Consider the following 511,680-nt stretch of genomic DNA (forward strand, 5'->3'; position numbering starts at 1 on the left):
GTCTCTGAGGAAGTAGTGTTTCTGAAACTCAGGGATATTTGGATGACTGGAGAATCTAAGTTTTGGCAGGAAGCTGTCAGCTAGGGTGGGTGTTGACAAGGTAGGAGAGGAAAGGATGCCCACCCACTGAACCACTGAAGAGAACTGCATTTTCCAGGTGAAAAACTGACCTGTTTCTGTCCCTGGAAGTTCTGAAATTTTATCTCACTCTAAAAAAAAAGAAAAGGGAGGGGGGATGGTCTAGCCTCCAGGAAAGATGACGCTCTTAATTTGGGGAGAGTTTAAGGTCACTCTCTTATTTTTTTCTGGGGTAAGTAGAGATAAATGTGCCTTTTGCTTAAGTTCCAAAGGAAGAAAGATATTTCATAACTCCAGCTGATTGTGATTTTCCCCTCTGCTCTGTGGTCTAAAAAGGAGACTCCATTTGTTACTTCCCTTTCTTGGCACACCCATGCAAACAGACTGTTACTGTGGGCATCATGTACCTTTCAATAACGAAATAAAATATGACCTCAAACATGAAACAGCACAAGCAGTGAAAACTTAGGATGGAAAGTTTCTGCTAGTGAGAAAATCTGGACCTCATCATCTCTTGAGCAGGCTGTGTTTTTAAAAGTCTGATTTGGAAGCTGAAGTCTGTCATTTATGCTAAAATGCAAAGTGTTGAGGGAAGGTGGGGGGCTCTGAATTTGTCGTATGTGGGAAGACCACCCTGCTTGCTCATTTCCCTGCTGTATGGGAAGGCTATTATTACAGGCTCTTCTGTTAGGCATTTGAAACCTCTTCAATAATCTTTCTGAATGTTTCAAAATTTGTCGCAATTAAAATGTCAGATGGGGAGGCATACCTGGCAGATGTTTTCTCAGGGATGAGCCTTCAGCAACCCAGCTTTGGGAATCTTCATGTGCTGTGGCCTTGGGAAGTGGAGACAAGGCAAGGTGAGAGAGGATGCTGTCCTGCCCTCAGGTTTTATAGTCTGCAGAAGGGCATTATCAGCTAATGCTGCATTCTTCATCCCATCTTAGAAGACAGACAATGAGTATCAACAGAGTTCTTATCAGGTTCCTTATGGAGGCTGTTGCAGTAAGGCAAGGGTTCAAGTCTTTCTTGGTTTGGCCACCAAATCCATATGTGACCATCCCAGCATGTAAACTGAAGAAAAGAATAGTCCCTTTCGCAGATGGCTGTTGTGAGGATGTAATGAGGTAATTCTCATCAAAGCCTTGCAGCTTCCCTACACCACTGCAAGCTTCATGGCATTGAAAAGATGGCAGCCCTGGCTTATGCTCCCTGATGCTTAGTCTGCTGGTGGCCAAGTTGTGAAGCAGGTGACAGTCTGTCCTGCAGTGACTGAACGTCTGACTGTGGATGGATCGAAGTCTCTCCACAGATGTGTCCCAAACTCTAGGCTCACTAAGGGCCATAGAAGGTCTTGTTACAAACTTGGATACAAACTTATCATTTGTAAATATGTTGCTTTCTTTCTATTTCGATCTAACTCCCCAAGTCCACAACTGTTAAGACTCATGAGATGGAAGGATGGAGATCAAACCATTGAACACCACCAAACCTCCAACATATGTATATAAGAAGTAAGGTTTAGGTAAGGCATCTATCCAGCCCAAAGAAATTGCCTTAGCTTCACCATTCCATAATTTAGTGAATCATTTCTTCTTTATTCCTCCATCAAAGGCTCCCATTTTCACCCTTTTTACAGAAAAATATAATTTTCTTTCATAAGATCTTTATTTTGCTCCAACTATGAAGCTACCACAATAGATGTAAAAGATAAATATATGTTCTCTGTCATCAGAAGACATCCTGTAAGTGAAGGAGACAAAGATGTAAGCAATACAGTATATCCTAATAACAGCAATTATAATGTGAAATGTCCTGGATACAACTCTTACCAGCAGTGTAGCCTCGGACAAGTTAATTAACCCCTTTGGAATTTCATTTTATCATCTGATAAATTGATATAACATATCTCTAGTATGTTAAGGTTAGAAATAATAGATATTGTTAAATAGCAACAATAATAATGGTGCTGTCTTGTGGAATTCCAGAGCTTTCTAAGGAGGTACCTGGGGTGCCAGTCCCCATGTCATTTAACCAGCATGCACATAGAACCAGGCACATGATCATACATAGGTTTAGGTTTTCTGATTTTTTTAAGAGATAAGATATCTGATTCTTAAAATTACTTAATAAAAATTCCTAACATAAAAGTTCTGTAAGAATGGAATTTTGGTGAGATACATACAAAGAAATGGGCTTCGAATGTTTTGAAAAAGCAGCTGTCATTTATCATGGAAGAAAAAATGTCAAGAGAAGAGAAGGCATAGCTGTTGAAATCTCTATTGTTGGGGTGTAAGACCTAAAATCAAGACTCAAAATGATATGTTGCCTTGACATCTCATGAGATAACCTGACCACAAGATTTTCTCCTAACTTTGTTTCCTTGAGTAAGATTCCTTGACCAAATAACCTTCTCATTCAAAGGGCCCAGGCACACTTTCTGCTTATAACTGAGGAGTTGGTTTCTGTTCCTTGCCAGGCTATAGAATTATTCAAACAAGCTAATTACATCCTCCCACAGAAAAAAGGGCCACCCCACCCTCTTGATTTGGCAAGACATGTCTCTCACAAACTGCTTATTCACTTCATTCTCTGTTGTAACCTCCACAAGGTCCATCTCTCTGGGGCCGTGAGTAGATGTGGCTAATACACTGCTGTGAGCTTCTCTGCGTAGTGCTGGGTATCACGTGTTTGTCCATCTCCATGACTCAGGTGGAAATCCTTCCTCACAAACAGGGTGCATGGGAAACAGTTAACACAATGGTTCTCTGATGACTTTATTTGTGTGCATTTCATGTCATTAACTGTCTTCAAAAAATTGTTTTTAATTCAATGTGTGCTTGATTAAAAAGAATACCTGAACATCATTTGGAATAAGTTAGACAAATTGAGAAATAGAAACCGAGACTTCAGAAATGGACACATGCATGTCCTTTATTGAAATTAAACTCATTTGATTAAGTGAATCCAAATAAATGCGTTTTCAAATATCAAGTATTTTAATGTGTTGCCAATGAAAACACCTTTTTTCCATTTAAATGTTTGAAAATGTTTTCAAATGCCTGGATCAATTACAACTAAAAGAAAATAACGTATTTTCTAAATTATAAGTTATTTCACGTAGAACCATGCAAAATTCAATTTACAGTTGCTAACTGATCACTCTAAGGACACAAAAATCTACATTCCTAGACCCGAAGCTTGAGGGTTTTCTTTCTCAAAGATAAAGTGGTACCCTTCTTAGCATTCTACTGAGCACCAACATCTGATCTAAATGAATGGCTCATCTGACATGTTCAAGTACAAGACGACTCCGATTATGCTAAGACAATATCTGTAAGATAAAGAGGGGTTCATCTTACAGGTGCTGTTCCTAAACACCTTGTAATTTCTTTAGGTAATCTTTACTTTGCAGATAATGCAGAGAGAGTACAGGATGTGTTAAACCAATCAATTTAACAAAAACAAAGCTAAGAATGAAAATAGAATCTGAAAGTAAGGGGACTAACACAGCTCTGACTCCACCCCTGACAGTGGCTGTCCATATAGGTAAAAAGGCACCTGGCTACCTGCAATCATTATGATGACTCTAGGAGCAGCTACCTCCATTTTGTGCTTAGAATCATTAGAGAAATGCAATCAAAACCACAATGAGATAGCATTTCACACCAGTCAGAATGGCGATTATTAAAAAGTCAAGAAACAACAGATGCTGGTGAGGTTAAGGAGAAATATGAACACTTTTACACTGTTGGTGGGAATGTAAATTGATTCAACCATTGTGGAAGATGATGTGGCAATTCCTCAAAGACCTAGAAATGGAAATACCATTTGACCCAGCAATCCCATGACTGGGGTATATACCCAAAGAAATATAGATAAATCATTCTATTACAAAGATACATGCACTTCTATGTTTGTTACAGCACTATTCACAATAGCAAAGACATGGAATCAGCCCAAATGCCCAACAATGACAGACTGAATAAAGAAAATGTGGCACATATACATTATGAAATACTACAGAGCCATATAAAGGAATAAGATCGTGTCCTTTACAAGGACATGGATGGAGCTGGAAGCCATATTCCTCAGCAAACTGATGCAGGAACAGAAAACCAAACACCACATGTTCTCACTTATAAGCAGGAGCTGAACAATGAGAGCATGTGGTCACAGAGAGGGGAGCAACACACACTGGGGCCTATCAGAGGGTGGGGTGAGTATTAGGAAAAATATCTAATGCACGCACGCTGGGCTTAATACCTAGGTGATGGGTTGATAGGTGCAGCAAACCACCACAGCACACATTAACCTATGCAACAGACTGCCCACTCTGCCTATGTCCCCCGGAACTTAAAAATACAAATTGAAAAATTTTAGAAATCTAAGAGTCTGTGGTGGCTGTTACACCTTTAACCATGGTTTGAGTCAAGCAAAATTGTAGGTGTAAATAGTTTGGGCGTCTTCATCAGCTTCTGGTGCAAAACCACATAATATTTCCTTTCTTTCTTTGTCTTAAAAGATCCAAGTCTCAATCCCACCGATGGTCAGAAGACAGTTTTTCTCTTTAGTTCTCCTCCTCAGGTATGTCCAAGGCATTGAAGGGTGTTTTTTCAATTCAAAGAAGGAATCTATACTTAAACATTGTCATCACCCCTTTCTCCGACGTTCTGGACAATTCATAGAACTACCTCAAGGGAATATGGCCTCTAATTGTCATGGGTCATTATCAGAAACATGTTATTTTGACCTTAGATGCTGAGACATTCTAACCTCTGCTGGGAAGCTGTGCTTCCTACCCTGACATTTCCCCCTTCTTTTTCTAGCGGTGGGTGGAGAAAATTCCTCTCACCTCACTACTATGCTCTATCAGGGAATGACTCACGACAGAAACAATAAAATTGCACCCACGATCCACTTGTTGTGGAAGATGGGACATGGGACTTTTCTTGCAAATGTCCCTGAAATCTCAGGTTTGTTCACTCCTAATTCAGACACTGGTAACCCCTTATCTGAAGAATGCATTGGTAACCCTTATCTCATTGGGGCACAGCATTTATACCTGGACTTTGGGTGCTCTAGATGAGAATGTACATGTGGCAGGTATTTTAATAACATAGTTTTGTTCAACGTCACTTCATTATGACGTTGATGAGAAAAAATAGATTCCCTATCTCAGTGAGGCTTGCACATTCTTCCCATGTCTACCTGGGTTTCTCCAGGTAATTTTGTTTTTTCCCACATCGCAAAGCTGTGCACTTTAGCTTAACTGCTGTGCTGCAATGTCCCAGTCTGAGTGAGTTTGGCTGAATGTGTGTGCACCTGCAATGGGACAGCCTCCTTCCCAGGGCTGGTTCATGCCTTTCATCCTGAGCTGCTGGGACAGGCTCCAGCCACCTGTGACCCTGAAATGAATAATTGGGCGAATAATTCTCATACTTACAATTATTATTTTTTAAATGTATATTAGCTTACATTTATTTCAGTGTTTTGAGTCTTTAGAAGTTTGGTGATCGATGTTTTTGTGGTCAGAAATATACTGTAGAAACTTAACTCTTATTTATATTAATTAGCATATGGTAAAATTGATTTTGCTACATGTTGATTCAATTAATATCACAGTTTCCAAGAACTTATTGATGATGTTAAGTGAGGACTTATTTTGCCTCAGAAGGAATTGTCAGAGTTTTTTCCCTTCCCCGTGAAAACATGAACCAATAAATAAATTCTGATAGGACCTGAGGCATGAAAATCAGTTGGCTTCAACTTGAAAGCCTTGACTGTCTGAAACAAGGGAAACTTAATTCAACTTCATGTCTATGGGGGAGGGCCATTCATTCTGTAGTGCTCTGCTAATGACCTCATGTTCAGCTCTCAGTGACGACATCCCAAGTTTATACATCCTGCATTGGAGCATCCAAGAAATCCATCAGCATCTGGGAGAGTCCTCAGAGGAGGGATGGGATGAACCACTGGAGAAGGTGATTGTCCCTAGAAGAAATCAGCATCAGTGTCTCTTAATTCCCATCTTCCTAAGAGCAATTGACTCAATTCAGGAAGAATTATTCTTCTCCAATGCTACCTGTCTGTCATTTTAGAATGAAAACTCATAATTAAGTCTTATTCGCCTTGTAGAAATTTGCTAGAACCTTTTCAATCTATCAACTAAAAGCGTGACACTCTTTTAAATATGTTTTATATACAGACAAAGCCTTCCAACAAAAGGTATCTTCTTTGCATTCTCTCTATTTTTTTGGCTCTAATTAGAGTATAAACTATTGAAGTCCAGAAAGCTCAACCTTTTATTTTCAGTCTTCTTCTCTGTGGAACCTACTGTATTAACTGCATTAACCTGACTGGCCTTTGGTCAATATTGATTGAATCAAATTAAATTGAAGGACAGACTCTCCATGTGTGATTTCAGAATTAAAAACACAGTATTTACATGGTGAACTTGAGGGTATATTTCCAGGAACTCAAGCATTGGTTTGAGAACAGTGAATTTTATTCCCAGTGAGATAAACAGCTGAATCGCTTGACTCATTCAGTGCAAGTGAGGGATGTGAAACACAGGAGAGCAATCATCCAGTACTGCAGTCTGGACCAATCAGGTTCCAAGTGTGTTGTCACTGCACACTTTATTCCATTAAGGCTTGGAGATTACTGGGGACCAGTATATGTCTTTGCATGCACACAATGGCCACATCTCCCTCAGCATGTACCAGACTTAACCGATCATCGATGTCCCAGATCCACACTCCCTCTCCCTTACCCTAAATTGGCTCACTGTTGGCTGATATTTACTCTAGACTGTCTTCACTGCTCACTGACTCCACTCCCTCCCTCCATGCTCAAATCTCAATATATAACAATGGCTCAGGGTCTTCCCGTTGTCAAGAGGATTCAATATAATGACTCGTAGATCCCCCGATAACCAGGGATCATCTACCTTCTCAGTCTCATCTCCATTTTTTTTTTTTTTTTGCCTTCATAAAGTTACATGCAGCTACAGGTCATTCCTGTAATGCAGTAGGTCCGTTAGACTGCTCTGCATTTCCCTGTGCTGATTCATTGGATAGGATGCCTGCGCCTGATTATCTGCCAATCACTTGCTCATCTTTACAACCACACAGAAATCACCTTCAAGAGGTTCCCTGTCCTGTACTTCCCAGGCAGAAGAGGCCCTCAGCTCACAGAGTCCCCTCTAGACTCCTCTGCCATCATTCTTGTGGCACGACCTTACACCTTCACTAGATGTTGCTATCATTGCTTCTCTTTCCTCTTTAGGGCATGGCAAGATTTTCTAAGGCAGCTTAGATGCTTTTGTTTATCTTCCAGATTTTCTCTTCAGCTTTAATTCAATCAGTGGCTGCTTGATGTTTAGATCATATATGCCTCACCAGCCAATATTTTCCTAATATTGATCTCTGTCATCTATTGATTAGGGAGGATAAGTCATGGAACTTCTTTGAATTCTGGTTTTTCACCTCTAAAATAAACTTACTCTTATCAGTTAAAAAATTAGAGTGAAAATGGAAAATAACTTCAGTAAATTGCCTGCCACAGTGTTTTGTAATTGTAAATGCTCAATATACCATTACCTTATTTAGCAACTATTCAGTTTAGGCCAAGCAATGCAAAATATTAAGAAAAGTCAAACCCAAGCCATGATCTCACTGGGTGTACAACTAACTGGAAGTGATAGACAATAGTTATATTATTACAGCTGCACACACACATACACACACACACACACACACACACACACACACAATTGTAAGAGAAATACCATCTTAGAAGAGGAACTTTGTGTTATACAGAAATTATAATAGGGGTCATCTAAACCTAGTGTAGGGTCAGGAGAGTCTTCCTCAAGGAATCTGATGGCTCAAGAATAAATAAAACACAGCTGGGGCCAGGCGCAGTGGCTCACCCGTGTTAATCCCAGCACTTTGGCAGGCCAAGGCAGGTGGATCATGAGGTCAGGTGTTTGAGACCAGCCTGGTCAACATAGTGAAACCTCATCTCTACTAAAAAGAAAAAAAAATACAAAAAGTTTGCTGGGTGTGTTGGTGGGTGCCTGTAACCCCAGCTACTCAGGAGGCTGAGGCTGGAGAGTTGCTTGAACCTGGAAGGCAGAGGCTGCAGTGAGCTGTGATCATGCCACTGCACTCCAGCTCAGGGGACAGTGTGAGACTCCATCTCAAAACACACACACACAGACAGACACACACACACACACACACATACACACATACACACAGCTGGAATGAATAGAGCATTCTCCTTTTTTCTCTTCTGTTCTGACATCCACTTCTTATGAAGCCAAAGAGGCACACACATGCATGCACACATGCACACACACACACACACACACACACACACACATTCTCTCTCTCTCTCTTTCTCTCTCTCTCTCTCTTTCTCTCTCTCCCTCTCTTTCTCTCCCTCTCCCCTTATGCCCAGTCCTCTACACCAGCTTTGTCCAATAGAACTTTCTGTGGTGATGAAAGTGTTCTATATCTGCACTGACCAACACAGTAACCACTAACTCTTTGTGGCTACTGAGTTCTTCAAATGTAACTGATGAGACTTAGAAACTGAAATTTTTATTTTATTTATTTTAGTTAATTTTACTGTGAACATAAAAAGCCACATGCCTCTGGAGGCTACCACGTTGGACAGTGAAGTTCTAGACTCTATTTCCTTTCCAAATCTCAGACTCTGCTTGATTTATGATGGGTACTAACATACACTAACTCCAGGGTGTTTTGGGAAACAGGATGTCAGAAAGGCATCTTGGCACCTTTCATTCAGAGTGAAAGTGACATACACTGACTCAAGTCAACTTAACTGATTCATTTGTCTGGGACAAGTTGCCATGCCAGAGCATGGACTGACCCTCGAGACTTCTCACTAAGAATATCAAATATGCCATCATGTTTTCCATTAAACAAGCATTAAAAAGTAACTAGTTCTTCCCTTTCCTCCTATGCAACTGTACACAGGAATTCACTCAATTAACATTTGATGATGGTTTTCCATGTACACGGTTCTAGGATAGACATCAATAATGAAAGTGAAGAAGAAAATGTCTCTGTCCTCAAAGAGCTTTAATACTGGGAGCGACAAGGGTGAGCAATTAAATCAGAACTTGGGTGGGACTAGTTAGGAGGACTCACTTGGGGTGGTTACATGAAATGAGTTACCAAAAATAAGGCAGCCCCTTCCGATCACTGACAGGGGTTGTGGTGTGGGTCCCCACTAGTTTTGAGGGTTCAGCTATGGGATTGGGCCCCAGTTCCTGTGGTGGGAGCTGGTCCATTATGCATGATAGGCTGCCTTCCTGCACTTTCCTCACTCTGCCACTCTTACAAAAGTACTTCATGGCTCACCTTCCAAACACACCATTGACATGCAAACCTGTGTCCTTGGAGTATGCTTCTAAGGGAACCTAATAAAGAACAAACAAGTGGTCATCACTAAACATGCAATTTCATGGGCTGACAAATTTTCAAGCAGTAGCAACATATGATTATTATTTCTTTTTCTCATTTACCATGTTATGACATTTAAAGAATAGCAGAGTATCATCAATAAATTAAAGGATTTCTTTGAAGGAAATATAACTGTTCATCTCTTACAAAACACACAAAAAGGAAAAGATGAAAATTGCATGCTGCTAGCGGAGGAGAAAACCATTTTAAAGAGGACAGCTACCTGCTTTTCCCCTGTTTTCCCTATCTCACTGTGGAACAAGAACTCTACCACAGATGTACTCATGTCCCTGGGACTGTGCTTAGGAAGTACTGAAGTAGAAAAACAAAGGGGAATGGAATGCAATGGAGGAAATAAGGAAATAATAGAGCAGCATAGGGAGGCCTTTTGACTTGAAAGGAAATGAGTGCTCCCTCAAAGGCCTATGAGAAGCTTTGGTGATTTCAGGGTGAAGTGTGGGCTGGGTGTGCAGTATATATCCTCTCTTTGCTGCATCAGAAGAAGGCCTGGATTGGGGTGGTGATGAGAGAACTTGAGAGAAAAGCGTAAGTCCAAGAGATGTTTCAGAAGCAAAAGGCTGATCTATTGCAGAGAGAAAAGTAGAGGGATGAGTCTAGGATGATTCCCAAGTCTCTGTTTCGGGTGATGGAGGGATAATAATATTGTTGTACAGAATCTACTATACAGAAGAAGAAAATTTAGAAGACAAGATAAGGCATGCCTGGGGAATTAGCAGATTGAAATATTTTGTTCTGTAGGGAACTTTGTGTGTGTGTGTGTGTGTGTGTGTGTGTGTGTGTGTGTGTGTGTGTCTGTCATGTTTCTGCAGAGAGAAGGAGAGAAATTGGTGTCTTCTCTAGAACATTGGTCCTCAGCTCTTATCCAGAAGCCGGTTTGCCCCTCCAGGTACTTTTGGCAATATATGAAGATGTTTCCATTGGAGAGGGAACTACTGGCATCTAGTAGGATGTGGGTAGAGGCCAGAATGTGCAACAGATAATTCTACAGTGTCAAATGTCAATAGTGCAGAGAGAGAAAGTTTGTTCTACAATTAACATAAGACAAATGAAAGAGCACCAGTTGTGAGATAAGACATACCTGGATTGAAATCTCAACGCTACCACTTACTTGCTGTGTGACCTGGAATATGAGATTTGTTTTCCTGGAGACCCAGTTTCTCTTTATGGGAAAATGATGATGACACCGTTGTTGCAAATGCTACATGAAATTGTGTACAAGGAATCAATGGATGCATATAGGTGCCTAGAAAATGCTTCATTTCTTTTTCTTATATTTAAAATCCATAAACAATTGATAAAGTAGGTCATAGATGTATTAACAGCTTCGATTTCCCATACTGTGACATGGCTATTTCTTTATCTATGGGTACAAGGTTCTATAGCAGAGAAAGACTAACGTAAAGCTGAGGTGGGGTTCCCCCGAATCCCCACGCCTTCCCTTGAACACATGTTCCCCTTTCATGCTGCCACCTGTCAATGCACTCTCATTGCATTACATGTTCATTTCCCCAAGTCCAGATGATAAACTCCTTGAGGCTAGAGATTAGGTTGTACTCTTCTTGTGTCTTCATCACTCTTCCTAATGTCTAGGATGTGATAGATAGCCAGTAAACATTTATTAATGAAGAATTAGCTATGAATGGCTGAAATAATTCCATGTAAACAATTACCAAAAGGACTCCACTTTGTTCTCTCCTCAAATCCATCTCATCATCATAATTTTACACCTCATTTTCATACCTTATACATTAATTCGTATTTTGTGTTTTATTTGATATTTCAAATGTGATGTTTCTGAAGTTGGCTTTATTTGCTTTCTCCACTAAGCTTGTTTTCTAAATAAATTATGTTTATATTCATGAAAGGGCCTCTTCCCAATCATTTAGACTTTTTGTTTGTTTGTTTGCTTGCTTGCTTGCTTGCTTGCTTGTTTGTTTTTGAGATGGAGTCCTGCTCTGCTGCTCCAGGCTGAAGCTAAAATCTCAGCTCACTGCAGCCTCCACCTCCCAGGTTCAAGCGATTCTCCTGCCTCAGACTCCTGAGTAGCTGCGGATCACAGGCACCCACCACCATGTCTGGCTAATTTTTGTAATTTTTTTTTAGGAGAGTTTCAACATGTTTGCCAGGCTGGTCTCTAACTCCTGACTTCAGGTGATATGCCTGCCTTGGTGTCCCGAAGTGCTGGGATTACAGGCATAAGCCACATGCCCAGCCTCCCATCATTTAGATTTGAAGCTTTATAGTAATCATTGATTCCTTCCTTTTGGTGGCAGCTGTATCTAAACAGTCACTGAGGTTCATGAGGACACTGTTCCTGCAGTCTCTTCAAGATAAACGATACCCCTTCCACCCTCACTGGCTTCACTACAGCTCATGAGCTTAAACGTGAGCTCCAGCACAATGGTACCAGTCTCTATAAGAGATGATGACTTTTGGGAAAAGTCTGGTCTCAGCGTCCTGCCCAAGACCCCTCATGGTCTGTCCCCATCTTAACAGTTTCAACCCCCCAATTCCTTTCCTCTCATGTGCAAGCCCTTCTTTCCAAACGATCTGCTTGCTCTCACATTTATTATCCTTCTATTCTGTTTCTCTGCATCTACACTTGGAGAATGATGGTCTGGGCAACCATTGCGGATAATGACCATCCCTGTGTTATGTTACTTGACCATGAGGCAGCGTTTGAAAGACCGACCATTTCTTCCTATTTGAAACAGCTCTTGCTTTTTTTCTTTATTTCATTGGCTGAAGGTTCTCAGTCTCCACTGTCAGTGTAGACGCTCCTTTCAGCTTCTACAAGGCGATGGGCACAGAGTTTGGGCTAGTCCCTCAGCCCTGTTTTCCTACTAACTCCTTGAGATTACTTCATTCACTCTCTTGGTTTTAAGGGTAATCTGTTTTGAGAGACAGTGTGGTAGAAACTTCATCATCTACTCAGTAGCCAATCTCCCTTTTATTTATATCAGAATCATGGTTTTTTTCAGGATGGCAATATATCCAGATTTTAAATTCTGTCTCAGAGCTTCCCTTGCAGGTAGGCACAACCTATACTACATAAAAGGAAAAAAAAAAGTAGAAGTTGTTGGATTGAGTTTCCAGGGAAGCCTTTTATCCTTTCCTACCTTTCTTCCTGGGCATAACTCCTACCAGAAACACAGATAAGAGGGTTAGATTTTAAGAAGCCATCTTTGACCATGAAGCCAGCTTCAGTGGCTGAACCACTTAATAGGATTTATAGAGAAGAAAGATAAAATGAGCTTTAGTTCTTGATCATACTGAACCAACAAGACAGCTCAAGACTTCCTACCTCTGGGTATTAATGTGAGATAATAGTAAAATTCCCTTTCATTTAAATGATTGTTATTTTCATCTCTGGTTACTATCAGCCCATGACAATTTCTAACTAATACACACACCCAGTTTTAGAACTGTGTTTCTAAACTCCATCAAGAATTATTGACTTTTACATAAAAGTCCTAATAAATGTTCAATATATCTCTCAGAAAAAAAATATAGATAAAATGAAACTCATGTTTTCTTCTGGAAGGCATGCTCCATCTGCAGTCTTCCCCATGTATGTAAATTATCCCATCTACCCTACCTTTCTGGATACCTGCTCCAGGGTTTTCTGGATTCTTGGTTTTTGTTCATCTTGTTCAGATCATTTCTACCCGCAAGTTATCGCACGTCATTCCTAAGCTTGTCCCATATCTATTGATTTCTCTTTGTTGTCACTTGCACAGTCTAGTCCAAGCCATCATAACGTGACAGCCTCTTCATTGATGTTCTTGTTTCCACCTCTCCTTGTTGAGAATCCCATCTCGGTGCAGTAGCTAGAGCGATTTTAACAAATACATGCTTTTATACAATCCCTTTGCTGAAAACCCTTCAGGAACCCTCTACTGCAGTCAGAACCACACAGCCCGAACTGAGATGCCTCCCCCTACTATATACCTTAGACCTCATCCCAAATCACTCGCCCTCTGCTATGCCTCCACTGCACTGCCTTTATTGTGGAAGCTAAGGTGCTAAAGTTCTTTCTCAGCACGTATCAGTGTATGGGCACTAGACATGGAATTCTTCTTCCCCAATCTGTGTGTGTGCCCAGCTCCTACTTTATAACCAGAACTAAGCTGGAAAGCTATTTTCTCCCTGACCACTTATGCAAGACTGCCACCAATCACTTCCTATATCATCATCTTGTAATTCTCTGTACACCATTCATTATATCTTTTTTTTTCTTTTATTTATTTTAGCTTATTTAATGTCTTTCTTTCCCACATTAAATGTAAGCTCCCTCACAGCAGGGACCTTGTTTTTCCCCTCTGCTTGTGCATCCCTAGATCCTAGAACGGGGATAGCAAATGAATGGTACCACCCAGAATGTCTTTTGAGCAAAGGAATGAGAAAATGTATCTCTGGTTACTTCAGCCCTTCTGCCTTTAAAATCCCTCAGTCTCCTTTCTCCATCAGTAGTTAAATGGGCTCATCTCTCAAGTTCTCTCTCTCTCCAACTAGGTTTCAAGCCTTTTTGGGAGACTGTCTTGCACTTATTTGTACCCCCAACTGTCTCAAGCAGTATAAAAAGTCAGCACCCAAGTCATCAATCCAGGGGAACAGACCTTACCACTGTCACTGTTGTCCAGAACCTAACATCCCTCACTTTCTCCTGTTTCTCTGATTTTCATGTGCTGGTCTGTGTGCTCAGATTGACCTTTCTTACTCCGCATAAACTCCTCCTGCTTATCAAAACTCATTTTAAATATCAGCAAAACTTCTCCTCACCACTTCAGCAAAACAGTCACTGAGTTCTTTGATTCAAATGGTATTTTCACATTCCCTTATTATTGCACATATCACAGTGTTTGCAGGACTGTGTTTTTTGTTTGTTTGGTTTCGGTTTTTGTTTTTTGTTTTTCAGACAGAGTCTTGCTGTGTCTCCAAGCTGGAGTGCAGTGGCACAATCTCGGCTCACTGCAACTCCTACCAGCCAAGTTCAAGTGATTCCCTTGCCTCAGCCTCCCGAATAGCTGGGACTACAGGTGCACACAACCACACCCAGCTTAGTTTTGTTTTCAGTAGAGACAGGTTTCACCATGTTGGCCAGGCTGGTCTCGATCTCCTGACCTTATGATCTGCCTGCCTCTGCCTCCCCAAAGTGCTGGGATTATAGGTGTGAGCCATTGCCCTGGCTAGCTACTTTTTTAATGTGTCTGCTAACTTCTCTAATTAGATTATAAGCTTTTTGGTGGCAGACCATGCCTCACCCATTTCTAGAACCCCATTCTTTTGGAACAATTTCTGTTACATATTCTCCATAGGTTTTCTGTTGAATGTTGTTGAATGCTTATGTTCTGCTTTGTGTTCCTTTTATAGGTTTTCACTGAAATATTCGTATTTTTTCTAGACTTAATATCTTTTCAGTGATTCTTTTAAGAGTACCTCATTTCTCCAAGGCTGTTTTTCTGATATCCATTTTCCTGAAAACTTATTTTTGGACCATTGCATAAGAAGCTCCATTTATAGGTTAAGGGTGGTGAGTAAGAAGAAGGAAACACAGGTACTCTTTGTTTTTGTTTTTGTTTTTTTTTTTCTTTAGTCATAAAACTCAAAATGAATTACGGTATAATTCCATGAGGTACAGAATAGAAAATGAATCCTGTTTTCCACGGCACTGACTTCATCACTTCCAGCAGGTAGACAGTGAGCTGGGACTTGCTATCTCTGGCTGAAAGGATGCCTGTGCCACGAGGGAGAGATACACTCACCAAGCCACCCTGCCCCATCCAGAGCCTAAGAACCCTCACACTTAGGACTAGAAGGAGACACCAAAGTCACCATTGTAACCATCTCGCAAACAGCTCTAGAATGGAGAGAAGATGACACTAAAGTCAGTTCAAACTGAAGTGTTTTGTTTTGTTTGTTTGTTTTTGAGATGGAGTGTTGCTCTATTACCCAGACTGGAGCGCAATGTTGCAATCTTGGCTCATTGCAACCTCCGCCTGCCCAGGTTCCAGAGATTCTATCTCAGGCTCCAGAGAAGCTGGGATTATAGGCACGCACCACCATCCCCAGCTAATTTTTGTATTTTTAGTAGAGACAGCGTTTTACCATGTTGGCCAGGCTAGTCTCCAACTCCTAACCTCAGGCAATCTGCCCACCTCAGCCTCCCAAAGTGCTGGGATTACAGAAGCCATCACTCCTGGCTCAGACTAAAGTTACTGAGTATAATTAACCTACGGAGCTGATGAGGGGGGCAATCTGAAGCAGAAGTCACCCCGCCATGTCCTCAGTTCCCATCCTGCTGCACTGTGCTACCTACTCAGGGGAGAAAGAAAGTTTTTCACCTTCCACCCAGGGATAACCATGTGTCTCATGATTCTCTGCACTCTCCTTATCAGAAACCTAATTGAGTTTGTCTTTTATAGTGTATTATTACTCTTCAGTTCTCTTTCTTTTATGCTAGACTGCAGGTTCTAAGAATAGAAACCATGGGTGTTATTTTCTCTGTTTCTAGCTTCTAACACATTGTCTACTTCTTGCAGATACACAATAACTATTTGTTGAATGAAGGCAGGAAGGATGTATAAGCTTTTTTTCTCTCTCTCTTCTTCTTTCTCACTCTTGATCTCTTTAATAGAGAATGCAAACATCTATGTAAACATTTACCTAGAAAAATGTGTGACAGCCAGTGCATCCTAAGGACAGCCCAGATCTCACCAGTTAGAACCTTATATTGAACTAGGACCTTCACTATCATTACCTATTTACAGTTTGCCTGAGGACCTAGGAACAAAGAGATACTGTTTGAAAATCAGAACCTACCTGAGAATATACATAACCTTCTTGGGAACTTTTCTTCGAATGTGTCCAAAGCCCCTGGCTTCTGCCCTGTGACTTTTTCCCCTCCTTTTTATGGGAAGAAAGGATAGTATTGTATCAAAAACACCATTCTTAAGCAGAACAGACTAAGTTCACAGTCCCCTTTCTCATAAAATACCTGCATATTTGAATTAAGGGAAAATGAATATTGCTCTAATTGTTTAGCCAGTTCATTTGTTTGATACACACATTTCTATATAGTTTTAGGAAAAATCTGTCTCTTTGTTTTTTAAATAAGCAAAAAGAAATAATTGAACATGGATTTTTCATGATCTGACAATTCCTACCCTGAGATGATATGAGAGGTAGAATCATAATCCTGAAAGCTTTGTATGTCCTAATCCCGAGAATCTGTGGATAATATTACCTTACAAGGGAAAAGCAGTTTTGTATATGTGACTGAAGTTAAGAAACTTGAGATGGAGAGAATATCCTGGATTCTTCAGCTCGGCATAATTCAGCTACACAAATCTTTAAAAGCAAGACCCTTTCCTGGATGTGGTCAGAGGATGATGTAACTAAGCATAATGGTCAGAGAAATGCAACGCTGCTGACTTGAAGTTGGAGAAAGGGTCATGAACCGGGGAATGCAGGTGGTTCCCAGAAGCTGGAAAGCAAAGCAATGTATTTTCCCTGAAAGCCTCCAGGAAGGTGTATAGTTCTGCTGACACCAGGATTTTATCCCAGTGAGATTTATATCAGAGTGGGAGATACCTAAAAAACTGTTAGATCATATGCTTGTTTCATTTTAAAGTGTTAAGTTCATGGTAATTTGTTACAGCAGCAAATAGAAAACCAGAGAGTAATGAAAACAGCCAATGGAGCTCTTGTCGGTGCAGGGAGGATAGGGTAGCCTGATTGATTGTGTAGCTTCTTAGCTATTAGGCCAGGGACAAGCCCTCTGATCAATCCCTGATCACCAAGCATGAGCCAAGAACCAGTGCAATGGGTAAAGTCGCTCATCTCCAGACAAAAGGCTGAATATGGGGGAGTGGGGGCGCAGAGGGATCTGATTAAGTATAATATCATGGAACAGGGAGTCAGCTTCCCTCTCTGTCTCTGCTACCTAATTTAGTGCCAGTAGCCACAGAGAAATGCTTCAATGAATGAGAGCTACGTGAACACTGCAGCTGACCTGTAATAAGTGGAACATAAAACTCTTGGACCGATCTTTCTGGGGTGATGTTTTCAAAAGTTTTTTTATAAAAATGAAAAAAAGCATTAAAAAATTAAAGTTCTTCACACTAGTCTAACTTATCTCAGAAGTCAACACATGGAAACTTCGAGAAGATTTGCCTGGAGTCATCTAGCCAACCAGGGGAAAAAAATATCACACAATCCGTGTGCCCTTGACCACCATTGTCTGTATTATACCAACCTGCAGTGAAACTGGCAAATCCATTAAAGAGGCAGACCCACTTCTATGGCCCAGAAAATAAAAATATTTAGAACATAAGCTAGTAATTCCCATTGTTGCGGGAGGCGGGGGCCCAGGCTGGAATGCAGTGATGTGATCTCAGCTCACTGCAACCTCCACTTTCTGGATTCAAGCAATTCTCTGCCTCAACCTCCTGAGTAGCTGGGATTACAGCCACATGCCACCACCCCCGGCTATTTTTTTTTTTTATATATTTTTAGTAGAAACAAGGTTTCACCATCTTTGCCAGGCTGATCTTGAACTCCTGACCTGGTGATCCACCCACCTCAGCTTCCCAAAATGCTGGGATTACAGGCGTGAGCCACTGCGCCTGGTCCATATATGCTAGTAATTTTAACACCACAGCCTATGTAATAAAAACTGTATGTCCTGTTGACTTGCAAACACTTTAGACAAATTCATGGGTGGACAATCCATGCCATGTCATTCTGTTGTCCACTCCCCATAAGAACAGGGTCCCTTTGTAGGGAGGGGACAACTATAACCATGCATGAGTAGCAAACCTATAGAAAGTCACACCGTAATATCTCGGAAAAGTAGAGTACTGAAATTGAGTTGATATCATGTGGCAGTTATAAGGAGCAAAGGCTTGAAATGTGGAAGAAGCAGCATTGTAATCTAGACATGGAAACATTAAAAGGGTTATAGGTGGGCTTTGTCCAGGAACTTGACCTCTTAGACTCTGAATTTGCTCATTATAATACAGGGATAATAGTACATGCTTTGCAAAGTGGTCGATTATACAGATTTATTAATTCATTAAATCATCAGATAAAATTAGATAAATGCACAGAATTTCATTCAATCCGTGTTTAATTTTTAAAAAAAGTCTCCCACCTTTCCCCCAGTTTTTTATAAATATGATTTTCCCCTAATATCTGAAATGAAAACTTGACAAAAACGCTTGTTGTATGAGAAATGATTTCCATACGATCTGTGTGAATTGCAATGATCAGTTGCCCCAACTCCTGGGAGATGGGTTGGATGGAGGCTTGCACGAGGTCTTAGCCAGCTCGAAACATTCTGTCTCACCTGCAACATTTTCCAGGGACGGCTTGCTGCGAGCTTCACTTCCTTTCCTGAAAAAAAAAAAAAAAAAAAAAATCCTGGCCAGGCGTGGTGGGAGCACTTTGGGGGGCCAAGGCAGGCAGATAATCAGGTCAGGAGTTCGAGACCAGCCTGACCAACATGATAAAACTCTGTCTCTACTAAAAATACAAAAATTACCTGGGTGTAGTGGCAAGCACCTGTAATCCCAACGACTTGAGAGGCTGAGGCATGAGAATTGTTTGAACCTGGGAGTTAGAGATTGCCGTGAGCCGAGATGGCACACCATTCCACTCCAGCCTGGGTGACAGGGCGAGACTCCATCTCAAAAACAAAACAAAACAAAACCCTGTTCCTCACGATTGTGGACTCACAGCTCCATCTCGTGGATATCTTTGGACTTCCTTAGTATTTTTTTTCCTTACTAGAAAGTTCAACAAATTAAATACTATCTCTCAGCACAGAGGATGCAAAACCCACAAACTTCCATTTCTGACTTTAAGAAGAAAATGTCTTCTTGGAAAAATGTACATATCCAAAACTAACTGAGATAGAAGGAAAATCCTAGCATATCTGCCCAGCAAGCTTACAGGAAAGTACTTCTAATCAATGCGGAGGGCATGGCCGGAAGGCTTCCTGGAGGAGGTGGCAGATCATGATAACCGGCAGTATGCATTGAGCACTGCTCGGGCTGGCCTTCTGATACTTTATGTGTATTTATTCTCATTTAATCCTTACAAAAACACTGTGAGCATACAGGGAAAGCCAACCTTCGAATCTAGGTGGTCTTGCTCCCAAATTCACTCTCAATTATAAATGCTGGTTGCTACTAGCTGAATAATAGTTTGCATTTCTTTTTTATTATTATTATTTTATTTTACTTTGTTAAATCTTACTAATATTCTTTAAGGGACAAACCAGACAAGCAGGCTATAGTGAGGAAATCTTATTTTGGAGAGTCAAGAAACCACTCAGATACTTCCAGGTATTATCTTCAGTGATGCTTCTTATCTTTATTCAGGGAGTCCAGGTAATATTCAGCTCCTACAGCTACCAGAAATGCAGGAAATCTCCATTTGAACCCTGTAAAGAATACATCAAAAAAGGCAACTTTTTTGCAAAGCCACACATGTATCTCCCAGCTTCATTACGGCCCCATGGGTCCCTTAGCTCTCATGCAGCCAGCCTCTTCTGAACGATTTCTAATGGTGTCCCTTCTATCTTCCATTGTCTATAATCTGGAAGTTCCATTTTACTATGTCCACGTTCATGTCCATGTCCATGGGCCATGTCTGTATCTGAAGTGAATCTAAAAGTCTGATGAAAATCAACCTTCACTTAAGGAAGCTGGCTCTAGTACAGAAAAATTGCTGGTATTCTTTCCCTGACAGCAATCTGACCTCTCAGGACACTCACCTCTGCAACCAGAGCCAACTGGAAGCCTAGTTTGCATTTCAAATGAAAGATTAAAAGTGCCAGAGACTTGCTGAAATTCAAATTCCCTAACTACAAATTACCTAATTCCTATGAAGGAAACAAACGGGGATTTTTAAAGCAGCAGGCTTTGAATGAGCGGGACAGCTGGTATCTGCACAGAGCGGGCTTTCCAGGGAAGGGAGTGATAGGGGCTCAGTGTAGCTGTGGAAGTAAGGACAATTGAGAGAAAGGGAACCGTGAGGAAAAGAGTGGTTGTGCCTCCAGATCTCATGCAGAGACAAGCAAAGGAGAGTGGGTGGCATGTTTTGCAGAAGGGCAAATCTCAAAAACAAAATACTAGAAAATTCTAGACACAGATAACATGGGGAGGGAAAGAAAGCTGGACACTGGAGAGATTGACGTGGAATATTGGCTCTACATTTATTGAGTTCTATGACCTAAGACAAGTCACACTTTGTTTTTTTGAGATGAAATCTCACTCTGTCACCCAGACTGGAGTGCAGTGGCACGATCTCAGCTCACTGCAACCTCCCTCTCCCAGGTTTAAGTGATTCTCCTGCCTCAGCCTCCCAAGTAGCTGGGACTACAGGCGCATGCCACCACGTTGGTTAATTTTTGTACTTTTTTTTTTAGTAGAGACAGGGTTTCACCAAGGTGGCTGGTTTCAAACTCCTGACCTAAGTTTCGAACCAGGCTGGTTTCGAACTCCTGACCTAAGGTGATCCACCCGCCTCAGAGGACAACTTTTTGATGTAGGGACTATTTTGGCATGTCCCCAACACAGCATCAAGGGAGAAGAGGGTACAAGAAGAAGCAGAGTGAGACCAGAGTGGAGTGGGAGTCAAAAGAGGTGGGTGCTTGTGCAGAAAGGTAAGAGCTTTAATCTGAATGCCACAGAAAGCCATGCTAGGGTTGGGAGCAGGGGAGTAACATGGCAGGATGAATGTTATGTAAAGGATTTCACATAGGTCAATATGCAGGAATATCACAAATACTGCAAAGCAGGGAGAAGACCAGATCTAAAGAGCACATACTGCGTCCCATTCATACAAAGTAGAAACGTGGGCAAAACTCTTCCGTGCTGCGAGCAATGCTTGATGTTGAGACGGGGCTGTGTCTGGCGGGGAGCAGGAGGAAGTCTGAGCATGGTGGGACAGGGTCTGATTCTTCATCTGGATGCTGGTTCCTGGGGGTGCTCAAGTTGTAGAAGTTCACCAAGCCGTATGCTTGTTGTATGCACATTTCCCTGCATGCATGCCATATGCTAATAACAGTTTTAAAGGGAAATATTCCAGTAGGTCCTGTGTGGGTAGGGACAGCAGAAGAATGAGACCAGTTAAGAGGCAAACTCAGCCCTCCTGGTGAGAGACAAGGGGGGCTGGGACTAGGATAACTGGGTGAAGGTGGCAAGAAGTTGTCAAATTCATTCTCCATCTCTGTGGCATCAATACCTACTCCAAGCCACTCTGATGTCTCCTCCTGGCCCGTCCTTCAGCCTCCATGCCTTCCCCCTCCATAACCCAGCCCCTTCTGCAGCCACTGACCTCTTTAGTGGAGAATGCTCTATGCTCTGTACGAGCCTGCCCTCATCCTTGGCATTCACTTGCTTCATCACCCAGAGCAATTTCCAGTCCTGCCAGCTGCAGACACGCTAGATGCCTATAGGCTATATCATATAGCCTAGGTGTGTAGTAGGTTATACGATCTAGGTTTGTGTAAGTACACTGAGACTATAATCTTCTCACAACACAATCACTTAAGGACACGATTTTCTGTGCATATTCTCATTGTTAAGTGATGCATGACTGTATAGGTGACAATATTTGACTTTCCTACCTGGGAGTGCTTTGATGTCTTTGATTCTCATTTTAATCCTATCCTTTTTGTGTCATGACGTTCTAGTCTGTTGCATTAAAAAACAGTGTTTTCCAACTCACTAAATACATATGAGACACCGATGTCTTTCTGCTCATAATCTGAAGCATCCTGCTGAACTCAATGCACATATGCTGTATGAACTACACAGCAGGAGAGATTGAAAACAGCCTACCAAGTGTTTTCTCACTGCTCTGCTCCCACTTTCAGAATAAATTGCTTCAGCCCCTCAGATTTTTGACCTATTTATAAGGTAGCAGAGAAAAACTGAATGGTATCCAGCCTCTATTCTGTTTAAGCATGTTTTTCCTCCAACAATGACTTTTCACTAATGTTAACACGAACACAATGAGTAGAAACATTGCATAGCACTGATTCTACAGGAACTATTTCTATGCATGCACCAGGACAGATTCTTTTCTTTTAAAAAAAATTCAGCAGTACATTTTTAAGACATATAATTATCAGGTCTCTATTCTATTATTTATCTGCCAGCATATCTCAAAATATATTCTGTGAGGTGCTATTTCTGCAATACATATACACACGTCATAAGAAATATAAGCTTCTAGGTCAAATTGCATTGGGAGATTATGGGCTAAATAATGTTTTACAAGTTTGTTTTGCTGTACAACTTCTTAGAGCTTTTAATAAACTACATATAAATTCATGTGTATGATATCTTTTCTACATTTGAATCTATATCTAACTTGACATCTCTATGAAATATTGAATACATAGCTCAAGCTTAACGTGTGCAAGTATGCTTTTTGATTCTTCCTTATCTGATTCTTGATCCTCTTGTTGACTTCTTCTTAACTGGCAACATTTTCCAGGTGTGCAGTCCAAAATCTATGTTTTATACTTGATTCACCTGTTTTTGAAAGATAAACAAAAATAATCCTCATATCCTATCTTTTCATGCATTCTAAATAAATCCCCAACTGCACTGGTCCAATTCACCATTATTTCCAACCTGCATTATTATAATAACTTCTAAATAGTCACCCTGCTTCTAGTCTTGATCCAATTCTAGAGGTTCTCTAGATGCAACTTACAGTGATCTGTTAAAAGTATAAGTCAGACTGTACCCTTTCCTCTCTGATCCAAATCTTCCATTGGCTTCTTTTTGTATTTGGAATAAAATTCAAAATCCTTCCCATGGGCTTCAGTGAATAATATCACATGGCTCTTGGCAACCTCTCCCACTTTTTTTTTTTTTAACCTACCCTCACCCCCTCCCCTGGCCAGCTAGCTATTCTTCCTTTCTCTCATGTATGCCAACTACTTTTCTAACCGAGGGACTTTAATCTATGCCTGCCATGTTCTTTCCCTTGATATATTCTTTTCTTTCTTTCTTTTTTTTTTTTTTTTTTTTTTTTTTTTGAGACGGAATCTTGCTCTGTCACCCAGGCTGGAGTGCAGTGGTACAGTCTCAGCTCACTGCAACCTCCGCCTCCCAGGTTTAAGCCATTCCCCTGCCTCAGCTTCCTGAGTAGCTGGGATTATAAGCACATGCCACCACATCCATTAATTTTTTGTATTCTTTTAGTAGAGACGGGGTTTTACCATGTTGACCAGACTGGTCTTGAACTCCTGACCTTGTGTTTCAGCCACCCCAGACTCCCAGAGTGCTGAGATTACAGGCATGAGCCACTGCACTCGGCTGATACATACTTTTTAAAAAAATATTTTACTCTTCTACATTATCCCAATGCTTGCTCACACAACAACTTTCCTACCCATCCTGTCTAAAACCACATCTGTTCCTATTCTCTGTCCATTTTTACTGCTTTATTTATTTATTTATATATTTATTTATTTATTTTGCTTGGGACTCATCACTACTTTATAATATTAATTCTTGCATACCTGTCCACTTTTTGGTTGTTAGGTCTCCCCAGGAAGAATCTGAGCTCCATAAGAGCAGGGACTTTATTAACAGCCACATCCTCAGCGTCCAGAGGTATGCCTGGCACATAGTAGGCTCCCAACAATTAAGCGCTGAAAAATAAATACATATGCTAATTAAAAATATTAAATATAACGTTCTCAGTGAATATGCAATTTTTGTAGAATTTGTACATTTTTGTAAAGTTGGTAAATGTTTGTACACATTTATTTTGTAAATGTAATTCTTCCCCCGACAGACCAGCTCTCTGCCACCAGAGGTCCTTCTCTTCAGCTCCACTGAAACAAAGTCCTCAGGCTCTACTTGAAATGGAAGTACAGGACAAGTGTTTTGAAAGGGAGTCAGTTAATTACTAGATCTGATGTGACCACAAGTCTCAGTCTAGCTCTATCTGCTCCACATTGATTTATACCAAATGTTTTAGGTTTATGCCATTACCAAATGAAGCACATACCCTTACTAATGACAGTCTCAGCCAGTTCATTTTTGATGGCAAAAATGAGTCTGAAAGAAGATCGTTGTGCTGCCTTTTTTTTTTTTTTTTTTTTTTTTTTTTGAGACCAAGTCTCGCTCTGTGGCCCAGGATGGAGTGCAGTGGTGCAATCTTGGCTCACTGCAACCTCCACCTTCTGGGTTCAAACAATTCTCCTGCCTCAGACCCCTTACAGCTGGGTCTAGAGGCACCTATCATCACACCTGGCTAATTTTTGTGTTTTTAGTAGAGATGGGGTTTCACCATGTTGGCCAGGCTGGTCTTAATTTCCTAACCTCGTGATCCACCCACTTTAGCCTCCCAAAGCGCTGAGATTACAGGTGTGAGCCACCACACCTGGCCGTCTCCTTTCTTTTTAAGAAATACTTTAGATTCCCAGACTATTTTAACTGTGAGAGAAGTCATTTGGAAATAAGTCTATGCTGACCGTTCTGTCCTCTCTCAGACTGTGGGCATTGTCAGAGTAAGCCTTTGACCGCGTCAGAGGCAGGAGAGAGGAAGGACCGGAGAAGCAGAAGGAAAAGAAAAGGGAGCAGAAGGAGGAAGCAGGAAGGAAAAAAGAAAAGGAGAAGGAGAGGTTGGGATTTTTGTTGTCCCAAAAGTAGAGCTTTTTATTTTTAAGGCTAAATGATATTCCATTAGGCATGTGCGTACCTCACATTTTTCTTTATCCATTCACCTACCACAGACACTAAGACTGTGTGTAATGCTTCAGTGGACATGAGAGCACAGAAATCTCTTTGAGGCATTGACTTTATTTCCTTTGGTTATATACCCAGAAGAGAGATGACTGGATCCTATGGTATTGCCATTTTTAATTTTGGTGGGGAGAATCTCCATAATATTTTCTATAATGAATGTACCAATTTACATTCCCACCAACAGTATACAAGTGTTCCCTTTTCTTCACTTCCTCACAAACACACGTCATTTTTCGCTTTTTTAATACTAAGCCCTATAAGAGGTGTGAGGTGGTATCTCACGAAAAGAACTGTAGTTACCAGACGTGGGTAGGCGGGAGAAATGGGGCGATGTTGATTGAAGGGTACAAAGTTACAGTTACATATAATGGAAAGTCTAGAGATACAGTTGTAGAGCATGAAGACTGTATAGTGGTCACGTGTTACCTAATGACAGGGATGTGTTCTGAGAAATGCATCCTTAGACAATGCTGTCATTGTGTAAACATCATAGAGTATATTTGCATTAACCTGGGGGGGGATAGCCTACTATATATTTAAGCTACAAATCTGTACAGCATGTCACTATACTGAATGAATACTGTAGGCAATTGTAACACAGTAGTATGCATTTATGTATCTAAACATATCAAAACATAGAAAACATATAGTGACACTATGGTAGAAAAGATTAAAAATGATGCACTTGTACAGGGCACTAACCATGATGGAGCTTGTGGAACTGGAAGTTGCTCTGGTGAGTCCCTGATTGAGGGGTGTGTGAAGGTGCAGGCCTAGGACATCGCTGTGTACCATCACCGACTTCAAAAACGTGGTACACTTACGCTATCCTCGATTTATTAAAAAATAGTTTTCATTTTTGGATAATCTAACTTACTGTAATGTTTTTCTTTATAAATGTGTTTTAAATTTTTTTACTCTTTTCTAATAAGTTAGCTGAAAATGCAAACATTGTACAGCTGTACAAAAATATTTTGTTGATTTCTTTATTCTCTATACTTTCTTCCATTTTTATTTTTTCAAGTTTTTTTTTTTAAATTTTTTAAACTCTTTTGTTACACACTAAAACATAAACACACAGTAGCCCAGGCCCACCGTCTCAGGATCGTCTGCATCCCTGTCTTCCACCTCCACGTCATGACTCACTGGAAGGTCCTCAGGGACGGTAGCCTACCTGGAGCTGTCATCTGTTGGGTAACAATGTCCTCTTCTGGATACTTCCTGAAGGACCTGTCTGTGGCTGTTTTACAGTTACCTTTGTCTTTTTAAGAAGTAGAAGGCGTATACTCTAAGATAATGACAGTAAGTATAATATAGTCAGCACATAAACCAGCAATGCAGTTGATTATTGTCATGATCAAGTATTATGTACTGTACATACTTGTATCTGCTATGCTTTTATAGGACTGGCAGCACAGTAGGTTTGTTCATATCAGCATCACCACACACATACGAGTGATATATCATGCCACAATGTTAAGATGGCTCTGATGGCACTAAGTGACGGGTATTTTTAGCTCTATTACAATCTTATGGGACCGGGGTCATCTATACAGCCCATTGTGGGTCAGAACATCATGCAACACAGGACTGTTATCGTATGTTGGAAATGTCCTGAAAGTGTAGATTTCAGGAACTCTCAACACACACAAACATGGCAGCTCTGTGAGGAGATGAATATGTTCATTAACTTGCCTGTAGTAATTGTTATACTGTGTATACCTATAACAAAACATCAGGTTGTACACCTTAAATGGATACAGTGTTTATTTATAATAAATAAGCAAATATTTAGAAATTTCTTTATGATCATTTTTGTTGCTTGCATAATAGATGTACACATTTTCAGGGTGCATTTGATATTTTGATACCTTCATATAATGTGTAAAGATCAAATCAGGGTAATTGGGATATCTATCAACTTCAGTATTTACCTTTTCTTTGTGCTAGGAACATTCAAGTTATTCTCTTCTAGCTATTTTTAAATGTAAATTTTTAAGAACTATAAAGGGGAAGCAAGGAAGGGTGGGAGAGCAAAGGAAGCGGAGGAGGAAGATGGGAGAAGTTTTGGGGGAATGCGGACAGCGATGGTAAAGTAAAAGTTAGGGAGATGAGACAGGGGCACAGGAAGAGAAAGTTCCATAGGAAGAGGGCATGAAGGGACTGAACACAGGGGAGACAGAGGTACGCAGAAAGTTCTACGACTCACTACAAGCCTTATCCATGGAAAGAAAAATTCATAATTTATATCTCATAAGGGCTAAAAAATGAAAACTGGGGTAAATACTTGCAAGCCATTATTTCAACAAAAGACATGTATCTACAATGTACAAAAAAAGATCTCAAAACTTTAAAACAGTAAAATGAATAAACACAAAACTTTTATTTAATGTCTTACTGGGAATTCTAGTCAACAGAATAAGAAAAGAGAAATAAGAAAAGGCAGATTGAAAAGAAAGAAATAAAAAAATAGTTTCTATTTGCAGATGGGTTCAACAAGGTTGCAGGATTCAAGATCAATGCATAAAAATCAATTTCATATTGATATATGAAAAATACAAACATAGAAACTCATATTTCTATGTTAAAAGATACAATAACATTTACGATTTCTCCAAAGAAAAGAAATACTTAGGTATACACTCAACAAAATGTGTAATACCTGTATGATAAAAATTACAAATTGTTGATGAAAGGCATTTTTTAAAAGACCTGAGTAAATATAGAGCTATAGACCAAATATAGAGTAAGAGTAAACAGAAACTCATGAAGTGGACGTGTTAAACTAGTAAAGACGATTTATAAATTGATGTATAAATTTAATGTGATTCTTATCAAAATCTCAGCCAGATTTGATTACAGACCTAAAAAACATCTTATAAAACTTATCTGGAAAGGAGTGAGCCCTAAAATAGCTAAAACAGTCTGACAAGAATGTAGGAGTAATCACTTATCTGATATTAAGGTTTAATATTTATATTCAGTAGTTGAGACAGTCCAATATTGGTAGAAGCATAGATTGATAGCTTAATGTAACAGAAAAGAGAACACAGAAATAAGCCAAAATAAATAAACTCAATAGGATTTTTACCGAGGTACAAAAACAAATCAATAAGAAATGTTTAACAAATAGATCTTGGCCAATGGATCACCCATTCATTCTAGGCAAGAATGTGAACCCTGTTCTAAACCTCTCACCTCACACAAGCACTAACTCAAAACCAATCCTGTTCACCAAAGTGAAACATGAAATATAGTAAATATTATGTAAAATGTAATAAATATTATATTACATAAATTCTTAATAAAACATAGAAGAAAACCTTTAGGTTCTTAGGCTAGGCAAACTGTTCTTAGACTTCATACTACAAGCATGACCTACAAAGGGAAAAATTGATAAATCACACCTCATCGAAATGAGGGTTGTCCGTGCAACCACAGAGAATAATCAAAATAGATGATAACCCTTGCAATTTCCTGCAGGTACAGCAAAGAACATTCATGGAGCCTGAAGGGAGCTAAGGTTGAGTTGTGGCTCAATGATTTTTAAGCCTGAGAAGAAGAATTTTTTACACCCCAGATCCTGCCTTTTGAATGATTGTATAGAAGGTGGTTTTCTCTCAGAAATCACACGAAAGAACTTATTTATGTAATCAAACACCACCTGCTCCCTTAAAACCTATCAAAATAAAAAATAAATTTTTAAAAATGTAGAAATATATTATAGAGGCTATAGAAGAATTGAATATCATCCTGGACTGAATGGTGCTCCTCATCAGAATCCTGGCCTTAAGGAATCTTGCTTTATTCAGATTCTGAGAAAGAAGAGGTCGGGAAAATTTAGTTCCTGGAATAAAAAAGTGCCTTTGGAGGAAACACAAATCTCATACAAGCCATGCCAAGAATACTTCTTGCTCACAAATTTCAAACATGGTTTTTGGATCACCCACAGAAAGTGTTGAAAAAATTCTTATAAAGAGCATGAGACGTCTCTCACCTTCTCTACTTTCTCTAAAGAAAATGATGCTAATTTCTAACATGTAACTGCAAATGTCTTTGTGAGACTGCATTAAAGAGATCAAATGTGAGTGTGAGCATGAAGACTAAAAGAGGGTGAACACATTGCATTCCTCACAGCATTAAACAGTCTTCTTTTCCACTTTTGAGCTTTTAAAATCCCAACTTCTCTGTCCTGTTTCTACTACTGCACATGGCAGCTGGTCCATGAAGCTCCTGTTTGAAGTCCTACTTTTGTACTATAGAAATCGCATGCATTTTTCAAAACAAGAGGAATAATAATTTTGTGAGAAACAATTACTAAATAAACAGAAAAGTTTTTATAGAAGATCATTTATTTGAGTTTGACCAAATGTTAGAATATTCTATCTTGAATTCCTGCATATGTATTCAGAAAGCAGTTAAAAGATGTTCTTCTCATCCTATGGCTAAAAATAAAATTGTGGAGCACAGGTAATCTAAAAGATCATCTGGTTAAACTTGACAAAGCTGGGGCCTAAACTTGCAAAAACCAAGATGTAGGAACAGGTGTCGGGGAGAATCTCTCGGCCTTGATTCCATGTGGAGAAGCTGCCATAGGAGGGATGTTCCCGCCTTCTTGCCCAACTCCTTAGTTATCCACAAAGAAGGTGAAAGAATGTATTGTTCAAGTGTTTCTACTCTCTAAACCCATGTTTTCCTGGGGTTGTGAGGGACACCCTACCTCCAGACTCTATACATGATGGAGGAATGGGGTGGAAGGGGGTGTGGTGAAAGATGGTGTGAATGACTTCCTTTTGGTCACAAATATAGAACCTCATTCTCCAAATAGCTGATTACTAATAAAGCTGACCTTTGTGTCTGTTTTCCAGTCTTTTATCTCTCTCTCAATTGGTTTTATGTTTGGGAAGGGAAGAAGATGCCTATATATCACCCGCTGGAGTCCTGGAGTCACATGCTGAGATGATCAGGTAGTTCCACCTGAGAGCTTCCAATTCTCTATGGATGTGAGAGGAGATAATCAGTTGAGAATGTGAGGCAAATGCTGGGATGTGGTAGAGAGGCAGATGTCAAAGCGGACTAAGAAAGTGTGGCAGTGAGTTTGTTAGGCCATAATGGCAAGGCTGTCTGTCTGGACTGAGCCTGACAATTCACACCTGTTAATGGGAAATGCACACTTACGTGGTTTGTTTGAACCAACCAAATGAAGAGTCTCAACTGTTCTTTCAGTTTCCTGAAAGAAAATTCTTATTTCCGGTTCCCTGGATCACCTCTCTCACCTCTGATGAAGAATAAAGAGGACTGCAGAGTCCCCAATATGCAAACAACTGATTTATACAACCCCTCCTTCCTGCAATAGCCACTCTGGTGCCTGCATGCCATGATTCTTTACCACAGAGTTCCAATACACATTTGCATCATTATTCTATTTAGAAAGTTAGGAAGTGTGCATAGAAGTTCACAAATTGGTACTAACTCTGGTCCATGAGGATATGGAAAATAAGCCCATTCTATAGAATATCTTTTAAGAAACTTCAAGACAGAAGCTATGCTTCCAAATTTAGAGGTTGGTTTGGATTGCCAGTCTATTTTTAGGAATCATGTGATGGTTAATAATGAGTGTCAACCTGATTGGATTGAAGGATGCAAAATATTGCTCCTGGGTGTGTCTGGGAGGGTGTTGTCAAGAGAGATTAATGTTTGAGTCAACGGACTGGCAAAGGCAGATCCACCCTCAATCTGGGTGAGCACGATCTACTCAGCTGCCAGTGAGGCCAGAATAAAAGGAGGAGTTAGATTGGTTTAACCTCTGAGCCTACATCTTTCTCCATCTGAGCCTACATCTTTCTCCCGTGCTGGATGCTTCCTGCCCTTGAACATCAGACTGCAAGTTGTTCCCCTTTGGGACTTGGACTCTCTCTCCTTGCTCCTCAGCTTGCAGGTGGCCTATAGTGGGACCCTGTGATCGTGTGAGTTAATACTCCTTAATAAACTCCTCTTTATATATAAATCTATCCTGTTCTTTCCCTCTAGAGAACCCTGACTAATACAAAATGTAATAATTTTTATACACATACCTCTCAGGCAGTTCAGCAGAGATCATATATAATCAGATGGCTTTTCCTATTTCTCAAGCAGAAAAAAATGGAAGTTTTTGATGGAGAAGCATTGTAGGAAGTAAGAAAAGTGACTTCTAGCCCATCCGCCAGAGAGCGCAACTGTATTTCTGGGTACTGAAGCCCAGGAGAGAGTTTGCTGAATGAGGAAAGCAGAAAGATGTCTGTAATGGAAAACACACAGACTTTGATGCACAACAAACTTCCAGTCAAATGGAAGCTTTTCTGTATTAATCAGTCATATGACCCAGACCAAGTCACCAAGTCCCATGTATTCTGATCTTTGTGATAGGAAAATCCCTATTTCTCTGGGGAAGTTTGGGTGAGAAGGGTTTGTTTCAACTAAGTGGAAAGAGCCTTACGGTCAAGGGTACAAAATTGACACAACATTTGAATAGCTATTTGTTCTATTTGTTCTATTTTGGCAATTATTATTATATGTAGTGTTTTTGATTTGCTGCTTTCTTTGTCTGAAAAAGTTTTGCTCTGTCACCCAGGTTAGAATGAGGTGAGGCAATCTCAACTTACTGCTGCAACCTCTGCCTCCCAGGCTCAAGCAATTCTCCTGCCTCAGCCTCCCAAGTAGCTGGGACTACAGGTGCACACCACCACAACCGGCTAATTTTTAAAATTTATTTTTAGTAGAAACAGGTTTTCTCCATCTTGGCCACGCTGGTCTCAAACTCCTGATCTCAGGTGATTCACCTGCTTTAGCCTCCCAAAGTGCTGGAATTACAGGTGTGAGCCACCACACCCGGCTTTTGTTTGCTTTTAAATCAGGTACAGATGTATTTCATATAAAACAGAATCCATAGTGACCCGTGAGTGAGTTAGTTGCACTTTCCATCTAAGAAGCAGAGCGGGAAGGCAATGCTGAACATGGCTGGGTTTACAGACATTAGAAATCCAATGTTGGAGCCGGTCCATGAGCAAGGCATGCAAAATCGAAGGCGGGGCAAAGGTTGCCAACAGCAAAGGGGAAGGATGGCCATAGTCACAGTTATAGTCAAAGAGTTCATTAGAACCAGTCACAGGACCATACCTAGGGATGGGAGACAGAAGATAAGGAAGAATACAGCATAGTTCTGGAACATTCTGACTTGGCCACCTGTGCAACTTCTTGATCTTGCCAGAGGGGAGGAAGAAAAGGTACAGAGAAAGGTCATGTGCTGTTCACCCACTGGGCGCTGGGAGCTTTACGAATATCATCCCGATGTTCCCATGAAAATGAGAAGTTAAAAATCTAATTTCAGGTCACCTAGGTAATAATAACAGAACTGATTCAAACCTGTTGATGCTTAGTTCCAAAACCCGTATTTTTTTTACATGCATTCCACTGTTTGTAGGTTGATATTTGTCTCTCGTGTAGTTAATTCCCAATGGCAAATGTTGCCAAATTTTAAATTTGGTCAAGCTGAATTTATATCCAGAAGATATGTAAGAACTGCTCCTGCACAAATTCTCCTTGTTTCTCCTTTTTCATAGGTGTTCTAGAACTCAGGTCATAGATTGTGACTGAACATAATTCAGCTATGTGATGAATTCAAAGGGTATCTATGAACTAACTTACGAGCCAGCTTGCTTTTATTACATTATTTCTATGAGAATATCTATGCGGAGTTTCAAATAGCAAATGCATTGCTGGATGACAGCATATCCTTATGGCGAGCACTGTGCTTCCAGCAGAAGCGTCCCAGACAGTGCTGAGTGAGGTGCGGGAAGCTGCACCATGGCTGAAAGCGAAGGAGCCTTCTTCATCAGCCAGCCCTTGAGCCGGGTCACTAAGAAACAAAGTCCTAGGGACCATGTCACGATTCTGACAGCCATTCCCTAATAGGATGGGAGTGTCACAAACACACACTGTATTTGCTCCCAACATCTCTCCAAGCAGGTTCAAGGAGTTCCTCTTGCAGACACACAACTTAGTAGAATGCTTTTCAGCTGTTAGAAGAAGCACCTCCTTCTCAGGTTTCCACTCAGGTAGAAAATGCACTGAGGAAGACAACACTGACAGCCTTGTAAGGATGTTTCTAGATTTGAGAACCACCAACCAAGAATGCCGGCAGTGACAAAGAGGAATTCTTAACTGATATTTATAGCCTTCACTTATAGAGATTTACAAAGAACTCTCAACTACATATTCGTATTTGCTGTTATAGTATCTCTGTGAGAAATACATTGTTACTATGTCTTGAAAATAAGGACTCCAGTGGTACAGTGAGATAGCTTTGTCCAAGGCTCTTAACTATTATCGTATAAGCCACTGAATTAAACTCAGTTCTGATTCAAAGTTCCTTCATTTGTGCACTCAAATTCGATTAGCATTTGCTATTTTTTATTATTTGCTGGATGCTCTAGGACTCAGTCCTGGAAATAAAAATAGCACATATTAGCTGGTGGTTTTGATTGCTTTCCAAGAACCAGACATTCTATTAAGTGCCTTGCACACATTATCTCATTCTGGCTTGAGTTATGAGACATTATTTTACCCATTTTTATTAATGAAGTAGCAGTGGTGAGAATTTAAAACTGTGGACAGAGGAGCATTAAAAACTGGCTAAGTTTGGACGTTAATTTGCTTTGGTACAGTTTTTAAATGCATGCTTTTTCCACTGTGACATAGACAGCCTCTGCCTAAAGAAGTCCTTCAGTGGGAGAGAGAACTGCATAGATACCGAATTAGAGAAGTGTGTGCTAGGTGCTGTCGGAATGATGACCAATGTGCTTTGGTGGAAGTCTCTATGCCTGCCATGTTGATCTGCATATATATATATATATATATATATATATATATATATATATAGAACAAATAACTTAGAACTTGAATCCAGACTCGTTGCCTCTCTCATGAGTCTGAGTCTTTAGAGACAGGAGTCTAATATTCTCTGTGTTGTGATTTCTTACCCACAGACTATGCATGTGATTTTCAACATGGCATCTGCTTTTAAAAGCTGTTTTCTCTCTGAGCATTAGCACAATGGATTGCTTATAAGAAAGGCTAGTTGACAGCCTCTCCCTCGAGAAGGTTTCACCATGCCACTTGGGAACCATATGGAGCCTCATCCACAGGTCCCACAGTCACAGGGAGAGCTGCCCATCACCCCCATGGTCTTATTTATTGAGGCAGAGTCTCACTCTGTCACCGAGGCTGAAGTGCAGTGCACCATCTCGGCTCACTGCAACCTCCCAGGTTCAAGCAATTCGCCTCCCTCAGCCTCCTGAGTAGCTGAAATTATAGGCGTGCAACCACACTGGATCATTATTTTTTATTTTATTTTATTTTATTTGGTATTTTTAGTGAAGACAGGGTTTCACCATGTTGGCGAGACTGGTCTCGAACTCTTGACCTTAGGTGATCTGCCTGCCTCAGCCTCCCAAAGAGCTGGGATTATAGGCATGAGCTACCATGCTCAGCCTGCCCCATGACTTTATGATACTCACCTTGCCTTTTCCCTTCCCTTCTAAAGACAAAACATAAACTATATTTCCTTGATCTGCTAAATAGTTCAGACGGCATTTTTTTGTTCCTTTCTTGCCTGGCTTAATTTAAAGCAGATGAGGAGACATTTGCTCCTAGAGATAAATAGAAACTCAGGAATCTCTTAGAGGAAGAACAGCAGGGACAGAATACACTTTAATTTAAAGTTTTAGGATTCATTTATACAGATTTTAGTAGGAGTCAGCAGAGTTTTGTGACTGCGTACACCCCAGGCGAAGGAAGGGTTTCGGCAGCATTGATAAGAATATGAGTTCTAGACAGAAGTTGTGATGCTGATAATGTCAATCTTCTCCTACTTGGAATATTGCATTCTGTTTGAAATTCATGTTTCTCCTATTCTTAAGCATGTATATTGAATAATATTTTAATTAAGTTTAATTTTCAGACAATGGAATTGTCTCCTGCTATTTTAAGGGACTTATTAGAGTACCAAGCAGATCACTGAATTGTTGAGATGGCTGAGGAAACAGTCTACTAAAGTGAGCTTCCAAAAATGAGCCCCAAAGCTTACTGCAGTACCAGCTCACCAGGTGCTGCTGCTCCTTGGGGTTGAGGAGGCTTTAGTATCAGAACGTTGCCTGCCAATCAGGGAAGCCACCGGCAAACCACTGGTTCCACAATCACGGCATCAAATAAACAGATGCCTTTCAGCTTATCCTAGTTCTGAATTCAAAGAAACGCCTAATTGGAATGCTCTAAATCACATCTAGAAACCTAGTAGCAAGTACAGTTGAAAAAACCTAGCAAATACTTAGGTTTCTGACCCCTGTGAGACAAGAGTACGTACAGGGAGTTTGGAGTGAACATCAATGAATTCAATCTACGGTATTCACAATAAACAACTTTTGTTTTTTCCCCTTATAGCATCCAAGATTTTTTTTTAAGTTTAGAATCCATTATTTACTTTTTTATTTATTTACCCATTAAAATTTTACCATGCAACACCTAAAACATATAATAATATATAAATAATAAAGTAACAAAGGCCCATCTTACAAGGGACTTATTCAAGCTAATCTTGTAAAGCGTCAACAGCTTTCTGTGCTGCACATATATACGCCCCAAGTGTGAAAAAGTAATAGACACAGTGAGATACTGGAGAAGTTCTAGGAGAGAAAATGCAAAGGCTGCCCTTCCCCATAAGGATCTGACTGCAGCATTTCCAGGCTTTTTCAGACACCTGCTGAGAAGGAAAAGGTACGCTGATGTTTTGAAACAGATGTTCCCCAGCATTTAGAGCTCCCACATCAGGTTCAGCAGGCTCCAAGATGGCCATTATGCATGATTTTTAATTATAATTTAGAAAGTAGAAAATCGTAGAATTTCTTTAATATTTCCCAGGTTTTTGGTTGTCGTTGTTGTTTTAATTTAATTTTTTTTCAGAAATGTACCAGCAGCATCTAGTCATTCAATTGGCCCTTCCCTCCTGCCGATGAGATGGTGTGCCTCTTATCAATACGCCACGTTTCCTGGTGTCTAACGTGCTAAGTGGGCTCATGCAAATGTCAGGTCTGGACTTCTCTGGTCGTCTCCACGATATCCTCATTCAGACATTGAGACAACTCAGATATGGAAAAATATCGAAGAAATTAATTATTCTAGAGAATTGTCTAGAAAAGGCCACCACAGGCTAAGGAGATAATTGTGAACTTGGTACTGAGCACCAGCTACACTAGTAGATGTGTGGGTTATGAAAACAGAAAACCTGCTCATGTATGGCTTGGTTTTATCTTTCTCCATGGTTCTTTTTAGTGGGGAAATGTTTTTTCCAGCTTATGATTCCATGTGAAGGGCTTACTTAGCAAAATATCTCTTCTTCCCATGCCCTACTCACCCCTCCTAGAGTCAGTGCAAAATGGTGATGCCAGTGACTAAGGTAAGGAAAACTCTACCCTTAGCCTAGGATTCAAGGTTCAAGAGAAAGACACACACTATGGTTAAGCAGGTCCTCGGGGCTCATTCAACATACAATTGATTTGGAGTTTAAGGCAATAGGAATATTTCAAGACACCTGGCTCACCAGCCTATAGTGTTTAATGTGTCCTGAGCCTTGATTCCTGATCAGAAAAACTGGCTTAGAATCTGGGTTGGTGTACACTCTACAAGGCTAGACAGGGCAGGAGAGACAAAGGGAATGTGAGCCAGACCTAGTGTTTGAACATCAGACATTGGACTGTTGTACATCACTTATTATCACTCTTTTAACTTTTAATTTTAATTTTTTTATTTTTTCATTATTTTATTTTAGGTACATACTATATCTGGCATTTCTTCCCATGTTATCCCTCCCCACCCTCCCCTACCACCCCCAACTGTCCTCAGTGTGTGATGCTCCTCTCCCTGAGTCCATGTTTTCTTGTTGTTCAACACCCACCTATGAGTGAGAACATACGGTGTTTGGATTTCTGTTCCTGTGTCAGTTTGCTGAGAATGATGGTTTCCAGATTCATCCCAGTCCCTACAAAGGACACGAACTCATCATTTTTTAAGGCTGTGTAGTACTCCATGGTGCATATGTACCACATTTTTTTTTTTTTTTTTTTTTTGTCGAGTCTATCATCGATGGGCATTTGGGTTGGTTCCAGGTCTTTGCTATTGTATACAGTGCTGCAATGAACATACATGTGCATGTGTCTTTAGAGTAGAACAGTTTCTAGTTCTTTGGGTATATACCCAGTAGTGGGATTGCTGGGTCAAATGGAATTTCTATTTCTAGATCCTTGAGGAATCGCCACACTGTCTTCCACAATGGTTGAACTAATTTACACTCCCACCAACTGTGTAAGAGTGTTCCTATTTCTCCATACCCTCTCCAGCATCTGTTGTCTCCAGATTTTTTAATGATCACCATTCTAACTGGCATAAGATGGTATCTCAGTGTGGTTTGATTTGCATTTCTCTGGTGACCACTGATGATGAGCATTTTTTCATATGTTTGTTGGCCTCCTGTATGTCTTCTTTTGAAAAGTGCCTGTTCATATCCTTAGCCCACTTTTGAATGGGGTTGTTTGCTTTTTTCTTGTATATCTGTTTTAGTTCTTTGCCGATTCTAAATATTAGCCCTTTGTCAGATCGGTAGATTGTCAAAAGTTTTCGCATTCTGTTGGTTGCCGATTCACTCTAATGATGGTTTCTTTTGCTGTGCAGAAGCTCTGGAGTTTAATTAGATCCCATTTGTCTATCCTGGCTTTTATTGCCATTGCTTTTGGTGTTTTAGTCATGAAGTCTTCACCAATGCCTATTTCCTGGATGGTTTTACCTATGTTTTCTTCTAGTGTTTTTATGGTGCTAGGTTTTATGTTTAAATCTTTGATCCATCCGGAGTTAATTTTAGTGTAAGGTGACAGGTAGGGGTCCAGTTTCTGCTTTCTGCACATTGCTAGCCAGTTTTTCCAACACCATTTATTAAACATGGAGTCTTTTCTCCATTGCTTATTTTTGCCGGGTTTGTCAAAGATCAGATGGTTGTAGGTGTGTGGTGTTTCTTCTGTGGTCTTTGTTCTGTTCCATTGGTCTATGTCTCTGTTTTGGGACCAGTACCATGCTGCTTTGATTACTGTAGACTTGTAGTATAGTTTGGAGTCCAGCAGTGTGATGCCTCTGGCTTTGTTCCTTTTGCTTAGGATTGTCTTGGCTATGTGGGGTCTTTTGTAATTCCATATCAAGTTTAAAGTGTTTTTTTCCAGTTATGTGAAGAAGGTCATTGGTAGCTTGATGAGGATAGTGTTGAATCTATAGATTACTTTGGGCAGTATGGTCACTTTCACGATATTGATTCTTCCTAACCATGAGCATGGCATGTTTCTCTATCTGTTTGTGTCCTCCCTTATTTTGTTGAGCAGTGGTTGTCGTTCTCCTTGAAGAGGTCCTTTACATCCTTTGTTAGTTGTATTCCTAGGTATTTTATTCTCTTTGTAGCAATTGTGAATGGGAGTTTGCTCTTGATTTGGTGTTCTGTTTGTCTGTTATTGGTGTATACGAATGCTTGTGATTTTTGCACATTGATTTTGTATCCTGAGACTTTGCTGAAGTTGCTTATTAGTTTGAGAAGATTTTGGGCTGAGATGATGGGGTCTTCTAAATATACAATCATGTCATCTACAAATAGAGACAGTATTTCTTTTTCTTGCCTGATTGCTCTGGCTAGAATTTCCAATACTATGCTGAATAGCAGTGGTGAGAGAGGGCATCCTTGTCTGGTGCCTGATTTCAAAGGGAATTCTTCCAACATTTGCCCGTTCAGTATGATATTGGCTGTAGGTTTATCATACATAGCTTGTATCATTTTATGATACATTTCATCAATACCAAGTTTATTGAGGTTTTTAGGATGAAGGGCTGTTGAATTTTGTAGAAGGCCTTCTCTGCATCATATTGTGATAATCATGTGGTTTTTGTCTTTGGTTCCATTTATATGATGGATTACTTTTATGGATTTGCATATGTTGAACCAGCCTTGCATTCCCAGATGAAGCCTACTTGGTCATGATGGATAAGCTTCTTGATGTGCTGTTGCAGTCTGTTTGCCAGTATTTTATTGAAGATTTTTGCATCAATGTTCATCATGGATATTGGCCTGAAGTTTTCTTTTTTAGTTGAGTCTCTGCCTGGTTTGGGTATCAGGATGATGTTCTCATAAAATGAGTTAGGGAGTATTCCCTATTTTTGGATTGTTTGATACAGTTTCAGAAGGAATGGAACCAGCTTCTCTTTGTACGTCTGGTAGAATTCGACTGTGAACCCATCTGGGCCTGGACTTTCTTTGGTTGGTAGGCTATTGATTGCTGCCTCTACTTCAGCCCTTGTTATTGGTCTATTCAGGGTTTCAACTTCCTCCTGGTTTAGTCTTTGTAGAGTACAAGTGTCTAGGAATTTATCCATTTCTTCCTGGTTTACCGGTTTATGTGAGGAGAGCTGTTTGTAGTAATCTCTGGTGGTAGTTTGTATTTCTGTGGGATCAGTGGTGATATCCCCTTTATTGTTTTTTATTGCATCTATTTGATTCTTCTCCCTTTTCTTTTTTATTAATCTGGCTAGCAATCTGTCTATTTTGTTGATCTTTTCAAAAAACCAGCTCCTGGATTTATTGATTTTTTGAAGGATTTTTTTTTGTGTGTCTCTATCACCTTCAGCTCTGCTCTGATCTTAGGTATTTCTTGTCTTCTTCTAGCTTTTGAGTTTTTTTGATCTTACTCCTCTAATTCTTTCAATTTTGATGACAGGGTATCAATTTTAGATCTTTCCTCTCTTCTCTGGTGGGCATTTATTGCTATAAACTTCCTTCTTGACACTGCTTTAAAGGTGTCCCAGAGATTCTGATAAGTTGTGTCTTCATTCTGGCTGGTTTTGAAGAACATCTTTATTTCTGCCTTCATTTCATCATTTATCCAGTCAACAACACTCAGAAGCAAGTTGTTCAGTTTCCAAGTGGTTGTGTGGGTTTCAGTGTGTTTCTTGATGCTGAGTTCCAGTCTGATTGTGCTGTGGTCTGATGGACTATTTGTTATGATTTCTGATTTTTGCATTTGCTGAGGAGTGATTTGCTTCCAATGATGTGGTCAATTTTAAAGTAAGTGCAATGTGGTGCTGAGAAAAATGTGTATTCTTTGGATTTGGGGTGGAGCATTCTGTATATGTCTGTTAGGTCTACTTGGTCTAGCTCTGCATTCAAGTCCTGGATATCCTTGTTAATTTTCTGTCTCATTGATCTGTCTAATATTGACAGTGGAGTGTTGAAGTCTCCCATTATTATTGTGTGGGAGTCTAAATCTCATTTTAGGTCATTAAGAACTTCCTTTATGTATCTGGGTGCTCCTGTGTTGGGGGGCATATATATTTAGGACAGTTAGCTCCTCCTGTTGGATTGATCCTTTTACCACTATGTAGTGTCCTTCTTTGTCTCTTTTGATCTTTGTTGGTTTGAAGTCTATTTTATCAGAGACTAGGATTGCAACCCCAGCCTTTTTTTTGTTCTCAATTTGCTTGGTAAATCTTCTTCCATCCCTTTAGTTTGAGTCTACATGTGTCTTTGTATGTGAGATGAGTTTTCTGGATACAGCACACCGATGGGTTCTGACTTTTTATCCAGTTTGCCAGTCTGTGTCTTTTGATTGGGGCATCAAGGCCATTTACATTCAATGTTAATATTGTTATGTGTGAATTTGATCCTGCCATTTTGTTACTGGCTGGTTTTCTTTCTCATTAGTTGACTCATTTCCTTCATTGCATTTTTGGTCTTTGCCAACTGATTTGCTTTTGCAGTGACTGGTACTTTTTCCTTTCCATGCTTAGTGTTTCTTTCAGGAACTCTTGTAGGGCAGTTCTGTTGGTGACAAAATCTCTCAATAATTGCTTGTCTGTAAAAGATTTTATTTCTCCTTCACTCATGAAGCTTAGTTTGGCTGGATGTGAGATTCTGGGTTGAAAGTTCTTTTCTTTAAGAATGTTGAATACTTGCCCCCTCTCTCTTCTGGCTTGTAGGGTTTCTGCCAAGAGATCTGCTGTGAGTCTGATTGACTTCCCTCTGTGGGTGATCTGACCTTTCTCTCTGGCTTCCCTTAGCATTTTTTCCTTCATTTTGACCCTGCTGAATCTGATGATTATGTGCCTTAGGGTTGCTCTTCTTGAGGAATATCTTTGTGGAGTTCCCTGTATTTCTTGAATTTGAAATTTGGACTGCCTTGCTAGGTTTGGGAAGTTCTCCTGGATAATATCCTGGAGAGTGTTTTCCAGCTTGGATTCATTCTCCCCATCATATTCAGGTACACCAATCAAGTGTAGATTAGGTTTTTTCACATAATTCCATATTTCTTGGAGGCTTTGTTCATTTATTTTCACTCTTTTTTCTCGTCTTGCCTTCTCTTTTTATTTCATTGAGTTGATCTTCAATCTCTGATATCCTTTCTCCTGCTTCATTAATTCAGCTATTAAAACTTGTGTTTGCTTCATGTAGTTCTCATGCTGTGTTTTTCAACTCCATCAAGTAATTTATATTCTCCTCTAAGCTGGTTATTCTAGTTAGCTTTCTTCTAACCTTTTTTCAAGGTTTTAGATTTCTTTGCATTGAGTTAGAACATGTTCCTTTAGCTCAGAAAAGTTTGTTATCCACTTCTGAAGCCTGTTTCTGTCAATTCGTCACACTCCTCGGTGAAGTTGTGATCCTGTGTTGTTGAGGAGTTGTGATCCCTTAAAGAAGAAGTGTTCTGGTCTTTGATGGTTTCATCTTTTTTGAGCTTGTTTTTTCCCATCTTTGTGGATTTACCTGGCTGTGGTGTCAGAGAGCTGCTTGATGAGGTCACTTGTCTGCCTGTGGGGGTGCTACTGGGTTTCTAGGGACTCCTTCAGGTTACTAGGGAAGCTTCCTATGTCTTTTTTGTTTATACTGGGAGATTAGGCCTGCCTCTTCCACTGACCTGTAGGTACTGCTAGGTTGTCAAGAACACCATCCTGTTGCTAGGTAGGCTTCCTGTGTTTTTTGTTAAAACATGTAGCCCAGTCCCACCCCTCTAGTGGTGGGTTGTGCCCTTCCTCCACTGGGCTGGATCATTCAGGGTTCATTTCAGACTGTGGCACTGGCTGTGCAACCCACTAGAGTCAGAGCTTCAGCCCTCTAGGCTTTATGGGGAATGGTAGGGACCTGCCCAGCCGCACCAGCAGTCTCCTCCTTTCAGCTTCCTCTATCTCCGATCATGGGGTAGAGGCCCACCCAAGTGATCCTGCTTACAGCTCCCTCTCTCTCCAGGCAGGGAGAGGGGGCGATAGCTCAGTCTGCAGGTTCTTTTTCAACTTCGTGCTTGTAATTCCCAATGCTGGACTGGGAAAGATCCCCTGCTCTGTGTATTGCTGAGGCTTTGGGAGATGCCCTGTGTCTGGTCCAGAGCACCAGAGGTGGAGCCTCCGACTCACTGGTCAGATGCACTTTCTGGGTGAAGCAGCACCCCTCCCCGCCTCGGTCTGCCCTGAGTGGGCTTTGCTCACCATCAGACCAGACCCTTTGAAACGCACCTGGTACCTCAGTTAGAGCTAGGAGATCTCTGGTTTTCTGCATCTCTCTCACTAGGTGTTGTGCACTGGAGTTGTGTCTAATCGGCCATCTTCCACTTATTCTCACTTATGCCAGAGTGGCAGTGGGGATTGCATTGTCTGAGTGTAAGGAGGCTCCTTGGCTAGTTCAGAACCTGAACATTTCTTTACCCTGTGGTTTTGCACAAGTCACTACACATTCCTAAACTTCATATTTTCCAGCAGAAATGATCTGCACAGGCAGACAGTATATATGCAGGCTCTTATTCACAGTTGAAAGGTCCTTAGAAATAATTAGAATTCTTTATATTGGAAATAGAAAAATAAAAAGTCTGATGTGACAGAAGTAAGAAGGCATGTTGGCTCATGGAACTGGAAAGCCCAAGTGATGAATCTGGCTGCAGAGAGCACCTGAGTGTTTATCTGAGCCAGCTTTTGGATCTGCTTCCTCTGACTGGCTTCACTCTCATGCTCTGTCTCATGGTCCCTAGCATGGTAGGCTCTGCATTGTCAAAGTAGAAGTTGTGCAGGTTGGATGACATTGCCATTGCCGTCACATGCTATCTGGTGGGTAAGATTGAATCAAGGCTCACTCCTGAAGCAATCACCACTGTAATGTGTTGTGCTTACTCATATCTTCCACCATTAGGATGGGAATTACCCCACAAACAAAAATCAGAGCTGTTGCTTGAAGAAGGAGAAGGACTGTCTAGAGCAGCACTCTCTAAAGGAAATACAAGGTGAGCCACATATGTCATTTTAAGTTATCTGATAGACATATTTTTAAAAGTGAAAATAAACAAGTAAAATTAATTTCAACAACATATTCTATTTGTTTTCTTTTCTTTTCCACAGACATTATAGTGGGTTATGTTTAACTGAATATGTCTAAAATGTTATTTTCAACATGTGATCAATATAAATATTAGTAGGATAGTATTCTACATTTTTTCACCCTATGTCTCTGAAATTCAGTGTGCATTTTACACTTACAGACTATCTCAATTTCAACATATTTTAAGGATTTCATAGACACGTATTGCTACCACATTAGGTAGTACAAGATTAGGACAAAAAATAACCACTGCTCTATTTCTTCATACCTACTACCACATTGGATGCTTACGAACCAGTAGTTAGGATGAACCCATGTTTCACAAGTTGAATGACAAGTTGAATGACTAGCTTAAGCAACAGAGGGATCAAAACTGTAAACTAGATATCTTGAATTCAAATATAAGTTTTAAGGCCAATTAGGCAATTGATATCTTATATGTTCTATGAAAAGGGGTTGGAGTAGACTTTTTAGATTTTTATTGAAATAACAGAAGCTCTTTGTGTCAGGCCAAGTAGCCAGTTTATAGCCCAAACTCTGTTCATTCCACCCAACTTATACCAGGAGATCTCTCCTTAGTTTCTGTAGGGCCCAGCCTCATGTCCCGTTGGCTACCCAGTCCTGAATTTGTACTCCAGTTTTAATAAGTGAACCCTCTATGGCAGAGACTCTACTTAACCTCAGTTAGGGTCTTTACAGTCTCCTCTTGTTTTTTTTTGTGCAAGTCTCTGTCTGGGTAATTGGTGATCTGTCTAATAAACATCTCCTGTAGAACGCATTCTTCATTTTCTTCTCTTGCTTATTCTTTTTTAGTCCCTAGAATAGTGCTTTTGTAACTTGGGCCCTCCCACTTACAAGGAGACACTACAGATTTTTTCTGCCTTAAGGGAACAGCCTCACCCTTCATGGATCTCCCATCAAAACAATCCTGCATTCCTATTATCCATTAGGTAATGGTGTATTTATGAGGATTTCCTTGCTAAACATGCCTTCTCTGGAACCCATAACCGATGCCATCACATCCAGAGATTGTGCCTACTTCCCTAGTCATAACTGGGCACCTCAACTGATACTGCCCTTCACCCACCCTGATAATGAATGGGGACAATTTCTGTCCTATTAATCACAAATATATATGATACTGACTATGCTACTGTCAGTCATACACTTTAGCAATGATATCCTGCATTTAAGGGACTCTTGGATTTTAGCAACTCTGGATTTAGGGAAAGAAGTGAGTGTATAAGGATGACCACTTATTTACACTTATTATGTGTCGAGCATTTTGATAAATGCTCTACATTTATAACTTAATTCAACAGTCACTAATTGCAATTATTAACCATATTTTAAAGCTGAAATTTCAATTATTACTCACATTTTAAAGATGAGTAAACGGGGTATCCAAAAGTTCAATAACATTGCCAGAATTTTCCAACTAAGAAGTGATGGATGGGAGATCAAAACTCAGGCCAGTGCAGACTGCCCTCTTCTCCCTCCCTCTGTGTGCTCTGTGTTTGCTTCTTGATCATACAGTCCCTTTAAAAGGGCCAATTAAAACAAAACAAAATAACACTGAGGACTAAGAATGCAAGGCACTTGTGATGTCCAAGTTCTGTCGTTCAATATTCTTTGAGGATGGAGAAGAAATAAAATCAAATAAAGAATTATGTGTCTTTAAAAAAATTCAATTGGCAAACTTTGAGTTTCATCTAAACAATTCATTTGGTGTTTATTGAGAATTATACTTCCCCTATATATTTAATCATTCATGACCACAATGCTACAATACTTGATGGCCCCAGGCAGGATTTCTCTCCTCGATTTTTGTACTTCACATGAAATTCAAGCTCCCTTTTTATGCAGCAAAATAACAGAGAGTATCTGAATAAAAGTGCTGTAGGAACCAGAAATCCAGGGGTTTTTTTTGTTGTTTTTTTGTTTTGCACTTTGAGACTCATTGTTTCCCTGCACAGCCTCACACACAATAGAATTCCAGATACTTTTAATAAATAGAATTTCACTCCAATCTTTTGAAGAGCAATGATGCCTGTCTTGTGATCACCCCATCCTGCTGTGGCATTCAACAAAACCAAATCATCATGGTGAGGAAAGGGTTTGCTTCTAATCTCCAATATCGTTATGATTCATGAATATGAGGGACACTATAAAGTCATCTGTAAAAGTTCCCAGCACGTGGCATGCACTGGATAAATGCTAGGTTTCCGCCTTCCTGTTAGCACTCTTAAGGCCACACACGATTGTCCATTTATGTAGAAAATGACCTCCAAGTTTTGCTCACACATTCTCTAATGTCTGTATTAATTACAACATCTTGAAGATATTTGTTACTGTTTCTAAAGTGCATTAACATTCAGCATCCCACTCTGATGAACATCCCTGAGAGGTAGGCAGCACCGAAATAACATCCATCTTGACACAAAAAGACAAAGGTGAAGAGGAGCTAAGAGATTTGTCAAAAGTAGACTTGTTCAACGGAATGGGCTCACTTAATGCCCATCTCATGGTTCACCTGGTTTACAAAGGAAAGAAAACTAAAAACTACATTTCCCAGAGGTGTTTGTAATTTAGAATCCACCAATCAGAGACTTTAACACCTATTTAGAAACCACCGATCAGAGAGATTAACACCAAAGGGAAGTTTTGTTTGGAATTTATGCCTGGGGAGAGTGATAGAGTAAAAAGGCACCCGTTTGACCTGCAAGGATCGTAACCAAAGCAGCATAATTCTGAATCTTACTAATGGGGTTGTGCTTTTTAATTCACAGTTTCCTGATCTTGGTGAAAACAAAAACTCCCTGGATTGTTCATTCTGCAGTGTGGCTTTGGAAGTCATTGCAGGAAGCTCAGACTAGAGCCTGCTGTGAAGCCTTGCCAGTGATTAGAGGTATCCTTGCATTTAATAAAATTTCTTTTGCTTAATCATCTAAAGAAAATTCTGTTAGTTGCAACTGAGAACACTGGCTGGTGCTTATGATTAAACCAATAATCAAAATCAGATTTTATTGACTCCATGGAAAAAATAAAATATTTTATATAATGGCAAAACTTAAAGAGATAGGATGGTATAAATGGAAAGAAAAAAACAGGCCTTTGAGCTACCTATATCCGTACCCAAACCTCAGCTCCGCTACTTGCGGACATGGATAGGCTTACCAATAGGACCAGTAAGTGAAAGTTTCCTGGATGTTTTGAGAAAATTAATCACGCGATTGTTGCCAGCCAAGTTTTGACATCAAAGTCATACAGAGAAGATGTGGTTACTGACATCAGGCAACTACAGGGTCTTAGTAGAAATAAAACTACACAAGTAACTTTCCATATGTCCTAGAAAAATGCTTGCATAAAAATCAGGATAAAAGTAGGGGCAGGGCACCATGGCTCATGCCTATAATCCCAGTACTTTGGGAGGCCAAAGCAGGAGGATCGCCTGAGTTCAAGAGTTCAATACCAGCCTGGCTAACATGGTGAAACCCAGTCTCTACTCAAAATTCAAAAATTAGCCCAGCATGGTGGCAGATGCCTGTAATCCCAGCTACTCTGGAGGCTGAGGCAGAAGAATGCCTTTAACCCAGGAGACGGAGGTTGCAGTGGGCCAAGATCATGCCATTGCACTCCAGCTTGGGAAACAAGAGTGAAACTCCATCTCAAAAAAAAAAAAAAAAAAAGGAGGAAGAGCTATGATGTTAGGAATAACACAGCAAAGGAAAAAAATAGGACTTCTGGGGCCTGGAAACATGACTGAGTGGCAATGCTGGTTCTCTTCACACAGGTTGCCAACTTGTTGGAATGTGGTCCAATTTTCAGGAGTGGGACTATTGCTCTTATAAGCAGAGGCAGTCAAATGCATCAGGGAGCAGCTCCAGGTGCAGCTGCGGAGAAGAAATTCAAAGCCTCTTGGAGGTTTCAATGCTATTTACCTTTCTTCAAGCAAAGGGAAATAAAAAGCCATAGGAGAACTTAACTTTCTTTCAGTGGCTGTTTTATGAGATCACATTCTCCCACACAAGGGCCCTTCAAAAACATTGAAGGTGGTCTATTTTACAATTAAAAATTAACTTGTTAGGTAAGGGTTTATTATTCCTTTCATAATTTCCTAGGAGTAAGCATCCTGAAAAACTTCCCCACTTTTCCACTCTTTGGTTGTTTTTCACTCCTGATTTTATTTCAGAATGGATTCTGTGAATTTTCTCAGGCCAAATTGTCACCTTCTTTTTAATTATATCAGGCAGAAAGAATTCTAGCCCTGTTTTCAAGTAGTGTACTCTCAAGCAAGGCCTGCCAAGTTCTATTCTTCACTCTCCTTCCCTGGGGCTTCCAGATTCTGAAAATTTTTCTTAGTCTTCAGTTTCAAGTACATATTCATCTCTCAAGACAAGTAACCATTTGTCTCATCTGGGTTCTGAAACTCAGACCCCATTTGCATGATAACAGTTTCTGTAGGGCTGTTGGAAAAGAAGGTGGAATAATACATCAGGAGTATTTAAAGCATGCCTAAGCAATATTTCTTTGAGAAAATTCTGGCATTTCACTCAAAACCATTTCCTCTTACAGTTAGGTACTACCATGATTCTGACTTCTAGCTGCTGAGGTTTTGGCAGAAGTGTCATGTACTACTTCCAAGCCTTCCTGGTACATAAAAGTATTCTACATTCTCCTCCATGCTCTGCCACCTTCCTGGCTATGTAGTCTAACCGTAGAAGTCAAGCACTGAAGATAGAAAAGATGCTATTATCCTAGATTCCTGAATGACTAATGAAGGTGGCTCATACGTGCCAAGACGATCCTTTGTCCAGGACTGTTACATGAGGAATAATAACAATAAACAATTAAAACGTTGAAGGCTGGACTTCTTTGCCTTAACTAATATAAGTTGTGTTAACTTTTAATTTCCTAAAGAAAGGTTTTATTGGCCAATCACGGTGGTTCATGCCTGTAAGAACTTTGGGAGGCTGAAGCAGGTGAATCGCCTGAGCTCAGGAGTTCAAGACCAGCCTCACCAACATGGCAAAACCCTGTCTCTACTAAAAATACAAAAATTAGCTGGGTGTGGTGGCAGGCACCTATAACCCTAGCTACTTGGGAGGCTAAGGCAGAAGAATTGCTTGAACCTGGGAAGCAGAGGTTGCAATGGGCCAAGATCACACGACTGCACTCCAGTCTAGGAAACAGAGTGAGACTCTGTCTCAAAAAACAAAACAAAACAAACAAACAAAAAAAAAAACAACAACAAAAAAAAAACGGAAAGGAAGATTTTATTTTCCTTGGCTTATTTTATCTGAGAATACCTAGGGGCAGCATTATTCCTTTGATCTTTATTTATCTGCTCTTCATGCCCTAAAATCTCATTGGCCCATGATATTTCATCTCCATTGGGTACGCCATTCTGGAAACCTTCCATCATATATTCTCAGTACTGACGATATCACTCTCAAGGGAATGGAAATTGGTTATAGGTGAAAGGGGAGAAAAGCATGCTCTTCTGTGTATAAAGCACGAATAATCATATTGTACGAAATGGATACATACTGATACACCTGCGGGATTAAAATTTTATGGGGGGATAGTAAGAAAAACAGTGTCTCAAAAGTCTTGTTAGAAAGGCCATGATGAAGCAGCAAGGTTGAGAAGCACTGCTTTCAACGTAGCTTTCTATGAACCAATTGTCAACATCTCCCCCCATCATAGCTATAAAGTATTCCTGAAATGGCTTCTTCACTTCCTTTAGAACGACACATTTGCTAAGAAAACAATATGCTCTGTAGGTGTTTATTACAATAAAGATGAAATGTATTGAACAAATCTTAGCCAAGAGACTCACCAGTAACTTTCAGTCCCTTCAACAGTTCCCCAAGAAATCCTTTTCTGTAGTCTTCATAAATGACCAACCCTAAAAGGAATTGAGTCAAGGCAAACAAACAAACAAACAAAATCAGGTAAAGAAAGCCTGAGTGGCCCATTAATAAAAGCCTTGAAACAAAGACTTCTGCATTTGAGAGTATATTCTTTCTTTGAAAAGTTATAAAAGAAAGTGATGAACTGAACTCTAGACCTAAAATAAGAGTTTATATTTGGGAATTCCATTTTAATTAATTCAGTGGAAACTATCCCTTAGCAATTATCCACTGAATGCACTCCATATGTCTATATCCCTAGTTACTTGATTATAAGAGCTATATATGTTCATGGTAGAAATTTTAGCACATTCACAAAAACAGTCATGCATCACTTCACAGTAGGGACACAATCTGGAAAATGTGCTATTAGCCAATATTGTAATTGCGAGAAGATTGTAGAGTGTACTTACACAAATCTGGATGGTGTACCCCACTACACATCCAGGTTATATGATATGTAGGCTACAAATCTGTACAATTTATACAGCATATTACTGTACAGAATATTATCGGCAATTATAACCAATGATAAGGATTTGTCTATTTAAACATAGAAAATGGTACAGTAAAAAATACAATAGATTAAAAAACAGTACACTTGCATGAGAAATTTACTATGAATGGGGCTTGCTGGACTAGAATTTGGTCTGGGTGTAGTCAGGGAGTATATGACAAGTGAACATTACTGTACAATCCTGCAGACTTTATCAACACTGTACACTTAGGCTACATTAAATTTATAAAGATATGTCTTCAATAGTAAATTAACCTTAGGTTAATGTAACTTTTTACTTTACAAACTTTACCTTTTTAACTTTTTAGCCCTTGTGATGTCACTTCCCTGAAAACACAAATACACTGTACAGCTGTAAAACTGTATTTTCTTTCTTTGTATGATTATTCTATAAGCATTTTTATTGTCAAGATCATTTTACTTTTTAAATGCTTTCATTAAAAACTAAGACACAAGCACACACTACCGTAGGCCCAGCCAGGCTCCGGATCATCCATGTCACTGTCTTCTGCCTCCACAGCTTGTCCTGCTGAAAGGTCTTCAGGGGCAATAACACGCATGAAGCTGTCATCTCTTAGGATAACAAGGCCTTCTTCAGGAATACTTCCTGAGAGATCTGCCTGAGGCTGTTTTACAGTTAACTTTTTAATATGTAAGAAGAAGAAGTGTACTCTAAAATATGGATAAAAATGATACAACATAGTAAATACATAAACCAGCAATGTAGTTGCTTATGATCATGATGAAGAATGAGATACCATACACAATGGTATGCATGATACTTCCGTAGGACTGGTAACACAGGAGGCTTATTTTCACCAGCTTCGTCACAAATGTGTGGGCTACAACGTAACAGTGGCGAGGAGGTCACTAGGAGATGGGAGTTTTTCAGCTCCAATGTAATTTTATGGGACCAGCATATGTGTGGTCCATTTTTAATCAGAACATTGTTACGCAGCCCGTAACTGTGCATAAATAAATCACCCATACATTCTATCTTATCAGTAACTACTTCTAAATTCTGAGGTATTTATTTCTAGCATTTTTCTAGGCATATAAATTTAAACGAATGACTCCCCTAATAAACATTATTCAAGTAATTCATTGTTTATTAACCCACCACTGAAGATAAAATCAGGTCAAATTAGAGCTTCTTAAAGCACAGTGGCATATTAAACCTCTGGAGTTTTACACATACGTCTCTGTCTTCTGGGAAGTTTCTTTCACACATCTCTCTGACTGAAGTATCATTATTTGTCTTTTAAGATCCAGACTCAATACCTTTCCCTTTAGAATTTCTGACCCAACCACATCCTCCAGCAGAGCTGTTCATTAGTCCCTTTGCAATAACTCTATCTTGGACATGCTCTATCATAAAGTGTTAGCATGCTATATCTTATTTGCCTAGATGTACATTCCTTACTAAACTGTGAGGAAATTAATTGAATACCCATACACATGTAGATAATTAGTCATCTATTATATGTTGGATATTGTATCAAGTACCATGGATTAATAAACTATGCCTAGCTTCCAGCTGTGCTAGAGAAAGTTACAGCAAAACCATGTCTCCACCATGAAAAAGTATAAAAACAGTTAAAATACAACAACAACAGAAACATATCTTTTGAAGGCTTTAAGGAGCTGCTAATCAACTATGACTTGAAGAGCCAAATATCGAGGAAAGGAAAATATATTAGCTCACTGAGCTGAGCCTAACATCTGCACGCTGCCTTTTAGCTGAGGAATTAAGTGATTCTCATCTTTATACAGAAAACTAAGAAGTTAGGTAGAGGGATAGATTGTAAAAGCCCAAGAAAGAACCCCCCAGACCTTAGGTCATCTCACTGGGCTGGGAAGAAAAACACCAGGGTTTAAGGGTACTAGGTAACCAGCACTCAAAAACCAAAACCCTGCCAAAGAGAAGTAGCAAATTAAACTCAACACCATTAGCCAATTTTTCCCCTGAAGCATTTGCAATTAAATTGAACAGCCTAAGAGACTAAGAAGCCACTCAGAAAGCAGCTGAAAAATGGAAGAGACATTTTTGTAAATGTCACTATAGAGGAAAGAGAGTAATTGCAACTCAAAACCCACTAAGAAGGATCTCTAAGAAATATCCTTCACTCTAAATTAGCACCTCTGGAGGACTAAATTCTAGAAGTGGTAAAACAGAGGAAGAGCAAGCCTTATAAAGGCTACTAAGCAGTTTCAAATCTGTTGAGTCATTAGGTGGATTGAGGAGATCTGATCTACTGCTGCATGAAGATAAAGAAAATGCTCTCAAGAAAAAGATACTTAATATGCAGAACCTCCACAACGTTCAGCAATTAGTTTAGACACACCCAACAGGACTCATGCTAAAAACAAAAATAAAACAGAACAGATGCATAGGTAACTTAGATATTAGAGAGATCAAGCATGGACATTAAAATATTAAAATCTTGATGAAAATCTTTAGAAATTTGGATTCTGTATACAAAGAACCAAATAAAAATCACTCTCATGGTACCAATTTGCTGCAGTAGTCCGTTTTCATACTGCTGTAAGGAACTACTTGAGACTGGGTAATTTATGAAAAAAAAAGAGGTTTAATGGACTCACAGTTCTTTCAGCTTAACAGAAAGTGTGACTGGGAGGCCTCAGGAAACTTACAATCATGGTGAAGGCAAAGGGGAAGGATGCAGGTCTTGCCATGGTAGAGCAGAGGAGAGACGGGGTGGGCAGGGACCTGAGGTAAGGAGGACGTGCCACACACTTTCAAACAACCAGATCTCCTGAGAACTCAGGCATTATCACAACAACAGCAAGGAACAATTGACAAGTACACCACCTAATTCAATCACCTCCCATGGGGTCCCTCCCAAGACTTGTAGGGATTAGGGATTGCAATTCCAGATGGAATTGTGGTGGGGATACAGAGCCAAGCCAAATCAGTACCCATGAAAATTTTAAAAAAAAAATTATAAGGGAAAAATTTGAAAAATAACACACTTATAAATAATTCAGAGATCAGAAAAAGTGAGAAGGGCAATTAAAAATGTTTAAAGTTGCAATTAAAATAGGACAGTAAAACACATAGAATGCAGCCAAAGCAGTGTTTAAAGAAACATTTACAGCATTAAATTTCATTGAATTTTATTAGAAAGGAAGATAGTTCTCAAGTCAGTGGTCTAGGCTTCTATCCTAAGAAACTAGAGGAATAATTAAGTTGTGAAAGAAAATAATGAAAGGCAGAAATCAATCAAATTGCAAAAAGGAAAACATATTTGTTTTAAATGTGGAAAAAAAGGTCTTTGAAAAGATCAATAAAATGCTAAATATTAGCCAGGCTAAATAAGGATGAAAGAAGAATATACGAGTTGCCAATATCAGGACTAAATGAAGAAACATCTCTATAGATTCTTGGTAGATGAACAGGATAATAAGAAATTTTATGAACAAAGTTATACCTTTGAAGTAAGAAACTCAGAACATTGACGAGAAGACCAAGAATGATAAAAAGAGACAGCACTCGAGACCCTACAGAAATTAAAATATACAAAATATGAATACATTATTAAAGTATGTAAGTCAAACATTTTAAAATTCTGATAAAATAGATGAATTGCTATAAAAACACATTTTTCCTGAAACTGAAACAAAAATCTGAATAATCATATACATTCAATACTTGAAAAATGCACAGAAAAAGATCTTCAAAAATAAATGGCTTGACCCTCATACTCCTGGAAATATTTGTAGAAAGAAATAACACTAACATTAATGTCATGCAATGTGTTGTTTTCTTTTTCCAGATAATGGGGAAAAAAAGAAAAAATCTCAACTTGCTTCATGAGGCCAAACTTTGATATGGAAACTCAAAAGGAAAATAACAATAACAAAAAAATGAAAAGTCTTAGCCAATTTCTCTCATAAACATGAATGCAAAAATCTTAAATAAGATATTAATATAAGACTGATAACTAATTGATATATAGTAAAATGAAGATATATTATTTTTCAATCTTGTTAGGTTTATTTCAGAAAATCTCAGTAATTGAAAGTTCATCAAAATAATTTACAATATTAACACAATAAATAAAAGTTTTATGATTATCACAATAGATGGAGAAAAATTGTTTTATAAATGTCAACACTATTTGAATAGAAACAAATTTAAAGTGAATTAAAAAACTTTCCTAACAAATATTATCTATAAAATAATCTGTATCCTATGCAAAAAAATATTAAAATGGAAAATCTTTAATTGGAAAGGGAGAAACATAATGTTATTTGCAGATTATGTAATTACAAAAGTAAAAAACAAAGATGTTGATATCTACTCTTTAAATAAAAAAATGATTTTAGCAAATTGCTGAATGTAGATTAATATAAAAACTCAATCGTATTTCAAATTCCATTAAAATTATGTCAATAATGTGTTTTAAAATGCCATTTAAAATAGCACTAAAATGCCAAATAGCAATAAATCCAATAAATGACTTGCAAGACCTCTTTCACAATACTACCAAACACAAAGGAGAAACATTAAACAAAACAAATGAAAGGGGAGATATATTCTGTTAGTAGACAAGAAGAATCACTATTATAAATATGCCAATTTTACCTAATTTGAACAACAGACTTAGGGTGAGCCTAAACATCTCCTGATATTTTTGGTTTTGTTTTTAATAAAAATGGATAAGCTAATTCTAAAATATATATGGGCATGCAAAGGAACAGTAAGAGCTACACATAAACAGAAATAAGGTTGGATGACTCATTAGCAGAGAGTAAGACATTATAAAGTCACAGTGATTATAACATTGTGTCATTTATGCAAGTATAAACTATAGAACAGAACAGAGTTCAAAAGCAGACATCGCATGTACTGTTATTTTAATCATAACAAAGATACACTAAGAACAATGGGTAAAGAATACATTTTTAAATATGCTAGTAGAAGATAACAAATGGAAAAAAATAATTTTTATTTCTACCTTCAGACTGAAAAAAATTAACTTAGGATAAACTTAAAAGTTTACTGTGAAAGTGAAATGCTTAAGCTTAGAAGAAAACAGCAGAATATCTTCACAACATTGGAAAAGGATAAAGATTTTTCGAATAGAACACAATAAGCTGCAACAATAAAGTATACGTTTGATAAATTGAACTTTGTCAAAGAATGTCATTACGATTCTACAAATACGAATCCTAGAACAAGTATAAAATCTTCCACAAAGATGACATGTAAAAAGTATGAAACTTCCTCAAATCAATGTGCAAAATGTCAACACAATTTTAAAAGATGCAAAATAAAAAAGAGAATATTAAAGTGACTCATGAATATAGGAAGAGATATTCAATTTGTTTAGTCATCAGAGACATTCAAATTTAAACCGTAATGAGATATCATTACCCAATCACTAGAATGTCTACAATTTTAAAAGACTGACCATGTCAACTTTTATAAAGTATTAGGTAACTGAATCCTTCATATGTGAATATAAATGGTGTGAATTGGTACAACCACTTTGAAAAACTGTTGGCAGTGTCTACCAAAGGTGAAAATATACACACCTTTACCCAATAATTTCATGCCTAATATGTACCTAGAGAAATGTACACATAAACTCACCAAAAGTCATGTACAAAAGTGTTCATTACAACAGTACTCTTAACACTCAAATGTGGAAACAAGCAGAATGTAAGTCTAAAGATAGGTAAGTAAAATGGTCATATATTCATACAGAGAAATGTGATAAGAATGACTGATTTTCCACAACACACAATAGAGATGAATTTTACAAAAATGATGTTGAGCGAAGGAAACCAAACAAAGAAGGAGTAATAAGGTGAATTGTAAAAATGGACAAAAATATTCAATGGCAACAAGCATCGGGATTGTAATTGCCTCAGGAGATTCTAGTGATAGGGGAGAGACAGGAGTTTCTGTTCTATTTTTCAATCTAGGTTTAGTATATCGTGTACAAGTTGTAAATCGTTTTTTACAAAAAAAAATTTGTAAAACTTCATGGAGCTTACGGCTTGTGCATTTTTAAAGTGTCAGACACCGCTGCTCCAGAGCACATGGTTTAAACAAACATTGAAATTTTACTTTTTCTCATGATAGTTATGACTTTGAGCAAGTCACTTTACATCTCCAAGCCTGTATTTTACCTGTACATAGTCTGTCAATAATATTCATACCATAGAATTATTTTTAAAATTTAATCAATTTTAGGTATATAGTATGTAACATAGTATCTGACACTAAATATACCCCTAAATGTTAAATATGATTATTAATGCATATTAAATATTTATGACACTATCTGGCATGTAGTAAGTAATCAATGTTAACAGCAATTATCATATTAGTAGTATTAGCAAAATGCATGCAGGAATCATTTTAACCCAAGGCCTGCTACATATTATTCCCTCTGTAAAATGGTGTGATGCTAAAATTCTAAAGAAAAGCAGGCCTATCCTTAGTCTTAAAGTTAGTGATGGCTCCAGGTTTCCTGTTTTTCTAAAAGACCTGGAGATTGGAGAGAAAAAGTAAGGACATCTCTCTGGCAGTTATCCCTGAAGTATGGGACCATGTTGATAGTAACTACAATTGCAATTAGAGGAATTTCCTCACAGTGCCTCTGGGCATCATCACCCTGGTTTCACTACAAGAGTCTTTAGCCATTTTCAATCTGTGCCTCATTAGACAGTCAGCAGCATGTACAGCCTATGGAGACATTTGGTAAAACAAGCTTTGTGAAAAGGAGTCCACCTTTTCCCTCCCAACCTTTTTCTACCTCTAAATGTCTGTTCCACAGAAGCTTGAGGATGCCAATAAGGGTTTTGGGACTCTTTCCCATCCCATAAAAGTTATTTTTCCCAATTTATGTATGAGTAAAAATCACAGGAGACCTTTGCTATTTCATCACATTATAAATCATTTAGCTCTTTTGGGGTTCCCTCACTTTTTGGTAACCTGACTAGACAACCAGGTGCTCCAAGACCTGAGATACTCCACTCAAAGGCAATCGCTTTATTTCTGGACAGAGGAGATGCAGGAGGAGCCCGCTACTACCTACATTGCCTTGCAATAGGACTTCACCTCTGCCTAACTTGGATTACCTTTCTGGGAAAATTGAAATATAAAAATTGTTATCTGTCCAGTTGTGGGATTGAATGAAATCCAGAGTGATAAACGTTGTGTTTCTACGTCTTTAAGTTTAAACCCAAGGATTCCTCAATCAAAGCACTGTCCCATCAAACCACACCAGGCACTTTCCTAACACAAACTCTCCAGTCTTCCTCCTCCAGACCTCTGCTCAACAAATGTCCCCTCCCAGAGGTGCTCTTCTCTTTATGATGTGCCTGTAGGAATCAAACACTGCTAAGTCCAAACCCAAATCCATCTTTTTTTATCTCAGTTACAATTAACCTCGTCTGAGCCCAGTGATTCTCAATCCAAGGTGGATTCAGCCATTCAACATATCTAAAGACATTTCTGGTTGTCACAATTAGGGCAGGTCATCTTCTGGATAGATGATCTACTGCCAGATATCATGTAGTGTTCAGGACAGACCCCCTCAGCAAAATAATAATCCAGTCCAAATTGCCGATAGTGCTGGGGTTGGGAAATGCTGTCTTAAACCATCATCTGCAATGTGGCCAGAAACCTCTTGTGGCCTCCTAATTACCAGGGTTGTTCCCTGTGCATGTTCCTCAGCCATGAGCAATGAGTTCCCAGAGGAGGGGGCACAACCTTGTATCACCTGCTTATCTTGAGGGATGCCAACTTCAGTGCCTGTCATAGTGCTCTTCCTGCACAGAGGCTCTGCTCCAAAGTGTTGGCTTTGTGGAATTGAATTCTGTTTGATTTTAATCATGTGTAGCCAACACCCGGCTTTCTCTCCTCACAGCTTATCCTAGGTCTAGGAGTTAAAGGGGTCAGAAGAAGAGATGTCGGTGTAAACTCCAATAACCAAAAAAGATTATAAACTGCTCTCACCACTATACACTACAAAAACTAAAGCTCTAGAACTGGAAACTTTGATAAGGAATGTATTAGTCCATGTTCACACTGCTGTGAAGAAATACCCGAGATTAGGTAACTTAACAACAACAACAAAAAAGTTTAATTGACTCACAGTTCCACATTGCTGGGGAGGCCTCAGGAAACTTATACAATCATGGTGGAAGGCGCCTCTTCACAGGGTGGCAGGAGAGAGAATGACTTCCAGCAGGGGAAATGCCAGATGCTTAAAAAATTACCAGATCTCATGAGACCTCGCTCACTATCATGAGAACTCGCTCACTATCATGAGAACAAAATAGGGAAATTCTAGCTATAGGCAGAGCATGATGAAATGCATAAGGTAAGTCATAGATTTTGACTGGACATGTCTGTTCTTCTCTGACTCTGCCCTGATAAACTTCTATGATCATCCAACTAAAACTTTTTCTCCCCACCCAGTGCATGCCCTACCAAAGGGTATGGGTGAGGGTGTACAGGGTCAGCCCTTCCCCTTTCTCAGTGATTCTTGCATTTCTCGGAGTCGAAGGAACATGCACTCCATCCTCAAATGCTATTTCTATGGTCCTAACCTTTTGGAATTCAGATTCCCACTCAAACTCTGCAAGGTACACGGATGTGCTTTGGTCAAAACTAGGTGGAAGTAAACATCCTGTATGACTCAGTGAGTTTGGAGCACAGGCACATATCTCCACCTGTTATATAATGTATTCGGATACTCTCGTACTTGGCTCGGAGCCATTATTGTTTGAAAAGGTATAACTGCCCTGCTGAAGCTATACATACAGCATGGCATGGCATGGCACAGCTCAGGCACAGCAACTAATACCTGGAGAGAGAAAGAGTCAAGCTGCTGACCCTGTAGGGAGAGCTGGCCATGCAGCTGTTCATGGGAGTGGCAGGAGCCACAGAGCCGGCTGCTGAGAGGGGAGTAGACAGCTGAGACAGAAAAATCTGAGAGCTACTGATGAGAGAGCAGCTGAATAAAACCATCTTTCACCTGCCTACACTGCACCCCCCATCCCCAACCCGAATGTTCTTTCGGCGCTCTGCCACCCATCCACCCACTTCCTTCGGAACTCAGCATGGCCAGGAACCTAACACTGGGCAAGACATTTGGCATAGTCATGGCATGACAGCCTCTTACCTCTTTGATTAGGTCCTCTCACTTGTTTTTCCTACATGACTGGATGATACGAGAGTCCTGGGGCACAGTTAAGGCCTGTGAAAAGCTGATTTTCATCCAGATCATAGGCCAGAGCTGCAATGGAGTCCCCCTGGTGCACACCCACACCAGCCAGTGCAACGTGATCAGGTGGTTCTTAAAAGCATGTGGGAAAGTAGCCAGAGCTGTAACAATAAGGCGTATCCACTTGGCATATACATCTTAGGAGACACTGGTGGCTGATTGAGTGTTAATTGAAAACTGGAGCTCCTAATCCCATTCAACTATTTTTCGATCTCTTTTCAACTTAAAGATATAACCAGTGTGTGGTGCAGTTGGCATAGAGAGATGAGTCTGGTCGTTTATTCACTGATTCACTGAATATTTGCTAAGACTTACCTCATGCCAAACACCAGGCTAGGTACTGAGAATACAGCGGGAGGCCAAAGGATGGGAGGAGATGTGGTCATTGATTTGAGGGATGCTCAGGGGGCAATAGCAGCAGTCCTTGTGATAGCGGGGACATGGAAGATGAGAAAGGGGGCTGTTAAGAGTGATTCTGAGGCTCTTCAGGTTCAGAATCTGGATGGATAATAGGACCATTTACTGAGACTGGGAGAGCTAGAGGAGGTAAATCAGGAGGAGGAGGAGGGATCAGAAAGAGAGCTTGGCATGTGCAGAATTGAGGAGGCTTTGGAGCCCTGCAAGGTATGATGTCGACTGGGAAGTTGGCCACATAGCTTTCTTTCTCAGGAAGGAGTTCTAAGCTGGTCTTGCTAAAGTTTTGGCGGTAATGGAAGGCTTGGGTTCACCTGAGTTACCTATTTTCTAACTGGATTCATCTTCCCAGTTGATTAAAGAGATGAGCACTATGTGGGGTCCCAGTGGAAAGTAATGGATGCTAAATGAAACAATTAAGCTGATTGGCATTCACTGATATCAGAAAGGAAAGAAACCCCAAGGGAAAAGTCCTAACCATCACAAATCATATCATTAAAAGAACTTGAAAGTCACGGATAATTTTGCACTGTATCATACCTCTACCTTTTAGCCCTTCAGACTGAGGCTGTATTTTGCCATTTTGTGAACATAAAGCCGCAGTGATGAGAGATTGCCGTAGCTTTTCTACTCCTTGGAAAGCATCGTGATGAAGGCTAGGCCCACAAATGCACCTGCAAAGTGGTTCTGCTTTTCACTTGTTTCTTATATATTCGCTTCACCCGTGAAACGCCATCAAAAGGCAAAGAGGAATGACGTTCTCTGTTCTGAGGCCCGGAACAAGGAGGAACAACATACTGTTGTCTCCTCACTTGTTAAAATTTCTCGCTGGTTTACTATACAACAGTGTTTCTCTATGGGATCAGTTTTGTCCCACAGGTTACATCTGGTCATGTCTGGCGATGTTTCTGGCTGTCACAAGTGGGGGAGAGGTTGCTACTGACATCTAGGGGGTAGAAGCCAGAAATGCTGCTAAATACTCCGCAGTGCACAGGATATCTCCCACAAGGAAGAAAGGGAAGAATTATCCAGCCAGGTCTCTCCAGAGTGCCAAGGTGAAAGAACTCGGCTGTGCAAAATGGCACCAAAACGCCAAGGCTGTCACTCAGATCCTTCCGTGAGCTCTCTCTTGAGGCGTCCGCTCCACCTAATACCTTTGCCTTCTCACATGTTGATCTTCAGTAATTTCGATCTAGTTATAATGTCTGGAACATTATGAATCTGTATATTCCATGAGAACAGGAAATTTTTCTTTTCTGTTTTGTTCATTCCTGCTGTTCAATAAATAACTGTTGAACGAGCAGGTGAATCAACACTAAGTGCAGTGCTTGCAAAGACAACTCCTCTTTCTGGGATGTTTTATTTTCTCTCTGTTGAGCTAATAAAACCACAGTTATGAACACCGGAGCATCACCTCTTGGAGATGGTCCTCTTTGCTCCAAACAGACTGCCCTACCTCTTGCACTGTGCCGTTTGTCACCTTTGACATCCCTCTACCTTGTTTTTACCACACCGCACTGCAATGTATCTTACCCTGTATTTATCTTCTCTATATTAATCCAAGTTCCTTTAAGGCAGAGCTCCTGCCTGATTTACTATCTCCTGCACCTGTCACAGTACGTGTCACTGAAGGGATTCTCAGTAAAGAATTTTTTTTTTTTTTTTTTTTTTTTTTTTAGGCCAGGTGCGGTGGCTCATGCCTGTAATTCCAGCACTTTGAGAGGCCAAGGCAGGCAATCACGAGGTCAAGAGATCAAGACCATCCCGGCCAGCATGGTGAAACCCCATCTCTATTAAAATACAAATGTTAGCCGGGCGTGGTGGTGTACACCTGTAGTCCCAGCTACTAGGGAGGCTGAGGCAGGAGAATCGGTTGAACCTGGGAGGCGGAGGTTGCAGTGAGCTGAGGTTGTGCCACTGCACTCCCACCTGGCGAGACACTGTCTCAAAAAAATAAAATAAAATAAAATAAAACAGATTTTTTTTAAATGGGTGAATGAATGAATAAATAATGAATGAGGAGATAACTGAATTCTTGCCTTGGAACAAACACAGTGCCGGGAGGGTGGGAGAGTCACTGCAGCCAGTAATGAACACAGAGCCACCAGGTAGCATCCGCCTCTCCATGTGTGCACAGTCCCCAAGCAGCACACAAGAGCCCCCATGCGGCCAATCACCTGCTTACTTGCGACTATTGTGGGCACAGTTTAGAGTTCTTGAGAATACGAATACCATGATGTATGTATAGATTTGTAAAAGTAAGAGAAATAAAGAACGTGTGTTAAGAAAGACATCAGGTGTAAGTAGAAGCAGCCAGTGTGATTTCTTCACTTTTCAGAGAGCATTTCGCAAGACACACATGGGGAGGAACTGATGTTTTTCGGGGATGAAGGAGACACTCAGAGGTGCAGTGGAGATGGGCCATATGGGCAGTGGCACTGAGTCTCCGCACCTGATAAACATAAAAGTCACAATCCATGTAGGGCCAGATTGGCTGGAGGTCAAGGTAGGAGGAGCTGAGTAAAGGGAAGAGACAGATGAGGGCAGTGAGTTAGCTCAGTGTCTGTTAGTGCTGACCGCTGGGAAGTAAATGCTCCTCCCATGAGCCTGGTGAGAGTCGCTGATGAACTCATCCCGCAGAACTCAGGGGAACTGACCCGGGAAGGAGACGGAGAAGTGTCGCTCCGCCCAATTACCTCAAGCCTGTTTACTATGGCTGCGGTAAGAAAGACAAAGTTTAGTACTAGCAAAAAAAATAAAAATAAAAATAAAAAAGAGCCCAAGAGAGTTAGGATAGAAAACTGTTAACTAGAGGGAGAAACAGATTTGACAGAGGCTAGGTTCTCTAGTTGAATAAATCCACAAATACGGTTTGCGAAACTGTTCAAGTAAACGTTTTAGACATAGAAGAATCTTGAGAGAAATTACTGAAGAAAAATTCCAGAAAGTGACCGACTGGTGATGGGGGGACCACCAGCACTCTTCACTCTCTCAAGGAAGGTATCTGTAAGAAAGTCAGGAGGTGACAAAGACACATCCATGAAACAGAAGAGAGAAAGGCGCTTTTCTCGGCAGAACGTGGAACCATCCGTATTTTTCTGAGAGTGCCTCCCTTAGTCGAGAGTATCATCTGATGGTTGGAATGAGTCACTCTTTTCGGTTACAGTGCATGACATTTTCTCGGAGACATGGTAATCAGTCTTGATATTTGCAAATTTGAGGGTGATGATGACCATGGAACCCATTCCTTGAGAATTTTAGGTTTACAATAAGCACAGAGCCAAGCAAGGAGCCTGGTGCCTAGAGGGTGCTCCTAAATGGTGCCTAGAGGTAAAACATTTATTCTGTGTTTCATAGAATAAATGAATAATTTCATAACCATCACTTATTGAGCACTTATTATTCATCCACTGCTTTCCATATTTTTATTTATTTATTTATTTATTTATTGAGACAGAGTTTCCCTCTGTCACCCAGGCTGGAGTACAGTGGCGCAATCTTGGCTCACTACAACCTCCGCCTCCCGTGTTCAAGTGATTCTCCTGCGTCATCCTCTTGAGCAGCTGGGATGGCAGGCACGTGCCACCATGCCTGGCTAATTTTTTTTTGTATTTTCAGTAGAGATAGGGTTTCATTGTGTTAGCCAGATGGTTTCGATCTCCTGACCTCATGATCCACCTACCTCGGCCTCCCAAAGTGTCGGGATTATAGGCATGAGCCACCCCAGCCGACTGCTTTTCGTATTTTATCTCAATAAATCCTTGCAACGTGAACCCAGTGGGTGGAGGTTGCAGTGAGTCGAGATTGCATCACTGCACTCCTGCCTGGGTAACAGAGAGAAACTCTGTCTCACAAAAAGTTAAAACAATAAAAATAAAAAATAAAACATTGGATAAGGAAAGATAGGGTGTGAAAGGAGGATGTTCTAGATCAGGAGCTGGCTTTTGGGTCAAATGTGGCCCACAACCTGATTTTGTAAATAAAGAAAAAAAACCCTCATAACAATTTATCATTGTGGGGAAGGTGAGTGTCTTTGTCCCCATAGTCTGCATGACGCAACTGAAACTTAGAGGGGTTAAGTCACATGTCTGAAGTCTCACAGTTACATTTTTAAAAGTATCTGTATACAAAGTACTTGAGGTGAATGAATAAATGAAGGTATGAATGAGTGAATAAGTGAAAGTATCAGTAAGTGAATTAATGAATAATTTTTAAATAACAGTTATCAGTCTTGAAGTATCACATCAGGGTCAGACACAGTTCCCTGCTGACCAGCAGAATCACTGTGGACATTTGAAAACATGCTACATGGGACATTCCGATTGAATTGGTTTGGGTTGAGCAGGAACCATCAGGGTTTTTACTAGCTCCCTCATGATGATTTTAACATACAGTCAGGTTTGAGAATAATTTTGTTAGAAGAAAGGATGGTTTTCATTGAACTCAGTTGCTTGGTGAAGGAGATAAAAGCTATGATCTTATGTTGGATATTTACAAAGGCCAGGAGCATGTGTTTTTAATAATCATCCACAGTGATTACCTTCCAGCAAGTTTGGGAACTGCTTCACTAAAGGTGAGGCAGCTGGTTACAGATCTCTTGCTGCTGGATGGGGTTAGTCCTGGAAAGCAGCAATAGACTGTGTCTGTCCAGGAGGACAATGGGACATCAGGGCCTCTCCACCTAGAGATGGAAAGGAGGAAGTCAGCTGAATGCAGAAAAGGAGATGCACGAAGGAGGGCAATTACTTGGTGAGATTCAAACTGACAGTCTTTACATATTTGTTAACATGTATTCAGTAGGGGTTTAGAGTGACTGACTTGCTATTAATGCAAAATGTGTGCACGAATAATGTGCTTATTTGGCTTGCACATTTTATTGCTGTGATAACATTTTTTAGGAAGAAACATTATTCAATAGAGAACATTAAGGTTTTTGTTGGTGTTGTTGTTTTTGGCTTTGAATAGCCTTGTTTTAATTTCCAACTTCTGAAGGCAAGGGGACAAATGATATCAGCCAATTTACTTATGGTTGTTTACAGACCCTTATGTGTTACGGCAGATCCCATTCAAATAGCTGCCCTACACTGTTTGGGGCTTCATGTGAGGACCTTTAAAGGACAAATTTTAAAAAGCGACTGACTCTCCTATAGGGGCGAAGTCTAATCGCAGACGCACATGTATTCCTAACACAAACCTCAGAGATTCACCTTGTTCAGACACTGCATCAAATGAGAACATAAAGAGGGGCCTTAGGCTCACCTTGGAGCACCTTAGCATGGGTTGTAGCAATGCTAAAATCTGGCTCCACTTTTTAGGGCAGACGAGTTATTCAACAAATATTTATTATATGTCTATGCAAAGCCATGTACTTTTTTAAACGTCTTGGTTAGGGATGAACAAAACAGAAAACATGCTGACTTTGATAACATTTGCATTCTAGTTGGAATAGGAGGACAGTGATTAAAGAATGAACCACAATATTCATGTGATTATGAGTGCTAGACAGAGAATAATCCCGGGGTACAGAGGATACTTTCAGGCAGGTGGTCAGAGGCTTCTCTGAGAAGGTAAAGTTAAGCAGAACCTAAATGTCAAAGAGGAGCCTGCCATAAAATCATTCCTGTGTTCCAGGCAAAGGCCCCGGGTGAGAATGGTGTGTTCTGTGTTGCAGAGAGGAAGGCCAAGAAGGGTCAGAAGAGGTCATAGCAGTGCCCAAGGACCAGGCCAAAAAGCCAGGGTAAGGGACTTTATTCCAACTAAAATATAAAATCATTGGGAGTTTTAAAGAGGAAGTTGATACATATGACCGCTTCGGGAGAATGAGTGAGTTAGGTCAAGCAGGAAGAGACACCCTTGCATTGATCCAAACCAACGATTATGGTGGTTTGAACTAGGACAGACCCATGAAAATGGTGAGGAGTCATTGAATTTGGGAAATGTTGTAATGGATGTGTCAGAAGACTTAATAAAGCCATGATTATGGACCAGTGAGGAGAGAGAGGTAGAAAAGCCTTCCTGGGCTTTGGGCTTAAACATTTAGATATGTGCTGGTTCATTTACTGGAACAGTGAACACTGGAGTAGGAGCAATTTTGAGAAAGGAAGAATTAAAAATTCTGATTTTATGAACAGATAAATATATTCTAGGCAGAAGAACATATAGGTGAAGCACAATTAATATTGGTAAGAAATAGGCTTTGTACTAAGTATTGGGCTAAATACATATTTACAGTCCGGCTGAACAAATAGTTACCAAATAATGTCTCATATATTTACCAAATAACCTCAGCCCAGCTATGCAGTCATTATTATTGCCCTCATTCCCTAACAGAGACTCAGTAATGGTTAAGCCACTTGTTCATTCTGCCACTCAGATACAGAGTTAGGATTCGCCCCAGGTCTGTCTTCTTACATAGGTTTATCAGCTCAATCTCTGCAAATGCACTCATTCAATCAGGTGCAAGACGTGTTATGTCTTTTACAATTCATTTTATCAAATGTGCTGGCAAGCACGGTGGAGTTCCTCATCGCTCTTCTGACTAAAACAGGGCAAATCAGAAGCTCATAAAATCTAAATCAAATACACAAAACATGGTTTTTTCTTTTTCTTTTTCGTCTTTGGATTCTTTTTAGTGACAAAGGAGATGTTGATGAAATTTATGCAGGAGATTAAAGAGGAGTTATTTTTTGAGTTTTCCAGATGTAGGAACTTGTCTTCTTCCTATCCAAAATGGGTTTGGGCAATCATCATCCCCAGTGGTGATGTCAGTTGCCTTCAGAAGTCAGAATTTTATAGATTCCCAAGACTTCTTTTTAACTGCTCGACCAAATCCCACATTCCTAGTACCAACATAAGAATTGTGATGGGGAAGATGGTGGTGGTAACAATATTTGAGCCAGAGGATGCTTCCTTAGATGAGTCCCCAAGCCTCTGGGAGCCTCACTTCTCTCCACTGTCCACCCATTAATACTCACAGTAGCAGTCCTTACTTTGCCACCACACACAGTTTTTGCAAGGATCAGTAGAAAGCCATGCTGATGTGAGACTGCTTGGAAAACCAGAAAATCCTCAGCTGAGAGAAGAAGGAACACTCACTCACCCTTCCACCACCATTCTGGCCCTTCTTCTTAGCTATATGACTTTTGGCAAGTTCTTTTTTGAGTTGCAGATGCTTTATCTGTAACGTAGACATAAAAGAAGAAATGATATAGTAGGTCAGAGAGCACCACAAAGTCATCACATTTTTAGGGGCTTAAAACAGCACACAAATCTAACCATTTCCATGGGTCAGAAGTCAGGCATGGCCTAACAAGGCTCTCAGACTCTCTCCCAAGGCTATGATCATGGTGCTGGGTGATCTGTGTTGTCCTGTGGAGCTTAGGGTCTTTTCCCAAGGTTATATGGTTGCTGGAAATGGATTCTCTACATTACAAGGCCTTGTGATGTAGAGAATCCATTTTCCCTTCCACAGTGAAACGATAGCCCAGACTGGAACTGGGGGAGAGGAAGCCCATCATCTTGGCTGCATGTACCAAGATAGAACCTTCTGTAACATGGAACTTGGATGGGGGCACAGAAGCAGTGTAGGGCTCAAATGTCACAGACTTCCACGGTCCTCACTGAGAGTTAGGACGTTTTCTTGAATGACTGCTTCTCCATTTTAGTATGTCCTTAGGAAAACTTCATGGCAGCCCTAACATCTCCCTCACCTTGACTAACTTTAGACAGGCTTCTTCCTGCCTCTAGGACCCTTGGCCTCTATTTTCCTTACTTGCAATTGTGTGTTATTTCTCTGACCACCTGAGATATAAATCTCTTACCAAGCCTTTTGTCAGTTTCACAACCCAGGACTGTCTTTCTCCAGACCCTGGGAATCATGTCTTTGCAACTAATCATTATGGAAGTACTGTCCCTTTCTCCCAGCCTCTGCTAGAAGGTGGGGGCCTAACTTTGGTGGGCGCATTGCTCCACATTATTGGACTACCTCCTGTCATAAGGTGAAAATGTTTACATTTCTTGAGTAAAATCAACTGACAAACACAGATGGCCCATGATCTCCTTCGCACTCCATCACCTAAAGTCCTTCCTGCGTTTCGTTTCAGCAAAATTCAGATCCAACTGAGTCCTGGCCTCACTCCTCTATTGCAATGGCCTTGAGTCTTTCTTGACTGTTTAATTTGGTGCAAATGTTTGTTTGAAATTTTGATGATTTTAAAAAATAATTCTCACCAGGTAAGTTGTGGTTGTGCAGGGGATAAAGTCACTGTGCTCCTTCCTCATTATTCCAGAAGCCTCCACTCGTGGGGTGCGATGTGCACACTCGACTGAGGCAGTCTGTAAGGCTGTTGAGCTCCCTCTCCATACTCAGTGCCTAGCACAAATAGGATCACAGCAGACAGTGAGTGGATGAATAATAACAACACTTAAAGTTCATGATCCAGACACTGTGCTGGGTTCTGGAGATTTCATGGCAAGCAAAAGAAACAGAGCTTGCACCAGGCTGGGTCATGGTTGTGGTCACATCTCAGAAGAAATTTAGGTGATTTTCCCTAAGAGCAATGGGGACCCATTAAAGGTTAAATAGGAGGTGATGTTTTGCATTTATATCTTTAAAAGATAAATCTGTAAAAGGAGCTTTCTTGTAAATGCAAGGATAGATTTTACTTTCCCTTGATGTTCTGAGCCCAAGATCCATTTTCAATTACTCTGACTCATCTTTAATGACCAACCTCCGTGCAGGAGGAGAGGCCACCACGGGCCCTGTGGGGTAGGCAGAAGTGAGGGCAAGGCGGGAAAGGGCATGGAAAAGAAAACACGGCCAAAAGCCTTTTTCATTTCACTTATTGGAAAATGTATTATTGGGGGGATTGAAGATGATATGAAGCCAAAAAGCAAATATTAATGCTCAACCTACAAGCCCAGGATTTAATGAGAATTAGTTTAACAACTGATGTCACTTTAAAAGGACTTAAACAGCCTAGTGATTAAAATATAAGGAAAAGTCATTCTGTTCCTAAGCCAGACATAAGTTTGTTTTGTTTGTTTGTTTTTTTTTTGGGGGGGGGAGGAATATCATTTATTTATTTATTTTTTTTTTTTATGAGATGACAGAGAAAGAATATTTAGGACAAAAGCAATCCCCAGCTTCCTGACGGGGAAGCAAGAGTGCAACCTCCCGGCTTAGAAGCTGCCAATAAATACCACACATGTACACAAAGGGACGCAGGGAGTCGTGCCACCAGCATGGGGCTGGGGGCTGGTCTTCTGGTCTCTTCTGGTCTCCTGTAGGTTAGGTCACCGAACTGTGTGTCCTGGAACAAGTGAGGTGCCCTCTGAGCCTCAGTTTTCTCATTGGGAAAATAAAGTCATTGAACTGATGATTTTAAGAGGAGCGACCAACTCTCAAAATGCCAATGTCTCTGTATTCTAAGGAGAGAAGGAATTGACATTAGTGTTGCTGAAAGGATCAGATCTTCAGGAATCTTTAGTCAATGATTTTTACCTTTGGAAATAGTAGGTAACAGGTCATTTCCCTCCGTGACCCTGCCATTTCTCTCTCTACACCCCCATCTATCAAATGACTATGCCTTTCATATTCTCTTTGAAATAAGCTAATTCATTTCACATAAAAGTAGATAAAGGGGAACAGTAAAAAGATAATGGGGGGAGTTGATGCTAGCAGTATGGTATTTATCCAAGAACAAAGACTTTGGGCCCCGACTTCCTGAAATCAAATGCTGGTATCCTGATCTCCCTGTCAGCTGTGTGTTGCTGGCAAACTACTCTCTGGGTTTCTGTTTCTGCATCAATAAAATGAAAATAATATTCATACATATTTCATGGAGTTTTGAGGACTATACGGCACAATGTCTGTGTTTAAAGAAATAGACTAAGACAGCAAAAAAAAGAATAGTATTGATAGAAATTTTACTAGCAACAGGAGGCCCCATCCAGTGCAGAATCAAAGCTCTGGGGGATCAGGGTCAGTGGGTGAGACGTGGAATACATTCTTTAAAGCTAAAGTCCCTGCATGCTGTCTTTGATCCACTTTAGCAAAGGAGAAATCTCTTAGCATTGCTGGTTATCTAGCCATATCTGGGCTAACTGGTTGATAGGCACTGGGCCAGCAATTGCATGCATGAGGCCTCCCACCGGGGACTATGGTATCCAGCTGCCTTTGCCTGGTAAGTGGTGGGTTTATGGTGCCAAGTCAGCTTTTCACCACTGTCAGCAAGCTGTGTCACATGCGTTGTGCTAGGCAGAGTTCCTAGCATATAATAATATCAGTTTTTATAACTAACATCACTTAAAAATGTACACACAATAAAAACACTCAACACTAGATAATAGTTGTTCTTAGAATTATGCCATGTTCCCTGACAGTCCCCCTGCTCTAGTGGCTGGCATTCAGCCTGCTCCTATGTGGCCATCAGCATTGACCCAGCAACAGTCAGACTGATGCCATCCATCATGTCCTAAGCTTTTTGCATTGATTTGCTGTGAGCTTTAGAGTTTTATGGCATATTAAGCATTTTATTGCATAAGCTCTGTTACATGTGGATTTGCTACCTATAATATCTATTCACGCCTCCTATTCCCGCTCAGAAAAGTGTGCTTATGATGCTCTTCTAATTTCTCCCACAGCCAGGACACACCCCAAAACCTCCCTCCTCCCTAAGCATAAGGCAGCCCATGTCAATCCCCAGATGCATTCCTGTACACCTGTGCCTCTGCCTTTGCATAGGCTGTTTGCTCTGCCCGCTCCTCCTCCCTCCATCCCGTATCTGGAAAACTCTGGATCTTTGTTCACTATCCAGCCAAACCTCCCCCTCATTACAACTTCCCTTACCCCACCTGCCCTAAGCATCATTGCTCTGTTGCCTGTATATTCCTAGAGCTCTTTGCACATTTTATCACCTTGCATTATCTTTGGGTCCCAGTTTCTGTACATGAATAATGGGAAAGTAAGAAAGAAGCACTCATAATTACAGAATAGCTCAAGAGGCAAGAATGTCAGCAATGTTTCACACACATAAAAACTTTGGAGACTTGTCTGAATAGGGAATGATGTTCAGGGAGTCTGGAGGGTGTCCTCCTAAGTCACATTAGTTTTCTAACTCTGCAGATGGAGACTCCATTTCCCTCAGGTGGAGGGGAAGACAGGGGAAGGGGTTACAATGCATCTTTGTTTCACAACATGTTACACAAGCATGAAACTGTTGCTTACCCATCCTTAGTGTAAATACAGTGTGAAGCTGGAGACTGTTTTTCTAGTTGATAGAGCTGTCTGTGAGGTTTGAACGAAATCCTATGCTATATAATATTTTTAATGGGTTGGGAGGGGGCACTACAGACCTAAAAGGGGTAGATTTGGGGCATAAATTTGCCTGACTTGCTTATTTCTATTCAAATTTATTTCTTTTTTTATTCTCTGACTTTGTCCCTGATCTTGGAGCAACTGGATCAGACAGCCTTAGCACCCCCCTGAGAATCTCATGGGGACAGATCAGTAGAGGCCTCCAAGAGAAAAATAAAGGACAAAGAGGGCCAGGGTCATTGGCTAAGAAGTGAGGATCTGGGTTTCCCTGAAGCTGTGTAAGATAACACAGCGTACACAGAGTTATTGCTATTGTTTTATAAATGAGAAAAGTGAAGAAAGTTTGAGTTAGAGTGGTTAATCAATAATATTATTAGGACCAGCATGGTGTAGACTGTGACACAGATACAGAATATGACAGAGAAAAGAGCCAAAAATGAATTACAATTTTGGGCAGCTGAGAAAACTTCCTGAAGTACATAGTAATAATGAAAATCAAACACTTTTCTTCATTTATTGTTTGTTGTCAATGCATAACTCCCTCACTGGAATGCAAGCTTCATCATAGCAGGGATCTGTCTGTTTGGGCAACCGACCATCTCAAGTGCTTATAACAGAGCCTGGGACATTACAAGTTCTCAATAAATATTTGTACCTTGAAAGAATAAATGGTTCCTACAAATCTCCTGCGTATTACATCATTGCCGCTACAGACAGCAACTGAGTTCCCTTTAAATACAATTACTGAATAATTCAATAATTTCAGAGGAGAACCTGGCCATCCTTTTCTAAGATGGCAACTTTCTAGCTGATAATTGAATAAAGAGCCAGAATCCGGTAAGGGGGACATGGTATTTCTACATGGAGTCCCATTACTAGACCTGTGGCTCACACACAGTATCCCTCACTGACAGATAATTGAACTGGAATAAATTTATTCATCATGCTAATCCCAGCTAAAAATCCTAAGACCTCAGGTGGCACCTCACTGATTTTAACTTCTTAACCTCCATGCTCCTCTCTTGTGTCCAAAGAAACAAATCCCAAATGATATGGTTTGGCTGTGTCCCCGCCCAAATCTCATCCTGAATTGTAGCTCCCATCATCCCTATGTGTTGTGGGAGGGACCCAGTGGGAGGTAATTGAATCAAGGGGTCCCTTTCCCTCATGCTGTTCTCATGGTAGTGAATATGCCTCACGAGATCTGATGGTTTTCTAAATGGGAGTTCCCCTGCAAACACTCTCTTGCCTGCTGCCATGTAATCCGTGCCTTTGCTCCTCACCTGCCTTCCACCGTGATTGTGAGGCCTCCCCAGCCTTGTGGACCTGTGAGTCAATTAAATCTCTTTCCTTTGTAAATTACCCAGTCCCAGTATGTCTTTACTGGCAGTGTAGGAACAAACTGATACGCCATCTTCTATTTTCCTGGCTCAGATTCCAAGCAGAGAACATTAGGAAGCAGGAGCTCCAGTCCTCTGAACTTCCGTGAGCATTCTGCTATTTGCTGGGCTTTGGGGGCCCTCTGCAGGCACTATGAATTTCTGTCTCTGCTCCAGGCATAAAACGCAGGGAGGCTTCTCCCTCTAGGCTGCATTTCCAGCCATAGGCAGAAATAAATAGTGTTTCCCTTGGGCAGAAGGGGCGGATAATCGGAAGGCACTGGAGGGGATCCCTGTGCTTAGACAGAACCACTTCAAGCAGAAGCCTTGGGTGGAAAGGTGGCGGGGGGCTGTTCTAGCAAAAGGAACTCAGGATTAGGGATTTGTTAGCTAATATTCACTTACTGTGAGTCAGATACACATTCGTTCATCCACCAAATTTTTATTAAGGGCCTACTATGTGTCAGGGCCCTGGAATTCAGAAGTGGAAAGCTTCTGAATTTTTGCCACAAAGAAAAACGAACCCCCCTCCCTTCATGGAGCCAGCACACTAGCGAGGAAAGACCGAAAACCAGTAAGATAATAAACAGGGAGTAAGGTGGATGATGGTGAATGCCAAGGAGAAAAGGTGAAGCAGGAAGAAGGCTATGAAGCTTCTGGGGTAGAGATGGAGAGCAGTAAGATGTTTTATCAGATGTCCAGGGAAATCCTGACTGAGAAGGGCTGTGAAATGAAGATCAGGATACAGAGAAGGAGTGAGCTTTGCAGCTCCCCGGAGGAGGAGCATCTTGGAGAGGGAACTGCCATGCAAATGCCTTGAGGCAGTAGCATGATCATGCACTGAACGACCACCAAAGAAACCGTAGGCCTGGACAGGAGAAGATGAGGAGGAAGTAGAAGAGGTACAGGGGAGTGAAGCAGATAAGGAGGGAGAAGTTACAAGGGGTCAGATGAATCCCGGTCTTGCTGGCAATTATGTGGGGAAGATGAAGAGTCTCAGAGACCAACCCAAACTCCTGTGTGAACTCTAGTTGCTGGAGCACAATCCACTCAGCTGTAAGATATGGATCACGATGCTGGCTTGGAGGATTAAGAAATTGCCTGGCCTGCTGTCTGACATGTGCTGGGTGTCCAGTGAGCACCATTGTACCTACTTGCCCCGGCACACATCCCTGCATGTCATGTTTACTTGGTGGCTTAAGGATTTCTGAAATAGAAGGCCTGAGGAAAATTGGGAAATTGTTTCAAAATGTCCCCCACATCTACTCCATTCACTCGGTGCTTGGGGCCCCTCCTGCTTCCCCATCAAGACTTCCTGTCCTCCCTGGGGATGCTGTTCCCAGGCAGCAGCCACTGTAAAAGTAACTTCAACTGCATCTCCATGAACATTGGAATGGAAGACACGACTAGACCTAGAGAGGAGATTGGAGCGGGAATGCTGGTTTTGTACATTTATTGGTAACACCATCTTGGTCGAACACTTAAAACTCTGCACCTCACCCATCAGATGGGCCTGGCTCACAGAGCTTGGTCAGTACCTAAGAAGAGAATCGGCACATGCATCATTTGTCACCTGTGGTAAGACCACAGTGTGCCTTTACCCAGCACTTTATACATCAGTGTTCTGTAGACTCTCAAAATATTTGGATTAGATGAGAGCCACATTTAAGTCTCTTTGTCAGTAATTGTCTTGGAAATTGAGGGTTCATTTCCTTAGCTTCTCTGGATCTCAGATTGTCTCTAAGTTTGGGGAAACAATATTTATCTTCTCTATTTCACAGACTCTACTGAAACAAGTATGTAAAACATCTTTTAAAAAAAAAACCTGTAAAATTGGTAAGTATATGTATTTAAACGGATACTTTGAGCTGACACCTTTTACTCTAATTCACATGATTTTGAACTCTCCTTGTCTAAGAACCCTGCATATCACTCAGATACAAAATCCTTGGTGCCACTGAAAGGGCATAGGACTATGGTTTCCTGTGATCTTACAGAGGCAGAGGTTAGGACTGTAAGGAAGCTGCAGGGGTTGGTCACCGCGTGGTCTCCTCTGCAGTCAGAACTGCCTCTCACTAGCTCCCCACTTCCGCTTGACAGTGACTCAAACACATGTTCGGATTGATTCCCGTTTGCTCCCCCTACTACACAAACTTGATGCTCACGACATCCTCCAGTTTAGCTTCTGGAGATATCCTTAAGAGTTTGGCCAATTTTCTCCATTCCTGTTCTGCTTGTCTATCACAGGTCATTGACTGGTTTACGGAAGTTCTGTGCTTGGCTCAGTTACCCATCCCTGGTCCTATGAGCTACAGTCAGTGGGGAGGGTCAAGTGAGGCAGACACCATGCCACAGGGACTGCAGAACAGCCCAGGGCTGCCTTTCCCAGAAGTGGTTGTAATCATGGGTGGTTTCTATTGGAAACAGGCAGTGGACAGACACTGATCATGACACGTCCTTTCAGGACAGCAGAAAACAATGGATTCAACCCTCCTATTGCATGCTTCTTCCAGTCAACGAGACACATTCAGCAAAGCCACTGTCTAGAGACCAGAGCCTGTTCTTCCAGGTGTATGTTGGGTGAGCAGCTTTGATTGTTAGAAACTCTGAGTAATCAGGGTGCACTGAACATAGACATGAAGACCAGGTCCTTAGTCTGGGAATGACACATCCCATTCCCTACCCAGTCCTCCCAGGATCCAGTTAGGAGTTAATCTCCTGTTCTGTCAGCCACTCCAGCATACCCTAGGTCCTTTCTAAAGGGTGCCTCCCAAAAATAAAAGCCATATGCCATGCGTCCTCTGACGAAATGTTGAAGTAACTCCTTCCACCCTGACTGCATTCCTAAAGAGTGGCTACTATGCATTCCATAAACACAAAGTCTTGGCAAGAGAAAGTCAAAGGATTTTCTTTTATTATTGTTGTTTATCATTAGTACACATCACAAGTTACACAAAATGCCAACCAAAAAACAAATGTAGAAAAATAGTAGAATTGTATTGGCACTAATGACTTTTTAATTACTATGATGGCTGTTTTACAGACAATTTGCAAGAGTGCAGGAGATTGTAATTATTGTATACAAATATTGCAACCAGAATAAATATGCATTAGGATTCACAGTGGCATCAAGCTATACATTCAGTTTTTCAGAGAAAGAGACCATGACAAAAGACCCTGCCTCTCTTTGCGTTCTACAATGTAGGAGGTCACATTTGAAAATAAAAATAATAGAAGAAAAGAAATTACAGAGCCCTGCCCTGTGTGATCAATAGACATAAGCCCCAGGCTGGTTCCCTTGGCCAAGTCAAAGGGTGGGCATGCCTATGGACCCTGTTGGTGTGCCTTTTATTTATTCAGTGATGTGGTTTTGTCTATTAATTAGAAAAAATATTACGATTAGTTACTGAGTATCCAGACTTTGTATTGCAGACAGAGGGAGGTGCTTCTTGATGAATTGGTTTGTATTCTGCCCCTTTTACTCTCTCTTTTTACACATTTCCTATCTTGGCACTGATTTGGGGATGATGGCCCAATGGAGCATTGAAATCCTACCCAAATTGTGTGGCTGGTGTCACGGCAGCATAACATCTGGACTGGATTTCGACTTCCAGACCCAGATGAGAAGCCAAAACCCCAATACCAGGGATGTGATTTGCTTTTGGAGATATTAGGATGATATTAGTTTCAGTGTTCTCACCTGCTCTCTTGCCTCATTAATCTATTCTGCACTATGAATGTGGCCATCATCTCCCCAAACTATATTACAAATTCTTGAATAGCAAAGTCACATCTAATGAATTTCTGTAGCAACCAGTGCTTAGCACAGAGGAAAGCAGACGCTAAATATTTTAAAAAATAAATGTACTTAATATGAATTATAGGAAAATTGCAAATGAAAATAAAATCATAGACTCTAATGTTAAGTTGTATACAGAGAAGACAGTATTTTTGGATCAAGTGAAGTACACTATTTAAAAGGAAATATATGTGTGTGTGTGTATGTGTGTGCATATATATATATGCAAAGATAGAGGAATAGGTTATCAGATGCACTTCGATAGCTATTCAGCTTTCTTTATCAGGGGAAGAAGAATAAGCAGGGGAAGAAGAATAAGCAGGGTATTTAACTTCTTGTTAAACTTATTGATTATGGAAATGTCCCAAGGGCTAAAAGACATCTTGATATGTCTTTACAGTTTGATACAATACAAAGGATTCTGAGTGACATTTGCAGAATTAAATCTTTCGAACACCTTGCATTAGATGTAACACTGTTCCCAGCTACGTGTCAAGTTGCAGCCTTTTCTCAACTCTCAACTTAACAATGGCATGCAATATACCCTAAAGAGAAAAATAGTTGTGTGACATGAATCATTCAATCATGCACTGATTTGACATGAAAATGTCCAGTCTGGAAGCTTGTGGAGTTACAGTGGAATGTTCTGATGGAAGTTTAAGCCTAAAGATTCAAACCAAGTAATCTCCCGAAAGCCATCATGTATAAATCACTTTAAAGCCATGAAAGAAATATCTTAATTTGTTTATTTCAAAGATACTTCCCTATAATGAACCTTTTGCTATAAAACATTCCCAAGCCACTCCCCAAACTTTTCAGTGCTCATTCTGTAACAGGCACTGTTTCAGATCTCTACTTTTCCTATCTTGTTCACACCCCTGAACTACATTTCAATTAGCTATTTCCAAGCCTTTCCAAGGAAACTGATGCCTAAAGATAAAATGATGCTTCACATTACACTCAATTCCACTGTGATAGCTTAAGAAACTCCTTTTCTCTTGCACACTCAGAAGCTTAGAGAGTGAACATGAACCAATGTCAAACTCTTGCATTAGCATCAGTTGCTGTGGATGACACAAAGGGCTGGAAAGAAAACACCAGCTTTCAAAGGATTGACCTCTCAGCAAAGACACATTGAACACCGACTCTGTGCCAGGCAGTGTGTGCAGGACCAGGTGTACTGGAAGACTTAGACATGGTTTCTGCCCTCAAGGAAAAAATATCCATAGGTGAGAGATCTATAGGGTCACAGATAAAAATGTGATGAGAAATGAGAAAAGAGTGGGCTAATGGGAACGTGAGAAAACCTAGCTCTGACGGTAAGGCACAGAGCTCAGATGCATCCAGAAGCAAGAATCTACAATCTAGGAACCATTTATTGCATATTCAAACCTTAGAATAAAGGGAATGAATCCAGATGAATATGATCAGCCATTGCATCGTGAGAATTGTAGAATGTGATAAGGTCTGGAAGGAAGAGCATGGCCTGAGATAGCTGTGGAAAGAAAGGTGTGTGGTTTTGGAAAAGGAATGGGTTAATAGGAGAAAAGAGAATCTGAGAAACACAGAAGATTAGCAAAGAACAGAACAGTTCAGCCAATTACAGTATTGACAATGTTTTATAACACCAGCTTCGTCACTGAATAAGTTTTTCTTGCTGTTTAATTTATTGGTTATATAGATGTCTTATGTAAGACAATATACAATAGAAGGCTCAGAAGGTTATGGTTTAGACACGTGGGCTTGAACATTGGCTTCGATTTCAACAAAACATGTGACCTTTACAATTAAGTAACTCTGGGTGGGAAGAATCATAGAATAAAAGATAAAATGAAGGCTAGAAGTTCAAATCTTGACTCTACCACTGCTAAGCTGTGTAACTGTAGGCAAGTTACTTGACCTCTGCCAGCATCATTTATATGTTGTGTGGGATTAAATGAAACCATATATGCAAAAATCTAGCCAACAAATTCAAATACTGTAGGTTATTTCCATTTCTTTTCTTCTTCATTTGTTAAACATTAGGTGGACGAGAGTCTAGGTTTGTTTTACTTGTAAGAATTTCTGATCCTGTGATGACACAAAGTTTGGGGTTTGAGGACTGTTTTCTTAAAGTCCTATAATCGCAACCACATCTGTGAAACAAAGATACACAAAGTCTTCATAATTTGCTCATAAAGAGATCAAATATAGAGAAATAACCTGGTTTAATGATTCACAGAACTGTATTCAGCAACTTGCCTACATTTACATTTGACCTAAAAGCTCAGTTCTGTAGATTGTGGGTTTTCTCTTGTGTAAGAGAAGTCACTGGGATCCTTTTCCCAAAAATTAAAATTGGCTTAGAGAGTTTGTGCACTGAAAACTCTGTATTCTTGCATACTGCATTATTGCCATTCAACATAAAAAGCACTGGGAAGAGTTCCACTTTTCCAAATTTTCCATAGTGTTTTCTGTTGAGACTTAACTAGCATCATGCACAATTGTGCAGGTGCCATGGAAAATAAAGCTAGAAACAAGTAAAGAAAAAAGTAAAATTGATAAATGAAGGAGGAAAGGGAGAAAGAAGTACAAAAATCCTGAGAATGGTACCTTAAAGATTTTGAAAAATCTCCTTTGTGGTTTATCTTCATTTAGAAATGATATATGTGTGTGCGTGTGTGTGTTTGTGTGTCTGTTGTACACAATATTGTATATAATGTCACCACAATGACTGTGCTTTGCCATACATAGATCAAGACCTGTCTGGTCAAGTGGAGCTGGGAGAACACCGTTCAGGATGCTAGACAGCAGGTGGAGTCTTTGTTAAGCAGCCCATTTTTCCTCTTCCATCTCTGATATTCATTATTTTAGATGCTAACAGTTAAAAGCAAAAATTAAGTTTTATCATTATCCCAGATCCTTTTAGTGTTTAGGATTATATGATTTATGTTCATCTACATAGCCTAGAACTAACACAAAACAGATGTTCAATAAAACACGTAAGGAATAAGTGAGTGAAAAACTGAAAAATAAAAGATCCAGATGCTAACATGTAATGCTATACTGAGATGGATGCCTTGCAAGAAAATTAACAGAAAGCACAACTGTGGTTCTATATCGTGGCCGCACTTCTTCTTTCAGCACACCCACAACTGTCCCTAGTAGCCCTGGCTATTTCTAATGCTCAGAAATATATGCTGTGAAACGAAAGCTAATGGCACGGAAAAAAAAAAAAAAAAGAAAGAAAGAAAAAAGTGGCAATTACATTCAGGGGCTTGCAGATATCTGAATGCAAGCTTTCAATTCAGTAGTCATATGCACAGAGAGATGCCACCATCTTCATCATCTTACACAGTGAGAGCCAACTAAACACTCGTCACCTTATGACACTTTTAAAGGCTTTTTTTCTTCTTTACAGAAACGCCTGGGTTATGTGGTATTATTTATAGTGCATTCTTTGCTATTCATGTACTACATGGGTGACCTGCCTACTGGTTCCTCCCAGAGCTCTTTCTGGATATGGCCTTGGCCACACTCACTGTGCCGGTGACTTTCTGCTCTGTCTACATTCCTTTTGCATATACCCTCCATCAGGACGGGATGATTATTTTATTTTAGTTTTATGACCAACACCTGGCTCATGGCAGGTTATTAGGAAACATTTGGGGCTGAATGAAGGACTGTAGTTTTGACTAAGTTACCCCAATCTTCTGGGGGCTGCAGATTGCTTAACTGTATGCTGAGGATTAAATAACACTTTCCTGTGCAAATTCTTTATGGGCTGGGTGCAGTGGCTCATGCCTGTAATCCCAGCATTTTGAGAGGCTTAGGCGGGTAGATCATAAGATCAGGAGATCAAGACCATCCTGCCCAACATAGTGAAACCCCGTCTCTACTAAAAATACAAAAATTAGCTGGATGTAGTGGTCTGTGCCTGTAATCTCAGCTATTCAGGAGGTGGAGGGAGGAGAATCACTTGAACCAGGGAGTCAGTTGCAGTGAGCCAAGATCGCACCACTGCACTCCAGCCTGGCAACAGAGTGAGACTCGATCTCAAAAAAAAAAAGTTATGATCCAAGAGCAGTTTGTGTGGTCCCCTTAAATACCAACATAAGAATTTCATTTGATTGCTTCCATGCATTAAAAAAAATAATTTTAACCAAATGACTATTCCCTCTTTTAGCGTGTTTACATGATGCCATTTGTTAGAGTTTTTCTTCATGAGAAGGCCACCAGACATGTCTACTATGCTTCTTGAAGAAAAATTTTAGAAATGAGTGATGGTGAAGCATGTGGCTGGACTTCTCCCAAGACAGGAGGGATCAGATCTCTCCCAGAGGGTGAAGTGTGGAGAGAGACAGGAAGGCAGGAGCAGGCCCTGGTCTCACAGGGGCTCCCAGTACCAAGTGGAAATTTGCTAGTGTTAACAATGGAAATTTACTCCTGATATAAGAAGAAAATCCTGCATGGCAGCTGATTTCTCACACCTCCGTTTTGCTACTTTTGTGCTCAAACATATTCTCCATCCGCCTTTGCAGTGGTCAAAGGTTCCCAGCCCTCTGCTCTCACATGAAGCCCTTTGCTTATTCTGTCCCCTCCTGGAGGGATCCACACAACCCACCTTCAACGAGCCTGCTCCAACTCAGCCTCTGTGTCTCGGCTTAGATGCTAAGCCCTCCTGGAGGCCTTTTCTGACCACCTCTCCCTCACATCCCTACTGTAGGTGGATGCCCCTGCTCTGAGCACACACAGAACCATATCTCTTCTGTTGGGCCACCCACTTTGATTTCCCATTTGATAAGCTGTGTTCCTTGCTAGACGGTGAGCTACTGAATTTTACCAATGGATCCCTGGCACAGAGCAGGTAGGTCCTCAGGGCCGACTTGCCACATGAATAAATGAATGATATAATGGAAGAGTACACCCTGCGGTGAGGTACTGTGCAAGGTAAATAGTCTCACCATTCAAGTCCCACTCTCAAGGCTTCCTTCCTGACCTTCCCCAGGCAATAGGAGTAGATGCCTAGGGCCAGAGAGCACCAGCCCTGCCTTCCTCAGAGCTTTTGATATATTCCATTGTAAAAATAAGACTGTGAAACCCCATCTCTACTAAAAAATACAAAAAATTAGCTGGGCATGGTGATGCTTGCCTGTGGTCCCAGCTACTCGGGAGGCTGAGGCAGGAGAACTGCTTGAAACCAGGAGGCAGAGGTTGCAGTGAGCCGAGATTGAGCCACTGCATTACAGCCTGGCACCTGGCGACAGAGTAAGACTCTGTCTCAAAAATAATAATAATAATAATAATAGTAATAACAAGACTGGATCTCCCTCCAGTTCCTCGTGAGCAGGGACTGTGTATTTTACCTCTGTGCTCCCATCTGGCACAGATGGATGGAAGCTGCCTGGCAAATACCTGAGGATTGCAGAAGCCGACAGGGGGCTTTTCTCTCTTCACCTTCTCTCAGGTTCACAGCACTCTCCCTGCTTTCAAACTGCCATTGGGGTGTTTGTTTTGCCCCAAGATGACTTGAGGTTCATATCTGCTTCCCTGGATTGATTTGGCTCATAAACAACAAATTCCAATTAATCTCAATATTGGTGATTTTTATTTCTGTCTCATTTGGGGAAACAACAACTCATAAAAACAAAAACAAAAATTACGCAGAGAATGAAGACATACTGGACCATTATCTTGGCAGGCATTTTGTTTATAACTTTTACAATCAATAATAGAATGTCCCTGTTTTACATAATATATATTTATATATATTTTATGTATATATATATATATTTATATATTAGATATCTATATTTCGATAGAAAGAGACATAAAAAAGCCTTTTCAAATGAGGCATGACACGCAACACTTGACACTCTTATTTACAATATAGAGATGTACTTTCTACACAATTATAATAGATGCTCAGAGGCCAGAGAGGGTTTACAAAGACAGCAGAGCACCCCTATAAAAAAGAGGTGCACCATGCAGCTGGACGTTTATTGCCATTAGTTCTCACTATGTCCAGACAGCATATTGAAGTTAAAAATGGCATCTGGTTATTGGAAAAGGTGATGATCATCAGATTCATCCTGGCTCCATAACCGTGGGTGACACAGTCTTTCAAATGACCAGGGAATGACGAACATTGCTGATGAAAATTGGAAATACATGAAATGTACTCATCAGAGGGACAGGGCCCATCATTTGGCCAGAAAGGAGAAGCTACTACCAACCTATGGTCCGGTACTGAGCATGAGCACTTGCCTGGGTCAGAAAACAACATGTGCTGCAAGACTAGGGATCAAATGTCTCCCAGGTGTCAGAGAAAATGCAGCAGCACTCCTATGAATAACCAGAGTCTATGCCCAGCTCTGAACCCTGACGAAAATTCCCAGTGGAAAGTGACTAGGGGACTTAGTGAACTCAAATGCATTATGACCAGGATATAACAAGCATTCGGAAAAGACCCACTGAGAAACTCTAAATCCATTGTGTGCAAGTGTGCCTTTGCAAGACATTCAACTCTCCCCAACAACTCTCCCTGTTTTTTTTTTTTTAAAGAGTCACACATGTCTACACTCCTGCAAACCTGCCCATCTGGACTCATTTCCCATGGTCTGCTTTTAGTTTTCAAAGTCACACTGTTAATATAAGAGGATCTAAAATTCTCAGATGAGCTTAGATTTACTTGGTTTTGTTACCACGGCATCAGTGACCTAGAGTGATGGCCCAGGTGCTGAGAAACCTGGTCCTAGATGTGTTTCCACACTTCAGAAGGGATTTTTTTTTCTCTTTTTGCAGAGCAGGGAGCTTTCATCTCCAAAAGATGAGGCTCCTGTCTTATTTAGCCCTACTGTCCCGGTTCATTAATCTCTTCCATACAACTAAATGATGCTTTAGGCTTCCTTTAGCCTATACAACATACTCAGTCTTTGAGACCTTACCATTAAACATTCTAGTAATTTTCAAAACTCCCTCTGAGTCACTTTCCAATAACAGTTTGTGTTGAATCCTCAGTCTGGATGTTCTCCTCCTATCTGATCTCACTTTTGTCCCTGTCATCTGTTGGTTTTTATCAACATAGTGACCTTTCCTAGCCCTTTATTTTCCTAAGGCAAGAAGACATTTCTATTGAAAGATAACCAGCACCCTTCTTAGAGCTCCCCTGAGGTTTTAATCTAGCACTCCTCCATTTAGATGTTTTCCTCCTTCGATGGAGAAGAGAAGTAGCTGGCCACGTTAATGGTCTTAATTTTTTGCAGTTGCATCGAATGCTAACATAGCATATCTTTGGAAGTATATCAGCAGGAGCTTCACACGTGTGTGCATTCCTCTCGGTGCCCCCTTCTGCTAGGTTAGTCTCACTCATGTTCCCTACTACACACAAAGATGTAAGCGATCACTAAAATAATTTGTGGATCAGGGCTCTGCATAGAGAAAGTCTGTGGAAGTAGGTGGAGCAACTATTCACCGTCCAGTATGTTCTTAGAGTCATGTTTCTCTGTAACAAACCTGTATTCAACAATAGTATCACCTTTATCCCTCTTTACCTTAAGTCACCCTGCTCACTGCTGTTATGAAATAAAACTGGGATTTATAATGCATTCCTTGCTCTCTTGTTTGGAAAACATGAAGACAAAATATGAGTATGGGCATCACATTTTCTTGAACAATTGGCGCATTTGAATCTATTGAGGATTCTATTTACACAAATATGTTCCACTTCTGCACAGAGATTAACCTGAGTTCTGAAATGCTTGTGTGCACTTAATTTAATCAGAAATGATAAAGCTATAAGCTAGTAACATACTGGGCAAGTCTAGTTAAATTGGAGTCATCTCTCAGTGAGCCAATAGTGGCTAGCAAGGGGAGCTCACCAACTCCCAAGTATTCTGTTTATTCTCTCATATTTTCCTAGAAAGCATCTTGGATGACACTCCAGGCAACTACACAAATTCACACAAAGTTTGTTGTCATTTAGTCTATTTGCTCAGTTTTCTCAAATCTCCAAAACAAAAGCACCTCTCACATTGGGTTCCACCCCAGCCTCCATCCCTCAACGCTGTTCCCTCGAGCTTCATTCTGAAACGGTGAGGTCTGAAAAGCAGGTCTTAGTTAAGGCTCTCTACCTATCTTAAGCATTACCTAAGGCCTGCTCCCTCAAAGCCACTACTTGAAGTAGTTGAGTCCTGCCACCAAGAAAAACTTCTCCAGGAAGAGTTCTGAATCCAGCACAGCAATGTGAGCGGCTCGGCCGATCAGGGTATTGGCAGTGTTGGGCAGGGCGTGGAACACGTTGTGTCGAATTAAAGTGCAGTCCTTGGCTTCAACCAGAGGGCCCAGGAGGTTGTTGATCATTTCTGCATAAACTGGCCCTGTAAAGGGGAAAGAAGGATATGAAGCTGGTGCAGAAATTAGCAGTGGAATCTAGAGAACGTTGCTGCCTATGTGTCAAAATTCTATTCCTGGACAGGCTTTCTATGTAGCCATTTCCAGCCTCCTCGTAATGTTAGTGAAATAAATATGAAATAAAATCAAAGTTCTCTTTGTCTAGTCAGATTACAAGAAGTCAGAAGGGGATTCTGTACAGTGGCTGTGTGGAGCCTTGCACCAGAAGCTAGGATGGTGGTGTCTGTGTTTCTCAATAATAGCTGTGGCTCCCAGCGGAGAAGCGGAGAAAGAGGCGTACACTAGAGAGGACCCTCACAGTTTCAAGTTCTATTTCAGGGTATCTTGGGGGTTGGAGACACAGCTCAACGGAGAAGTGGAAGCAGGCATCCCCAGATGTCATACATAATGCAAGCCATGTGGCATTTCATCTGGCTCCTCTAATTCCACAGAAAGAGAATGCAGTTTTCTTTATGTTGGTTTGTTTTTGTTTTTAACAATTGTTAGTCTGAATGGACTGTTTCCATCTGAAAGTGACTGTTGTAATTTTTCATCAGGCCACGGGGGTCTTGGAGCCATGCCATGCAACTGAATTGCTGAGCAATGGATACATTGGCACACCTGGATCTGTGACTCATGATTCATACCTCCTAGCCCTGTGTTCTTCTTTTCTGAAAAACTGTTCATGACAACTTTTTGTCATCGAGAGACACATCCTGGAATGATGCTGAAAGCTAGGATATTTTACTTTTGACCAACTGTGGAGACGGTAATTGGAAATTGTTAAGTATGATAAGCCTGTGGGTACCCACTCCAACAACCAGGTCTGTTTTATACAGCCAGTAGAGGAGTCACTTTGGATGATGAAAGAGAGCTTATTCTGAGATTAACAGTCCACAGCCTCACTCCGGACGCTCCCCCATGCCACGTGAAAGGACTCACACTGCTTTCCTTTTTCCTTCACTTATCAGCAGGGGAGAGTACTTAGAGGTCTGCTTTTCCAGACTGGGATAGACAGCTGGGTTCCCCATTATGGGGGGTGTATATTTGGGGTTCTTTTCTTTTCCCCCTCTTCTTAGGGTCTTGGTAGGAGTCTTGAGGTAAAAGGAATTGAAACGTGAAATTGAAATAATTAGGGATTTGGTTGTAGCCATGTCAATTCGGCTGAAAAGAATTTGGGGGTTAAAACAAATGGTATGGGCCTTCCCAAGAGCCCACTGATGTTTTAGAGTGGCAATCATTACAATAGGCAATCATAGGATGTGAGGTTATGCCACAAACATTTTATGCATGAACTATTCTTTACGAGGGAAAATTCAAGTCAGCCAAAATTCAGCATCAAAGGAATGGTTGAGTAAATCATGGTTTGTGGGCTAAACAATCCTATACTCCTTTAAAATAATGTTTATGAACATGGGCGCCAAGGTGGCCTAGAGAAGCCAGCGCCCTAACGCAGTTCCTAGTGAATGAGACGCAGCGGGCTGGACTTCACGGTTCCAAAGGAGGTTTGAGGTTCTCTTCTGCGGGACTGACAGGGCACTCACTGGAACTGGGTCCAGGGAAGGAGGTGCAGGGCTGGAGCTGCCCGGGGGAGCGAATCAAGACGGGAGGGGCGCATCCCCACCTGAAACGTGCAGCCAGCTCAGAGGCTCGGGGGACTTAACCCCTCAGTGCTCCGTGTCAGATCCTGTGCTTACCTCATCCCTCCTGCAGCCCACGGCCCACAAGAGCCCTGCGGACGGTGCGGGCCATGGGGAGTCAATGCCAATCTGTCACCTCCCGTCGCAGGCAGGTTGTTGCAGGGACCTGGGCGGAGTCTGGACTAACCCAGCGGAAGGACCGTCCCACGGAGGGAGGCAGAGCTGAACGCAGGGAAACAGGCCGCAAGACCGGCAGGCCGCACCCCGGCAGAGCTCAAACTGAAGCCCTCGCTAGAGAGCTCGGCAGCAAATACACCAGCTCGACCCTAACCCGGAAGCCCGAGCTCTGGGAGAGCCGCCCGGGGAAGGCGGGGCCCGTCTCACCTGCAGACAAACCCCAGGGAAGGACCACCCACCCAGCCACCTGACTGCACCCGGGAGAGCCCAGCAACCCTCACGGGCCAAAACAGATACAGCGCCAACCTCCGCGGAAGAAAACGTCCACTCAGACGGCTCCTGAAGTCACCAGCTTCAAAGATTAAAGGAAGATTAAATACATGAAGATGGGAAAAGACAGTGCAAAAAGGATGAAACCACCAAAGAACAGAACACCTCTTCTCCTCCCAGGGATCACAACTCCTCACTGTCAAGGGAACAAAAAAAAAAAAAGAGAATGAATCTGACGAATTGACAGAAGCAGGCTTCAGAAGGTGGGTAATAACAAACTTCTCTGAGTTAAAAGACCATGTTCTAACACAATGCAAAGAAACCCAGAACCTTGAAAAAAGGTTAGACGAAATGCTAACTAGAATAACCAGCTTAGAGAAGAACATGAATGACTTGATGGAGCTGAAAAACACAGCACAAGAACTTCGAGAGGCATACATAAGTTTCAACAACTGAATCTATCAAGCAGAAGAAAGGATATCAGAGATAGAAGATCAAATCAATGAATAAAATGAGAAGGCAAGATTAGAGAAAAAAGAGTGAAAAGAAATGAACAAAGCTTCCAGGAACTATGGGATTATATGAAAAAAACTAATCTATGCTTGATTGGCCTACCTGAATATGACGGGGAGAATGAATCCAAGTTGGAAAACACTCTTCAAGATATTATCCAAGAAAGTTTTCCTGACCTAACAAGGCAGGCCAATATTCAAGTCCAGAAAATATAGAGACCACCACAAAGATATTCCTTAAGAAGAGCAACCCCAAGGCACATAGTTGTCAAATTCACTAGGGTTGAAATGAAGGAAAAAATCCTAAGGGCAGCCAGAGAGAAAGGTTGTGTCACCCACAAAGGAAAGACCATCGGACTCACAGTGGATCTCTCAGCAGAAACCCTGCAAGCTAGAAGGGAGTGGGGGCCAATATTTGACATCCTTAAAGAAAAGAACTTTCAACCCAGAATTTCATATCCAGCCAAACTAAGCTTAATAAGTGAAGGAAAAATAAAATCCTTTATGGACAAGCAATTGCTGAGAGATTTCATCACTACAAGACCTACCTTACAGGAGCTATTGAAGGAAGTACTAAACAGGGAAAGGAATAACCAGTACCAGCCACTGCAAAAAATGTACCAAATGGTAAAGAATAATGACCTAATGAAGGAGCCACATCAATTAATGGACAAAACAACCAGACAGCAACAAAATGGCAGGATCAAATTCAGACATAACAATAATCACATTGAATGTAAATGGCCTAAATGCCCCACTCAAAAGACACAGACTGGCAAACTGGATAAAAAGTCAAGACCCATTGGTATGCTGTATTCAGGAGACCCATCTCACATGCAAAAACTCACATAGATTCAAAATAAAGAGATGGAAGAAGATTTACCAAGCAAATGGAGAGCAGAAAAAAGCAGGGGTAGCAATCCTAGTCCCTGATAAAGTGGACCTTAAGCCAACAAAGATCAAAAGAGACAAAGAAGGGCATTACATAATTGTAAAGGAATTAATGCAACAAGAAGAGCTAACTATCCTAAATATTTATGCACCCAATGCAGGAGCACCCAGATACATAAATCAAGTTCTTAAAGACCTACAAAGAGACTTTGACTCCTGCACAATGACTCCTACAAAGAGACTTAGACTCCTGTCAGTGGAGTGTTAAAGTGGGACACTTTAACACTCCACTGACAATATTGGACAGATCAATGAGACAGCAAGTCAACAAAGATATCCAGGACTTGAACACAGATTTGGACAAAGCAGACCTAATAGACATTTACAGGACATTCCACCCCAAATCCACAGAATACACATTCTTCTCAGCATCACATTGCACTTACTCCAAAACTGAACACATAATTGGAAGTAAATTGCTCCTCAGCAAATGAAGAATGGAAATCATAACAGTCTCTCAGATCACAGCACAATCAAATTAGAACTCAAGATTAAGAAAAGTGCTCAAAACCACACAATTGCATGGAAACTGAACAATTTGCTCCTGAATGACCAATGGATAAACAATGAAATGAAGGCAGAAATAAAAATGTTCTTTGAAACCAAAGAGAATGAAGACACAACCTACCAGATCCTATGGGACATATATAAAGCAGTGTCCAGAGGGAAATTTATAGCAGTAAATTGTCCACATGAGAAAAAAGGAAAGATCTAAAATTGACACCCTACTGTCAAAATTGAAAGAACTGTAGGAGCAAGATAAAAAAAAAACTCAAAAGCAAGCAGAGATTAGAAATAACTAAGATCAGAGCAGAACTGAAGGAGATGGAGACACAAAAACCCTTCAAAATCAATAAATCCAGTAGCTGGTTTTTTGAAAAGATGAACAAAATGGACAGACTGCTAGCTAGACTAATAAAAAAGAAAAGAGAGAAGAATCAAATAGATGCAATAAGAAATGATAAAGGGGAGATCACCACTGATTCCTCAGAAATACAAACTACCATCAGAGATTACTACAAACAACTCTAGGCACATAAACCAGTAAATCTGGAAGAAATTGATAAATTCCTGGATACTTGCACACTCCCAAGATTAAGCCAAGAAGAAGTTAAAACCCTTAATAGACCAATAATAAGGTCTGAAGTTGAGGCAGCAATTAATAGCCTACTGACCAAGAAAAGTCCAGGTCCAGACAGGTTCACAGCTGAATTCTACCAGACATACAAAGAAGAGCTGGTACCATGACTGTTGAAACTATTCCAAACAATACAAAAAGAGAGAATCTTGCCTAACTCTTTTGGTAAGACCAATGTCATCTTGATTCCAAAATCTGGCAGAGACACAACTAAAAAAGAAAACTACAGGCCAATATCCATGATGAACATTGATGCAAAAATCTTCAATAAAATATTGGCAAACAGAATTCAACAGCATATCAAAAAGTTTATCCACCATGATCAAGTAGGCTTCATACCAGGGATGCAAGGCTGCTTCAACATACGCAAATCTGTAAATGTAATTCACCACATAAACAGAACCAAAGACAAAAACCACATAATTATCTCAATAGAAGCAGAGAAGGTCTTTGACAAAATTCAACAGCCCTTTATGCTAAAAACTCTCAATAAACTATGTGATGGAATGTATCTCAAAACAATACAAGCTGTTTGTGAAAAACTCACAACCAATATCATACTGAATGGGCAAAAATTAGAAGCATTCCCTTTAAAAACTGACACAAGGATGCCCTCTCTCATCAATCCTTTTCAATATAGTATTGGAAGTTCTAGTCAAAGCAATTAGGCAAGAAAAAGAAGTAAAGGGCATTCAATTAGGAAAAGAAGAAGTCAAATTGTCCCTATTTGCAGATGACACGATCATATATTTAGGAGACCTCATTGTCTCAGCCCAAAACCTCCTTAAGCTGTTAAGCAACTTCGGCAAAGTCTCAGGATACAAAATCAATGTGCAGAAATCACAAGCATTCCTATACACCAATAACAGACAAACAGAGAGCCAAATCATGAGCACATACAATTTACAATTGTATGTAAACTCCCATTTACAATTGCTACAAAGAGAATAAAATGCCTAGGAATACAAGTAACAAAGGAGGTAAAGGATCTCTTCAAGGAGAACTACAAACCACTGATCAAGGAAATAAAAGAGGACACAAACAGATGGAAAAACATTCCATGCTCATGGTTAGGAAGAATCAATATTGTGAAAATGGCCATACTGCCCAAAGCAATTTATAGATTCAGTGTTTTCCCCATCAAGCTACCATTGACCTTCTTCACAGAACTGGAAAAAAGCACTTTAAACTTTATATGGAACCAAAAGAGAGCCCCCATAGCCAAGACAATCCTAAGCAAAAAGAACAAAGCTGGAGGCATCACACTACCGGACTTCAAACTATACTACAAGGCTACAGTAATCAACACAGCATGGTACTGGTACCAAAACAGAAATATAGACCCATGGAACAGAACAGAGGCCTTGGAAGCAATGCCACATATCTAAAACCATCTGATCTTTGACAAACTGGACAAAAACAAGCAATGGGGAAATGATTCCCTATTTAATAAATGGTGTTGGGAAAACTGGCTAGCCATAGGCAGAAAGCTGAAACCAGACCCCTTCCTTACACCTTATACAAAAATTAACTCCAGATGGATTAAAGATTTAAACATAAGAACTAACACTATAAAAACCCTAGAAGAAAACCTAGGCAACACCATTCAGGACATAGGCACAGGCAAGGACTTCATGACTAAAACACCGAAAGCAATGGCAACAAAAGCCAAAATAGACAAATGGGACCTAATTAAACTTAAGAGCTTCTGCACAGTAAAAGAAACAATCATTAGAGTAAACTAGCAACCAAGAGAAGGGGAAAAAGTTTTCACAATCTACCTATCAGACAAAGGGCTAATATCCAGAATCTATGAAGAACTAAAGTAGATTTATAGAAAAACAAAACAAAACAAAACAAAACAAAACAAAAAACAAACAAACTTAAAAAACAAATGAACCCATTCAAAAGTGGCTGAAAGATTTGAACAGACACTTTTCAAAAGAAGACAAATATATGGCCAAAAAACATATGAAAAAATGCTCATCATCATTGGTCATTAGAGAAATGAAAATCAAAGCCACATTGAGATACCATCTCATGCCAGTTAGAATGGCAATCATTAAAGATTCTGGAGACAACAGATGCTAGAGAGGATGTGGAGAAAAAGGAACATTTTACACTGTTGGTGAGAGTGTAAATTAGTTCAACCATTGTGGAAGACAGTGTGGCAATTCCTCGAGGATCTAGAAATAGAAATTCCATTTGACCCAGCAATACCATTACTGGGTATATACCCAAAGGATCATAAATGATTCTGTCATACAGACACATGCACACATATATTCACTGCAGGGCCTTTTATGATTGCAAAGATCTGTAACCAACCCAAATGCCGATTGGTGATAGACTAGACAAAAAAAAAAAAAATGTGGCACACATACACCATGAAATACTATGCAGCCATAAAAAACTATGAGTTCATGTCCTCTGTAGAGACATGAATGAACCTAGAAACCATCATTCTCAGCAAACTGACACAAGAACAGAAATCCAAACATCACATGTTTTCACTCATAGGCGGATGAAGAACAATGAGAACACCTGGGTACAGGGAAGGGAAGGACACTCACAGGGCTAGGTGGTGGGCTGGATGGGAGGGGAGGGGGGCAGAGTGGGGAGGGGTGGGGAAGAGGGGTAGGGATAACACCTGGAGAAATGCCTGATGTAGGCAACAGTGCGGGGCGATGGAGACAGCAAACCACATGGCATTGTATGTACCTATGCAACAATCCTGCAGGATACAGGACATGCACATATACCCCAGTGGCCAAATACAATTAAAAAATAAAAATAAAAAATAAAATAATAAAATAATGTTTATGATTATGTAACAATATTCTAAAAATGATGTATGTGAATATTATGTAACAACATGAATAATGAATAAATGTTGTCAATAAATGGAAATAGAAGGATCTTATTGTTACACGAATACCATAATTTGTTTAAACTGTATATGCAATAAAAGTCAAAGGTCATTTATTTAAAACAAAAAAGGCACTCAAAACGTAATGATGACTCAACCAGATCATTTTCTGCTGAGATCTTGATTGGTTTAATAAGCCCTGGAAGCAATGGTTGGTATATGTGTTCAAACATATACAGCAGATTCTTATATATTTTTTTTTCTCAAATATAGCACTGTTTCAAAATTGATGGACTTAGGGGATAGGAACAAATTATCTATGTGACAATGTAGAGGATAAATTGGAAGGTTATGTGGAGCCAGAGGAGGATGGGAGGTATTTTATTTCAGATTTTTTGAAAAATAAAAATATTGGTACTTCTTCCAGAAAAAAAAAGTGCTAATCACATATAAACTAAACTTCATCTCGAGTCTTCCAATCTTTTTAATTCACCAAGTAAGTCACATTCTTTGATCCCATGTAAAAATGTAACAGAAAATATGAATTTAACAAAAGAGAGGGCTATTGTTTCTTAAGATGACTAACAGGATCATTAATCAACTGAAGTCATATATTAATATCCCTTGAGGGGGTGTTGTTATGTTTCAATAAAACTTTTTTAAAAAAATGAGAGGTGGGTTGAATTAGGCTTGTGAGTCATAGTTGTTGAACTCTATTCTTAAGCTTTACCAAGGTCGAAATGTAAACAAAAACACTTCTCTATGTCAGGGAGATAAGAAAGTAGGCAAGGAAAATTAGCAAATCCCTGCACAAAGAAACAGTTTCGCTGTCTATTGACAGTGGCTGTGTTTAGTCAAGTCTGAACTTAAAACCAAATCATTGACTCTTTATTGTCACAGATCTTAGCATATAATGGTGTCCCATGGGCAATTAGAAAATATTTTAAAATGGATAAAAAATGTATATGAAAAAGCCTCAATATTTAAAAATTCAGGCTGAAAAATTGTAAGCAAATATCATTAAGTTAATATTTAATCTGAAAGACAGTAGAGAGAGATAGGCAGGCACCGATATACTCTAACATTACAGGTGTTGCTGTTATTAATATTTTCAAAGAGAATTTGGCAAAAAACTTTAACAGTAACTCATTAATATTTTCCTCCAATAATACCACTATGAGAAATCTATTTTAATGAAATACCATAGATTTATTAAAAATTTACACATGCAAAGTCTTTCATCACACAATAACTAAAAAGGAAACCTTCCAGAAGCAAGCTATATGTGCAGTAATTGGTAAGTTATTAAATAATAGTACATGCATAAGTATAGTTTATAATTATTAAAATGTGTTTATATTTATGATATTTTTGTTAACATGGACAAATAAATGTATTACTCTAAATAAAATCAGGACACAAAATTATGACTTTTATTATGAACACACATGAAGATGCTAGAAGAAAACCATGAAAAGTAAGTGGTGGTAGAGGCGGAGCTAGAAAGGATCATAAATTGTTTCAGTGATTTTAACTTTTTCAAATATTCTATAATTTTTTTAATCAGGAAAAAAGTACCATTTTAGAATATGTCCTGTGTCACTTTTCATTACCTATACCAGGTGGTACAAAGCACAATGCTATTTTATGTATCAAAACTAATTTTTAAATATTTTTTCATCAATATTTGTGTCGGATTTTCTAGATGCCAGGAAAATTTGGAATAGGCCCATCTATAAATTAGCACCAAATCTTTGGACCTTTGGTATGCTATTTTTTTTATAATGCCCTGAAATATAATAAAAATGCTATTTGCTTGAAAAGTAATCAATATGCCTGATACAGAAATAAACAAAGTAGACTGAATTCTGGAAGAGAAAGGGAACATGAGTGGACATTGACAGGACATTGATAAGGTCTATAAATTAGATAATAATATTGTATCAAGATTAATTTTCTGATTTTGATCACTGTACAATGGTTATGTAAGACAGCAATATCGGGCATCAGAGTAAAAGACATACAGGAATTGTTTGTACTGTTGTGGCAACATTTTTTGAGTATAAAATTATTTCAAAATTAAAAGCTAAAAACATGTTAAAAAAAAAAAGAATTAAACAAATTAACCAAAGGAAACCAGGAATGCCCACCCACATCCGTCTTGATTGTCTGGAAGACTCCTACCTATCCTGTAAACCTACTTTATTGTCATTTCCAGGGACACTCGTCTGACTCTGTCCTGTGCCTTATTCCAATTCTGGGCTGCCTCAACGCCTCAGGCATTATTTTATTTTTTGACTTACCACATTTTACTCTTATTGCTATTACTTGTCTAGGCTCCAGCAGGGCCTGTCTCATTGAATCCTACATCCCACCATAAATTTCAGTGGCTGGCACACAACAGGACTGAACAAAAGTCTCATAATCTAATAAACATGTGACTGTTTATTACACAAAGGGAGGATCTGGGTCAATAACATCGAGATGAGCTGTTTATCCTATCACTAAGCTAAGAAAAATGCAGCACTAAACCTATAGCCCAGGTGTCCCTAACAGGCATAGTCAATTTCATGAGTTTACTTTTGCTTTCAAATCAGAAATTCTCTGAAGCAAAAATTAAATGTAGCTTACCTGTGTGTCTGTCTTTGAGGGCAGTTTTACACATTTCGATCCTGGCTGAATGAAATGGCACATAACGGTCTTGGGGAGAAGCAACCAGCACGACGTTTTTAAAATACTGCAGCCCTGCAACAATTAGCCTGGTGAGTGCTTTTTACCCAGTTTCAACTTCAACACCCTCTGGTTTGCACAAATTTCCAGACTTGTCCCAGAGAGAGAAAAAATGATGACACACCACACACTCCTTGTGTCATTGCACAAGGACCTTCCATCCTGCGGTTTAACAACCCACAGCCGAAGGCACAGAGGTATCCCGGGGGGCCTATAAGAAGTCATTACATTGGGCCTTTGCATTTTTGAAGGGAGATGAAGCCTGTTCTCATCAGCCATGAAAGCTAAGGAGACACACAGAAAGCTACTCTGGACACAGAGACATTAGCAACAAGAATGTGACCAAAACAGCCTTTTCTGGGTTAGAAATATTAAGGAGGCCAGAAGGAAGTCAATCTGACTATTCTGCTCTTCCTCCACAACCCCAACACTCCCCTAATTCCAGCCTTCACCACCTCCCATGCTTTAGGAAAACAGCCTCAGAACCCACCTCTGTGCTGCCAATCTTGCCTTCTGCAACCTGTCCTTGCAATGCAGACAGAGGGACCCTTCCAATTAAACATCACAGTGTATCCCTCCAAGGCCTCAGAGCCCAGTGTCAACCTCCAGAGCACTGTAGACCACCCAGACACTCTGTCTGGACAGAAGCCATCTTTTCATTACCCAGGTCCTGCTGGGTGGGCAGGTGTCAGCTCTTAGCCCTGTATCCTCCACTGAAGTGGGTCCCCGCATCAGAGCTCACACACTGAGGGCAGCCTACTTCAACAGCTAGCCAACATAAGAGCATGGAGGACAAAGATGTAATGGCCAGTCCTTTGCCCTCCTTCAGGACAGCTCTCCAGGGCCACCCCAGATCCTGCACCCCTGAAGAATTCTTCAGTGATCACGCTGCAGTCCCACCTCCTTCTGTCAAGTCCTGCCTCCCTCCTCTTCCTCCACAGAAGATAGGTCTGACAACTCAACACACAGAGACACAAAGCAGGAAAAGAACTCAGCCATGCTTACAGATCGGCCCATGGCTACACCAGATTCACAGGTCCAGAGGTATCAGTAGAGTCAGTGTTTACAGGACAGTGGAATATTGTGACCAAGAATGGACCCTGGTCCAGGCTGGCTTGTGTGCTGGGACTGAGCAGGGCAGCCAGTCAGCTGATCCACTCCCCGACTGGACATGGGGACCACACAGTGATGATCATGGTTACTGCTGTGCTCTGTGGTCATTCCCATGCAGCAGGCAGGGCCTTCAACACCTCTATGCGCTTCCAGATTACAGAGAGCGGGTGCAGGTATAGCAGGCCTGCCTGATGATGACCCTCGTCTCCCACTGCACAGCCAACATCAGCAGAAAATGTTGCACCTGCCTTTTTTTGTAGATGGGCCTGTGCCTGGGTGAAGCTGGCACACAGATCTTGGGCCTATGCAATTAGAACATTGAAAAACTGGTACAAAGTGGAAGCCATAGCTTCTGGCTATTGAAATGATCTTACTCACACCTTGGCTCAATCTCTCACATGTTATATGGGCAACAGGCAAGAGGAGCTGAGTTTCTGGTAGCTGTTGGCCTCCCATTGAGCTGAAGAGGTTCTGAGTGCTGGGCCTCCCGACTGTTCCCTTCCGTGAGTGAATCAAGGGAGAATTATAGCTCATTTGTGTCCCAGGAGTTGTATCCCAAGCTCTAACTCGTATCTGCAGCGGCAGGGGAAACCACTGACCTGTTTTTTGGCTTAGTTGGTAGAGGAAACATTTGCGCAAATCAGCATTATCCCTGAAGGTCAGCTGCAGTAGAGACCCGGATTTCTTCAGTTTCTGCATGAGCCATAAGCCTAGGCAGAAAAAAACAACACAAAAATCAAAAACATAAAACAAAACAAAAGGTAAGATGGAATTTTGGTGAGATAAATGTTAAACTGTGAATTGTAGTTAACTTGAAAATAAGAGAGAAGTAGGCATGCTACCAAACAGTTGAGAAGTTAGAGGTAAATTTGTCCTCTCATGTACTGGCACAAGGACTTAAATCATCCTGCAAAAATCGTAACAGGCTTCAGAGTAAGGAACTACTCATACTCTTCAATCCAGTCAATCTCCTTCTGAAAAAAAAAGCAGCCTAGGGCAATGATTTTCAATGCAAAAAGAATATAAGAATGATCCTTACAGATACACTTAGGATACCATGAAGCTGGAATAAACATCTCATTTCAAAACTCATCTGTTGGCCCAGCTTGGTGGCTCATGCCTATAATCCCAGCACTTTGGGAGGCCAAGGCGCCTGGATCGCCTGAGGTTAGGCATTCAAGACCAGCCTGGCCAACATGGTGAAACCTTGTCTCTACTAAAAAAAAAATTTAAAAATTAGCCAGGCATGGTGGTGGGTGTCTGTAATCCCAGCTACTCGGGAGGCTGAGTCAAAAGAATCACTGGAACCGGGGAGGCAGAGGTTGCAGTGAGCCGAGATTGCACCATTACATTCCAGCCTGGGCAACAAGAGCGAGACTCCATCTCAAAAAACAAACAAACAAACAAAAAACAAAACAAAACAAAACACCTAATCTGTTTCGCTATGCTTAGGCAAACACTAACATTGACAAGTGTAAGGATTATGTAACCACAGCAAGCAAATTAATCTGACAGAAACACAAGGAAAGAGGCAAGCTACAGTATGTACATATATTTCACTGACTGCTACATCAATATGTGTGTGCAAACGTAAGTAGAATGAAATATGTAAAATTAATCTGGATATGTTAGATTGGAGAAATTATTGGTAAAGTCTCTCTTTTAAAAAATATTTTATAATATTGCAAGATAACTTTGTAACTGTGGGGGGAAAATGTGGTTTAACAAATTTGTTTCTGTCCAAAGAATGGCTTCCTGGGTTTGGGAGGAGAGACAGAGTGAGAGGAAAGGACTTCCATTTGTTATGTGCCAATGTGCCAGATAACTCATGTCCACAAGTATGCCCTAAAATAACTTAAGAGCAAACAAATTAAACTGAGCAGGTCATGACGAAACAGTGTAAGTGTTGGGAGGGGACAGGGCATGGTGGCAGAAGACTGGACGACTGCAAAGCCAAGGAAGCTTATCAGGGGTGACCCTCATGCCACATGATAGGTTTGCATCATCAGGGACTACTGAGGTATTGGTTAAGACCACGATTTAATAAATGATTTGTTATTACATATAAAACATGCCCTCCTTGGGCTTCCACACACAGAACCATGTCACCTCCTCGGCCAAAATCTCATGAATAGGATCTGTAAGGTCTACAGGGTAAGTCTAACATCGTCTCAAGTCATTTGAGGCCCTTCTTTGTCTGGCTCTTGCTGATATATTAGACCTTCCACAGATGTTAGCTAACCTCATTTCCTTCCTGTGTGTAATCTTCAACAATTCTGTAATACACACCTGCACATATGCACATACACACCATATATATATATATATATATATGTATGTATGTATATACACATACATATATCATATACATGCTTTTACACATATACATATGTAAATGTAGGAAAAGAACTCTGATCCAGTCAATTGCATATTGACATATACATATGTACACAAGCATGTATACGCTATATGTATGTATACATATATACGGTGTGTAGGTGCCTATGTACATGCACACAAACACAGATACAGACACACACATAATCTCCATTGTTCAAATAGGGAGACCGAGGAGCACAGAGATGAAATGTTGAGGCCAGAGTCTTCCTCAAGTGTCCTGGTCAGGACTTAATCACAGGCTTGTCATGCAGGTGGCATGATTCGGAGTCCTTGTTCTCTTCATCACAACACCATGCTATGTCAAGGACATAGCCTTTTGTTGACAGAGATTTGAAGGCAGAAAGGATCCTGGGAAACATCTAGTCTCACCTCACTCAGCCCACAGACACAAGGGCCACACCTCTAAGGCCAGGTCTCCTGCCTCCATGGCATCCTTGGAAGAGGCTTCAAGGACAGGGTTCCCTGTGAAAGAACTTCTGTCCCTGTTTTCGCATCCCGGAGGTCCTGGATTAATTCTGAGGAATGCTGAGTCCTGGAAGAGCCTTACCTGTGCTAACCAGGGTGCTGTTGTTGTACAGGGTTCCGAGGTGAGGCCCAGACAGTGACAGGAACGTGTGGAGTTTGTTGAGGTAATACCGGAACCGAGGCCGTGTGAGGACCGATCGGATGATGATGTTGCCAAGAGAATGGCCAATGAAGCTGTGGAGAGACAGAAAGGGGACCCGTGAGTGTGACAGTGAACGCTGCTGCCCAAGAGTGCAGAGCTGGAAGCATCCGGGGCCAGCGTCCTCCACCTCCCACTGAATTTAGGGGAACTGGCAAAGAGAACGGGGAACGCCAACTCATCCTCATCAGGTCTCCAAACCCTGGCTGAGAGAAGCCTGAGATGGGGTCTTTGTGAATGGAGCTTTATGCTTGGTCAGGGGGGAAGTGTGAACATTTCAACCAGCTTCACGCTGTTACAGCAGCCTGCTCTTATTCCACCTGGGGAAAGGGGAGGTCCTTCCTGAAATGCACCGCTCAGCATTAAGATTTCCTGATCATGCATAGGATCAAGTCACAAGTCCTTATCCTGCTTGGGAGGTCATTTACAGCCTGCCTTTGGATGGCCTCACATGCCATTCATGCTCTCCTGCACCTGCTGTGTGTACTGAACCACGGGCTCACAGCGCGTGCTGTTTATGCTGTTAGACCCCTTCCTGCAGGCTCTGCTCCAGCCGTACTGCTACTCACAGGCCGACAATTCAATGCATCATTACTCGCAACTTAAATACTTATTTACTGAGAGCCTATTATATGAGAGGCTACACTTCCCCACTTCTACTCATGATGAGCAGAAAAGCAGCCAAAAAAAGAAATCCGTGTCAGCCTATGAAACTGCCTTACATATGTTGTGTTCTTTTACTCTTTTTTTTTTTTAAACCTAACCTCTATAGGCTTCATTTGTGGAATAAAGAAGTCATATTTTATATCTGAAGACAAAACGGCATAATGCATATCAAGGGATTAGCACTACACCTACATATTTGAATGCATAAAAAACGCAAGCTGCTTACCTGCCCTGTAGTCACTGAAATATTTGGTACAGTGTGTGAATAAAAGTAGCCCTGACTGAAAGCCGCCCTTTGGGCTAGGCAACTTTCAGCATTTTCACACATCAGCTCAGTGTTAGTTCCACTTAATAGATAAGAAAACAGCAGTTTAGAGATTTAGAAACCTTGCAAAAGGTTATATATCTGGTACATGGTAGAAACAAGATTCAAATTTGTCAGTGTTAGAACAAGAATTCAAATCTAGGAATTTTTGTTTGAAGTCCAATACGCTTTCTACAGAACTACAAAATTTTTATTCTCCCTGACATAAATGATGACATATGAATGTGTACAACAGACCTAGTACTTACTTCTGTTTTAAAAATAATTTATTAAAAGTCAAAAGTTAGCTTAGCTCAGCAGTATACAGAAGGCATCACATCACACTTTTATACATCAAACACTCAAAAATGTCCCCCCTCTTCCCCCAGCATTAACTACCTGTGGTTTCCTTTTACCTAATTCGGGATATGGAGAGGTTGTACAACTGAATGTGTTGAATGATTTCATCCAGTAACCGATCCGTCATGGTATCAAAATCTGCAAATGTGTCCATCTGGAAGAAGAGAGAGGAACAGGTTGCTGGGTATGACTGTGGCAAAGGCTGGGTTCTGAGCACAGCCTGTCTCTACTAACACCGTGGTGCCTACTGGGGGTGTGCCTACCTCTGACGCTAGGGTGACAGGATGAGATGTGACTTCAGGACAAAAGGCCCACAGACTGGGGGTCTAAGGAGGAAACATGGAGATACTGAGGACTGCTCAGCTGGCAGGGTGGCTAACACTGAAATAGCAAGCATGTGGTCATGTGGTGTCAACTGCCACACCACCACGCTGCCCAGCAACTCAGCATGCCACTGGGATTGCCGCCCCCACTACACAGAGGAGGAAAGAGGCTCTGGGAGGGGAGGCCACCTGTTCACCTCACATGACCCAGGATTCACACCAAGACAGGCCTGACTTGAAAGGCTCTGCCCTTTCGGCAGCACGGGCAGGCGTCCCCAAACTTTTTACACAGGGGGCCAGTTCACTGTCCCTCTGATCGTTGGAGGGCCGCCACATACTGTGCTCCTCTCACTGACCACCAATGAAACAGGTGCCCCTTCCTGAAGCGCGGCGGGGGTCCGGATAATTGGCCTCAGGGGGCCGCATGCGGCCTGCGGGCCGTGGTTTGGGGATGCCTGCTTTAGAGGATGCAACAAGGCCAAGACCAGAGGGCAGTCAGCTTTGGGAAGGATCGTAAAGCCACCCACATCTCAGGATGGATGGTTGAAGGATCCAGGAGGAATCCAGGAAGGGGTGGAACGCCACGCATGTCCTTGAATATTTGAAGGGCAGGAACAAGGAAGATGTATTAGATTGGTTTATATACCTCAAGGACTAACTTTTAGAACAATGAATTGGAGTTACAGAGAAATAGATTTGGGACAAATATCCAAAAATGTTTAAAAAGTTCCTCATATCTGGAGCTGTCCTATAACATCATGGGCTGCCAAGAGCTAGGAAAAGTGAACAGAACGTCTCACAAATATCCATCAGGTGGAGAAAGGAGTACATGTTGAGGGATAGGAGTAGTGAAGAGAAGGTCTTTGGGAGTCTCGGTCACCTGCCATCCAATGATCTTTGAGGTAGGAGAGAATAAAGCATACTGCTAAATCTCTTAGACTTCCTAGAGTAAGAAAGAACCATATGCTTTTCTGCTTATGGGATGTACCTGTTGTTTCCCATGTAAACCTCAGTCTCCCTATTTCTGAAAGGGAAATTGTCTCATCACCTCCTTAATGCCATGTTAAAAACTAGGTAAAATTATTTAAGAGAGGCTTTTATTTTCTCTCACTTTTCAGAGCCTGTTCCCTCATCTAGAAAATAGTAATTCAACCTATGCATTATTTAAACAAATGGCTATAATTATAAGGCCCGAGTTGACCATGAAGAGCTATACTTTGGAAATCACACTAGGTTGAAAAAGCAGTATCAGGAACTCCCCAACCAAGGCATTTAAAAGTGTATTAATATATATTGTAAGTGGATCTGCTGATGAGATGACTTTCAAAAAGTAATAACTATAATCATAGTGGAACATAATCGATACCAAGTGGCCCACGCCTGCAATGAAGTGAACTAGGCAAAGGTCCAGCTCTAAAGACCTAAGGTTTCCAGGTTGAACCCAGCAGCCATGAAGCCACGTCAGAAAGCTGCTGGACATGCACACCCAGAAGGAAGGATTATTTCCTGACCAGATCTCCCTTGCTAACAATTCTTACCTTCCCTGACAAGAAAACCTCAGTAGTACAAATCACAAACACAAAGTTAGCAAGTACTGCTCACCCGCTTCCCTGCTCCCTCCTCTGAATGCCCTGGCCATCCATCCTCTCTTCTTTTTCTTTCTTTCTTTCTTTTCTTTTTTTTTTTTTTTTTGAGACAGGGTCTTGCTCTTTCACCCAGGCTGAAGTGCAGGGGTGCAATCACAGCTCACTGCAGCCTTGACTTCTTTGGGCTCAGGTCAGCCTCCCACCTCAGCCTCCCAAGTAGCTGGGAATATAGGCATGTACCACCAAATCGAGCTAATTTTTGTATTGGTTTTTTGATTTTTCTTGCTTTTTGATAGAGAAAGGGTCTCACTTTGTTGCCCAGGCTGGTTTTGAACTCCTGGGCTAAAGAGATTTGCCTGCCTCGACTTCCCAAAGTGCTGGGATTACAGGTGTGAGCCACCATGCCTGGCCTATCCTCTCTTAGGACTCGGTCAGATTTGTTCACGTATTAAAGTTAGGTGCACACAGGAATTATCTTCCTGGAGATCACATATGCTATCTTCTTCTCTAGGACAGACTGACATGGACCCTGCCTAACTCCCAGAAGCTCCAATCCCTCTCCTGTGAGGAGATGGTGGTTATCAACATGTAATAGAACTGCCATGAATATGAAATGAGGAAACAGGTACAGAGTACTCACATGCTCCAAAACATCATTCTCTTCTCTCTCCCTCACATCCATACCTCTGTGTACTGCATGGTGCACAACCTTGCATAGAGCAGGTGCCCAAGTAGAGGCAGCAGAATTGAGTGCCAACAGTGGGGAAGTGAGTCATTACCCAAATAACTGACGCTTTCACTTACCACCCACGCTAATGCCTTGTAAGGGCAAAGGTTCCAGTCAGCTGAGTCACATGTTCGCATTTCTTACCCTTTCCTCACCTTCTCAAAATAAAACAGTAAGTCTTTTCTTTCCAACCCATCCAAGTGCCCGGCCAGCATTGCTTTTCAAGGTCTCCTCTTATCTGTGTGTGTCCATAAATTATCATGGCACATTTAGGAGGCTCACAGAAGCATGCATCCAGGGTTCTTCCAGTTCTGATATTTTTATCATCATACCTGATTCTTTTCAGACATTAGGAAGTCCAGTTTTCCTCCAGGGAGCCCCAGTTCTATGAAGGTCTTTACCAGCCGGAGGTCTGCACTGTTCCCTAAAAATGACAGATTACCCCCACCCCAGTCCCATAATTAGTCATATAAAAAGTTGACACACAAGAGATTTATTTCTCTCTCCCTCTTCCCCCATTTCTACCGGGTTTTCTCATTTTTGGTTAAGCAGATAATAAAAACAACTGAAACAACTAGAAACTCCAGCTTTCCTGCCAACCCTCGGCCCATACATGCACAGTTTGGTCCTTTCTAGCAGCCCCACCTCAATGGAGTTATCGCTGATCCGTAAGCATATGGCTTGTGAACACCCTGCATGCAGGCACAGTGGGAGGTACCCCACCTCTCCTTCTTCCACAGCAAATTCCATTCTGCAAGTGGTTCCTTCTAATGGCTGATGAGGCACAATTGAGCCCCCGCCAGCCCTGTCTTCAGTTCTTGCTGAAGAAGACTATCTAGCGCTGCTATTTACAGGTAATCTGCAAACCCCTCCCCATCTCCCAGTAGGCCAGTCATGGCACAGTTATCTAAATAGAATAGGACTCTCTTGGGAACAAGAGTCATGGCAGAGCTAGCTCCATGGAGGCACAGCAGTGGCCATCAGGGAAGGGGAATGAATGGTTAAGAATGTACGGCTGTCAAGGCACAAAGAACACAGGAAATGCATTCTCCCAATAAAAAATCATGTGAAAACATCATTTTACTACAGCAGAATAAAGTTTATATGCAAGTATAGTGAGGCATAAATTTAATGCTGGTCGCAGGGGTTCAATTATATCTTAATACATTTTTGTCATATTTCTTAAAAGTTCCCTGTAGAGTTGAAAGTCAGAAGCTGGTTATTTGGATATATAAATTACCTACTATGCCATGTAAATATACCTCACAGGTCATAGTTCCAAAATAGTTGGTAAACTGTGAATGAAAGTATCATTCTTTATGAAACGACCCAATGATTCAAAGGAGGGTGAAAATGCCACATGGAATTGGGGGAACTCTAGGTGTTTGGGGTTATCCCTAACGCTTAAGGATGACTCAGATATGCCCAAATGTCACCCGTGTCAGTGGCCTGTCAGAGCACACGCTCAAACTTGCAGGGTCACAGTCACAAAATGGTTATTTATTTATATATTTATTTTTCATTTATTTACTTTTTTTGAGACAGAGTCTCACTGTGTTGCCCAGGCTGGAGTGCAGTGGTATGATCTTAGCTCATTGCAACCTCTACCTCCCAGGTTCAAATGATTCTCTTGCCTTACCCTCCCGAGTAGCTGGGACTGCAGGTGCCCACCACCACATCCAGCTAAGTTTTTGTATTTTTAGTAGAGACCAGGTTTCACGGTGTTCGCCAGGATGGTCTCGATCTCCTGACCTAGTGATCTGCCTGCCTTGGCCTCCCAAAGTGCTGGGATTACAGGCGTGAGCCACCGCACCTGGCTGGTCATTTTTTTTAAGGAAGTCTGTGCATTTTGTGTTATGAAGTTAATTTTTATTCGTTCCCTCTCATTTTTGTCAGTAAACTTAGGCTCTTTGGTCCCAGTGTTTCTATTGTTTAAAGTTCCCTAATGATATGCCAGGGCCTGCCTTAGAAAAAAAAAAAAAAAGCTGCAAGTGTTTCTCTTCAGCATAAAGCGTTCAGTAAGGGGTGGAAATGGCCCTCTCTCCTTCAGCTACTGAGGAAAGAGAGCTTTCTACAACTAAAATTTTCTCAGAAAATTTGATTTAATAAGATGTTATTAATAAACTGAGAACATTTATAAGAATAAAAATCTTGAGTTTTTTGTACAACATGAAGAGCTGTGTAAATATTAATAACTGTTATCAATGTGCTCAGCTCTCTGTTAATACAGATAAGCCCTTGGAAATTGAATTTGAACAAGTGGATCCTGGAACTTCTGCAGAGTTCAGACATATGCACCTTGAACTAGAGAAGGGATCTTCCAAAGCACCCCGTGCTTGGTATCCGTTGTGGTTTTCATGACTTGCTGCCCAGTTGATAACACAATCCATGCTGATGGTACAAAACAGGTGAAGCTGCTCTGTCTTTATAACATTCCTCATCTTTCACATGCATGATGGAAAAAAACTGCCTATAGCCTGATCAGATTTCTTATTTTAACAAAGATATTGACAGTCTGATCTCATTTTACTTCAATGTCACATATGTGAGAGACACAGACTGGTCATGCATGACATTGAGCTGATGAGTGAGAAAGTTTTTTTTTTGTTTTGTTTTGTTTTTTTTCCTGCAAGTCCCAGAACCTCGTAGAGCCCCTGGTATATAAAAGGTATCCTATATGTGGGAGGCACATAAAAATAGGTGGCAAAATAGTTTGGGCCACTGACCTGAGTTCCTCAAAAAGAATACATATATTCATTCCTCTCCATTTCTTCCTTTATTCAGACCATTGTGCAGACTCATGAATTCCATGAATTCATGCATTCAAATTACTGTATTGACGTATTTCATTAATATATTAATTCCCATAATACATTCATTTCATCCATTAATTCACTCCATTTCTTTTTGTACTTTGTACACTCATTCTATTAATCCTTTGTACCATTTATTTATGTAGTGATTTATTCCATTCGCTCCTTCACTATATTCATTCATTAATGTATTTTATTAACTTAACAGATTTTTTGTGACAGAGAGATATTTTCTTTTTCTTTTTTCGTTTTTTGAGACAGAGTCTTGCTCTGATGCCAGGCACCAGGCTGGAGTGCTGCAGTAGCACAATCTTGGCTCACTGTAACCTCTGCCTCCCAGGTTCAAGCAATTCTCCCGCCTCAGCCTCTCGAGTAACTGGGACCACAGGCGCATGCCACCACGTCCAGCTAATTTTTGTGTTTTTTAATAGAGAAGGGATTTCATCATGGTCTCAATTTCTTGACCTCATGATCCGCCCGCCTCAGCCTCCCAAAGTTCTGGGATTACAGGCATGAGCTACCGTGCCCGGCCTGAGATATTTTCTTTAAGAGCAAGACCATGCCATTTCCTTACACTCTTCATAATTACTGTCATTCCACAGTTGCTAATTGACCATTTTGTTGAATGAATACTTCATTTATTAATTTAAATGCATAAATACTATCAATTGTATGTATTACAGAATTGTGAAGAGAAAACTGGCTTTAGAACTCACCGTCCAGACCATGGACACAGACAACCAGGTGAATTCCATCTTCCAAATTTTCTTCTTCTTCCTCTGGTGGGAAATATGGTATATCAGAAGCTAGTACAGTTAAGTCGCTGTACAGAAATCCTTCAATCTTCAGTTCTTTTTTAAATTTTTCTTTGGCCTGATAAAAACTGGAGAATATACTAGTTAATCGCAAGCCAAGCTGTGTATTTCATGTTGAAAAGGAAATGAGCTGGGCTGGTATGGAGGAGGGCTGAGCACCCACAGGCTAAGTGCCTGCTGAGTGGCAAACGCTGACCTGAGACCCCAGGGGAGAGGCTAGTGACTGAAGCTTTGCAGGAAAGCACTCTATGAAAACCAAAGCCTCTATGGGTGTTTGTTCTCCAGAGTCTTATGTGATTCCTGCATTGGACAGGCGGCAGAGTGACAAGACACCAAAGATTCTATCCAGCTCCAAGGCCCCATGCCATCTTTAAACAGTGAAAGCTTCTTGACCTGATTGACACCCAGGCTCACCATGGCTTGGCCTTCCCCGGCTTCTCCATTATCACTCCTTGCCACGCCCAGCCTCCACAAAGATCACATTTCTTGTAATTTCCTGCAGGAACTACATGACTCCGCTTACTGCAATCCCTTGGTGCATGAGGACTTGTATGCCTGAGATGCCTTTCTCATTTGGCTTTGATGTACTTTTGTTACCTGGCAAGACGATGCTTAGGGGACTGGACTCAGGAGTCAGACTGCCAAGGTCAGAATCTCAACTTTGACACTTAGTGTCTCTTGTTATTATCTTTTATTAGCCTCAACTTCATCCTCATTGTATCTTACATTTTCTTCTCAGAGCAGGTGTCAGCTTCTCTAGGAAGCTTTGCTTGAACACCATCCCTATTCACACTCACTTCCCCCCAGTCAAATTAGGTGCTTTTCTTTCTGGCTCCACCAGGCACACATGAAATATCACATTTACCCAGTCACTACCCTCATTTCCTTCTCTCATATGTCTGTCTCTCCGTTAGACTGCAGGTACAATAAAAGCCAGGGAATCCCTGGCCAGGCAGGCATTGGACAGTATCTGCTGTGTCTACTATGTACTCGTTGAATTAACAACAAGTACCATATGATAGGTATTTAATATTTTTTAACAAACAAAAGCGCTAATGTTTGCCTGCCTGTGGAAATTTCTTTTGGAGACACCACTAATAAGTATCTCTTTAGCATTTTGCAAAAGTGTAAATAGGATGGCATGTTTTGATTAAATGATTCGATTATATACCTAATTAGATAGTTTATAGATGGGGGAGAAATATGAATGCAAACTCTACATGAGGATGAAGAAATGAATTCTGGCATTGCAAAGGTAAACTTAAAAGCCACACAATGGTAAAGGGTGCTTAGGGATCAAATCTGATGAAGAATTGTATTCCCCAAAGGCTCTTAAAGAACTCCCCTTTCAAAACATGCAAAAGTAGAGGAACAATGTTATTCATAAGAGAGTTATGATATTCATAATAAAAATTGAACAAAATTGGCTGGGTGCGGTGGCTCACACCTGTAATCCCAGCACTTTGGGAGGCAGAGGCAGGCAGATCACCAGGTCAGGAGATTGAGACCATCCTGGCCAACATGGTGAAATCCTGTCTCTCCTAAAAATACAAAAATTAGCTGAGTGTGGTGGTACACACCTGTAGTCCCAGCTATTCAGTAGGCTGAGGCAGGAGAATCGCTTGAACCCTGGAGGCAGAGGATGCAGTGAGCTGAAATTGTGCAACTGCACTCCAGCCTGGTGACAGAGTGAGACTCCATTTCAAAAAAAAAAAAAAAAAAACCGAATGAAATTTAAAGGTTCGTGTGTAAAAGATTTGTTTAATAAATCATGGTATATCCATGTAAGAGAATGTTGTATAATCATTAAAATGATTTTATGATGCAAACAGATTTATAAATATAAAAAGATATTTATAAGACGTTATTAACTTAAACATTTACAATTGCATTTGCACAGAATGATCTTATTTTCATATAAAAAGCATAAATAGCTATAGATACACAGAAAAAAATGCAGAAGAATATACATAATGTTTACATTTGGAGGTAGACCTATTGATCATTTTTACTTCCTTACAGTATCCTGCATTCTTAATTCATATGATATGAATTAAATATATATGATATGACATATTATCTATACTATGATATACATTACCTTATTTAAATCAGATAATGACACATATCTAAATTTTGAAATTGTATGAAATGGAGAAATATGTAGAAAAATCTAAAAGACTGTTGGAAAGGTAAGCCCATCAGCCAGCTTACCTAAACATCCTTTCCCGGACTTCCTCATCCAGCGTGCTGGAATGGGTAGAAACAACTCCAAAGGATCCCAAAGGCTGATGAGTGATGGGAAAAAGGGTCTGTTTGGAGGAGAATCCAGCCCTGGCAGGGGTTTCCTTGGGCACAGATGAGAAAGGGAGACACGTGGCAGTGCAAGACACAGATAAGTTAACAACCTCCACAGCCTTCAGGCTGTCCAGAGTGAAGGTCTCTGCAGAGGTCAGGTGGGACCCCACGATGGAAGTGCCTGCCTTCAGCTCTTGGTTTTTCAAAACCTGGGAATGAACGGAATGGGTCACAGTGGGGCACACAGTGCCTGCTTTATGTTTAACCTCCGGGAAGGCATTCACTCCTCTGTCAAAAGCTGTGTTATCCATAACGCAAGGTAAACCACTTTGGCTTCGCTGGCCTGTTGAGTTCAAGTTGATGGCATCAGTAGCTGATGTATAGCTCAATTCTGGCACCTTATGCTGGGAGATACCCTCAGCCTCGGAGATGCCACTGTTAGAAAGAGCCGTCTGACCCACCTTCAAGTCTTTAGGCTTGCCCTTTGGAGTTTCCATTAGTGCTCTATGAAGAGATCTGGTCCTGGGGGTTTCAAGTGCTATGACACGTGGTATTTTTAAATTAAGACCTTTGGTTTCAATACCTGGAGTGTTCTCAGTCCTGCCATCAAGAAGACAGTCTTCTTGAGCATCAGACTGCTTCCCTTTCCCTTTGGGGATGTCTATGTATCCTGGGCTCTGCTCGTTGTCAGCATCTAAAACTATCTCCACCAGGGGATGGTCCACTCCAGCATCCTGCGTTCCAGAGTCACCACAAAGTTGAGAGCAAGGTCCAGGGGAACGTTGGCTCCTGCTGTGCATATCTGAAGGTCCAGCAACACCTCTGTCTTGCTGCTTGGTGCCTATATCCTCCGCGGCCTCCTCTGGGCTGCTGATGTGGGGAGCTGATACGGACTTGGTTAACTTAGTGAGTGCCAACTCCCGCTCATCCTCCTCAAAAGGTAAAGAGCTAATAGAGGTAAGAGAAGCCTGGATGCCACTTGGCAGACTCGTGTTACTTTCTGTGTGTCCACCCTCTAGGGAGTTCCGGTGGAGGGCATGTCTTCGAACAAACGGATGCAAGACTTCCCGATCACTGGGCAACTCCAGGGCCCTGCTTCGGGCCTCTGACCAGGCGACGGAGCTTGGCTCACTCTCGATGCCTGAATCAGATATGATGGATGAAGATCTCTTGATGACCCCAGAGAGCACAGAGAGCTCCTCCTGCTCTTCTGTGTGAGAGTCCTTTAGGGAGGACCTAACATCTAAGGGCTCCCTCAGGGTAGAGCTTAGTGGATCACAGGGATCAGAGGGGATGAGCTTCAAGCCTAGCAGCACCATCTTCCCCTCTTGGTCTGCTCCCTTTCCAAGAGTACTTAATTCGTGGAGAGTTGTTTTGTCTGACAAGATGACATTTTGATGGCTTCCACCTGCTACCACTTTGTTTAGCCCGGTCCTGTCTAATCCATGCTTGTCTCTAGAGCTCCTAATCTCGTGCTGAGCATTGAAGGCCACCGGAGGTTCAGCTCTGGAGGGGTTCTTATTGCTAGATTTTATATCAATGTAGGTCAGCACTGGGGCCTGTCCATCCTCTGGGCCTGGACTCCTTCTAGAAGTGTCCACATCAGCCATGGGATATGTCCCAGCATCAGATGTTTGGCTAGTCCAACATCCATCTTCAGACGCACCTGCTTTGCTTTGAAATTCACCAATTGTCATATACACCTGAGAGTCAGAGCACACATCCGTATGATTTTGGGTGGCTGCATTCCCAGCCGGCTCTGGACACCTGATAACTTCTTCATCAGAATCCACTTGGGAAGCTTTTATGGTAGACAAGTCAAGGTCTTCCCTAAAGGATAAATTGCTGTTTGCCATACAGTTATCTTCTTTCTCTTTTAGATTCATTATTGTAGGACTTGCCACTGGAACATCAAAATTAGGATAAACACTCAAGTTATGCCCTACAAAAAAAAAAAAAGAAAGAAAATTATAGTATAAGAATCCATGTTTACAAGTCATCCAAATGTCTAACTGTATAATAAAGAATTTGGCTTTTTTTTTCATTCCTAATTCCTAAGAGATACTCTCTAAATTCTTAGAATTTCTCAAATGGTAAGAGTGTCTTTGCTATATGTGGGGTCTTAAAGTTTATGTTAACCAGGGACTCATGATGAATCCCTAAACACTTTATGTTAATAAGTTAATTCAGGATAGACGATGGCCATGCCAGAAAGACCAACCATGTGATGAGAGAGTTAAGATGTTCAGTCAAGTAATAACAGCCTGATTTCTGGGAAAGAGTAGCCTGGGGATTGATTTTGGTCACAATGAACCCCCAATAAAAACCCTGAATTCTGAGGCTTAGGTGAGTGTCTCTGGTGATGATACACATAGGCTGGTGTGCCTGGAGGGTGGTTAGTCCTGAGGACACAGAAGGTTTATGTGTGAGACTCCTCAGACCTCATCCTATGGATCTCCTTTTTAATTGGATGTTACTTGTATCTTTTATAATAAAAATGCAATTGTATGTATGATGCTTTCCTAAGTTCTGTGAGTCATTCTAACAAATTATTGAACCTGAAGGGGTTAAGGAAACCCATAATTTGTAGCCAGTTGTTCAGAATATGGGTGGCCTGGGAAGCCGTGAGCTGGTGTCTGGTATTTAAAGGTCAAGTTTATCAGGGAGTGTGCCCTGGCGAAATATGACCTCTGGATAGTTAGTGTTAAAACTGCACTACACAAACAAAAAACTTGTCATCCTTTTATGAAAGTATGTATAATAATCCCCACTTGTAAATATTAAAGCATTTCTCTATCTTATGTACAATATTTACAGAGTAAAAGAGAGCTTCAGAGCCAGAAAAGCCTGATTTTCAATTCCGACACTGCCATTTACCAGCTGTGAGACCTTGCACAACCATGGAACTTAAACAAGCTCTTACCCTATTGGAGGTCACTTTCCTCAACTCTGCCACGGAAAGATTCAAAGTAAACTTAATGGTCCACAGTCATAAATCATAGTAGAGTCCTGATACAAGATGATGTTATACCTGGGGAAAGCAGATTTCTACTTTCCTCAGAAAAACACTGCCAAGCTTGAGTTCTATTAGGATAAACTATCCTTTGTGGCATTCAGACCACAGGAAAGCTCCCAGAATCACTGTGATCTTCATAATCAGACGGTGAGGATGCAGACGATCTTTTTCCTAGTTTTTCTTAGGTAAGCCATTATCTCTCTCAATCTCTTCTCAATCCCTTATCTCTTCTTTCCTTCCTTCTCTCTTCCTCTTTCTCTCTCTCTGCCTCTCTCCCTCCCTTTTAAGAATTCGTGACTAGACAAAAACAATAACCTCCCATGGCTGTCTGTACCATGGCTCTCAAGAAATAGTCATCTGACATGTTATTCAATTTGCATATACACCAAACACAAAAAAGAAGAACTGGATTATTATTTTCTTTAAAAAGTTTGAATCCTCCATGTCATCTTAGTAGAAATTAAATCCATGCAATCACTGTTGAATGTGATCATGAAGTAAACCCAGACACTACTTAAAGACTGCAGGAAGCATTAAGATGTGATGCTTTTGAATGAAGTTTATGATTGCAGCAAGGAAATAATGGCTCTCTTCCTTAACCAGGACACATTCTTCACATCTTGAGACTGAACAAATTTCCTTCTCTCTAGGAGACCCTTCTCAGAGCCTACAGCAAGTTAGATGTTCTCTAACAAATTCCAAGCCTCCCTTCTACAAACACGCAGTGTGATACATCCTATTGCCCTACTATGATCTTTCTGTGCATCTGTTGTCAACTCTGGAGAGAAGAGTTTGTGTTGTATGAATCTCTGTAGCCCCAAAGCTAGCATCATGGCTAGTGCATAGGCAATAAATTGAGAACAGAACAGAAACCCAGCAAAACAAGTAATAGTGTGATCATTATTGTTTGCATTGGTTTGAAAAACAGTTGTTTCAGTATCATTTAGTACTATAAACAGTACTTTGACATATTCTATGTAAAAAATCCTTATCCTAGGCAGTGGCTCAGGAAGAGGGAAAGTGAGTACTAGTTATAACAGTGAATCAGTCTCTGCCTTTAAGGGATTTGCAAAATATTGGGAAACATACACAGATACAGCTATCTTTTCTGCCAAAATAACATGGCCTATGGCAAAGCTATAAATACAGTAAAAAGATCAGTGGTTGCCAGGCATTGGGGAGAAGGAAGGATGAACATACTGAGCACAGAGGATTTTTAGAGCAGTGAACTACTGTGTATGATACTATGAGTGGATGCATGTCACTCATTATACATCTGCCCAAACCCATAGAATGTGCAACAGGAAGAATGGTGCAAACTAGAGACTTTGGGTGAAGATGATGTGTCAGTGGAGATTCACCTGCTGTAACAAAGGCACCAATTCAGGTGGGAGACGTTAATGATGAAGGCTATGCAGGTGTGGTGGCAGGAAGTATGGAGGAAATCTCTGTATCTTCCTCTTTATTTTCCTTGACTGGAACCTAAAATGTCTCTTAAAGTCTTCAAAACAATAAAAGAATGGGACTGCTGGGGAATATGAAATGAGCTTCTTCAGAAAGGAGTGAATGAATCACGCCAGGCACAGGGAATGGTGTGGGCAAAGGCCTGGGAGGCTGAGGGCACACTTTGCTCGGGTATTGGCTCATCTCCACCGGGATGGAACAAGAGTGAGGTGTTGGGGGTATGAAGTCAGACAGAGAGAGAGAACCCATGCCACAGATGAACTTGAACACCTTGTATAAATGAGTCATCTGGTCTTTATATCACAGGTAGCAAGTCATAGATTCTTGGAATTAAAAAAAAAAAACAAAAACATTTATCAGATTCATCACAGACAGTTAAGACAGAAAATAAGCAGTGCAGAAAGTCAGTCAGTTTCCAAAATAGCAAGTAATTGGCTTCACTCTTATAATTATAGAAAAATGAGAGTAGCAAAGGATCTAATTGAAAGAATGGATTTAGAGTCGGATACTAATGAAAAGTGTTAGCTAACATGCATGCAGAATGCCTTTGTGCCAGTTGCTTTTTTAAGTGTTTTAGGGACTGATCCATCCACTGGTCACGGCAATCCTATGGAGGAAAAATTACAGCCCCTTTTGCCCAATTTTACACAGTTACTAATTGTTAGGGGGAAGACTCAACACCAGACAATCTGGCCAACTCTTCCAGCTTTAGGCAAATCTCCCAGTTGTCTTGGGATAGAGAGACATGGCATGAGTGTGGGGGGAGCACAGACAAAGACAGAACTGGCAGAGTGCCTGACACAGGACACATGTTGAGGCCACGTGATATGGTTTGTCTGTGTCCCCACCCCAAATCTTATCTTGAATTGTAGCTCCCATAATTCCCATATGTTGTGGGGAGGACCAGGTGCGACATAACTGAATCACAGGGGCGGTTTCCCTGATCAATCTGTTCTCATGCTAGTGAGTAAGTCTCACGAGAGCTGATGGCTTTATGAAGGGAAAGCCCTTTTGCTTGGTTCTCATTCTCTCTTTGCCTGCGGCCATGTGAAGATGTGCCATTCCACTTCCACCATGATTGTGAGGTCTCCTCAGCCACATGGAACTGAGGGGTCATTAAACCTCTTTTCCGTTATAAATTACCCAGTTTCGGGTATGTCTTTATCAGCAGCGTGAAAACACAGTAATACACCATGGTTCTGTCACAGACCATGAACAAACGCTATCATGGTTTTTGTTAGTTGTTTTTTTTTTTTCCTTTTAGAGACAGGGTCTCAGTCTGTCAATCAGGCTGGAGCGCAGTGACAGGAGGCACAGTCATAGCTCACTGTAGCCTCCAACTCCTGGGCTCAAGCAAACCTCCCACCTCAGCCTCTGGGAAGCTGGGACTACAGGTGTGAGCCACGGTTCCCAGCAAATGCTATTATCTTAACACAGAAATGGAAATCTTTATTTCCCTTTTTTCCTTATACTGGAAGAATGGAACATAATGGTATCCGAAAACATCATGGCAAGGCACAATGGGCTCTTGAGGGAAGAGAAAATAGTTCTTTATCACTCATGCTTTTGATCTGGGGTTAAAGAATCATCAAAATGCTCTGCAAGCGATCAAGGAGCTCAAGAAAAGCTTCTAGTTTGGAGTGGGGGTACAGATCTTTCTGTAAAAGGAGTCTGGGGGATTGAGAAGGCTCAGGTCCAGTGTCCACGGAGAGAAGCCTGGTGGTGAGCTTCTCACCTCTGAGAGTGATTACCTTTGTTCTTCTAGGAAGATGAGTATATCTGGGCTGTGCTAGAGTCCCAGCCTCAAGCTTAACACAGAAGCTGCAAAGAGAGGCTGGTCCTAAAATACGACATTGTAAAAGGAATCTATCCTGGACCCCCCAAATCACTAAGCTAACGGGAAAAGCCAAGCTTGGAACTGCTTAAGGTAAACCTGGCTTCCATTCTGTTTAAAGTCACCCCTCTGCTCACTGAGATAAATGCGTATCTGATTACCTCCTTTGGAGGGGCTCATAAGAAACTCAAAAGAATGCAACCCTCTGCCTCTTATCTGCCTATGACCTGGAAGCCCCTTCCCTGCTTCCAATTGTCTGCCTTTCCTGACAACCAGTGTTCATCTTATACATATCTTGATTGATGTCTCACGTCTCCCTAAAGTGCGTGAAACCAAACTGTCCTGACCACGTTGGACACATCTGGTCAGTACCTCTTGAGGCTGTCACAGGTGCATGTCCTCGACCTTGGCAAAATAAACTTTCTAAATTAACCGAGACATAGCTCAGATTTCGGAGGTTCACAACATAAATATGGGTAACCAATGGCTTAGAGGAAACTGCAGGTTTGGACAAACAAAGACCTGGAACCAACCCACATGCTCACCAATTATAGACTGGACAAAAAATGTGGCACATATACACCATGGAATACTATGAAGCCACAAAAAACGATGAGTTCGTGTCCTTTGTGGGGACATGGATGAAACTGGAAACCATCATTCTCAGAAAACTGACACAAGAACAGAAAATCAAACACCGCATGTTCTCACTCATAGGCGGGTGTTGAACAATGAGAACACATGGACACAGGGAGGGGAGCATCACACCCTGGGGTCTGTTGGGGGAGGGCAAGGGAGGGACAGCAGTGGGGTGGGGAGGTTGGGGAGAGATAACATGGGGAGAAATGCCAGATGTAGGTGACAGGGGATGGAAGCAGCAAACCACATTTCCCTGTGTGTACCTATGCAACAATCCTGCCTGATCTGCATATGTACCCTAGAACCTAAAGTACAATTAAACAAAATGTAAGTTAAAAAAAAAAATAGAGATATGTGATATAACTGCACCTGCGAGTTGAGGGACTGAGATTTATATTCACAAGAACATAAGTTATTATGTGCAGAAAAAAAAAGCCTGAAAGACAATCTGCAACCAAACCTAATAATGATAACACGAGAGGTTTGGATAGCGGGTGATTAAATTTCTTCTCCAACAGTTCAGATTCTCTGTAGTTAAATCACATAACTCTAATGAAGATGCACTAACCTATAAATATACATGCATACCTACATATGTATACATACGTATATATGCAAACACACATATGGACAGGCACACACACCTCACAGAAGAAAAAGTCTCAGGGTCATGTTTTAAACTTGTTTCGACCAGTTGATTTTAGGCTGTCTCTGGTCTGTACACTTTGTAACTGCTATACACTGTGTGGACAGTAGATGTCAGGGTATAACTGAGAACAAAAGAACCATATGTTTGCAAGGTTGCACTGCCCTTGGAAAGTCACTCGGATTTTTTAAATATTCTACAAGTCTCAGGTTGCAGAATCTTTGAAAATTAGGTACTTTAAAGCATCGCTTAAATGATGGGCACCTGAACATAATGATTTAAAACTCCTTGCACAGACAGCAAGGCAGAGCATGGACTTTGGAATCAGACTGAGTTGGCTTTGAATGTTGCCTTTAATAAGCCTTGTGATCTTTAATAAATTCTTCCACTTAGTGCCTCAGATTTTCTCTGTGGCATAGAGCTTGCAAAATTGTTTATAGGATTAAAGAGATAAAGCACCTAAAACCTCCAGCATAGGGCCTGATGTTTTTCTGATCCTTGAAGGGAGCACGGGACTATTTAGCTTGCTGAGTTTCCAGGAGCAGGGCCGTGGGGCAGGACAAGAAACAAGCCTTGACCTCATGCCCAGGGCACTCCCACTTGACCTCTCAGCCCGTTAACAAACTCTGTGTGACATCGGCAAAATAGACTGCACTCTGGATATATATACACAAACATGTTATCTTTTCTTCCTGAAATGAATCATCCATCTATTAATCTATATACAGTAAGTCCTCATTTAACATCATCAATAGGTTGCTGGAAACACTGACCTATAACATGATTAAAAGGATGCATAATAGAACCAATTTTACTTTAGGCTAATTGCTATAAACAAGATTTAAGTTCCTATGGCATATTTCTGATCCCGAAAACACCATTAAACTTCTAAATAAAGACCTAAAACACTTCTAATATTTAACTCTGAAGTAAATCTGAGCTATGTATACATTTAAGAATAATTAATAAAAACAAATAGGCCAGGCACAGTGGCTCACACCTGTAATCCCAGCACTTTTGTAGGCCGAGACAGGTGGATCACTTGAGGTCAGGAGTTCGAGACCAGCCTGACCAACATGGAGAAACTCCGTCTCTACTAAAAATACAACATGCATGGTGGCACACGCCTGTAATCCCAGCTATTTAGAAGGCTGAGGCAGGAGGATCGCTTGAAGTCGGGAAGCAAAGTTTTCGGTGACCCGAGATCACGCCATTGCACTCCAGCCTGGGCAACAGAGCAAGACTCTGCCTCAAAATAATAATAGTAATAATTTGTCCAGTGTTTGGTGACTCAATGAGTGACAGCAGTTGTAGTGGTGGTGCCTTAGATCAAAGAAGAAATGTCTGCAAAGTGAAATTGTAAGGAGCACCTCCTGCCAAGCCGTGAAGTTCACAATCCATCAGAAATACGGTAGCTCCCTGAGTGCTTCCACACTTTGTCCACTTCCCTGGTGGCTCAGGACAACAAATCAGCCTGGACAAGACACTGTCTCATTGCAGGGCTCAGCTCTGGACAAGACTCCATCCCATCTCAGGGCGCACTCACCCACACCCACACTCACTCAGACCACACTGATGCATACACACCAATTCACCTAACGGGCAAAGCTGCAGAGTATGGGTGGAAATGGAAACACATGGAGAAAAAACACCCAGGCAGACAAGGGGAGAATGTGCCAACTCCACACCGATAGTGGCCCAGATGGCCCAATGCCTTCAAAGTTCACCTGGAAATGGCATTTATTTGAAAGGCACATTTGAGACAAGAAAGGATCTTCATCTGACTCTCATGTCACTATGGTGTGGGGGTGGGCAGGCTGTGGTTCCTATTTTGCAGGTGAAAATGCTGAAGCACTACATATAATTCCATTCCAGAAGGAGTCAAGGAGGAAGTTTTTCACTGTTATTTTGTTAGATCTGTTCGTCAATTTCACGGAAATAAAGTCATTTCAAACCATTACCTTGTTTCCTCTCTACGAACTGACAAAATCCTTCATTAATTTGGTCTCACTTCTGCTGGGACATAAACAGACTGGGCCACTGTCGGACACCCACGGGACAGAGTTATTCCTGAGTCTTTTCAACACACAACAGACAAACCTGTGGCAGGGCAGTCCACGTATCTGTCCTCAAAGATGACCGGCAGGGTGTTCCAATCGCCGTCAATGTCCAGGCACTCTGCGGGCAGCGGGGGCATGCTGGTGAGGTACTCTGAGTTCCGGATGTCCAGGGACAGCTGGCTGTGTGTCTGTATCCTGGGGAGCACACGGCAGGGTGAACATCCAGGGAAGAGGCAAAGGTTTCAAACTGTTGCCCCCTCTTCCTAATCCCAGAAAAACACTGGGAAAATTCTCAGCCAACTCTGCTCTGCCCATCACTCTCGCTTTCTTCCACCCACCTACTCAGCCCCCAGAGCAGTCGACTGCTTTGCCTTGGAACTGGCTGAGGCGTTAAGGTTAGATAGAGGACGTGGATTGTAGGATTAGTGGAAACACAAGGGTATTTATCATAGACCATTTTAGTGGAATGTAATAAATACCACATTAGTGGAAAGCAAGCTGAGTTTTTAAATGACTAGAAATCCTAAATTAGTATTTTTGGGGAAAAAGTGTAAATCTACATATCCTTTACTCTTTTTTTTTTTTTTTTAACTTCTTAGACCTCTTAAGATCTGGTCATATTTTGGCATATTTGAATTCAAACCTCACAGAGTCTGTGACTTTTGGAGAAGACTTGAGCTTGCAGAGCTAGTTTCTGCCTGTCTATCACTCTTGTTCGAGCAGCCAGCCCACTTACTCTCTAGCCTTGTAGACCAGCTGCCTGTAGAAGGGTTCACAACTGTGAAATGCTGCACAGACTCAAAGCAGCTTCTCAAACCCAGCATCTTCAATAACAGATGCAATGAAGATAAAACTATAGACATATATATTTACATATATATATTTCATATAATATACACACATACTGAATTTACATATTAACTACAATTTCCTACACATATCCACAATATACATATTAAATATATATATTTTGTTTCCTTCTCATTTTTCAATTGGAACTTCACCCACCAAAATAGAGAAGAGACAGCTTCATAAATCTGTGACTTTTCAGAATATTTAACTCTTTAAATATCCTTCTCAGTATATTTAACTCTTTAAATATTCTTATCCAAATGCTTAAATGGAATTCTCAGAATATTTAACTCTTTCAATATTCTTATCTGAGTGTTTAAATGGAATTTTGTTGCAGTAAATTCTACACTGTTTACCACCCTCTGAATCTGAAACTTCTGGTCCAGTTTTTTATTTATTAGAAAATATGTTGAACACCAGTGGATTTAGGATGGTGTGCACAGGCTATGAAGTATACCTAGAGGATTGCAGCTTGATTTTAGGTCTAATGAGCTAACAGTCATGAAAAAAAAAAAGTGATTAAGCAAATAATTACAATATAGCAGGACAGGTGTGGGAGAGTTAGGTCTAAGTTACGCAGGCTGTGATCTAGGAAAATGCAGCTTTTTTAGCATAAGGCTATCATGAATGTGACCAAGCACTTAAAACAATGTCTAGCAAGTGTTGAAAACAGAGTGAAAATGCTAAAGGGTACCTAGAAATCAGTGCCTCCCTCTGATTGGAGGAATCTGAAGAGTCTGGCTCTAGGCCAACATCCTGTGCATGACTCTTAGCCCAACCACAGGCAAGTGCAAGGTTTTGCTAGGCAGGCCTCCTGGGGGAAGCTTCCCTGGCCTCCTTAAACCTGATGCATGGCCAGTGCGATGTGGCTGTCTAGAGGAAGTTGCAGGATAGTTGTGTCATGCTAGATGAAACTATGACACTCTTACTGTCTTTACTTGAAGATTAAATATGGTTTAAGAAATGCAAATGGGTGCCAAGGTGACAAGGGGTGGATCTGTGATGGCTGATTTTGGATGTCACCTTGATTGGATTATGTGTTCCCCATATAGCTGGCAAAGCACTAAACGTTCTCCAACATTGCATGGATCATTCTCAATGCTTCTACTGAAAGGGAAACCCAGGTGGTTTGGCATGGATTAGAATGCCTGGGCTGCCCCAGGTGTGTCTGTGAGGGTGTCTCCAGAGGAGACCGGCGTGCAAATTGTGGGAATGAGTGAGGAAGATCTACCCTTAATGTGGGTGGCACCATCCAATTAGCTGGGTCCTGGGTGGGACAAAAAGCAGAGGAAAGGAAAATTCATCTCCCGTGCTCTCTTGGATCTGGAATGCTCTTTTCCTGCTGTCAGAACTCTAGACTTTCCAGCTCTGGGACTCCGGGACTCTCAACAGCCCCCTCTGCACCCACTGGAGTCCAGGGCCTCCCAGGCCTTTGGCCCCCATCAGCTTCCCTGGTTCTGAGGAATTCAAGCCTGGCCTGAGCCATGCTACCAGCTCCCTGGGTCCTCCAGCTGGCAGAAGGCCCCTCGTGGGATTTCTTGGTCTCTACAACAAAGTGAGTCAATTGTCCTAATATATTCCTTCTCACTTCTCACTCTCCATGTATATCCTATGGGTTCTGTCTCTCTGGAGAGCACTGACAAAAACAGATCCCGGTAACAGAAATTAGCAGGTGGTAACTGACTGCAGCAATTCAGGGAGAAGTGTTCCAGGCAGGGATACTCTCTCCTCCAGGGCAAAGATCACAGTTAGGAAACGCCACAGTCCACCCGACTCAGCCCAGCCAAAGGCAATTGTGATGTCCACTTACCCTGCTCTGTGTTTTGACAATGCCTGTCACCTTCTATCATACTGCATAACTTACTGGTTCACAAGGCTAAGTGGTTAGCACCTGTCCTCTGACACATGCCGTTTTGCTCACTGAAGTGATGTATCCCAAGTGCCTTAGGCAATGCCTCCTATATAGTGAACAGGATTTTGACTAAAAGTACTTGTTACATGAATACAATTAATCAACATGGCGTATGCAGGGAACCAGGAAACCCTGCAAGAGCAGTTCAGAGGAGGCAGCACAGGGAGGCTGGGGCCGCAGGAAGGTCCCGAGCACCTTTTTTGAGTCTAGACTCTATGTGGCCAATGAGGAAACTGTGAAGAACAATAGGCCAGCAAGGGCCACAGCCTCGTCTGTGTTTGAGAACGATCATTCTGACCAGGCAGTGAGTCTGTGAGTGAGGAGGTTTGTCGACATGTGTTGGTGTGTGCAGGTGTGTGGATATGGGTGTGACATATGTTTTCCTGTGTGTATACGCATGTGCACATGTGTTTTCAAGGACACATATGTGTTTATACATGCAGAAGTGTGCATGGGTGTGCACATGGGTGTCACTAGGTATGTGCATGAATTCATATGTGGGAATGTATTGCTGCATGTACAGTGTATGTTGATGTGATTGTGTTTTATAGGATTCTGTGGAGAATAAAGAGGGATAGGCTAAGAAAGGTCAATTAAAAGGCAACAATACTTGACCAATATTTAAAGGAGAAAACCACGTTCTCTTTGTATTAAGCAAACTAGGGAGAATGTGGAGTTGGAGATGAGTTTATTATCAGCAAAACTGGGAGTGAATCCTGACTGTGGACCCTCCAAGGCTCTGGAGGACCCCCATCCCAGCCGCCACTGTAACTCCCCCACCTGCGTCTTCACATAGCCCTCCAACCCCGCGGACATTCTCCTAGATCTTTGGTGCAGCTTTTAGGTTGTGTCTGGCCTCAGGGCCTCTGCACTGGCCATTACCGCCACCTGCAATGTACCGTCCTCTGGGGCTTCTTCCCACCTTCAGCCCTTAGTGTCAATGTCACCTTCTCTGAACCGTTCTCCTTTAACATCCTACTTTAGACAGCCACTGGTCCTATTCGGTCAAATCAGGAACTTTCTATCACCAGGTTTTTTTAGCCCTGTCTTAAATTTTCTTGCTTATTTGCAAATTTATTTATTGTCTTCCCTGTCCAGCGAGGGCTGAGACCTTTTCTACCTTGTTTGTTTTCTAAATCACTGTATGGAAAGTCCCCAGATCAGTTCCTGGATATAATGGGTGATGGATAATCATGCAGGGGGGGGGAGGAAGGGAAGGAGAAAGGGAACTGAGTGAGCAAACACATATAAACAACTAAGAGTAGCATTAACTGAGTAAGAAATCCTCATTCCTTATCCTCAAGAGGCTCCAAACAGGAATCTGAACTCTGTCTTTGCCTTTTCAAACTGTCACCTCCCAATCCCCTCCCTGCGCATTCCTCCCCCACCCCCCATCCCCCCACTGCAGAAGCCATACCAGTGGGAAGAGACTAGCCTGGAATGAAGCCTGCATAGGTCAGCCTTGCACACCTGTGTCTGAGTGTGCATGCTCCATGCATGGCCCCTGTTCAGCACATGGGTCCCTCCTCATCCATCTAAATGACACTCTGGGGAGCAGTTTGCTTGGAAACCAGTTGTTGGCAGAGTAGGCAGAGACACTTCCATTCTGAGCATTCAGGCAGAATCCTTGGGTTTTTGTTAGGTTATTCTGTGTGGCACATAGGGAAGGAGTCTCCTGGAGCATACAGGACCTGGCTCATCCGTTCTTTTCAACGTCAGGTTTACCTGAGCTCGGGCTCATGCTGTGGGACTGTAATCCTGACTCCAGAAATACAGCACGAAAGCATGAGGACACTTCTGTTTCAGAGCTTCAAAAATCTGCTTTTCACTTTATTTCTTCTCATGTGCTCCTTAGGATGATGGCTCAACAGTGCACGGAGGAGCCAAAGCCAGGAGGTTACGAGTGTGGTCTCTGGGCTCCAACAGATCCACATTTGTGTCACTTGCTGGCTGTGTGGTCTAAGGTAAGTGACTTAATCTCTCTGAGCCCAGGATTCCTCAGTTTCTTCTTTAGAGTGGGAAAAATATTAGTACCTACCTCATCGAGTTAATGTGAACATTACATGAGCCAAAGTATGTAAAACACTCAAGTTTCCCATCAGAGTAATTTCAATAGACTAAGCACTGTGAATAAATGCCTATTTATTCACACCAGGTAAAATGCCTATTGCGTTCAGCCCTATGGACATAGCATCTCTTAGAATGAATTCCTTTTCAAAAGTTAAAACTTAAAATTATCAACACAGGAAATGTAAAAGTCAGAGTGATATCTCATAATTATTGTTATGAAAATGAACACATCAAGATAGATCTTCTTCCCATCACCCCTTCCACATTCATTCCTCAGCAAACTTTCACTCAACACCTCCTTGCTGTGTGAAAAGTGCTGGCTAGACACTGGTAAAACAGACAAGAGGAACAATAACACACACTCTTGCTGCTGGCCGATTCTAAATCATTTGTGAACACATCTCAAAAATTAGGACCCAAGGCAAAGGATGGTCTTCATTTCCAATGCAACCCAGTGCAATCATATCCCCCGAGAAACGCATGTACTGAAGCAAAAGCTTCAGCCAACACTCCTTCCTCGTACCATCCATTCCGCACTGCCCTGCCCTTTCTTATTCCCGCCTATCCTATCCTAATTCATTTAAGACGCACTATTCCAAATACACTAAGTTGATTTCACTGTCCACTAAATGATTGTGATCCACTGTTTGAGCAACACAATTTAATCTGAGCCTGAACAAGATGCGTCTTGAAGATGAGTTTCACCTGGGCCATCTGCATTGCCCCATGTCCATCCTGATTGGGAGTGTGCCACTGTCTTGTGTGTTAAGCAGCATGACCTCTCGGGGCCGATGACCTCTCTCCAGCTCTGACCTCCAGGTGTGCAGAACCACGTTCACGCATAGATGCCAGCCCTGCATCACCCCTCTTCACTATCTCATGGTGAGCCTCACTTCTCTTCACAGCACTTCGTACCTTTTCTCTAGCAATTTTCTCAGTCTGAAATAAAATTCTCCCTCTCTGTCTTTAGCTCTTCTTATTCTTGATGACCTGGCTAAACATTTACTTTTTCCTGAGTAGTATCCCTCCTATCTTAGTCTATGATTTATGTTTTCTGTTAATGTCTACTCTTCATTGAAAGCTTACAACATTCTCTCATCTCTAAAGTCACTCAGAGGATAAACATTCCAATCCCCTAGGGATCTAGGGAGCTCCATCTCCCACCTGAATCAGATTTCCACTCAACCATCACCTTCTCCAAGAGACCTTCTGTGACAATTCCATGAACTAGTACTTTCTGTTCCTCTCACACAGATGTATGTTTCCGATAACATTCATTACTACTTAGCATATCATATCTATGCACTTGTACGCCTTCCATTGTCAAAATATAAGCTCAATGAGATAGGGGATTTGTCTGCTTTATTCACTGTTGAATATCCAACACCCCAAATTGTGACTAACGCATAGTCAACACTAAATACATTATTTACTGAATGAAGGAATCTTCCCTTTACACCTAAAAAAAATTAGATATAAGAGATTCAGTAACTAGTTTGATGTCACGAGCATTACAAGTTACGGAATCAAGATTTCAAATCTTGTACGCAAGATTTGAAATGTCAAGGCCCATCCTCATTTGCTGGTAAAAGAGAAACAAAAGCATTAATCGTAATTATCATGGTACACAATCCAAAGTCTTTTTCCGGCAGACAAGCCCCTACGTGGTTGGGTCCCTGCTGCCCTCTGGCCCCCCTCCCCTCTTCTACTTTCTCACTCTGTTCTGGCTACACTTGCCTTCCTGCTGCTCTTCAAACACGTTGTGCTTCCGTATCAGCACTTTTATGACAACCATTCTGTCTGCCTAAACAGTATCCTCGTATGTCATGGCATGGCTTGCTGTAACCCCCAGGCACTCTTCAAATCTCACATCTTCAAAAAGGCTTTTTCTTATCACCTTGCCTAAAACAGACTTTCTCTTCTACGCATTGCTGCTGCACTGGAGCCCACTCACACCGGTTTGCAATGGCTAATTCTGCACATCTCTTCCCGATTCCATATTCAGCCATAGCACACTGGCAGCCTGAAATTGACCACCGTGAAAACATTTGCACAGAAGAAACCAGCAAACGCTACAGAGGCAGCTCGCCCTTTGTCTGTTTTTGCTCTTCTGAAAGCTGGTTGTTAAACATTTATGAGGACACTGGTCATACCCCATTTCTCTTCATTTTCTGTTCTTATCTTGCCTTTTTTCTTCCATTTGTCAAAACTCGAAATTATATAATTTCTACCTTGCCTGTTTCTTGACTAGGATAAATGACCCATGTATACAGCACCTGCCCTGCCTTCTTGCTGTATTTCCACTCCTATGTGGACAATACACATTTGCTTACTTCTTCAGGCACCGTCTAACATTCTCTGAGCAGAGTCTGTGGCTAGCTCCATGCGTTCCCTGTGCATGGAAGTGCCGGTTATGTCCTCCCAATTACTACCTTACCCACTGTGTGGATAAGGAAGCTGAGACTGGATGGGGGTGAGAAAAAAAACAAGAAGGACAGAAACATAACTTTCCCAAGACCAACGGCTAATAAATGCAGGATTAGGGTCTTGAACCCATGTAATCTGAGCGCTGGGTCATCTGCAGTTTGTACTGGTGGTCGGTGTTCCAAAGCTCTTCCAGGAGAGCAGTGGTCTTTGAGTCTGTCTCCTCTATGTGTGCTCACACTCCTTGAGAATGCAACCATGGATCCACAATCTAAGGTTTACCTATTGTTGCTGTGACTCTGGAAAGAAGATTTCCTGCAGGGATCTTGATATGCAATATTTTTCTCAGTGACCCTCACAGTTATGCTTATATTTGTCATCAGATTAGCTCTTCTTTGATTTTAGTTCTAGAAAAATATGTTCCGCCAGTTCTAGTTGGGCACTGGAATAAAGGAATAAATGAGTGAATGGCTGCAGAAATTCCTAGACTAGTCATTTCAACACACGGCTGTGCTTCCCTTAGTGAGACTCCCTTACTTGCAGAATCCACGAGACAAGCTGTGAATGTCACTGTACTTTCCAAACAGAAGTGTGGGGAGAAAATAGGATTCTAATGAGAGAGGTGAAAAGGTCTCCAGGTCTGTCTTGAGTGATGGATGGATCCTGAGTATTTCTCCTTCTATTTTTGCTATGGCATCTCAAACATTATTCCATCCACATTTAATTTCTGAGGTGACCATATCGTTCGGAAGCCAAAAGAAACCCTTGGATTGTGGACCAGAGGACAAAACATGTTAAAGGATTCTCTGCTGTACTGCTCACCTGGGGAATCTATGAGAGAGTGACCTCATCCTCCACCAACCCTCTCAATTCCTTGAGTACTTTTCTCTCTCTCTCTCTCTCTTTTTTTTTTTTTTCAGGAAGAAGGCAAACTTAGAAATTCATCAGCCCTCCTAATGTGGTAGTTCAGTCTTAATTCTTATGCTAAATTCATTTCGTAGCTACCGCAGAGTCTCAGACAAATTCTGTGTTTTTCTGACATAGTTTGTGGCCACACCACCTGCTTCTGATTCATTTTGCAGAGGACTCAGAACAGATGTCTTCAGGGATCTAGGGCTTCTTGATTCTGTCTACAAAACCATGACACTCAACAAAAGAAAATTTGGGCTGGTGACCTTCTCTACCACCTGCCAGCTCCCACCTCTGCAAGCTGTCTGACACTCTTGTGCCTGCAGAGGAAATGCAGACAGAAACTGCAGAGGTGGGCAGACTTCTCCCCTTCACATCCAGTGAGGAAGTCAAGAGTAACTTTTAACAAGCCTGTCTGGGGCGGCTGCTTTTAGGAGTCAAGAGAGCATGCAATAGATGACTTACAGATTCTCCTGAAATGTCAGGACTGCAAGTTTTTGGTGCTCCATATAAAAGAAGGCCTCAGAAAACCTTCGGACCTGCAGAATAAAACAAAGTCAACAGTTCAATTCTTTAGGTAGGTATTACCTGCACTTTCTCTTTTTTAATTGAGGTCAAAGAGATGAATGGCATTTACTAATAGGAGGAGAGCCGTGCTCATGACCTGAAGGTTCTGAAACAGTCTTGATATGCCTCCAAGCCGATCTCTCTCATTCATATCTCTTAGCCCACACTTGGTTTACAAACAGAGGTTAATGCAGTCTATGAAACTGTTCTTACATTGCTTTTGCTATTATGTTTAACTTGAGGTCTTATTTATTCTACCAGATTATAAAACCTCTGTGAACAGGGTCCAGACATAAATGCAGATGAAACAGAATTCCCAAAGCCCACCATGTATGTTCTCTCAACATTTTGTGCACTCTGATCTTCATATGTTTTGTCATCTTGTTCTAACAAGATGTTGGTCTAAATACCAACATATTTAATTATGCATTAGCACCCACCCATGTCCACCTAGGCTGGTGGCAGAGAAATACACAGAGAGCAATGTTTTCTGTTAAAAAGCATTGTTTCCAAACTCTTTTCTAAGCACTTATATTATTCCTTGTAATAGGCTCTGGCATCCTCTGGGATTACCAAGGCAGGAATTCTATGAATGACACAGCAAAGGCCTGAGAGGCTACGTTAAGTTCTCAATGCCACCCGCATGTTCATGGTGGAAGCAGGGAAGCAAGAAGATCTAGATGCCAATCCCAGTGCTTGATCCAATTCTCATAAAGTGTCCTCCAAAGAAATCAAATGCATGTGATTGGAGAATGTGCACCAGCTGGTGACTCACCCTCAGGGTGTGGTGTTCCTGGGTGAGATAAGTGGTCACTTGGGAGTGCAGAGTGACTGTGTCCAGGAACTGGGTCCACAGAGCCATCATGTGGGAGGTGAGCCAGGACAGATCCTTGCTTATCTGCTCGGCAATCTTCTCTGGATTGTTCAACATCTGCAGAGGCAAAAGAGGTGGTAGTCAAGGCTCCTGACCATGAAGGCATTGCAGTCTTCCTCCTGAAGCCTTTACTGACTTTTCTGTTTTCAATAAATCACTCTTTTTTCTCTGCACATCTGTAGCATTGTATTACACCTCATAGTACTACAGGATCATGTTATCATGTTTGATCTGGAAGCTAAAACAGCAATGGCAACAATAAATTATTTGGGTAGTTCCTCGCTGTCTACAGAAAACCATCCAAAGCCCTTAACAGACAAGATTGCCCACTACCAAGTCCCAGTGTATCTCTTCCATTTCATTTTACTTTCATGTATGTTCTAAATACAGCTTACCCTTAGGGTTCCATAAAGATCTTGCACCTTTAATAGTTTTTCTCTCTCTTTGTTTATCCTGGATAAACCCTTTCAACTTTTCTATCCAAGCCTTCTAATCCCATCACCACAAAAGTCAATTTCCCTACCTTTCAATTCCCAGAGCCAAGAACACTTTATGAAATCTTCGCAGTTGCCACCAGCTGGAAACCTATTACTCACATTCTCCCCAAACTCTTCAAGGTACCCCAGATCCATATACTGGACTCGACTCTGTATCCCACCACGTTCTGGACATAGTACTTTACAATAGTTATAACTTCCAATCAGTACTCTCTCCTGTTTGGAAAGCAGAACACTAGGCATTTTATGGTGCTCTCCATCTAATCCCCCAGCCACCCTCTGGCACAGTTACTGTGACTATCCAATTACAGGAAGTGAAACAAGAATTAGTAAAAGAATGCCCAACCTTACACAGAGCAGGGATCCAATTGGAGGGATGCATGACTATGAAGCCACATCACCATGCCACCTTCACATGGTAAGTGTTTAAAACACCTCCTGAGAGAAGTGAGCATCTCTATAACCTCACAGCACCTGAGGAGTGAGGCGGTTTGTACCTGGTAGATGCTCCATAGCTTTTCTCCATAATCCTTCTCACATTATTCCACGTTTTTTTTCCTTTGAGAGACAGCGTCTTGCTCTGTGATCCAGGCTGGAGTGTAGTGGTATGATCATGGTTCACTGCAGCCTTGAATTCCCGGGCTGCAGCAATCCTCCTGTCTCAGCCTCTGGAGTAGCTAGGACTACAGGTATATGCCACTGCACCCAGACAACTTTTTGTAGAGATGGGGTCTTACTATGTTTCCCAGGCTGGTCTCAAACTCCTGGGCTCAAGTGAACTACCTGCCTCAGAGTGTTGGGATTACAGGCATGAGCCCCGATACCTGGCTTCACTGCACATTTCTTAAGGAGGATTCCTGGTTACATTAACTAAAACTAAGAGGAATTAGACTAGAGAGGGCCTAGAGGCTTTGGGAGAGACCCTCTAGACAGAAACGCTTTAGAGAGCTGCAGTTTAGAACCAGGAGAACCATCTTTTGGGGGAGCAACTTGAATTCTGTAGAGGTGAGAAGAAGAGAGTCCACATCTCTGAGGATGGCAGACAGCCAGTTGCCAAGGTCTGTCACTGACCTCTAAGCTTCACCACTTATTCAAGCTTTTAATGAGCCACTTCCATGTCCCAGGCACATGTTTAAAATGAGAGAGAACTCAGAGTTGAACAAGAGCAGGTCTCTGTCTGTGGGGAGCCTTGTTCAGTGGTAGAAACAGGAGTAGAGTTCATAATTAAAAGTGCCGTGGCACTCTCTACCATGCACAATAGACCGGGGACACGGAGCCACAGCCACAGCCACAGCCACATCCAATCCCATTCCTTTCCCTTCCTTGCCCTGTGCCTCAGTTTCTCCATCTGTAAAGTGAGTATGCAAAGAAAATCACTGCTTTTGGATGTAATCACATATGAGGAGATCCAAGTCCAAATAGCTTGAAATGCTGGACACTTCTGCTATTCTTAGACTGAAAACTGGTGCTAGATGGAGACCGAGTGGGTAAAGTGGGGCATCCAAGGGTAAGACAAAGAGGGAAGGCGGGTTTTGGCACATGGTAAGGTTCTCTAAATGTTGCAGATTTTTGCTTTATCATGAATGACTTGCTTCCAGGTATGGAACATCATTCAGCCACAGCATCATCTCTGAGCTACTTTTTCTGAAAGGTAAGGTAAGTCTGCAATAATGACACAAACCACGAAACTCCAAAATGTGGGAATGGCCTGCATTTTCTTCTGATGGAAGCTTTCCTTCCAGTACTGGCTCTGGGGCAGGCAGGGGTCAAAAAGGGAGTGTCCACTATCGGCCCATTCCCATCTATCATGGTCTAAAGTGTTTTAAAAAAGTAAAAGTTGGATAGGGGATATCGCGGGCAGTGTCAGTCATTAGAAAACCTCCTAGCTACAGAGTGAGGCCTTTGGATGAACTGTAAGTGACTTCTAGATAGATTCTTGAACCAGTGCCCACTAATAAGAACCAACCTCCTGCATCAGCACGTGGCACTCCTGGCCCTGAAAGTGTCTCCTCTGCAAACCTCACCTCTGCAAATCCCCGGCCTTGCCCAATGCACACCCGTTCCCAGCCACACACACGTGCCTGCAGCAGGCTGCGTATACACCCGGCTCTCTCCAACCCCAGGCCCTCGTTCAGGGTGCACAGTCTCCCTGCAGCGCCTTCTCCGGTCACCTTCCAGTTTCCCTTCTTCTCTTCAGCACGTTGGACTTCTTCATCCTCTACCAGGTAACCATTTAAGAAGCCAATTTTGTGTCTCCTTGTTTCTTGTTTATTCTTTTTTTAAATTGTACTTCAAGTTGTGGGGTATATATGCAGAACATACAGGTTTCTTACATAGGTATACACGTGCCATGGTGGTTGGCTGCATCCATCACCCTGCCATCCACATTAGGCATTTCTCCTAATGCTATCCCTCCCCTAGCCCCCAGGCCCCTGCTATTCCTCCCCTACCCTCCCACCCCCTTGCTATCCCTCCACCCTCAACAGGCCCCGGTATGTGATGTTCCCTTTCCTATGTAAACGTGTTCAACTTCCACTTATGAGTGAGAATATGCGGTGTTTGGCTTATTCTTTTTTAAAAAATAATTTCAACTTCTATTTTAGATGCATAGAGTTCATGTGCGGTCCATATTGCTTCTGATGACTCTGGAAACTTCTCCAATGCCCCGCCTGTAAGTCTGAGATCTTCCTCCTTGATGTATTCTTGACCCGCACAGGCATCGCTCACGGCACATCTACCCACACCGAGTTAACCACACGGTGCTCGCTTCACTCCCTACATCCCTGTTTGCCTGCATTTTGAGCTTTAGCCTTCTCAGTACTGCCAGCCCCAATGGCTGATAGATAGTGGGGGTCAGTGACTCTTTCAAAATGAACAGGCGGCTCGGTGTCGGTGGGAGGTATCCCAGGCCTCCGGAACTCAGACTGCCTTTCCTGGGGTTCCTTGTTCCCTCCCTCCCAGCACCATCATACCCCCCACACTGCCCCCCAACCACCACAGTGGCACCGGCAAGGACAGCATGAATCCAGAGTTCAGCCACCAGAGTGAAAAAGAGAAAAAAGAAAAGCTATTCATTACACGTGTCTTTGGGAGGATTATATTTCCTCAAGTTGATTATAGAGATGGCTTTAGATAAGGTTAAAGAAGCCTCTAATTAAGCCACAAGAGGACTTCTCTGCTCCACAGATGCCCGGGCCTGTGCAGTCACAGATGGCGGGCTTGGAAGGCTTTCTTCCAGAGACAGAGGAGGCCCTTTACTCTAACAAGGAGGCAGCTGCAGCCCAGAGCTGTCACAGCTGAAACGTCCTGAAAAAAGGCCCTGGCATCCATGCCAGCCACACTTTCGTCCTTGTCACCTGGGCACTAGCCAAGCATCTTTGTTCACTCCCTCACTCCCTTGCTCTGCTCACTGAGGGCTGGTTCCATCCCACCGGTGTGCCAAGCTCTAGGAAGCCAAACATAAATGCATACAGGCCTGGAAGAGGCATTTGATTGTGTTATAGCCATTTAATTAGATAATTATAATATATCTGTAAAGTACTGTGCAAGAGATACATACTGAGTACTGTAGAAGGGTCATGGAAGGCTTCCTGGAGGAGGTGATATCTACATTAGATCTTCAAGGTGAACAGACATTAAGTCAAGAGAAGCCTGCTTTATATTCCATGAACAAACTGCACTCTCTCACTGGTCCTCAATTATGGTTGCCCACCAGAATCACTGGGAGGCTGGAAGTCCACCAATGTTGGGGCCCATCTCAGCTTTCCTGAGGGTGTGGCCCAAGCATGAAACATTTGCACATTTTTCCTAGGTGATTTTAATGGGCAGCCAGGGTTGCAAACCCCTGCTTGGTCACAACCCCTGCCTTTGTGCCAGTCCTCATCTTTATCAAGAATCCCTCCCCAACACCTTGTGTGCATACACACAGAGGCACACGCACGACACCCGTGGTGTCTCCTGTTTCAGATCTCAGATCACTGCCATCCATCCAGGCACCCTCTCCTACATATACGAGAGGGGGCCTAAGAATGACAGTGGTAACACCGCCCATTGAGAGTTACAAGGCACTGTGAGCCAAGAGCTTTACAGACATTTTAATTTACGTAGTGACTTAATCCTTACAGTAATCCCACCCATAAATCTGATATTATCACTCTTATTTTATGGATGGAGTCACTCAGGCACTGGAAGGTGAAGCAACATGCCCAAGATTACAGATAGCAAGTGGGAGGCAACGTCTGGACCCAGGACGCCCAGCTCCAAAGCCCTGTTTAGTTCCCAAGCAATGCAGCCTCTCATTAACCCCTCTAAATGCTGTGTAGACATGCATGTGTATTACAACAGAATGCTCACAGGTCTGCTCAACTCACTTCCATATATATTTGCAGATGACGGGAGGAATCTCCTGAAAACTTTGCATTTATCAAACTCCTTAAACTCACAGGATATACATGGAGACTTCTGGCATGGGACTCACTGGATACCCGCTTCATTGAGAATTTATTTTTCCTTCAGATGTTCAATGATTCTTACAACCACAACGTAGCAATAGTTCTGCAATTTCTGCATCCACTTACATGACTTTGGACCAAGGGTGATGTGGATGAAAGAAAATTCAAGTTGTTTTGGTAGACTTTTTTTTTTTTTTTTTTTTTTTTTTGAGATGGAGTCTCATTCTGTCACCAGGCTGTAGTGCAGTGGTGTGATCTCAGCTCATTGCAACCTCCGCCTCCCAGGTTCAAGTAATTCTCCTGCCTTAGCTTCCTGAATAGCTGGGACTACAGGTGTGCACCATCATGACCAGCTAATTGTTTGGATTTCAGTAGAGACAGGGTTTCACCATTTTGACCAGGATGGTCTCCATCTCTTCACTTCATGATCCAGCCCCCTCAGTCCCCCAAAGTTCTGGCATTACAGGCATGAGCCACTGTGCCGGCCCTGGGAGACTTTTATCAACGAAAATGAAATCCAAGATCCTGACTTGAGTTCAGTTTGATAATTACTTTGGGATCTGTTCTCTACTTGGTGCTATTTGGAGACTCGTTTTGCATTCTGCTTCAGCAAATATTTCTCACACTTAGTATGTTTTCATAACAGGCTCCAAATATAAATAGAACTCAGTCCCTTCTATGCAGGAGTTCATGGCTTAGTGTAGTAAGAAAAAAAGTAATACAAATGACTAAACTTCACTGAACAATGGCTGGGATGGGGCGCGGCACCGTGAGACCCAGGAACTCACCAGGAGCTCTCCAATCCCAGGATCTCAGATGGTTTCCTGAGAAGTCAGCCTTTGGTTTGGGCTATGTATGCTGGTGGAGATTGTGTCAGGAATAAAAACAAGGTGAGCTGGCATCATCCAGACAGAGGCCATAGCATGCAGAAAGACGGTGGGGTAAGGACCCTAGTTTTCCCCCTGAAGGTCTGAAATACAAGGTGTGCAGGAGGGCTGGGGCACCTCAGGGACAGGTGAGAGAGCATTGCATGCCCATGGCTTTGCCTTTCATCCTATGCCATCGGGCCTTCATCCTACCGGTTAAACAGGAGTTTAACCAGGACAGTAAGAGTTGTCTGTTGGTTTCTGTGCTTCCTGCAGCATGCTCTGTATGGGAGGCTGTGCAGATGAGTCAGATAAGGTCTCCACCATACGGGGCTTGTGGTTACAGAAGAAGTCCCTGTGAAGAGTGATCCTGTAGTGTGGTGATGTCTCACTGGGCCCAGAAGCTTCCCCATTCCACAGGACAAGCCAAAGGAAGGCAGGCTGGGCACTCCTGCCAAGGCCCTGAAGCCTCCGGGGAGGTGCTGTGTGTGTGCTGCTGCAGAAAAGGCCAGGCAGAGAAGAGCTGCCCCCTGTGCCCAGCTTCATGGCATGGCAGAGGGGGACAAGGAGACAGCTGTGTGCCTGCTGGATGTCCACCTAAAGGGTGACCCCCAGTGAAGTTTTAGAGTTCAGACACTCACTGTCCAAACCGCGGTCCATGAATTCCCAGCTGCACCATCATCTCCTGGGAACTCGTCTGAATTGCAGAATCTCCTGCCCCACCTCAGCCCAAAAGAATCCGAATGCACATTTTAACAAGATCCCCAGGTATCCATGTGCACATTGAAGTGTGAGAAGCTCTAAAATTGGAGAGAGAAACTGGTGTTTCTCAAACCACCTGTGTCTAGCTGAGCTTGGTGCTCCCCAGTGGCCCTGGGCAGGTTCTCAATAATTGAAGCTCAGAGTTGCCCTCTAGAGTTAGTGCTGTGAAGTCCTAGCATCAGGGCTTCCCTGACCTGCAGGGCAGGGCAGGGAAGAGGTACCAGTGACTACAGTGGACAGCCAGCCCCCAAAGCTTTAGTGTCCCCACTAGGAAGCAGGCCTAATAAAACCTACATCTCAGCATCAAAACGAGGACCCATTGAGCACACGTGTAACATACTAATAAAAGGGACCAGCGCAGAATAGCTGCTCAGTTTCTGGGAACTGCTTTCTTTCACTTGTTGCGGGAAGGTGGATGGCATGCTGCAGGGCTGCTTATGCCCTTTGCCCCCTTGAATTTGAGATCAGCTCCTCCACAGCAGGACCTTGAGAAGCCACTGGGCCTCACCAGATCTGAGTGTCCTCTTGAATGACCGACTTCAAATGGATGGTAAATGAACCAGTGCATTTAAAACCCTCCGGCAAGAAGATTGGTCAAAGCAAACAAACACATGAAAGAAACCAACCCCAAACACACAATCTTCCGCACCCCCCAAAATCAACTAAACAGGCTGCCCACAATCAGAAGCTGCTCCCTGGTGCTTACTGGCTGTGCTTATTATTAGTAGTTCCTGCCAGGAGGGTACTGCTCTGGGGAAAACTATGTGACAATTTGGGATGTCCCAGAAATTTACTGGGGGGCAACCAGGGAATTCTCCTGTGTTACAGAAAACCCTATATTGCTGTACTATAAAAAATTAAACAACAACACTGCTCTCAAACTCAGCATGCGTTGAACTTGTTTATACCAAAGCACATGTCTGAGTTTCATTAGAACCAGCAGGTCCTCTGTCGGGGGAACACCCACTCTTTCTAATCAGGCTTCACAGCAGGGGTCCTCATCAGCTGCGCCAACTCACCTCTCCAGCCCACCCTGCACCCTCACCTGGGTCTCACCTATGTGGTCCCCAAGTGACTACACTCCTTCAGTCTGGTGGGCTCTTACCCTGGGCTTTGTGTGGCTGTTCCCTCTGCCCTGAGGGTCCTTCCCTGCCTAGTGTCTGACACCCTCCCACTCCGTCAGGGCAATGTCCCAGGCGCCATCCCCACCTCTCCAGGCAAGATAAGGTCCCTGCTCCTCCTTTCTCCCACAGCTTCTCATCTCTCGCTCCCTGGTTCCAGTACTGACCACATCAGCACTGTCCGCCTTATCTGTGAACAAATATCTTTCTCATTGAGCTGCAAGTAAGTCCTGGTTGGTGTCTTCTGACTTCGTATATCCAATGAATAGCCGAGAGGTCAGCACACAGTGGATGCTAAGTAAATGTGTGTAAGAATCCTATGGAGTAAAGCTTCATCCACATCCCTCCATTACTGCAGAGCTCTATGTCTTCAAATCGCTTTAAATCACCCAAAACATTTTCCAGCATTCCCACCCCACCACTGGCAGGAGCAGGGGAGACCAGGAGGTGGCGATGTTCTGCCTCTGAACAGTGTTGCTGACTCTAAGCTTGATCCTCAGGGATTTTTGGGAAGCAGGTGTTTCTTCCATTCCAATGGCCAGGCCAGTTCTTTAGCCAACCAAGGAGTAGGTGGAAGCACACCACCATTCGCCCTTTCCACCCTCTTGGCCCAGCCACATCCCCGCGGGTGGCTAGTTTAGTTGCTTTGTATAAAATAAAGGCTGTGGCAGCACAGTTGCTCAAAACCAGGAGGCAGTCGTCCGGCAGCTTGGGGCACTGCCCTGGAAGAGGAAGGCAACTATTGACCCCTCATAAAATATACTTGATCAAGTCATTGGCAGCCTGTGTCCTAACCCCTGAATCTCCCACCAGAACCACCGTGGGAACCAGAGAGCACAGCATTGCAGGGGAGTGTAGCTGGCCTTGGGTTCAGGCCTTGGGCCCACCCCATAGTGATTCGTGGACTTTAAGGAAGTCACATTCCCCTGTGTCCACTTAAAGCAAAATGACTGGAGACACTTGAGTACCTCCCTCCTTGTCCTTCCAGAGCTGCAGCAAGGATAGAGCCTGGTGAACCACAGCCTGGGAGCCAGCATTCCCCAGGCCAGGCATGTTGGTACTGTCACTGTGGTGATGGTAATTAACCTTAATCACTGTTTCCTTCTGGGACTTAGGGCATTGTGGGTGCTCCTCCCTAGAAGCTGCTGTGGGGCCCATAGGCCTTTTGCTCCTACAACCACCACAAAACACTCACCCTGGCTCCTTTACCTGCTCACCTCCTGCAAGGGGTTGAGCTCAATGGGTCTGAGTGAGTGAATTTTGCCCCTGCCGGTGCCTGAAGCAGCATGCTAGCTCCAGCGCTTACGCTCCAGTTCCTGCCCACGAATGGGGTTTGGGGAAATCTCCTGCTTCAATTCAGTATCTGTATCCATTGTGGAGTCCTAATAAGATAAGTAAGCAACAACGAGGAAAGGGTCCCAGATGTGAGAGAACAATTTTTGTGAGACACGGCTAATCACAGACAAGCAGCTGGCACAGTATCCTTTTCCCCAACACCTTGTTCTGCACATATTCCCAGTAGCACAACCTACCTGCATGGAGCCCCTCCAGGAGAGACCTATGAAACCTCCCCCCAGTCTCTGACTCTTCACAGACAACCCCTCCTCTGCTCTGCTGCCTGTCACACCCTTGCAACTTACCTTCGCACCTCTGTACTGTAATACCTCTGCCTCTCTTTACCTATGACTGTCTTGGTAAATTCTCTTAGCGCCTGCAATGCCAGCCCCAGCCAATTGTACCCCATGATGGTCACATCCACAACTCTCGCCACTGTAAATCCAAAATAAAGTTCTAAGCCCCCAAACTAACTGAATGAACCCCTCCTCTTGCTGAGGGGCATTCAAACGCAAACCTGGAGCACTAGTCAGGCCATGACAGGAGAGGTTGGTTGGACATGCCTCATTATACCTTCCTCCCTTGGGAATCCCAGCACCGCTGACCAGCAGTAATGTTCAAACAGAGGCCTTGAGACTCGCAAAGCAGACTCCTTGCAGCAAGAAAATACCAACACCACAGACAGCAGGCCCTGAAAGAAACTTAAGTGTTTTACCCTAAAATATAGATATTTAACATATTTCGTATGGCTCGGCAAAGCTGCCTCTTTAAGGGAAAATCTACATTCTGTAGAGAATCTCCTTCCCTTTCTGTTCTTATTCTTTGTTTCCTTTTTCCTGACATGGGAGAGAATTAACTAAGAGTCTGGAACCTTTTTAAGTCCGATAAGAAACGCTTACCATCTATTCTCTCTGAAGCCTGCTACCTAAAGGCCTTCATCTGCATAAGAACTTGGTTTCCACAACTTCTCATCTTAGCCCAGACTCCCTGTATTGATTCCAGGTCTTTAGATAACCTCTTTCAACCAATTGCCAATCAGAAAATCATTGACTCTACCTATGATCTGGAAGCTTCGCTCCATGCCCCCAGACCCCCAGCTTTGAGTTGCTTCACCTTTCTGGACCAAACCAATGTAGATCTTATATGTATGACTGATGTCTTATGTCTCCCAAAAATGCATAAAACCAAACTATAGCCTGAACACCTTGGGTACCTGTCCTCAGGATCTTCTGGGGCTGTGTCATGAGCCACAGTCATTCATATTTGGCTCAGAAGAAATCTCAACTATTTTATGGAGTTTGACTCTTTTTGTCAATACCAGGCCTATGGAATAGAAGGACCAACCGTAAGGACAGCAATGACACTGGTGGCGGTATTTTGCCCCAAGCTCCGTTCTAAGTACTGTGTACCTGTGACCCGACTTCATTCTCCTACAGCCTGCCCAATGATGGAGAGTCAACTGGCTGATTCAGGACTGTGCCTTGCGGTCTGGGCAGAAGCCGGTACCCACTACTTTTCAGGTGTCGCATGACACAGGACAGCAGCACACACTGGTCCACTGGATCGGTAAATGAACACACTGAGTCCAAGCTCCTTTTGCAGATGAGCCAAGAGCCTCAGGGCATTGACATTAAGGGCTCCAGTGCCAGTCACTTCCTCATCTTTGGTACTGTTCTTGCAATTCATTTGTTCATCCACTCATTCTAGCATTTACTAAGAGCTCCTAGGTGCCAGGAGCCCTTCTAAGCAAAAGTTCCAGAGTGAACAAATCACCTCCCTAGGCTATGTCTGCATGAGTGAGAGGTCACCACTGAGTCCCCACCGCTGAGACCTGAAGAGCACTGGATCTGGGGAGCACTGGGAACTTGGGAAATATTGGTGAAATTAATAAAAACTCTCCTGGGCCAAAAGACTAATGGCAGTCATTCCCAGGAAAACACTGATCCTTTTTGCCATGAAGACAAAAGGAACCTGGACATTTAACTATATTCCCTGCCAAAGGCATGAGTATCACCAAAATTTACTTTATGACACACCCACAAATGACAAGCCAAAGCCCCCATCGTTTGAGAAATGCTTGCACCAGACATGACGGTTTGCATTTTCTGTGTTTACTGCCCTGGGCCAGGTCTCAGGGACCCGGTCTCTATTTCCTGCACTGACGCTGCTTCCTTGGCTTGCATCACGCCGGGGAGGGCTCAGTATCGCAGGTACCAGCAGCCTGACCCTGTTCTGCCAGCGCTGTGCCTCTGACCAGTGGCCTATCCTGTATAAGTCAAGCCCTGTTTCTCCGTCCACAGAATATGATGGCTTATCTTACGGAATTGTTTTATCAATTGCATGAGAAAATTCACACAATGTAGCCGGTGTGCCGGCTTACTGGCTAAGAGAAAAAGATGTCAGTGAAACCGCCATTGCAAAATTAGAACTGAGACAGTGAAAGAGACCTGAACTAACCACTTCCTTCTTGATTCTAACCTCCAAACTGTCCTTGTTCATTTCTGGGCGTAGGCCAAACATTTTGGGAGGAACTTAGTCTATAGTTTGAAACAAAGACAGTAGCCCTTTCCCAAAACAAACCTCCTTCTTGCCTGGTGAACTACACTGCCTTTGTAAGACTAACAAATTAGCCAAAATACTAGAAATTTTTTGTGGTTTAGGAGACATGAAGCTGGAGTCTAAAGATTCTGACCCTCCTGAAATTGCTCCTTGGAATAATACCACTATTGTAAAGCCTAAGATCAGCACTTGAGGTATTTTGCAGACCCTATACTTGATGGATCAGTTGGCATCACCCAGATTGATAAACTGGCTCATCTGGTCTTGTGGCCCCGACTCAGGAACTGACTCAGCACAAGAGAACAGTACGACTCATCCCCAACCCAGTCAATCAGCACTCCTGACTCACTGGCCCCTACTCAGCAAATTATTCTTAGAAACTCACACCTCTGAATGCCTGGGGAGACTGATTTGAGTAATAATAAAACTCAAGTCTTCTGTACAGCTGGCTCTGTGTGAATTACTCTTTATTACAATTCCCCTGTCTTGATAAAAGAGTTCTGTCTAGGCAGCGGGCAAAGTGAACCCACTGGGTGGTTGCATCAATGAAAATGGATTGATTTTTATCCCTATTTTACAGATAAGAACATCGAGGTTCATAAAGATTAAGCAACTTTCCTAAAGTCACACAGTGAGTAGGTAGAGAATTCAAAGTCATGTCTCCCTGGCTCTGATATGCATCATCTTTGCAATATAGGATTCCCCATCACTACCAACCACTAGCCACCCCCACGATCATGTAATGTATAAGGAGAAAACAGGCAGTGGTCCCTGCCTGCCCTCAGTGAGGCAGTGCAGCAGCAGACCCTGTCCAGGGGCATCCCCGGGGCTCTGGAGGCAGAGGGCCTGCTGGGTGTGAGCACCGATTCCCTCCACCACTTACCAGGTGACCTTGGACAAGTGCTTTGGAATGGTGAAATCTCAGGGGTTATAGAAAGATTAAAGGCGATTTTAACCGATAAGCACTTAGAACCTGTCCTAAGGTTATTTCAGCCTGGGTCAGACTGAGAATCCCTACTGATTAAATATACGTTGGTGATGGTGGTGCTGTGGTGATCCGGACTATGGAAGAGAAAGAAGCTCCTGGAAATCTGAACGTAACGGGCACAGAGACCAAACAGAACCTGCACACCACACCCAGCAGGAAAGAGAGTGGGTGTATTGACAAGCAGTCAGTCATCAGCTCTCCAGCCTGATCTCGTGATGGCAAATGGAAACGCTGAATTGGAAAGCTGCCTGTTCCTGTGTTCCCTGTTGTTTTAATTGCTAAAACTAAATATCTGGTAATTTACAGAGTAAGGCAGTTTCCCCTTGGGATGCTGAGTTGCACCTGACAGGTCCATGGCTCTGGCCATGCCCTCAGCGGATTGAGCCTGAGGCAGCTGGGCCAGCCCTGGAAGGAGAGGCCATCTTATCAAAGAAGAACAGAGCCCATGAGCAGAGCACTTGGGAGGGTCCTTAGCACAAGCTCTCTAGTGGTCCCCTCAGAACAAACCTGCTGTGTAGATGATGAATCCCAGGGTCCAAAGGCTGAGCCCATTGTTTCAGGTCCCACAGCTGCTCTGAGGAGAAGCTCAGAGTCTGGATTTAAACCCAGGATGGCATGGCTTTCAAGCTTCTGGCCCCTGCCTAAGGCAGTGACTGCCTTGAGGCTCACTCGGGGAAGGATGAGAGCTGGAGCCATCTAGAGCCCAGGGCCTCCCGTCTACCCAGCTGCCTGCTCGTACATGCACGGTCCATACTGCATTCAAGTCAGAGTATCTGAGCCCCCAAGTGCGGACATTAGGTCTTTGACTCGTGTCAGTGGCCCTTACACACTCTCTAAATGAACTCCTATGTTGCTCTCCGGCAGTCTGCTGACCCTGCATTTATGATCAGCAATGCTCGCCAAGGGTTTCCCTCTTACTGCTACGAGCCAAGTCCCACCCCTTCTCCCAGGCTGCCATCCAATGGCCCCTCCCTGAAGGCCCTCTGGCTCTAGGCTCCCAACACCCTCCTCTGTCTCTGCTTCGCGTTCCGCCCTCCCTAGGGATCTCCTCTGCATTCTAACTTTGTAACATGCTCTAAAGCAGGGGTCCTCAGCCCTGGCTGCACATAGTATTCATCTGGGGAGCTCTGAATGAAAATATAGTATCTAAACTCCAATCCCAGATACTCTGTTTCAGCCAATTTCAGTGCTCAGGTTCAGGCAAAGATGCATCATTAAAGTTCCAAGGATGATTCTAATGTACAGTCAGGGTTGAAAAACACTGGTTTAAAAAACAGAGTTGTCAGTTTTGGATGAGAGTTTGTTTTGCTTCTAGTACAAATTAGCTGTGCTAGTGACCCTGGTATAGAATTCTTTCCCATCTTAATTTGCCTCTTCTTCATATACAAATAAGAGTACTCACCCAGATATCCACCACAAGGGATGTGAACATGTTCCGGAGATTCTAAATAGCAGCATGCATTTGTCAAATATCTATTAAGCCTTTACTCTTTTTTAAAAAATTTATTTATTTAACTTTAGGTGCATACTGTATCTGGCATTTCTCCCCACGTTATCCCTTCCCACCCTCCCCTCCCTCCCCACCCCCGCTGTCTCTCCCCTACCCCCTCAACTGCCCCCAGTGTGTGATGCTCCTCTTCCTGAGTATGAAAAAATGCTCATCGTCACTGGTCATTAGAGAAATACAAATCAAAACCACATTGAGATATCATCTCATGCCAGTTAGAATGGTGATCATTAAAAAAAAAAAAACCTTTACTCTTAATGCACGCTTGATAAGGTTTTTTTGGTAAATGAATGTTGTTACTGTTTTCATTACCATCCCTGATGCCAGCCTCCCTGCCAGGTCTGAGGCCATCTGTGCACAGGTACAAGATTTTGTCACCCACAGTGAGAAGCACTGAGTTACTAGTCAACAAATGCTTGCTCAGTGGAATGGTAATGGACAAATACATATGTGTAGTCTAGGCTTCAGGGAAACAAAAATCTGTTCACATGTTTAGTTTTTCCAAAATATCTGCAAGGCACATACTTATAGACACAGTGATGTAGGGTAACAGAATATAGGCATATTTCTCCAGCTTGATATCTAGAGTGAGGTTACAAGTGGTATCTTTTCATGTCTGTTTCTGTAGCAAGCAAGCAACTGAATTTGCCTTGCAAAACTACTGCCATTCATTCAGAACCCTTCACCAGTTCTCCAATTACCTGTAGCTCTGAGCACAGCTGAGAAAGTGTTTCTTCAACAGCAAGCGCCTCTAGAAAGAAAAAAAATAAATAAACCGTTAAGATTAAATGAACACAGACTAAAATGCAGCAGTTGCTAATTAAATGAAATGGCTAAAGTTGGTATTAAAGTCACAGGGACAAACACATTGCTGAGGACCTTATAGCTATTCTAACTTTCTAAAGGGATCGTGCTTATAAGGAGAATAAACTTGACTGGAGCCATGGACTGAGCATTAGATAAAAGCCAATATCTCATGCACACAGTTATGAGAAACAGTACATTCTCAATTCATACAGCACTTTGTGTGGCCCAGAGAGATTCCATTTATTTCTATTTTTGCAGGTGCACACACACACACACACACACACACACACACACACAATATATATATATATATCTGTCCATCATGTATGGTATATGGATTTGTATCTCTATCTTACAGATAAAATATCAGAAGCCCAGAGAAGCAGAGTGATAGGGAAAACCTCCTGCTCAGCTCCACTGGCTCTGATACTGAGGAACGTGGCCAGCTTATCAGCAGAAACCAGGTGGCCTCTGGCCTTTTGTTTTAATGGTCACAGTTGTGACTGGGTTTGAACTCTCCTCTGGTTCCATGATGCTGTGGTCAGTCATCTGCACATGGCTCTGACATGGATTTTAATTAAAGCATAGTTGCTTAGGTGAGTGAAAACAATCCCTTAGCAAGTTAGGATCCTTGCTGACAACCTAATTAGTAGACACCTCTCCATGTCACTGCTGACCTCAGGTCCCTGAACCCCACAAGGCAAAACGAACTCTTGATACACTGGTCATGGCTGTGTATCCTCAGGGTCTAGCACAATATCTGACATATAGTACGTGTCCAGTAAGACATGATGAGAGTGTGAATGAACAAATTCAGCTCCTTTGGATAAAATATAAGAAGTTATATCAGGAATCCAACTGCTACTGAAAAATCTCCATTTTTCATTTGAGCTATATAAAGTCGCTCTGATTCTGTGCATGTCTTTACTGCATACATAATATTTGAACTTGAAAAAAATTCAATGATTGCATGATTCAAAGAGTAGTGCCTCAGTACAGGATTTGGCTAAGATGTAAGAGCTGATAGAGCTAATGGCAAGATGGCTCCAGAATTCAATTCAACAACTATAATCCTGTATCCACTCCTTTACGCTACATACCAGGGACAGTGTAGCAGGGATCTGAGGGGAATCTCCTCTCAAAGACCTCCGTCTAGTTTGGAAGTAAAACATGCAAACAAGTCTTTGTTACATGATGATTTCAGTGCAACAATGAACAATGAACAATGAACAAGGTCGCTGACCCAGCCAAAGCCACAGTTATCTCAGCTGTTGAGTTCTAGGGGTACAGATAGGGAAGTCAAGGTACCCAGCAGGATTCTGATACTGAAATGGGTGCTATCCTCAAAAAGCAGGCTGAGGACTTGGATTCTGTTCTAGAGGTGATGAGGCCTTATTAGAGGACTTCGAGCAGGGCCAGGACATACCACCTGTTGTTACTGACTGTGACATGATACAAAGAACCCTGCCCCAAGGGATCAGCACAGGATCCCTGAGCTCCTGTCATGGCTCTGCCACACATTGCTGTGTGATGCTGAGCAAGCCTTTTACCTCTCTGAGCTTCAGGTCCATTGTCTGTCAGTCAACAGAGATTCAGGCCCACTGATTTCCATGATGTGTCATCTTTGGAAAATCCATATGCAAACATCAACTGATCCCCAGATAACCAAATGTAATGGATACTAAAAAGTTTCTATCATTATCCAGATCAAGTATATATATGCATATAGATGTGTGTGTGTATATATAGAGAGAGATAGATAGATAGATAGATAGCTCTTTATGAGGATTGTTTTACACTCATAAGTTACAATTCTGTAATTACAGCTTGATTAAGGAAAGGCTATAAACTAGCATTTTCCTCTAGAAAGCAACCTAACATTATGCACGGGGATGGCAGGTGTGTAATAGGTACTCAATAGATGCCTGGCAGATGAATGCCTGAGAAAATGAATGCGCCTTGAGGAACATGTGTCTTCTCTTACTGCATTTGCATCTCCCAGATCCTCTCCTGTGAGAATGAAAATGAAAAGCACAGCCCAAACCTACCTGGACCAGTGTCACTCCTGTGACATTTACAAAAGCATGCCAGCTTTCCCCCTTCCCCTGTCTGGAGGAGGCTCATGAGCTGCTGGGATGGGCTTGCCCCTGTCCCGTACCCTTACCCAGCTCCATGTGTGGCAGCTCCGGGATGTCCCGCATGATCATCAGGAAGTAGAGACGGAGTCCCCGGTAAGCGTGGAGGAGCAGTAGGCACAGGTCTCGGTGCCACTTGTGTGCATGCTGCATGCAGTTCTCGGAGGGGATGTAGAAGCTTCCCTAAGGGGTGAAACAGAAACAGAGGTTGAGGAATATTGCACCTGGCCCAGGCAGCACAGGGCCCTGACCCTCCATCTGCCTGCACCAACATTCACAGTGACTGAAGGTTCAGGGAAGGAAGCGGGTCCCATCCTAAGTAAAACTGGTACATGGTTGAAGATTGCAGGAAAAGGTAGTCCTGAGCTGGAATCGCTTCTTTATCTCTCCAAGTAAGAAAATATTGAAATCTGCCACACCTTTGACTTATATTCAAACTGGAAATCATAAAATAGCAACAATAATCACAATAATAATGAATGATCATGAAGGTGATGAGGGCACTGGCCTCACAGGTTTGAGACAACTGAGTGGCCCCATTTACAAGCTGATATGGTTTGGCTCTGTGTACCCACCCAAATCTCACCTTGAATTGCAATCACCCCACATGTCATGGGACGGACCCAGTGGGAGGTAACTGAATCATGGGGGCAGGTTTTCCCATGCTGTTCTTGTGATAGTGAAAAAGTCTCACAATTTCTGCTGGTTTTATAAAGGGGGGTTCCCCTGCACATGCTCTCTTGCCTGCTGCCATGTAAGACGTGACTTTGCTCGTCCTTCACCTTCTGCATGACTGTGAAGCCTCCCCAGCCATGCGGAACTGGAAGCCATTTAAACCTCTTTCCTTTATAAATTACCCAGCCTTGGTATGTCTTTATCAGCAGCCTGAGAATGTACTAATGTACAAGCCTCCTTTCAGCACCACTGCAGAGTGCACTGTAAGAAGAGGCCATGGGACAGATAGCTGTGAGCTCCTTTTCAAAGACAGAGAGAAATGTAGAAAGACCCTTGTAGCAGGTGGCCGAGCAGCAGATCATGCTGAAAAGGAGGAAAAGAAAAAGCGTCATTGTAAGGTAGAAAGAAGTTGTGAGGTTAAGTGACCAATGCTGAAGGCACGCCTGTATAAAGCTCTGCATGTGAGCATGCACTGCCAGAACACTGTACACTCTATTTTATTTGTAGAATAAAATAGAGTAGAATTACTCTATTTGTAATTTTGGTAGAATTACTAAGAAGTTTGTCCCATGAGGAAAAGACACCTAAGTCTACAGTGGACTTGGAGACCTAGGCATGATGAAAAGGAAGGGACAGGACAGTTCTTTCTTACCAACCCAACAGAGAAGGATGTCCTGAGGTGAATTTCAAGCAATTTGTTCTTAGAGCAGAGAGAGGAATCCTGTGGGAAAAGGCCTGGGCACAGAGGTGGGAATTCTTGAATAATGTGCTGTTGCTCATCTACTGCTCATGCAACCGTGATGGGAGGAGGCAGTGGCTCCTGATGTTCTCAGGCTGCATTGCCTGCTGGAAGAATGCCAGGTGAGGAGTGGGTGGCATTTCACTCTTGGCTATTGTGAGTGTGTCTGCACAGCCGATGACTGGAGAGCCTCCTGCCTTGCTTGGTCTCTTTTCTCCTCACTGCCATCCAAGAGAGTTGAGTTGATCCAATGGGGGCTGGGCAAGTCTTCTGGGGTCAACACACATCTGCACATCATCTGCACCCCCAATGGTGTTGTCTAGGCATATAATGGTGGGCACTATTATACCTACTCTAACCACCATATCACAATGATTGTCATGTGTGAGGCAAGGTGCTACAAATTAGGAAACTTGGATGGAAGACTTAGGTCTGCCACCATCTACCTCTGAGACTGTCTCAGGTGAGAGACTGTGAGAGACCAGGAGAGGGTCACTGGGTTGTGCTCTCAGGAGCAACATCTGTGTAGCTGTAAAGCAGGACCAGTGGAAGAATGGCACTGCCTTGTCATGCAAGTACAACAGAGACCTCACCTGATGCCATGGGGACTGTTGGGCCAGCAGAGTCACCTGACCTTGGGGCAAGGACCAGGTCTTTGTACTTATTCCTTGGTGAGTACTTGGTGTGGGTTACCCTATGTATTAGTTTGTTTTCACAGTGCTATAAAGAAATACCTGAGACTGGATAATTTATAAAGAAAAGATATTTAATTGTCTCACAGTTCCCCATGGCTGGGGAGGCCTCAGGAAACTTACAATCATGGAAGAAGGGGAAGCAGGCACATTTCTACATGGCATCAGGAGAGAGAAGTGCAAAGGAGGAACTTAGAAACACTTATAAAATCGTAAGATCCCTTGAGAACTAACTATCATGAGAACAGCATGGGGAAAACTGTCCCAATGATCTAATCACCTCTTCCCTCAACATGTGGGGATTACAGTTTCCTCCCTTGACACATGGAGATAACAGTTTGAGATGGGATTTGAGTTGGGACACAGCCGAACCATATCACCCTAGCAGAGAAGTGTGGCCTTGGGGGAGCAGCTTTCTTCAGACAGAGCAGTCTCCATACTTGGCCAATTGCTGTTGGCCACCAACATTCCCAACAGTGTGAAGAGTGAATGGCCCAGGTCTGAAGGTAGGTCTGAGCATCACACCACAGAGTACACGGGAGCGACCCTCTGCAGAACTTTACCCTTCATGGCTTGCATTTGTCAGCTCTGAAACCTGGCCTTCGATTAATAGCTTGTCAAATTCTTTCTAAACTTAAGACATTCAGCAAGGTTTAGAATCAGAAGACTTGTCCATTTTAGAACCAGAAAACTCAACAAACCACCCCGTCTGTATTCACCAGGCATTCAGGGTAACCCATACATTCACATTTCTCAACTTTCCTATTATATTAAGATACAATACAGAGAAGCCAGTCCAGCTGTACAAAGTCTAGAAGAGCTTATATGCAGGATGGAACACATCAGACCAGCCAGATACGTGGAGCAGGAAGGAAGCCACTGCTTGTGAAGCATCTAAATAATCCTGTTGTACTTTATCTCCTTTGATCTTCAACAAACACCAAAAAAGGCAGATACTCTCATTTTGCTTTTCAAAATGGAATATAAATATGCTGAAACAAACAAAACCCCATCAATATCATCAAAGTAAACACAACGTGAAGTGTTCCATTCCCCAGAGTCCGATAATTTTTTCCTTGTGGATTCTTTCGGAATACTACCCATCTATGCTCTTGTACATGCACACACACTTACTATATGTGCATATGTCCTGAAAACACACACAGACACACCGATAAGTCGGAGAATGCTCTGGACATTTCTCTGTTCCTTACTTTTATCACCTAACATTGGAATTCTTTCTAATCAGCTCAAACAGTAATGACAGACACTCTTATTTCCATTTCATAGATGAAAACACTGTGGTTCAAAGAACTGAGTGATGTGTGCAAGGTCACTCTGCGTGACAGCAGCAGAAATCCTGCTCAGGATTCAGGGCTGAAGCGAGGTTGTCCTTTCTCAGTATGCCACACCTGCCTCTGAAACCAGGCCCGTGGAAAGCAGATGCTAGACAAAGGTCCGCTTGCTTTGACTGAGACATTCAAGTCCTGCAGTGTCTCTGACAACTGTGACTAAGCAGCAATGAAAGCAGAAAGGGGATTAACAAAGGCACAAAATACAGTAGTCACGAATCCCCAGTGAGCTTCAAACAGCCCCGAGAGTCCCATTTTCAGGTCCCACTACCAGCCGCGGCTCCACTGTCTCATCTTCCTGGTCTCATCCTGCAAGTGGTTCAGGACGCAAAGGCAAGAAATCTGTGAAGTCTCTTGACAGGTCTGACTTCTAAAACTAGATGCCAATGACATAGAGATTTTTCAAGAGAGACTTAAAGAAAACTTTGGGGAATCTTCACAAGGCTAATTCAGTATGATTATTGAAATAATAAGAAGTCAAAATGCTAATCCAAAGAGAAATCCTGAAAAAAAATAAATATATATATGGCTGGAGAGTATTATAAACTAAACTAAACAAACAAACAAAAAAAACCCTTCCATTCTTCATATTGCTCAGCAACTTTCATTGCTCAGCAGCACGACTTTCTGAAAGTGAGTGATATACTGCAGAAAATCCCATTAGCCAGCCCTGAGGGCCTGCAGAGCTGGTGTCAGAGGGGACTGGCCAGTGTGCCTCCATTAGCATTGCATGAAGTTCATTGAAAAAGCCTGCACAATTTCCCTAACACAAAGCGATAACGTTTTAGCAACAGTCTTTCTAGCAATCTGAAGCGAAACCCCTCAACGATAAAACAAGAATGAAGCAGGCAGGCAGATAATTACATTGTGAATGAACCCTCAGATAGAAGGTTCGTGGCCTGGGCTTGCCCCACAACAGAAGCAGGACAGGAAATAGGCACCTCTCCCTTTATGAGGCAGAAGCAAGTCCACTGTCAAGGGGAACATATTTGTATGGTTAAATATGGAGTCTGAACATGGCGAATAGTCTGTGTTTTTGTTTTTTTTTTTGTTTTTTTTTTTTTGTTTGTTTTTCTTGAGACAAAGTCTTGCTGGGTGGCCCAGGTAGGAGTGCCACGGTGAAATCACGGCTCACTGCAGCCTGGACCTCCTGGGAGCAAGTGAGCCTTCCACCTCAGTCTCCTGAGTAGCTGGGATTACAGGCATGAGCCATCACATGTGGCTAATGTTTTATTATTATTATTTTTTTTTGTAGATATGAGGTCTCAAGATGTTGCCCAGGCTGGTTTTAAACTTGTGGGTTTAAGTGATTCCCTCTCAAAAGTAGTGGGATTCCAGGCATGAGCTATGCCTGATTGATCTTTGTTTTTGCTTTCTCACTTATTACCAATGTCACCTTGGGAAGGTTTCTTCCCCTCCCCACAAAGCAGGTACCTGAAAAGAGGGCACAGTCCTGAAATCGGCATCAGAGGATTGCTGTTAAGGATTAAATGAATAATTCCAGCAAAACGTGGACTTAACGTAATGCTCCAGTGTAAAGTCAGTGCATGCTAAAAGGAACTTTTGCTTACTTAGGACATGCTCATTGATGGCCTTAGTGAACATGTCTATGGATGGTGCAGCTTAAGATTCAACAGTGATCCACGTAGAAGCCTAAGAATGAATTTTAACTTAGTGGGGAGTTCCGTAGAAACACAGTCTGGTTTGAAGGCAGAATCTGGAGTCAAATAGGCCTGTACCTTGCTCACAGATGGCTCCCTCACTAGCACGCTGCCTGAGCTAGATTTTTAATATAGGAAGTACCAGTTTCCTGATAAGGAAAGTTGGGATAAAGTTAAAATGTTTAGGGAGTGCTTGGTTTATAGCTTAGTACTTGATAACTGTTAGCTAAGACATTTTACTTTCTACTTCATTTATTTCCTAACAGAGAATATAAAAAACAGACATAGCTAAGCTTGTTAGCAACTCTTTCCTTTATGCAAATGTCTCTCAAATCTACATCTCTAAATCGAATTCCTGCACTAGGCTCTATTGTCAAAACTTCCGATTGGATGGCTTGCCAAGCTGTCACGAAGCCATCTCACATGGAGCTCACGAGATCTGTCTTTTCCCTCTGGTCGTCCTTAATGGACCCCGCTTTGCCCAACACCCAAGAACACAACAAGTTCTTCTAGATTCCAGACTTCTTTCTCACTTCAAGCATCTGTTAGAAAGCCTTGATGGTTTACCTCTAAAACTCTCTTACCTGTTCCCCAGGTTGAGCTGTCTCTATTGCTTACTTGAATCACTGAACACATCCATCTAACGTGTCTTGCTGTTCTGATCTTACCTTCCACCTGCAGTGCCTGTCTGTGCAAGTGGGTCATATCATTATCCACTGTTTATAAGATACAGTTCGAATTCTTTTGTGTGCCATTCAAGCACTTTATGCCTTAAAGCAGCAGTCTCCCTCCTTTTTGGCACTAGGGACCGGTTTCATGGAAGACAATTTTTCCAGGGACTGAAAGTGTGGGGGTTGGTCTCGGGATGATTCAAGAGCATTACATTTATTGTGCACTTTATTTCTATTATTATTACATTGTAATATAGAATGAAATAATTACACAATTTGCCATCATGTAGAGTCAGTGAAAGCCCTGAGCTTGTTTTCCTTCAACTAGATGGTCCCATCTGGGGTTGAAGAGAGACAGTGACAGAGCATCAGGTATTAGATTCTCAAAGGGAGTGGACAACCTAGATCCCTTGCATGTACAGTTAAAAGGGTTTGTGCTTGAGAATCTAATGTCACCACTGACCTGACAGGATGTAGAGCTCAGGTGGTAATGTAAGTGATGGGGTGGAGTGGCTTCACTGGCTCACCTGTCACTCACTTCCTCCTATGAAGCCTGCCTCCTAACAGGCCACAGGCCAGTACCACTCTGTGGTCCCAGATTTGTGGGCTCCTACCTGAATGGATCACATTTCCACACTCACCTGCTAGCTCTTGTTTTCTTCCTGGGCTTTCATGGCACTTCTCTACAGGGCCTGTCCTCTAGCTGTTGGAAATGTCTTTCTGAAAGAACCCTGCTCATCACCAAGATGCAGGTCAAATGTCACCACCTCTGTGACCTTCTCCAATCATCCCCTGCTCACACATACTTCATTAGACCAATTATTCCCATATCTCTCATTCCTATACTCCCTGAGCACTTTGGGAGTACAAAGACGTTTTTACTTTTTAGTTTTATTTTTCAGGTTGTCTTTGAAACTGAAACAACTGGCACATAGATTTCACTGAACACCAGAGAAAAAGTGAATGAATGAGTGACTTGTAGCATCTTCTATAGGCCATTCCAACGGCATGATGGTGTGGACTTGATGCATACAGGCCTGGCTTCAGGGACAAACTTACCCTCACTGCATCCTACTTTAGAATCGTGGAACATTCACACAATTTTGGGATTTGGATCAGGATTTCCTAGATTACAATAATAATTATGCTATAGAAATATATGTTCTATATAAATATACTTGTTTATCCTTCATATGGAATATGTATGCAACCTGATTTTAACTTAGCCTGTGATAAATAAACACTGATAACTTTTCAACATGATTCAAACAGACACATAAAAGCAAAACTTTTTTTTTTTTTTTTTTTTTTTTGAGATGGAGTCTCACTCTGTTGCCCAGGCTGGAGTGCAGTGGTGTGATCTCGGCCCACCACAACCTCTGCCTCCTGTGTTCAAGCAATTATCTGCCTCAGCCTCCCAAGTAGTTGAGATTACAGGCACCCACCACCATGCCTGTTTAATTTTATTTATTTATTTATTTTTTACTAGAGATGAGGTTTCACCATCTTGGCCAGGCTAGTCTCAAACTCCTGACCTCATGTTCCACCCGTCTCAGCCTACCAAAGTGCTGGATTACAGGCATGAGCCATCACACCCAGCACCATAAGCCATATTTTTTAACAGAGAAATATCAGTACATTGTTTGTGTTACAGTTATGGAAGAACACTTAAATGTAATTGGCTTCTAATATTCCAGAGGTTTATTAAAAAAAGAAATGTAAGATTTATCAGACTTCAAAATCTATAATGCTATTAATAATCTACAGTTCATTATATGCCTGCTGTGTGCCGGGCACTGTTCTGAGTTCCTGGATTCCTCTTCTTGTTGATTCAGTGAGCTTTACATTATTATCCCATTTTCACTGATAAGAAAACAATATCATCATAAAAGTACTAAAAATAGCTAACACTTGGGAGACCGAGGTGGGTGGATCACATGGTCAAGAGATTGAGCACATCCTGGCTAACGTAGTGAAACCCTGTCTCTACTAAAAATACAAAAAGTTAGCCTGGTGTGTTGGCATGTGCCTATAATCCCAGCTGCTTGGGAGGCTGAGGCAGGAGAATCACTTGAACCCAGGAGGCAGAGGTTGTAGTGAACTGAGACCACACCAGCCTGGTGACAGAGCAAGATTTCGTCTTAAAAAAAAAAAAAAAAAAAAAAAAAAAAAAAAAAAAAGGCTAACACTTTTTATTTGACTCTTAAATGTCAAGCATTAAGTATTTTATGTGTATTAAGCATTTAATTCTCTTGCCAACCCTATGCAATAAGTCTGAGTACTTACACCCATTTTGGAGAGTGGGAAACTGAGCCTTAAAGGGGTAAAGAACTTGTTTGCTGGTCTCATGGCAAGAAAGTGGTGGATCAAGAATCCAGACATGATGTGGTGCTGGAAGCCCCCAGGCGTTTCATCTTGATACTGAACTTCCTCTTTGAACTGAGCCTCAGGCAGTTTAGATAGTTTGCCTGCATTCACACATCCATGAAACAGTAGAATTGAACTTCTAACTCAGGTCAGGGCCCAGGTTTAAAAAGGAAACCAGCTTCATCAATTACAAAGAGGATCAAAGCCTCTTGTGCCAGCTGTAGCTTTGCTGCTAACTAGCTGCGATCTGGGAAAATCACTTACCTTCCTGGCCCTTTAATATCTTCTCTGTCAGCCACAAATTGCTGAGGTGTTAGTCAGTAATACACAAATTGTGTGTCCCAGTACTCTGGATTGCAGACTAGCTTTGAGTTGAACTGCAGGTATTTCTTACCAAAAATTTAAAATATAAAAATCACCAATGGCTTTTTTATATGAATACCATTGGAGTCAAAGGTACCCATGCTGTCTCCTCACTGCCATTCTACTGAGCACATCTGAGTATGAGAAAAAGAGAGCAGAAGCTGCTGGGCTGGAACTGAGGAGTGGGTATAGGAGTGGGGAAGGCAATTGAGAAACCTGGGTCAAGGTCATCTTCGGACCCAGGTATCTGCTCCATTATGCATGAATTGACTTGCTGCCCTCCCGCTTCACACAGCTCCAGCAGCACCCTCACCTATGCACAGCTTAGCATCACCTCCACCTAACAAGGCTGTAGAATCCCCTGCGCTTACATACAGCTCCAGCATCCCCACCACCTATGCATAGTTCAGCATCCCCTCCACATACCCAGGGCTCCAGCCTCACCTTCACCTACACAGAGCGCAAGAATAAGGATAGAGGGGAAATGGTTCTTTGCCATCATAAAGCAAAACAAACATTCATCTTCTGATTATGATTATTATTGGTAGAAATTCCATATGAATCCTTTTGCTGGTGTACTTAAATGGTAATTTAGTCAGTAAATTAGTCTATTCTTATATTGCCAAGAGATTTTTGACCTATTCAGAACTTTAAAAAAATAACTCATTATTAGTTAGGTAAGTTGATATACTGACTGTGAATAATTCATAATATCTTATAAATTACCTTAATACCTATGATGCATGTTGCATGAATACGTAAGTTGTTGTGATTAATCTATTTGACTTTAGAGAACAATATTCTCACATTAGAAGCATTGTGATTGGGTTTCTCTACATTCCTTAGCCATCGGGGGGTCAGTCTCATATATCCTCATAATCCTAATTGCTGTTTTTGTGTGTGTGTGTGCTTCCTGTGTACCCATCCCTGTGTTGGACACTTGAGCTCCAGCAGTTAATGAATACTGTCCTCACCTGGAGGATAATATACCCAAATTGAAGGAACCAGGGACACAAACACATAATTGCAGCATAATAAGGTAAGTATGATACCAGAGGAAACCATAGGATGTTGAGAGTGAGCGATAGGGCACACAGAGCTATTTAACAGGTGTGCGTAGAAAACATTTCCTGGACAGATGCTGCTGCAGTTGGATCTTGCAGGTGGAGGTAGATACATAAGGGATAACAGTGGGGCATGCCAGGTACAGAAGCCATCATCAACAAGGGCGTAGAGTGAATGATGTAACAAAGTGCAAGGAGATATAACCAGATATGGGCTGCCAGAGTCCAGGAGAGAAGCAGGAGATGAAGCTCAATGGACAGACTGAATCAGGTCAGGGCGTGGAAAGCTGGGCATAGCGTGTTGATCAAGAATCAATTCCCAGGAAAAGAGCGACATATTAGCTACGTCCAAACCATGTGATAGTGTGCCCTTCAGGGAGACACAGGAAGGCCTTTCTCTGTGATTCTGGCTTCTCACTGGCTCTGGTTTCTGGTCCCTCAAACCCTTAGGAAAGTTGTAATCACAGTATAAATTTTATATAAGTGAAATGGGCCCAGAGAGGTTAAGTCAATAGCTCCCAGTCCCACAAGTGCTAAGATACAAATTTAGAATTCTAAGAGAGCACAGGATGGGTCAAAAACCAAGCTCTTCATCCCACATGGGACTATTCTGAATTCACCAGAATTAAAGTTCCCAAACAGAAGGGTTGCTTCTCAACTGAGGGCAAGACAATGAGAAAAGAGATAATGAAAACAGCAAGAGTAAGAAGAAAACGCCATCAGATGAATAGAATTAATTATGTAGTGTGCGAAGGGTCAAGCAATGATTACTCCTATCCCTGAGAGGCTACTCCAAGATCATCAAATCAGACATGTCTGCAGAACAAGTGAGCTACTGGTCTCAGTGCCTCTGGACATTGCGGTCATTGTGTCTGCTTCTGCTGTGAAAGTTGCAGCAATGCACTGTGGTACCTTAGAGGTTTAAAATTTTGTGCTTTTCTGATTTTAATTATACAAGGCATTAAATTCCTTCGGCTAACATTTGAGTAGGCACAGAGTCAGCAGCTATGACTCTCTTATTGTGAGTTCTAAGATCTCTTGCATGAATTTTGTCTTTGTTTCTCCCCCTAGTATTCTTGATGAGTGTATTAGTTCATTCTTGCATTGCTGTAACGAACCCCCTGAGACTGGGTAATTCATGAAGAAAGGAGGTTTAGTTGACTCAGAGTTTGGCAGGCTTAACAGGAAACATGACTGGAGGCATCAGGAAACTGACGATCATGGTGGAAGGTGAAGGGGAAGCAAGCACCTTCTTCACATAGTGGCAGAAGAGACAGAGAGAGTAAAGGAGGGAAGTGTCATACACTTTTAAACCATTAAATCTTATGAGAATTCAGTATCACGAGAACAGCAGAGGAGAAATTCACCACCATGATCCAATCACTTCCCACCAGGTCCCTCCCCCCAATATTGGGAATTATAATTTGACATGAGATTTGGGTGGGGACACAGAGCCAAACCATATCAATGGGCTTTCTACATATGGTGCATTCTGGAGGAAATCTGAAAAGTAGATCAGAGCAGATGAGCATGGAAAACATATTCTACAGTCTAATACCAAGCATACACACACCCATGTAGCCCCTCATAAGTTACCTTATCTGAGCCTCACAGGGCATTCAGAATCATGTTCAGTGTGGGGTCGGGGAGAAGAAGTGGTCTTTCTCTCTCAAAATTGGACAATCAGTCTGGGGCATGGCTGTGACTTGAATGAGGTGCACCTGATCCCAGAGCTATGCTCCTAATCATCACCAATTCTTGCCTTTCTAGAAAAGATGCTCAGTGCTAAGGTTAGCTCTCTCTTGGCTCTGGCAGAAAACAGATCAGGCTGTTCCGAAGGATCATTAAGCCACATGGGAGACTATTTGGTGGACCTTGTTATATCAGAATATTTAATTCCATAGGAATGCAGCTCAAAATAGGTCTGGCATTTATTCAAATAACCATAGCAATCATAGAAACCAAAAGATTAGTATTTGCATAACAAATCACAGTTTACCTGGGACTTTAAAATAGACTCTATAGGGTATGTGTTACTATTAGTCTCATTCTATAGATGCAGGGAGGGAGGGGGGGTTTCTCAGACAGTGTCAAGAATGAAGAGTTTCCTACAAAAATCGTTTATCAAAATTAATAGGCCACAAATAATCTGAGCATATTTTAAGTAAAAGTTGGATCATTATCAACAACCATGCTGCATTCAAATATCACTGCACGGTTTTGGTAGCTGCATTTGCATAGGGTTTAAAATCAAGTTGTTAAACATATGGCCACGCTGAAGTGACAGTATTTATATTGCATTGCAACATTTAAAAATTGAGACTAGGGCATCTGAGTTCTATTTAATGCTGCTCTCCATCTATTGACTGCTTGTTATTTGCTAGTGTGCTGCTCAATACCACGAACACCTTCTATGTGGCATGTACCCATAAATGTATATGCAGCACATCTGCCATTATTTATCACCTTCACTATAAAATAGCAATTATCAGTCCAGGTGCAATGGCTCACACCTGTCATCCCACTACTTTTCGAAGCCGAGGTGGGCAGATCACCTGAGGTCAGGAGTTCAAGACCAGCCTGACTAATATGGTGAAATAACATGCCTTAAAAATACAAAAGTTAGCTGGGTATGGTGATGCACACCTGTCATCTTAGCTACTCAGGAGGCCGAGGCAGGGGAGTCGCTTGAACCCAGGAGATGGAGGTGGCAGTGAGATGAGATGGAGCCACTGCACTCCACCCTGGGTGACAGAGAGAAACTCTGTCTCAACAATAAAATAGCCATAATAATAGCAATTATCTATGAGCAATGTGGTGAAGAGCAACTAGGGCAGGTAATACAAGCAAGGTGCTTAAGGGAGAGTCTGGCAAAGGATGGAAACCTGGCACAAGATAGGTATTTGTGCTATGAGTACATAGAAGAAAGGTATGCAGCCCACACTGCAGGCATAGGGGGAGTGACGGCCCTTGGGAAGAACTTTAAAGTGTAAAGAGGGATGCTTTAGAGGGATCAGCAGGTAGAGTGATGTTGCTGGCCGTCACAGTGGCAACGGCACCATGCAAATCCTGCTCTGCTTTTCCCTGCTCTGAAGAGACTGAGGTACAGAAAGGTAATAAGATGGAATTAAAGCCCTGTTTCCTTGCAGTCTCCCAAACACAGCTGCCCCTCTGCCTTTTGCATTTCAGGATTATAGACAGATGATATGCATAGGCCATTTCACAATTGGATTTGCTCACAGTGACTCTGCAGACAATAGATTTTTTTTAATTAAGGCAAATGAAGTCAACACAGCATTCCGGTGTGGAGAATACTTAACAATCTACATTTGAAAATGCTGAATCTATCTATTAAAACATTTATAGATAGCACTTTCATTTTCTAGCATTTTACTTCCATTTGTTCTTCATTAAAACCAATTCCCCTGACTGTGTGCAATGTTCAGCAATTTTGTTAGCAGTTGGCAAATTGGATTCTTAATATTTAATCTAATTGGGAACAACATTACACAACTCACACTGAACAAGCAATTTAGTTGTCAGATCATTATTAAACCATAAACACCTTTCTGATGAATGTCTTATTTTTATAGCGTGGTGTAAGATCTGATATATATTTTTTTAATTACTAGTGTCCAATTTAATGTGTACGTATGTGTTAAAAATTACTAAAGAATCACTATGTGTGATATTTTAAAAAATGTGAGACATTATCTGTTAAGTAAAATGAGCGTGAGCTCCACCTTCAGGTTCAACCTAGATTCATATACCGGCTTTGTAAGTTGTAAACTCCGAGATCATGGCTAAGAAGGGACTCCTGAGAGTTCCTGCCTTCACGTGAAAATGCTGAATAGAACTTCAAATACAATTTTGGAATGAGATACCACCGACTGAATATGATTGTTGACAAGATTAAATTACAGAATAAAATACATGTCTGATATGCATTAAGTGCACCATATGATCACTACATAAATAGTAGTCATAGTGAATTAAGTAATAGGTATTATTATCATTATTAGGGTTAATTCTTTCTATTAATATCATTATAATGTCAACAGAATTTCTTCTCATTTTCCCTCATAATTAAGCCACAGTCCAGAGTTACAGGAGACAAACAGATGGAGGAAAGGGAGACGATGGCTAAATTCTGTGTCTTGTTTTCAATTTTATGTAATTTCTTTTTTTTTTTTTTTTTCAAACTTGATGTCTTTGATTGCTTTAAGTCTTGGCTCTCAGATCTGGCAGAAATAGCTTTTGGAGATAGAATTTTAGCTTGTTAAGGATCAGATGTGGAGAAAGTTTATCTCCCTTGCAAATTGCTGTTTATAGATTTAAGCAAGAGAAGGATGGATTTAAGCACTAGAATGATGCAAGAAGTAAAAATAAATGAAAATGGACTGGGGATTTTACAAAGGAGGGAAAGTCCAATGAACTCACTCAGAAGCAGAGAGGAAGCAGCAAGCTTCACTGGGCTGGAACCCACTTAGAGGACAGTACCAAGCAGGCACCCACAATGGACAGGAGACCCTGATGGATAGGAGAGCTTCTGTAGCCCTGAAGACTTGTGGCGGGAAGTCTGCTGTCAAGCCAACTGGATTCAACATAGCTTTCCATGGTGTTCTGGATGGCTTTGTTGTGGAGGCCTTCCTAACCCTGGAACCAAAGCCTGATCATCCTCCTGTGCTTTCACTTTGACCTAATTTCTCCAAATCCAACCTGTTCTGTCCCTGACACAAGTCTCCCATCCCAACTCAACTGCATCTCTATTCTATGCCTTCACCTTACCATATCCATTGCGCAGCCAGCCAGGTAATTGTTCCAGGATTTTTCTCAACAGAGATCCCAGTAAAGAGAGTCCATCTCCTCTTGGGAACTCCTCTGCCATTTCCTCGACTCAAATGCTATTACTATTTCTATACAAAGGGAAAGAAAGGATAGAGGATGATTCTGAGCTTTCCGGTGACTGAAATAAACAGATTTTTTTTTCAAATGGTTTTAGATCCCACAAAGATGGACATGATTAAATATCTAGAGTCTAACAGCCTGGACTCAAATCCTAGAACCATCAATCACAATCTACCTAATCTTGGGCCAGTTCCTCATCTCTCTATGCCTAAGTTACCTCATCTCTAAAATGAGGGATAACGAATAGATTCCTGGTAGGGCGCTAGTGAAGAGCAAATTAGATAATGTGTGCAAGAACTTAATTTGGGAGCCAGAAAATAGTAAATGCTCAAAATAATATTTTAGCTAATACTATTCTATTAATTGACTCTGATCTGAATATTAGCCATAGAACCACTTCCCTTATATCATTAAACTCACCGCCATAATCCCTGGAAATAACTATTATGTAGCAAAGGGAACTTTAGACTTGGAGTCTTGAATCTAGCATCTAATATTTACTAGACGGACAATCCTAGGCAGTTCACTTTCAGCCTCTGAGCCTCAGGATTCCATTCTATGCTAGAAATTAACAAGTTGCAGAGGTATTATAAACATTAAATGAAACAAGAGGGTGAAAGTGCTTTGGGGCAGAGAGAACACTATAGAACCTCAAAATCTTGTTGCATTAATTGATGCATCAATGGTAATCATCAGAAAGTGCAAATAAGGGACCTTGGGAAGGTTGCATAGGCACTCCATTCTCCCCACCCTCCTCCCACCCGTGAATGGCTCAGATCCTCTAAGTGATGCCAAGCAAAGATTAGAGAAGCACCCCCGCCCCCAGAAGATATTCTGGCAGCCGTGAGCAATCATCAGTTTCTTTGAACATTCTCTTGGGAAAGAGAATGAGATTAGCAGGGAACAGGATTCTCTGTGCTACCTAGAGAAAGCAATCAAAGAGGCAGAGGGGATGGTAAAAGTCAGTGAGAAGTGAGACTCATTCCCAATAATAAATACCCAGAACAGGCTATATTACAGCGAACAGTACAGTCTATGTGGTGCAACACCTGCAGGCAGAGAGCACGTGTGAACCTGGAACAGTCTGAAGACGATTCCAATAGTGTCTACTCCAGGAGTAATCTGCAGGGGAATGATGGCAGTGTGTTGCTGGTTGCCAATTTAAATGTAAATAACTACCATCGCATTTTTTATTAAGACACTACCAATAAGACAGAACCACTGGGGGGATGGTTAGATAAAAGAGGACACATCTTATCAATTCTGAGATAAGCTTTCTTCAGACCATATATATATATATATATATATATATATATACACACACACACATATATAAATATATATATACACATATATATACACATATATGCATATATATACACATATATATATATATATTTTTTTTTTTTTCCCCGAGACGGAGTTTCGCTCTTGTTATCCAGGCTGCAGTGCAATGGCATGATCTTGGCTCATTGTAACCTCCGCCTCCTGAGTTCAGGCAATTCTCCTGCCTCAGCCTCCTGAGTAGCTGGGATTACAGGCACATGCCACCATGCCCAGCTAATTTTTTGTATTTTTAGTAGAGACGGGGTTTCACCATGTTGGCCGGGATGGTCTCGATCTCTTGACCTTGTGATCCACCCGCCTCGGCCTCCCAAAGTGCTGGGATTACAGGCGTGAGCCACCGCGCCTGACCCCAGACTGTATTTTAATAACATTCACACTCATGGTATTTATTGAGTTCCAGGGGCTTACACAGATGCTGAAGGTTATAGCATGAAGGCACACATCTGCCTTCACCGGGCCTTAGCCCGTAGTGAAGACAGATAACCGTCTTCAGTGAGACTGGCATTGCACTAATGGAGAGAGGAAAAGGATGCAGGTAAGGGCTGTAGGGTAATGCCTCTCTGAGCCAGGAACCTTCATTCTGAATCCTAAAGAGTGGGCAAGGGATAGCTTCAAAAAGTGAATTATCTGATGTGCTGCCTTTCTCAGTCATTTGGGCAATAAATACCTACACTTGTCTGATGTATTTATGAACAAGAGGGTGCTTGGAAAGCCATTACCATGTCTAAGCCCTGTTAAAGAGCCAGTGATGGGTTGTAGGTTGGTGAGTGAAAATCTGATCTCCAAACTCGGATTAAATCACAGGAATCTTTGACTTTGTAGTATTCACAATAAGCATATTCATGTAGTCTAAACCATGTTCTTGGAAGACAGCTACAATCCTAACCATCTTATAAAAGGGGAAACTGAGGCATGAGGACACATAATAAGTAGACTGCAAAGCTTTCCAGGATTTTGGGCTACGAGTCTACTAGCTGCTTCACTGTGTGGTTGTGTTACTTTTGTCAAATAACACAAACCTTTGCTACCTTGGTTTCTTGATAGACATGACAGTATAACGTCACCTCAGAGCTACAAAGGTTAAGTGAGATAATCTTTGTAAGTGTTGCCTGTCACCAGCCTAACCAGCGTCATCACCACCATCATCAACAACATCATCGCCATTAAGACCTGAGAAACATGCCCACTTAGGTCAAGAGTCTGGAAATTTTGCCCATAATCTATATTTATGTAAATGGTAACTAAATGAAATAATGTGCTTCATGGCTAGAATTATCAATATACTTCTGGATGTTCATATCTAGACAATAAAACAGTACAACTGAAAAAGCTCTTAGCTTAAGTGTAGGAAAAACTAATTTGGAATCCCAATATTGTTCTCTGCAAAATGAGAAAAAAGTATTTCCTCTAGCCTTCCATGTGCAGCTATTCATTTGTTCTCTGATGTAGTTCTTTATTTCTTTTCTTTTTTTTTTCTTTTTTTTTTTGCCACGAGGTGTGTTTTATTTTCATTATTCATACAAATGATTTTCTATAATATCCCGGGGCAAACCACAGAATTTGGCAGTCCGATTGGGGGGATCCTTTCAGAGACCCACAGGCCAGTGGCATGGGCACGGAGTGCCCAGGTTCACAGTGTAGCTTGTGGCTCGTGTCCATCTTGCAGGTGGCTCTTCCTCCACATCAGGACTGGGATCTCGAAAATGACAGGGGTAGGAAACCCTCCAAGCTCTTAGGAAATTTCACTCTGCTTCTCCTGCTCAACGGTCTCTTTGGTCGGCAGGGTGTTTTACTTCTGTGTCTCCATTTTCTCCAGCGTGGCCTTACCAAAGCTGGTGATTTCTCCCATGTCTGGTTTGTCTGCTATTTTCTTAAAACAATCTGTATGGTCCTGCTCCAAACCCGGGCTCCTGCTGCTCCTACTCACATTGCTGCAGCAAGAGACCTGATGTATTTCTTTTTTTTTTTTTTTTTTGAGACAGAGTTTTGCTCTTGTTACCCAGGCTGGAGTGCAATGGCACGACCTCGGCTCACCGCAACCTCCGCCTCCTGGGTTCAGGCAATTCTCCTGCCTCAGCCTCCTGAGTAGCTGGGATTACAGGCACGCACCACCATGCCCAGCTAATTTTTAGTATTTTTAGTAGAGACGGGGTTTCACCATGTTGACCAGGATGGTCTCGATCTCTTGACCTCGTGATCCACCCGCCTCGGCCTCCCAAAGTGCTGGGATTACAGGCTTGAGCCACCGCGCCCGGCCTAGACCTGATGTATTTCTTTACACAACAGTATTCAGTGAGTTTCTGCCCATGTCTGAGGTGCTGAGGATGTCTCAGTGTTCGTGACCTACCTCTCATTGCCTTCATGGAGCTTTTGTAGCAGTGGAGACAAAGTAGGAAGAGGAAAAAGCTGAATGTTACTACAGAACAGCCATGGGATAAAGACAAGAAACTGGAGGGATTCTTTCAGGCTGTCTCTTAAATGTAAGGGATTCTTATTTCTGTATCAAAAATTACCTCTCTCTGCCAAACGATGACACTATTAATGGAAGTCATATTTAACTCCCACCTCTTCACACTAAGTATAATTGGTAGACTTTAATGGGTGAAAATTTAGTATTTACGGAAACATAATAACTAAGATGATTTCCAAATGTGTGAGCAATGAGACTTTGGGGTAAAATAAAAACTGAATCCATGTAGACACAGTTCTTGAATTAACCAAAAAATGTCTGCGCATAGGAGCAAAGATAGAATTAATTCTACTATTACTTCTAATTAAAGCTACACTAAAAATAATTAGAAAAATAAAAGCAGGAGAAGGAAAAAGATGAGAGCTACTATTTATTTAATATTTACCATGTCAATCGCTCTATATACATTAATCATAAGAACGACCATAGAAGTCACATGGGGCTAGCAATATGCTCTGCTCACAATCACAAATTAGTGTAGCACAACACCCACATACCAAAGGGTGAACACTTCAGAATTACAGATGTGGGTTAAAATTTGAGCTCTAATAATTTCCCTTAGGAAAGACACCTAGCTTCTCAGATCCCCTGCTGGCTCCTCTGCAGAGTGGGACTCATACTTAGAAATGCGGCCGGGCGCGGTGGCTCAAGCCTGTAATCCCAGCACTTTGGGAGGCCGAGGCGGGTGGATCACGAGGTCGAGAGATCGAGACCATCCTGGTCAACATGGTGAAACCCCGTCTCTACTAAAAATACAAAAAATTTGCTGGGCATGGTGGCGCGTGCCTGTAATCCCAGCTACTCAGGAGGCTGAGGCAGGAGAATTGCCTGAACCCAGGAGGCGGAGGTTGTGGTGAGCCGAGATCGCGCCATTGCACTCCAGCCTGGGTCTGGGTAACAAGAGCGAAACTCTGTCTCAAAAAAAAAAAAAGAAATGTTCACACATGCTAGAAAAGTTAGAAAAGATGATGCTTGCAAAAACGGAACACTTTATACAGCACAGAGTACTTGTTCAATAAATATCCCTTCTCCTTTCCTTTCACCTACACACACTGGATTTCTTGCCTTCTAAGGTTTGCTACAGACCACTCTAGAGACCCTGTTCAATGCCCTGCTCCTCCTGGATTTACACACACACACACACACACACACACAGAGATTTATGAATAGAATTCTGTCCTATCAGACAAGGCAATGCAGCCAAGAAACTGCTTACCCGGCACTAGTAATATACTCCTTGAGAAAATGAAATTGAACCAAAATAGAAAATAAAACCATTTCTAAAATTCCAACAATAAACATAAGTTGATATGAGTTGAACACATTTGCAGGTGATGATAAATAATCATGTGCCTACTTATGTGGCTGACAGAGTGCACTGTGTCTGCAACTGCCATTAATAACCACGTAGCTGAACCCTAGTAATTTGGTCTCCATGGAAACAGAAGGTAATATCTGCACTACCGTTCCTAGATGGATCTTTTATTATTTCAATATTTGAAAAGTGATTTTTCAAGATGATAGAATCTGTAAAACACATTCAATTATGTATAACATGGGAGATGGAAAGTGTGGAGTTTTGAATACTCCTTTGGTTTTGCTTATTTTTCAGGGAGAAAAGAAAATGACACAGATGGGGAGAACAGGTTGATATTTTAGAGGAAAGGATCACAGTTCCCAGATCTCCTGTAATTTCTAACATGATTAAACTTGGAACCTGTCCTTGGCAGCTTTCATCATAGGTGTCGATGTACTGCCTTTAGTCATTTCACAGAAGTCCAGCAGGTACCAACGAATGCCCAGAACCCTAGTGAATTCACTCGGCAATTCACTTGGCAATCACATATTGATGATCGCAAAATCTGGGTAAATATTTGATTTGAAGATTGAGAAAATTCCAGAGAAGCGTGGTCTAAGATAACAAATAGACCAAGCCATCCTATTCCTCAACTAGTTAAAACGGAAAACCAGGGTCATCCTTGAATGTTCTTTCTCTCTCACCCAGACCTGTTTATTCTCCCTCTTAAATGATTCACTTTACCTCCCTCCTCCATTTTCTGTTGCATTAGCACAGATTGGGTTCTCCTTTAGAATACTGCAAATGCACACTTTGACTAGTCTGCTCTTTCCCCCTGGGACTCATGTTCTGGGGGAAACAGAAACAGACACATATGTACTAATGATAAGCAGTTCATAGGAACTACTCATAGACAACAGCTGATGAAAGGCTGACCTTCTGCCCTGCATTATCTTATAGATTTTAATATATTAACTCATTTTCTTCTCACCCCAAACACACTGATTGTGCTTGTTAATATTATTTCTATTTTACAAATGACTAACTCATATACAAATAGGGTGATTTGCCTAAAATCACACAGACATATGCATGCGTGCACACACACACACACACACACACACACACACACACACTCATGTGCAGAAAGTAACAGAGCAGAGAGTAGAACAGAAGCAATCTGGGTCCACAGCCCATGCTGCATTGCACATGGTGGGCACTAAAGCAGGTACATAATTTGAAATGCTTGGTTTTCCCAGAGGTGACGATATTATAACTACAGCACTCTTGGTTGGGTCATCTTTCTAGCCAGGAGTCTAGGACAGACCCACTGTTTCTTTCTGAGCCCTAGGCAAGTATAATTCAAATGTCACTCTAAACAGCAACTGAACTTCCACCCTCTCCTCTGGGGCACCTTGGGAAGGTCCTGCTGTGACCAACTGCTAGTGAGAGGCAAAAAGCATCATTGTTGAGCCTGGAGCCTCTGAAGCCACACTGTCCAGGCATGCGTCCTGCACGGATGCTTACCAGCTGGTTCCTTGAGCTTTATGGGCTTCAATTTCTTCATCTTAAAAATGAGATTATTAATGACCCATCTTATAGGTTGTCATTTTATTTAAATGAGTGAATAAATGCACAGAGCCTAGAAATACATCTAATACGTTGTATTTGGTTAAGTATCGATGAGGAAGAAGACGAGGGGGATGATAATGATGCTATTGGCAGCGAAGTGGAAACTGAAAACTGCTGTCACTTCTATACCACGAAAACCCCCCAAAAAACTATTTTGAGGCCTGTGTTCATACTGTTATACTGCCAGTGTAAATTTCATCTCATGGTTTATAAGAAAACAGGGAATAGAACAACAAGTAACTGCACATATATAAATGTTCAAAAGTCCCACATTAAAAAGAAAAAGAAGTGTAGGAAGAGAGGGAGCACTGCTTCAGCCAACAAGAAGAAACAGAGTCCAAATGTACTCACCCGTCTGAAAATAACTAAAATCTAGATGAGACAGGTGAACATGTTTTTCAGGCTTTGGCTATTAGGCACATAGACTAAAAATGAAGTGAGACCTCCTACTGTTTGTTCTAATATACTTCCTGAAGGGAGTTTCTGGGCCGTGATGCAGAAAGGTGAAACCCAGGCACACTCTAGCAGACTCTTTGTATTAGTCATTTCTTGCATTGCTATAAAGAAAATGCCTGAGACTGGGTAATTCAGAAAGAAAAAAGGTTTAACTGTGATCTTTTCCTCTAAAATATCAACCTATTCTCCCCACCAGCATCATTTTCTTTTCTCCCTGAAAAATAAGCAAAAACCAAAGGAGTATTCAAAACTCCACACTTCCTACCTCCCATGTTATGCACAATTGAATGTATTTTACAGGAAGCATACTGGCTTCTGTTTCTGGAGAAGCCTCAGGAAATGTACAGTCATGGAAGAAAAAGGAAAAGCAGACGCCTCTTACATGGCAGGAGTAGGAGCAAGAGAGACAGCAGGGAAGTGTCACTGTCACACATTTGCCAACAACCAGATCTCCGGAGAACTCACTTGCTATGTAGCACCAAGGGGGATGGTGCTAAGCCATTCATGAGAACTCCACCCTCATGATCCAGTCACCTCTCAGCAGGCCCCACCTCCTCCAACACTGGGGAGTAGAATTCAACAGGAGATCCCCTTGTCTATTTTGGCTTTTGTTGCCATTGCCTTTGGTGTTTTACTCATGAGGTCCTTGCCCATGCCTATGTCCTGGATGGTATTGCCTAGGTTGTCTCCTAGAGTTTTTATAGTGTTAGGCCTCATGTTTAAATCTTGAATACATCTAGAGTTAATTTTTGTATAAGATGTAAGAAAGGGGTCCAATTTCAGCTTTCTGCATATGGCTAGTCAGTTTTCCCAACACCGTTTATTAAATAGGGAATACTTTCCCCATTACTTGTTTTTTTTCAGGTATGTCAAATATCAGATCGTTGTAGTTGTATGGCATTCCTCTTGAGGCCTCTGTTGTGTTCCATTGGTCTATACCACTGTTTTGCTATCAATATCATGCTGTTTTGATTATAGTAGCCTTGTAATATAGTTTGAAGTCAGTTAGCGTGATGCCTCCAGCTTTTTTGTTTGTTTTGCTTAGGATTGTCTTGGTTATGTGGGCTCTTTTTCGGTTCCATATGAAGTTTAAGGTGTTTTTTTTCCAATTCTGTGAAGAAAGTCATTGGTGGCCTGATGGGGATAGCGTTGAATCTATAAATTGCACTGGGCAGTATGGCTATTTTCACAATATTGATTCTTCTTAACCATGAGCATGGAATGATTTTCCATCTGTTTGTGTCCTTTTAGACAAGTGGGATCTAATTAAACTTAAGAACTTCTGCACAGCAAAAAAACTATCAAGAGAGTGAAATAGCAACCAAAAGAATAGGAAGAAGTTTTTGCAATCTACCCATCAGACAAAGGGATAATATCTAGAATCTACAGAAAACTTAAACAAATTTACAAGAAAACAAACAAACATACCCATTCAAAAGTGGGCAAAGATTATAAACAGACACTTTTCAAAAGAAGACATTTATGCCACCAACAAACATATGAAAAAAAGCTCATAATCACTGGTCATTAAAGAAATGAAAATCAAAACCACATTGAGATACTACCTCATGTCAGTTAGAATGGCTATCATGAAAAAGTCAGGAGACAATAGATGCTGGAGAGGCTGTGAAGAAATAGGAAAACTTTTACACTGTTGGTGGGAGTGTAAATTAGTGCAATCATTGTGAAGACAGTGTGGCGATTCCTCAAGGATCTAGAAATAGAAATACCATTTGACCCAGCAATCCCATTACTGGGTATATACCCAAAGGATTATAAATCATTCTATTATAAATATACATGCACATGTATGTTTATTGTGGCACTGTTCACAATAGCAAAGACTTGGAATCAACACAATGCCCATCAATGACAGACTGCATAAAGAAAATGTGGCACATATACACTGTGGAATACTATGTAGCCATAAAAAAGATGAGTTCATGTCCTTTGCAGGAACATGGATGAAACTGGAAACCATCACCCTCAGCAAACTGACACAAGAAGATAAACAAACACTGCATGTTCTCACTCATAAGTGGGTATTGAACAATGAGAACACATGGGCACAGGGAGGGGAACATCACACACTGGGGCCTGGGGGGTGGGTCCTAGGGGAAGAATAGTAGGGGGTAGGGGGATTGGGGAGGGATAGCATTAGGAGAAATACCTAATGTAGATGATGAGGCAATGGATGCAGCAAACCACTTCCATGGCACATATATTCCTGTGTAACAAACCTGCATGATCTGCACATGTACCACGGAACTTAAAGTATAATTAATAAATAAATAAAAGAATTCAACATGAGATTTGGTGGGGACACAGATTCAACCATATTACTCTCAGATTTGAGAAGACAGAATGCAAATTAGAGCAAGTTTAGGTAGGCTAGAGTTCACAGGACAAAGTACTGAATAGCCAAAGAAACAATTCCCAGAGGTCAGGAAGGACTGAGAATTAACTGATGTATCACAAAACAGAATGAAAAACCTCATAATTCGTGGAATATTGAGTAGAAAACTCAGAAGGGCATTACCTCAGTAATTGGGTAAAATTAGCCCTAGATAAAAGCTGCTCTGATCCCACCTAACAAATCTTAAAAAGCAAGCTTTGAGGCCAGGCACAGTGGCTCACATTTGTGATCTCAACACTTTGGGAGGCCAAGGCAGGCAAATCACAAGGTTGGGTGTTGGAGACCAGCCTAACCAACATGGTGAAACCATGTCCCTACTAAAAGTACAAAAATTAGCTGGGCGTGGTGGCATGTGCTTGTAATCCCAGCTACTCAGGATGCTGAGGCAGGAGAATCACTTATACCTAGGAGGCAGATGTTGCAGTGAGCCGAAATGATGCCACTGCACTCCAGCCTTGGCGACAGAGCAAGACTCTATAAAAGAAAAAAAAAAAGTAACTTAACCACATCCAATTACAGAGCTAAAGAATGCATATGTATGCATGAGTGTGCACACGCAGGCACACACACCTATACATACCCAGCTCTGAAAACTATAAAACCACAATGCTTATCATTAAATGCAAACTACTAGGCATACAAGTAAGCAGGAAAAACAAAATATGTGTAAAGAGAAAAATTGGTCAATAGAAACTAATTCAGAAATGGCAGCAATGATAGAGTTCTCGGCAAGGACAGTTACAAAGAGAAAGAACATGACGTAGGGAGTGGGAGGCTGAGATGTGGAGGAAAAAAGGAGGAGATGGAGAGAGAGAGACAGAGAAGAGGAGCTGAGAAAGTGGCAGAAACAGAAGGGCAACTGAGAGGTAAGGAGATAAACAGAGAATCCATGTGAGTAAGGAGAGAGATGCCTGGGGAGAAGAGGCAGATACAGGAGTAGCAGCTAGCAGTGGCAAAGAGAAGGGATATAATAGGATGACGAAAAAAGGTCAAATAGCAATCACCTGCCCATTACTTCTTAACTATTATCACAATTGCAACTCATAATCAGTGCAATTATCTATTTGTTTTATATATGCCCTCCTCAAAAGAAAAACTTCCCCACCAAATTCCCGTCTGTCCATAAAGCCAGGATATCATCTGTCTCATTCACTGCAGTTTTACCAATGATTCACACAGCACATTGAATATATCAGGGTGGCCCAAAGTTACTGAATATCTTAGAGAAGAAAGGGACAAATGTAACTGTTATTTACTGACCAGGCTGAAGAGGTTCAGCAACCTGCTCAAAGACAAAAGCTAGTTAAGTAGAATAATTAGATTTACATGTAGTGGGTTTTCTTTGTTTGTGGGTTTGTGGTTGTTGTTGCTGTTTTAATTCTGAGACCAGGATATTCCTAAGAGCCAGAAAAACAAAATGAATTTTTTAAAAAGATTCTGACAAGCAACCCATGACAAGTCTTTTAACTGTTCAATGAATAATTATTCTTCAATTATGGATTGCATTTTCTCAAGCAAGACAACCGTGACTACAGAAGTTCAGCAAGTCCTTATCCTATATTTAGGAGGAAGACACATTGCCTTCAGCAGCTGCTGGTAGGGGTGAGGCAATGGAACGGACAAGGCTTGGGTGTAGGTGGCTACTGTCAGGGACATGAGCCTCCTCCAACTGTGAACTGGTTCCATTTCATGTTCAGATTCCACGATTGGGTGTACAGGTGTTAGAGGGTGTCTGCCGCACTGGTCTTCCGTAGCTTCTCTACTTGTGTCACACAGGCCCAGTTAGTTTTTATTTCTGAACCTCAGTTTTCTTGTTCCAAAAGGCCCATGGTGATCTCTCCCTCTAAGGGTGGTCAGGGGGTTAAACAGGAGAGAACAACAAAATCCACGTGGCAATGACTATTCCACGGTGGGATGCCTGTTAGTCTGAAAATGCACAGTGAACAAACGACTCCCTCCAACAGTTGCAGTCCAGCAGCGCTTGACTACAGAGACTGGCAAGAAACTAAGCCGTAAAAATGAACTGTAACAGTTGAAATGACAGGAGTGAGCAAAAAGAAATCTGGGTCCCAGAGAAGGGCCTGCTAAACCAGCCAGGAGTCAGGCAAGAGGAAGGGAAGTAGGATGGGACTTTGGAGGAAAGAGAGCTTGTGCAGAGTCTTACAGAAGCAACAAGAATTCATAACATGAGGATCCTGAAGGGTATCCCACGCATTGGAACCAGCTTACAAACAAGTGGGAAACGGAGAAAGATATGTGTTCTTAAACATCCTTTGGTGTGAGTTGAAGGGTAGAGGTGGCCAAGACTCTAAGGTCATTTAGTATTAAACAATCACAGACACATATCTTACTCAGAGCACTGTGCACTAGTACAGCAGAAATGTGTTACATTGCAGCACTTTTCACAAGAACAAAGACATGGAATCATCCTACGTGCCATCAATGATGGAATAAAGAAAATATGGTCCATGGAACGCTATGCAGCCATAAAAATAACAAAATTATTTTCTCTGCGGCAACATGGATGCAGCTGGAGGCCATTATTCTGAGCAAATTGACACAGAAACAGAGAAATAAATGTCGTACGTCCTCACTTTTAAGTGGGAGATAAGCATTGGGCACACATGGATAAAAAGATGACAACAATAGGAACTGGGGACTACTAGAGGAGGGGGTGAGTGATAAGGGTTGAAAAATTAGCTGTTGCATACTATGCTCAGTACCTGGGTGACAGGATCAACTGTACCCCAAACCTCAGTATCATGCACTATACCCATGTAACAAAGCTAGACATGTACCCCCTGAATCTAAAGTAAAAGTTGAATTTTTTTTTTAAGCTAAAGCTAGGGAAATACCACAGTTGAAGAACATTGATAAATGCAGACCAAAGATTGACAGCACTCTGTAGGTAACAGGTTCAGGAAGGCATAGGTGCTGACATGGAACAATGCAGGGAGAAAGTCATCCAGCATCGAACAGAGAGTAGGACTCCTGCGTACACATGTGCACACGCACGCAGGCAATGCCAGAGGGGTCACACAGAGCCAAGACCAAAACGTTGTAAAGACGTATCTGGCTAACTGTTCCACATCATGAAGAATTGGCATCGAAGAACGGTACTGCCGTGCAGCCACACCTACACAGGTAAAACACAACCATTACCTGGTTGGCATATGTTACAGACTTAATGTTTTTGTCTCCCCGAAGTCACATGCTGAAGTCTTATTCAGAGGTAAGGCCTTTGGAAGGTCATTAGAGGCAGATTAGGTCATGAAGATGGGACCCTCACGATGAAGTTAATAATACCCTGCAGGACATTTTTAAGTAGGCCAGACACAAAAAAAATACAAATCCTGCATGATTTCACTTACATGTAGAATCTAAAAAGATCAATTTCATAGAAACAGAAAATAGAAAGGTGGTTATTAGAGACTGGCTGGGCAGAGGTGGGGAGAACAGGGAAGGCAAGAATGGAGAAACAATGACAGGTTGGTGAAACGGTACAAAGTTTCAGTTAGACTGACAGAAGTTTTAGTGACTTATTTCACTGCATGGTGAGCACAGTCAATGATAATGTACATTTCAAAATTGCTACAAAATAGATTTTAAACATTCTTACCACAAAGTAAAGGATAAGTTGGTGAGTGACAGATTGGATAGCTATGTTAATTACATTGATTTAATCTGTACATAGATTAAAAGAATTACACTGTATCCCACAAATATATATAATTATTATTTGTCAACTAAAAAATAAATAGAAAATTAGATGGAATAACAGAAAAAGAAAAATAGATATGGATCTCTCTCTGCTCTCCGCCATGTGAAGGTACAAGACGGTAGTCATCTGCAAGCCAGCAAGCGAGCCCTCACCGGACACTGGGATGGTAGATGCCTGAATCTTGGACTTCTCAGCCTCCAAAACTGTGAGAAATAAATGTTTGCTGTATAAGCCAAAAAATAAATACATAAATAAATAAAAGATTTTTCAATTTGCAGGTGCCGTGTGTGTGTGTGTGTGTGTGTGTGTGTGTGTGTGTGTGTATGTGTTGTGCAGGGATTAGGTAGAGAATAGACACATTATCATAGATCAAATGGTCTTACCACAGAGGATGTGAGACAGATTTGGGTGCACATAGTTTAATAAGTCACTGCACTACTCGCAGAAGAACATGACTGAGGGACCAAGATAGGTCAGGACAGAAGCTACACAAGGATGTATTTTCTACTACTAGCTGGGCTACCCTCGAGATGAGGGGTGGGCAGTTTTCAGCACCCAGGTGTCAGGCAGTCAGGAGTTGTGATCACAGATGGGTAAAGCTCTGAGCTTTCAACATCAACCCTCACAGCATCTGGCAGGTTGGTGGTGCATGTTTCCGGTAAAGGAAATCTATATACTATGCACAGAGGAGGGAGGAGGAAGTTCCAGTTATGCTAAAGGTGTATGTTCATTCCGTAGGGTCCTAGAGGAACCTGGAATTCATGTTTAATTAGAAGGAGAGGAGAGATTTCACTAGGAAATAGTATTTGAGCCAAGTTTTGGAGGTGGATAACTGATTATTATTTTCCTATATAACAAGTCATTAAGAAAACTTTGCAGATAAGCTACATTGAAGTTGTAAAAAATATAGAATTTTCTGGGGACCCACTATGTGTGCATGTGTGTTTCTGTGTCATTTTTTTTCATTGATTCTGCAAACAAATATTGAGCATTAGTTTATGTTGAACATTATGGGAGGTCATGGAGACACCCTGAAGAACAAGGACATCTGTGACACCTGCCCTCACAGAACATAGAATCACTGTTGTGAACTAAGACAAATGCACAAAAGGAAAGAAACAGAATTCTGTTACAATGTATGGTAAAGGAACCTGACAAACCTACGAGTCAGGAAAAACTCTCTCAAGGAATTTACCTTTAAATTGATCTGAGGGATGAATAGGGCCAAAGAGTAGGGGTTGTCCAGGAAGTGAGTGCAGCATGTGCAAAGGTTCTGCAGTTGCACAGAGCCTGGCTAACTCAGGGCTTTTTTTTTTTTTTTTTTGAGGGGGGAGGGGTGGATGGAGTCTCGCTCCATCTTCCAGGTTGGAGTGCAGTACTGCAATCTCGGCTCACTGCAACCTTCACTTCCCACGTTAAGCAATTCTTCCTCAGCCTCCTGAGTAGCTGGGATTACCACCACGCCCAGCTAATTTTTATATTTTTAGTAGAGATGGAGTTTCATCATGTTGGCCAGGCTGGTCTCAAACTCCTGACCTCAAGTGATCCTCCCACCGTGGCCTCCCAAAGTGCTGGATTACATGCGTGAACCACCATACCTGGCCCTAACTCAGGGCTTTCTGTAGAGAGCCTGATCTCTCCAGAGCATGCTGCATGACAAACTGTCCTTCTTTCAGCAGGAAAGATATGTTCTCTTTCCACGTGGCCCCAGCTTCCAAGTTCACAACTGATCAGATCAGGGCAGACACGTGACCCAAGGACAGCCAATCCCTAGGATGTCAAGCGATCTTTGACATGGCTGTTGCCAAAACGTCTGCTCAGCTGGGGATGCTCATCTTTGCCCTAGTCAAACCAAGTATCCCCTTTAAAAGTGTTTTCTGGGGAATAAGAAGAAAGTCAGCTATTTGGGAGTTGGGGAGTGAAATAATTAAACACAAAGTGAATGTGCAAATCAAGGGCAGCCCAGGCAGCTGATAATGGCACATCCGCAGGGACTTTCATGAATAGAATTCTATGCAGCCCTGCTGGGACCTGCCTTGGATCTAGCATTTCTCACTCCAATAAGCAAAACCCCAGGCATACCATCGTTCCTACCTCTGGCATGCTATGAAAGTCCTGTTACTTGTTTTCTTAAATTAATTATCAATAGCTTTGGTATAACTGATACATAAAAACTGCATAAGCATAATGTATGCAGTTTGACGAATCTAGGCATACACACATGCTCATGACACCATCACCCCAATCAAGGAAACAGTCACATTTATCACATCTGGAAGTTTCTTTGTGCTTTCTGGTGTGTTTTAATTTTGTCTGCTTTTTTTGGGGTGGTGGTGGTGGTGGTGGTGGTGGTGGTAGTGGTTGTTTTTTGGTAAGACCACTTAATATGAGATCTCCCCTCTCAACAAATTTTTAAGTGTATAATACAGTATTGTTAGCTCTAGGCACTATGTTGTACAGCGGATCTCTAGAACTTATTCCCCTTGCAGAATTGCAAGATGGACTGCAATGAAAAAATAACTTCCTATCATCATATGGCTCTGCAGTACATCTTTAATCCTGCTATCAAGGCAACCTAATAGAATATGCAGAAGGTTGTACATTACAGCTTCTGCTGCCTTCTTCATACACACAGAAAAGCATCCATCTGTGAGCCATGCACGTGACTGAATTCTGAACCTGTCTTGGGCATTTTATGTGTGCATTGTCTCTGGCTGAAAGAGGTAAAATGATGAAATCAAGGACTAGAGTAACAAGGACTAAATTTGAACCTACGTGTCTAATTCTCAAGTCTATACCTTCTGGACCATTCCAAGAGAACTCAGTTGGAGGTAGCCATCAGAATCATGTGGGGAGATTTTTTTAAATACTGCTATCCAAACTTCACTCTAGCTGGGCTGAATCAGAATCTTTAGGCATAGGGCTGAGGTATGCATAATTTAACAAAGACTCCCCGGAAGATTCTGATGTGCACCCCTGGTTAATAACTTGCATCACCCCCAACTGCAGGATGGGGGGTTTTCTGCCTATTCCCTGGCACCATATTCAAGTTTATTTACCACCAATGAACTGCTAAGAAGTGTGAATTTGTTGGACTTCTGATGTTTCTTTCTAGGTTAAAGAATATACAGAGAGCTTTGAGGCTGTGGAGCCTGAGGGGCATATGTTGGCGGGGAGCAGACCTGTGTTTGACAAGGTAGGTTTCACAGGCTGAGCTGAATGACAGACTCCCCTGAACCAGCTTACTGGGAGTGTATGTCACATACCAACCACAGCTTCTGGTTGCTCTTTGGAATGGACTTTTCTTCCTCATAAACCTCACGCAGCATCATTAGGCCAGCATGGGACTTAGGGAAAGGAGGAAGACAGGAATAGGACAGGAAGAGCACAGCAGGGCTTACAAGTGCTGCCTGCAGTGCCTTGCAAGGCCCTGATGTCCCCTTGGTTCCCAGGATTCTCTCCAGCCACCCAGCTGCAGCATCTGTTCTTTCTGGGCCTGCTACGATTTCAGACTGAGGATGGAGCAGCAGGGGCATCCAGTAAATAGGTGTGAAGTGTCCTGTTAGTCTGATGATCGGGTTCAATACAGAGCACAGCTGCCTTTGCGTTGACAGCTTTATACCTCCTGTGAAGCGCCCGTGTCTCCCTATATCAACAGTCACACGTGTGTGCATGTACACACCACACTCACACGGACATCGGCAATGGCATCAGCACAATGCCGTTTGGCCAGTTTCTGGCTGTCTTCATCTTCCCTCCATGCATTACACTGCTGTGCCCTCCTCTTTGGCACCTTCTTCATGGGGCCTGCTGGAAACTGAGTCTGAAGGAATCATCTCCAAGGGTGTGAGCCTGGCATTGGGCACCTTCCATGATCTGACTCATCTTCCACCGAAGCTCACAAAGTACACACAATCTCAAGACCATAACACAGATGCTAATGACGTCTTGCACATCAGACTCCTGTCCTTCGGTAAATATGGTCCTCTCATCTAGGGCCCCTTTCCCCAGAGACTGTAGTTATAGTCAGAGTAGGCTAGACAGTGCTGAAGTAACGAATAACCCTAAACTCTCAATGGGTACCAACACAAAAGCTGAGTTATCACTGTAGAAGAGGTAGCCTTTGAGGGAGTCAGGGTTTCAGCCCTTCTGTTTTGGGATGCTGCCACCTTTAACACACACCCTCTGTATTAGCTCGTTCTCATGCTGCTGTAATGAACTGCCCCAGACTGGGTAACTGAAACAAGAAAGAGGTTTAATTGACTCCCAGTTTTGCATGGCTGGGGAGGCCTTGAGAAACTTAGAACTATGGTGGAGGGTGCCTCTTCACAGGGCAACAGCAGGGAGAACGAGTGCCCAGTGAATGGGGAAGACCCTAATAAAACCATCAGCTCTTGTGCGATCACACTCACTATCACAAGAGCAGCATGAGGAAAACTCTCCCCATGGTTCAATTATCTCCACTTGGTCCTGCCCTTGACACTCTGGGGTTATTACAATTCAAGGTGAGATTTGTGTGTAGACACAGAGTCAAACCATATTACCTTCCAAAGGTACCACAGAAGAGGGTGGAGAGTATCACATAAAATATTTTTCAGGAATAAGATATGTATCCACTGGCTAGAGTCTAGACACATGGCTCCAAAGGAACTGCAAGAAAGGCTCAGAAATGGGTCTTCAATTGTGTGTGTAAAGATGAAATGGAAATAAGCCAGTCTTGCCACCACTGTCATTCTGATCAGCCACAATCTATTTCACTCTTTCTTTCCACACCTAGAGTAACCACATTCAAGGGGAACAGCCCTAGGCTCATGCAGTCCCAACTTCATACTCAAAATGCAGAATCCCTGAGTGATGGATGCTGGTGTTGGCATTAGGCCCCAATGTGACTCTCTTACATCCAACCACCTAAGACCTGGACATATAAATTAACTATCCTTCAGAATGTTCCGTACTAGAAAAAACAAGAGAATAACTGAAAAAATAACTCCCATTAGGAAGAATGGAGGAAAACGTCACCTGTAGCAGCCATGGGTCTACAGCAGTTCTCAAACGCTGTGGGGCAGGCAACCTGACAGCCCTCTAGCTGGAGCTGGGGACGGACTCATGGACATACACAAATTCTTCTACTGGTTGGAATTCCTTAGTCCATGCCTGTGGACTTGGTCCCCTGGACTCACGTAAGCTGTGCCTGCTGGGTCTGCTTGTAGGAGGCTGTTCACTGCTATCCTTATTCTTCTCGGCTTGTCCTGAGGTAGGCAGTGGAAACACAACACTTTGGGGACCATATACTGTTTAAAGCCTACCTCTTGCCCTATAGCACCATAAGCCCAAGGACTGATAACAGTCTTAAAGAGTCAAACATTCTTGGAGCACAAGTTGGTAGTTTCTTTGACAATATAATTTCTCTAAAAAAAAAAAAAACTAATTAGGCTGACAATCTATTTATTTCTGGTCTCCCCTAGTAAACATATCCAAAGTTTTAAAATCTGCTTTGTTGCTTGGCTTTTCTTTCTTGTGCAGGTCACGTGAAGTTACCTTTTCAAAAGTTTTTATTTTTTATCTTTATTTTATTTTGTATTTATTTGTTTAATTATTTATTTTTGAGATGGAGTCTCACTCTGTCACTCAGGCTGGAGTGTAGTGGCACAGTCACGGTTCACTGCAACCTCCGCCTACCAGTTTCAAGTGATTCTCCCTCCTCAGTCTCTCAGTGCAGCTGGGGCTACAGGTGCATGACACCACACCCAGCTAATTTTTATATTTTTAGTAGAGATGGGGTTTCATCATGTTGGCCAGGCTGGTTCAAACTCCTGATCTCAAGTGATTTTCCCCCCTTGGCCTCCCAAAGTGCTGGGATTACAGGCATGAGCCACTGCTCCAGGTATCAAGATTTTTTTAAAGTGGCTAATTTATAAACTCCGTGAGAGTAGGGACAGGGCAGGCTTGCTCACTTCCATCGCACTCACCCTCACACCTGAGGGGTTTAACCTTACCATTGTCCACATCACATGAGTGCACACTAAATGGCTTAGACTCAGCTTCGCTAACTGCAAAAAGGAGCAAACACTGATGTAACTTTTTATTAAGGAGATACCTATTTCTGATGACTCTGTGCCAGGTACAGAATGTGAGAGATATGGTTTCCAACTTACCAGGAAGATGAATGGAGGTGAGCAGGTGAAAAATGACTCTAAGTGGACAAAAGACAAGTGTTGGACACAGTCAGATCTGGAGTCATATCCCAGCCCAGCCAGAAATCAGCTGTCTGATGCTGACCAATTTGCTTAAGTTATTAAAGCTCTAGTTTCTTCAATTATATACTACGAGTATATTCAGGAATCTGTGAGGAGGCATATTAAAAACATCCAGCAGAGAGCCAAACATAAATAAATGCTCACTACGTGTACCTGACATACTTGAGCTACAAGATTCACGGGTTTGTAGTGTCACCATCGTGACATCCCTGGGTGGGAGAACAGGAAAAGGAGAAAAAAGAGGGTGGAGAAAAAAGGGATTCCCCAAAGGGCAAACACCTTACCCTTCCCTGAGTCCCAGATTAATCTTATGAGTCAAGAAGATTTCATCATCCCATTTAAAAAAGAAGAAGAAGCAGAGAATCTGAATGGTTAAATGGCTCACTCAAGCTCTCACAGGTAATCCATGGGAAAACCCAAGCTTAGCCCTACCACGTTGATTTACTCCAAGTCTACTGTTCTTGCCTGCATACCCTGCTGCTCTGTCCCCTTGTACTCAGTATGTATTTACTGCATGTCTGTCATGCGCCATGAGCCAGGCCAGGTATCAAGGACACAGTGGGGGAGTCCTGGACTGTCTGGGAAGGAATCTGGGTGCCTCATCGTCACCATGTGACATCTCCCATCATGTCCAGAAATACTGGTGAAAAGCAAGGCTTTAGAATGCAGATGATGTGGAACAAGGCAATTTTCAGTAACAGAAAAGGGTGGTGTATAATTTAGCAATACTGTGTAGACCTTTGTATTAAAGGCCCATTTTCACTGAATTATATGATTCATGGAAATGACCTGTGGAAAAATATGTTGGATTCATATGCAGATTGATGTAATGCACCATATACTCAAAGCTTCCCTTAGCATGTGTACGGTATAGCAACTTGCTATTTATCCTCCAGGATTTTATTAAACCAAGCAATTATTTCAAAGATAAATTGAAAACTTTTGTAAATTTTATTGGGGAAAAACACAAAAGTGCTTGATGTCTTAATTCTTAAAATAGTAGAAGTTATGAAATATCATTTTTAACTCTAAAATATTTTTCTTTAAATAACTATTATGTTTTTATGTTTTCTTGGTAACTTATTTTTTATTTAATTTTTTAAAATTCTTGTAATTTGAAAATCTTGTTTTTAAAAAACTTGTAATTTGAAATCTATTCTCTTAACAAAATTTTAATTATTCAATACACTATTGTTAACTACAGCCACAATGTTGTACAGCAGACTATCTAGAATTTATCCATCTCACATAACTAAAATTTTATACCCATTGAACAGCAACCCCCCCCCACTTTCCCCTCACCCCTGTCAACCACTATTATGTTATCTTTTTCTATGAGCTTGACCATATTAGATACCTCATATGAGTGGAATCCTGTAGTATTTGTTCTTCTGTGACTAGTTGATGTCACTGAGTATAAGCCTAAAGTTCATATGGAACCACAAATGATTTCCAAGAGCCAAGCAAACTTGAGAAAGAAGTACAAAGCTGCAGGCATCACACTTCCTGATTTCAAAATATATTACAGAGCTATGGCAATTAAAATAGTATGGTAATGGCATAAAGGCAGACATATAGACCAACCAACTGAAATTACAAGCCCATCCAAACTCATAGAATTGCAGACACTAAATATGTACAGTTTTTATGTCAATCATACCTCAATAAAGTGATTTTAACATAATAATAGAAAACTAAGTAATGATCCAACTCATACACAGTCAACTAATCTTGGATAAGGTGTTAAGGGCACACAATAAGGAAAAGACAGCCTCTTCAACAAATGATGATGGGAAAACTGATATCCGCACATAAAAGAATGACATTGGACCAGTATCTTACATCACACACAACAATCAACTCAAAAGGATTAAAGATTTAAATGTCAGACCCAAACTGTAAAACTCCTAGAAGAAAACATGAGGGGAATTCTTCATGACATTAATCTTGGCAATGATTTCTTGGATATAACATCAAATGCACAGCAATGAAAGCAAAAATAGATGAGCAGGCCTACATGAAACTAAAAAGTGTCTGCACTGCAAAGGAAACAATGAACAGAGTGAAAATACAACCTGCAGAATGGGAAAAAATATTTGCAAACCATATATTCGACAAGGGGTTAATATCCAAAATACATAAGGAACTCCTACAATTCAACAACGACAAGTAAATAAATAATTAATTAATAAATAAACAAACTTGATTTTTAAAATTGACAAAGGACTTGAATAGTCATTTCTCCAAAGAAGACATATAAATGGCAAATGGGTTTATGAAATGATACTCAGCATCACTAATTATTAAGGAAATGGAAATAAAAACCAAAATGAGATATCACTTTCACATCTCATTGTCACCACACGACATCTCTCACCATGCCCAGAAATACTGGTAAGAAGCAAGGCATCAGAAGGCAATGTGGAACAAGGCAATCTTTAGTGATATAAAGGGTGGTGTATAAGTAAGCCATACTGTTAACGTTTGCATTCAGAGACTCCAATGGATTAAACTTCTCAACACTTATCTTGTCCAAAAAAAGGATGAGTGCTGACAACAATATAAATGACATGTGTTAGCAAGAACATAGAGAAATTTGAATCTTTGTACAATGTTGACAGAAATGTAGACTAGTGCAGCCACTATGAAAAACAATACGGAGGCTTCTTAAAATGATAAAAATATAATTATGTGATCCAACAATCCCATTTCTGAATATATAACCAAAACATTTGAAATCAGAATCCCCAAGAGAAATCTGTACTCCCTTGTTTACTTCAGCATCATTCACAATAGCCAAAATATAGAAACAACCCACATGTCCATCAATAAATGAGTGAATGAATAAAGAAAAACGTATCTCACACCCCTGTAATCCCAGCACTCTGGGAGGCCAAGGCAGGCGATCTTGAGGTCAAGAGAACAAGACCATCTTGGCCAAAATGGTGAAACTCTTGTCTCTACTAAATATACAAAGAAAATTAGCTGGGCGGGGTGGTGCACACCTGTAGTCCCAGCTACTTGTGAGGCTGAGGCAGGAGAATCACTGGAATCCGAGAGGCGGTGGTTGCAGTGAGCCAAGATTGCACCATTGCATCCAGCCTGATGACAGAGTGAGACTCCATCAAATAAAAAAGAAAGAAAGAAAGAAAGAAAGAAAGAAAGAAAGAAAGAAAGAAAGAAAGAAAGACAGACAAACATATCTATATACACATACACACTGGAATCTTATTCTGCCTTAATAAAGAAGGAAATCCTGCCACATGTAACCACAGAGATGAACCTGAAAGACATTTTTTTTCTGGTAAATTTTATCCTTCTCTAGGTAGTTGAACTTAAGCATATAATATTCACAAATGTCAAACAGCGGCAACTCTTGTATTCAGCTCCTTCGTCAGTGTACAGATGCTTTTGTGGCACAGTCCACGTGCAGGCAGACATGCTGCTGCAATGAGTGGTCGCAAAGCTTGGGGCCAGAGAGGACTAGGATTCCACGGTTAACATCTTCCAACCTCGGGGAGGTCATCTAGGCCCACTAGGCTCAACTCTTCTATGTCTATGATCAGGAGACAATCACGAGGAATGATAATAATGACTCTCAGAGCTGAATTATGACTTTTGTAGGCCCCAGGCACCTTTGCCTTCGTGGGCCTCCTTCATCCATCCTTTGTGCCTGTTTGTATAAAGGTGAATATAATTCAGACTGGATCATATTCCTTATTTTTTTTTTTCTGATTTTAACAGAAATCAGAACATTCCTTTGGTCCCGAAAAGTACTGTATTCCCTAGTCACTGTGGCTGCTGTGTCTACTGGCTACATCTACTGTGGCCACTCATTGTAGATAGAAGAAGATATAAGTCTATCTCCTCACCTCATTGATTTTATTTTCATTTTAATGTATGTTTTTGTTATATTTTAGGTTCTGGGGTACACGTGCAGATCATGCAGGATTGTCACATAGGTACATACATGGCAATTGTGGTTTGTTGCCTCCGTCCCCCCGTCACATATATCTGGCATTTCTCCCGCATGTTATCCCTCCCCAACCTCCCTACCCACCCCACTGCCCCTCCCCTAGTCCCCCCCAACAGACCCCAGTGTGTGATGCTCCCCTACAAGTGTCCATGGGTTCTAGCCTCATTTATTGATTCAGCATTAACTGAGCACGCACAATGTGTCAGAAACTAATGGGCACCAAGGGCTCTAGAAATGAAGATGTCCCACCAGGCTGGGGTGAAGAGTGCCATTTCCATTGCTGCATCACTAACCCCTGGCACAGTGCCGGAGACAGAGTTAATACTTGATTAATGTTTGATGAGTGAATAAACCCATGGCAGTGTCTCTGCTCAAAGAGATGTCACCATCCAGAGACAACATGATAACTATGCATGTCTGTACATACGTGACCCTACATCCTCATGAAAAGGATACGAGTGTATTCACAATAATGAGTAAGTGCATATTCCAAGCAAGCATAAAGTGCAAAGAACCCAACAGAAATGGGTATGAGAGAATAAAAAGAAGAGCCTACCAGTGAAAAATAAGATATCTACCTGAGAGGCAGCTCTGTGCCTCAATTTCCCCCTCCCCTCCCCACCCTGCCCTGCCAGACACTTCCCATCAGAGGAGAAGGGGCTGTCATGGCACAAGGCTCGACGTGGAAGGGGCCTTGTAAAGCTAAGCACATCCCGTGCTTGTTCAGTGCGAGCATTACTCACTTTGAGGAAGATACTGTTCTATGATTTTCTGCAATCGACTTAAAGACAGCTTCAGTGTGGCAACCCTGCACATTATTTCAATGACATGCATTCATCTGTCTGGGAAACCATCTTCTAAGTAAAACAAAGGAAGGGGGATTTCACTTTGTTGTCCAGCACACTCATCTCAGAGAAAGGTGCTCCAGCAGAACATCCTCCCCACTGCAGGGTGGAACCTATGATCTTCACAGGTGAAGTTAGAAGTATTAATCAAGTTAATGCTTGATCAATGTTTGATGAGTGAGTAAACCAATAGCGGCATCCCTGCTCAAAAAGATGTCACCATCCAGCGACAACATAATGACATGTTTAATGATAAGTATGCATGTCTGTGTCTTACATGGGTGACTCAGGTGAGTCAAGGAACCGGGAGGCTCAATGTGTACGCTGGAAACCGGTCTGTTGGGAAAGTCAAATGCCTGACACTCTATTTACAAGTGCTTTTGTTCTTCTGCATTCAGACGTTCTCAGATTCCATGGCATCCAACACTCATTTACTCAACAAAGGCTTCGTGGGCATATGTCAAGTGCCATAGAAACACACCATGCTCTGGCGGACCTTAGAGTCTACAGTCCCACTTCTGAATGTCTATTCAAAATATTTGAAATCAGGATCTCCAAGAGAAATCAGCACTCACAAGTTCATTGCAGCATTGTTCACAAAAGTCAAAATATGGAAACAACCTAAACATACATCAATGAATAAACTGATAAAGAAACACACACATACCCCCACATACACACTAGAATATTATTATGTCTTCCCAAAGAAGGACAGAAGATATCACAATCTTCTGCAGTTAACCATTCACTTGATGGTTAATGACAGAGATGAAGAGATGGCATTAGACTCACTGATTTAAAACTCCAGCTTGATCCCAGCTCCACTGTGTGTCTGCAGTGACAGACTTACCCTCTCCCTGCCTCAGTGTCCTCATTTGTAAAAGGAAATAAGAAAGGGCCATTCTGTGAATTAAAGGAGTCCAGGCACATAAGCAGTTTACCAGCATATTGATGCAAAGTAGATGTTGAAAAATGTGATTTGAAACCATTAGCAACACACTTTTCACCCTCTTGTGACATATGTAATTTTTGTTACAATAAAATATGTTATCCCTTTGTTTCATGTACAACATGGCAAATGAATCACAGGATCCACTAAGGGTTGGCACTGAGTTTTATTCATTGTCTTAGCCCCTGCAGCTCCCAGATCCTAGCTCACAGTAGGGGCTAAATAAATGGCTGACAGATAAATAAATGAGCACATGTCCTAAAACCCCTGCCCAAGGTAATGGAGATCTGAAGACAAAGAAAGCTCCCTAAAGACTGTATCTCCCTACTAGGCCGCCATTCCTCCCTTGGATGATGGAATCACTCTCCTTATGTCAGTGAGAAGAAAAGGGGTGTGCAGGCTTCCTTTGGGGAGAACAGGTGCACCTGACTCTGAGTAACTGCATCCTTGATTATGTTTTTATGGTGGGGGGAGATGAAGGCTCACTCTGTCACTCAGCCTGGAGTGAAGTGGCACAATCTTGGCTCACTGCAACCTCCATCTCCTGGGTTCAAGTGATTCTCCTGCCTCAGCCTCCTGAGTAGCTGGGATTACAAGTGCCCACCACCATGCCTGGCTAATTTTTGCATTTTTAGTAGAGATGGGGTTTCACCATGTTGGCCAGGCTGGTCTTCAACTCTTGACCTTGTGATCCACCTGCCTCAGCCTCCCAAAGTACTGGGACTACAGATGTGAGCCACCATGCCCAGTTTGGATCTTTGATCTTTAATGACAGTCTGCCAGAGCCTGAATATTCATCAGCTGTGATGGCTATTTATGTGTCAATCTGGCCAGGTCACAAAACCCAGATATTTGGTCCAACATTATAGATGTTTCTGTGAAGGTTTGAGTAAAGCAGATAATCTTCCATCATATGGGTGGGTTCTGTTCAGTCAGTTGAAGACGTTTTAGTAGAAAAAGACTGACTTTCCCCAAAGAAAAATAAATTCTGCCAACAGACTGCATTCAGACTTGGATGGAAACTCTTCTCTGGGTCTCCAGCCTGCCAGCCTACCCTGTAGACTTTAGGCTTGCCAACTTCCACAAGTGTGTGACCCAATTTCTTAAAATCTCTATGTGTGTGTATATATAAATACACACACATTCACATTCACACACATATACACATATATACAACCTATTGGTTCTGTTTCTCTGGAGAAGCTAACCCATCAAGCAAGTGCCAGCTGACCCCCAAATGGACCAGGCAGTGTCAGGGATATCACAGTAAAAGCAGCATAGAAAGGTCTAACAGAGGCTTCTGGGATGATCATATCCAATTATCTCTCTCTGACTTGGGAAACTGAGACCCAGAAAGGATAGGTGCCTGGCTCAAGGTCACACAGCAGGTTGGCACTGAGCAAAACCACGTGGAAGACTCTTCCCTCAATGTCCCACCACGAGGCCACATTGGAGCTGGAGTAACATTTGATTTAATTATGTGGCTAAATGACAAAAAAAATAATATCAGCAGGAGGTTTTATTGGGCATGTTTGTGTCAGGCTGTATGCTCAAGGCTTCTATAAGCTTATTTCATTTAATCTTCTCAGCAACCCTGTGAGCCAGGCATTAGTATCTCCTTGGACAGATAAGCCATGAGTCACAGAGGGGAAATAATTCCCCTAGTGTAAAGCTGCTGGTTTTGGATTCAGAGGGAACACAAGCACTTGCTCCACCAACTCTAAACATGAAGGTCTAGATCAGGCGTCCCCACACTACGGCCCGCGGGCCGTATGCGGCCCCCTGAGGCCATTTATCCGGCCCCGCACTGCACTTCAGGAAGGGGCACCTCTTTCATTGGTGGTCAGTAAGAGGAACATAGTATGTGGTGGCCCTCCAATGGTCTGAGGGACAGTGAACTGGCCCCCTGTGAAAAAAGTTTGGGGATGCCTGGTCTAGATGTCAAAGGTGCATCAGGAAAGGAAGAGAGGCCATGAGGGGAGGGGGGCTGAGGCTAATAAGGAAAGACGTGGCCTGTCACAGCAACCCTCACCTCCCCGTGATTTTTTATGCCAATCAGCTTGGTTTGCTATGAAACTCCAGTTCCGCAAATGTCTCTGCAAGGAAAGGCTTATTTTGAAGGGAACACCTGTTCCCTAATCCTTCCAGCTGATGCTGCAATCTGTGCAGACTCCAGTGTTATTTGTTAATGCGCTGGGCTTCTCAGGGATTTGGATACATAGCCCCCAGAGGAGGTGGAGGGAGTGGATTTTATTCTTTGCTTGGCAGCACATGCCCGGTGGGAAGGCACAGGGTGGGTGCACAGCACTGAATCTACATAATTGGATGGGACCCAAATGGAAAATGCACAGGGAAAGAATCAAGTCCTGAAAATAACCCATTGAGCTAAACTCCGTGAGCAAGTTCAAAGCTAAGCACTCACAAATAAACCGTTTTATCTGACTCTGGTGAAAGACGGATGTCTGCTTTGACACACATGCCTGAAAATAGCCAAGAAGGGAAATTTAAAGAAAATGCTATACTGTATCCTGTGCCTAAGGCTGTTTCTGTAATCTTTTTACACACATTAACTTCTGAAATCCTCTCTAAAAGGTAGATGTGATCCCATTTCACAGTTAAGAAAATTAAATTTCCATAAGACTGAATGAGTTCCCCCAAGTCACATAGTGTTTATCATAGCAGGCATTTGAAACCAGAGTCTGCTCTCTACCACACTGTAATAGTCTCCGAGGCAGAGATTCGGCTGGACCATGCTCAGATGTGTCATCTGCAACAGAGTCCAGTGGACTGCAGTGGTCTCTGATGTGCTCCATTCCATCCCACCCCATATCAGGCCTAACATTCTGAGCAGTCTCCAGGGGCAGCCCTGCTGGGCACACACACGTCAGTGGGGATACACCTCACTCCACAGCTGCCTCTCATTTGTTATTGGCTCCTGCTGTGTGAAGCAGTGAATGGTCGCTCTGGCCTCAGTATCTTGCTTTCTCAGTGTCAGCTTTCTACACGAATGTAATTTACACACTTACATCAATTATTCATTCCCCACACATTCATTGAGCACTGTGTATGCCAGGCATGGTGCTGGACCTTGGGATAGGGAGCTGAATGAGGTGGTTTCTATTCCAAGCCACTCAGAGCCCAGTGGGGGAGAGACAGAAATGTCTAGAGACTTGGAGAGAAGGTATTTCTTTTTAGGAAATCAGAGAGTACTTTCACATTAGTGGTGGCATCTGAACAAGCTCTTGGAGGGTGTACAGGGAGTTGCATGTCAGAGTGCCTTTGGACGGAAACTCTCTCATAATCATTTTCATACGCTTCTGCAGCAGCCTCAGCAAAGGCTTCTGGCTTGGGAGACGAGTGTTGAAAGTGTTTTGAATTGATCTGTGACCACGGACATTTCCTAATGTCCCAGGCCGCATTCCCCAGAAAACAGAGTTTAAGTGGAAGATTTTCAGGCAGTCGATCTCCTGAGGCTCCGAGGGCCAGCCTTGGCTCTGCCACTCTTTGGTGCCCGCATGGGCTCTACTGAAACTCTGGGGGCCGACCCATGTGGGGAGGTGAAAGAAGGAAGACTGGACAGAGGGAGAAGCTGAACTGTGATGTAGTCACAGCAGAGGCTTCAGCCGACCACGGAGAGCTCTGCCTTAGGGATGGTTCTGTAGGAAAGGACCAGCAGCAGGGACAGTCTAATGACATCTCTTGCTACAGGGCCCACTGCTTTCTACTCACTTTCTTATTCAGTTCCTATCTGCTGGGCCCTGTGTCAGTGCTAAAGACGCCGGGTTCTGAGAAGCTCAGTGGTTAACTGAAGTCCTGCATCTACAGTCACTGGAGTTTACCCTCAAACGGGTCTTATTTGGCTCCAAAATCTGCTCCTTCCATGGCATAGAATCCTAGTCTGGCTTCGGGTCCCTTCAGCAGGGTCTTGGCAACTCTTTTCTTTGCTTCTCAGGACTATAAGAACATGTGACAGAGCAGCTTGGACCAGACGAAGATATGCCTTGGGCAGCTTTTGTAGCCATACCTCATGGCTGGATCTCAGAGCTAGCAAAGATGACATCAGAGGATAGCCAGCTGAGTGCATTACCTAATATTCTGAATAGTCTGTGCACAGAGCCTGATTGTATAGGAGGACAGAGAACCTCTTTTGGGGGGCTGACTGGGCATGAAGGGTTTATCACACTTTTATTATGGACTACTCAGAAATTAGTAGTGATGGATACTATTAGTGTGATGGTTACTTTTATGTGTCAGCATTGGGCCACAAGGTGCCCAGATGTTTGGTCAAACATTCTGGGCAAGCCTTTGAGGGTATGTCTGAATGAACTGGTCAACTCAATAAAGCAGATAGCCCTCTCCGACATGAATGGGCCTCATCCAATCACTGAGGGCTGCAATAGGACAAAAAGGCTGAGCGAGAGAAAACTGTGTCTCTCTTATTTAATGTCTTTGATCTGGGGCATCAGTTTTCTCCTGCCTTTGGACTTAGATTTGGAATGGATCTTATAACACTAGCTTTTCTGGTTCTGAGGCCTTTAGCCTTGGACTGGAACTATACCATCTGCACTCTTGGGTCTCCAGCTTGCTGACTGAATATCTGGGGGCTTCTCAGCCTCCAAAATCTTGTGAGTCAACTGCTTATGATAAATCTCTTTGTGTGTGTGTGTGTGTGTGTGTCCTATTGGCTGTATTGGTCCTGTTTCTCTGGAGAACCCTGAAAAATAAGGCTGGTTATTTGTGAGTAAGCTGCTAATAAATACATAGCACATACTGGCTCAGGAGAAATCTGTGCAGAGTTATATCCTGTATGGTTGAACCCCTGCACATCACAAGGAGTAAGGGATGTTTCCTGGGATAAAAGAACAAGAGGAAGGCAGGATATGCATATTTACTGAGCAGCTAGTGAGTATTGGGTACTGGACTAGGAACTTCACATTTATTACAACATTGGGTACATATAACACTCCATGAGATTATTAGCTATTGGGGAGCCCACTCTAAAGATGGGAAAACTGATGTTCATAGAGGGCACAAATGAAAGTGAGAGCCAGGTTTTGAAACCAGGCATGGTTTTGAAGCTCTGCTTTGAATGTTATCACACAGTCTGAGCGGTCCCCTCACAGCACAACCTTCTGACCTCCAGAGAACTGTATTCTTCCAAGGAACCACAAATAAGAAGTATCAGATGAAGACCATATTCCCTGTATCTACGCCAGGCTTGGCCTTGGAAATATGTTTGATAGAGGTTGTAGTGGAAAAAAGAAGGGGTGGGAAGATGCTGAAAGGAAGAGTCAAATATGCAAAAATCTCTGAAGAGGATGTTTCAAAGCAGCATGAATCTCATTGAACATACACTCTGCAAAGTGAAGTCCGACAGTTTTGAAGCAACTGCCCCATGGAGACCTTACCTCTGAGGAAGTTGGCTTGCAGTATCCAGCTCCAAAGACCAAGTTTTCCAGAGAAATGATAGACTGTTCTTGTCCGGTGTCTGGGCCACCTTTACCAAGCCAGGAGCCTCTTCCTGGGCGAGTAAAACTAAACAAAAGAGAATTGAAAGGATGAAAAAGGAGGTAAAGAAAATGATGGTGCCATTAACTCAGCCCCTTTGAGGGGTCTTCCTGCGAAGCCTTTGGGGTAAGTCATTTAGGAGTAGTTCACCCCTAGGGGGTGTTTGCATATGAATATGACATTTTTGGATGTCTTGACGATAAAGAGGGTGGAACTGGCATGTAGGCTTGAAAGTCAAAGGTGATACACATCCTACAATGTGTGTCAGTAAATGCTCACCCTAAATGCCAGCACACCTGTAAGAAACACTGAAGCAGAGCTCCAAGCTTGTATCGCTAAAGGGGAAGCTGGTATGGGCACGGAATTTTCAGGGGCAACTCCGACCAGACAAGGTCTGAGTCCTGTCTCTGCTCCTTCCACCCCTTCCTCCCTTTCTGGATCTCTTTTCTTCTGTGGAAAAGCATGAAACATCTACCTCTATGATTTGCACAAGAGTCTAATATGATGTGAAAGACTGTGCTAAGACAGAAAGCACTCGCTATGTCAAGGCTAACTGGGAAGACTGCAACCTGCCCAGCTCACAATGCGCAGTTCCTGCCCAGCTCTGTGACTCATTGTCAAGGTTAATGGACATATTGTTATGGCAATGATCAATTTTAGGATCAAAGGAGATTAGGAAAAGCTGTGTGATTATTCAAATTTACCATGTTTGAGTTTATGATCATCTTCCTCTATTTGATTTTCATCAATTGATAGTAAATTTTACTTATATTCATATTAATCTTTTTAGATCTCTTGTAATCAATTTTCTAATTAATGTTTTGTCATATTGTGGATACTGTTTTCTTTCTTTTTTCTTTTTTTTTTTTTTTTTTTTTTTTTTTTGGTTTTTTGAGATGGAGTCTCACTCTGTCACCCAGGCTGGAGTACAGTGGTGCGATCTCGGCTCAATGCAACCTCTGCCTTCTGGATTCAATCAATTCTCCTGCCTCAGCTTCCTGAGTAACTAGGACTACAGGTGCAGGCCACTATGCTCAGCTAATTTTTGTATTTTTTTTTTTTTAGTAGAGATGGGGTTTCACCATATTGGCCAGGCTGGACTGGAATTCCTGACCTCGTGATCTGCCCACCTCGGCCTCCGAAAATGCTGGGATTACAGGTGTGAGCCACCATGCCCATCCATGGATACTATTTTCTAGGCATCTTTTAGCCCCTCAGTAAGAGTTAAAGTCTGTGATGGCAAACAGCATCTTGACAATAAACAGCCCCAGGGGGCATCATCTTCACCATCTTCACTATGGGTACTCAAGAAATATTTGTGGAAGGACTTAATCCAAGAGACATAGATTCCTGCTTAAAACAGCGACAGGAAAATAAATTTCGCATTATATTTCTGTTTAATTCATTTACTCAAATATTTATTAGGCCCATACCATATACCAGGCAGTGGGTTAGGGGCTAGAGTGGTAAGATTATTGAGGCACAGCCTTCACCTTAAAGACATTTGTCTAGAGTGCAACAAAGATCAATATACATAATACAGTGGAGGAAAACTCAGGCCAGTGTGTGCCGGAGAGCAATTTACCTGACAAACGAGGTGAAAAGAATGTATCCAGAGATGATCCTTAGAGTACATTAAAGCAGTGAGGAGGCAATAAAGTCAGTTTCTCAGGGTTCGACTCCCTAAAGGCTGTGTGACCTGAAGCAAGTTTTTACTTTCCCCACCTCTGCTTCCCCCTGTCAGAAGGTTGGATAACAGACCCATAGCCATTTGGTGGTTGTGGGGTCCACTAGAGGATAAGCCAGGAACAGCATCCAGGAACAGCGTCTGGCAAGCTACAAGGCTTCCATCAGTGCTAGGAGCTGTTACGTTGCTAACGTCACACATGTAATAAAATAGAATCACTATTCTGATTTGTTTTGGATTGCAAGCTGAAGCGACTCCATAATTTAGCTAAAAGATGGATAGAAGGAACATTCCAGAAGAAAAGTAGAAAGTGTGTATGTAGATACTCCTGGCACAGTCACTGGACAGCTTGCAAATTAATAACTAAACTAACTTGTTATTTACTTAATGGTGATCTTAATTAGCTTTTCCGGTGGATCTGAATCCCTCAAGTGAAATCCAATTATATCCATTTGGGGGTTAAAAATTGGACTCTTTGCTTCATCTTGTTTTAGTAAAGGCTAAGGCGTTTTGGAGGTTAAATGTTAATTTCACACCTGTTTCATGATGATTGGACTTAACTAATGCTGCGAAAAACTGCTTTTCTAGAAAAGCTAGTGCTTGCCCTATTTGACAGGTATTTCCCACAAGCTTAAATGTTTCTTTTTGTTCCCAGTTGCTGTGATACAACTGATAGAAGTTCTTCCTGCAAAATCCAGGGGACAGAAGACAGTTCTGTTTTCACCCCCATCCCTGGAGAAGTTTAAGACCTTACTGTGTATTTCTATCTGTGTTTCACTCCAGCAAGGTTGCTGGAGACAAACTTGTAAGAAACTCTTTCTGTTGGAAGTTTAAACATTTTACTAAGATTTTTAAGATAAGCAAATTTTCATTAGAGTAGTATCAGGGCCTGCATTATAACAGGAGAATGAAGCCTGCCAATGTGGTTTCACTGTGTCCCCACCCAAATTTCACCTTGAATTATAGTTTTCCTGATACCCTCATGTTGTGGGAGGGACCCAGTGGAAGGTAATTGAATCACGGGGGTGGTTATCTCCATGCTGTTCTCCTTATATTGAATGAGTTCTCATGAAATATGATGGCTTTATAATGGGCTTTCCCCGATTTGTTCAGCACTTTTCTTCCTGCCACCATGTAAAGAAGGACATGTTTGCTTCTCCTTCCACCATGACTGTAAGTTTCCTGAGGCCACCTCAGCCCTGTAAAACTTTGAGTCACTTAAACATTTTTTCTCTATTAATTACTGGGTAATTAATATTTCTTACTAGCAGCATAAGAATGGACTAATAGAGTAAACTGGTACCAAATAGAGTAGGGTGCTGCAGCAAGGACACCCAAAAAACATGGAAGTGACTTTGGAACAGAATAACAAGCAGAGGTTAGAATAGTTTGGAGGGCTCAGAAGAAGACAGGAAAATGTGGGAAAGACGGGAACTTCCTAGAGAATTGGAGGGCTCAGAAGACAGGAAGATGTAGAAGAGTTTGAAACTTCCTAGAGACATGTTGAATGGCTTTAACCAAATTGCTGATAGTGATATGAACAATGAAATCCAGGCTGAGGTGTTTCAGATGGAGATCAGAAACTTCTTGGGAACTGGAATAAAGGTAATTCTTGCTATGCTTTAGCAAAGAGATTGGCAACATTTTGCCCCTGCCCTAGAGATATGTGGAATTCTGAACTTGAGAGGAATGATTTAGGGTATCTGGTGGAGGAAATTTCCAAACAGCAAAGTGTTCAAGAGGGAGCAGAACATAAAAGTCTGGAAAACTTGCAGCCTGATATGCAATAGAAAAGTAAAACCCATTTTCTGGAAAGAAATTCAAGCCTGCTACAGAAATTTGCATAAGTGATGAAAGCCTCAATGCTAATCACCAAGGAAATGAGGAAAATGTCTCCAGGGCATGTCAGAGACCTTCATGGCAGCCTCTCCCATAATAGGCCCAGAGGTGCAGAAGGAAAAAATGGGTTTGTGGGCCTCGGCCCAAGACCCCCTTGTTGTATGCAGCCTAGAGACTTGTTGCCCTGTGTCCCAGCTGCTCCAGCTGTGGTTAAAAAGGACCGATGTACAGCTGAGCACGCGGGTGCAAGCCTCAAGCCTTGGCATCTTCCACTTAGTGTTGAGCCTGCAGGTGTACAGAAGTCAAGAATTGAAGTTTGGGAATCTCTGCCTAGATTTCAGAGGATATATGGAAACTCCTGGATGTCCAGGCAGAATTTTGTTGTAGGAGCAGAGCCCTCATGGAGAATCTCTGCTAGAGCAGTGCAGAAGGGAAATGTAGGGCTGGAACCCCCACAGACTCCCCATTGGGCTATGGCCTAATGGAGCTATGAGAAGAGGGCCACCATATTCCAGACCCCAGAATAGTAGATCCACCAATAGTTTGCTCTGTGCACCTGTAAAAGCCATACTCAAAGCCAGCCCATGAAAGCAGCTGGTAGAGAGGCTGTACCCTGCAAAGTCAAGGGGCAGAGCTACCCAAGGCCATGGGTGCCCACCTCTTGTATCAGTATGACTTGGATGTAAGACATGGAATCAAAGGAGATTATTTTGGAGTTTTAAGATTTAGTTACTGAACTTGTAACCCCTTTGTTTTGGCCATCTTCTCTCATTTGGAATAGATGTATTTACCAAATGCCTGTACCCCCATGGTATCCGGGAAATAACTAACTTGCTTTCAATTTTGCAGGCTCATAGGAAGAAGGGACTTGCCTTGTCTCAGACGTGACTTTGGATTTGGACTTTTGGGTTAATGCTGGAATGAATTAAGACTTTGGGGGACTGTTGGAAAGGCATGAGCATATTTTGAATTTTGAGGACATGAGATTTGGGCGGGGCCAGAAAGGAATGATATGGTTTGGCTGTGTCTCCAACCAAAGCTAGTCTTGAATTGGGAGGGACCCAGTGAGAGGTAACTGAATCATGAGCGCAGTTACCTCCATGCTGTTCTTGTGATAATGAGTGAGTGCCTAAAAGATATGATAGTTTTATAAGGGGCTTTTCCCCCTTTTGCTCAGCATTTCTCTTTGATGCTGCCATGTAAAGAAGGACATGTTTGCTTCCCCCTCCACCATGATTTAATATTTTCTGAGGCCTCCCCACCCCTGTGGAACTGTGAGTCAGTTAAATCTCATTCCTTTATACATAACCCAGTCTCCGTTATTTCTTCACAGCAGAGTGAGACCAGACTGATACACCTGCTCTCGGCCTTTTCAGTTGGCATAAACACTTTGCATCACCAAACCAGCCTCCAACCTGATGTAACTTCCAGTCTAACCAACTCACAGCTGTTGGAGTCTTTACAAATCATAGATCTTACCAGGTAATTCTCCTGCTCAAAACCTTCAGTGCCTCTTTTTTATACAATATACAAATTCTCAATTCCTTAATGTGGCATTAATTACTGTATTAAACTGTAACTCTAATTTACCATCCCAAATTCACTTTTCACTCCCACGATCTTATCCTCTCAGTGTACCACAAAGGCTGTTTCTTCTGGAAAGATTTCTCTCATGTCCCTGAAGCAGAATGGCTTCTTTCCTAAGCTAAAGGTTACATACCATCCATTAAATGCTTATTAACTGCTACATATAAGGCCTAGGTGAGGGCTTGGAATATGGAAGGTGCTAAATATTAATCAACTGAATGAATGGCCAAGGGTTTTATATGTACAGTCTCATTTAATCCTTCTAAAAGCTTTCTGATAGGTACTGAAACTGAAACTCACATGTTCAAGCTAACAGAGTTAATGACCAGGAGCTCAGATTTGCAACATGGGTCTGTCTAATCCTAAAAGTCCCTTTAATTCCTACTCTACACTGGGTTCCCACACCCCTCATGTAACAGGTATTGCTCTGAATAAGAGTTCACTGTCTGTGTGTGTTTCTGCCAGACTCCGAGACTCTACTGATGCCAGACTTGATCTATTTATCTCAGACCTTCCAGACATGGCCTCTCTAGAAGTGGCTAAAGCTTAGTGACACCCACGTTGAAGCAAGCGTGTTCTCACCATGTGCAGCACTATATACTTCATCCCATTGCAAACCCTCATCATCCCTGACATGTTAGTGTTACATCTCATTTTTTAAAATTTTCAGCCGAGTGTGGTGGCTCACACCTGTAATCCTAGCACTTTGGGAGGTTGAGGCAGTTGAATTGCTTGACCTGAGGAGTTTGAGACCAGATTGGGCAACATGGTGAAACCCTATCTCTACAAAATTACAAAAATTAGCCAGGCATGGTGGCATCTGCCTGTAGTCCCAGCTACTTGGGGGGCTGAGGCAGGAAGATCACTTGAGCCCAGGTGGCAGAAGTTGCAGTAAGTTGAATTTATGTCACTGTACTCCAGCCTGGGTAACATACAGAGTAAGACCCTTTCTAAAATAATAATAATAATAAAATGAAAATTAGACTAATTCATTTACTTATATGTTGAAACAGACACTAGAAAAATTAGGTGACTTATCCAAGGATCTCCAAAAGGTAAGTGGTAGGACTAGACAGTAAGATGGTCTTAACTCCAGCTGATGAAGAACAATTTGATCCCAGGGCCCTAGAACCCCTTGAGGAAGCTCTGCCTTTCCTACCCCAGGCTGTCTATCACCATCTGTTGCCTCATCTTTGGCAGTGACAGCCTGATAATCCCAGAACCTGACCTTGCTAGCCTTACCTCGTGGAGGGCAGACAGATTATCCCTTAATTCTGCCTTGAGGATGTGATTTGCTAAGCCTTGCAGTATGTTAGAAGCTAGGGAATATACTTTGGGAATATTCTTCTCATGATGATAGTATTCTTTGCTGCTTTCTGGATTCTATGTCTCCTGTCACTTCCCAAGATCAGGTCTGCTGTCCTTTGTTCCTATGACTGTGAATCTTGTAACGTTTTCTACCAAACTCTACCACAACAGCATTTACCATATTACAATTTCATATATGCAAATGGTCCATTTCTTTGGACTGTGAACCTATTGAGGAAAACATCTATTCCAAAGTATCTTTATATCCCACAGTAGGATGTACTGCATATTCCGTTACACTTTTCCTAGAGCACAGCAGGCCCCCAGTAAATACCCATTGAATAAAAGAATAATGGAGCCAGGATAGGAACCTAGCAGATGGGTGTGGTCACTGGATCCCACCTCTAGGGGTAGCAGTTCCTGGTCATGTTGCATGGCTCACATTGGGTAACTCATTTCCTACTCTCTGACCCCAGCACAGAACAAGGGCTTCAGGACGGAAACAGCAAATGTAGTGAAAATTCAAGTCTCCTGCATATGTACTAAAACTCTCAGCACTGAGAAGCCATTCATAAAAGGGAAATTAGGAAAGATCCCTATCAGAAACTCCATGCTACAACATTCTATGCATAAACATTGTACACATGCAACTTTTGCCCGGGTGTAATGTTTTGAAATGATATGCTGCACCTATCTGGCCATGCTGGGAGTCAGTAGAAAGACAGGTGAGCACAGTATAAAGTGCTAGCTGCTGTCAGTTCTATGCCTCCACTTAGACCATTCATATAACCTCAGTGCTCTGCAGGATCTTGAACACATTCTGGAAAAATTCACTGAAGGAAAGAATCAAACCATATGAATGGGCTGGGCATGGTGGCTCACGCCTGTAATTCCACCACTTTGAGAGGCCAAGGAGGGTGGATCGCCTGAGGTCAGGAGTTTAAGACCAGCCTGGCCAACATGATAAAAATCTGTCTGTATTAAAAAAATACAAAAATTAGCTGGCCATGGTGGCATGCGCCTCTAATCGCAGCTACTCGGGAGGCTGAGGCAAAACTGTTTGAGCCCAGGAACTGGAGGTTGCAGTGAGCCAAGACTGCACCATTGCATTTGCCTGGGCAAAACGGGCAAGAATCTGTCTCAAAAACAAGCAAACAAACAAACAAAAAACCCATATGCATGGACTGTCTGCATTTGGACAAATAACCACCTGGGGGAGAAAAAGAAAACTAAAGCCCCTACCATGTGCCTGGCACCATCTTCATTTGAGATTCACTGAAGTCTTATGTAGACGGGATATGCATTAGTGTTCCTGTTATAGAGATGATTATGTGGCTCAAGAATATTCGGTGATTTCTCAAAGAAGGCACAGTTAGAAAAATGTGAAGCCAGACTCCAAGTCTTCCTGGTATCAGCCATAGTTTGCAGGTTTTCGACTTCCGGATTCCACACCAGACTCCCCATGGGACCCCCTCCTTCCTCTCTCCCATGCTCCTCAGTGAGGCTCAAAGTTTAAACCTACAGTCTTAGAGAAACTCCCCTGCCTGTGCTGATCTCTCCTGGAAAACTCCCTGCCCCTCCGCCACACCTGAGATGGAAGGAAGCTCCCACGTATCAGGGCTGTCTCCAAACTTCGTACCTGATCAAGGGCTGCTGCAGAGCCACCAGGGAAGCATGGATGGTCACTGAGATCACAGACAGGTGGAAGTAGTCGAACATGACGGGGACCTGGTGGTGCAGACCATTCCGGGGGTGGAAGTGCAGGCCAAGTGTGCGGCTGCTGACCATCGGTGCCCCGGCCACATCCCTCAACCTAGAAGGCAAGCACGTGAGCGCATGTGAGAAATGGTGGGTTGCCCCTGCTGTCATCCACGCAGGTTTGTATTAAGCCTCTCCATGACTCAAGCACCATGCATACATCGTCTTATTCAATCCTGCAAATGCTCTCTCTGGTAGAAATCATTTTTTCCATCATTAGCAGATGAGGAAACCAGGGCTCAGAGGATCACTAGATATCACACAGCTGCTACACAACAGATCTGGTGACATGCTGCACTGCCACGGACATCAAGCTCCCCTGTCAGTGATGAATAAGAAACCCAGACTAGGTTTTCGACACTCTCTTCAACACTAAAGCCTGCTTTTCCTACTTCCTTTTTCATTTTCCCCACAGATGTCCAGATGTCCAGTGCTCTCCTCATAATGCTGCACTGACCGTGTGAGCCTGTGTTTTCTGATAGATTCCTACCTCTTACGGCCAGGGACTATGACTAAGGCATCTTTACATTCCCAATACCTAGCCTAGCATCTGGCACATATTGAGAATATAAATATGTATTAAAATGAACAGACCGACTGAACAAACAAAAGAATGAATGACCCCCCAAAGCACAATGGTTAAATAGTCTGACTAGTTTCGTCAAGGATTCCCCAACGTCTGCTCCAGGATTTTGTAACTGACATATATCTGAGTCTAAGAGATGAAACCAACTGGCAGACAAGGCCCAACAGCATCTTTGGTGATAAAAAGAAGATTGCTTGTTACCTAAATAAAACCTGGAGCCATGTTAGCTCCCAGGAGGACCCAGCACTAATCTCAAACCCTGAGAACCGGTCATTTGGGCTGTGCAAATTTCTCTGAAGCAGATCACAAGGGAAACCTGGAAGGGGCATCTTTTATGAGCACAGCAGTGAGAAAATGCTTGTCCTCCATCCATAGACAAGGAAATTAAGCATGGAAAGGGTGGGATGAAGGGAGTAGCCTCTCCGGACGCAGCACCATGGGCTTTGCTTCCTTCAGACCCTTGTTGGTTGTGTGCAAATGAAGTCCAAGTGAAAGAGCCAGCTAAATCACTGGAGCTCAGGGCGACTCCATAGATTGAATATAAATAATGGTCCCTTTGTACCAGAAAGAAATCTGATGGGGAGAGGGTGAAGGGTCCACTCCATGAATCTCAGCAAGGTGTTAATATTTATATTCATTTTAATTCTGACTACAATTTATTGGGAGCTTATTATGAACTGAACTCGGTGTTTTTCCCAATCATAGGAAATATTTGCTGGCATTAGTCTGTCTGTAGAAAAGGAAGTAAAGCCAACACGAGTTAATTAAAGCCACAAGGCAAAAATGTCATCTTGGAAAAGGTCTTCCTGATTCAGAGCTGTTTCTGAGTTATTGCTCAATATTGCTTTGAATCCAGTCAGACACAGGTACCTATGAATCACAGACAGATCCCTAGGGCTTGAACAACAGGAGGTTAAATACACATCAGTGCGGCAAAGATGTCAAAAATGTTAACAAGAACTTAAGCCACATTAGTAAGAGTAAACAGTTAAGAATGAAGAGGTGGTAGTTATCCTGTGCTCTGAAATAGGTATCTCCAAAATGGAGATAAAACTTAGTTCCTGGTGGTGATGCAGGGAGGTCTCCAACCCCTGAAGCAATGGTGATAAACTTCATTTAATTGACAGGAGAATGTCTGAGTTCTTACAAGGAAACTAAAGCAGACAAAAAAATTAAACAAACAAACAAAAAACCCACACAGAAAGAGCCCTGGTATTTAACCTGGAGATGACATAAACAAAATATCTTTTTTATTTTTTTGAGATAGAGTCTCACTCTGTTACCCAGGCTGCCAGACTGGAGTGCAGTGGCACAATCTCAGCTCACTGCAACCTCTACCTCCTGGGTTCAAGCAATCCTCCCACCTCAGCCTCCCAAGTAGCTGGGATTACAAGTGTGTGCTACCATGCCCAGCTAATTTTTTGTATTTTTTAGTAGATACGTGGTTTCACCATGTTGGTCAGGCTGGTCTCGAACTCCTGACCTCAAGTGATCCTCCTGCCTTGGCCTACGAAAATGCTGGGATTACAGGTGTGAGCCACCATGCCCGGCCAAGAAGTTTTCTTAGCTGAGCTGACATCCAGACTTGGGATTTGTCTGAGTGGCCACAAGAAATAAAACTGAAGTCAACTGAGGACAGATACACATGGATGAATTGTTCCCTGAAGAAGAATTTCCCAATCAGCAGAAGTGTTCAGGGCAGAATGGGCTATGACATGAAGGAGTGAGCTCCCCAGCCCTGTGCAAACAGGTTCTTATGGGTCTTTGCAGAATAACAAGTACAAATATGAGGTTAGAATAAAGCAAGGTTTCCTCAGCCAGCTTACAACATTGACTTTGGGGACTCCATAGTGCTTTCTTGTGGTGGGAGGGGTGGGGCTGACTATACACTATACAATGTGCAGCAGCATCTCTGGCCTTGACTCACTAGATGACAATATCGAAGAGTGACAATCCTGTCTGCTTCACACCACTCCTGGGACTTGTTCTGAGGTCCTAGGAGAGGTTGGCCTTCTTCCTGATCTATAAACTCAGAAGCGGAGCCCCACCTTTATCATGCTCACATCTCCCCTCAATCCATCCTACCCAGCTGTGACAACCAAACACATCTCTGGGCGTGGCCACATGTCTCCAAGGGTCAGAATCCTCCCGCCTGCACTGAGAGCTGCTAGACAAGAAAAATTTCACAAGCTCTTCTGTCCCTGACACGAGATGCTCTGCTTCTCCATTTTGTTCTCACCCAGGCTACATGATGCTAAAGAAGGCAGATGACATGGTCACGTTTCAGAGCCTAATGTCCACGCCAGGATATGCCACGGATGCCCTGTCATCCTTAAACTCAATTTATGAAAATTAAAAAATGTAGCATTTTTAATCTTCCCCAGCCTCTGGCTTCCTGTTCCTTGTAGCTAATCATATTTCATGAAAACTCTTGCTCTGATTATTAAGTGCTTGGGAGCAGAAGGAACACGTTGAAACCTGGCCTCACTTCCACCTAGGAAGCCATGAAGAGGAAGAAGACATTTATTCAGCAGGTTCTGCACTTGGCCTGTTATACATATTGTCTCTCTTAATCATCAAACAGAACTATGAGCTACATGTTCTACAGTGATATCGATCTTATAAGTGAAGCTACTGAGATTTATGCAAGTGTGGGGACTTCCCCAATGTTTTAGAGTTGATGAGTACAGAGTCTAGGTTGCTGAGGGTTATACACTTTGATTGAACCAATCTCCTGTATACAGGCTCTCCATTAACTACGGTTTTGCTGAACAGAAGGACTCATTTACTGTGGATGCTATGGCTTATCACGTGGAGGGCAGGTTGGAGGCTGATTTCTGGGCTGAGCTTGGAGTTAGCAGCAGGGTTCTGTGATGAAGTGGAAATGTCTACCATAGAGCTATGAATGAATGTCTCAGAATAAAGTAGAACATAGTGATAGAGTAGGGCTGGGTTACTGGAAGCATTAATGACAGAAACCGCAGACGGTCAGGCAAAAATAGGAGCACAATAAAGGCAGGGCTTTACTTCTGAGTTTATAGCTTAGGACGAAGGCCAGCCACTCCTAGGGCTTCTGAGTTTAGTATGGTGCTGGAACAAGTCCTGGCAACGGGGTGAAGCAGGTAGGATTCCTCAAGTCTCTGCACTACACTGCTAAGGAGAAAGCAGATGTGGTAAGAAAAGCAGGCGGCCACAGGGCTGTGGTCCAGATAGAGGCAAAAGGGCGGCATCTGTGAAGTTGAACCCAGACTGTGGCAGGATCATGGGCAGATACCCCTGCCAGCCCAGGGACCAGGCAAGACAGGCTACACATCCACGGATGCCCGTTCTCAATGCCCAGACATGATTAATTCCCTGACACTTCAGTAGACATCCATCCACCTTTAGTTCAAATCTGCTCAGACTCAACTCCTCGTGTTATGAACAGTCTCATAATGGTTTAGACATATTTCAGAGATAGGACAGTCCTTCAGGAAGGGGAAGAAGTTCTGAGATGAAATCTGACCTTTTTTTTTTTTTTGAGAAAGGGTCTTACTCTGTCATCCGGGCTGGAGTGCAGTGGTGCAATTATGATGCACTGTAACCTTGAACTCTTGGGCTCAAGCAATCTTTCCACCTCAGCCTGCCAAAGTGCTAGAATGACAAGCATGAGCCACAACCCCTGGCCAGGTCTAAACTTTGAAGGGATAGGGGGAACAGTTCTGCCAGCATTGGCTCATCAGCTTCCCCGTTCCCCATTCTCCAAAGGAAAAGTGAAAACATTTGCTGGAGAGGTTACAGCAGGCGTCCCCAAACTGCGGCCCCCTGAGGCCATTTATCCGGCCCCCCCGCCGCACTTCAGGAAGGGGCACCTCTTTCATTGGTGGTCAGTGAGAGGAGCCCGGTATGTGGCGGCCCTCCAACGGTCTGAGGGACAGTGAACTGGCCCCCTGTGTAAGAAGTTTGGGGATGCCTGGGTTACAGAGACCAGAGTGAGAATTGACTTTAATATGCTAATAGTGGTCAGTATGTGCTGAGATTCTGCTAACAGAATCGAGGGAGAAGGAGTTTTCCTCCCTTTGCCTAAGCCAAGGGAGGAGGTCTTCAAGGGAGACTGCCCTGTGTTCCCTAGAACAGTGTGAATGCTGTTTCTGGGGCTCAACTCATTCTGCAAAGGCCATCAGGAGAGAAGCTGAGGGTGGTGGGATTGGTCTAAAAAGGAGTAAGCAGACTTTACAGAGGAGGCTCCCACACATGTGGAATGGGACACAGTTAAAGCGTCTGTGTCCATTTCCCATGGGCCAGATGTGTGTGCTTTGGGAAAGTGTCCACCCCAAAAGCTTTCTGCAAGGAATGAGTCACCTGGCCTCTTGTGAGGCATCACTGTATCAGATAACTTCAGGGATGGAGCTGGATGCGAGCCTGGTCAGCAATACCTAAGGAGCCTATCTCTAAGGAATTCACAACAACATCCTAAGGGCAATTCAGGGTTTACCATATGATGATCCTACTTACAAATGAATCCCTCCTCTTTCCTTCACTGTCTCCCTCCTTACTGTGTCTGACCCTGCAAAGCCTGCAAACTGCAGTGAGGAGGAAAGGGGGGATATGAAGGTCCCCATCATGCCGCTTTCCTACACTGGGAGTTTCCTCTCCTAGGAAAGTCTGGATCTGGAGGGGAAGTAGAGAAAGGAAGCCACAGAAAGAAGTTATACAATGGGTGAGGTTTAGAGTTCTGAAGTCACACTTCACTGCACTTTTCTTACCTAAAAAAGGATGATTTACTTATTCCCTGAAATATCCCAGCTTAGTGTCCTGACAGTTCAGCCAGGGTAGGAAGAAAAGGGCACAGAAGAAGCTGAAAGGAAGCAGTTATGGGAAAGAAGAAAGTCGCCTCCTGCTTATTTAATGAGCAAGTTTTACATAAGTGGAGTTTCAGGTTTCAGAGCTGAAACATAATAACAGATATGTAGCACAAAGATGCAGAATCCTGGAAGAATCTCCTTTGATTTGCCATTTGTAGACTCATATAGTCGTTAATCTAAAACCCCCAATTAATATCACATTGTAAGATGTGTGACGGTGTCAGTCATGAGAAGGTGCCAGTTAATAAAGCCAACGAGTTATGAGATTTCTGTGCATATTAGACTCCTCTGTATGCATTTGAGCTGCCTGCCTAAAATGCATGTGGTTTGAAATGACCACACCGACTTTCTTAGCCTGCACCCCTGAGTAAGGGACATTGCAGCTTATCAGAAGACGCTTGTCTGAGAGAATTTCTGAGGTTCATGGCTATGAGGCTATCCCAGGAGTGGGGAGAGGCAGAGGAGAGCATGGTGCTCATACAATTCAATAACTTCCGCGACACTCACTGCTGTTCACTGTCTGTGAAGTGCAGATCCACTTTGAGCTGAAAATCCACTTCACTCAGCGCATCTTCCACCTGCAAAAGAAACAAAGTCGAATGGATTTCAGGAGTCAAATCCTGTCCAAATGAAATACTAAGCTGGTCTGTTTCCCAAAGTAGAGTAACACTATCTTGTCCAAAAATCAGTGCCATTTATGCTTAAAGCAGAATTTCCATGCATGTTCCACAGAGTTCCATGTGAACAGGATATCTACGAGTATTTCACAAAAAGAAAATTGAAGGAACTTACATAGCCGATTTGGGAAAAGCCAATTTGAAAAAAAAAAAAAAAAAAGCTAAACTAATTTCCTTACGCAGGACTTGTGAGACTCTCACTTGGATTTGATCTGGAATCCCATTTGGGGCAAGAGTGAAGTATTCTGTAGCACCTGCGGTGGGAAGCAGGGAGCAGTGAGCCCACAGTGAAATCCCACTTGGCTAGCAAAGGGAGTAAGTCCGAGCACGGTCATCTCTAACCCTCGGCTTCCTCTCAGGGCAGGCACCATTGCCACGTGTGCAGAGGGGGAAGCTGCTGTTTGGGGAAGTAGTCACTTCTCCAGGTGTCTCAGATTCCTAAGAAAGCAGCTTCTTCATTTCTGTCTTGAAATCCATTGTATTTAACCATTTACACTTTAAGACACTGGCATTTTATGTCCTACCCATGGACCCTTTTATCCTTTGCTTTAAGAAAAAAAAAATACATACTTTTTAAACACAGGAATCTTTATTTTTCCTGCCAGCTTCTCACATCTACCTGGAAGATGGTACCCCTAGTTCTCCTTTTCTCACGTCACCCACAATTCAAGGGGGAGTTACTTGCTAAATACCAGATCATGCCACCACCTCTACTCAGAGGTCAACCCAAGTCAATTCTGCACACCTGTGGTAGGACTTGGCCTCCTCCTCATTCACAGGCAGGATGGAGCCCTTTTCATCTGTAACCACATCAGCTTGTGTCTTGTCTATCTTGGTATTTAACTGGGCCTACTACAATTTTGGAAGGGGTGTTACAGCCTTGAAGCCTGTGAGCCAGGTGTTATCTGCTGATGTGTCTCTGATGTGTCTTATTTAGTCCTCATAGTATTTTTGAAAATGTTTTGAAAAAATTGCAAACATTTAAAATTCAGGCAATTTCATATTTGTATTACGGGTTTTCAGCTTCTAAAAAAAAAGAACCCCACCCCCCAAAAAAACAAAACAAAACAAAAACAAACAAACAAAAAAAACCCCTGGACTTGGGAGTGCTGGGCTGGCATTTAGAAACTGTTTGAATCAGGTAATCGCTGTTGCATCTGACACCATTCACGGTATTCACTGACACCAATCCGGCCTGTGGCTAAAAGCCCTTGGATATTTTCTTGCATAGCATCCATAGTAATCTGTGTATGATTAAGAGGGAGACTAATCTTAATTCATTCTCAATCCCCTGCTCCAGAAATAGTGTCTGCTACATAGAAAGTATCAACGCATCTTTGAGGAATGAAAGCTCTTTCCCAATCACCACCTTTTTTGGTTTTTGTTTCTTTGCAAGAATATCCTCATCTTCCTGGGATGGAAATCTCTTATCCAAAGATCTCTTTGGAAATGTCTTCCTGGTTAAGCATAATTCATAAAGAGATATACAGATGGAATTTATCTTTAGGTCTCCAGGGTGTAAAATTTGTTATTTAAAAAAAGCATTTAAAAGTTAACATTTTGCTGAATCCAAGTACTATAAATAACTTCCTTTCCTAACTTTGTTTTGCATAATCATGAACCTAGCTTCAAACCAAGGAAAGCAATACAGCCCCAGCCTCTTGTCACTAGGAAGGGAGATCGGCAAAGTAAGCTTCCCAGCTAGCTTCTCAACACTCATTTGCCTGGGTAATGAAAATTCAATGCAAACTCCAGTTTTTAACTCTGCAATTCCTTGGGAACTGGGAGAGAAATCATCAGCCTGGATAAGCTGTGGCTCAACTGAGATGGGCTATGACTTCACAAAGCTTCAATGAATCTTATTTGCAAGATATTCCAGAATAAAGTCGCTGCCTTTTCTAAACATTTATTTCATAATTGGCTGTTGACTTCCTGCCTCTCCCTTCAAAATGACACACACACACACACACACACACACACACACCCACCCCACATACACGCATATAATTTTCCTTTATTCTGCCTTATCTCAATTAGAGTTATTATCTCCATTCAAGGGTCATTTTCTCATGACCAGGAAGCAGTTTTGCAAACTGGTTGCAATAATATAAGAAGCTAACATTTACAGAAGAGTTATTATTTGGCAGGCAATAAACTGTCATTATACATATGATATTATGTATAATATTACACATAATACATATGCTATTTTATTTAATGTGGACAAAGCTACGAGTTAGGAAATACTGTCCTGCATTTATAACATGAGGAAACCGAGGCTCAGTGTGGTAAAGGCATTTTCCCAAACTCAGCTAGTAAGAGAATCCCACATCCTAGACACTGCCAAGGGCTCCCCTTCTTCAGCCTTTTGCCATGGTCAAATATGTGTTCTAGGTTACACATTCTCTCACTGCTTAGTTTCAACTCATAACGGTGACCCTCTTGCTTCATCCTCCATTCTTAACTTCTGTCTTGAGCTTTGTTATAGCCTGATGGCTAAGAGGGCAGCTTGTGAAATCAAGATACATGTGTACAACTCCTAGTTCTACCATTTTGTATTTATGAGACTTGGGGCCAGTCAACTTCTCTGTTGTTTTCTCATTCATCAAGTGGGAGTAAAATAACTACACATAGTTGCAAAGCATTGTTATTGTGTGAACTAAAAATTAAAAGTGTACATAAAGAGCTTTGTTCACAATTGAACTTGTTGACAAAGGTTAGCTATTATTATTGCTGTCATTTTCAATTTACTAGGGGGCCTGGCCACATGAAAGACCCATTCCTCCACCAACAACACACAGTGGTCTTGCATACTGGTCACAAACCCAGACTTTATGATAGGACTGCCCAGGTTCAAACCCTGGCTCTACAACACCTGGGTGGTGTGACTTTAGATAAATACCTTCTTTAAAACACTGTATACTCATATGTAAAACAAAAGTAGTAAAACACCTCATCATGCTGTTGCAATAATTCAATAAGATATTCCAGACAAAGAAATCAGCACAGCACCTGCCATACAGCACATACTTTATAGGTATAAGATACGGTTAGTGCTAAGATCCTGTGATTGTTCTTATGACTCATCCTGAACTCCTTCCACTCCCCAGTAGAAGCTTTTCTTCTCCCAACTACCCTGGACTATCGATAACGCCAAGCCCCTTTCATGCCCAAATCTCAGAATCAGCTTCCATTCACCATTCCTCTCTACAAGATACCTCCCATCTCCCATGTTCAATCTGAACCCAGTCATAAGGGCTGCCCTTGGCGGCCATGCAGCTCACCCTTTCAACTCACACAGGTTCAGTTCACACAGTTACGACCTCTGCCGTGAAGCTCACAACATGCCATGCACTATAGCAACAACTGTCTGTATGCCCTTGGTCTCCTGGGCCGCATTTTCTGTTATGACCAGACTGACTTTCTAAATGCCAGGTCTCCTCCTCTGTCCTGGAGGAGTCTCCTACCTTTAGAAAAGGCAAAACATGACCTCCGGCAGAGTCTCTGTGGCTCTCCATGCTGTGTCCTCAACCTTCCTTTCTAGCTTTGTGTCCCTGCAACTTCCTAGTCCGTCGGCAACAATGCTTTCTTCCCCAAATTTGCCTTCTTCTTTCATGCTTTACATGGCCCTTGCTGTTGTCTGCCTCAGGAGCTCTTAACTGCCTACTGTGGAAATCTTGCCCAATTCTACTTACCAAAACTCAGCCGCCTCTCCACTTCCAGCCAAAAATCCAAACCCACCTCTGTCTGAATCACTAGGTCTGGCATGGGCTTATGAATCTGCCTTTTGTACAAGTACCGCCAGGGGACTGTGATGCCAGTGTACCAAGGAATCACACGTTGGAAAATGCTTTTCCTTTTTAAGCCTATGAAAATGCAATCTTACTCATAAAATGTGTTTTACTTGTAATCTTTACCTCTTCTTCCTCAGAATGGTAAGCACTTCAATGTTAATAATTGTATCTTCTGCTTTGCCTGCTGGGAGCTTAGCACTCAATGTGTGGGTCACCATTAGCACATATTCAGAGGATGTTTGTCTGCATTTTGGTCTGCTACATTTGCCCCAGCCTTTATTTTCCTCTAGGTGTTTTTCCTCTATTCTGCCTCATTCCATTGTGAGCTTTTTTATTTTATTTTATTTTTATTTATTTTATTATTATTTTTTTTTTACTATTTTATGCATTTTGTAAGCCTTCCCAAATCATTTGTGGGATTACACAGAGTATATAAATAAAATACATATACTACCTCGACTCACTCTTTGCAACTGTTATTACGATATCTCCTCGCCCACCTTGTGATGAGTTCTGTCCAAGGTCATCTCTTGTACTTATCTGTGACCTCATTGCACAATTGAATCTTCTTCGTGTCTGAATTTCTGATAGCATGTGGAATCATGTGTTTGATGAACAGGCATTTCATAAATGTCTGTTGTTCACAGTGATGTCTATGAGCATCCATGGACATAATTTCTGCCCAACTGGCTATAAGCAGTGTTTGGGTTATCATAAGCAGACTGATACTAACTGAAAAAGAGTTAATACATCCATTCCAAATATACAGTGTTTACAGACATATCTAATTAACTTTTACTATCCCTGATTTGTATATAACAGTCAGCTGTGACATGGTTTGCTGCCATATGGATTACCCCCAACACAATAGTAAATTATTAGCTTACAGAGATAAGAAATTTGATAGGAAGAAGAAAACAGCATGTAATGTGAAACAGACTCCCTGTTCAACTTGAGAACTAAGGCTGACTACAACCTCACATGAGCTAAGGTTGAGGGCTGGGAAGGTCAAACTTGAAGGCTTTAAGTTGTCAGGGACAAGAACAATCCTCTGACGGAATTAAGATGGAGCAATGGCCAGGATTCCTGAACAATGCCCAAACCCAGCCTCCATCATTGGTTTGCCATAGCACTCCACCAGGGTAGCTCTTTGAGATCAACAGCCCAAAGGACAATGGCCCATGGGAAAAAAATGGAGCCCTGTTTTCTTATTGGAATTTGGGGGACTGGACCTTGAGCCTACAGTCTGTTTAACTGGGAGTTTTTTTGTTTGTTTGTTTGTTTTGTTTTGTTTTGTTTTTTAACCACTCTAGGAAACCTAGGGGTACTGTTTCCTAAACTAAAGATATCAACTTGAGTCCAGGAAGGAAATAGAGGAGTCACTCAAAATGAGGACACCAAGTACAGTTCATCAAAGGGATGATTTACAAAGTGTGTGGAAGACTTAGAAAAACCAGCTAACAATGGCTCCATTCTTCAAGGTCAGTAACTACAGGACTTCCTTATCACCCTAGGCCTGAAGAGTCAAGCAGGGGCAGTGGTTATCAGAATTGAGAGAAAGCCACAGAGAGCGTGTCTCCCTAACTGAAGCTGAGGCCTTTGGAAGAAGGTAAGAACAAGTGGTGTGGTGGCAAAGTTTCAACAATTGGCTCTCCGGAGAAAAAATTAAAAAAGAAAAAACACTGACTGTAGCATTGGCAGTTTCTCTGGTCTAAATGTTTTCGCCACAATTGATTTCAAGCTCTGAATGTGAAGTCACTAAATAGGGAGTTGGAAATAGGTCTATACCTGTGGCTGTCAAAAGCTGGTATAAGCAGACTGCAGCATACCGCTGGACACAGCCAAGCCTACGAACCCAGCAGCGAAGGAGCCTGGGGAGTGAACACTCTGGGCCTCTTATTCTCACAGTCACCTGCAGAAGCTCTCATACACTGAACTCAATGGAAACCAAAAGATAAATACATGACTGAGCAGTTATGGGAGTTCAGTCAGGGTGGTGGCAAAAATATTTAAAGAAAAATATTAGAGAAAGTTACCGAATATAGTTAGAAACCCTCTTGGAAGGCCTGGGGGGTTTGCATAAGCTCCAGTAAATCTGGCTGAGGACAGCCAGAGTCTCTTTGCAGGAGCCAGAGAGATTAGGGCACAAATACAAAGGAATGTGGGGAGTTTACCTAACTAACTTGTTTATTCATGTGTTTCTAAAATTAACCCTTGATCATTCTGGATGGCTTTCTCAGGGAGAGGTCGACCAGGGATATTAGTAATGGTGTTTGCTTTAGGGCTCAGAACCTATCCTTTAATCTTTAACCTCTAGTGGTGTTGATCCAGAGTTTTTGTCATTTAATGTGTGCTGAATAAAGGCCAGGGAGGTCAGCATGTCAGGGCTGGTGGCTACTATCTCTTTATAGCACTCTCCAGAGAGTCTGTACATGGGCTGGACACTCAGTCGAACTGGCAAAGATAGCATCTGTGCGTCTGTGCACTTTCTTCTTCCGTTGTTGAGTCAGGGTCTGCAGGACAGAGCCCCGCAAGTGGTGGCCCTGACAAGCACTTCTTGCAGCCAGTCTCCTTGGGCACATTCCAGGTGGGACAGCAGAGAGGGGAAATGAGGGAGTATTCAAAAGCTGGCCAGCATGGCTAATAGGAGTTGGGTTTGTTCTTTTAAATTTTGATTATAGATCAAATAGTTGCAGTCACTGTGATGGCACAAGGGAGACAGGGTCAAGTTAACTGAAGGCTCCAGTGAGTGGGATGTGTGTTCCTTGAGGTATCATCGAAGTAGGCAACGGTGGTCTGGTCATGATACGGAGAGCCAAGGGCCATCAAACAGGGCACACTGCGGATGCTCATCTCTGTTTGGAAACAATAGTTTGCAGAGGCCCTCAAAATAAGGGATTGCAAATTAAATTCATTCATTCAACCACTAAGTCATCCACTCCATGTCAGGTATCCATAATGCAGTCCTATGGCCACTGGGGCACCCAGGAGGCAAAGAGAGATCCAGTCCTGTGGAGCTTGCTGACTGGGAGAGGGATGACAAAATTCTAAAATAAAAATTGTGCCACTGCACCCTTCTAGCAAAATCAATGGATTTCTATTGTCCGAGAATAAGCCCTAAATTCCCTGTCATGGCCCACAATGCTGGGCCTCCCCTCTCCATCTTCATCTCCTGCTCCTTTTCCCTCCCTCTCTGTGCAAGTCACCTCAGCCTTAGTGCTTTTCCTGAAACACCCCGATGTCATTCCCACCTCAGGCTCTTTGTCCTTACTGTGCTCTCCTCCAGAGCCGACATCATCCTGAGCTGGCAGCATGCCTGAATCTTCCTTGGCATGTGGGTCTCAGTTCTACACTGACTTCTCTGGAAGGCCTCTCCTGTCTGTCACTTGTCCTCCAGGGAATAACCTTTTTGGGTGAAGTCTGTGTTGAAGGTTGTGCTGAGCTCTTCACATTCTCATTATCTGAGTATCTCATGAGGCAACAGCCTGTCTTACACAGTAGGACCATCATGAGGTCTCTTCCACTTTGGGTATAACTGCAGCTTCACAAGACCTCCAGTGAGGCTGCAAACTCCTACCCTTAGGTCTCTCATGAGTGTGTCTCAGAGACTAGGGAGCTGAGGATGTGGCAGTGAGAAGGCTTGGTAATAGAGAACGCACGATCGATTTATCAAATTACATTGCGATATATTGATTTAATATTAGAATAAAAGCCCAAAATGCCAGGGGTTATTTTCATGTTCACTATTTTACCTCCAGCATGTACTCAGTGCTTAGTGAGTGCTCAATAAAGTTTTGAGGGAATGGATGGGTTAATGAATAAACAATGAGCGGCAGCTTTTCAATTTTAGCCACACGGGAGAATCTGGTCACTACCTAGACAATAAAAGATGTGGACAAAAAGCCAAGAAGCCTGAGAGGAGTACAGTAACAGATATCCAACAGGAGTTGTCATGTACACCACATGGGGACTGCAAGTAGGGGGGCTCTAATTAGGTCTTCATAGAATAGAAATACTCTTTCATATAATTCTCGGTATATTCTAGCAGGGAAAAATCAGCTGGAATGTGGCAACAGGTATAAGAAGTGAGGGTGGGAGAGGCAGATCAAAAGTGTGAGCTTCAAATATTTTTTTGAAATCTATTAATCTAATGGATAGAAAATTTTCAATCAAGTTTCCAACTAATAAAGCAAATCCCCCAAGGCCTCTGGGATTGCAATGACGCTGTTCCCTTTTCATTAGATGTCCTTCCTCTGTCTCTGGTGAATTCAGCATGTGCATCTAAAGCCAGCTCTTTTGTGTAAGTGTTGATGAACACCAGCTCTGTCATCTGTACAGAGAAGATTTCTCACATCACCTACCAAGGTGTTTGCTTATTTCTCTGTTTTCCTGCTAAATTATCAACCCTTTCAAGGCAGAGTTCCTGCTGCCTTCTCCAGTTTTGTTCCTTATCCGAGGGACCCACAAACAGGCCTGCAAAAAATAGTTACTCAAAATCACCTGCTGATTGACTCACTGACAGAGGGCCTGAACAGATGCGCAAGTGGATAAATGAGGAGGGAAGAAGAGACCCAGTAAATGAGTCGATGGAGACTGTTTGCACTTGAGACTACATGGAACAAGCAAATATATGAATAAAAAATGAGTAAAACAATGAATACATAAATAAGTGCATGAGTGCACTAAAAGCACTAATCTCTGTCAGATTTCAGAGTAAATCCGTACCAGCTTCTTTCACCATTTACCTAGCAGTGAGAGAGAACAGCCGTGAGAGGCAACAGCCACTTGTGGCGGGTGGCAGATTCATGACTTACCCTTTCACCATCTAAGAGCAAATGAGCTCGGAAGACCACAGCATCATTTATGGGCACCTCTTCATTCCGATATAAGATCTGAAAGACCCGGCTGTGCACAGTGCTGTCATGGACACAGGCTGAATGCAAGCTGCTGCTCTCTGCAAAACAAGAATCAGCAGGAACCCATGAACGCCAATACTGTCCTGTACCCGCAGTCCTGTTGAGTGTTCTTTCCTGCTCCAGGAGACTAATGGCCCCAAGTTGCCTTCCAGTTTCCAAAGCTCAAAATCATAGTTAACGAGGCCTCATCATATGAATATTTTGTTCATTGAGTTGGGCTGGTATCTCAGAAAAACCTCCATCCCTTATAAGCTATAAGATCTTTGCTAAGTCACTCATGCTGTGGGAAGTGCTCCTGGGCTGCTACGCAGTGCCTGCTCAACTTCTCACCTGTTCACCTGTTCACCTGTCCCCTCCTCTGTGAAGCATTCTATCATCCCCGTCTCCTAGAAACAATGAGAAGAATGGGGAGTAAAAGACAGAAGCCACCCTTCCTTCTGCAAGGACTTCCTAGTGCCCACAGAATCTCTCTCTTCTCAAAGGTGCTGCCTGCATATAATGTGTGTTATGAAGAACACTCTGTCTTGAGCTTTAGAAAACTGTGCTAATCCTAATTATGCTGTATATCAAGTTTTAAAGGAATTTATCTCTGTATCCTCCAATGCATTCTAGAGGTACTATAGTCCCTAAACAGTACTTCAAAGTTAAGTTATATTTCAAGAAGACAAATCTATTCAATGAGGTTAAGAAACCTTTCTGCATCTACTGTCCAGGGTTATTGTGGGGAAACAAATGGGTAAACTCCTCAAAATTACTTAACCCATAATCTACACAGTTAGAAATATATCTGAAAATAAAAATAATACACACACAAACACACATATGTGTACACACACACACACACATATATATATATATATATATATATATATATATTCTAAAATAAATAACACTGTCTAGGGTTATTGTGGGGAAACAAATGAGTGAAGTCCTCCAAATTACTTAACATATAAAATACACGGGTGCAGATACATGTAAATGTATACATATATATACACACACATGTGTATATATATTCTAAAGTAAATAATACTAATATTTTTATAAGGCAACAATTATTAATTACCCATTTATAATAGGGAACAACTATATGCCATTTTATAAGTTCTAAAGTGCTTTTCAATTGTGTTACTTTCCTTAATTATCATAACAAATCCATAAGGTAAATTTTTCACCAGATAAAGAGACAAAAGGTCAAAGCAGAGGCAGGTGCCTAAATATGTCCTTGTTATAAATGCCTATGTCTCCCCAAGATGCATATGTCCAAATCTAATCACCAGTGTGATATTTGGTGGTAGAGCTTTCGGGAGGTGATTACATCATAAGGGTAGAGTTCTCATATATAGGATTAATGCCCTTATAAAATGAGGCCAGAGATCTGGTCCCCTCACCGTTCCCACCATTGCAAGGATACGAGAGAGAAGTCACCAATCTGCAAACCTGGAAAAGGGGCCTCACCACCAGAACCCGACCATGCTGGCACCCTGATTTTTTTTTTTTTTTTGAGACGGAGTTTCACTTGTTACCCAGGTTGGAGTGCAATGGCGTGATCTCAGCTCACTGCAACCTCTGCCTCCTGGGTTCATCCAATTCTCCTGCCTCAGCCTCCCGAGTAGCTGGGACTACAGGCATGGGCCACCATGCCCAGCTAATTTTTGTATTTTTAGTAGAGACAGGGTTTCACCAAGTTGACCAGGATAGACTCGATCTCTCGACCTTGTGATCCACCTGCCTTGGCCTCCCAAAGTGCTGGGATTATAGGCGTGAGCCACTGTGCCTGGCCAGCATCCTGATCTTAAACCTCCAGTCTCTAGAACTGTGAAAAATACATTTCTGTGGTCAATAAGCCACCCAGTTTACGGCATTTTGTTACAGCAGACTAAGCTAGAGCACTGCTATATAATGAAGCATTGTGTGGATTCATCTTTACATCTACCTCTTTAATAAGAGAGAAAAATGAAGTCTCCAGTGAATGAATAAAATGCATCTATTTTCTAGCAAAGGGTGGAGACTGTATAAAACAGTACTGAAAGAATTAACTAGTTTGCCTGAAATGGGAGCCAAGAAAATAAGAGACAAAAAAAAAAAGCCAAAACAGCCTAACCAGCAAAGAAAAATACTAAGTACCTTGTACACTGTCTGTGGATGAATCAAAGAGTTCTTTGGAAACAGGAACATCCGGTAACAGTCACCTCCCAATGCACATTAACATCTAGACAACACCTACCTTGTAGCTTCAGAGCAAGGAAAAGAAAAATATGTAAAATGCCAGGTTGTTCTCAAGGCTACTCAGATGTGCCTGCTCTAATTTGCACTTTGTCATGAAGGCAATAAAATTACTGGCCTAACGCAGTTCTATGTAGACCTGCTGTATTCAAATTGATTCGGCTATTAAATAAAAATGATTCATGTGTGCAGACGCCTCTCTGTTTTTATTTGCCACCCTAGCTCTTTCTCTATCACCGCCAAGGCGCAGCTGATCTATAAGCCAGAATGACAATGTGGTAATGGATAGATGGGGTGAATGCCCTGAAGGTCAGAGCAGCACGGAGCAGTCTGCTACCGGGAGGGACAGCCAGCAAAACAGTTCAATCACTTGCCATCTTGGGCAAGTGACATCACCTCTTGTAACAGCAGCTTTCCATGTGAGAAATGGACACAGCCACACTGACCTCCTGGGATCGCTGTGGACCCAAAGAGGGCAAAATAGATCAAGCTCCTGAGACCAGGCACACACTGGGCGTACAATATACAGTATGATGACTTTTTAATTGTCTTTGCAGAGGGAGTTCTCAGTACTTTCTGTGGAATAAATTGTCACTGGCCACATTTTTACGGGAGATTAAGCGCCTCTGAATTTGAGCAGATTGGCAAACTAGACCACAGGGCTTAATGGGTATTTACTGAAAGTCACCAAATTCCGGGATGCCCCATTAAGCCTGGGTTAAGGAATTTTTCATATCTTAGGAGAATTTCTGGGTCAACTTCTCACCATTATTAAATAGGGCATCACATGGAACAGGTACCTTTTTTTTTTTTTTTTTTTTTGCAAGGGAAGGCTCACCAATCCCAAGACGTTTCCCTGGGATTGTGGAGATCACTGGGACAACATTTGCCTGCTTTGTTAACATTGAGATTCTCCCTTCTTCAACAACAGTCCACATCTGGATACCCGACCCAACCCACTATCCTCACTCCTCCTTCCTGGCAAATTCAGCACCTAGAGACAACAAAATCACATGCTCTCTCCACCCTTAAACTTACACTTTGGGATGGCAGCCTCTCCTAGCTATGGGGTAGATGGCCACTTTTCAATTTAGTGTATTTTTGTGTATTTTGAGGCAACAAGATTTCTACTCAAGTGGTCCAGTGAGAAGGTGTAGACTAGAGTCTCCCTATGTATTGTCTTCCTCTTTTGTGTGTGTCAGCCTTGGTCCCAGGCATGAAGAAAGTTGAAACTTTAAGGGGAAAAAAGAGATGGAAAGAAAATGGGTGGAAGAAGGAATGGGAATGTGAAGGAAAAAGAGGAGGGGAACAGAGAAAAGAGAGTACAGCAGGGGAGGGAAGAGGAGCTCTTCAAGTTTCAGTGCACAAAGAATACATTTCAAACAGCTCAACACGGAATTTCAGGCAAGAGGGCAAGAGAAAAAACAAAACTTTAAGGTTCTGTAGCTTCTTCTTCTCCCCTCACAAAATGAATGCTATTAATACTATATACATCTATGTACCTCTAAATGTTTACACCTTACATGAGAGCTTCCAGCAGCCCTAGAGGGATCTGTGAACACGGAGTGTAAAACACAGGTGTGATTCTTCTGACATGGATTCTATGCTCAACGCTCAATGCCCAAGCCAATAGCATTAGGGAAATTTACTTGTGGACTAAACTTCAATCCCCTTCCAAGAACATGGCCATGGCTCTGCCTGCACATAGGAGATTCCCAAAGAATCCGTATTGTGCCTCAATTCTGGAAGATGGCCCCTTCAGTTCCCCAGGCCTGAAGTCAGCTGGCTGAAGTCTGGACTGTTTGAATTTCCTTAAACTCAGGATATACTCTTACTCTTCCAATATGCAACAGCCAAGAGAAGTAGAAAATCCCCATTAGACTATGGGTCCCTCAAAGTCACAATGTTGGTTTTCATATGACAGAAAATGCTCCTTTAGTAAGGGAAGTATCAGCTCTAGACTTGTCCTCACTTTCTAGCTGTGTGGCCTTGGGCAGGACTATAAAATCTGAGCTCAAATGAGGCAAGAATCATGCCTTACTTAATTTCCATAATGAATGTAAGGCTTAGGTAAAATGGTGCATAAAGAAGTGTGTTTTTAACTGAAAAATTATCGAAACCCAAAGAAATTTTCTCATAGGTTGAAGATGACAATAATTAAGAGCAGGTGTCCCCAAACTTTTTACACAGGGGGCCAGTTCACTGTCCCTCAGACCTTTGAAGGGCCGCCACATACTGTGTTCCTCTCACTGACCACCAGTGAAAGAGGTGCCCTTTCCTGAAGTGCGGCGTTGGGGGGTGGATAAATGGCCTCAGGGGGCCACATGCGGCCCACGGGCCATAGTTTGGGGATGCCTGATTAAGATGCTTTAAGTGGGGTAAATTTTCTGACCCTTTCTAGGAACAGGAAGGACAGAAAGTCACTCTGAAGCCAAGCTTTATTTTTGCCAATGATAGGCAGAAGAGGAATCCCACTTTGAAAGGTATTCACTGTTTTTCCAGAGAGAATGAGCAGAATAATTTCCTGTAGTCGTGTGTGTGCTGCCTAGCTCACAGGGCCACTGAGCCTTCAATGCCAGGGTAGGGAGGTCCAATACATGACCTCTTGAGACTCCCCCAAGGTTGCTAGTTTCCTGAAGACCCCATCACTGGAGGGCAAGTGGAAAAATATGGATAATAAACCATGGGAGACAGGCAACCATGGTCTTGATGGCTTTTCTTGAAGTTGAAAATCAGGGATACTGTTGGACTGGGACAGACTCTTCCCAACCAGGGTGGTACTAGTGTCAATCACACAAGCACAACCTGTTCCCATAAATGAAGCTATCTTGAGAAAAGCTGGGGCCCAGGATGATGACTCCCGGTGTTCAGAAATGCTCAGGGTTTCATGGGTAGAAGGTTGGTCTGGCTACATTGTGAGCTGTATAGATGAGGACCCACCGAACCTGAGACAAAGACTGTGCTGTCAAGAGCAATGGCTGAATGTGAAAATGTTATATCTTAGCTCACTATATGCTGCAATAACACAATAGCACAGATGATGTCATTCATAATGCACAAAAATTGCCTGGCTCACAGTTCTGGAAACTGGGAAGTCCAATATCAAGGCGCTTACATCTGGCAAAGGCCTTCTTTCTGCATCATCCATCCCATTGCAAAAGGCAGAAGGGCCAAGAGACAAAAGTGAGCTGAACTTGCCCTTTTATAAAGGCAATAATTCCACCCAGTAGGGTAAAGCCCACATGGCCCAATACCTCTTACAGTTCTCACTTCAAAACTGTTACAATGGCAACTAAATTTTCAACACAAGTTTTGGAGGAGACAAAGATTTAAATCCTAGCAGTTTCTAATGAGTGATAACCTGGGAGCTCAGAGTGGAGGACCTAATGGCCTGTGCATATAACTGGACCAGCAAAAAGTTCACCATTGAAGACCCAAGCTTCCTCTAAATTCTAAAGACCCATGCTTCAACAGAGACACTGTGCCAATGAATGCCCCAGCAGCTAGGGGCTGATGAGATTCATTTCTATCCTAAACTAGCATTCAGAAAAGGACCACACTTCATTGTGTCAGCCCAGTGCTTTTTAGATGATGGGAGATGGGAAAAGTAAGTGGCATTTCTGCTAACAGGGCATTGAGATATACAAGCACTTTCTTGAAATACCTGAAGAGATGCAATTCTGTTTGTACCTTCAATTTTCGAAGCACGTCAAATGGGTGACACGTCAATAAAGAGATGCACTTTAGTTGTCATTTTGATTTCTGTCTCAAAGAAGAGAAAACATTTTTCTTGTTTTCTACTTAAAGTAACCTGCTGTACGTGGAGTACTGAATAGTTGGCTTTCACGCACAGGGACATACGTTCATACCTCACCTATAATTCCAGATTAATATGTTCCGATGTTTTTGCTATAAAATGTGTTTATTCATTCAATGAATATTAATTAATCACCTGTAATGCACTATGTCTGGGGCAAAGCATTGCGATTCAGCACTGAACCCTCACAGGGTTCCTTCTGGGACATTTATGTTTTACACTTCTGTCTGTGGAGTAGGGAATGAATATTCCCAACTGCCGTCCGACTCCACAGACGTCTCCTTGTGTAAATGAATGTTTCATCTTTCCACACACGTTGCATTAGTCAGAACGTCTTATATAGGCTAATTTAAAATTCTGATTGAGGTGGCAAGTTATGTAAAACAAACTGTAAAACAAAATTATGTAAAACAAATTGATCATAGATGCTATTTATTAATTATACGATTGGAAAAGTCATTTTTCTATAAAACATAATACATATAAAATGGTTTTGTTAATTGCAAATTGCTCAATTAAAGTTAGCCTGAGGTTTACTGGTCTAAATCCTAGATATTTTGTGTTCCTTAAATCACTGAGTATGGCTTTGGGGTATATGTGTTGTCATCTTATTCATGAGGAAACATGATTAAAGAGATTGTTACATCCTCAATATCAAATATGGTAGATGGTACAATGGTGACTCCAAATGCCTTTTTTAAAATTTCACTCCTTAATTTGTTTATTCATTCATTCATTATTTAACTCAACAACCACGCAAGCAATATGTCAGACATAATTCTGTCACTGGTAAAGATAAAACAATGACAAAGAATATTCTTTGATATTTAGTACAATATTTCACAACCTTTTCTTTTCCTTATTTCAAGTGTACTATTCATCAATTTCTGTTTAATAAAAAAAAATTTAATTCTGAGAATGATAGAGCAAAAGGCTTTGCATATCACTTACACTTAAATATTTAGCAAATCAATCCAGCAATCAATTTATTAATAAATGCAGAAATGGAGGGATATGACTTTTGGAAGTTACCCAATGTTTGTGATAGTTCTAGTTTGTGATAGTTCTGATATCCAGAATTTCTGACTTCTAGGCTGCTCTGCAAGAAAACCCAACTTACAAAGCATATGCCATGCTCTGGCAGAAAGTCCTATTTATAGGAGGGCAACCAAACTGAAGAGGCCAGTAAAAAGCACCATTTAACCCACTGAAAATAAGAAAGGCTGTCACTGCAATTTAATAGGAAGCACTCTCTCATCAACACCGAGTGGGCTTAATTACTTAATTATAAACCATTGTGGCCTACTATTAGAATAAGCCGAGTAAGGCCAGCACTTGATTACACTTTATTATCTAATAACGTGTATTGCTCTATAGTCTCAAAAGTAAAAGGCCAGAGTGTTGCCTCTGGTACACTCTAGTTGCTCAACACAGAAACCCACTGGATTTCCTTCAATTGGTGCTAACCGCTGAGTGGTCTCAGGTATTGCAGTTTGGATTTCAATAACAGAGTCCAGTGCATGGTCCTGTACCTCATGCTTGTGTAAGCACATAGATTTGAGTTAAAAGACATGGATTTGCCCTCAGGTCTGCCATGTACACACTGTATACCTGTGAACAAAGAACTTGCACAGTCTAAGACTCGGTTTCCTCATCTGTGAACTGGGGATGGAAAAACAATACCTGTCTCAGGGTTGCGAGCGTTTTACGAGATAACCTATGAAAGTACCTGGTACAAGATGTAGCATATAATAGGGGCTCAGACAAATGGAGTGAGTAAAAATGCTGCTGGATCAACAGGACTGTGGAGCTATATGGCTATTACAAATTGCCCAGCATTGAATTTTACCAGCTACTAGAAGTCTCAGTGGGGGCAAAGAGTAGAAAGAAATCTCTTTCTTTTCTTTTCTTTTCTTTTTTTTTTGAGATGAAGTCTCACTCTGTCACCCAGGCTGGAGTGCAGTGGGGCCATCTAGGCTCACTACAACCTCTATCTCCCATGTTCAAGCGATTCTCCTGCCTTGGCCTCCTGAGAAGCTGGAATTACAGGCACCCAAGCCAATTTTTGTATTTTTAGTACAGACGGGGTTTCTCCATGTTGGTCAGATTGGTCTCGATCCCCTGACCTTGTGATCCACCTGCCTCGGCCTCCCAAAATGCTGGGATTACAGGTGTGAGCCACCACACCCAGCCAAAAGAAATCTTTAATTACCCTTTGACACCATGAAGCAAGCAGGCTTGGCCCTGGGCAGTGGGCACGGCCTGAATGGAGCCATGGAGCACCTCCCTGCTTACAAGCTGGGACATGGTGGGTGAGACTTTCGATCTACTGGCCTTACTTTTTTACAGGCGAAAATGACAGTAACAGTCCGACTACATGGGGGAGCCAGATGATGCCTCATGCCCACCTCGCCTGCTCCTCCAGCTCTGGCAGCTCTTCAGCTTCTCTCTCAATCGCTTCCTGTCCTTCTGGATTCCCAGGTCCTCCTGCACCTCCCGCCTCTCTGTGTCACAGAACCCCAGGTCATGGCCCCAATTATTTTCTCTGTTATTAGCTGTGCTCCTTCCCTAGTGTCATTTCCTAGGCTTTCTACGCCACCCACAAGCTGAGCACTCTCAAATGTAGTAACGCCAGCCCCATCTCTCTCCCGAGTGGGTCTGATCCTTCACCACTTGCTGTGATTTCTTTGATGTCAAATAAAGATCAGAACCCTCACATGTCCAGTATAGAACTTTTGATATTTCCCAAATATATTCCTTTTTCTAGTGTACCCATGCTAGAGAAATACTTCCTGGTCATTTAGTTCCTGTTTTCCACTCACCTGCTCTCTCCAATCATCAGCACATAGTATGGATTCACACCCAAATCCAATCCTATCTGTTTTTTTTTCAATATTGCATAGTGAAAACCTTATTTTTTGCTTCTGCTCTTACCACCTATTTGTCTACTAATATAAAATATAAACTAGATGTTGGCTAGACAGGATGGCTCATTCTTTTGGTTGGTTTGTTTTGAGAGAGTCTCGCTCTGGCGCCAGGCTGGAGTGCAGTGGCATCATCTCAGCTCACTGCCCCCTCGATGGCTCATTCTTATCATCTCAGCATTTCAGGAGGCAAAGGTGAGAGGATCACTTGGGGACAGGAGTTTAAGACCAGTCTGGTCAACACAGTGAGTCTCTGATCACTCTATCTCTACAAGTTTTTGTTTTTTTTTTTTTTTTTTAATATATAAAATTAGCTGGGCATGGTAGTGTGTGCCTGTAATACTCACTACTCATAAGACTGAAGTGGAAAGTATCTTAAGCCCAGGAATTCAAGGCTGCTTCAAGGTCAGAGCCATGACCTTGTCACTGCACTCTGGCCTAGGTGACAGAGAGCTTGTCTTTAAAAAATAATAATAAATTATTACATAAAATATGAACCAAATGCCATTATCCCCTCCTTGCACTTAGAAGGAAATCCAAAGTCTTTAATGTGGTTAATTGGCCCTAAATGAGGAGTGTGAGAGCTATGGCCACAGTGAGGACTGAACACAGAGCTGATGCTTTGTGCTGAATCAAGACCTGGCAAATATTTATAGAATGCATGACTGGCCAATGCTCCAAGCGGCCTGATCACAGAGAACTTGGCAGCAGTGTGTAGTAACATTTGTGGAGGTGAACTGAATCTCAGATGGAGCAGCTAGCTCACTGAGGCTGTCTCTATACCCTGCTATGTCCTCATGATGACCCAGGGTCCACTTCAATCCAGGTTCCCTTGCAAAAGGCTGGCACAAAGGATTCCCGGGATGCACAACATGGGGCTTTTTGAGAAGGGTATAGCTGAAGCCCCATCTTCGAATCTTGAAACCCATCCTGTTAATAAGTCATCAGGAGACTCAGCAAACGGGAGGCAAAGAGCCCTGTTGATGTGATTCAGGCTTTCCTGAGCCATCTGCCTCCCCATATGCTTCTCGAGGAGAACTAAGTATAGCCACAATTGCAGCTAATCAAATATTTGTCAGAGCTGCAGTGTCCCCACCCGATCATGGTCTCCAGGATGTGCCAAGGAGCACAGAGCTGTTCGCGAGTCCACGGTGACCTTGGCCTTAGTTGGAGGTCACAGAATATAGGGGGAAGTTGTGACTACAAAAAAATAGCAGGGAGCCCCGGAGTCACAGCTGATTAGTGAAGAACAGGTGGTCACTCTGCCTTTGTCTTCCACAGAGATGCCAGATGCCTCCAGCAGGCCCTGACCACTCCAGAGGCTAAGCTAAACCTAGCCAGTCCAGAAAGAGAGCAGTAGCCTCAGTCCCAACTCCCTCCAAGGTCTGAGGCCGTCACCAACCCAAGCATTGAATGAGCTGTCCCCGTCACGGCACATGCTCACCTGGACTGTCTCTCCTTTCCTCTCTTGGTCCCCTACCTTCTGTCTATTAGGGCACACACCCACACACCAGGGTGTACTTGCAGTCTGGAGAAGGGCAGGATATTCAAAATTGGTGAGCACAGACAGCACCCAGTCAGAATGCCTGCCAGGCAGGGGGCGAGCAGGGCCTGCCGGTCATCGGCTGCCCTGGTGTAAATCCTTTAGTTATGGATGATAGAGAAGGTGAGGGTCTGCACTGGGGACCAGGGCAACTGGTCACTGTAGTCTCGAAAGGAAGACTTGGAAAGCTCAGGACAGTGCCTGTTATAACAACTACTCATACCAGATGCACTGGCTGAATATTGCCCCTGGTTAAAATGAGCAAAAGGTATCCCCATGCCATGCACAGGTCAGTTCTGCCGAGACCTGTCTCTGCAGCTCGAGTTTTGTCTTCTCAGCTTCACAGCATTTCATCTCATTCATTCTCCTAGACTCCAGTGGCAGCCCAGAATGACCTGATCTCTCCTCCAGGACAGCAGAAGCTTTTGCAGCTGACATTTTTCCTTTCCTTATTCAGTTCCTCTCTCTGCTGCTTACACATTGAGCCAAATGCTGCAGATACATTGTCTGTGCATGGATTTGGGAATTCCTTCAGGGAGAGCTCACCTCTCTCCAGCTCCGCAATAGCCATATACTCTCCCAGATGCCTGCATACCTCAGAGTCCCAGCCAGCCCAGTGGGTGACCTGGTTTCTGAAGGGTCACCTTGACTCAGACTCGGCCCTGGCTGAACCAAGCAATTAACTTTCAATTACAGCAAATGCAGTACAGAAGGGTCTAAACCACACATTTCAACCAAGTTCTTGAATTATTTCTTGATCTGAACTTCTGGATGTAAGCCCCTTAGCTCCAGTCAACAACTGGAGAAGTCTCAGGCATAGCCAGAGTGTATGGTAACCACACACTTACTGGTGCTGATACTTCAGGGAGTAGGGCCTTGAGAAACCGATGCAGAATCCAGCCCATTTCAAACTGTCACCCTTTCAGCAAGCTTTCTCTGCCTGTCCCAGGTAAGTGTGAATGTTCTCACCCTGGATCATATGCATTTACTGCTCAACAACACTCGGCAGGCAGAAGATGCTACCCATCTCTTCAATGCATCCCTCCAACACACGCAGTCCATTCATCCGCAATACTGACAATTCCAGGGACCTTGCAGGATCAGTAGACACAAGATGCTCCTTGCTCTTGAAGAATGTCTGACATTATTCTCTTCTCTTGAATAAATGTGACGATTTCCTCATTAGTGTCACCTGTTGAATCTTGCCCTTTGGCCCCACCGCAGCAGGTATATGACTCTTGCACTCAGCCCCCAGCAACATACAAAGGACCAGCTGATGGTGCCCCTGGTGCCTAAGCAAACTTTCATGGTTGCCTCTGAACCAAGATGTTGATGTGAAAATAAATGAGCAGAGGAGAGCAGGTCATCTGGCAGCCGAATCTAAGCTGCAAACTTTGCTGCTGAGGATGCAGAGCTAAGTGTTCATGGAGACTGCAGCCAACTGACTAAGCCGTGGCTGACACCCTACCAAGTGATACTGCAACTTTTAGGTGACTCTTTTGACCCCTCGTGTCTGAGAAAATTCTGCCTCCACCATCTGAAAGTCACAGTGTCACCTGCCTGGGTGTCAGCCAAGGCTTAGCCAGTTGGCTGTAGTATCAATGAACACCTAGGCCTACACCCTCCGAAGCAATATGCTTCAGTTCAATAAAACAGATGGGACAAGATGACTTGAGGGATGTGACAGTCCTGCTTTGGGCCACTGGGATACTGAAGAGGCTCATATGTTTTCCTACTATATAAAAACATGATTTTTTTTTTTTTTTTTTGAGACAGTCTCGCTCTGTCACCCAGGCTGGAGTGCAGTGGTGTGATCTCAGCTCAACACAACATCCACCTCCCAATTCAACCGATTCTCCGGCTTCAGCCTCCCAAGTAGTTGGGATTACAGGTGCCCACCACCGCCCCGGCTAAGTTTTCTGTATTTTTAGCAGAGATGGGGTTCTGCCATGTTGGCCAATCTGGAGGATATAATTTTTTTCTAAAAAGAACTTCATTTTCTATAAAATGAAGCCATACTATCTAATCACAGGGTTGTCACGAGTATCGAATGAGATGATAAAAATCGGTGCCTATGGCTTACTGTACACGAACAGCATTGTTCAATGTTTTAATTACTTTCTTGACTTTTGGGGAGAGGGAGCGTGGGTACTGGCTCGTAGTGACATCCACCATGCCAATTCTAAGCTTCTTTCAGATTAGACCTGGTTACTTCTTGATAATTCTCAGAAGTCATATCACACTGCTTGCCCAAATGACCAATCCATAAATATTTTTGAATGTTCTCTTTCCTCTGACATTCTTTTTTCCACTTTCTTCTCATCCATTAAGACTCTGCTTATTTTTCCCCTCCTCAGAAGCTCTTCCCTCAATGCCACAGGCAGAGTAATTGCTCCCTCATCTGTTTCCACAGCATTTTGCACCGGCTCTTGTTGAATACTTGTTCCTCTAAGTAGCAGATCTGTGTGTCTTTCTGTAACCAGACTCTGGGCTTCTTTAAGACTGAAGAGCACACCACTCACCAACGAGTTCTAGGATTCTAGCAAGGTGCTTGACATAAGAGGCACATAATTAGTCTTTTTAAATGAACTGATATCATCCTCACCTCAAAAGTCTGCCTGTTTCTCAATGACCTCTTAAATACTACCTCTTCCACGAAGATCTTCCCAATTAGAAGGCAGAATTCAGTATACTTATAAGCAGCACAGGCTCTGATTCAGACTGATCTTTATTGAAGTTCAGGCTTTCCATGCATTTGCAAATCATTTATCCTTTTTGAGAATAGCTCTCTTCACATATAAAATAATCATGAAAGATTAGATAAGACAAAGATGGCCATCATCATTATTATTAAAACACATATCTTCCTCCTGTTTATTCATCTAGCTTTACACCTTTCCTGTGTCCCACAGAGTCTGCCCCCTATTTTATTCTTCTTAGAGTCACCTTATTGCCACCCACCTACTTCCTCTCCTCCTCTGTTGTTCTGTAAGTTCCTTAAAGGGCATAGAATTAGGAAATCACTTGAGTCTCTTCCCTGTGACCTAGATCAGTACTTTAAATAAACTAGATGCTGAAAAACTTGCCAAGTGAGCACCTGAGTTAGACTGGGGAACTTGCTTATCCCCCAAAGAAGGCTGAGTACTCACTATATAGGCCTCTCATTCACGACATGTGAGAACAGAAAAGGGCACAGACACTTTGGGGGATCGTTTGGGGGTTTCAAACTCATATAACCAACATGAGGACTGGGAGCTAAAAGAAAGTCACATAGTTTTTTTGTTTTGTTTTGTTTTGTTTTTTTGGCAGAGTGTCGCTCTTGTTACCCAGGCTGGAGTGCAAAGGCGCGATCTCAGCTCACCGCAACCTCCGCCTCCTGGGATCAGGCAATTCTCCTGCCTCAGCCTCCTGAGTAGCTGGGATTACAGGCACGCGCCACCATGCCCGGCTAATGTTTTATATTTTTAGTAGAGACGGGGTTTCACCATGTTGACCAGGATGGTCTCGATCTCTCGACCTCGTGATCCACCCGCCTCAGCCTCCCAAAGTGCTGGGATTACAGGCTTGAGCCACCACGCCCGGCTGAAAGTCACAAAGTTTTATAAACCTGTTTCAGGAATAGGAACTGTGGCCTCAGAAAGATGAAGAATCCAGCAAAGGCCAACACTAGAATCTCTAATCTACTTACATGCTTACCAGGGCACCACAAACTATTTCCAAGGCTCTCTTGACTCCTCGTGTCCAAGAAAATTCTACAGTTACTATTTGAAAGTAGTAGTATCACCTAGATGGGTGTCAGCCAAGGCTTAGCCCTTTGGCTCTAGCAGCAATGAACACCTAGGCCTACATCCTCAGAAGCACTTTTTGCAGCTTCAGATCCAGCTCCCATATGGCCCAGATACCCTGGGCTCATTTACCTTCCCATCAACATCTTGCTGCAGAGGTAACCACGCAAGTTTGCTGTTTAGGCTCCAGGGCTGCAATCAGCCGCCCTTCGTATGCTGCTGGGGGCTGAGCACAGGGAGCAGCTTCTCCCCTTGACCAAACGTTCCTTACTGTACCTTCCTCGTGATCTCTTGTTACTGTGTGGCTGTGTATTTGCATGTCTGTGTGAGTTCCTTTGAGTTCAGTCACGCTGTGGCTCATCGCAGCAGCCACAGGCCTTGGTACGGGGTAAAAAGCAAAATTTAATGGCTGTGTTACCCAAAAAAGAATGAGGTTCATTTGCCTGGCAAGTAACAGACAAATCTCCACAAGAGCACAGGTTTTGATCGAAAGGATAGGAGTTATATCACTTATCACAGGGAGGAGAGTTATAAGGAGGAAGATATGTGTTTTAATAATAATGGTGATGGCCATCTTTGTCTTATCTAATCTTCCATGATTATTTTATATGTGAAGAGAACTATTCTCAAAAAGGATAAATGATTTGCAAATGCATGGAAAGCCTGAACTTAAATAAAGATCAGTCTGAATCAAGTGATAGGAGTTATATCACTTATCACAAGGCAGGAGAGCACTGGGGGTATTCTCCATGCAGTGTCTCCCCAAGGAAAAGTGACAGGAAGGTTTTATGGGGTGGTGGAAATGGGAGAGGCTGCATCATGGTATGCAGAGGAAGGGGCTCAGTGGTACAGATGTGGTGAGTCATCACGTCAGCACAGAGGTTACATGTCACAGTAATGAAGCTACAGCTCCTCCTTGGGTGCATGCTTTAGCACGGTAACCAGGAAAGTTCACCCAAGTTCACCTATAAGTTGCCAAGGCTGTCAGAGCTGCTTCCGCACAACTAGGTGATTACATTCCACACAGAATTTTGGTGGTGGCAGGGGGGAGTGTGTGTGAGGGAGGAACAGGCACAGGAAGCTGTAAAATAGGTGAATTGCTCAAGTTGATTAAACTCCTATAGTCCTGGGAGATTCTCCATGCCTGCTTGTACCTAGAGCGTTTCAACTATTTTTCCTATTTTATTTTACATATGCAACATTTCCCCCTAAACCAGATTCTTGCCAATGATGTTGAAATGTATTCACCATTCTCTCATTAGAATATACGCAGAAGTCAAATCCCACAGCTCTTCCTAGATACTCTGGTCGAGTAGCAACCAACTGACCTGAAGGATGTCTCTACTGGCTGTTTCCATTTCTCCATTGCTCTACTCACTCTTCAAAACCCCAAAGCTGGTTTCTGTTCTCTTAGCAACAGAAAAAAAAAAAAAAAGAAAAAACCTATCCAGGTCAATCGTGTCCCATGTTTCTAAAAGTTGGAGGAAATTTTTAGTACACAATATAGTTGAATTCTCAGCAGCATTATACAATGTTGGTCAACTCCCCCTCCCTTGAAATACCCGCTTCCCTTGGCCACTGCAAAACAAAGCTTCACTATTTTTTTCCTCTTGACTCTCTGATAGTGTGTTTCTCTGTATCCTTATCACAGTCACCTCGCTGGAAACTGGAGTGCCTTTCCCCAATCCAGTGTCACTCTCTGTCCCTGTGAGGGTGGTTTATTTCATGGCACAAATTACTGCTCTTTGTGGTATACTGATTATCTTCTTTTTAAAAAAATTTAAAAATTATTTTAGAGACAAGGTCTCTCTGTGTTGCTTATGCTGGAGTGCAGTGGAACATTAATGGCTCACTGCAGGCTCAGCCTCTGGGTTCAAAGGATCCTCCAGCCTCAGCCTCCTGAGTAGCTGGAACTACAGGCATGCACCATTGTGCCCAGCTGATTATCTTCTTTTTCAATCATAATATGAGCAATAAGAGAGCAGAAAATCTACCTATTTTGTGCATTTTCCAGGTCCTACACATAAAGTGGCATCTAGCACATGGCCGCCCAATAAAAATTATGTCTCTAAAACAGATTTTTCTTCTAAGTTCAAGATCTATATGTTAAATTGGCTACTTCAAGTTTTACGCTTAGATTTTCAAACATACCATACATTTAACATGTTCAAAAGTAATCTATCATCTCAGAAGATAATACAGGGGAAATATTCAGATTTCCTCAGGTCTGGTAATGAGTTTTTAGATATGACACTAAGGCACAGTTCCTGAAAAAGAAAAGAACTGACAAACTAGATTTCATTAAAATTATAATTTTCTGCTCACTAAAAATCATTGCTAAGAAAATGGCTGATTTCTTCCAGCCACAGGCTGGAAGAAAATGTTTACAGAAGGCATATTTAATAATGGAATGTTATCTAAAGTACATTTAAAAAATCTTAAAACTCAACAATGAGAAAATAACCCAATTAAAAAATGAGCCAAAGATCTTAACAGATACCTCACCAAAGAAGATACAGGAATGAAAAATAAGCATATGAAAGGTTGTTCCACATCATATGTCATCAGGGAAATGCAAATTAAAAACAGCGAGATACTGTTACACACGTATTAGAGTGGCTAAAAGTCAAAACTGTGATAACACCAAATGCTGGAAAGGTTTTTGTTGTGGAGTAACAAGAACTCTCATTCACAGCATGTGGGAGTGGAAAAGGGCACAGGCACTTTGGGACACCGTTTGGTGGTTTCTTACAAAACTATGCATACTCTTACCATATGATCTAGCAGTTGCACTCTGTGGCATTTACCCAAAGGAGATGAAAATACATATTGACGTAAAAACCCACACCAAAAGTTCATAGCAGGTTTGTGTGTGTGGTTTTGTTGTTGTTATTGTTTTTGAGATGGAGTCTCACTCTGTCGACAGGCTGGAGTTCAGTGGTGTGATCTCGGCTCACTGCAACCTCCGCCTCTCAGGTTCAAGTGATTCCCCTGCCTCAGCCTCCAGAGTAGCTGGGAGTACTGGTATGCACCACCACGCCTGGCTAATTTTTGTATTTTTAGTAGAGACTGGGCTTCCCCATGTTGGCCAGTCTGGTCTTGAGCTCCTGACCTCAGGTGATCTGCCCACCTTGGCCTCCCGAAGTCCTAATATATTTCTCAAAGCAGTTTTGCTTTCCCTCAGCCCTCCACCTCCATAACACTCCAGGATCCAACCACTTCCAGCTCGCTGTTCTCCAGCCTCGCTGGCCAGCCAGCCCCTCCCTGTTACATGCTACCTTTGCCCATGCTGTTCCTCTGCTTGGAATGGCATTTTCCTTCCCTGGGATGGGGAAATACCCCATGGCTTCTACTCATCCCTCACCTCTATGTTCAGGCATCCCTTCATCCCTGGAAAGCCTTCCCTCATCTCCCTAACATGGTCAGACATTCCTCTTAGTGCTGTGACATTAGTTGGTGTAGAAATAACTTTGTGTGATTATCTGTATAGTAACTGCCTCCAGTATTAAACTTAGGCCTCTATAATGGGAGGTTTGTTCTGCTTAAACAGATCTGCTACACCGCATAGCACCCAGCTGCTCAACAGATAGTGGCTGAATGCGGAACTTTAAAAAATATAATATTCAGTTTGAAACAGAGTATGAGGGCATGAACTCGTTGACCATTTTTAAAAGCATTTCTTTATCATCTGACCTTTACAAAACATAATAAATATATAGAGAAGTCAAAGAATTCACTTGAAATGAAATTAAAAACCAAACTAGAAAACACACATTGGGTCTACTAATTTTTAAACTCTCTGAGATTCAGGTTCCTTCTGCAGGAACAAAGATATGTTTCTCTACAGATCGTTATGAGGATGTATACAATAATATCTACAAAAAATCTAGCACAGTGCCCGGTGTATTCAGTTGTACAGTCAATGAAAATTTGTTAGTGCCATTACTACCAATCCATGAAAATATGGGTCGGCCATTGGCACATATTTCAGAAAGCTGAGCAAAGTACACTTACCTTAAGGAAGATAAACAAGAGCATTAATTTCCAGGTGTCATGATTTTTATTGTGTCTTAAACTTTAACAATATTGACCTGATAGCTCTAAACCAAAGCCATCAATGCTGCAGAATGTTTGCTCGGGTGAAGCTTTCAAACAGGATTTAGGTGAAGAGAAAGGTTTCTGAAATAGAGTCTGGAAGTGATGTGAAATTCTTCATTCATCACCTTATCTTTGTATCCACCTATCAGTCCATTGGCTCAAAACTTAAGTATTGAGTAGTTGAGATGCACCAGGCACTTGACTTACGGCAGTGAAGGGGATAGAGTTTCTGTCTTCACAGAACTTACACTATAGAAAAATAAAAACAGAAACAAAAATATAAAGCCCACAAAACACTCAAGTAATCATTCTGTTCTAATGCCATAAATGTAAAAGAAATTAAGATAGAAAATACAGAACACTTAATTTGTAGATAGGAAGGGACTTGGTATATAATGATGAACACAGGCATTTATATAAATTGTTGCTGGACAGAGCCCAGAACAGACCTTGCAAACCAATGTGAGGGAGCAGATTCAGAAGCAGGGCTCACAGGGAGTGGGTGAAAACCACGGCTCTTGGACTCCTTGGTCAGCTTAGCAGAGGAACGTGGTGTCAGACAGAAGGGGAAGATTTTGGAAAGAAGACATATGCAGATGTTTGGAGCCAGCTTTTGCTAGGCAGTCACTGGTTATGCCACCTCCAATGGAGAAGATAAAAGAAGTCACCTCCTTTTATCCACATATAGAGGGCCTACTCAGAAAGCTTGGTATAGATTCCCATAGTTTTGGGACCAGAAGCACAGGCATATTTCACTCCTCAGAAAGCTAAGGCCATCCCAGGCAACAAGAAGAAGGCTAATGCAGCAGGATATGCTTGAACATTTAGAATTTGTTGAGGCAAACGAAGCATTGCTCATGGACTAGAGGTGAGACATGTGGGGAAAAGAGTTGTCCTGAGGCCATTTTAAGGCCTGCCCAAGACTCCAGCAGGAGATTTCTGTGTGTTTGAAACACGTCCAATTACAAAGTGTACATCCCAGGCACACTGAATCAGCAGAGAGCCTCAGGAGGGGAGTCACTCACGAGGGAGCCCTGAGGTTCCATCAGGACAGCAGCCTGGGCTACAGCTCAAGCACACCTTGATATCAGAGACCATGAGACCTGAACACAAATCCCAGGCCCGCCAGTTTACCTCCTGGACCCTCACTTCTACCTGCAAAAAAGAATATTAGCGACAGCATCGAGTGATTGGGAAGAATGTTTACATGAGTAGGAAAGCCCATTTTAAACATGCTTATAGGCAAAAGCTTCAATGCACTACACTTCCAAATTTAAAATGTCTGTATGATGAAAACTGCCTAAAACAAAGTTAAAAGACAAACCACAGAGTAGGAGAAGATACTTTCTACATGATGCATCAAAAAATCGTTATCAAAGATGTGGTTGGCAGTAGAAAGAAAATAAAAATCTGTAATGAGGGAATAAATTATCCAAAGAAACAGAAGCAAAAGTTATAGATGGGAGATTCCCAAAGGGAAAACAAAAATAGCCAATCAGCATGAGAAGACGGTCAACCTCCTTAGTAATTAGGGAAATGTAAAAAAAAAAAAAAAAATACATCTTACCCTTCTTGATTGGTTTGAAGAAATATTTCCATCAACTGCTAGTGGAAGTTTAAACTGACACTTTGAAGTACATTTTGGAAGTCTTTTTTAAAAAATCTGCATGCCCTAGGACTATTTCAGCAATGTGGCTGCCTGGTATCTCCCTTAGAGAAACTTTTCACATGTTTTCACAAAGAGGGATGGACAGAATGGTTATGGAATAGTCCTCACTTGTAAAAGCCCTCACACAGTGGCAGGCTAGTACATGTTTAACAACTAGCTTCCCCCAAACAGATCTGATTTGCAGTGTTTGCTGATTTCCTGGCACACACAGCACCGGCATGGCCAATTTAAAGCTACTGAAATGAAGTCACTAAAGGAGACGGATGTCCACAATCAGCTTTTCTGAGTGGCACGAGCTGGCTACAACACACCACTGCTCCCAATAGTGCATGTGGACAGACTGTGTTGAAGTACAAAAACCAAAATCGACATGTCAATGGAGCACAATAAGAAAAGTAGATGATATATACCAACAAGTTAGCAATGGTTTCTTTGGCTCTTGGATTCGGGTCACAATCCAATGTCTTTAGGCTTATTTGTAACATTCTCAAGGGACGGTTTGTCCTAGAGAATTTCTATAACCAAATGAATGAAGTAATGAAATTACCATGTAGTTACCACTTATGTAGCAAAATTAGTACAAAAACAGCATTAGGGAAACAGCCAATCAGTGATGGTTCCTTTATTACCCTAACTCTCATTATAAGACCTCGGGCATGCTGAGGAAAACCAATAAGGTTTGTTTATTCATTTATGAAATAAGTTATTACTGAACGCCCAATTTATACCAAGCACCACAAAAGAAGAAGGTGAACAAGAAGTACATCAAATTACCCAACCAGGAAGTTTTATAATCTGTCATTGAAGAAATAGACGTTAAGGAGTAATCTCCATTGTACAAATGTGCAAATCTACCTGAGAAAAAGAGAAAGGAAAAACGAGATGGTGTGGCCTTGAGGACATCTGGGGTGCTGGGCGAGGTTTCAGAGCTAGGGAAGCCCTTCGAGGCTTATAAAACATTCTGAGGGATCTGGAGGATAGAAAGGTAGGGGAGACAAAGGGAAGCGCAGAGACGGGGAGTGATCATGCCAAGGAGAAAGCTCCTGGCAAGGTGTGCAGGTAAGAGAAAGCAGGAGATGCTGAGGAAATGGAGGAGGTCTGCTGGGCTGGAACATGCCAAGGTGAGCTGATGCCAAAGGGACAGACAGTGCTGGGCTGAAGAAGCCTTGACAGCCAGGTCCATTTTGATAATCAAAATAAAGTATGATAAAGAAAGACAACAAGCAGATCAAAGTATTTTTACTTTTTAAAAGATAATTTTCTTTTAAGGAGAGCGCTAAAAGATAAAATTCCTCAGAAACAAACTACCCAGTAATAAAATCCCCCCAAATTTTTTTCTACAGTGTATATTAAAGATGATCTACCTTCAGAGCTTTGGAGAAGTACCTAGAAATGTTAACTGTCATCCAGTAGGTCTCCAGTATACGCAGATGTCCTTCTGATTACAAAACTTGCCCATGCAGGCTGGAAGTCTGCCTAAGACAGGGTCCTGCCCAGCCAGTTCCTTCTGAAAACAGAAAGCATTTGCTTTTCTGCTTTCTCCATGCCTTCCTGACAAGTTTCTCATTACCCTCTGTCAGCCTGGTTTTCCTGTGGACATTTTATCTTCATTTATTTGGCCGCAGGTCCAGTTTCTCTGTAGATAAAAACCTCCATTTTCCTTTTTGTAAAATAAAAGAGAGGTTCTTTCAGACAGGTTGTCCAAGCCTCTGCCATCAGGATGTGTGAGTTTATGATTGCCATGTATGCCCATCCAATAGGAATCACAATCTCTGAATAGTGGAGAATATTCTTCTTATTTTCTGGCTTATCTTTTCCCCTCAGAGTTGTTGAAGAAAGAATATTTACTGACCAAGGGATTAATGCAGTGACAAATGAATCGTTCACTTAATCAATAAACTCATTCACTCAGCTCTGCTAGGGCTTGCACTCTCCCACTACACTTCCATGTGCTTTGGTCCCAAAGCCGTGGCCCTGGACATTTCTCAGAATTGGCTCCAGTGCGGTGGTACCTTCCCAGGAGACCCTCTTAGGGCAAGGAGGAAACCTGCATTTTTTCGGAGTCATCCTGAGTATACTTCCAGTAACTCCTCAGCATCGTTCACTAACACACCGTTAAGACCTCTGTTTATAGACTGACTTTTGGAATCTGTGGTTGCATTTCTCCTTCGCCCCAGTGACATCCTATCTAGGAGGCTGAGCCCCTCGGACCACCAGCACATTACGTTGCCACCCGTGTTCCCGTCCATCCCAGTCATCCTGGCAGTTAGATGCCTTTGCTGAGTGCAAGCAAAAGGGACTTCTGTTGTTATTGTTGTTGTTTCGTTTTTATCTCATTCAGTCATTACGAAGCATCCAATACTCCAGTCACCAGTGGCACCCTCAGAGTTGCCTGTGACGTGACAGATCACCAGCCGTATCAAGGCGAGAACATCACACTCAGAAAGCATAGCTGTTAAATCATACCAGGCTAAATGTGGAGCCTAAAAACACTATGACAGACAGACATTGTCCAGAGCCTTGAGATGAGCATTTAAAAACAGAGGGCTGCCTCTCAGTGAGTGCTCCACAGAGTCTTGCATGGGGGGCCCACATCATGAATCATCACTGAGCCTCTCTCACAAGCCGGGTAAGGGTGCTTGAGCTTCCGAGCCTGCACGCCCTTGTAGGGAAGGCAGAGCTAAGGAAGGAAAAGTGTGGTCAGAGGAATCGGTTAGAGGAACAAGGACTCTGATTCTGAATAGGGGGATTCATGAAGGCTGAGAGGGTGAGCTGGATTTCAAACTGAAGTGTGACCACAAACAGCTTGAATCCATGCCTTGGCCATGCCACCACTCTGTCCCCTTAGAACAGTGAATGCCCAGATTTTATTTCTTTAAAATAAGAGCTCAGTGGTCTCAATGTGTCTATCTTTAGTTTTTGGCTTTTTTTCCCCATTTTAAACCTTAGGGTTTGTGTGTATGTGTTTGTGTTTTGTTTGTTGGTATTATTGTTATTTTATCTTGATTTTATGAGGAAAGATCCCACTTGAGAAATACAAACTTGGTTTTGAAAACTCCAGCTTGATTCTGTCGTAACTTACTTATTTTGATTTTTACTCCTAATGGCTTGTTTTCTCATTGTAGCAGCTTTGGGTTAGGGGAGCAGAAACTGCTCTAGATATTTCTAGCAGAGAGAGACTCAGTGCAAGGATTTGGTTGCAAAGGTATCGGGGTGGGTTGGGAAAGCAAAAGGCAGAGGAAGGTGTTGGTGCTAATATAGATTTAGTGTTAGCATGAGATGAGGAGACTGAGGCTGAGACACTTTGATTGACTTGTTCAAGGTCCTGCTAACCCTTGTTCTCATGAAGCCCAAAATCCAGGCAAGGAAATAAACATACATGATCAGCCATGAGATTGAGCCTCTCTTGCCTCTAACCCCTGCCCAATTCTCACTATGTCATGCTGCCTGCCATAGATGGGTGACTAGGAGGCCCAGGGACCTGGCAGGGGACTTTTTCCATCTCCATACCCTGTCATATGTTCTCAGGATTCTAAAAATTTCTCAAATACCTTCTACAAGCTCTTTGGAACTTTTCAAAAACACCACTTGCAGAGCTACCTGACAATAGCCTGAATCTGAACAAACAAGCTGATTGAAAACTGGCTGGATCAAGGTAGCTATATTTAGACTGATAGAATAGCATGCCTTAGTGAAAGACAGGAATCTCAAAAGTCACCTATACGCATACTTATTGACCAGGACTTTGACAAATGGAAGATATTTCCAAGGCAAGAGACAAAGACACTGGCAGAACTTAGGCATAAAAGGCATTTAAAAAAGAATGAATGTCAATCCTTCTCAAACTCTTCCAAAACACTAGAATGGAAGGTAACACTTTCAAACTCATTTTCAGAGGCCAGTATTACCTAGAAACCAAAACAAGATGAGGTCATTACATATATATATAATTACAGATATATTGGCATATATATATATATATACATTATGAACATATCTGATATATATATACATATCAGATATATGCCAATATATCTGATGAACATCTCTGATATATATGTGTGTATATATGTATGCAAATATTCTGAGAAAAAATACTAGCTAGCCTACTTCAACAGCATATTAAAAGAATCCTGTGACATAATCAAGTAGGATTTACTGAGATGCAAGGATGTTCGACACATGCACATCGATAAATGTGATATAGCATATTGACAGAATGAAGGACAAAACCGTAACATCACCTCAACAGATGCAAAAAGGCATTTGACAAAATTCAACATACTTTTGTGTTAAAAATTCTCAACAAATTAGGTATAGAAGAAATAATAAAGGCCATATATCACAACCCTACAGCTAACATCATACTCAACATTAAAAAGCTGAAAGATTTTCCTCTTAAATCAGGAAAAAACAAAGGTGCCATTATTACTGTTCGCTTGAACACAGTACTGAAAGACTTAGCCAGAGAAATTAAACAAGATTAAAAGAACATTCCTATTTGAAAGGAAGAGGTAAAGTTGTTTCTGTTGGCAGATGACATGATCTCATATACAGAGAAGCCTAAAAATTCCATAAAAAAACTGTTAGGACCAATAAACAAATACAGTAAAGATGAAGGATACAAAATCAACATTAAAAAATCAGTTGTGTTTCTAACAACAAAATACCTCAGAAAGAAATCAATAAAACAATCTCATGTAGTAGCTATAAAAACAATAAAATACTTAGAGGCAAATTTAATCAAGGAGTTGAATGATCTGTACACTGAAAATTTAAGACACTAATGAAAGAATTTGAAAAGGGCACAGACACAGATAAACGGCTCGAAAGAAGTAGTATTGTTAAATGTCCATAGCATTTAAAACAATCTATAGATTTGATGTAATCCCTGTCAAAATTCCAGTGTTTTTCACATAAAAAGAAAAAAAAAATCCCTAAAATTCATATTAAACCAGAAAAGACCTTAAATAGCCAAAGCAATATTGTGTAAAAAGAACACAAACAAATGGAAAAACATTCCATGCTTATGGATAGGAATAATCTATATCATTAAAATGGCCATGCCCAAAGCCATTTATAGATTCAATGCTATTTCTATTAAAAGTACCATTGATATTTTTCAAAGAACTAAAAAAACTGTTTTGACATTCATATGGAACCAAAAAAGAGTCCAAGTAGCCAAGACTGGGGTATTTATCTTACAGTACATACATATATCAAATCATCACATTGCAGACCTTAACAAATGAAAACACATCTCATGTCATGGATTAGAAGACTTAATATTGTGAAAACAATCATTTCAATATTTGAAAATGACCATTTGAAACTGCCCAAAGCAATCTACAGATTCAATGCAATTTCTAAAATAAATTCCAACACCATTTTACACAGAATTAGAAAAAACAATCCTGAAATTCAAGTGGAACCTAAGAGAACCTGATTAGCCAAAGCTATCCTGAGCATAAAGAACAAATCTAGAGGCATCACATTACCTGACTTGAAATTATACTACAAGGCTACAGTTCCAAATCAGGATGGTACTGGTAACAAAGTAGACATATAGACTAGTGGAAAAGAATAGAGAATACAGAAATAAAGCCAAATTTACAACCAACTGATCTTCAGCAAAGCCTACAAAAAAATAAATTGGGGGAAAACACCCTAATTAATAATTGATGATGAGAAAACTGGATAGCCACAGGTAGAAGATGAAACTGGATCGATCCTTATCTCTCACCTTATACAAAAATCAACTCAAGGCCAGCGCGATGGCTCATGCCTGTAATCCCAACACTTTGGGAGGCTGAGGTAAGCGGATCACGAGGTTAGGAGTTCGAGATCATCCTGGCCAACATGGTGAAACCCCATCTCTACTAAAAATACAAAAATTAGCTGGGTGTGGTGGTACATTCCTGTAGTTCCAGCTACTCAGGAGGCTGAGGCAGGAGAATCGCTTGAATCCAGGAGGTTGCAGTGAGCCAAGAGTGCCACTGCACTCCAGCCTGGTGACAGATAGAGACTATGTCTCAAAAATAAATAAATAAATAAAAATAATAAATAAAAATGAAAAAAAACTCAAGATGGGTCAAACACTTAAATCTATGTTCTGAAGAAACCAGAACCATTCTAGAAGATAATCTAGGAGGAACTCTTCTGGATATTGGCCTAGGCAAAGACTTCATGACAAAGAACCCAAAAGCAAATGTGACAAAAACACAGATAAATAAGTAAGTCCTAATTAAACTCAAAAGCTTCTGTACAACAAAAGAAATAACCATCAAAGTAAACAGACAACTTACAGAATGGGTGAAAATATTTGCAAACTATGCATCTGACAAAGGACTAATATCCAGACTCTACAAGGAGCTCAAACAATTTGCAAGAAAAAAAATTCCATCAAAAAGTGGGCAAATGACATGAATAGACATTTCTGAAAACAAGACACACAAATGGACAACGAACATATGACAAAATGCTCAACATAACTAATCATCAGGGAAATGCAAATTAAAACAACAAGATATCACCTTACTCTTGCACGAACAGTCATTATTAAAAAGTAAAAAAACAAATAAATAAAAAAATAAAAATAAAAATAAAACAGTAGATGTTGGCATATGGTGAAAAGGAAATGCTTATCTACTACTGGTGGGAATGTAAATTAGTATAACCTCTATGGAAAATGGTATGGAGATTTCTAAAAGTAGAACTATCATTTGACCCAGTAATCCCAGTGCTGGGTATCCAACCAAAGAGACAGATGTCATTATATTCAAAAATGCACCTGCATGTCTGTGTTTATTGCAGCACAATTCACAATTGCAAAGATATGGAACCAACCTAAATGTCCATCAACCAATGAGTGGGTAAAGAAAGTATACTATATACACACCATCAAATACCACTCAGACATAAAAAGAATGTGTTTTGCAGCAACATAGATGGAGTTGGAAGCCATTATTCTAAGTGAAGTAACTCAGGAATGGAAAACCAAATATTGTATCTTCTTATAGGTGACAGCCAGGCTGTGGGCATGGAAAAGTATACAGAGTGGTATAATGGACTTTGGAGACTCAGAAAGGGGAGAGTGGGAGGGGATGAAAGATAAAAAGTTACCCATTGGGTACCATATACAATACTTGGGTGATGGGTGTGCTAAAATCTCAGACTTCACCACTATACAATTCATCCATATAATCAAAAACCACTTGTACACCAAAAGCTACTGAAATAAAAAGTATCTTTAAAATAAAACTTAAAAATTGTAGATCTTAAATATATACAATTTTTGTCAATTATATGTCAATAAAGCTAGAAAAATGAAACAAACCAAAAAGTTGTCCACATCATCATTCATGGGAAATGACATTGAAATCATATTCAATATAAGGAGAATGATTAAATAAATCACACCATGTGCATTCCATGGAAAACTCTGAGGTAATTTAAAAGGTTTAGCTCTTGGCATAATTAATGATATAGCAACATATTTACAATCAATACAATTAAAAAGGTATCAATCGACAAATTATCTCTGGAATCATCAATAAATTTCTGACTGTTCAAACTGCAAAGAAAGAGAAGTCCTTTCTCATTATGAAACAACAACAAAAAAAAAATTGTTTAAGGTGAAAGTGTCCCATTAGATTTTATGTTCCTGAGTTAGAATACCAGCTTTGCTATTGACTAGTGACCTTAATCAATTCATTTGATGACTCTGTGTCTACAAGTTTCCCATGCAGTCTTTACATTCCTTTGGCCCTAAAACTCTGCTGTATTTCCCATGTAAGTCTATTTACTCCGGCTTATAGTCAAATACTTCAAGGCAATAATCTTCAGAGTCTATTCTCAATGAAGGTAAACGGACCACAGAGAAGAGCTGGGTCATGATAGATAATTCCTCACACATTCCTGACTCAACCTGATTTCAAATACCACCCTGGCTGGATTTTTTGTTTGTTGGTTGGTTGGTTGGTTGGTTGGTTGGTTGGTTGGTTGGTTTTAAGAATTCTTTGGCCCAGCCTCCTCAATGCACAAGCCCAAGAAGGGCTGATGCCTAGCTCATAAAGACCCCTAGTGAAGGACAGATTCCTCCAACTGTGCAAAAGAGTTAAGGACCCATCTAACCTGGTAGGAAAGGCACTGGTCTGGGAACCCAGCATGCAGGTTCTCATGATGGCTTTGACATTGTGCTACAACTTTGTAGACAGCCAAAGTCTCCTTATCTACGGAATATGGGTGCTGGCCTTGATGAGTACCAGGCTTCGGATACCGGATCCTGTGTTGGGATGAGAGAGGAAACAAAACATGGCCCCAGCCTTTACTGACCTTGAATCTGCAGGGGCCAAAGGAGGAACTGGATATTTTTTACACAAATATATGAACACTTAAAGTCCTGATTGTCATAAAGCAGAGATGCCTACCAGCCAGGGCAGGGGGCAGTTCCTGCGGGGAGTAGCCTGTGAGCAGAGTTCTGGAGGAAAAGCAGGCATCAGGAGGCAAAGCAGAGGGGAGACAGAGGGAGACACATGCAAGTATCCTGTCTTCTCAGTGTACATTAACGGAGACACCAATCCATGGTCTGCACACACCCTTGGTTAGCAAGCAGAAAGCATCATAAGCAATGTTCAGATGAAATATTAAGGAAAGATTTTGTCTTTTAAAGCAGGATTATTCCTGCCTGGAAGACAAAAGAGTTTGTGTAAGTAGGAGTGGAAAATTGAGCTGGGAAAATCGATGATCAGGTAGGAAATAAATAAGCAAAAACTTAAGGGGCAAAAGCACATTGGCAGGTGTCACAGAACAAGCAAGGCAGCCTCTACCTGAGAGAAGCGGGAAGCAGTCAGGCTTGAGTGAAGGCAAGCATCAAGGATGACTTGAAAAGTTTTATTTCAGAGACCTTGAAATTAAGGCTCAGATATTTGCTGCTAATGAATGTTTTTTAGTATATATCAAATGCCTCTTTATAGCTTTTTTCACTGTGGACTGAGACTTCTTTGAAATCCTCCCTGGTTCTTGTCTTTTTCTCTTAATTCTCCGGCTATTCCTCCTCAGGCGTCACCATCAACTTCCTTTTATCTGACCACCCCTCAATGTTCACATGGCCTCAGAGGGTCTTGGCTGGCTTCCTTTCAAATTTCACAGAATTTCCACCTTCAAACTTATCCTCACGTCTGGCTTTAACCTCTGTGTATCTGCTGGTGACTCCACATGAATTAATGTCAGTTCAGATCTTCCAACAAACCAGCTGAGTTCCTTGTGCTGTGCCCTTTACACATTTTATTATGTTGAATTATTTTTAGGCAATGGAGGTCCTTCTTCCCCAGCACCCCCAACTCAATCTTACATGGAAGTCCAATCCGTAAAACAGATAAACATAATTTTATGAAAGTTATTTAGTTTATACAGTCCAAAAGGGTAGCATTTGCTGAAGAAAATGAATGAAACCATGAAGCTCTTCTGATTGATATGCAAGTCTGAAATCAAGAGCTATGGAGCCTTAGATAAGCAGTTTGTGATTTTTCTGACAGCATAAGGTACAGTGTATTTAACATTTACAAGCATCATTGTTTGTACATAAGTATTTTGTGTGATATATATTTGATTCATCCCAAATCCTTTCAAAATCTTTGGTTCTGCTATTCATTTTATCCCCCCAGGGTAACTGTTTTTCTTGATATTATTCTAAAACTCTAAAATTGATTTTTTAAAATAAAAATTTGGGATCGATTACGGCCTCAAAATCCCATTACTTTAAGAAATGTTCACACTCTCTTCCTCATGAATGTTAAAGCCAATCAAGAGGAACGGCGAGCTCAGGGTAAGCACTGAAATTACACATAGTCCAGTTTGTCGTGACCTGGGATGCCATCTGTTCTCACATCATTGCACAACTCTGTGCTGAGCGGATGTGACCCAGCCAGGCCTGGCATCTGGGGCCCTCATGTGTAGGTGCTATGGAGGGGCATGTCTGTTCCCATCATGTTGTGTGATCAGACGTGTGCATCTGCTAAGTCACTCCCTCAATACCACAGAGTTGAAATATGGAACGAAAGGAAGTCTATACAAAAAAAAACAAAAAACCAGTTAAGAAATATGGCATGAGTCAACGACGGTGAGGACGAGGGGTGTGGCAGCTGACGTTTGACTATTACTTCCGCGGCAAGGGCTTGCATGTCCTGAGTAAATCTGCAACATGACCCCGAAAGACAGGGTCTACTTCTGCTATCATGCTCATATGTAGAAACTGAGGCACCGGGCGCTTGCACAAAGTCTCAGCATTTTAGAAGTGGAGCCAGGATTTGAACCCAGATAGACAACTAGAAGTCATACTCCTAAAGTAGGTCATCGGTGTATACATATTTATTAAAAATAATAAGACAAACATTTCATTCACTGCATTTTTAAAAACATTTAACATATTTAAGAAAAGAAACTGAACTAACATGTGTGTAGTTCACCTTGAAGCCAGTCCATGGAATGCTGTCTGAGAGACCCCCTAAAGGTCTAGTGTTGTCACTGCCTCATCATCAGTGAGAACATCCAGTGAGAGTTGGGAGCATGAGGAGAAGGAGGCTGGTGAGGATGCTGAGCACAGGAAGGAATCCAGGTCTGCATCAGGCAGTGCCAGGGGCACGAGGGGAAGCGGAGCATCCAAGAAGGAGGAGACAGCCTCGATGGAGAGGTCTTAACATTTTGATTAGAGGCAGAGGTAAGGGTGGATAAGGGGGTGAGGATGAAGCTCAGGTCTGTCTTGCTGGGCCCCTGCATGGCAGGGCCATTTATCAACAAAGCTGATTCCTTCCTTCAGCAAATGCTTGCCACAGGTCCTGTTCCCAACACCATGGGCACAGAAAGGAACAAACAACACGTGTCCAGACCTGGGAGCTGGACCGTCTGGACTTGAATCCTATCTTCATGACTTAATACTTGGGGAGACTTGGGCACGTCAGTGCGCTTCTCTTGCCTAAATGTCCCCTTCTGCAAAACAGAGACCTATTCATATAACTTATCACATAGAGAAGATGTGATGAGTTTAGTACATTGTACACGTGAAATACCACAAATAACTCCTGGCATGTAAACACCACTGGGTAGTGATCTGCTGAAAATAGCATTGTTATTAAATTTAAGAGGAGAGACAGACGAAAAATAACTAAGCCCGTATATAATAAATTAACTGAAGTCACCTGAAGAAAAAAACTGAGTAAGGACTTGTGTGTCAACAGGTGAAGCAGAGAATCGATTAAAAGAAAAAACTGGGCAATAATTTCTCTCTCAGAAGGTGACATTTGAGCTAAGACCTGAATTAATTAAGGAAAAAAAACTAGACAAAGGTTAGAAGAAAAATCACTAACTTCCAGGTCAAAACACTCCCCAGTGCAGAAGCTCTGAATTGGGAATGAACTAGATGCATTTAAGAACAAATAGGAGTGACAGGGAAGAGGGACAGAAGATGAGTGTAAGAGGAACTCAGAGATGAGATGACTCCAAGTGAACCAGGAGCTGCTAAGAAGTTTGGATTATTTTCCATGGTTTACAGGATACAATAACATAGTAGCAGCAAGTCAGACTGTCTGGGTTGGAACCCTGACCCCATCTCTTAGTGTGTATATCAGTATTTTCATCTGTAAAGTGGGGATAATAATGGTACCTACCCCACAGAGTTTTGAGATGTGGGAAGAGTCAATACACGCAAAGAGCTTAGAATAGTGCCTGATGCATATTAACCATCACATAAGTGTTACTTGCTGCTGCTGTTGGCATCATCATCATCATCATCATCATCATCATCATCATCATGATTTTGAATAGGTGCCCAACATAAGCTTAATTACCTGTAAAATATATTAATCTGACTTCTGTGTGGAATGACAGAGGTTGGTCCCTCTGTAGCAGTGGTGAAAAAATCTGAGTTGAAACATAACAGCCTCTCGAGAATGGTAGAGAGAGATCCCTGCATTGGATACACACTGAAGGAGCTGACTTCTCAGACTGCATAGTTCCAGGCATCTGGATTTCAAAGTCTCCCTGAATATAAGCATGTCGGGTCCTGATAAGCAAAGTCTTTTTGAAGAATATGAAGCTAAAATGAATGTAGTGTACCAAAAAAATGTAAGATAAAACAAAACACCTCTCATGCTCTTATTTCAAGTGCAGGCTGAGTAAAAGCAGCTCTCTTTGAAGACAATGCATTCTTCATTGCCTCTCCTAGACAAATTCCCAATTAGCTAACAAGGCAAAATGAGAAGCACTGTTTCTATAACTGTACAACTATAATATGGATATTGAAACACAAGATAAGTATTTTATGCTAATTTTCTCAAGTGAGAAGATTTAACATAAATCCTCATCTCTGGCTTGTCTTTGGAAAGAAAGGGCCATTTGACAGATGCACAGAAAGCCAGTTTGTGAGAAGCCCTATCTTGTAAAAATACTCTCCAGCACAACCCTACTCTGGTTTGAAATGTGTTTTGTTCAAATTGCTGGGCCTCTGTGGAGAACCTCAGCTCAACTCAATTATCTGAAGCAATATTTTCCAAACTTTTTACTGGGCACACATAAATAAGACAATTAATCATAGTCATGATATAAAAACCAAGAATGCCTTTGACTCCTGATCTCTCAAACAATAAAAGTAGCTAGAAGTACTATATAATTTGCCAAGACACTGAACTGGGAGCTTTTTGTCTGTTAATTGATTTAATACTGCTATTTCCACAATTTTAGTCATTCACAGAAAACTTTCATGATTTTAACTATATCCCTCTACCAGCACTACTTAATAATTCTTGTTTGCAATGATTCTTTCTGTATTTAAATTTATTTGAAAGTAAAATGCGCTATTATTTCTTTAAATTATGAAACAACAGTGTTACTTTCCATACATAGAAGGTATTGTTAAAAACAAATTGAACAAAAACCAATCAACACTATAGAAGTCTAGCCAGATACTCTGGCCAATCAGAGGAGCTGATACTGCACTTACTTAGCTAAAAAGAGAGATTAGCAAGGCTTAATATTTATTAGCTTCAAACATATTTTTCCTTAAACAAAAGAAGCTTTTCCAAAAGAATTTTTATCTAGTTGCATCAACTCCACATGTGCCCTAAAAGTATCTCGACTCTTCCCACCAGCATCAAGACAAAGGCTGAAAGTTGCACAGTCAATACCCAGAGGATCTACTTTTCTGGGAAGAAAAACCCTGAGAACTGTGCCCATATAAATGGCCACATAAACAAATCCTAGCAAATGCGACATAAGGTGGCTTTATTCAATCTCCAAGAAGACCTTTAAAAGAAAGGGGCTGGCTGGGTGTGGTGACTCACACCTTCCAGCACTTTGGTAGACCAAGGTGGGAGGATCACTTGGGACCAGGAGTTAAAGATCAGCCTAAGCAACATACCCAGATCCTGTTTCTACCCAAAAAAGAAAAATTAGTTAGGCATGTTGGCATGCACCTGTAGCCCCAGCTACTCTCGAGGCTAAAGCAGGGAGGACACTTGAGCCTAGCAGCTGGAGGCTGCAGTGAGCTATGATCATACCATTGCACTCCAGCCTGAATGACAGGATGAGACTAAAATAAATAAATAAATAGGAAGGGGCTGCGTGGCTTCCTGCTTTGTTTGTTCTTTTCCTTCTTGCTGTACCTCAGATGTGATCACTGAAGCTTCAGAAGTTGCCCTCAGGTGATCCTGAAAGCAGAAACTACATGACAGAATGAAGGAGTGAAAAGTAGGCTGGAACCTAGGTCCTTGATAGACACTTGGAGCCACCATATCAATTTAGGTTGCTCACCTCTGGATGTTAGTGGGAGGAAGATACCATCTTTTATTTGATTGAAGCCCTGGAGGTCATGACTCTGTCACTCCCGTACCAATATTGCTACTATACTGTACCTTGGGAACTGGTGACTTAAGCTTTTAGACACGCTGTGACATAAGAATTACCATCCTTATCCTACCAATAAAATAAGTGAAATTCAGAGAGATCGAGTAACTTGTCCAAAGGCACAAAGGCCCTAAGAGACCAAGCCAAGATGTGAGCTCAGCTTTGTCTGCCATCAAAGCCCCCAGTCCCGACTATCCTGTTGCCTCTCAAAGAAGGCTCAATTCATCTATCATGAAAAATAGTTCTTAAAATAAATGAGGAAAGAGAAAATTTCTTCTTTTTATTATGCAGATGAACCCCCCAAAACAACAACGAGCCCAGCAGAGCTGGATCCAACTCCACCAGAACTGACACCCACTCACCAGGCCTCGCCATGCCATTTGTTTGCCTTGGCTGCCAACAGCAGGCTACCTGGATTCGGCAAGCTGCCTGGTGGCTTAGGGAACGGTTGAGATACACATGCATGAATACACACACACACACACACACACACACACACACACACACACAAACACACACACACACACACACTCCAAATACAAAAATTAAGCTGCAGAGTCAAAATTAATCATGCTTAATTGAATTTCCTCAAAATGACCGATGGAGTCTTTATAAAAATGTCACTACATTTACAGAGACTTTGTAGGTACTTTTTCCTACTTTGTAACATTTCTTGAGTATGCAAAAAAAATCACAAATGTGTATGAATAAAGAGGTATTAGGAGGTAATTAATTTTGAAAATATATGTGTCAGAAAAACATTTTGCTCTATGACCCAGTGCAGTGGCACGATCTCAGCTCACTGCAACCTCCGTATGCTGGATTCAAGTGATTCTTGTGCCTCAGCCTCCCAAGTATCTTGGATTACAGCCACTGGTTTTGCAATGGCTCTAAGGGACCCAGTGTAGGGTGTACAGTATCTCTGTGAGCAGGACTGTTACCCTGAAAACACTGTCCTTTCTCATTTCTCATTTCAGAGGTCCTGATAACCTGTCCCTCCTAACTGTGCTCCTTGGAAATAGTTTTTTAAAAAAATCCACAAGTTAATACTCATGGATAGAAATAAGCCTGTGGCCTAGCCAAGGTATATATTCAGCAGAGCTTGAAGACTACCCTTCTGCCATTCACGGCAATCTCTATTCCATTTGCCTAACAGCCTCCCTAGCTCAGAAATAAAATCTATTTCTTTTCACGTTTACAGTGCTTTCCACTGGCACCTGATGAAAATGCATCTGTGGGCAGATCAAGAATCAAAGTCCTCTGCTGCAAAGGTCCTCAAAGATGCGGTCTTCACATTTAAAGCATGAAGACTACAGAATTTCTTCTTATAACTGTAAATCACCAAGGAGAAAATATTAGACCTTGCAATTATCCATCATTAATATCAAACTATTAGCTACAATTTTAGAGTTCCAAGGTTCTGGGAGAGGAAAGGATTTATCTTGTGTGGCCCTACGTGAATTTTCTCTTCAATATTTTCTCCCCGTAACATTTCATTTTACTTTTTATTTTATTTATTTTTTTTTTGAAACAGAGTCTCGCTCTGTCGCCAGGCTGGAATGCAGTGGTGCAATCTCAGCTCACTGCAACCTCTGCCTCCCAAGTTCAAGCAATTCTCCTGTCTCAGCCTCCCAAATAGCTGGGACTACAGGCATGTGTCACCATGCCCAGCTCATTTTTTTGTGAGCAGGATTGTTACTCTGAGAACACTCCCCATTTTTAGTAGAGATGGATTTTCACCATGTTGGCCAGGATAGTTTCGATCTCTTAACCTTGTGATCTGCCTACCTCAGTCTCCCAAAGTGCTGGGATTACAGGCATGAACAACAGTGACCACCTTCATTTCACTTTTAAAGTTTGACTCAGGAGGCCAGTGCGGTGGCTCACGCCTATAATCCCAGCACTTAAGAAGTCTAAGGCAGGTAGATCATGAGGTCAGGAATTTGAGACCAGTCTGGCTAAGATGGTGAAACCCTGTCAACTAAAAATACAAAAATTAGCTGGGTGTGGTGGTAGATGCCTGTAATCCCAGCTCATCAGGAGGCTGAGTCAGGAGAATTGCTTGAACTGGAAAGCAGAGTTTGCAGTGAGCCAAGATAATGCCACTGCACTCTAGTCTGGGTGACAGAGCAAGACTCCATCTCAAAAAAAAAAAAAAAAAGTTTGACTCACGTCTGGGAGTCAGGTCAAGAAATGGACTTTACCAAATGTCCACGGAATTCCGTGAGTCAGGTCCTTGGGCCACACATTGAGGAACTCTAGGCTAACCATTCTGCACTCCCTGAAGCCAAACCCCACATACTACGGTTTGAGGGGGTACAGAACAGTTCTCCCCACACTGACCCTAAATATTTTCCACAAGGATACTTCAAATGCCAGGCATCCTACTGCATTCTTAGTCTGTCAGACACATCCTGACCAAAACAGAAAGAGGCTATCTTGTCTCTTTTGGTTACTTTGTTTTTTCCAAATAATCAGGATTTTTTTTCTCTTTAAATAACAATTTAACGACTATCAGAACTCCAAATGGCATATTGTCCCACTGATATTCTTCTTCCCAAAACCACCTATTTTGCCTAGCCTTCAAGACCTCCATTTTCTTTCTTTTCTAATTTCGTGAAATTCCACTGTCCTCTTCCTTTGTTCTTTGTTCCAAGTTCTGTCTTCAGATGTGGCTTTACATCCACTCCTTCAACAAACACGCATGAGGTATCTACTCTGCTCCAGGTCCTCCACCAGGCACCAGCCAGCTAGCACTGAAGAAAGCAACATGGTGCCAGCACCTTGGAGTGTGCATTTCAGCATCACCTTACTCATGAAAGATTAACTTATACCTCCATGTATCAAAAGAAAAAAAAGCTTTCTCATGTTAAAAAGACCTGGATGACTCCAAATATATGCACACAATTTTATAATACCCTTTTCATTGTACATGGCCTCATACCATGCTGAACCCCTGCTTGGACCCTCCAGTGCAAAGGAAGTTCCCTGCCGTGGAAGACAACAGCGCAGCTGGGCATCTCAGGGTTCAGAGAGAGCTCTGGACCAGTGCCTGGCCCACAGGAGGCCCTCAAGAAACACTGAACAAGTAAAACTCCTTCAGGACTAACTTTCCAGTCCATGCAACTTCTCCCACCTTCTGTCCTAAAACCAAAATAGCCAGTGCTGATGGGGGTTCATCACATTGGACTCTCTTTTCAGCACGAGGTTTTTAATTCTCATAAAAACACATGAAGCAAGTGTCAATATTACTGTTATTCCCATTTTATAGAGAAGAAACATGAATTTCAGGGAGGAGAGTGAGGAGTCCAAGTCACCCAGTGTGAGTGCCGGCCCAGGCTTCTGATTCTAGAGTCTGTGTAAACGGTACTCTAGAGACCAAGCTTGTTCTCTTCCATCCACAAGACAGAGGTTGTTCTCTCTTTCACTCTAAGCCACTCCGAAGCTTTGTGCTACATTTCTGGATGCATGCTTCAAGGGCCCTTCACTTGTCCCTCAGCCCTAGGTTTGTTTGTTTAAAACTCATTGTACTCGGTGAAGTTTCCCATGCAGCAACCGCTAATGCCACTGCATGAGCAAGGGGCAGGGAGCTAAGCTAACCAGCTAAGCTAACGAATAGCTAAGCTATTCGTTCCCTAGTGAGCCTTACTCACTAGGGAACGAATGCAGAGCAGGGCTGCTGACTCCAGATGGGCCCAAGTCATAAAGATCTGCTGGGGGGACCCTCCTCATTTCCTGAGCAGATGAAGATTTGCCTTGACGACCTGCACCAGAAATCAGGACACCAGAAGTCAGGTGTGCCTCACAAGAGAGAAGCCTTGCCAAGGAGTCCCCCCTGAACCCTGAGTCCCTGGGCCCTCCCCTCCCAAGCCCACGTCACTCCTGTTGTGACTGCCATGCAATCTCTCTGTTCCACACCCTGGTCTTTGGGCCCCATGAGAGTAGCGCCAGCCACCAAACTCGCTGTCAACAGTGCCTCATACACAGAAAACTTTCAAAAATAGAATTTTATGCTGAGTAAGTATCTTAACAGAAACCACAACACAACACTGGCCAGTTAGAATGGCAATTATTAAAAACTCAGGAGACAACAGATGCTGGAGAGGATGTGAAGAAACAGGAACACTTCTACACTGTTGGTGGGAGTGTAAATTAGTTCAACCATTATGGAAGACAGTGTGGTGATTCCTCAAGGATCTAGAACCAGAAATACCATTTGATCCAGCAGTTCCATTACTGAGTATACACCCAAAGGATTATAAATCATTCCACTATAAAGACATATGCACATTTATGTTTATTGCAGCACTATTTACAATAGCAAAGACTTGGTACCAACCCAAATGCCCATCAATGACAGACTGGATAAAGAAAGTGAGGCATATATACACCATGGAATACTATGCTGCCACAAAAAAGAATGTGTTCATGTCCTTTGCAGGGACATGGATGAAGTTGGAAACTAACATTCTCAGCAAACTAACACAGGAACAGAAAACCAAATACCGCATATTGTCACTCATAAGTGAGAACTGAACAATTAGAACACATGGAGACAGGGAGGGGAACATCACATATCAGAGCCTGTTGCATGGTAGGGGACAAGGGGAGGGAGAGCATTAGGATAAATGCCTAATGCATGTGGGGCTTAAAACCTAGATGATGGGTTGATAGGTGCAGCAAACCACCATAGCATATGTATACCTATGAAACAAACCTGCATGTTCTGCACATGTATCCTAGAATTTAAAGTAAAATAAAAAAATTAAGAAGTAGCTGTCATGCTAATCCCAATTAAAAAGAAATCACAACAAATATGGGGTGTACTAAGAGGTTATTTCTGCCAGATGCGGCAGGAGGCGGTGCAAGACTATGATGTCCTGGTACACGTGCCTGCACATGAGAATCCGTCCATATGTGGAATCCCAACAGGACAGGAAATCTATCAAGCACCTGCATATGTTACCTGAATTGACCCTGCAAACATTTCTACAGGGTCATTCCTATCAGTGCTATTTCCATTTATAAATAGCTTAACAGTGGCACAGAAGCTACTAGTTCAGGGTCACAGGGACCTAGGTGGACTCAGGTCTGGCCAACTTCAAATCCTACTTCCTAACTGCTATACTATTCCTATCAGTTTCTGAACACAGATGGTTGCTATACTCAGGCGAGTTAGATGGAACTGCACCAGGCTCTGAGTTTGAAGCACAATTCCTTTATTTATTAGCCAGCGACCAAGAGATGGCTAATGCTCAAAATTCTCTCAGCCCTGTGGAAGGGGTTGGATTCCTTTTTATACCTTGCTTAAGGTAAGGGATGGGGAGCCTAGCTGGAGCAGAGTTTACAGAAGTAGAACAAGCAAGTTAGATAAGGAGGTTAGTAACTAGGAGGCAGGGGGTTCTCATGATTGTTGATTTCCAAGGAGGGTATACACAATCGGTTCTCATGATTGCTGGTTACCAAGGAAGGTATTCAATATTTGTCATAAAATCAATCAAGCAGGAGGGGGGGCATTCAGAATGGCAAGTGGGCTTGCCAAGCAGGCTATGGTTACAAAGGTTATACGTTTCTATAGTTCTAAGTACAGAATGACCCAGCACAGTAGCAAGACCCAGGTACGCACTCAAGGGAGGAGTGTCAGAGGGGTGAGGCGGAGGTCAAGATAGAGTCTATCTGGCTCTCAGCAATAAGGAGTCTGTCTGGCTAACACAGGTTAGGTTAGCACACGGTAAAGCAGCAGACAATAATGTGTGGCAAATAACTTATCGTGGGTGTGCCCTCAGTGAGACCCAGATGGGTAGTGGGGAATCAGGGTAGCGAAAGAGAGAAAGACCGGCCTGGGCATATTTCAGAGGTCCTGAGAAGGGCGCCTGAGCCTGATTGTCAGGGAACTCAGGAGTGAGTGTTACCTCCAGGAATCCTCCCGACCTGAGACAAGGGAGCTGGGTTTCCATGACCCTGTGTTAGCAGCCGTTTGTTCACAGCAAAGGTTGGAGTGAAGATGGGGGATGATGGGATTCAAACTCCCAGGACAGTTTAATTATTGGACAAAATGCTTCCTGTCATCTAAAACAGGGAAGCCTCAGCGGAAACACAATAAAATAGTGTAGAAAAAGCACAGAAATGCAGGTGGGGTGTGGAAGGGGCTACGTGCTGCATGTCTACAGCTTGTGCGAAGGACGTTCAGTTGAGTAACTATTAATTCTGACGGGGGCAGGTGACTTCCCTTAGACCACATGGTTGTTGAAGGCTGTGTGAATTCTTTTTGTCAGTCCAGTGGGAGGAGAGGCAGGAAAGGAAACAAAAGGAAGGGGTAGGCATTAAAAGCAGAAGGAACTTCAAAAACAGCAGCTGAGATGAGTCAAGGCACATGACTGCACAGATTGATGAAAGCTCCTGAAGAGGGCCCTAGATGGCCGACGGGTATCAAGACACCATCTCAGGGACACAGGATAGAGCGGTAATGCTGGCTGGACCCAAAGGAAGTGGGGGGTCAGCCACGCAGCTGGCAGAGCAGATTCCTGACCTGCTCGGAGTGTAAGGAAAGGGACCCTGCGCTTTGCGTTTCTGAGCTGACTGCTGTGACCCGCCTGGAAGCCGGAAAGATGGAAGAGCCCCTTTAAGTGCTTTGTTCAATCAGGAAGCCCACCCTGCCGGCCCGGGGCAGGCTCTCCTGTGGTCCCAGGCCGGTACACAGAGACTGGGAGCAGCAGTGTTTTATCTGCTTAGAATTCTCCATGAAAACAGACATTTGATATTTAGGTGCTTTAATGGACCCTGAAAAGAAATTAGATTGATTCATTTGAAGAATAAATGTCTCTCCCCCGCCCTCTACATGGTAAAACTCTTAAATGCTTCTACTTAATGGAAATGGAAATTACCTCTCAAAACATTACGAAAACTAATCATGGCAATTTTTATACGTTTCCACAATTTACTGTGCTATCTTTTCTCTTGCTTTGATGAGCAATGACTAGCAGATGCCTGTTTCGTGCCTAATCATTTAACGCAGCCTCAATCGACTTGAACAGACCCCTCTCCCAAGTATGATTCAACTGATCAGCTCCTCAAGGGAAAAAAATAACATCTCTATGTAGGAAGAGACTGCAGAATCTATTAAATAGCAACATTTTGGTGGAAAAAAGAGCCAAAGCTAAGTATATTTAATATTTATTCACACAGACATGGACGTACCAGTTGCTCTGTAACCCTAAACTCAAAAGAAAAGAAAAACATAAAGCAAGTCTTTGAAGTAAGCATAATTACATTTTAAATTTTCTTACATCTGTTTTATCTTCCTTGAATATCTAAACTCTCACATTCAATTAATTATCATTCATCTTTCTATTTCTCAGGGAATACTACACTTTCTGGCTTGTAGAGGGCATCTGAAAAATTTGTTGAACTTAGATAAATATCATTTTGGATCCAAATGTCATAGGCTTGACTGACAAGTATATTAAGTTCAGTGAATATGTTAGAAATAAGATGAATCAAATCAATCATACATACACACATGTATGTACATGTGTATATTTATATGTATAGACATTTATATTTATAGGAAGACCACCTGAAATTAATTATATACACACATGCATGTATATATATACATATGCATATATGTTTGTGTGTGCATATGTCTTATGATTACTACAATGAATAGAGAAAGTAGCAATTCAATTTGAATGCTGAGACACACAATAAAGTTCCTGAAAATCTTCATCACAGTTTTGCTAAGAAGAAGTTTCTGTTCTAGTCTAGCTGCATAAGTAGTGGTTGGCAAGCCACATCCTATTGGTGGGCCTCCTCTGAGAAACTATTAGATAAGGCCACATGCGGTGGCTCATGCCTGTAATACAAGCATTTCAGGCAGCCAAGACAGGTGGATCACTTGAGGTCAGGAGTTAAAGACCAGCCTGGTCAACACAGTGAAACCCATCTCTACTAAAAATACAAAAATTAGCCAGGGGTGGTGGTGTGTGCCTATAATTCCATCCACTTGGGAGGCTAAGGCAGAATTGTTTGAACCCAAAAGGCAGAGGTTGTAGTGAACTGAGATTGCACCACTACACTCCAGCCTGGGTGACAGAGTGAGATTCCATCTCAAAAAAGAAAGAAAGAAAAAGAAACTATCAGATGAGACTGTACAACCTGGCTCTCCCTTGACTGTTTAGACCTCATGTCTGTAAGGGTACACAGGAATGCAGCAATGATACAAAAAGCCTGTCATGATCTTTTTTTTTTTTTTTTTTTGAGACAGAGTCTCACTCTGTTGCCCAGGCTGGAGGGCAGTGGTGTGATCTCAGCTCAATGTAACCTCCACCTCCAAGATTCAAGTGATTCTCCTGTCTCAGCCTCCTGAGTAACTGGGACTACAGGCATGCACCACCATGCCCAGCTAATTTTTTGTATTTTTAGTAGAGATGTGGTTTCGCCATTTGCCAAGCTGGTCTTGAACTCCTGACCTCAGATGATCCACCCACCTCAGCCTCCTGAAGTGCTAGGATTATAGGTGTGAGCCATCGTGCCCAGCAACAGTCTGTATCATTCTTTAAGGTCATTGTGCCCACAGGGATTAGCAAATGCTGCTGGTCATAGTCTTGGTCCTGAGCTGATTGTCCCAGTCATTCTTGTATCCCACTCTCCATCCTCCATCAGTGTTCATCTTCCCACCTTGCCTTCATGTTGAAGGTTCAGCAACATCCCTCCTGTTTAACCTTGGCACCTCACATGGTTTTGCTATGTTCCCACCTAAATCTCATCTTCCATTCCTACATGTTGTGGGAAGGACCCAGGGGGAAGTAACTGAATCACAGAGACAAGTATGTCTCATGCTGTTCTCATGATAGTGAATAAGTCTCACGAGATCTGATGGTTTCAAAAAAAAAGGAGTTCCCCTATACAAACTCTGTCTCTCTTTGCCTGCTGCCATCCATTTAAGACGTGACTTGCTCCTCCTTGCCTTCCCCAGTGATTGAGAGGCTTCCCCAGCCACACAAAATTGTAAGTCCAATTAAACCTGTTTCTTATGTAAATTGCCCAGACTTGGGTCTGTCTTCCTAAGCAGCAGGAAGACCATCTAATACAGCACCCCTTCACTGATGCTATGAGGGCCCTGTCTCACTCACGTCAAATCACCCTATTTAAACATTCCCACTGGATCACCTTTGCCTCAGAAACACTTCTGTTGGCTCCATCTGCAAGCTTCCCTTGAATGCATGGTAAGACTTTTTATTAACTAGTAATATTAATAATAACAGCTGCATTTTATTTTTGCCATTATGTATCAAGCGCTGTGCTAGGAGCTTCACCATCATGCTCTCAAATCCTCTCAGAAACCATAGGCTAAAGGTATGACTACCCCCATTGTGGTTTAAAAAAAAAAAAAAATGAAGGCTCAGTGGTTGAAAGGCTTTCCTTGGCACACGTAGGTCTGATGTGAATGAGTGGGATGTAATGTGACTATCTGAGTCCAAGTCTTTTCTGCTGCAGTCTCTGCCTCCCTAATAGTAGATTCTTTTATCTAAGAAACTTCACTGAATCTTCACAATTTTCCCTGAATTTTCTTAATTTTCATTGAAGTTAAGAAATGAAACATCTTCCTGTTTCATTGAAGATGAATGCAATGAAGATGTCGAAATGACTTCTTTCTTTCTTCTTCTTGAACAGTCAAGGGGTGTCTTCGCCAGTGAATCATTAGACAGTCACCTGTAATTTACACTTTTCTATTTCTGGTAATGACAAAGACCCGCATCCTTCATATTCACACCTGACACTAAGGCCAAACCCCCAATGCTCCCACATCTACACAGAAGGGGCCTCAGGTATTACTGTTGCTGTCACCATTTGTGTGCCTATCCCTTCTCAAATGCTAGGATCTTTCTAGCATGCCCAAGAAAATGATTATGCCTAACTGGTGTGAGCTCAAAGCCTGTCATGTTCTATGTAACAAGATATACAGCCAACTCAGAAAAGAGCAAACCATCAGTTTTCCATGGAAGTCTTCCCCAAGTCACCTCTTAAAAAAGAATTGAAAGGAAAATTCAATGGTACGCAGGCTATGCACATGGGGAATTATTATTATATTTTGCTCCCAGGATCTAATCATATGCATCCTGCTTGTACAAGTCAATGCAATATTTATTTCATATCAAGAGAATACGGACCTAAATCATCTATATAATTGAAACATGCTTCCATATAATAAGGCTATTAGAGAATTGACGTATTTAAAAAGAGAATAAAAATGCAGAATCCTGTCCCCGATTTATGCCACAGCACCACGTTTGTACAGCACCAGGTTTGACAGATTGCTTTCATTTCATCTGGCTGTGTCTCTGAAACAAAATCAATCTCCTCTGTGTGTCGTAAATGGCCTCCAAACCTGACCACAGCTTGCCTCTCTTCTCGTGTTGGCGTTGTTCTTATCAGCAGCCACACAAGAGTTCTCCTCATTCTGTGAAACCACCTTTGCTCCATACGGGTCATTCTATTACCTCTGCCCGGGTCAACCTTCCCTACTTTTGTCTGTGGAACCAATTTCTGCTTGTCCTTCAAGTCCAATCTGAGAGGCTCTTTCTCATCCAAGCCAGCGGCTCCTAGCACAGGCAGTCCTGCATGGTCCAATGGTCACCACACTCTCCACCTCGACAGTATTATCTGACCACTTCTGTCTGCCTGAGATGACTAAACATCTCTAGAGCTGGAAGGCAGACTCTCATTCTCCAGGATGAACAGCATAGGTCAGAGGCTGCTAAGTAATAGGCTAGTCTTATGCATAATAGCAACGCTTATTCTAAGTAATTGTTATTGTGAGCTCACCATGTGCCAGGCAACAGTCTAATCATTTTACTTGCATGATTTCTATTTAAACCAGGTAATGTTTGTAAATCATTTTACATGCATGAATGTGCACAACTCATTCAATCTTCACCGCCAACCTATAAGTACCAACTTCCATCCCCATTTTATAGCTGAGGAACCTGAAAAACAAATTGGTTAAATAACTTTTCTAAAGTCAAGCAGCTTAGAAGCGGCAGAAGCAGACACTGTACCTGAAAAGCCCAAGCTTGGCCCTCGCACCTGCTAAATTCTGCCTCCTTGGACATGGCAAGCTTTCTCTGTTTACATTTAGAGATACGCTGAACAAAAAAAAAAAGCCAAATGAAATCATGTTTTCCAACAAGACCATTAGAGTGCAGAGTATCAAAGACATCATTAGAGTTTTCACTCCTGGTTCTCTTCCAGTGTCTGATACCTTGTTGCCTAAAGATATAGTTTTCTTTTTTCCCTCAGAAAGGCACAGAGATAACGGAAAATATGTTTAGATATGTTGGCCATAAATAGGACTGCCAAAGCTTCTCCTCATCACTGTACATGCAGACGGTGCTTTCAATGAATGGGAAAAGTCTATTTCTGTCCCCCTGGGGCTGGCCTTGTCACCTGCCCTGACCAATGAACTGCAGAGAAACCACCCCATGCCAGTCTCCATCTAGCCCTTAGGTGGCCCAGAATCATCCTCATTTTCCCTCTTGGTGAACTCAGCTATCATGTAAGGAGTCTGACCACCCAACTGGAGACAGAAGCCCAGCTGTCTCTTATCTGGTGCAGCCACTCCAACCAAGGGGTCAGAGAGATGAGTGAAGAAGGCATCTTAGCTGCTCCATCCTCAGCTGATATCTCAGCTTAAGGTAGTGCATAAATTTTCCCAGCCTCGGCTGGCTAACTCAAAACATTAGAAAAGAATAAGCCATTGTTAAAAGTCCCAAGTTTTGGAGTCCTTCACAATGCAGCGGTCTCTAACCAAAAATAGTATCATTGAAAAATTCACCATGAAGAAGAAATAGGAATTCTATACGTCTCTCACCTGGGGCACAATCTCATTGTAAATTATTGCTAGCCTCTGCATTAGAATTCTGTTCTAAACAGTATGCTACTGTAAAGCTCAAGGCAGACCAACTTCATCATAATTATTCTCCTGTTAAACTATACTAGAAAAGAAAATAGGTTTTTCCCCAAAAATCATATTTCATTTTCCTTTTCTTGGTCTCTGTGCAGTACTATCTCAAGCCCTTCTCTTCCCCAGCTACTCGCTGGGCTCTGCCAACCACTGAGCATCCTGCAGGACTCCAGCCCTCACAGCTGGGGCCTGCCAGCTCCAAAAGATGGCTCAGCCGGTGACAGGATCCAAGCTCCTGGTGTCACAGTCACAAGGAAGAAGCGGAGTCCTTGACGGCAGTCTGGGGATGGCTTTCATCAGGTCGGCTGGGGTGTTATTCCACTTGACGTCTAGGTCTCTCACCAAGGCCTTCACCTTGACCTGCGATCGGGTCCTTCACACCCCTGATGATAGGACCACTCACAGGCAGCAGGTGGGACTAACTGGATACTTACCTTGTGCTAGTTCCTGTTCTGACATATATATATATTTATAATCTCTACAAAATATAATGTGTCCTTTTTATAAGTGTACTTTCTAAGACAAATATCTCTGAAGAATGCATTTTTTCCCTCATATTTCAGGAAACTAAAGCTCAAGCCTCTAGTAACATACCTGGGTTCACAGATAATGTTATTATCCAATGTACACATATGGACACTGGCTCATGCGGGGTCAGGGGCCAAATCTCCTGCTCTCTCTGTGGACATTATGGACCTTCTTCTGTTGGAAGGTGGAGTGGGAAAGGGGTGAAGCACAGAATGATAGGAAAGGAGGGAACTGTGGGATTCTTAAATCACTCTGGGTCTAGGAGAATGGGTGGCTCCCTTTTCCCACTTTTCAGATACCTGATTTCTTCCCAGGAGAGAGGAGTGGAGGGAAAGAGAAGGAATATCTTGGAAGTACGGCAGCTTGACTATTACTTAATGCTTTCCTCCGCCCAAAGGCAAGGGAGAAGCCGGTGGCCATCGGCGTCTTTCCTTTTGCAGATCACAGGCTTGAGTTATCCTATTGCTCTGAAACCACGGGTCTAACGTTCTATCATGTGGCCTGAGGAATCAGGTCCCCCTCCAGACTTCTTCCAAGGTAAATGTAAGCAGAACACCACATCTACATGTCTAACTTGTGGGTATTCAGTTGCATATGATTTCACTCACCATAACACATTGCAAATTCCAAATGAATTTTATGAAGGGTAGATATGACCACAACTCTTAGTGTTACTGGATTGGATTTCTGTAACATTCTTGGCTACTAGCAATTTATAATTAATGTGAAACAGATTTTGCACAGCTCTGTCTTGTTATCTGTTTACTTTAATGCTCCCTACCTTCTACGCTCACCTTTAAGTCTTTCTCTCCTTCTTCTTTACTTTTTCTTTCTTTTTTTTTTTTTTTTGAAACAGAGTCCTGTTCCGTTACCCAGGCTGGAGTGCAGTGGTGCTATCTCCTCTCACTGCAACCTCCACCTCCCAGGTTCAAGTGATTCTCCTGCCTCAGCCTCCTGGGTAGCTGACATACCTGCCACCATGCCCAGCTATTTTTTTTTGGATTTTTAGTAGAGATGGGGTTTCCCCATGTTGACCAGTCTGGTCTCAAACTCTTGACCTCAGGTGATCTGCCCACCTCAGCCTCACAAACTGCTGCAATTACAGGTGTGAGCCACGATGCCCTGACTCTTGTTCTTCTTAAGGTCTACCAAGCCTGCACAGTTTTCCCAAATTTATTAAGGCAAACTCCTAACAGGTCTACTAGTTAATATTATGTCTGTCTTTCTTTCTGGCACAATATGTTCTCTATTGCTGACGTAACACTCTGTGATAGACTACCTGCTCAGAGCCCCGGTTACCACTTTGTACTCCAGCCTTCTCAAGATGAAGATCCAAGTCGTCCTTGGCAATCCTTCTCCTCAAGCTGGAAGCACTGCTGTCGGACCCCTCACTGTGCACGGAACGCGCCACCACACCGCTACTCACTCACTCCTCTGTACCTAGTTGATTCCCAGGTTCCCTTGAACAGGCTTCCTGTTTTACCCTCTTGCTGGACGTCATTTCCCACTGGCATCCTCCCTGACTTGACTTTAACCAAGCCCCCCACAGCCAGTTTGTCTCAAATACTGGCTGTTCCTGGGAAAGTGTATTTTTCTCAAGCTGTTCCTGGGAAACTGTATTTTTCTCAGGTCTCCCTTTCCACAATGTGCACATGTGGCCACCTCCAACTCTTGGTCTCCGTTTCCAAAACTCACTCATTCAACATTCACCAAAGATGGGCTGAGTGCCTCTGCATGCCTTGCACTCTGCTGTGCCCTGGCAAGCAGTGACAAATGAAGATTCACTACTGGGGGCAAGTACCCCATTGCCATTCTTCTGCTCACCTGTCTGCCCGACGATGGAGGCACTCAGTCTGTGGGGGATCCTTGAGGACACCTTCAAGGTCACTCGGATCTGGTAATACCTAAGAAAAGAGCAGAGGACAGGACGCTGAAGATCAGGCTTCTTAATGTTGACTTCTAAAAATACCTAGACTTATTCCTGAAAGCCATAGGAAATCAGGGAAGTTTCTTGGCAGCATGTACTATCATCTGGCACTCGTGAGAAATGCATTTTATCAGCAAAGGTGGAGAGGGAAGGGACAGGGCAGTGTTGAAGACAGAAAGTTGAGTTCACTTGAGATCATATAAGACTGAACAAGTTTGGAGATGACAGGAATAGAGAAAAGAAGGAGATGGGTCATGTGACAGTTTCATTAAGGGGTATGGGTTTTATGTACTCAAGAAAGGTTATTGTTATAGGAAAGCAGGTTATTTATGCATGGTGGAGAATCCATCTATAAATTCAGTTTCTATGAGGCTGCAACACAAAAACTACTTCCTTTATTAACATAGCCTCTGAGTTAGCCCTCTTGGAGGTGTCACCAAATACACTTTTCCTTGTATATTTTGCCTCCTTAATTTTAAGATAGCACTCCCATTTTCTAATCCCATCATTTCAGGACAATGTGCACGTCCTCATGCTGTCAGTTAACTCTCTAATGTGCCCTCTTTTGCCCCAAGTACGGAAGTATCCTTTGAAGTTCTGTGCTTTGCAATTAATGACTTTTTGCCCGTAAGCACTGGAGGACATTACTGGCATCATCATTGTTCTCTTCCTTTACTGATTTGAAACCAAGTGTGAAATGGAATGTGAATAAACCAAAGTGAAAGATAAGGAAAATGGACCATGAACACATCAGTCTCTCACGGCTCACTGAGCTCACAGCTGGGTGAGTACCCGCTATTGAGGTACTTTCACTGCACATACACTCACAGCATGTTCTGTTGGTAGTTGCATGCTTGTTTTTATGTATAAATGATGTACAGGGATAAAGAGAAAAGAGCATTCATAGTTGCATTCATAGCTGTAGTGTGAGTGACACATTTCCAGCTGTGTGACTTTAAGTACTTCATATAATTTCTCTGAACTTGTTTCTGTATCTACAAAATGAGTACTTTCTACAAGTATCTGCCACGGCTTCTGCTTCCAGAAATATGAAGTAGACAGACATACTTTCCCCTATTTTTTGCATTAAGCACAACAAAAACTCTACATAGAAACACAGTATATAGAAAATCAAGCAAATGAAGATTCTTAAAGGTAGATAAGAATGCAAATAGGTTAGGGACCTCAGGACCCAAGGAGAGACATGCTGGTGAGGCGTCTGCATTTCCTTTTGCCTCGTATACCCCAGACTGGATACTGGAGAAGCCAAGAAGCCAGAAAAGCTAATAGCCACAGATAAGAAAATTATACCAAAAAAGCCTTCTCCTTCCAGCCAAAGGATCAGGAAGAGAACAGCAAGACAGAAAACTTTCAGGCAACAGCTGTCTACTCCAGCCAAGAAACAGAAAACACTGTGGGCCTACCTCCACCCACACCAGCAAAGGCAAAGTGGGAAGTCTAGACACCCGCCATCCCCAGACTGCATGAAAACACTGCATCCCCACCCAACCTACCAAGAGAAGGACTTCAGCGGGGAGCCAGGCTTCCATCTGAAACAGATGGTAAAGAGAACCCCACCTGCTCGGTTGAAGTAGAGACCATGTGGGTAGCCTGGACCTCCACCCACCACCCTGCAGTAATGAGGGCACACATATGCCCACGCGATTTTTGACAAAGGTGCAAATGCAACTCAATGGAGGAGAGATCGCCTTTTAAAATAAGCTGTCCTGAAGCAACTGTCTATCCGCAAAGTAACAGCCACTGCCAAACAAACACACCTCAAATTTAATTTCATATCTTATAAAGAAATTATTAGTAACTCAAAGTAGATGGTGAACTTAAATGAAAAATATGAAACTATAAAACATAGGAAACAGAAAAGTTTTAAAATTATTCTTTTTAAAAATCATTTTAAAAAAATTATTTTTGAGACAGAGTCTCATTTTGTCACCCAGGCTGGAGTGAAGTGTCTTGATCTCAGCTCATTGCAACCTCCGCTTCCTGGGTTCAAGTGATTCTTCTGCCTCAGCCTCCCGAGTAGCTGGGATCACAGGTGCCCACCACTATGCATGGCTAATTTTTTTTTATTTTTAGTAGAGACAGCGTTTCACCATGTTTACCAGGCTGTTCTCGAACTCCTGGCAATTCACCTGCCTCGGCTTCCCAAAGAGCTAGGATTACAGGTGTGGGCCACTGCAGTGGCCTAAAATATATTCTAAATGGAGAGTTAAGCAAAAAGTTTTTAGACTTGGTACAGAAAACATGATCCATAAAATAAAAATGACAAATTTTGTTTGCTTTGTGTGTGTGTGTGTGTGTGTGTGTGTGTGTGTGTGTGTTTTGAGGTATGAGGTCTTGCCATGTTGCCCCGACTGGCATCAAACTCCTGGTCTCAAGTGATCCTCCCCCCACCTTGGCCTCCCAAAGTGCTGGGATTACAGGCATGAGCCACTGCACCCTGCAGATAAATTTTAGTTCATTAAATCTATACACTTCTGTGCTGTGAAAGACACTGTTAGGAGGATTAAAATACAAGCTACAATGTGGGAGAAAACAGTTGCAAATCAAATACAGTCGATCCTCAGTATCTGTATATTCTGTATTTGGGAATTTGCTCACTTGATAAAATTTGTTTTTAGCTCCAAATGCAACACTCACAGCACCTTTGTGGTCATACACAGACATGAACACACTGTAAAAAGTTTGAATCTTCTGACACTCAGGTGGCCAACTGAGGTTAAGCAATACTACAAACAAGTATCTGTTTTGCAATTTATTTAGTCCCACACATTTTTGTACTCTGTGCTTTTTCTTGGTGACTCCACTGTTTGAGATGGACCTCAGGCATAGTGCTGAAGGGCTGTCTAGTGTTCCTAAGGGCTGGAGTGCTGTGTTGTGCCTCATGGAGAAAGGATGTGTGTTAAATGAGCTTCACTCATCTATGAGTTATAGTGCTGCTGACTGAGATCAATGTAATGAATCAATAGTACATATTAAGTGTGGGGTATTTTTAAACAGAAACACTAAAGACAAGATTATGTATTGCCCAGTTTGGCAGAAATGTGACCCGAGGCTCACAGGAACCTAACCCTGTATTTCCCCTAGGAACAGTGGTTCACCATTTGATGATTCAGTATTCATGGTGACTTTATAGAATATACTAATGTAAATATTGAGAGCTGACCATCTGACCAAGGACTATTACTTAGGATATGTAAAGAACTCTTGGAACTCAATAGTAAAAACAAAAACACTAATTAAAAAGTAGGCAGACACAAAAAAAATTTCACCAGAGGGGACACAAGAGGACACATAAGCCCATGAAAAGATGTTCAAATGTTCATACATGCCAAGCAATTCAGAGTATCAGTGCAGTTCCTGTTAAAATGCCAAGTCAGGTGCAGTGGCTCATGCCTGTAATCCTGGCACTTTGGGAGGTTGAGGCTGGAGGATTGCTTGAGCCTAGGAATTTGAGATCAGCCTAGCCAACATAGCAAAACTCTATTCCTACAAAAAAAATAAAAAAAATTAAAAAAAATAAAATAAAACATTAGCTGGGTGTGGTGGCACATGCCTGTAGTCTGTAGTCTCAGCCACTTGGAGGGCTGAGGTGGGAAAATCACTTGAGTGCAGCAGGTTGAAGATGCAATGAGCTGAAATCACATCACTGCACTCCAGCCTGGGTGTCAGACTCAGCCCTTGCCTGAAAAAAAAAAAAAATCCAAGGGCATTTTTTTAATGCAATTAGAGAAAACAGTGCTAAAATATGTATGGAACCACAAAAGATATTAAAAAGCTATAACATAATCTTGATAAACAAGAAAAATGAACCAGATAAAATGGTCACTTACAAATGAAAGAAAATATCTGCAAACAGTATGTCTGATAAGGGATTAGTGTTCAAAATGTATAAGAAACTCATGCAACTCAATAGCAATAATAATAATCCAAAAAGGATCTGAATATACATTTTTCTGAAGAAAACATTCAAATGACCAACATGTTTGTGAAAAAGTACTCAATGTGTCACTAATCATCAGGGAAACACAAATCAAAACCACAACAACATATCACCTCATACATTCTAGGATAGTTACGAAAAAGACGAGAAACAACAAGTGTTGATGAAAATACAGAGAAAAGAAAACACTTGTATTCGTTTTTGGTGGGAATGTAAATTGGCACAGCCCTTATGAAAAGTAACATAAACGTTCCTCAAAAAATTAAAAACAAAACTACCATATGACCCAGAAACCCCTCTGCTTGTGTATAGCAACTGGAAATCAAAGTCAGCACCTCGTGGAGAGATCTGCATCTCCACGTTCACTATGGCATTAGTCACAGTAGCCAAGAAACAGAAACAACCTAACTGCCCAGCAGTGAATCAATGGATAAACTGTGGAATACATATCAATGTACACACACACACACACACACACACACACACGCACACACACACACACACACACACACAGACATACACACACACACATACACACAAACACACAGCACACACACAAACACACACATACACACACACACACACACACACACACACACAGACAGTGGAATGTTATTCAGCCTTAAAAGAAGAAGATACTGCCATTTTCACCAACATGGATGAGTGGATGAAACTGGAGAACATTATGCTTAAGTGAAATAAGCCAGATACAGAAAAAGAAAATACATGATATCACTTGCATATTGAACATTTTAAAAGAAGTGAAACACATAAAAAGAGAGAATAGAATGAAAGTTATCAAGAACGGAGAGGGGGAAGGAAGAAGAAATGGGGAAACATAGGTTGAAGAGTAGAGGCTTGCAATTCTATAGTATTAATACGTTTAGAGATCAATGTACGGCAGGAGGATTACAGTTAATAATACCGTGTTACATACTGAAAATTTGCTAAAAGAACAGATTTTAGATGTACTTACCACAGAAAACTGAACTAAAAAAAAATAAAAAGGCAGCCGGGCGCGGTGGCTCAAGCCTGTAATCCCAGCACTTTGAGAGGCCGAGGCGGGCAGATCACGAGGTCAGGAGATGGAGACCATCCTGGCCAACATGGTGAAACCCCGTCTCTACTGAAAATACAAAAAAATTATCTGGGCGTGGTGGCACGTGCCGGTAGTCCCAGCTACCCAGGAGGCTGAGGCAGGAGAATTGCTTGAACCCAGGAGGCAGAGGTTGCAGTGAGCTGAGATCGTGCCACTGTACTCCAGCCCAGTGCCTGGTGACAGAGCGAGACTCTGTCTCAAAAAAAAAAAAAAATGAAGGCAACTTGAAAAGATAGTAGATGTGCTACTTTGCTCACCTGTAGTGGTTGTATTGTATATATTTTAAGTATACAACATGATGTTTTGATATTTGTTTATCAAAACATCATGTTGTATACTTTAAATATATATAATAAAATATTTTAAAAAGATATTTGACATCATCAGACAAAATTCTAATTAAAACCACAATGAGATACTAGAATGCAGTCATCAGAATGACTAAAATAAAAAAACATTGACAACACCAGATACTAGCAGTTACGCAGACAAAGTAGATCAATCAACACATTGCTGGTGGAAATGTAAAATGAAACAGCCATTTCTGGAAAACGTTTGCTAGTGTCTTTAAAAATTAAACTACAACTCAACCCAACAATTGCCCTCTTAGGCATTTCTCTTAGAGAAATGAAAACTTACTTATGCAAGAACCTGTCCAAAATGTTTAGAGCAGCTTTATCTACAATACTAAAAACTGAAACAACCCAGATGTCCTTCAGTAAATGAACAAACTGTGGAAACTACTCCGTAATAAATAAGAATGAACAATTCACACATAGAACAACCTAGATGGATCTCCAGGCAGTTATTCTCAGCAAAAGAAGCTAATTCGAAAAGGTGTATATTTCCATTTATGTGCAATGTTTAAAATAGCAAAATTATGAAAATAGAATACAGATTATTAGCTGTCAGGGGTGGGAGGTAAGTGGGTGTGGCTATCAAAGAGCAACATGAAATGTGACATCCATGTGATGATGAAAATAATTTGTATCCTCATTGTGCATATCAATATCCTGACTGTGAAACTGTACCACAGCATTGCAAGATACTACCATTAAGGAAACCAGATAAACATTATGTGAGATATCTCTGTACCTACTTCTTAAAACTGCATGTGATTCTACAGCTAACTCAAAATAAAACATTTTACTGAAAAATATAAAAGGCACCTGTCCTGTTCAACAGGAAAATCACAGTGACTGTATTTATTGGAAGGAATAAGGCTCCATACAAACTGGAGAAAACACAAATGCTTACGGTGGCCAGGCAAATTACACAAATGGAATGGTAAGAAAGCCTTGGGTTCCACCTCATCTATCTTGTTATTTTCTGCTTTTGGTGGGCGTACGGGTCCAGAAACAACAAACTACCGTCAGAAAATCCCAGTGGAAACTCATTTACAAATGACCACGACACTTGCCTCTGTGTGAGGGCAGCGGTGGCAGCCTTGGCCACAGGAGCGGCTGCTACTTAGCAGTGGCTTATTTAAGGAGCCTGCAGAAACGCTAACTGCATGTAGCTAGATCTTTCCGTTTTTCAGGGGAAGGCAGAAATTTAATTTTGTAATAAAACATCTTTAAAATGCTAAATATTGGTTCACAAATCAATGGCAATGACAACAGCGACATCAGCAACAGCAAAAACAATTAGCAGCGGCAACCATGGCCACAACATTAGCAATAAAGCACTGTGTCAACAAGATCAAACACATTTGCAGGCTCAGTCTTCACACGCCAATAACTGGCAAACCCTGGTTGACACAAATACAAGATGTTATTTTTAATGTTTCTTTAATAAAAGACCTGTGTACCTCAGTAATTTCATAAAGAAGGAAAGGGACACGAATCCCATCAGCACCACCAACCGTCACATTGTAATGGTGCCTCCTCTGAACGTATTAATACAATACGTCAGTCATTGCCAGGGGCTATGCATCGCTCTCCCATCCTACTCCACTTGGAGCCCTTACAGCTATGCAGAAGATTTATTAAGCATTTCTGTGGCAGGACCTGTGCCAGCAACTTCCAGGGAGTAATCTTGGCTGATCCCCTATAAATCCTATGTGAAACAAGCACTATCTCAAGGGTAAACCAAGGAAGGAACTGAGCCATTGGAGAGATCTAACCAGTTATCCAAAGCCACAGAGCTAGGAAAGGGTAACCAGGATTCCAACTCCAGAGATGGGTGTTTCCTTTCCCCTACCACATCTCACAGGAGACACATTTTGTTATATAGTTTAAGGTCTTTTTCTTGCTTATTTCAAAGTGCTCTCGACTTACTGTTTCTTAAAAGCACTTGATGCTACTGAATCTCACCTCAAGAACTTAATTATCTTGAACTTCAGATGATTTGTAGGTTCAAAGTCTACCTTTTGGTTAGGTCGACCCACTCAGGCTCTGTCCTGATTAAACAGAATGCTTAAACTGCTTTAGTAATTCCCTTTAATGTCATGGGAAATTTCTACCAGGTCATAAATCCATAAACCACATATTCATATTTGACGTGCAAGATACTGTTTGATCCCTATAGGATGTCTTTAATGTACTTGCCATAATTTCTATATTAAAGATGAGAAATTAACATTTAGAGATAAAGGGATTTGTGCAAGTTCACAGACTCAGTAAGTAATGTAAGTAAATCTCCAAGTATCTTTTAACCATTTTAGAGCTATCTCCTTCTACCTGGGGCCATTCAGAGAAGTTATCATAAAGAAGGGAATGGTTTGCTTAAATTGTTGGAGAATGATCCAACGGTAAAAGAAGATGGGCCATGAGTTTCATCAAAACGGAGAAAGAAGCTAAGAGGTGGAAAACTTCAGACAGTATGCCGATGTGTTTCGGTAGCCTAGATTTGCACAGGACTCCTTCTGGGAAACCGTAATAATAGTCACCCATTATTGATTGCCATCTGTATGACTGGCACTAAACTATGCAGTTTACATAATGTAATAAACATAATAATACCTCCCAACCCCTAACATATAACTCCTAATCTTCAGAACCTGTGAATATGCTGGGCAAAAGAGAATTAAGGTTACAGATGAAATGAAGGCTGTTAGTCAGCTGGCCTTGAAATTTAGAGATTATTCTAAACTACATGTGTATACTCAATGCAATCCTAACAGTTTTTTCCTTATAAGAGAAAGAAGGAGGTGACAGAGACAGAGAGAAAGAGAGAGAGAGACAGACAGACAGACAGAAAGACAGACAGAGACAGAGTAGTGCAATGTAAGAAAGACTTGACCTCACCAGCCAAGGGATGCAGGCAGCCTCTATAAACTGGAAGAGATAAACAGACTCTTGTACTGCACGGAAACTCCTCTAGAGCCTCCATGCAAAAATACAGACTTAAGCCTACATTTCAGACTTCTAACCTGCAGAATTCTAAGATAATAATATTATGTTGTTTTAAGCCACTGAGGTTATGGCAATATGTGACAGCAGTAATTGCAAACTAATGCAGGCAAGCTTTCAAATGTCCTCCTCATGACAAAACCAATAGACAGGATTCTATATTCTAATGATAAACATACACAAATTATGATTCAGAGAGGTTAGGTAATTTGCCCACAGTCACACAGCTGGTCAATAGATAGTTTAGGGATTAAAATGCAGGGCCATTTGGCTAGCACCAAGCTTATTTTAGGGAAGGCAAAGCCAGGTGCTTTAATGTTAAAAGCTTGCCTCAATTTCCTCATTGCTCTTATCAAAGAATCCCAATCAGATTCTCGCTCTGATCACTAATTTTCTAATATCATCTCCTGTTTCATGTATTTCCTTCTGTTTTCTCAAAAGAACCCTGAGAATAAGAATGCTACTATTTACTTCTTTTGTATTCCTTAGAGGTCACACGGCTGTGCCGGAGAGAAAAGCACCTAATGAACATCTGTTGTCAGTTGATTATAGAAATATCCATTACCACCAGCCACCGAAGGAGAGAAGCCGTGCCCTATTCATCTCTGTATCTCCAGAAACTAACAGAAGGCTGATATGGCTGGCATTCAATAAATGCCAGGTGAAAGAATGAATAAGTGAAAATTTTAAAAACAAAGATTCCCTCAAACAACGGGGTTCTACAATCCAATCCTAATACACAGTTCTGTGAGTGATAATCAACATGCAATTTTTATAGAACTAGGAGTAATATTTCATAATGGGAATACAGAAATATGTGACATCTTTTCAAAATCATTTTCCATATCAGTATAGCATGAAACAAACACTCTGACCCAGGGACATCTGACATAACCTAAAATACAAATCATTATCACCAAAAGTCAAACACAGATACTCTGGCGTCTGAACACTTAGGTCCCCAAAGTCAGGTTGGAAAACTTAAAGCTAGTAACTTTCCCTCCCTAAGCTTCTCTTTCCTCATGGGTGAGGGAAGCCACACTTGTCCCAGCCTTGCAGAATTATTGTGAGGCAGGAACAGGACCATCCATGGGAAGCATGGGCAGGGGATGATGCTCAACCCCATATTTCATTAAAGATACAATGTCTTTGTTGCTACTTCCTAAGACGTGTGTGAGACACAGCCTCCCACCTCCACGATCCCAGGCTATCCTCTGGCATCACAGCTGGGATGAAGCTGGGAGAAGGCACGATGCTTTCAGGAGGACACATTTCAGGGATGCCTGCGGGTTATAGTATATGATCATAGCAAACAGTGCACTCAAGATGTAAATGGTCAGCTATGATACGGGAGTGCTTACGCAGCTGGGGAAAATGTCTCTTTGAGTCTTCTGAAGCAATATCGCATTTTGATTTAAGAGGGTAAGCTCTGAAAATCTGCCTGTTTCTGACTGTGTAACCTTGAGTAAATCACCATCACAGTGTCCCTGTGCTCAAGGTCCTCATGTATAAATGGAGATGGTAATGATAGTAATGTCCCTCACAGTGCCATTAGGAGAATTAAATGATTTGTAATAGGCAAAGTGCTTATACTACCTGGCAAGTATTGAGTTAAAATGAGTGTTTCTTGATAACAGGTATAATAAAAATGATAATGAAGATGCCTTTATGAAGGTACCTTAGGCACCTAGCATCTCACTTGTCACATGAAAATGGAATGACTCCCCTCTTTCTCTCTGTTCATCCAGAGGTTGAGGTCCCTGTGAAGAGATGTGAAGTCTCCTGTAATCCCCTGTGAAGAGGGTATTACAAGAGAGCCACACATGCCGTGACTGCCCACAAAGGTCACGGCAAAGTGTGAGCACGACTCTCTCAAAACTGCTCTTGTCTACATGAGCCTCAGGAGGGAACAGTGGAAGGAACACGGGAGGCAGGCAGATGTGGATTCAGATGCCCAAGGATGCAAAACTTGCAGAGGCTCAGTTCCCTTGTGTTTAAAGTATACACTGTAATATGAATGTGCAGGGGAGCTTTGTTTTTAAATGAGTTAAAATATTGCATGTGGCAGGGACTCTGTAAATGTGGTAGTCAGGATCACAACTTCCCATAAAGCAGGTACGCATTTCTATAAGCAGCTTCAGTGGAGACTCAAACAGCTCCTCTGCCCCACACCTGACAACTGTGCTGCCTGCTTAAGGGCAAGTCGGCAGAGGATTCAGGACATGAGCTAAGCTTCCTGTGGTCTGGCTAGGGGAGGAGACCCTCTTCTGTGCTATTGTTCCCCAAAAGGCTGAGTCAATTTAGAGTCAAAGCTAGCTCCAGATTGCTTGACGCTGTAGGGTTTTTCCAATGAGTTCTGAAAAGCCCGATTAAATACTGGCAATCCTCTCCTTGCCCTAACAGTGGGGCACCATGACAGAATCAGCAATAATGCAATCAGCGGCTTTCTCTCCTTTACAAAAGCTAATGGCCCAGAATCTAATGATAGTCAGCTATGGGGAAACTGCATGAGGATTTATAAATAACTAGAGATGTGAAATATCTTCTCATATGGCCAGGTGTGATAAACATAACCTGCTCTACCTTATAAAGAACTGCCATTTGCCTAGACCTCACCTAATGAGCTGTCACACTGCTCTTCCCAGTCTCTTGGCCAGCAGGACACCTGGCACCATTTGGAATCCGAGCCTCATATATGGCCCCCACCTGACAGTGGAAGATACTGTGACACTTAGATGAAACTCCATCCTAGCAGGGAGGCCGGCAAAGTCCTGCCAATAAAAGAGGTTTTGTTGTTCAAAAGATAAGAAACAACAACAACAACAACAACAAAACAACAACAAACAATGAAAATAACGAATGCAGTTTCACTACACAGTACATAGTCATAGGTGGGCAGTATGCATCCACCACTGCAGGACTATGAACCACTCTGCTGCATTTTATTTGTCTCAATGGAAATTACTGGAATACTTTTCCAGGGGAAGTCTACTCTAATATTTCAGCAGAACTCATCTGGATACTTTGATATATCACAATGTAATAATTCATTCAGATTCCACCAATGTTTACTGTGACAATCCTCCACAATTCTCTACCTGCATTCTCCTTGTTGACCCAGAAGCTTCTATGTGGCTCATGCTGTGAATTGCCTGTTCACTATCCATAAACTCCTCTTTCCTTACAAACCAAAGCCAGGTTTTCTCAGGGGAATTACTATACCTACCTAAAAATATCCACCCTTTGCTGACTGCCTTGCAGCTAGGGGAAATCTGGCTCCCTCTTTGCTAATGAAATAGAAATGCACATTGCAGGGAAAGCAGACAGGAAAGCTTTTAAAGGAGAAACCTGTTTCATGACCCTTGGGCTGTGAGTCTCTTCTTTCAATTTGGGAATATGTCCAAAAAGTATAACCATGAATGTTAAAACAGTATTTTTCCAGCCATGAGTATTAAAAAGCCATTTGCTAAGCATGGAAGAGCAGAAAGAGAAGTCTGAATCCTTACTATCCCTAGTGACATGATTGTGCTGTCTACTTCTGTGTTTCTTGTGGCATCTTGTGGTTAAGCCAGGGTGAGTTATGCACTTGATTATTTGAAGCCAAACACAACTCTTACTGAGAGAATCTGATTCTAGGACCCTCTGGCGCCATATTTTGTACAGGTTGAAATTCAGAAGAGATCACACAGTCTGATTTCTCTCACTGCCTTTTCTCTGGAAATGGAAAACTCTGCTTTGCCTTGCATAAGAGCCATTAAAATCTAAGAATCTAGGTTGGACTTCTGTGTAGAAGTAAAACAGGTATTTTTTTTATATACCGTAATTTAAGTTACTTAATGGAAGACAAAGGCTCTCTTCATGTGGCTGAACCTAACTCACTGGCATTCTTCAGCAGGGTTTGAGGCCAAAGCTGCAGATGACAGGAAAGTGCTTTTTTCTTAATTCTCTGTGCACATTATCTGTCCAGAAAACTTGAGGGTAGTGAGTGGTCAAAAGCAGAAGTTGCAAATCCCTGTGTCCCAGCCAACTATAAACTAGTTGCACTTTCTGCCATTTTTTAATACTTTATGTCTGGCACTATGTGGCATCCACACTACCAGAGATCACATTTAATTCTCATTCAAATTCTATGGATTGTACATTGTCATTCCCATATATAGGTAAGGAAGTTAGGTTTTTCAAACTTCTGAAGTCACATGACTCCTGAGTCAGGTAGGAGATCCACAGAGGATTAGATAGCATTTATTCTCCATGTCTATTAAGAAATTGAGGAAATCACCGGGCGTGGTGGCTCAAGCCTGTAATCCCAGTACTTTGGGAGGCTGAGGCGAGTGGATCACGAGGTCAAGAGATCGAGACCATCCTGGTCAACATGGTGAAACCCTGTCTCTACTAAAAATACAAAAAATTAGCTGGGCATGGTGGCTCGTGCCTGTAATCCCAGCTACTCAGGAGGCTGAGGCAGGAGAATTGCCTGAACCCAGGAGGCGGAGGTTGCGGTGAGCCGAGATCGTGCCATTGCACTCCATCCTGGGTAACAAGAGCGAAACTCCGTCTCAAAAAAAAAAAAAAAAAGAAATTGAGGAATTCCTTAAAATAAAGTAAATATTTCCAGCCAGACCACTAAAGGTAGTAATGCCAGAGGGTAAAGCCATTTGCCATTTCCACAGAATCTTAAAAGTGCAAACAAAATTCTTTCTTCTTGCCACAGAAAATGTTTAAAAATATCAAACCAGTGATTTCCCTGAATTACCAAAACCACAGGAACTCAGAATGGAAAGAATAATCAGCAACTGTCACTTTGCTACCTGGCAATGTTCCAATGACTTTGTTCACCACTCATAGATCATCTCATGCAATCATCAAAAGCATCCCCGTATGATGGAAACGAGTATGAATGTCCTTTCAGAAAAATGAGGTAAGATTCAGAGAAGGTAAACTATCTTTCCAAGTTTCTGCAATTTGTAAATTGGAGAGCTGAGATTCAAGCCCAAGAAATCTGATTTTTGAGTGTGTGCTCATAACCACTATACAATACAGCCTATCCTAACCAGGGGAAGAATTAATTGAAAGTCCTGGTTTTCTCTATGGGAAGCTGAAAAGCAACTTACATGAAACCACTTAGTTAATGCTTATGAATTCTCTTTGATTAAGTGCCGTTCAATCAGTTTACATAAAAAAAAAATCAGGCAAAAATGAATTAGATAACTTTCCCAGGATAAGTAGTAGTGTCAAGATTCAAACAACACAGTCTGATTTCAAAGCCCATGTTCTTATTTCTTTCCTAGTTTAGACACTGTGTCTCCTCTGAGGGCTAGAGGATTCCCCAGAAATCATTAACCCCCTTAGATTAAAAAAAAATCAGAAAATTTAAGTTACACTGAGCTGTAGGCACTTAATAAACATTTATTCAATCAAATTGTGTTTAAATTGAGTCTCCACTGAAGTCCAAAAATAGTTGCTGCATGCTGATTGTGCATGCCTTCAGGTCCTTTAAGTTTACATTGCTATCTTGAAATTGGTCTTGGTGGGAGTATTTATAGCATGTAAATTGACAAACATTATAAACCTTTGTTTTGAAGAGCCAGTTTTTACATATCTATCAGCACACCACTGCCCCACCTCCTTCCATTACCACCACCGCTCCATCCTTTTAACCAAAGGCAATCTGAAACCTAAACAGAGGAAATAAACGGGTGATCTGGAAAAATTTCAAGAAAATCACTGTTGGGTGGGACTCAAACTGTTGAGCTTTCAGGAAAGAAATATATATTTATATTGCTCAGAGAAACCCCACTGAATAAAGCTAGCTAATTAAGCTCTTACAAGCTGCAAGGAAGAACGACCTCTATGAAATGTATGCTTTTTGTACATAACTTCGGAAGTCTGAACAGAATGCCTATAACTTCTCCCATTGCCTCTTTTTCTCATTCATATTAAAACAAAACAAAACAAATGAACAGCATTAACAAAGCCATAATGGTGCTTTTTTTGTGCCAACTTAAAGCTATCTAACTCTGAATTTCAGTTTTCTCATTTGCAAATGAAGATTTCGTTACCTTTTGGAGTTGATACAGAAATCAAAATCAGGCCAGGAGAGGTGCTCACTCCTGTAACTCCAGCACTTTAGGAGGCCAAGGTGGGCAGATCACAGAGTAAGACCATCCTGGCCAACATGGTGAAACCCCATCTCTCTTAAAATACAAAACAAAACTAAACAAAACAAAACAAAACAAAACAAAAGAAAACAAAAACGCTGGGCATGGTGGCGCATGCCTGTAGTCCCAGCTACTCAGTAGGCTGAGGCAGGGGAATCGTTTGAACCCAGGAGGTTGCAGTAAGCCAAGACCACACCACTGCACTCCAGTCTGGTGATAGAGCAGGACTCCGTCTCCAAAAAAAAAAAAAAAAAGTCAAAATCAACTGAGCTTCATCGAGTGGTGGATGTTATTACTGCTATGGTTATCTTTGCATATCTACCCCCAAAATGTTCCTCAGCAAATGTCTGTACTCCTATAAGGAGGCCCCTTAAGGAGCTTAAATCAGCAACACAAGTAGCTTAGTTGGAATGACTGTATATAAAACATATGAGATTGCTGAGTTGCTGGGAGACTGAAGAGTGAGTGATTCCTCATCCCTGCAACTCCCTTTGCTGCTTTTATTCATACAGGCTGATGGACCTGTCGTTCCTACCTAATGAGTCAACTCAGATGGGGCTCTAGTTTGCGTGAATGGCCATGTGTCAGTGCTGTGCTCGGAGAAGTTGCTGGTGCTGGTCCGTCATCCAGGGAAGTACCATTTGCAGATAAAATGAAAATTCCTTCTAGAGAACCAATATGAAACATCATTGCAAGATGCCAGACATACGGCGGATGCTCAACAGGTGTCAGTTCTCTTCCCTTTGGAGTCAAGGGAACATTGGATTTTCTTTTCATTTGTGTGGCTCGATTAAACAAGCTTGGTTGAAGCAGGCCTTCGAGCGACTTGCACAGCTTGAAATGTCACAGGTAATTTATAGCCTCAGACCAGAAAATTTGCCATGCAATATCACACTGTGGCAGGAGTTTCTGCAGAGAGAATTTTTCTGATTGGCAAAACCAGAACTCGTAACCAGTTCCAAGCAGTCAGAAGTTGGGAACAGAGTTGCAAAGCAAAACAACTCACAAGTCTTTCATGCAGATGGATCAAAGGCATGAAGTGAAAACACACAATGGAATCCAGGTGCTCAGTGAGACCAGGTTTTAAATGCTGGATTTGCAGTTTACTAAGGGTGCATGGCCCTGAACAATTCATTTTACCTCTCTGAGCATTTGGTTTCTCATGTTAAAATTTGTTACTGGGAACAAAGAAGACAATACACACACAATGCCTGGTACAGTGTGTAGAGCCACCGTAAGCACCAACTCCTTCTAAAACTGTAATTTAATTATTATTATAATTATGATATTCACGTCGCTAATGGAAAGCAGACACGGAAATATGGAAGAAGTCCTCCAAAGATGTGCCAAGCCTATGCTAGAACTCAGGACTGCTAACATTGGCCCATCATCCAATTCATTATGCCCATATAATTGTACATATTAAATAATAAGAAAAGACCTTCTACAAGTAGGCATGTCTGTTACCTTAGTGTTGCTTTCAGGTACTCTGTAAATATCAACAATAATAAGTAGAATATCAAAGTAAAAACAAAGGAAGCTGTGTGTCAGGCACGACTCTAGGTGATTTACATTCATTGTCACATTCTACCTGGACAACCTTCAGAAAAAAATTCTTCCAATATTCCTCCTCCAATATTCCAATCTTCCTATGAGGAACTCGAAGTTCAGAAAAAAAAGTATCTTGTTCATAGACTGTAGCTTATAAGAAGAATTGGGATGGAAGGTCAAGGCTATGAAACTCCAAAGACACAAAAATATTCTTAAAATTTGTCAAGTCGTACATAATGGCTACCCACTAAAATGTCACTGGGGTACAGGAATGACCCACTCTAGCATGAAGAGCACAGACATTAACAAGTCATGACAGTAATCGTGATGGAAAAAGCCATTGCAAGCTTTGTGTCCACATCATTCACATTCTTGCTGCTCAGCTATGCTCTACTGTAAACTGAGCATTGCTGAGGACAAGGCATCAAAACAGTGCCTGAGAACACAAGAATGAATGATGGAATAGTCCCTGCCTTGGAGAAGCTTATAGTCTAACTGAGAAGAAAACCAGTTTCACAAATAATAATCGTAATCATAGGAAACCCCTCAGAACTTCCAAGGGGATAAGAAAAAGGGTGAGGTTTACTCAGAGTGGGAACAGATTGCCTTTAGTAGAAGGCAGGAGTTGATTTAAGGAGGAAGTAAATTTAGAACTAAAGTCCCTACAAGGTGGTAGAACATATGAGGGAGACTTCACATTGCAAGAAATTGGGGTGTGAACCAAGAGTACAAAGCCACTAAATAGAGCAGAGTGGTTGGGGCAAAAATTGATATCTTTGATATCACTAACTTTCCTCAGGGCCTTATCATTCTGGTCTTAGGGAACAGGCCTAAAACTGCATTCAGTGTTTCTATATTCTCTGGAGAACCCCAGCATGTTTCTTCAGTTTTAGAACGTAGGCCATGAACCAGAGATGACTGAGATGCTGGTAGGTAGAGATGACCTATAAAATCCCTTGTGCATGTTGCATATCTCCATACATGAATTCACCTGACTTATTCAGGGTTGGACCCATTTTACAACTCTATTAATGTTGATGAAGCTTATATGTCATTTTGGCTTGCCCCCTAAAGAACAGGTAGGTCTTGACCAGGCTGGGGAAGATGGGATGGCATCTAACACATTTTATGCCTAAGGTTGCAATTTTTTTGAATTTTTGCAATTGGACCTTGGTGATGACCTTGAACAGTAGGATATAAATAACTTCCACATGCTTAGCGTTCCAATAATGGAACACTAGGCATAAATGGCAAAGGTGGAAGAACAGCTTGGGGAAATGCAAAGGGGCAGGTCCTAGAGAGCATTGTAGGGACCTGGGGAGTTGGCCTAGGCCAGAGTACAGGATGGGTAATGAGGATCTGCACATAGATATTTCCCTCCCAACCATTTACTCTGATTAGTGTTACCACAAAAATAGATGGCCCAAGCTGCCTTCCATCAAAGGATACAAGTGTAGTGGTTAAGGAAATCAACTGTGAAATAAAACAGAGCTAGGTTTGAACCATCACCTCTCAGCTTAGGAAAGTTACTGAACCTCTGTGAGCTACTATTGCCTCCTTTGTAACATGCAGATGAACAAAGACCCAATTCATAAGGTTGAGTGAGGGAGACATACAAAAGTTTGGCACAGCCCAGAGAAAGTCTTCCATAGTTATAAGACTATTTGATGAGAGGTGCAATGTATGTACTGCATGTACTCAGGAAATGCATGATGTCTCACATACCCTTTTGGATGATGTCATGTACTTCTCTATTTCCTTTAGAAACAAACAAAACACCTAAAAATAATATAGTGCAAATAATAGTTTATGCTTGGGCCACAGTGACAGGTAAAGTAGGCCACTGAAAACTCCATAAACAAACAGCTACATAGATGATTGATTGAGAAGGAGACGGTGATGAACAAAGATAAGTAGATGTTAGGTAGAGTCATAAATAGAGAGATATAGATGGATGGATGAGCAGATGGAAAGATAGACAGAGAGACACAGAGAGAAATGACAGAGGAAAAAACACACTCACCAGTTGTTTTATCGGAGAAACTCTCTCTGACCAATTTCCAGCTCCTTCTCACCAGCAAGTATCTCTTTTGGGAAGAAACCGTCACAACCCTGAGTCATGATTCCCTCCTTTGGCTCCCTGTGTCTCTTAATTGCTTTTTGATATGAAAACTCCCAGGTGTCTGAAGTCATTCTGGAGATTTCCAGGGATTTCATTATGTGTGTAAGAATTTCCATTTCCTCATCAATCAAATCTTTATTTCTGCAAAACTGTTCAGACAGAACAACAACAAAAAATTCCCTTGGCTCCATTTGACTAAGAGATGTACTCTGTAATTACAACGGGGGAGTGTGTTTTAACCAAAAGATCATACAGGAGGCAAATTGTCTTTGCAGAACTCCTCACTGGCTGAAGTGAGGAGCAGGTGGAATGAGGATTCTGGAGTTAGACAGACATGGGGAAACTGCAAACTCACCTCACAGCTTCATTGTAAGGGTTCATGAGGCAGTAGGTGGGAGAACTCAGCCCCACGCCTGGTAAAGCTACTGCAACTTTGGTCATAGTTGTTAATATTAATTTGATCATTATTTTCACTCCAGAAAAAGCCCTGGGTTCCACGTAAAAAGATCTGGGTAGGGAAGTTTGATAGATGTCACTACATAAATATTAAGTGAATTGAACAGAAGGAAGAAAGGGAAAGAGTCCCAGTGTTTAGGAATGCAGAGACTGCTTGATAAAGCTATGTTGAACAGAGCATAAGAATGCTGGCTTGCATCTGGGGACATGCTCTCAACCTGTAGCTTAGTGGCCAGCTGTCTGATGGGCTTGTTTTTGCCCAGTCTCTCCAGTATCCTCTTTCCACCCCAGCTCACTCCTCACTCATACCTTTCTCTGATTAAGAGCAGCCCAGGTGCTGCTCTTATTTTTGCAGTAAATCACCAGCTGCTTATTTTTACTATCAGTTGCCTTTTCATTTCTATTTTTTTTCTTTTTTTTTTTTTAAGATGGAATCTCACTCTGTCATACAGGTTGGAATGCAGTGGCCCAATCTGGACTCACTGCAACCTCCACCTCCTGGGTTTAAGCTATTCTCCTGCCTCAGCCTCCTGAGTAGCTGGGATTACAGGCACGTGCCACCACACCCAGCTAATTATTGCATTTTTAGTAGAGACAGGGTTTCACCATGTTGGTCAGGCTGGTCTCGAACTCCTGACCTCATGATTTGTCTGCCTCAGCTTTCCAAAATGCTGGGATTATAGGCATGAGCCACCATGCCTAGCCTTCAGTTGCCTTTTCTTACTTGTCTCCCTTAACCTGTATTGAAGGTGTCATGAGTTCAAAGTTGTGGCTTCTGCTTTATGTGGTACAGGGTAATGTCAGTTTCTGGTGGACAGAAACCCACCACTTTCCTGGGCTTTCTTCATCTTTGAGTACCGGGAGAAGCAAACACCCAAGTTCTGCAAGAGCAGAACCTAGAAAAGTCCAGACATGTCTGAATCCACAGGCACAAGGCGGGCTCGCAGAGAACACTCACCTCATGATAACAATCTTGCTGAAACTTTTCTTACTCAAAGGCACTACCCTTTAAAAATAAAAATAGTACAACTGCTAGCTACCAAGCACAAAATCACTGCCCTGTGCTGCCACCCAGTCAGGAGGACACCTTACGTCTAGACTTCAGTGAACTCCCTGAGCACCCTCATCCTCAGGTTATTAATGAAGGAAGTCAACTCACAGAGGTTAAGTGGCTTTTCCCAACTCAGTGATACTGATAATTAGCTGAGCAAAATCCAGGGCAGCTCCGTCCACTCTTACATCCATGTTCTGTCATTACCTCCCCTCCATGCTTTTTCTGAGCAGGCCTATGTTTTGGAAGCTTCCACATTTCAGGCAATCAGTGATCTCCAGGATAAGCTCTCAGCCATTCTCATATAAATGCACCATTTTTATTCCTGTCTCCCTGGCCTGCCACACATGGTAGGTGCTGGGAAACGTCTTCCAATTTAATACAAAGTTCCCAAAACATGACGCTGACTAATGAATGGCTTAAAACACGGACACGTTATTTGGAAAAGAAATAGATTTGGGTGTGTATTTCATCATCTGACTCATGCATACAAGGTGCTAATCAAAGGTCTTTGCGGCATTTTTATCAATAATGTGTAAACTCCAAATAGTTTCTTTTATGACACAAGGTTTCAAGGATTATAATGGCTCTTCTATTTTTAGGATGACAGAAAATAGATTAATTCCTTTTTAAAAGCAGGTCTAAAAGTAGGCATTATATCCCAGATTATAGATGAGGAAAGAGGTATAGAGAAGTTGACTGACTTCTCCAAGCCCATACAGTAAGAGTGGTGAGGCTGGATTTAAAACCGAGGTCTTGCAGACGCCTTGAGCCACAAAACCCTACGCTACAGAATGGTCTTCCAAAGATAAGCACAACACAGTCAACTCTTAGCAACCTCACCTGATGACTAATTCGCGGAGGACTGAAATCAAGTCTTTTCTCTGGGGTGAGCGGCAGCATCCCCAAAGCCTGCATTTTGGTTGTTCAGTTAGTTTATTTCTACTTCTTTTACAGCAGGCTAAATAAAGTTGAGGTAAAAAAAAAATCCAAATGCATTTATTAAGGATTTGGAAAAGGACTCTGTGAGAACTCTTAGATGGGCCTCAGCATGTGACACCTCTCTGTTGTGTCCATGCTGGGCTGCTCCTCCGGGGAAGAAGTGCCTCCAGGTGATGTGGTCAAAAGGTCCTAGAACCATTCCTAACACCAACCCACAAGTGACCTTCGGCAAGTCACTTCATGTCTCCAGGACTGAGTAAATTCCCAAAATGCAAGGACCGAACTACTTATGTTATAAAACCCAGTGCTGCAGTCCTGTTCCAAGCTGCCCGAGGATCCGTTTGAAGTGCTCTGAACAAGTACGCAATTGTCAAGTAAGGTTGCAGGTCACAATTTCATGCTTATTTGCAAAACAAAAGTTAACAGGACAGGAGCGACTAAGAGATTGCTCTTTCATTAATGATACTTAATGGGAGCAGTGACAAAGCTTGTGTTTACACCTGCATCATCTGACTCTGAGTCTAAGGGTTAGGATAGTCCATCCCCTGGAGCCCAGAGAATACTTCATCTTTAGTCCAAGAATGGTTCCTTTGGTCTTCAAAGAAAGGGCATGCTTGTGTTGTAACAGGACCTGGGTAGGGCTATGTGGGCACCTGCTTCTTCATGAGTCAATTTCTATGGACCATGATTACCTCTGCTTCCAGTTTTAGAAAGACATTGCTACTCTTAGGAGCTCACTGAGGTCTTTCTCTTTGGGAGGAAAAAATATTTTCATTTGCTGCAATGCTACAATTACCTTAATGGGCATTGCATATAAATTGTATCATTCAGCCCTCCCAGTCATACAGTTAAGGTGCCATATCCCAATTTTCAGAAGATGAACCTAAAACTCAAGGTAAAACAAAGTCATGGGTGGATTTAGTAGACCTGGGATTTGGACCCAGACCTGGTTGAAAAGATGACACTCTTCTTCACTACCCCTTCATCTCCCCTGCATCCAGGCCAAAGGATAGATGATGAGGCTTCCGATTGTGACAAGTGAGGAGAAACCCTGGTGAAGAGCAGGTACATGTGCTGCATTTGGGGGATAAAGAGAAGGTAAGAGTGAACACGGACTGCAGTAAACCCAGGCAGGATTTAGGAGCTTACACCACTCCAAACCATTTTGACTTGAGTCCTAATACACCAGGGAAGAAATGAAAGCTGTTGAGTTACATCCAAATAAAACAGCTGGCAGGGCCTTCTAGAAATCTGTGTGGTGCTTCTACAGGGAGATGGTAGAAGGCAGATGACCTCAAGTAAAACAGGGTTGGATGCTTTGTGCTGAGAGAGTGTAGACCAGGGGGCTGTCATCCCTTAACAGTCCTAACAGAGGACTCTACAGCTGGGATTTGAAAAGCAAACACAACACACACACACACACACACACACACACACACACACACACACACAATTTTAGATTAACAGTGCTCCAACCAACCTTAAAATATTTGGGAAAAAACATTTAGAATGTTATTAAATCAAAAGAGATTTGAGCTCAGTGGCTTATGAAGAGATAAAGGAACATCCAGCCAGAGACCTTCTGTGCTATGTAGGGATCAGCCTCAAAACCAGTTCACAGAATGAAGATAATCTCCACAGAGTCCTCCAACACTTGCTCTAGGACAATTAAACCTTGGACGCTGTTTGCTCTATGCAGTGGCACCCACCTTTGACCAGGTTCTGTCTCTGAGGTTGGGTCTTTCATCCTCTCTTCTGATACCATGTTGTTCACCTGCTTCCTGCTCCCTGGGCGTCTGCCTGTGCTCCAGGGATGCCGGGTTGCTGGTGTGCAAATGTATCATGCTCTTCCACATTTCCACAGCTGTGCCCATGCTACTCCCCTAAAAAGCCTCCCTCCCTGACCTCACGGGAAGCCTTCTTTGATGTCCAACAGAGTAGGCATTGCCCATCCTCTGCTGATGAAGGGCCTGGGGATCCCCACTGCTTTCCGAAGATGATACCACATCACCATTGCTTGCTTTCCAGCTAGAATTTCCTTAGCTAAACTGAGCACTTGGACAGCAAGAGTCATTTCAGGCTCCTTCTTTCTGTCCAAAATCCCAGCACAGTGCCTAATACCCAACAGTCCCTCAAGACATGAATTGTGAAAGGATTTATAAGATATTAGTTAACAATTAATATCTGTTTAACCCAAGATCCTATTCAGACTGTGAGCTCCTTGCTATGAGAACTTTTGCTTGGCTGATATCTACAGATTGCTCTAGCCTACGTATTTGAGAATGAGTGCATGACCCAGTCCTGCGCCCATTTTAGTGGCCAGAATCCAACCACTGACCTCCATCTCTCTTTTTTGGGGGTGGGGTGGAGACCCGCTCTGTCTCCCAGTCTGGAGTACAGTGACACAATCTTGGCGCACTGCAATCTCCATCTCCCAGATTCAAGCAATTCTGCCTCAGCCTCCCAAACAGCTGAGATTACACTCACATGCCACCACACCCAGCTAATTTTTGTATTTTTATTAGAGACAGGGTTTCACCATGTTTGCCAGCCTGGTCTCAAACTCCTGACCTCAGGGGATCCACCCACCTCGGCCTCCCAAACTGCTGGGATTACAAGCATGAGCCACTGCACCTGGCCCCACCTCTGTCTCACTGAGCCACCACGGTAGGGTGGGGTAGAAATGCTTGCTCTGGCAATACTCCTACATTCCTACATCACTCAGACTTTGGCCTACGGCAAATGGCTGTAGATGCCCTTAGCAAATATCCATTTACTCAGTTGCTTTTGTTTGTTTGCTTTTTAAAACTTTTAAGTTCAGGGGTACATGTGCAGCTTTGCTACCTAGGAAAATTTGTGTCATGGGGGCCTGTCATACAGATTATTTCATCACCATGGTTAAGCCAAGTATCCATTAGTTATTTTTCCTGATCTTCTCCCCATTCCCAACCTCCACCTTCCCATAGGCCCCAGTGTGTCTTGTTCCATTCTATGTGTCCACATATCCTCATCACCTAGCTCCTACTTATAAGTGAGAACATGTAGTATTTGGCTTTCTGTTCCTGCATTAGTTTGGTATGAATAATGGCCCCCAACTCCACTCATGTCCCTGCAAAGGACATGATCTTGTTCCTTTTTTATGACTGTATAGTATTCCATGGTATATTTATACCACATTTTCTTTATCTAGTCTATAATTGATAAGCATCTAGGTTGATTCCATGTCTTTACTATTGTGAACAGTGCTGCAATGAACATACATGTGCATGTGTCTTTACAACAGTACTACTGAATGGTTAATAAGCAATCAGAAAAATAATTCAGTGTGTCCAGTAGCATCTCATTTTTGTTTAAATGCTCACACAATGCATTTATAATCCTCATACATTTAGAAGAAAAGTCTACATTTTTTTTAAACTTTAGTAATGATTGTGAGGAATACAATTTTTCTTATTCTGCATTTTCTAACTTGTTTAAATGAGCATACTGCAATTTTTATTCAACAGGACAGATGTCTCAAATGTAACACAGATCTCAGGAAGTGCCATAGACCTAACCTATAGGGCAAGATTCTGAAAAGGAGTCTGGTCTTGGGAACCCTATGCCTGTCGGAGAACTCGGTGGATTTGCAAAGTCCCATAGAGGTGGGAGGAAGAACCCACTGCACTCAGTACTTAAACGATTCTTCATTCTTCTTGCCCAGCACCCTCATCATCTTCTTACTTTCTTGGTGTAAATTAAAAGAGTTGTGCAATATATCATAGATAATTTTAAAACCCTAAATAATCATACAAATGTTTGTTGGTTAGGTGGCATTTACTCAGATTTGATAAGCCAATTGCATCATCTTTAAAGAACTAAATATACAGATATATATTCATAGGTATATAATATATATATTAATCTCGAATGTAAACTGTTTTCCCTCCCACCCCCCCCACACACACATAACACACATCACCCATTCTCCTCTCTTCTACCCTGAAGCTGGGCAGAATTCCAGGGACCTCTCAGAGTCAGAAAAAGTGACACCTAACATTTCTACCATGCTTTCATGACATCAGAAAAAAGCAGAATGGATTGGGGAGGCTGGAAAACAGCAGTGGCCTTTGGCAAAACTGTGACACAGATTACTTTTACACAGTGATTAGAATTAGAGCATTCCATCAGCTGAGAGCTGCAGCATCACAGAGTTAAGGCACTAGAATAATATAAACACAATTCCTACTTGCTTCATGATACAGGAAAGCCTCCCCTGCTCACAGCCTTGACCCAGCCCCTTCTGGTAGGCCACCTGAGTGCCTTCTGCAGGGCCGAATTCTGGACAGCAGGGCCGGTCATCTCCTGTTCATCAGGATGGTGAGGAAGCACTGATGGGGGAGGGGAAGAGAGAGGGCTGTGCTTTGTCCTCACCACCATCCTCCCGCCTGCAGTAGGCGCAGCCCCTCCATCTGATTTCCTCATGGGTAACTTGTGATCCCTGGATGCCACACCTGATTCATCATCCCGAGATGGGTGGAAGCTGCAAGAACTCCCTTTTCCTTATCTGGGAGGACTGCAGCCCTTCCCAAAGCATGCGACTCAGCTGCCCGTGGAGCACAGGTCACAGAAAAGTCTGGAATAACTACAGTGAGGTCCAGCACTCACATCCAAAACATCTCTGCACTCTGAATTTCTGAAAGCCCCATCAGACTTCACACTCCACACTGCCACTGCTAGAGAAAGCCTTTTAAAATAATACCATACCAAAACATTACAAACCATACAAGAACAGTACAAACCATACAAACAGAAAGGCAGAAACATAACAGGAAGCACTCAGGGAGCACTCGCCTATGCACCAGCCCTGTGCAAAGCATTTTATGTAAAGTGTTTCACTAAATCCTCATGACTCCCTGTTCACGTGAATATGATTAGTATCCACGCTACGTGCATCCACGTTACGTGCATCCACGCGCATCCTCAGGTGGGTGCTGTCATCCATATTATCATTTACCACCAGGATGCTGACATAGAGGGAAAGAGGATGATAAGTCCTAGCCACACAGTGAGGAGTAAACTCAGGAGGGCCAAGTTCCAGCAGGCATGTCTGCTTATCATTTCTCACCTCGGCATTGAGTATTAGCCATAGTGCTGACCTGCTCTTAGAACCCTCCTGCTGGCCAGCATCCCAGCTCATCAGCCTGGCACACAGGGCTCCTGGTGGTCCAGCTCTCCCACATCCATCCCCTCCTCCCTCCTGCAGGCTTCCCACAACCTTGGATGAGCCAGACCCGTGCCCCCGAGGCTCCCTGCACCTCAACTCTCTCTGTGCCTCGTGCATCCACTCATCCCTGAAGCGTTGGTTCAAGGTTCCCTTTCTGGGCTTGCCTTTCAATGGCCCTTCTCTTGGGACTCTCCTGTGACTCTCATTTGGAGAACTTGACATGTTCTCCAAATCCAGCCCTACCTCCTGTGTTACATGAATGTGGTTTTGTCCATTCCGCAAGACTGAGCACCTTCCTAGTATAGGAACACTGCCTCACAGTCTAGTACTCCCCACTCCCAGCACCTAGGAGAGAAACTGAAACCAAGTACTCAAGAATTGTTTAGTACTGGGTATTAATCCAAAAGAAGTGGAGTAAGAGGCTCACACAGATTTTGAATAGTGATGTTCACCGTAGCACTGTTCGCAATAGCCGAAAGGTAAAAGCAGCACAGGTGTCCTTCAACAGAGGAATGGGCAATCTGTGGCAGGCCCATACTATGGAACAGTATTCAGCCTTAAAATGAAGGAAAACTGACACAGCTACAACATAAATGAACTCTGAGGACCTTATTGCTGAGGGAAATAAGCCAGTCGCAAAAGGATGACCAAATACTGTATTATTCCTCTCCTACGAGGTTCTTTGCACACTGAAATTCTTAGGGACAGAAGGTTGAATGGTGGTTGCAAGGGGTGGAGAAAGGCAGAAACCGGGTTATTTATAGTAGTTAGTGTTTAGTGGGTACCGAGTTTTCCTTGGGGAAGCTTTCAAATATCTGGAGATGGATTGTGGTGATGGTTCCACAACAATATGAATGTACTTAAGGCCAAAGAATTGTACATTTTAATTGGTAAAAATGATTTATTTTATATTATGCATATTTTACCAAGATTTAAAAAATAAATAAATAAAAGGTGTTAGGTAAAGGGAACGGGTGAATGAAGACTTGAGCTACTGCGAGAATCCCCTGGAAGCATCTCTCTCCTGCAAGCCTTTCCCAACTTCAATCCATTGCCTCACACATAATCAGATGCCTGTCCGCCTTTCTTTCTCAAAAGCATAAACACAAATGTCTTAGTCCACCACATGGGGACCCTCTCAGCTGGCAGAACACTGAGCTCCCCAAGAAAGAAAAGGAATGCTTGTTCAACCTCCTCACCTCCGCAGAAGTTAGCTAATAAGCCTTTAACAAATGTATACTACACACTACTCTATATGCTGTTTGAGGTGCAGGAAATAAAAGTCACTTAAGACGTGGACCAAGTTTTGGTGTTCTTAAGCCAGCAGATGCACAAGGCACTCTGCTAATCATTTAACACTGTCATTAATTACTGCTAGAAATGTCTACTAGGTCTCAAGCACTCTGCTAAGACCTTCACATCGTTTCACCTATTTTATCCCCACAAAACACCATGAAATAGGTCTTCTTATAATAAAAGGAAATACAGGTAGACTGAGCTCAAAGAAATTAAACCAACCCTTCAGCTAGAGTGAAACAGAACCATGATTCAATTCTAAGGTACTCTCAAGGGAATAATCTGGGCATGAGTGACAGATAGAGAAAATGAACCAGAGAGGTGGAATGACCCTTCTGATGACACAGAGCAATTAAGGACTCATCCCAGAACCTGTTCATCTCCCCAGCAGCAGGAAGTTTTATTGCTGCCTTGGCCTCAAAATCAGCAAAAGCAGCTGCAAAGGCAGAAGACACAGCCTCCTTTCAGACCAGAGGAAGAGGAAGGTGCTTTAAGCTGCGCTTGTGACCAAGAGCCCTTCAGGTGACTTTAAAGAGCCTTTGGCACTCAAATGGCTCTTAGATCATATCCATGTAGACCCCTGGGAGAGAGAAGAATACCTGAGTTGACCACTGAACAGGAGATTATAATACTCAGTAGAAACTTCACATTTGTCACCAGGAGGTAGATAGGTCAAGTTTCACTTAAGAGAAGGGACATGAAGAAGAAAAATGCCCCAGCCTGGCCAATACGGTGAAACCCCGTCTCTACCAAAAACACAAAAATTAGCAGGGCATGGTGGCACACACCTGTGGTCCCAGCTACTTGGAAGGAGAATCACTTGAACCTGGAAGGCAGAGGTTGTAGTGAGCCAAGTTTGCATCACTGCACTCCAGCCTGGGTGACAGAGCGAAACTCTGTCTCAAAACAAAAAAAAAAAAAAAGGAAGGAGGGAAGAAAGGAAGGAAGGAAGGAAAGAAAGAAGGGAGGGAAGGAAGGAGGGAAAAGAAAAATGCCACTGGCCCTCTCCAATATCCAGAGGCTTCAGTGCTATATAACAGGGTTCAGATATGCCTCCTTGCTCATTTGTTTAATCAAGCATGCACGCATCCATGCCCACAAACACATACACACACAACTATGCATGTCCATAGACATGGCAGCACGCAAACATGCATGCCCACAAACACATGTACACAGCCATGCATGCTCAAATAGATGTGCACTCAAACATGCATGTGCAAATCCAGTGGCCCCAGCTATATGCTAGGTGTAGTAACTCAGGCTGAGTACAGTGAGGTCTGTATATTGATATATTGGTGATATTTTCTTCCTTAAGTTCCATGCTGCAATAGAAGTACACTGATTCTTAAAAATATGCATCTATTTGTTTATTTATTTATTTGTTCTTTAAAAGTGTGTCCCATGAGGAACAGTTGAAGAAACTGAGGCTTTTTAACCTACAGCTTGAAAGACTTGGAGTGTCCCGATGAAGCTCAAAGAAAAATCTAGAACTAAGGGCTGGAAGGTAGAAGTTGACTGTCCCACTGTTGCATGGCTTCCTGACCACAGAGCTGTTCAAAGGGGGAAACTGGCTCTCATGAAGCCTTGGGTTTCCCAGCGCTAGAGACGTGTAGGCGGGAATACACACATAGCCACCGCTATACGCTATGGCTGCCAAGGACGGCCAAACCCAGGCAAAGACACTCTGATCTCAGCTTCTCAAGCACAGAGCTTGAACTCCAGGCCACAGGTGGATCCTAGAAGGGCCTCGGGACTCAGAAAGGCTCCGGAGCTAAGTCCGTCCCAACTCTGGTCTCTGTTGACAGCCATGATGGCTGAACTGAAGCTGCAAGAACTGTCCACAGCCAACGCGTTCAAATGAACATGATTAACTTTGGCTTATCATACCTGCTTTCAAGATAAGAAATGTGAAGAGAGAAGACATCATGTCAAGAAGCACTCTGGGGTTCAGTCCCCTGGGGCTGCCTGTAATTCTCAATGGCAAGATGGCTGATGCAGTGTAATGAAAGATGCCCAATAGAGTATCACAGCCAAGTGTGACCTGGCACTGACTCGCCCCTCCAGCAGTGATGGTGGCCTCACTTTGTTTTCTCAAATACTCTGTCTCTGCCTCAGGGTCACATGACTACCCTTCCTTTGGCCTCTTTCCTCCTACCTGCACTTGGCTGTCTCCTCATTCACCTTCAGGTCTCCTGTTAAATGTGACTTCCTCCAAGAAGCTCTTCGGAACCCTCAGTCTAAATCAGGAGTCTCTTGCCACGCTATCTGTGGCCATCTGCACGTTACATCATAGCACATATTTCAAATGAACGATCCACTTGGAGAAAGGAGTTTGAGTTTTATGCTTATTCCCCCGCTGGACCGATGTTCTGTGAGAGCAGGGACTGTTCTGTTTGGGTTATAACCAAGAAAGCAGCATCCAGCACTGTGTCCGCTATGCAGTAGACAATAAGTACTGTTTCATGGTTGGATAAGTGGATGAGGAGGGTCAAAATAGTTTAGCCCAACTCAGGTCCTTTTCAATAAGCTTTGATTGAGCCCCACTCTGTGCCAGCCTGAATGGCAAGCCTGGGAAACAAAGGAACGGAAGGATGAGACACAGGCCCTGCTGTGTCACAGTGAGGTGATTAGCATAAGTGGTGGGACAAAGGAGAGCATGGGGGAGGCTCCTCACCCAGGCTCAGCCGTCAGAAAGTTTCCTGAAATAAGTGACATCTGAGCAGAGACAAAAGGCATGAGCAGGAGTTGGCGAGAGAACACTGCAGATGCAGAGTGCCCTGAGCAGCATCAGGGCCAGGGGTAAAGCTTGAAGGTAACAGAGTCTACGTAACTCCAGATAATTCTAAACAGACAGGGTAGGCAGGAGGCTGACCGCAAGTCAGAAACCCTTGTTTTGTTAATGGGATACCCGCTAATCCATTTGTTCAAGCCCTGTTGGCATGGTATGTGAGGACTCTGTGATATTAACCCACTGTCCTCCTGCCCAAATCTATCTGAAGCCACTCACTACTCCCAAACCACCCAGCCATGTGGCTACAACATTGGACATCTCAAAATTGGGAGAAGGGGAGAGCATCTCATGGCCCTGACTTTCAGCCTTTCCCAAATTCTCCAAAGAAAAATCAGACTCTGCCTTGGAAAGGCTCCCATATCATCCTGTATGATGATCTCTACTGCCTCAGTTTCTCCATCTGAGAAGGTGGATGTGGATAGGACTTGCCGGTTTTTCTGTGATTATTAAGTTACATGTTTTGCAATCTATCCATCTGATAAAGCTCTAATACCCAGAGTCTACAAGAAAGTTAAATAAATTTACAAGAAGAAAAAAAACAACCCCACTAAAAAGTGGGCAAAGGACATGAACAGACACTTCTCCAAAGAAGACATTCATGTGACCCTCAAACATATGAAAAGAAAGCGCAACATCACTGATCATTAGAGAAATGCAAATCAAAACCACAATGAGATACCATCTCACGGCCATCAGAATGGTGATGCTGGTGAGGTTGCAGATACAAAGGAACACTTTTACTCTGTTGGTGGGAATGTGAATCAGTTCAACATTGTGGAAGACAGTGTGGCCATTCTTCAAAGATCTAGAACCAGAAATACCATTTGACTCAGTAATCCCATTACGGAGTCTACAACCAAGGGAATATAACTCATTCTATTATAAAGATACATGTGCACATATGTTCACAATAGTAGTTCACAAATGCAGCACTATTCACAATAGCAAAGATATGGAATCAACCCAAATGCCCATCAATGACAGACTGGGTAAAGAAAATGTGTTACATATACACCATGAAATATTATGCAGCCATAAACAAGGAATGAAACCATGTTCTTTGCAGGGACATGGATGGAGCTGGGAGCTGTTATCCTCAGCCAAGCTAACACAGAAACAGAAAATCAAACACCACATGTTCTCACTTACAAGTGGGAGCTGAGCAATGAGAATACACGGACACATGGGGGACCAGCACACACTGGACCCTGCTGGGGGTTGGGGGGTGGCCAGGGGGAGAATATCAGGAAGAACAGCTAATGGATGCTGGGCTTAATACCTAGGTGATGAGTTGATCTGTGCAGCAAACCACCATGGCACACATTTACCTGTGAAACAAAGCTTCACATCCTGAACAAGTACCCTGGAACTTAAAATAAAAGTTGAAGAAAATAAAAAATATATCATGTGAAATTTTCAACTGAAGGTCTGGCAGGTGGCAAGTATTCATGAATGTCCATGATAATCACACTGCATGATAATATGTGTCTAGTTCTATCATGAGGCTTTAGAAGCTCCAGAAAAAAAGGTTTTGTGTTCTTCACTTCTGCGTTCCTAATATATAGCACCCTAATTGGCACATAGCTATCAATTACAGTTTGGTAAATGAATGAATACATGAACAAAAGGAAGAATGAATGGAGGAAGAAGGCAGGTCCGAGTAGGACAGTCTTCCCCAGGAGGATATGGCTCTTCACTGGGGGATGGGACTTGTCAGAATGCCTCAGTAGCATCATGTCCTCATCCACCTAGGTCATGGGTCTTGATGCTTTCTAAATGAATGACTGGAAATGGAGCTTTGCACTTCACAACACAAATCATCCCTTCCTGTGGTCTCAATGATCTATGAGCCTGTGATTGGCTGAGCCCCAAAGTGGAAGAACAAAAGAGATGGCAATGCTTATAGAAGTCTGGCATCCTTCACCCCAGCATAACAACCTGTGACATTGGGGCTTAAAAGTCCCACAAGCCATCTCTGCATGAGCGTAGTACATGGAAACCAAAGATTCAGAAAGATCACAAGGAGAAAATAGCCAAAAGGAACAGTGTCCAGTCAGGATTGCACACAGAGACAGCCTGCTGCTTTTCTAATTAACAGCCTTCTCATAATCCTTTGAGATTTTTTATTTTTATTCTTTAAGATGATACAAGTTGCAATCCTCAGTCACTTACCATCCACTGTGCTTGCAGATCTTCAGGGGGTGGAAAGTCAGGGCCTGAGCAAATCACACCTGTTCTAGGACAATCAGACTGATAGGGATCAATATGACCTTACAGGTTCCTCAATCTGATCTAATAACAGGCAGCCAAGACCAGCAGTGTTACCTTGAATAAATCACATCAAGCTTGTGTCTCTTGGTTCCCTTACCTACAAGTCAGAGGTAGAATTATAGTCCTGCCTTCATGAGGTTTTTAAAAAATTAAATAAGATATCCTGGCCAACATGGTGAAATCCCATCTCTATTAAAAATACAAAAATTAGCTGGATGTGGTAGTGTGTGCCTATAGTCCCAGCTACTCAGGAGGCTGAGGCAGAAGAATCGCTTGAACCCAGGAAGCGGAGGTTGTAGTGAGATGAGATTGCACCACTGCACTCCAGCCTCGCAACAGAGTGAGACTCTATCTCAAAAAAAAAAAAAAAAAATTAAATGAGGTAATAAATACAAAGTCTGGAAGAGTACCAAGCTCACAACAAATGTTCAGTGAATGTTGGCTAATTCTACTATCACTATTTTTACTGTTATTATCCCAGTGGTTCAAATATATACAATGAGGTCCTCACGTTCTGTGGAGCAGGCTCAAAGCTGCCCTCATGCAACATCCATCAGACTAGCTCTTCTTTTTCTTCTTTTACACATCAGTTTACTCTATAAAATTCAGCATGACAAAAGAAAGTAATGGTTTATAAACAACAATGCTTTAAGACCTGTGACTCAATCCCCAACCACTTTCTTCCCACCAAATGGGTAGCTTTCCTAGACTCTCAGCTATACTAACCCATCTTCTTCTGGTAAGGACGCTAATGACTGCCCAGAGCAACCCTGTTTGTTGAGGACAATTCCATTAGAAAACAATTTCTGGTAGTGAGCACTTAAAATCTACCTTGTTTTCACTCTCAGTCTTAGTTTTAGACTTAAGAAAAACTAAGAGTGAGTGTAATTGATGTTCCTGGGAGACCGTTAGCGATCACGAAATTGTGCTTGCACAGCTCAGAATCATCTCCAATTCATTTAATTGCTCCTTGTAGGTCATGGCTGGGGCATAATTGGCCAGGCTGGGAGTGCCCAGGTTTGTCCACACGTGCCCAGTAGCCTAGACTCACTCATGGATGGGGAAGCCCAGAGATCTGTCTGTAGCAGAGAGAAATGGCCATGCCCAGCCCACCTCTGGCATCAGCCAGATGAGGCCAGCCAAGATGGGCAAGTGGGAGGTCATTCTCAAGTTCACCTAGGCTAATGCCCCTTGTAAAACAGCAGCAACAAAAGCAAAGGATGTACCTCTGTGCCTCCTCACTTCTTGACGGTTCAGTAAGGTTGGGAGCTATTTGGGAACAGAGACCCAGAACGTGAGTTTTGGAAGGGAAACTCCATCTCTTCTGAGAAAGAATGTAGACTTGGAAGTAAGACAGACCTGGAACAGAATCCTGGACCCTTCACAGAGCACCCTGCATGGCTTCAAGTAAGTTATTTTTCTTTACTCTTTGTTGGAGGCTGTTTGCTCATGTGTAAAATGGAAAAAATAGTATCTGCTTCTCCAGGATAATTGAATGAAATGATGTAGATAAAATGTCTAGCATAATCCCTAGGATGTAGCAAGAAATAGCAGGGATTAGGAAGGTTGCTGCTTCTTTCTTTTTTATTTTTTCTTTCTTAAATTCCCCAACATTTGACATAGGGCTGGCCACAAATGACATATTTGATATATGTATGATGAGAGATAAAATAGCTGAATGAGTGAATGAATGAATGAGTACATATGTGTGAGGATAGACGGATGGACAAATTCTCAATAGAAGTAGTTTGTGGCTCATACAGGCCCATTTTTCTGCAGGCTAAGATGAGCAAAGAAGAGTCAGAAATGCAAATCATGTTCAAGAATCCATAAGCTCTGCAGTGAGCCAGATGCAGGCTTCAATCCTTGACCTACCACTCACCTGCCATAGTGTCCCCTCAGACAAATGATGGAATAGCCATCTTCATGATAATGTCCAAGAATATCCATATAGCTAAAATTTACTGAGAACAATCCATGCACACATTTTTGTCCACAAAAACACCTGTGAGGCAGACTCTATCATTATCCCCCATGTTCAAATAAGATAGATCAAGTACATTGGCCATGACATTGCTCCAAGGTCTTGAGGTAAAGATGAAACTCAGTTGCTCTGATGCCAGGGGCTAGGGCCCAAATCCCAGTCCTCAAGCAAACCCCTCTGACTTTCCTTTGAGTCCTCAACTGAGAAGTTTGCTCATTCTCATGGTATCTCAATGATGAAAACTAGAATATGCTACATGAAGCATTTCATGTAGACAGCAAAATATGCCATGCCATTCCTTCACCGAAGTCAACATTCCTATGTCATTATTCAAAAGGAGGCCACTAGACAAGGACACAAGGCAATCAACCATTCCAACCCTCTAACCAAATCCAGCTCAGGACAATTTTGCAAATCAGTCCTTCTGATGCATGAAAGGAGGTGGCTTGGGGAAAACAGCCATTCTCCAAGGGATGTTCACTGGGACACTAGAATCAGGAATTGTAAATAGGTTTTCCACTACACACACATATACATCTGTGACACACGTGGAGAAATACTGCTGCTGTAAAAATCCCGAGAGAGAGAGATATTGCAAGCTGTTATCTGTGGGACGAATGTTCCACTGAATACACTGGAATATTTGGTTGTGAAATAAAAAGAGCCTTGATGAGGAATCAGAAAGCTGAGATCCTACAAGGATTCTCCACCTCCCAGCTGTTTATCTTTTGAAGGCAAAGCCTCCTTTTCCTATGCCCTGGTGCCTTATTCAGACATTAAGGAAGCTGAGCTATGTGATACATAAGCTAATTACCAGAACTTCCACATTTTATGCCTATATACTTGTCATTCCTGTCATCTTGTATACCTTGCAGTGCCTACTCGCCACCAGATAACGTCCATGGTCTTCATATCTAAAGTCCTTGCCATATAACCTGCTTACCTCACCAAAGTCGTCATTCACCATGAAACCCTAGGGTGACCAGCTCATTGCGGTTTGCCTGGGCTTTTTGTGGTCCTAGCACTGAAAGTCTTACATTCCAGGAAACCCCCTTCAGTCCTGACAAAATCCAGGCAGAATCCACACAAAATGTTGTTACTCCACATAAAAGGCATGCCTTTTTATGCTTTTCCAATCTGTATTCTCTCTACACAAAACTAGCAGATGTCCCTGTACAGGCTGAATTGCATCCCCTTCAAAAAGGCATGCTTAAGCCCTAACTCACAAGTACCTCGGAATGTGGCATTTGGAAATAAGGTCTTTACAATGCCCAATAAAGCCTAATAGAGTTAAACAAGGCCATTAGGATGGTCCCTGATCCAACATGGCTGGTGTCCTTATGAAAGGGCAAGTGTGGACACAGAGGCAGACGTGCAGAGGGAAGATCTCATGAAGAGACACAGGTAGAACACCAATGAAGGTGGAGGGAGGAACCATAGTAATGCACTGAAAAGCCGAGGCACATCAGAGATGACCAGAAAACCACCAGAAGCCAGGATAAAGGCATGCAACAGAGCCTCGCAGGCCTGAGAAAGAACCATGATGCATGCACCTTGATTTCAGACTTCTAGACCCCAGAACTGTGACACATTTCTGTTGCTTCATATACCCAGTTTTGGGTACTTTGTAACAGCAACCCTAGAAAACCAAGACACCACCAATTCCTACATGCTTAGGGCAGATTTTTTTTTTTTTTTTTTTTTGAGACAGAGTCTCACTCTGTTACCCAGGCTGGAGTGCGGTGGTACAATCTCGGTTCACTGCAACCTCGGCCTCCCAGGTTCAAGCAACTCTCCTGCCTCAGCTTCCTGAGTAGCTGGAACTACAGGCATGTGCCAACATGCCCAGCTGATTTTTGTATTTTTAGTAGAGACAGGGTTTCACCATGTTGACCAGGCTGGTCTTGAACTCCTGACCTCAGGTGATCTGAGGCCTTCCAAAGTGCTGGGATTACAGGTGCGAGCCACTGCACCCAGCCAGATCATTTTGTATTAACTAGGTACTTTTCCCACTGATCCCGTATGGAACCTTGGAAACACTGACATAATGCTCTGTGCATAATACTCTAGGCCTAGAAGGGGCCGCGTGAAGGCCGACTGATTACGTACATTGGGAAACCACTGACAGCCAGTGTTTAAACCCACGGAACATGTGCACTCAGGCAAGGAAGCTTTGCAAATTCGATTGCTTAAAGGCCAAGATTTTTACTGAGATGCATTTTAATAATAGGTAGGGATTTATGTTGCTTTAAATATCAAATCTGAATGATACTTGAGGTAATGCATATCCCAATTACTTCGATTTGATTATTACACATTGTATGCATGTATCATAATATCACATGTACCCCACCAAGGTGTACAACTGTCTATAAACAAACATCACATTGTAAACATTATACATAAAGAAAAAATACCAAGAACCATGCACAGTCTGACTAGCTGCTGTTTCTCCCTTGTATTTAGGAATGTAGCTCGGCTGATGGACCTTGGGTCCCTCCTGGGAGCCAGGCATCTGTTCATCTTTTCTCCTTTCACTCTCTCTGTCCTGCTGTCTCTAAACATTGAGTCTAAAGATTTATCTCAGGATGGAGAAAGACAGAAAAAAAAATCCCATTTTGGCTTCCATGCCTGTGTCTTATACCTACTGTTCAATCTGTTTTCCTCAATGTCCCCACTAGGAGGGTATTGAGAATGTTCCCAGCTATCAATAAAGTACATTGGTTCCATTTCATTACTGTTTCTTACGGTTCTATAGCTCCCTAATTCAAGGAAAGAGAGAAATAAGTAGTGAGATTTAAGTGTTATATAAACCTAACCGCAACATCTCAAACTATTCGTCGATAGGACTTAGAGATCAGTAGGAAATCTGTCAAACTGTTGAGTGCATATCTCCTGCGTCATCATCCAGCTAACATAAGATAGGCTGAAGCAGGAGAATTGCTTGAACCCGGGAGGTGGAGGTTGTAGTGAGCCGAGATTGCACCACTGCACTCCAGCCTGGTGCCTGGCGACAGAGTAAGACTCTGTCTAAAAAAAAAAAAAAAAAAAAAAAAAAAAAAGATACCTCATCCAATGAATACGAATTAAAATATATGAGCGCCAAGTATGTTCTAGGTAGGCAATGCCTCTCCCTGCTACAATCTGAATTTCACACTTTAGCCAAATGATGTTCTGACCCATATCTGATCACGTCACTCCCCGACTTAAAACATTCCACACTCACACCTCCTGTACCGTTCCTAGGAGAGAAAGTCCAAACTCCTAGGTATGCTTTTCTACCTCCTCTAGGATGCCTTCTCTGTCTCCAGCCATACTGAGTAGTAAAATCTGGTTTATTTGTCAGCTCCCACGACCACATGGTGAGATTTTCCTCTCAGGTTCAGTCCTCATCCACATCTGCACACCAAGCTCTCTGGCTGCTGCTCTCATCATAGAGACAAATTATTCTGGGCAAAGGCTATTCTTGATCCCTAAACCAGCATCAGAATCCTTTCCAGTCCTCATACCCTTGATTCCTCTGCCACATTCAGCCTTGGGATGTTCCCTCCTTTTGGCTCTCACATTTCTTTGACTCTTTGAATTCTTTATCCTGATTTTCCTTGCACCTCTCCAACAGCTCTAGCTCAGTCTCTTTTGCAAGTTTCTCCAACTTCAAATATACTTGAATTGTGAATTTTCTCTTTAGAGTCTGGTCTCACCAACAAAATAAAATTCAGACTTCAGAACACTGGAAACAAACAGCTATGAATCCAAACCCTGACTGTCAAAGAGTAGCCAGTGACCTTGGGCCTCGGTATACTTATCTGTGAAATAATATCTATCGCATAAGTCTGATGGCATCGAGTGAGTTGACAGAGTAAAAACTCCTGGCACACAGACTGAGCTCACAAGGTCTGTGCTAATGCTGCAGAGTCACTGAGTGATTTCAGTCAAGCTCAATTATGGCTATGAGCTGATGAATCCCAGCCCAGATTCCTACCTGGCCCCTGCCCTCGGATACCCCATTGCCTTTAGATCTATGAACTCACATCAACTTCTCTTGCTGCCTGGTCCGCTTCTCCTTCAGCTTTATCAACTAATTCACCCAAGGGAACTTCTTACCGTCACTGTGTCTTTTCCCTTCCCCTGAACGCAATGCAAAACCACCAAGTCTTCTCATTCCATTACTTCAGCAGTTCTCAATTATTCTCCTTCTGAGCTACCTTCACCACTTTAATCGTTTCTTCCCACCCCAACTGTCACCCTCTTTGCTTCTAATGTGTCATTTCTATTACACATGCAATCAAACAACTCCCTTACTCAAATCGTTTCATAGTCTTCCTTTATCTACGTATGCAATTCCAGTTCCAGAAGGGGACACACACCCTTCATGATCAGTCTCCCTGGAATTTGGCTAGCCCCATCCCCATCACTCAAACAAAACAAAACACTTGTATGCAGTACTCTTGAAAACCCTAGCACTATCCAGGAGACGACATGCCCGTTTCATTTCTGTACCTTTGTACACACCTTCTCCATGTCTGAGACCACCTTCCAGCCTTTATCTGGCTTGTGAATGCCCTCTCTTCCAAGAAACCTATCCTGATACCTTCTGGGTGTGTGTTTTGGGAGTTCTCTGCCCTCCATCAACATCTTGTGCGTGTTTAAATTCCTTTTCCGACATCACTTTCTTGGCTTCCACCTCTCTCTCTTACCCTATATCAGGAACAACTTTAATTCACAATTATGTCTTTCTTATTGCTCTGCCCAGAATTCTTAGGATAGGGCCAAGAAGAGCAAGAGCTCAAGGACTCCTAAATGAGCAAACTGATGACAGTCTGTAAATAAATTAAAAAAGGAAAAGGAACCTGAGGTTTATCTTACAAGGGGGGATTTGTATGAAAATGCCATGGGAGGAACATCACACATTCTCTTTTGAGGAGGAAGACATCAGTGAGAAGTTAGTGAGCAAAATGGGACTCTTCTCATTCGCTAGCTTTTAAGGAATAAGAAAAAGGTGACCATGATCACTTCTGAGGATTCTATTTGGAAAATAAACTTTTATTAAGGAAATATGAGTTCAATTGGTTAAGAAAGTATCTCTCATGTCTGTCAGTCATTGGCTGGAAGGATTCAATTCTCAAAACCCACATTATCTTCTCAATATTCAAGGAAGAGATCCTGGCAGGTGCCAACCAGTGAGAAAGGGAAGTCTGAGTATACTTTCCTCCTGAGAGTACTGCTCTATAATTTCACCATTTGCAGCAGTGCATAGCATTTAAGAAATAGGGAGGAAAAGACATCACAACATTTGAACACCCTTGTCTGAGCCAAATAAAACAAAATATGCCCTGTGGCACTACGGTATGAATCTGCCCCCTCCAAGCTGTATGTTACAACCTAATACCTTCATAATGGTGTTAAAAGGTGAGGCCCTTTGGAAAGTGATTAATTACTTAGGGTTTTGTCCTCAGGAGTGGATTAGTGACTTATAAAAGGGCTAGAGAGAACTAGCTCAAGCTCTTTTCCCCCTCCAAGTTCCAAAACATGACAGGGCAGCATTTGTCCCTTCCATCATGTAAGGACACACAGAATGAGGGCCCTCACCAGCCACCAAATGCTGGTGTCTTGATCTTGGACTTCCCAGTCTCCAGAACTGTGAGAAAATAAATTTATGCCATTTGCAAATTACCCAGTTTTGGGTACTTTGTTATAGCAGCACAAAAGGACTAAAACAGTATGTGTGGGGGAGAAACAGAAAGGTAAAGGGACAGGGAGAGAGAGAACGAATACAGAGTATGTGAACACTAGAGTCTAAGCATCCAAGAATGAATTCTTTCATGTGGCCACTTGCAGAATGTTCAAAACCAGGGCAGACATTGAACCCATGTGAGCCTCTGCTTCCTCAGTGATTTAGGGATAATACTATGTTCCTTGTAGAATTGTAAGAATCACATGAAGTTATTTATGACAATACAGAGCTTTAAAATTTTTCTTCCTCAAATAATTCTGGTTAACTCCATTGGGTTGAGACATAAAAGACAGTTTCATCCAATGATGGTGAAGTGATTTTTTTTTTTCAAAGAAAACACCAAATTGTACCTGTCCTGAGAACACAAAGTATGATGGCAAAAGCAAAGATCTGCCTACTTTGGGGAAGAACACCAGAACAGCCTTCCAATGGTGTCTTCCCATTTTCCAAAAGTTTCTAAACAGTAACTCAGCTACCTGAGTGTCAATGCCTGGGATCTGTGGGGCCATGGAAACGCTTATATCAGCTGGATGGAAGATTTGTAGACTTTTTCTGTTTTTAAAAACTCCTCTCACTTAAAAAAAAGTACAGATCCATTACCTAATACCATGAAGTTTCTTAATCTATGTTTAATTCCTCTAAGCTTTGTGAAATATCTTTTGCAGAGGTTTTAGAAGGGGTGGAGAAGAGATTTGGGAGTAAATGAGGTCAGCTGAGTGAAACATCATTTCTTCCCTTACCTTGTTCAATGATAAAAGCATTTGATCAAACAGAGTACATTATAAATCACTGGACTACAAAGCAAGACAAGTAGCAAGATGTGTTCATTTTTAGGATATATTATTTATGTTATCAACAGAGAATAGTTTCCTAATTAAGAAAAAATGACAATTTAAAATAATATTTATTAAAATTTGTGCTAGGGTTACATAGCAGCATGTCTTTCCCCCCATTTCTAAAATGCTCTGAAATCCATTTTAATATTAAAACTAAAAGTATAAAGCAAGTGAAATGTCCAAAAATACAGCATTGGTTAAATAAATTAGAACCACATGATGGAATTCTGTGTAGTTATGTTAATTATTTCGTAAAAATATGTAGGGGTATCGAAAATGTTTATATCATGGAAAGTGAGAAAAACAGTAACTTATATATTACATTTTTGTAAAGGATAATACACGTGAAGGTAAAATAGTTTGTGCCTAGTGAAATAATTATGGTAACAGTTTTCTTTTTACTTATTATTTTCCCACAGGATGCATATTACTTATGTAATCAGAACTATAAACATACACACACACATATACGTGTGCAAATGAAAGCTTAAAATGAAGATACCTGAAGGAATATATTTAAAACTGCTCTTGAGCAATATTTGACAATTCATGGGGGGGAAAAAAAAGAGCAGTGAAGGATCCTGCTCTCTTATACCTACTCTGGCCAAAGATCTACTCAAAAAACTTTTAGGAAAGAAACATTCTAGAGTTTAGTACATTTTATTGACTATATTTCCCTAGTGTCTCTAAAACTATTATTTCTTTACAAGTGTGGCATTTTCACTTTGTGGCTCTCAAATGTAAAATAAAAAAGAGAAAATGATTTCTCCCATTGAAGCCAACAGGAATAAACATGGTGTCCATTAGCGTATTCATCCATTTTCATACCACTATGAAGAAATATCCAAGACTGGGTAACTTATAAAACAAACAAAAAAGAGGTTTAGTAGACTCACAGCCAAACCATATTAAGTTTCTAAGTGGCAAGAAGACCCCTTCCTGAGGAATTAGCTGTAGTAACTACAAAGTACCCACGTAAAATGTAGAAAGCAACATGCATTCAGAGCTTGACCAGATCACCAGGCTATTCCAGCCCTGGCACTAAGCAGCTGAGGATGTTTCGTTCAGAGTTTTAGTTATAATCAATGGAGGGCTTAGGTCCTCCTGACTATTACTACAAAACGGGTCCTCTACTTTACTAGGTGCTTTACAAATTTCACCTCATGGACATTTATTAGATTCTGCAAAACAAATTTAAAAAGTTTGGCCAGGCATGATGGCTCACGCCTGTAATCCCAGCACTTTGAGAGGCTGTGGTGGGTGGATCACTTGAGATCAGGAGTTTGAGACCAGCCTGGCCAACATGGCAAAACCTTGTCTCTACTAAAAACACAAAAATTAGCCGGGCACGTGGTGGCAGGCACCTGTAATCCCAGCTACTTGGGAGGCTGAGGCAGGAGAATTGCTTCAACCTGGGAGGTGGAGGTTGCAGTGAGCCAAGGTCACCCACTGCACTCTAGCCTGGGAGATTAGAGCAAAACTCCCATCTCAAAAAAAAAAAAAAAAAGGGAGATTAAAGAATTTTAGTAAGATGCCCATGGATACCCTGTTAATAACAGAAGAAATGAAATTAAAAGCAAGATGTTTGTCTCATAAATGTCTACGATTTGCTACCTTTATGGCCACATACCCTTTTACTCTCCTTAAGAGACCTCAGCAAGAACCGTCAAGTACCTTTAGAGTACAGAGTTCTTTAAAGCACAAAACTAGAAAGGACCACACTGCCCAGTGGCATTATGCTCTGCCTTTGATTCTACCAGGATGTATTTGGGCCCTGTGGGTGGCTCTGAGCTCACTAGAGGCATTTTAAATCTCAGCAGGTCAATATCCGGTCCCCTGGAAAGAGCTTTCCTTTATACACCTGCTGAGTATGTCCTCAGCCAGGGGTTAAGAGGATAAAAGGCTCAAAGCAGCAGGCTCATAAAGTCACAGATTAAAAGGTAAATTGAGAGAAAAAAAATAGGACAGTGCAATCATTAATGGGAATGTGGATTTGTCCAAAAGATAATCGAGAATGTTCATCTACATAAGCACTTGGTAACTGAAGCCTATTCATTTGTCATAAGAATGATGATAATGCCATTGTATGAAGGAGGAACATAAAATTGTTGTTAAAATAATAATTACGGAATTTTGTAGGAAAATACTCAAAAATGAACAAAGCTACTTACCCCTTTGTGCTAGATGAAACACTGACTGTAAATGATCAATACCTGACATCAAACCGAGTTTAACAAAAATAAAAGGAATGGATTGGCTTGAACAAAGTCATGGGACTGGAATCATGTATTAAACTCATTGCTTCTGTGGTGTATCCAAATCATACCCACCTACCATTCATCATGGTGGACACTCTACCTTCACAAATGCATCACTGTTAAAGTCCTCATAACGTTAAACTTGTAGGTTCACCTGCACACTGACTGCCCAGCTCTATAATGCTTGCTTATTTGTCCAGCACTCAATGGGGCTCTCAAGGATTTATAATTGCCACTCACTTTCAAAAGTGTGGAAACGAATGAAAAAGATCTTAACATATTTTAATAAGAGAAGTGGGGGAAAAAAGATTGTTTCTGACAGACCCAGACAAATCAATTAATTGATCTCTGGCAAGCAAAGATAATTGTATTTCTGAGTCTATTAAGGCACATCAGGGCTGGTTAGCTAATTTCACAGGGGAGCTGGATGTCCCTAGGCATTAGGCAGTGATAGGGAACATCAGGTAGAAACACAAGATGACATTTTCTTTTGGGAAGCACTTGTTTCAACTCAACCATTTTCACTTTGGCAGAGAAAAGGCAGGTGAGTTTGTTGAAAGGAGATTTCAATCCTAACATTTCTATGAGCATTCACGCTTTTACATCAGCTCTGATAATACAGATTGTAGGTCCTTTATGTGAGACTCTTCTGGGAATAAAAACAGAATTTTTCAGTAAAATCATCTAAAGCGCCTGGACGGAAAATCTCCTATCAAGAAGGGGAGGAAGAAAGACAGGGGATTAATCTGAACATCAAACAATGAAAAATTTTATTCAGAAAGAAAATCAGTTTGATTTAGAGCTTTGTCTGAATTAAGATTTAAAACCAAATTTGAATTCATTTTCAAGGACAAATGTTAGCTCCATTTCAGCTAACAATATTAGATACGTAGGTTCACCGTTTCATAGATACAAATGAGTTATGGATATATTGATGATTAACAAATATCCATGTAATGGGTTTCATAATTAATTGTTCATTTAGAAAGCATTTCCTTAGGAGGAAAGTATTGCATACGAAAAAAAGACCATCCTTCTTGCTTTCTCACCACAAGCACCATGCTGGAAAGCTAACACAATTCCTACAGCAGAATGCACAAAGGGAGTTAAGATCAAGTGTTCTACTGGGGAAGAGGAGGCTTCACAATCCTGTTACAAAAGTAGAAGTCAGGGTCTCATTTTCTTCATAATAAAGAGGCTAGCAAAGGGAGCTGAGATTACTTGGCCTGTGCCATCTTCACTTAGCTTTAATCTCATCATTTCCAACCTTGGAATTACCTGGGGAACTTTAGCAAGCACTGACACCTTGATCCCACTGCCAAGATTTTTTTTTTTACTTAATTGGTCTGGAGGATAAAATGTTTAGTTTTCCAGGAACTTCGAGTACACGATGAAGGTTGAGATTTTCACAGGAACTCTTCCAGCAGCGCTTTTCAACCAGAATCACCCAGAGAACATATTAAAACACGGTCTCCCAAGCCCTTTGACCAGAGATTCTGACTCAGTAGGTCTGAGACCAGGGCCAGGAATTTCCATTTCTAACGTGCTCCCAGCTGATGGGGACGTTGCCGGTCCGTGAGCCACCCTTTGAGTAGCATGGATTTAAAGGGAACGTTAGGAATTTGGAATCATCTTCTATTAGTATCATTTACTAAAGATCCACATGACTCATCTGTAATTGAATAAATTTTGAAAGAAGAAACAGGAAGTTCAATACAATCAAAGATAAACTAAAATTTTTCTCCCATCATGCACTAGGCCCTATGCTGGGCACAGGTAACGCAAAGTCAAATAGGATCAGATCTTTGCTCTGCAGAAGCACACATTGACAGAAAAGACAAAGCCACACATTACATCTCTAACAGTCCCTTTTTACAGTTTCCTCTTCTGCAGTCTAGAAAGTCTGTGGCAACTGACATCCCTACATCTCCAAGTCTAATAAAAAGTATGCTGCAATAAATAAATATATAAATCACCTCCATCCACTCCCTGACTCTTACTCTTCACTTCAACCATGAGTTGTCACCTTTGTTCTTTCAGGAGGGCTCTGCATTCTGATGCCACTGGTACCCTGTAGGACTGACCCACATCCTTAAAGTGATGGCTCTGCTGTCATTTCACTGCAAGATGTCTGTTCTGACTCTGCGTAGAGACTGTATTTCTGCTTCTGTGTCTCTTCATAATATTGCTACTCTGCCTCAGTGACAAGCATTTGTCATACATATTATGGCCATTTTCTTTTTTTTCTGATTTAAAATTTTAGTTTGAATTTTTGTGGGTACATAGTAGATATGTGTGTGTCTGTGTGTGTGTGTCTGTGTGTGTGTGTATTTATGGGGCACATAAGATGTTTTAATACAGGTATGCAATAAATAATAATCACCTCATGGAGAACAGAGTATTCATCTCCTCAAGCATACTTGCCCTTTGTGTTATAAACGATCCAATTATCCTTAGTTATTTTTAAATGTACAATTAAGTTATTATTGACTATAGTTACCCTGTTGTGCTATCAAATAGTAGGCCTTATTCTTTCTATGTTTTTTGTACCTATTAACAATCCCCACCTTCCTCTCACCACCTCTCATTTCATTTCCCACCAAATACCATTACCCAATTTGTTGACAGTAGGGACTATTCATCTGATCATCTTCACAAGTAGTATCATGCAGGGACTATAGTGCACATGTGATATTCTTCACTGACAGCCATTGGTTGAGTGACTCTTAAATTTATGGGACTTTGGTCTGAATGACTTATAGCTGTTTCTACAACCTCAAGTCACCTTCTAAGATGTGAAGAAGATGTTGCAAGGTGGATAGCGCACACTGCTTGGAGTCAGATGTTCTGGCTTTCTAATTTGTCAGCTGTGTGTCCTTGGGCAAAAAAACTTAGCTTGGGGCCTTGGTTTCTTCAAGCCACAGAAGTTATATAGAGACTTGGGGATGTTTTGAGGATAATCTGGATAATGCATAAATAGTATGACACATGGTAGGATTACTTGTTATTGTTATCTAATGGGATATACCTACCCTGTAAAAATAACTTCAAGATTTACTGAAATGTTTGAACTGATAGTTATTTTCTACGTATGTGTCAGTCTCTCTCATTAGTTGGTAAACATCTTGATGATATAGGGCTCTATCTTTTCATGTTAGCTTTCTGGAGCCAAAAGAAATAGCATATGCTAACTAATGTCTTTGGGGATTAGTAGATGACCAAATAAAGCATGTATAGATGTGCCTTAGGAATATGGAAAAGCAGGGGATTCCAGATATCTGGGCTGAACACCATAGCTAAATGTCAATATGCAGCAATGGTTTGGAGAGGTTATATTAAACTGTAACTTGTGTAGCTAGAATATTCAAGACAGATCTACAGGGAAGAGAGCCAAGAATGGTTTGAGCATAGACAATAAGATGAAGTTCAAGGTCAAACCATTCAGGTTCTCAGTGCTGATGAGTGCTCAAAATCTAATGATTTGACCTTGAACTTCATATTTTCGTCTGATGAGTGACAGCAGAAAGAAGCTAGGAGGGTTTTTAGCAGGAAAGCAAGGGAGACACAACCACCTTTTTGGGTAGTAACTCCATTAACAGTGTTAATGACAGGTTGGAGACAAGGCTGTACTTGTAGTAGTGACAACTTATTGTCATCTGCTAGATACAAAGTACACCTTGCTACCTTCTCTGCATATGTGCATATATTAATTAATGCCATAAACTTTCAGACTGTCACATGAAATAGACTTTGTCACCACCATTTTATAGGCCATATAATGTTGGGTCAGGGGATTGTTTCCAAGTGTTCAGAGCTCATAAATGGCAGCGCATGGCTTCAAATTGAGGTGTGACCCCAAAGCCAGGTCCTCAGTACTTCTCTGCCCCTGCCTTCTTGTCAGCAAGAGTCTTACTGCTGACTATGGGGGAGACATCCTATGATTCTTGATGACTGGTTTGAGGAAATGTTTTCACTTTGAGAATTTGTGTCAGTCTTTGGATATAGACTTCGGATAAATGCATGTTGACTGTTTTTTTCAAAGCAAACATCATTACAAGGCAGTGTGCATTCTCAGACTGGAACAAACACCCATGAATATAAATGTGCTAGAAGCAAGGAGCTCCCTGATCAGGACAAATTTTCAGGAAATGTTCTTTCTTCTGTATCTTTATGCTTCCGACATAGCATCTTATAAAAACTCAAGAGGAGGTTTCTTTCCCGCCAGACTATATAACAGTGAGTTGCAACATTTGGATGGAAGTACAAGAGATGATGTTTCTCACCAACTACATGAATGAGGTGGAACTTGGATGACCACAGTCAGCTCAGTCTGAGAAAGGGCACTCTCCCCCTCTTGCAATCCTCAACTCTAATTTTTACCATCTCAAAGACCCTATAGAGCACACATTTAATCATATATCCTTGCACCCAGAAAAAAACTAGCTTCCCCCAAATCTACATTTCTTCTCCTTACTAACATCAGAAGACCATTTGCTCTTCTTCAGAAACTACCCCAGGGCACCATCTTGGCCACCAGGCTTGGATTATAGCCATGACTCCTCCATGGAGCACTTTCTGGATAAAGTAATTACACTTCATTCTAAGCATAGCTCCTGTGGAATTCAGAGCAGAAAAATACTTAGCCCTTGAGTATCAGGGATCACGCCAGTCAGGAACATCCCTGGCAAATTCAGAATCCTCTTTGGCATCATACCCAGTCTGTCCACAGCTGCCCAAAGGCAGGATCTAGGAAGCTGGTGGTTATCAAGGGCAAGGTTTTGTTGCTGATGAGAACTTAGAGATCCTAGAAATCATTACGAGGCAGTGTGTATCCACCTGAGAGGTCTAATTCACTTCAACCAAACCGAGTCTAGACTTGTCCATAGAAGTAGATGCAATCAAGTGATCCTCAAGCATATGTAGTCATAAGAATATGCCCTTATCCACATCTGAAGCATGTGCCTAAATATGCACCCTCCTTGAAACTGTGAAATGCTAGTATTAAGAGCTAGAAGCTTATAAGAATATTCCTAATTTTCTGGGTGAGTGGTCTCCAACTATTAATGATTTGCATGTTTATCTGTATATTTATTTATAAATACAATATATGTACGATTATACTCATATGCATTATAAATATAGAAAAAAGTTTTTTTAAAGATAAGACAAAGATATAATAATCCATATTTTAAAAATAGGTATTTTATGTATTAATGGATCACATAACATCTTGTTTTTGCTTTTCTTTTTCTTTTTTTGAAACAGAGTCTTGCTCTGTCACCCAGGCTAGAGTGCAGTGGCACAATCTCAGCTCACTGCAACCTCTACCTCCTAGTTCAAGCAATTCTCCTGCCTCAGCTCCCAAGTAGTTGGGATTATAGGTGCCCACCACCATGCCCAGGTGATTTTTGTATTTTTGGTAGAGATGAGCTTTCACCGTGTTGGCCAGTCTGGTCTCAAACTCCCAAACTCATGATCTACCTGCCTTGGCCTCCCAAAATGCTGGGATTACAGGTATGAACCACCATGCCTGGCTGATCATGTGACATTTTTGTTCTGGCTTTAGTTGAACCTAATTCAATATTAGGCTTTAGTGGTAAGCATGGATAAACGAGGTGCTTCCCAAAAACATACAGATCTAGAAAAAAGAGAAGAGTATCTTAGGCTTGCTTAACAGGTGATGATTTTTATCCTCATTTTTCAAGTTTTTTTACAACTTGACGGCAGTCTATTCCTGTTTTTGGATGTGTTACTTTGAAATATTTTGTTAATGGTGATGATTTTGTGTAAGACTCTGTCAACGTCTCAAGGTCCAATATACAGTTAGGATAAGGTGCATTGTAAGTATTTATGCATACAAGCCTACATATCAAATAGTTTTTAAAATACAACTAAATCACTATCTACTTATTGTTAGGTAGATTAGCTTATCATCTTTAATTCTTACTTTGTGTATCAATAGGCTTTTGTAAGAAGTAGGATAAATGTGGTTGGTTCTGGCATTTCCTGGTATTTGGTATGCTTCCATTATTAATATTATCTTCAGTTCATGATTCATCATGGTGTTAGACATTTTTCTATTTGTATATTCCTAACTCTTCATAACCAACCATATGAGGGTTAGTATAGTTAAAACTAGAAATCAATTCAGAGTTGTATGTAACTGGCCAGTTGCATACTGCAGTATTTCACAATGTGAGGATGATGTCAGTCTGTGCTACAGACTCCCTCTTTGCTCTTGAGACCTAAGTTACTTAGTGGGATTCTGCCATACAGAAAAAGCAAGGTCCTCCAGGTTAATCTGGATTCTAATTATTAGTGAAGCTTAATTTCTTTTTTTTTTTCTTATTCACCAAAGCAATTGTAAATAGACATTCGAATTTTCTTTCCACATCCTGATGCCTATCTTGTGCACCCTGGGGAGAATGCAGCCCACTTTGCACCTTAAATAATATAAAATAATACATGATTTTGAATGAGAGATGCTTAGCTTCAGCCCCTCACTCAGCTGTGTTAAAGCTACATACTGTTCTGCTTCCCTAATCCCAAGTTATCCGTCTAGTAAATGAAGATAATACTGCTTAGTTCTATGGTTGGTTATAAGGAGTCAGGAAAAGCTAAATAAGAAAAATGTCTAACGCTGTGACGGAAACCTGACATTATCAAAATTGCTTGCTTTTCTTGTAAATGTGAACCTGAAAAGCAGAGTGGAGTGGTGCCAAAGGAGCTCCCTGAAGCAATAGCACACCCTGGACTCAGGAGTACTGGCTTCAAGCCCAGGGCTCCTATCAATATACAGTGTGGCATCTGATCAAATGAGAGGTGAACCAATGGCAATAGGACTTCCAGAGGATACACAGAGCTTTTCCTCATTAAGGCTCAGCCTTTGTGAATGCTGCCTAGAACCCCTCCTCTCATGCTTCCTTCTCTGAAACAGAACCATTTCCCATTCTTTTCACTGTCTGGGGTTCAGGTCACCCACCAAAACCACTCAGCCTCACTGACTTTCATCCTTAAGTGGGGGCCATAGCACACAAGAGGTACTTGAAGCATTAAATTCAGGGTTATCTTTTCACAACTGGAGTCTAATGTTGGAGGTAGATTATTAAAATGTGCATGGATTCTTAGTCTTCTATTGAGAGATAGTATCTATTTCTTCATTTTGAATCTGGACTGGCCTTGTGACTTACTTTAGTCTGTGGAATGTATTAAAAAACAACTTTATGCAAATTCTAAGACTGGACAACAGGAGATTTTGCGTATTTCCCCTCTTAATAGGCCAGGATCCTAGCCTGAGGATAAGAAGCCACAAGGAGAACCACACAGTCCAGCTGGGAGCCCCAGACCTGTGAGTGAGCCCAGTTAGATCACCCAAGCCACATCTAACTCAGTAGAACCACCCAGCTGAGCCCAGTCCAAACTGCTTACTCATGAGTTAAACTAAGTTGTTGTTTTCAAGTCATTAAGTTTTAGAAAAGTTTGTTACACAACAAAAGCAAACAGATAGATACTCCTTGTTTTGTATACTAATTTGCTCTGTTAATTGGACACATAAAAAAATTCCGTTTCTATTAACTTTGTTTTTTTGTGCATCAGTAACATAGTAGCAACCACCATCAGGATATGTAGTTCATGTCCGTGTTTGCTTTCTTATATAATCATTTCACAACTTGATTATTTACAATGAACCTTGGAGATAAGTCTATTGTGAAGATTTATTGATATCACATGCACATGAAATACCCAATTCAGACTACATCCTCTAAAAGATGAAAACAGCTATATTTCAATTACATAAATTGACATTTATAAATACCAACATTATCAGTTTTTGAAAGATCCAGTCATAAGTATTACAATATGTGGTTTTGAAGTAATGGCCTGCATCAGTATTGAACATACTGACTCATTTTTACCACAGCTACACAGGCAAGCTTCATTTTCCATCAATTCATGTCTCTTTAAAATTGACAAATTTAATGGAAAGAGCCACTGAGAAGAAAGAAGGTAGAAAGGAGTGAAGGAGGGAGGAGATAAATTTGTACTTTCTAGTCTCTGTCAATATGTGGTTTATTTTCAGACACATTAAAGCTTTGGATTTTTGACTTGGAAAGAAAACACAAGAAAAATATTTTCCTCATTGGTCCCAAATTTCCTGTAATCTGATATCCCACCTCTACCTTCTTCCATGGAAAGAAACAAACACACACACACACACACACACACACACACACACACATACAAATTGTAAAGCACACTTACCCTCTCTGAAAGAGATCCACATTATAAAATTTATGTAGCTCTACCGAAAACTCAACCGTTCCTTGTACTTCAGACATGATCTTTTTGGCTCATTACCTGAAAAACAAGAGAGAAATTAACAGCTTGAGATCACATCAGCCAGACAGAGAACCTGGCTTTTATAACAGGAAACGAATCTGACCAACAGGATCAACAGGAGTAGCATGTGTCCACTGAATGTCCCCACTCAGGGTTCCTTGTATGGAAAGAGACATGGAGGGACAAAATGACTTGCCTACTGTCACATAGCTCCTACCTGGAAGGGCCAGGAGGGAGACCCAGGTGTCCTGCTGGGTCTCAACTCCAAAGCTGAGCTGGTCCCATGCCCTTTCTTATCTCTCAGTACTGTGGTGACAACAACATTCTGGCCAAGAGCACATCTTTCATGGCCAAAGGCACAAGAAAGCCTGCTTACTGCTTTCTAGCTGTGTGACCTTGTGCAAGTACCTTAACCTCTCTCATCTTCAGTGTTCTCATCTAATATGAGGACTGGTAATAATGCATGACTTTGATATATGGTGGACAGAGAAAATAAATGTACCACACTGAGCACTTTGCATGGTCATTTGTGTCTTAAATACTCAATAAGTGGTAGCTACCATTGATAATAATAATTTTAAATGATTTTATCATTGGTATTATAAATGCAGTCTCTAAAGACTGTGGCTGGAGTGCCATCAAGCATGGTACACAGAGCATGCAGGTGCTGCTGCTAGGTAGATATTGAACCCAACTTGATAGGTTGCTAATTTTCCAATTACTTGTTACTGGGGGGCAGTAACAAGAGGGTTGAATGGAAAAGATGGTAGAAAAAAAAAACATTAAAACAGTTCAAGTCTGGGATGAGAAAAAAGCTGAGAGGTACATTTAAAGTAGGCTGGGTTTTCTGAGACTATGAAAGGATCTAGATACCAGGAATGTGATGGAAGAGAAAGAAACTTATTATAGGTATACTGAGCACCTGCTATATTCTTGGTGTTGCATAAAGGGTTCCATGTAAGTTGCCTGATTTTTTTTCCAACAAGAATTTTGTATTATTCTTGTCCCATTTGGCATGCAGGAAAAAAGGACCAGAGAAACTCTGACCTGGAGCCACTTTCTAACTCTGGAATGTTCTGGTGGGATGGCCTTTGGTAAGACCCTCCCTTTCTCCAAGGCTGTTTACTACCATGTATAACAGGGACAATGAAAGCCACCAAGTAGACTCCCAATAGGATAAGAGGTAACAACTTGCAGAATACCTGGCACCTAGCAGGATCTCAAGAACTGGCAGGACCTCCGGGAAGGGAAAGAATGAGAGAGAAGAAGAAGAGGGGAAAGTAAGGGAACACGTGGCCCTGTCACCTAAACACTGGTGATTCACACTTGAGTCTCCTTCCAAAGCCCCTCTTTCTGCCCCCAGATGCCTCAGGGATCAGACCGTTCTTGTGGGTCAGAGCCCAACCTCACTGCAGTTAACAGGGTCGGGCTAGGCCAGATCTCACAGACAGCAGGAGGGATTAACTGGCCCTTAACTGCATCTTGGCTCAGGCAAGGGTTTTCATCTGGGGAACATTCTAGAGATGCAGAAGGCTGCATGCCAAATTAAAATCCTCAGAACTAACCTCTATAAATTCTGCCAGATAGAATTTCAATCTGGCAAACCTGGAAAGGCCTGGCTCACAAAATGTGCCAAAAACCCGTTTCCCTAATGAAGAGCCATCAAGGTGTGCCCTGTCCCTACCCAACACACCAGAGCCAGTCAAGGTCAGAACCTGAGGCTCAGTTTTAATCCCAAGTCACTTCCAGTCCAAGTTGGATGGAGGAGCCATTCAGGGTTTCCCTTCATAACCACGTGACATGTCAACAGCTACCTCATCCTCATTTTCTCATCACCCCGCTCAGTCTGAATCCTCCAAAAACTCAGAGCTGGCAAAACCATCTGACTCTTTTCTTGGGGTTGTCAGCTTTCCATTATCCTTGGTGCCCCTCCTGATCTCTGATCGTGGGGAGGAGAATATATAGAAAGAGGGAACAAAGGGAGAACAGGAACAATGCACACTAATAGTGCCACCCTACCGTATACAACACACTCATGGGGGTTCCAGGCAGGACATCACACTATCCTCAAAAGCCCTCCACATGGGTAGTATTGGTCTCTAGCCACATAGGACAGTGGAGCTGTTGAGGCAGAGTGCCCACCCAGGAGCCTGGGTTTTCCAGCTTCTGCACTTACTGGTAGGCTGACCAGGACCATGTTTTGGGGTAGAGTTACTATTTAGAAGAAAATATTTAATGCATGGAGAATACCGCACAGAATATTATTTTCTCCTTGAAAGATGCACCATACCATGCTGTTGTTCAGGATGAATGGGATAGAGTTCTGGAACTTGTAAGCACAGACACAGCTTCTTGGTGGGAAGCTGCCTTTTTCTTTAAAACAGCATGTGATACATTATAGCCAAACACCCATAATGCAGTGAGGAAGATGAGTTTTCATGTAAAATATCAATTTTAAAAGTCCACGTTGATTTTGCTGGTAACATCCTTGACCCCTTTGTGATCAGTGATCCAGAGTCGTTTGCTTAGGTCCCAACCTTGTCCCCTGCTCTTTCCATCTGCGGATTAGAGGGAAGGTATCAGAGTGGTGGTTTTCAGGTGTGGCCTTCAGAACACTGGCATCAGCAATGCTTTGTTATAAAAACAAAGTCGAGTCACACACCAGACCTACTCAGTCAGAAACTCCAGGGATGAGGTTCAGGGATCTGTGTTTTCACAAGTTCTGCAGGGAATTCAGATGCAAACTAATTTGAGAACCACTGGCCTAAAGACAAGTGTTTTAGCATTAACCAGAGCTGAGTTAACTTGGTTTCCTGTGGGCTACAAGACCTTGGGCCCATAGCTTAACCTCTCTGCTCCTCATTGCTAAGAGGTGAGGAGCAAGAGAACCTACCCTGTGAAAGTGTCTTCATGATCAGTAGAGAGACAGCATGTAAAAGTGTTTAATATAGTGTCTGGCATACTGTTGGAACATACTTATGACATACGCACACAATAGACATATGACGCATATCCAACACACACATCACACTCACACACACAAACACACAGATACATACAACAAACATTGAAAATAGAACACTAACACACACACACACACACACACACACACACACAAGATGCCCATGACATATACCCAGCACACCCTGGCTGCTGAAAGAACTGTCCAGGAAAGCCTGCTCTCTGCTTCTGTAGGACTGAGTTCAGGTGCAAGGTTCTGAGAATGCGTCGTGATGAGTGCAGTGAGAGGTACCAATAAGCATCATGCTCAGAAGGCGGCCAGGACATGATTCAGATCTCCATACCCAGCACATCAGCAACCACACCTTGGGTAAACCAGTGTTCCTCGGTATTTGTTCCAAGAACTTCCCACAAAATATCAGAAAACCCAGCACTCACCCCAACATGAACATGTACCATACACACAACCAACATACCCAACCTGAAATACACAGGCACCAGGTGCACACACACCACAGACATCTTATCTGCACTAACTTCCTCCTACAGCCAGCGCCCCCCACCATTCTAGTGAACTCAGCCATTCTGCTGCATTTGATGTGACTCTCAAATGTTCACCTTCAAACCTGCACTTCCTGAAAGCTGTGTGTCCAGGTACTGTGGCACTCTAAAGCATTATGAGCGGACCTCATGATGCTCAGGGATTGGGAAAGGGTGATCCTGTGACAATCACAATGACAGTGATGACAGCTCAGGAAGAGGGTCTTTGGCACTCAGGTACGACCTCTCTGGGAAGGCTGGCTTCTGACTGAGGGGGCATTTGCCATGCCTCAGTCCAGGGTCATCAATGTAGATCTCTTCTATTGAGAAAGTGAAGACAGTGACCTCAGCAGGTCATCCCAACCTCAGCTCACCTGAATCAACACACCTGCCCTTTGTACGGCCCTTCACTGTGTAACCTCCCTGGACCCCTGATCACTGTCCGGTCCTCACTCAGGCAGAGGCACCCACAGCTTACACCTATATGCAGACAGCTTGTCCTGGTGCACCACATTTTAGGCAAACATACCTAGAGAAAAGGACAGAGGGAGGGGAAGGATGGGAGGGCCCCTGAAGCCTATGTCTAGAGATGAACAGACATCATCAGAATAGGCTTCCTTGTGGACAGTGGAAAGAACAGTCTGTCTCTAAAGTAATATACACAGGCCCCAGAACCAGACACCTGGGTCTCAATGGCCCTGGGTGACTTTGGAGTCATTATGACCTTCCTGGGCCTCACTTTCTCATTTGTAAACTGAGGATAATAATAATACCTACTTCCTGGAGTATTGTAATAATTAAAACTATTAAAATATATAAGGCACTCAGAATACAGCCTGGCATGTAATAAACCCTCAAAACATGCAAGCTATTTTTAGCTTTGTAACAGAAGACAGAATTAGAAGGCAAGGTAAAAGAAAATCCCGTGACATTACAGCCCTGTTTGGTTTTCATTCATTAAAAAAAAAATACCTTGATCGAGTGCCCCTTACTGATCTGCCCTGTTCTGGGAGTGTTCCAGCCATCCCAGCTGCCCGACAATAGACCAGTCTGCATTATGAAGACGTGAACTCTGCCATCACTGGGAGTGTGCAGACAAAGGATGAGTCCCACTTTTCTGGGATGATGGGCCCCTGCCTTGAGTTTAAATGACAATTAAATTCCTCTTTGTACACAAGTTCCTAAGATCTCATTACCCTCAGGCAGGCAATGCTTTTATTTGATTGATGAGGAACAAAAGAGGAAGAGGGTAGACTAGAGGACCAGAAGGCAGTGTCACAGAACCTCAGTTCAGATTTGATTTCTGCCACTTAATAGGTTGACTAGGACATCACTTCATCTATTTGAGTGAGTCTAGGCTTCTGCATCTGTACCTGGAAGGGAACACCTACCTGGGAGAATGGTGCAGAATGGTAACTAAACCAATTTTTGTAAAGTATTAAAAATATTCTCATTGCCAATAGGATACTATTAGAGTACAGAAAAAGAGTTTGAAAACACAGCATGTTACTTTTCTCCCTTGAAGACAGAGATGAGTGGTCCATAAGCCCCTAAAAAGGAGTCATTGTCTGTTTATGAATTTCTGAGCACTCCATGACATCTGGTGAACAGCAGAGGTTCACAAATGCTATGGAACTAAGGAATAAATGGAAACACCTGACAACAGATTCTGGGCCATAGTGAGAATATGAAGGAAGAACCGAATTCAGCAATGAAAACAAAGCAACAGGAAATAAGACCAGAAGTATTAAAGAGTTGAAACAGTGATGTTGGTTATGGCAGAAAAGGCAAGTTCTTTGTCATTACAGGTATCAGAAAAGAGGTTGTCCAAGAGAGCTCCTTCTCCACCTCTGTCACACTGAGTTCAGGCACACGGTTCTGAGGATGCGCAGTCATGAGTGCACGGAGAGGTGGTGACATGCTTCGTGCTTAGGAGGACGGCAGGACGCGATTCAGATCTCCATCCACAGCACGTCGGCAACCACCCTCTGGGTAAACCAGTTTTCCCCAGCATTTGTTCCAAGAACCTCCCACAAAAGAGCAACCTGGGAAAATTAACAACAACCACAACAACAGCAAAAAGAACCCAGATTCTTGAGTCCTACACTCAGACCTCCTAATCAGACTTCAAGACAGAATCTAGAAACGCACAGGCTAAAGTCTGAGCTCACTGCTGCATCTGCCTCTAATACCAGCTCTGGCAGAAAAACTGTGCATGTCTCCAGTAGCTGAGCCAGGAACTAGCAGAATGCATCTATGTCCCATTTGTGTGGCCGAAGGACAGGGAATCACCTTTGAGAAGAAGTATGAGCTGATTATTTTGTCAAAAATCAAATTCCTTTTCTTTTAGAGCTACAAAATTGTCTAGACTTATAAACTACCATGTAAAATGCAGAGAGTCTAGGTGGCACATGGAATGGAGCCTCTGTGTGTGTGTGTGTGTGTGTGTGTGTGTGTGAGAGAGAGAGAGAGAGAGAGAGAGAGAGAAAAGAGAGAGAGAGAGAGAGAGAGAGAGAGAGTGTATGTGTCAGGTTTTGGGATAGACCATCCAGAATCCAGATACCAATATTACAATCTACTTAAAGTTACAAAACTTCTCAAACCTCAGTCTCCCCTTCTGTAAAACAACAAAAAACCTTATCCCTGACAGGTTACACAGAAGGTTGACAACAAATGTCAGACCCAGCTTTTCCATAACACATAAAGTTAAAGCCACCAAGAATAAATGTTAATACGTCTAGTTAATTGTATGAATGCTTCATTTTGAATTTTCTTTTTACTCTCATCGTAAGATTTCATTGAGCCTCTTCTTTCTGCATGTGGGTTGGTTTCCCTCTTGTTTTTTGTCATCGTTATCCAGAACGGTGCCTTCAGACATTCAAAACTGGGCAACACGGTGGGGATTGCGGAGGTCTCTGGTCTCTATTCCAAACTGCAGCCTGCAGCTCACTCTCCCAGTAACAGGGCACAGAAACGGCATTCCCCATTGCATTAGTGGAATCTGGAAAGACCTCAGAACTGTAGAAGACTGCCTCCACTTACCCGGTTGTCTGGGCATCAACTGGGTTCAGCCTTCAGACGTTCTTTTTGTTTCGTTTTGTTTTGAGATGGACACTCGCTCTGTTGCCCAAGCTGGAGTGAGGTGGCATGATCTTGGCTCACTGCAACCTCCACCTCCTGGGTTTAAGCAATTTCCAGCTAATTTTTGTATTTTTTGTGGAGAAAGGGTTTCACTGTGTTAGCCAGGCTGGTCTTGAACTCCTGACCCCAAGTGATCCACCCACCTCAGCCTCCCAAGGTGCTAGGATTACAGGCATGAGCCATTGCACCTGGCCCAGGGACCAGTCCTTCTTCCCCCTTTCCCAAAAAGACAATTAGTTGTCAGTTCTCACCATCTTTAGCTCCTCAAATTCACCTCCTCATCTCCATCTCCAAAGCCAGTACCCTAGGAGTGCTTGTCGCCACCCTCTTTCTGAATATGCCCATCTCTTCCATGTGCCTCTCTCTGCTCTGGCTTCATCACCTTCTGTACCTTCTCCACCCTCTCACTGCAGTGGCCTCTCTGCAGCACCAAGAAGCTCATGTTCCGCATATCTCAAAAGTTTTCAGTGCTTTCTCTTTGTCCTTAACATGATTCAAGATCCACTGTATAGTCCATCAACTTTTTACTTCTCCAGGCACAATGCTTTATCCTCCCTCCCATGCTGAAACTAAGCTTTAATCCATTTCCCTTTAGTTCTACAACATATAATCTTTCAAAGATTCCATCTCTGTGTAAGTACCAGGGAGAACATCCGTGCATGAGGGTGGCACTGAGAATTAAAGATAATGACATATATAAAGAACTTCAGTCATTGCCTACAAAACTGTCAATCACTCATCATCAGTAGCAATCACTATTTCTATTCCCATCTTCAACATAGTTGGCAGAAATTCATAAGGTCCCTCATATCCAGACCTAAAGAACTAGGCCCCCATATTAACTTTAGAGATGCTGGCATCTGTAGAGACCTGAGTAAATGTTTGTACTTTTCATCACAACATATCAAAATGTTTGATTAGTTATTTATATTTTTAAAATGTACTAGAACATTCTCAGTTGCCTCTAAGAATGTTGGATAAAATATTAAAACCGTTTTGAAGAAACATAATTCCAATACCTTATTTGATTTTGCTTGGGAAAAATCATTTTGCAAATATGTTTTCCTTTCAAATGCAATTTTTCTTTAAAACATCAATCTTCAGACCGAAGTTTTATGGTCTTTGAAAGATTAAATGAAAATAATAATTTGATCTTAATATATATCAGCATTTACTTTATGAAAAGGGAAAACAACATTAATGTTCTCAAAGTACTGTGTATCATAGAATTACAATATAGGAGATGGAGAAGGCATAGGGAGGGAACTCTCAGGTACAGAGAAAAATTGTGAAGATCTTAAGTCTGTTTTCTGCTGCTATAACAGAATACCACAGACTGGATAATTTATAAAGAAGAGAAGGTTATTTGGCTCACAGTTCTGGAGGTTGGGAAGTCTAAGAGCATAGCATCTGGGGCTCCCCTGTCCATGGTAGAAGAACTTAAGGCACAAGACACCCCTCAAGACAGAGAGGGGAAACTAAGCCAAACTCTCTTTCATATCAAACCCAGTCTGGAGGTAACTAATCCACTCCCTCCATAACACCATGAATCTATTCATCTCGTAAAGGCTCCACATTTCAACACTGCTAATAACAATGACATTTCAACATGAGTTTTGGCAGAAATCATAGCAGCATCCCAGAGCACACATGACCTAGCAAGTTGTTGGGACAGCCACACTCAAACCCAGATTACTCTGTCAGAATGTGCCGCCTTCCCTCTAGGATCCAGGAGAAGCAGCAGAAATTACTCTCCAAAGCATGTATCTGTATTCAGCGATGTCCTTCTCTCCAGGGGACTTACTCCATGCAGCCATTCTAACAAGGAAATAACTCTAGTTTGTTGCCTGGCGTGATCACTGCAGGGAAAAATCTGCTCAATATTCCAGGCAAACGATCTTATTAGAGATGGAAAACTGGCACTTCTTCACTAAAAAGGGAGGATCCCCTAAGCACTCTTTCTTGCTGTGAGAGCATCTCATCAAAATTTGACTCCCAATCCTGGGTCTCACCTCTGTGTGGAAACTTGGACAAGTCACATAGCATCTCTGAGCCTCACCGTTCACATGCAGAATACGGGCCAACTTCTCACAGCACCAGCGACACAGGAAGACTGAGCCATAGACCTGGGGCCATTGAAAGACACAGAGAGACCTGAACAGAGAAAGTCAAATCACAACTGTGGTCCACGAGGATAAACATGCTGACATAAAAGATGCACAAAGAAGGCAAGAGCACCTACTGGCTGTGGCTGAGACCTACTGGGTCAGCCTTCTGAGGCCTGGCCAGTCTAAGCAATACAGAAGCCAATCCCTCAGCAGCCGTGCAATCTTGGAGCAAGAACTTAATCTCTCTGTGTCTCAGTTTCCCCAACTGCAAGTTGTTTTGGAGTCTGGAATATGATAAATACTTAATAAGTGTAAGCTAGTATGATAAAAAAGAAAACCTAAAAACAGTTCTAAGGCAATGGCAAGAGAGAAATGATGATCCCCTCCCACCAATGAGTTACCTACACCCTGGACATCTTTGAGGTTCTTCAAGGCCTCCCTGCTGATTAGGAGCAGAGGGGAGACCAGAAATCACATCTCTGACCTTCACTCACCACAGAAAATGCAGCCCCAGGCATTCACCCCCTTAATGCTTAAAAGTATTTTCTTTCCTTCAATATAGAAATCAAAACTGGCTGTATTTGCTTATTTTTTTTAACATCCGAAGACAGTGCAAATAGAAGCATCCCACACAATGCCAAGTTCCTGTTTTCTTGTGGATTCTATGTCCCCCTTATCTTAGGCAGCATTTTAAAATTCAGGCATGCAGGCACAGAAGATTTCACAACCTCATAAAAAGATAACTGACTCATAAACTCAGGCAGAGGGCTTGAAGTACCAAAGATGAGGAAGCTCTATTAAGATAGCAGCAGCCAATGCCATCACCAGCTCTGTCATGGAGCCTTCTCCCTTTCTGCCAATGCTGAAAGCTCTGGTGACACTCACTGAGAAGTTAAACATGTGACCATAGTGGGTAGCAATTTATCTCTCCTTCCACCTACTAAAACACATGCACACAAACAGACTCCTAAGTGTGTGCTTGCACATATGCACATACAACAAAGATCATACCATCTCCAAGTTCTTTTTTTGGAGAGACAATGTCAAATCATGGAGAGGTCAGGGGCTTCAAGGCTGCCAAACTGGTTCAATTCTGACCATTTTATGGGTTACCCTAATCAAATGTTAGTGCTCCCATTTTCCACATCTGTAATCCTACTATAGTAGTATCTATCTACTTGATAGTGATTTACTTTTTGGAAGATCAACACAAGTGTATATTTTTTTCAGCAACATTATGGCTTCTCAATATATGGTAGATAATGTTAATATTAGGATAACTAACAATAACAAATATATGTTTGTTGCGCAATAAAAATTTTGCATAAGAAAGATGAACTAAAATACCCAAAGAACTCCAGCCTGTAGTGAACCACAGGAGAATCTGGGTGATGCTCATTTGCTAGGAAAAGACACAGGCAATGTCCAGGGTCCAGGTACCGGGACTCAAGCTTTAGGGAAGCACACTGGATACTGAGCCCATAGCCAAGGAGCCTGGGTTCAGATGTAGGTTCCCATCTTCTCTGGGTCCCGAGGGAGACAGAAGCTGCATCTCTCCTCCTGGAGAAAATTCAGGCAAGTAATAATAGCACCTCACATTCATCGAGGTTGGGGGAGGTTTCAGTGCAATGATAGAAATAACTTGAGTCAGAAATAACAGATAGCAGATACACCTGCCTTGAAAGTCACTGATTCCCTGTCCCTAGAAGAATGTCGGCAGATGCCAAGTCTGCACCGGGAGCTGAAGATGAGATTCCTGCTTTGGGACCGAGCCTTGAGTAGACATCCTTTCTGCTTCCTGGCAGTCTTGAGAGTCTATGAATATCACACCATCTAATTTTAAGGTTCTGCATTCATTAATGGCTATAAATGTTTCAAGAGCATTTCGTTTGCAGAATGACAGTGCCCTGCACCCAATTCAAGTTGAATCACATGAAGGCATCAGTGGGTTTAGTATCAGTGGTCTTTTTAGCGACCTCTGTGAGAGGTGAGTAGCACTATATTTTTCTTTTTTCTTTTCTTTTCTTTTTCTTTCTTTTTTTTTTTTTTGGAGACAGAGTCTCACTCTGCCACCCAGGCTAGAGTGTAGTGGTGTGATCTTGGCTCACTGCAATCTCTGCCTCCTGGGCTCAAGGGATTCTCCTGCCTCAGCCTCCCAAGTAGCTGGGATTGCAGGTGCCTGCCATCATGCCTGGCTAAATTTTGTATTTTTAGTAGAGATGGGGTTTTGCCACGTTGGCCAGACTGGTCTCAAACTCCTGGCCTCAAGTTATCTGCCGACCTCAGCCTCCCAAAGTGCTGGGACTACAGGTGTGAGCCACCACGCCCAGCCACTATATAGATTTTAATAACTCATGCATCAGAGCATAGTGAGCCAGTGGGCCCTACCACCACCTTGTCAACCCCCCCATTAAACAGGTAAGACATCTGAAGCCCAGAAAGGGGCACAGTTTGCCCATAATCACAGAACAAGTGTCCCCAGCATCCCTGTCTCCAGATCTGTAGCCCATTGATCTTTGAATTCTTGGTGGTCAAAGTTTCTACATTTATGATTTCATCTGATATAGAAAGAACCCCAAGCGGTTGAAAAAACAAGTAACAAACAAAAATCTAACATTAGATTGTCCCATAAGATCTAAAGTTCTGAGACACTGATGAATCTGTTATACCCACTTCCTTCCTCTTACCATGCAGATAGTGGGAATAGATAACAACAGGGTCTCAGAACTTTAGATCTTACAGGAAGCTCAGAGAGATCACAGAGCTCAGGCCCTCATATTGGAGAAAAAAACATAAAACAAAACAAAACAAAACAAAACAAAAACAGAACATCTGCATGGTTTGGGGGCTGTTACACAACCATTTGAGAGAAAAACCATTATGTGAGATATCCCGGTCCTTAGAGTGTGAGCTCTGCCAGACTCTGCACAAACAGACCCAGCCCTCTTTCAGGTGCATTGCTGATGCATATTTAACCTAAGCATAATCTAAATTCTTAGCATGAAAACAGCTGCTTCTGATTCTAGGCCTTTCTTTTCTTGCTATATCACCACCATCCCAAACAAAGCCTCTTAAAATATTCTCATCAAAGTGCTCCACCACCTCTAAACATAGTTTGGTGGGGTTTTTTGTTTGTTTGTTTTTTGTTTTTTGAGATGGAGTTTCACTCTTGTTGCCCAGGCTGAAGTACAGTGGTTCAATCCCAGCTCACTGCAACCTCCACCTCCCAGGTTCAAAGGATTCTCCTGCCTCAGCCTCCACAGTAGCTGGGATTATGGGTGCACACCACCACACCTGGCTATTTTTTTTTTTTATTTTTATTAGAGATGGGGTTTTACTATGTTGACCAGGCTTGGCTCGAACTCCTGAACTCAGGTGATCTGCCCACCTCAGCCTCCCAAAGTGCTGGAATTACGGGCCTGAACCACTGTGCCCGGCCTAAACGTGGTTTTCTTATGCCTTTGTTTAAGCTATTATCTCCACTGGAGGGCCCACATTGCACCTCTCTACCTGACAAGCTCCCCATCCCTCAATGTCCAGTCTAGCTTTTCCAGGAAGCCCTCCAGGAACAGCCATGCCACCACCCTCCCTAACAGAAGCCCCTGACCTTGCTTCACGCCTGTCAAAATAGCCCTGAATAGGTTATGCTCTGTAAGCATCCCTATTTTCAGATTAGGCTGTAAGCTGCATAAAATGAAGGACAGCCACGGGGTCTAGCAAGAAACATGGTAGCGAACAGGTATGGAACAACGTTTGCGGGACAAACAGGAGAAGAGATGAAAGAGTAAACAAATGCAAAAGAAAATGAACATATGAATGACTGAATATGCCCATTGCTCTTCTTCCTGACCAAAGGTTTTTTGGGCACTTGGAATCAGCTCCTACCTTAGACTTTGAGACAGATAGAATTAGACCCCTCTTATTTTTAAGGCAGCTTTGAGCTCCATTTGTCCTCTGCATATGTCCACTGAGGAGAGGAGGACATCGTGTACAATCCATCATCCCTGCGAGCATCCCGCGGAGGAGCCAGCATCAGGGGAAAGATGCGGTAAGGGGTGGTGTCTCCACTGCAGAGGAGTCTTCTATTTATCCTTCCTGATGCCACAACATAAACAGGAGAGGAGGTGAACGCGAGACATGAGGCTCCCACACGTGAGTCAAGGCTGGCATTTCAGACACGCTATCTGTTTGTGCCCTGGCCACGGTGGTTTGGGATCCAATTTTGTTTAGCATCTGTCATTAGCTTCACAAGTGCAGCGGTGACTCAGCCCTCATCACCGTGTTCCCACACTGACCACCCACAAGATGTGCAAGCCTCCACTCCCAACCTTCTCACACACTCCGAGGCCCACCCTCCTCCCAGCCAAAACGGAAAGCTACATAGGAACAAGACACGAAGATAAGGAGGGCCTTAAGGATGGTCTTAAACAATGGCTTGTGGAATTTCTTGGGAGCCAGCGGAACCAGTGTAACCCATCTCCCATGTGCTCTGCTTGACCACAGTCCTCCTGAGGAGTTCCTCTTTCTCCAGGGCCACAGCTACCTCAGGGGTGTGAACACACTGGAAAGGCCTCTCTTGAGGGTTCAGTGGTTGGCTCATAATGTCACCCGGCTTATGGGGGCTTAGGGAGGAGTAAACCACAGCAGGACATGGAGAGGCAGCTCAGTGCACAGCAGATGGCAACATCTGGCACCAAACGTTCATGGACACTGGTCGGTCCTTTATTAATCCCAGCTTTTGTGTGGTGCCTTTATTTCCCAGTTTCTCATCTGTGCACAGGGGATCTGTGCAGGATAAGTGTGAAAAACCAAAAAAAAAAAATTATTCATAAAGTACATAGTGCGGCATCTGGCACACAGAAAGCACTCAGAGTAGCTGCTACTATTCTTAACAACCTATTGTGATGTCCAAAGACACTCAATAAATTGCTATTTAGGAAGAAACAATAACCCTTTCATGCAGAGTTACAAGTCCCCACCCCTTATAATGAACAAACAGGATTAATTTCATTTTGAACACTTCCTTTAAAACCTGCCCTGCAGGCATAATTTTGCTGGTAAGAAGTTAACCCAGGATGGTGGAGAGGAAACTTGGTGGACAGAAGATGGACAGAGAGGATGGAAACAAGAGTGGTTGTAGGCACAGGTCTGGCCTAGATACATCCACTGGGAAAGGGGCCAGATCAAATCCCAGGCTCAATGGCTCAATGAAGTTCATTCATTTGAATGACCATAGAAGTAGCTCCATTATTCCTGACCTCAAAAGTGTCCCTTTCTGCACTGTCAACTACTTATCTACACGTCAGTGAGGTTGACAGTCTCCTCCAGCTCCGGTATGGATGCTTCCTGAGGTTCAAGCCCGGGAGCTCCGCTGCCCAGGGCTACCAAATGTCCTCACTTTTTCTTGGAGTTTCCAATGATGGTCTTTAAAGCCAAACATGCTTTGGTTCAAATCCCAAATCCAATGTGTATTTCTGTGCAAACTGGAGGTCAGTAGCTTAATGTGGCCAGCTGTCCTCATCTGTAAAAACACACATCTAGCAGTGAAAGGGTGAAGATTAAGGAGGCCTAAGTGCCGTCTGGCACAGAGGGAGTATACGCACGATAGCTGATGTATAGGTCAGTGGGATCCTGAGCATTCTGCTCTGCTTCTGTTTTCCCAGTTATCTCTACTCGTAATTTATATAAAAATGAGAATGGGAGTATTCGAGTAAAGAGGAGAGGAAAGCCCAGAGGTAAAACCTTCAACACCATGCAACTGGAGACTTCAATCCTTCTTTCATTTAATCTTCAAAACTCAACATGAGAAGTCCTCAAAGAACATCCTCTTTTGTGTGTGAGAGGTAATTGATGTTAAGGAAGGCAATCTCTGTGACTTAATCTCTGCATGGTTCTTTTCTGGCATTCTGATTTTTTTATTCTTAAAAGGTAATAGATACATTTGCTGGTTTGTTTCTTCCTCCTCCCTGGACCATTGCTGTATAAGCACTGTTCCAATCAAACTGGGTTCCTCACATTTGACAAAGGACACCACGCTCATCTTCTGTCTTGGTTCCCATTTTGGTACCCACTGTCCTGGCACCTGCTTCCTCCCTCTGAATCTCTTCCTAGCCACCCAGAGGTGCTCCTCCTCTGTTAAGCCTTCCCATGGAACATCCACGTTCACTGTCTATGCCATCAGTGTGCCCTGCCTGATCAGGATGCCTAAAGCACTATTCTAGGAGCTGTAGATACAGAGATGAGCCACATGGACACAGTCTCAGCTCCCACACAGCTGGATGCCCTGTGCATAGCACAGCTGGCTGCACTGATATCATTCCACTCATCACGTGCAGGCTTAACTTGACATCTGACGCTTGTAATGGGCCTGGCCTACACAAAGTGACTGCACCCATCAAGGGTGTTATACACCTGACACCACTTCCTCCCCTTCAGTCTAGGAGGCTAGTGGTTGCACGGTGGTAACCTAAGCCTCTATAGGCTCTATTTATTTATTTATTTATTCATTCATTCAGCCGTTTGCTGAACAGATGTGTTGGGAACCTACTATGTGCCCAGCTTCCAGAGTGCAGCCTGGAGATTTGTGCAGAGAGGAAGAGTTACAATGACCAGACTCCACTGACTCAGAGTCTTGGAGGAATCAGACTGGCAGAAGCTCTGCTGCAATAGGTCACAGGCTGGGATGGGGGCAAGACCACCTGCTCCCAAGCAGAGCAGAGACATTTGGTTTTCTGCCAGATAGAGGAGAGAGAGAGAGAGAGAGAGTATGCGTGTGTGTGTGTGTGTGTGTGTGTGTGTGTGTGTGTGTGTATGTGTGTATGTGCATGATAGTGTGTGCATGTGTGTGTCTGTGTTTGTATCTGTGCATGCATATGTGTGTGTGTGTGTGTATGTGTGTGAGTGATTCCGAGCAGGGAGAGATGAAGCCTTGGAAGGAACCATAGGAAAGGCTTTAGAAAGCCCTGACGTTTTTAGCTCCAAAGTCTGTTTAGAGGGGCTAGCAATTGGTCACCTCCTGACTCCAAGTCTCACCATCTGGAGGACAGAGGCCCCCACCGCTTCTCTGCTTCTCCTCTTCCCCTCCCTCCACAATCCCTTCTCCACTCAGCAGCACAGGGGATGGGAGACCTTTCTAAGAAGTACCTCCAATTTCGTCATCCTCCAGCAACCTCTCGTACCCTCAGTTAATGAGCTTCGTGTCCTCACATCAGCCAACGTAGTCTGATATAACCTGCCTCCCAGCTCTACTGAGGATAAGCCCTTCCCCTGAGATACCCCAGCAAACGTCCCTCCTTACTGCTCCTCACTCTGCTCCCCCCAACTCAGATATGCCTGAGACTTTTGGCCTCCTAGGACCATCCACCTGCCTTAAAGGCCCTTTCTGACATCTGCTCAGAGCTGCTCCTCGATTTTCCCTGCTGGTCTCTCCTCCAGCGTCATTTGCTCAAGTAGCCTCTTATCTCCTCTCAGTTCCTCTCCCGCTTATCACCATTTTATGATACTTGGAGTATCAACCACTTCACAGAATTATCTACTTGATTTCCATATCCTCTCACAGAATATCACCTCCAGGAAAGCCACCCCTTGTTTGTCCCTGGCCTGCTCTATCCCCAGGAGACAGCACAGGGCTCAAGCCCCACAAAGCACTCCATCATTATCTGCCAAATGGTAAACATTAAGCCCAGTCTTGAAGAAGTTATAGGATTTAGGAGCTGAACATTAGAAAAAAACATATTTAAAGCAAAAGGGGTCCAGTGAGGTGGCTCATGCCTGTAATTCCAGCACTTTGGGAGGCTGAGGTGGCTGGATATCTTGAGGTCTGAAGTTTGAGATCAGCCTGGCCAATACAGTGAAACCCTGTGTCTACTAAAAAAAAATACAAAAATTACCCAGGCATGGTGGCAAGTGCCTATAATCCCAGCTACTGGGGAGGCTGAGGCAGGAGAATTGCTTGAACCCAAGAGGAGAAGGTTGCAGTGAGCTGAGATCGCCAGTGCACTCCAGCCTGGGTAACAGAGTGAGCTCAAAAAACAAATAAATAAAAGCAATAACAAAATAAAGCAAAAGGGACAAAGCACACACAGAAGGAAATGGGCCAGACTTTCAGAACAAATATGATACTAGGTACTTCAACATTTTATTTCATTTGACCTTCAAAACCTAACTGAGCTGGGCACGTGGCTTGTCTGTAATTCCAGCCCTTTGAGAGGCCAAGGCAGGTAAATTACCTAAGGTCAGGAGTTCGAGACCATCCTGACATGGTGAAACTCTGTCTCTACAAAATATATAAAATTTGCTGGCTGTGGCGGTACATGCCTGTAATCCCAGCGACTCAGAAGGCTGAGGCAGGAAAATCACTTGAACCTGGGAGGTAGAGGTTGCAATTCACTGAGATCAGGCCATTGCACTCCAGCCTGGGCAACAAGTGAAACAACCAGCAAACAAATAACCAAAAGCAAAAATAACAACCTAACCTAACAGACTATCATGAAAATACCCATGTTTTTATGGAAGAAAATTGATGCTGAAGGAGTGGAGATAGCCTCAGTTCCCTCAAGCCACCAGGTAATAAAGGTACTGATGATTCCATGACATAAAAAACTGAATTCTGATGCCCCTAGCCAGTGAAAAGAAGGGTCTGATGAGCTCTTGGAAGACATGGGCCTGAGCTGTGCCTTGGAGAGCCAGAAGAAAAGAGTGGAGGATGGTGAAAGTCCCATCAGCATTAGGGATTCTAGGAACTGCCTTCAACTGTGATATAGAATGAATCTGAAGTAGGACACCTGATACTGGCCTAGATATTAATCTTTATAAAATGACAATGCACAACCATTTTTTGGCATGAATTAGTCATGAACTTGTGCTTTTTAATTTTTTAAAACAATCTTCCTTTATCACTATCTCAGCAAAGCGTGCTCAGACAAACACTTCTCTGGTCATGATGAGAGTGGGGCTTCATTCAATCACTGAGCAAATGTTAATATTAATGAAAGGTCAAGCACGTGTCAGCAGCCAAACTGGGCATTAGGGAGACAGCAATGAATGAGACAGGAGTTCAAGGAAGGGGGTTATGACAAGAGATAATGATCGTACAGTACAGTGAGTGCTATACAGACAATGAGATAATGATCATACAGTACAGTGAGTGCTATACAGGACCTATACAGAAAGCCTGCCACAGGATCATACAGGGAACCAATCATTTCTTCATCTATTGAAGGGACAGAGGGACATGGGGACTGCCCCACAGGACCCAAGCCCTATGAAAGCTGAGTATTTGTGAAACTAATCTCCCATTTAACCTGGCATATTTATTCCCATACAAAGCATTATTTGATATTTAGAAATTAAGGGAAAATGGCAAACAGTTCATTAAATAATGGTAATTAGCATTATAGCTGCACAGACCAGCGAAGTATTATAGAGTCGGCTGAGTAGGGAAAGAAGAGGTGAGAGCTGGCCAGACTTCTTAAGTCCTGGCTCTAAAGGGAAACACCTGATCTGGGTCCAGGTCTTACAAGATCAGCACCTCCCTGCAGCCATCTTCAGCCACCTGCATCCAGCACTACACAGGCCTCCTAGAACTGTGTGGATTTGAGACGATGGGGAGTCCATCCAGTAGAGATACAGAGAAAGAAGCAAATGCAGTTCAGATAAGCCCACCTCTCCACCCCACCTTCCTCTGTCTTCTCCTTTTGCTCTTTCTCTCCAGACCAGTGTAAAGGAGATGACCCAACAGCAATGAATCCAGAACCTCATATCTTCCATTGGACTTTGAGACCCAGCCTATCCTGAAAGTGCTGAGGGAGGGGACTTCTATTTCTTGGAGCGTCTATTATGGGTCACACCCAGAGTAGGTTCTCCAAAGTCATAGTCCCACTTAATCCTAGACATGGTACTGTTATTACCCAATTCCCAGAGGGGATTACTAAGGCTCATGGGTGGCATGGTAACCCAGGTAACCAGTGCCAGAGAGAATAGTCACAGAATCATGAACCACTTACTCTCAAGTCCCTGTCAGCTCTCCCCTTACTCCTAAAATACTTTCACTAGTGGTCTGCCTGCCTCCTGCATCCATTACCCAGAAGGCAGAGGGTCTATTAATATGAAAATCAAATCGCAATTCTCTGGTTACAAACTACCATTGGCCTCCTATCCCCCTTTAAATAAAATTGAAGTTCTAAGAGGATATGCAAATAGCCACCAAGTACATGAAAAGAGGCTCAATATCATTAGTCATTAGGGAAATGCAAATTAAAACCACAATGAGATATCCTGATTAAAAATTAGGCCGAGACCTTAACAAACCCCTCAGCACAAAAAGACCCACAGATGGCAAATAAGCATATGAAAAGATGTTCCACATCGTACATCACCAGGAAAATGCAAATTAAAACAACGATGAGACACCACTGCACATCTATTAGAAGGGCCAAAATCCAGGACACCGACAATACCAAATGCTGGCAAACCTGTGGAGTAATAGAGACTCGTTCACTGCTGCTGGGAATGCAAAATGGCACAGCCGCTTTGGAAGACATTTTGGCAGTTTTGTACAAAATGAAACATACTCTTACCGTCAGATCCAGTCATTGTGCTCCTCAGTAAATACACAGAGCAGCTGAAGACTTGTCTGTACAAAAACCTCCAAACAGATGTTTACAGCAGCTTATTCATAACCACCAAAACTCGGAAGCAACGTGAATATTCTTCAGTGGGAGAATAAGTAAACCACCATATATCCTGACGATGAAGTATTATTCAGCACTAAGTAAAAATGAGCTTTCAGGTCATGTGGAGGCATAAAGACACCTTACATGCATATTACTAAGTGAAAAAACACCCATCTGAAGATGCTACATACCATATGATTCCAACTATGGCTAGTGCTCGACTTATGACCACAGTCAGGACCGCAGAACAGTCGTAACACGAGTTGGTCGTAAGTTGAGTAGGCTATATGTACAGTTGAAATGGTGCACGTGGAGATGGTAGTGCTGCCAGAAGCTGGTCCACACTGTCGGACGCCCAGCTGGGCAACGTTTGCGCTGCCAGACGCGGAGCAGTCGTGGCTAGTTATTGTGGTCGTAAAGTCAAATGGTCGTAAGTTGCATAGGTCGTAAGTCGATCAATACCTGTATATGATGTTGTAGAAGATGGAACTCCCTAGACAGTAAGAAGATGAGTGATTGCCAAGGATTTAAGTAATAGAAAGCAATGAACAGGCAGAGGACAGAGGATTTTTAGGGCAGTGAAAGTACTCGGTAAGATATTACAATGGTGAGTATATGTCAACACTTCCGCTCAAACCCATATAACGTCAGTGTGTTCAACACTGTGAGTACATCCCAAGGTGAACTGTGGACTTTGGGTGATAATGATGTGTTGATGTAGGTCTATTTGTTGAAAAAAAAAAAAAAGGACACTCTCTGGGATATCTTGATAGAAAGGTTATACATGTATGGAGTCAGGGGGTAAATGGGAAATCTCTGTATCTTTCATTCTATTTTGATGTGATCTTAAAACTGCTCTAAAAAATAATGTCTATTCACATATAATACACACACACACACACACACACACAAGATATCACTTCATAGCCACTAGGACGGCAATAATTTAAATGTAAACTAACAAGTGCTGACAAGATGATAAAGAAATTGGAGCCCTCATACACTGTTGGTGGAAATATACAATGATGCAGCAGTCAATGTGGAAAACAGTTTGATGGCACCTAAATGAATTAAACCTAGAATTACCACATGACCCAGCAATGCCACTCCTGTATGTATACATAAGAGAAGGGAATCCATTGTTCAAATAAAAACTTTTACACAAATGTTAATTGCAGCAATATTCACAATACGCAAGTGGCAGACATGAAGGAAATGGCCATCAACTGATGAATAAATCAAAACATGGTATATTCGTGCAGTGGGATATTATCCAGACAGCAAAAGCATGAAGTTTTGATACATGCTACAATGTAGATAAGCCTTGCAAAATTATGCTAAGTGAAAGAAGCCAACACAAAAGAACAAACACTGTATGATCTCATTTATAATAAATATCCCCACCAAGATAAATCCATATAGACAGAGAGCCAAAGGAGCTGGAGGAAAGGGAGAATGAGGAGTGACTACTCACGAAAATAAGATTTCCCTCTGAGATGATGAAATATTCTGGGACTACAGAGTGGTGACAGTTGGACAATATTGTGGATATGCTGAAAGCTATGGAATCGTTCACTTTAAAATGGATACAAAAGTGTTGGTGCTATGTGTGTTTTACCACCACAGAAAGAAACAAAATTAAGTCCTTCTCTCTTACTCTTTTCTGGAACTTCCCTTCCTGAACAAGTCAGCCCTAAAGTAGTTAGAGGGCCTAGGAAGCGGCTGCCAGAATAAGGATGCCCCATTGCATGCACTTACTTGCTTTGCACTGAATCATTACAAGTATATGTTCTTATTTATTGATATTCAATGCATGTAAACAGCCACTGGAATGAACCTGGCTTATCTTGTTCACCATTTAGGATTGCCAGGCTTAGCAAATAAAAATATGACCAATAATGCAATATTTGGGGACATACTTGTACTCAAAAATATTAAATATTTCTGTTCATCTAAAATTCAAATTTAACTGTGTGTCTGATATGGTCTGGCTGTGTCTCCACCCAAATTTCATCTTGAAGTGCAGCTCTCATAACTCCTATGTGTTGTGGGAGGGACCCCCTGGGAGATAACTGAATCATGGGGCCAGTTTCCCCCATACTGTTCTCATGGTAGTGTATAAGTCCCAGGAGATCTGATGATTTTATAAGGGGAAACCCCTTTCACTTGGTTCTCATTCTCTCTTGTCTGCCATCAAGGAAGATGGGCCTTTTGCATTCTGTCATGATTGTAAGGTCTCCCCAGCCTCATGGAACCGTGAGTCCATCAAACCTCTTTTTCTTTATAAATCACCCAGTCTCAGGTATGACTTTATCAGCAGCATTAAAAGGGACTAATACAGTGTTCTATTATCTTGTCATTTTATCATCACTGTATCTTCAGTGCAGAGTAGATGCAGGATATTTATGGAAATTTAATGAATAAATAATTCCTCGTTCAACACTGTTGTGTTCACTGATGAAGAATTCAGTCATTCACTAAATGTGTGCATGCCCATCAATCACTGATACTCTAGTGTACAGAGAGCAAAAGGAGAAGGCAGAGTCAGGTGGGGACGCAGTCATCTCTAGGCGGGCCTTTTCCATTTTGTCTCCTTCCACAGCACTCTAGGGCAGTGTTTGAAGCAGAGCTGAAACACTGCTCTGGGGATAGCAAATATGCAACCTGGAAACTCTGCCCTTCAGAAACCCTGCCCTCCAGGTACAGAGAGGATGAATCACCCAGGAAGCCACTTCCCAAGATGAAGAATGGGAGTATTCAAGGCAGCAGCAGATCACTCCCACACCCAAGAGGCACCCTGCAACCAAGTGCAAGGGGCGCCCTCCCTGACTCCTTCCCTCCCCCAAGCCCTGGATCCTTGTCCTCTCCTTAAGGCTGAGCTCTTGTCTCTGGTCCCAGACCAGAGAGACTGGTGAAATGCAGGCAGCAGGCCCCTCTGCTCCTGGCTCTTACAGTCTTGTTGCCTGTGGGTGGCATTATTCCCATTTTACAGATGAGGACCCAGGACTACAGAGCCCCCAGGATTGTCCTCTCTCCTATCTGCCTCCAGTACCATCTCCCCCAGTCCTAGCTCCCTCCTTCCACATCCATTCACCTCCCAGCTTCTCCATCCACTTCTCCCATCCAGTAGCCTCACCCAGATCTCCCTGCTTTCCAGAATAGTTCATAATTTCCATTTCATAATTTGCACCTCCCTAGCCCTGCAGGGTTTTCCTGGCCTTGACGTAAGCTCTTCAGCCTGAAAGCTCCTACTTCTCCCTCCAGATGAATTCTCAAGCCAGCTGCACTCTGAAAGAAGCAGGCTAGCTGGTAGGCCATCTACCCCCTGCACCACCTAAGCTTGTGTCTAATCTTCTCTTAGTCATTCTTGTATGGCAATGATCATAGAGACTAATATTTACTAAGTATTCCCTCCATGGCAGGTCCTGTTCTAAGGTTTGGATATAATGAATTTAACGTTCCTAACAACTCCATACAGTAGCTATTATCATCATCCCTATTTTATACACAGGTTATGAGGCACAGACAGGTTAGGCAACTTGTCTGAGGGTCACACAGCTAAATCAGTAACAAAGCAGAAATGGAATCAAGGCAGCCTGGCTGTGATCCCCAGCTGCTCATCACTAGACCACCAGGTCGTCTCCAGGTCAGTAAGCACTGCCTAGAGGAGGATGGGTAGACCCTCTCACTTCTTTGACCTGCCCTAGCCCCTAGCTCAGGTGGCAGCAAAAGGCAGGGTAAGTCGTAAGACTCAATATTCGTTCATTAATTGCCTGGAACTGAGTAACACAGGGAAACACCTTGCATGTTGAATGTCACACATTCAAAGAAGGTTTGGAATGTAACCATCTCATTTGACTAAACGTTTCGCTTTCCCATCTTTGAAACTGGCTTTGCAAACTGCTCTTGCATCTTCTGGCCCCAGGCCCAGGAGCCCCTCCCACCCAAATCTAGCATCTTCTCCCAACTTGCCTCTATCTCTAGGCTTGCTTCAGGAAACTCTGCAGGCCAGAAGACTAAGTAGCACTTTGCTTCCTGTGAAGATAATAGCTAATTAGAGTAATTCACACTAAAGTGTGAATGAAGCCAGCAGTTGCAAGGGAACAGTAAAGGGAATACATTTTAAAGGAGGAGCTAAGTAAATCCTGTATTTGTTGCAGGTCCCCAATACCCACAAAAAATCCTTTCTGGAGCTTGGATCACTGAGAATACTGCAGTCAACCCATCCATCTCTCTCCAGCCCCTCAAATTCTCCTTTAAGTCACAGAGTCTAGCTACTCTGTCAGGAATTTTCTAAGTCAAAATGAAAAAAAGAACAATGCTTTAGAATTAGACTTGAGTTTAAATCTTCACTCTTGAGCTTTGTGACCTTAGACAAGCAACTTAATATCTTCTGAGCATATAGGTATGCTTTTACTAATTTTTCAACTGGCCCAGAGGCATGGGGTTACATTAATCCAGCAGAGTCCTGGCAGGAGCTGGGGACCACTACTCAGGGGCTTCTCTTCCTCCTGCCAGCCTCTCTATCCCTCTATTTCCACTCCAGCCTGTGGGGAGGAATTAGAAACTACCTCCCAGACTGTGTTCTAAGAATACTCCTTAATAGGTGTTGTATTAGTCCGTTATCACACTGCTGATAAAGACATATCTGAGACTGGCCAATCTACAAAAGAAAGATGTTTAATTGAACTTACAGTTCCACGTGGCTGGGGAAGCCTCACAATCATGGCGGGAGGCAAGGAGGAGCCAGGCACATCCTACATGGATGGCAGCAGGCAGAGAGAGAGCTTGTGCAGGCAAACTCCCCCTTGTATAACCAACAGATATCATGAGACTTATTCACTATCACAAGAACAGCACGGGAAAGACCTGCCCCCATGATTTAATTACCCCCCACTGGGTCCCTCCCACAACACATGGGAATTACGGGATTACAATTCAAGATGAGATTTGGCTGGGGACACAGCCAAGCCTTATCAGGTGTTTCTTCCCAACAGTCACTTGGTCAAAAAAATTCTGGAACCACATCTGTGGTTTTAAAAATTGAATTTAAATCTTTTTTTTTTTTTCACCACCTTTGCTCCTGCAGGACTTCTCAGAAACTTTAACATGCTGGCATTTATGTCAGTCTCAAAGGTGGGAGTACACTCTAGGACACCATTTTATTTAAAAAAAAAAAAGAGAGAGAGAGAGCAAGAGAGAGAGAGATATTTAAGAGTATTCCTCCATGCTTCCCTGTACCAAAAATGGTGCTAGGTCCTCTCTGTACAGAGTGAACTTACTTCCTACAGCTCAGCTTACAGGCTGAGGAAGGGGTGCAGAGGCATGAACAGAAAAGCCCTTTTGCCTAAAAAGTTACTGAGATGTCAATAACAACACTGAATGGAAATACAGTGGTCCCAGGCTGGAGCCTTCCGGCAGCTTACTTTCCTGCCCTTGCTGAGCCCATGCTTTGCGCCCCCACTGTCCTCTGCTCCTTCACATGATCTCTGTATGTGTCACTCCCAGACGCTGATGTCCTGGGCAGTGTGTGCCACCTAATGCCTGTTGAACGGATGGATGGAGAGACCAACAGTACCACAGAACAAAGGCTCTGATCTAGGATTTATAACACCCATATCTGGAACCCAGGCCTTCCACAAGTACTGCATATGCCGAAGAGCCAGCCACAACCCCTTGGCCTCAGTTTCTTCTTTTATAAAGTGGGGAGTTGGGGCAGTTGGGAACCAAGCAGTTGGCATGCCTGAGCAAACAGGACACTTTGGTTCGTGTGATGGGCTGGGGAATCTGTGCCTTCACTAAAGTACCGCACCCCTGAGTCCCAGGGACTGTGGTCCTCTGGCAAAGTCAGGGGTGCCTGATCTATTTCTCAGAAGAAGACAGATCATTCATTTTCTAGGGGACATGCCCTTATATCCATATTGGAAATGAATTTAGAAATGTTGGAGACTCCACAAAATCTGTCTTCAGAGTGTGTTTGTCCCCTGGGCCACCAGCTGCTGAGCTGAGGCTGGATAATAATGAGCCAGTATTTATTCAAGTTCCCATGTGCCAGGCACTGTGTCATATCCTGTACCATATCATCTCCTTCAATCCCCCATTAATTCTGAGAGCAGCCACCCTTCTCCCCATTTGACTGATGAGATCACAGAGGTTCAGGAAGGCTAAATCACTGCCAGTAATAGAGAATAGAGTTGGAGCTGGGATGTGGGCCCAGGATGGTGAGATTAATTATCCAGGCCTTGCCAATATACTTTACTGCCTACTCTTGTACAAACTTGAAGAGCACTTTAGACCAGTTATTCTATTTGTGGCAGTCTCATTTCATGGAGGCAGGTGACCTTGGTGATCTGACTTCTGTGGACGTCATATATGTGTACAGTCCCTCCCATGTTCTGAGTCCTCTGCCTGGGCTCTCTCACTCAACGCCACTGCAGCCCTGTGCAAGTTTGTGTTCCTGTTTTACTGAGGACGCAGGCTGAGACTGACCATGACGTCCTGGGACCCACTGCTACTGATGGAAAGAGACGGATCCCAGCTTAGGTTTATGTAACTGAGCTATCCATGCAAACAGCAGCACTTGAGTTAACTGCCAGCTGGGTACATAAAAAGAAGCAGCAACTTCAGGAAATACGATGATACATTCAGGGGCCAAAGGGAGAGGAACATACAGCCATTTGAGGCCAATTATTTAATGGGCACAATCAGGTCACTTGTGTCCTTTCTCTTCCATTTTTCTCCTTGTTTCCATCCTTTTCCACGGCACTCTTTTAAAGCCAACCCCTGATGGCCAGTGGGTCATTGCCATTGCAGTGAGTTAATGCCTTTGCCTTCCTCCAGGCCTGTGAGGGAAACAAGCCCTGAATACCAAGTGCTACTTATCTAATAAGACTGCAGTTACATTAATTATATTTAAATGTCTCCACTTATACAATAAATTCGCCTGCACAACCCTGTCATTATCTCTCCTCTGTAGCCCCTCCACAGTCTCTGGGTCTTCTGAGGAATTCCCAGCAGAACTGCCAGCCCCAAAATAGAAGAAGCCTGGCTGGGAGACAGGGCACCTGCTTGTTTACGGAGGTCTCCTAGTTTGCATTGCAGATGTTCTCCACTGTGAGCCGGAGAGCTACAGAACCAAAGGAGCTCTAGGGGAAAGGGAACAACTGGCATACCTGAGTTTGTATCCACCGTCTGCTACTTACCACCGGGGTGACTTTGACGCTATCTCCTAACCTCTCTGAGCTACAGTCCTATTAGATTGTAGATCTGCATCTGTGCAAAGATGGGATGATTTAGTCTTTCTAGGTCCCAGGTGGGTCTCCTTGGGCACAGGTGTCTTTACTTTGGTGACAGAAAGCAGAAAAATTCTGGACTCTTAGAGACCTTAGTTCTGACCACTTCTCTGCTACTTAACAAAGGTAGGTCATGAGGCATATTGTTCAACTTCACGATCTCTGCTTTTAATTATCTACAAAGTGAGAATAATAGCTCCCTTCTTTATATGTCTGTGATGATTAAAATAATATGCAAACTCCCTTGCACAGTTTTTGTGTTATAGCCTGTGTTCCACAAATTGATGACTTATTCAGTTGATATCTTACAAACAGGACTCCAGGCATCAGGGTTGTAATCTTGATCACCAGGCTTCCCTGGGGTGAACTTATGTCAAGTATTTTCCTGTTTATGTGACTTGGTTTACACATCAGTGCAATGAAAGCACATCTTTGCTTCCTGGAAAGAGAAAGCTTTGGAAAGAGGAAAGCTTTGGGGTCAGACCAGGGCCAGAAGGTCAGTGCTGCTTCTTACTGGCTTTGTGGCTGTGAGGTACAGAACCGCTGAGGGCTCCATTAGCTGCAGTCTTCCCCATTGCCATGTAAGCCCTGTGCACACCCTCGACTGTGTGTGCATGGGGCAAAGCAGTGGCCAGCATGTGGCAGACTGCATAGATAAGCAGAATGAATAGAAGAAGGAAAAGGGAGGCAGTGAGAACACTGACAGCCACTCCCCAGCTTTGTTGTAAAGCCCATATAAAACTCCGTCAGTGCCTTCTTGATAACGTTCAGGCTCCATCGGATTCACTGAGTTCCAATGACCCAGGGCAAGAGTAGTGTGAAGAAGGGAGAAGGCACAGCAGGCTTACTCTGTCCTTTCTCCCCAGCATCTGTGAGTGCATGCCTGATAAACATCCATCTATGGATGCGTTCAGTTACTGATGGAAACTTTACAGCAACTGTGTGTATAACAACAATGATTAAAGGTAAGGAGATTGAAGCCCATGGCAGGAAAGACATCTGGCCAATAGCACACGGCAAAGTGGCTAATTATTGGCATGCAGAGCTTCCTTGATGTCTTCTAATCTGTCCACTTTACCTCACTCAGGAAAACCTCATCCAGGGCTGCAGGGCTGCTGACTCATCTGGCCCTGTCTCTGAAAATCCTGTGGCTTTTCAGACTAGGAAGTCCATCTGGTTACCTTCCCCTGCACCTATCCCCAGACAGCACCTGCTTCTGCTACAAAGGACACGCATGCCCCTAATTATGTATCCATATGATAAATGTGGCTCATCCCATCACAGAACTAGAGAGTTCAAGAAAGCAAACTAAAAATGTATGAAATCAGGGTTCCTTGACTAATTTATCCAACATCACACCTAGCATGATGGGAGCCAGGTGTGTATCCCTCCAGCTGTAAAGCACTTAACCTCCTAACCAGGCAGTCAGTCCCAGTCGTGAGCTGCCCAAGAACTGAATGAATTGCTTTAGTAGATTCAGATATCACAAGCATCTGTGAGCCTACAGAAGGCTGGGCTCTGTGACAGATGACATGTTTCACAGAAATCTGGAGCCAGATTCCAGGGTGCAAAACCACCCACAACATCGATGAACCTTGGAAACATCATGCTAAGTGACAGAAGTCACCACAGACGGTCCTATGTTGCATGATTTAATGTGCATAAAATGTTCAGGTTGGGTGGGTCTGTGGAGAGTGACTGCTTAATGGATATGAGATTTCCTTTTAGAGTGATAAAAATGTCTTAAAAGTACATCGAGGTGATGGTTATACAACACTGTGAATGCATTAAATGTCAATACACTGTACATGTTAGTTAATTTCATGTTATGTAAATTTCATCTCAGTTAAATTTCATCTCCAATATCATATGTACTTGTAGTATGTTATCTGTATATCCAATGGCTCAGTGAAAATAACTGTTGACTCTAAAAATAATTAGCTATTGTTATAATTAATTAGCTATTTCATCTTATATCTTAGCTCTGACATCAAGGTAACCAACCACTCCCTGGACTCTACATGTTGGCACAGACTCCACAAATTAAGCCTCTTTCTCTCATGGACAGATCTTCAAAAGTTTGAAGTCAGAGTTCGTGTCCCTAGGACATTTCCTCTGGTGATAGCTCATGTTCGGGTCCTCTGGCCTTGGAGAACAAGGTATCACCATCCCTTCCTTGCCCACAGCAGATCTGGTGTGCCTGGAAGAAAGGATTAATGCACCTCTAGGAGTGGTCTGACCAGCCAGGCAGAGATTCCCTTCTCTAGACACCACATCTGTTCTCACAGTGTCAGAAAGTGCACCCCAGCTTCCAGCACCTTTGCACACGTTCGCACAGGGCAGCGGGAGCTCTCCTGGACCTTCTGAATATAAACTCCCTCTGGTCCCAGAAGATACACAGAGGGAGGCCATAGTCCTGCATTGTGGCCTTTCTGTTCAAAGACTGTGTGACCTTGGGAAAGCTGCTTCACACCTTTTGTAAGATAGAAATGGCACCACCACCCAGCACCCATCAGAGCCCGGAAGAGTTATGGCACCATGCATGGGACTCCCCGGCAAGGTGTCTGACCCCCAGAGGGGCTCATTCAGGCTGTGCAGGTAAAAACACCAAGAAGAAAGAGGAGATAGTGACTGGATTTTCAAGGGTATAAGAGTGTATCTGTAGCCAAAAGGATGCTGCTAAAAATAGCAGGTCTTCTATGGATGATTTCATATTAAATCTGCTCAATTTACAAGTCAAGACCTTATTACCTTCCTTTCCCACCCCTGCAGGCCTCGAGGAACCAGGCACAGATGCACATAGTGCACGGAAGAGTGAGCCCTGGGCTTTAATAGAAATCAGCCACATACGGAGACCAGAGAGAGAAGGGTTTGGCTCATCAACCTATGGGCTCAACCCCTGGGTGTAGAGTGACAGTTTGATTTGGAAAGAATGCAGACATTAGAAGCTGCATGGGGGAGGAAGTGGCATAGGGAGCAGAGAACAGAAAGACTGAAGTGCATTCCTCCACAGTAGGGAGCACTGACTAATTTTAAGATGATGTTGAGGCTATGGCTTTAAGCCTATGATGAAAAGATGTTGAAACAGCCATTGAGATGTCAGTGGTCAGACCTTAACAAGAAGGTAGTGGGATACTTGGTCTTCATGTATATTTAGTCCTCAACCTTATCTGCCCCTGCCCCAGCCTCTATTTCCCCTAAAACAGAATCTGAACAATTATTTGACAAACTCTCGCTCAAAGATTGGCCAGGAGAGGGATATAACCCTGTAATCAGGGCTTGAACCCAGGCCATTAGGATTCCAGAACAGAGCTCATTCTACTTCAATACCTTGCCTATGCAAAAGCAGCCTCGGTCTTCTCATTAATAAAATAATAAAAGGAGTAAGAATAATAATATATATATTTAAAACCCCTGATTTAGGGCTCTCATAGCACTCCATCATTTTAATTAATCCATATGCCTTTTTTCCCCAGGGAGAGTCTCAGTTAATATCTAGTGTCCTAGCTGAATTAATAATAGCATCTCTATTAATTCTCAGAAGTGTCTGGCTTTGAACAATATGTTGTGTGATCATCCTACCCACAACAACCCTATACAATGTGACTTATGGTCGCTTTCACTTACAAATGAGGCAATCAAGGCTGAGACACAGATTATTCCAGCTATTTGGCAGAGCAGTATTCAAATCTAGTCCACCTAGAATAGCGTGTGAGCTCTAATCTCCCCACAAACATTTCCTCCCAAAATAAGTGGTTTTCAGATAGTGTCCCTTAAACCCCAGGGCAGAAGAGAGGCATTTTTAGGATTCACTGAAGGAACACAGGAAAACCACATGGGTGGGTCTTGGGGTTTTACCCACCCCCACTGTCAAAGATCAAGCCTTCTTTAGATTTCACAGGGGTCTCTGTAAGAGTTTAAGAAAAAAGGGTAATGTTTAGAAAAATGAACACAGTTTTATTTCCATACCACCAGTTCCTAGAACAATGCTGAGCACATAGAATCTCCAGTTAATACTAAATAAGAGAATGAACAGTAATTCCTACCTAATAACTCCCCAGGCTGATGGATACTTTGAATGACTGACACACATTTTCTTGTGAACAATCATATTCATATCAGAATTCACGATCAAAATATTCATGTCAGACCTACCCAATCCCAGCATCAGAGGACATAATATGGAAATACAACAAAAATACACAATTGCAGAAGGCATCCTTGAGCTTACCTGGCCTTGCAGGAAGAGCCTACCCTTGGCAAGGTTATAAGGAGGAGCCATGAATATATATCATCATCCTTTGAAACTATCTAGCTAACCAGTCACCAGGCCCCCTGCAGAGTGCTTGGCACTGTATGAAGATTCAATAAATTTCAGATTGGGGACGGATGTTGGGGTGAATGAGATCCCTGGATCTCTCTGGAGCTTGAACTTTGGGTTCAAGAAGCACCCACAGCAAGGTTTGGCTGGGATTCTGCCTGAAATCTGCCAAGGGAGCCTAGCTAATGCTGGAGCCAGAGTTACTCCTCAGACATCCCAGCTCAGAGAAAGCAGGAGAAATTGACTGTCCCAGGCTAACAGAGGCAAGGCAAATAACTCTGCCACTTTCTCCAGCCCCGTCTAGAGTGGCATGCTACCAAATAGCCCTTCTGGAATAAGTGGAGAGCAGAATGCAGTGTCCTGGGTCAACAGAGGGACCAGAGACTGGACGGTAGATAGACTTCAAGCCTGGTCATTCCCATAGTCTAAGATCTCAGGATCTTCCCCAGTTTATCCCAGTCTCACCCTCTACCCACCACCATTAGAAGGATGTGGGAGGAAGGGAAGATGAGAGGAGGAGGACTGAAGAGATGAGTCAGTGAAAAGTAGGTCAGACTCCTACTCTCCTAGCAGAATCCCAAGTGTGGAAGGAGCTGCCTGATGCGAGCTGAGGAATCCCCTCTATTTCCCTAGCACATCGTTGCTCAGCCTTTGTTTAAACCTGTCCAATACAGGGAACGGGCTACCTTCCAAGGCTGCCAGGGCCGTTTCCTCCATGTGCTACCCACTGCCTCATTCTACACATGGGGAAGTGACCCCGCCCCCTAATTTTAAACTACTCCAAAATCCTTACTACGATAGGTCTGTGTTCCAAAACACCAAAATGTATAAGAAATAGTGTCTCCAAATAAGGTTTGAACACACTGCAAGACTATGTGCAATTTATTTCCTACATTTTGATGACTTAGCTGAAAGTGAACCATCAACCATTTTAAGAACTCTGGTAAGATGGCAAAGGACTATGCACTTAAGAAACAACTTAGAAATTCACAAAATGTCTGGGATTCAAAGGAAGAACCTTAGAAACCCTCTCATTGAGTATTTATTTACAAAATTATGAACCTAGGCAAGTTTTTATATAAATGTTAACTGGTATTATATCAAAAGATGCTTCCATGCTCAACCAAGTTTGGGACTCCTTAGGTCAAGTAGATGTCTTTATTGCAGGACTTCTCAGAGCCTTTGATATGATGATTCCCTCTATAATATTCTAAGCAGAACTAGTACAGAATGTCCCCCTACCTCCCCTAATTCTGGAATTATTATTTTGTAGGTTATCATCTGGACTGATAGCATATGCTATAATCTTTAAGAAAAGCTGATCTACCATCTCTGCAACCTCAAAATCATTAAAACTTTCTGAGACTTGGTTGCTTTCTCTGCAATTCTGTCCTACCAATGAAGACCAAGGTGGTGTAACTGTGGAAACCCTGAGCAGGCACCCAGAAGGCACAGGGCACTCATGTCGCCTTTCTTTCCAAGTCAGTGACAGCCAGATGCTTAAAAGAAACCCATCTGTTTACCAGTCCAGGCTGTGAGCCAAATGCTGGTCCCAGCGACAATCTCATATCTATTTTCTCAGCCTTCAACAAATAAGAAGGAAAAATGGCCTTTTAACCTCTACTGACATAGCAATGGGACCTGGAAAAGCTGTGGATGAGAATCTTTCTGTTTAATGCAATATTTTCCTACAGAGATAACAGCCAATTGCATTTCCTTTCTTAAGAGCCAGTGATGAATGTGACTGATGGGCCAGAAATACCACTCCTGGATAATACATTTTCGGGTAAAGCTATGATGCCAAACTCACCCCATCATTTCTGAGAACTGTCTGGCTTAAGTGGATCACCGCAGAAAATATCAGCATTCTGGGAAGTTGGGCATGGTTTTCCAGGGAAGCTCTGCTCTCCACAGATTTTTTTTTTTTTTTGCTGCTTTCAGTTTTTATCTCCCCTTTGTAACTTTTGAAGTAGAATAACTCTGCATTCTTTTTTTGCTAATCATTTAAAAACCTTTTTTTCTTATATATATATTTTAATATATTTTATTGCACTTTAGGTTCTGGGGTACATGTGTAGAACATGCAGGATTGTTGCATAGGTACATACATGGCAGTGTGATTTGCTGTCTCCAACCCCATCACCTATATCTGTCATTTCTTCCCATGTTATCCCTGCCAACCTCCCTACCCCCGCTGTACCTCCCCTATTCACCACCAACAGACCCCAGTGTGTGATTTTCCCCTCCCGGTCTCCACAGATATTTATTCTGCTCAGGTACCAGTCAGCTTACAAAGAGTTACCACTGCCTACTATGTGCCTGTCCCTGGTGTGTGTGTGTTGGGGTGGGGGGTAGAGAGAGAGAAAGACAGAGACAGGGACAGGGACAGAGAGTGAGAACTGGTACTGAAGCTCCATGGGCAATAGGGCTCTTTTGCAGAGAAAACGAAGAGAAGAATTGGCTTTGCAAGTCAACTCTGAATTCACTGGGGTCTTAGAAACCCACAGGCTCAGAAGTACCTGGAACATTGCCTTTTCAATAGACTCAGTTCTTCCTTGCCTTGGGTAGGAACACAAAGTATATTTCTGGTATTGTATAAAATCCTATGGACAAGGGATTTCTCAGTTTTTCTTGGGAAACAGACTGTACATTCAAGAAGTTACTGGGAAGAATGTTCATTTCTGCGTCCATGCTCAGCCCTTGATGTTTTTGAGCTAGGTGTGTAAGGACTGGATGGCTTCTGTTTACCATAGCTCACTTCAGGCAAAACCCACAATTCTGTTACGCCTGCACTCTCAAATAACCATTATAAGCAACATAGGCAGAGACTCATGGACCAGACCTTGTATTCAGTGACTCATCTATATTAACTCACCTTTACCCAGAAAAGTAGGTGCCCCCTATTGAGGATGATGAAACTGAGACACACAGAGAGTAAACCAGCTGGCCAAGGTCCAACAGTAGGAAGGGAGGAAGGGACAGGACTGGAACTCACTGTGGCATTGATTCCAGAACTGCTGTTCTCAGTCCCTATACTATGTTACCAAGGTTCACATCCCAGGGCAAAAGTTAATAATGCAAGTTAAACTAGAATTTGTGAGGCCATGAGTACCACGGACTGAATGTTTGTGTTTTACAAACCATTTATATGGTAAAGCCCTAACCTCTGATGTGATGAGTTTTGGAGGTGGAGTTTTGGGGAGGCCATTAGGTCATGAAGATAGAACCTCTCAAGGGAGATTGGTAACCTTACAAGAAGAAACGTAAAAGAGACGATGTCTCTCTCTGCCATGTGAGGATACAGCAAGAAGATGCCCATCTGCAAACGGAAACAGGGCCTTACCGCATGGCAAATCAGCTGGTACCTTGATGGTGGACTCCCCAGCCTCAGAACTGTGAGAAATAAATGTTTGCTGTTTAAGCCATCCTGTCTGTGGTATGTGTTATAGCTGCCTGAACAAAAATGAGAAAATACTTATCTCACTCACTCCATAGCAAAATGTATGGATGATCCCATGAGACAACTCCTTACCAGTTGCTCTCCAGGAGCAAACACCTTCATTCCCTCTTCCCATTCAATCCCTCAAATGTCCAGACAAAGCCCTCTCACCTTCCACTCCCATGCTTTTACGTGGCAGAACTAGCTCTGCAGGTAGACAGACCCATCATCAGCCCTGGAGAACAACATGGACATCATTCATGATATCCACGTCCAGTCTGTTGGGAGGGTTCATTCAAGCAGCTCACCAAACTGTTGATTCTCAACAACATAGAGCTCTTCACACAACAAGGAGTCCTGCTGCTATGAAAAACAAACTTTCCTCCTATTGTGACACAGGGATTATTTGATGTAATCCCCAGAACAATCTAGAAAAAAATTCATAAATGTTTATCCCTGCTCTACAGATAAGAAAACTGAGCTAGAGAGGGTTGATATGGTATCCCAGTACCAATGGAGAGTGGGGCTGGACCTTGACCCTGTGCTCTAGACAGAGCCTCCCTGAAAGGTTGGTCCCTTTAGTGCATTCTGAGCCTCTTCTGAATGTTTCTCTGCCCATTCCCCTCCCCCAAAGACCCACACATCAGTATTCATCCAATGTTTCATGTAGAAAATTTTCTATACTGTTCATTGGTACAAGGCAGAGGTTCTCAACTAGATGTCGGGGCAATTTTGCTGGCAAAGTCTGAAGACACTTTTTAAATTTTCAATACTGGAGGGAGCCACCAGCATTTGGTGTGTAGAGGACAGATGTGTGGTTACACATTCTAACATGAACAGGGCAGTACCTTGCACAACAATAGTATCAAGGTTGAGAAATCCTAGGAACAGGATACACAAAGAAAATTATAAGTAATCTTACACCATCTGAGTGACTTTCATGTATTTAATTATAGGTATGCCTTGGTGATGCTGCAGGTTCAGTGTCAAACCACCACAATAAAGCAAATATGAAAATAAAACTATTCACAGAATTTTTTTTTTCTCAGTACATAAAAAGTTATGTCTACACTAGAATATAGTCTATTAAGTGTGTAATACGATTATTTTTAATAAAAACATGCACATACCTTATTTAAAACTACATTACTAAAAAAAATTAATAATCACCTGAACCCTCAGTAAGTCATATCTTTTGCTGATGGAGAGTCTTGCCTCAATGCTGATGGCTGCTGACTGATCAGGGTAACAGTTGCTGAAGATTAGCAGGACTGTGACAATTTCTTAAAATAAGACAACAGTGAAGTTTTCCATATCAATTGACTCTTCTTTTAATGGAAGATCTCTCTGTAGCATGTGATAGCATCCTTGATAACATTTTACCCAAAGTAGAACTTCTTTCAAAATTGAGTCAATCCTTTCAAATCCTATAGCTGCTTTATCAACTAAGATTACAGAATATTGGCCGGGCGCGGTGGCTCAAGTTTGTAATCCCAGCACTTTGGGAGGCCGAGGCGGGTGGATCACGAGGTCGAGAGATCGAGACCATCCTGGTCAACATGGTGAAACCCCGTCTCTACTAAAAATACAAAAAATTAGCTGGGCATGGTGGTGCGTGCCTGTAATCCCAGCTACAGGAGGCTGAGGCAGGAGAATTGCCTGAACCCAGGAGGCGGAGGTTGCGGTGAGCCGAGATCGCGCCATTGCACTCCAGCCTGGGTAACAAGAGCGAAACTCCGTCTCAAAAAAAAAAAAAAAAAAAAAAGATTACAGAATATTTTAAATCCTCTGTTGCCATTTCAACAATGAAAACAGCATCTTCACCAGTAGATTCCATCTTAAGACACCACTTTGCTCATCCATGAGACACAACTTCTTATCCATTGAAGTTTTATCATGAGATTGTATCAATTCAGTCACATCTTCAGCCTCCACTTATAATTGTTGTCATCTTTCTACTTCTATCACATCTAGTTACTTCCTCCACTGAAGTCTTGAAACTCTTAAAGTCATCCATGAAGGCTGCTATCAACTTCTTCCAAAGTTCTGTTAATGTCAATATTTTGACCTCCTCCCATGAATCACCAATGTTCTTAGTGGAATCTAAAATGGTGAATCCTTTCCAGAATTTTTTCAATTTGCTTTTCCCAGATCCAGCAGAGGAATCACTATCTATTGCAGCAATAGCCTCACTAAATGTATTTCTTAAATAATAAGACTTGAAAGTCAAAATTACCTCTTGATCCATGGGCTTCAGAATGTTATGCTGGCAGGCTTGAAAACAAATTAATCTCCATCAGAGCTTTTGGGTGGACCGGTACATTCTCAATGAATACTAACATTCTTAAAGGAATCTTTTTTTCACTTTCTGAGCTGTAGGTTTCAACACTGGGCTTAAATATTCAGTAAACCATACTATAAATAGATGTGCTGTAATCCAGGCTTTGTTTTTCCATTTCTAGAGCATAGGCAGAGTAAATGTAGCATAATTCTTAAGGACCCTTGGCTTTCTGGAATGGAAAGTGAGCACTGGCTTCAACTTAGTCATCAGCTGCAATAGCCCCTAACAAAAGGGAGTCAGCCTTGGAAGCTTTGAAGCCAGGCATTGACTTTTCCTCTCTAGCTGTGAAAGCGTTTATGTCATCTTTTTCCTCTATAAGGCTGCTTTTGTCTACACTGAAAATCCATTCCTGAGTGTAGCCACCCTCATTGATTATTTCAGCTAGATCTTCTGGATAACTTGCTGCAGCTTCTATATCAGCACTTGTTCATTCACCTTGCAATTTAATGTTATACAGATGGTTTCTTTCTTTAAACCTTCATTAATTAACCTCTGTTAGCTTCCAAATATTTTTTTCTGCAGCTTTCTCACCTCTCTCAGCTTTTACAGAATTTAAGAGAGTTAGGGCCTTGCTCTGGATTTTGCTTCCACTTAAGAGAACTGTATTAGTCCATTCTCACACTGCTGTGAAGATACTACCTGAAACTGGGTAATTTATAAACAAAAGAGGTTTAATTGACTCACAGTCTTACCTGGCTGGGGGCCACAGGAAACTTACAATCATATCAGAAGGTGAAGGGGAAGCAAAACATGTCTTACATGGCAGCAGGAGAGAGAGCAGGAGCTCAGGGGAAACTGCTACTTTTAAACCATCAGATCTCATGAGGACTCCCTCACTACCATGCGAACAGCATGAGGGAACTGCCCCCATGATCCAATTGCCTGCCACCGGTCCCTCTCTTGACACGTGGAGATTACAATTTGAGATGAGATTTGGGTAGAGACACAGAGCCAAAGCATATCAGGAATGTTGTGGCTGGTTTGTTCTTCTATTCAAACCACAAAAACTTTCTGCATTTCAGCAAGTAGGCTATTTTGCTTGCTTTTCATCTGTTCCCTGAAAAAGTGATTTTAAATGTTTATCAAGACCTTTTCCTTTATATTTACAACTTGACTAACTGTTTGGCACAAGAGCCCTAGCTTTCAGTTGATCTCAGCTTTTGACATGCCTTCCTCACAAAGCTTAATCATTTCTAGCTTTTAATTTAAAGCAAGAAACATGTGACACTTCCTTTCAATTATCCACTTAGAGGAAACTTTTGGGATATTAATTGGCCTATTTCCAATATTGTTGTGTCTCTGAGATTAGGGAGGACCAAGGAGAGAAGAAAGATAAGGGAAGGGCTTGTCAGAACACACACAACATTTATCAATTAAATTCACTCTCTTATATGGGCATGGTTCAGGGCAGCCAAAACAATTACAACAGTAAAATCAAAGCAGACTCATCATGGAACACTGCAGCAGACATAAAAATAATGAAAAGGTCTGGAAATTGTGAGAATTACTAAACTGTGACACAGGGATGCAAAGCGACACATGCTGTTGGAAAAAAAAATGGTACCAATAGACTTGCTGGAGGCAGAGTTGCCACAGACCTTTAACTTGGTAAAATTGTATCACCTAGGAAGGACAATAAAGTAAAGAGCAATAAAGTGAGGTATGCCTATAACCAATTTTCAAAATAATACTGTGAGACTGGAAATATTACTATTTTGTGTAAGAAGAGAATATGGAAGCCTGAGAGTTTATTGCGGTTGACCAAGGTCATAAAGCTAGGACCCGAGCCCCAAAGCTTAGCTTCAGGCCCCACACTCGAAACTGTGGTTGCAAGACTGCCCTTCAGAGTTGAATAAGACACTGTCAATATTTCATACTGCTGGTGAGAGTGAAAAGATTCTGCAGCAAGGACAGGATAGTGCCTGGAGCTGCCACTGTACAAGGCTGACTTCAAGAAAGCAGGTATTTTTCTATGTGGGACTTACATATTATGAGGAAGTGCTCTGGGAGAAGGAGGGGTTGAAAAGATTCTGAGTTGATGTCTTTGGTGGCACAAAACGAGCATGCCCCTAAGACTTTCCTGATTCCCAAATGTAATGCCAAAGTTTGTACGGCAGCCTGCTTCTAAGATGGCTCCAGTGACCCCCATTCCTGGTGTTGATGCCCTTGCGTGATCTTCTCCAAAGATTTCAAGGGTTCTGGCTTCTACCTTGCTTGATCTCTGTTGCTTGTTCAGACGAAAGCCAAGTGCCATGTTATAAACTGCCTTATGGAAAGGGCCACACAGCCAAGGGACTGAGGGAAGCTTCCAGACAAGAGCCTGTAGAAACTGAACCCTGCCCACAACAATTTGAACGAACTTAGGACAAAATGCTCGACATCACTAATTGTCAGAGAAACATAAACCAAAACCACAATGAGATACTATCTCACACCAGTCAGAACGGCTACCATTAAAAAGTCAAAACAACAGATGCTGGCAAGGCTGTGGAAAAAAGGTTCACTCACACACTCCTGGTGGAAATGCAAATTAGTTCAGCCACTTTGGAAAGCACTTGGAGATTTATCAAAAAACATAAAACAGAGCTACCATTCTACCCAGCAACTCCATTACTGGGTAAATACTCAAAAGAAAAGAAATCATTTTACCAAAAAGATAGATTTAAATTCATAGCAGTGCTATTCATAATGACAAAGACATGGACTCAACCTAGGTGTCCATTAGTGGGGAACTGAATAAGGAAAATGTACATATACATCATGAAATACTCTGCAGCTGTAAAGAAAAAAATCACATCCTTTGCAGCCACATGGATGCAGCTGGAGGCCATTTTCCTAAGAAAATTAATGCAGGGACAAAAAGCAAATACCACATGTTCTCACCTGTAAGCAGGAGCTAAACACTGGGTAGACATGGACATAAAATGGCAACAATAGATACTGTGGGCTACTAGAAGGGGCAGTCAGGGAGGAGGGCAAGAGTGAAAAACCAACTGTTGGGTACTATGCACACTAGCTGGGTGATGGGATCCTTTGTGTCCCCAGCCTCAGCATCATGCAATATACCCATGCAACAAATCTGCAAATGTACCCCCTGAATCTAACACAAAAGCTGAAATTATTTTAAAAACTAAAGAAAAAGGTAATGGTAAACAGAACTGTAGCCCCAAGCAACATATTAATTGCAGCCTAGTCAGAGACTTGGGCAGATAACCCAGCTAAATCACACCCGGATTCCTGATCACGGACATTGTGACAAAATAAATGTCTGTTGTTTCATGATGCTGGCCTTGAAGGGTAATTTGTTACACAGCAGAGATAACTAATACAGCGTGCACATCAGATTCTTCCAGCGTACTGTATCAGTCCCCTGGGACTCACCTGGCTCTGATTCCAGTCATCTTTGAGGTGACCAGTCTTGCGTGGGCTCCAGTCACCTTCATGTAGGTGGAATCTGGTCCCACTTTTCCTCTGTCTTATATTGTATCTGTCTCCTCCCACCTGCCTCAAACCCATGCATGTCTATTTTGCAGATAATTTGCTATGGTGCAAATCTATGACCAGGGGGCAATGGAACAAGAGATGATAAATGATTTCCCCATTCCTTTTTCCTGGAAATGATATCCTGAGATACATTTCTTACTGCTTTTCAGGAACTGCTGCTGTATGGTAACTGTGAAAGTGTGCAACAATACCTGCAGAGACAGCCACCTGGCAACACCTGTATCAGCAATCTCTCCTTCTGTGATTTGCTTCCTGACTCTCTCCTGCTCCCTGGAATCACATCTCCCAAAACTTCATGTGCAGAAGCCTTTATTGGGCTGTGATTTCTGGGCAATCTAAGCCAGGATAGTCATTGTCTAATACATCAGAGATGCCCAGTCAACAAAAACTATCAAGCCTCTTCTCTGTATGGTTGAGTGACCTCTATGGTGTCCCTTTTAGTTTGAAAGTTTTATAATTCCCCATATTTTTATTTTGTTCTTTTAGTCTCTTATCTTCATGAGAGAAGATTACAAAATGGAAGACATGAAGCAGTTCAGTGAACAGGGTTCAAATAGCTTTGATGAAGATTTTCCCTCTAACTTACTCTCCTGTGACTTCTTGCACCCATCCCTCACTCTTCATTCCTTACTGGTACTTTACAGTGTAGCATTTCCCTGTCTCATCACCCTCTCATACTTCCAAGTCTTTTTTCATCTATTCCCATGCCACAAATAGCATCCAGCCTTCTAGTTAATTATTCTGTATTTTTAATAATACCACTTTAAAGGTCATCTTATCCAGCAATTTAGGAAACCGTCTCTTAAAAACCTCCCTTTAAACTGTGTTCCTTCTCTGAGATCTCGAAAGAACCTAGAACATAGGACTGCCTTAAATTATTCATTTTTTCTAAAATCATTATAAACTTTGCCAGAGCAATGGCCACAGTATATTCATCGAACATCTTCAGTGCTTAATTACACTTCACTGAGTAAATGAATAAATCCAATAAAGCAAGAAGAATGGCGAAACCAATTTTCCCTTGAATGTCATCCTGACAATTTCAACATAAACCTGAAAACTACTCAATTCTGTGTTGAAAGAGAGGGTAACTGGAATAAAAACTCATACTCTTTCAGCCAGTTCCATACTCAGCCTGCTCCCAGTTTGCTGCTACTATCAGTGCAGTTCAGCAAGGCAGACAATCTGGCCCTCCTCGTCTAGCATTTGAGAACTCACAAGATGACATGGTAAAACATGAAGAATAAACTTAGGTGGTGGATGACAAGCATTTTTCACCTCCCCTCTTGCCTTATCTAGGCCTACACCCTTCACTTCCCAATATCCCACCTCTAACATCAACCTTACTTTCAAGAGCAAGAACAGGAAGTATCCAAACTCCTACAACCTTAGAAATGTCTACAGACCAATGACTTTTGAGACCAAAGACTGTCTGTGATAATTTAATAAGGCAATCTGCTTAAACCTCCTTGTTTACACACAAATACATACACACACACATACACAACCCAAATATAAGCAGCTCATTAGCACTTGAGACAGTTCATTCAGTTTCCACCTAAAAATGAATAGAGAGGATATCTGATATATTCCTTTCTAGGATGTGACCTGTGACAAGTCAGCTCACCCACTGAGCCTCAATTTTCCCATCTGTACAACTGAAACCACACACGCCTTCATGGCCTTATATCAAGGATTATAGCAGAAATCACAGGAAATAACGTGAATGGAGAACAACTTTGAAAGATGAAGAGATGTTTTCTTCTAGCACAGACTGCTGTTCCTGTTCTACCTTCAATCTAGGGCCACTGGGCATTCTGAATTCCTGAAACACCCCCCAAAAGAGATGGCACATTAGAACCACAGACATAAGAAGAGAATAGTTGATCCTGATTTTAGGTTTTCAAACAGACTTTTGAATTTAATGGGCAGGATTTTAATTTAATAACAAAGAATTCAACACTCAAGGAATTTGGCCATGAATAATAGCTTCAACAGATTATTAAGTGGTTAATTTTCCCCCCCTCCCCAACCTGAAAACTGGGGACAGTTTGATTGGACTAGGAGCATTTGATACAGAGTCAAGGGGGAAGTGAAGATGGCTGTAACACTTAACAATCCCCAACTAAGAGGCTCCATGCATGCTCTTACCCCACCTTCAAACCTGTCTGAGTGTCCTAATTCTAAAGAAAACACATGCAATGATTTGGAGGGATCTCTGTGCAGAGATTATCTGTGTCCTCACCCCTGGTTTGAACTTGGGCACACAGCAAGTCCCTGCGTTCTCCAAGCAGCAAATGGTTTCCTATCAAAGGGCCTTAAAGGCTCCAGGGATCCAGAAGTAGTAACTCTGGATAAGCGGTGAGAAGTTAATGACTGAGGATCCTAGGGGTAGATGTAAAACTCAAAGGATGCTGGTGAGGAAGATAGTAATCAGAAGCTAAATACTCAATCCCCACACTCATTTCTCAACTCCAATACTGCAGCTCTCTGGAAGCCCAAGAACTTGGTTTCAACCTCACAGAAAAGGGAGGAGACATTCTTGATTTCGTTATTGTTATCCATGGTCCAGAGATTAAATAAAAATGAGGTTCAACTACAGAAAAACAGCTCCATTTTTGCAAATCTAAGTTGGTGGGTTGTATCACCCTGAGTAAAGGGACTCACACAGCATCTGGCCCAAAACAGATGCCCTGTTATTAACAGTTCCCTTCTCATGATGTTGAACTGATCCTGACCTTCTCACAATGCTCTCCCAGCTCCCAGTTTAGCTCTCGTGGTGACAATGACAAATGATTTAATCATAGAACCTTTGCCCAGTATGGAACTTTCCAGGCCAGCTCTCTCAATTTAGAGTTTGGAACCTGAGACCCAAGGATGGAGAGAGACATTACCAGACACAGCAAAGTAGCAGCAGAGATAGGTGGGAAGCCCAGGTCTCCTGAATCTATGTCACAGCTTTTTCTATTTCCCATGAAGCTTCCCAAGAAAAAAAGCCGAGGACGACTTTGCAGGAGATCATCAATAATTTAATTGGTGGAAGACAGAAGAGCAAGAGGGAGTTAATTAGTGTGAAGAGCTAATCAAGACAATATGGCCCAAGGGGAATCCGAATATGGTCCAGCATCTGAGAATGAATGACAGTGACATAGCAACAGGTTGCTCTAATCTTTCACATCCCCACAGGCCCACCTCCTGAAATATGGTTCACATGTTTACTTCTTTATCAAATATCTCCATTGGTTTCACAATGCCTAGAAACTAAAACTCAACTTCTTTGACATAGCATTCAAGGTCCTCTCTGTTCTTCCCTCAATCCCCTTTGCTAGCCTCAATGTTCTCTTCAGCCTTTTGGACAACCTCCTCTCCCTCTCCTTTGATCAATCATGCCTGGTCTTCAATTTTTTGCCCAGTCTGCAAGAGTCTCTTTCTTCATCCTGCCTCATGTATCAAAATTCAGCTCAGTTTGTAAGGTATAGTTTAGATGGCACTTTCCCTTGATCTCCCAGGACAAAATAGATCTTAATTCTCTATACTTTTAGAGTACAAAACTAGAATAGTGAAGCAGAGTGATAGAGAGGTTAAAGCACAGGAGCTTAAGTCAAACAGACCAGCCACTTACCAGTTACATGATCCTTGGCAATTTCTCTAACCTCCCAGAACCTTTAATTTGCAAAATGAGATATTAATGTAGTCATGTTCTAAGGGCATGTGACTTACATAATATATAATACGTGTAGCATGCTTAGGACAATGTTTGGTACTTGTTTTATTTCATCCAGTCTAATATAGCTAGAATAAAATATAATAAAATGCATAATCATATTTTAATGTCTCACTTTTTATCTTGTATGATGTATCATCCTTTTAGTCTATCTTTTCCCCTTCATATTTATGTCTTACTCATTCACTTATTCAAAAATTAGTTATTATGCACCAATTTAGGTCAGATAGTCTTCTAAGCACTGGAGAAACTAGGCTGAAACCAAACAAACATGATTCCTATCCTGCAGGACTTTACTTTTGAGCAAGATGGCTGACTAGATGTGGACAGAGAGAGCTTCTCCCACCAAGATACCAGATCACCAGCACACTCCAAACAGATCTTCAGAAAGAAGGCACTGAGAGTGAATAGAACGAAGCTGCAGATGCCAGGCTAAAAGGGGAGCAAGGCAGAAACCCTGCATGGGGGTGGCAAACACCAGGACTCATTCCTGGCCCAGGGTGGGTCCTTGGGAAGAGGTGTGTGAAAGAGGCATGGAGTAGCCCAGTCTCACCGTGGACCTCCAGAATCCTAGCTTCAGGAGTGGACATTTAATCTAGCAGGAAACTACCTGGAGAGATGGCAGAGAAAGAACTCCAGCCTGCATGTAGCCAGATGTGGCTTGGGAACAACCGTAGTGGAGCACAGTCATTGGTGCTCATCCTCCTGGGCTCACCATACTCTTCTAGGTGGCTTAGCTTTTACCAACTGACAGAACTGAACAGAGTAGGGCTATCTTGCTCACGGGATGGGACCAGTCTGATCTGACTATCCTCATCTGTTGGCTTATCCTGGAGTCCCTGCCTGGTGGCACCTACTTACAACACAGCCTCAGCCTCCTAGTGGCCTTCACCATAGCTATTCCACTGGCAGACCTGTCTAAAGTTGGAGAGCTTCTGTAGGCAGGACCTTCCCATCAGCAACTCTCTCCCGCTGCTGCTTTCTCGGTGTGCACTCACCCGCAATGTTCCTTTGCTGCTTTGCAGTGCTTACTTACCCACAACCTCCCCTGGATGCTTTACCAGTGTGCACCCATGTGCTAACTTTGCCACTGGCATGCAGTATGCATGGGACCAACCACTTCCCCATCACTGCCCTGCTGAAGCACACTTGCCAGCACTGCCCATGACAGTATTGTTACCAGTGGACTGGGGACACCTTGGCCCCTCCAACACAGCAGGTGCATAACCTTTAGAGGCTAGAGGGAAAAAATATGCAGGCCTGGTCCCAGACACCCGTGGTTAGAGCACACAGCTCAAGAGTGCTGAGCTAAGCCTTGAACCCCTGAAATAAATGCTTCATTAGTTAATGAAGCCAATTAACTAAGCTCAACTTATACCACAATCAAACCCTCAAAATCATTAAAGAATCCCACCCAAAAGACAGTAATTTTAAACATTTAAGGAAAATCAATCCACTCTCAAGAGAAAAAATAAGCATAAGAACTCTGGAAACACTAAAAGCCAAAGTCTTCTTATCTCCAAATGAGTGCCCTAGCTCCCCAGCAATGGTTTTCAACAATGCTAAATTGGCTGAAATGACAGACATCAAATTCAGAATTTAGATGATGAATAACATCAAGATTCAGAAAAAAATTGAAACCCAAACCAAGTAATCTAAGGAATCCAATAACATGTATACAAGGGCTGAAAGATAAAATGGCTATCCTAAGAAAGAATAAAAATGATCTTCTAGAGCTGAAAAACTCACTATGAGAATTTCATTATATAATCAGAAGTATTAACAGCAGAATAGATGAAGCTGATGAAAGAATCTCAGAGCTGGAAGACTGATTCTTCAAATCAACTCAGTCAGACAAAAGTAAAAAGAATTTTTAAAAATAAACAAAACCTTGGGAAAATGAGGGATTATGTAAAGAGACCAAATCTTGACTCATTGGTATCTCAGAAAGAGAGGGAGCAAGCATCTTTGAAAACATATTTGAGGATACTGTCCATAAAAATTTCCCCAACCTCACAAGAGAGGTCAATATACAAATTCAGAAAATTCAGAGAACTGCAGTGAGATACTATACAAGAGGACCATTCAAAACTAGTTATAGATACATAGTCATTAGATTCTACAAGGTCAACATGAAAAAAAAAATTAAGGGCAGCTAGAGAAAAGAGGCAGGTAATGTAGAAAGAGATCTCCATTCAGGCTACCAATGGAACTCTCAGTAAAAACCTTACAAGCCAGAAGAAATTCCATGTATATATTCAGCATCCTTAAATAAAAGAAATTCTGACCAAGAATTTCATATCCAGCAAAGCTAAGCCTCATAAGTGAAGGATTAATAAAATCCTTTCCACATCAGCAAACACTAAGGGAACTTTTTCACAAAGGGAACTTGTTAACAAATTTATAACAAATTCCCTTACTGTTTGCTGATCTGAAAAGGATTTTCTTTTCAGATCTGCCTTACTAGAAGTCCTTAAGGGAGTAAAAATAGAAAATGAAACAAATGCTGTCACTAACCACAAGAAAACATACTTAAGCCCAAAGCACACTGACACTATACAACTATACAATAAAATCTATGTAACAGGTAACAAGATAACAAAATCAAATCCTCGCATATGAATATTAATGTTGAACATTAACAGGCTAAGTGTCCCACTTAAAAGGCACAGAGTGACAAGTTGGATAAAGAAGCAAGAAGACCAAACTGTATGCTGTTTTCAAGAGACTCATCTGACATGCAATGACACCCACAGATTCAAAGTAAAAGAGAAAAAAGAGCAGGTGTTGCTATTCTCATTTCAGAGAAAACAGGCTTTAAACCAACAACAATCAAAAAGTAAAATAAAATAAAACAAAGAAGGGTGTTACAATAATAATAAAGGGTACAACTCAACAAGAATATTTAACTATACTAAATATACATACACCTAACATTGTAGCACCCAAATTCATAAAACAAGTCCTTAGAGGCCTATAAAGAGACTTAAATAGACACACAATAATAATAGAAATCTTTAACACCCTATTGATAATGTTGGACAGATCATCAAAGTAGGAAAATAACGATGATATTTGGAACCTAAACTTGACACTTTAGCAAAGTGATCTTAATATACATTTACAGAACACTCCACCCAACAATAAGAGAATACACATTATTTTTATCTGCACATGGCACATACTCTAAGATCAACCACATATTTCATCATAAGGCAATTCTCAACAAATTTTTAAAAATAAAATTATGTCAACCATGTTCTCAGACTACAGCACAATTTTAAAAAATAATATCAAGAAGATCTCTCAAGACTATGGAATTACATGGAAATCAAACAATTTGTGATTCAATAACTTTTAGATAAAGAATGAAATTAAGACAGAAATCAGGAAATTTTTTGAGACTGATGAAAACAAAGATACAACATACCAGGATTTCTGAGATATCTTAGCAGTATCTCTGAAAATACAGCTAAAGTGTTAGAAAGTTAACGACGCAAAACGCCTGCATCAATAAGTTATAGAAAGATCTCAAATTAACGACCTAACATCACACCTAGAGAAACCAGAAAAACAAGAGCAAATGAACTCCAAAGCTAGCAGAAGAAAAGAAATAACCAAAATTGAGATTAAGTGAATGAAATCAAGATACAAAAATATATACAAAAGATCAACAAAACCAAAAGCTGAATTTCTGAATTTGAAAAAATAAGTAATATTAATAGACCTCTAACCAGACTAATAAAGAAAAAAGGAGATACACATAATCATAATCAGAAATGACAAAGGTGACACTACCACTGACCCAAAAGAAGTACAGAAAAAAAGAAAAACACTCAGAGACTAAAACAAACACCTTTATGCATGCAAACTAGAAAACCTACAAGAAATTGATAAAATTCCTGAAAAAGTAAAATGTCAAAAAGTTAAACCAGCAATAAATTGAATACTTCAAGAAACTAATAATGCATTCCAAAATTGAATCAATAATTTAAAAATCTACCAACCATAAAAAGCCTAGATCAGAGAGATTCACAGCCAAAATCTACCAGATATAGAAAGAAGAGGTGATATCAAAACTAGTGAAAGTTTTTCATAACATCAAAGAGCAGGGTCTCCTCTCTAACTTATTCTATCAGACCAGCATCACTCTATTAATAATACCAAAACTGGTCAAAGGCACAACAACAACAACAACAAAAAAAAAAAAAAAAAAGAAAAGAAAGAAAAAAAGCACCTATCCTTGATGAACATAGATGTAAAAATCCTACCAAATCAAATCCAGCAGCACAGCAGAAAGCTAACCCACCAAGACCAAGAAGGCTTTATTCCTAGGATGCAAAGTTGTTTCAACATGCACAGATCAATAATGAGATTCATCACATAAACAGAACTAAAAACACAAAACACATGATCATCTCAATAGGCATAGAAAAGGCTTTCAATGAAATTCAACACCCCTAAACAAACCAGGAATTAAAGAAAAATACCTTAAAATAACAAGAGATGTCTATGACAAACATACTAGCCAACATAATTCTAGATGAGCAAAATCTGGAAGTATTCCCCTTGAGCACTGGAACCACATAAGAATGCCCAACCTCGCCACAAGTATTCAACATAGTACTCAAAGTACTAGCCAGAGCAAGAAGGCAAGAGAAAGAAATAAAAGTCATCCAGATAGGGAGAGGGGAAGTCAAATTATCTGTTTTCACAGATGATATGGTTTTATACCTAGATAACCCTACAGTCTCTTCATAGAGGCTCTTAGAACTGATAAACAATTTCAGTATGGTTTCAAGATTTTAAAAAATCAATGCCCAAAATCAGCATTTCTATACATCATTAATGTCCAAGCTCAGAACCAAATAAAAAATGCAATCCCATTCACAATAGCCACAAATATAATAAAACACGTAGGAATACATCTAACCAGGTATGTCAAAGATCTCTACAACAAAAATTACAAAACACTGCTGAAAAAAGTCAGAAGTGACACAAACAAATAGAAAAACATTCCATGCTCATGAATAGAAAGAATAAATCCTGTTAAAACACCCATACTGCCCAAAGAATTTACCGATTCAATACTATTTTTATCAAACTATCGATATCATTTTCATAGAATTAGAAAAAACTATTCCAAAATTCTTATGAAATTGAAAGAGTTTGAATAGCCAAGGCAATACTAAGCAAAAAGAAAAAAGCCAGAGGCATTACATTACCCAACTGCAAATTACACTACAAGGCTACAGAAACCAAAATAGCATGGTATGTGTACAAAAACAGACACAAAGACCAATGGAACAGGTTACAGAACTCAGAAATAAAGCCACATACCTACAACCATTGGATGTTTGACAAAGTCAATAATAACGAGCAATGGGAAAGGACTCCCTATTTAATAAATTGTGCTGGGACAACTGGCTACCCATAAGCAGAAGACTGAAACTGGACTTCCTCTTTCACCAAACACAAAAAAATCAACACAAAATGGATTAAAGACTTAAACAGAAAACCTGAAACCATAAAAACTCTAGAAGAAATCCTAGAAAATACCATTCTGGACATGGGCCTTCAAAAAGATTTCATGATGAAGGCTCCAAAAGTAATTGTAATAAAAACTAAAATCAGCAAGTGGGACCTAATTAAAGAATCTCTGCACAGCAAAAGAAACTATTAATAGGGTAAACAGCAAACTGATAGAATCGAAGAGAAAATTTGCAAACTATTTGTCTAACAAGGATCTAATATATAGAATCTATACGAAATGTAAACCAACAAGCAAAAAACAAATAACCCCATTTTAAAAAGCCAAATGACATGAACAGACACTTCTAAAAATAAGACACACATGCGGCCAACTTGTATATGAAAAAATACTAAACATTACTAATCATTAGAGAAATTCAAATCAAAATTTAATCTGAATATCTCATTCTCTGGGAAGTCTTACAAAATCATTTACTCCTCTATTTTGTTCCACAAACTGCCCCAGAGGGCCTGCTAACATAGGAGGTATATATATATATCATCTCATGTCAGTCAGAATGGCTACAATTAAAAACTCATAAAAAATGCTTATACGCTACTGATGGTAATATAAATTGGTTCAGCCACAGTAGAAAGCAGTTTGGGTTAGAGATTTCTCAAAACAAAACAAAACTAAAAAATGACAATTCAACCCAGCAATCCTGTTATTGGATGTATACCCAATTGAATATAAATTGTTCTACCATAAAGGCACATACACTCACATGTTCACTGCAGCACTTTTCATAATAGCAAAAAGACATGTAATTGACATACATGTCCACTAACAGCAGACTGGATAAAGAAAATGTGGTTAATATACACAATGGAATACTATGCAGTCATAAAAGAGAATGAAATCATGTTCTTTGCAGCTACATGGAAGCAGCTGGAGGCCATTGTCCTAAGCAAATTCATACAGAAACAGAAAACCACAGACCACATGTTTCTACTTACAAGTGGGAGTTAAATATTGATTGCACAAGCACACCAATAGGGAAACAAGAAACACAAAGGCTTACATGAGGGTAGATGGTGGGAGGAGGGTGAGGATTGAAAATCTACCTGTTGAGTACTATGCTTACTATCTGAGTGATGAAATAATTTGTAAGCCAAACCCAGACAACAGGCAACTTACTCATGTAACAAATCTGTTCTTGTACCCTCTGAACCTAAAATAAAAGTTGGAAGAAAAAAAATGGCTTCACTTTCTACTTAGGGAGAAAGACATCTAGATTTATGTATCTTCAATACTTTCTTAGATTCTAGCACAAAGATCTACACAAACAGGTATCCGTTTTAAAATTTATCCTTGACAAAGTAATTTCTTAGTGCTAAATGTCAGACTAAGCAATTTCTATGCATTATCTCAACGAATATTTACAACCTCCCAGTGCTCTCCCTATTTTAACACTAGAAAATTATGGCTCTGTCAGGTTATGTAGTTTGTTCAAGGATTTACAATTAGAAAGCAATGGCTCTAAAATTCAAATTCATATATGCCTTACACGAAACTCTTATCCATTCCACTAGATTTTAGTGCCTCTGCTTATTGAATACTTACTCATTGTCTCGACAACTAAACTGATGGGTGGAATAATATTACAAAGAGTAGGAAAAACTTTCAGGACTCAATTTTGTCTTTGCTTTCTAAAATTACAAACAGTGACACTTTTCAACCATACGTCACATTGAATTTTATGATTTTTTTTCATTCCTCAGGTTGCTATTCAAAGTACAGTACAATACATTGCTACCATTAACCTTTGTAATGCTCAACGAGCCAGTCAACCCCATCGATTGTCTCTCACTTCAGAACATGTCTATCACAGATTCATCCCAGTCTCTCACTTCAGAATAAGTCTGTCTCAAATTCACCCAAAGGCCATGTTGGGCCATCACATGGTTATCTTTATCTCTGACTTAATTTCAAAAATGACATGCTCCAATATCACTATTCATAAGAGCTATCATAATGTATACAAGTATTATATATTTTTAAGTAATAATAATAAGGGCTTTTGAATGAGTGTTCACTTGTTGCCATGAACTCTCCTGAGTACTTTACACACATGGATACATTTGATCCTTACAATGGCCTTTGATATAGGTGAGACTGCCTAGTATCACAGATGGAAAAGACTGACAGCACAAGCAATCTGACCGAAGTTCAAACAGAGCAAATGAGAAGCAGGACAAGATCTCAAAGAACATACCTTTCAGGTCACGAACATTTGCTTGGAAACATCACGTGAAGTTGGTGAGAAGGTAAATATAATTCGGAAGAAGGCTTCTCACCAATAAGATACAGTTGCGGAACAGAGCCTCCTTATGTATTCATAAACTGTCCAGAGAGAAAGCAGCAGTGGCTCGTGAAGGTGCGCTATCATGGCCACACTGGAATCCCATTGTTCACAGCAGCTCCCCTCATTGGTTTAAACGAACATTCCATTTGGAATGGTTCTTGTGCAATGGAGAAGAACAAGCAAGCTAAGTCTCGCTTCACCCTCTTCAGAGTAGAATGTACACAGACAGGCTTGGTTTTTTCATCCTGGCTTCAACTGTTTCTCAGTGTAGATACTGTGCTTTCTCCGGAACTTTGGTCAAACAATTGTTGGTCAGGTACTGTCCTAGGTGCTGAAGCCACATAAGAGAATGATGCCCAGTTTAAATTATCAGAAAAGTTCACAAGAACTGGAGAACATAAATATAACATGGGGCCAGGCACAGTGGCTCATGCCTGTAATCCCAGCACTTTGGAAGGCTGAGGTGGGCGGATCACCTGACATCAGGAGTTTGAGACTAGCCTGGTCAACATGGCAAAACCCCGTCTCTACTAAAAATACAAAAAAATTAGCCAAGTGTGGTGGTGCACACCTGTAGTCCCAGCTACTGAGGAGGCTGAGGCATGAGAATCACTTGAACCCAGGCAGTGGAGGTTGCAGTGAGTCAAGATTGTGCCACTGCGCTCCAGCCTAGGTAATAGAGAGAGACTCCATCTCAATTTAAAAAATTAAAAAAAAAAAAACTACACACACACACACACACACACATATGTATATGTAATATTATAAGCACAACTAGAAAAAAATCTAAACTTCAAGTTTTACATGAAAATATTGTACCAAGGAAGACTACATGATTATGTGTAGACAGAAACAAAAGGGAGTTTTGTGGGTGTAGGTTATATTCTGTTCTTAATCTGGGCACTAAACTGAATCTCTGAGTTGGGAAAATTCATCAAGATTTTATATATATATATATATATATATATATTTATATATATATGAATTCTACAAATATATATATGCATTCTACAAATGCATATTTTAATAAAATATTTTAAAGTTTCTTATATGGCACTGAATTTTGAGACATGGCTTTCAATTTATTTCTACAAAATTTCCTATTTTTTATCCCCAAACAAAAACTATCTTTCAAAATTAGAACTTTCCTGAACCGCTGGGCGCGGTGGCTCAAGCCTGTAATCCCAGCACTTTGGGAGGCTGAGGCGGGCGGATCACGAGGTCAAGAGATCGAGACCATCCTGGTCAACATGGTGAAACCCTGTCTCTACTAAAAAAAATACAAAAAATTAGCTGGGCATGGTGGCGTGTTCCTATAATCCCAGCTACTCAGGAGGCTGAGGCAGGAGAATTGCCTGAACCCAGGAGGCGGAGGTTGAGGTGAGCCGAGATCACGCCATTGCACTCCAGCCTGGGTAACAAGAGCAAAACTCCATCTCAAAAAAAAAAAAAAAAAGAACTTTCCTGAACCTTGATCTACAAGAATTCTGATATATACTTTCACCAAGTGAAAGTGAGAATTAAATTGGAAAACTTAACACTGCAACAACTTACCAGCATAATAAATACTTGTAATGGGTGGGTAAGTGAGTAAAGGTGTTCTATAAATGCTATTACGTTAAGGTTTGACCACTACCTTGTTTAGAAAACCTATAGCAGCACCTATTAAGAGTAGATCTAAACATAATACACAACATAGCTACACCAATCAGGTCCTAGAATGTGCAATAGATTGTACATTGTTGTTGAAATCAATGTTACATCATTCCCTGATCATTTTCCATATTTTCACTTATACTGTCTGTACTTCTTTGATACACCTTTTATTCTTGTCAACTTATAACAAACTTCCTACTCATCCCAAACACATCCCATGTAATTCTTCACCTGGTCACAACCCAGATAGGTCCATCTTCTCAGAATTCTCATCCATCAATCTGTACAAAGCACACCTATTCCTTCAAAGTCCTCTTCCTCCTTTTAACTCCTGTTATACTTTACCTACTTCTCCAATAGCAATAACAGCATCACCATCATAATCGGCTTCCATTGGCTGGAAGTCATGCTTTGGGCTAAAGTTTTATGTTAATTTATAATCCATTCATCCCCTGGAACAGTATTGATAGTCTGTTGATATTTTAATAGCAAAATAAAATAAATTAACAAAAATGATGGGAATTGGGCATTATTCTCCCATTTTTTAAATAAGGAAACAAAGTCTCCCATTGACTAAGTAATACACAGATCTATCCTACACATTCAGGACCCAGAGGACTCGGATTCAAAACCACATCTAGTAGAGTCTGATCCCCAAACTATCTTAACTAGTAATTGACTACTGAAATTACAAACTTTCAGAATGATAGATCCAGATATCAGGCTGTCTCTGCTTGTAACATAATTATGATTTCTGTATTTACAGCTGGGGTACCGATGCGGAGACCGATTTCAGTGCCTAGGCCATTGTTTCATGTCTTGTGTAACAGAGAAATCACAAAATTGGAGTCATGATTCTGGAAAGTGTCATCTGCAGCTGCCAAATAAACTATTTGTGTTACTTCATCTGATGCAAAGAGGACAAAGAGTATTCTTCTCAGTTTGCAGGTGTGTTAACTGTAGCTCAGAGAGATCATGCAATACACTCAAGGTCACACAGCTAATGGTGACAGGAAGCCAACACAGAGCCCACTGATTCTTGATACTTCTATGCCACGCTCCCTCCACCATAAAAGCTATCTCCTTAAAGATCCATGTGTTCATGAGTCTCAGTAGGGATCCCTGCCAATCCATAACAAGGGCTAATGAGGTCCCACTTTCCTTTTAAGGTGTCATTATTTTTACACTTACTTTTGTTTCTGCTGTTTTGGATGCAGGCTTCTATTTATACCTCAAAATTTAATCTGAATATCTCATTCTCTGGGAAGTCTTATAAAATCATTTACTCCTCTATTTTGTTCCACAAACTGCCCCGGAGGGCCTGCTAACAAGGAGGTGGTGGCCAAGGATCTGGGGATTCAATAGTGAACAAAAAGTCATACTCCCTGTTCTTCAGAGCTTACCTTCTTCAGAGGGAGAGGGGGAGGGCTCACATGCATCACTCTCAAATGCAATTTCCAGTTGTGGTAAATGCTATGAACCAAAAATATGGGTATCTTTAAAAGAATAATGTGGCATTAGATCTAGATGGAGAGGTCTGAGAAGGTTTCCTACTCCTAAGGCAGAATTAAGTCACCTGGCACGACTTGTACCTCTGCACTTGCCCTCACTTCACGGTACTGTAATTTATTTTCCTATAGTTTATGAGTAATACAAGTACCGGACTGTGTCCTGCTCACACCTTGATCCCATATCCTGGAAAACTGGCATGGTCTATTTTGGTGGTCAATAGGTCTCCCTTGAATTGGCTTTTATTATCATCACCATTATTGCTGCTATCCTTGTGGCTACCACCATTGTTGGAGAAAAATGTGGATGTGTCTGAATACAAGCCCCATGTGGATGAGCTCTATTTTAACTGCACCTTCTTGGCACCTAAAGGAAGCAAACAATTTGTTGATGACAAAAGCAATGAGAAAGCTGACTAACTCCAACTGCTTCTCTGAAATGCTAATTTGCTTTCAGAGCTTCTTCTCCGGTTCCTTTATAGCAATTTTACAAGCTTGTAGCAAGGACAGCTTTCTGTTAATGACTACTTGCAAATCCATTATGATGATTGTGTTTTGTCTTAAGCTGGGTTAAAACACTAGCTTACAAACAGAACAGCAGAGGTAGGGATGTTGGCAGCCAGTCCAGAGCAGATATCAAAGGCACTATCCTGACAAGAGAGATTTGCTCTTAGATACTTTAAAAATTAGAACTTTTTTTTTTTAACATCCCAAAGGCTCTGTTTAAAAATGCTCTCCCCAACAGACCCCAGTGTGTAGTGCTCCCCTCCCGGGGGGTGGGGAGGTGGGAAGAGATAGCATGGGGAGAAATGACAGATACAGGTGAGGGGACGGAAGGCAGCAAAGCACACTGCCATGTGTGTACCTATGCAACAATCTTGCATGTTCATCACATGTACCCCAAAACCTAAAATGCAATTAAAAAAAAATAAATAAATAAATTAAAAAAAAAAACAAAAACAAAAACAAAAAAAAAAAAAAATGCTCTCCAACTATCATACTAGACAAATAAACTGACTGAGGCCTGAGAAGATAAATTCTAGGTCATATAGTCATACAGTAAGACAGGGTGAAAATTGGTTTTAGCCCTCATCTTTGTGGGTTTTGTTTTATGCAAAACTCTTTCTACTATGCCCAGTTTCTTTAATAGCATGCCAGAAGTTTGAAATTCCAGCCACGGCATCGCTTTCTAGAGAAGAAGGGCTACAGTGCTTGCAAATTTAGTGTAAATTTTTCACATGGTATTCCATCCCTTCACCACCTTCCCAGTTCTGTCTCCTCCTGACCCTTTGGGAAGTTTACTTGGCACCTGACTCTGCTCATGCTGTTTCCATTTCCTGTATTGACTATTGTTATCAATGCGACTGCCAAATAACCTACCTGCATTACTTCCTCTGATCCTAAGAGGACAAAGAGTATTCTCAATTTGAAGGTGTGTTAACTGTAGCTCAGAGAGGTCAAGCAATGCACTCAAGATCACACAGCTAATGGTGACAGGAAGTAAACTTAGAACCCACTGATTCTTGACACTTTTATGCCAGGCTCCCTCTACCATAAAAGTTACCACCTTAGAGATCCACATGTTCATAAGTCTTAATAGGGATCCCTCTCAATCCATAACAAAAGGCTATATTGATAACAAGAGTTACTATTTATCACCTACTATGTGCCACATACCCAGTAAGATGTTTGGCATATGCTTCTTCCAAAGCTCAGAAGAACACTGCAAAGACATTTAGGTATGTATTTTGAATACACATGCATAAAATCACCCTGAAACTCAGTGGCTTAAAGCAACAATGATTTTGTTTGCTCCCCATTCTGTGGATCAGGTATTTAAGCAGAACTCAGCTGGGCAACTCCACATCCAGCCTAGGAGCTCTCAGCTGAGGCTGGGATGTGCCTCACTCAACATAGCCCCTCTCTCCTGCTGGGCAGGTGCTGGCCTCCAAGAGGATACATTCTACAAGGTAACGGTGGAATTCATGAATCTCACAAGGCTCAAACTTGGAAAAAAAAAAAAAAAACAGGATCACTTCTTCCACATTCTATTTTTTAAGGTAGGTGAGAGAGTTGGCCTGGATTTGAGGACAGGGGAAAACAGACCCTGCCTCCCAGTGAGGCTGTAATAAAGTCATGTAAAAAGGCAATTGGGATAAGTTGAAAATATTATTACAGGCATCTTTGGCAATAAAATCTAGAATTTTATTGCCAGAATATAATAATTAGGAACCTGTTCTTTGGAATCAAACATTTCAGCTCTGTCCTCAGCTGTGTGTCCATGGATAGGTTATTTCACCTCTCTGAGGCTCAGTTTCCTCATCCCTAAAATGAGAATAATATCACAAAATTTCCAAAGGAAATAAATAAGGCATAAAATGAGCCTAATGCCATGCCCACACAGAGTAAACCTCTATAGACACTTGCTATGAATATAATTAATTATCTAAGGATACTTTTAAGAGTGAAAGCTGCCTTATGAAATTTACACAGAGACAACAGGTATACATCATAATTTATGCTCACCTCCAGCTAACATTATCATTAACCATTGAAAATGGGAAAAATCAAACTAAAGCTCAAACTGAAAGAGATTAATTAACTTTCTCATGTTCACTGACTCACTCACATTCACACGCTAATGAAACTTCTCCTATGTGCCAGGCAAGAGAAAGCATTCCCCTGACATTTTGGGACTTGTATTCCAGTGACAGAGAACTACTAAACAAGTAGATAATTCCTCATAATATGGCTCTTAATTAAATTAATCAGGGTAACGAAAGAGAATGCACTAGTGGACATGGTTTCATCTGAAAGAACAAGATATTGCTGATTCAAATTGCTTAAACCAGTGGTCTACAAACTGGTCCATAGACCTAACCTGACACTTGCTTTTGCAAATAAAATTTTATTGGAACACAATTGCACCAATGTATTTACATATACTTTAGGGCTGCTTTCATGTTGCAATTACAGCTTCAAGTACTTTCAACAGATCGCATGGCCTGCAAAGCTTAAAATATTTCCTGTCTAGCCCTTTACAGAAAACATTTTCCTAACCCTGTTTTAAACAATAGAGAAATGTAGTATCCCCATACTGAAGATTTAGAGGAAGACAATGTCATATCCTGTGAATCATTGCTGTTATGAGGGACTCGGGATCCTCACATCTTTCCATTCTGTGGCCTTCAGTCTACAGCTTTATGCAAGGCTGGGTCCCTTTAGGTTTGCAAAATGGGATACAGATATTCCAGACTCATATTGACAGAGTGTCAAGACGAGAAGAGAGCATCCCTCCAGAGAAAAGGCCACTCCTAAGAATGCCTCTCTTGGGAGGAAAACAGAGTAATTCCCAGAGACATCCAAAGACACTCCATAATACCCCATCACACTTCATCGAGTAGAAGTGTGTCACACATCCTTCCCTAAACCAGCCACTGGGAAGGGAATGAGACCAGCGTAAGTGGCTAATGCCCATCAGAACAATCCCTGGGTCTGGGCATAGACTCTTTCTCCCCTAAATTGTGTTGAGGAGGGATACATGCATAAACAAAGTTGGCCCAAAAGAGGTTATTAGACCCCAACAGTGTTGGATATGAAGAGTGATTGTAGTCAGTATAAAGGTAAGGTGTTCCTTTAGAAAACGTGTTCAGAGAAGGAATCTCACAGGATATGATGCCTGAATGTAGCCCTGAATGATAAAAATGAACAGGCCTTAGGTTCTGTGAAAGAGTTTTCTAGATATGGGGACTTGCTGGTAAGGAACAAGGCTGTTGTTCATATTCCTACACTTTGGATGCAAAGCTTACACGGTCTCCACTACTCCAAACTGACTGCGAAAATTGCACCTGTTCCCAAACAACAGTCTCTAATACCATGGTCTTCTGTGCAGCCTTTGAGCATGTCCTCCAAACTAGATGTGTCATTGTACCCATCCTGGGTACTCTTCTCCTTCTGTCTGGTATAGATGTGTATGGTTACACAAGTTACTTTGTCCTAAGCAGGTTATCCACATCCCTAAAAGAGGGATAGTATCAGGTACGTTTCATCTAATCATCACTAAAAGAAGATGAGAAGGTCAAATCCAACTGGTAGATATTTTGCTCTTTCATCTTCTATTAGCATAAGAACTCCATAAGATCAATGACCATAGCTGGTTCCAATCCACATGTACCATGACAACATCTAATACAGAGTGAACACACAGTACATGCTCAATGAATATAATCAAATTACACACAGTGGTACAGATTTGTGGCTTGGCTCGATTCATTTTGTTGGGGGTGACAAGGCCCCAGAAAACCTTAACATTTGTAAAAGGAACGGCAATGGAATAGTATTCATCCAACGTCTGTTCCCAGAGGAGTCCAATGGGTAAAATACAAAGTTGGATAGAACAATGGGGCAAGAGGTAGGAGAGGCGTCCACTGTATACAGACAGCAAAGGGTGGGGGACACATGTGGAGGGCCTAGAAAATCAAGATAAAATTAGATCTGAGTTTTTCCAGCCATAAAGAGTCACTGAAAACAAAACAAGATTTACTGATTACTTGCTATATCTCAGGAACTATGTAAAGTATTTTCCATATACCTTTAATCTGCATTTAAAAAGATTCCTAATGCTGGGCACAGTGGCTCACACCTGTAATCTCAGCACTTTGGGAGGCCATGGAGGGCAGATCACTTGAGGTCAGGAGTTCAAGACCAGCCTGACCAACACGGTGAAACCCCATCTCTACTAAAAGTACAAAAATTAGCTAGGCGTGGTGGCATATGCTTGTAGTCCCAGCTATTCGGGAGGCTGAGGCAGAAGGATTCCTTGAATATGGGAGGCAGAGGTTGCAGTGAGAGAGACTGAACCATTGCCTTCCAGCCTGGGTAATAAAGCGAGACTCTGATTCAAAAAAATTAATTAATTAAAAAGTTTAAACGATTATTAAATAAGTGTAATCTCTATTTCATAGGTGATGACATTCATGCTCAGGAAGGTCAGGTGGCTGAGGGTCACACAGTGAGAGGACAGATGTTGGGTTCTACCCAAATCTCTTCGATGCTCAAGTTTATAACTTATTTTCTTAGCCACGTAGTTGACCTCTGACCAATGATTTAAGAAGTTCATCCCAGTAAGAAGAGTGAGAGAATGGGTTTGCTGGAGAGGGACAGAAATCAGACTTTGGGACACTAGTTAAAAGCCATGGCAATAGCCCAGGACAGAGAGGGTGAAGTCTGCCTCAGAGTATCATTATCAGAAATCAACCATACACAAAAACTAAGTAGATGAAGAGAAGGGAGCAGCTGCAGAAGACACAAATGCATCCACCATGGGGAGGTGGGCTCTGGGAAAGTAAGCTTCTCTGCTTATGCCACTATTACTAAATAAAATCAGCATTGACATTGCCCTTAGGATTCTTGCTCTAACTCTGGACACACATTCTAAGCTTAGACAAGCTTTAGTCGCAAGGACAAAATATTATTAGTTTAGCTGGGTTTTAGCTCCAGCTTTCTCTATGAATCATGTGTGCATGAATCATAATCACCACTCTTCATATTTTAGAAGCCAATGCATCATTTTTCTTACCCAAGAAAAAAAATCAATTGCTGTCTAAATATGAATCTAATGTTGTTTCTGAATCTCTTTGATTTATTCAATTCTGAGCCTTCATGTTCTTTGGGAGTGAGAATAATCAGAAAAGCTTAAAAGAAGTGAGATAGCATGGGGAGAAATGACAGATACAGGTGAGGGGACGGAAGACAGCAAACCACACTGCCATGTGTGTACCTATGCAACAATCTTGCATGTTCTTCACATGTACCCCAAAACCTAAAATGCAATTTCAAAAAAAAAGAAAAACGGTGCTATCTAGCAGAATTGTTGTCAACGTGTGCATTAAACTTACAGAGTTAAAAAAAAAAAAAGAAAGTGACAAGGTGACACACTGAGCATTTGCTCTGTGACTGCTCTCCACTTTTCAAAGTCAAGGTAGGTATAAGTGTTCCCATTATTTTATAGATGAGGAACCTGAGACTCATATAAGCAATTTATTGGCCTAGGGTTCACACAGCTATTAAGCATCAGAATTTAGGATTTCAATTAAAGAGTGTCAGATACCAAATTATATGCTTGCAATGGCCCTTCCCCAGCTTACCTAGCTACAGTGTAAAAACATGGTATTGGTCAGGTATAAGGGCTCATGCCTGTAATCCCAGCACTTTGGGAGGTCGAAGCAGGAGGATCATGAGGTCAGGAGATAGAGACCATCCTGGCTAACATAGTGAAGTCTCGTCTTTACTAAAAATACAAAAAATTAGCCAGCCGTGGTGGCATGTCTCTGTAGTCCCAGCTACTCGGGAGGCTGATGCAGGAGAATCGCTCGAACCCAGGAGGCAGAAGTTGCAGTGAGCCGAGATCATGCCACTGTACTCCAGCCTGGGTGACAGAGCAAGACTCCATCTCAAAAACAAAAACAAACAAAGAAACAAACAAAAAACATGGTATCAGACCAATTGATCACATGCTACTTTTCTCTTTGGAGATGACCTCAAAGTTCTCCCCAAGAGGGCTTTTGTCATTTGTTGTTGACTGTCATCTTAGGACACTGCAGTACCAGTGGAATACTACTCACCTCTGAATACGTCCACTGTCTATGAAATGGCGATACCAATTCCACCAGCTTCTTACCTTTGATATGAAGCACACGGTTTGAGTAGAGGGGGGTGCATTCCAGTACTGGGTCACTACCAACAGTGACACCAGTCCGATTGGACACCTCTCAGCTCCAGGATATGATCATGCAATGCCCTGAGCAGCTCTACCCTCCTGCTACTGATCACAAGTTTCCTCTGGCACAATACCTGTTCCTTTGTCAGACAATGTAAATAAATATTTTCAATCTTGCTAGTTACTGGTGACTGAAGCCACATGCTGAGCTCCACATTGGCATCTCAATGCACATGATATCATTGATGCCCCTAGCCATCAATGAGAAGCTTGGATTGTTATCCTCAAGTTACTGATGTGGAAGCTGAAGTTCTGAATGTTGACATGTCCACAGGTGTACTGCTTTATGATGCAGTAACCTTGCTGTATTTAAATGCAATAAGAACACTAGTGTATTGGATTATATCACATGCAATAATATCACTAACATTATTTATCAAATGCAGTAGCAATATCTATAAATAGTTTATGTATAACACTTTAAAACTGTTCATGTATTTTCAATTATATTATCTCATCAGGCCTCAATATTCTCTCAAATTTGGGTCTACAATAAATATTTATTTTAAAAAAACCCATATGAATGAATCAAAACACATATTTGAAGGTCACAAATTGTCCTCTGGTCTGCTTTCAAAATTATCTTTCTAAATTGCAGCTTTTATCCTATCACCCCTTTGTTTAAACATTGTGGGAGAGACTTCAAATCTGATTTATCAATAAAACTGAAGTAAGCAATTCCAATAATGATTCAAGACTGGGGATCTGGATTCAGCAGATATTTCAAAACCACACTGTTCTTATTGTCTTTTTGATCAGGGCAATTTCAGCTTTCTACCATCCTGCCTTTTCTGACCTTCAGACTATACTCTCTGTGACAACCTGCATGCTCCATTAGGCCTCATATTATAATAACAGTGTCATAAACGAGGTGGAGACCAGGTCCTTCATCTTTATTCACTGTGAAATACAAAAAGTGCGCAATTTAACGCTTATCGTACATGTGATAACTGGGCACTGGGAAGTGCAAACAAGGGACTAAGCAAATGCTAAGATGATAAGAGAAACTGGATCCGCAAGAGAAGGCGTTCTCTGGGAAGAACTCAGTAAGATCAATGAATACGAATTGTGGAAAAAAAATCGCACCTGTATGATCACTTCTTCCATTTCTCTAGAAAATACCCCCAAGCAGTTTTTTTTTTTATGTGATGCACAGTGTCACTGTGATATGAGAAGGTGATGAGCATGTGATGTGAAAAGGCAGCTTACTCTACAGAAATATTTGTAGAAATGTATTCATTCACGTTGGACAGCAGGGATCAAAGTGCCTGCTTGTTTTGCCAGTGAACGAACATCAGGCCCTGAGTCCGGCCTTCTGTGAAATGCAATGACAAGCTAGTCTGTGTTCCCACAGACCTCCTCTCAGAATCAAAGACTAAGGCATGAGTTTGCAACCATGTGTTCACGTCGAACAGAAAATCTTTACACAGCATGTCGACGTAGGTGGGCATATTTGATTCTGACTAGAATCAAAGTCTGACTAGAATCAAGTCTGATTAGAATGTGACTTTCCAAACAGTGTGAGCATGGCAGGAAGAAGTCTCGGAGTTAAATGAGCTGGCGACATTTTGTAAGGGCCATGCAACCTTGAGCAAATCCTTTAATATTTTTTAGTCTCAATTTCTTGTTCTGTACAACGGAGATGAGAACCTGCCTCATAGAGCTGTTGTGAGAATAAAATTTGGTAACATATTTACTATAGTGTCTTCTCATATTCTCAGAGGATGGAAGTTTTCTTCCCTTTGCCCCTTGAACCTGGGAGTTCTCGAAGTGCTGCAGATCACTATTGATAAACAGGATGGCACATATAAGGAGAATAAAATCTAAATGCCGTGGCTTGTTTTTAAGGCCTCCTGTGCTCTGACCTCCTCCAACAGTGTTACTTCATTTCCTCTCACTGCCATTACCAAATTTCCATTCCAAGTCAGCAGCTTCTTTTAATGACCAGAATATGTTATATTCCTCAGGAGTATAGAAATAGAGAAGAATAAAGTAATAATGTATGGTAATAACATTGGTAGAGAAGAAGACACAGCAATCAAACAAACATGGGTTAGACATAGCAATCAAACATGAGTTAAAACCCTAGCTCTATGATAAAGAATGAGGCTTTGTGTCCCCACCCAAAACTCATCTTGAATTATAATCCCCACAATCCCCACTTCTCATGGGATGGACCCCATGAGAGGTAGTTGAATCATGGGGGTAGTGACTCTCACAGTCCTTGTGATAGTGGGTTTTCATAGGATCTGATGGTTTTCCCCCTTTCACTCAGCACTTCTTCTTCCTGCCACCTTGCAAAGAAGGGACTTTGCTTCTCCTTCAACTTACATCATGATTGTAAGTCTCCTGAGGCCTCCCCAGCCCTGCTGTACTGTGAGTCAATTAAACGTACTTTCTTTATAAATTACCCCATCTCAGGCAGTTCTTTATAGCAATGTGTATACAGACTAATGCACTCTGCCATTTCCTAGCCACAGGACCTGTGACAAGTTGCTCAGCTGCTTTCGACCTGAGTGTCCAGGGCTGTAAAGTGAAGATAAATCCTACCTTACAGCAGCACAAAGTGAAGATAAGACCTGCCTTAAAGTGGCATCGTGAGAACACAACGCACGAACACAAAGCAAGCGTCAGGCATAATGCATGGCTTACTGCAGCCATTCAGCAAATAGTAGCACAAATATTTTTATTAAGAATACTAAAATTCAGGAATCACTACATTATTATCATTATAATTCTGAAGGGCAATGAAATTTGACAGCATAGTTGGTGTGCTAATGCTGAAATCACCTGTTCTCAGAACATCTCTATTTGAATAGTCAAAGAACTTATTTGTGCTTCAATTCACTCACCTGTAAAAACACCCGAAAGTACAAAAACAGTCACCTTCTTTGTCTCGGAAACCTGCTCATTTTAATTAACCTAAAAGGTTTCTAGCAATTCATGTTTGTAAAGCACTTTGACATCCTAAGAATAAGAGGCAATTTAAATGCAAAGTTTTAATATAACAGCTTTTTAAAAATAATTATTACTCAAGGGGCTCTCAAGCAAGAAGGAGCTCCTAGAATTCCACACCTCTTATCGAGGAGAAGGTGCTGTGTGGCCATTGAAGAGCCATGTCCCAAATATTCCCCAAGAGTTCCTGGAACTCTACTCCCTTAGCAAAAATAACATGGGGCAGAATCAAAAAAATATAACAAAAGATAGCAAAAATAGTGCTAATACGAGTGCCTTCAAATACCAGCTAAATCTTGATTGCTGCTACATCTGCAAATCAAATTCAAATTGCACTCCTGAGCTCTGTCAAAGAAAAAACAGAGCTGGACAGTAGTTAGAGGGGTAAAAACAGAATTTATTTGGATTTTTGCAACGGGAGAAAAGATACCTCAATTTAAAGTGGGTTCAATTCTGAATGCAGCACAGACAAGGAATATATAACCAAGGAGTAGGAGAAGGATCAGGGATGGAAAATAACTATGAGAAAACATCAGAGGCAGAAGGATTCTGGCAAAACCCACTGGACTAAATTCTTGCTAAAGACAGGCCAGGATGATCAGACATCACCTGAGGATGATGCCTGACATGGTGGTCCCAACCAGATAACAGTCCACCCATCTAATAAAATTTAGCAGGGACTAAAACCAGGTTTCCTGGGGACTGCATTTTACTCCTTAGCATTAGCATTTCCTGTCTTCCAATGGGATGATCTTCTTGACCTAAAATTGCCATGGCAACCTTGTAGGTGGGGTGGAAGAGGTGGTTATAGAGGTAGCAGTGACAGATGTGGCTTTGTTCCATAACTGGTACCTGAAGAAACAAGTGGGTCATCACATTAGCTTGACTCAGGGCATCTCTCACCAGGCTATGAGCCTTTAGAAAACACAGAGCTCAATTAACTTTCACAGAAATTGGATTATTTCCTGCCCATTTGGAGGCCTTTGTTTATCCACCAGGAGTTGTACAAGGCAAAGGTTCTTGTGTGTTTATCCCTGAAAATCTTTGAGGAAGCTCCAGCACAAAGATGATATTCTTCAAGGTTACAAAGAACCTGCATGTATAAATTATCAATTGTAATTTCATAATGGCCCTATGCGGTCAGTATGAGAGAATCAGAGGACACAGGATGATAAATGAGGTTCAAAGATTAAGTAACTAATCACATGTCATCATTAGGCATGAGCTCCGACCTGCCTGATCCCAAATCCCACACTCATTCCACTACACCATGTGACCTCAGGGGTTCTTGTGGGTTACAAATACCAGTCTCATCTTTGAACTCCAAGGTAAAGCTTCACAGGCTGACCTCATAACATCAGAGGAGGACATGAGCTAGGGGGAGGGAACATGTAATGTTGGGCTTCCCTTTGACTGGAGTAGTCAAGGGATACTCCAGTTTCTGTGAATATAGATGATGCATTAACATTAACAAAAAGGGAAAGAGGCCGGGTGCAGTGGCTCACACCTGTAATCCCAACACTTTGGGATGCCAAGCTGGGTGGATAACCTGAGATCGGGAGTTGAAGACCAGCCTGACCAACATCGAGAAACCCTGTCTCTACTAAAAATACAAAATTAGACAGGTTTGGTTCTGCATTCCTGTAACCCCAGCTACTAGGGAGGCCAAGGCAGGAGAATTGCTTGAACCCGGGGGGCAGAGGTTGCAGTGAGCCAAGATCGTGCCATTGTACTCCAGCCTAGGCAACAAGAGTAAAACTCCATCTCAAAAAAACAGAAAACAAAACAACAAAACAAAACAAAAAAGGAAAAGAACTTTCTACTGCAGTGCCAGAACTTTCCACTCTTACTGTGTGCCAGAAGCCCTCCCAGGTGCTTCACAGCTGCTCTCTAATTTAATCCTAACCCCTCTGCTAGGGATGTATTATTGTGTCCCATGTTACAGCTGAAGAAATTGGTGCTTAGAAAGTTTGATTGTCCAACATTAAAATGTGAGCAAAAAAGGTAGACCTGAAATTTGGAACCAGTTCTTGGCTATAGTAGCCAAGAGCTTTCCATCACTCCAGGTACTTCTAAAGTAATTCAACAGATAACTAAAGCAGTCATGGTTCCTGGGATGCAAACACTACTGCTGGCTTACCTATGCAAGAAGGGACCCATTGGAGAGCTGGAATTCAACTCAGCTCTGAGGAAAGAACAAGTTTGTTTCTGGGGTAGCCCTAAAATAATCTCTTATTTCATGTAGTAACAGGGAAAATAGGTTAAAAATCAGAACTAAAGTTTTCTGATACATGTTGCAGAATCATGAGAAAAGCTGAATTCATGTACCCCACAAGTCTCTTCTGCGAGCGTTAGGGCATCAGCTGGGAAAGAGTGGGGCAATGACACTCTGAATGGAGCCATTTGATTGGATTGAGACCAAAATGGGAATCTTTATCCACCACCACCACTACTGTGTAAAGAACTCAATGCATTGCCTTGAACACAGCCTGAGACACTATTTGCTTATTTTTCAAACAATTCTTTCTCCAATTAGTATATACATTCCATGAGAGAAAGAATTTGTTTGCTGGCTTCATTCACTACCTCAAACAATGCCTGCAAGTAGGTTTTTGCCTTTTATGACTTCCCTTCCCATTCTCTGCCCTCTGCCGTATACTTCTCTGCTTTCTTCTTTTTTTCTTTAGATTATCTTGAATCCTTGACTCAAATTAGATCATAGGAGTGAACCTAGTAAACAAGGATATTTTACCCTCAGCAGTTGTGAGAAGGGGGTGGTCTGAAGACCCAAAGAGTGTAGTCACTTCTGATGAAGAATATGCTCTGTGAGGAGAGAGCAAATAAATAATTATGAAGCAAAGAAGAGAGAAGCTTGGAAGAAAGGAGAAAATAAGAGGGGAAAAGAGAGAGAAGTGCTGGGAAATCACACACACAAAGTGATGTGGATTGGAGTCAGATGAATATTTTATATGTCAAGTTCTGTAAGGACTTATGCAGTAGGCAAAGAATGTAAAGGATGATTTTATTATCTCCTCCCTTGAATTTTATAAATGTTGGAAAGTAAGGTTCTTCAACTATTACATGATCTGTTCAAGGAGTATGCAATACTACTAGAATACAGCTTGTCTTAGCCTAGCATCTTCTAATTGGAAATAAAAAAAAAATTTAATGTCAAGAAGAATATGGACATTATTTTTAAAAAGCTGGGCAGTTGAATATCTTTTTATAGGCACAATGTATGTGTTTGGTGGTGTGTCTGTATTTCTGTGTTTACTATTTTATTTGTTTAACACAAAAATATTTAATGAGCACCGACTACTAAGTGTCAAGTACATATATCATCCTTTGAAGTGAATGCTGTTTATCAACCTCTTTCAACAGGTTTAAAAATGTCAAGTGATAGGATGTAGCTAAGACTTAGGTTAGACCTCTCAGATCTAGAGCTACTATTTTTTCCAAAATAGTATTCTAAGCTACTATTTTATGTTATCTCAACCTGACCTCTACCACCAAACACAAAGCAAAATAAAACAAAGCAAATGAAAACAGAAAGACAGAGAGGAGCACAAAAACAATCGAAAACATTCTGGAGAACAGCCAGGACATTACGCCAGGCACTCCACAGAAACCAGAATGTAAAAAGTAATAGATCTTCAATTCACCAAGTCCCCCCTTGAGTAATGAATTCCAAACAAACCATATTGTATCAGAAAGCCCTGCTGTGCTGAAGAGTTCCCACCCCCATGGGGAAAGAGTGATGTGCTCTAGCTGTGTCTATAATTCGATAAGACAAGAACAGCAATGGAGTTTGGGAAATGGATCGATTTTAATGCAATGCCACCGACAAATCAGAAAGGACTACATGATGGTTCTCAGGAGAACATGCCTGCACCTCCTCATTCCTGCATGTGAGAATGGTTTGCCTTTAATTAATTAGGGGATTACAGCCCCAGTGAGGCTGCTGCTACTGATGAGTCATGAGTCAGGACTCACCCTAAGGCTCGTATTAAATGGAATGTAAAGACCCCAATAGGTCCTATCTCAAGGTATAACTGTTTGTGGGGTTGTGTGGAGAGGAGAGAAATAGCCCATGAGTGACCTAATGCCAGGCCATAAAAGCCTCATTTCTTATCACATCTACATAAAGTAGATTTTGTCAATGTCCCTAAATAAAATAGGAAAGCAAAGTTCCGGAAATAATAGATAATTGAGACAGAAATTGAAGTCTGGTCTATCCATTCAAATATTCTTTTCTTTTCCTCTTTTTCTGTCTTTTCACCAGATACTATGGGTTCCAAAGACATTCTCCAAAAAGGAGCCAGAAAACATGATCTGAACTCATTAAGTCAGTATTGTATGGAGTCCACTTAAATACCTGGATCTTTCACTACGAAGGACAAAAACAGGAAACAAAAAGCAAGCAAACAAAAATAAAATACACTTTTCAAAATCTTACATCAAACCCAGAAGGCAGACCTCACACAAATAATACTGCCAATTACTTAATCCAAGACGTCTTTATTTTCAAAATTCTCAGTTATCAAATTAATTCACACAGCAAGTATTTACTAAGTACTGACTATGAGACAAGGGCTGTTCCCGGCACTAGAAATCAGAGAGCAAACAAATGACAGGGAGTATGAAATCCCCCTGTTGTGGAGACAACAAAGGCAACGAAGAAATGTACTTTATGTCAGGTAAGACTCGGCTTATACGAAGACAAGGATAAAGGGACAGAGTCCTGGGGAAGCTGTTTGGAATATCAGTGCTCACAGAACATTCCCTGTGCAACTGAGCATCCCTCTTCCCACAGGAAGTCGAAGATCCTTGCTTACTAGGTCTACTCCTATGATCTAATTTGGCAAACTGCATCAAGGCCTCAAGCTAATCTAAGAAAAAAAATAAATAAATAAGAAAGCAGAGAAACCATATGGCAGAGAAGTGAAAGAGAGGTCTGAAAAAAAAAGAAAAAAGTACTTGGGTGGGTGCCAGAATTGTGTGGGGAAGGTGTGATGGTTAGTTTTCTGGGTCAACATGCCTGGGCTATGGGGTGCCCAGATATTTGGTTTAACTGTATTCCCAGTGTGTTGAGGAGGGTACTTTTTGCATTGGTGGATTGAGTAAGTCAGATTGCCCTCCCTAATGTAAGTGGGCCACATTCAATCAGTTGAAGGCCCCAATAGAACAGAAAGACTGTCCCCTCCAAGAATAAGGGTAGACTCCTCCTGTCTGCCAGTTTTTCCTTAGATTAGCTTGCAACCTTGATTCAGCTCACCTAATTAGATGGTAAGAGTGGACCTAGTTAGCGAGGATCTTTTACTTACTGTGAAAGCTGGAATATCAGTTATTTCCAGCTTTTGGATTCAAACTGAAACATCAGCTCTTCCTGGGTCTCAAACCAGCTAGCACTAGGACTGGAGCTGTACCATCCACTCTCCTGGGCTTCTGGCTCACCAACTAAAGGTCTTGGGACTTGTCAGCCTGCATAATCACATGAGCCAATCCCTATCTCATATAATAGTATCATGAAACTCATGCATTATATTATGAAATATATTTGATAATCACACAAGCCCATACCTTACTTCTATCTCTCTGGAAAACCTAACTAATACAGAAAAACAACAACAACAACAACAACAACAACAACAACAAACTAGGAAACAGAAAAAAAAAGTTCTTGGGAGATAGTAGCTGTTTCCATGGAGATTATAGCGATTACGAAGAACAGAGGGAGAGAGAAAACCAGGATTTAAAAGATGATCTTCTGTATTTTATGAGAACCCCACTTTAAATGCTAAACTTCATTTGGGAGATCTCTTCTCAAGAGACTAAATACATATTTCAACCTCTTCCGCTGTATTACTGATACAGTCCAACTGTCATTTCTTTTAAACAATCATCTAGTATGTTTACTATAAATAAATTGAGGCCACATCAGGCCCAGGTTTCCTCACAGAATTATCTGAGTAGCTGCTATCTGACAAGCACCAGGGATACATGATAAAAAAGAACTTACAAATGAGTGAGAAAAGCATTCAAATGCTTCTCACATAAATAATTAATTCATTACAACTGTATTAAGTAGAATAACGACAAGCACAGGCTGCTAAGAGAGCTCGTGCTGGGGAAACTAACCGGCTCCAAAATGCCATAAAGGGATTGAGACCAGCCAGGATTAGAGCTCCCATCCAAGAGCAAGGACGGAGGGAAACGAGGGTTCGCTCCAGAGAGAGGAGCCCATAGGAAGAGAAGGGGCTCTGAGAGGGGACCACCCTCGAAGCTGTCGAACGGTCGAGGTGAGAGTGGCCGGATGTGGGGAGCCAGACAGTGGTCAAGCAGGAGCAGGAACCAATATGAAGGGATGACGGTCTAAGTGGAAACTTGGGAAGCAGTCAGGGGCCCACCAGTCAGGGCCAAGACCAACTTCAGGATTCAAACTCCGCTAAGTGCATTGGAAGCCTATTTAAGCCACATAGGGATCCACTCAGACTTTTTTTTTTTTTTCCTGAGACTTCATATTTTTCAAACAGTTTTAGGTTCACAGCCAAATCGAGAGGAAGGTACAGAGATTTCCCACAAACCCCCTGGCCCCACACATCAGAACATCCCCCAGTATCAATATTTCTCACCAGAGTGGTGCATCTATTACAACCGATGAACCTGCATTGACATCATAATCCAACAAAGTTCAGAGTTCACATTAGGATTCAATCTCCATCGAACTCGAGATGTTATACCTTCTATTGGTTCAATCCCCAGTTATACATATTATATAATCCATGGGTTTGAACAAATATATAATGATGGCACCTAACAGTATGGTATTATTCAGAGTAATTTCACTCCCCTAAAAATCCTGAGCTCGGCCTCTTCCTCCTTCTCTACCTACTGACAACCACTCATATTTTTACCGTCGCCATAGTCTTTCTTTGCCCAGAACATCAAGGAAAAACTATGTCTTTTCAGGCTAGTGTCTTTCACTTACTAATATGCATTTACGTTTCCTCCTGGTTTGACAGCTCATTTCTTTGTAGCCCTGAATATTTCATTGTCTGGATGCTGCACAGTTTATTTATCTATTTAACTACTGAAGGACATCTTGATTGCTTCCAAGTTTTGGCAGTTATGAATAAAACTGCTATAAACATACATGTGCAGGTTTTTGTGTGGATATAAGTTTTCAACTCCTTTGGATAAATACTGAGGAGCATAACTGTAGGACTGCCTGGGAAAAGTATGCTTCGTTTTGTAAGGAATAGCCAAATCGTCTTCCACAGGGATTGTATCATTTTGCATTCCCACCAGCAATAAATGAGAGTTCCTCTGTTTTCCATCCTCGCCAGCATTTGGTGGGGCTGCTGTTCTGGATTTTGGTCATTCTGATGGGTATGTGGTGCTATCTCATTGCTGTTTTCATTACATTTCTCGGATGAGCCATGATGTGGAGCATCTTTTCATGTGCTTATTTGCCATCTGTACATCTTCTTTGGTGAAGTCTCTGTTATAATCTTTGGCTCACTTTTTAATCAGGTTGGTTATTTTCTTATTTTTGAGTTTTATGGTCTTTGGGACACCAAAGATCCTTCTCATTCCTTACTCAGCAAGGGCCCCTTAGCAGCTGACTCAGGCTCTGTCAATCAGTTGTCTTCAATCTTAAAGGGATGACGTAATAACGCAGACATTCACTGAGTGCCATCTATGCGCTGGACACTCTGCTAAACACTCTATGTGAATTATCTAATTTAATGTATATCTCACCTGATAAAATTGGTATTATCTCAACTGCATAAATAATAAAACAGAGGCCCACACAGTTTAAGTAATTTTACAAATATCACAAAACTAATATATAAATTGCTGTGATCCAAACCCAGGCAGTCTGGCCCCAGGGTCTTCTGTCTGGACCAATACACTCTGCTGCTTTTAAAAAGTGGCTGAAGAGCAGCACAAGGTCCCTGCTCACTCCATGGGATAGCCTTGACTAATTATGGGCCCAGCCCCTTACCCTCAGGGGGCCCCTGAAGCTTCTGCTCAGTTCAGAACTAAATCTTTTTACCATGTTACTAATTCAGCAGTTCCCTCATATTCTTCCAAACCGTTCCCTTTTTGTTTAAGATGATCAAGCTACATTCTTGTTTGCTACCAAGAACCTTGACTGACATATTTCTTCTTTACCCCATATTGTTACTGGGGTAGAAGTTATTGGAATGGTTCTTGGATTTTAACAAAGGTCAGTTACTTGGACAGCAAGACACTTGATGGAATCCTACAACTGGAGGTCTTGAAGGATGAAAAGGAAGCAATAGTTGCTATACATGCTGAGTACAGGTGTCCTGTGAGTCACCTAAGGACATTTAGAGTAAAGGCCCAACCTCTGCAGCGGAAGTTCCTAAGAACAAGCTCGAATGGTGAAAAATCACAGGGAACCAAATGAACATAGAGGTTTGAGGTGTTTAGTAAATAAAAGTCAACCAACTCTATCAACTGGAGTAAAGAGTTTGCTATGAAGCATGTTTACTGATCTTTGAATGACTCCTCCTTTGCTTTCACTACAGATGTGCTCCTCCAAAGACAGAGGATCTGTGCCAGTCAGCACTCTACCCCAAGGGTCCCCAACTGTGCCTGACAGAGATAAATGTCCAAAAATATTTGGTAAAAGGATGGACTTACAGATGGATGGCTGAACAAATGAATGAGAAAATACAGGAATGAGAGATGTTTCAAGACATTTTTATATAGTCTGTGAAATTTAACATATTAGAAAAATGATGGCATAGCCTGTATTTTCTCCTTCATTCTTTTTCACCTTGCCCATAATTTTTATAATTAACGTAAGTTGCATTTAAATGCAGACAAAATATACTAATAAAATATTATCACTTTGTAGACCTACAATTTCTTATTTCATCTACCCAATCTGCTTTTTTTTTTTTTTTTTTTTTTTGAGAAGGAGTCTCGCTCTGTCATCCAGACTGGCATGCAGTGGCATGATTTTGGCTCACCGGAACCTGTATCTCCCAGGCTCAAGCAATCCTCCTACCTCAACCTCTCAAGTAGCTGGGATTACAGGCATGTGCCACCACACTGGCTAATTTTTGTGTTTTTTGTAGAGATGGGGTTTTGCCATGTTGACCAGACAGGTCTCGAACTTCTAACCTCAGGTGATCCACCCACCTCAGCCTCCCAAAGTGCTGGGATTATAGACATGAGCCACTGTGCCTGGTCCCAGTCAGCTTTTCGAAGTGGAGGTGACCACCGTCTACAGATAAAGAGGAGAACTGAGAGGCCCAGAAAGGATCAAAGTGTCCACAACCAAAACACAGAGAAGTGGCATTCACTCTTAGCTTCTAAATAGATATCCTTCTGTATTTTTTCCATGTCACTTTACTGTATTAATTATCTACATTAGTTAACAAATTACATAAATACCTAGTAATTATAAACAACAACCACTTCTGAGCTTGCAGATTCTATGGACCCAGGATTCAGAAGTGGCTTGGCTGAATTCTCTAGTCCAGGGTCTCCCATTAAGTTGCAGTCAAAATTTCAGTTAGGGATACTGTCATCTCAAGGCTCAACTGGGGCTGGAGAATCCATGCTCAGAATGTTCATTCCTCTGCCTGGCAAGGCAGTGCTGGGTGCTGGTTGATAGCAGGTGCCTTAGTTTTCCCATGCACCTGTCCACGAAACTGCCTAGGTATCCTCATGGCATGACAGTTGGTTTGGCGAGAGCAAATCATCCAAGAGAAGGAGGAGGGAGCTACAGCGTCTTCTGTCACCTACCCGCAGAAGTTCACCTGTCATTTCCAAGTGTCCTATGAGTTATGTGGGTGAATGTGGGAGAAGACTATTAGCTCACGAATAGGATATGGTATCAGAAAGTGGGGATCATGGAGGGGTATCTTAGCAGCTGGACAGCACAAGAACTTCACTCAGAACTTAAAAATGAGCTTCAGGAAAGATGCGAGTCTGTAAGACCGAAAGCCAAGACACTCTTAGGCCTGCTGTCACTATCTCTGTAACACCATCACCTACTGTGGGGACATCAGCCTTTTTTGCCTGCATTTAGAAATCCCACTTGTGAAAAGGTCACATTACAAACAGATGCTTCTTTTGGAGGAGGGCTGATAGGTTATCAATAAATATCCCATGTGTAAAATACCTATTATTTACACAAGAATATGTACTGTGGGCACTCTAACAAATTCTTGCCCCTGGCTTCTCCCACTTAGGTCCAAGTGAAAAAAAGAAAAAGAGGCAAAATTATTATTATTGTCATGATGTAAGAGAAGTGTATGCCCATTCGCTGCTGTTCCCAGACCGCCTCACCTCAACAAACAAAAAGAAGCTTTCTCTTGCAGTTGGAGGTTTGCACAATTAGCAGAATGCTGGAGATCGGTCCAAAAACCGAGCAGAATCCAGGGTACCATATATAGTTAAGGGTCAGAGTCCAGAGTCCAGGTCACTCCATAGAGTCAGCAGGGTCCATATTGCTGTTCTTAGCCCTCTTTTTAGAAACCATAGAAGATGGTTGTCCACAGAGCAGGTCTTGGAGCCAGACTTCCTTGGTTCAACTCTCAGCACCCTACATGTTATATTTGTGACATTTTCCAAGTTACTTAAACTTGATGGGCCTCAGCTTCAGGATCTGTATAGTGAAGATAATAATAGTACTGACTCGACCAGGTGAGGGCAGATTAAATGAGGTAATTCTCATAAAAAGAAAGGATCTTTGCTACACTCTTGCCAAACTTACCCTGTCTTTATTTCACTAAAAAAAAAAAAAAAAAAAAAAAAAAAATCTGACTCCTGGGGAGAGTTTGTATTTTTTCCCGAGGTAATACAGATGGTCGAGCTATGCCTGCAACTCATCCGCTGACTCCCAGGACCAGGGTGGGCACTGAGTTAGTCCAGACCGGATGCAGGAGAGGAGAATAAGGCAGGTAAAAAGGAAGGTAATTGCACAAAAAACTCCTTTGAAGTCCACTGCTTTAAAAAAAAAAAAAAAAAGAGTAATTTTTGAAAATGCCTTTTGAAAAGCAGCCTAAGTGTTTAAGCCATGGAATTGGCCAAAATCCTCTTCAAAGGCCAATCCTCGAGGCCACGGAATGGGATCAGGTACACGTGAAGCGGAGGCCTGGAACACAGCCATGTTTCAGTGACCCATTTTCTCCTTCATTTGTCAAATGGAAAATGACTGCCCTAGATGCCTCCCTTAAGTGATGGCTTTTGAGGGATTTAGAGTCTTAGTGCCGCTGGCAGAGGTTACAAAATAACTGTCAAATTCCAGCATCTTCTCCTGGAAAGAAACTGGGAGTTTGCCTATTTGAACCACCTACCAAACAGAGGAAGAAACTGAGGTGTATATTCTATTGTCTTGATACTACAGAGCAAATGAGTGCAGAACTGGGGCTAGTACTGAAACCTCTCTCTGAACCCTTGCTTCCTCCATCACTCAGACCTTAACTTAAAAGTCGGCTATGGGGGCAGAACTCTGTGAACAGATTTTGTTTCGGTCCATCAGGAGAAGTCTCACTTTTGTGCCATTGTGGCTTCACACACACAGAGCTCCACTAAACTTAGAATCAGAAGGGAGAGAAACAGCTAGCTGCTGCAAACCTACTGTGCGCCAGGCACCTGCTCCTTGTCTCACGCACAGCCTGTGTGGCCCACAGTACTGCAGACTCCATGAGAACAAGAACTCTGTCTACAGTTTCTCACCTTTCTGTCGTTATCCCTCAGCTCAGGGCTTGGCATGTAGTAGACAGTCAATAAATGTATTGAGTCAAATATCTCACTTAAATCATAAGATAACAGATGAACACTGAGTTATAAATTGGCGAACTTACCTGAAATTTATTGAAAGATGTGTTCAAGCCATTCAGAGTGTAAATGCGGGAACTGGGCATAATTTTGTGACCTTCAGAAAGAGGAAGTCCTTGCGGGATCTATTTTAATATCAAAGTAAGATTGCTGCAAATCCAGCAAATACGGTGCTGCTGGTACATAGGACCTTTCGAAGTACTCTAGAGGCTAAACATGTCTCCAAGCAGTTACACTAGCTCTGCCTGTTTACTCAGCAAATTCTCTTTCATCATGGATAGAAGGAATGTAAACCGCAGTGGGGCTTTGGACTGCGCAAGTGTCATAGATTTCAAAGTCACTAAAGTCCAAATTACCCAGGGTTTCATGTTCTTCACATTCCAAGTACTTGGCCTGACAGTATCGCTTCGGATTCTAGCTAACCATGCAAAATTAAGCATAATATAGTTGAAATAATAAATAATAATGATATCATAATAATTATAAAGTTCCAGACACTGTTCTGAGAGCTCTCCATGTATTACCTAATCTGATCCTTACGACAAACCTGAGATGTAGCTTTCTACTATTACTATAATAATCCCCATTTTATGGATGAGCTGCTGAGGAAGAAATAAATACCTAGGCCCAACAGATCAACTGCTTCTACATTCTGACTCTGTTCTTTCTTGTCTGGCATTATTCTCCTTGTGAATGCATGGGTAGGTGGGTTCGCGGGCAGATGGATGGATAGATGGATGGGTGAATGAAAGGATGGAAAGAGATGGGAACCACCAAAGGATGTGTCACCACTATGGTGATACAGTTTCTAAGTACCTGACCTGATCCATAATGCATGGTGTAGACAGCGTTTGCAGTGGCTGAGTCGTACTAGATTGATTTGGGAGGCCAGGCATGGTGATTATATGTACAGACTCTGAAATCAGATGTACACCCTCCGTATGCCAGCTCTAGACCTACAAGCTGTCTGCCTTTGTGTATGACTTTTCTGAGCCTCAATTTGTCTTTATATAAAATGGGAAAAATATGTTATCTGTTGAGAAGTATACATGAGAATCAAATGTAATATCAGCACGTAGTAGGTGGTCAGTAAATGTGTTGAAAGACTGAATGAACGAGTCACTAGTGTGTCATCGGCAGCCCACAAGGATTCAACAGCTCTCCCTTATGTTATGTCTTGAACTACACAACCACCCAAACACAACAAAACTGTGAAAATCCCCAGATTTATACTTTAAATTCTCACAAATATAATTCGGTATATAGCCGAAGTATTTTGGTTTCAGTGACCTTGAAGTCGTCAAAATGAACTAAGAGCTAATTGCAGTTTACAAAGTCAAGTAATCTTCCTAATCCTGTGTATCTTTGAGCTGCAGATTTGCAATTTGCTAAAAACAAGTGCATTTCTAACAAGGGTGGGGGGAATGGGGAGGAAGTATTTTCACTAGGGGACTACAAGGTTAGGACAGGGTTTAGCTTCTGTGTTTCGCTCCTTCAATTCAATCCATGCTCCCAGCCCAGGGAGAAGGCATTATCTAGTGCTTAAGTGGGAAATCCCTGCCCACAAGGTCATGAGGCTGGTGGGTGGTGGGTTTATCTGAGTCTCCTATAGGCAGCTCTATCAATTCCTAGGTAACGGTTGCGCCTCCAGCTGGAAAAAACAAGATCATTTTAAAGCTTTCCTAGGACTCATCTTCACTAGAATATGCACCAAACGGTGGTTTCCCCATATTCCCTTGATCCTCTTTAGAAGCATATTTTTCTCTATCAAAGAGAAGATGAAAAGGACATTCATGTTGCAAGGGAAAGCAAAGACCTCACTGGTATGCTCTACATACATCAGTAGTACTTAGTGAGATGAAGGGAAACCTGGATTGTGGAGCCAGAAACCACGCTCCCTTCCTGGAGTCATACCCGGTTTCTCTCACCGCTAACATGGATATATAAAAGAAAGGACGGACCAGGAAAATCATCCTGAGAAGCTTCTGGAAACAAAACTGGGACAACCAAGGAGATGTGAAAGAAAAAATAAAGGAAACCAAAAGCAAGTTTTAAATGTAGAATTAAAAACATAGGTGATAAAAGAATAGGCAAAATGCCTTTAGAAAAGAGAAGGGATTGCCAGCAACTCTCCACGCTAGACCTAGGAAGACAAGCAGGAGCCAGAAGGAAAGGAAGGGGACATGCGTGTAAGTGTGTGCCGACACACAGAGGGAAGGGCGTGGAGATGTGGGAAACGGGGCGCAGCACCAGGCGTCTCCAACACTGGGCAGGTGTGAGAGCCGTGGCAGGGATGACTGCAGATGCTGTGGGCCATGGGAGGCCCTGGTGAGCCACTGCAGTGTCTTACTGTCACAGTGTCTAGGCCAGAGTTTCTCAAGGTGTGATACTCGTACAACTGCCTCAACATCACCCCAGATGGCTGCTAAAACTGCAGATCCCACGCCCTCCCTGAGGCTTAGCAATTTCACAAGACAGAATGTAGGTGATGCGTATGGCGCCACCAACTCCCGGTGGTGATCCTCCTTGTTTACACTGAGTTGGTGACTCCCCAACAGGCACAGGGGAGCCACCGAAGGCTTTTCAGCAGGAAATTGACTTTTATATTTCACTTAATAAATATTTTTACCATCCTTTATGCTGTATAGGATATACAACAATAATCCATTTCATATATAAAGTATACATTTTTGCCCAGGCATGGTGACTTATGCCTGTAATACCAGCACTTTTGAAGGCTGAGGAAGGCTGATTGGATGAGATCAGGAGTTCAAAACCAGCCTGGCCAACATGGCAAAATCCCATCTCTACTAAAAATTCAAAAAAAAAAAAAATTAGCCAGGTGCCATGGTGGGTGTCTGTAATCCCAGGTACTTGAGAGGCTGAGACAGGAGAATCACTTGAACCTGGGAGGCAAAGTTTGGGGTGAGCCGAGGCTGAGATCGCACCACTGCACTCCAGCCTGGGCTACAGAGTGAGACTCGATCTCAAAAAAAAAAAAAAAAAAAAATTTGGATATGGTGGCACATGCCTGTAATCTCAGCTACTTGAGAGGTTGAGAATAGCTTGAACCCAGCAGGCAGAGGTTGCAGTGAGCTGAGATTGTGCCAATACACTCCAACCTAGGTGACGGAACGAGACTTCATCTCAAAAAAAATAAAAAATAATGAAGTATACACTCTTATGAGCATATAGTAGCATACTTACATATTTCCATAGTAAATTATAAGATCTGTGAAGGTGGGAAACTTTTCTTTTTTCTGTTTACTTTTAAAGCCTTAAGAGTTAACACAATGGTGACCTGCCACATGTCAGGAACTCATATTTATTCAGTGAACAAATTCACAAATAAATGCAGTCTGTCAGGAGTCAAAATGATACATCAGAAAATGGAGATCTGAGACAAGGTGGGAAACTTGGATAACCCAGGTGAGAGGGTTATGGTCCGAAATAAGATGGTCAAGGTTGCTATGGGGAGGAAGGAGCAGAGAAGAAAGACTCTGAAAATATCTCCTGGATTTGGCAGGGATGGCCATTAGATCAAAAGAATTGGTAGATGTGTCCAGAGAATTCCATGCTTCCTTCCTGGTACCAAACCTACGATCACTCTGGCCCATGGTCTATTTGTGTAAATAAAGCTTTATTGGAACACAGTTGCAGCCAGTTGTTTATGTATTGTCTGTGGCTACTTTCTCACTATAGGAGTAGTTGTGACAGGGAGCATATGGCCTGAAAAACCTAAAATATGTACCATCTATACAGCCCTTTACAGAAAATGTACACTGACCCCTGATTTAGGAGCTCATTTAGTTCTCTGCTATTGTAGAAGTTACGCTGAATTCAGAGGGAGTAGCAAATGATAATTTTCCAGCAGCACATGGCTAATTTAAGCAGAAGAAAAGTGAAGTGTGGGATTTCTGACTTGCAAAATTGCCAGCATGTACTGGTGGCCACACAGTGCATGCGTGTGAAGTTCCCTACACAGGCAAGCCCAGAGAATTACAGCAGAGGCTGGACTGCTGAATCCATGCAGCACTCCTACTCCCCATCCCCAAATCCACACACAGCAAAAGGAGCTGGGGAAAGTTATGTTCACAGCGCCTCTATAATTTTGTGATGAAGAATGACAGAGGTTTGTGAGAATCGGAGCTGAGAGAACAATCAAAGAAAGACATTAAAGGACTCAGGCCATTTTGTCATAAACAGCAGCAGCCTCCAAAAGTGTCGGCTCTCAGGCAGTAAGAATGTTTGTTGATATTTTTCCAGAACCACTTTTCACAATTGCCAAAATACTGTGGGAGATGAAAACCAGATAAACAAGTCAGAAACTAGAAGAAGGCACAAAGCAGCGGTGGCAGGGACATTTATAAACTTCCAGGACTGCAGGATCCTGAACTCACAAAATTGAAAAGGCACTTCAAAAAATCCGCCAAGTCCATGACAGTCTGTCACTAGAGAGCGTCATCCTCAGATTATCAACAACCATGAAGATCTCTAATGCCTATCAACAGCCTCAAGGACCAGGCAATCATTAGAAACACAGGCTGAATTGATTCAGTACTCAAGCTGGGGAGAGGATGATGATGAATGGCTAGTTTTTTCTGTTTCATCCTCTTAAAGGATAACTCCACTCCACCCTGAACCTCAGCTCTTTACAGATCCTGACTCAGATCTGGGTGGAGGTAGGGCTCAGACTGCTGCAGAGGGGGCCCTGGTATCATTCAGCCAATGCTCCTATATTCGGAGAGCTTGGGTTTTTCTGTTTCCTCTTCCAATCCACAGCAAAGGGAACTGGAGAGATAAGAAGCAGGCCCGCTTTCAAAGTCTGTGAGTCACTTCAAAATAGAGATTGGCCATGGACCCTGGGTCCAGAATGCATCAGTTTAAATCCCAGGCGACCTAAGGGAGGTACTTCACACATGTACTCCACTCCATCACCTGTAAAATGAATAGAACCATAGAACTTTCCCCCTCAATTTGCTATAAGGATGAACTGATTTAATATACGCAAAAGCACTGTGAATGAGACCAGGCCTTCCGGAAGCATCCTGTAAGGACTAACTGTTGTTTCTTTGCTGTAGCAATGGTGTACACCCTTACTTTCAGTGACCCACCATGCTAAGCAGTTTCTATTCATTATCTATTCCATTGCATTCATTATTCCATTTATTACTAGGAGGCAGAAAGAATACCTACATTTTGCAGATGAGGACATTGAGGCACGGGGAAGGGACATTATTTGCACAGAGGCACATGGCTAGTAAGCAGTGGAGCCAGGAATGGAAGATTCCGTAGACTGCCTGGCTTCAAAGCCTGTGAGTTCAACAACCCAGTGCTACACTGCAGTGCCTGAGACACCCACAGCCCCAGAAGCTAAAGCCTTCCTCCAAATGCAAAATGCTAGCCTGGAGGGAGAAACATACCCACCCTGGAAGTGGAGAGAAAGGGACAAAGGTCCCAGAGCCAATTCACACCAACAGGGGCTTCACCCAAACAGGGCAGAGTAGGCTGTCTAACCCAAGAGCTGTTCATTCTCAGGCCCCCATGCCTCGGAGTACACATTTGTGCCTGTTTCAGACTATTTTGGATTGCGGAAAAGAAGACAGTTCTGTACTCTCAAGCATTTCTTCTAGCATGGCCTCTAGGTGACCCTGTTTTGACTAATGATATAAAAGAATAAATATTCTGGGAGGCTTCTGGAAGGATTTTTTTTTTTTTGACAGAGTCTTGGTCTGTCACCCAGGCTGGAGTGCAGTGGTATGATCTCGGCTCACTGCAACCTCTGCGTCCCGGGTTCAAGTCATTCTTCTGCCTCAACTTCCCAACTAGCTGGGACTACAGGCGCGTGCCACCACACCTGGCTAATTTTTGTATTTTTAGTAGAGATAGGATTTCATTATGTTAGCCAGGATGATCTCTATCTCCTGACCTTGTGATCCACCTCCCTCAGTCTCCCGGAGTGCTGGGATTACAGGCGTGAGCCACTGCACCCAGCCTCTTTTCTTCTGCCCTGAACACAGATGTGATGTTGGGTGCTGTGGTCATTGTATTGCAACAATATGGCAACAAGCCAAGAGCTAAGGATGGCAAAGAATAGCTCCACCCTGAACCTCAGCTCTTCACAGATCCTGATTCAGATCTGGACTGAGGTAGGGCTCAGACTCCTGCAGAGAGGGCCCTGGCATTGTAGAACCAATCCTCCTGTATTCAGAGAGCGTGGGCTTTCCTATTTTCTCTTCCAATCCACAGCAAAGGGAACTGGAGAGACGAGGATCAGATGCTCATTTAGAAAACAAGGAGTCAATCCTTTGTTGTAAGTTTCCTTTTTTAATGTCAGTCACTAGCCACCTCCAGGCTAGCTAAGCAAACAGGAGTTGAAGCCACTCTCAGTGGCATGTACTCTTGCTGAAAGCTAACGGCATTCCTGGTTCACACTGCAAGGCAGCTGAGAGTTGCAGGGGTGTTAAGCAGACACCTGGGCCGGGAAGTGGACCAGCTGTTGGGGACGCGTCCTGGTCATCGAGGAAACGACTCACCGATTCTCATTTGTAAAATAAGGAAGTAAAGCCGGATGTCAGCAAAGGTCTGTTTCAGTTCTAAGATGCTATGACTTTTTGTAATGAAGAGATTACAAAAGATCCTGTCAAGGGGATTTGAAAAGCCCTGTGACAAGATGAAGGCAGAGTACACATATAATGAATTACCACCAAAATAACGAATCATGAACTCACGATTGACACATAACTTCTCTTGGTTTTCAAGTCCATGTCAAGGCAGGCAAATGAAATGTGAAGCCAATATCCTATTTCTACAGGGCTAGCTGTTTAGGACCTGTGCAAGGTTCCTCGTACATATTACATTTAACTCTGAAGAGAACACTATGAAATGAGTAGGATCACTCTGATAAAACACGAAGCTCAGACTTCAGTAGTCAGACTTCAGTAAGTCATCTTGGGACCTCACAGTCAACCACGACTATTGGGATTTAAACCCAGGCCTGCCTTCCTCTGCAAGACACGGCCACACTGACACTGTCCTCCGATTTCTTTTTAAAACCAGCACATACTCAAAAACGACGATCTTCTCTCTGTTTTGTTCAGCCCACGAGGGTGGGAGAGGGTTGCCTATTTTCCACCTATTAACCACCCACCCAGAGCAGCGTGATTCATGTGGCTGTCATCGTGCCCAAGTGACACAGATGAGCTGTCAACCTTCTCTCAGAAGCCTGAGTCAACTCTATGACCAGCTGAATCAATTATCCAAGGTTGGCTTGATAGAGGATGATAATGATTATAATGATGATGATGATATCAAATCCATCAATGTAAATACTTCCAGAAACAAAGAAGAAATCAAAAGAAAAAGGAAAAAAACAAAACATTGCATATATATGTAATACGTAATAATGTATGTCAAAGCATTCCACATAGATGTGCTTGCTATTTTAAGGGTCCTACACATGTTGGTTATTTTAATAATGATAAATGATAATGTATATATGTACATATATGTGGAATGGTTTACTGATTTCTACTTTGTCATATACCAAAGGCCACTTGGGGACAACATATTGTTCCACTGCTCTTGGCATTTATTTTTGTTTGCGTAGCTGTGCAGGATACTTTCCTATTGGTAGAGCAAGTCACATCTAAGTTCTTTCAAGGATTCATGAGGGTGGGATAAAGGTTCCAGTGTTCTGCTACAAATGAAGTCAACTCCAAGGGAGGCGGTTTGATTGCTGAGTGCATATTTTTAAAAAGAGTCAAGAAAGAATTCCAGAGCTGTGGGTTTCCAACTCTCACTCAGAGGGCGCTCAGGTCCTAGAATGCTAGCTGGAGACACTGGGGAGAGGAGGGCCGGGTAAATGCCAGGACAACTGAGCCGGACACAGGACCCCAACTCATGATTCAACCTGAGTAGCTCTTCTCTCTGTCCATCTTCTATATAGAGGTTTTCTGTTCAACATGATTCGGAATTCGGGGAGTTGGTGCCTTTTAATACATAAAAGAAAATGCTAGGGAATTACTCATCTGGCAAGGATCAATGTGACATGCAAAGAAACAAGGTAGGTTAAGACGTGGAGATGAGAGGAGGGAGGTCCAGAGAATATCTGAACCTGGGTCCCGATTTGGGCAGTCACTACCCAGCCCAACCTGGCTGAGTTTCAGTCATGGCGTCTCTGATGTTTCTGACTGGTATCTATAGTTCCCTCTGTACTCTCATCCAAAAATTAACGAATGGCAAGCTATTTACATTACATTTCATAACAATTGAAAGAGCAAGAAGTAATAATAAAGTATTCCCAAAAGAACATCATAACACTCAAAATGGTTGTGATCTCGGTCCACTGGTGCATCTGTGTCAATCAATAAAGTTGAAGATTACAAAGATCTCAGCCCTAAAAAGGAAGTTTCTATTCCTAAATTTTTGGTGAAAAACACATATGGAGTCCGTGCTTCATCAGCCTTTCTGTTGCTAAGCAGGTTGGAGGAAAGAGAGAGAGAGAAGAGAGACGGTAAGTATCTTTAAATTCTTTAAAAGCTGGTGGGGATGAAAAGGCCAAGTACCAAATAATTATAATTCAAAGTGGAACAGACGCAGTGGCAGTAGGAGAGACAGGGCCAGTCAGGAGTTAGAAAAGGGAGAGACCACTGAATGAAGGTACTCAGTAAGAGTTGGGGAGGATTATATCAGGAAAGAGGGTGGGCGCTGGGGCCTCCAGAGAGAGCAAAGTGCACTGTAAGAAGCTCCGTAGCCTTGGTGAAGCAGGAAGTGCCTGGAATCCCAGCTGCACCACCTCCTGGCTGCAGCATCTGCGCTTCAGCTCCTCTGGGTAAATGGCTTGTCTGGGTGTTTTGAGGACACCATGGCATCATTTCTGGGGTGAACATACAGTGCTCCACAAATACCGAAGGTCTTGTAACCAAGTGGCAACTCAGAAGGAGCATAATAAGAACGAGGAAGTAGCTGGCATGGGCACCTCTTTCAGGGAGGGAGTTGGTAAAGAGAAGCAGCATCAAGATATAATCTAAGACACTGCATAAGAGAAGAACGTTTCGGGCGGTGGGGGCTTGAACTTGACCTCCAAGCAATCCTCAGGAGAAGGGCCAAGTAGAACGAGACTTTAAGGTATAAAGAAAGGCCCACTCATCGAGAAACCCTTTCATGGGTAGTAATTAACATTATTAAAACAACCAACATGTATAGGGCACTTAAAATAGCAAGTATGCTGCAATTTTGAGTTGTGTGTTCTCATTTGATTTGTCTATAACTGCTGAGGTGTCAGTACCTTGCATCGATTTTAACAGAAAAGGAGACTGAGGCTGGGCACTTAAATGTCTGTGTTCACTCATTCTTTCGTCAGGTAGTATTTGACTGCCAAAGCCATGCACCGGGCACTGCCAGACAATGGAAATGAATACAGGGGGAAGAAGCATATCATCCTTGACTTCAAGAAGATTGCAGCCTACCATGGAGGATAGGGAGATTTCACTGAGGAAATGTCAACCCAGTGGATACATAACTTGGACATGACGCTCAGGAGAGTCTTCACTCCCTCCTGAGACGCGAAGGGCCATCTCCTTGGTCTGTATGTTTTGTTCCTGGGGTGGGGCTTACCAAATAACCTCCTTTCAGATCCAGAACTTCAGACCTCCAGACCTCTCAAAAACCTCCCCTAACACATGGCATAGGATGCCAAGAGGGAAATACAATGCCCACTCCTTGGAACAGAAGTTTAATTGGCATTTTTGAGTCCTCTGGCCTCAGTAATATCTACAGACAGGGTCCTCTTGGGGGGGTCTTCTGAACACACGAAGCATTAGCCATGGAATTCTGAACAAGGTGAATATTCTAAGAAAGGAGGAAGGAAGACGGGAGGATTGCTGAAGTGACAGTGAAATTCCAAGATGGAAAAAAACAGAATGGAAGGATTTCAGGATATTCTTCCATCATCCCAACAGAGATCCTTGCGGCTGCATGGCAGTGGGCCCACTGCCCAGAACATCCGAGGAGAAAAACAAGTCAGCACATATCCTCACGGGAAAGGCATCCAATCATTCTACACTGCCGCAGTAAGTGCCTGACTGCACTGCCCCTGCACTGGCAGTGGAGTGTGGCCCTCAGCATGACAGACACTGTGTCTTTCTGTACCCTGGCACTTTTAATTTACCCAGCCAGATTATGAGACTTTTGTGAATGCAGAAGAATACATTTGGAAGTCGGGAAGAACTATGAGCTTTACTCATTATTTAAAGAACAATTAGTGAAGAAACAGCCACAAGCTGGAATCACAGGCTTGAGGGCAATTTTTCAATTAAGAAAATTGGAAGCTGTTGTTTCAGGAGACACACTGTCAAGTCGAAAGGAAGAGAAAGGATACACCAGGCGTCCCCAAACTTTTTACACAGGAGGCCAGTTCACTGTCCCTCAGACCGTTGGAGGGCCGCCACATACTGTGCTCCTCTCACTGACCACCAGTGAAAGAGGTGCCCCTTCCTGAAGGGCGGCAGGGGGCCGGATAAGTGGCCTCAGGGGGCTGCATGCGGCGCGCGGGCCTTAGTTTGGGGACGCCTGGAATACACAAACCGAGCTGGGCTCTTGTATCCAGGTCGATTCTGGGACTCGATTTAGGTAGTTCTAAAGTCGGGGAAAGAGAGGGAGAGGCTTTCACTGAAGCTGCACATTCGTATCAGATGTTTATACCCAAAGGCCGTCTGTCAATTGCCCTTCAAGATCCTTTCCTAGTAGATGTTTATCAAGTGCCCACTCTACACCCGGCCCTACCCTCCGATCCTGCAGGCACTGCAAAGGGTTCATCATATCCTCAATTTACAGATGGAGTATCTCAGGCTTCAAGGTCAATCACTTTGTCCTGAGATCACACAGTAAGTAAGGCATGGTACCACAAGGGAAACTCGAGGCTGATCAAATCCAAATACTTGATTCCTTTCATTGGTGGAGCTGCCTCTTTAAAATCCTCTCTCATGCCCGTGCACCCTTTCTAACCACCCAGAAATGCAATCCTCATTCCTTGGCCTTTCTTGGTGTCATCATTTGAGGCTTGTGCCTTTGCCCAACCCAGACTTTGCTGAATGCAACTGCATGCAGCCAGAAGAACTTCAGGAGCCCAGCCCTGCAAACACCAAAAAGGCTCTCCCCTCTCAGCTAAGTGTGACTCGTACCCAGTGCCCTGCTCAGCCCTCATCTCATGTTCACCTGGCGCTAACTTGTTACTGTAGATCCTGGTGCAAGCTTCACCTGATTGATTGATCGATTGATCGACTGATTGATTTAGAAATGGAGTCTCTCTTCGTTGCCTAGGCTAGAGTACAGTGGTGCAATCTTGGATCACTGCAACTTCCACCTCCTAGGTTCAAGCAATTCTCCTGCCTTAGCCTTCCAGGTAGCTAGGATTACAGGCATTTGCCATTGCATCCAATCTTTTTTTTTTTTTTTTTTTTTTTTTTTTTTTTTTTTTTTAGTAGATTTCACTATGTTGGCCAGGCTGGTCTCAAACTCCTGACCTCAGGTGATCTTCCTGCCTCAGCCCCTCAATGTCCTAGGTAGGATTACAGGTGTGAGCCACTGCGCCTGGCCTCACCTGTTTTTGTTGTTGTTGTTGTTGTTGTTGTTGTTCTTTGTTTGTAGATTTTAAATCTGATGTAAGGCTATAGCCTGGACATGTGTTCTTCCCTCTTCCAACAAGAGCTCCAGGTCTTGCTCATATGCAGAGAACCTGGAAGGGGCCTGCAGTGGAGGGTAAAGCCCCTCCGAATCAGGAAGACAGATTGGACCCTACTCTTGACTCCTCTTGTCTGGCACTAAAACTAAGACAGATCAAAGCAAGCAAGAGAGCTGTACTGAGACCCAGTTAAAGAGAGTGGGTCAGAATCTCGGTCAGGGGAGAGAAGTAGGTCAGCGGCAGGCTGAGAGCAAAGCAAACCTGGAGATGAAATTGGAAAACCCGGAGATGATGCCTGTGAGTAGATAAGAGCAGGAACAAATGCAACAGAAAGGCAGTGTGACCAGGTGGGCAGCTGCATCCAGAGTCTGAGATTCAGAGTGAAGGATGCTACCGCCATGTCCCCTGATGATGCTTTCATGGAAGAGCAGTGGCCTGTCACCAGAATGTGTTCACTACTGTTAGCTGGAGAAGTTAATGACTGAACAACTAAATTTAAATCAGAATGATGTTTTGTCTTACAAGATGAGAAGGACAAATTAATAATCTCTGCCAATGTAATGAGTGATGTATCAGAAACCACTCTATTTTTAAAGCTATTGGTTAACTACATAAAGGGCTGGGATGTTCTGTTTAATTTGCTTCATGTCTAGTTCAGGAGATGAACTAAAAGTTTTGCGTCAACCTCAGCAGTTGAAAGTTTTTTTTTTTTTTTTTTTTCCTTTCCTGAATAAGGTATAGTGCAGCGAATTTATATAAACTATACTTTGATGATTCAGGATCAGGCAGTTACGTCATCAGTGAAATGCTGACTATGAACAGATAGAAATATGGATTAAGGAGGTGTGACAAGTTGGCAAGAAGAGAAACAGATCCCAGAACTAAAGAGGGGGATAAAATATCCTTTCTGGCTGTTTTCCCATAATGCATCTCCTCACTGAAAGAACAAACTCCGAATTAGTCATCAGTCACTAAAAGTTCTAGGTAATCATTGTCTTCCCCAAATATTGATTGGAAGATCCTATCTGGTCTGCGCCGTAAAGTGCAGGAGAAATTGAAGAACATAGTCCGTGATTCGCTGCATGCTATCTTATACCAGTTGCTGCTCAATCTAACTGGAGGGTTCACCTGACGATGAACAGAACTAGAACATTTGAAATTGGGGAAACAAATTTCAAACACCTCAGAGGCATCGTTACTGGACTATTTAACTTATACATAGTTATAAGTTAAATGTGGCCTGTGTTGTCAAATATGGTGGTCACTACACCACATTTGGTTACTTACATTAAAATTAATTAAATTAAGTGTTAAAAATCCATTTCCTTTATTTTACTAGCTACATTTCAAGTGTTCAGGAACCACATGTGGCAACTGGCTACCATAATAAACAACGAGTATAGGATATGTTTTATTACCACAGAAAGTTCTAGTGGATAGTATTGCCTTAGATCTCACTTCTGATGCTTCTGAAATACAGGGTACAGAGAAGCATGGTAAATGACACTTTGAGGAAACAATCAGACAACTCCAACATGTAAAACTTTGTGTAAGCCAATGGGCTCACACTCTCAAATAGTCAAACGTTATAAGTTCAGTGTTAAGAAAGGAAATTCGGAGGACTGTTGCAGATTTAAAAAGAGTAAAGTATAACATCAAAAGAAATGCATGTACTTTGGATTCTGCTTCAAAAAATAAATATAAGCAAATTTCTTGTAAAATTGGGAAAATATGAATATAGAGTATACATTAAGTAGTATTATGAAATATCATTTATTTACTTTAGTGTAATGATGTCATTGGAGTTCAATGGAAAATCGTCTTATTCCTAGGAGAAGCCCTGGTGAAGTATTTAGAGTATACTGTCTTAAAGTCTGCAACTTATTTTCAAAAGATCTAGAAAAATATGTATAAGAATATTTTATGCAAATTATGCATTCATGTGCTGATAAAGAAAATACTACAAAATGTTAACAATTGCTAAACCTGGAACTAGTAACTATGCTTAAGTAGCCTGGTGATGTATTTAGACTAGACTCCCTTAAAATTCACAGCTTATTTTCAAATGATCTAGAATAATATGCATATGAATATTTCATGCCAAATATGCATTCGTGTGCCGATAAAGAAAATATTACAAAGTGTTAACTACTGTGAAACCCGGAACTAGGAAATAGCATCATGCCTTTCTTCAGTATTTCTGGATGATTGAAACTTTCATAATAAATTTTTGTAAAACAACATCCCTGTGGAATTTACAAAGGCCGACACGTGTCAAAACTACAAGAAAATTTGTATTTGACAGCCCTTTTTGCTTGCCTTGCCTAGTAATGGAGCACTTCCATTCTTCCAAGACAGGTTTATTTACATGGGCGTCAAGGAGATCAAATGAGAGGAATAATTTTATTGTGTTTTCTGAGTCAGCTGTTGGCTCTTCTTGCCTCTCTATGGACAGAAGAAAGCCTGCACATTTTACTAACGTGAAATTTTCAACATGTATCTCCCAATCCCAAGCCAATCAATTTCATTACGAGCCCACTTGATAAACTTTCTTTATTTGCTACCCTACACACTTCCTTTGAGTAGGCTGTTACAATTTACATGGAATATTTACAGTTGCCCATTAAAGACCAGGCACCTAATTTCTCCTGTATCTGTCACACTTGCCTTTGATTCAGCCAGCTCTAACAAGAGAGTCTCCTCTTAAACATCACAACTGAAAATTTTAAAAATTTAAGCATTTTTGCTATTACTTTCAAAGGCAAAAGCTGCAATTACTTTTGCACCAACCTAATAAATATATTAATTGAAAATTAGAGGCCAGGCACAGTGGTTCACGCCTGTATTCCTAGCACTTTGGGAGGCTGAGGATGGCAGATCACCTGAGGTCAAGAGTTTGAGACCAGCCTGGCCAACATGGTGAAACCCCATTTCTACTAGAAATATAAAAATTAGCCAGGCATGGTGGCGCATGCCTGTAATTCCAGCTACTCGGAAGGCTGAGGCAGGAGAATTGCTTGAGCCAGGAGGCAGAGGCTGCAGTGAGCCAAGATACAGCCACTGCACTCCAGCCTGGGCGACAGAACAAGACTCCTTCAAAAAAGGAAAAGAAAAAGAAAAAGAAAGAGAAAGAGAAGGAGGAGGAGAAGGAGAAGGAGAAAGAGGAAAAAGGGAGGGGAGGGCAGGACAGAGCAGGACAGGGAAGGGAAGGGAAGAAGGGAGGGAAAGAAAGAAAGAAAGTAAATAAATTACAGGAAAAGAAGAAGGTTAAAAAGGAACTAGCATGACTTATTAGACCTAGGAAAGGGAAGACAAATAATTTTTTACAAGGCAACTAGTGACCAGGCACATCTCTGAACAGACCTAGGTGCCTTAGGTGACAATTAATTTAATATTAAGCTAATGCTGATTGAGGACCCTGAGAAAGGAGCAGGATGTATGTGTGACATCTTAGGAAGTAAGGAAGCAAAGTAGAAAGGAAAAAATCAGGGAAACAGCATTAAGCTCACCTATTACAACTGGACAATGGATTTATACTGATACCAAGAGATGGTTATGGAGACCTCTGGCCAGAAATATTAGAGATTCCTCAATTAATTATGTAACTATATGTCTTGAGGCAGGTGGCACAGCAGGACAAACATAAGATTAGAAAGCATATACAACCTCTTTGAATTGTCATGCTAATGCTAGCTAACTAAGGATTAACATTTTGGGGAGAAAAAGGGGTGGGGATTTTAATTTTGGCTTTTTGACAGGCTTACATTTACAGACCGCAACACAGAGCTCTCATCATATTCTGAAACTAGCAGCGTTAATTGGGAAAATATAATAATAAATGCAATGCAACTAACACAGCAGTTGACATGTATGCACTGATCCATCCATTCATTCATTATTAACACCTTGGATGCAGTGGCTAGTGGGCTAGGGGCTGAATTCCAGAGATTAGCAAAAGCAGACACATTCTCCTCCACGTGGAGTATGCAGGCTAGTGAATGAGGTATTAAAATAATTATAAAAATAAATGCAAGACTTAAGGAAAACTGCCTTGAAAGATAAAATATCTGAACTGAAATATAAAAGATAGGAGTGGAAAAAAGCATTGACTCTCGGGCAGGAGCCTCAAGACAGGAGAAAACACAAAGCTTTAGAGAAATGTCTCCTAAACCTTTTAGAACACACATCACAAGCAGATAAAAACCATATACACAGACATATTTTCTGTATATATTTATACATTAACTGATATCTTAAGTCTCAGTATATTTCAAAGCAGAAGCTCACTGTGGCTATGAATCGGTATAAAGACCTAGTGCAAATGGTCTTGCAGATGATATTTTTATAACACATGATCAAATATAATTAGACCAAATTTGTTTTTTAACTTGTGAGGTAGCTGGAAAAAAGCTTTCACTTGATTTCTATTCATTGTGTAATAATCTGTATTGTCTTCAATCTGCGGTTTCCTTGTGGGAATCTTTCAAAGTCACTTGCTCATTTTGTGAAGGCTGTTTAATTAAAACTAAATAATATAATCCACAAACCTACACCACTGGGTCCTAGAAACAACGTATTGTCACCATAAGCTGAGCTTGGAAGGACAAGTGAGGATATTGCTCCAACTTGCTGTTAGGGGTCCCCCTTCCCTCAGGACACTTGTCATACTACATATGACATGTGACAAGCAGACAGGCAAGGGTAATGAAATCATGCAGAATATTAAATAGTAAAAAGCCCAATTTCCGACTTATTTTATAATTACAAAACCAATGTAAATGAAAGTTCTGGCATTTTCTTTCTGTGCTCCAATGAACTGTCTTGAACATTCCCTGAAATGCATGCCTCTCACTCTGGAAGCCACTGTTTTGGGAAAGCACTGTGTGGCGCTGAGAGGTAAACAGTTTATCATGCACACAGACGATGCTGAAATGTATGCTCTTACTCTTCATGAAACTGCAAAGCCTTGTGGGGTTCCTAGAGAAAGGTGAGAAGGGCAGGATCTCATCTCCATTCTGAGAATATCAAATGTACCGCAGATCTGGGGCAGAGTGTGGCTGGGCATACACGGTGAAATTAGGTAGGAGAATATGCCTGCAATAGAGCTGAGAGATGATGGTGGCCTCACCAGCGTGATCATGGAAGGATGAAGATGGAGGAAGATTAGGACAGAGATGGACAGGTGATGGGATGGTGACACAGGCACATATGGAAAGGAGGACATCTGCTTCTAGCTTAGTAAAACAGATGCCCAAAAGTACCATTTACCCTCTGAGACAGGAACCTCAAAGAAGGGCAGACTGTAGAAGTAAGTTTGGAACTTGCTGAGTTTAAGGTGCTTTGAAATGCACTCCTAGAGAAATCCAGCAGGATACATGGATTTACAGAAAGTGATCAAGCACAACTTAAAAGTCAGAAACCTATGGTAATTTAAACCTTTGAAGTAGATAAGAACACCTGGGATTTGCATTTACCATAAAAACATCAAAGGATCAAAGTATATGCCAGCGAGAAACTTAGCATTTAAGGAGTAAGCAAAGAATGAGAGGTTAGGTACACCACAAGGAAGATGAGTATCACATGACAGGTAGGCGGAAGGTGAGGAAAAGAACCAAATCAAGGAAAAAAAAGAGTGAAGAGAAGTGACTCACAGAAGGAAGCCATGGTCAACTTGGTCACCATGCAAAGAGGCATCCTTCCAAAGACCTAAAGAGTGAAATGTTTCCAGCGAAACTGGCAATTAGAAGAGTGGTGATTTGCACCAGGGCATGTTCAGTGGGAAAAAAGTAAACGAGAAATGAGAAAATGGGGACAACGAGTTTAGACAACCTTGTCAAGACTGGGCGTGCAAGACCGAGAGAATAGAGGCAGGAGGGGACACAGTGTGTGCTAGTGGGGCAGGGGGTGGGGGGGAAGTAATGTCCACATGGTTTGATAAGAGAGAGAAATCTGTATCACATGTATATGTTAATGAGCGAACGAACTGGTGCTAAGAGAGAGGAAGAGGTTGACCATTCCAAAGTAAGAAGGAATATCACAGGGAACAAGTTCCTTGAAGAAGAGGAGGCTGAGATCCAGAACCGGAGGGAGTTGGGAAAAGTTGGTCTTAGAAATAGACCCATTCTTTCCAGAAAGAGCTGCACACAAATGAAGTGGTATGCATGAGTACAGGGAGATTGCGTAGGGACACTCCCACCCTGTTCAGGCTTCACTGTGTTTTCCTCAAGCAGAAAGTGAGGTGGGTCTCCTGCCAGGTCCAAGGACATGTGGTGGGAGGTAGAAAACGCAAGGAGGGTATAATCTGGAAGATTCTGAACAACTCAAATTCCAGTAGAGAATGAGCCAAAAGAGCAGAAGCAGAAGATAAAGCGCAGAGGAAGCAGGTGGTAGAGGGCTGTCCGGCAATGATAGCAACTCCGCTAAATTTTAGAAATAAGGATTTCAATTGGCACCACTCCACAACATGCATACGGTTGCCACCAGCAGCCTGACTGCCAAATGCAGCCACAGTGAAGGGAGTCCCATATTTAGAAGGACTCAACTGAGCGCTTCTAGATGCAGGCATCATGGTTTGTCTCTGCTTGTCGTGCTGTTAATGTAGATGCATTGATTGACAACACCCAATGTCTCCCCTAAAGGCCAAGGATGCTGTCTTATCACAAATGGAGCACATTTTAACAGGAAGTCATGAATACATCCTGTGCATCCATGATACAGCACGTGGATATCGGAAATTCTAGCCAGAAGCACAGCCATTAATATGAATTATTACATTCTGGAAAAATAAGAATAAACTGAGATGAATTACTTCTTCTCAAACCATTTTCACCTTTTGTTCCACATCAGATGGTGATCATGTGATCTGCTTTTCTTTGTGACTACTGAAGGCCTGGCATTAATAATGAGACAGCTGGAACTAGTAGGAGAACCTCAAAGTGAGCACCGAGAATAAAACATGCTTACCTAATGTCCACCCTGACCCAACAGACAGCCACATCCTCGTTGCCACAGAAAAAAATCACAAAAATCTAAAATCTTCTCATGGCATTGCTTAAAAATTCTTCTAGATCCATGGTGACCAGAGTCAAGCACAGCATCCTTAGATATTCCACACAACCCTCTTGGATAAAGGGATAAAGTCCCTGCTGCTTCTCCAATCTCTAATCCTGCTCCTTCCCACACAGATCCCATCTTCCTGTAACATGGAAATAGATACCTCAGAGAAGTCTAAACTCTTACAGCCATTTTCTTCCTACCTTCTAAAAGATGGTAGTTTTTGAAATGGAAACAATACCCTAGGGAGTAAAAGTCATTGCTCCAATCAGATGCAGCCTAACGTCCTCATTCTGAAAACAATTTCCTAAAGACTCTCTAGATGCTAAGGACAGCTACTGACTGCCAATGAGAATAATGCACTGGTAATTCGCTAGTAAACAACCAGATCAGCCCAGTCATCAGTAGCATTAAGATACAATAGTCAAAACGAATAAGAACAGAATTGTTCGTGACTGATAGTCATGTTTAATATTTTATCTACTCATATGAGAGAGAGAGAGAGAGAGAGGAGAGAGAGAGAGAGAGAGAGAGAGAGAGAGAGAGAGAGAGTTTTTTGTTTGTTTGTTTGTTTGTTTAAGATGGAGCTCTGTTGCCAGGCTGGAGTGCAGTAGCACAATCTCGGCTCACTGCAACCTCCACCTCCCAGGTTCACATGATTCTCTTGCCTCAGCCTCCTGACTAGCTGGGACTACAGGCACCTGCCACCACGCCCAGCTAATTTTTGTATTTTTAGTATAGATGGGTTTTCACCATGTTGGCCAGAATGGTCTTGATCTCTTGACCTCGTGATCTGCCTGCCTCAGCCTCCCTAAATGCTGGGATTACAGGCATGAGCCATCGTGCCCAGCCAAGACAGGCTTTTCAATTGTAATACTATTTTAATTCAGTCCAAGCATTGTGTAAGTGTGCATAAAACCATAAACAGAAGCCATCCCTGGGCACCTTGGCACTACAGTGAGTGCCTTGAGACACATTTGTTTGTTATGCACACTACATAAAGATCCGCATTCCATCTTTTATTTGACTGTATCAACATATCTCAGGCAGAACTTTAAATAGATTCAGTGATTCTATCTGAGGTTTGCAAAACCATTGTAGAGTCAGCTAGTCAACAGAAAACAAATATAGCCCTGGTTCCTTCCTTGCAGTGAAGCAAGTTTAAATTTGTCCTGTGGAATACACAGTCGGGAGTGTCGCCTGAGTCATTCGTGGAGGATGCCATAGATGGATGAACAAAAAGTAAGGATGATGAGGCCAGACAGACCCCCACGAACATTCCAGTTCTACCACTGATTAGTGGTGGAAGCTTGGGCAAATTATTTTCTCTCTGAGCCTCGGTTTCTCTCCTGCAAAATGAGAGTAACAGCACGACTTATGATGCATGGTTGTAAGGAAGGAAAGAGAAAAGGTCAAGTGTTCAGTATAGATACGAGCACACGGTGGAGCTCAATCATAACTTCCTCCCTCATACCAGGCTTATTTCTGTGTTATTCCAGCTATAAAAGATGCGAGCTTGTTGGGGACATAGGCATGATTTTAATGTGAAAAACTGAAGTTGCCATCTTGAGAATCCCCTGGTCTCCTCTCCTTTGAATTGAATGCCTTTCCCACATAGTCACACAGCTCAAATCCTGACTTTGAGTCTTTGCTCAACCAACTACTCTATCTAAAACAGTAATTCGCTGCCTCCTCTTCCCCTGTTGTACTTTACTGCATTACGCATTTTACTTTCTATTATATTTTATAAAAAAGTATATACTGTGGGCCGGGCATGGTAGCTCACACCTGTAATCCCAGCACTTTGGGAGGCTGAGGCAAGCGATCATGAGGTCAGGAGTTCAAGACCAGCCTGACCAACGTGGTGAAACGCCATCTCTACTAAAAATACAAAAATTAGTTGAGCATGGTGGTGCACACCTGTAATCCCAGCTACTCGGGAGGCTGAGGCAGGAGAATCACTTGAACCCGAGAGGTGGGAGTTACAGTGAGCCAAGATTATGCCACTGTACTCCAGCCTGGGTGACAGAGCGAGACTCCATCTTCAAAAAAAATTATATACTGTTTGACTCCCTCCACTAGAGCTGAGAATCTGGGGGAACGAAGGTTTGGTCTGGACTCTTCCCTCAGTATTCCCAATGTGCTGGACAGCATCCGTCCCTCAGTAAGCACCAGGAAGTATTTGCCAGCAGTAAATGAATAAAGTAATTCACACACTACTAATCCTTAACTACTTGGTTCGTCAGCCTCTTGCAGGGTGCTTTTCCAGACCAGTCTGTGACATGCATTCTCATTGGCACTCACCTTGGGACAAAAACTTGTGCTGTGACCAAGTTTTGTAATATTTGCTCTTTTTTGCTTCTAGATTAGTGAAAAACATACAGTTTGAAAGGCATCGCTTATATTTGCTAAGGATAACAGGGAGACAGAAATAGCTGGGTAGTTCACTTCAGCATCTATTAACTGAAGCACCAAACCTTGTCTACGACCCTGTTGGTTTCTGTAGGCACGTTTTTCTGCCTGACCCCTTGCAGGTTGGTTTTCACACCACCTGCAATTCTGTCTCCTGCCCCTTCTTTTATCTTTCTAAAGGAAATGCTCTAACTGGGAAGTCACATCAAATCTCATGAATTCCACTACAATCTTCCTGTCAATAACCCCTGCATTTCTACTTCCAACCCAGTCGTCACCCAAAGCCACAGACTATAGATAGCTCTTAATGAAGCACCATATTGCAGCTCTCAAAACTTCACTTTTGGTCCTCCAATCTCCTATGTCTGCAAATAGCATCGCTACCATCCACCATCCTGTCATCAAACCCAAAACCTCAGAGTCAGCCAAGATTCAACACCCAAGGTCAATCTATCACCACGATCTGCCTATTCTAAATCTGCAATATTTCTAGAGTTTCGCCACTCAAAAATCACTGCCACTGCCTTAGTTCGGGACCTCACCAATTCTTACCTCACTGATGGTATAGGTATTTTCTCACCTTGAAAACAAAACACTGGCAATGCAAAATGCTGATGAGGATGTGGAACAACAGAAATGTTTTTAATTGCTGGTGGAAATGCAAAATGGTACGGCCACTTTGGAAAAAATAATTTGGCTGTTTCTTACAAAACTAAACATAATCTTAACTTACAATCCAGCAATCATGCCCTTTGTATGCACCCAATTAGTTGAAAATTTATGTCCACACAAAAATCTGCATATGAATATGTATAGTAGCTTTACTCATAACTGTCAAACCTTGGAAGCAACCAATATGTCCTTCAGTGGGAAAGTGGATAAATAAACGATAGTACATCTAGATGATAAAATGCTATTTAGCACTAAAAAGAAATAAGCTATGGAGCAATGGAAAGACATGGAAGAAACTTACGTGCATATTACTAAGTGAAATAAGTCAATAGGAAAAGGATATATATTGTATGATTCTAACCATATGATATTTTGGAAAAAGCAAAACCATGAAGACAGTAAAATGATCAGTGGTTACCAAGGGTCTGGGAGGATTGGAAAATGAAAATGCAGAGGACAAGATTTTCAGAGCAGTGAAACTATCCGCATGACACAACGGTGGATACATGTCATTAAACATTTATCGAAGCCAACAGAATACGCAACACCAAAGTGAACCCTGATGTAAACCATGAATTTGGGGTGATAATGATGTGTCAATGTAGGTTCATCAATTATAAGAAATGAAACACTGTGAGGTGGATGCTAATAATGACTGTGCATGTATGGGAATGGTAGATATGGAATATCTCTCTATCTTTTGCTCAACTTTACTGTGAATTTAAAACTCCTCTAAAAATTAAGTCTATTAAAAACAAAAAAGGGAAATAAACACAAAATAGGCTTTCATCTAGCCATATGAACCTATCATGAACCTAATGAATCAATCTGCCACAGATCTCAGAAATGATTTTTAAATGAAAAATATAATCAGTGTAACCCACTTTCAGAAAACCCTTTCAAGCTTTTCATAGCCTATATAAATTAAAGGGCCCTAGGCAAAAGGTTAGCCATTTTGTCCCCTTGGGCATTATGAATCTGACCACTGGATAAAGTTTCTAAGCTGTTTTCCTGGAAACAGATACATCACTTAAGCAAGTACTGCTTCTTGTAAAATGACCCCTGTTATTAGGAGGACTGCAGCTGGACTGGGGTAACTATAGATATGTGATGAGGTTTCCTTACTTTTGGTTTTCCTGATTATGAAGACTCATATGGTTAGCATGAGAGAAGACGCCAAGAACCAAGAAGCAATGCCCATGGAGTTCTCATGAGAGATAAATGGTTCCTGAAAGGCACGAGATTTTAAGCCACGTGGAACCTGAACCATCCGATATAATTGTTCCTCCTTGCATCTGAGCTGTCTGCCATGTGGCTGCTGCAAAGGCTCTTGCTAAAGAGGAACACCTGTGGTTCCTGAGTAGCCAGATGTCAAGTGTCACCAATGGTGGTCCCATCTGTCTAGTTGAGACTAGGAAGAACCCATTCCCCTTCGACCCTTTTCCAGTGAAACAAACGATTCACATTTGTCAGCCAGGATTGTGGAATCGCTTTTCCCTGAGCTTTCTTCCATGTCCTTACCTCTTCTTTGTCAGGTACCCATTCTCTTCCTTCAAGCTCAGCCTCAGAGTCACCTTCCCAAACCATGCCCCACACCAGGGGAAGTGCTCCTTCATTTAGCTCCCAAATCACCACAAATCCCTCTTACCCTACATTTTCATCAGCTGTTTGTTCACCTGCTGCCTCATTATAAGCTGCTTGATGGTCATGGCTACAAGGTCATGGTAACCTTGACGGCTAACAAAGCCAGTTTTGTAAATGTAAGCTGATCTTGTCACTCACACTAGCAGGCACTGCTAGGTTCTTAGCCAAGATCTATCCTCCCTTTCTCACTAAACGGAACAGTGACATTAACCAGCACCTACACCCAGACAGGCACTTCCTCAGATGCCAGTGGGCATGAGGGCCAGTTGAGGCTAAGGCAATGTTAGTGAAAGTCTAGTGAATGGAATTAGGAGAAAGCTACTTTTTCCTGATTCAAAGAGATAAACTTTGCTGGCATACGCTTTTTGCTCTTCACCTTTCCTGCTTCCTATATATCAGGAATATGGACACCATGTCTGATGATAGAGCAAAGATCTCGTGGTCATGAACCAGAAGAAGATAGACATAGACTAAAGATGTCAGAGGAGAGATCCTGGGAAGCCTGGGTTCTTGACGACTTCCTACACGTAGCAGCATGAGCCAGATCTGTTTTGCATGAGAAAAATAAAACCCTATTTGGATAAGCCACGTCCTAAGGTTTCTGCTATTCCATCTGAACCTCATGTTAACTGAAAGAAAAAGATACATAATTTCTTCCCCCCAAACAAGATGAAATCCCAACCCATCCCCCTGACACGCCCTGCATCTCAGGGTCTGTATACGTTATCAGTCCTACCTCCGGCCACTAGTCACCACATGCTCTCTGAGCCCTAGTCATTCTAAATGGGGTGTTAACAAGTCCCCTGAAAACTGCCTTTTGCTACAGGTCATTGTCTTTGCAAAGGTTCTTCTGTGTCCTTGGAATTGCTTTTTCCCCACGACCGTCACCTTAAAGTGTTCAACTGACCTATCAACACGGGGGTGTATATTACCTCCTCTTTAAAGCTTTTCTTGATTTCACAGTCCCTCATTCCCCTGATCTTCCAGAGAGCATCCTATGACTGCTTTTGCTGCAGCAATTAATAAATAATTCTCAAATTATTTGTTTTATCATCTCCCTTCTCCACCAGGACTTGAAACCACAGGGAGCAGTGATCTTGCCTTACCTGGCATTCAATGTCGTGTTGAAGAGTGCTTCTAAATACACTGGATCTACCTACCAAAGTCCTGACCCTGATCTTCTCTAACTCTATGATAAAAGTGGGATGGCCCCAGGTTAGCCACATAAGACAACCCTAGGGATGTAATACTACAAATAATAAGGGCCCTGCCCCTGGGTGAGTACTGAGGAAGGCACAAAAAGACATTTCCCATGAGGAGGGGAAGAAAACAACCATTTTTCAATATGCTTACAGAGGAAACATTTCTGCCAGCAAATGTGTGGGATACGCACAGTGAGCAACTCTGACACTAACTGCCTGGGGTCAGTGCAGACCCTGCAGGTTAAAGGCTCAGGTCCCCAACTTCAGATGCCAATGGCAAGTCCAGTTGTCATCTCTGCCTTTGACTGGAGAGCACTATGTCACAGGTTCCCACAACCTCCTCATCAAGTTTAATGATTTCCTAGAACAGCTGGAAAAACTTAGGAAACCATCTACTTACATGGATCGGTTTATAACAAAGGATGCATCTCGTTTTCTTTCAGTTAACATGGGGGGCAGAGCTGAAAGGAAGAGATACATAAGGCGAGGTATGGGGAAGGGGTGTGGAACTTCCATGCCCTCTCAGCACCCCCATGAATTCAGCTCCTGGGATCCCTCTGGACCCTGTCCTTTTGGATTTTTATAGCAGTTTCACTGCATAGATATGATTGGTCAAATCATTGACCATCGGTAATAAATTCAGTCTCCAGTCCCTCTGCCCTCCCCACCCTGGAGGTTGGAAGGTCGGGGGTCTGGCAGTTCCAACCTTCTAATCACATGGTTGATCCCCTTGGCAACCAGCACCCCCTGTTTAGGGGCTTTCAAAAGTAATGCCATTGATATCAACTCAGGCAATGCTGACAGAGGCTTGTTATGAATCGCAGAAGTTGCTACTTTCATCTTTATCGCGCTTATCAATTAGGAAATCATAAACATTTTAGGAGCTCTGTGTCCATAAATGAGACTAAAATAAAAATGTATTTTTCTTATTATATCGCAATATCATACGACCCTGTAGTTGGGCACCCTACTGATTAAATAGATAACCAATGCCAAGTGCTTAACATAATGCCTGCTAAAACAAATTCAACAAGTATTAGGTTCGGAGATGACGATGATGATGAATCTTGGTATCCTCAGTACTAGGCTTGGACTTTGGTAGGTGCTTAGTAATATTTTTTGGATAAATAACTGAAACAAAATTTAAGTCTTTTGTTCTTGCTTCTAAATTACACGGAGCTCTAACATCTCAGTACAAAAGGACACAAAGTCAAATGATATCCCTGTGTGCCTAATTTTCCCACAAAAATCCCTCCTCATGTTTATCCCCCAAGGCTTACCCCACTAGGCAGGCTCAGTGCCTCCTCGAGACAGTCTTTTTCTGAGCACAGTGAAGCCCTGGGGCAGGCACTTTGCAGGGAGGTTCTCAGTGATGCCAACTGTGCTGGCAAGACTGGGTCAGTAACAAACACAGCTGAACAACACGGCCATTCATTGGATCTGGATGTCCATGAGCCTCTGGGAGTTGAGCTCTGGCTCCACCATTCTTAACAGTTTAATTTTCTCATGTGAATTCCATGGAGACTACCTGGGACCAGTGAGGGCTGGAGAGAAGTGAGCAGCCATTTATAACTAGTGCTCAGCTCAGGAGAGCCTAGCTTGGAGACCAGCTCCCAGACCGTGCTGGTAGTTCAGGGGAAACCTCAAAGTCAGTGATTTTGATCTATCTGGTTCCAAAATGTCGGTATCTTGAATGATGGGATTGCTCTGTTTCTGTAGGCTGTCGTCATCATGTTGTATAATCAAATCCTAATTGCAGAATTATATAAACACTTACTGTGCAGCTATGGTGTGGAAGCATTTTGTGGAGAATGATGGACTATGAAATAGGGTCAGTATTCAACTTGTCCACTCAAATACGATTTTTTAATTTAAATAAGTATCTCTACTAAAAGCACAACAAAGAATATATGAGAGAAATAAGAAAAGAATGAGAGAGGTTCAGTGGAAGAAACAAATTCAAAGGAAAGAGAAAATATTTCCTAATGGTCGAAAGCCAACATGAAACAACACTAGGATTATCTCTGCATCTCTTGTCGTGTTGAGAAGCAAGTCAACTTGTCCCAGTTTGCACTAACTGCTCCGCAGGACGTGAGGCCATCTCTATTTAACAAGCTAGCCTTCAGAAACAGCTTTGGAATCAGGTGGCTCAAAGCTGAAATTTGGGTTCTGAGATTGATCATCTGTGTGACTCTTGGCAGGGCACTCAACTCTCTGAGCTTCAGAATCTTCATCTGAGAAAAGAGACCAGTAAGAATGTTTTCATCTAATAAAACTGCTGTTAAGATTACAGGAGAAAACCTGTGTCTGTTGAATGAACATGTGTTTGAATGCACTGTTTAGAAACGAAAAGAGAAAGAAAGTACCGTCTGTTACCTCTGCTTTCTCCCTACTCTTCCTACTAAAAGAATTTAAGTTTGAGGAGTTAGAGACCATGTCTGTCTTGCTCTCAACAGTATCCCCAGCACACAGGATGATTCTTGGCACATGCTGCAGACATGATTAAATTTCCTTTACTAAGAAAATAAATATTCTTTCTCAATTATGTCACATGGTGTCAGGCACTTCGTTAAGTCTGCGTATGCAGTAATTACATTATTCGGTCATCCAGGCCACCTAGGACAAAAGTGGTCTTGTTATCTTCATTTTACAGATAAGAAAAAAGATTCAGAGAAGTTACATGTTTTCCAAATCAGAGCTAGGGAGTGGCACAGTTGAAACGGGAACAGGATTTTTTGAATTCAAATGCTCTGCTTGCATCCTTCAGGTCAATTAGTTTGCATGTTACCACTGGGCATAACAGGGAAGAGAGTGAGTCTGAGCTAATGCCAGCAAAGCAGGCTCTGGGGAAAGCACTGATGGCTGCACCATTCCCTTAGGTGGATAATGACTGAACTGGGCGTGTTTCAGCATAGTCCTGGGAGTCTATCCCTTTTAGTGTGGTTTCCACACTGCCTGCCCCAGCTATGTGGCTGTAACCCAGCCCGTCTTTGCTCGTGCTTTATTCTTGGTTCAATGACAGCCCCTCCACTCTATCATTTTCACCTTCCACTTGCTCCTGCCTCTGTCCCATCCAACCCAGTGTCTGTTCAACTGGTCTCTTCCAGCAACTGGTTGCTCCCAGATACTTCAGGGAATTGTTCTGTAAGACCAGCTCCAGAAACCAAGATTTTACCATGAGTCTGTGCACCTAACAGTGCCAAGGCCAGACCTAACTTTAGAAGAAATGATTAGAATAGTCAGGCATTAGATGAGAGTACACGATAAACATGGGCCTCCCCTGGAAGAGTTCACCATCTGGAGAAGGAGGGCGTGAAACTGTTCAGTTCAAAGATGGACATTGGTAAGGGATACATACATGGTTAGCACAAAGGGCAGGGGAGTCCATTCCATATCATGACCAGGCTTCAGCTGAAAGATGCAGAAGAGATTCCCAGATTGAAGAAGGAGGATGGAAGGGAAATGCTACTTCAGCAGACGGGACATGAGTGTAGGCTATGCAGGAGTGACACCTTGCTGATTTCCAAAGATGTGGAGAACAGCAAGGTGCATAGGATATCCGCATGGGGTAGGGAAGAGAGAAATAGGGAAGAGTGTGTTGGAGTATGTGGCCACAAAGGCCATGAAGAGCCGGCTCAGAAGATGCCTGCGAACTATGTCGGCCTCTGTAATTTAGGGAAATGAGCATCCTCACAGGGTTGGCTTTATGAGTGCATACCCAAGGTCATACAGAGGATCCCACACCATGCTTAGAAGAACCCTGCCTTCAGTTAATTGCTCTGCTATTACCATCTTGATATTAACAATAGTTTTTTGTTTGTTTTTGTTTGTTTGTTTGTTTGTTTGTTTTGAGACGGAGTTTCGCTCTTGTTACCCAGGCTGGAGTGCAATGGCGCGATCTCGGCTCACCGCAACCTCCGCCTCCTGGGTTCAGGCAATTCTCCTGCCTCAGCCTCCTGAGTAGCTGGGATTACAGGCACGCGCCACCATGCCCAGCTAATTTTTTGTATTTTTAGTAGAGACGGGGTTTCACCAGGTTGACCAGGATGGTCTCGATCTCTCGACCTCGCGATCCACCCGCCTCGGTCTCCCAAAGTGCTGGGATTACAGGCTTGAGCCACCACGCCCGGCCTCTAACAATAGTTTTTAATGATGGGTTCCACCTCTTCATTTTGCAGTTGGCCCTGCAAGTTTTGTAGTCAATCCCAGGTCCTACCTAGTAATAGCAGCTTCCACTTCATAGTGTTTATATATAGCATACCAGTCACTGCTTAAATGTTTTTCATGTATTAACTCATTTAATCCCCAAAATACTCCATTAGGTAGACATACTGTGATCTCATTGTTTGACAAAAGGATTTATGCTTAGATTAATTAACACATTTGACCAATGCCAATAGCAGAGTTAGGATTAAACCCAGTTATATGGCTTCAGAGCCTGTGTTCCTGTCTGCTCACACCAGGTCTCTTCATTTTACATTTTCACCATGGAGTAGTACCCTGAGATTCCCATATCTTTAGAAAAAAAAATTCTTAAACTATTTTAGCATCCATCCACCTACCCATGCACCCATCCATCCATCTACCCAAGAATTCATTCAATGACTCTCTAAACTGCATTTTTCTATAAAACCTGTGCCAGGATAGTACCTACTGAGTTGTGGTTTAATGAAAGAAAGAGACTATCTTTCAAGACCCATGAATTTAAAATTTGAAGACAAAACACTCACTGTCCCAAATAAGAAAGAGAGACGGACTTAAATCAATGCTTAATGTGCAAAAGTTAACATGTCTTGAGTCTTGCTATGGGCCACATTTCTAACCACACTTCTTCTTGTTATTGTTCTTTAATCCTAATAAAAATTTGAAGGAGGTACCATTCTTTTTGATCCCAACTTTACACACGAAGAAATGGAAGTACAGAGAGGCTGAGCAATCTGTCCTCAGTAACACAGCTAACCAGAAGAGGAGCGAGGCTTTGAGCGACATGTTACCACACAACCCACAGGCTCTCATGGCTCCTAGCTGGGGTCTTGGCCGAGCTGCTGTCAGAGCAGAAAGACAATGAATTCAGCCATCAGAGGGGTGGGAAATGCCTTTTCAGAAAAGATGGCAACTGAGGTGAATCTGAATCCACGGGGAGGCTGCCCAGATGAAGGTGGGGTTTGTACGTGTGTTTACATGTGCCTGGGAAACAGAGAGAGGAGGAGAGAGACAGGAGAGGCAATAATATAATAAAAAGATATACTAGCTAAAATTATAAAAGATGTACCAGCTCCATCTTTGGGGGTACCTCACCCTCTGTACCCCTAGAAGCCATAATCAGAACCCAAAAAATACCTGCAAAGAAAACTTCCAGCTCAAGGCCCACTGCTCATTCCTACAGTCACTCAATGCAAGCCTCAATGACATTCCACTGGATGTCAGTCCAGCCTCAGTTTTAACTTAGAATGAGATGCACCTTAAAGCAGCATATTGATTTTCAGTCTCGACAGACACTATACATTACATTTGCATCTCAGGAGTTTTGACACATACATTAATCACTGAATTTCGAATAAAAATATCTAGGGGGACACTGAATGAGGTCACACAAAGAAGAAAGGGCAGATCTCACATTTTAGGAACTGCCCTTTTTTCCAGTTTGGTTCAAGAAAGTCAATAAAGTAGAAAGTGAAAGGGGAAACACCTAACTTTTCGACTGTTTATCTGAGTAAGTAGGGAGGACATAGATTTCTCTGGATTTCTTTTTTTTTTTAGCCTAAGCAGGGTTCTAATTCTATAAGGAGGTTTTCCAAGTAAATGCGGCTGCAACCCTTCACGTGTGTTCTAGAATCAAAAGATGTTGGAAGCAGACCTGACGTGGGGGATCCTCAAATAAATCCCTTCCTCCAAGTTAAACAGGAGCTCTAGTCTTCTCTCAAACTCACACAGCTGGGTGGTTAAAAGCCAGCAATCTTGAATAACTAGAGTTTTTTTCAGGTTTTATTTGGGTTTCTTTATTAGATGAGGGGGAAATTATTTGTTTTACTTTCATGATTTATAGCTGAATTTTGAATACTCTTCACAAGGGACATCTACAGTGCGGCCGGGAAGGAATAAGTTTTGAGATCAAGCCAATTTGGGGGTGACGTTCTGGCTGACTGTGTGAATGGGAACACATATTGACCTCCTAGCTTTTATTTTTTAGGCTCAATGATGGCCCTGCATGAAGATGACATAAAAGCTTCACCTAGGGAAGCACTCTCTACAGTCCACAGCACATAGTAGGGTCTTAGAAACAGCTTCCTTTTTTTTCCCTGCACACCACTTCATAATCCAATGTTAATCTGTTGCTGAAAGATGGTTTTGTTATCATTCTTTGTCTCCAACATCCACACGCTTTTGAAAAGAAGGGGGCGGGGGAGGAGAATCTCATTCTGTTTTTCGGAAGCAATTATATTAATATTCATTTTATTCTCCCAAAAGGCCAACACAAGCCGGCCTGTTAAAATACCAAGCTTGATGAATTCTACCTTGGGCACAAGATTCCAAGGATAATCTTATCTTTCTACATTTCCTTTAAACAAACTAAAAAGGCAATGTATTCTTCAGTGCATTTTACATTCTGAGTTAAAATCAACGAGGTTTCACCAAAGCCACCAGTTCAGTTGCCCTCTCTTCCCCTGCAACAACGCCTCAGCTAAAAGGTGTGCCCCAGAAATTCATTTTCCAGAGAACGACTATCAAGTCCTTTAAACACCAAAAACTTTTATATTTAATTTTAGTAATTTCTGATGTAACTTATTTTAGAAATTATATTCTTATTTCAGCAGCGTTTACAGACTGTAATTTAGATCTTCTTGTATGACTCATTGTCACACTTCTGAACATAAGCTACTGCTCAATGCTGTCATGGGTTGATGGCCTCAAAGACTCCTAAGGCATAACCATCTCCAAAGCCACACAAGGTCCCAGAAGCTTTTCTAAGGACAGTCCCTTTCCCCATCCCACCCAGAAGTTCCGTTCAAGGAAAAGTGGTATCGAGGTTCCCCAGTTTTCAGAGTGGCACAACAATCCCACCACCCTCTTAGTTGATATTAAGTACATATACAGATCAGCCTTTAGTCAGAATAAATATTGACTGTGTTTATTCTGTATACTATGTGCCAGTTATTACAATAGAAGCTGTTTGATTTTATTTTTATGTAAATTTTATTAAAAATTCCCCACAGGTTGCGTATTATCATTGTTTTAGAGATAAAGAAACTAAGGTCAAGACAGTTAAAGCAACATGACTGAAGTCTTAACAATCTCCTAGGGAGAAACTGAGGTTACAACCAGGTTATTGGAAAAAGGACTGCCAAAATTCCACACCGTGAAACCCATGTGGGTAAGGAGGGGAGTTATAAACAAAGAGGGTTAAAGAATTGAGAGAAATCGGAGAGATTGCTGGGCCAGGAATCTAGGAAATCAAAGACCAGCAACAGCAGGAAAACTTAAAAAGCAAGCTAAGAGACGAGGCTGTGTTTGACAGATCATCTGGAATGTAGAAGCAGCATGACATGCGAGTGAGTGAGTGAGTGTGTGCCTGAGGAGAGGAGAGGAAAAGCCATCTGAGTAGAAGGTGGGGTCCATGGTGGTCTAGGGGCATCTACTTGGACTTGGAACACCTCCTAGGTAATTACAGAAGTGGGTGGTAAAGAAAACCAAGCATCAGGTACCAAAATGATCAGTGAGTGGTGAGTAACGTGTGAGCAGACAGCTAGTACAACCCCACCAGGCTGGAAGGCGCTGGGATAGCTGGCATCCCATTGCAACTTTGCTGGTCAGTAGATGCTTTTAAGAGAGATGAGCAGGAGAAGGTATGGCTGAATCAGGATGAAAATCCACAGCAGGGCTCCTTGGGTTCCAAGCATGGCAAGGTTTAAGGAGGCATTTTTATAGTACTTCATGACTCATTCCCTCAGGGCACAGGCATTTTGAGAGGATCAGAGGGTAGTAGGGCTGAATGTTATAAGTCCCAAATAATGAGCCTTGAGGAATGTGTGTGTCTTAAAGGAAAACTTGGAGGGCTGTAACGGAAACATCCTTTAGAATGTAGTAGATGCTACTGGTGACCCACGTGTCCCCTCTACCGAGCTGGCGCTCCATCACTCAGATGATTTTTTGGCTGCTAGCAGCCTGCAATTGTCTTGTTCTTCTGAGAATTGCCCACAGCTGACAGGAGCTGCTTTTCCCAGAAATACTTGGGAAGATACGCTGCCAGAGCTGAGTCCACAGCAATGACAACAGCCTAGGCCCTGGTCTCAAGGAGGAAGACTCTGTGGGCCATGTGTGTCCCAGAACCCCCTGTGCAGTCACGCTGAGACTAGAGATCCATGCCTGGCCTCTCCCTTGTCTAAACCTGCTTCCCTCTCTCTCCAGGTTTCAACTGAGGGTATCTGCTCAGCCAATCACTTGCACAAGAATCTCCATTTCAGTCTTGGCGTCTAAGGAACCTGACCTGAGGTGGAATAAGCAGGATCTTTCCACAGAGACGTAGTAACTACCCAGCATCCCTCGGCTAACAAACGTCAGAACTCAAGTGACCAACTCATCTGTATTGTCCGGGACCAAGAAGGTTCCTGGGATGGAAGACTTTCAGTTTTCAAACTGAAACAGTCCCCTTCAAAATGGTACAAGCTGATGACTCTAATGAGAACTTGGATTCAAACCAAAGTCTGCCTCACTCTAAAGGTTGTGATTTTCATTTACATGACCCTGTCTCCCTAACACTCAGAAGATCTGCTGTTCTGTTTTTCAGCAGAGAATACATTCTTCGTGATGCTCATGGCAGGGATGTCTGCAGGCTCCAAAGCAGCCCCAGCCCACTTGTAGAAAAGGCATTCTTAGCTGGTCACAGAGGACTCCAGGAGATCCGTGCCTTCCCTTCAGCCTGCATAGAATTACTTCCTTTTCCTGAGAAGAGTGGCTATAAATTTTATCAGATGCTCAAAGTGATCCTTGACATAATTAAGGTTAAGAACAATTGTCTAAGAAAACGTTGCTTTTATCTCTGGATTAAGCTGAACAGTGGGGTGCTGCACTTACAGCTGATGTTTAAGGTCTCAAGCAGAGCTGTTTCCCAGTAAATGGCCCAGAGCCAACCCCTGCTTTCACAGGAGCATGTTGGGGGGAAGTTTGCCACTGTGCTCCTCAGGCTACTGGCATCCTAGCCCTAGGTGTGTAGGGGTGAGTGGGAGAGAGGCGGTACTTCTTTTCTGTTTCAACTGAAATTTAAAATATATTTGTCACTTGTTGGCTGGGTGCAGTGGCTCATGCTTATAATCCCAGCACTTTGGGAGGCCAAGGTGGGAGGATAACCTGAGATCAGGAGTTCAGGACTAGCCTGGCCAATGTGGTGAAACCCCATATCTACTAAAAACACAAAAAATTAGCCAGGCGTGGTGGCGAGTGCCTGTAATCCCAGCTACTGCCAGAGGCTGAGGCAGGAGAATCACTTGAACCCAGGAGGCAGAGGTTTCAGTGAGCCAAGATCACGCCACTGCACTCCAGCCTTGGGGACAGAGTGAGACTCCATCTCAAAAATTAAAAACAAAACAAAACAAAACAAAAAAACACCTGTCCATGTCACCTGAGGAGATGCATAGGGCAGGTCATCCCAGGGGGCAGGTGTCCAGCAGCAAGTGACCAGGCTACAAGGTGTCCCTGAAATGAAAGTTTGTCTTCTGACCAGGAACTGTAAATCGTGCTTAAATAGGGCCACAGTTATTAGTTTTTAAATGTAGAAAGTCTTACTTTATTATTGATGATTTCTGCATGGATTCTATTTTTTAACAAATATTTATTGCATGCATATTGGGTGTCAGAAACTATTCTCCCATCCAAGTACTAACCAGGCCTGACCCTGCTTTGCTTCCGAGATCTGACGAGATCAGGCGTGTTCAGGGTGGTATGGCTGTAGACAGGTGTCAGAAACTATTCTAAGGGTTTTGTGCAGCTATAAGTAAGACAAAGTCCTTGCACTACCATGGAAGGTCACATCTTGCAGTGGAGATAGCAAAAAAACAAACCGATGCATCTCTAATACTTCAGATAATGACATAATAATGAATTCTATTGAGGAAAAAAAAGCAAGCTCCATGACTAGAGACTAGACAGGGTTATCTGACTAGGGTTGTCCAGAGAGATTACGACGAGGAGGGGACTTAGATGAAGAAGTCATCTAGGAACATCAGGGATTGATTTGTGCCTGCCCGCAGTGTGGACACAAAAGGAAAAATCCCTAAGGCAAGAGGAAGCCAGAGAGTGTGGGTTTTTGTTTGTTTGTTGTTTGTGTGTTTGATTTTTTTTGAATGAGCAGCAGTGTAGACCTTGTGGGTCACAACACCTTTGCCTCCTCCACCTCCACACTTCTAGCGAATCACTGCTACTCCCAGGCTCTCAGCATCTATGTGCTGAGGATTCCTAAGTCTGTGTATTCAGCCAAACCCTTTTCTGAGTTTGACTGATATTGCCTAAAACATATATAGATGTCATCAGAGACCTGAAACTCCATGCATTCAAATCAGAACTCATTATTTCCTCCTGAACCTGTGCTTTCCCCTGTGTCCCCAGGCCAGTGAACAGCAGCAAAACCAATCCATCAGACTAGGTCAGAAAATGGAGAGTCATCCCAGAGTGGAGGTATTCTTCACTCTTGGAACCTGTATGTCAAGATTGCACTGAGTGAATATGACCCAAGTTGGTCCTCCTGTCTTCATCCCTACTGCCTTAACCTACGTTGGGGCCATCCTTACCTCTAGAGCCCCTGAATTTCCTGCAGTAGACTCCCCCCCGGTCTCCATGCCTCCTGACTGACTTTTCTCCAATGCATTCGTTATGCTGCAGCCAGAATGGACAGTTCCAGAATGCATGTTTCTATCTGTCATCTCTCAGTTTAAGATCTTCCCATCCCTCCCATTAGCTTCCAGATAAAGAACAGGTCCCTTCACAAAGTGTTCAAAGGCCAGCCTAGCCTCTGCTCACCTCTCCAGCCTTTCAGCTTCCCACCCCCGTCTCAAGTTCTGCACCCACACACTCTCTGAGCCCACTCATCCTACTGCCTGCAATACTCTGTCTCAACCACCGCTCTTCACACTGGCTTTCTTCTCTGTGAAACAACCCCCCCGCCCCCAACTCCTTATCCCACATTTATCTGTGTAACTCCTGCTTTCCTTTCATGTCTCATAGTCAGTACCTCTTCCTCCAGGAAGCCCGCGTGGCATTCCTAGATGGGGTTAAGTGTCCTTCTCTGCTCTCACATCTTATCTTTATCATAGCTTTGCCACTGTACATTATATCTGCTTCTCTACTTGTCTTCTTTAAAAATTATAAACTTCTTAAGGATATAAATATTATCTTCTTTATCTTGGCCTTCTCCAAGCTTCTAGAACAGAGCATGGGGCATAATAGGCACTTGGGAAATAAACTCTGTGTTGACTAGATGAGTTACATCAAGTCCAAACGCCTTCACTTCACACTTGGGAAAATAACTCCAAGGAGGTTAAGTTCCTGCTTAAAGAACAGCTAATTCATGTTGGAGTTAACCCTAGAGTACCTGCATTTGATTTTTGATCCAATTTTCTTTCAGATACCAGACTCTTCATAAAAGGTAAAACCCAGTTCCTAATCTCAAAAAATACAGAGTCTAGCAGGGACTCAAGATTTAGACAAGAAAGTTCCAGACTGAGAAAGCCAAACCACAGAGTTGCACTGGGTGCTAGGGAGGAACAGGGGCCTGCAGGGCCCATCAGGGAAAGGAGCCCAGTCCTGGAGACATGGAAGAGGGTGTGCCTAGTTGGGAGAGTAGAGTGGGCCGTGCTCAGAGGGACAGGTAGATAAGGGCCTTATCTCTGCCATTCCAGCAAGAGAGCATGTCCACAATGGGAACTTCCTGCTGAAAGAGCTGCACCAGGAAGACACCCCTGCAAAGGGAGCCTACACCACTCTGCCTCTAGAATATCCATATGCAAAGAGTTCATTCCACTGCTGCATCCCTCCAGCCACCTTGGGATAACACCCACCTCTTCTCTTCACTCTCTTTGTCCGTCTTCTGCCCAGTAACTGAAGACTAAAGACTGTATGTTACAGTTATTTTAAATAACTGAAGACTTAAAGAATATGATGTCACTTCAATGCCTGACTAAATATAATGAAATTAGAGACAAAATTATAGAAGAGAAAGAAAAATAGGTCAGGCGTGGTGCATCATGCCTGTAATCCCAGCACTTCAGGAGGCCAAGGAGGGTGGATTACTTGAGGTCAAGAGTTTGCGACCAGCCAGACCAACACGGTGAAACTCTGTCTCTACTAAAAATACAAAATTAGCCAGATGTGGCGACACATGCCTATAATCCCAGCTATTTGGGAGGCTGAGGCAGGAGAATCACTTGAACCTGGGAGGTGGAGGTTGCAGTGAGCCGAAATCATGACATTGTGCTCCCAACCTGGGCAATAAGAGTGAAACTCTGTCTCAAAAAAAAAAAAACAACAACAAAAAAAACAAGAAAAGAGAAATATTTCCTATATCACAAAGCTCAACAACAAAAAAAAGCTATAACATCAATTAAAATATAGGACAAAACTTCAAAGAATGGGGTGGAAAGATTATTTCTAAAGTGACAGAGAAAGTGAACAGCAGAACTCAACCAGGCCCTCAGCTTCCAGCGTGCAGCTGAGGACTCCTCTAACAATAAATCTGTGGTTTTCCATGTCGTGAGAAATGTTTCATAAGAAATTTGATCTTGGGTAGTCTCGCTATCCAACTGCCTAGTTATGCCTGGAATATTGGAGCTGTGGAGTAAATAGTCACTTAATTCTAACCCACAGTTTGGAACATGCCATTGCTTGTCCCTCAGTCATTTCCTCATTGTCTAATTCCCAGTCAAAGCTGGGACCAGCATCTCCTCTGGAGCCAAGCCAATTTTACATTCATTCATTCATTCATTCAGCAAACATTTACTGAGCATATATTATATGACAGGATTTGTTCTAGCAGTGGGAGTTCAGCAGTGAACTATATAATATGTTGATAGGTACTATAAAGAAAGAAACATCAAAATAAGAGACTGTCATTGTAGAAGTAAGTGGTAAAGGGGGCTAATAATATACTAAGGTGACATTTGAGTTGTAGCCAGAATAAAGTAGGGACCCCCAGTGGTTACCAGGGAGAAGAGTATCCCAGGAGGAGGGAGTAGCATGTGCTCCTGAAGATCAGCCAGGAGGCCGGGGTGGGTGGAGGTGAGTGGCTGTGGCGGAGACCAGGTCACGGGCTGGTGAGTAGGGTTGGAACCGGGGCTGAAGGTCATGTAGGTTGCAGGTCATGGGATATGCTTCAGATTTTACTCCAAGTTAGAAAACCACTAAAGAGCTTTGAGCAAAGAGTTTAACCTGATTTTACTTTTACAGAGATCTCTGTGGCTGCCTTGTGCAGAGCAGACACTGGAAAGCAGAATAGAGGCAGGGATGACAATTCAGAGCCGGGTTTACTAGTCGCTACCTTCTTTTCTCACAGTGATAGGATGGAAAGAAAGCCTGAGTATCAACCACGACCCCTCCTTCCTCTCCACTTATCTGTGGTCAAAGGTCCCTAGGATCTCCCACCAATATTTCTCTGAGATAAGATGCAATCTGTGCATTTCTCTGATGCCCTCCTTCTGTTCCTTTCTACTATTCCTTCTCCCACTGTTTCTTCTCTGTCCTTCTCTTTTTCCAATCTCTCATTACCTGAAGTCAAGCACCTCTGAACAGCCTCCTAAGTGGCCATAAAATCTTTGTTGGATCTCCCTAACCTGGCCTGTATCACAGCTGGGGAGAGCATCCTGCCCAGGTCTAGACCTTCCTGTGACTTCCAATGCCCTTTAAGTTAGAGGGAAAGACTGGCATGCCAAACTCTCAAACATGTAACCCTTCTGTCCCCCAGCCTCAATGGACACCACCTCACCCCTTGGCCTCTTGTTCCAGCCCTGCCATTCCTTTCTCTTCCTGGCTACATCTTGTCTCCAGGTCTCTGCATGTTTCTTTCCCTTTCTGATGATCTTTCCCTCAGGTCTGCATGTGGAGATTCCTTCAGACTCCGCTTAGACTCTCTCTCCTCTGAGAAGGCATCCTTAACAGCCACCACCTGGAAATATGTCGGAGACTCCTTCTCTTTGCTCCCACAGATTTCTGCATTGCCTGGTTTGTTCTTGTCAAGTTCCATGCCTGATACCCCACCTACATATTAAGCTCTTGCAAGGCAAGGACCTTGTGTTGTCCACAGTTGATTCTCAGGGTCTGGCATGATATCTGACACAAGACAGGCTACGTATGCAAATGCCCTGTACCAGGCACATCACAGCACCATTCCATCCACACCAAAGGTGGAAGGTGGGCCACAGATCCCAGGCTCATGGTGCCACTTCCCTTTGTGATGCTAAAATCCCCCTCACGAATCACTCCTGAGACTGGTATGCAGCCACCTAGAAATGATTCATGTTCGAGCAGAAACATTTGACATTTCTGAGCACCCAGTGTCTGGGTAGCTCAGCAGATATTAGCGATGTCCATGAATCTCTGCCAGCTCTCTCAGGTACGATCAAATTTTACACACACAATTTCTTGCATTTTGAATTAAGGAGATCTTCCAGACTAGACTGAGCAGTGAACATCCTGCCCGGAGTAGGATAAGAATTGGACTGGGACCAGGTATATTGAACACCTCCCTAAGTCCCTGGGCCATCTTGGGCACTTTAACCTTCTAGACTAAGGAAAAGACAAAAAGAAGAAAAATTTGGTGGTAGGGTGATGGGTATGTGTAATGCATTGAAGTGTGGAGTTTTGCATAAGTTGTGAATCCCAACAACAACAACAACAAAATGGTCTGAGGGCTACGGATGTAAACTTGGTAAGGTGAAATATGGAGTAATATATACGAGCTTTGAAGTAGAGCTAGAGAAGGCCATTGAAATCACCTAGGTTTTTTATAGATGGAAACACCGAGTTAAGACAGGTAAGGTGACCAGATCAATATTCCTGCAAGCAGTTAGTGTCAGATCTGGAGTGAGGAGGACCCAGTCCCTGAATCTGAATCTTCAGGTCATTCTCCTCCCTCCTGGTGTCTCTCATGTGTAACCAAAAGAGGTTCTTGGTGGTTGGGACCATGACCATCTTCTTAGTTCTCCCTCTCTCTGTTTCACTCTTATAGAAATGTAGGTGAAATAGAGGGAAGAGATGTACTGGGGGCATTCCAAAAAATTCCGGAACCCTCTATTATTGGCAATTACTTCTATCATTTGGAAATTACAGATATTATATATTGAGTGCCTGGCATGGAATTTTTCTTTCCGTGCATTTCCCAACCTATCTTGAAAGGTGGTCATCATTACAATGCTATGCAGGTAAGACAGATGGCTGGGGGAGCAAAATGATTTACTGAAGGTCACACAGAGCTAATAAGTGAAGGAGCTAGCACTTGAGGCCCATGTGATGCTGTGAAATTAAACGTAAGGATTTTGCTCATTTTCTAGGACAAAAAGTAAAGAAAAGAATTTACTTCGAGTATTAATATTTTACAGTTTATGAACCACTTTGATAGCACAGCTATTAATTCGCTCCAAGCACTGGACATCCCTGTGAGATGGGGATTCACATCCACATTTTATGAATGAGGAAACGGAGGCACGAGACAATCCAGTGCTCTCGTTCCAGGTACCCTGAAAACTGAGATTCACATCTACACTATCTTCATCTAATACACGTGCTTCTTTACTCCACTGGAGCTGAACTCAAGGAAATTGAAGCCAGAGAAAGATAGTTCAAGTTTAAAATATTCCATCAGATGTTTTCAGCAAATGTTACATGAAGGCCATTCAACACCAGATTACAGTTATCCTAAAGTGCCCACTTGAAAGAAATGAGCATTTTAAGGCAAAATATGTGCTTCTGTTCTCCTTCACTTTGCTTCAGTGGGTTGACCCTAAATAACGCATAACAAGCCATGGAGCCTCCTTCAGGGTTGCCACACAGACCAAGACGGCAAAAGCAGCCAGGAACAGCCTTTCTGCAGCCTGCCCCTGCACAGGTGGTTATGTTGGAAGTAAGGCCCACTCACTCATTCAATAAGCATTCATCATGGCCGTGGCTGCAGCACCTGGTGCAATAGAATAGGGAGAGGCACCTGTCATCAGGGAACATAAAATCAACAGAAGGACAGGCACGTGTGCAAGCAATGACACAGCACAGTCCATCACAGAGCAGGTCCACAGTGCCGTGGGAGCACATGAGAGAATCTGGGAAGTCTTCCTATAGGAAGGGGCATTTGAATTGGGTGAAGGGAAGCAGGAAGTGAGAAATGGTTATTCTAGGCAGGGAGATGAGAATAAGCAAAATCAGGGGCATCAAAGAACACAGTATAAGATAGTCCTTGTTCCTTCCAGAAGTTATAATTCCCTCAGCAATAAAATCAAGCTGTAAGGATTCGGTCTATTTCAGTCAAACTGAGCAAACATTTGGCAAACACCTGACATCACAGAGCAGAGTTCGATGAAAGTAATCCTGCCCACAAGAAACCCACGACCCAAGGTATTTATCTAATCAACATTTAAATAAGTGTCCACTATGTGTAAATCTGTTTACACTGTAAAAAAAATTAATCCACCCCTGTTGTGAGCAGACCTCCCTGTTTCAAACTAGACAAGTGCTGCATTTGATGGCAAAGCCCTTGACCTTCAGCACTTGTAGGCAAGGAGGAGGACATGCAGCATTTTCCGCGGAGAAGCCCTCTTTATGTTGCCCTGAGTCAATCTTGGAACAGGCTACAGTGTTTCAACTGTGAGTCACTGACTAATATTTCCACTCTCTTTTCGTAGTTGATGGATGTTTAATGATTTGCCAATCTGAGGAAGAGAGTTTCTTTGGAAAACAATAATCCCTTTTATTTGCACAAGACATTAGGTTTTAAAAAGCTCTTCCCAGACATCCTGTCCACATCCCATTGGATTGTGATTGAGCCTGGTAAACTGCAAGACTAGTTAGTATCCCCATTCTCCAGATGAGAGAAAGAAGCCTCAGTAAAGTGGAACAACTCAAGGTCACACAGCAGGTGTGTGAGGGAATCAGAGTTCAAATCCACATTTTCTGTCTCTCAAATCTGGTCCACTTTCTTCTATACCTTTCCCTCTGCCTAAAATATGATAATATCATCCTTATGATGACATAAATCTCCAGATGAGACGCTGGCCAAATCACATCCCCTTGGGTAACATAACCACATCATAAATTAAAAGCCCAATTAAAGAACACAGCCTTTTAACTGGGACTTAGAATGTCTCCAGAGGCCACAACATAAAGAGCCCTTTCGAAGTCAGTGGCTGCCTATCCTGGATATTACTCAGAGACCTACTTACCCATATGCATGAACTTTCAGACCCTAATTATTCACCTGCTAGCTTCTTTCTTCTGGGGCCCTGGTCCCAGCTAATCTGAGTTTGGAATCACTCCCCAAGCTCTGGCCCTCTCTCCTGCCTGCAGATGTAGTTAACCGCCATCACACTGTGTGGACAGCCCAGGTGCCTTTCAGTTTGGCACATCACTTAACATCAAGAGCATCATAACCTGATGGAAAACAATGCCCCCTGGTTGAAAAGGACAACTGAAGCGGTGTCTCCAGATGTCTAAAAGTGAGATCGTTTGCCAATGGCCAAGGAGCAAGGGGCGTCACTATGTGCGATGTGGTTCTCGTCTGGGTGGCAAAGTTGGGTGGGGAGCCAGTAATGAGGTGGGGAGAAGGGGAGGGTGCAGTTTTGACTGCTAGCTCCAAATTAGTATTTCTATTCCCATCCCATCCCTAATAGTCAACGGCAATGACATGAGACTTCCGAGTCCCAGAATAATAAGTTACTACTTGCCTTGTCTCAACATCCCCTCCAGTGACTGGGCTTGAAGCTGGCTCTACAGATCAAGAGCTGGTCCCTTTCCATGTCACAGCTGAGCTGCAGTGTCCCCGCACACCCTTGTCCCCAGCCAAGCCCCAGGAAGAACAGTCTGTGCCTTCGCCTGGATCACAGAGAATCGCTGCCCCTGTCCCCTCCGCCCCAGCGCGGTCTCCTCCTGAGCCTGCCCCCCGCCGGGTTCCCTGGCCCCGAGGACCCCAATGGCCAAGGTCTGCCTGAGCCCCCTCAGCCTCCATGTGGGACTCCCGGGGGGACCCCCTCATGAACCCATCCTCTCTGCTCCTCTCACAGCCCTGGGCCTTCTTATCCCCTCAAGACCTGCCCAGATGTGCAGCAAACCTGGAGGGCAGAGAGACTGGGGGAAATCGAGGGAGATAAACCACATTTTGCGGCGGAATCGCTGTTCCATCGTAGAAAGCCACCCAACTGGCAACCACGCTGGCAGAAGCGTCACTGCCACAGAGGAGAGAGTTTTGCCGCTGCCGACCCCGGAGCGCTCTCACCTACCTGTCTCCGCCGCAGGGCTCCCCTCTCTGTCCCCCGGGGGCCGCGCTCCTGGGTCCCTCTCTCCTCTTTCGCCGTCTCTGGCCGCCAACACTCTCAGCGGCGGCGGCGGCGGCGGCGGGCGGACCGGGGAGTCCGCGGCACCTGCGAGCCGGTGTCGGGTCCCCGCGGCGAGGCTGCCTGGAGGAGGAGCGAGCGGATGCTGCCCTCGCGGCCGCCGCCGGTGCCGATGCGGTTGCTATGGTTATGGAACTCCGCGGCTGCCCCCCTCTCGGTGCAACAGCTGCCCGGCCGCGGCCTCCGGGCAGCCCCAGCGAGCGAGCGCCGGGACGCGAGGCTGTCGGCTCGGTCGGGGGGACGCAGCCGCCGGCGCCGCGGGAGAGGAAGGACCGAGCGGCTGCGCCCGCGCCCTGGGCCGGCGCCTCCCGGGCTGCGCTCACCTCCCGCGCCCTCGCTCCTCTGCTGCCCTCGCCGCGCCGCGGCCAGTCCCCCGCGCCGCGCCGCGCGCCCTCGCGGCCCCGAGAGCCCGCCCTGCCGCTCCCGCTGGCTCCGCTCCGCAGCCGCTGCGCACCGCGGGGGCCGACGCTGCGCGACTGGCTGGCGGCGCGGCTCGCGCGCTCCCACCTCGGTCCCTCTCCGCCGCGAGGCCCTGCTGGGAGCCCGGGGCCGGCTGCCCGGAGGCCAAACCCCGCCCGCTCGGCCGCCCGGGAGCCAGGGCGCAGGCTGCGGCCCCGGGTGCGGCCCTCCCAGCCCGGCCCGCGCGAGCATGCTCAGTCCCCGCGCCGGGGCTGCCCTCCCGAGCCGAGACCCCAGGCAGGAAAAGGTCCCTGCAGACCTTTTGTGGTGGGGTAGACGCAGCGGTGAACTGGCCGGGAGGGGCTGTTGAACTTGGAAGAGAAGCCCAGGCAACAAGTAGATGCCTGAGAAAGGGTAAACGCGCTGAGCGACCCATACCTCCGAAGCGAAGTCAGCAGTGGCCTTCCACCGGCACCGCGCCCCGTCATCCGAGGGGCTCCTCACTTCATGCTGAACGCGGGGGTTCACACACGTGCGGGATTCGGTCCATGGAGGAGAGAGGGGAAGATCAGGAGGGTGAAGCCAACTCCCATCTACTGCGCATTCCTAAGGGGCACTGGGAACTCCACCACTGTGTTGGCAAGTTCTGGTGGCATGCCTGTGACAGATGACAAAACAGCCTTAGAGAACGAGCCGAGACTGGGACTCGGAAGCCCAGTGACCCGTCCACCAGACCCAGCTGCACTAACTCACACGCCAGGAGGAGGCGGGGAATGGAACTGGGCGTTAGAGGATGACTGTGTCCCCCACTAAACTGGGCTGCTCTAACGCACACCCCAGAGGAAGGCATGGAATGGAACCAGGCAATTGCAGGCAGCAGGAGGCGCCTCTAACCCAGTCAGGCTGGGAGCAGAGGCAGGTAATTAGGGAAAGATACCTGAAAAAAAAAAGCCTTAAGAACAAGTGAGCGTGTCGGTAAAGGGTGGGGAAGACCGCTCTTTCCGGGACTAGAGGGGCAGGGTACTGAGGCCTGGAGGCAGAACAGCACCGCTGGAGCCTAGCAGCAGCAGGCACGGAAAGGGGAGGCAGGCCCAGCGACGAGGTGTACAGGGCAGGCCCTGCACACCGAAGGCCTTTCATCTAAGTAAAGGGGTTGGAATTTGACAATCTGACCCTCAGGATGGGAGGGGAGTGAGGATGGTGAGAAGGAGGGCGGTGAAGCAGTTAAACAGGAGAAAGACTGGATGGGAATGTTGGGAAGGTCGCCTAAATTGAAGTGTGTGTGGTGGTGGCTAGGGTGCAGAATAAGGCTGCAGAAAGGGGTGTCCTAAGCAGGCTGTTGCCACAGTGGACCTGGGCAGATGAACGGTCTGAGCTGTCCACCCTGCTTGTCCTCCCCACAGCACCCAGCAAGCCCTAGACAATGCATACCCTCAGTAAACGTTTGGTGAATGGCAGGTAAATACGTGTTTCTCTATAGGGAAAATGGATGCTTTTCTTTTACAATATTTGTCTTTTAAATGTAATCATAATCATATGGCATTTATTTTGCTATTGACATTGCATTTTTATGCAACCTTATTTTCGAAAGTCATTGCAAGCATGCAACATTTTCCATTGCATTTTCCAGTCCCCAGCAGTAGAGATATGCTAGAAGCATAGGATTTGCTTATATTGGATGTGTTTGAATTGTCTGGATAAAACAGCTCCATGATGTATTAAGTGAAAAAGCAAAGTGCAGAATAGATAAAATAAGATAATCTTAAAATAAGATAACTGTTGTGAAGCAGGGAGAGAGATACACTTATTTGTATAGCTTGCATTGGCATACAAATATGCTGGAAGGCTATGAAGGGACCATGGAGAAGTAGCTACTAGCTGTGAGGGTGAAGATGGTTGGAAGAACTCAGTTGACAAGGTTAGAGTGAGAGTGAAAATTTTGACATAGACTATTTGTTTTTTGAGACAGGGTCTTAACTTTGTTACCCAGGCTAGAGTGCAGTGGCACAATCATAACTCACTGCGGCCTTTAACTCCTGGGCACAAGCGATCCTCCCACCTCAGCCCCTCCAAGTAGGTAGGCTAATGTTTTTATTTTTTGTAGAGATGGGGTCTGGCTATGTTGCCCAGGCTAGTCTCAAACTCCTAGGCTCAAATGATCCTCCTACCTCAGCCTTGCAAAGTGCTGGGATTATAGGTGGGAGCCACTGCTGCATTTGACCTCAACATACACTTTTGTAAAACATTTTGATGTTTAAGCCAAAAATAAATTGCACATATGTGTGTGTGTGTGTGCAGATATAAACGCACACATATGTACATGTGTATATGTGTGTATATACATATATACATAATCTGTATATATAATCTGTGACTAGAATCTCAGTGAATCTTGAAATAACCTCAAAGGCAACATGCACCGTGTCCCAATGACATAAGTCCCAAGAGTTGCTCCCACACCTTGTTTTCCATGTGGTAAAATGGTATTAGAATTATGACTGCAAAGTCTTCCAGCTGTGCTCACGGACTGTCCAGCATGATATTCATCAGTCAGCTGGAGAGATGCACTGTTGGCCCAGAGATCTTACCCACTGCCCTCTTAATGAATGTGCATTGTGCAAGGCGCTCTCAGGCCCAGTAGGTGAGGTCCTGAACAGCTGGGGCTGAGGGAGTTCTGGAAGGGAAAGTCCCTACCACTGCCCACGTTGGACCTTGGTGGAACCAGCTGGAAAGCAACAATGGCCCCCCACTGTTATCTCCTTCCAAGAAAATGTCCCACTGGCCATCAAGTCACAGAAGCCAGAAACCTAACATCGTCCTAGGCTTCCTAGTCTCTCTCTCTCTCTCCCATTCTCTCGACTCCTCTCATCTTCCTCAGTCTAATTAATTATCAACTTCTGTCATTCCACCATGTAAATAGTTCTCAGAGTCATCTATAGCAAGGGCTCCATGAGAGATTTTTAAAAATCTTCTTCAATAAGGGGTCGTGAGTGATGATACATCTGTCTAGAGAAATGAGTATAATCTTGGCCTGAAGTTAGAGATAGGACAGATGGATATTAGTCCTGAGACAGATATCAAGCCAAATCCAGGCCCGGGTTCTGGTGCAGGTGGAAGGTGAGCCCACTAGAAAGAACTGACTACTGAGAGGTACAGTCTGGGGAGCTCCCATGGGATGCTTTGGCTGAGTAGGGTTCAGGGGTGTGGTGTGAGTTTGCCCTCCCTCCTAGGGACCACAGGGGCTTAAGCCCCTTCAGGGTGAGCAAGGGATCACAGCCAAGTGGGCCAGCATTTCTTCTTGCACAATGCAGATTTTCAATGGTGACATCCTGTGGCAGCAAGAAGCAACTGTCCTAAAATGCTTATCAGACTCCACAGCTCTACATATTGGAAAGAAAGTCAGAGCAGCCTCCCTGGGGACTGGACTGTGTGCAAACCCGGCAGACTGAGGACAATTCGGGAAGATCAGACCCCAAGAGGGAGAAACTTCACTTCCCGCTAATGGAAAGACACAGATGAGACAACTTGCCAGGCCTGTTGACCTTACGATGCAGGGTGACCTAATTGCATCTCGGTTGCCCTTTCTGTAAAACAAGGATAATAATAAAATGCACCTCATAGCTTTCTTGTGAAGATTAAATGGATTCACATATATGGATGCAAATGGATTGAAACTTAGAACACTGCCTCAGGCCCAGGGAGGGCTGTGTATGTGTGAGTTATTATCTTTCAATACTGAGATGAGTTGAAGAAATAGAAGAGGTGTCTGGGTGCCATGTTTATTAGTTATACTTTCTCTTCCAGTTATACTTTCTTATCTAGCCACACCTTGACCCAGGACTATCCTGCTTCTTATCTGAAATAATTTCTTATCTGATCTCTCCAATTCTAGTTTCATCCCCTTTAATAATCTTCTGTAGACATCATGTGGGCCTATTAAAAATGCAACTTTGATACTATCCCCTTAAGATCCTTCAGGAGTAATTCTGGACTTCCAGAATAAGTTCCATGTCCCAGGGCCTGGCCTTCGGAGGCAGCTAACATCTGACTCCTGCTCTATCTGGTATAGCAAAACCCAAGTGTTTGTACATCCCAGAAAGCCCCAAGATGTTTAGAACCTCCATGAATTCTTACTCATCCTTCAAACCTCTGTCTCCATATTACTTCCTTCCTGAAGGCTTTTCATACCTACCTTAGAGTTAATCCCTTCTTGCACTGAGCTGCCTCTGAACCTCACACATACTCAGAGCCTGTAATAAAATTATTTAATATAAAAATAGATTTCCCACACTAAGCTGAGAAGTCTTTGAATTAAGTTATTTTAAAAGGGGCCTGTGTCTTTTAATCTTTCTTTAGTCAAACTATAGCACAGTATTTGGAATATCCAGATGTTCTCAGTACATCTCAAAAATGTATATGAGGCTGGGCATGGTGGCTCACACCTGTAATCCCAGCACTTTGGGAGGCCAAAGCGGGTAGACGATCTGAGATCAGGAGTTTGAGACCAGCCTGGCCAACATGGTGAAACCCTGTCTCTACTAAAAATACCCCCCCCCCAAAAAAAAAGGAGCTGGGCATGGCAGTGCACACCTGTATTCCCAGCTACTTGGGAGGCTGAGGCAGGAGAATCACTTGAACTCGAGAGGCAAAGATTACAGTGAGCCGAGATCACACCACTGCACTCCAGCCTGGACAACAACAGCAAAACTCTGTCTCAAAAAAAAAAAAAAAAAGTGTTTGAATAGATTTTGCATTGATTTTCTTCTCATCTTGATTCCCACCCAAATCTCATTTTGAATTTTAGGGCTCCTAATTCTCACATGCTGTGGGAGGGACTTCGTGGGAGATACTTGAATCATGGCCAGGGTTTCCCCCATCTGTTCTCATGGTAGCGAATAAGTCTCACAAGATCTAGCGGTTTTATAAGGGGTTACCCCTTTCACACTTCGTTCTCGTTCTTTCTGGCCTGCCGCCATGTAAGACATGGCTTTTACCTTCCACCATGATTGTGATGCCTCCCCAGGCATGTGGGACTGTGAGTCCATTAAACCTCTTTTCCTTTATAAATTAACCAGTCTCAGGTATGACTTTATCAGCAGTGAAAATGGCCTAATACATCATGTATTTGACTTGTCTTGGCAGCCAACCAAAGATGAAAATTTGTTTTAAACATCCCTGTACTTATGTTAGCCACTCAATTATTGTGTTTAATTTTATTAAGTGATGAAATGAGGGACTGGTTCACCTAAAAACCAGCTTGATTGGCACAGGGGGGTGGGAAGGAGAATTAAGAGAAGGCCGACTTTGTTATACTTTGAGGCAGATCTTCAATGAAAATACTTCTTCAGCAGTACAGCAGTTCAACCCAGAGATAGTCCCATGCTTATTACTTCCTTCTATTGATGCTTTATTTGGGGGCGTATGTAAGGGTGATCATGGCTAAACTTTAGGCAGCAGCATTCTTACCAGGAACCAGATACTATTCTAAACATTTTACATGGAACTCATTTCATCTTTCATAGGGTTAACAAGTCTGTTATGAGGGAACACAGGCAAAGTAGTAGAACTTGACAAAATTTACCAAGCCAGGATTTGAACAGCCAGTCCCTGTTTCCTCCCACTAAGCATCATCACCTGCATCCTCTGCTCAAGCTTGGCTTCCATTTCCTGTGTGGTTTGCATTTATGTTATACAGGTGTCTTACTATCATTACCTAACACAGTGTTTTTCAACTTCGGCATTATTGACAGTTGAGACCCAGTGATTCTCTTCCTGAGAGGGCTGCCCCAGGCATTGTAGGATGTTTAAAAACTCTCTGACCTCCTCCCAGCAGTAGCACCTCCCACCACCCTCAATTGTGATGACCAAAATGGTATCTAGACATTGGCAAAGTCTCTGGGGAGCAAAATCACGCCCAGTTGAGAAGCACTAATCTGAAAAATAGATTTAGGGCATTATCATTTACTATAAAAGATGATGAATATAAATCTAACTTAAATAAAATTACTGATATTTTCAAATAGGCCAATATCAGCCGGGTGCCATGGCTCACACATGTAATCTAAGCAATTTAAGAGGCTGAGAAGTGAGGAACACTTGAAGCCAGGAGTTTGAGACTAGCCTGGGCAATATAGCAAGACTCTAGTTTCTACAAAAAAAAGAAAGAAGGAAAGAAAGGAAGGAAGGAAAGAAGGAAGGAAGGAAGGAGAAAGAAAGAAAGAAAGAAAGAAAGAAAGAAAGAGAGAGAGAGAGAAAGAAAGAAAGAAAGGAAGGAAGAAAGAAAATTAGCTAGGTATGGTGGTGCCTAGCCTACCTGTAGTCCCAAAGACTTGGAAGGCTTAGCAGAGAGGGTCGCTTGAGCCCAGGAGCTTGAGGCTGCAATGAGCTATGATTGAACCCCTGCACTTCGGCCTGGTGGTAAAGCAAGACCTGCCCCCCAAACCAGAGAAAAGAGCAATATTTGTTAGATATAATTGCATCAACACTGTTTTCAACTGAAGTTCGGACTGGCAAAGGCTTTCCTGGCAGATGTGTTTGCTTAACTTTTTCTTTTGTTCACTTGTATTTCCATTACATATGCGTTCTTTTTTCTTTTTGCCTTTTTTTTATTTTTTATTTTTTGAGATGGAATGTTGCCCTTGTTGCCCAGGCTGGAGTGCAGTGACGCAATCTCAGCTCACTGAAACCTCTGCCTACTGGGTTCAAGCAATTCTCCTGCCTCACCCTCCTGAGTAGCTGGGATTACAGGCACTTGCCACCATGTCTGGTTAATTTTTGTATTTTTAGTAGAGATGGCATTTCAACATGTTGGCCAGGCTAATTTTTAGTAGAGATGGCATTTCAACATGTTGGCCAGGCTAGTCTCGAACTCCTGGCCTCAGGTGATCTGCCCACCTCAGCCTCCCAAAGTGCTGGGATTACAGGCATGAACCCTGCTCCTGGCTCATGTACATTCTTTTAAAATCTGTGTGTGTGTGTGTGTGTGTGTGTGTGTATGTATGAAAATCTGTGTGTGTGTGTGTGAATGAGTGTGCATCTGTGTGTGTCTGCGTGTTTCATTTCATTTGTTTGTTGGAGTCTTTTTAAACCATTTCTCCACTTTGCAAGGATTAGCTTAATTATAGCATTTTTATAATATTTAATTTAATGAATTAGGCACGACCAACTGCATATCCCATGTACACTGAAGGAGGTGAACCACTGCCAAGTTCTGCTCAAGTGTGGTTCTCAAAAGCAAGCATCCCTCAAGAGTGGGCAGGACAGTTGCCTACTGAAATGCAGAGAGAGTTATGGTGATGCTGTCAATGTTTATATTAAACATCCATGGAACTAAACCATTTTTCTTTTTAAGACCAAGTTCAACATAAATGGACATTTTAACATATTTTGTTTATGCATTCTAAAATATGGAAAATCTTGTCCACAGTGCTCTACTCCTGCAACCTGAAGATCAACAGAGGTTCTTGGAAAGCACAAGGGCAGAAGAATGAAAGGGACCTAATGGGACCCCAACTTTAGCCTCTCTACCTGTGTGATCTTGTGGGTGGTACAAAATCTACCTGAACTTCAGCTTTCTCCTTTGCTGCTTTACATGAGAATTAATTGTTATATGAAAAAGATCTAACCTCTGGCATGTTTCAGTAATGGTAATTATTCTAATTCAGCTGAGCGACCATCTACATTTGCCAGCCCTCCTTGTAGCCAGATGGGAATTGCATGACTCCCGAATAGTCAGTGGTCAAATGAGCTGACATCAAATGTCACTATTTGTATGAGGAAATAGTGGGCATGAGACACACACACACACACACACACACACACACACACACACACACATCTTCTCTTCTATCTCGGCAAATGAAAACAAAAAAAAGAAATACACAACAACAACAAAGAAAAAATAAAACAGCAAATTTCAAAACAGAGGTAAGTCGGGCCACCGAAGTTACCTCTGAGGCTCCTAGTGACAATTGCCTGACTCTCGTTGGGTTCTGACGGGGCAAGACATTAACTCTCATTTCAATTTCACATCACAGAGATGTCAGGCCTTCTCTGCTTGTGTAGCATAGAATTGCCAATTCTGAGTAATCCAAGTAGAGAGTCACAGATTTCCAAACCACTAGACAATCACCTTGAAAACAACACCAAGACTTCGCATGTCCATACCACAGGATTGGTGCTACTATTATCCAGTTTTTTCACAGATGAGGAAACAGGCATAGCTGACTAATTGAACTTCTCCAAGCTAGAAAGTGGCAGAGCTGGAATTTGAGCCTAGCAGTCTGGTTCCAGGATTTTCTCCTTTGGGAAGCCCCAATAAATGTTTGTGTAATGAATGATTGATAGAACTGGGGGCACATGAAGTTGTGTTTACTTATCACACTTAATCATGCCCATTTCTTTACTGCTGAGAGCTTGATTCATTACTGAAGAAAAAAGGTCATTTGGTAACAAATAAATCATCTGTGTCTTTGAGAACATCAGCAACTTTGAAGAGAAGAAGGTGGAGGTGTCTACTGAGTTGATAATGAGACTAATAACATTAAAAGCAAATGCTCTTACTAAGTAGCCAAACAATGATGGTATTTTTCAACTCAATAAGAAGATATGTATACATTAAAATTATGACTATATATGTCTTCTTATTGAATTGAAATGATGAATATATATCTATATATATATTTATCATTTTAAGTTGGCAAATTATTATATTAAATGACTACAGTACTTTGGGAACAAATTCTTCCTTTTATAAAGGACACAGCCTTCGGATTTATCCAGGGCATTCTCTCTACTCTTGATCAAAGTGTTTAAGTCTTCAATATCATTCCTGTCTGCAGAAACTCCAGGCCCTGTTCCAAGACCTGCCCTTGGTGAATTATAAAAGGAGAGATATTTATCTTTAGCATGAAGTTGCTGTATGTGTTTTCTCTGAGACTTTTTCCCCCTCTGTGTAACAGATGAAACAGGTGAAATAGTTACATATATATGTAACTCACATGTATATGAGAGAGAGACAGAGACAGAGATAAACAGAGATGACACATAGATCTTCATTATAACAATATTAAAACAAAACTTGGTACGCCCAATCTAGTCTTAGGACGAAGGCAGAGTCTGTACCTATGCAATGTGCTGTGTGCCCTTTCCTGACCCCATTCCCATCTCTCTCCCCCTTCAGGTGACATTTCTCAAATTTGTGTATTAAGTTCCATGTTTTACATTTTACCATTTGTACATATCACATAAAATGATTGTTTAGTTATTTTAGTCAAAGGAAGTAAGTGATATGTATTCCTCTGAGACCTGTAAATTTTTTTTCTGAACATGTTTTTGGGTGCCAGTCACGTTGATGTAGTAACTCTAAATTCACTCATTGCTATTGCTGTATAACATTCCACGATAAGAATAAAGCAGAAGTTATTTGTGAGATTTCACAGCTATAGGTCGTTTCCTCTGAGAATGGAGGGTGTGTGTGTGTGTGTGTGTGTGTGTGTGTGTGTGTGTTCACCTCTTGGTGAATACATTATGCCTATTTCCTCTATGCATTTCAGAGGACAATTACTGAATTATAGGATACATACATGTTCCAATTTACTGGATAGTCCCACATTATTCTCTGAACGAAGTGTATCATTTTAAAGTCACATCAGCAGGGGGCACAGGTTCCCATGGCTACATGTCTTCCCAATACCTGATAAGATCAGACTCTGATTTTACCAATCTAATGAATGAGAAACAGCTGTTTGTGCAGAAATGGTTTTTCTTTGCATTTTTCTGATTATAAGTGACGTTCAGATCTCCTGTTCTGCTTACTGGCCATTCATGTTTCCTGTACTCTGAAATGCTTGCTCTTTTGGTGATGTTTATTATTGGTTCATTTATCTTTTTCTTAAGAATGTATAGGAGTTTTTTATATAGTCATATTATTTCTTAGGTTTTATGTGTTCAAATATCTTCTCACAATGTATGGTTCGTTTATCCACGTTTCCATGATGTCTTCAAATGAATCTAACTTCTTTGTGTTAATACGTTGATCTCCATATTTTTCATTATTTTTGCTTTTTTCTTGCCTTTTAAGGACATTTCCTTATCATGAAAGCCAGTAAGATCCTCCCCCATGTTATTTTTTAGTTATAAGACTTTGGTTTTCACTTTTCTCATCCAGTGACACAGCACCTTTCATTATCCAGGCCATGCTCCCCCCAATAATCACCAACACTAACTCTGTGACAGAGTTAGTGTTGGTGATTATTAGTGTCACCAATTATTATTGGTGACGCTTCATTAGTGTTGTTTGTTTTCTCTCTTATAAACAATATGCTCCTGTTCATAATGCTATCGTTTCACAATGAATCTTGTTATTTCCTACAGTATTGCCACCCATCTGGTTCTTCTTCAGGAAGAATTTATTCATTTATCTCAGTTATTCCCGACAACACACCACTTCAGGAGTCTGGAAGAAATAGGACAAAAATGTGTTTTTTCTTTAAACTTTAGAATAAGCTTTAATGAGTTTCACGACAACACTATTTAGGTTTCTTTATGTGATTTCTATTAATTACATAGAGCTATTCAGGGGTTACTAACATATTTACAAAAGTAAGTATACATTTATTTCAATATGCTAATGCAATAAAAATTTATAATTTTCTACTTAAACTACTTGAAAATATTTTATTCCATTTAGACCTAGGTATCATTATATTGTGCGTGGCTATTTTATTTTATTTATTTTATAAGACAGGGTCTCACCACAGGTGCACAGGCTGGAGTGCAGTGACGGGGTCAGAGCTCACTGCAGCCTCCATTTCCTGAAATCAGGTGATTCTCCCACCTCGCCTTCCCAAGCAGTTGAGATCACAGACAAGTGCCACCATGCTCAGCTAATTTTTTGTATTTTTAGTGGAGACAGCGTTCTGCCACGCTGCCTAGGCTAGTCTCCAACTCCTGCACTCAAGCAGTCTGCTTGCCCCGGCCTCCCAAAGTGCTGGAATTAAAGGCATGAGTCACCTTGCCCAGCCTGGCTATTTTAAAGGTTTTTTTTTAACCATCAGTACATAGAAATGCAACTGACCATAGCATTGGCTTTTACTGACTACTGTTTGTTTAGGCTGCTATACAAAAATATCACAAACTGGGTGGCTTATAAATAACAGAAATTTACATCTTTGAGTTCCAGAGTCAGAGAAATTCCAGGTAAAGAGGTGAGCAGATCTGGCATCTGATGAGAGCCATCTTCTCACAGTAACCTCATATGGAGGAGGGTGCCAGGCTGCTCTGGGGGCTCTTTCACCAGGGCACTAAATGCTATTCATGAGGCCTCCATCCTCATGAACAAATCACCTTCCAGGGGCCTCACCTCTAAATATCCTCACGTTGAGGACTAGGATTCAACATTAGAATTTGGGGGAATGCGAGTAATCCAGACCATTGCGCAATCTCTACGCTAAAAATGGAAATTTACATGGTTAGTTGATTCTTCTCCCTGAACTCCAGAGATGTATATCCAATTCCCTGGAGGTCCTGTTAGGAGTCCTCAAGTGTCCCAAGGTAACCCTTCTAAAGTGAACTATTCGCCCCAGACCAGACCACTTCCCAACATCCCCCTCACTCACAGCTTCTGGGGTTCAGCAAATGTCTCAATGCCCACCCCATTGCTCAGGCCAAAATATAGGAGCACCGCTTCCCTGCACCACACCTTACAACAGTAACACCCTTCAGTGGCATCTCCAAAACCTTCCCCAAATAGCTCATTTCACCACCTACATAGCTACCTCCCACCTGGCCCCCACATCTGACATCTTGCTCTCCCTAAATCTGCCAGAGAGACATTTCTTAAGAACTTGCACTGTTTTGTATTAATTTCTTTCTTAGTCCATTTGGACTGCTATAACAAAATATCATAAAATTGGTAGCTTATAATTAACAGAAATTGGTAGCTTGTAAACAACAGAAATTTATATCTGGAGGCTTGGGAGTTCAAGATCAAGGCGCTGGCATATGTGACGTCTGGTGGGGACCTGCTGTCTTTATAAAGGAACCTCTTCTCACTGCATCCTAACATACAGGCAGGGAAAAAAAGACTCCTTGAGCCTCTTTTATAAGGGCACTAATTTCACTTATATCCTAATCACCTCCAAAGCCCTCCTCTTAATAGCACCCTTGGGGATTAGGTTTCAACATATGAATTTAGGGAGGACAAAGGCAGATTCCTATAATCTGTTGCTAATTCCAATAATTTGTCTATAGATTAATTTTTTTTTTAATGTAGACTGCTGTGTTAGCTGGGAATAATAGTATTTGTGATTCTTCCTTTTCATATTTTGTGCAAGTTATTTCTCTTTCGTGTCATAGTTCCCTGGCTGAACATAGCACAGAAAAGATGACAGTGAGCAGTGTCCCATTGATCTTTACTTTAAAGAGAATGCTTTTAAACAATTCAGTGTTGTATAGACGTCATTCCATTATTTGATCTGTAGATACTCATAAATTACTAAAGAAAGTTTTCTTTTATTCCTGTATTACTAAACTTTTTAATATCAAATGATTATTGCAATTTTATCAAACATTCTTTTCTACATCTATTAGGATAAAAAGGTGATTTTTCTATTCACTTGTGTGAATAGAGTAGATTCCATTAATGTGTTTTATCATATTGATGCAAATTTGCATTCCTAGAATAAAACTCAATTGATCATAATTCACCCTCTTTTTGCAAAGACTGTTCCATTTAGACTGTCATTGTTTTATTTAGAAATCTTTTGCTATGTTTATAAATGAGATTTAAATACAATTTTCCTTGACTCTACTAATCTTCCTTGGTTGTAGAATCAAAGTTATACCAATGCTTTCTTTTTCACTTTTTTGAAATATTTTATATAATATTAACAATATCTACTTCTGGAATACTTAACTGTAAAATAATTGGGGATCTAAAATTTTCTTTATAAAAGGAGACTTAATTATTGATTTAGTTTCTAAATGGGAGAATAAAGTTACTAGGCAAAGCTCCAGAGATGGAAGAGGGATGTTCCAGGATTGAAGCAAATAGAGCCTATTTATAAACTGAAGGAAGCAGAAAAAGTGAGAGCACAGATAAAGGAGAGGGAGGGAAGAAAGAACAGGGAGGTCCTGAGGAAGGCTTGCCTGCTAGAGAGGAAGATTTGGAATCAGTGACTGAGGAAAATGGAAAACCTGGATTGATGTAGAAGAATACGTGATCAGGGACAGGCTGATGGCTTGATGTGACCGATACAGGCAGGTCACTGGGCTGTGGCTTAGATTCCAGAGGAGGTACAGCAGACCTGGAGTAGAGAGAGCTCAGGGTATGAATTAGGGTAATTACAGGATGCTGGCTGAAGAGCTGGATTATGATAGGCTGGAGGAGGATGAGGGAAGTGGGGGCTGGAGAGGTCTGTGATATTAAAGTAAAAAGAGGTGATGTGGAAGGGAAAGAAGACACTAAAATGCCGGAAATTAAAATTAAATCACCTTTTTTTAAAGGCAGCTGCTATGATCAGAAAGAACAGGTCTGAATTTATATGCTTGTCAGGGTGGGGTGCTCCGAGTTTGGGATTGGGTAAAGGTTAGGGTAAATGCCCAGGGACATCGTAGGAGGGGAAATGAAAAGAGACTGTAGCAAGATAGAGTGGAGCCAGGGCCGTATAGAAGCATCTGCAGTGATTGGTTGACTTTGCCCTTATCATCTGAGAGTTCAGAAATTTATATCAATATATAATTTAATCCTCACAACAGGATAATGAGGTAGGTTTTAATATCATCTCTGATTTCCAGATGAAGAGCTGATGTGCAGAAAGTTGGTATGCCAGGTTCAGCTAGGACATTTCTGAGATGGGATTTAATCCCAGGTCTTTATGATCCCAAAGTCATGACAATTTAACCAGCATCCCACATGCTAGAGAGGTCAGGAAGTTGAGCCAGTCATTCCTGAGACATTAAAATGTCCCAGAGAAATAGCAGGACTTTGGGCAGAGAGCAAGCCCCTGAGCCAGCAAATGCCAGAGCGAAGACAGGTGAGGGGTGGAGGAACAGATACCACAGACTCCAAGAGCCTCTGCTGAAGGCTGGGGACAGGGACCTGCAGCTCCCTGGAGAACTGGAGTATGGGAACAGAAGAGAGTGCTGTATTCACTTGAGGTGGCAGAGGAGAAAAGTAACACCTGAGGGAAGGTCAGGTTTCAGTTAAGGTGGGTACCCTGTCCTGAGGAGCTCTCGAGGGACATCTCATCACTTAAAACGACAAAAGCTCCTGTATGAGTGCTCCTTGTGTGGGCTAACAAGTAGTCATCATGCTGCAGAAAATGTGCAACGGCAGCCAAGACAAGCTGGCCTGGGATCCTGGGATGGGACTCCGCATTGAGAGGTCAACGTAGGATTCCCAGAGGAGGTGACATTTGAACTTGGACTTGAAGCATCAGCACTTCCAGGAAGCATAGTGGGATTCCAGACAGGAGAAACCGAGAGGTATAGAGCCATGTGGATCATGCAGAAGGTAAGAACCATCCACTGGGGGGGGGGGGGGGGGGGAGGGGACATTTGTGAAGAGGTGGCTTTTTCTGCCAGGCTCCATAGAGAAGGTGACGTTTCCCCAGAATCTAAAAAGATGCTAGATGAGTGAGTGACAAGCAGGTAAGAGGAGGTGAGGAGAACATTCCCCGTGAGAGGATGCTGGAGCCCTGAAATGTGGCTGGGAAGGGAACCTTCCAGTTCCCAGGAAGCATCACTGAGAGGTGAAAACACACCTGGTGGTTAAGGCTGCATCCTCTTTTCTGTCTTAGGTGGGTCCAGCAGCAAGACAAGAGCTCCTTGTGTGTATTTCCTTCCTAAGCCACCTGCAAAGTGAGCCTGCCCTGCATGATAACACATTGCTTCCACCAAGGTGCTGAGGATAGGGCCATTAGACCTCAGTCCTGTGGGTCTAGACCCAGGGCCACTGCACATTTGTATATAAATGATGTGAGAGTCTTCCCTCCTCTACCCTATTTCCTCCCAAGGGAAAGAAAGCCTCCTGTTCTTGATCCTCTATGTCATCTACAATCCATTTATTAACTCCCAATATTGACGAGAGAACTGAACGACGCAACCCACATGTAGCATTTTTCTTGAATCCCTACCTCCGCCCCATGAGTTAGATATTATTATCCTCATTTTATAAACCACAAAACTTAAGCTCAGAGAGATCAAGAGATTTGGCTATGTACAAACATCCCTTGCAATTGTAGATCTTTTTTAAAGGGAATATTTACTGCATGTTTTGTATCCAACATCTCTGATTTTGTTCCTGTTATCTCCATTGGCAGAGAAGCAGTGCCCCTTGCTTTGAGCCATGTAACCAGTAAATGCTGGACTTTTGGCTTGCTGTCCTATGATATTTTCACAGGGATCACTGTAGTACACTCAGAACCAGAAACAAAGGGTAGAGCTTCATGCAGGAATGCTGGCTAAACCTGGTGAATTTTATCACTTTGGCTCAGGGCTTCCAGAAAATTTGGCCCTCACTGGGGCTCCCTCCCTCTGTCCTGGTCCACCTTTACTTCAAGGGGCAGTTGAGGGACCACCAGTGGGTCCTGCAGAAATCAGGCACAGATCAGAGTAGTGAGTGCCAAGAGCCCGCATCCTAAACACTGCCTCCTCTTTAGGCAGAAGGCAGAATTCTCCAGTGACTGGTGAAGGAATAAGGCAGTGAAGGGACACACCTTAGTCTAGTGGACTCCATTCAGAGGCAACGAGAAACTGAGGTCTTCAGCATGGAGATGTTCACCTCAGGCCTGGGTCTGTGATACATGTGAAGAAAGGAAGGGCAGGTATCTACTGAACTCTTTCAGAGTGCTTTTTCATTTCCTTCTCTGGCTAAACTCGCATCATGATTATCAACCTTTTAGGACTAGAACACAGTGAGGAGAACAGATTTTGAGTCTGAGTACCCAGAGGTAATTTCTAAACCTGCTACTTCCTAGCTGGTCAACTGGGACTAAAAGTTGTGTGTTAGGGGGGTTAGGGAGAATGAAGGGATGAATAGATAGAGCACAGAGGATTTTTAAGGCAGTGAAAGTAGTCTGTATGATACTATAATGTTTCATCATTCATTTGTCCAAACTCCTGGAATGCCCAGCACCAAGAGTGAACAGCAATGTGTGCTATGATAACAATGTGTCAGTTTGGGCTCATTGCATTAGCCCATTCCCACACTGCTATAAAGATACTACCCAAGACTGAGTAATTTATAAAGAAAGGAGGTTTAATTGACTCACAGTTTCACATGGCTGGAAAGGTCTCAGGAAACTTACAATCATGGTGGATGGCAAAGCAGGCACATCTTACATGGTGGCAGGAGAGAGAAGCAAGTGAAAAAGGTGCTTGCCAAACACTTATAAAATCGTCAGCTCTCTTGAGAATGCACTCACTATCACAAGACAGCTTCTCCCATACTATGGGGGTAACTGCCCCCATGATCCAATCACTTCCCACAGGTTCCTCCCTCAACACCTGGGGATTACAATTCAAGATGAGATTGGGGTGGGGACACAAAGCCAAACCATGTCACTAATCTACTGTAACAATGACACTCTGGTGCAGGACATTGATAATGGGGGAAGCTATGCAAGAGGGACCAGTGGGAGAATAGATATCTCTGTATCCTTTGCTCAACGTTACCTTAAACTTAAAACTACTCTTAAAAACGTAAGTATTTGTAAAAGGCTTTTATCCCTAACTTTTATTCTATAAAATAATTTATAAAATACATTTATAAACTAGAAAGAGTAATAACAACAAAGCTACTGTGAGGATTATATAAATTGGTACACATGCAGTATTGGGAAGAATAACTGACCCACAGCAAGCACTCAGTATGTGTCTGCTATTGTTATTTTCAACAATATGAATATTGAGAGAGAAGCTAAGACGGGAAATAATTTGGCCAAGGAAATGCAGCTTGAATGCCAACCTGGGCCCTTCAGGTTCTAGAAGTCATGTTCATTCTGCTGCAGAGGAAGCTACTTTAAGAGTTCCATAGCGGAGCTACTCTTTATCAAAAAAGCATCCTTCCATTTACATTCTCCTTTATCCAACAAGTTATTTTCTGAGAACCTCCTCTGAATGGGTCTCTGTACTCATGCCTGGGCTGTGGTCCCTGTCTCTGAGGAGTCCTGAGTAGGCGGACATCAGACACACAGAGAAATAAACAGGGAGCAGGTAAGAATTGAACTCTCGGCCGGGCGCGGTGGCTCAAGCCTGTAATCCCAGCACTTTGGGAGGCCAAGGCGGGTGGATCACGAGGTCAAGAGATCGAGACCATCCTGGTCAACCCGAAGGTGAAACCCCGTCTCTACTAAAAATACAAAAAATTAGCTGGGCATGGTGGCGTGTGCCTGTAATCCCAGCTACTCGGGAGGCTGAGGCAGAAGAATTGCCTGAACCCGGGAGGCGGAGGTTGCAGTGAGCCGAGATCGTGCCATTGCACTCCAGCCTGGGTAACAAGAGCAAAACTCCGTCTAAAACAAAAAAAGAAAAGAATTGAACTCTCAGTATGGCTTTAAGGGAAGACCTAAGAAGGGCTCTCAGAATCCAGCTAAGGTTGCAGGCATTGGCATTCATAAAGCATGGAAGTCTTTGTGCATAAATCCTGGAAGATCTGTAAGACAAATTAGTGGCATGAGACTGGGAGAATTGGAAAAAAAAATAGTATGAGCAGAGGCAGAGCTGGGTACCCATCAGCTTTGGAACTCAGAAACTTGACTGCAGGAGGGCATCTGGCTGAGCGGCTAGCCTAGCCCCTTCCTGTAAAAAATTAACAGGGCTTGATGACACATGCCCATAACCCCAGTTACTTGGGAGGCTGAGGCAGGAGAATCGCTTGAACCTGGGAGACAGAGGTTGGAGTGAGCTGAAATCACATCACTGCACTCCAGCCTGGGCGACAGAGTGAGAATCTGTCTTAAAAAAAGGACTTTATCTCCAAATACAGCCACATTCTGAAGTTATAACCTCTACATATGAATTTCGGGGGGGGGGGTTCATAATTAAGCCCATAAGAAGCAGTTGTCACTGATTCTGACAGAGAAAAGATGCTAAAAAAATGTCATCTACTACTAACACAGCATGGTGACTACTGTGCCTTGTCTCTAGAGTTTGATGAAATCCCCATGTCAATCAATGTGCATCGTTTGTGTAACATCCATAGCAGAAGGTCCCTTAAACCTTTTCCACATATTCTGGAGGAAACATCACACAGTTTCAGCAGCCTGCTGTACCCTCAGGCTCCTTCTGCAAAATGACAACCCCTGTAACTTATTTTGCATAGAGCTGCTCTTTTAAAAAGCTGTATTAAGATGTATTAGTATTCTCCAGAGAAACAGAACCAATAGGAGGTGGCAGGTAGATAGATAAATAGATAGATAGATAGATAGATAGATAGATAGATAGATAGATAGAAGACAGACAGATAGATAGATAGATAGATAGATGAGAATTTATTAGGGAATTGGCTCATGCAATTATGGAGGCTGAGAAGTTCCATGAAATGCCACCTGAAAGCCAGAGAGCCAGAGGAGCTGGTAGTGTGGCTCAGTTCAAGTTCAAAGGCCTAAAACTGTGGAGTTCAGAAGGCCAAAGGCAGAAGAAGATCGGTGCTCCAGCTTTAGAGAGGGAGTGAGAACAAATTTGCCTTTCCTCTGCCTTTTTGTTCTATCCAGGCCATCAGCCAACAGGATGGTGCCTTTCCATATTGACCAGGATGGATCTTCCTTACAACCACTAATTCAAATACTAATCTCTTCCAGAAACACCCATACAGGCACACTAAGAAATAATGCTTTACCAGTTATTCAGGTTTTCCTTAATCTAGTCAAGTTACACCTAAAATTAACCATCATACAAGGTCTAACTGATACACAAAAAATTGCACACATGTAATATATGCATCTTGATGAGGTTAAACATAGGCATACATCCATGATACCATCGTCACAACCAAAATACTAAACATATCCATCCCCTCTAAAGGCTTCCTTGTGTTCTCCTATGCTCTATGTTTTATTTTGTTGGGGGAGGTAAGAACATTTAACATGATGTCTATCTTTTAACCTACTGTATTCTAAAAGGCACAATACCGTGTTGTTAGCTATAGGCACTATGTGCTCCTGAAAGTCTCTAGAACTTATTTGCCTTGTGTAACAGAAACTCTATAATTGACCCCTCCTCTAGCCTCTGGGAAATACAATTCTACTCTCTGCTTCCATGAGTTTAACCATTTTCAACACTTCCTGTAAGTAGCAGCATGTAGTATTTGTATTTCTGTGACTGGCTTATTTCACTAAGCATAATGTCTTTAGACTCATTCACGATGTTACAACATTTGTCAGAGCTATGGGCATTGAGTGAAAGAAGCCCTATCATACTACCCCAGCACACGATTTTGGTCAGACATTAATGTAGGGTCAAATGCAGCCAGGGATGGTAACGTAGGCATCGACCCTCTCCGTCTGTGGTATGGAGCAGTGCTCAGTGGAAAGTGTCATATGATTTGGTGGTTACAGGCTCTCTCCTTAAGAACAAAAAGATCAGACTTGAGTTTAACCCAATCTATGCCCCACCTCCATGTACAAAAAACGCTATGAAAGACTCTAGAACACTTTTGTTTCGGTATATCTATAATGTACGACCCTGGGATGCATTTGATCTCCTCTGCTGTTCTCCCACTCCCTTTATCCTAAGGCCGATCATACTTCCTTTCCATGGAGCTCCTCCCTTTCTTATCTATAGGTAAAAGGCCAAGACAGAGTAACATGCTTCCCTTTCAATTCTGAGAGAATAGGATCAGCATGAGAAGGTGGAGTTCCTGCCCATTATTGTGGTTTTCTTTCAGGACCAGGGACTTTGTAACACTTGGCATGCCAGCAAAAAAGGGGATGGCAAAAAAGTGTGAAGTTCTGACCATCTGTGATGCAATGTATGGACCCAATAGCAGCACGCATGCACCCTCTGCCAGTCCTTTCTGCCCTCACACTACAGCAGAGCCTGGACCTCAGAAGGCAGCTCCCGTCTCTGCTGCTGCAGGGAGGGAGGCTGGGAATGATGGATGGAGAGCGATTTGACAGGCCGATTTCAGTGACTATGTGTGGGTGGGTGTGTTTCAACTTAAAGAAGGCAGGAGGAAATGCCATGTCCGTGCACTTGTTTATTCCTGTATTAAACAGAGGGTGTGCCATTCCCCTGCATGGTGGGAGGCTCTGAGAACACAGAAGAGCCCATTGTCTGGGTGGGGGCACTGACCATGAACCCACAGGATCGTCACAGCCAACAGGAATGGTACCAGGACACAGACACGTATGTTGCAGGGATGCTCACCAGAGGGCGTCTCACTCAGCCCTGGCCCACCAAAGAAATTTCAGAAGTGGGGATTTGGGTCATTTATTGGTTGTATAACTCTTGCCAAGTCCTTTCACAAAGCATGGTTGGGAGAATCCTGAGAATGACAGAAGCACTCTGTATGCTGCGCCTGCATCGTAAGTGCTAATTATTATTAAGAAGGTGATTGCCCTGGGGCACGACGCAGTCCACATTCCTCAGCATGACACAAAGGCAGCTCAACATCTGACTCAAGCTGCATCACTGTGCCGTGCAGTCTGTTCTCCACATACAGAGGGCAAGCACCATTTCTCAAGCCATCCATACCTGGCCACACTGCATGCCTTTACCTGCTCCCTGCACCCAGGTTGCCTTCCCCCTTGCTGTTTGGCAAATACATGCTTACTTGTCAGAACTGACATCTCCTATCATCCCACACGTATATGCATGCACACAGACACAAATAAAACACCATTAGCTGTGTCTCCTAGACATATTGTCTGATCTCAAGGTAAGTCAGGAAAGACTAAATTCACCAAACAACCTTTAAGTCACTTTTTCAAGAAGCCCCTTTGTTTTGATTACCCAGAGGCTCTGAAAGAGCCTTGGGTTAGGTCTCATGTTCCTGATTCTATGTGCAAATTCTCCATCAGAGTGAAGCACAGGGCAGTGAACTCACGGATAACCCTTTTGTGCAGTACAAGGATGTCCGTTTCTATGTTCTTTGCAGTAACACGCACAGGGGAAAAACATTTTAATGTACAACATTATAGGAGAGTGTTTGAATAAAAGACAATATGCTATGAGTCAACAATTAAAGTGATGCTTTAAATGTACTTAAGAATGAAGGAAAATATTCTATTAAGTAGAAAAATAGATTTATTAAATACTTTATGGTGGGATCTCATTTTTATACAAACGTAATAAAAAAAAATAACACCCTGGAAGTAAACAAAGCCAAGATAAGCTCTGGCCACAGGGAGTATAGATGATTTTAATTCTCTCCATTCTGTTTTTTCTACAGTTTTAAAATATCCTATAAGAAATCATTCCTTATGTCACCAGGAAAAAATAAACGTGTTTTTATAAATCACCTTGATTCAAATGACTCAAATTTTTATATTCTAAACTTTCATGCATTTTAGTAAGCATCCATCTATCCATCTATCCATCCATCCATCCATCCATTCATTCATCTCATGTATCTCATGATCGTGGCCCTGTGCCTTGCAGCCTTTGGGATATCACTGAAGCAGAGAGCTAATTAGAGATCTGCAGATGTTCTGGGCCTGTGGAGGGACCCTTCCTCTACCGCTGGCTCTGCTTTGCATTGAGACCTGAGGGCCCTACACAGAATAAACAGGGGCCTTCTCCCGTATCCACACAGGTTGAACAGCAGCCACCAAGAGCAGGCCAGGGGCAGCAGGATATGGTAGCTGTGGCACAGGCACCCCGGGAAAGTCCTAAATGATTTCTGAGGCAGACCCTGGGCTGACTTTTAGGAAACCGTGAATGCCAATGGAAAGATTGCTACGTGAGAGTGTCAGAAGTGGGAGCTGGCTGTGCCAACGATAACTGACAGTGCCATGTCCTTGACACAGTTCAGGCCCCTGAGCTTCACTAGCCATGTGCAACCCTCTCATTTATACCAGGGAGGGAAATGAAGCTCAGCAAGATCATGCACCCCAAGGCCTAGAAAGACAAGTCCTGATGAGAACCCCCATCTCCACCTCTCTCCCCAGGCCCCCACTGATACTGAATGTACTACACACTGGCATCCTGACTGCCAAAGAATAGCTTAACCTCTGTCCTCAGTTAAACCATCTGTGAATGGGGACAATGGCCTCAGCTTTGCCTGCCTTTAAGGGTTCTTTTAAGGAAAAAAAGACTTACAGATAGGAAACCCATTCAGAGCTTCCACTCTCTAATTGTGTGACCTGCACACTTTTCACTCTCCAGGCAGGCATGCTCACCCAGTTTATTTCGCAGAAGCCCAAACCATCCCACAAACAATAGCTTTCATATAAATGCATTTTGGGAAGCAGTGAAGGCTCCAATTAGGATTTTGATGTCTAAAACAAAATGCATACTATCTCTTCTAATGTAAAAGCAATTTACTAACTTCCTACATAAAGGATTCTTTTCATTTAACTAGAGAAGAAATCTTAATAATAGATGATTGCTTTATGAGTATGAAAATTATATATTCACAGCATAATCAACCATTTAATTGACACATCATCGCATCTTCCATGGAGTGTGAGGAACAGATTTGAAACCATGTGACTGATTGTTCTCATGCTTCCTTTAAAAAAAAAAAAAGAGGTCTGCTATTCAACTAAAAGTATAAGTAAATATCCCATCCAAGGCCATTTTTATTTATTAAGCATCTGTTGTGTGCAAGGAGAGACGATTACAGAGTTTACAATCTCCACCACTACAAAGCAGAAAATTCATGAGACCAGTGCACAGATTGTCCTATTGCAGTCTAGCTTTAACTCCCTTGGGGAAAAGGCAGAAATGAGAAAAGGAAGGGTTTTAAGGATCAACTCTGAACAAGCACTTTAAACATATATTTTCACTTAATTTTCAGCACAATAGTATGTTATAGGTAACATTAACAAGCAGATTCTAGATGGCCTAGAGCAACCTGCCCCTCTATTGATAAAGAGCCTTGAGCCCTTCAGGATGTCTCTGCAGAAATGGGTGCAAGGCGCTCTGAGATTTGCGCGAGCTCTGTTCTTGTGGGAGAAGGATTACAAGAGTGACACTTGGGGCAGGAAGCCTTACCCAGGGTTTTCGCTCTGTGTCAGAAGAGCTGGAGCCTGACCTAGGGCTCAGGGAAAAGCCTCAGCTATCTCAGGTATAATTCCTGCAAGGCTCTGAAATTGGCCTCCTGTAGGGGATGGCGGTTAAAGGAACGGAAGGAGCCAAAGGATCTGGGGATAGGACTCTGAAAGACCTCAAGAAGCCCAGCATCCATCCTTCTCAGCAGAACAGGATTGCTAATGACAGAAAATAAAAATAAAGATGCCCAATCACATTTGAATTTCAGGTAAAGGATAATTTTTAATAGAAATATGCTCCAAATCGTGCATGAAAAATATACTGAAAAGTTACATGACATTCAAATTTAACTGGATGTTCTCTATTCTATCTGGTAATCTACATCAGAGGGACACAAAACTCTATCTCCCTACAGAATGGGCTCCCAAGCACAGCATCACATTGGCCCCCATACCACCTGCAGCTCTGTCCCTGAGGATATGGGCGCACTGCACAGATCCAAAAGCAGAGCACTTCACAGCTAGTTTGCAACATTGATATGGGGTTGCCTCAGAATCTGGGTTTCTGCTACAGGGCCACGAGGAGTACCCATGACAGGGCACCTGGGAAGAACAGCAGGGCCCAAGAAATAGACACAGGCACCGTGCAATCGTTTGACTTCAATATACAGAAGGAAACAAGCACAAAGACTCTGGAAAGGTAAAATTAACTTTATCCCGAGTCCTTGTCCTCCCTTCCTCCCATTCATTCAATATTTGTTGATTTCCTGGGATGTGCCAGGCACTATTATCTGCAGTTATAAAGATGAGTGGGACCCCATAAGGCAGCCTTGTGTACCAGGTTTCAAACTCTGTCTCTGCCATCTATGAGCTGTCTGATCTTTCACTGACCCTGTTTCGTCATCTGGAAAATGGGCATAAGAGTGCATTCACACCAGGTTGTTTTAGGATTAGTTCAAATGAAGTAAGCATTTAAGCAAAAATAATACTCACCAAAATTTGGCTGCCTACATCTGACCCTATTCTCATTTTCTATCTATGGAGAAAGAAAGATGATCTCATAATCCCCAAGCAGCAAGAAAAGGATGCACTTTTATAGGATGCCAGAGAAAGGAGCAAGTTCTTAACAGAAGAAAGGCATTTGACTATAATTTGGAGAAAAAAATAAGGCGTGCTTCATATGGGCTTTTAATTAAACCTACTCAGGGTTCCTTGCTATGGAAAGCCACCCCTTCTTCATCCTTAATAACCCCATTCAGTCCCTGAGGTTTGCTTGGGACTTGTCTTGTTCTCAGGGCTGGGGGCATTGTGCAGCCACACAGAGAAGTTATACCTGAGAATGAAGAGAGAGACATAACTGAGACCCTGAACTGGACTGTCTGAAGTCAGATGTCTCCTGGACTTATCCATTACAGGACCCAATAAAGGTTCCTTTTCACTTAAAGCAGTTTGGTTCAGAGCTTTGTTACTACAAATTAAACAGCTCCCATACTAGGGGACATGTATTAATTTTGCAAATACCCAATGTTTCCTATACTGCCTGATGGATAAAGAAAAGATACAACTTAGAAGAAAGTAGTCCCAGCTACTCAGGAGGCTGAGGCAGGAGAAGAATCCTTTGAAACCTGGAAGCAGAGGTCGGCATGAGCCAAGATCATGTCACTGTACCCCAGCCTGGGCAACAGGGTGAGACTCTGTCTCAAAAAAAAAAAAAAAAAAAACAAAAAAAAAGCAATCTTTACATTAAGAAAGACTACTGGGGTCTTCATTTCATATGTATATATGGTAAAATATTTCTATTTGAGTTAGATTTTGAAGGTGGCACCTTATTCAGATATTGAATAATAATAAAACAGCCAATACTACTGTTACTTAAAATACAAATAAAATTCCCTTAACTTACTTTAAGGAATTGTTGGTATTCCTGGAGTTAACTGATGGGTTCTAGACTATGGCAAAATCATAAGGAAATACCCTTGCCTGGACAAATATTTGAGATTCAAACTGAGCTCATAATATCGATGGTAATTCATGCTGAATTGTATTGTTTCCTTGTATTTTGAAACATGTCAATTTACTGGAGTTAACTCCAGGAAGATTTTTTTTTAAAAAAATTCTTGCACATTTAAAGATTTTGAAGTTCAATTTTCATGCTTTCCGGAAATTTTAAGAATATTCTGTTTACATGAGCATATTTCCTTCTCTTTAAACCAATCAGAACAGAGTACTTTTAACTTAATAGAATTCATAATCTGATTTATTAGTACTAGGAAAGTATCACCCAGGCATTTAATGAGAAGCAAAGGCCTTTTTGAATTACAGATATATAAAGAGAACTGGGTTTTCAACTTCCATTTTAACCACAGATGAAGAGACACGAGAGACACTGAAACACAGATCACAGATCCGGACACCAAATAGCAGTTCTTCCCAATGCACACAAAATTCTTAATTAAATGTAAGCCTAAATAGATAAACAAACACACAAACAAATGGACTGAAATCTGTATTCTCTGTCTTCTTCCACCCAACACAGAATAGACCTCTATAGTTCACCAATCTATTTACAGAAACCACCAAAGGGTCAGATTATAAAATCAAATTCCAAATCATTGCTGCCACCAATAGGAAGCAAATTTATCAGCTGTCAATGAACCAAACACAAAATTTGTAGAATATAATAACACAAAACAAAGGTAGAAAATAATAACACAAAACAAAGGGTCAGCAAAATTTCCCTGTGCTTGGAATCCACCTCTGTAAGCCAAGAAAAGATACACGTGGGCTTAAGGTATCTGTCGCTGGTAATACGGTTTCCCTGGCTCTGCAGATGAATGCCAAGGCATCTCAATGGATGACTTCTGAAACTATAAAATGATATTTTTTAAAAAAGATAAAATCTTTGCTATTGTGAACTGTACCACAATAAACATATGTGTGCATGTGTTTTTATAATGAAATGTTTTATACTTCTTCGGGTATATATCCAGTAATAGGATTGCTGGGCCAAATGGAATTTCTATTTCTAGATCCTTGAGGAATTGCCACACTGTCTTCTGGAATGGTTGAACTAATTTACACTCCCACCAACAGCATAAAAGCATTTCTATTTCTCCACATCCTCTCCAGCATCTCTTGTCTCCTGATATTTTAATGATTGCCATTCTAACTGGCATGAGATGGTATCTCAATGTGGTTTTGATTTGCATTTCTGTAATGACCAGTGATGATGAGCTTTTTTATATGTTTGTTGCCTGCATAAATGTCTTCTTTTGAAAAGTGTCTGTTCATATCCTTCGCCCACTTTTTGATGGGGTTGTTTTTGTCTTGTAAATTTAAAAAAAGATAAAATTATGGCTCTTACAGGTTAAAAAATTTATTTGATTTATAAATAATGACACAACCAGTGACAGGCTATTCTAGGTTCTACTTAATAGCTTTAACTTTAAGATATACTCACAAAGTTAATTGAAAAATAGGAACTTATTAGTGATGTCTGTCCTCAGTGTGGAATGTGAGAATGTGTTCGTGCATTCCATGTGTAGAAAGTAATTTTACCACACACTAATTTTACAGTGCCAGTGATTCAGAAGGTAAAGCTGAATTGTGTGTAGGTGTCTATGAGAACATGGAAGGTGTGGCTGTGGATATGAGAATAATGTGTCATGCCAACATACAGGCATGGCATACTCATAGCATTTGTTGAACACCTCCTGTGAGCCAGTTCTTTAGTAGACAGCCTTTGAAAGTTAGAAAAGTGACCATGGACAAAGTTTGGGTTTCCCATAGGAAGTGGTGGATGTGAAATCTATGTGTAACATTTGCATGCATCGCAGCCTTTGTGATTTGGGCAAGTTTTGCCTCTGACTCTGAGTTTGCTCTACTCTCCACTGTGAGTGTGGTGCTTGGAAGCTTATGTGCTTCCACATGTGTTTGTGCTTTACTTTCCATTGAGCCCTGAAGACTGGATAAATGACAGGAAGGAAAGGAGGGTGGGCTCTGAGGGAGGGGGACCGAGAAAATGAAGGAAGAAAGACAATCTTGGGGTTGTTATCTCTTTGGGGAATTCATCAACACATGCTATCAAGTGACAGTAGCTTGTGAAATTAAAGCTCCTTGGGGACATGTTTAGACACCTACAAGTAGACTGCAGGTTGTTTGGGATGGTTTGACTTCACTTCACGAGTATTGACAAAGGATATCCACTATAGCTGCGCTTTCCGACACTCCTATCAGCCTTGCAAATGAGCACAAGGGAATTGATCTGAACAATGTTAGTGTGGGGGAAAAAAATCAAGGAATGAAGAAATAAACTTTTTTATATATAAATTATTTTTAAATCGCTAAAATAACTGGACTACATTATCTTCTATTGGTTTCAAAAGAATAAATTATAAGAGATGTATAAAATATAATGCTACTTATGTAAAACTTTCAAACTCATCAACTAATTCAATATATTGCTTATAATTAAATATATACGTAGCACAAGTCCAAAACTAAACATGGGAATGATACACAACAATTTTAGAATAGTGGTTGCATTTAGGGAAGTGGATGAAGTTAAGTTACGAGAGCTGAGGCTTTTGCTAATTTAGCTATAATGACTATTTCTTTTAAAAAAAAACAAGCAAATATGATAAAAATATTCATCTTTGTTAGACTTGAGTAGTGAGTGCCTTGATGTCTATTATATTTATGTACATTTCTATTTTTTCATTTTAAAATTATAATGAAACCTATGTACATGTATTTCAGTAAGAAGAATTGGTCTCTCAAAAATGCAAGTGTTATGCTCACTCTCTAGGTGACGGGATCATTTATACCCCAAACCTCAGCATCATGCAATATACCTATGGAACGAAACTGCCTATGTACCCTCTGAATCCAAAATGCAAGTTAAACTTATGAAAAAATACACAAGTGTTAAATCAGGCATGATGATTGTCACAGTCTAGAGGAAAGGCCACCCCTTGTGCACCCTGATTCCTTTCCTGGCAAAGTGCTTCTGAACTACATTTTATTTGTTATTAAAAGTAGGTTGCTCATGGCTTTCTATATCATGACCTGAAAAATCCTTCCACCTTCCATTCAATACCTGACTTTAATGATACTACCACTTTTAGGCATTTGTTGTGGCAGGATTCCACTTTCTATTATAATAAAAATAAATATTATAATAAATATTATTTTAACCTATTGTTGCATAATAATGTTACCAAAAATTTAAAGGATTAAAATAAGCTGCCACAAGCAGCTCTTGTATTCGTTAGCTTGTGCTGTGTAACAAAACATCCTCAAACTCAGGGCTTCAAAGCCACTATAAATCTGTGCATTGGGAAGCTGGATTCAACAGTGGTTCTTTTGCTTGTCTCAGCTGGGTTCATTTACGTATCTGTAATCAGCAGCAGATCAGCTACAAAGCTCTGTTTCTGGGGGCTCTGATGTTAATTTTAACTATGATTATCAGGGTACAGGGTTAAGAGGCGCAAGAGGGCCTCTGTCCTGTGTCTTCTAGCAAGTCCCTGAGCTTGTTTACATGACAGGAGAATTCCAGGAACAATAAGAAGCAAGTCCCAACATGCAGGGGCTTTTCAATCTCTGCTAATGTCACATTTGCTACTATTCTTTTGGCCAAAGCAAGAACGTGGCCCCAAGTTCAGATTCCATGTAGAAGGGCACTAAGAATGGAAGGGCAACAGGGAGGTATGTACAAATCAGTGCCAAGATACAAACGATCCATCACAGCCCTCCCTAGTGAGCCATTGACTTAAGACAAAGGAGCAAGACTGGTTTATTCATTTATTCGAGATTCACTTGACTTGAGAAGTCCCGTGGCCCTTCCCTGCATTTCTACTGATTGCCTCCAGTTTACATGGACTGCTTCCACAAATCATGATGCCCCTTTTCCAGTGATCAGCTTTGCATATTATTTCTCCTGCAATAAAAGACATTTACTCCACTTGCATGAAAGAGAGTAGCTGAAAGAAACCTACTTGCCCTCCCCTCCCCTCTCCTCCCCGCCACTTCCCTTCCCTTCCTTTCCCTTTCCAATGCATCTTTGTAGAATTATAAAGATGTGATTCAAAGTTCCTTTTCTCATGATTGCCGAGAAGTAGCTGATGACTTCTCTTGATTAAAAAGCCAGACAATAAGATTTCTTGCCATATTTGCTATCCACTGTGAAAGTCAAAAGTCATCATTGTGTGTTCCCGACTTAAAATACCTAAAACAATATTTTTTCAAAGTAACAACACAAATCAAAAGAAACGTGTTGGCTCATGTAACTAGGAAGTCCCATGGTGAAGCCTGGAGAGGACTTAGTCCTGATTCGGTTCTGTTTGTCTCTATCTGGCCATGTTAATCACAGAGTCTTTTTCTCATGTAGTAGACAAAATGGTCCTCAGAAAGTCCTGCTGAAAATAAACTGTCTGAATTAGAAAAAAAAAAAGAAAAGTTAGTGTTCTATAGTGTAATAAAACCATAACCTTTGGAGTCATCTTTTCTGCAGGACAGATGTCATATGCATCATTACTAGAAAAGGTTGGTAAGTTGACAGGAAATGCCACATAGAGTTTGATACTTTAAATATCAAATTTCAAAATGAAGCAGAGGTCACTTTCCCCAGATAATTAAATGATGACTGAGTGGACTTGATAAACAATGCCCCATTCTGACACTGTAAGGATTTGCTGCTTCTTTCTGAGTTTTGGGTAAGTTTCTCCTGTTGGTTGCAATGTTATTGCAGGGAACTCTAAGTACAATGAAAGGTTATGACAGGGATAATCAATCAATGTGGAATAATAAGATTTTGTTACTAATCTGTTAGTGACCTTTCTTTATTTTTTACTAGTGAGTACTTACGCTAGAAAGCAAGCTTCCAAAGAATGTTCCTATGTTAATTTAAAGTTAGCAATTCAAGGCTCGCTGTGGTGGCTTACACCTGCAATCCCAGCACTTTGAGAGGCCAAGGCAGGTAGATAACGAGCTCAGGAGTTTGAGACCAGCCTGGCCAACATAGTGAAACCCCGTCTCTACTAAAAATACAAAAATTAGCTAAGCATGGTGGAGCCTGCCTTAGTTCCAACTATATGGGAGGCTGAGGCAGGAGAATTGCTTGAACCTGAGAGGCTGAGGTTGCAGTGAGCCAAGATTGTGCCATCACATGGCAGCCTGGGCAACAAAATGAGACTCCATCTCAAAAAGTAAAATAAAATACAGTCAGAAATTTATATATGTTTAGTAATTTATGATAAGTTCAGTGAGTTCAGGGTAAGCAGGTTAATTACTGCAAGGATGGATAACAAATTTAATCTCTTTTGACAAATATAGCTACCTTAAATAAACAAGAATAATTCACTACAACAAATAAATTTGTGTAATCTAAAAGTTACAAGAAAATAGGTCTGAAGATATTTTTAAAAATAAATCTTTGAAAATAACAGAAAGCTCTTTGTCCTATTAGAAAAGAGACAGAAATTTAATTTTAAGATAACAAGATACAGACTAAAATTCTATGACTATCTCTCTCATCTTCCTAAACAAAGAATAATGGCTAAGTGCTTTGCATTTTCATCTTTTTAAATTTTCTCATGCACTTCCAGTGAAAACTGGTTTCTGATTTTAAATAAAATGTTAATCAAGGCTAAATCAAAAGCATGAGAGTCTCATATATTTATAGCCCCATTTAGCAAGTAAAATAGATGTAGTAAAGGAAGTGATTACTAAATTTTGATTTTAAAAAAAATGAGCAGGAGCTAAGTTAGCAAGGGCTGGCAGGTGGGATAGGGAATTCCAGACAATGGGAGGAATAACTGCCAATGGCTCCTGGTAGGTTGGATCTTGCCAAGCTTGAGGAACACAGTGAAGGTGAGCACATCTCTAGAGCACAGCCATCCAGGGGCTTGGCCAGAAATAATGCTGGAGACAGCCTTGCCCTTCCAGGTCAAGGGCTCTGTACATTATTCTGAAAGCAAGAGGATGACATTGTGGGTTTTAATACTGAGTTCAGAAGAACAGAGTTAGATCTGTGTTTTGGAGACAACACTTTGGCTTTTATGTTCAAAGCCAAGACTGACCCTGGATATACCTGTTAGGAAGCAAATGAAGTCACTCTGGACAGTGGGGCAGATGAATTCAGTGATGGTAGACATGGAAATAAATGTGCCGACTTATGAAACTCTGAGAATAAACATGGAGAAGAGGCAAGGAAAAGCATTTAGCTGACATAGCAGAACCAGATGACAGGTTATAAATACATGAATTACAGGAAGAATTCTTCCAACTGACAGGTTGTTTGGTACTGCAAAAGAAATTTTATGTAAAACATTTAGATTTTTGTATTATCTGGAAGAAATCATATTTGTTAATATTTGAATGACAATTCTCTTTGGCAACTATTTGCTGGAGTTGATAAGTGGCTGACTTTTACACTAGAAATACACTCTGCTCATCATTCTCCAAGTGCCAACCCACCCTTTATTGTATTACCCTACTTCCTACATGCATTCACCTACCTAGCCCTATACATTTACAGGTTTCCCATCTGTCAAAATATTATTTTCAAAAATATGAAACATGAATCTCATACACATATAAAAATAAACATGTCAAATATGCATTTAGCTCATTCATGTGAAAATTGGCAAGGTAGAAAAGCTGGGTTAAACGTGAAATTAATAAACAGAATATATGTGTATATATATATATATATATATACATATATATATATATGTATCACTGAGGAAGTAATACCGTCTAACAACATTAATTCCTGTCTCTGTGTGTGAACAAACTTATTTTATATAGGCAAGTTTCTTAAAGACAAAACTAGTTAATGTGCTATAGGTCAATAAAACTTTATGTTTTGTGATTATCTTCCTTACCAGAAATAAATCACTTACATTACTGGGCAAAAACCTACAAATTAACATGTATCTTCAGAGTCTGAGACCTAATCAATAGTGAATAGTAAGCCAGAGAAAACATCCTCTAGAGAATTAAATATTCCTTGGGCATGCCTGCTAGGCAATGTTCCAGTAGAGCATGTCAAGGACATGCAGTCATTCTTTGCTTATGTATGAATATTGAAGAATTGTTTTCTATATGTTCTGCTAGTTAGGATGAGCTTGAATTGATATTTACTGTGCCAGAGCTTCTTTGCAATCCATGCAGATAGTTTTAACCATTCAGTTTAAAGGTACATGATTATGCCATTTGTTCCCTTAATTTTTAAAGAAATTACAAATAAATTTAAAGTACCTGCTTAAGAAACTCAGCTCCCTGCCATTATTTCCAACCAAGCTCCTACCTATTACTCCCTCTTTGTCTATTTGCAAATAGTGCTTTTCAATTAAGCTGCTTCACTCTCTGAATGAAACCAAGGTCTCAGGTGTAGCTGAAATTATATCACTTAACAGCTCGACCATTTCTCTGGATAATGACGGGTCCAATCTCTGCCTGCTTGTTGGTTGTCCAATTTTCTTTTGAGAGCAACAGCAAGCCAGGCTACGTTTAAACGCAATGAATAAGTGGAAAATTGATACAATTATTCAGAAAATTTTGGCTAAAAAGAACAATAATCGAGTGGAAAATAACATGTTTCAGCAGACATTATACAAATGGGCTGTCTGTATCCATCAAATTCATTTTCCCAATGATTTATTCCATAGTTTCTCCAGTGGGTTATCTGGTCAGAGATTTTATTGTACATGACATATGAATCTCAGTTTAATGTCTGTTTGCCCAGGAACAGATTCTCTTGAAATTTTTGCTGTTTTCTGTGGAATGAAAGAGACTGTGATTTAAGTTGCACAGATACAGGTCAGTTTCAGCTTCACCCTTTACTCGGTGCAGCATAAGGGCAGATCCACATGCCTCCATCCCTTTTCTTTCAAAGGGAGGGGACAATGCTAAGACTTGAGATTATTGTAAGAAGGGGATGAAATTGTTGATGGATGCAGGACAAGGTGATGTGCATCCAGTGGGTTTGTACTAAATGCATCCCCCCCTCCCCTGCCCCTTCCTCTTCCTCTTCCAGGAGGTGGTATGCAAGAGGTTGGGATTCAGAGAGGAAGCATATGGATGTTCAGAATCAGGAGAGTTGTCTTCTAAACTCCTTCTATGCTAAAAATCTGCTTTAGGCTTCTTACAATTGGGAATGAGCGTGCCCCATACCCCAGGCCCCATCCCAGACACACTGAACTACGCTCTTACTTTCTGGAGGAGAGGCCTGGCAAAGACAGTATGCTCAGCATGCTGAAGACTTCATGGAAGAGACAATGGTGAGTCTTCAAATCAAAGAGATTTGTAACCTCAGAGCTGTGGGTCCCCTGGACACCTAACATTTCAAACAAGCTTGCTTTACCTTTTGCATAACGGTTTATTTGAACAAAATCTGAATTGAAAATTGGGTATGGGAAACAGACAAAGCGAAGCCCTCTGATTTGAGTTAGAGGGTGAGGGGGCAGTTGGGCTATCTACAACACCACACCCCAAAGATAATCCACAGAACCTGTGAATGTGACCAGGCATGGCTAAAGCAGCATTGCAAGTGTGATCCAGTGAAATGATCTTGAGATGGGGAGACCATCCTGAATATCTGGGCTCCATGCAATCACAAAGGTCCTGACTAGAAGTGGTCAGACAGTGAGAATCAGAGAAGATGTGACTATAGAAAAAGAGGATGGATTAATGCAAGGTCTTGAATCAAAAATGCAGGTGACCTTTTGAAACTGGAAAGGCAAGAAGCAGATGTTCCCCTGCAGCCTCCAAAAGGAACACAGACCTTCTGACCCATGCTGGACTTCTGACTTCCAGAACTGTTAGAGAATAAAGTTGTATTGTGTTAAGCCACTAAGATTATGGTAACATGCTACAGCAGCAATAGGAGATGAATACATGGGCTTATGCACTCCAGTTACCATGGTTAAAAGTCACTAAGATCTAAGAGGGATTTTCCATTAGACGATGCCAGGGAAAGGTCCCCTGAGCCCAGATCTGATTAAATTGGGAGCAGTTGACAGAACGGGCCAGGGCCACAGTGAGTCATACTATCAGCATCAACATCTCAGCAAAACCCAAGTTCTAGTTCAGCTCCCCCATCCCCTATGCCCAAGGCGGTGGGTGTCAGCACTTGCGAATAACAAGAGCTACCACTGACTCTAGGACGCAGCTGTGGGCCCCTGGGTAGGCACCTTTCCCAAGGTCTGTAATAGTGAGTGGCCATTGTCGACTTGAGTAGCTGTCAATCTATGTGACCTTGCCTGGGAATACTGGCATCAACATCAACACTGTGCCAGGTAATAGGGATGCAAAGATAGGCAACTAACGGTTCCTGCCCCAAGGGACCCAAAGAGGGAAACCACCTGTTTTAATTCCTGGGGTTTTTGCAGCCCTGTCGTTGAAGTCCTGCTTCCCATACCGCATTCTCCCTCATGCTCATCTGGTACTCACGGCATGCTCCATGGGAAGGGAGGAGGCCTTTTCAAGTCATCCTACTCTGTTGATTTGGTAAGCTGGAGAGGAGCTTGTTCAGCAGCTAATTTCTGGAAAGATCTTAAGTAGCTGCATCTTGGCCATGAAAGGCTGAAAGAAGAACAGAAATTGGAGCCAGAAGAGGCACAGAAGGGTGTATACTAGGGGCCTACTCTTGCTAGAACCTATGCTCAGTGCCACACATACAAGAGCTCCTAAACTGCTCCACTAACCATGTGAACCCATTTAAGAGATGAGGAGAGCAAGACTCATGAATGTAACCACCAGCCTGGGAGCACTCAGACATGAAAAGAAGAATCTATCCTGCTACTACTACCACCAGCTGAAAAGTGAGTGGCTCAGCCTAAAGACATCCTCTTCCATCAAATTGTGTTCTCTTCCATACACAGAGAATGGGGAAGAAAAGAAAAGGAAGGAAGGAAGAAAGGAAGAAAGGAAGGAAGGAAGGAAGGGAAGGAGGGAGGGAGGAAGGGAGGAGAAAAAAGCAAAGGAAAAACATAGAGTCTCAGATATTAGATCTAGGGATAATCCTTTTCAAGCTCATCATTACCTTGTCAACATTTGGTAGGTATTTAACGAGCACCTATTATGTACCAGACACTATGCTAGTCCAACACTGCATGGCATTTATAGGCCATGTTGTAGTAGTTAGGGATTTTATTCTTATGTGATGGGAAGTGTTTGAAAGGTTTTAAGCAACTGAGTGACATTGTCTGGTTTATGGTTTATGAAGATGACAAGTATGGAAACAATGAGGTCAAGAAGAACCAAGAGATGAACCTTGGATGCAACAGAGTTAGAGCCATACTCAGGCCAGAGGGCAAAGGCTTTACAAAGGGGGAACAGGGAAAAAAATGAAAAGAAAAAATAATGAGACAAATAAATAAATGACAAGCCCAAAAGCAGTGGGAAAATGAAACGAGTCAGTCCTGGGACTGCCGGGAGGCAGCTCCATGAGAGTCTCTACTGCGCCTCTCTCATTTATAGTTATGCCCCTGATGCCTTGAGCTGCGTTCAGTGTGCAGTGCTCTATAAATATTTGTTCAAGAATGGAAGGCAGGATATTATAAGGCACTGAGAGAATGTACAAATGCAATTGCCAAGCTAAAGTTTAGGAAATCATGAAGAGGGTGCTTGAAGGGCAGAGATGGCTGAAACATCACTCTAGGTGTTTCCAAGGTCTGAAGGTGAATTCTACAAAACACATACAGATGCTCCTCAACTTACAGAAGCATATTTTCAACTTAGGATATTTTCAATTTGTGATGAGTCTATTGGATATAACCCCACTGCAAGTGGAGTAACACACTGAATGTGTAACACTTTGCATCATTGTAAAAGGGAAAAATCTTGTGAACCTGGCTTCACCCAAATATTAATCAGGATACAGTTTTGAGTGAAGGAAAACCCAAAGTGGCAGTGGCTGGTAAAAGGCAAAGTTATTTTTCTCAATTTTATTGAGTCATAGGGGATACATTCCAGGCCTTACAGTCTAGCTTGGATTCACAAAGATTTCAGGGACCCAGGTTCTTGGCTACTCACACTCAACCGAAAGTGTGGTGTGCTCCACACAGTGGAAGATGGTGGCATTTGGATTGGAGGCCACAGAATGGAGGAAGGGAAGGAGAAAAGGCAGCCCTCTCTAAGGAAGCTGACACTGACTCCCACTGTCATCTCAATTGTAGCTTCATCGTGTGATCCCATCTAGAGAGAAGGCAGCCTAACTACGGCGGGCTGGTCGCTTGTTTCTATGAAGAAAGCTTTCTTGGAGCACAGCCACACTCATTCATGTACGGATTGCCTTTGGCCATCTCTGCTACAGCAACAGAGTTGAGTAGTTGTCACAGTGGCTGTGTGGCCCATAGATCCTTACCTATTTGCTGACTGACTCTTTACAGAAAAAAATGTATTAGCAAACCCTGCGTTCTGTGGTAGAAAGGGAGGGAAGCCATCGGGGGATGCCCCTAGTTAGTGTTGTAGAATAAATCATCAAAGAGATGAAGCGTGAGAACCTACAAGAGGAAGCTGTGATCCCAGGGAGCTGGAAGGAGTTCCCTGAACTTAAAGGGAAACTGGGTGGGCCTGGTGTCCCAAAGTCCCCACTCAGGACCTCTGCTGGGCAAGAAATAGCCCATGAGTGAGAAGTCTCCTTCACCTCTCTGAGCTGCAATTTTCTCACTTACAAGAAAACATAATAACCACATCTCTTAATGCAAGTATATGAGCTGGAGAATGAGAAGGTCCTGGTACCAGGACTGGCCCATAGCATATGTTCAATCAACAGACACTGTTATGATTATAAGGAATATCATCTATTCTGATCTCCTTCCTCTAGAGGATCCTTAGACAATGCACTGGGGCAAAAAGTCAACCGTACATTCTGAGTTTTAGTAAGGCTTTGGAGAAAAGCCCTGGCCAGTGTGTGTGTGGTGTGTGTGTGTGTGTGTGTGTGTGTGTGTGTGTACGCCCACATCCCTGTGAGCATTGACCTACAGTCTGTGACAAATCAAACAATAATTAATTCAGAATTATATTGTGAAGTTTTCGATTCATTTGTGTGTAATCACTCAATATTAATGACACGATCTCTGTGCTTGGGACAGCAGCAAAGCAGAGGCATTAAAAATAATCTTTCAAAAAGCTTTTTTGGAAAGATTTTATGTTTGAATGCTCAAAATCAGCAGCAGAATTAGAACAAATGAGACTTTTCTCCATTTATTTTTATGGTTTATCACTGCCTTTATTTTAATCCCATATGAAGCATTATACTATTTTCAGTGCCTGCAACCTTCTAAGGTCTTTATCCAGAGCTGTGGTAATGATGACTGTTGAGGGTGCAGAGGTCTATAATGATGTGTTGTATAACAGAGTCAGTTCTTGACAGATGCAAGCAGGTGCCCAAACAACAGAGAACCAAGAGTACATCAAAAAGCTTCCCATGTTAAGACCTGCAGTTCTATCCCCTCAAGAAGCAAACAAGCAATAGCAGCAATTAAAACCACACCAACAAAAATAGGCCAGAAGAACAGTAGCTCTTAAAATTACCCAAATTCAAGAAGGCGAAATCAAACCTAGGGCTTCCCTAAGCTGCCTGGAGAGAGACGCTCAGCACCCTCTCGGCCATCCAGTTGTGAGTGCTCCCTGGGGCACTGTCTCGTGGAGGCCACATGGGATGAGAAAAAGAACAGCAACTTTGTAGCCAGATTTGGGATCCACTCTCAGATCTGACCCTTAGAGATCCCATGAACCTGTGCAAGTCACTTTGCATCTCTCAGACCTTTCTCATCTGTAAAATAGGGAGGATGCCTACCTTGAAGGGCTGTTGAAATTTGATAGGAGAATGGGTATAAGGTGCTAGCTCAGCACATAGCACCAGGTAGGCATGGGAGTGGGCCCTGTTCCAGAATGCGGGAATGTCTTATTGAGTGTAGTTCTCAGATCTAAGGGGATCCAGGATTTTCTGAGGACCCAGATTCCTAAGGTTGTGCAATGCCGAGATTCCAGTGATAGACCTCCTTGCTAGGCTCAGTCATTCCAGTGTATGACCTTGATGTTTACTAAGTTATCTTGCAACAGTGCAAGTCTCTAAAGCCAGGGACTGCTAAGATACTCAACAGAGCCCTGCTCTAATACCCATGGAAGGCAGATGCTCATCAGCCTAAGCAGCAAGAGAGGTTCACAGTGACGGCAGGTAACACTTCACAAAGCCCATCTCCCTGGGTATTTCATAGAATTCACACAATTCTCAGCATAATACACATTTGGCCCTTTAAAATAGGGGAAAATACATTGGTTATTTAGGGATGAATGATGGATGGATGAAGGAAGACCAAAGGTTTGTGTTCAAATCCTGGTTCTGCACCTGTGTTAGTCCGTTTTCATGCTGCTGATAAAGACATATCCCAGACTGGGAAATTTACAAAAGAAGAAGTTTGTTTAATCGGACTTACAGTTCCACACAGCTGGGGAAGCCTCACAATCATAGGAGAGAGTGAAAGGCACTTCTCAGATGGCAGTGGCAAGAGAGAATGAGGAGAAAGCAAAAGCAAAAACCGCTGATAAACCCATCAAATCTCGTGATAGTCTTTTTCACTATCACAAGAATAGCATGGAAAACACCAGCCCCCAATAATTCAATTACCTCCCCCTGGGTCCTCCCACAACATGTGGGAATTCTGGGAGACACAATTCAAGTTGAGATTTTGGTGGGACTCCACCAAACCGTATCAGCACCCTACAGTTAGCTTCATGATTTTCACTCTGTCATTTTCATGAGCACCAGTTCTCTTTTCTACTTACATGTTTGTTAGCAGAATAAAAATAATCCCTTATAGGCAATGCCTGGTACAGAGAGGACATAAGAAAAACTCAAAAATAAGGTAGTTATGGTACTGAAATAATGCTAACTCTGCAGGAAATTGTGACTTGAATGAGATAATATGTAGAACTGTTGTGGTTCAATGACAAATAAATGCTAGTGATTCGAATTCTAAACTCTAATGGGTTGAGTGGTTGAGTCTGTAATTTATTTTCTTGGTAAAGGACATACAATCTTCAGTGAGTCAGAGCATAAGAACACCCAGTTAGCTGATCATAAAGAAAATATTCACTGTACACATCTTAATAAGAAACATTGCAATGATTTTAATGGGTTCATTATTTGTTCCATGTAATATATATTGATTTAACAAGATTTGGAAATTACATCAAAGCAGGAAGAAGAAAATAAAATTACTCACCAGCCAGAAACATACTCTGTTAACATTTTAATATGTTTTCCTTTAGCTTTTTATTTTCCTCTTTATATATTTTGACAAGAAACTCTGCAGAATTTTCTTTTACCCAGCAGTGATAATATGGTATATAAGATTTAACATTCTATATTTTATTCACTTTACTTTTTAACATAAACATTTTCTCTATCTTTGCTTAGATTTTTAACCTAATTGCTATTGCCTACAAAATATTTCAAATGTATATGCCTGCTTTTATTTAATCATCAAGATTTTTCCCACATTTTATTGCCTTCAGTAATGATAGAGTGAACTATCCATGCAACTTTGTGCATAGTTCTTCTTTTAAAATTTAGGAACTCTTTGCATTTGAAGAGCATGTGATTGTTTACAAAGTAGTTCATTTTATTCCATCATTTGACAGACATGCCAGGAACTGCTCCAGGGACTAGGAAAACAGCAGAAAATTCAATGGAGAAGGTCCCTGGCCTCCTGGATCATGAGAGGCTCTGGAAAGATGGAACGCACTATCTCATCAGTCTTCACATTTACCTAGGGTTACAGGGACTTGCTTTCCTTGCCATTTCAGGCATGCAGAGTTTAGAGATTCAAATGACAGTATGATACTGAAAGCTATTGTTTGGATATAAATCCAGTGTGCTTTCTTGCCTTCCTGACCCCCTCCACCCCATAACCTGTATGAAGAATGCTGATGGCTGGACTCTGCCTGGAAAAGCTTTGCTGCAGGGCCAGTGACACTCCACAGGCTTTCTTAGGTACAGAGATCTGCCTGACCACTGGACTGTGAGTTCCTTAAGGGCCGAGATAACAAGTTCTCAATATCTCTACATCCTCAGTGCTCAGCTCCCAGTATGGTACTCAAGAAGTATTTGGTGAAAAACTTCATGATTCTGCCTTCTCTTCTTTTTCCAGTGTCTGTTGTAATGGGGTGCCTCCATTAATCCCACTGTCAGCAAACCCCGGTTCCTGCAGCCCCTCTGTGAGCATGTCACTCACACTCCAAAAACTTCCAAGAACTTGCTGTTGCCAAAGGATGGTGCACTGAGGATCGGATACTCAGCCCCATGTGATCCCCTGACTGCCTTGCAAACACAGGCTGCACATCCTCAGTAGGGTCTGTGGTGAATGCCCAGAGGTAAGAGTAGGGGAATGAATCCCAGAGAGACTGCAGGCAAGAGAAGCAGGGCCTGATGTCGATAGCAGCGGGATGCTTTCCATCTGGGCGTGAAATAGGGTTTTCTCTGTGGTTAATGAGAACAGCCTGTTTCCAATTTGACTAATGCCTTCCATTAGAGCTTTGGCACAGCCCAGCCGAGAGGCACGATTGGGGGCTTTGAAGTCATTTCTTAAAAGCCAGAAACTGCTTTGTCATTCAGAACTTTCCTTTCATCCTGCGTCAGAATTCTAAGGCAAGATTTATTGTGGCATATCTGAAAATGCCTACCTTTCCACTTGCCGGTGGGCTGGTAGCCTTGGGCAAGATTTATCACTTCTCTGAGCTTCAATATATTCTTCTATAATATGGGGGCAATAACGCCTATGCAGTCTACTTCCCCAGTTCAATAAGAAGATCAGATTTGAAAACTACAAACAGCAATGGTTGCTACAATTTATTAAGCCCTTAATATGTGCCAGACGCTATACAAGGCATTTGACTTTCAATGGCTCATTTGATTCTTATAGCAATTCTGTAAGATGTGGTCAGTTGAATAATACCACTCCCAAAGAAGGCCGAATCCTAATCCCTGGAAGCTGTGAATATGCTGGATTACATGGCAAAGGGGAATTGCAGTTGTAGGTGGAAATAACATTGTTCATCAGCCAACTTAAAAATACGGAGATTATACAGGTGGGCTCTACTTAGCATAATTGTTCTTAAAAAAAAAAAAAGGAAAAAAGAGTTGGAGAAAGAAACGTTAACATGGCAGCAAGGTCAGAATGGTGAGATGTGAAAAGGGCCCCACCTGCTTATGCTGGCTTTGAAGATATTGGAAGGAGCCATGAGCCAAGGAGTGTGGCAGCTTTTAAAAGCTGGAGAACGATTTTTAGAAGTAAAGAAACTGATTTTTCTTCAGAGCCTCCAGAAACCACATGTCCCTCTCGCCATCTCAATTTTAGCCCAGCAAGAGATGTGCACAATTTCTAAATTTCAGAAATGTTAGATAATGAATGTGTGGGGGTGTGTTTTTTAAATACTTTTTTAATTGCATTTTATGTTTTGGGGTACATGTGAAGAACATGTAAGATTGTTGTAAAGGTACACACATGGCAGTGGGATTTGCTGCCTTCCTCCCCTTCACCTATATCTGACATTTGGTAGTTTTGATACGGCAGCCATAGAAAATAATACTCTGTGATTTTTCCTTTTCTTGCTGTTTAAAACAGATGAGGAAACTGAAAGTCAGGAAAATGAAATGTCCTAACCAAAATCTATCAGCTATTACCAAACAACAACCTCTGTTCTTCAGCCCATCTCTAACTGATTATTGGCCACAAATGTGTATCTTTGGGATGAATAAAGTCACATTTTGAAGAATCTGTGTATTCCTAGGTACAACATACACCTGCCATCAGGCTGACATATCCTCTGTTGAAGGATCTAGAAATCATGGCTCCCTTCCTTCTGACCTGCACTGGGAAATAGGTTTCTCCTTTTCCCACCCACAATGGACAGCATGGAATGAAATGGTGTTATCACTTTTCTATTGCTTCATAACAAATCACCACAAACTTAGAGGTTTAAAGTAACATCTATTGTCTCGCAGTTGCGTGGGTCAGGAGTATGGGCAAAGTTCAGGGTTCCACAGGACTGGACAGCGCTGCCTTCTTGTCTGGAAAGATTCACTTCCAGACTCTCTCAGTTTGTTGGAAAAAAATTATTTCCTTGAAGCTGTATAAATCATGGAAGCCTGTTTCTTCAAGACCAGCAGGAGAACAAGTCTCTGAGTTCCAGACATTCTTTTAAAGGGATAACTCAATTAGGCCATGAGCACCCAGGATGAGCTTCATTTGGACTAGTTTACAGCCAAGCTGATTATGGACGTTCATTATGTCTGTGAAACCCTTTGGCCTTTGCCAAGTAAGGGGACACAGTCACGGGCATGGTACCTCATCAGCTTTGCAAAGTTCCCTTGGTTAGAATCAGGTTGCAGTCCTGTTCACATTTCAGGGAAGGGATTATACAAGGTAAGGAGTCAGAGGAGGGTCATTTTAGAATTCTGCCTGGTGGGCTATTCCAGCTGAAAGTCACCCTAGAGACCATCTTATCCAGCTTGAGGTGGGAAAAAATTTCCTGGTGTATAGCCTACATCTAGCTACTAAGTATGTGACCTGCACCAGGCGGTGGTCTCGGTGCTAGGGATACAGAACTGAACAAACAACAAACAGAATGAAATCCCAGCAGGTGGAGAAAGACAATAACCACACAAATGAAGAAACAGCTGCTGAGCCTTTGGTCTGGAGAGAGGACAGTCTAGCATGGACCATGAGCCATTGTGGCTGGAGAAAAGGTTAAGTTCATGCATGAGTCTGTTTTGCATTGCTACAAAATAGTACCTGAGACTGAGTAATTTATAAAGAAAAAAAGGTTTGTTGGGCTCTCATTTCTGCAGGCTGTACAAACATGGTGTCAGCATCTGCTCAGCTTCTGGTGAGGCCTCAGGAAGCTTTTACTCATGGCAGAAGGTGAAGCAAGAGCAAGCCCATCACATGGTGAAAGGGGGATCAAAAGACAGGAGAAAGTACCAGGCTCTTTTCAACTACCAGCTCCGAGGGAAATAATGGAGGGAGAACTCACTCATTACTGTGAGGAAAACACCAGGCTATTCATGAGAGATCCATCCCTATGACCCAAACACTTCCCGCTAAGTGCCACCTCCAACATTGAAGATCATTTCAGCATGAGATTTACAGGGGACAAACATCCAAGCTATATCACTTCATCATAGGGAAGCTTCCAGTGGGGCTGTCGCTCTAAGTTTCTCATGGTTTTATTTGCAACTGGTGGCTGATTCCACCTTACAGCAGCCACGCAGGCTCAGTGGAGGCTGGAGTGCCTGGAGAAGTAGCCCAACCCAGAGCCCCAGGGAGGCAGGAGGGTCATGCTTGCAGATAAAGGAAAGGCTGAGATAGGGCATTCAGAAATAACCTAGGGAGAAGGAGAGGACAGGAGTAGGAAAGGGGGAATGATGCTGGTGGGGGAAAGTGCACAGGGATGGCCCTGATTTTGGTCCCAACCTCCCTACCTTCCCCAGGAAGTTCTAACGACAGTCTCGTTCTCCCATCCACACCCCTGGTTTTGCTCTAAGTCTCTAGTTCTCTTATCTTCATGCCATTTTCTCTTTATCCCACTCTCCCTTACTTTGCCTCATTGCCTAAATCCCAGGGCCTCCTTTGCTTCCTCTCTCTCTCTCTCTCTTTCTTCCTTAACTTTTATCAACTGTCTCCCTTTCCATCACTATTTAATTTGCTCCTCTCTTACTCTCTCATCTCTCACCCAAATAATTCTCCTCCCTGGGATTTTCCCTTATCATTTCTTCTCTAAAGTCTTTCACTTGACTCTTCCTCTTCCAGTGTGCTCATCTCTCTCCCTCTCATTCTTCCCCCCTCAGTCTCCTCTCTCCTTCTCTCTCTTAGTCCCTCCATCTCCCTCTCTTTTTTCCTCTCTCCCTCTGCCTCCTCTCTTCCCCCTCCTTTCTCCTCCCCCTTTCTGTTCCCCTTCAACTCCTTGCCCAGCCCTCGGTACCCCGCTTCTCTTTCACTTTCTCCTCTCCCTTTGAAAACCATTTCCTCCTCTGGTTCCTTCCTACCTGTCTAGTCTTTAGTAACTGCTTTCTCTTTCTGAGATTCAATTTTCTTTTCTCTGGTTTGTAATAATTGAAAAGGATGATGTGTTAAATACTTTCCATCTCTGTTCTCTCCTCTCATCCCATCTCCTTGCTTTCTTTAACCTTTCCCCATGACTCTTGTTTCACCCTCTCCCTCTCTCTCTTGTTCCCTCCCCGTCTCTTTTGCTACCTCTTTTCAGCTTGGCTGGAGAGTGAGGAAGGCACTGGCCTGATGCTCCTCACTTCTGGGCTCTGGCTGTTCCATGCCATGCCCTGAAGCCTGTGTACAGTCTACCCCTGTTATCTCCAGTCCCCTGTGTATGTTCTGCTTTGCACCTGTCACCATATGAAATTGTCTGGTTTATTTTTCTGATCGTTTGTCCTCACTGGAATGTAAGTTCCTTGGGGCAAAGACTTTGCCTGTTTTGTCTGTGGCTCTGCTCATGGTATTCAGAAGACTGTCTTCACACAGCAGGGTCTCCTCAAGTATTTGTTTTTATGGAATAGATTTATAGAAGGAGGAATGGATCAATACACAGACATGCGAATGGAAGAGTTTTTATAAAACTAAACCGGGCCAAAGGGATGGGAGCATCATTGCAACAACAAATATAAAGAGAATCTGCAGAGGTGCCCCATACTGGATCTGCATCTGTTGGATGCATCTGAAATATACTCCTGCTTCCAATCCCTGTGGAGATTTCTGCCACTAGACTACCTTAAAGACAGTTAATTGTTCCTGGAAAAACGACCATCCTCCACTGAAGCACAGCCAGAGAGGCATATACTGAATTGTGTTATGTGATGATCTCCAGGTCCTCACTGGAACAAAACTCACTTGAATGAAGCCCTAGGTAGCCCACCTGTGCCAGGCCAGGTTCTAACCAACTAAGTATACATGGGTTCACATCCCTTCTCAAATCCCCCAAACAGTGATTCCTAAGCCAGATACTACTCTGGAGTAATATTTATGGGTCTGCTAACTTGTTTCCAAGCCAAATTAATCAAAGATGTAACAGGGAGGGAGACTTTTTTTTTTTTATTTTCTAAGTTAATGAACAAATGGATTTTCTATTCATTATTCATTGGTTTTTGAAATTTAATAAATAGCTCAGGGACAATCACTAAATGTTAGTACTTATAGAAAATCAGCACCAGCCAGATTCAATATGCATCAAGTATTCAAGTATCTGTTTATTATATGTAATGAATTCCACTTACTACTTTAACTATCTAGTATTTATCAACTTTAAATTTTTAATGAACAAAAAGTGATGAATTCATTAAGAATGCCCTCAGTCCCCATGCTTCTGTAGTTTGATTCCTTTGTGAGAGGTGGATGAAATTTTCTGCAAGAGCTTGCATTGTCTTATATTCATGTCTGTCTTTTAAATGATTTTTGTTTCGTTTCCAGCAGAACTAATCTTTCCCTTGATATTCATCTACTTTTCCATTAATTTCTTCTGCTGCTGGGAAAATATATTTTCCCCTTTTCTTTTCAGAAAGACATTCATGGACTTATAATTAATGATAAACCATCAGAAGATGAGATGTTTTAAGACTACTACTTTGTGATAACTTAAAACTCACAGCAAAAGTATAAGATAAAAAATAAACCTCCATTTCAAAAGTCCTCATTCATTTCCTGTAGTCTATCCCTGTCTATATTTAAAGAGAATAAACTTGGAGCTACTTTCAAAATAAGAGAATAAGAGATTGATATTACCCAGGAGAGCCTCTTGACATATCATTATGATGATAATCAATATTATAATCATTAAGTTGCAGTTTTAGGAAGGAGCCTTAATATGCTGAAGGCAAAGACATGAAACAGTTTTACTTTTTCCAGTTAAAAATCTTCCTTCCCCGGCTGGGCACAGTGGCTTATGCCTATAATTTCAGCATTTTGGGAGGCCAAGGTGTGTGGATCACAAGGCCAGGAGTTCAAGACCAGCCTGGCCAATATGGTGGAACCCTATCTCTATTAAAAATACAAAAATTAGCTGGGTGTGGTGACGTGCTCTTGTAGTCTCAGCTGCTTGGGAGGCTGAGGCAGAAGAATTGCCTACACGGAGGAAGTGGAGGTTGCAGTGAGCCGAGATCGTGCCACTGTACTCCAGCCTGGGTGACAGAGTGAGACTCCATCTCAAAAACAAAAACAAACAAACAAACAAAAACAAACAAAAAAACCCTTCCTTCCCCTTGGGCAGTGTTCTGGGTTTTAGTTTTTGTTTTTTGGCATCCAAATAAGGCTAAAGGATATTTTTAGTCATTTTTGGTTACTGAAGCCATCATTTCAGTTGTTATACCTCATCTGTTCATTTTCATACTTTATTTCATATCCTACTCAAGGTTCCCTGCACTCCACCCTGCCACCCCACTATATGTGCAACAAGCCAATTGGTGCTTCATTAATGGCCCTGCAAACATGATGGGGAGACTAGGAAATGTGGTATCCTCTCACGTCCTTTGAGAGGAGGCAAAAGAGCAGGGAGCAGAGAGCTCCATTGGTGATTGCCTGTGATGAGATTGGTGCTGATGGGCTTGAAGAAGGCAAGCACTGGTTTCACAATTCCCCCTTTGCATGGGTCTCCCTCCCAAACATGCCTTTTTATTCTTGTTTGCCCTCTAAAGGCTGACTCATGGCGCACTTTGTTCCACTGCTACAAGCATGGGTTTCCTTCCCAAACATGCCTTTTTATTCTTGTTTGCCCTCTAAAGGCTGACTCATGGCGCACTTTGTTCCACTGCTACAAGCACCTCTTAGCCCCGTGTGCAATAGTCCTCAGTCAGCCTGAAATCCCCAATTGGGTCTCATACAATCATGGACCCAAACTTTGGGGCCTATGAATTGGTAGGGCCTATTTCTATAACTCTTGGGAATGGAAACATAAGGACAGTGGTCCTCTTTCCTTTTTCTGCCTAAACTTGCTACCAGATCAACCTCACCTGATATGGTTTGGCTCTGTGACCCCAGCATCTCAAACTGTGATCTCTACAAGGCAGGGAAGGTGCCTGGTGGAAGGTAATTGAATCACGGGGATGGACTTCCCCCTTGCTGTTCTCATGATAGTGAGTTCTCATGAGATCTGGTTGTTTGAAAGTGGGCAGTATCTCCTCTCTCTCTCTCTCTCTCTCTCTCTCTCTCTCTCTCTCCTACCATCAAGAGAAGAAGGTCCTTGCTTTTCCTTCACCTCTGCCATGATTGCAAGTTTCCTGAGGGCTCCTGGTCATGCTCCCTGTTAAGGTTGCAGAACTGTGAGTCAAGTAAAAACCTCTTTCCTTCATAAATTACCTAGTCTCAGGTAGTTCTTTATAGCAGTGTGAGAACGGACTAATATAAAAAGTTGGTATCAGACAGTGGGGTATTGCTATAAAGATACCTGGAAATGTGTAAGCGACTTTGGAACTCATTAATGGGCAGAGGTTGGAACACTTTGGAGGGCTCAAAAGAAGACCAGAAGATGCAGAAAAGTTTGGAACTTCCTAGAGACTTGTTGAATGATTGTGATCAAAATGCTGACAGTGATATGGATAGTGAAGTCCAGGCGTTGAGGTGGTCTCAGACGGAGATGAGAAACTTACTGAGAAATGGCATAAATGTTACTCTTGCTATGTTTTAGCAAAGAGACTGGCAGCATTTTGCCCATGCCCTAGAACTTTGAACTTGAGAGAGATCATTTAGGATATCTAGTGGAAGACATTTCTAAGCAGCAAAGCATTCATATCATGGCTTGGCTGCTTCTAGCAGCATACAGTCATATGTGCTTACAAAGAGATGGCATGAAATTGGAACTTACATTTTAAAAGGAAGCAGAGCATAAAAGTTTGGAAGATTTGTGGCCTGATCATACAGTAGAAAAGATAAACCTATTTTCTGGGGAGGAATTCAAGCCAGCTGCAGAAATTTGCACAGGTAATGAGGAACTGAATGTTAATAGCCAAGACAATGGGGAAAATGTCTCCAGGGAATTTCAGAGATTTTCACAGCAACCCCTTTCATCACAGGCCCAGAGGCCTAAGAGGGAAAAATGGTTTTATATGCCCAGCCCCGGGGAACATTGCTCTGTACTCAGGATATAGCAACCTGTGTCCCAGCCACTCCAGCTCCAGCCATGGCTAAAAGGGGCCAAGGTACAGGTTGGGCTTCAGATATTGCAAGCCCCAAGCCTTGGTGGCTTCCACATGATGTTGGGCCTGCAGGTGCACGGAAGGCAAGACCTGAGGTTTGGGAACCTCCATCTAGATTTCAGAGGATGTATGGAAATGCCTGAATGTTCCAGGCAGAAGTCTGCTAGAAGGGCAGAGCCCTCATGGAGAACCTCTACTAGGCTGGTGAGGAGGAGAAATGTGGGGTTGGAGATCCCACACAGAGTTCCTACTGGGGCACTCTCTAGTGGAGATGTGAGAAGAGAGCCACTGTTCTCCAGAGTCCAGAATGGTAGATCCACCAACAGATTGTACTGTATACCTGGAAAAGCCACAGGCACTCAATGCCAGCCTGTGAAAGCAGCCATGTGGGCTGTACCCTGCAGAGCCATCGGGGCAGACCTACCCAAGTACTTAGGAGCCCACCCCTTGCACCAGTGTGCCCCAGATATGAGACATGCATCCAAGGGAGCCTTAAGATTTAATGACTGCCCTGCTTGGTTTTATACTTGCATGGGGTGTGTAGCCCATTTGTTTTGGCCAATTTCTCCTGATTGGAATGGAAACATTTACCAAATCCCTGTTCACCCATTGTATCTTGGAAGTGACTAACAGGTTTGTTTTGTTTTGTTTTGTTTTGTTTTAAATTTATTTTTATTTTACAGGCTTATAAGCAGAAGAGACTTCCCCTGTTTCAGATGACTTTGGACTTGGACTTTTGAGTTAATGCTGGAATTAGTTAAGGTTTTGGGGGACTATTAGGAAGGCATAATGGTGTTTTGGGATTTGAAAAGGACATGAGATTTGGGAGGAGCAAGGGGCAGAATGATATGGTTTGGCTGTGTCACCACCCAAATCTCATCTCGAATTGTAATCCTCACATGTCAGGGGAGGGGCCTGGTGGAGATCATGGGGACAGATCTCCCCCTTGCTGGTCTCATGATAGTGAGTTCTCATGAGATTTGGTTGCCCAACAGTGGGTAGTGCCTCTCTCTCTCTCTCTCTCTCTCTCTCTCTCTCTCTCTCTCTCCCTTTCCCCACCACCATGTGAAGAAGTTCCTTACTTCCCCTTCATCTTCTGCCATGACTGTAAGTTTCCTAAGGCCTCCCATTCATGCTTCCTGTTAAGCCTCGGAACCGTGAGTCAATTAAACCTCTTTTCTTCAAAAATTAACCAGTCTTAAGTAGTTCTTTATAGCAGTGTGAGAATGTACTAATACATCCCCCCAAAGCTTCATTGCTTGCTCCAAGAACATCAGCCATGTCAGCAAGCCCAGTGCATAAGAAGCTTCCAACGAGGAGATAAAATAGTCTCCTCCTGTGACAGAACTTCCTTAATTAGCCAGTTTTATGAGTGGCTCCTTGGAGAGACTTCCATCCTTTGGTTTTGGTTCTGAAGAGGCTACTCTAGGATTTTCACCCTGTTCTCCACTCTCCTATAGCCATGGCCTTTTCATTAAGACCTTCAGCTAGCATCTCTTGTATAGAGGTGGCATCCATTTCCCTACCCCTTGAACATGGGCAGAACTTACAACAAGATAGAGTGTGGTGAAAGTTTGTGTTACATCTGGGCCTAGACTTTAAGAGATTTTGTGTACTCCTTCTCACTCTTGGAGTTCTCCCCAGCACTTATGAACTATTTACAGTTGTGTTGCTATTTATGCGATGCTTAAAATCTCCCCCTTAAATATATTTTAAATTTATTGAACAGGGGAATCCTGCCTATTTTATTCTGTATATTCATCTCCTAGTATCTGGCTTTCAGTGGTATCCAAAAATATTTGCACTAGGAGAAACACAGACTAAAGTGGAATTTTTGGGGGACAATGCTCAAAGATAATGTTTTTAAAATCAATTATTTACTGTGATTTTGTTTATGATGTGTCAAGCAACCTGAGTCCTTCCTACTATCACCATCAATCTTCCCACCCCAGCTCTTCAGTAGAGCCAATTCTTCTTATGAAGTTTATTGTGCAGTTGTAATTCGTGTATTTTTGTTTCTCTGAGAAGACAGAATAAGGAATGAGTCATATTTGAATTAATATGGTAGAATACCAAGACTAAATACAAAGAAGTAGGGCCCAATGGAAAGAGGAGGAGGAGAAAGTTAACACTTTTTACAAATTTGTCTAAGGCTGGGGGAGATTTTTGGACTTCCCCATGCTGTGGAATTTGGAATGCTAAGACAATTTTACCTAGAAAGCTTCAGGGATGCTCCATTCAATATCACAGTTACGTAAAGATGGATGAATGAGACTGCTTTCTGACCCTGATGAGTTCATGCTCTGGTCATATCTGAAGCTTTTGTGCACATCAAGTTTTCATGTCCAAATATCTTCAAGACTGAGCTCCTCAAAAGGCTAGACATATTCCAAAAAGCAGCACAGATCACAGGAACACTAGGGAATTTGAAGTCAAAGGGTATGAATCCTAACCTCAATTCTGGCAATGGGTCTGTAAGTTTGCCCAGAAAAGGGCCCTCCTCTCTCTGGGGCTCAGTTTGTGTGAATTGAGCAGGTATCCTGGGAATACCCACTCTACCTCAGCTCCCTGTGGTGCCTTGAAGGAAGTACAGACAGGATGGAGGGGCTGTTTCCTCTACCTTTTCATGTGAGGTACTTATTAATACTTTCTCTAGTGCCATTCAGAGATCACCCTAGGAAGCAGAATAAATAATCAACGCATGAATGGGAAATATGGCGGAGATGAAATACTAATTCAGAGGGACACTTGCTAATCAATAGTGCTCCCTGTGGCAGGATTTTGTCTTCCTAATGAAGGGTGGGAAGTGGAGTGGTAATATCAGCATCACGAACCATTAAACACTTTTTTCCTCGAGCAGGATGGAACGTGGGTTTTAGTGACTGGGTGACATTTGGAAAATAATTTAAAAGAATAGAAACTTCAATGGTTGCTAGGCACCCTGAAGACTGCAAAATAAATATATTAAGGTCTGATGACCAATTTTTTTTCTAATATTTGTTTTTTCAACCTGACAGGGCTATGGCTCTAGGGGATTCCAGGGCAGAATTATTAGCAATTATAACCATGGTCATTTGGAAAAGGCTACAACAAGCAGATTTTAAAATCCTGTTTCAAGATGTTCCTCTCATTAAACCACATAAAAGGTCCCTGACTAGTGCCTAATGTATTCATTCAATTTGAGTCAACTAACAACAATTGAGTGCTATATGCCAGGCATGGGGTTAGACACTTTAAAGAGGGTTGTATTTAGTTCATGGTCACCCAAACCCATACGAGATAGAGATTCATAATGCACTTACAGGTGATGCAACTGAGGCCAGAGAAACAAATTGCCTTATCTAGGGACAGAGTCAACCCATTTTCCTGATACGTTGTCCAATCCTGTGCATTTGCCAGATGGATCTCTCCCTTTTTTGATAATCACACTGTCCCAAGATGTAATTCAAACAAAATGTGAATTCTTTCATCCTAATAGTTATAATGTGGAGGTTTTTCTTCCGGTGTTTTTTCCCCTATGTGTAGGACATAGTTCTGTTTCTCTATAGCATTATTGAATTTTATCCTCATCAAAGCTCTATGAGGTAGAGACTACTATGACCTATTTTATAGCTAAGGAAATTGGGAGTCTCGAGGAGATGAAATCAGTTGCCCAAGGTCACCCAGATCCAGAATATTTAAAGGCCGGATCTGCCCGATGCCAGGACCTGCTTGCTCAGCAACTTAGCCATGTGACCTGCTCTATACTAATTTATACCCTAAACCTATCTCCCTTTATGAACACAGGGAGCTGCGCTACAGATGCAAATCACCTTGAAATCTTTTACTCCTCCCTGTCATTGATACTAGCTACAACTCTGCCTTTCCTGCCATACCCCATGTCCAATTCATCAACAAATCTTATTGGCTCCACCATCAAATGCATCTACAATTCCCTCACTCCCCACCTCCTCCACAGCCACCAGCATGGCATAAGCCAGAGTCACTTCTCACCTGGAGGAAGTATGACAATGACCTCCTTTTTGGCCCTTGACCTCACTGGAACCTGTGATTATAGGGGCGTCCAACTGAGACACTCATCTCATATCGGATCATCTTCCTTCTACACATCTCAGTAACCCACACATAGTAAACCAGTATAATAAATATGTAAAGCATATTTATATAGTATTATTACTTAACTATTTTGCACATATAAAATGGTACTATAGTTTTGATTAAGTTTCTTTTTCTATGTGCCACTGATAAAGTTTTTTAGTGCTGTGACTGTTTGTTGTTCTTTGATTGTGAATAGTAGTGATTTTTAGCAACACATGTATTACATTACAGCTGAACTATGTAACACATATGTATAAAGCATATTATTTATCCCATCTACTTCACTTCTTTGAAGACTCATGGATTTAGGCATGGTGTCAATTATAGCCTTTTTTCTAATTTTTTTTATATCTTTTTTTTGGTTGCCAAATAAGAGTTGTATGTATTTATGGGATAAAATGTAATGTTCTCATACATATTTATAATGTGGAATTATTAAATCAGGCTTATTAATGAATATGGAAAACAGTATGGGGGTTCCTTGGAAAACTAAAAATCAAATTACCATGTGATCCAGCAATCTCACTTCTGGGTATTAATTAGGGGTATAATATTTGAAAGAGAAGTATATTTATCACTATGTGTAGATGAGTTGGTTATAAAACTGGGAACTCTAAGAGAATAAACAAACAACAAAAAAAGAAACCACAAATGATAATTCAATTATTATTATCAAATCAATATTCAGGAATAAATAGTCTTTAAAGATAGAAGCAACAAATAATTGGGAAACATAATACACAAAATCCCTACTTACAATGATGACAAAATCATATGTAAGACTCCATAGAAAAAGACATGTTTTAAATCTTTATGAGTAAAATTGTAAAACATCACTGAGGGACCTAAATGCCAGTCTGTGAAGACTTGTACTGTGTCAACTGGGCAAAAAGGAGGCACATTTTTTAGAATTCCCTTCTCTGCGTGGTTCTTACTCAGGGCCTGCAATAAGAAGTCTCCATGGGACTTGGAAGCAGCACCCACTGTTATGCTCTGAAGGTCACCGTGGGGCACCAGGCTCCACGGACGCCTACTCACATCCTCAGATATCTTCTGGAGGCAGAAGCCAGGCCCATGACTTCTGAAGCACCCACCAGATCACCTCCTTAAGCTTCTCTGAGTCTTGCGCCAGGTATGTATGCAGCTCCTTAGTAAAGCTCTCCTGTATTGTCATCAAATCATTGAGCTTGGAAGGAATGTCCTTATGGATTCTAGTTTGTCCTTTTCTGTCTTGCATTGAGTCTAACTTTTGTCTTCAACTGAGACAAAAAATGAGATGCAAATGTATCCATTGCCAAAATGATATTTTGTGTCCCCAAAATGGGATACAATTGTATCTATTGCCCTGAATGAGCTATCACAACAGCCCCACATGGGCTTCTCCACCAGCTCCTATGATAGTATAAAGGTCTTAGCCCACAGCAAATTCCTTAGTATCCATTACCTATTGCTGTCCTACTTCTCTGATCAAACCTTCAATGACCCAAGGCCTCTGAGTCAAAAATATTAAAAATTGACACAAAATACTACTTTATAGATTAAAAATCATAGCTTATCCATTCACTTGATGTTGGACACCCAGGTTGCTTGCATATTTCAGCAATTGTGTTGTAATGAACATAAAGTTCCGAGGCGTCTTTGACCCGTCTTACTGAAACACCAGCCCTTGGTGTATGCTGTTCACTTACTCTAGTTAATTTTTCTTCAGGAGGCTTATCATCTCCTGAAAATATTTTTTTTTCTTTCTCCCTAACTGTAATAGAAACTCCATGTGGACAGAAGCATGATCTGTGGGGTCTGCTCTGGTGTCAACTATAGCCTTTCTTCTAATTTTAGTCTTTAGTGTCTAGACTCAAGTCTGAGACATTGGAAGGACTCCAGAAACATTCCTGGGAAGAGAAAAGAAAAGGAGGGAAAGGGGAAAGAAGAAAAGAAGGAAAGAAAGGAGGAAGGGAAAGACATTGCTTCATATTCCATTTCTCCCATACCCTAGCTTCCTCAACCTACCCTAAGCCACAGCGGGAATCCTTCTGCCATTTCTGGGAAGAATAAAAAGACTTGATTTTCTATAAAGATTGAGATCACCAAAGACAGGTTCAAGAGAGGAAGCTGATGTTGCAACCTCTGCTGATTTGAGGAGAAGTGGGGCTTTCCATGGGACCTCCAGTCAACTGCAGAATCTGGGTAGAGGGACAAAGGCCAGGAAATGGGCCTGGCAGAGCTTTAAGAGAGCCTGACTCAGTGTTTCACACACAGATGTAAATCTGGGCTCTGGAAACATCCCAGGGTACATTATGGAGAGCTGGTGTCCAACGTGTAGGTGGAAATAGTCCTCACCATGTTGACTCTAGCATCTCTAGGACACATTCGGTGAAAAATATAAGGTGCCGGAGCCAGGGTAAATCATCACATGCTGCTGCTCACATGTGGAGCAGCTCCGAAGGAGACACACATGTGAACCACGTTAGAGCAACTACCCCTTTGAGGAGAGCCAGTTGACAGGGTTGGGGGACAGTGATCTACTTGCTTTTCCCTCATGTGTCATTAAATATTGTTCATATAAATGTATTTTGTGGGCAGATAAAGTTAATTCTGATTGCTTTTAGATCAGATGGAGACTTCTTGTAGCAATGAAAGTAGATATATACTCCTGAATCATCCTACTTCTTCCATAACTTGACAGAAGAGAACACAGTTTCTTTTCAGGACTCAGTCTAAGCCACTACTGACTTCCTTGCTGTATGTCAAATGCATGTTTGATTGCGTGTATAACCTTCCAATGGTTTCTCACTGCTTTACAACAGAAACTAAAAATCTTTTTTTAGCATGTAGGGCTCTGCAGGGCTGGCCAGTGTCTACATTGCCAACCTCAGCTCCCACTCACCCCTTGCTGTCTCTGCTCCCACCAGGCATATTTTAAGTTCCTTCAATGAGATCCCTCCTTCTATGGCTCCATTGTGCATCAGCTCTCTCTGGCTGAAATTCTCCTCCTTCACTCTGTTCTCATCCCTTTGCCTAATCTTTCTTACCTAAACTCAGGTGTGTCCTGGAGAGCCCTTTCTGTCCTTCTCACTGATTGAGTCTCATCATAGGCTTTCACAAAATCTTCTATCTACACCTAGTGCTTAATGTGGATAAACTTTTACACGCTTCTGTGTGGTTCCTTGGTTAATGTTTCTGTGGGGGCCATAAGAATTGCACCTTGTTATCCTCCAACTGCAGGGAATCCCTGCAAGGACTAGGGCTCTAGCTCTGTGCTTTGATATCCACCATTGTATTTACAACGAGGCCATGCCTCCAAAAGGCAACTATCTACTGGCCAGTAACTGGGAACAGAAGCAAAGCTAAAGTCAACCTGCTCCTGGGAGACACAGGACTCCTCTGACAGCTGACTCTGGCTATAGGACCACCCCCAGCAGTTTTTCCCAGCCTGATTTAGACTGTGTGGCAGTCTAGGAAGCTTTTGCCCAGAATTCTCTTCTCTCACTGTCACTCAAGATTGGACTTACATAACCATCTGCAGCCTTCTATCCTCTCCCTGCTTCCTATTTTTGTTCACAGAGGCCTTTCCCCTAACTAAATCCTTGCACACTTAATCCCACATTGGCATCTGTTTCGTGGAGATCCTGAACTAATACAGTTCCTTTTTCTGACCGCATGTTCAACTCCTTGGTGAGGAAATAGTCCTCACCAGGGAGGGTGAGGGTCAGGACCTAGCATCCCTCTAGGATACCACTGGCCCTGGGACCTCATACAGCATCTGACACATACTGAGTAGCCAATAAATTACCAGTGAATGAATGAAGAGTCTTTGATTGCTGATTGTGCCTTTCCTTCTTCGTGGGACTGCCCCTCATGTTTTGGCCTCTTGAAGAATTCCATTCAGCCATTGTAACTCACTTGCCACCCTCTGAAACCTTCACCAATATCATGACTCAGTTGTTTATTCCCACTTCTGTGGTCCCATTAAATATTTCACATTCTGCTATCACAACATCTGCCACTTTGTACTGTAACTATCTGATTTTCTAAATCAGTCTTTGCCACTGATTCCGAGCTCCTTGAGTTGAGAGACTGTGCTCTTCATTTTCTAATGCTTATTGTCTAGCACATTAACTAATTCATTTTAGATGATCAGCGACTGGGAAAGAAGGAAGGAAGGATAGAAAACTGAGAATAGAGTTTAACATCCCCAAGAACCCATTTTTTCATCTTTAAAATGTTCTGCCTGTTCCAAAATGTTTAAGAAAATTGAGTGAGATAATAAACATGAGTCATACATCCAAAGTCATTATTTAAATAGAGACAATTCTGGAATAGTTTGCTATGGTAGAAAGAAAAAGGATTTGAGCAATTTATCAGCCCTAAGTCAAAACTTTGGTGTCATGTATGCAACTCTACCACCTTGGGAAAGTCAGATTTTCCCCCACTCCCTCATTTCCCCAACGATAAAAGAGGATCCAATATGTCTCAGTCTGTTTTGTGTTGCTATAACAGAATACCACAGACTGGGCCATTTATAAAGAAAAGACATTAGTTTCTCACAGTTCTTGAGGCTGGGAAGTCCATTATCAAGGTACTAGCATCTTGAGAGGGCCTTATGGGTTTCATCATCTTGGAAGGAGAGAGGATAACATCTTGAGAGGGCCTCTCTCATTTTGGAAGGAGAGAGGATGAGAATGAGCAGGATAGAGGAGGGAAGGGGCCAAACTACTATTACCAGGATTCCCTTCCAAGATAACAACATTAATCCATTCTGGAGAGCTGAGCCCATGTAACCTAATCATGTTTTAAACACCCCACCTTTCAATGCTGTTGCATTGGGGATTAAATTTCCAACACACGAACTTTGAGGGACTCATTTAAACCAAAGCACAATAAGATGCTAGAAGACAATGCATGCAAATCTCCTAACACATGGTAAGGGATGGAGAAAATTATTGTTTTCCTTTAACACATGAGTCTTGGGGAGTGCATACTTAAAACGTGTGACTAGGCTCAATGTTTTAGTCTGGAGTCTTGAACAGATAAATAACAGCCATACTGCAAAGGAATATATATGTGTATATATATGTGTATACACACACACACACACACACACACACACACACACATTTGTGTCCTGGAAGCCCAAGTGATTTAAGTGTCACTTCATAGACAATTGTCAGACCAACATAGTCCTTACCAGGATTTCAGCATTGAGACAACTTTTTTTTTTAAAATCTTGGCCTAAAATGATTTGTCAAGCTGTAGTTATGTATTTTTATTGGGAAAAAGAGCTCTGTAATTTCACACTTGCTTGCTACTGTTTGCTACCTTCTGACAGCTTTCACTATTTGGATTGGAATTCTGAATGTGTCATTGAAACACGAGGTGAGACATTTTTAAAATGTTGATTTTTCAGTGAGCACAGGCAGATTTTCACAAGCTAAGCCTCTGGCTTTAACTAACTTTGCATCTCACCAACTCTGCATACTGTAGCCCTACTCAAATTCTGTCAAAGGCTAGCATGGGACATGCAATTGCCAGCCCCCTTTATATATGTTGTCTAGAATCCTCTCTGTCTTGTCCACCTTCTCTCTCCTCTTCATACCTCTTTTGTGATCTTCCCCCTGAATGCTTCCTTCACTCAAGATGAATTGATTAATCTTTGCTTGGTGCCACTACTGGATATGATTTTCTCATCTCCCATTATATGTCCATTTCACAAACATTTATTGGATGTCCATCATGTGACAACTTCATTGATAAACACTGAGGGTGCAAAAGTGAATAATACAGACAAGGTCTTCCACAAGTTGTGGAGCGTACCATTTAGTTGGAAAAGATAAATAATTGGATTATTGGGTAACTACAAGTTTTTTCAGTGCTTCAGAGAAGGTGAAAACCAGTCAAATGAATAGATTATGCTGTGGTTAACACTGCCATGACCAAACACCATATCTCAGCTTAGCACAACTAACACAACTGTAGTAGTTTTCTATTTTTTGTGTGTATTGGTTCATTTTCACACTGCTATAAAGAACTTCCTGAGACTGGGTAATCTACAAACAAAGGAAGTTTAATTGACTCAAAGTTCTGCATGGCTAGGGAGGCCTTGGGAAACCTACAATCATGGTGGAGGGGGAAGCAGTCACCTTCTTCAGAAGGCAGCAAAAGAGAGAAGAGCAAAGGGTGAACTTCCAAACATTTAAAAAATCATCATACTTTGTGAGAACTCATTCACTACCATGAGAACAGCATAGGGGAAGCCACTCTCATGATCCAATCACCTCTCTCCCTCAACGTGTAGGGGTTAAAAGTCCCTCTTTCCACATGTAGGGATTACAATTTGAGATGAGATTTGAGTGGGGACACAGAACCAAACCGTATCACCACGTAATGTGTAATGTGATCATGGAAGGACACAGGGAGTCTGGCCCCAGTTGATGACGGCTTGCAGGGCAGACTCACAGACCCACACCAAGCCAGACTCAGGCTGTGAAAGACAACTGCTGTAATGCTGTTGCAGCAAGCCCCCTTCCAAGGTGGCCCCTAGACCCCTGCTACCTGATTACATACTTTCTCCCAGTTACTTAATAAAACCATGGTCTAAGTGCTGCTGTGAAGATATTTTGCAGGTGTAATTAACAGGCAAAGTCCATTCATAGGTAATTAACCAGCAAAGTCCCTTCATAGGTAATTAACCTGTGTAACCACAAAGTTAGCATCTTAAAAAGATGTGAATGTATCATCTCATTTTGGAGTCCAGAACATTTCAGCTGACTCCTCTGCCCAGAAATTCACAAGGCTGAAATTGAGTTGTCAGCTGGGGCTGTGTTCTCATCTGTAGGCTCCACTGGAGAAAGATCTGTTTCCAGGGTCCTTCAGGTTGTTGAAAGAATTCAGAATACATTGCCTTGTGGTTGCCTTAGACCTTGTAGGTCTAAGATCCTCATTTTCCTGATAGCGGTCAGCTGAACCACCCTCAGCTTACAGAGGCTGCTCTGAGGTCCTTGCCATGTGGCCCCCTCCACACACCCTTCCACATATTGCATCTTTGTCTTCAGGAAATGTCTGGTCGCATTTAAGGGCTCACCTGATTCGGTGAGGCCCATGAAGGATAATCTCCCTTTTTATTAGCTCAAATTGATTAGGGACCTTAATTCCAACTGCAAAACCCCTTCATAGCAGCACTTAGACCATCGTTTCATTAAATAACTAAGAGAAGGTGTGTACTCAGAATCTACGGGCCATGTTAGCAGGGGGCTTGCCACAACACCAGAAGTGTAGTTATCTCTCACAGCATGAGTCTGGTTTGGTGTGGATCTGTGAGGCTACTCTGCAGGCCATGCTCAGCCAGGAGGAAAGCCATAGACTCTGTCTCTCTGTGCTCTTCCATGATTATCACAAGAGTAGAAAGGGCACACACAGCCCCACACTGGCTCTGCAAGGAGTTAGGCCTAAAATCAAGGCTTAATGTTATGTGCTGCTCTGACATCTGGTGAGATAAGGAGGACCTTGAATGGCCCCATTCCAAGTTTCCCACCCCACTCTGCTCTCCTGGATAAGGTCTCCCATCCTCCTTATCATGCAGGCCAGGCACAGTTCCTGCTTATCCTGAATAGCGGGTTTCAGTTTTCTGTCAGTCTGCAAAATTATTCAAACAGGCCAATCGCAGCTCTCTGTGGAACCAGGGACATTCCCGCTGCCTGTTACTACACAGTCTGCCCCTCGCCAGCCCCTGGTTGTTCTCTGGGTAGCTCCTTTATGTCTCTGTATGATGTGAAGTGTCCTCACCACTGAGCTGTGAGTGTATGTGACTAATAAATGCTGTTCATCTCCTTTATCCAGTTTTCATGTCATGTGTGTGGCCATCCCTATAACCTTAGGCTGGGAATCCCTCCTCAACCCTGGAGTGAAAGGGAGGCAACTGAAACACGCTGAAAACTTCAACCCAGGAACAGCACCGCTTCCTTAGTTAAGATTTCTTTGATCAAAGAGGATCCGATGGCATTGGCTAACTTCCAGGAATTTAGGGAAGTAAAATTATACCTTGTGCTCAAATAAGAGAAAAGTTGAAAGTCTTTAGTGACAGTACTTATCAACACCATTTGGGATAAAAAGGCGGACTCTGGAATTGGGCTTTTTCATTCACTAACTGTGGAATTTGGGGTAAGCTGCCTAAACTTTCTGTGCCTTTGTTTACTCTTTTACTTTATTAGTTTTTTAAAAAACTCCACAATAATAATCACTCAGAGATTTGTCTGAGAACTAAGCTAACTTGCTGAGGAGTTAGATGTGGAATACCAGAAGACAGGAGAGGTCAGGAGTGGCTTCACGGCTTTCGCCTTAACAACTAGTGGGACGCAGCCAGCTGTTAAATGTGGATGGTGTACCCTAAGACCTAAGTGCTCCATGTGTTGCTTTGACATCTCTAAGCCCCACAGGACAGCAAAGGTCTCACTGTTAGTTCCACTGCTTCTGCCAGATATGTCGCCGCTAAGAGGGAAAGGCTCTCCACTGGCTAGTTCTCCATCAGCTGGACCAGCTGCTCTCCACCAGATTCCCAAACTAATGGGTTTCATCTCCTCCCACAAGAGCCAGAGAGCATTTCACCATTTTTGTTTTGTTTTGAGATGCAGTTTAACTCTCTTGCCCAGGCTGGAGTTCTGTGGCATGATTTCAGCTCACTGCAACCTTCACCTCCCAGGTTCAAGCAATTCTCCTGCCTCAGCCCCTTTATTAGCTGGGACTACAGGCACATGCCACCATGCCCTGCTATTTTATTTTTCTTGTAGAGGTGGGGTTTTGCCATGTTGGCCAGGCTGGGCTCAAACTCCTGACTGCAAATGATTCACCCACCTCAGCCTCCGAGAGTGTTGGGATTATGGATGTGAGCCACCATGCCCAGTCACATCGTCACATCTCACCTTTACATCACGCTGATCACTACAAGCCTGCCTCCCACAGCCTCTGCTTACTCACTCCACTCTGCTCCTAAATGCAACCCCAGTAGAGCCCTGCACGGGTGTTCCCGTGTGTGCCTTCCCCAGGCTGTCAGTATTTGCAGCTAATAAAACTGTTGCCAGTCTCATCTGCCCAGGACTGGGTATCGTGTGTTCAGCCATCATGTACCATTTAGGGCAGAGGATCACTCCTTCACCAATGGGGTGAATAAGAGATGATCAAAGCAGATGGGCAACAATGTATGAAGAGCATGAATATGTGCATGTGTGTGGGAATAGATAAGAAGGTTGTCTTCAAGCATGTTACATTTTAAAAGCCTCTTATTACATCCAAATGAAGATGCCATACAATGAGCTTAAAAAAAAAAAAGCACGTGATATTCAGTCTTGGCTGGAAGCATAAATGTGAAAGTCAGCATGCATTTGGCATTGCAGATGGTGAGGTGGATGAAGTCACACAAGAAAGAGGTCATAAAGACAGAGATGGGGTCTAAGAACTGAGTGTTTAGAGGTGAAGAGAGTAAGAAGGAACAAGAGGGAGAGGAAGAGGGAGAGGGACAGAGAGAGATTAAGGTGACATGATAGGTAGATTGTTTCTTAGAGGCCAAATGTAAAGAGTCTTTCGATAACATGGAAATGGTGATCTCTGTCAAACATTACTTATTTTTTAAGTGAAGTAAGTATTAAGCCCTGACCACTGGAATAGCAATAATAAGATAGAAAAAATGACCTCCTGAAAAATTATTTTATTGTAATAGTGGCTGAGTGGAGCAAGTTTAAAAGAGATTGAGATAAAATTAATATAGATGATTCTTTGAGAAATTTACTATAAAAGAGAGTAAATAAACTGAGCAATAGTTGGAGAAGGAAGTCAATAGACATGGTAATTGTGTTGAAGTTGGGAGATACTATAGTGTGTGCTGGTGTAAATCATCTAAAGGGAGAGGAGATACTTAATGCAGGAGAGAAGGTGGAAATAGCTAGAAAAATGCCCTTTCTTATCTGAAATGGAAATAGGACTAAGGCATACATAGAAGGGTCACTGCGGATAAGAACAAAGTCAATTCATCCAAAGCAATGGGAGGGGACGTGGAAATGATGGGCAAAGATTCAAGAGGTTGTTAGCATTGGTGGTGAGGGGATGGAAGTTTTTGTCTCATCATTTCAATAAAACAGAAATTAAAGTCATCACCTGAGATCAAAGATGAGAAGAAGGTATCAGAAGTCTGTGGGCAACAAAAGCATATAAAACAGTTATCTAGGAATGTGAGATGGTGACTTGACTAAGGGAACAAGTAGCATTGCTGGCTAGCACCAAGAGCTTATGTAGTATTAGTGAGCATTAATTTTAAAGGAGACAACCAATCAGAATGACTTTAAAATTTTTCTCTATCATAAACAGCTGTTATAGTGGAAGTACAGAGAACACAGGAAAAACAAATAGAATCTAAACACAGCTGGCATTTGCTCCTGAGAGTTAAATGAGGGAGAAGGGACCCAGGGCATAGAGGGTGTGATAATCATGTATTATGGACTATAAGCTTGGTCAGGAGAGAAGTGTAGAGTCAACAGATCTGGAGATCTTTGTTAGTGGAATGATTGCCGGGTGTGGAATAGTGGAGAAAATGGGTTTGAATGAAAGCAGGGTGTTAGAGAGGGGAATGTTTAGGGTAAGACTATGGAGAAGGGGGTATTGTCATAATTAAGAGCTGGAGTAAGTCTCACTGGAGTAACTGCCTGAAGCAGAGTGGAAATCAAGACCCTAAGAGGAGAGGGGATTAAGGAGCACCAGGGCTGAAATATTGGAACGATCACCTGTGAGGATAGTGAAATTACAAAGAATTACAACAGAGAGAAAAGCATTGAAGTCATCAAAGAATGAGGACATCTAAAGACGACCACAACAAGGAGGCTTGATGGAGGGAGGGTCTGAGGACACGTGCTTCGCAGACCCTGTTTAGTGAGGAGGGTGGGAAGAGGAGGTCACAATAAACTGAAAGCACAGAAGGTACAGGAGATTTATCTGATGGACCACAGTGAGTTCAGAGGGCAGAATGGATGATTTCAGGGGCTGCAGAGGAAAAGAATTTTATTCGATCAGAGAATACTTGTGGCCAGTAGGAATGAGAGTCCAGAAGAGAAATGACTGAGGCATCCCAGGCTTCCTGTGGTAACTACACTTAAACAGAGTTTCAGCCAGGAAAGGATTGCCCAGATGGTGTTACAAGAGGGCTGGGGTAATGGCTGTGGTAATGGCACTGGCAGGTTGGAGCTGGAAAGTCTTGGCCAGAAGCTAGAGAACTTTGGACCCTTTCTTCTTTCCAGGTTAAGTATTGGAGAGATAATTGAGTATTGCTCTTCAGCAGGTCTGAAGGCTCCATGCTGGGTGATTTCCAGGCTCTGCTTGGACACTTCGAGGAACAGGAAGACTGTTACCTCACAAAGCAGCCTAATCTATTGTGAATGAACTCTAGTTGCTGGACATATATTTCTTACATTGATCCAAAGAAACATACATTTATATCCTTGCCCTCAAAAATCACATACACCAAGATTTTTAATCTGTTCCTCAGGCAATGGCCATCAAGCTGTCGAAGCTCATACTCTGTGCTCCTGCTGGCTCCTGCCTTTTCTTGCCCAGGCTAAACAATCCCATTTTTCTACAGCTATCACTCACTGTCTTGAGTCTCAAACCCTCTCCTCTGATAGTTCTCAGGAGTATGCATAGCAATGTATGTCCTTCTGATGACCAGTGACCAGAAATGGCAGCCATTTCTAGGTGTGGCCTGAGGATGAGCCACAGCCTCAGGGGAACGTTCACCTCCCTTATTCTGGATTCTCTGCTCATATTCATGTTGCTTATGATGAAGGTGATTTTTGCTTTTTAAATTTATGTCAAGTCATCATGATAGGCTCAGAATTCTTTACATGATTTTCCAAAGAACAGGAATATCACTATGTAGGGGAACACTGAATTCAAAATTTGCCCACCCTAGAACTGGGCTGTCATTGCCCCACTATGCTTGTGGGTACCATAAGCCTGTAGCATTGCAAAATTCAAGCTACAGATCAAATACACATTTCCACTGGGTAAATCTGCCATTCACCAGAATGCAAAAGAAAAGAAACGAAAGAGCTTTGTTTGAATTTTTTGCTTTGCAATTTACTAGCTGTGACCTTGAGCAATACCCTCAACCTCCCTGAACTATGCATTTGTTTGTCATCCCATCTAGAACAGATTTTTTTTTTTAATAAAAGCAGTTTGAGGATGATCAAATATAAATTATGTTTCCTGGAATGTTTAAATGTTACTTTAGAAAACATTAAAGCATTAATCTTTAGAAAGGTGTAACCAAGTTTTATATTTAAAAAGAATAATAATAATCTGACTTAAAATTCACTCTGGCCTGCAGGAATTTACCATGGGAGGTCCTTGTGGCAATTCTACGGGAACAGGCAATCAGCTCCCAGCGTATCCAGAAAAGAAGGGAATCCTCATCAGCCTGCCCCGAGTGTCAAGTCAAAGGACAACAATATGGATTTAACAAGGAGCCCCCAGTCAAGTCACAAAAGTGATCTAAATTTCATACAAGATCTTTGGTGCATTCCAGTGTCTTGCTGGGGGTATATTTAAAACAATAGTTAATGATTCCCCAAGCAGTGGTCTGGAGACTCCAACTTCCTTTGTGATACAGACATAATTGCATTTTTCCTGCCTTGCCATGCTGGAAAAGTTGTTATAGAGAGCAAGTGAGATATCACATGTAGAAACATTCTATAGATAGACAGACAGACACATAGATGGAATGACGGGGGACAGGAAGTAAAGAAGGGAAAAAGGAAGGAAGGAAGGAAGGAAGGAAGGAAGGAAAGAAGGAAAGGTGGTTGTTTGGGTAAATGGATAGATGGATAAATGATAGACAGACACACAGAATGGAACAAGTGTTATGTGCCAAATATCATTTGAAGCAGGGAAGAAACTAGATAAAACTCGAGAACACATGCTCACGATCTCACGATTTTTTTGAAAAAGTTTCTGGAAGAAGTAGGAATGTAAGTCATTTTCAGATGAAGCAACTTTGAATACTGAGAAAGGCAGATCCTGGCAGCACAGTTAGGAGTGCTGCCAGGGTCTGCAGGAGTGTAATCTGTACCTGTGAGCAGGAGTACATTCAGCATGATGGGCATGCTTTATCTGGGGAAGGGTGGAGCCACGTATCTAGAATGCCCCTGTATTATCCGAAAGCTATGTCAGACAAAAGGAACTCTGGGGTCTTCAAAAGATGTGTCCGACACCACTGAGCTATAAGAGAGTTACTTCTGAATCTATTTATAATCACTTGTTCCAGGCTTTTCTATTCTAAGGAATGTAAACTCCATCAAAACGGGGACTGTGAATTTTCTGTTTATCCCTAAATCTGCAACACCAAAGGTATCACGCAGAGTGGGAACTCCACCAACATTTTTAAAGGAATTCACGTTTTACAATTTTGTCAAAGCTCCCTTCTTCCTGCTGGCCCTGGACTCTGAACTGACCCGTGGTTCCTTCCTCATAGACGAAGGCATCCCTGGTAGGAGTCTCTACAGGATTCTGTCTGCCTCCCTCCCTTGACTCTCTTCCTCAGCCCTGGCCCAGTTCAGATGTCCTACTGCTGTTTCTGAATCAATAGCTCTGGATGGATAGCATGCTCAGGGTTTTTCCTGATATTTTTGCTTGCTCACCCTGCACAAGAGAATGTCCCCTAGACTGGATCAAGGACAACTCCCGGTCAAGTTTCTCAACAGGAACTATTAAAAGACACTTAACCCCTCCACTCATAAAAATGTGAAATATCACTTGGTCTTTACAACTGGGGCTAGTGTAGTGGATAATTGCATTTCTGAAGTGAATGGCATAGGTTATAATGAGCAATTGGGGAAAAAAAGAAACATTAACCATGATTCATACCACAAATTGAAGGTAGGACAAGTAGTTCTTGAACATCCTGATGAGATTTTAATCTTGTTTTAGCAGCAGCAGCTCAAGTTAACGTTTGCTCAGTGCAATAACGTCATGTGGATTGACACATAGGTAATTATGCTATTTATCTTCTTACGAAACTCTCTCAACTGGGGAGCCGTGATTATTCAGTGCTTGAAAAGGCTGGGGACAAAAAGTCACACTAGAAAGAAAAGAGGGCAAGACCAGTGCTTTGGGAGGCTGAGGCGGGCAGATCATTAGGTCAGGAGTTTGAGACCAGCCTGGCCAACATAGTGAAACCCCATCTCTACTAAAAATACAAAAACTTAGCTGGGCGTGGTGGCAGGCATCTGTAATCCCAGCTACTCGGGAGGCTGAGGCAGGAGGATCCCTTGAACCCAGGAGGCAGAGGTTGCAGTGAGCTGATACTGTGCCACTGCCCTCCAGACTGGGCAACAGAATGAGAATCCATCTCAAAATAAATAAATAAATAAATAAAAATAAAAAAGTGGGGAGAGGTGTGAGGGCAAGAAGTCCTTGACTAATGGGGTTGGTGTGAAGCAGGCGTCCCCAAACTATGGCCCCCTGAGGCCATTTATCCGGTCCCCCGCCGCACTTCAGGAAGGGGCACCTCTTTCATTGGTGGTCAGTGAGAGGAGTACAGTATGTGGCGGCCCTCCAGTGGTCTGAGGGACAGTGAACTGGCCCCCTGTGTAAAAAGTTTGGGGACACCTGGTGTGAAGCCTGAAAAGCTTGTCCTTCCAGTGGGAAATGTGGCTTGTTTCTCTGGGCTTTTACACCCAGCACACTCTGCCTCTCCAGCTCTCTGCTCTTCAGACAACCTGGATTAACGAATTTCTCCATCTCATGTTCATTTTCCATCTCAAAGGAGCCTCCTAATCAGCTTCAGGTCTCCTCCCATCCACTCCAGCTTCCTAGTTGTTTTTAGAATGACCTGCTACCCCACTTTTATTCTATTTTTAAATCTCTCTCAATTATGTCCTTACTCATTAACATCTCTTAATATCTCGCTCATTTACTCATTAGATCACTTACCTAACATGTAGTGACTACTTTTCTAAGACACAAAGCTGATCAAATTACTTATTTGCTCAAAAAACTTTAACTGGCTTTAATGTATAGAATAAGAGCCTCGTAACAAACAGTATGTCAAAATGCTCCATCGTCAGCCACCATTTACCGTTTAAAAGGTCTTTGCTGTTACACTTTGCAAGAAACCTAAACTCTGTGCACCAAACCTTCTTAATTTTTTGTTTGATATGTGAACCAAGGCCCTAATGAGTGTCAGGGCTTATAAAGATGGGAAACCCTCACTAGTAAGAGTGACATGGAAGAACAGATGACACCCTTGGGAAAGAGTCCAAAAGCAAGACTAGAAAAGCTGAAGGAGATGGATTTTCACTCCTAGATCCTAGATTTAAATATGTGTATTTGGATATATGTATATTTGAATAGGTACAAGTATAGATATAGATATCTGCATAGATATACATAGATACATAGATACAGACCCATCCCAACATCTCTCTCTGCTCTTCTTCCCAGCAAACCCCATTAAAGGGGTTCTTTGTATTAATTTCTCTACACTCTCATTTCTGATGTGTCCCCAGGAGACTCAATGACGCTTCACACCCATCACAGCTCTGAAATGTCCTTATCAACCTTATGAGAGGTTTCCTGCTGGTTGAAGCCAATGACGAATTAATTCTCTGTTCTCCCCCTACCAAACTGTGATAGTTAATATTGTCAACTTGATTGGATTGAAAAATGCTAAGTATTATCTTCCTGGGTTTGTCTGTGAGGGTGTTGCCAAAGGAGATTAACATTTGAGTCAGTGGACTGGGAAAGGCAGACTCACCCTCAGACTAGGTAGGCACCACCTAATCAGCTGCCAGTGGGGCTGGAATAAAAGCAGGCAGAAGAACGTGGAAAAACTAGACTAGCTGAGTCTTCCAGCCTCCCTCTTTCTCCTGTGCTGGATTTTTCCTCCAAGTTCTTCAGCTTTTGGACTCTTGGCCCTACACCAGTGGTCTGCCAGGGGGTCTCAAGCCTTTGGTCACAGACTGAGACTGCCCTGTCGGCTTTCCTGCTTTGGAGGTTTTGGGACTCGGACTGACTTACTTGCCCCGCAGCAGCTTGCAGATGGCCTGTTGTGCAACTTCGCCTTGTGATCATGTGAGTCAATATTCCTTAATAAACTCCCTTTCATATATACATTTATCCTATTAGTCCTGTCTGTCTAGAGAACCCTGACTAATAATACACTAACCTCTCAGCACCAGCTGACATGTCTGACTCTTCACTGCTTTATGAAAAACTCTGTTCTAGTCTCCCTGGTGGTCTAGTGGCTAGGAAAAACTCTATTCTATGGGCTTTCTTGACACCAACCAAGCTGGCTTCTGCCTATTTTACTTGAATATTTCTCAAGCTTTTCTTCGGATCTTCCTCCTCTAGGACCTCTGGGCACTGCAATGGACTGGGGGCTCAGCTCTCTTTTCTGAGGAGTGAGTGCATAAGAAGAGATTTTTTCCATTGTCTGATAGTGGATGCCCTGTCTTGTAGTCATTTGGGGCTGTTATAACAAACCACCATCGATCAATGGCTTCTATACAACATAAATTTTTTTTATTGTAGCTCTGAAGGCTGGGAACTTTATGGTGCAGGAAGATCTGGTGTCTGCCAAGAGCTATCTTTCACTGTAATCTCCTATGGAGGAGGACACAAGGCTACTCTCTGGGGCCTCTTCCGCCAGGGCATTAAATGCCATTCATGAGGCCTCCATCCTCATGTGCTAATCACCTTCCAGGGGCCTCACCTCCAAATGTCCTCACGTCTCAAGTAGGATTCAACATAAGAATGTGCAGGGGACCCCAAATCCAGACCATCATCACATCATCTCTACACTAAAAATTCTGATATTTACACGGTTAGCTGGGTCCCTGAACTCCAGGTGTGTGTTCTCATGCTCAGGCCAAAATGCAGAAGCACCCTTCTCCTGCCCCACCACATGCCTCAGTAGTGCTCTTCAGTGGCACCTCCGAAACCTTCTCCCAAAGAGCCTGTTTTACCACCTGCTCAGTCACCACCTTGGCCCTAGCCCATCCTCCTCACCTGGGCTCTGGCAGCCACCTCCCACCTGGCCCCCACACCTGCCATTTTGCTCCCCTAAATCTGCCAGAGGAACATTTTTGAAAAACTTCTGCTGGTTTTTCATTTCTTTCTTAGTCCATTTGGGCTGCTAAAACAAAATATTATAAAGTGGGTGGCTTATAAACAACAGAAATTTTTATCTCACAGTTCCGGAGGCTTGGAAGTCCAAGATCAAGGTGCTGGCAGACGCGGTGTTCGGCAAGGGCCTTCTTTCTTCATGTAGGGACCACTTCTCACTGCATCCTAATGTGGAGGAAGGGAAAACAAGCTCCTTTGCGCTTCTTTTATAAGGGCACTGATCCCATCGGTGAGGGCTCCACGCTCATGAGCCAATCACCTCCACAGCTGCTACCTCTTAACACCATCATTTTGGGGGTTAGGACTTCAGCATATGAATTGTGGGGAGACACAATTATTTAGACAACGTCATTATTCTTAGAATAAAATCCAAGCCCCCGACTCTGTTCCTTACGGCCTTCCCAACAAGTTTTTTTCTCTTTGTTTCTCTCTCTCTCTCTTTCTAATCTCAGCTGTCTTTATTTTACCCCACAGATGCTCTCTTCAGTACCCTTCAAACAAGGCATGATGCATCCTACCAGAGGAAATTTGCATATACTGTTTCTTTGTTTAAAATCCCCTCTCTTCCCAGACAGGCTTGTGCTTATCAGTTTCTTTCTCAACATCCAAGTTTCAGCTCAAATGTAATCTTCTCAAATATTTTCCCAAACTCCTTAAGACAAGTACTCTACTATATTAATGCACCCTATGTTCCTAGCAGCCCTTTTCAATATAGATGCATTGTGTGTGTGTCTGTGCATCTTTAAGAGTTATACTGCCTATCTCTGCTAGAATAAAACTTTATTGAAAACAGTCATAATTATTTTAACAATTGTATCTCTCATGCCTAGAATGGTGACCTGTTACAGTAATAAATCCCTCTCTATAAGTTATAGATTATGAGGTTGGTGATAGAGCCACAGCCCAAAGGCATCCTTCCTGGATGTAACCCACAAAGCCAGTTGAAAAGCTCACAGCCATGTGTTTGACAGCATCCACCGATACATGAATGAGTGCATCGTCTTTACGTGCAATCATCAAGCGCATGCGATTAAAAGATCTCAGTGGCCACCACACACTGCAAAATAAGGGGGAAAAACTCCAATAACAACTTACTGCCTGGAGACAAAAGACATCCTTGCCTCAGTTTGAGTCCTCTGCTTCCTGCTGTGTAAAAATGGGTCAGGTCCTTCTTCTTTAACAGGTATCACCTCCGAGCCTCAGGGTCATCATCTGTAAAATGCAGATAACAAGCCCACCTATCAGAGACTTGACTAGGAAGATTGTACATTTTTATGCGGTTAAGCTACAATAGTGGCCATCTCTTGTCTTCGCTTCTCTGGAGCTTTCTCTCTTTGGTTGTGAACTGGTAGGGTCCAGGACACTGATCCTGCAAGGCAGACAGGAGCTCCACCCACTGATACCAGCTCCCCTCTTCCCAGAAGGCCCTTTCAGGAGAATGTAAGGGGGCAGGAGTCAGCCCAGAGTAGGCTTCAGAAGAGGCTTGTCCTAGTCTGCTTGTGCAGCTTCACTAGAATTGCCTGAGTCTTGGAGTTTATAAAGAGCAGAAGTTTATTTCTCACATTTCTGGAGGCTGAGGAGTCTAAGATCAAGGCGCAGTCAGGTTCCGTGTCTGCCGAAGGCTGCTGTCCGCCTCCAAGATGGTGCCTGGTACACGACATCTTCTGGAGGAAGGAACTCTGTGTCCCCACATGGCAGAAAGTAGAAGGGCAAAAAGGTGCCAGCTGTTGTCAATCAAATCCTTTCATAAGGGCACCTAATCTCATTCATCAGGGCAGAGCCCGCATGACTCAATCGCCTCCCAAAGGCCGCATCTCCCAATACTGTTGCATTGTGGATGACGTTACAACATGAATTTTAGAGGGACAAAAACATTCAAACCATAGCAAAGCTTACCGCTCTCTCACCCCAGTCTCTCCTCCTAACTTCCGTCACCTACTGCAGAAGGAAACTGCTCTCTGGCATGCCCCCTGGGGAGGAGGAGAGGTGGTTCATGGGGACGACTTGACCGTGGCCCTCCAATACCTGAAGGACTGTCAGTAAAGGAGCGTCTATGCTAGGAAGGCTGCCCGGTCGCAGGATCCAGGCAGATGAGTGGGAAACACTGACTCCCGCATGCCTGGGCTTCCTCTTCCATACAATCCACATGTGGCCCTGGTGGTGACAGTGAAAAAGGAGGAGAGGTGCAGTCATTTAGTGAATCAGGGGTCACACACACCCACGGATGGCAGAGAAGTGTGCAACACAGGCCTTCACGTGGAGCTGGAGTTATGTCACCAAGCCCAGAGAGGCCAGTTGGCTGCTTCACCTCCTCTTTTCATCTGGGCCGTTAGGTCCTTTATGCAGGAATAAAGTCTTGTGGTTCCCTTGGGACTCACCGGGTGCTGAGCAGAAAAACAGTGCTCATTGAATAAGTGCTAATTGACTCACAGAGGGAAAAAAAGAAGTGAATGACTCCTTCCTGACTTAATTTTTTTTTTTCTACTTAAAACCAATCCACACCATCTTAGGGGAATGGCCTAGTTTCTGGAAGGCAGTGCTGGTAATGTAATATTCTTGGCGAGAAGGCAGTACTTTGCCCAGGTGAGATGGCCTCTCTGGACCTGCAGCCAGGAGGCCTGCATTCCATTCCCGCTCTTCCACTCAGCACGGGTCTCTCTCTGAACGGGTCGCTCTGCCTCATCAGTGTTCACAGTGTGTAAAGATTCATCATAAAATCAGCCTCACTACGTGGTTGAAGGTGTCTGATAAAGGCGCATTTGTGAAAGATGCTAGCAGATTACTGGGCGTACACAGGCACTCAGAAAAAGTTGGTTGTGGAACATTTCAGGCAGTCTAAGGTGATTAGAAAGTGCTGAGCCTTGGAGAGGACGCTTCAGCATGGGCTTTCAGGATGAGCATCCTGGAGGCAGGAGGGAAGGAAGGCTGAGATGAGGGGTGATCAGAGAAGGAACACTGTTGCCCCCCAGGGGGAGATGAGTGAACTCACGCTGAGGCAGTGGCTGGGGATGGATGGAGGAGAATCATGGAGAGGATGAAGCGGTGGAATAAACAGATCACCCATCTCAGCACCTGAGAAGTTTCCGCATTTCCAAAGGGACCAATATGTCCAGGGATGCTCGTTCCCACATGGATGCCAGCTGGCTGGTGACGGTGTAGGGCTGGGTGGTGCTGTAATAGCCGGATGAGCTTCAGGGACTGCAGTGCAGCTGATCGAGCAGAACTCAGAGTGTGAACACCTCCAGCCTTGCAGGCCACTTGAATTTTTCATCTCTCTGCCCTCGCTTTGTCACTCAGTATTTAGTAAAATGGTGCCTGGAACTGTTTTCTTCTCTTGCGGGCTTTGAAGCGCCCTCTGCAGTGAATGGTGAGGGCCCAGCTTCCTGGCTTGGGAGGGCAGCGGAACTGAAGGGGATCTTGAGTAGAAGGCCGAGCTCTGGGGTCAGAGCATGAAAGCAGATCTTCAGCAGCTTCCCAGGGTCTTTCTCCACTCAGAGCTGGATGACTTGGGTGGCTTTGTGAACATGAAAAGACCACTGCCTGACGCCCAGTCTCACAGGGTGAGGTTTTGTGATGGGTTTATTCTGACCTTCAGGGATTAACAATCCACAGGGCAGATGCAGAAGGATTCTGAAAACAGAGGAGCACAGATTCCAAGCAGGATGAGGGGTGTGCCCTCTTTGTGGTTGTCCGAGCCCCAGCAGGGTGAGCAAGGTGTCTACACAGAGGGGTGAGACTGGCCAAAGAGCTCAGAGCAGGTGCTGGTAAAGATGCCTGCTCGGAGGTGTCAGAGCCCAATCAAGGTGAGAAGGATGCAGTGTGGAGGCAGAGCCACGCAGAAAGAGAAGGGAGAGGGCAGACTGCTCAGGATGGCACGGCCTTAGTGGGTGAGAAGAACTTCTGGGAAGGGTGGTGGGGGTTGGAGGCGGCCTGGGAGGTGTCAGAGCCTGGATCAGGTCGGGGGCGTGACAGCAGTAGCAATGGGAGTGTACAGGGAATTGGTGAAATAAAGATAGGAGGATGATGGGGACCATTTCTCATTGTTGGAGGAGAGAGTTACAAATGTGGAAAGAGAACTAGAAGGAACCCGGTGGATTTTGGCTGGAGTTGGAGGTATTGATTTAAAGCCATTTTCCATCTATAGATAGATAAAAAATACAGATGCAATATGGGATCTCAAGGAGAGATTCACCACTTTTTACTTCATGTGAAAATGATACAATTCAGCTCACGTGGATTTCCAGGTGGAATGCGGATTGGAGGGTGACTTCTCTGATTTACGTAATTGAAGCCAGAGCTTGGGGCTATCCTCTTGGTGGGCAGAGACCACTCACCCTGGGCCCTCCTCCTCGGAGTCTCCTCCACCACTTCTCCCACCCCCCGAGCAATCAGAAGCTCTTGTCATCTCCATCTACTCCCATCCCATCCCTAGTCCCTTCCCCAGCTTCTCTTTTCTCTTTGCCAGGGTCCTTGAGTGAGTTTCCATGATTCTCCCCTCCACCTGTCCTCGCTGCTGGATGGAGGGACAGGAAGCCCTTTGGATCGGTGAAGGAATGGAAGCATGAAAGAAGGGTTTAGCCCGAGGACTGAAGATCCAAAGAGCAGTGAGCCCCTGTACCCTCTGAGTCCAGTTTGCCGGCAGGCTGTCTGTGTCTTATCTAAGACTGGGGGCAGGGGAAGAAAGGCAGGTGGCCGATCCTTCCCTGCCTGGTGCTATGCTGCTGAAAGCTACCTGGCCATAGGAGACTCTGAGAACTGTAAGGGAAAGGGGTCATGGAACAGCTCTCTCAGCTCAGTGCTAATCATGCGAATGTTGATGATAATGACGATGCTGCTGATAATGCCAGTATTTTTTTTGAATACTTCCTATGTGTCAGATATTGAAATACCTTCCATAGAATATTTAAAAATCCCTCCAATCTTATAAAGAAGACACTATGTCTGTTCCCATTAAGAAAGGAGGAAATCAACATGTTGGGATGCTTTTGAAACTTATCCAAAGCATACTATGCAAAGTGGGAAAGAAAAGCCTGTGTCCTTCCAAGTCAGGAGTAGGAGCCTTACTGCAGATGTGCTTACCATCTGTCTAACTGCACTGGGGACAGCCCCCACAGCAGTGGTAGAGGCTGAGTCGATGCTCAGGATAGGTGGGAGCCAGTCAGTCAGGGCAGAGGGTACAATGGTGGCCTGGGAAGATGTCCTGGTGGAAGGACAGCTTTGCAGGGAATGGTAGGGCATTGAGGGAACTGAAGATCCTTGGCTGTAGCTATGGAGAAGGACTTGGAGGGGTAAATCATGGAGTTGATTCTGGAGAGGCAGCTGAGGATGGACCATGAATGCCTGTCAGGCCATTCAGAGACCAGATGGCGACAGGCATGGAAGGAGAAGCTGGGTGCACGACTCACCACCTGCAGCTTCCAATTCTGGGCGTAGGCATGCTCAGAAAATGCACAGCAGGAAACCAGGGTATTGCTGTAATCTAGAGTTTGGAGGAACTCACCTACTTAGGTAGGTATCAGAGGAAAGGGGGCTGAAACCAACCCCAGATGGGGAGGAAGCCCCATCTCTGTCACTCAGTCTCATGGGTTGTGTGTGCAAGAAGATTGCCAGTTGCTTGAACATTCCAGACACAGAGAATGTGCCTGTTAATGACCACCTTTAGGAGGCTTTCTAACCAGAGGCCACAAAAAATGGATGCTAAACGGAGAAAACCCGTGAAAAGCATGCACTTAATCACACAAAGAGCCTTGTTTCTACCAGAGGGCTAAGAAACTCATCTAACTCTGCTAACAGGCTTAGACTTAAAAATAAGTAATTAAATAAATGACTAACCGAGTAGCTTCCGGCTAATAAGAAATGCATTCTGAATCTCATTTAGTTCGGCAGTGAAGGAATGAGCCACAGGGCAGGCCACGTGTGGGGCGTGGACCACCCAGGGCTTCCCTCTCAGGAGAAAACTGCTCCAGCTGGGAAATTCCTCCCACCACTGAGTAAGTGGCTGGGCCTCTGCAGCTGTGGCCCAGAGAACCAAAGACAGTTAAGGCTTGGGCTTCCAGGACACAGGATTGAAAACAGGACCACAGAAGCTGAGCAATCCATATGTAGATTGCCACCTTTTCTTTCCAGGGGTCAGCAGACTAGAGGGTCCAGTGTTTTCCGAGCATGCCCACAGCTGGCAGCAGTTCAGGGAGGCTATTCAAGGACTCTGCTCAGGGCCTCAGCTCAGGGGACAGAGATTGCAGGCAGCTGTTAGGGACGGTGAGATGCTCAAGTCTCCCCAAGGAGACCATTGCTGGGGAAGCTCCTGAAGGTGGTTGGACCCCAGGTAGAGATGAGTGAGATTATGCAAGTGGATGCTCTCCCCTGGAAGTCTGGAGAGACTCCCGTGAAAACCAGTTCTGTCCCTGGGGCTCAGTCTTAGCTCCTACAGATTCTTTAGTTGAAGCAGCCCCTGAGGCAGCCATGCTGGGCACCCTCCAGCCTAGGACCTTGCAGAGGAATGGAAGGGGCACCCTAGGAGCTGCCTCCCTGTTGCACTAGGGTGTGCCGTCTTATTTATTTACTTATTTATTTTTGAGACAGAATCCTGCTTTGTCGCCCAGGCTGGAGTGCAGTGGTGTGATCTCAGCTCCCTACAACCTTAGCCTCCTGGGTTCAAGCGATTCTTCTGCCTCAGCTCCCCAGTAGCTGGGACTACAGGTGCATGCCACTATGCCTGGCTAATTTTTGTATTTTTTTTTTTTTTTTTTTTTTTTAGTAGAGATGAGATTTCACCATTTTGGCCACGCTGGTCTCGAACTCCTGACCTCATAATCCACCCGTCTCAGCCTCCCAAAGTGTTGGGATTACAGGCGTGAGCCACCACTCCCGACCAGTGCCATCTTATTAATATTATTATTTTGAGACAGGGTCTTGCTCTGTCATTCAGGATGCAGTGCAGTGGCATGATCATAGCTCACCGTACCTATCCCTTGGACTCAAGTGATCCTCCTACCTCAGCTTCCCTAGTAGCTGGGACCCACAGGCAGGCACCACTAGGCCTAGCTAATTTTTTTTATTTTTTGTAGATATGGGATCTTGCTATGTTGGTCAGGCTGGACCAAAACTCCTAGGCTCAAGCAGTCCTCTTGCCTCACCCTCCCAAAGTGCTGGGATTACAGGCATAAGCCACCACGCTTGACCCCCAATGCAGTATTTTTAAAAAATCAGAATCAATGCAAAAAATCATGATGAACAAGATACCAAATTTTAAGTAAAGAATCAGCATTGCCAGTTTCTTTCTTTGCCTCAAGCACCATCCTGGCTCAGCACAGCACCCTTTATCGATCTTGGCTGGGCTTAAAACTGTGTTCTTTACATTGTCTCTGATAAGCCTCACTAAAACCCTTGGGGGTTAGAATTACCTCTCCCCGCTGGCAGGCAGAGATGTCAGATGCCTTTTTCTGGGGACTAGTAATTGACTAGGCACCGGTTCTGTCTGACCCTTTACCCCACAATGCTCTTTCCGGTGGCATCTGCCTAAGGGAGTTCATAGCCCACTGTGGACATGGATAAACATATTTTTCAGTGTAATCATTTTATTTTCATTTTATCACGATTTAAAAATACATAGCTATTATGCCTCAAGAAGTAGTCAAATATAAATTAAGGCAAAAACAAAGGTGTTGAATTAAAAAGATGGTCAAGGTGTTTCTTGGACATGGCAGCCATCTGGGATCTGAGGGCACTTTCCTGCTGTTTCACCTTGGCCAAGTGGCTTTCCCTTTCTGAACCTTTAATGTTTTCAACTATAGAATGGTCTCCAAGCCACCTTACAGCTTCAACATTCTCGGGCTTGATATTCATTTCTCTGTTGTCTCTCTTAATTTCTTCCAGGGAACTGTGGCTACTTAGGAGTCTCAGCAGGCTGGCCCTATGGATGATCTGTCTGTCCCCGACCTGGGGTCTAGCTGCTCCTGGGTGTCATCAGAACAGTGTCAGACTTAGCAATACCAGAGGCTTGTCCCCACCCAGGCCCTGGGATGATGACAGCCCTGCCTGTGTCTTCCCATCCCTCGCCCCAATTCCAGTGGGTAGAGGTTAATACAAGTCCCCTCGGACCTTGGCCGGGGCTGGGCCTCTGTCCTCCTCATCCCCTGGTGTCTTATCTTGGAAGCAGCAGCAATTCCTGATTTGCATTCCAGT

The 511,680-nt window shown here is 42.3% G+C and overlaps 1 protein-coding gene and 2 pseudogenes across 4 annotated transcripts; all 3 read right to left on the minus strand.

Annotated features, from left to right (window-relative positions):
• Positions 1-19,957: 19,957 nt before the first annotated feature.
• Positions 19,958-20,393, minus strand: LOC120362139 (NADH dehydrogenase [ubiquinone] 1 beta subcomplex subunit 3 pseudogene; annotated as a pseudogene).
• Positions 20,394-75,553: 55,160 nt separating this feature from the next.
• On the minus strand, positions 75,554-434,730 carry FAM135B (family with sequence similarity 135 member B). 4 transcript variants are annotated; one of them, XM_074387183.1, is made up of 21 exons: positions 434,632-434,730; positions 434,317-434,536; positions 313,556-313,651; positions 262,119-262,198; positions 213,742-213,881; positions 204,964-205,034; positions 198,908-199,081; positions 190,748-190,874; positions 145,511-145,664; positions 143,241-143,290; positions 128,355-128,510; positions 127,478-127,551; positions 118,886-119,040; positions 109,103-111,128; positions 106,790-106,956; positions 103,593-103,684; positions 100,681-100,778; positions 99,178-99,329; positions 96,830-96,940; positions 95,019-95,132; positions 75,554-84,817 (listed from the first exon to the last, which is right to left on the minus strand). In XM_074387183.1, the coding sequence occupies exons 3-21, from the start codon at positions 313,630-313,632 to the stop codon at positions 84,612-84,614; spliced, it is 4,224 nt and encodes a 1,407-aa protein (XP_074243284.1). In that variant the 5' UTR covers positions 313,633-313,651; positions 434,317-434,536; positions 434,632-434,730; the 3' UTR covers positions 75,554-84,611. The 4 variants fall into 4 exon arrangements, with proteins under 4 accessions (XP_074243284.1, XP_003933730.2, XP_074243285.1 ...); XM_003933681.4 differs by lacking the exons at positions 434,317-434,536; positions 434,632-434,730 and adding an exon at positions 433,366-433,453; XM_074387184.1 differs by lacking the exons at positions 75,554-84,817; positions 95,019-95,132; positions 96,830-96,940; ... (1 more) ...; positions 434,317-434,536; positions 434,632-434,730 and adding an exon at positions 433,366-433,453 and having other exon boundaries at positions 100,677-100,778.
• On the minus strand, positions 162,770-163,406 carry LOC141581416 (thymosin beta-10-like; annotated as a pseudogene).
• Positions 434,731-511,680: the final 76,950 nt, after the last annotated feature.

Source organism: Saimiri boliviensis, chromosome 15 (genome assembly GCF_048565385.1).
Source record: "Saimiri boliviensis isolate mSaiBol1 chromosome 15, mSaiBol1.pri, whole genome shotgun sequence".
Taxonomy (NCBI): Eukaryota; Metazoa; Chordata; class Mammalia; order Primates; family Cebidae; genus Saimiri; species Saimiri boliviensis.

Excerpts from the sequence above, each read along its gene's own strand:
- FAM135B (XM_074387183.1), bottom strand. The coding sequence starts at position 313,632 with ATGTCTGAAGTACAAGGAACGGTTGAGTTTTCGGTAGAGCTACATAAA. Across the intron at positions 213,882-262,118 it reads CTCCATCGTCGGGCAGACAG|AGAGCAGCAGCTTGCATTCA; the intron begins GTGAGCAGAAGA and ends CTTGTTTTGCAG. Across the intron at positions 143,291-145,510 it reads GCTGCCACACATGGAGCTGG|AGGCGCTTGCTGTTGAAGAA; the intron begins GTAAGGGTACGG and ends TTTTCTTTCTAG.